Source organism: Lissotriton vulgaris, chromosome 3_2 (genome assembly GCF_964263255.1).
Source record: "Lissotriton vulgaris chromosome 3_2, aLisVul1.2, whole genome shotgun sequence".
NCBI classification, from domain to species: Eukaryota; Metazoa; Chordata; class Amphibia; order Caudata; family Salamandridae; genus Lissotriton; species Lissotriton vulgaris.
In genome coordinates this window covers 61,647,937-62,224,652 of record NC_141690.1, presented here as the reverse complement: position 1 = coordinate 62,224,652, position 576,716 = coordinate 61,647,937, and the positions used below count along the sequence as shown (strand labels likewise).

At 44.4% G+C, this 576,716-nt stretch overlaps 1 protein-coding gene across 1 annotated transcript; it reads right to left on the bottom strand.

Annotated features, from left to right (window-relative positions):
* Positions 1–170,600: 170,600 nt before the first annotated feature.
* CCKAR (cholecystokinin A receptor) lies at positions 170,601–507,076 on the bottom strand. Its single transcript, XM_086964507.1, has 5 exons — positions 506,718–507,076; positions 505,516–505,767; positions 432,651–432,912; positions 171,944–172,071; positions 170,601–171,817 (listed from the first exon to the last, which is right to left on the bottom strand). Exons 1-5 carry the CDS (start codon positions 506,857–506,859, stop codon positions 171,270–171,272), a joined length of 1,332 nt encoding a protein of 443 aa, XP_086820633.1. The 5' UTR covers positions 506,860–507,076; the 3' UTR covers positions 170,601–171,269.
* Positions 507,077–576,716: the final 69,640 nt, after the last annotated feature.

Below are 576,716 nucleotides of genomic sequence, written 5' to 3'. Positions count from 1 at the left end.
AAAATTAGTTTCTAAATGGTTTTCCGGAACCATTCTAGGTCTGTGCCAGACATATAAAGCGGAAATACAAGATTCTGCTCCATAGCAACATATGCAACAAAGCCTGTTTTCACCCATTATCTAAATTTTAATAACGAAAGAGATAGTCGCGGAGCTTTATAAATGTACGCTTGTGATCAAAATCTAACAGTAAGCTTAAATATGTTTGTGGCTGATTAAAAGTGTAAGAGTGAATTAGTAAGCATTGTTTCTTTTCCTAGAATGAGCTGCTGGGCTAAGTATTCTGAGAGCCATGAGATGGAGAATAGCAAAATACTAATCGATGAAGACAATTGCCTTTTCTGATGGATGTCAGTTTTATTTATTTGCTGTCAAATCAGGATTTTCAAAATGCACTCAGAGACTATTCACAGTTTATGGCCGAAAATTTACGAAGAAATGTGATGGATTCTAAGCTATTTATATTTATGCAAGTTAAATTCTAATCTGATTTACACCTGCACACTCCTGTCTGAGAAAGAAAAGTGTTCACTATCCAAGGCACTAAGGAACATCAAGAAGAAAACTATTACTTGCCTGAAAAAACAAAGACGGTGTACCAAAATGAAGTGTGGGCATTCATTTTACTGACATAACTTTTAGCATTGGACCCGATGATGGACGAGATAACTTTTATCCAGACGGAAAACAGGAAGAGGAAAGGCTAACACTGTTGCTCTCCCGGTCGCCCTTTGGCGAAATTTAGGGCTTTCTTGGGGTCCCTCTTTTGGAAGAGCTTTGGGGAGAGGTGGCTCTTCTTGATGGGACTTCCGTTTTGGCATGAAGGGGAGGCACATTGCTGGCATCGCTGGGGGGCATGTTATACTGCTGCTGCTCAGCCTCAGTGTCTGTGTGAGAGAATGTTGGTGAATGGAATGCTCGTGTGTGTGAGTATGAGTTGGAGATAGGCTGAGCAGCATTAAGGCTGCTCCTGGTGGGGTTCTCTCATTCTTGTAACATCTAACTTATAATAAATCTACTTGGAAACTTACCTGGACTACTCACTACCTTTATTACAACATATTTTGGCGACGATGATGGGATAAGGAGGAAATCTCAAAAGACATTAGAAACATTTTTTGGTTGGTTGGTTTTCTTTCACCCTTTTGTTGTTGGCTCTCTTGTGCTCCTCGTGTTTGCCTGGCCAGCTTTCATGATCCAAGTACTTGGGTTGGTCCGTAGTTTGTGGTGTGGGAGTGTTTGGGCTGTGTTTTGCGATAGAAAGGAGGATGGTGGGCATGAGTCATTGTACTTGTGTTATGTTTCTCCCTCCTTACATCATTTTCTCTGCATGAATGTTCCATCTTTCATTTTTCATGCTATTCTTCAGAAAGTGGTCATCTTATTTATTTCTTGCAATGTTTCTATTGCCTTTCGAGAATTCCATATTTTCCATTACAAAGAAAGGGATGTGATATACTGCTGCTGCTCAGCCTGAGTGTCTGCGTGAGAGAATGTTGGTGAATGGAATGTTCATGTGTGTGAGTGTCAGTTGGAGATGGTTTAAGCAGCAGTGAGGCTGCTCCTGGTGGGGTTCTCCCATTCTTGTAACATCTAACTTATAAGAGATCTACTTGGAAGCTTATATGGACCACTTACTATCTTTATTACAACAGGGCACCACTCCAGGCATGGTGTTTTAAAGGAACACAAGCAGAGCTGACAAGGCAGATATGAACGATCGCTCGACGGAGCACAGGCGGGCAGCTCCAGCCACCATTTCACGAGCTCGCTCAGACAACTGCCTCTTTTCTTCAGAGAAATGTTTAAGAAACACACGGATTATGACTCCAGAGAGGCTTAACAGAGGGGCACATTACCAAGCCCGCGAGAAATGCGATAGCGACTTTTTTTATCGCACTATTACCAATACGTCTCTAACCTGAGTTAGAAACGTATTCTTGACGTCATCTATTGCCCCGCGCTGGGGGCGATAGATAACGCTAATGGGATGCAGGGTGGGTGTTCCCACGTCCAACCACATGTAAAATGTGGTTGGAGGTGGTAACACCCTATTATCAAGGCAGGCGTTGGGAGAAGGAGACCTGCGATATACTCGTTTATCGCAGGTCTCCCAATGCCGGCTCTGATCAGGTGTTAGGCATTGATAACATGGGGGTGTGGATCATAAAGCTGAATCCACCGTCCCATATTTTCAAGGCACACATTAGCGCGTGAAAACAACGCTTGTTTTCATGCGCTAATGTTCCCTATTTCCGACTATCGCCGGATTTCATTTCGCCTACGTGTTGCGCATTGATAATTACGCGCTATCACAGCGATTAAATCCGGCGATAGCCGGCGATATGGAAATGTGCGATGTGCGTTTATTAACGCACATCTTGTTAATATGCCCCAGAGTTCCTCAAACAACTAGTTTCTCGAAAGTGATGTGTAGACATAAAAGAAGGACAGACAGTAACGTCCCAGTCAGTTTCAGTATACTTCCGAATGCACACAAAAACAGTGGAAAAAGAACAGCGTCGTCTTTTTGAACACTTTTCGTTCTCAATGTGGAACTCACATAAGATTAGTTTAAATCTTCAGTGAACAGGACTGAAGCTAATTAAACGGTCGCCTGTGTGAATAACTAGCAGGATATAAAATCAGTAGTCCTGAAAGAAACACTTAATCACCTATCGCGCAAGTAATCTGTACTTTGCCGGTGCTCCATACTGTAAGACGGAAAATTATGTTTTGGAGCACTTGCCAATACGGAGCCATACAAAAGAGCAACAGAGGTGTGAGCCAATAGGAAGCGGACTGCAAAATTACACTCTAAAGTGTGATTACCACAGGTCTTCCAGACAGCACATGCGCTGACTAGGCTCGACCTGAAATATGGAAGTGATGGCATAAGTGCATAAGCAGGTGGTAGCTTTCATCCTTACAGTTTCCACAATAAATACCTCGCATACCAACATTGTATTTTCCCTGACAGAAGAGATAGTTTGCTTAACATATGGCAGTCACAGATTTTCCACATTGGATTCACATATTCTGACCATAGTAGGCCACAGCCAATGCGTCATATTTAAAGTACCAGCTGGAGCACTACATTGTGAATAGTAGCGTCTTCGTAAATTTGAAATATATATTGCCGGGTCCACCTTTTGCGATGCGAATGAAATCATGTAAGCTACGTGTCTCCCATCTTTGTTCCCTTGGCGTGATCCCTGTCAGGTAGGTGGCATGAACCGTGACCCACTGAAATAGCTATTCTGTAAGAGCTGTTGTGTCTTTGAGTGTTTCAAATATGCATGCCTTTATTGTTTTCTTGAATGTGAAAATAAATCAGATCGGAAGATGAAACATCTGGCCTTCATAAAAACACTTGTAAACTTCATTCTTCGTGCATAAGTCCCACGCAGATGAACCTCTAGCAACAGCCCTTATGAGCAATCATTGTGTATCAGGCACTGTACAGATGTCCTTGAAGACTGTGCTTGACATACTTAATTGCAGCAGGATGTTATGAGTGCTTCTATTCGCTTTTTTCAATATCTGCTTTCTCGAGTGGGACTGAGATACCGTTAACATGATGGAGAAGACAATTCTCAGAAGGGATCTTAAAACAGGCAAAACAGGGAGTAACTGGACTCTTCCCATTTTACTATTTGAATTACCACTCACTTCATGCATATTAAAAATATCCCGTTTTCTGTAAAGAGTTTTATATTTCCACACATGAGCACGTCCTATAAGAAGTGTGCAGGCGCATATTAACCTCTCTTTGCAAGGCTGTGAAAATGCTGCTTAGAAAGAGAGATTTACCGGCATAAGAGGCTGTCAAGCAATCGCCAAAGCAGCGCGTACACATCCTCTCACAACAAACGCCATTGCTCACAATTGAGCTTTCATTGACTAGAAACTGTTTTGTGTTAGTGCGGCTTTTTTTTTTAATGCTTGCTTTCTGTTTTTTTGTGCTTATTTTTGCTGTAAGACCCTCAGCGTGCGTGCTGCTCTCCATCCCCACCATTGTATCCCTTATGTTAGAGGTTCCGATATATTTTTTCCATTTTGGTACAGCTTGGGGGTCCTCTAATCCTAAGGGACCCCCAAACTGCAGATGTGGGGCTCGTTAGGGGCATATCTGATTGGGGAGACCCCAAATGAATTTCCCCTACCTACAGTCTCAGGGAGGTAGCACCTTTTAATTCATTTCCACAGGTCCTTGCTGGTGGCAACAGCTCAAACCAGGCATGACACCCATACAATTTAAATCCAGTGATCTGGGGCAAACAGGGTCGCATTGGGGTTATTTTGTCAAAGGAGCGTACAAGTTAGAAAACATTAAGAACATACACATAGATTCATCATTGGCATGTTTTGCGAGTCTGTAATAGCGATTATTAAGGAATCGCTATTACAGACTCACAAAACGGGATTCATGTAGAAATCGCAATATTTATTGCGATTTTTACAGCTTCCTTATTTGCGATTAGCTAATTGCTAATCGCAAATAAGGAATAACTCCCCTTTCATTCCCATATCAATGTGCGAAACGCTATTAGCGATTTGCATGTTGAGTTTGCGATTTCAAGGGTGCAGGGGTGTCCAAAGGACACCCTGTTGCACCCCTAAAATGATATTGGATGCTGGTGTTACGCACACACATGTCCCAAGGACATGTGTGTGTGTAACATACAACTTAGAAAAATGCACTTAAGTGCATTTTTCTATGTTTCTGCTATTTACCACGAGGTTTGACTTCCCGGTGAATAGCGTCCCAAAATAGCGAATTCGCAATTTTTAAATGTTTCATGAATTGCATTTAAGGAATCTCAAATAGAGATTCCTTAAATTCAATTCTTCGCAAGTTTGCGAATTCTATAATAGTGATTTTTGCATTTGGGATGATGAATCCCAAATGGAAAAATTGCGCTCGCAAAGGGCCAGATTCTCAGAATCTGGCCCTTTGAGAGCCGAATTTCCATTGATGAATCTAGCTGATAGTTTTTGCAATAACGACAATCAACATCTGAATGAGTGCAGGCTAAAGACTAATTGTAATCCCCTTTGATGCACCTGTCATGAAAGTTACCCTTAGCTCAACACAAACACCTTTATAGTTAAAAATGGTTAGTGTGAGTTGGAGGATGGATGTAGCTATCCTAAAAATCTGTCACGGATGTGGCCCATGTCAATCGGTGTTTGACACTGTGTTGTAATATAAAGGAGTCTTGAAGCATGATGATGTAGATGAAGATATGATGGTTTATTAAGTAGCTTCAATGACGAGCCCCACCAGGAGCAGCCTCCCTGCTGCTCAGCCCATACTCCAACTGACGCTCTCAGGCTCCCTACATTCCACTACATCAACATTCCACACTGTCCACTAATGCTAGCTGAGCAACAGGTATAACACATCTCCCTTTCTTACTGAACAAAATAACACATTGCGACAACCCAAAGAACATTTTCTAGTTGCATCAAAAGCGACCAGAAACATGCATGAAAACAAATTAGATGTAAGGATGAAAATAAACCGCATATATATATAAGGAAGCATGCATGTATACATAATAAATACAAAAGCGGCAATAATGTGAATGACATGGAAATAACGTAATCTGATGAAGAACAAAAAGACATGCATGGAAACATTAGAGTAAAGAACCCATGCATATAAAGGCAACAAAAAAAAGATCTACAATATTGTAAATACCAGATGACTACATCGCAAACTCATAAAGGCAGAAAAGAGACATGCAAGAAAACATTTTACATTTCATTACTACCCTTTTCAAAGCAAAAGTAGAAAATCACACACTCTCCCATGCCCACATCTCATACCGAACCCCAGATGCCACAAAATACACAGTTGGCCAGACTAGCATAAATGGCAGCCCACTTAGAAAATCCAACACATAAGCGAGCGGCAGACATCAACAAAGAGCACAAACAGTATTACACTAAATGACTGACCAAAAGAAAAACTCTCACACTCATGCATAAAACCATGGGTGACTAGCACCCTGATGGAGAACTCAACATAAAACATAACAAGAACCGAAAGCAGCGGGTTGCTTATACATGCACAGTCATCACAAGTATGACAACTGAAAGGTATCTCACCAAACTACATCTACACTAACATATGAAGCAGGAACAGGGTGACTTGTCCACCACATTCATTTCAACAACAACAGCACCTCTTGACAGGATGCTTATCCAAGCACAGTCATCCCAAAAACAACACCTGGATGACTGTTGGAAAAGGCCCTTTTTGCAGGGTTATCGCCAAACCTTTTACTTCTTCCTCCTATTTTTTTCCTGACCTGTGTTTGTTGGCTATAGGACTCTGGGCACTTTACCACTGCTGATCAGTGTGCTCAGAGCCCTGTGCACAAAGAGAACAAAGACATTTTGGGGTATAAGTATCACACCCAATACCCCATACTTTTAGATCATTCCTGGAATTCAAGGGGAACCTTTGCCAAGGAGAGGAGCTGGAGAGACTGAGGAGAAGTACTGTCCATGCTGTGTGTCTGGCGGTAGCCTGCAGTTTCTGTTTCTGCCAAGGAAAGGAGAAGGACTTTGCTGTGTGCTGTGTCCCCTGCTTGAAGGAGAGCTCCAAGGGCCTGAAGTGTGCTGGCCTCCTGTTCTGAAGTCTCAGGGTCACACAAGACTTCCTGCAAATCTGCTGGTGCTGCTGGACTTTGCAATCTGTGAGTCCTACCCTTGCCTGAGGTGCCTTCTTCCAGTTACCGGACACCAGACGTGGGTTTTGCAGCTAATCTCTGCAAGAACTGACGCAAAGCATTGCGAAGCATTGCAAAGCCATGCAAAGTCTCTCGGAACTGGCACCAGATGACGCGAAGCCTCGCCGCCCCTAGCACCTACCCTGGATGGCGTGAAGCTTCACAAAGCGACCCATCACCTCCGGTGTGCCACCCATCGTAACTGTGCACCAAGTTTTTCCACGCATCACCCGAAGACCAGAATCGTCTTGGATTTTGTTGCCTCACTTCCCCCTACAGTCTGGATTCAACGAATCACTGCTCCTGTGTGCAGCAGAACTGTTGCCTCGCCTCCTCTAGGACTTAGGAACTGACGCATCGCTGTTTTCCAATGCTTGCTTTCTCTGCGGATATGGGGCCTTGTGAATTTTGATGCATCTTCAGGTACTTTGTGTAACAGTCAGGCATCCATAGTTTTCTATGGTAGAAGTTCCTGAAACCTTTTGAAAGTCATATTTGTAACTGTGTATATTGGATTTTTGTCATTTTGGTCTTGTTTAGTTTAGATAAAGATATTTTATGTTTCTAAACTGGTGTGGTGTCCATTTGTGGTATTTTCACTGTGTTACTGTGAGTGTTGGTACAAATACGTTATACATTGCCTTTTGGATAAGCCTGTCTGCTCGTGCCAAACTACCAAGGGGGGGGGGGCAGGGGTTATCTAAAGTGTGTATCCCCCTTACCCTGACTAGAAGCAAGGGTCCCTATTTGGACAAAGGTACCTACCTCTGCCAACTAAAGACCCCCATTTCTAATAGTGATTTATCCATGCACAGTCATCCCACAACAAACATCTGAATCACAAATGGGTGACTTAAACCATAACAGTAATCCCAATCACTAAAACCACAGTAAACAATACTGTGGACGTCCTGTCCTATAATAGTCCTCCCGATTATGGAGGCCATGGCATAAACATAGACAGCACAACTTTATGTATTAAATACCTCATACATAACTGGTAATATGGTAAGTATGGCCCCATAAATGCACATTGTAATACCATGAACAACATGGCATACACAAGCATACTATAAGTCAACAATAAGACCTAAGGTTCCTGTCAGAGGCTGGCTCAGTAGATTATGTAGCCTTATGTAAGTGGACACCTTGCACTGACCTAGGCAACTCTTATGGTGATTTTAGTGGTCTTAGACAACCTTAGAAAGCTTACTTTCAAATTGGTAGCTGTGGAAAGCAGTCTTAAGGCGTAGTCCAGAAAGAGTGTAAAGCAGCTTGTTTTATCAGAACACAATCTTATAGGTATAGATTAAGTGAAAAAGAGCCACACAGTGTATTTATAAAAATATATATGTATTTAGTATAAGGCACTCACTAACACATACAGATATCTCCTAGCCGGAGATGTACACAATGCACACAATACTTTGCAATAGAAACAGGTAAGATACACAGTGGTCACCGGGGGGGACCAAACCATATACTTAAATAGTGGTATGCGAAACACGACCCGAGTCAAGACAATAGTCAGAGGACGTAGAAGTGCCAAGGACCCAAGGAACCACCGAAGGGGAGTATATCTAGGAGCCCCGCGGGGACTGTGTGCAGTGTGGGAACATGACTGCTTTCTCAGTGCAAATCAATGTGTAAGTCGCAGTTGCAATTTTAAAGAAGAAGGTCCCTTCCGAGTGGACCCTGAAGAAACCCAGTGGCAGACAGAAGGTTGTAGAGCCACCTTACCTGTGGATACCTTAGGAACCTGGATACCTGCCCCAGGGAAGCCACATGCCTAGGTGTGAAGTGGGATCAGAAACCGCCATCGAACCCAATGGAGGACTTCAGGAAGATGCCGCTGCTGGAGAAGGTGAAAGTGTACAGTGGAACCAAAGGATGGACTCAAGAAGTACCTGAAAGCAGAGAGGACAGAGCATATGCCACTTGGAAGTGACCAGGAGGCACGGAAGACGAATGCCCGCCAATGTCAGGTGTTGTGAGAGAGTTGACATGCCCTTTACACTGCAGCTGTGAGGACCAGGAGGTTCTGTGTAAGAGCAGGAGCCATTCGCGAGCTGTTCCACATTGGATTTTGAGAGTTGAGGGGTCGGTATCCGGCAGGAGCACCAACAAGCCTTGGCAACTACAAACAATGTGGAAGTAGAAGAAGGTGCAATGTCGAGACCAGCAAGGTCCAAGAGACTCACCACAAGCAGAGGAGTCAGGGCAGGCCCGAGCAAACAGGGCAGCCCAAAAGAATTCAAAAGTGAACTTCAAGACGTCTCGCAGGCCAAAGGCACTGGAGCCACAGAGGATCATAAGCAGCTCACCAATGATGTAGGACAACGGTGCAGGTGATGTTATGAGGATGAAGATCTTGGTTGCTGGAGACACTTGAGGTTGGGGATACTAGGAGCCCAAAGATCTTGGTGGAAGGAAGCCAGAAAGCCTTTGCAACTGCATGTGAACTTGGTGCACAGGGGTTTGGTTCCTGTTGCTCCAACGAGGGATACAGGCCTCAAACTTGGTGAGAAGACAGGGCAGGTCTTGAGGTATTGTGTAGAATCACCACCTGTGTTGCTGAGCCTTTTGGAGTTCATAGGCGCTCTGGATCAGCAGACCAGTCAGCTTGGTTAGGGTGCCTGCAAATGCAGTTTAATGAGTCCTTCACTTCAAGGGAGAGTCCTTCAGGTGCTTGGATGTCTACAGGCTCTGGATGGGTTCCTGTATGGAGCACTGGCACGGACATTGCAGGAGATGAGCAGGGCAAAGAGATCAGGAGCAGCAGGAGTCTTCCCGGTTGCAGCCTTGATGCCCAGAGTGAAGTCCAGAATGCCCAGAGGTTTGAAGTTGCAGTGGTGTCTGAATTGTTTCATGTCCGATGACGAATCTAGGGATTCACCCACAGATAAGCCCTTAAATACCCTAAGGAAAGAGTTGGGATGATACAGGGGTCCCTCTCTAAGGAGGGTCTGGACAAGGGGGAGGATACTCCCCTGTCATTTGTCCAGTGTTGTGCCAGAACAGGAGCCAACGGCTCCCTGAACTGGTTTTAGCTGGACTATGCATGGAGGGCACCAAATATGCCCTGCATGCGGACTATGTGGCACTGGCAAGAACTCCCACCCGCCCCAATACACTAAACCCTGTCTGGGAGGTGGTCACACCTCCCTGTGCTACACAAACAAATGATGGGCGGAATGAATCATACATTCACCCCAGTCAAAAGATCTGGGTTAAATCCATTGTTCTTTTGCTCACCATGCCACCCCAGTTTAGACCCAGCCATATGCAAATCAGTCATGACCCTGTGCCTTATGGGAACAGTACAGACCGAACTGCCAAGCCAGGTCCTCCCTGAACCGGAAACAAGCATCCTGGGACAGGTTTCAGGGTATGTCACCATTCTTCAGCCAGGCTAGCTTGAATCTAGTGACACAGTGAGCAAGGGACCCACGTCTGGGCATACCCATCCCGCATAGGGCAAAAAAGTTGTACGCAAACAAATGATGGACGGAATGCTGAATGAATCATACATTCACCCCCAGTCAAGAGATGTTGGTTAAATCCATTCTTCTTTTGCTCACGATGCCACCCCAGTTTACTGGAATGGCATGGTGAGCAAAAAAACGATGGATTTAGGCCCATATCTCTGTACTGGGGTGAATGCATTGTTCTGCATTCTAGCCATCGACTGTTGTTTTTGCATGTGTCACCCTGAGTGGGGTGGGAATGCTCAGACGTGGGCCCCGGGCTCTCCATGCCACTGGAATCAAGCTATCCTGGCTGAAGAGGGGTGAACCGTGAAACCCCGAAACTGCTCCTATGATGCTTGTTCCAGTCCAGAGAGAAGCTGGCTTGGCAGTTCGGGATGGACTGTTCCCATGAGGCACAGGGTCAAGACTAATTTGCATATGGCTGGGTTCAAACTGGAATGGCATGGTGAGGAAAAAAATGATCGATTTAGGCCCAGATCTCTGTACTGGGGTAAATGTATGACATTGTTCTGCACAATGTCCATCAACTGTTGTTTTTGCATTTGTCACCCTGAGTGGGAAGGGTTTGCTCAGACATGGGTCCGGTGCTCTCCATGGCACTGGAATCAAGCTATCCTGGCTAAAGAGGGGTAAAACCCAAAACCGGTCCTAGGATGCTTGTTTCCAATCCAGGAAGGACCTGGCTTGGTAGTTCGCGTTGGACTGTTCCTATGAGGCACAGGGTCAAGATTGATTTGCATATGGCTGGGTTCAAACTGGAATGGCATGGTGAGCAAAAAACGATGGATTTAGGCCCTAGATCTCTGTACTGGGGTGAATGTATAACATTGTTCTGCATTCTGTCCATCAACTGTTGTTTTTGCACACCTCCCTGTGACATGATGCCTATTGTTCTGCCTTACCTTGCTCAAGCTTGGCTCCGCAGCAGGAGGGTAGAATCATGTCTCTGGTCGGCAGCAGCCAAGTTGTGCTGTTCGGGTCTAGAAGACTGGCACCTGGAGCACTGAGGGCCTAATGGTGGGTCTTTACAGTGCTTAGAATCATACTTCCCATACCGTTTATGGTGTGGGGGTATGGTTCCAACATGTTTGATGCCAAACATGACAGGGTTAGTTACAGTCAGTAACGAGATGGTCATCACCTAATGTTAATGTTAATATTAATGTTAATATAATTTGTACAGCGCACGAATACCCTCAGGCGTCTTGGCGCTAATGGACCAAATAGTGCTGAACTCAACTATACTACTACTGAAATAAAAAGGTTTTAAGCTGTTTCCTGAAGTCCAAATGATGGGTGATTTTTCTCAGATATAGCGGGAGGGAGTTCCATTCTTTGATGGTATTAAATGCTAAACTCCTTTCACCCCAGTTCATCTTATGGATCCTGGCCGGCTGCATAAGAGAGGCATTTGCTGACCTCAGCGCTCTGTTTGGAGATTACCATTTAAACAAATTCTCTAAGAACCTAGGTCCTTCTCTATGTAGTGCCTTATGTGCAATGCAGAGAGTTTTGAATTTTATCCGCTGGCGGACTGGCAGCCAGTGGAGTTTCCTTATTTCTGCTCTTACCGATTGAAATTTTGGAATATCCAAGATCAGTCTTGCCACCGCTTGCAACTTCCTGAGAAGGGCAGCCTGGACCTTGATGTACAAACTATTACAATAATCAAGTTTTGACAAAACTAAGCCAGTCACTACTGATTTTGTACAGGATTTAGGAATAAATGGCAAAACTTTCCTAATCGTCTTAATCATATAAAATGAAGACGACACTACTTTAGAGACTTGGGTCTTAAAATTCAACTTTCCATCTAGAATGACCTCAAGATTTTTTGCTTTGTCCCCAGGTGTAGGGGGAGGTCCAAGACTATCCAGGCACCAGACGGGAGATCTGGGGGGAGAAAGATTTCCAAACATTATCACCTCCGTCTTACTCGAATTCAAGTTCAAGCAATGGGTGCTCATCAAGTGGCTAAGATACGACATACAATTATAGAGGTTAAGTGAGTGATTATTGTCCTTATCTACTGTAGAAATCACCTGCTGAGTATCATCAGCATATGACATAGGGATCAAATTGAAGCTTCTAATCAGAGGTGCTAACTCTGCTACGTAAATATTAAAAAGCATAGGGCTTAATGAAGAGCCCTGTGGGACACCACAGGGAAGAGAAAATGGTGCCGACCTAAAATTCCCCAAGTGCACTGATTGAGTTCTCTCAGATAGGAAAGATGTCAGCACGGCCAGGGCTTTGCCTCCAATTCCAATCTCCTTTAGACGGGGAACTAGAAGAGAATGATTTACTGTGTCAAATGCTGCGGATAGGTCCAGCAGCACCAAGGCTGCTGAACCTCCGCTATCCAATGACATACGTATTTCCTCTTTGGTCTTAATCAGAGCAGACTCAGTGCTATGGTTCAGTCTAAAACCAAACTGGCTATGATCTAAAACTTGATTATCCGCAATAAAGAATGCCAGTTCGGCATTCATGATCTTCTCCATTATCTTAGCTGGCAGGGGGATTCTTGAAATCGGTCGGTAATTGGCAGTATCCATTGCATCTAAGTTGTTCTTTTTTTAATGACGTGGTGCCCCTCTATATGTAATATGGCTGTCTTACTTACAACCTGGGAGATTGGACTCAGAAGACTGTAGGGGTGTCCTGCTCATGCAGGGCCACCCTCACACTTAGAACCAAACACCCTGCCTTCAGTATTGAAAAGGCCTGGTATAGGGTGACTTATAGGTAGTGACCTTAGATATAGGGAAACCTATATCTTTGATGGGTGGTGCCAGCACCAAGTTACACCGGCTGCAATGACAGGCATGTAGAGATAGTTTGAATGGTCTCCCATGGGTAGCATAATCCATGCTTCAACTTATGGGGGACCTCTTGGGTACCTATGCTCTGGGTACCTTAGTACCACATACTAGGGACTTACAGGGTACACCAGTATCCACCCTGGCCTGTTCCTGATTACTTACCATAACAATTTAGGGGAGAAAGCAGAGAGACTGGAGTCCTAATTAGCAGGATCCCAGTCAGGCAGTCAGAAACAGCATAGTGGGGGTGACCATGCAGAAGGGTCCTACCTTCCTACAGTTCCCATCCCACACACATAGTTTCGTAACATGCAGCACTACATCTGTCTGTTGCTGGATTTGACCCATTAAACTTTAAATACTAAAGTCTGTCCTATTCACTGTGGCAGCTCACTCTACTTCCAGGAGAGCATTTGTTCTACCAGGACCGGTCGACAGGCATCTGGAATTATCTGAGGCAGCTTCCAGCTGGACAGAAAACTACTGTGAGAGTTTCTCAGGTTGTGCAAAAATCAAAGTTATGTTGCAACCAACAGGTGACTGAATGCTGAGCAACAAATGGACCAGACAACAAGGCTGCGGTGTGCGGCCTCGATGAACCACATTAATAGTATATTACCTCACGCTGCTGCACGCAGATCAGAAATCAATAGCAGTAATTATCAGCTCCTAATTTCAACAATCTCATTACCAAAATGTGCATTTGTGTAGGCGTAGCTGTACTTAATCCACATTCAATGTTTTTACCCATCCTCAAATTGTCAAATGGACGTCACACGACAATGGGTAAAAACAAAAATCAACGACTCAGCATTAAAGTGCACACCATAGTAGTGCACACACCCACTTCCTTGCCACAGACAGTGATGCACAGGGCCGGACTTGCTACCGGGTGTTTTGGAATGCTGCTGAGCTGGGTGCTGATTTTGTTGATGGGGACCTGCTTGTGCTGAATGAAATACGTTTTGCTTTGTTTATTTCAAGAGTTAACAAATGAATGCCAATACTGTGTACTTTTTTTAGAAAAACTTTTATTTTGTGCGAGACATAAGAGTTAAACAATATGCATCGTTGAATTTTTTATTTCTGAATAAATCTCCTTTATTTATAGTTGATTTTACTTCATTATTTTGGTTGTAATTTGACCAATATTTTGTTTTTTTGGACACCATCTGTACAAAACATATACAATAATCCACAAAAAATTCATAAAACATTATCTGCAAAACATTCGTATTCATTTAACCAAACTTTCACTCACATGCATACACCAAAAAAGTACACAGTATTGGCATTCTTTTGTTAACTCTTGGTCAGTGGCTTGGCCGTGCTGTTGGGAGCCCAGACCCAGTGGTGGTTTGTTGTTTATTGCAAAGCACACGCCGGTCTCCATCAACGAAATCAGCCCCCAGCTCGGTAGCATTCCAAAGTGCCCGGTAGTCAGTCCGGCCCTGGTGATGCACCTGACTTTCCACTGTAAGCTGTAGCAGCACGCTTCCCCGTCAGCTTCCATCGATCAAGCTGCGCCTAACACGCGCCTTGGAAACTATGCTGCAACAGCCCTCACAGGATCTCAATGGCTACGTGCTGGAATCAAAACCCGCAGCCACTCGCGATGCACCTACCACTCACAGCTGCATGCAGGTCTTTGAAATAGCACACCAACGGTAACAAGAAACAGGTTGCCAATACAATGTTACATCAGACCGACAAATGATCCCTTAAAGTAAAAGATGTGAAACAAACAGTGCCGTCCGTTTGAACATGGACAAACAATTGACAACAAATGCCAGTAGCAGCAAATCCAAAGCTGGTGTTTTATAACACGTAAGTGATGACTGCTCAGCCACTTAATCCATCTTCTTTGTACGGTTGTCCAGCTCATAAAATACTGCAGCTTGCAATCAGCTGGACATAACAACAAATTTTCCTTCCAACTCTTTGAGATTAAAATTGAGGCAAACCGAGATACGCCCCGCCCATAGGCTGTCTGGGGTGGCAAGACACTGGTGGGGCTGCAGGGCGTCTGTAACCTCATGTTCTGCTGTCAGTTCTTCAGGCTTTATTTTCTTCACTTTAGTTGCCATTAGTCACATTTATTTATTTATTTATTAATTGAATTTATTGAGCGCGACAGCTACCCATAAGGGATAGTCTTATTGAACTTTCTCCTGAAGCTTCTCATCCATTTGGTTTCTCTGCCTCTCTATGTAAAATATCTTCTCTTATTCAGCTTACACATGTAGGTTTTTGTTGCCAAATCAGCGCCAAAATGTTGTGATATAAAGCAGTCTTGAAGCATGATGATGTAGATTAAGATAAGATGGTTTATTGAGTAGCTTCAATGAAGAGCCCCACCAGGAGCAGCCTCCCTGCTGCTCAGCCTTACTCGAACTGAGACTCTCAGGCACCCAAAGTTCCACTGCATCACCATACACCAGCATTCCACACAGCCCACTCATGCTGGCTGAGCAGCAGGTATAACACACTGCTGGTCTACTAACTGCATAAATAACACATTAGGATTTGCCCTTCACCCCAAAAGATGCCCCAGAAACTTATAGTTTTCAAAGAAATTGAGTACTCTTTGTTAACTATTAGCAAAATAATACCAAGGCCAATCATTCCTTTAGGATAAACACCCGGCCCAATGGAGGCTTTCGTATGGTTGCCATGATTAGTCTTTAGCAAGATCACATTGAGCCCATAAGCTCTGTCTGGTTATCACTGCAAGGCTTTTTCTGACTAAGGCTACTGGGCATTGTAACATTAATAAAATCAGTCTTGTAGCCATTGTCATGTTGGCTTTCACACCAGTAACTTGTTGATCCCTGTTTTGGCACTCCAGCAGACGAAGGAGTTGAGGACCAGGTATCTAGTCTCGCCTCGTCGCTTGTCTGCAGCCCATGCAAATCACACTCCTTTTGACGAATTCTATAACCTGGCTTTCAATGAAGTAAAAACAGACTAGACTGGGCGTGCACTAGCTTTAATTCTGTCAAGAATAGTAATGGGAACTGGAGCCTACAGAATATATCTACTGCAAGTTAGATTCTTGGAGATCAAAACATAAGATGCATTTTCATATACTAGCTTCCTTGGTTTGGATATACAGGTTCAGTGAATGATTCCAAATCTATGACAAAATGTGAAAAGGCTCATGCGATCTCTGCTTGGCATTCAAGAAGAATGTGAGCTCATTATTCTCGATGCTTAGCATGGATATAGCTCCTCAACTCCACATGGCAGCAGACAGAGCATCCTACTTTGGTAGCTAGAGGGATTAATTAGAGGTGTTTCATTTTGCAAGGTAAACATTATCGACAGTAGGAAATGTATTTGTTTTAACTGTACTTTTCAGTGTGAACCGTGCTACACTGCATCCGAAGGCATTGCAAACAACATAGAAGCGAGACAGTTAAAGAAGGACCGGAGAATTCACTCAGCCTTCTAAAGAGGCAATTAAGGGCCTCTTTTATGGGTAGAAAGCACGTTAGCCAAAGAAAGGTGAATATACTGAAAGACCTCCTCTTTGTTCCCTTTGCCTCATATACTGAAGAGTTCCCAACTAGTCAAATATGGGCTGCCTACTTTTGGTGAACGTGCTGTTAGTGAAATAGATATGTAGGGCTGCTTAGTGAAGGGTAGCTCTTGCAACTCTATTTCCACTGGCACCCTTTCTATCCAGGACAGCCCAAATATAAAAACTATTGAATGCTCCCCACCCACATTGGGAGACAACTCCCATCATGTTGGCGACATCCCTGAAGATGGACCCTCAATCTGTCTTTCTGAATCACAGATGTGCAAACTGGTCCCCCATGCTCACCAGTCTAGGAGCCAATCGAAATGCAACATTTTTGGAAGTGTGCAGCCTCTCAGGCTATCATCCCTTCCTGGATCGCAATAATCAACGCCTCCCTCCTACAGGGCTCAATCCCTGATTCGCTCAAGACTGGACAAGTTGTCCCCATCCTAAAAAAAAAACACGCTGGACCTTGCCGCCGCTGAGAACTTCCCACTCCTTGCCAAAGTTCTGAAAAAATGTGTGCAACAGCAACTAGGTCTACACATCAACAACTTTCACCTGCTAGATGACTTCCAATCAGGTTTCAGACCTGGGCACAGCACGGAAACCACCCTCCTCCACATTGTGTATGTGGAGAAGTGTGGCTCACTGGTTAGAGGAGGCAGACCTGGAAGCAGAGGTCAGCCCGGGACCAGGGTTCAATTCCCGGCTCGGCGGGGTCTTGAGTCCTAAAAAAAAAAAATGTCCACAGACTCGACAATTCTCGCTCCGGTACCTACTCGATTCATGGGTTCACACTCTGCGACTCTGGGCAATAGCTTGCTTAATCTCCACAACGGCCCCTCGCAGCGGGATGCCTGACTTTCACCTTGTGGATACCCTGCCGGGGTTATCTCACAGGGGAATACCAGGACGGGTTCCCTAAGCAAACGCTTAGATACCGGGTCGGTGATTTGCCCTATATAAATACATGTACATGTACATGCCCTCCAAGCCCTAGACCTATGCAAAACCTGTCTCCTAATCCTTCTAGAGCTTTCCTCTGCCATTGATACGGTGAACCACTAAATTCTCCTAGAACGCCTCAAACTCAGGATTGGATTGGATGGCACCGTTCTTGAATGGTTTAGATCCTTCCTCCAAAACCGCTCGCAAAGAGTCCTCATCAACAGTGATCTATCTGCCCCCTCGCTGGTTTCTGTTGGAGTCCCCCAAGGATCAACCCTCTCCCCCACCCTCTTCAACATTTACCTTGAAACTCTCACGGAGGGGCTTTGTGCCGCCAACATCTCCCAATATGATCCCTCCCATCCTTATGCTTTGTATTCCTCCCCCTAATCCTGTAAAGCGCTCTGATACCCTCATGGGTCTGGTTGGCGCTCTATAAAACTATAAATAAATATAACGTGTTTACATTTGATCTACAGAAATTAACATAGGAATGTAAAATGATATTGAGTAAAAGAGCTGTTTGGCAATTATTAGATGAAAAGGCATACATTCAACTTTGATGCTAATAGACCTAATGCAATGGTATCTGCCTCCACGATTCTGTCCCATTCGGCGACCCTCGCCCATTGTTTGTTTTATTGGCTTATCATTAATGTGGGCAAATGAAATATACAATCAAATTGGAGGTACCTTTCCAGTACTAACATAAAATATATTTGTGATATATGGGCAGCTCTTTCTCGGCATAAGAGAGAAATGTTTATGCTGCTGTCCAGTTCTAGGCTAGGTAGGACCGATAAAAATGGTACCCTACAGTGGCAAACCACCACCATCTTGGGCAGTCCATGTCCTGGACACGTGATTTTCCTAATGACAGAGTTGGAGATGGCTCTATGTTTAGGAAAGCATCCTATCTGGGAGCCATAGGTAGTGTCAGACAATGAAGAGTGTTCATAATAACTTTGATCTTTGTTCAATGGTAGCTCAGCAGTTTCTGATTTCTCTTTCAAAGCTAACCTTTGGGGATACCATTAGCCTCAGCTATATTGCTTCAGGTGCAAGTAATACATTTTGCAAAAACGTTTATAAAACACACAACACACAAACACAAGTTATCAGCACTTTGTGCAGGGGTGTAAAAACAGAAACTGATGTGGGTTAATATGTTAGCATGTTTATTGTAGATCTAATCACGCACAACTGATGAGAGCTAATGGTGCATGGCAGTGAAGTGTGTGAAAAATGCTTCCTTAAGCATGAACTCTGATAAATCTACACTGGGGGCTTTGTTGATAACAGCTTAAAGACTGCAGCAGGCTGCTAGCGGAGGCACTGCTGCTTTTGTGTCTGAGCAGGAAGACCCGCACTGCTTGCTGCTGCACGTCCGGATTGGGAACAGAAACCATCCCTGGCAATTCTGCTTGACTGGCCCCCGGGTATGGGGTGTAACTGAGAAGTTCCAGCCCAGGGGTGTGGTGCTAGTGTCAAGCACCGCTGCTGCTTTTGTTGCAGGAAGCTGAAATTCCGATTCAGAAAAGGGGGTGGTGATGAACAGAGTGTCTGAATTAAGCAGACCACTCTTACCCAGTCCAAAGATCAGGGCTTGATCCATCACCATTATTTATCTCACTGCACCATCCCAGCTCAGAACCTGGCTATATGCAAATCAGTCTGTCCCTGGCCCAGTGCATCATGGGAACAGGGCAGACTAAACTACCAAGCCAATTCTTCACCAGAAAGGAGACAAGCTACCGGGGACCGGTTTCTGGCATTTCAGCCGTCTTCGGCCCGGCTTGCTTGAATCCTGATGGTGCAGTGAGAAAGGGACTCATGTCTGAGTATACCCTGCCACACCTTGAGTGGCCAAAAACGATTCAGAAAAGGGGGTGGTGATGAACAGAGTGTCTGAAGTATTCTCAGATGTGAGACCCTTGCTCATTCCAGAAACCGGTCCCCGGGAGCTTGTTTCCTTCCCAGTGTAAGAATTGGCTTTTGTAGTTTGGTTTGCCCTGTTCCCATCATGCACTGGGACAGGAACAGACTAATTTGCATACAGCCAGGTTCTGAAACTGGGATGGTGCAGTGAGCTAAAAAACGGTGTTGGATCTAGCCCTGATCTCTTGACTGGGTGAGAGCTTTCTGCTTAATTCAGAGACTCTGTCCCTCACCACCCCTTGTTGTAAATATTTTTGTCCACCCTAAGCGTGGAAGGGTATTCTCAGATGTGAGACCCTTGCTCATTGCACCATCAGGATTCAAGCAAACCGGGCCGAAGACGGCTGTAATGCCAGAAACCGGTCCCCGGGAGCTTGTTTCCTTCCCAGTGTAAGAATTGGCTTTTGTAGTTTGGTTTGCCCTGTTCCCATCATGCACTGGGACAGGAACAGACTAATTTGCATACAGCCAGGTTCTGAAACTGGAATGGTGCAGTGAGCTAAAAAACGGTGTTGGATCTAGCCCGGATCTCTTGACTGGGTGAGAGCTTTCTGCTTAATTCAGAGACTCTGTCCCTCACCACCCCTTGTTGTAAATTTTTTTGTCCACCCTAAGCGTGGAAGCTGAAATTCCAGCACTGCTGCAAAACCAGCCCCCAGTTAAAAAAACACCCCCCACTCATCCGGCCCACTACGGCCAGTCCAACTCTGCCTGCTGTTCATGCTAAACACGCGCTTTCACACACGGGCACTGTCGGGATGCCCTGCTACTGGTGGTAATACTAAGGTAGGCTGCAGGCCGCAGCTCAGAAGGTAATGAGACAGCCAGTGAGTACGTTTTCAAAGCAAAGTGGCAAGTGTTCGATACCAGGACAACAGATGGTAAAATCTGTAGAGTGGTGCAGCTGCAGGGCATACCTTTAAAATAACAATCCGGGGTTTGGAACAAGGTGAATGCTGAATCTACCAATGGGGAAACAACAAATGATTCCCTTCTCTTTATCTAAGAAACTCATAACCAATTAATGAGATTTAGTTGCGGGGATATCAGAGGTACCAAATCGCAGATTCTGGTAAGTATCGCTGCACCTAAATCCATAGATTACAAATTAAGCATATCAAAATGCGGATTAGCCTGTGGGGCCAGGAATACCGGATGCAGTTACACATGCTTTCCTTTCCGGGCGAAATAATAGGCCAAAATTCTCTTAGATTTACCACCTGCCTAGACCAGGTAGTGAATGTGTGTGAGGGCTGTTTTCAGGTGCGCCATGTGGGTGGCAAGGGCACTGAGAGGGCAGTGCTGGTGAAGGCATGCACCCCTTGTTCTTCTTTTAGAGCTTGGACAGAGGCCAGGCACAGAAGATGCCCGGAGTCCTGGCAGCTTCATGAAAATGTTTGGATCCAGTGGGCCTCATTTATGAGGCCGTGCGTCACTTTTACGCCGCCGGTGCGTCACTTTTTGTGATACACCAGTGGCATAAAAAAATGCGCCTTGTTGCACCATATTTACAAAGTGACGCATCTAGGTAGATGCGTCACTTTGTAAACCCCTGCGCCACATTATACCTGCGCCTGGTATAATGTATGCAAGGGGGGCGTATTGACGCAAGGAAGGGTCGTAGAAGTGACGCAGTGAAATCTATGAGATTTCACTACGTCACTTTTAGGACGCCGTTGCGTCAAAATCTTGGGCCTGCCTCACAGCAGGCGTAAGACTGACGCAGGCCCTTTCACATGGGGCTTGCCCCATGTGAAAGGACACAGTGCTGGAGTTACGTCACTTTTAAGACACACTCCAGCGATGCTTATTTTTTGCGCTTACAGATACGTCAGAAATACTGACGTATCTGTAACTCCTTGCGACATGAAGCGTCATACATTAAATATGACGCACCAGGAATGTCGCAAGGAGTGCGCACTGAGAAGTGACGCATCGCTGCTTTCACGCAGCGATGCGTCATTTCTCATAAATGAGGCCCAGCGTCTCTTGGCATGTAATTAAAGCCTCTCTACTTTGCTGCGCAAAACCCTGGATTCCCTGTCGGGTGATTAGCCACACTATATCAATCCTGATTGACTGATTGAGCAAGTAAGGCAGGACCAGAGACACCCGGAAACATTGAGCGGCCCAAAGCGGGTTCCCCCTTGGGTCTCTCGTCATCAGTAGTGTTATTCCTCAGCCCTCCTCCCACGCAGGCGTCCCCTCCCTTCTGCACACATATTTCTCTACTCAACTAGAGGCTGCAATACCCCTCCTCCATACAGGGCCAAACATCATTTCTCTACCTTCTGGCTATCACCCCGCTCTGCTTACGCCCCACAACTTCCTAAAATCTCCATCTGCACAAATAGTTCTCTGTGTTGGTTCAAGAACAAAAAAAGTTTGCCACTACACGAAATCCAAGGCTACTGTCTGTGCCAATGCTTGATCCACAACTACGCCGTGCCTTTATCAAGAAAAGCCCATTTCCAGCCGCACGGGTGAGCTGAGTATAAACAACTTCTGCTGCTGGGGCCGGGGCTGGTGTTTGCTCACTTTCTAGGACACCTATTAACTAATGGGGCCCAGAGCGCGAGGCAGAGTAGAGTGCTGACCCGCATTAGAGAAAGATCAATGTTTGAAGGTCACACAGGTGGACGGAATCACACAGATGCTGGAAGGACTTGAAAAGGTGCACACATAAATATATTCCTCAACACTGAGCAAGGACACACATAGGCAAATAAATGTAATCTTAGCCGCCGAGTTGGCATAGAAATAAAGCCGGAGGCTTGTGGCCAAAAAACAGGCGATTGTAACTCACCGTGCAAAGGAACACTGTGTGCGCGCGAGGACGACGCTGCTTATTGTCAGTTTAATCGCGTGTTTCTATAATAGCGAGAGAAGAGTATATATTGTAAATGCTGGTGGACATGTGGATGATAAACATACAATCCTTGATGTGCACATTATTGTCTGCTAAAAGTATTCATATGTTAATAACAACTTAAAATAACATTGCATAACTTATGTTCAACCCAAATCGCAACACGACGTTATTATATGTTCAATACTATATGAGCCTGCACAGAGCATGCTTTCCAATTTACACCCCAGTCTAAGGCAATATATGTGGGTAACGTTGCTGTGGGGGTTTTCAGCGCACTATTCCCTGTTTTCATGATTGATGTAAGATGTTTGAAAGCCTTTTTGACATTCAGCCTCAATCTGAGCTTGTTTGCCTCTCCTCAGTTCATTTGTCGTTTGTATTCATTCCCCTGCCTGCTTCTGGTTGAGGCATGTATAGACGCAGGCGAAATGCAGCTCTTTTACTCCCTGTCATTTTCCCTGCATACTCGAAACTGTTATAATGTGCACTTTTAATTTAAATCAGTCTTCCAATTGGAAAGCAAGGCTTCGTTTGAAAAGCATTGGTGCCTGGGACACTAGTGTTTTGTGAGAGTCGGCCAGGAGGGTTTCTGAATACTAGAGTTGTCTGGCCGTGACTCTACCTCGTGCCTCTTTCTTCGACCTCTTCTGTCTCCACCTCTTGCTGGTGTTCACCATCCTCGCCCTCCCCCTGTCTTCCTGTTTTCCTGTCTTCCCCTTCCTCCTTCGTTCTCCCTTCTCTGCCTTTCTCACTCTTGCCCTGGGTCAGGGTCAAAACCTGGTGATGGGAAATACGCCCCTGGTACTTATGCTTCCACCCATGACATCACTAGTGACAGGCCGATCAGATTATCTTTGGTACCCAGACAGGGACCCTCCCCCTCTTCCCAGCCAGCATCAAAATCCAACCTGCGATGCTTTCTTTACAAGAGCGATCACAAGACGAAGCCAGACTCATTCGCACCGGCCTCACAAGGAGCAAAAGGCCAAGCTGCAGTTTAGAAAACAAAAACAACTTGTTGTCAGTCTTTTCTGAAAGTACATCACTAAATGCAAGTGTAATTGAAGTAAATATATTACCTTGTAGTAGTTTCCATGCAGTAGAAATGTAACGCAGAGGTATTCGAGAAATTAACATTCAACCATATAGCAATAATGGGAACCAAATTCAGAGACACTAAGAATGTTTAAGGGACTTGCCTGGTCGAGACACTGCGCATCTGCTGAGATTCAAATCCAAGGCTCCAGAAGGAACAAGCATTTACAATGCAATGGTTTCGCCTTTGGAAAAGTTTGAGCTATTGGCATTGTAAATGGCAACATTTTTATTTATGTGTTGGTTTTGAAAACAGATAAATAAATGGCATTGTCATTTACATTGCCATTAGCTTAATCTCACCTTACAAAATGTATGTGCACTGTGGGGTTTCCAGGGCTGAGGCCCGCGAGCCCAGACACTCATTAAAACCCACAAGGCGTTTTCATGCAAATCAGGAGGCCTCGACCACAGAACAGAGCTATCATTTCAGGGCCCGTTTTTAGGAGGCCGGCGTCACCCCACCCCGCTGACTATCTTAAGCTTGCAAAAAATAAAAGCGAAATCATAGATTTGAGACCCCCCTTCTGCTTCAGGAACAAAACCTTAGTCTTTTCCACTGAAAGGGGGAGGTTTTGTGTGTTGCAACCGTCAGAGCCGTTTGTCAAGTAGGGCCCTTCAAGGAGGCACAGGCCCGTGTGGCAGTGACAGAAGTTGTCTGCTTGCACTGAAAAATACTGTTTGTATTGCAATTTTTTCCTTGCGAAATATTATGCTCAATGTAGCAGAATGAGTTGGTTATGGGGGATAGAAAAGTAAACCAATAATCAATACTATTGAAATAATCTGTTTATTATGAAAAGCTATGACCAAGACAATAGACAAGATGTTTATTGTGAGAAGCATTTGTTAAAGCCAAAAGGCATTTAGAGGTGGATTGTTATCTTACTGTAGTAGAGCCTGTAGACATGTTTGGTGTACATGGGATTTGGCAGATTACTGTAGTAGGCAAGGAGTTTTGGCCTCCACCTATCACGTGCTGCGGGTATAAGTATGCACTTTCATAGTCCTTATTGAACCCTCTTGGAAGGAGTTGTGTATTCTTTTGTCGACTCTATTTGTGTACACACTTGTAATTTCCTAATGGTATCCTTGATGGTTGCCTTGTGGGGAATTTTGAAAGCAATACATTAGGCTAGACTTAGTCGCAGTGACCAGCAGTCGGGGCCCGTCCATATGGGCTTAAGGGCTGCATCCCCTCACCTTTTTTTGGAGATGAAGAGTGTCTGTCAGGCTGAGCAAAGGTCAGCCTAAAACTCTTCTTGTTCAGGTCAGGCAGCCAGGAGCTAGACATGCACTAAATGTGCAGGCCCCCTGCCTGTCTGAGCTGAACTGTGCCAAGCTGAGGATTACACAGCCCTGTGGGCGTGACCTCCACAGCCTGAGAAAAGTGCCTCAAAGCCCTCTCCCTTGTCACGAGGTTGGGGGGTTACTGATAGCCGCGGACCTGGTAATTTAGTTTTAAAACGTGAAGGGCCCAGGGCCAAATGTAGATCAGGGATACCTTGTGACAGAGTGGGGTGGGGTCAGCAGTCTCACTAAACCCATCCCACTCTGTGACTTGTGAGGGAGTGCAGCCTAAAGTCATTGGCTGACCTAGACATTAGTCTCAACCCTATTGGAACCTCCAAAGTTTTCCTCTCCGAAGCTGCAAAATGAGTAAGTTTTATGTTTTTGAATGTTAGGTGCATGTGTGTGTATGTATAAATGTATGGATTTGTTGTGAGTGTTGTGAATGCGCGTATTTCAGAATGCATGGTGTGTGTGAATTAGTGTATATATATATATATATATATATATATATGTGTATATATATATATATATGTATATAAATATATATATATATGCGTGTATATGTGTGGCCCGTCCACCGTCCCCCTCCCTGTCAAAATTACCGGCCGCCACTGGTGACGTCAGCGATAAAAGCTACAGGTTTGATTTATTCATAGAGAAAAGGTATGTCAGATGCATAGGTTTGACCACTTTATTCTAAAAAGTATCCACAAATGCGGAAGTCACTTTCTTGCCCACTCTCAATTTATCCCATCACCGGCATGCCTGCCAACTCGGTCGTCTAATCATATATTTATTTATTTATTTATTTTGAAAGTTTTATATAGCGCGGACAAGATCTTTGCAGATATCGGAGCGCTTTACAAAGAAGGGGTACATGAGGGAGCATAGTCAAACAGGTAAGCCAATGAAGCTAACAGTACAATAAGTGGGGGCAAAGCCAATCATGTAAATCAATAATACAAGTAATACAAATAAGCAATGGGGTCAAACAAGTAGTACAGATCGGTGCAGAGTCTTTAAAGAGTCCGAAATAATAGTTCAGGTGTATTTAGCCATGAGGCATTGTCTTTCAACTTTCAATGTATAGCTGCCACAAAGTAAAACCCTTCGGCTTCACTGGAAATTGGCTGCACATTTGCAGTATAGACAATGAATTGGACCAGCTCCAGGAGCCTGTACTATTGTAACCCCTCCAGGGCAGATCTGGAAAAATGAGGTGGAGTCGACTGAGGAAAAATGCTTTCCGCAGATGACTCAATCTGTAACGAACCAGAGCAGTTGAATGGCCCTGTTAAGAGAGGACCAATCCATACCTTAATGAAGCCGAATGGGGGCCCAGAAGCAAAAGATGTGCTTGGAAAGAATTAACCCCAAAACAAAACAACTGTCTGACCAATGTGACAATAGACAAAGAATAAGGACATCAAGGTGAAAGGTCTGTACAAGTCCAAGATGAAGATGGCCGTTTGATGAGCTTGCTCCAATAGTCTTATCCTACTTAGTTAGCTTGCAGTCTGGCATTTGCCAGGCTTCACCTGTGAGTCTAATGCAGGAAACACGTGAACAAGAGTCTGTAAGGTCCCTTTGGGAGAATCCATCCATCTTGCCTGCTGCTGGAGAATAACTTAATCTGCTCTATCCAAAGACCATCTGCTCAAGAGTGCTAGTGTAGTCAATGAGCTTCTTGGGTACTGTCCACTGTGTTAGCCCAAATGTGGCACCCAATAGTTCACGACTTACTGCACTAACATACCGCTAAATTCCAGTCATCCTAAAAAATTGAGTAGCCAGATATATTCAGTGGCTGCAGTTCCTGGGTCTCAATAGGACCAACAGTTCTATATTGATCGGCTGCAAAAGGAACATTGCGTAGATCCTGGTTCCTAAAACCTAATCAGGACCATCTCATTTGTATTGCAGGTCCCTAAATTGTATGAATAATATTATATCCCACAAGCATTTTGGACCTAAATTCTAGTGCTTCTTAACGATAAACTGGTCCAATTTGATAATGGGAAATGTGGATTCACAAATACAAGACGTCAGAGAAAAGGATTTAAGCATTTCCATTGTAAACAAAGTATGCTAAATAATCAATTTGTGTAGTAGCCCTGTATTGTTAGAGATTCATCCAACAATAGTCAGACCCTGCGATACAGAATTTGTAGCAAATGGTCAACTGGAGCCAAATAACACTAAGGGAAAGATTCAGAACAAGAATACAGACATATGTCCCCGAGCCACTGCAGAAAGAATACGGACTGGGATCAGTTCCACCCTAAAGTTAATATTGGCCACAGTACTAAATGGTGCCACAACACTTAGACACTCAAGTGCTGGAATAATGGCTCAGGTCTGATGTAGGCCTCTGAAGGTGCTACAGTCTTGTTTTTTAGGGAGAGGGATTCTTAAGTTATTGTTTTATTCAGTAGTAATGTAAATAAAAACCTATACTTATTCTAAAGAATGGATTTGGTCAGCACAGACCTTAATTGCGTGTTATTTGATCACAAAATAGTGTATACGTGTTCCTTATTGATAACCGCCACCTTGACTGGTAAGTCATGCTATCCCAAAATACCTTAAGACAAAAAAGAAGCCTGTGTTTGTTTATCAATCCAATAGTGGGCAATCCTCTGGATCACCGGAAGTAATGAATAGTTGTTCATCTGAAAACTGCAAAACAACATGTGACTGGACCGAAACAGGAGAAAAACACTGAAAGGGGTGTGGTGGCATGGAAATTAATACGATATGAGATGGAGCCTTATGAACAGGATTGTAGTAGGTTATGTTGCAGCGCTATATCAGTGGTAGATAAGAACTGTGTTCATCTTAAGTAGGTCGTGGCTTGCCTAGAAAAAATCTGAAACAGGAGTCCACAAATAAAGACCATGAAGAATATGCCCATTTTATGATCACTGCGACTTCCAATCCTTTGCATCCACTCCTTATCTGCATGCACCATCTTTGCTTAGCCTATGATGACTCTGTGACTGCCTACCTTATCAAATCCAACGAATAATTATTTTATTAAAAGTGAAAATTCATAAAATATGTGGCTTTTGGTTTATGTAATCAAGGTATTGGGAGTGGGGGTCAAAAATCTGTCACGTTAATTTTTAGAAAATTCAAACATCGCATAAAAGCACCACAAAAATGATCCAAAGTAGTTTTTACAATTTCTGATTCAAAAGGTCGGAGGGGCATATTATCAAGCCTGTGCGCTAAAATTATCGCCGCTTTATCGGCCGAAAACGGCCGATAAAGCGGCGATAATGGGCTTGATAATATGCTCTATGGAATTCCAATCGAAGCCCATGTTAGATGTGAAGACATCTAACATGGGCTTCGATTGGAATTCCACAGAGCAGGGAGTTAAACAGGTCACTGTGCAGGTATCTGGTTTCCACACTAGCACAATCAAGCAAGAAGATATCTACCCACAAAATGCTAGCAGTAAGTCTCATACAAAAGTAGTGTTGTAAGCGACCAGCACATTGCACAGGTTAAATTAAAAAAGAAAAGAAAAACCAGTCCAAAAAAAATTCCAGCCGTAATTCTACTTTAATTCCAACAAAACATCGAGATAAAAAACAAACAGGAAGTCAACAAGTTGTGGCAAGTGCGGCAGGGGATGGCGTATCTGGGTGGGGAATTGTATTAGGGGTTACACTAGAAGAGAGTGGGTCCAGAATAAAGGCAGCTCTCAGTGCAGGCTTTGTGCCCCTTGGGGTAGAACAGAGTCAGAGTTGGTGCTAATGGGTTTATCATCAAAAACAAAAGCAGACTTTAGAACTTTTGTGAAATTGAATTAAAGCTGCCTTAGGGTATGGGAAGAACTCTAGAGCCCAGAGACACTTTTTGCTGAGACGTGGATACCGGTGAAAGCCCCACGGAATATAGCGTGCTTTCTTTCCTCAAGAATACACCAGGGCTATGTCCAGGCACAGAGGGGGCCAATCGCAACCAGTTTATGCATGTCAGAGCCCAAAAGACGGCAGGCCACCCCTCCGGGTCTTGTAGACCACCACTTGGTAGTGATCAGTGTTAACTTATTGCATCTTGGTTGAGAGGAAATACACGATGCTCACCCGTAAGGAGTGTCCTTTATCTTGCACTATTGCCGCGCCCTGGTGAGCCGTGTAATCTCAGCATTCCTTCTGGAGTCTTGCTTGCTCTTCAGCAGGGGGATCCGTTCCGAGGGTAACGAGGAATGCGCATTAACGGAGGTGTTTGCCGGGCACGCGCAGCGCCAGCAACGCACTGTGCATGCAGGGCAGAACACGACTGGAAAGGGGAAATCTGCAGAACGGGGAGGTGGAAGCGGCAACACGAATCCAGGGCATTCTTGGAAAGCAGGCCACATGACATGGTTATCACTAAAACGAAGCATAAATGCAGATAAAGAACGCCAAAAAGGCTTCCCCGAAAAGCGCAAGCAAGGTGGGCGGGGCCTAATGAACAGGGCGGACACCAACAAACGCCGGGAATGCTTAATGAAAAGCCCGAGCAAGGCTCGCAAAATATGCAGTCTGGGTGGGTGGGGCCTAATGCCGACAGGGCGGACACCAACCCCGCTTCCAGAGAAGCCGGACACAAAAAAGCAACGACAATAGTTCTCGCCAAGGCGAAGCAGAGCATATAATCTTAGTAGTTCCTCTCTCTTTCATCACTCCCCTGCCTGCACTCTTTCCCCGTGGCTTCCATCCCATCCCTGGCGTGACAATCTCCACACCAATTCACTGACCTGTATGTCCCCTATTGCATCACTACCACGCCTGCCCTTTCACACCATCTTGCCAGCCGGCTCCTTCCTATCATTACGTTGTCAGTTTAGCCTACCATCATCAGTCGGTAACCGCAGCCCTCATGCACAACACTATTCGGCCAATTCGCCCTTCATCACTGGCTTCCCATAATTTTCTCGCCTCATTACCCGACCATCACTGCCCTGTCATCCTGTCTCCCCATTGGCTAATCTATCTACACCGCCACCCATCACTACGCTCAAAGCCCTCCCAACACCAAAGCGTCTGTCACTCCCTGCCCACAACATATATCTGTGAGTGTGAACCATCTCTTCTGCCCTGCCCTTTCACTGCTGTCCATTCAGCCTTTCCTCCAAATACTGTCCCCTTTGTTCAGTTACAGGGAACGCCCCCGAATCTGGTCCGGCCATGACGGACGCCTCTCTGTTCCAATGGCTAGCCTCCATTTATGGAGCTAGCCAATGAAACAGAGGGGCGTATTCAAGGCACCCATACTGGAAACTACAGATTTCTCTGGGGGCGGAGCTAAAAGCTCTGTTCCCCAGTCGAAACCTAAAAAGTACAAGGTAACCACCAAGGGTTGCATTTGAGATGCTGTGTTGTATCGATGTTGGAGAGTTGCCCTACCTACCTTCCATTGCCATTTCACAAGATGTTGAATAGCACAAGTGCTGGATTTCATATAGAATTTCATGGCATGAGACTCATAGTTCTGAGGTTTGATGCAAGGATGTGGTGCTGGCGGCATCATTCATCTCTGCCAAGACAAATGCCATCACTGGCATAGGAAGGACCACCTCCCCTCTTACATTTCAGATACAGTAAACAGCAAGAGCTCAAGCAGCAGCACAGGATTCAACTGATATTTGTCTTTTGACTCTGCACAGTCCCTCTTAAATCTACAGCTTCATCCTGGCCAAGATCTTCACATTTTTACATGTCCCAGCCTTATAGCAAACTGGGTCAATACCATCAGTGTCAATAAGGTTAACAGAGTATATCATACCATAGTACTTGGTTAGAAATGTACCGCTAGATCAAGACTTGAGGGCTGATTTAGAGTTTTGTGAGCAGAGGTAAGTCAGTCGGTACAGCAGAGTACTTTCCTCCTGCCATACTGAGGGTCCTCACTCATCAAATTTAGAGCTGTCCACCAGCCCTGTGACAACTCTAAACATTGGCAGAAACCACCATCATAACGTTTCCTGTCAATGTATTAAAAGCTTGATTTGATGGATCATACCATCAAATGATGGTACCATCCATCAAACTTTTAATATGTTTTTTTCCAAAAATAACTCAACACCATGTGAATTTTCTCCCATTGTGTGGGAGTAATTTAAACATTTTTACTGTCCCTTACCACTGCGTGTTCTTATCAGTAAAGGAGGGTAAAAATTGGCTACTTGACTGCCCACTCTAAATCGGGTGGGCAGGTGAATGGCCAAAACATCCGAAGGCCCATACTCCAGACTTAAGTTTCACCTGTCTGTAATGGGCATTACAATAGAGTACCCTCTCTGCCAAACCCTAAATCAGCCCCCAAGAACCATTGTTCTAGTGCTATGGAAAACAGGAGCAGTAGAGAGCTCTAAACAGAGGAGCTACCAATATCCTAGTATTGGTATGTCCTTGAAAGAGTCATCACTTAAGTGGTAGCTAATATTAGCAACTGAAGGACCAGTATGTGCATTGAAATTGTTAACTATGTTGTTGGAGAACAGGCATTTGTTATCTTTAGGGGCCGATTCCGATCTGGTAAAATTACCGTCCGTACGAATCGCATCCGGAGCAGTCTCCGTACGACTCGTACACACACCGTACGACCGGACGAGTATGATCCGGACCGGGGTATCAGGACGCGAGTCGTACGGTCCACGTCAGGTAAGGGCGATTCGTACGGAAAAGCGCACAATCACATACACACCGTACGGTGCGTACCCATGTACGCTGGGTTATGGTGCTTACCCCCCATGATCGCAGGGGTATGCGCCGTACCCCTCCGATCATGGGGGGTACGCCCCGTACCCGGGGGGGCCGTTCCGTACCTGTTTTGTCACAAACTCTGCTTTTACGGCTGTTTTCAGCTCCCGTAGAAAAGGGGTCGTACGGTGCGTACTCGACACGTATTGTACTTGCTGAGTCGTATAAACCAGCCGCGAACCGTACAGATGTCACGTACAGCGGGTTCCGAGTGAGACTCGTACGGAGATTAGAGTCGTATGGCCTCTGTATGATTTGTACGGAGTCCAGCTCCTGGTACGAATTGTACTTCGACGTACGTACGGGGCACATTGCAGGGTATGATTCGTACGGGAAAAACACCCTGAACGGCTATTCGGAGCGCTTTTTACCAGATCGGAATCGGCCCCCAGGTGTACAGCGGTTGACAAATATATATGGAGCTCATTTTTTCTGATGAAAAAGCAGAAGAGGACATTGTCCACTAAACTTACAACAAAAGAAGATGAAATAGATGAAAATGGTGTTAGTGATAAATGCAAGGCTATATAGGATACACAGAAGATGACTTACAGCAAACAATAGAAAAAAGTTAAAATGTTTTATCAAGACAAAAGCTTTAAATGAGGCACAAAGAACAATAAACAGAATGATCTTGTTTCAAAGTTCTCTACAATGAGTCAAGGTATATGGTAATAGGTGTAATTATAATTAGCCAAGACAGCTTACCTGTAAGTCCTAGGTATATGGTAGGGTGCACAGTCTAAATATCAAGTTTTTGATTTCGACCTACAATAATATCGACTTGGAAATATCGTAGGGACAGCATATCGAAATCAAGAATATCGATGACCAGAATATCATCCTGAAGGTAAGAAATATTGTTTTTGTTAATATCAAAGTTAGTAATATCGATAGCAAAAATATAGATGTTACTGATATCGATATTTATATTAGTGTTATGTATTTTATTATGTATTTTATATATTTTTTTTGTTTATCTTGTTTGTTAATTATTGTACTAGTTTTAGAAAATATGTAAAACATTTTTAGGAGTCTTTTTTTTTTAGAAGTTAGAACAAAATGCAAACCAGGAAACATGGCGCCCGCGAGCTGAGCGTTAGCGCACGTCTCTCCTAGGCTGCTCTCCTCTCTCCCTCACCTGAATCCGGCATGTCGGCATGAATAGGTGCTGAGAGAAGGCTGTTGTGGTTTTTCTTTTTCCTCCTCCGCATTAAGGCGAGGGGGCTGTGCTTCGCTGAATGTGCGCCAGAGACGCCAAGGATCCCGAACGGCTCCCACGCCCTTCACTCCTGCTGCGCTGGGATGGAGCCGCCCTGGAGCTAAGACGCGGTCGTAGTGCGGCAGCCCGCGGTCTTCTCCGCGGTCTCTCCCGGGGCAGTACAAGCAGCACTAGAACCAGCAGCAGCCCCGGAATCGGCGCCTTCTTTTTGCCTGCAGTAGCAGCAGCATCAGAGCTGCCTGCCGGTCCTGGTGGACGGGAGTCCATTGAAGCGGGAAGTTTCTCTGTGAGGGCGGTAAGAGGGTGCTTGCCTCTGCACAGGGGGGTCGTCATTCTGTGGTGCCTAGAATACCTGCCGGGATTCGTACCCCGACCTCAATTACTCCCCCGAGTAAGAAAGGGGGTAGGAAGAGAGGGAAATGGGTTAAGGGTATATCGGCACCCCACAGAATCACCCGTGCACAGGACTTGGGGGATCCAATCAGTACACTAGAGGGTTTCAGTTGCAACGTTCCACAGCAGGAAGATTCTGACTCGGGACAGGGCACGGTCTCACAGAGATACCAAAGGAAGGTGAGGTCTGTGAGGGAGACCAGGAATAAAGTTGTGCTGAGAAATAGTTCTGTTCGTATCAGCCCCTCCCTGCGATATTTTTTCAGGGTCCAGCCCCAGGTTTTGAATATTAATAACCAAGAGGCTCCTACTGATTCACATAGCTCCCCCCCTGTCGCTAATAATATCACTTCTAAAACATCTGAGGTTCCCTTTGAGATCCTGTGCAACATGTCTAAATCCATATCCGCAGAGTCCAGTATTAGCCCTTCTACCTTGTCCGAGCAGTTGGATAAAGCTGTCCCACCCTTAGGCTCAGATACTAATATGCCTAGCCTTGATGAGTCTAATCTAGCTAAGGAGCCACCTTTAGTTCCACCAGGGCCTTTTCGGTCTGTTGCTTCTATTGATAGTGGGGCAGAAATGCCAGTCGGGTCCTCGATCAAGGCTCTCCTTGCCTCTTTGAAACCGGACATAAAACAAGGCTTTATGATCTCAGCAGACAACCAGTCTGAGATTAGGGCAGCTTGTGAGGTGTTAGAGAAAAAAGTAGATTTACTTAATAAAAGAACTGAATCTCCGGAGGGCTCAGTAGAGGAGCTTAAGGCTAATTTGGGGTCTGCTGAAGTGAAAATCCAAGCTCTTCGAAAGGATGGAGACGCCATGCAAGAGAGAATGGAGACATTTGAGAACTATTCACGGAGGAATAACCTTCGTTTATTGAAGGTTCCGGATGGCAAAGAAGCGAGCGATATTAAAACCTTTGTTGCAGCACTATTAAAGGAGTCGCTGAATCTGGAAAACCCGGTGGATTTTCTTGTGCAGGACATTCAAAGGGCTCATAGAGATCCTTTTCGATTGAATATTGCTAGGACCAAACCAAGAAATATTCTAATAAGCTTTCTTACTTATACATTAAAGGAGAAGATCTTAAACTTAGCCCTGAAAGTAAAATCATTAAAGGGTTCAGACTTTCCATTCGAGGTATGCTCTGATTTATTCAATGTTACTCTGGATCGTCAGTGGGAACTGGGCCAAAGAATGGAAAATTCAGGTCTTTTGGTGCTACTGTTCAAATGAGATTTCCCGCCTTCCTGAAAATGATGTACAATAACAAAATGTACAATATTAGATCTCCATATGAGGCTGATGATTTGTTGACATCTTTAAGGGACGCCTCTCAGGAGAAGGAATTAATTTATTTTGAATTGAGTTAATAGTTCTTTCCACTAAGTAATTTCAGGGGGAAAAAAACAAGAGAATAAAGGGAGTGAAGGGAAAGAGAAAAGCATAAAAAAAGGAAGAAGAAAGTAAAGTAGGATTTATATATTGCATAGTATAATATAATGGTTAAAAGTTAGGGGAATTGCTATGAAGTGCTATAGGTTTTTGGGATCAACCCAATGACCCTATGTCTTGTTAACCTTACTGATAATAACATTTATGGGTCGAGACATATACTCTCATATTGATTAAGGCCAGAGGTAATTTGTGCCTAATTCTTATTTGCTCTTTTCTATTATTTTTCTTCTTTTAGCACTAGTGATATAGTTTAGGGTAGAGGGGTAGAGGGAGGTAGCTGGAGGATGTAAATTCAGGCCAGAGTAATTAGGGATGGGTTTCCCAAGGGTGGGGGGGATCACGGGGGCGAAAGGGTAAAAATTCCTCATACGCCGGTGCTCTTTGTGTACCAATTACTTTTTAGCCTTATGCAGGATGTGTACCAGAGCGTCCAGCAGTCTTTGCGGTCGAGACAGGACCGGGTTCAGGGTATGGTAGGGAGCTGCCACAGGCGGGATGGTAGTGAAAGATTTGGTTCCATGACATCGCTTCACTATTTGTCCTGGAATGTCAATGGCCTGCGCATCAAGGGTAGAAGGGAGAGAATACTCCAATATGTGAGAGATTACCTGACACAGGTCATTGCCATCCAGGAAACGCATCTCCTTAAATCTGAGACTACAGACATATTAAAAAATCAGAGATGGGTAGACACTTTTATTTGTACGGATCAAACAGCAAATATCAGAGGACAAGGCACAAATATTGGAATGTAAGGAAGACCGTAGCGGTAGATGGCTTATACTAAGATTTTCCCTAGGGGGCACGTTTATCTCCCTTGTTGGGTACTTTGGCCCAAATCAGGATGACCGTCATACTTAGCCATTATCTGCTCCCATCTTTTAGACTTTCCGGACCCCGTAATCTGGGTCGGAGACTTTAATATTGTGTTAAACCCTTAGTTAGATAAATCACCAAACTCATTAGCTACTGTTCCCTCCAAGTCACGACAATTACTTTCAATAACGATGACGCAGCTAGGGTTATCTAATATATGGAGGGAAAGGGCAGGAGATCAATTGGGGGTTTCGTTTAAAAACTTATAGTATAAACACAAATCTAGAATAGACTATGCTTTGTTCAGTTACAGCCTCAAAGACTCAGTTCAAGATATTGTCTATCTGCCATCTCACCTCTCCGATCATTCCACAATCTTTTTTAATTTGATATTTACACAGTAACACTTCCATAGATCTTGGTCTTTCGATCGTACTACCTTGTTAGAGGATGATGAAATCAACTTCCTCCGTATCGAGACTAAGGGCTCCATTAGGATGACGGGCGGACTTTGCCCGCCCGTCATCCCATCGTAAATCGGGACCGCCCACCTAAAGGGCGGGGGTCCCGACATTGGCATTGGGATGCGCCCGCCACAGTGGCGGGCGCATTCCTCAAATTAACATTGTGGCGAGCGGTGCACACTGCACCGCCCGCCACAATGTTAATAACAAATGTACGCATTTGCATAATCGAAGCGGCATCATTCTGGGGGCCCTCAGGGGCCCCCCAGAGTGAACACTGCATGCCTTCCGTGGCGGCATTGCCGCCACGGACAGGCATTGAAAAATGCCTATTCTAATATGGCTGGCGGTGTCTGATAGACACAGCCACCATGTTATCCCTTTTCCGCTCCGGCCGCAAGGCGACCGGGGCGGAAAACAGGCGGGTGGTGTTTCCCACCACTGCGGTCCCCTCCGCCATCGTAATATGGCGGGGGGAATGCAGGGAAGGATGTCGGGCGGATTGCCTCCGCCAGGGTGGCGGTGGCCACCGCTACCCTGGCGGAGGAAATCCGCCCGACATCCTAATGGAGCCCTAAGAATTTCCTTGAGATAAACTTACATTCAACTAAGGCTTCTATCGTCTGGGATGCTCTGAAAGCCTTCTGGCGAGGCTGTATTACTAATAGAGCCTCCTATACAAGGAAGAAATTTAGGGATGCCATCAAGGGCTTAGAAGTAGAGATGAGTATTATTGAGCATAAAGTAGGTGCTCACATGGACTCTAGTGAGGACCGTAAAAAATTAGACTCTCTCAAAAAACAACTCGAATCTACTCTGCAAGAGAGAATTGCCCGTAGATGGGAAGTGAGTAAAATCTCTTATTTCGAATTTGGAGAGGCAGCTGGCAAGTTACTTGCCTGGAAAACAAAATCTGACCAGATGTGAAATTACATAAATAAGATCATGGTAGAAGGTGAGACCTCTTCCCGCCTATCCGATGTGAACATCGGTAATGCATTTCGGGATTTCTTCCAAATGATATATAAGGAATATATCATTGTGGATACTGTAAAGAGGAAAACTTGGCTAGATAGGGTCTCCTTACCTAAAATTTCAAATGAGCAATAGTTAGGATTGGAGCTTGACATCACTGATGAGGAAGTTAGTAAGGCTATCTCTCAGTCTAAAGGAGGGAAGGCCGCTGGCCCAGGCGGTCTACCAGGGGAGTTGTATCACTCACTTAAGGAGGATATTATTCCTACTTTGGTGAAAATCTTCAATAATATACTCATTAAGGGTGAAGACCCTCCCAGTTCATGGAGTGAGGCTACAGTAGTGTTGATTCTTAAACAGGGTAAAGATCCGACTGATTGTGGGTCGTACCGCCCCATTTTACTCCTCAACAGTGATTATAAAATCTTTGCTACCATCTTGTCAAATAGGTTGGGGGGTGTTGCCGGCACTATTATTTACCCACATCAAAAGGGTTTCATCAAGGGGCGTCAATTAGCGGATCTTACGTACGATCTGGTCGCCGCTATTGATATGGCATCCATCTTTTCACTCCAGTTGGCCGTCTTAACCCTCAATGCAACCAAAGCCTTTGACAGGGTTAATTGAACGTATCTGTCAGAGGTTATGATGAAATTCAAACTGGGAGATAGATTCTGCCTAGCTATAGAACTCTTGTACAAGGCCCGACTGCCAGACTGTTAGTAAATAGCTCTCTGACAGAGATATTTAAGATCACAAGGGGTATATGGCAGGGCTGCCTGCTCTCCCCTCTCCTGTTTAACCTTTACATCGAACCATTTGCACAGGTTCTTAGGGAAGACCTTAACATCGCTTCCTTTAAATTTGGAGGGTGGAAAAAGCGGGTGGCCCTATATGCAGATGATATCCTCATTATTACAGCTGATCCCGATTTAGCTTTTCCAACAGTTATCAATCGGGTGGAGGAGTTTGGCAAGATCTCAGGTTATGAAATAAACGCCAATAAAACCGAAATCATGTCCTGGAACATTCCCAATTCACAACTTACCATAGGTTCCTCTTTGCTTTATTTGGGGATAAGAATTACGCAAGAGGTTGGGAAGATTCCTGATCTTCCAATCAGATCGGGTGTTTAGGGAGTGTCAAAAGCAGTTGAAATCTTGGGCTCTCCTCCCCTTATCCATTCTGGGGACGATTAATATAGTAAAGATGTCTATCTTGCCTAAACTTACATTTCTTTTTAATTCTATCCCTTTGGCGTTTGATACCAAGCAAATAGAGAAATGCCAACGGGAATTAAACTCCTTCATCTGGAAATATAAAGCAACCAGACTGGTGTAGAAAAAGCTCAGGAGGAGGAGGGAAAAAGGAGGCTTGGCGTTGCCGGACCTACAATATTATGCATGGACTTTTCAGCTCTCGCACTCGAGAATGCTCTTAAAGGTACCCACTGATACATCAGGTGAAGAAATGTTTCGGGCCATGTTAAAGGGAGAAGGCCTGCTGGAGGAAGGTTTTAAGTTTAAATTTGGGGAGCAAACATTTTTCAAAAAAATTTATTTAGAAGTCCTCTATTCGTTAGCCAGAAGTTGGGCAATTATAAGAAGGAAAGTTGGGCTTAGTTATTTCTCAAATTTTGCACCAATATGGGACTCCCCTGGTATACCATCATGCTTTCAGGACAATTTGATCATTCCTGTGAGGGACTCGGGCATTTTAAAGTGGGGATACCTGCTGGTAGGGCGTTCTATCTTATCCTGGGAAGGTCTGAGGGGGATAGTGGGCCCAGGTCTATCCAGGTTCAAATATATGCAGATGAAGAGCTGGGCTCAGGCAGAGTCTAGGAAGGTTACTCTTCTGGGGAAGGACAGTAATCTTGTGGAACTCCTAGTGGCGAGGCCCGGGGGTAGGAAGAGGTTGAATTGTGGTACTGGGCAATTGAGGAAGAGGCAGATGGTGACTTCACAATTGCCGATGAGTTATGGGGAGATCAGCTAAATTTTCTGTGTATGCAGGTCTGGATAGATTCATTTATTTTGCTGCATAAAATAGTAAAACCAGCCTGGCTGAAGCGAAACCATCTCTTCACAGCCCATAGGGCGTATTTTTCTCCTCTAAAACGATCGAAATTTCAGCCTAGGAAAGTATGCAACAAATGTGGCCTTCCAGAAGCATCGAACGTTCATATGTTCAAAGACTGCCCTGTAATCCGTCCCTTCTGGGACGAGGTGAAGAAGACTTTGGATTCCATTTTGAAGGTCTCAGTCACTATCACACTCCCTTTAATCATTTTTGGCCTTGATGATAACATCATGGGCAAAGCCAGATCTTTCCTTTTCTATGCAATCCTCATGGCCAGAAGAGAAATCTGTAGATTCTAGGTAAACCTTGTTGCTCCATCCCACTCAGGTTGGCTGACCTCACTTTATGATGCATCTAGGGTGGACTTGGCTAGATCCTGTAGTAAGAAAAAGCTTGTATTTTGGGTTAATTTGGTACGTTGGAAATAGGATGTCCGGGGTTTTTTTTTTCCCCCGGTCCTATGATTATTCCTTTTCAAGCTCCATGGACCAGTGCTACAGGTCTCTTCGGCAAACAGTATGGTCCGACAGGTTGAAAAATATATTGGTGGAGTAAATTCTTCTACCCTCTAATTCTGGATGTTCCTTCCGCCAGTCATTCAATCGTGTCTTGGTCCGGGTTGACACTTATACAAAGACCCCTGAACTTGTTCAGAAAGGACACGCAAGGGGGTCAGCGCTTTTCCTTAGAGGGCTAAGGTAAATGAGGACATAAAAAAAACATTTTTAGAACTTAGTAGTTTATTTTTAAGTAAATTATGTATTTTAGTACCATAGCGGGTTGTGGGTTTATAGGGGAATAGGGTGGCTAGTAATTTAAATATAGTAAATTAATTAAAAAAAAATATGAATTAGTAATTTTTTTTAAGTAATTTTCGCATTTTGGTTCTGTAGCGGGTTTTGGGTTTATAGGCGAATAGGGTGGGAAGTAATTTAATTGTAATTTGGTAATTTTTATTTGTATTTATTGGAATTGATATTTAATTTTATGTTAAATAATTATTAATTGGTAATTCATTTTTATCAATTGGTAATACATTTTTATTAATTGATTAATTGGTAATTATATTAAGTATATTAATTTATCATTGAAATATGTATTGAGTTAATAGGGGAAGAGGGTGGGAAGTAATTTAATTTTAAATAAGTAAATATTAATGTTATTGTTGAGTATTGATAATGAATTTATTGTTAATTATTTATTAATTGGTAATACATTTTTAATAATAAATGTTTTTTGATTTGAAATTCATTTATTGTTCATTAATTAATAATTGGTAATTACTTTGTATTAATTATTATTTATGGGTATTTATCAATAATGTATTGTTACTTCAGTATTAACTGGTAAACAAATTATAATTATTGTTTTTTAGTTTCGAAAATTAATTATTTTTATTTAATTATTATTTGGTAATTGATTTTTAATAATTATTTTTTATTTGTATTTATCATTAAGTTAATTGTTAATTAATTATTAATTGGTAATTATGTTTTATTGATTATTTATTGGAATTGGTAATTAATTTGTTATTTAATAATTAAATCATTATTTATTTTAAAAACCTATTTTAATTATTTGTAAGTTATTTTTACTCCTGCGATAACCAACACTTTCCCTACTGTTGCACTCTCTGGAGTGGAAATAGTAAATTTTACCCCTACGCTATCCAACACTTTCCCTACTGTTGCACTCTCTGGAGTGGTAATAGTAATTTTTACCCCTACGCTATCCAACACTTTCCCTACTGTTGCACTCTCTGGAGTTGGAATAGTAATTTTTGTCCCTACGGTATCCAACACTTTCCCTACTGTTGCACTCTCTAGAGTGGGAATATTAAGTTTTACCCCTGCACTAGCCAACACTTTCCCTACTGGTGCACTCTCTGGAGTGGGAATAGTAATTTTTATCCCTACGCCATCCAACTCTTTCTCTACTGTTGCACTCTCTGCAGTTGGAATAGTGTTTTTTACCTCTACGCTATCCAACACTTTCCCTGCTGTTGCACTCTCTTTAGTTGGAATAGTAATTTTTACCCCTAAGCTATCCAACACTTTCCCTACTGTTGCACTCTCTGGAGTTGGAATAGTATTTTTTACCCCTATGCTATCCAACACTTTCCCTACTTTTGCACTCTCTGGAGTGGGAATCGTAATTTGTACCCCCTACGCTATCCAATATTTACTGTTTTAGTTGATGTAGTGTATAATTTACTTAAAATTTTTTTTTAATTTGTTATATATATTTTTTCTTTTTTTATTTATATTATTGTTGTATGTGTATGTATGGATTTATAATTTATACAATGTTTTAACAATTTATAAGCACATACAATAAATATTTGTAAATATTATTAAATATATATATTATATTTTATATGTATGTGTTTAATTTTGTGTATATTATATTTATTACTTGTAATTTTAAACCTATTATTTACTTTATTTTACATTATTTTTAAACATTTTAAAAAAATATATTTTTAACAGCGCTATTTTTGACAATAATATTTTTTTTCAAATATTTTTGAACTTACCATAATGTAGATAGGACATCAATATTTGGGCTCCGATATTTTTGACGTCGATATTTTTGACATCGATATTCTGTCAGTGATTCATATGGTAGGGCATGGAGGTTTAGAAACCCCAGTGCACTTTATTCACTTAAGTGTGCACTGCTGTGGTGCCTGCACTCTCAAGGATCCACAGAAGAAGAACTGTGCCTGTCTTAAAGGATAAGAAGTGAACTCCCTGAACAACAACTGTTAGAAAAGTGCTGGAAGAAGTCACCTGCAACATCAATTGAAAGGACCACTCCAGCTGACCAGCTTCACCTGGATTTACCTGGACTAACCAGTCGCATTTTGGGAGATTGATACCCAGACACCAAGAGCCAAACCAGAGCTTCTGAGCCCTTGGCTGGTGCTGCTGGATACTTTCGGACTCTCAGGAGACCTTCCAGGAGAATATCTGAAAGTCTGGGAACTTTTTGCCAAAGTTTGGTGAACAGCTCCAGACGAAGACCGGCTCTACTTCAAGAGTAAAGCCGTCATTGTCAACTTGAGAAGCAGCCTGACCATGCTAGTTTGTCCCGCAAAAACCTCCAGAGCACCCTGTCGTCAACGGCAAAGACTTTCAGGGAACGACTGAGGCATCACGTAGGATGAACTAAACATCCGAATGAGCACGTCGAGAAGAGAAAAGCTAAAAAAAAGTGGCTACATGTGAAGGTAAAATCTTTACCGGGACCTAGCACTCATCATATCTGACCTGTGCTCCATCGCAGTGGGCCTGAAACTTTGATTTTGTGCAGTGCAACCAGATAGCAGCAAGTTGTGGTTTACGCTTTTTGGTGCTAGAAAGCACATTTTTGTATTTAATCTTTAAAAATTCATATCTCTTGTTCCCTACATTGGAAGCATGTTGTTTTGGTGTCGTTTGAAAGATACAGATATGTTCTATTGTTATAAATTGGAGTTGTATTTTTATTGTGTTGTGTCCTTTACTAATTTACTGTTTTGGCGATATTAAATGATTTATGCACCTGTCCCCTAAATTAAGCCTGAGTGCTTGTCTGCTAAGCTACCAAGGGTAGTCCAAGGATTCATTTATTGAGACTTGACTGGACCTTGTTAGTGATTGTGGTATTATTAGGAGCTGAACTTACCCACCTTCACCTACTAACAACCGACCTTCCCACACCACCCTAGTTACCGTTGACTTGGATAAAATAGGCCCTCAACAATATTGTTAGTAGGTGGATCAGATTTGTTGGGACGAAAAATATGTTATTCATTTTTTTGCTGTTTATATAGCTTGATTTTCACTCAAGTTCTTTGGAGTGCTTAACATTTTACAAGAGAACTATATTATATTACACACTTTTAGGCACAAGGGGCCTCATTTATGAGGCCCCTTGCGCCATCGGAACTTCACTGTTCATGAAGTTCCGTGGCGCAGAAGCCTGCGTGGTATTTATCAGGCAGCAGTACGCCAGTTTGTGTGGCGTACTGCTGCCTGATAAATATCAGTCCCTTTAACGCAGTGTTCTGCGTTAAAGGGGCGTGCAATGGGTGTTGCTGGGGGCGTTCCTAGCAACACCCATGGCCTTTTGACACTGCCCCAGATTTACGAGAAATCGTAACTCTGAAGCAGTGCCAAAAGCTTACGCCTCCCCAGGGGAGGCGTAAGGGAGGCGCAACAGGGAGAAATGTCTTTATTTCTCCTCGTATTTCCTTTTTCTATGTGTGCTGCATTCTACAGCACACATAGAAAGAGGAAAAGCCTCTTGTGATTATTTTTGTACAGAAAGGTTTCCCTTCCTGTACAAAAATAATCTTCCCCGCAACGCAGGCACCCTTGCACCATTGTGCAAGGGTGCCTGCGCTGGCGCAGGCAGCCCATTGTGCGCCGGCGCAGGGGAAAAGGACAGGAATGCGCCGTATCTTATAGATACGGCGCATTTCTGCCCTTTTCTTTTGCCGTAGGGAAGCGCAGCAGGAAGGCCTGCTGCGCTTCCCTACGGCAAAAAGTCATAAATGAGGCCCAAGGAATTTAGCTAATTAGCCCAGAATCGCGGGACAGAAGGACGAGTCTCGATCAGTGCCGTGTTCCTCCATTCAAAAGTTGGTACCTCCTAGTCATCAGACCACGTCTCCTGTCAAGGCAACAGAGATCTTATCACCCACACAGGAATCCCTGGTGAGATCATGCTTGACTACTTGCCCCACACACCGTCCCTCAATAACCTCCCATTTGCAGCTTGTGGGACTATCTTGATTGTTGTTGAGTCAGGTGGTACCAAATGGATACCGCTAATTGGCTTGTTTTCTTGCCAAATTTCTAATGTAAGCACTGCTATCTTCATGTTTTCCATAGCAGTAGTTTATCAAACAGGACATGATTATGCTGGCAAAGTTCAAACATTGAATGTCTAATGCATAGGGGAAGGGAGATCATATAAAAAACAACGCTGTAAGATGATGAAAGGACACTTTTGTCTGCAAATCCTAAGAATAGCTAGTTTGCATTCTGCCGAATAGCACATGTTTTGATGTTCTGATGAGACAGTAGACACCAAGGGGGTCATTAGTATGGCAGGCGGACTTTGTCCGCCCGCCATACCCCTGGGAAACTGGACCTCCCAAAATGCTACCGGCGGTCCCGCACCTACAATTAGGATGGCCCCCCACACTGGCTGGCGCATCACGCAATTGTAACAGTGCGGCGGGCTGTGCTGAAAGCACCACCCGCCGTAATGCCACAAAAGCAAGTTGTGCCTTTCAATGCACAACGTGACATGCACCGTGCAGTGTCTGCCATGTTGTACATCGAAATGCAGGGGGGTAAAATAGGTACCCCTCATGTGCACCCCCCCCCCCCCACCTCCTAGAATCCCTGGGGGCCTGCTAAGGGCCCCCTATGACGAAAACTGCATGCCTTTCCGTGGCGGCGTTGCCGTCACGGAAAGGCATGACCCTGCCTGCATACTAATATGGATGGCGGTGTGTACCAGACACTGCCACCATATTGCCAGCTTTTCCACCCGGTAGGCAATCGGGCAGATTGCCTACCGGCGGAAAACCGGCGGACGGACTTACCATCCCCTGGGGTCCCCCCGCCATAGTAATATGGCGGGGGGAATTAGCATGCATGTGGGTGGTGGCGATCCACCTGACATGCTAATGGACTCTCTAGTTTTGTCTCCAAGAATGACAATACCTTTCAATGAGCCTCGATGAGTCACAAACAGGAATTTCAATCGCAGCCAGAGAGAGAGAGAGGCAAACATTGGAATGCATCAAGCAACTGTGAAGCATTATTAGGGCATATAAAAAAGGCTGTTGATGGGGATCCCCTATAAAAAGGTAGTTTCAGTATTCTATATGGGTTCCAACTGCAGCTGTTCCTACAGACGTGACATTCAGGGGTGATACAAGGGCAAGTCCTTGTAATGATTTAAAGGTGGTAGAACTGCGTGGACGTAAGCGCTGTAATCCAAGAAGCCAGAGTTAAGGTTGCAGTATAACTTCTTTTTACTGCTAAGTTCTGCACTGATTTGACAGGCCCATTTTAGGAAGCTATCATAGGGCTGCACCCACTTAGAACTTCTCCGGCTTCAGTGTGAGCCAGTCGCTAGCACGAGCCAGTCGCTAGCACGAGCCAGTCGCTAGCACGAGCCAGTCGCTAGCATGAGCCAGTCACAATCTATCTAGCTTCATAGCTTCACCGTACATGGTTTGGAAGTCTCTGTCTTGAAGGTCGAACCTCCATGAAGTTACCAGGTCAATTGATTGTTACCCACGCCCATGACATTGTGGGACTGACAGAGGCGCGCCATTGGTAAACATGATTATTCAGCAGACTAGGCCCAAGGAAGGACTATTCAAATTGTGCCCTTATTGCCTTTTGCTTCATGCTCCGTTTCTGGAGCAGCAAAGTATCTGTATTTGTGAGCAATAAACAGCTTCAGCTGTATGGGCAGGACTTTTCTACACTTAGTAGTACTCATTTTGGCTTGTCAGACACTCATTAGCCTCCAGCTCATGTGAGAAAATGTTGAAAGTGCTATCCTATGCTGATTCCGAGCCCCTGTTTCCCTCTCTGCATCTTGCACTCCCAACAAATGAACATATGATTCTCCATAGCCCTAGTGTAACTCTTTTCCCCTACTGCAAGAAATCAAAATGACAGCATGGGCATCATTTACAAGGAATTAATGCAGCGCAGTGCCGCAAGCCATTTGGCTACGCCACGCTGCGTTTATTCCAAAGGATAGGGCTGCGTCTTATCTACAACGATATGACGAATCCCTTTGCTCTCCCATGCACTGGCGCACACTTTTCTACCATGTGCAGACGCAAGCACCCTTGCACCATAGTGCAAGATGGCCTGCGCTGAGGGGAATGATTGTTTATGTGCAGGAAGGTTTTTTCTTTTTGCACATAAATAATCTGAAATGGCGTTTTGAAACTTCTGTGTGCTGCTTAGTGCAGCACGCATAGAAGTTGAAAAACGTCATTTTTTTTTAATGATTGTTTATATGCAGGAAGGGACACCTTCCTCCACATAAACAATCACAAGACATGATTTCCTCGTTCTATGTGGGCTGCAGAATGCAGCATACATGGAAAGTGAATAAAAATGAGGAGAAATGAAAACATTTCTCCTCATTGTGCCTCCCTACTGCTCCGTGGGGAGACGTAGCATTCTGACGCATTTCCAGGTTTACGGTTTTTCGTAATTCTGGAAATGTGGCAGAAGCCCTGGGTGTTGCGTGGGAACACCCACAGCAACACCGATGGCACGCCCCTTTCATACAAAGTGTTGCATGTAAAGGGGCCATAATTACAAGGACATGAAAAGCCACGCAGGGTGTCTGTGTAAATATGGGGGAGCAGGTTGCGCCGCTGGTGCATTACAAACAGTGACGCACCGGCAGCGCAAGGGGCTAGTAAATAAACCCCTATCTGAAGTATCCATAACCTGGAGGCTTTCACATTGTTTGTCTCCTCTTGTTTCTCTGTTATACACCTGCATGCTGGTACTGTTACACTTCCACTACCTTGATGTAGCACCTCTCCTCTGTGCTTCCTCAATCTGCCTTCATTTCTCTGTAGAGTTAGACATAGTAAGGTATGCAAGTTCAAATCTAAGATCTAAATAGTGTTAACATTTGACTTCTTATGGTGTTTAAGTGTCTCCCTGTTCATCCCCACAATTCTATTAATTTTGAACAGTCTCATAATGTTCCACCAACAATCCAGACACCTCCACTCCTTAGGACTCCTACTCTCCCACATCCCTGCATACCCAAAACCAGATCAGGAGAACGAGCATTCTCTTACGTGGCACCTAAAGTGTGGAATGACCTCCCACTCCACATCAGAGCTGCCTCCTCTCTTCTTGAATTCTGCAAGAATCCGAAGACTTGGCTTTTTAACTAATCAACCTACACTGGGCAGGGCTCAGCACACACACACCTGCTCAGCACCAAGATACCCTTGTCAGTGATAGTGCGCTTTTCCAATCCACATAACATAACAACTTTAACACAGTGGTTTTCAACACATATACAAGAGAGTCTAAAGTATACTAGAAGATCCAGGTAAGAACCCGTTTTGTACATTACAGCTAATTTACAAAGTCAGCCATTGACTGTGGCATGGCTAGATCTCTTTTGGACCTGTTTTTGTACACTCTAGGTTAAAAAAAAAGAGATGCACAAAAATTCAAGGAGACCCTGTTCCCTTTTTTAAATAGATTTGAAGACTTAAACTGTATAGTCCTCATTTTATTCTCTAAAGTCAGATTAGTGCTCCAAAACTACTTAATGAGGCGTTAGGAGTGTACCCTTGTGTTTACCTGCACAGCTCCATGTCTATTTAACATCGGTGCCTGCATCAGCTCCAGCTAAAAACAAAGCCTTCGCCTTTTGCTTGTCATTTGCAGATAAAGTAGTTTAAACTATCGCTTGTATAAAAAATATAGGGGCATATTATCAAGGGGGTTTATCTCCGTTTTTTTGGCTTTAAAAGCCAAGAAAGCGGAGATAAAATTATCTCCCTATTACCTAGCTGTCGCTAACACCAGTTAGCGACAGCTAGTAGGAGATAGCGACCATCTTGGGCCCCACTTTGCATGTCAGTGATATTTATCACTAATGACATGCAAAGTGGGCGTGCCAAGATGTTAGTGACTGAAAACAGTCGCTAACATCGCTATCTCCTATTACCAACTTTTGGAGATATTCGTGCTAAGCGCGAATATCTCCAAAAGCTAACACCTGCCCTGAGCAGTTCTTGGCTATGTTATCCAATGGGAGGTGGATAACATGGCTAAGAGCATTAGCTCGGTAATGCATGAATATCGCTGACTTTTCAGCGATATTCATGCATTGCGGCGATTTTTATCGCATTTGCGATAAACCTTGGTAATACCAAGGTTTATTTGCGGTAAAAATCGCCGTAGCTCAGCGGTAAATTTTTGTCTCTAACCAAGCAATAGCGATAATTATCGCTATTGCTTGGTAATATGCCCCATAATGTTGTAAAATTAAAAATGTTTTTACCCGCATCGTTCAGGGTAAGGTCATTAAATAGTGTCAACTGAAAGGCCTTTCTGGACCACTATTTTTAAGGAGTAGGCCTGTCTAGAGGCTGACTTGGATGTCTCGCCAGCCTCATAGGGGCATATTACCAACAACTAGCGATAATTTTTGTCTCTAACTTGTTTAGAGACAAAAATTATCGCCGCACATCGGCGATTTTTATCGCAGATAAACCTTGGCATTACCAAGGTTTAACGCAAATGCGGTAAAAATCGCCGCAAATCATGAATATCGCTGAAAAGTCAGCGATATTCATGCATTAGCGAGCTAATGCTCTTAGCCATGTTATCCACCTCCCATTGGATAACATGGCTAAGAACTGCTCAGGGCAGGTGTTAGCTTTTGGAGATATTCGCGCTCAGCGCGAATATCTCCAAACGTTGGTAATAGGAGATAGCGATGTTAGCGACTGTTTTCAGTCTCTAACATCTTGGCACGCCCACTTTGCATGTCATTAGTGATAAATATCACTGACATGCAAAGTGGGGCCCAAGATGGTCGCTATCTCCTACTAGCTGTCGCTAACTGGTGTTAGCGACAGCTAGGTAATAGGGAGATAATTTTATCTCCGCTTTCTTGGCTTTTAAAGCCAAAAAAGCGTAGATAAACCCCCTTGATAATATGCCCCTCAGTTCCCAAAACAGTCACGACACACTCTTACTCTCTCCCTCCACACACAGGCGATTTTGGTCAGCACTCTTCACCCAATCTTCTGTTCAAGAGTCATTCGCATTTCATTTTCTTCCATCTAAGTATATAATGTGCAATGTTAGTAATGTGTTCGTCCTCTCATCCATTGGCTGTTTTGCACCGAGTGATGTCATTTTGCCTAAACACATGTGTTCACCAACCTAAAAAGCAGTGCACTTTAGGGCTAGGCTGGTGGAGGGCACTCACATTTCCCAAATTACTTGTTCATGCTACGTGTTTCCAAAATACATAAACAGCAAAAATATAGCTCACGCTTGAAAAGGTCAGACCTATTGACCTCAAGCTCGACATCGCTGTCCTCAGTGGTGCAGGTAGGGCATGATTTGTGGCCAGTGTGACGGGATGAGTGAGTAAAGGGGGTAAATATCAAGTTTTCTCGAGTATTTTCTATTTTGTTTAGGTGGGACTCGGCTGTTATTCAGGGCGTCAGGACTATGGTCTCATCAGTTACACCCATGTTCATCCCTCTCTCAGAGTGCAGGTTGTTCTCCATTCTAAGCGCATTTTTCCTAGTGTATTATTGATGCTGTCTTTGAATTAGGTTTTCTGGCAGCAGAGGAATCATTCTCTCAATACTGAGGAACTGATAATTGACAGATCAGGTGCATTTTTTCCTGCTTTCTAGGAGCATATGTTTATAAAACACTCACATTAGTTAGTAAATTCGGGGTGCGCCAGGGTCGAGGATCGCTTAGCCGCATTGTGCCACATTTTATGATGCTTTGGTCATAATGTACATCCTTTTTTGCTTCACTTAATATTTCCGATAGTGTTTAATTTATTGAGTTGACAATTTTCTCCTTTCATCTTCCATCCTCTTTTTTGATGATGACAATTGTCCCCAGAAAGCTATGGTAATGAATTAATGTGGAGATATTAAAACATGGAATACATTTGTTTGTTGTTAATTCTGTTTCACCGGTCTCTAAAGACGCCACCCCTAGTAAACTGCATTTTACACTTCGAACTAGTGTCATTTTATATGTCGTTCATGTACCATTTCGAATGGTAATAATGTTTTATATGGATGTCGAAATCGCACGTTCATGCTACAGGTAGGATCATCTGATTTAATGACGCCCGTTATCAACCTCAGAAGAGTGAAAGGCTGAGGTGACTGTTGGTTTCAGACTAAGGATATCCACAATTTAGGGGCCGATTCCGATGCCGGAGACCGTCCGACATCGGTTGGGAACTGGAACCAAACGGCCTCCTGTCATGGGTTCCAGCCCAGCAAGTAGGATGCGACCCATCCTATACTTTACAATGGAGCATGCATTCTGAACAGAATGCATGCTCTCATTGCAAAGAGCAAAGGTGCAATTCATCCCTGCACCTGGTGGCAGGCACCTCAAGGTGCCTGCCAACAGGTGCAGAGATCAACAGGGAGCCACCATAGTTTCCCCCTAAGGGGCCTTACACCCATGGCGGCCCTGCTGGGGGCCCTCAAAGACTGATATCCAAAGCCTTTCTGTGTCGAAAATGCCGGCAAAGAAAGGCTGTGGGAATCAGCCATCGTAATCCCTCGGCCGGAAATAGCCAGCCGAGGGATTATTAAAGGGTTTCTGAATGGCGGATGGGCTCTCTGGGCCCGTCGGAGGCCATTCCAAAATCCGGTTTGGATACCCTTCTCATAGTCAGTCAGAAAAGAATCCGACCAGCCAATTATGATGCAGGATGAAGGGCTCCGACCGACAGTCAGAGACGTTTCAGCCCGCATTATAACCAGACCTCTAAACTCCCCCGGTCGGAAGCCACAGTGCTGAAGTGATGTTTAGATACTTTGTTGTAGTGAAATGTTGTATGAAATATTTGGCATTATAGATGTAGGGATTAGTGTTCCTATTATACAAGACACAGGCGTGAAACTTAAGTACAGTTGACTTAACTAAGGTCGTTGAAAGGAGCATGGTTGAGGGATAAATGCCATGAAGCTCTTCAGTTTGTGATGTGCGCTATATAAATCGTCAGTTTATGTTAACGGTCTTCGAGGGTGCTGGTGAGAGAGCGCAATTTGAGAAAAATGTATAAGTGCACCATATTTACGATTTAGATGCATGAATTTAGTTAAAGTGTCGAAAATATATAGAAATACATATACTTATGAGTGTTTAATCAATGTAGAATGCATATCTTAGAGTGTGCAGCTAATGTAGAAATGTTTAGAAATACTAGAGTGCTGTTAAGACTCCATGTTGAGTGGCTGTTGCAGAAGAGGATATAATGCTATTAAACGTAGAAATGTGCAGGCCTCATGGCAATGTATGAAGAACGAAAACGTGCCTTTGCAGTTCACATAAGATGGATTATAATTATTACTATTATTTAGAATATTATTGATCATGCGTTAGAAATCATGTTTTTGTGGAAGTGTCTCATATAATCAGAGTGTATTAAGTAGAATTTGTTTTAACTTAAGAAATAAAGGTTCACAGAGTGCAAGCTTCTTGCAAAGTAATTTAGTAGGCCTGGAAAGATAAAGTTGCTTCTTTGATCTGCATGTGCTACTTAAATTCAGGTCTCGTTAAGCATAAATTGACGACCTTGTTCGAAGTTTTACGACTTGAAAGATAAACTGGAGGTCGGAATTTGGGGCCCAATTCATGGGTGTCTGTTTGCAGGTGTGAGGGGGTTCCAATCAAGAGAGTGATGAATAGAGCTCTGTCCGGGGAGACAGGCACAGGCCTGGAGGAGGCTCCAGGAATTTACTGGGGGGTACAGGCGAGCCGAGAAGAAGCCTGGGAAGCAAGGTCAACGCTAACAAGTGGCCCAGAGGAGTATCAGTATGGAAAAAGCCAGAACCGAAACCACGTGAGAGGTGTACGTGAGGGGCGTCTCTGAGGGGCGTTTCAACTGTACTTGTGGTTTTGTATTAGGGACAGCACCCTGGGGTGGAGTTAGAGCAGATGGCCTGAGGACCCTTAGAGAGCGGATGGGTAGGCAGAGAGGGCATGACTGCAATGCACAGAATTACATCAGAGACTAAGGGAAAGTGAGTGAACTTCTTTGGAAGTCACCACGGCTGACACCTTTTTAGGTTAAGATTCTGTTAAGTAGGGATGTCACTTAGTCTAGTGTAGGGACAGTCTAACCTGAATTTTCTCTTTTGTAAATGACGCTTAAATTACAACTTGTGTCTATTCTTGTAAACCTGTTGATATTCGAGCTGGTTTTGGTGATATTCTTCTGTCGCCTAAGATCATTCAGAGAATTCATGTTTGTTTTGGTGCCAGTATACCTGATGAACCTTTTATTGAGATGTTTGTATCTCCAGTTATCTTTGGCTTTATAATATAACTTTAAAACTGATTCGTGGTAAGTGGTTCTTCAGAGTCGTGCCAATTTTTGGTTTGCTTAACCTAGTAGTGGATTGCTTTTTACTCTATGACAGGCAACAAAGATTCAGTCGACCTAAGTGGGGATTTAGATCTAGAGTAATCAAATGCGAGATCGAAAATCCCGCCTTCTCAGTTGGTAGCAGAATTAGGATGGTTGCCTTCTAGAGGAAGGCGACCTAGACTAGGTTAAGATTACCCCGAGGCCCCTAGAGATCGAGAGATGACCAGCAGAAGAATCACCTGCTGAAGAAGGTGCTGACGGCACGAGAAAAGCAGCAGAGTCGGTCGAGAGTGAGTATAATAAAGGTCATGCGTTGTCAGATTGCGGTGTTTTGTGTTGTATTTGGGTTGTAATGTCATGCGGAGTTGAATGCCTGTAGTGTGATTGAGGCAGGGTTGTGTGTGGTGAAAATCTTAAGTTCAGAGAAGAGCTTAAGTGGTTCGGGTGTATCGGACACCCAGAGTATTTGTCAACCGTTGTGAAGGGGGTCATGAGGTACCATTGATCGCCCGCAGGACTGTGATAGGGGGAATGCAAGAGTAAGTGTATGAGTAACGGACGCTGGTCGGAAGTTACTGTGTGTAAGTAACCTATCAGTTAAGGCGATTGTCTGGACGTTTACGGAAAGACATTTCGTCAGTTGAGGTGACAATTACAGTTAGACTGTGGGCGTACAGTCAAGAAAAGTGATCGCTTGGTCGGAAGTAATCATTTTTCAGAGTATGAATGGGACGCATGCATGACCGGGATACGAGCTGAGAAAGGAGGGGAACTGCTGCGAAGGGGAGACGAGTGACGTCAGAGAGAGCCACGCTGTAATAGGCCGGTTGGTGTAAGACCGCGCTGGGATTGGCCGGTTGTCAAAAGCCGCGCTGTGATAGGCCAGTTAGCAAGAACCCCGCTGGGATTGGTGGATTGTCATCAGGAAGTAAACAAACGCAGGGAATTAGGGAAAATTGCAGATTTGATCATGAAGTGTTTTAAATGCTTGAGAGCGATCTTTAAGAGAGAAAAGAGAGAATCGTTTGACGGGGAAGAGGCCCCGCCAGAGGGTACACCAGCTCATTATATGGCCACGAATGTTAGGTTGCATACTATACTGTGGATTTCTGAGTGGAGTAAGATTACAGAGGGGAACGAGGAACCGACGTTTCCAAAATATGGAACGTTTAGATTAGAAGTATTGCACCAGTTAAAAGCAGTTATGACCTCAACGAGACCTCTGCCCAGACCAACACAGTTTGAAGCCCTTAATGCGTGGATTAGGGCGGCGCACGACAGGAACCAGAATAGGCGTCAAGAAAGAGTGAGACGATCGGTAAGAGCAGTTCAGGATGCCAAATGGGAGGAGGAAGCTAAAAAGTGGAGAGTGCAGACTATTGAAGTAGATAAACTGTATCCAGTGATAAAAGTGGCAGGAGACAAGAGACCACCAGAGGAGGATGATGAGAGCGAGACGGAGGACAGTCTGATAAATAGGTTGTTGATAGACAGACCGCCTCCGTACAATAGAGGGATGGAAGGTGCCGAGCTCCAAAGGGGAGATGGGGCTGGTACAGGAGAGTATAGACCACCTCCTATAGCAGATAGAGAATACGCCAAAGGTGAGGAAACACCTCAGCCTAGTCCAGTACAGAGAGTAGTCGAAAGGTTTGTGGTACAAAAGGTGCCAGAAATGGAGCGTGCTAAGTCCTATCAATTGCCAGACGCTCTCCAAGTACCTGTTACTATAGGACCTATAGTATCAATTTACGACCCAGAGAAAGCACGAGAGGAGGAAGAGGTACGGCTAGATAGAGAGAGAGCAGAAATGGAAAACAGGAACAATATGATTAATTCTCGAAGGCAGTTGCCAGGACCAAGAGATTGGAGCACCCCATTAAATCAAGCAGGGGATCCCATAATAGATCAGGGGGGTCTGAGAGGACCGATGGATCTGAGGGGACCACGGCTGAAGTCCTTTAAGGAATTGAGGGCTGACTTGAGAGAGTGGGATGCTAAAACGGGAACCCAGAGTAATAGGTCAGGAACGGAAGCCGAATGGGGAAGTCGAGGTGATGGAACATTGTCTCACTGCGGGGCTAGTGAAAGCGGTCAGGAGTGTGATGGCAAAAGTCAGGAGAATAGAGGGGCTACACGTCATTTCCTTAATGGAAATGGACAGGAGCAAGAGGATAGAAGTGCAGAGTGTGGAAGGGTGTCTTGTCTCATTCACAGCGAGGGAGACCGAAGGACACAAGAGTACAGAGACAGTTTTAAGTGCACTCACCATGCACCTGGCGATAATAGACAACACTGGGATCGCGGGAACACAGGGAGTTGCGAAGGGTCTTACCATGTATTGAGTGATACTAGACAACAAGGGAACTGCGAAAGCAGGGGAAACAATGGAGGGCCTTATCATGCATTTAGGGAGACCTAGCAGAAAAGACAGAGTGAAGCTGTGGGAAATAGAATCTCATTTCATCACATGCCAAGAGGGGACGGAACTGCATGGGACCTCGAAAGATGGGAACATGGGAGGACTCCCCACAACTCGCCTGAGCCCAGGCGTAGGGCTCGGAGCTGGGATGGGAGAGATGTCAACGGACCCTCTAAAAATCACTAATTGACAGCCGAGATAAAAGCCAGAAGGCTAGATGTGACCAGTTTAAAATCTGACTTGGATGAGATAATAGATGGCACGCTGCCCTTAGAGAGGATTGACATGTACGAGCAAGATGAGGTACAGTTCATAGCAAAGGATATCACTCGGAAAGCGAGAGCAGTACATGAGAAATTATCTGAATTAGCAGACAAGTACATGGTAGACTTGTCGAGAACAAAGGCATTACAGGGTAACCATAGGTTGCATTATTCAGATCAGGATCTCGAAGAGAGGAGAACAATTGGATTGAAAACACACATTAGAGAACTGATTACAGGAATAAGGACATGGAGAGATCTGGATAAGTGGGAAGAAAGGTGGTCCAAGAAAGGGACTGTCAGGCGGAGCACAATTGTGATGTCCCCGGATGGAGGGCTACAGAGAATGGAAGCTTACCCTTTGCGAGAAGTAGCGAATGGGAGCTATGTGCATGTGCCATGGAGTAGGGGATATTTAGCCCCTTTTACCAATTCCTTTCCTAAACTGAGGGAGAACCCCGTGGAGTGGTACAAGCAGGTAGAGAGGTTTGTAAAAATCTCTAAAGTACTGTGGATTGATTTGAACACCCTATTTGATATCGTAGTTCCAGGAGACTTATGGACTGCATGCAAGGTTAGTGTAGAATGGCCCACATCTGAACCAGAGAGGGATGCTCAGACCAATGGACCGTCTGAAAGAGTCATGGAGAAATATGAAAGGGTAATGACATGGCTGAAAGATAAGGTGCCACCACAGGACATAGATTGGGTGAAAATAGACCGAACTAGGCAGGAACCCAAAGAGACAGTCCATGAATAATATGAGAGACTACTGAAAACATTCAAACAATACAGTGGACTGGATGTAATGGATCCCAAAGACATAGGACAGTTTGTGTCAAAATTCGTTTTGGGATTGAGACCTGATATTTGCTTGATGATTCAGCAACATTTAATTTGCTGGCAAAACAAACCGTTAGATGAAATTTTGAGATATGCAAGGTATTGTAGTGATGAAATTGATTCTCAAGCAAAAAAACTTAAGGAAAAGCTGATGTTGGTTCAGATGCAGTCAGCTGGAAAGGGTGGACAGCAGCAACAGGGAACAGGGACCATGGGAAGGAGATCGAATAATCAGAATAGGGACAATGAGGAAAGTCCTAGACCTAGAGTAGACCTGGCTACCTTGAAAAAAACGACAAAGTGTCACCAGTGTCACCAGGTGGGACATTGGAAACGCGAGTGTCCCTATAACCCTGAAAATGGAGAACTAGAAATAGAGGAAGAGGAAGCTCAGAGCAGCCCAGTAAAGGGGACGACAATACCCAAGGGAAAGGTGATCAAAGGGGGGACTTCAGCTCCTCGAGCCCAGTTCCCTCAACCACCCAGAATAGCGACAGGGGGAAAGACCTATAGACAGATGCCACTTTTTGTAGGAGGAGAAGAGGGTTACTATGTTGATCCATTAACTGGACAGCGTGTGAGCAGAACGGAGGACTGTACCCTCGGGGCAGTTCTAGAGGTGGACCAAAGGGGACCGTATGTAGAGGCAGAAGTAGCAGGGTGTCCTACGACCTTCTCGGTGAACACGGGGGCCACTCGATCCACTCTGAGATCAGCAGTGGTTCCGGACCTGCCAATGTCAAGGGAAACCATACAAGTGGTAGGAGTCGCAAATCGAAGAATGACTAGTCCTTTGACGGAGCCAGTACTAGTGCGAATAGGAAAATACAGTGATGAGCATCAGTTCGTAGTATGCGATTCTAGCCCTGTGTGTTTGTTAGGAAGAGACTTGCTGTGTAAATTAAATTGCAGAATATACTGCACGCCTCAGGGAGTGGAAGTACAGACTAACGACGATGATGCCACCTTTAAGGTTGCAAATTCGAAGGTATGCATAGAGCTGTATCCTACCTTGACGGTGGAAGAGCTCCCTTGGGACTTAAGAGATACGGTGTCATCTGAAGTGTGGGATTTCACTGGGGAAGAGATAGGACTGATCAAAGGAGTGGAGCCAGTGAAAATCATGGTAAAACCAAATGTTGAATATCCAAAAACGCCTTAATACAAATTGATTCCGGAGACGATTGCAGGAATAAAGCCTGTGATTGACTCCATGATTAGACAGGGAATATTGAAAGAAATCGTGGGTAGTCCATGTAACTCCCCGATTATGGGTTTGCAGAAACCTAGTGGGAAATTCAGAATAGTGCAGGACCTCCGAAAGATTAATAACATAGTTGTTTCATGTTGTCCAGTGGTACCGAATCCATCAGTGATATTGTTTCAGATACCATTCCAGGCTGAGTGGTTCACAGTGATAGACCTTTGCCAGGCCTTCTTTTCTATCCCATTAGATGAAGAGAGCCAATTTCTTTTCGCATTTAAGCTGGAAAATCGCGTATTAACATGGTGTCGTATCCCACAGGGGTATACAGAAAGCCCATCGATTTTTAACCAGCTGCTGAAGAAAAATCTTGAAAGTCTAGTACTGCCAAAGAACTCGGTTCTAGTCCAGTACATAGACGACCTACTTGTTACATCAGAAACCGAGGAAGCTTGTAAAATAGACACCATCACCTTGCTGAATCATTTAGCTGAGAACGGACACAAGGTGTCACCGAGCAAGTTACAGTACTGTCTGACGGAAGTACAGTACTTGGGTCACAGAATTGAAAAAGGGAAACGGAAGGTGTCACCAGACAGGATAGAGGCGATCATGAAAATGAATTCGCCAACGACACAAAGAGAGGTCAGGATGTTTCTAGGAATGGTTGGGTATTGCCGACAGTGGATAGCTAACTTTTCCCTGAAAGCAAAACCCTTACAAAAACTGACGCACAAGGAGGTGAGTGATCCGGTACCATGGGACAAGGACTGTTTGATGGCATTCTTGCAGCTGAGAGAGGACTTGTGTCGTGCTCCTGCTCTGGGAATGCCGGATTACGAAAAACCATTCTTACTTTATTGCTGTGAAAGAGAAGGTTGTGCTTTGTCGGTTCTAGCCCAAATTCATGGAAATGCCCGTAGACCAGTTGCATACTTCTCGGCTACTTTAGATCCAGTAGCCGCAGCGTTGCCCGGATGTCTCAAATCCGTTGCTGCAACGGGTGTCAGCATTGAGAGGTGCGAAAGTATTGTAATGGGACACCAGTTAGTGGTGTATGTACCTCATTCTGTGGAACTGTTAATGACCAGAACCAAGACACAGCATTTGACAAATAACAGGCTCACGCGCTATGAGCAAGTTATTCTTGCTGCAGAGAACGTGACCCTTAAGAGATGCTCTGTCTTGAATCCTGCTACTTTTATGCCACTTCCAAATGATATAGAAGATGAAGAATGTGAAGATCATGATTGCCTTGATGTGACTGAACTATGCACCAAACCGAGACCAGATATTGTAGATGAGCCGTTGACTGACCCTGATGAAATTTTCTTTGTCGATGGCTCATGTGTAAGAGACAATATTGGTCAGTTGAGAGCAGCTTATGCTGTTTGCACTATTACTGGAGTTGTGGAAGCCGCTTGCCTGGAAGGAGTACACTCCGCTCAGGTAGCTGAAATCATTGCATTGACCCGCGCCTGTATAGCAGGCAGCAAAATTCGAGTCACCATTTACACCGACAGCCAATATGATTTCGGGGTAGTTCATGACTATGGGCAATTGTGGTCTCAAAGAGGTTACATGACTTCTTCAGGATCGCCTATTCGAAATGGGGAATTTGTACGACTGTTGTTAGAAGCATTGCAAGGTCCGGCAGCTATTGCCGTTGTTAAATGTGCAGCCCATACCAAAGGTACTGATTTTGTATCCCAGGGAAACAGATACGCTGATGAGGTAGCACGTTACTGTGCAGAGCAGGGATACTCTTTTACAGAGGTAGAAGTAGGAGGGACACAGGAAAAGACAGAGGTAACTATGATGTTGGAAACTGTAAACACCTGGGACGATTTAAAGGGCATACAAGAGAATGCAACAGATTTTGAGAAAAAGACATGGGAAACCGCAGGTTGTGTTAAAAGCGAAATGGACTTTTGGGTTTCAGCAGATGGAAGGGCAGTGTTGCCAAATGAGTTAGTGAGTCCAATGGCGAGACAGATTCATGGCCCGGTACATCTAGGCAGAGATGCGATGCTTCGGGTATTTAGACAAACATGGTATAATCCCAAGTTTAGAGTAGCCGCAGAAGCAGTGTGCCAGCGATGTGTAACCTGCCAACAGCTGAATGTAGGAAAGAGAACACCAGTTACGTTGAGTCACATAGGGAGGTCTGGTGGTCCTTTCAACCGGATGCAACTAGACTTTATTGAGATGCCAAAATGTAACCGCCTCAGATATGTTCTGGTGGTTGTCTGCATATTTTCCAGATGGGTCGAAGCTTACCCTACAAGCAGGTGTGACAAACTCACAGTAGCAAAGTTATTGCTTAGGGAGTTAATACCGCGGTTCGGGGTGCCGGCCTCTTTGGAATCAGATAGGGGAACACATTTTAACAGCGAAATTGTGAAGATGCTCTGATCAGCATTGAATATTGATCAGAAGCTGCACTGTAGCTATCGACCAGAAGCTTCAGGAATTGTGGAACAGATCAATGGGACGATAAAGTCCCGAATTGCCAAAGTGTGTTCATCGACATCTTTGAGCTGGCCTGATGCACTGCCATTAGTACTTATGAGCATACGTAGCACACCAGACAGGAGAACAGGCCTCTCTCCACATGAAGTTTTAATGGGGAGGGCAATGAGACTGCCATCAGTTCCTACTGCAGCTTTGTTGAATATCACAGCTGATCTGATCCTGGATTATTGCAAGGGACTTTCTGATGCCATTCATTCTGTGTCTCTTCAGGTGCAGGCTGCTGAAATCCCATCGTCCCAAGACCTGTGCCACGATCTGTGCCCTGGTGATTGGGTCGTGGTGAAGAAGCACGTCAGAAAGAATTGCTTAGATGTGCGTTGGCGAGGACCCTAGCAGATCATTTTAACATCGAATACTGCTGTTAAGGTTGGAGGGCTGCCCAACTGGATACATGCCTCCCATACGCGGAGAGTTTCAGCACCCCTGGAAGAAACAGCTCCTCTCTCGGATGAAAATCCAGCTGTGGATGAAGAATCGATAGAGGGGACCAGCCAAGCTGTGGGGGTGTCGGAAGAAGCTGGGAGCGTGTCAGATCCAGTGGAAGAAGGACAGGACAACAGTGAAACTGACGTTTCCACAGAAGGAGAAAGTAGCTGTGAGTACAAAACAGACACTGATCAGGCTGCAAGTGATCAAGAGTCGGGTGTGAGGACAAGAAGCAGGAGAACAAGGCGTGGAGAGACCAGTTGGCCTGAAAGAAGAAAAAGCCCGAGCTTGAAGTCAACTCCAGAGAGAACCCTTGCTCCTATATCCGAAGACTCAGACCTGGACGAAGGTGCCCAGAATCCAGAAGCGGAGGGTCCAAGGAGATCAAGGAGGGTGCGCGTGCCCTGCAGAAGATACGCCACTCCTGAGTGGACCTACCTGGCAGCAGATGTCTTGTGCACAGAGATCCGGGAGGGTGAGGGAAGTGACAGTGACCAGCAGTGATCCCATCATAAAGCTGGAAGTGGCGTTGTTAGTGCCTGGAGTTGAAGCTGAAGGGTTGCTGACACTCACTATTCCCAATCCTCCTTACCTGAGCAGAATAAGAGAACTGGTTTTAAACAGAGTAGAATTTCCGACTTTTGGCACAACAGTATCAGTACTCGAGGAGACCATTCTTTGCCTAGAACTGTTAGAATACGTGATTAGAGCTGCTGGAACGCGGGTGATCGTAGACACCTAAAGACTTTTGTAAATAAGCAAGATTGAGAAGATAACCTAGCGCCAAGTGGAAGAAGAAAAAATTTAGGGACCTTTCCATTTAGTTGACGGAGAAGGGCTAGGGTTGTCTGTTGTTGCGGTTCAAAGGATTGATTTCAAAAGAGATTGCCAGCTTCCTGAGGTGTAGTTCAAGAAAGACTGAATGAACAAAAAGAGACTGTTGAAGAGATAAAAAGAAAGGACGTTGCATTGGAAAGAGGAATAAAAACTACACTGTCTGAAGAACATGGAGACCGGCAACTCGAACCGCAAAGCGAAATGCATAATAGGTACACTTTTAGCGGGAGTTATTTTTCTTATAGTTTTAGTAGTTACTGTATCATATATAGTGGGACATGAAAATGAAACGAAAGCAACAGAAGCAAAGGTTGTGGTAACATCAAAACCTACTACTGCTAGTAAAAAGGAGGACAATGCCATACAGGAGAAGGCTTTACTAGCAGCAGAAGCTCGTAGGTTACACGTAGATGAGTCATAGGGAAACTTTAAATCAAACGCCTATGCCAAACTGCTGTATGAATACATTGACGCCATGGAGGCGAAGGACTGCTACGTCTGTATGCAGTTGCCAGCTTCTGTAGACAAAGGTATTAGGTATCATCATCTCCCATTGACTTATGGGATTACATGTAGTTTGTTGCTTAGTATATTCTATGGACGAGATAGCTTTGAAAATTATTTTTCAAATTTTGATGCTGTGTTACCAGAAGTCCCAGCTTACAAGCGTATGAATAAATGGGACTATTATAAGAGTGAGGACCGATTAGGGAAATTTTTCATTCCTTGGAAAACTTTAGATACTTCACATGCCCGAAGAAATAATCTGACTTGCAAGGTATCAGAAATTGAGAAAAAGTTTATAGGGCAAGTGGATGATCGGTACAGAAGGCAGAAGATTCTAAAGGCTTCTGGCCAATGGAAAACAGATTGGACCGAGGAGGAGAAGTCACACAAAAGAAAGGGTAGTAACGGTCCAATAGCTTTAGATCGAACACAAAAAGGGAAGCTATGTATTCATAGGGGTAAGACCTACTATGAAAATGTATTCGTGGGAGAAGTAAGCTGTGAACATGCCTTCCAATTAGAATACTACACAAAAGATTTCTTAAAGGGAATGCAGGTGATCCCAAATGTGTATTTTGTTTGTGGAAGAAATGCTTACGTGAAACTACCAGACAATTGGTACAGTTCATGTTATTTGGCAATTGTCTTCCCCAAAATTTACCATGCTAAAGATTTAGAGATCATAGAGGGAAAGGCTCAAGCCAGAGGGAGAAGGGATGTAGGCGATGCTGAGGTAGTTGGAGATGTATTCGGCGCTATGTTCCCTCTTCTGGGGTTAATACTGAATGATGTCAAGATCCGGAGATTGGCAACAGTTGTAGATAGATTATCTGCCAGTACTGCTAGATCTTTAATGCTGGTGGAGGGAGAAATGCAATCGATAAGGGCAATGGTTCTTCAAAACCGACTTGCTCTAGACGTTCTGTTAGCAAAAGAGGGCGGAGTCTGTAAGGCTTTGAAGGTCCAGGAATGTTGCACTTACATTCCAGACAATTCAAAACCTCTTGAGAAGTACATACGAAATATCACTGAGATACACCAAGAAATAGAAGATTTGTCAAGAGTAAACGTGTGGGAAAAAGTGGGTCATGGAATGGGTAAAGTTGGAGGTTGGTTCGCCAACCTAGGGAAAAGCTTTATATGGTACATTTTGAAGCCTATCATCATAATAGTGATCTGTGTAATCATATTGTGGGGATTAGTGAGGCTGTACCAATGGTAGAGGGAAAATAGGTTGCAAAGATCCATGAGAGAACAGGAGCAGAGACTAGCTGCAATGCAGGACAACCAGTACAGGAGTCTGAGGGCTCTAGAAATTATAAAACGAGGGAGCATTGCAACGAGTTCTGTCTGATCCAATTCAAAAATGGTGTTGTGATGGTGATGACCCCTAAAGGTCATCAAAGGGGGGAACTGAGAGAGCGCAATTTGAGAAAAATGTATAAGTGCACCATATTTACGATTTAGATGCATGAATTTAGTTAAAGCATTTAGAAGTGTCGAAAATATATAGAAATACATATACTTATGAGTGTTTAATCAATGTAGAATGCATATCTTAGAGTGTGAAGCTAATGTAGAAATGTTTAGAAATACTAGAGTGCTGTTAAGACTCCATGTTAAGTGGCTGTTGCAGAAGAGGATCTAATGCTGTTAAACGTAGAAATGTGCAGGCCTCATGGCAATGTATGAAGAACGAAAACGTGCCTTTGCAGTTCACATAAGATGGATTATTATTATTACTATTATTTAGAATATTATTGATCATGCGTTAGAAATCATGTTTTTGTAGAAGTGTCTCATATAATCAGAGTGTATTAAGTAGAATTTGTTTTAACTTAGGAAATAAAGGTTCACAGAGTGCAAGCTTCTTGCAAAGTAATTTAGTAGGCCTGGAAAGATAAAGTTGCTTCTTTGATATGCATGTGCTAGTTAAATTCAGGTCTCGTTAAGCATAAATTGCCGACCATGTTCGAAGTTTTACGACTTGAAAGATAAACTGGAGGTCGGAATTTGGGGCCCAATTCATGGGTGTCTGTTTGCAGGTGTGAGGGGGTTCCAATCAAGAGAGTGATGAATAGAGCTCTGTCCGGGGAGACAGGCACAGGCCTGGAGGAGGCTCCAGGAATTTACTGGGGGGTACCGGCGAGCCGAGAAGAAGCCTGGGAAGGTCAATGCTAACAAGAGGCCCAGAGGAGTAATAGTATGGAAAAAGCCAGAACCGAAACCACGTGAGAGGTGTACGTGAGGGGCGTCTCTGAGGGGCTTTTCAACTGTACTTGTGGTTTTGTATTAGGGACAGCACCCTGGGGTGGAGTTAGAGCAGATGGCCTGAGGACCCTTAGAGAGCGGATGGGTAGGCAGAGAGGGCATGACTGCAATGCACAGAATTACATCAGAGACTAAGGGAAAGTAAATGAACTTCTTTGGAAGTCACCACGGCTGACACCTTTTTAGGTTAAGAATCTGTTAAGTAGGGATGTCACTTAGTCTAGTGTAGGGACAGTCTAACCTGAATTTTCTCTTTTGTAAATGACGCTTAAATTACAACTTGTGTCTATTATTGTAAACCTGTTGATATTCGAGCTGGTTTTGGTGATATTCTTCTTTCGCCTAAGATCATTCAGAGAATTCATGTTTGTTTTGGTGCCAGTATACCTGATGAACCTTTTATTGAGATGTTTGTATCTCCAGTTATCTTTGGCTTTATAATAAAACTTTAAAACTGATTCATGGTAAGTGGTTCTTCAGAGTCGTGCCAATTTTTGGTTTGCTTAACCTAGTAGTGGATTGCTTTTTACTCTATGACAGGCAACAAAGATTCAGTCGACCTAAGTGGGGATTTAGATCTAGAGTAATCAAATGCGAGATCGAAAATCCCGCCTTCTCACTGGTCATTTGGTCTCCAGAACCCTTGCTTGAATGGACAACTGTTACCAATAGGTCTACAGCGGATTTGTCTCGACCCAAGAGTGAAACTGCCACCTCATGGTATTGCTGTTTGGATGTAACCTTCTGCTTTACATTATAATTAATGAGGGACAGGTTTCTTTTTCAAAGTAGAGTTAGTCATCCCATATTGCATTCCTTCTCATGCATGTCTGCTGTACACAAACATACATATTCTATTTTTACACCAACTTGAATTTTACTCTGGTTATTTTATCACTATTCAAGTGGAAGTCTGACCCTTTAATGGATTCCTAATTGTTTCTTTATGTTTATCAAATTAGCTCGACCATCATGAGGTCAGGCCGCCCAAACGAGAAAAACAACAAAGCAACTATTCGGAGGTTTATGACTTGAAGGCTTGTTGATCTGTGGGTAGCCTCGCTTGTGGTTCGGCAGGCTGCTTGGCCTGGATGGGTGTCCCACGTTGGACTAGTTGCAGTGATGTGCCCTGCTACCAGTGGGCAGTTCCAGCTTTAATGTTTTCTTTGTTCTTGTAAGCTCGGTCCTGTTTGGCGCTAGGTTATTATGGGTAGCGAGGACGCAGGTGCCAGTGTGTATGCAATTATGCAGCCTGCTTACTCATTGGCTTTATTCAAATAACTGATTGGGTCCTACGCATACGTGAGTGATGGTGTGTGATATCCCCATGTACACTCCATTCTTCCCTGCTAGGAAGCAGTATCAATTGCTTCAAATCTGTGATGTGTTAGGCTGTGATGCTCAGATACTGTTCGGGTGCGCCCAGCAACTCTCAGAAGGATGTGATTAAGCGCGTGGTGTCATAATGCCTTTCAATCTAGTGTTGATCACAACTGCGATAACAGCGAAATATGCATTTTATGTCAGATCAGTATTGTGAGCCTTCCCTTACATTTAGAATTGTGTTGTGGGTTTTGGGTTCAAGGGATTTTTTTGTATTTTCTTCTGCAGATCAGCTCAGCAGTGGTGTACATCTTTTCAATGCAGTGATTAATGTTACTGAATTCAATTTGTAGTTGGGTCTCTTGGTAATTTGATGGGCCCAACGCGAGCAGGGCACTGCGATGGGAAAGCTACAAGTCGTTGTGAATGAAAGTCACGAATTGCATGCCCGCTTCAACAGCTGCACTTTTAATCAATTACAGGCTTGTATATCGAGGTGTCTGTTTCAATTGGTGACTTCCTCCCTGTACACTCGGATAAGTACTTGCAATAACAGGCTGTTACCGGGAAACAGTAATGATGTCTACTCTCGCTCAGTAATGGCCTCGTCTAATCAACCATTTCAGTGGTAGGACGGATGAAAAACCAGTCTCCACAGCGTGCAGCCTGAATCAGCCTGTGCCATTTTGACACTGTGCAAAAGTCTTACTGCATATTACATGCAAACGTTTTTGGCTGCACCAGTTTTGCAAGTTGCAAATCGTAAGCATATTGCTATTGCAGAAAGTTATGGTAGACCAATAGTTTGGTCAGAAGAATTAGAAATGTTAATGTTGTATTGCTGTGTCCACTACCATGACCCAGAGGCACTCCCCTTACTAGTGTAGTTCTAGGTAATATTTTGCAATGGTTGTTACTGGATGTTTGCATCCTCTCAGACCGCCCCATCCTCCACCCCCGTGGAACTGATTACATTATACAAATGGATTTCTACATCCGTCATATGCTCTAACCTCCCATTTCTTAACATCTCATTGTGTACATGAGGTAGCAGGACGTGGGCGTGACGCACTGCTGAACCCCACTTTAGGAAGTGATGAACTTGGAAAAACACAGGGGCATATTACCAAGGGAGGCGATAGGCAATTATCGCCGCTAAGTGGTGATAATTCTATCGCCCTATTAGCAAGCTGTCGCTAACTGATGTTAGCGACAGTTTTTAAGCAATAGCGAGCAGTTTGGGGCCCGCTTTGCATGTCAGCGATGTTTATCGCTAATGACATGCAAAGTGGGCATACCCCACCACTTAGCGACTGAAAGAAGTCGCTAACGTTGCTATCGACTATAGCAAGGCAGGCGTAGCATTGGAAATATTCGCGCTAAGCGTGAATATCTCCAAATACTAACACCTGCCCAGACCAGTTCTTAGCCATGTTATCAAATGGGAGGTGGATAACATGGCTAAGAGCATTTAGTCTCTAATGCGTGAATATCGCTGTATTCTCAGCCATATTCACTCATTTCGCCGTTATCGCTGGATATTTTAGCACAATGAAGAAAAACGTTGCTAATAGCATGTTTTCTCCGCTAACATATCCAGCGATAGGCAGCGATAATAAAATCGTCGCTAAGCCTATTTAGCGATAAATATCGCTACTTGTTGGTAATTTGCCCCTCAGTCCCTTATCTCCTATGCCCCTGGTCCACTGTCCAATCAATTATAGTACATTCCAGTATTTAATTGCATTACTTTTTGGAGGCAAGCCACCTTTTCACTGATGTTTGACTTAATTTAACTTTCTTCTATAAAACATTTGCTTGTTACAGTTTTTTGTTTTCTAATTAAGTCTGTAGGAAACTTTGTATCCAGTAAGTGCCTCCCTTTAACAACGTCTGTGCTGTTTCTTTTAAATCATGATTCCCTCATGGACTTATTGCTGAAGTCTGGACTTGGTTCTGTGTGAGACTAAGACCGTTAAGCAGAAACATGGGAGGATCTCTTTCTCCTGTTCAATGCTTTTAGATTACTTGACTACCTGCTACTTTTGGAGACTGTGCAGTTTTACAGCCATCAGACTTTCTACTCCGATGTTGAGATAAATGAATGTGAACAGTATTTCACTTGCATCCAAGGGGCACTAAGTGTGTCTTATGTAATCTCTAAACTATTACACTCTAAATGTCTGAATTTAGTGAACGTCAAGTGGTAATGCCACATGGGATCATCTAGTATGCCCTTGAGCTGGTGCCTTAAAAGTGTAGTTCCAAATCTAATAGATTTTCTTTTGTTATCATAAGCTAGTTTATGAGGAGCTCGCTTATTTGTATTTTATGGTAAGAGTGAAGATTGTGGTACATACAGTAGAGATATGGGAGAGTGCTAAGTCAAAACTGTGGAATGGTCTACTAAGTGCTTCATTTGTGATCATCCTTTAGAAAGGGTTTAAATTGTGAAACCAAAGCAAAAGGCTGGTAACCAATGTTGCTTTTATGGATAGGACTTTATGTAATTGGTAGTACGATTTGTTGCCAGACCAGGATGCCTTCTTTCATAAGCGATTTACAAAAGGGGGTGGTGATGAACAGAGTGTCTGAATTGAGCAGACCACTCTTACCCAGTCCAAAGATCAGGGCTTGATCCATCACCGTTATTTATCTCACTGCCCCATCCCAGCTCAGAACCTGGCTATATGCAAATCAGTCTGTCCCTGGCCCAGTGCATCATGGGAACAGGGCAGACTAAACTACCAAGCCATAGCGTGGAAGGGTATGCTCAGATGTGAGTCCCTTGCTCATTGCACCATCAGGATTCAAGCAAGCCGGGCCGAAGAGGCTGAAATGCCAGAAACCGGTCCCCGGTAGCTTGTTTCCTTCCCAGTGTAAGAATTGGCTTTTGTAGTTTGGTTTGCCCTGTTCCCATCATGCACTGGGACAGGAACAGACTAATTTGCATACAGCCAGGTTCTGAAACTGGGATGGTGCAGTGAGCTAAAAAACGGTGTTGGATCTAGCCCTGATCTCTTGACTGGGTGAGAGTATTCTGTTTAATTCAGAGACTCTGTCCCTCACCACCCCTTGTTGTAAATATTTTTGTCCACCCTAAGCGTGGAAGGGTATGCTCAGATGTGAGTCCCTTGCTCATTGCACCATCAGGATTCAAGCAAGCCGGGCCGAAGAGGCTGAAATGCCAGAAACCGGTCCCCGGTAGCTTGTTTCCTTCCCAGTGTAAGAATTGGCTTTTGTAGTTTGGTTTGCCCTGTTCCCATCATGCACTGGGACAGGAACAGACTAATTTGCATACAGCCAGGTTCTGAAACTGGGATGGTGCAGTGAGCTAAAAAACGGTGTTGGATCTAGCCCTGATCTCTTGACTGGGTGAGAGTATTCTGTTTAATTCAGAGACTCTGTCCCTCACCACCCCTTGTTGTAAATATTTTTGTCCACCCTAAGCGTGGAAGGGTATGCTCAGATGTGAGTCCCTTGCTCATTGCACCATCAGGATTCAAGCAAGCCGGGCCGAAGAGGCTGAAATGCCAGAAACCGGTCCCCGGTAGCTTGTTTCCTTCCCAGTGTAAGAATTGGCTTTTGTAGTTTGGTTTGCCCTGTTCCCATCATGCACTGGGACAGGAACAGACTAATTTGCATACAGCCAGGTTCTGAAACTGGGATGGTGCAGTGAGCTAAAAAACGGTGTTGGATCTAGCCCTGATCTCTTGACTGGGTGAGAGTATTCTGTTTAATTCAGAGACTCTGTCCCTCACCACCCCTTGTTGTAAATATTTTTGTCCACCCTAAGCGTGGAAGGGTATGCTCAGATGTGAGTCCCTTGCTCATTGCACCATCAGGATTCAAGCAAGCCGGGCCGAAGAGGCTGAAATGCCAGAAACCGGTCCCCGGTAGCTTGTTTCCTTCCCAGTGTAAGAATTGGCTTTTGTAGTTTGGTTTGCCCTGTTCCCATCATGCACTGGGACAGGAACAGACTAATTTGCATACAGCCAGGTTCTGAAACTGGGATGGTGCAGTGAGCTAAAAAACGGTGTTGGATCTAGCCCTGATCTCTTGACTGGGTGAGAGTATTCTGTTTAATTCAGAGACTCTGTCCCTCACCACCCCTTGTTGTAAATATTCTTTCATAAGCTGCATTTTACTGAATGTTCTTTGACCACTATTTCTATTTTTTGAACATGCAGAATTTATTTAGCCATAAAACATTTTGCTGCAGCTAATATTGATAAAAAACAAATTATGTGCAGAACATTTCCAATCCAATCCAATCCAAAATGTCTTTATTTCGGCCATTTAAGACCATTAAAGATACAGTAAAAACATTTAAAACACATGAAAGCGTACAATATAAAAAAAGTGCATGAAAGCAAGGGACTAATTGTATCAGATCATTAGAGACTCTGGAATTAAAAACCCAACTAGCTACAGTTCATTGCAGTTCATTACACATTTGGGAGTTGGAAGTTACTCTTTCAATATTTTTCCCCTTATCTGCCACATGGCCATTAGATACTTGGCTACGGCAAAGACGATAAAGTGCAAGGTGCTTGTCTTCAGAATTCTGTACGATTGTAAATAGTTTCTGAAGCCAAGATTCCTACATAATGGCACTAGCCAGTACTTTCTCGGTCTGCTGGTAGGCAGGCCAGAAAAACAGCACGTGTAGATCATCCTCCACGTTCATGCTGCACCCAGGGCAAGTTTTGTCGTCTAGCGTTGTCCATTTGCTTGGGAAAGATTGGAGGGGCAATGTTCCAAACCTCCACTGGATAAAAAGTTTCCTTGTGGTAACTGAGAATGAACTTTTAGTGTCCAGGAATTGTTCGGTAAGGGAGCCAATTTTCGGGGCACACACAAGCGTAATTAGGCTCTTGTCTTTAAAAGTCTTGGAGAGCCTTTTGCGGGACACCCCTAAACAACCTCTTTCAGGGTTATCCCACAGATCAGCCAGTCCCAGTCGATAGAATTCCCGTTTCACGTTTGCCACCCATGGAATTCTGTCACAGGTGTTAAGACTCAGGACGTGCTTCAGATCTTGCCTGTAGTGGGAAAGTTCGCTAGTGGACCACAGCCTGTGCCAAAACCTCAGCGGCTTTAGAGCCAGTTCATCTCCTATCGAAGAGAGACCCAAATCTAGTCTCAGTGGTAGCAGGGGTGTGCCTTGTGGTAGAGCCAGCAAACGTCTAAGGAAGTTGTTTTCCACCTTGATAAGTTCTGTCCCAGCATGGTGACCCCACATAGGTTGAAGCTGCTCTGGCTTGGGTTTTATACATCTCCAGGGTTGGACTAACTGGTTTGAAGGTTGATGAGTTCGAAACCTTCAGAATTGCCCCCACCATTTGGGATAACTTAAGACGGGATTGTGCTATCTGTGGACCCCAAGATAGATTTTCGTGTAAAGTTACCCCCAAATACTGAAATGTTCTAACCCTTTCCAGCCTATTGGATCCCAAGGTTGGATTGGGCCTGGTGGTTGTCGAGGGATTGAATACCATAAATTTGTTTTTTTCTGCATTGATTTCAAGGCCATGCGCCCTGCAGAAATCCCCAAACCCATCTAGTATCCGTTGAATTCCCATCGGGATTTTGGAAAGGAGGAGCGTATCATCGGCAAACATGATTGCCGGAACCCTCCTGCCTGCCAACCTGGGGGCATCGTTATTCCTGACGTTATCAAGGTAGGATATTACCCCATTTACAAAGAGGCAAAACAGGGTTGGTGCGAGGACACAGCCCTGTCTTACCCTCCTGTGGACAGGAAACCTAGATGATAACTCCCCCTCCCTCCCACACCTGACCTGGGCAAAATTTCCATCATTGAGCCTAATTATTGCCTGTAGAAGCTGTGGGGGAACACACAACTCCCTGAGCACCGCCCATAGTTTAGTGCGTGGTACCAGGTCGAATATGGACCTCAGATCCACGAACACCATGTACAGACTTCCCCCTCGATCCCCACCATTTTCCAGTAGAGGAGAACGAGGCGAAAAATCTGGTGGACGTGTTTTCAGATCCACGAACACCATGTACAGACTTCCCCCTCGATCCCCACCATTTTCCAGTAGAGGAGAACGAGGCGAAAAATCTGGTGGACGTGTTTTTCCTGAAGTCCACCTGGAGCGGACTAAGGATCGTATTGTCCTCCATCCAGTCCAGGAGTTGGTCTAACAGGAGACGGGCAAAGAGTTTCTGAGGTACGTCTATAAGGCTAATCGGCCTGTAGTTGGCTGGGAGCAGAGGAGAGCCCTTTTTAAAAATTGGTACTATCTCTGCCCCCAGCCAAGTACAGGGGATTTCCATCCCGCCTAGAATGGAGTTAAAAATAATGTGAAGGTAAGGACCCCAGATCTCTGGTTGATGTTTAAACAAATCTCCAGGAAGTTTATCAAGGCCTGGAGCCTTACCCGACGCTAGTCTCCCTATTGCATTTAATACCTCACCCAATGTCAGCTCTAATTTGTCATTGGGCTCAGAAGGGAAGTCAGGAACTGGCTCTGTGGGAATTACAGAGGTATCTTCAGACAATTTGCTGAAATGGGAGAAGCGGCAATGTTTGGCTCCACAGCCGATTTAGTTTCCCCTGCACCTGTGTGGACTATTGACCAGAATTTTCTTGAATCCTTGGTTTCTAGTGCCAGTGATAGGTCATGCCGCCTATCCCAATCCCATTCAAACTTCGCTTGGGCGATGGCTTCCCTGTATTTCCGTCTCATCTCTGTTACTTTCTTTTTATTGGTACCGGACTTAACCATAAGGATCAACTCTGTTTTTATCTTTTTGCACGTGGAATTTTACCAGGCAGAGGTAGGTGTCCTCTTCTTCCTGCTCGCGGTCTGGGGATAGAAAACCTCTCCTAGACTTCCCACTAGGTCTGCATGGATTTGACCCAGTTTGTCGTTAAAATCAGTAGCTTTGGGTTTAATAATCAGTTCTTCCATTTCAACTAATTTAGGGAGCGCCAAATCATAGATTTTTGTAATGCACTCTGTCGAACTGACTATTTTTCCCCATCTCACCCTTCGTCTGTTATTTGATAGAGTTAGGGACCCTGTGTACTTACTTAGTTCATTAAGTGGCATGCCTTCTTGTGGCCCTGGGTGTACCATGTCCAAGCAGAGAGCATTGTGATTGGTATCTGCTCTTTCAATCACCCTGAAATCCAAGACCTTGGGCCACATGCTTGTGACAACAAAAATGTAATCCAAACGAGATACCTGATCCTTCCTATTGAATGTGCACACTGAAGGGGCATCAGATGGTGTGCGCTCATTGCAAGCCCTCATGGAGTGTTTCAGGGTAAGGGACATGATCTGCAGCGCTAGGGGGGACCATGATTTCGGGTTAGGAGATTGACAGGGGGAATCCCCCAGTACTCATCCTCAGCTGTTAGAGCACCCTCCTTTAAACCTTTTAGTGGTTCAAAGTGGCAATTGAAATCCCCGCCCATCAATATCTTACAGTCAGCGGGTAGTTTTCCCAGGAATGAAGATAGATCATCAAGGGTGGGTGATTCCATAGACACACTTACTGGGCGCGAGTACACATTCACAACCGCCAGGTTGTAGGCGTCAGGCCATTTAAGAAGAACACATTGTATGTCCTCCGAGCAGATTGATATTTCCTCTGCTATGCAACCAATGTGACTGGCCACCCAAATAGCGAGACCACCAGAAGGCCTCCCTTTGCCACCCCACCTTGTATGGACATAGAAAGTTGCATAACCCACCCTGGGGTAAACTTCCCTAGCCCATGTCTCCTGAAAGAGACAGATATCATTACTATCTACTAGGGACCCCCAGTCGCTAGAGTCTACTTTATGGGCGATGCCTGCAAAGTTCCATGAAAGGACCTTCATCTTTTTCGAGAACATTTCCATAGTGTACTATTAACATTTAGCTGTCCAAAACTTTAGTAAAGTGTGAGCATTGGGAATGCTGCACTATCAAAGGATGGCATGCTATTTTTGCCACCTCATTCACTTGCAGCATGGTTTGATTTAGCTTCCTGGCACCATCCACAGCTTAGTTATAGCTTGATATATCAATATATTTATGTTTTACACCATCAACTATACATTCTCTCCGAAACCCCCACCCGGGCCCCCCAGCTAGATACACATTCTATCTATATCAATATATCTCAGTGGCAGTTGCCAATGGGTAGTTATAGTTAGGACCACACTCCTGTAGGAAATTGATTTATTAGTTTGCTAGTAAATTTGTTACAATTTGAAAAACCAACCTTGACCAAACAATTCTCATATACTTCAGCTCTTTCCCGGAAATGTTCGGTATGATTAGTCAAAGAGGGGCAGAGAAAAAAAAGGGAGGACCCAAAAGGTGTTTTCCCCATGAAATTTTAAATTGGAATATAAGGCACAGCTACAACAAAATTGGCTGAACGAAATTACACCAGATTTGGCAGAAAGCTAGATGTTTGTCTTCTGGTGTAAATCTGTTCAGTAGTTGGGGAGAAATTAAGGTTCAACACATGTTGATAGATTAAGTATCACTATTACATTATCACTCTTTAGTGATTGTCCAGCTCCAGTAGTTTTTTTTTGTGTTCAAAATATTTTATTTTATTTTTCTTTATGAAAGCGGATACAATACAAAAAACAGCACTAGACATGGTACTTACATAATTCTCTTGAGCATGGGCATTACTATAATTAATGTACCTATGCAGGTATGATGTGCACAAGAACATTAAATGATAAGGGAGGGGAAAAAATACATATATAGCTTCATTACGAATATTATTTGCCAGAACTACTTATTTACAATAACTTCTGTATATATTAAACAATGAATAACATTTTAGAAATACTTATGTATACATATAATAATACATAGTTACCAATCAGTTTCCCAAGTAAGTGATAAGTAGAGTTGTTATGTACAACACCGAAGAAAGACAAATTAGCACCTTTCCTAGTAAAAATTAGCCACGTCTACCATGTATGGAGTGAAATTAATGAAGCATCTTTCCAATTTGTAGAAATAGATTTTAAAGGAGCCAAAATGAAAAAAATCTAGAAGTTTATAGGTCAAATCAGACATGTTTTTGATAAGAGCTGCAGATTTACAAATTAGCATATTGTATGAAAGAGTATGTAATTTTTTTAATGACATCCCATAAATCACTTCAAAACTAGGGCTGGGCGTAGTTTGCGATGTAGCGATACGCGTAGCTACGCGAAGTGTACTTCGCACTACGTGAGCTATGCGTAGCACTACATGAACTGCATAGTAGCCTGCTCGCACTGTGCAAGATGCCGTTTTCAATGATTGCACAGTGTGGACAAGCATCTGGCACTGTGCAATCATTGAAAACGGCATCTTGCGCAGTGCGAGCTGTAGTTTTCTGCTGCTTGTGTAGATTTTTACTCGAGCTGCAGCTTTATCAAGGCGGACTGGTACTTTATCATCGCGAGCGGTCGCGAGCATACACGACCACTTGCAATGAGAAACCTGACCTCCCTGCGTTGAGAATCTCGCCGGAAGGTTTATTTTCCATGCTCGCTATTGGCAACTTGATGTTGCTGATCGCGAACGAGGAAAAAGTCTCACCGGTATGTCATTTTGCTTACTCGCGGTCGCCAACTTGACGTTGAGGACTGCGAGCAAGCAATAAATGACCGCTGCACTGTGCTACGCGTGTTTGCACTGTGCTAGGTGCAGTTTGCATAGTGTGTAGAAGCACAAACTACGCGAGCCTTGCGAAATGCTTTGCCCAGGGTTATTCAAAACTGAGAGACTAACAGCCTGATTCATGAAAAACGGGATTTGCGATTCTCAAATAGCGAAAAATTGCGATTCGCTATTGAGAAATCGCAAATCGGAATTCATGATGTTTAGCGATAATAAAATGCGATTCGCAAGCGGGCGCAAATTCCGTTTGCGATTAACGATAATCGCAGAAAAATCGCTAATTCCGGCTACATCCGTGTCGGGATTGCGATATCGCAAATAGCGATATCACTAATTGCGAGATCGCAAAATCGCGAGATCGGAAAAACGGGAAGTCGCATTTCGAGCACAGTGATGACATCACAACCAGGAAGCAGCCAGTTCCCACCCCCATTCACCACAGTGAGGCAGACCTCGAGTCAGCAACTGTGAAAGCTCCTGCCATTCTATTTTTGAATCCTACTCTGCAACAACAGTGCTGCCATGTCTGAGGAAGCTGTTCCTGGCCCCAGCAACACCACAGGGCGGAAGAGGAAGCTAAAATTTTCAGAACAGGAGCTGGAGCATTTGATAGAAGGGGTGGTGGCCAACCACTCCAAACTGTTTGGCAAGGACTCCAGGAGGGTGCCGGAGCAGGAAAAAAGGAGGATCTGGCAGGGAATAGCGTCCACCGTGAACTCCGTGGGTGTGGCCGATAGGTCACTGGACGAACTTAAAAAAAGATGGTACGACCTCCGAGGTCGTGCCAAAGAGAAGGTGGCGGAGCGCCTTGGAGAGGCATCGGGCACTGGAGGGGGAGGACCTACAGTCCCCCCAAACACAGCCTTGGAGGACCAAGTGGAAGACACGCTTGAGAGGGAGGCGTGCATTGGATTCACGCGTCTGGACTCATCCAGCCCCACCCAAGACACCCAAGGTAAGTGGCATGCGACTGCGACCCTGTCCCCTATGAATGTCCATGACCATATAGGCTCCCATAATGTTCCATAGTCATGCCATTGTTGCACATCAGGTAATGCCCTGAAGCATTGTGGGACATGTAGTGTGGCCACAATGTAGTAGTACCACAATGCAGCCAGACAGGTTCCAAAGTACGCAAAGCCATAGCCAGTCAGGGAATGTCACCCAGCATGCATGTAGCAACTGCACGTCTGACAGATACATGCAACTAATGATCGTCCACTTACCCTCACAGGTGGCGCTGAAAGCAGCGACAGCGAAAGGCTGCTAATTGATGAGGAGGCCCATGATGAGGAGGAGGTGCCGCCACAAACACAGGCACCAGCCCCTGCCGCAGCAACAACACCAGCAGCCAGGTCCACCAGCAGTTTGCCCCCTGCGTCTGGCGCACCAACTCCAGCCGCAGCGAGGCCCACAACTAGTGTGCCCCCCGCCTCAGCAGCACCAACTCCAGCCACAGCCAGGCCCACAACTAGTGGGCCCCCGCCGCAGCCGCATCAACTCCAGCCGCAGCCAGGCCCACGACTAGTGTGCCCCCCGCCGCAGCCGCACCAACTCCAGCCGCAGCCAGGCCCACGACTAGTGTGCCTCCAGTCCCTGCCGCACCAGCAACGCCTGCTGTGACACCACCAGCAGCTGCTGCTACTACATCAGGGCCAGCGACAGCGGCAACACAGCGGCCAGCCACTGTGTCAGGGCAGCAGAGCAGGCGTGGCAGGTCTCACCAGAACACCAATGCAGCAATCAGCAGGAGGGGCAATGGACAGCGGCTGGCGCAAATGAGCATCGAAAGACGCATGCTGCAGGCGCGGCAGCAAGGCGCCATACAGCTACAGCTGTACAATATTGGGCGCAATGTGGCCGGAGTGGGGGACCGCATGGACCGCATGACGGCGGCCATGGCAGGTGTGGGGGAGGGAATGGCCCGCATGACTGCAGCCATGGAGGCCAACACTGCAGCGATAACAACTCAGCACAACGCAACACGCCGGCGCCACCATCAGCTATTGACCCGGCTGGCGGCCTACACCAGGTCCAACTATGTTGTAGGCAATGCAACAGCACAGTTGTCGCGGCGGTCCCTTGCACAGCAGCACCAACTCATCCAGTGCTGTGAGGATGTGAACAGGGTCCTGGAGCACCTGACCACGGCGGTGACAGCACTACACCCTCCTGCTCTACCTGCCACTGTCGGGGGTGATGATGTCAGTGAGGGGACATTGAGCATGAGCAGCCACTCTGCCTCACAAGTCGGGCCACTCAGGCGCAGCACCAGGCCCACGGCAGGTACACGTGCCCCGGAAGAGGATGAGCCTCAGAGGCGCTTGGGTGGTACGCGCAGGAGGCGCAATTGACTACATATGACTATTACAGGCACAGGCTGAGTATAAGCCTGCCCTGTCCTTTCACACAGCAGTATGCAGTAATACTGTTAGCAATGAAGAAAGTTAAAGTTGTACCATTATTGTGAAAGAAACAATTATATTTATTTTTGCAGCACACATTAGCGTTGTGTCATTATTACATTTTGCATGCATTTGTGATTTGTGGGGTGAGGGACGAGGGTGCACTAGAAACTGTTCACTGTGATGTGGTTGCGACGTCTGTGTCCTTCAGCTGGGTTCTCCCCGCGTGCATGGCGCGCATGTGCAGGTGGCCGGTTGTCCCCTTCAGATTCACTGCCAGAGATGTCGACAGGTATCCGGCGCTTGGTTGCAATGTTATGTAGTATTGCGCAGACAGCCACAATGCGGCAGCACACTGCAGGACTGTAATACATGGCCCCACCTGTCTTGTGCAGTATGCGGAACCTGCTCTTGAGCAGCCCAAATGTCCTTTCTATGCAATTCCTTGTCCGTATGTGTGCAAGATTGTAGCGCCGTTGCTGGGGTGTAGCAGGGTTGAGGTATGGGGTGAGGAGGTATTCACGGAGGGTGTAGCCACTGTCACCTGAATGAGAGGAGCAGAGGGTGATTGCCTGTGCTGCACTGCTACCTAATAGCAATGTGACATTGTCGACAAAGTGTACTTACCAAGTAGGTATCCTTCCCCAAAGTCTCCCCTGGCCAGTCGTGTGTGGAGGCCGCTGTGCCGGAATATGAAGGAGTCAAGGCTACTACCCAGGGTACTGGGCCACAATGTCAGTGATGTATGTCTTAGCATTGTAGACCATCTGTATGTTGAGGGAGTGGTAGGACTTGTGATTGCGGAACATATACTCCGTGGCAGCTGGTGGGCAGATGGCGATGTGGGTACAGTCTGTGCATCCGAGTACATGTGGAAAATGGGCTACATTGTAGAATTGTAGCTTGGTCAAGTCCAAATCCTGTTGGCTGGTGGGAAATTTGATGTGACGGTGTAGCTGGGTGAGCATAGCGTCAACAAAAGTCTGGAGGCAGCGTGACATGGTGGGCTGGGATATCCCCCCAGCAGCGGCTACTATCCCCTGGAAGCTCCCGGAGGCCAGGAGGTGCAGGCTACACAATACCTGCACATGTGTAGGCACCGCATTGGTACGCCTTGTTGGGTGCTGCATCAGGGGGTCAAGGTCCTGTATTAGCTGCATTATCATTTCCCCATTCAGCCTGTATTTTGCATATATCTGCTCTCTAGTTTGGCCCAGCAAGGTGACCTGCTGGCGGAAAATCCTGTCCTGGATCCTGCGTCTCCTCAGTGCTGCTCGCTGTAGCCTTCGACGCCTGACCACCATGTACATTCCTGGCATTGTGGAACTCCTATGCTGCTGCTGATTGTCCTTATGTGTGATTGGTCAAGCCTGAACCTGTTACTGATTGGCCAACGGTTTTTTAAAAGAAATTTTTTAATGGCTTTTATGGTTACCACCTGCTTTGAGTTGTCCTTAATTTGCACTGCGCAAACTGCGATTTTTGGGTTTCTCGCTATTTGCGATTTTTCATGAATGCCGATTGCGATAGTATAGCGAATTCCCCAAATATTTCACAGAATCCGTGGATTGTCGCATTTTCCGATACGCAAATGCTCTCCTACAGGGATTCTGCGAATATAATTGCGAATTCGCTATTATGTGTTTGCGATTTCGCTATTTTCATGTTGAATGCCGATTACGGATATTGCGCCCGCAATTGCATTTTTCGCAGCGATTGCGGGCGCAATTTTGCTTCATGAATCAGGCGGTAAATTACATTCATAAAGCATATGCTTTAACATACCTGGGACCAATTTGCAATGCCAACAATTAGAAGAGAAATGTTTTACATTAAATAATACAAGGGGGTCCATAAACAATTAAATAATAAGAAGAAATTTGTTTGATGCAAAGACACAGGTAACCATCCTGATATACTATTTAACCACATTTTCTTCAAAGGATCCTGGGATAATGCTAAAGAGAATTCATTATTCCAAAACATGGATAGAAAATTAATATTATCAACTTGAAGGGTATTCAATTTTTTAAAATAAATTAATGATACAGCATGAGATGAAGTAGTTACCATTTGAATATAGGTTTTTAAATCCAAGGTGACAATTGAAGGAAAATTATTCGGAAAGCAATCTAGCATAGAGTTACATAGAATTTCATATTTCATATTTGGTAAAATCAGAAGGAGGATAAATAATTTTTTGATGTAATTCATTAATCATTAAACATGTGTTATTATGATATACATCTTTAAATTAAAAAATACCAGCTTTAATCAAGGACTGCAATTTTTTTAATTTTGGGTACATTTTAGCAGCGATTATGCTATAAAGACATATTTAAGGTCTGTGAAATGGTTGACTTAAAAATTCATCTAAATCATGTAGCTATTAATCTACGTAAAAGAAATGGTGATATCAACTTTTTTACTAAGAGAAGTAATACAGGAATCTTATTAAGAGAGTAATGATGAAACCAAAGGGAACTTTCCTTTAATATAAAAGCTTTATGATAATTACAAAAATCTTGTAAACCAAATCCCCCATTAGATTTATCAATTTAAAATTTTTCATAAAATATACAAGGAGTTTTATTATTCCAGATAAACTTAGATAAGAGTTTATCAACATTTCTATAAAACTGAAAAGGCAATTCAATAGGAATCATAGCAAGGAGGCAAAATATTTTTGGAGCAATAACCATTCTAATTAAATCAATTTCCCCCACCAAGATAGATGCAAGGTGGACCAGTTGCAAATGTTTTCTTTTATCTAATTTATAATACTTTCACAATTTAAAGTGATTTATTTTTTTATGGTGTGGGAAAATGAAATACAAAGATATTTAGGATAATCCTTTTGAAATATTATTTCCTTTATAGGTAATATATCAGAGTATTAGGGGTGCAATGAAAATTTAAGGGAAAAAATCCGTTTTAGTGGTATTCAACATATAACCTGAAATCTGTGAGTAGGAGGAAAGTTCCTCAAATAAAGGAGGAAGGGAAGATTAAGGGTCACTAATAAAAAAAAAAGCACATCATCAGCATAGGCTAAAGTTTTTATCATGAGAAACACAGAGGGAGCCAGGCCCTTAAGGACAGGTGGGGAGGCTGGACCTGATCTTAAACAAGCATATCAAAAAATTGCCTCGCCACCTACATTTACATCCGCACCTAAGGAATGTCGAAAACGCTAGCTGTCGTATTCAACAAGGTACTTTTATTTATACCAATAATTTCTTAATTAATCAAAATTTGTCAAAAACAGTGAATAAAGGACACACAAAAACACTTCTCTACATTACATATTTACACCATGATTATCATAATTTTCTCTATACAAATGTATTCCGGACTAAGCACAAAAACAATTAAAAACAAATAGAGGGGTAAGTCTACAACAAACAGAACAATTTATACATGTGCAACAAAGGACAATACATTTTCTACAAATGTGATAAATGAATAAAGCACAAACAAGATTGAAAAAAGGAAGGAAAAGGTAAGAAAGGAACAAAGTCAATTTGTAAGACTTTTTGCCACCAGCAATTGCTGGTATAAAGGAATGGATCGCAGTTAATCCTTTCTAACTAGCCGACGCGTTTCGAATCCAGGTAGTGGTTTCCTGGAGTCTCATCAGGGCGCAATGAATCTGTCTGTTGGGAGAAGGAAAGCGTAGGGAATTTTTGTCTTTACAACTATGGACTCGCCTCCCTATTATGTGGCACTCAGAAAAAGGAATGAACCTACCAGTTTAAGGAAGAAACAAATTCATGGGAAAGAGCACGCAGAGTCTAGCTGTGCAGAGTTGAGCATCTCGTTGTGCGATCAAGGAGAGGGCGGGGCCACCTAAAAATAAATTGAGCGTTGAAAAGCTGCCTTCATTTACCCATACATACGGAGTTAAATTGAATAGAGAACGACATACCATCAGCTGGTGCATTGAAGGAAGCTGACGGCTGCCGCCGTCTTGGCGTTGTGTGCCCGACGGGTGTCAATTGAGCAAGGGGGCGTACGCGCTGAGGAGACAAGGGGGACAAATGAGTATGATTTCTTGGATGAAACCAGCTTAGTATCGGCAGATTTGGCATGAAAACATACCTTTAAATGGTGACTGCGGTAATTTGTAACTTCGTGTTTTCTTTTTTATTCTTTTATCCGCATTGCGATTCCAAGTGTAGTCAGGGTTGTGGAGGCATCCGCTATTGGAATAGCGGAACAAATTAGTCAAAGTATTCTGGATGCCGAGAATGTATTTTAACAAAGTGAAGAGAGCACGAGTGTGGCGTACCTGTGTCCACCCTTGTCCTTTCTTCGGCGTTCTGCAATAAATCCAAGATGGAAGCTAGGTGTGTTTCCCTGGTCATAGCCCTCAACTAGGGAGTTATGCTTTGTGGGAAACGTATTTCTCTCTGTGCCCAAATCGGAAATTGGGGTACAATGAATGCGAAATGAATCGCAACAATTGTAAACACAATTTGCGTGAAGGTTATGTTAGTGGCACCCCGTGAATTGGGGTTGGAGGAATAAATTAATGAAGAATCAAAAGGAGAATGAGACAGGCAGAGCAGCCAAGGCCATTACATGGCGCCAAAGCAATATAGTATTATAATCTTGCAATCCCAGATAAGCTATTGAGACCTTTCTGCGCACTATTGAACTTAAGAATAAGGTATGCCTCCTTTTTAAGAAGCATTCTGTCCATGTCTGTATTGCGATGTAAAGATCGAAGGGTATGTAACACCGTCCACTTCAGATCATTTTCATCATGTTTGGCCGTCAAGAAATGTTCAACCATTGGGGCATTCAAGATTTTATTTTTTATCCGTGACCTATGTTGGCAAATGCGGGTATTGACTTGTTGTCTTGTTTTACCAATATAGATTTTATCGCAGGGGCATTGGACCAGAAAGACCACATTCTTGGTCTTACAGTTAGAAAATTCGGTGTGTTTCCATCTGGTCTCTCCATGTTGGAACTCGTCTCCTTCGATAGTATTTGGACACACCACGCAGATACCACATTTATGGTGCCCTGTGATTGGTTAAGGATTCCATTGGGTCAATAAATCGTTTTTCTTTTTAAGTAAGGATACATCTGCCCTCATGATTTGTTGTCCTAAATTTGGATTTTTCTTGTATGCGAACAACGGACGTGGAAATGAGCATTCGAGGTTGTCTAACAAATGCCAATTATTTAACACAGCTTTTCTCAGTTTATGAGTGTCCGGTCCAAAAGTGGTGACGCAGACTAATCTTTCAAGTGTAGGTTTAGATCGTACTTGTAAGAGAGTTTCTCGGGGAGTGAAACACGCTCTTTTAAGAGAGTGCTTCAGTAGTTTCTTCAGGTACCCTCTTTCTTTCATTTCCTGGCAAAATTTCTGTGCATGGGACGAAAAATCTTCAAAGTCAGAGCAGTTTCTCCTAATGCGCAGTAACTGCCCATAAGGGAGATTAGATTTCAAATTCCGAGGATGTGCGCTCTTGTGGTGCAGGATGGTGTTTCTATCCGTGTCCTTTTTGTAAAGGGATGATTTAAGTTCCCCTTCGATGCATGTTATTTCGACATCGAGGAAAGTCATCTTTGTATTGCTGTGCGCAATAGAAAATGTAATATCTCCATGCCTATTGTTGAGCCATTCGTGGAACGCCACCAGATGGGTCTGGCTCCCCTGCCACAGGAGCCAGACGTCATCTATGTATCGATACCACTGCATGACATGCTGTTTGAAAGGGTTGTAATTGTCGACAAATCTTTCCTTATATTGTGCCATATACAATACGGCCATTTCTGGGTCATAAGGGCACCCCATCGCGGTGCCCTTGACCTGCATGTATTCCCCATTGAATGAGAAATAATTCTTCTTTAGAGCAATTTCAGCCAACTTGAGAATGAAGGCGGTAGGCACTCGGTGTGGTCTTTCTCTCATGTCTAGATATATCTCCATCACCTCTAACGCTTCTTCCTGTGGGATCTGCGTGTAGAGGGATGTAACATCCATTGTCACCATTAGTTGGGTGTCTGGATCAAATTGGGTCCCCTCTACCTTAAGTAGAAAGTCCGTGGTGTCTCTCAAGTAGGATTTAACTTGGGTCAAGAATGGTTTTAAAAAGAAATCTAAATATTGGAAAAGTGGTTCAAGACAAGAATCACATCCTGAAACGATTGGACGTCCTGGGGGGTCTTGAAGGCTCTTGTGAATTTTAGGCAAGAGATAGAGTACTGGGGTTCTGGGGCATTTTTTAGACAGATATTCATGTTCTTTTTTGCCCAGAAAGCCTTCCTCGAACCCTTTTTCTAATGTCTCAGAGATAAGTCGTAGGATGTCATGGACAGGGTCATCAGATAGGCGTCTGTACCAGATTTGATTGTTGACTTGTTTGCTGCCTTTAGCTAGATATTTGTCACGAGCCCAAACTGCTACTGCCCCGCCCTTATCAGCCTGCTTAATGACTATAGAGGTGTCTTCCTTCAATGTTTTTATGGCTGCGCATTGTCTTTGGCCCTTGTTTTGTTGCACAAAATGCCTGCCCTTTTCAAGTTTGTCAATAGATGACAACAAGACTTGCTCAAACGCAAGAACTTTTTTGGGAATATTTTGGTTAGGAACAAAGTTGGACTTGTTTCTTTGACCTGTCACTTCTGTGTTGGGTAATGGTGGATGGTTCCAAAAAAAGGTTTTTAAACAAATTTTACGACAAAACTCAATGGCTTCTAACTTGAGTCTTGTGTAGTCAGTCTTTTTGCATGGCACAAATTTAAGTCCTAAATTTAATACAGGATGCTCATCTGGTGTTAAATGTCTAGCAGACAGATTAACCACGGAACTTCCGCCACCTACGATTTGTAGGAGCGGTTCCTGGTTCGCATCTCCCATGGTGGTTTGTACCAGGATTTTGGCTGTTGGCCCTGTTCTAAAAAAGACACTTGTTTCTTTGGGGGATTGCGATTGTCTGATCCCGACGAATCAGATGACGAAGTCTCCGAGAAAGTTGTAAAACGGTTTCTCGACCGGCCTTGGTATGTAGAAAATGCTCTACGAGAATCTTGTTGGGTGTAGTAGTCCTCTTTCAAGAAGGGATACACCTGCTCAATTTTGAATGACTTAACGTCCCTATCATATTTAGAGGTTTTATCATTAATGGTGTTATCTTTGAAAATCCTGATTTCTTTGTCTATTTTTTCCAATAGTGCTTTGGCGTCCGCCACAACCGGACTGCTCTTGATTGTCTCAATCAATTCCTCAATTTCTTTTTCTTCTTGTGCACACAATCTCTGGGCGGTTTCTATGGTATGGACCATGAGGTCCCGACTGCACTTTGTATTTATGAAGCTGAAACCTTTTTTGTATTCTGTATCTTCAATAAATATTACAGGGACATTTTTGACCTGTAGGCCCCAAGGGATCGTACCACCCTTGAGGTGCCTAAGGAGGAAATGCCCATGTAACTCTGTTCGTACATGCTTTTTCTGTAATCTTATTAGTCTGTCTGATTCATTCTGCTGTTTGGCGGTAGTGCCGAGTGTCACATTGGCGAAAGGAGAGGAGTCTATTAGATTCTGAATGTGGTTTTCGCTAAAAGATAGCGTTTCTTTGTCTGCCAAAGTTTTTATCATTAATACTGATACCTTTAATAGCTGTACAATTTCACATCATTGGCTAAGAACCTGATGGGACTGCCGTAACAAGAGGTACCATGCTACTACGTAACCTAAAGCTATACATCATACAGATTGATTAAGCTAATAGTGAGAGCCAATTACAAGATAACGCTGCCAACAGAAGTGCTGCAAGACAAAGATGAACCAGGTGTCAGGCAGTATGAAGAGACGGTGACAACCAAAACAGTTTAAATTCAAGAAACGGTCACCGTACCACAGAGCTGGATGGAGTAGCCACATAAGAAGTGCACAGTATTGTGTTTAATGAGCTGTCCATACCCGAAGCGGCATGCCATCAAAGCTGCTGGGTGGCGGCTTAGAACATCTCCAGAGGTCTCCAGGAAAGTAAAGGGGCTACCAGGAGGGAGGTAATAGTTTCATCGACTGGCCAAGATGACACAGAGGCCAGAACAGAACAGGGGCTTAGAGAAGGTATGAATGAAGCAGGTCCTAGTGGACAGCAAACAGGGTCAGAGATACCTCCGCTCTGTGTCAACTAGTCACCCAAATGGTTATAATCCTGCTGCCTTCCTGAAACCACCACAACCTTTCGATACCTCCAAAAAGCTAAATATTGGTGACCATTGGACTGCTTGGATAGAGACATTTGATGATTTCATTGATGAGCCAGAAGACACAGATAAGAAGAAGATTATCAGATACCTTAAGAATCTAGCTGGTGAAGGGGTAAAAGAAGTCTTAAAGAAAAAGCTGCAAGTTGACAAAATTGCATACTGTCAAATCAAAGAAGGCTTGAAGTTGAAGTTCAATCCAATGTAGAATACAAAAGGTACATTTTCAGTGAAGAATAACAGAAAGATGGTGAAACCATTGAATACATTGTTGAAAGACTGTATACACTTGTCAAACACTGTAAGTTCAATGAATTTAATTATGAGGAAGATATACACCTCAGAGTTATTGATGGATACCTGTCAGATCCATCAACATCACAAATGTTGAGAGAAACTCTTACTCTGGAGCGAGTTCTCATGGCTGCCAAAGCTGAAGAGCGTGCAGATTGACAAGCTGCTTAAATGGAGGATGGTGGTGCCTGTGGAGAGTCAGTCATGAATATAAAAAGACAGCCAAAGCATAAGGCAGAGGGACATAGAGTGATGTCTCTATGGAAGAAGAAATTGTGCTTCAAGTGGGGATTTGTATTTCCACATGAAGGTAAACGTCCCGCCATTAGAGAGGTGTGCAAAGACTCTGAGAAGGAGAACCATTTTGTAACAGCTTGCAAGGCAAAGGAAAAAAGAAGTGCATCATAGCAAGAAGACAAAATGGCTGCCTGAACGCTTCAGAATGGATGTTTGACGCAGGCCCACAAGGCCAAGCCATCACACCAATTAAAACAAATCGACACAAAACGAAGTTGATCATCATCTACATAATCATCAAAAAGTTCTTCAGTATCTGCATTGAGTGAGAGTGAAGACTCTGGTTGTGCAATGTTGATGTTTACCTCAGAAGAATGTGTGCATGGTGGATTGGCTGCTTGTGAAGAAAAATACTGGTCAAAGAAAAGTTAAAAAGCACCAAAGTCATTCGAACATTGTCCAAAGATTACACTGATGGTAAATGGTTGCTCAATACCTTTTATCATCAACAGTAGTGAATCAATAAACATAATGCCTCAGGAGAAATACAATGAACTATCTCCAATGCCAATACTTAAGCCATTTAAAACTAAAGTGAATGCATGGGCTGCATCAACACCCTTAAAAAGTCAGGGTTCATTTGAAGCAACGATGAAACACAAGAAAATGAAAGTACAAGCACCCATTCATATACTTCAAGATACAGCGTCAAGTGCCTGTTTGCTCAGTTTCAGCACAGCTGCTGATATGGAACTGATATTAGTGAACTATAACATGCATGCTCATCAGGAAATAGTAAGTTAGTTCCCTTCATTGCTTCATGGGTTAGGAAAACACATCGTATTGCTCAAAAACGCAGATAAACTGCATTTCATTTTCAGGAACCTGTTGAAAAGGAACTTGAATAATTGATCAAACATGATATCATTGAACTTGCCACTGGTTCAACGCCCTGGGTTTCTCCCATAGTGGTAGGGCCCAAAAAGGACAGTGAAGGAGCTGTACGCATCTGCGTTGACATGTGTCAAGCGAACAAGGCAATTGAACGAGAACAACATTCAGGTCCGTACATCGCTGACAATAGTGCGAAGCCCGCAACAAACCCAGCGCTGGTGGCTGGTACCTGTGAGCCACCCGGCCACCGATCCATCCTGAAGGTTTCATGGGGTTGAGACGTTGCCCGGGTGCAGCTGCGACGGAATTCAGTTTGCTGCGCCCGGAATCGAAGGTGAGGCCTGTGAAGTTCCCGGCCGGCCGGAGCTGAGTCTCACCACCAAGGAGGAGTCAGGGGGCAGCCTGGCTAAGGTGGTGGGAGCGTGAGCCGGGCCCTTGGCTGATGGGCGCCGCTCGTATACTGAGCCCCCGGGGGCGGCTGCCGCATCTAAGCCACTGAGGACAGACGGACCCTATTGGGGGGGCAACAATCACAGAAGGCACAGACTGTCTGGCAGCCATTTTCTTTCCCGATTCCCCATCAGCGGCTTGAGAGGAGAAGGTGGAGGAACTGCAACGGACATAACACAGGTAGGGGTAACATGCAGTTATCAGTATGGGCCATCCGGGGCTGTTTCAGAGTCTGGTACACAATCGGGAGATGGCGTTTTGTCTCGAGCGGAGGAAACCCCTGTTGCGCCGCAGTACAGTGGAACCAGGTGCTTTCCTTGGTAGCGGTCACCGCTGACCACCCTGCGAGCTCCTGAGACCTGGTGGCATCTGCACGGACCCTGGAGAAACAGCGCGACCATCAGTGTGCACCCATTGCTCTCTTATGAGGAACATACCCGACTGTGCTAAAACATGGGCCGACTGCTTGGTCCTAAGATGGCGGCGCCCTAAAGACATCGGTAACACTGACTCTGCCTTTGTGTGCCATCAATTGCAGCAGTCCTGGAGAAATGTGTCATGGGAGTGGTTTTGTGTGCGTCTGTGCGTGTATAAGGGGGTGTGTGCGGATGCACGTATGTGTGTGTGCGCCTGTGCATGTATGAAAGATTATGTTCATATTTGTGTGTGCTTGTGCATGTCTGTGTGTGTGATGGTGTGGACATGTATTTGGGTGTTTTTGTATTAGAGCATATGGTTCTATGTGTGCTTGTGTTTGTGCGCGCAGATGTTTCTGCACGTGTGCTTATGTCTGTTCATCTGATGGTGTGTGCATGTATTTGAGTGTTTTTGTATTAGACCATGGGATTGTATGTGTGCGTGTGGATGTTTCTGTATGTGCGCCATCTATTCGCGTATGAGAGTGTGTGATCACATTTGTTGTGTGCTTGAGCATATCTGTGCATGTGATGGTGTGTGTGTGTATGTATTTGTGTGGATGTCCTCGAGTATTTTGTACTGGAGCATGTGATTGTATGTGTGCTTGTGTTTTTGATAGTTTTTTGTATTGTGTGCTTGTGTGTTTGTGCGTGTCTGCGTGTATGAGAGTGAGCGCATTTGTGTGTGCTTGTGCATGTCTGTGCATGTGATGGTGCTTGCGTGTGCATGTATTTGGGTGTTTTTGTATTAGTGCTTGGGATTTTATGTGTGCTTGTGGTCTTGGATGTTTCTGGCTATGTGCGTGTCCATCAGTGTGCATTTGAGAGTGTGTACTCACAATGGTGTGTGTGCTTGTGCATGTCTGTGCGTGTGATGGTGGGTGCACGCTGGATTTGTTATTTTCTGGGGGCCTCTGTCCTGGATATTGACTTTATCTGCCTGATGCCTGACCTTATGATGGCCACCAGAATACCAGTGTACCGTACAGCCCCCTGCCTGGCCCCAAGATGGCTTTCCATAGTGGACCCGTACACGTTGTTTTACTTCCCTGGGACAACAATTGGACATTGACCAGACCTTGAATCTATCCTCTAACCTACCTACACATCAGGACTTGTAACCTGCGGAACTTACCCCAGACTGTGGAGACCTAGTGATTTGGCTGAGGCCCGGTGGAGCTACCATATAGCTAAAGAGGATATGGGTTGTGGACTCTCCCTCCCTGCCGTCACCTACCCAGCCGGACCTTGGGCAAATTTTCCCCTTGTCTCTACGTCCTATCTTCCTCCTGCCCCTTTCCCCTATCTCCTTACCCTTCCTTGCTCCACTCACCTTGTGCACTATGTTCTTTATATGCTTTTCTTAATACTTATATAACTTTTAACTGATGTAAATTGCAAAACTATTGTCCCTCATGCAAAGCACTCTGATTCCATCGGGTCTAGCCAGGGCTATATAATAACTCATTAATTAATTTTGTTCCCATGTAGTACTCTTTCTCTCTTTGTCTTCCTCCCTAGCTCCTATCCACCCTCCCCTGAATCTCTCACCTTGCCTGCTAGTCTGCCTATCCCCCTCTCCTTTGTGCACTTTGACTATGTACTCCTTCTCCCCTTGTTGGGGAAAGATCCAATATTTATACTCTGGAGTCTCAGCGTACCGCTGACAGAGTCCACTGCACCAAGAGAGTCGTTCACAGCTGAGGTTTGGTAAGGCACCCCTTGCCAAAGCACTCCCTCTCCCCTTTCTGGGGAAGGATCCAGTACGTAGACCTTGGAGCCTCAGAGTCCCCTCTGAGAGAGTCCACTGTGTAAAGGGAGCCTCCCACAACAGAGATAGGGAAGTGATACCACCTCCCCTGGGATCACAGCTTACTGGACTTTGAACATTTCTATGACTCGTCTACTGTTTTGAGTCCCAGCCACCCTTCCCCTCCTCTTTCCTTGCGGTGCCCTTCACCCTCCCCTCCTCTTTCCTGCCTTTATTACCTGTCTACTTCCCCAGCTCCTTCCCGTCCCCTGACTCTTTCCCCTTGCTTGCTTTTCCCCTTACATATTTGTGCTTATTGTTTATCCTGACCTTACAAGCAAATATGTTGCCATGCTCTAATAACTGTGAAAACTTTGTAACAATGTAACCTGTAACTATGATCGGATGCTCATGTAAAGCACTCTGATACCTCCGGGACTAGCCAGCGCTATATAAAACCAAACAAATCATAACATGTTGGTTTTCAAAGCTACACAGGAGTAAGATAAAGCTGTCATTTGCTTGTGGATGCAGCGTTGACTTTGAATGCCGACAAATTTGAATTCCATAAGACAAAGCAAACATTATTTGGCCATATCTTTTCTGATGGGTGCATGGCACCCTAACCTTCTAAAGTACAAGAGATGTCAATTGCCAGTCCCCCACAAGATGTTTCGTTCATTCTTTGGCATGGCCAGCTACTGTTCTAGATATATACAAGACTTTGCCGCAGGAAGTAGTCAGTTGAGAAGCTTGACGAAAAATATTTAATTTCATTCATCACATGAATGCGAGCAAAGTTTCAAGAAGATCAAACAAGCTATTGAAAATGCTACTGAAATGGCATGCTATTATCCAAAGCTTTCTGCCGAGGTTGTTGTTGACGCTATCCCGGTCCGGTTAGGCGCAATCCATACAGAGCAAATCAAACATGCAAATGCTTGACGGCATATTGTGGCAAATGCAAGAGAAGTTTGTTCCAAACTGAACATGCTTCTTCACTACCTGAGAAAGAAAGTTTAGCGGTGGTATGGGTTTGTGAACATTTCAAGTATTCTTATTTGGAAAGTCTTTCATGCTTGTGATGGATCATCAAGCGTCGCTGACCATCTTTTGGCAATGCAAAGGCTAAGATGGCTCTATGCATTGAACGTTGGGGTCTACGTTCCAAGAATACAACTACACAATTGTGCACAGTCCAGGGAAAGAACCAAAGCCTGCTGACTACTTCTCTCAAGTGCCATGGTATTCCTTCTAAGACAGCATCCCTTTAATTGTGAAATTCAGCACACCAGATGCCATTTCGTTGGCACAAATTGTCACTGCCACGAGTCAAGATAGTGACGTGTTAAAATTGAAAAACATTATTGTACATCAGTCTAGGAACCAGCACACTCAATTTCCTACCAATGACAATGTATACCAGCAGTTTTAAAATGTCAAAGATGAACTGTCTGCTACTCAAGAAGGTTTTGTTCTGAGAGGTTCGAGAATTGTTATTTCGGAGAGTCTGGAACAACAAAAGTGGCCCATGTAGGACATGGTGGAATCATTGCCACAAAACGAGCTCTCAAAGACCAAGTTTGGTTTCCCTATCACAATCAGAGAGTTGAAAGAGAATTGATGGCCTGTCATCCATGCAACTGCCTTTCATTGAAAACCACTCAACACACCTTAAACATGTCAGAGCTACCAAAACATGCATTGGACAGAATTGCCATTGCCTTCTTCGATCCTCTTGACAATGGACATCACCTCATGGTGATGATTGATGAATTCTCCTGTTTTCCATTGATGGAGTATCTCTTATCCACCACTCAAGAAATAGTCATTGAGAGATTAGACAGCATCTTCGCGACATGGGATGTTCCTGCGATCCTAAAATCTGACACGACCCACCTATCATCAGTTGAGAATTCAGAGACTTTCTCAGTCATCTCAATGTGAAGCAACAGAAGATCACCCCTGTTTGGCCCCCTAGGCCAATGTCTTTGTCAAACATTTCATGAATACTCTCAAGAAAACTGTTCAGCATGCTGAATTGGAAAATCCAGACTTTAATACTGCCTTGAATACTATTATTTGAGTTTACCATTCAACCCCTTACTCGACCACATGTGAAAGCCCTGTAACCCTGATGCTCAGTTGAACTATGACGACCTAGTTACCTCAATGGACTAACAAAAGATCAAGTACTGAGGAAGAAACCCGTAAAAGAGACTTGGGTGGCAAAAGAAAAATGATGGCCTTAGGCAGATAATCGCTTGTTCATCAGCCTAGAAAATAGAAATCTGATCCTCCCTTCGATTCTGAGTGATTTCATGTTGTGGTCACACACATTGACTGCCCAATGTCTTGGAAAGTCTATTACAAGAGATACCTCGTATTTCTGACATGTGTCTCATTGTAGAGACTGGGTCTAAAGTTGGAGCCCCCCTGACTGCCATTTGTACTCCATTGACAACGCAGATCATGGACACTTTGACTGGCTGTCAATCAGTTTCCAAAGATACAGTCAGGACATATGTTCAGAGCATCAGGAAGACTCATTGAGGAGTTATGATTGTATATATTTGTTAAAAAATTTAAATGTTTTATTTAATGGAGGGGGAGATGTAGTGTCATGTGAATAGCAATGAAGGAACGCTTTTGGCTCCTGATGGACTCCATAGAAATGTGATGTAAGCTTTAGGGCGTAGTGAAGTAAATGCAAGTTTAGAATGTTGAGTTTGCGGTTACACGCAGAAGAATAAAGATGTGTTATACTAAGCTCCGTGTGTGCCATAGTCATTAGCGGGTACCCAGGCTGGGGAGGACACTACACCCTGGTCTCTGTGGCACCTGTGCTGGGATATTTTCTCTGTGAGGTGGTGGCTGAGGTTGCATTCACTGCCGATTGCCGGGGAACGGTCGCAACCAAGTGGGGGCATTTTATGCCTCATCTGTACACCGTCAGCTTGGCTCGTTCTGGGCACCGTCATTAGGCTCTGCTATGCAACTGGCCACCCTCTGTGGCTGTTGAACTAGGAGCGGGTTGTTCCAAGCCCTGATGGCAGCCACTGTGACTCTAGCTCCGCCACTGTGCTCCTACCACTGTGAGCAGGCTTCTGTGCAGTGCACCCTGGAGGCTCAGGGATGAGCCAACTTCAGCCGCTCCATCCTTCTCTGCTCTGCCCGGCCAGTCACTTCAATGCTGAATGGAACTTGGGAATTTCACCACAACCTAAGCATGGGCGAAATGTGCGAATTTGCATTCCGAGAATTTGCGGATTTCCCCGCGAAATTGCAAAAATATCTGCGAATTCGCGAATTTTCCTGCAAAATCGCATATTTTTTTGCGATTTGCCCTGGAGTACTTTCTACTGGCTAATCCAGTAAGTGTTCCCTCATTGGGTAAATGTATAGTGCTTTTACTACACTGCAGCTGCGTAAAGGGCCAGAAGATGTGTTTCCAGTGACCATGTGTGCCTGTAACACAGGCACAGGCACACATGGTCACTGGAGACACATCTTCTGGACCTTTACGCAGCTACAGTGTAGTAAAAGCACTATGGGGCAGATTTACAAGCCAAGTTGCGTCACTTTTGTGACGCAGCGGCAGCACAAAAGATGCGCCATGGTGCTGGGTATTAACAACGTGACGCATCTGAGAGATGCTTCACGTTGTAAAGCCCTGCGGTCCGGCGCAGGGGAGGGCGTTCCTGCACAGGAACGCCTTCTAAAAGAAAGTGGCTGAGTGAAATCTACAAGATTTCACTCAGTCACTTTTAGGCCAATGCTGCGTCAAAACACTGCGCCTGCTTGAAGCAGGCGCAAGGCTTGACGCAGCATTGGGGAGATAGGGCCCCCCAGAGCATTGCTGGAGCTGCATCGCGCTTGCGACGCAGCTCCAGCAATGCGCTGCTTTTACAGCACAGATGCGTGACGCATCTGTGCCATTTTTGCCACATGGTGCCCCCCATTTTAAATGCGGCGGACCACGGGTGGCGGAGCTGCGGCGCACAATAACTGGCGCATCCCTGGGGATGCGCCAGTTATTGTAAATCTGCACCTATACATTTAGCCAACGAGGGAGCACTTACTGATTAGCCAGTAGAAAGTACTCCAGTTGAGTAGAGGTATTGCTCAAAACCGTGGCATCTTCGTGGACAAACACGCAGGGCGGGATTCATTCTGCCCCCTGTTAGACTCGTTTTTTGTGCCCTTCTGCCCTCTGTTAGACTCGTTTTTCCCTTGTTTTTCTGCCCTTCTGCCCTCTGTTAGACTCGTTTTTCCCTTGTTTTTGTGCCCTTCTGCCCTCTGTTAGACTCGTTTTTCCCTTGTTTTTCTGCCCTTCTGCCCTCTGTTAGACCCGTTTTTGCCTTGTTTTTCTGCCCTTCTAGCCAAGTTCTGAGCTGGGATGGTGCAGTGAGCTAAAAAACAGTGATGGATCAAGCCCTGATCTTTGGACTGGGTAAGAGTGGTCTGCTTAATTCAGACACTCTGTTCATCACCACCCCCTTTTCTGAATCATTTTTGTCCACCATAAGCGTGGAAGGGTATACTCAGATGTGAGTCCCTTGCTCATTGCACCATCGGGATTCAAGCAAGCCGGGCCGAAGACGGCTGAAATGCCAGAAACCAGTCCCCGGAAGCTTGTTTCCTTCCCAGTATAAGAATTGGCTTGGTAGTTTGGTCTGCCCTGTTCCCATGATGCACTGGGCCAGGGTCAGACTAATTTGCATATAGCCAAGTTCTGAGCTGGGATGGTGCAGTGAGCTAAAAAACGGTGATGGATCAAGCCCTGATCTTTGGACTGGGTAAGAGTGGTCTGCTTAATTCAGACACTCTGTTCATCACCACCCCCTTTTCTGAATCATTTTTGTCCACCATAAGCGTGGAAGGGTATACTCAGATGTGAGTCCCTTGCTCATTGCACCATCGGGATTCAAGCAAGCCGGGCCGAAGACGACTGAAATGCCAGAAACCGGTCCCCGGAAGCTTGTTTCCTTCCCAGTATAAGAATTGGCTTGGTAGTTTGGTCTGCCCTGTTCCCATGATGCACTGGGCCAGGGTCAGACTAATTTGCATATAGCCAAGTTCTGAGCTGGGATGGTGCAGTGAGCTAAAAAACGGTGATGGATCAAGGCCTGATCTTTGGACTGGGTAAGAGTGGTCTGCCTAATTCAGACACTCTGTTCATCACCACCCCCTTTTCTGAATCATTTTTGTCCACCATAAGCGTGGAAGGGTATACTCAGATGTGAGTCCCTTGCTCATTGCACCATCGGGATTCAAGCAAGCCGGGCCGAAGACAGCTGAAATGCCAGAAACCGGTCCCCGGAAGCTTGTTTCCTTCCCAGTATAAGAATTGGCTTGGTAGTTTGGTCTGCCCTGTTCCCATGATGCACTGGGCCAGGGTCAGACTAATTTGCATATAGCCAAGTTCTGAGCTGGGATGGTGCAGTGAGCTAAAAAACGGTGATGGATCAAGCCCTGATCTTTGGACTGGGTATGAGTGGTCTGCTTAATTCAGACACTCTGTTCATCACCACCCCCTTTTCTGAAGCATTTTAAATGCGGCGGACCACGGGTGGCGGAGCTGCGGCGCACAATAACTGGCGCATCCCTGGGGATGCGCCAGTTATTGTAAATCTGCACCTATACATTTAGCCAACGAGGGAGCACTTACTGATTAGCCAGTAGAAAGTACTCCAGTTGAGTAGAGGTATTGCTCAAAACGGTGGCATCTTCGTGGACAAACACGCAGGGCGGGATTCATTCTGCCCCCTGTTAGACTCGTTTTTTGTGCCCTTCTGCCCTCTGTTAGACTCGTTTTTCCCTTGTTTTTCTGCCCTTCTGCCCTCTGTTAGACTCGTTTTTCCCTTGTTTTTGTGCCCTTCTGCCCTCTGTTAGACTCGTTTTTCCCTTGTTTTTCTGCCCTTCTGCCCTCTGTTAGACTCGTTTTTGCCTTGTTTTTCTGCCCTTCTGCCCCCTGTTAGATTGTTTTTTGTGCCCTTCTGCCCTCTGTTAGACTCATTTTTCCCTTGTTTTTCTGCCCTTCTGCCCTCTGTTAGACTCGGTTTTTGTGCCCTTCTGCCCTCTGTTATTCCCTTGTTTTTCTGCCCTTCTGCCCTCTGTTAGACTCGTGTTTTCTGCCCTTCTGCCCTCTGTTAGACTCGTTTTTGTGCCTTCTGCCCCCTGTTAGACTCGTTTTTGTGCCCTTCTGCCCTCTTTTAGACTCGTTTTTCCCTTGTTTTTCTGCCCTCTGCCCTTTGTTAGACTGCTTTTTGTGCCTTTCTGCCCTCTGCATCACCACATCATCACTCAGCGCTACCCCAGCATCACTCAGCACCACCACATTATCACTCAGCACCACCACATTATCACTCAGCACCACCACAGCACCACTCAGCACCACAACAGCATCACTCAGCAACACCACATTATCACTCAGCACCACCACAGCACCACTCAGCACCACCACAGCATCACTCAGCACCACCACAGCATCACTCAGCACCACCACAGCACCACTCAGCACCACCACAGCATCACTCAGCACCACCACAGCACCACTCAGCGCCACTACAGCATCACTCAGCACCACCACAGAATCACTCAGCACCACCACAGCACCACTCAGCGCCACCACATAATCACTCAGCACCACCACAGCACCACTCAGCACCCTGTTAGACTCGCTTTTGTGCCCTCTGTTAGACTCGTTTTTCCCTTGTTTTTCTGCCTTTGCCCTTTGTTAAACTGCTTTTTGTGCCTTTCTGCCCTCTTCATCACCACATCATCACTCAGCGCTACCCCAGCATCACTCAGCACCACCACATTATCACTCAGCACCACCACATTATCACTAAGCACCACCACAGCACCACTCAGCACCACAACAGCATCACTCAGCAACACCACATTATCACTCAGCACCACCGCAGCATCACTCAGCACCACCACAGCATCACTCAGCACCACCACAGCACCACTCAGCGCCACCACAGCATCACTCAGCACCACCACAGCATCACTCAGCACCACCACAGCACCACTCAGCGCCACCCCAGCAGCAATCTGCGCAATCATTCAACAACAACTGGTTCAAATATGTTCTCTCAATGTTTCAAGCTTTATTACAAATGTCACAAAAAGATGTTAATATTTCACTTCTGTTCTTTTATTTTCATCACAATAAAATACACTGAACATAATCTTTACAAAAGTTATTTACAAAATTAAAAGCCATTGTAATTTGCAATATCAAGACATCTAAGTCACGTAAATACAAAACATGTTGCATTACAAATGCTATAGGTGTCACATTTGCGAAAGTTATAACTATTGGCATTGTAAATGACAAAGCTAATAATTTATCTATTTTCAAAAACAACACATAAATAAACAAAATTGTCATTTACAAGACCAATAGCACAAACTTTCCTAATGCAAGACCTATTGCATTGCAAATGCTTGTTTTTATATCTGTCAGTGCTTCCTGTTGAGGTTTAATTTTCGTGACAGGCGCCTCATTGCCTACTTGTAACTATTCTCTGACCCTGATTCAAGGGTCAGAGCAGGGTCAGAGAATAGTTGCAAGTAGGCAACGAGGCGCCAGGAAGCACTTACAGGCTTACAGCAGCAGGTGTCCAAGTTGAAGTTAATTTCTTTGTAACCCTTTTGTAAAAGGTTACAAAAAATTTGCTTCAACTTTTGCAGTTGCTGCTGTAACCCTGTAAGTGCTTGGCTAAAAATTCGTCCAGCTGATTCGCGGTTTTTACCGCAATTTTGCGAGATTCGCGGATCGCGAAATCGCAGAAAATCTGCAAATTCCGTGAGCAGAACAAATTTTCAGCCCATGCTTACCACAACCAGGATGCAGCTCGAGATCTATGCCAGGGTATGGAGGCCTGTTAAAGTTAGTTTGCCATATTGGCCTTCCTGGCCACACCCCCAAATGCGGTCATTGTTTTTTGCAATTAGCATTTCCCATGGACTAACTTTTGACACCTTCTTCCAATACTTTCATGTGGAACTGCTTTTATCTGCTTTATACATTTTGATACTTACATAGGAATTTCCTCATTTTGTACCATGTATTATTATAAAATGTTTGTGATTTTAACAAACTTTTCAATTCTTTATGTTGTAATTGTGTTGCTGTTTGGTTAGTTATTGCACATACATCAAAAGCTTGTGGAATCCTTGCTAGTTAAGTTGCCAAAGGTGAGCCAGAGAGAAATTTAGAGACAGACGTTTACTCGTGTGCCTCAGGTTTTTTGGGTGCTGCAGGAGCCCTATTACATATCACATACAGACAATGATCTCTTGCTTCCACAGCCTACCACTTCTGTGGACTACAATGATTTGGAGAAAATATATTCAGGCCAATGAAAATCATTTCAGGGAAAATTTTACTGCCCCTTAGAGTGGGTAATAAGGACGGCCTAATGGTGGTACATTGCAAGAATATCATGATGTTCCTTACAGTTATTCGGTTCAGCCATCTTGCGCCCTGGTATGGCACTCCCAGTCAATCCCTTAGAGGCCTCAAAGAGAGTATTGGTTACGGGGGGTGGGAATCCCCTCTTGCAGTAACGATAGAGTTTGCACCGACTGTGGCTCGGATTGTGACTCCGAGTGATCTTCTGTAAAGTTCTCAGAATTAGAGCTTAATTCAGACTGATTCGTACTGGTTTTGATCCCGGTCGCCACCTCTACCCTGGCTACCGCATTGGATTGCTTTTGGTGTCTTCCCATTTTTTTGCTGTGTGGTTGTAAATTTTCTTCTCCTTTAAAAAATGTTCACAACTTGCAGGCAACCTGGAGAATCACCTCTCTCCACCTCCACCTCTAGGGAATTACTACGGGGAACACCAAGTAACTAGGTCCTGTTCGCCTCCCTTCTGTTTCCACTCACCTGTCACGGCTAATTCCTTCAAAATCTCTTTTTTCATAGGTAAACAGTTTTTCATTTTTAATGTTTCCAGCTGTTACTGTGCGAATGCAGTCTCTGCTTAGCTGTTTAGCTACTCAAGTTTGAATAAACTAGCTAACAGACTTTGACTAGAAACAGAGATATGGGGCCGTGCACTTCACCCGTTGAAGCCTCTTACCAGTCGAGGTTGGTCACTGCTGGTCTGCTCTCCATCCGCTTTCAGCCTTCTGCTTTTAATTACTTACCCCACAGCATCTCACAGCCTTTCGCCCCCATTAAAGCACTGTACTCGTCTGCCAATTTAAGGCTTTTCCACTGTTCATTAAAAAGAGTATGCAGCCTCTTGTGACTCAGATACCATCTCTAATAAGTACAGTCTCTCTAATAACCCCTGAGGACGAGACAACATCTAATCTCTTTGAAGGGCTACATATCTCTCCACCCCGAGGTCATGTTTATGGCAGCGACAACTTCCCCGATATCCTCTGCGATATCCTCTGCTTTAATTGACTCAGTGGAAGATAATTCTTTGCTCTCCCCCTCAAGCCCAAGCGCCACTGCCATGCAGCATCCCTTCCTTCTATTAGCCTCAATTACTGAAAACATTTTAAAACAGCAGCAGCTAGAGGATGGGCAGACGCCTCAAATAGTTCCTGGTGCCATAGTGGAGCAGGGCGGAGAACCATCAAGCCAGAGGACGGAGAATCCACTTAAGGAGTCAGAGATCCCTTCCTCCGGGGCCAGCTCTCAGTAGATGGAGGTGAAAGTACTGCTGAACCTAATATTGGAGGAAATCAGGGAGATGAAAAAGTCCCAGGCACAGGAGACTGCCACTCTCCGTATAAGACTCAAAAAAATTGAGACAGTTATTGCGGGTTTTCCATCAAGGCTCGAAGAGGCAGAATCGAGGTTTGCTTACTTAGATGACCAGAAGGGTTCAACGATCTGGAAAATCAATGAGGTGTAGGCAGGTAAGATTACACTTGAGTCTAAACTGGAAGATCTGGAGAATCATAAACGCCATTCAAATCTTCGAATAGTAGTAGTGCCGGAGGGGAAGGAGGGTTCCAATACTCTCCGCTGGGTGGAAGAATTTATCGAGCAAAAAGTGCTCCTGGATACCACAGGAAATTTAACGCTAACTGGGCCCTTCAGGTTCCTGCCCACCAATTTACTAATCCAAAGTACCCTCGAACAATCTTAGTCAACTTCTCGGATTATAGAATTAAAGAGAATGTTTTGACGAAAGCGATCCAGCAGAGACAATTTGATATCGATGAGGGCACAAAATGTCGGATCTTTTCAGACATGTCAGCAGGGGCGGCAAAAAGACATAAAGAATTTGTGAAGTTACTCTTTTTATTTAAAGCACAGGGGGCACAGGCATCCATTGCAGAGCGGTCAAAGTTAAGGGTGCTTGTCAAAGGGAAGTTACATTTATTTAAGTGGGTAGAGGAAGCCCAGGAGCTTCTGATAGAAATCACTGCTTTAAGGTGAAGTTGCTTTAAATTTGTATCCACTGTGGAATTTTTCCTATCTTGGGCGAGGGGGGCTGGTCACTGAGGGTGCAGGGTCAAGGCACCCTATGAGTAGAATGGGTAAAATGTGGGTCGCAGGGCTAGACAGGACCCCATTGTTGGGGAGGGTGGGTAAAAGCAGTAGTAAAATGAGCAGCAGCAGGGACATTACTGGAAAGATTGTCAGGATTGTGAGAGTTGATGAGGTATCTGGTGTATTTTATAGATTCATTGGCAAAAAATGATAAATAAGTGCTGTGTCTTTTCCGTTAATGTTAATGGGATACTAAATAAACAGAAATATGGAGCATTAATTAGCTGACTAGCTTCCTCTTCATCCCAGGTCTTATTCTTGCAGGAAACACATTTAAAAACTAATTTCCCAAATCTATTCCTTCCTAGATGGTATTCACATGCCTTTTTTGCTTCAGCAGGGCTGGCCAAAAGAGGGGTAGCTATATATTTCTGCAGGGGCCTTCCCTGCGAATTTGGCCAAATTCGGACAGATCCCCACGGAAGATGGATCTGGGTTGAGGACAAATTAAATGGTACGATATAACATTTTATAAATTACTATGGTCCAATCCCAGATGATACCACAGCCCTACTGAAAATCAGTGAGATACTTAAGGGGATACCGGGGAAGACAATTTTGGGTGGCGATTTTAATTTCATCCAAAATTTAAAGAAAGACACTTTGAATAAAAATAAAAAAGAGCTAAAACCCAAAACCAAGAAATTGATAGATGTATTAACACAGGAACATGTTTTGATAGACCCTTGGCACGACGCTAACCCAACAAAGCTGGAATTTTCCTGCTATTCTAATCAATTTCATAAAGCATCCAGAATTGATTTCTTTAAATATCTCAATCTTTGGGCTATATAAGCACGGAAATAGAGATAAACCCATTTTCTGACCTCTCCCTTATTACACTTTAAGTTGGAATTGAGGAATGCAGCAGGCCAAGACTAAGGTGGCAGATGAGATCTCCTGCAGGATCCTCATAAAGGAGTGGCTTGCTGAATTTTTTAAGATAAATGAGAATACAGCAGGAATCTTTTCAGTTTGGAGTGGGTTTGAGGCTGCCCTTCATGGGCAAATGATTGCACATTCGGCCGCTCAAGCTAAACAGAGGAGAGAGAAAATCCTTAAACTTCGGCAGGCCATAGAGAAGCAAAGAAAGTAAAAAATACACAGCCTGCTGCAACGGGGGATGCCAGGGTTCAGTTAGATAGGGCAAAATATGAATTAAAGGAGTTTTTTATAATAGAGGAGATTGCCAGCTCCAGAACAGCGAGTATATGAGGAGAGTCAATTGGTCGGCAAAATGCTTGTCGGAACTACTAAAACTAAGCAGGAAACAGCCATGATTACCGAAATCATTGACCCCAAGACAAGAATCTCTTTTTTTTTTTTTTGTAAATCTTTTTATTAGCATAGTATGTAGAGCAGTAACATGCATACATAATCATATACGAGCTCAGTAATAATCCTGGTGGTACATGCATGAGTTTGCCCAGAGCACATATAGACATAGTTAAAACGATTTTCCATTTTGTCGTTGAACCAAAACAAACAAACGAATCCCGTTTGTACCCGGTCCCACCCTCCACCCCTGAGAAATCCCACCCGACACTCTCTCAACAGGCATATAACTGAATTATCGACAATTGGGTCACCCCTGATGCAGTAAAACATAGTTTAGATTGAACACACAGGTAGGATGGGGTAGTGTGTTCGATGGATCGGGGCTGCCCGTACCCCACGCAGTGCATCGTGGGTAGTGTCCGTGTATGTGAGAGTGAATCAGGGCACAAATGTATCACAGGTGGCTAGTCCTGTGTATCCTCTCCATCCTCGTCATCTCCAATTTCAAATGCCCCCAATGTGTCAAACCATTCCAGCGAGACCGGCATTTTTCGGAGGCCCCTTCTTTCCTCCCGCTGTAGTGCTTCACCTTCTGCCTTACCCCAACGCACTACCTCCGCTTTCCATAGGTCAGGGCTGGGCGGTTTGGATGATTTCCATCTCATCATGATGGCACACATTGCCAGCAACAGAGCTAGATCTGAAAAGCGCGTCGCCACGGTTCTGGTGCGTGTTGATGGCCCCAGCCCTAGGAGTGTATGTTCTAGTGTAGGTGATCGGGATAGAGTACCAGCCTTCTCGAGCGAGTCATGGACAGTGGTCCAGAAATACCCCAGTTTAGGGCATTGCCACAGCATATGTACCAGCGCTGCGTCGTCAGCATCGCATCGGGGGCAGTTGCTTTTCGATTCAGGGAACATCACATGGAGGCAGTGCGGGGTCAGGTAGGCTCTATGTAGCAACATCAGTTGAATGAACTTGTATTTGGGGTTCCTAGCTACTTTTTTGGGGAACTGAAGTATGCGCTCCTACTCTTTGTCTCTCAGTGGCTTTCCAATATCTGCTTCCCAAGCCGCCCGAAGTGGCGACAGTGTAAGTGCCCTCCCCGTTTTGATGCTCGCAGTGAGCCACCTGGTCAGATGGCCGCCTGTGCCCATTAGGTAGTGCATTGTGACGAGAGGGTTCGTAGCAGGCTCCCGCCCCTCTGGTGACCATTTGCGTGTGACATAATGGCGGAGTCCGGCGTGCATAAGGAATGAGCCGCTAGGAACGCCCTGTGCGGTTCTGAAGTCTTCGAAAGACAATAGGTGCCCCTCCGCAAACAGGTCACCCACATGTGTCACACCTGCGTCATGCCAGGGCTCCAGCAAGGTCGTCGTGAGTGTTCCCGAGCCCAGTGGTATACCCAAGAGTGGTACTGTGGGGGCATAGGTTGTCTCGGGGGACGTGTACTTTAATGCCTTCCGCCAGTACGTTATCGCCAGCCTGAGAAGCGGCGGGGCGTTTCTTGGTAGATCCGAGCCAGGCAGGAGCAAGCTGTGCACTCTCCCCTTAGCATGGTCGTCCTTTGAGACATTAATCTCGTGAAGGTTGCGGCCCGCCACCCAGTAAGCCAGCCACTGTAGCTGGCACGCACAATTGTAAGCTCTGAAGTCCGGTAAGCCCATGCCACCGGAATCGGAGGGGAGCTGCAATTTGGCCAGTCCTATGCGCCTGCAGCTATTTCCCCACACAAGTTCGGTGAGTAGGGAGTCGAGGGTCTTAAATGTTGCTGCTGGGATCTGGAATGGCAAATTGGTGAAGTAGTAGATGAGACGAGGGAGCATCACCATCTTGGATATTGCCACTCTGCCGGGTATTGAGAGCGGCAATGTTAGCCAAAACTGAATTTGCGACTTCAGCATTCTGATGGCCCTCCCCAGGTTGCCGTCTATCATCATGTCCGCTTCTCTATATATCTGTATCCCAAGATATCGGAAAGTGGTTTCTGCCATTTGGAATTCATGAGGGGCGAATGGCAGGGGGGCAGACCCGCATGTGGCTGCAAAAGTGAACCCATAGGACTTAGACTCGCTGATGGTGAGGCCGGAGATCACTCTAAAGTCCTCAAAAACCTGGGAAACAGGGCTCAGGCCGCCCGGTAGGTCACAAAGATATAATATAATGTCATCCGCATACGCGGATACAATGTGCGTCGTACCATGCTGTTGTATGCCATAGCGGGGGGCCATCGACCTGAGCCTACAGAGCAGTGGTTCGAGGGCAAGGACAAAGAGGAGAGGGGAGAGCGGGCAGCCCTGCCTGGTGCCTCTTGCTATAGCTATGGGACCTGAGATTTGATTGGAGGTACGCACCCTAGCCGTGGGGATGGTGTATAGCAATCTGACCCAGGCGAGAAATTCGGGTGGAATCCCGAAGTTTAACAGGGTGGCGAACATATAGTCCCATCTCAAGGAGACGAACGCTTGTTTCAAATCCAGAGATATGCAGCCTTCGGAGTCCGTGTCCACATGGCCTCCGAGCATGAGCTGGGCTAGGCGCCTAAGGTTCATGGCCGTATTATGGCCCGTTACAAAACCACATTGATCCGGCTGGACCAGCTGTGGCACGTATTGCACGAGCCTCGTCGCCAGCACCTTGCACAATATTTTGGAGTCAGTATTGAGAAGGGACAGGGGTCTGTAATCGGCCATCTGCAGACCATCTTTGGCCGGTTTCAAGAGGGACGTGATCAGTGCTTGCATGGATGATTGTGGTAGAGAGGTTGTACGTAGGGCTTCCAGATAAACAGTGTGTAACCGTGGGGCCAGGAGGTCTATGAATGTTGCGTAGAATTCAGCTGGTAGGCCATCTGTTCCGGGGGTCTTACCCTTCGGGAGAGCCCGTATTGCCTGCCTAATTTCTGCTACTGAAATAGAACGCTTCAGGTCTTTGTTCTGTGTGTCAGTGAGTTGTGGGAGGTCTAGACCCCTCATGTAGGCTACGAATGCGGTCTCTGACAGGGGCTGTGGGGGGCCGTACAGCGTGGTATAATAGTCCGTAAACGCCGCATTAATCCCTATTTGGGTGGTAACGGGGCGGCCTGTCTGGTCTAAGACCCTCAGAATGGGGTGGCTGATCGGGGAGTCCCGAAGGAGGCGGGCTAGTAGGGGACCGGCTCGGTCTGCCTGTGTATGCTGCCTATTCGTGTATTCTCTATAGTCCAGAAGTCGCAGGTCTTCCAGTAGTTCTCCGTGCCTAATGTGGGCCTCCTGCAGCGGTGTAAAGGGTGCATTGGTGCCCGCTGCTTCATTCTCTAGGGATGCCAGTGAGTCCTCCACCTCTTTCAGTTGGCTGACCACCTCCCGTTTCCTGCCCACCCTAGTGGTCATAGCAGTCCCCCTAAGACAGACTTTGAAAGTGTCCCATTCTTTTTGCCGGGAGCTGGCTGTGTTCGTGTTCGTGGAGAAGTAGGTGTCTATAGTGTCGGACAGGGAGGACCGGAAGACCGAATCCTCAAGGAGATCAGGAGATAGTCTCCAAGTCGGGATGGGAGCCAGCCTCCTACCCCACTGCCACATAATCTCCACGGGGTTGTGGTCTGATAGGGTTTTTCCCATATGTTGGGCCTGGACAATCAATGCAGTAAGGGAGCAGGAGCAAAAAACGTGGTCAATTCTGGTGTGAAGCTGGTGGGGTGGGGAGAAAAAAGTGTATTCCCTTTCCTGTGGGTGTGTGCTGCGCCATGCATCCGCCAAATCCCAGCCCTCAGCCCATCTCGTAAGCGCGTCTGCCTGTTTCCTACTCTCGGCAGCCTGTAAGGGGGGGTGTGACCTATCCAGTACAACATCAAGCACAGCATTGAAATCACCCCCAATGAGCCAGCGGTGATCAGCCCAATCAGCAAGTACCCTGTTGACAGTTAACAAAAATTCTGACTGGTTTGCGTTTGGCGAGTACACACATCCAATGACAACCGCCTCCCCATCCAACAGTCCCCGCACAAATACATAACGACCCTCCTGATCAACCCTTTGCTCTAGCATCTGGAAGGGAAGAGAGACACGGAGCCAAATCGCCGCCCCCCTTGAGAATGCAGAATAGGAGGTAGCAAAGAGCTGTCCTCTCCATTTCTTGCGCAATTTCACGTTTTCAGCAGCGTTCAAATGTGTCTCTTGCAAGCAAGCTATCTGTGTCCCTCTGCGGTTAAGTTGTGCAAGGATTCTATGACGTTTGTGCACTGATCCCATGCCACGCACGTTCCAGGTGCACAAGTGGTAATTGTTAAGAGGCCCCATTAACATCTGTGTGGTGCGGCAATGTGAAACAACCGGGTGACCACATATGTCCTGCTGTGCTAGAAAGTGAGAGTGTCCCGCAAACATGTAACCCCTGAACAAAAAGGTCCCCGAACCAACGTGCCCAGGAGCCAAACCATGGTGCCCAACGTGGACACAAGTCAGTTAAGTTCGTGTGCATACCGGGGGTGGTAGGCTTCCGTCAACTGTCACTGAACGGCCCGCGTGGGTATGATAGCCCACGATATAATGGGCCCTATGCAACCCACCATACGTGAACGAGGGGATCAGTTGTACGTTACCACCCGGAGGGGATCAATCGTGTCGTGGTTCAGAACTCCGCCGCCATCTGGGCTGTGATCTTCGGGAATAGCTGCAGGCTGTCCACTGAACCAGATACCTCAGTGTGGGTGTCAGTGGTAACGGTGAGTCTGTCTCCGGTTGCTCCCGTGTCGTGAGCTGCCAGTGCCTCCTCTGTTAGTCGTTGCTGCGGAGATGATGACGATTGGCCCGCCGTCTGTCGTCCAGGGGGATGTGTCATCGCCGGTGCTCCGTGGGACGAATGTTGGTCCGGGCTGCGAGTGTTGGTCCGTCGGCCTGGTGAGCCCCTGTGGGTTTCGCTGCGGTGATCTGCGAATGGGTCCTGTGAGGCCGGTGGGGTCAGAGTGACCTCCATCCATTCCTCTGCCTCCTCAGGCGTGTCGAAAAAGTGGGACCTGTTGTTATGCAGTATTTTGAGCCGAGCAGGGAACAGTAGTGCATATTTCATGTTCCTGTCCCTCAATTTGCGTTTCACACCCATGAAGGTGGACCTGGCCCGTTGCACAGTGGGTGTGAAATCAGGGTAGACCGATATATTCTTATCCTCGAAGCGTAGTGGCGCTTTCTCCCTGGCCGCTCGCTGGACGGTGTCTCGGTCTCTGAAGTGGAGGAGACGAGCGATCAGGGGGCGAGAAGGTGCCCCTGGTTGTGGGGGTCGCGACGGCATCCTGTGGGCCCGTTCCACACTGTAGAGGGCGGTGAGGTCTTCCTGGCCCACCAGCTTCCGCTGCCAATCCTCCACAAACTGGGTGGGGTCCCTCCCCTCGCTCCTCTCCGGAATGCCCAGGATGCGGACGTTGTTGCGGCGGGCACGTCCTTCAGCATCGTCCACCCTATCCCATAGTTGCTTGAGCTGCTTCTCTACGCTTTCCAATTTCGTGGAGTGTTCCGTCTGCTGTGGGATGAGGTCACCCAACGCTATTTTCTGCTCCGCCACCCGTTCCGCCAACTTGTTATGGTCAGCCTTTAGTAGGGACAGGCCAGTCGCCATACTGTCTATGCGCGATTCTAGCGCGTCGCGCGTATTTCATTCAGGATAAGATCTAGCTTGGCGTCCTGCGATCCCTTACCGGTCGGTGGGATGATGTCCATGTTGGAGGAGGCCAGCGGGTCGTCAGAGTCCGTGGACTGTATGTCCGTCGGAGCGCCTTGGTCCTGAGGTTTGCCCCTGTGTCTGCCCATGGATCTCGTTAGCAGGGTGGCGCTGTAGTGGATGCAGCAGACCGCCGCCGTCCCTCTGAGTGTCCGGTCAAAGTGTCGGGTAGTGGCTATGGAAAGTCCTCTACGTGCTGGGGAGAGGCAGATGTTGCGAATACCCCGGGGCTGGCAGGGGCAGTGTAGGCTTTCCAGGCGAGGCGCCAACGTAGGGTGGGCCAATTCTCCACTGATGTCTCTATGGGCAGGTGTGATCCCGGTACTGTAGAGGCGGAAAGGGGGGAGAGATGGTGGGGTCCAGGTCACTGTAGAGTGAGTTTGTTGCACCAGCCGGGAGCGCGGCAGAGGTCGGTACTGTAGCACCTCGAAAGGGCGCCAAGGTGCGTGGCGCACCTCCTCGCCTCGGGCCCGTGTACCTGGGGTCCGCCTCTCGCCTCCAGGTGCGCGTGTCCTCTATGCGCGACACCCCGCGCTGGGCCTCCGCTCTATGTCCTTCGGCTGGCGGATCAGGAGCAGGCGATGTGAGACTGCCAGGGCCCGAGGGTCTCGTCCTGGCCCTGGTGTGGAAACAAGATGGCGCCAAGAGACTGGTGAGGTCGGGCCGATCCACAATGCGCTATGTCCAGCGTGTGCAGGGTGAAACCGGGCTCACTGTGGCAGCAGTGGGTTGCGTATACCGCCCGCTCCACAGTCCTCGCCTTTGCGGTAGAATGCGGGGTCCCGCTAGCTACGAGGGCGGGCGGCGGGCCGGCCCGGACGTGCTCCCGTGTCCCAACGGGCCTCGCAGCAGGGCGGTCGGCCAGGGGCGAAGCGACCAAGAGGGGGGTAACGGAGCCTCAGTCAGGGCGGGGCACCTCACCGCAATCTGGAGTCCCGGCTGGTGGTGCAGGATAAGCTTATTCCGGGGTCCCGGCTGGACCGCGAAGGCGGCAGTGGGTAGGCCGGGCAGGCCAATCACTTTAGGCTGAGGCTTCAATCTGACCCACAGGCCGCAACAGGCTCCGCCGCTGGAACTCGCCGATGGTGCGGGCCGCGAGGGGTTACACCGCACCGCCCCACGCCGCTCGCTCTCGGAGACAACCTGTGCAGGAATCAGGTGGGTTGCAGGCAGGGGAGTGCAGGATATTCCGCTAGTATTCAGGGCTTAGGACGGAGCTGGAAGACTACACGTCCACCATTGACGGCTCCAGGCCACGCCCCCCAAGACAAGAATCTCTTTAACGGATAAACAAGACATAGCTCAATTTTTTAGAGCATTACTTGCAGTTATATACTACTAGATATGAAGCAGGAGCGGACCAGATTAACAATTACTTCAAGGAGGTTGATTTCCCCATTCTTGCAGGGCCAATGGCGCAACAGCTCCAGTTGGATATTTCTGAAGGAGAAATTATGTGTGTGGTAAAGTCTATTGCTGGGGCTAGAGCCTGTAGAGCTGACGGGCTTCCAATTGAATTTTATAAAACCTTTTTGAAGGAACTAACCCCCTTTTTGGTGAAACTGTTTAATAATATCAAATAGGGAGGGGGTGTTCCTACAACTTTTACAGAGTCCATTCTGGTTAGTTTGGTTAAAAAGGGGAAAAGCGGAAAGGATGTCTATTCATATAGGCCAATTAGTATTCTTAACCCTTTCGATGCTGATGACGAGCTCAGCTCGTCATCACCCACGGGTGTCGTGTGCTGATGACGAGCTGAGCTCGTCATGAATATATGACATCCTGAATTTTTCAGCACAGGACGGGAAAACTGCCAGCAGCCATGTGGTTAATGCCTATTTTAAAATATTAATGAAAGCCAGGGCACAATGTTTTACTCACATCGCTCAGGCATTATTCCACTGTGATCAGACCGGGTTCATTGCAGGAAGATCGATGTCCACCAATACCAGGTTTCTCATTCAGGCCCTTAATTACGTGACTAATAATAAAACACCTACTTTGATTACTATGGTCGACGCTGAAAAAGCGTTTGACTTGGTCAACTGGGACACACTTTTTTAGGGCTAGGAAAATTTGGCATCCCGGTCCAAATTTCAAGTATGTTGAGAAACATATATCATGGTGCCCAAGCCCCGGTTATAGTTAACTGTGATTCAATAGGGGTAGTGGAAATAAACTGTGGGACCAGACAAAGTTGCCCGATGTCATCTATACTCTTTACTTTTTTTATTGAACCCTTGCAATTAGAATCCATGGAAATCCGCTGATTAGAGTCCCATTTGAAGGGATGGCTAAGCTGAAACTTGTCGCTGACGATATAATTATGTATTTATGTCTGGATAAACAGAACTTGGAAAAAGTTCTCCTGGAATTTTGTAAATTTGGACAAATAGGAGGCTACAAAATAAATCAAAACAAAATGGAGATTTTAATACTTAATGAGGATTGTAACTTTTTACCCCCGAATTTAAAACTCCAGGTATTGAAAGAAGAACGGAATAGATATCTCGGTATTTTAGTCTCCAACCAAGTAGAACAACTATTTAGTTTGAATTATCTAGCCATGAAAAATAAAATAAAATCACTTTTGGACAAGTGGACCCTTTTACCTCTGACATTGATTGGCTATGTAGCTCTTTTAAAAATGTCCATTCTTCCCATATTAATATTTCTTTTTATCAATGAACCCTTAAAAATCAAGTCTAAGTATTTTAAAGAAATTGATTCAATGTTTAGGGAATTTGTGTGGAATAAAAAGACCTCTAGGGTTAAATTGCCCATAGTACAACTGGAAATAAACCAAGGTGGTTTAGCCTTCCCAAATATTCAAACCTACTACGAGGCAGCAATTTTAGATCTTACAGCATGTTTAATGGAACCTAATGAACGGATAGACATATACTTTTTTGGAAGAATGATTCGTGAGTCCGGCACACAAATTTCAATCTTCTTAAAAATATCCAAACTACCTAAAAAGTCCAGTTTTAAGACAACTTGTGACTATTCTGATCGACTCAGTCCTTTTTCAAACAAGCAGACTCTTCAGGGTTTATTTTTCTGAAGTTAGAGGAATGCAGGGTTTACGAGCGGTAAATTCACTCCAGTCGCTTTAAGAGATGGAAGGATAGTGGCTTTGAGGTTCTGGACCATCAATTTAATTACTAAGACACTGATTTCTTGGGATGAGGTTCTAAGCAGATGTGGTAATCGAATTAAGCCTGAGTTCTTGGAATACTTGCAGATCGTAAACTTTATCAAGAAATACAATCTCCTCTCAAGCGGTGTGCCTATCGACCAGGTCAATGCCCTATATAAAGCTAAATGAAAGGGTGTTGGAAACTGGTATTCTTTGTTGAAAAAATGTAAGGCACTTCCCCTGGTTGAGGAATTCTTGGGAAAAATAACTCGGGAGACAAATTGTTCTTTCTCTCATCAGTGAATGACAGTCTATAGCCCAAGTAGGAAGTAAGGCCCTGAGAGCAGCCAATTTTAAAAGAATGGCTTTTATGTCACGGTGGCTGGCTTACTACACCCTGACAATGTTAAATAAGCACTATGCAGACGTGGAAAATAAATGCTTTCGATGTCAGTCCCATGGTGAGAGAGACTGGTTTCATATATTTTTATATGCCCAAAGCTTGAAGTTTTTTGGAGCAATATTTTCTCAGCAATAAGCCTGCCCATCAAAAAGAAGATCGACCCCGAGACAGAAGGGGTCCTTTTTGGGTTTTCTAAAGTGAGGTCAGATTTGACCAAAGCTGAAGAGATGTGTATTACAATTTGCTCCACAGTAGTACGCTCTTTAATTCTCCAGCATTGTAGATCAGAAGAGGTTCCATCTTATCCTAAATGGATAAATAAAATGCAAAGGATCGGGAGATTTGAAGAAGTATATGCTAAACAGGTTGGGGCAACAAAGAAGTTTACAGAGCTTTCGAAGTTTTTTGATAATTGGGATATATTGACTGAAGTCTAGCACTTTAGCACATTGCACTTTAGTCCTTTACAGTTGAAAGGTTTGCTTGTTTTTGTCATTGGGATATATCGACGAAAATCTAGCACTTTAGCACATTGCACTGTAAGCCCTTACATTCTAGGGGAAGTATGGTTGCACTGTAATAATGTCCATTTTTGCCAGTCGGAAGGTTTTTAAACAGCTATCAATGGATTTCTGTTTTTATTGTTCATTTAAAAGCACGTAATGATCATGCGAAGAAGTGATTTTTTGCTGTAAATGTGAAGATGCAGTACGATTATAGCTGATGGTAACTAAGCACTTTAGGGTCTTATAGAAATGGGAAGGTGCAAGCGTTTCCTGATGTTTCTCAAATACGAGTTATTATTTGTTGGAGGATCCTATTGTGTTTGGAAAAACAACAATAGAAGGTTGACTTTAATGTAAATATTGTTCGTAACTACGTGTTTTAAAAAGGCGGTCTGCACTTAGAGCACTTTAATAATGTGGGGGAAATTCTTTGTAGTGTTTAAAGGCCAGACTATTAAGTAGTTTTAAGCGAATATATGGCTTTGCTTGACTTAGGTGTTAAAATTTTTGAGGTATTTACATTTTTATTTTTTATTTTATTGATTAGGGTATGTTCATCCATGTTTTATCGGTTTCAAGTTGACAAATGTACAGAATGTATATCTGTGTAAAGTGTGGATTTGTTCCTGACGACCAATCTTTTTATAATGTTGTTTTGTCCTCTGCTCTGCTCTACAAAAAAAAAAAGAATATCATGTTTATCCAGCGAATATTAGATTTTTGGTTTATAAACCAATGACAACAACTTCTAGACTAATAACTTCGAGAAGCTAATAAGCCCAAAAATTAAATGGAATTTTAGTACTGAGATTAGTGGAGTTTGGATCGAATCAAAGTGAGTGCAAATTCCGATTTGTTGAGTGTTGTTTTAAAAAAGAATAATATTCCACAGTCTGGAATTATCGACTTGGATTCAATGGAAACGAAGTAAACTTGATTAAATGACAAAACACCCCTCATGATTAAATGCTTACATATTCTGCTCTACCATAGGGAAATATGTAATGAATAAGGAAATGGTGCCGCTGGAAAATATAAAGGATCAAAGGAAAAGGATATGTAAAAACACAGTCCTAAGCAAAGTTGTAATTATTGCAGAGTTTTAAAACACTCTGATACCAATCCTATGATACACAAACTTTGTTTGATAGGATGTTCTACTTGCGTGAGAAATGATAGTCAAATCCAGAATATGTGACCTCTACCAAAGTGACTGGTGGTTTACGAGATATCTGCATACTGCAATATTTTAATAAACAGACTAATACATTCATTTGTTCATCATTAAAAGTAAATGCATATACAACATGTGACTGCCTGAAAAAGAGTCACTTTTGGTGAAGGCACAACCTGATGAATCTTTCAATACAGATGCCCTTACTTACACAGCTTTTTAAAAATATGTTTTTTTTAGAAAAAAATGTGTACATATATTTATTGTAAAAAATGCTTCCTCTGGTAGTGTTGTTCATGGTGTCCGGCATTGCAGAAGTGAGGAGAAAATTAAAGAAGTTTCGAAAAAAAGAACAGAATTGCTGGTACAGTAAAATTATTTTGTGCGTTGAGCATGACTGTGTTATTATGTCGTTTTGTAAGACTTTGAGGTTTATATATTTAGGGGCAGATTTATTAAGAATTCACACAATACAGTCCAGCAAGGCAAGTTGCTGTGCTTCATGAAAGGAAGAGAGCTGAAAGGCACCATGTCTACTAAGATATTGTACTCTTCAGCTCTCTCCCTGCGTTGGGCACTTGGCGCTGTTTAGCATCAATGCAGGCACCCTTGCAGCATGGTGTAATAGTGCCTGCATTATAGGCAGGATTGCTTTTGTGCAGGAACTAATATCCTCCTGCACACAAACAACCCAGAGGCATTTTCTTCTTTCGATGTGTGGTGCAGAAAGCATAAAGAGGAAAATAACATAGAGAAAAAACGAATTTTCTCCTTGTTATGCCTCTCTGTGGTAGATGTAGCAATTTCACGCAATTCCAGCTTAGCTAACCTTAGTAAATCTAGAATTGCGTGAAATTCATTGGTAAATGCATGGGAACCTCAATGCTCCTCTTTTGAATTTCTGAACACTAAGAAATGTCAAGGTAAAACTCTTTTCAGCCAGAACTAAAAATACTAGACCGGTGCAGAAATTCATGAAGTGCCGACTCAAATGTTGTTTCGTGAAATAAGAAATAGTCTGTACAGCTGTTTCAACGCGCCCAAGTATTTTTTATTTATTTTTTTACAGAGTTTAATATATTGTGACCTTGACCCGAATCGGGTATCAGAGCGCTTTACATAGCACCAGTTGCGTTACATGAGGACACCTTCATTTTTTGTTAGAAATGGGGAGATTAAGTGATTTGCCCCGAATCACAGGATGTTCAGCGGGATGTATGTCGTTCCAACGCATACTTTTACAATGCATACCTTTACAACGCATTTTTTACACCGCAACATCCATTACAACGCATTCCACTACAACGCATACTACATTTACAATGCATACCATTACAACGCATACCATTACATTGCATGTATGGTAAGTATTGGATAGTGTAGGGGTAAAAATTACTATTCTAACTCAAGTTCAAGTTCAGAAATTTATATAGCGCACTACTCACCCAGAGGGTCTCAAGGCGCTTGAGGAGGCGGGAGTAATTACTTATCGAATATCCAAGTTTTTAATTGCTTTCTGAAGGAGAGGTGGTTCTGAGTTAGGCGGAGGTGGGTGGGGAGAGAATTCCAGATCTTGGCTGCTAGGTAGGAGAAGGATCATCCCCCCATGGTGGATCTGTGGATGCGAGGAACGACGGCGGGGGCTTGGTTGGCTGAACGAAGTTGGCGGTGGGGGGCGTAGAAGGACAGTCTTGTGTTGAGGCATTCAGGTCCTAGATTATAGAGGGCTTTGTGTGCGTGGGTTAGGAGACAGAACGTTATTCTCTTGTCGACGGGGAGCCAGTGGAGATCTTTCAAGTGGCCGGAAATGTGAGCTTGCCGAGGGATGTCCAATACGAGTCTTGCTGATGCGTTTTGGATGCGTTGGAGTTTTTTCTGTAGTTTGGCTGTGGTTCCGGCGTAAAGGGTGTTTCCGTAATCCAGTCGGCTGGTGACCAGTGCGTGGGTAACTGTCTTTCTTGTTTCAGTGGGGATCCAGCGGAGAACTTTTTTGAGCATGTGTTGGATGTTGAAGCAGGATGATGTGACGGCATTGGCTTGTCTGGTCATTGAGAGGAAGGAGTCCAGGATGAAGCCCAGATTACGTGCGTGATCCGTTGGAATGGGGGCGGTTCCCAGGGCCGGTGGCCACCAGGAATCATCCCAGGCCGAGGGGGATGACCCTAAGATGAGGACTTCCGTTTTGTCCGAGTTCAGTTTTAAGTGGCTGTTCTTCATCCACTCGGCTACATCTTTCATTCCATCGTGAAGGTTGGTTTTGGCTGTGTTTGGGTCTTTGGTGAGGGAGAGGATTAGTTGGGTGTCGTCTGCGTAGGAGATGATGTTGAGGTTGTGTTGGCGCGCGATGGTTGTGAAGGGACTCATGTAGACGTTGAAGAGGGTTGGACTGAGTGATGATCCTTGTGGAACGCCACAGATGACTTCTTTGGCTTCTGATTTGAAGGGAGGAAGGCGAACTCTCTGGGTTCTTCCGGCGAGGAATGAGATGATCCAGTCCAAAGCAATTCCTTGTATTCCGATGTTGCTGAGGCGTTGTATTAGGGTGTTATGACAGACTGTGTCGAAGGCTGCGGAGAGGTCAAGTAAGATGAGGGCAACTGTTTCTCCGTTGTCCAGTAGTGTTTGGATGTCGTCTGTTGCTGCGATGAGGGCGGTTTCGGTGCTGTGTTTGGCTCGAAAGCCGGATTGTGAAGGGTCGGGGGATTTGTTGGATTCGATGATGGCGGCGAGCTGATTATTGACGGCTTTCTCAATGACTTTGGCAGGGAATGGGAGGAGCGAGATGGGGCGGTAGTTCTTAAGTTCAGTGGGGTCTGCTGTGGGTTTCTTCAAGAGGGCGATCAGTTCCGCATGTTTCCAGCTATCCGGGAAGGTAGCGGAGTTGAAAGAACTGTTGATGATGTCGCGGAGATGGGGGGCGATGATGGAGTCTGCTTTGTTGAAAATGTGGTGGGGGCATGGGTCGGTAGGCGATCCTGAGTGGATGGAGTTCATGAGGCGGATGGTATCTTCGGTGGTGATTGTGTTCCAGGCGTAAAGGATGTTAGAGGGCGGTGTTGGTTCGGAAATGGGATGGGTGGGCATGTCGTCGGACTGGTTGTCGAAGCTGTTATGTATTTCGGCGATTTTATTGTGGAAGAATGAGGATAGAGAGTCGCAGAGGTCTTGGGAGGGAGAAATGTCGGTTGTGCCGGCGGTGGGGTTGGTGAATTCTTTGACGATGTTGAATAGTTCCTTGCTGTTTTGGGCATTGTTGTCAAGTTGATCCTTGAAAGCAGATTTCTTGGTGGATCGGATCAGTTGGTGGTGATTGCGGGTGGCGTTCTTGAAGGTGGCTAGGTTGTCATTGGTTGGATTTTTTCTCCAGGTTTTCTCGAGAGAACGACAGAACATTTTGGATTTTTTAAGGTCATCGTTGAACCAGGGGGCTTTTTTGCTGCCTTGCTTGATAAGATGGTTTTTCAGGGGTGCTAGTTCGTTAGCATTGTGGGTGATCCACTGTGTGAAGTTGGTGGCTGCTTGGTTAGGGTCCGACGATTTGGCAGGGGGGTTTTGGTGAAGCGATGTGAAGAGCTGATCGGTGGTAATTTTGTTCCAGTTTTTTCGGGGAATGGGTTGGGGGTGGTTGTGTGTCGTGGGCTTTTTGTAATTGAAGTGAACACAGCTGTGGTCCATCCAGTGGAGAGCTGTGGTGTGGTCGAAGAAGATGTGCTTGCTGGAGGTGAAGATATGGTCAAGCGTGTGTCCGGCAGAGTGTGTGGGGGTGTCTACCAATTGTGTGAGTCCTAGATTGCCCATGTTATCCAGAAGGGTGGTGGTGTTGTTGTCGTTTTTCTTTTACAGGTGGAAGTTGAGGTCTCCCAGAAGAATGTAGTTTTCGGAGGAGAGGGCATGTGGGCTGATGAAGTCAGCGATGTCTTCGCTGAATTGCGTGCGGGGGCTAGGGGGTCTGTAGATGAGGGTACCTCTGAGTGTGGTTTTGGGGTCGGTGTGAATCTGGAAGTGGAGGTGTTTGGCGGAAGCGAGGTTGTCGTCGGAACTAGTCGTGATGCGGATGGTGTTCTTATGAACGATGGCGATGCCTCCTCCTGTTTGGTTGGTGCGGTCCTTTCGGATGATCTTGTAGGCTTCTGGGATGGCTATGGCGATGTCGGGCGCTGATGAGGCGTTCATCCATGTTTCTGTGAGGAAGGCGATGTCCGGTGATGTAGTGTCGAGTAGGTTCCAGAGTTCGATGGAGTGTCTGTGGACTGAGCGGGTGTTGATCAGGATGCATTTGAGGTGGTTAGCATTGGATTTCTGTTTAGAATTAGATGATTTGGAGTGGGTCCTGATGCAGTCGAACTTGCAGGAGAGGCAGGAGAAGTGACCATGGGTGTGTCCAGGGGCGGCTTGATAGCAGTTTGGTGGGCGGCCGGGGTTAAGGGCGGAGAGAGTTGTGGCGTCGTAAGTAATGCGGGCGGATTGTGAAATGCGGGGACCAGGGGGTCTGGCGCTGGGCGCGGTCCAGGCGCGGACGGGTGTAGACGGGCTTACCTTTGGCGCACCTTCGGCGCGCATGGGGCGCATCCGCTGCGCGGGAACGCTGGGCACAAAGGCATCTGTCATATGTGGATAGTGGAAGGGGAGGGGCGAGGGAGGGTCAGCTGGGAGGCGGGGCGGGCTGTAGAGGACGGGCTCTGGGGCACAACAACAACTAAAATGGCAGCGAAAACGAAACTAGAGATAGGCTGGGGCACAGAGATTAATAATGACTCAGACAATGTGTCTTGAAAGCGCAAAAATGATCGAGTGAAAAAACAGGCAATGCAAATTCCAATAAAGCAACACAAATAGCGCTACGGCTGGGAAAGCACGAATCAAAGAACAGTGATAAACTCTCCTTAAAGCGCTACAAATATTTCTATTATTCCTCAATGCTAATCGCGTTACAGCGCTATGCTATATAGGAGCATGCAGATTTGAGAGCAGCAGATAAGTAAAGAGCGTAGCCAACGGTACCAGGTGAGAGCTGGGAGCGTGGAGGAGCGACCGCTTCTGAGAGCGTCAGGACGGTCACAGCGCTTACGGGTGTGGGAGCAGGCTATGCAGTCCGTGAGAGGGAGGGTCAGCTGGGAGGTGGGGCCGGCTGTAGAGGACGGGCTCGGGGGCACAACAACAACTAAAATGGCAGCGAAAACGAAACTAGAGATAGGCTGGGGCACAGAGATTAATTAATGACTCAGAGAATGTGTCTTGAAAGCGCGACAATGATCGAGTGAAAAAACAGGCAATGCACATTCCAATAAAGCAACACAAATAGCGCTACGGCTGGGAAAGCGCGAATCAAAGTACAGTGATAAACTCTCCTTAAAGCGCTACAAATATTTCTATTATTCCCCAATGCTAATCGCGTTACAGCGCTATGCTATATAGGAGCCTGCAGATTTGAGAGCAGCAGATAAGTAAAGAGCGTAGCCAACGATACCAGGTGAGAGCTGGGAGTGTGGGGGAGCGACCGCTTCTGAGAGCGTCAGGACAGTCACAGCGCTTACGGGTGTGGGAGCAGGCTATGCAGTCCGTGGGAGGGAGGGTCAGCTGGGAGGCGGGGCGGGCTGTAGAGGACAGGCTCCGGGGCACAACAACAACTAAAATGGCAGCGAAAACGAAACTAGAGATAGGCTGGGGCACAGAGATTAATTAATGACTCAGACAATGTGTCTTGAAAGCGCGACAATGATCGAGTGAAGAAACAGGCAATGCAAATTCCAATAAAGCAACACAAATAGCGCTACGGCTGGGAAAGCGCGAACCAAAGTACAGTGATAAACTCTCCTTAAAGCTCTACAAAAATTTCTATTATTCCCCAATGCTAATCGCGTTACAGTGCTATGCTATATAGGAACCTGCAGATTTGAGAACAGCAACAGTAGGGTGCAACAGTAGGGTAAGTGTTGGATAGTGTAGGGCTAAAAATTACTATTCTAACTCCAGGGGGTGCAACAGTAGGGTAAGTATTGGATAGTGTAGGGGTAAAAATTACTATTGTAACTCCAGGGGGTGCAACATTAGGGTAAGTGTTGGATAGTGTAGGTATGCGGTGTAATGGTATGCGTTGTAATGACTGCGTTGTAATGACATGCTTTGTAGTGGTGTGCGTTGTAGTGACATGCGTTGCTATGGTTGCATTGTAATGGCATGCATTGTAATGGATGTTGCATTGTAAAAAGTTGCGTTGTAAAGGTAGTGCGTTGTAAAAGTTGTGTTGTAAGTGTTGTTTCCCCGTTCAGCGTCATTGCCGAGACTCGAACCCAGGTTCCCAGATTCAAGGTTGACCGCCCTAGCCGTTAGGCCAACTCTCTCCCCTAGTATAATTATGCAGTTTGAAGTAAATATACTTCATCAAGTTGAAATGACTCATGCTCAATATCAAGACATTTACAGAATCATTAAGGTGCCAGTCTCAGATATGCCCATGGTGCCCTATAACAATGTTTAATTTTCTGACATCAGCAAGTTATGGCAGGCAGAGTTGAGTCTAGAGACACTGTAGCAATGTGACCACTAAATACAGATCCCGAGAAGCTACGTTCTGATGCATGATGTCAAAGTAGTAAGAGCCTCATTTATGAGAAAGTAAGACAGTGCAGCGATGCAAGTCACCTTGCTGCGCTGCACTGTGTGATAAGGAAAGGGCAGACCCCAAGCATCATAATTCATGCGAGTTGCGTGGGAACACCCATACAATGCCCATGGCACACCTACCCAGGGCAGAGTAATGTAATGCAGCGATTTGTGCTGCGTTGTGTTACTGCATATTTTTGTAGGCGCTTGGAGACACGCAAAGTGGATATGCGTGGCTTAAAAGACCTGTCTTAAGGTTTGCATTGTAATGCAAACAGCCTCATAAATGCGCTCCTAAGCGTCTTAAGTAGTGGCTGAGCATGATGCACTTTGTGTGCTGGTCAAAAATCCACCTTTCTGAGACTGGCCATGCACCACAGCATAGTGGAAACAGCAATTTAACTGACTACATGACATCTCATCTCTCATATGTGCTTCCAATTGTCTCTGATGGTGTCACAGAGACATGTTTGTACCAATACTACCACCATGTCAGACTGTCGTACTTTAAGCTCGAGACTAATAATCTGGGAAGCCTTCGTCATTTTTACCACCTCTTTTCCCAAAAGCACCTGTCATATGCACACATGAACTCTCACTCACACTCATGCATTCTCACATGCACGTGCACACACACATCCATTCACAACACTCACTCCCGTAAATTCACGCATGCATGCACCAAACATTAAAATTGAAATCATACTTACCTGATTAACTCTGCCTCGGAGATCTCACGAAGTCCCAAATCTCAGAGGTCCCAGTAGGGTTGGGACTTCTGCCTTCCCTCATTGGCTGACCTTAGATTAGCCTTAGATCATTCGAGGGAAGGCAGCAGCCCCTCACTCATAGAGCAGGATGGGGTCAGTGAGACTTCTGATCCAACCTCACTCTGTGACGAGGTGTCTGTGCTTGAGACTCAGCCCTGATTACTTCAGGGCTTAGAACGGAAGCGCCCACGTCCGAGACAATCAGTGATGCTCCCCATCATCATGAGGAGTAGGGCCTTGAGGCGCTTTGCCAGGCTGAAGTCGTCGCATCCACTGGAGCTGTGACTTCTTCAGCCAGGCAAAGTTTTCCTCAGGCAGCCAGGAGTCTGCGCATTTAGCGCATGTATAGCTCCTGACTGCCTGACCGGAAAATAAAGTGTCTGTCAAACTGACCGTTGCTCAGCCTGACATTCTTTATAGTGGCCAAAAGGTGAGGGGCATTAGGATGGGCGGACTCTGCCTGTATCATGATCCTCAATCTAGCAGTCTGAGACTGTTTTGTTGAATTGCATCAACTCGAATATGGTTCTTTCTTACTTCATCACATTTAATAATGATGGAGAAGAATGTCCGAGTTAGCATTTTGTCTACAAATATTTCTGGAACATAACTGCATTTGCCTACTGAGATGTACAACACTACACATGACAAGGAGACCCGGGCACAGGATACATACACCTAGAGCATTGCAGACAGGCCTGTTCCCTGCGTCCAGTTAGGTCCTCATTTAGGTACTAAGGATGCCCATGCTGGGAGGAGGCTCTCATCAAGTGAGGCGCGTGGTGCTGGTCTTTACGGTCCACTTTAACAATCCAGTGAAAGGACATATCAAAACTCTGTAATGCAGGATACAGCAGGGAATCTCAAAGAGCTTCAGAGTAGCGACCCACTGCCTCCTCATACTACAGTCGCCCCTGTGTTTAATTCATAAAAGAATGAGGGACAGAAGCCCACAGTCGATGCTATTAAATGTCAGAGGACCAAATACCAAGGCTGTGTAGCTTTCAATCCACCTTCGTCTCTTCATCCCACTACTGTGGCAAGTTCTTGCTTTCTCCCTCAGTGACAGTTTACCCATCTTTATCTTCCTCCATAATCACTGAAAGTAGGGGTTTGGAGGGTGCTGCAGCGCTCCTAAAATAACAATGCTGGTGTTCAGAAGGCGAATTAGGCAGGCCTTGACTTTTTTTCTTTATCTTGCTACTTTGGCTGTGCAAGGCAGAGGTCAAATATCAGGCTATGGCTTCCGATAAATTGCTACTGCTTCTTTTAATGAGAACAAGGGTGTTTATTTTTTTTTCTCTGACAGCAACATGAGAGGATTTTGTAAAGTGAACTATGTGATTTGGTTGATTTGATTTTCTGTTTTCTATAGCGCTCAAATGGCCTGAGGCGTCTTTGCGCTGCTTCTCGGGGAAAAAATGATACTATGTATAAGGCACACTGCTGCTAGTTGTCAAAAACACAGGTTTTTGTTTGTTAAGTTATGTTAATTAATTTTATAAGGTGCAACAGCAACCCCCAATGGTTTCCCGGGAGCCAGCCTTTCAGGCGCTGCGCGTCCTTTAAATAGGGTTCAATCAATCAATCAATCAATCAATCAAAACATTTATATAGCGCACTACTCACCAGGAGGGTCTCAAGGCGCTTGGGGGCGGGGGGGGGGGGGTCCGCTACTGCTCGAACAGCCAGGTCTTGAGCTGCTTCCTGAAGGCGAGGTGGACTTGGGTCAGGCGGAGGTGGGTCGGGAGGGAGTTCCAGGTCTTGGCGGCCAGGTAGGAGAAGGACCTTCCTCCTGTTGTGGCTCTGCGGATGCGGGGGACGGTGGCGAGGGCGTGGCTGGTTGATCGGAGCTGGCGTGTGGGAGTGTAGAAGTTGATGCAGCTGTTGAGGTATCTCGGGCCTTGGCTGTGTAGGGCTTTGTGTGCGTGGGTGAGGAGACGGAAGGGGATTCTCTTGTTGACCGGGAGCCAGTGCAGGTCTCTCAGATGTCCGGAGATGTGGCTGTGTCGGGGGATGTCGAGGATGAGTCTGGCTGAGGCGTTCTGGATTCGCTGGAGTCTCTTCTGGAGCTTGGTGGTGGTTCCGGCGTAGAGGGTGTTGCGGTAGTCCAGTCGGCTGGTGACGAGGGCCTGGGTCTTCCTGGTCTCGGTGGGGATCCACCGGAAGATCTTACGTAGCATGCGCAGGATATTGAAGCAGGACGAGGAGACGGCGTTGACTTGTCTGGTCATGGAGAGGGAGGAGTCCAGGATGAAGCCCAGGTTGCTTGCGTGGTCTGTTGGTTTGGGTGCGGAGCCCAGGGCGGGTGGCCACCAGGAGTCGTCCCAGGCGGAGGGCGACGAGCCCAGGATGAGAACTTCCGTCTTGTCTGAGTTCAGTTTCAGGCGGCTGGTCGTCATCCATTCGGCCACGTCTTTCATCCCTTCGTGAAGGTTGGTTCTGGCGGTGGAGGGGTCGTTGGTGAGGGAGAGGATCAGCTGTGTGTCATCGGCGTAGGAGATGATGTTGAGGTTGTGTTGGCGTGCGATGGCCGCAAGGGGGCTCATGTAGACGTTGAAGAGGGTGGGGCTGAGCGATGATCCTTGTGGTACGCCGCAGATGACTTCGGTGGCTTCTGATCTGAACGGGGGTAGGCGGACTCTCTGTGTCCTTCCAGCGAGGAAGGAGATGATCCACTCCAGAGCCTTCTCTTGGATTCCCACGATGCTGAGGCGCTGCACTAGGGTGCGGTGGCAGACAGTGTTGAATGCTGCGGAGAGGTCTAGGAGGATGAGGGCCGCTGATTCTCCGTTGTCGAGCAGGGTACGGATGTCATCGGTGGCAGCAATGAGGGCGGTCTCGGTGCTGTGGTTGGCCCTGAAGCCCGACTGAGATGGGTGGAGGGATCCATTTGTCTCGAGGAAGGCGGCCAGTTGCTTGTTGATGGTCTTCTTGATGACTTTGGCTGGAAATGGGAGGAGCGAGATGGGGCGGTAGTTTTTGAGTTTGGTTGGGTCCGCTGTTGGTTTCTTCAATAGAGCGCTGAGTTCGGCGTGCTTCCAGCTCTCAGGGAAGGTGGCGGTGTCGAAGGAGGTATTGATGATGTCTCGCAGGTGGGGTGCGATGACAGCGTCGGCCTTGTTGTAGACATGGTGAGGGCAGGGGTCGGTGGGCGGTCCGGAGTGGATGAAATTCATCGTGCGGATGGTGTCTTCGGTGCCGATCGGGGTCCAGGCGCTGAGGGTGGTGGTGGGAGGCGTTGGTGCGGTCGTGGGGAGCGTTGGTTGTGTGCTGAAGCTGTTGTGTATGTCAGCGATCTTGTTGTGGAAGTAGGAGGCGAGGGAGTTGCAGAGGTCTTGCGATGGTGTGATGTCGTTGTTTCCGGCTGTCATATGGATACTTCGTTACATATATTGCGTTAAGTTAGCATGAGTGTATTACATGTTTAAACAGCCGTTTTTCCTTCGGCTTCAGTTTTGCACACGACACCTACTTATTGTTGTCGCTTTCACCCTAGAAGCGGTGAGGTGATTTATTTGAGAATAATATGTTATTTCTATGCTATCAGCTTTGCCTGGTACACTTGGTACAACTGTCTGCACACTGAGAGCTGCACACTCTAAGAATAACCCAACACAAGGTTGCTGGGAGGCCTGATCCTCGCACCACATTAGACATAACACAAATAATGTTGATGCCAACATTTTGGGCTCTACGCGGGTTTAAGATAGAGTTACACCGAATGAACGCAGACACTTGGTGCTGCGCATGAAGAGAGCTGGTAGCTGTTGATGTGATCTACTCCTACTGACATTTAGAGGTATGGGTTCGCCCTGCTAAAGCCCGAATGAGACCTTCTTAGATATAAAATAATATGCTAAATAGGGTGCGCGAAATATAGGTGATATAGATTTCGATAGATTTTGCATTATAACATGCTATCACCTTTTGCTTACTATGGATTAGTGACTATGCTGCTGACTCTGATTTTTATAATCTGCATTTTGGTATTATACAAGATACTGCGTTTGAGAACTTTGCATTGAATAATAAATATTTCAAACTTGCACTTGTGTTCTTTGACTCTCAGTTTTGGTTTGAAATGATTATATAACGAAAGAGTGTTCATGTGTTCCACGATTCCTGAGGTATTCTAAAGTTCATGTTCTGGTTTGTCTAAGACATGGATCATTCCATAATGAGCCATGAGACACTGTAGCTAGCTAGGTAAGGGGATTTCTGACACTGAGGTGAGTTTTGGATCATCCTAACTCACTGAGGTTCTAGATCTCTATGCACAGTTCTGTGGGAGAACGGAAACCCTGCTACATGGCGCCCGTACGTTGTTGGCCTTATATCATGACACTCGAGTAGTATATCCTTCAAACCTTGACACCTTCATTCCCGTTTCCGGTAAACGGTGGTGTCGGAAAAACCTACCTATTTTTTAAATAGGTCTTTTCAAGCTTGAATTCTTTAAAAAACGGTTTCTTTGAATTACTACCCAGTTGTGCTACAAAGTGTTCTTTGTCTTTTTTCTCTTCCTGTGCTACCATGGCCGTGGACATACCGCAGCATAGCCGTGTCGCGGTTCGCGACCACTTGCGGGCATATAATGTCCCTGTGGAGGGCTTGGCTGTGGTTCTAGTGGTGAGTGCGGAACATGCGTACCCGTACGAATTGTTTTATTCCTGGGTGACATTTCCGGAAGTGGACGCTAATTCGGGTGTCTTCCATTCATGCACTGCCTCGGCTGTACCGGCGGCTTATGCTCCGTACAGGGCACTGGAAGTACCTATCGATGCTTGGCAGCACGGAGTTTGGTTTGGTGGCGCCCTACCCCATTCTTTAACGGCTCCGAGGTTAGGTCCTTTGTCCATTCCGGGCACAAATTGGCCCGCTTTGGGTGGATTTACTCCTCACCCTAATCGCTCTACTTGTAGTGTAGCTGACCTGCGGCGTCTTCATGATGTCGCGGTTGGAGTGATTAGGGCGCTTGTTCATTACATTGGTCGTAATGTACATGGCGCAGTATCCGCAGGTGCGCAGCTTCGAGCAGAACAGGCTGGTTTGAAAATCAGTCCTGTCTTGGTGAATTCCGTTATGGGCAAGAAGCCCCAGGATAAGGATGATTTTCCTTACTGGCTTGCCGAGAAATTCGACCAGCTGGAGGCTGTGTTTCCTAATACGACTCCGGGTGAAAAACACCGGATTCTTACGCTTAGTTTACCGAAAGATTTAGCCCCTGAACTTGCGGACTGTGAAACATGGGGTAAGACTTTTGCAGCGGTTTACTCGAGGTGCTATGGCACCCCGTCTGTGTCAAACCTTTCTGCGGTCCTTAAACGTGTTCAGGATGACCACAGACCGGAGTCGGCGGTTAAATTGGGTATGCGCCTGAGCGGCTCGTTTGAGACAGTTTGCGGTCTTATCCTTGCAAATGTCAAGGGGGATGCAGTGAACTTTCAGGTGGCCAATGCTCTGGCGTTAATTCCCGATGCCGAGAAACCCCGTCAGCTAGCAAGAATTATTGTGGCGGCTTATAATATGGTTGGCCGCACTTCTAAGGGTGTAAAGGCTTTTTCTGAAAAAGAGAAGAAGCAGCCCCAGGGACAGTCTTCGGAAACGGGTGGACAACCCAAGTCCAAAAAACAAAATTGGCCTAAAAAGCAGAATCAGGGTAAGCAACAACAACAGCAGACACAGGTTTCTAGTCCGGCGCCTTCACAACCTGCGCAGTCAGATCGAGTTTATGATTTGCGCGATCGCGCGACGATTAAATCTCCTGAAAGATTTCAGGCTTCTGACCAACGCTCTCCTCGTTCCTTTCAGGACTCATCGGCTCCGTCAACCGGTGGTGGAGGGGGCGGCAGGGGCAGGGGTGGCCAGCAAGGACGTGGCCAGCCCCGCACGCGAAGTGAAGGGGATCAGCGGGACGACTCTACGCCAAAGAGACCGCAGTTTGCCAAGAAGAAGGTCGCAGCCTTAACGGCACATCGATATGCCCCAGATAGTGAGAACGCGGCTTCGGAATCTGACGTGGGCTCTGACCTTGCTGGACAGCGCGGCGGAGATTACCATAGTGAGAGAGGCCCTCCGTCCACTGTTGAAGGTGACAGCGACTGACACTTATGTTGTGATTGAAACGGCTGATACACATGTTGCTCCCCCTGAACGACTTTTTGAAATTGTCCTGTTAATTGAAGGTGACATGCAGCGAACTGTAAAAGGGGTATTTTGGGAAAATCTTTCGTCTACGTATGACATTTTGCTTTCGGAGGCTGACTGGCCCCCACCTTTTGTTCTCGCAGCTCCGCGAGGGGAGGAGGTGATCCTCCCCAGTTTCGCGCACACTGTATCGAGAGTGGAAGCGCTGCATTTTGCAGAAGAGTGGGCTCTGGCGCTTGCGCCGGCTGTGTACCGAAATCAGTGTGGCTGGGATAAATTGTCCCCTAGCCATGAGATTCCTTTACGGTCACAGCCGCAGCCACAACCTCAGTATCCCATACGGCGTGAAGCTAAAGCTTCAGTCGCGGCTATCCTTGAACAATTGGAATATCAAGGTGTAATTGAAACGTGTGTGTCACCTATGAATAATCCCCTTTTTACTGTTAACAAGCCGGACGGCTCATATCGTCTGGTTTTGGATTACCGGCATTTGAACTTGCATTGCCGTAACTGTGCAGTACAGAATACTCACGGCTCTGCCCTAGTGAATAGTCTTGAGCGTAAACGGTTCAAAACCACGCTTGACATTTCCAATGGTTTTTATGCACACAGATTAGATGTCTTAGTTCCCAATGGACCAGTTTTACGTGCGGCGGCGTACAAAAAATGTTTAAACGACTCCCAATGGGATATAAGAATAGTCCTGGAGTGTTTTCCGCCCGCATAGTCTCTCTTTTGGAGAGTTTCGATCCAGTTGCTTGTTCGTATGTGGATGACATATATCTCACAGATGACGAACTTTGGGAGCATCTGTGTCGAGTAAACAGCATAATTTGTAACTTTGCAGACATGGGTTACAAGTTTAACTTTGCAAAATCGCACATTGCGGAGTACACAGTGTTGTTTCTGGGTTATGAACTTAACCACGAAGGAAAGGGGTTGGCTCCTCACTTCCTGGAGAAGTGCGCACAATTGCGCTCTCCGACAACGCTGAAAAAATTACAGTCTTTACTGGGTTTTTTGAATTTCGGTAGAACATACATTCCGGAATATGCCCAGCGTATCAAGCCTTTGTATGCGCTGATACAACCATCTTTTTCCAAATCATGCTGGCTGCCTGAGCATTCAGCCATCCTGCAGTCTTTGCAGGCTGATTTGCTCGCTTCTGACTACTTACAGACTCGTGATAACCAAACCAACCTGGTGATAAGAATTATCCCTGGGACGGTGGGTTTCACGTACCTGACTTTTAATGAAGGGGATACTGTACCTATTGCTTACAAGTCACACTTGTACACTTCGGCTGAACTGCGTTTTTCCACTGTGGAGAAAGTTTTAACGGCTGTGCAAATGGCAATTCTTAAGGAACGTGCCCTGTCGCAGGGAAAGCGCATGTTGGTTGTTACCCCGTGTCCTGCCTTGGAGGCGGTCACGAAAGCCAGTGTACCGAATTCTAAAGCTTTGCATCCTCGGTGGATTCAGTGGGCTACATCCTTGACATCCCAGGATGTCACGTTTATTTTTGACGCCGCTTTACGGTCGCAGGAGTACTTACAGTATGAATTTGTTCATCCTGCTCCTTTAGCGATGCGGCCGTTGGAGGATTTCCATTGTATCATTTACACTGATGGTTCGGCGCAGGTTGCGCAGGGCTCTAAACATGCCTACGTTTCCGCTTGCGCCATTGTAGTCGGTGCCATGGTGAACGATGAGTTCAAGTCCAGTGTTGTGCACACGCAAACACTAGGGGACTGCACCGCACAATTAGCAGAGCTTCGTGCTCTTATGCTCGCATTGGAGTACGCTGATCCTTGTGTGACGACTTTAATCGTAAGTGATTCTTACTACTGTGTCCAGTCTTACAATGAGAACTTGTTCTTTTGGATTCAGAATGATTTTCGTGATTCCAAAGGTAGCACAATAAAACATAAAATGATCTGGGTCCGAGTGGCGGAACTTAAGGAGAAGCTGCCGCTCGTGTTTGTGATTCATACTCTCGGCCACCAGCGCGTGGGGGTCCACGCTGTTGGTAACTCGCTTGCTGATGAGGCAGCGAAGTCTGCGGTATCGAAATACTTAGTTGCAGCAGTCACGAGGTCCAAAAGCAAAATAGATGATGACATCTTGGCGGCTGTTGCTGCCACGGAGAAGGGAGGTAAATATCCTGCGGGGTTCCCTTCGAAGTACACATACCACTTAAGTCCCGATAAGGTTCCTTATGTGAAAATTCCTGAAGTTGGCGAACGTCTAGTTCCCAACTCGGATCGCAGAGCTTCTCTGATTACAGCGGCTCATGAAGGTGTGGCGTCTGCGCATGCGGGCGTCTCAGCCACTGTAACTCAGCTACAACAAAGGTTCTGGTGGCGGGGACTGTACAAACAGACGCGCGATTATGTCCTTATGTGTGACATTTGTCAGCAGATTAAGCCTTCTACTGCTGCGCGTCCGCCTCAGACACAGTTGTACATCTCTAATAAACCGCTTGGTTGCGTTTATTTGGATCACTGCGGTCCTTTTTCCTCTGATACTGCGTATAAATACATCTTAGTAGCAGTTGACTCATGCACACGCTTTGTGTGGGTATGGCCGCATCGAAGCGCTGATTCGCGGACGGTCATTAAGGATTTGCGTGTCTTTGTGGGAATCTTTGCCTGTGGTACTTTCCATTCGGACCAGGGTCCGGCTTTCGCCTCTAAGGCGTATAAGGATGCTATGGTTTCGTTGGGAGTCCAAGTCAAGTTTTTAAGTCCCTACAGGCCTGAGGGCAATAGTGTAGTAGAACGAATGAACCGCGACTTAAAGCAATCTTTGACAGCCCGAGTTATAGGCACTGGTAGAAACTGGCTGACCCACCTCTATGGCGTGCAGCGTGCGCTTAATAATCTCCCTAGAAGGTCTCTGGGTGGGCGGACCCCATACGAAATGCTCTTTGGTATCAAGATGTACGTCCCTGACCTCGATGGTGCAGACTGCCAGGCCCAGGCCGCGGCCTTTGACGTAGATGAACATTGCAATGTTTTACAGAATCTACAAAAGACCAGAGACAGTCTTGCTAAGGAACACTTGCCCTCCACGTCGGATGATGCGTTGCAGATCCCGGTAGTTGGCTGGCTACCCCAAGTTGGAGAACTGGTTCGAGAGAAGATCGATAACAAGAAAGAGTTTGGTCCCTCATATCGAGCACCGGTTCGAGTTCTTGGAGTGAAGGGCACAAGAACAGTCATTTTACCACCACTTCCAGGTCGTAAAGAAAACAGATTTATTTCTATTGACAATGTCAAGACACACAGGGTGGCCGATTCTTCATAGCATGACACCGGCTGTATCCTGTCCTTCCATGGTGAGGCACTCTGTGCTGGCTATTACATCTGGTGCAGAACAGGAGGTATCCCTCGAGATGCCTGCTATATCGAGTCCTTTATTAAATACTATTCCTGTTACTAACTTTGATGAATTGACCTATGCAGATCCTGCTGATTTATCTATGTCCGATTTACAAGCCCGTTTAGCTAACCAGTCCAGATTCTCTTTTGACTCTGATTCGGAACTTTCAAAGAAACCATCGACTATTGCAAAATATGCCACGTTGTTTAAAAAACATTTTCTAATTCCACCTTGGACATACATTTGGCTGATACTATTTTCATTTTATCTTTTTATGTCAATTGGTTTTGTGTTTTATTTTTTCCGCCTGATCGATGGCCATTATGTGAAAGAAAGAACAGGAATTCAGTACCTTAATGGAACATTGGCCCCTCTTTCCTCCTCACATTCAGCACAAAGACTAAAGAGAGACTTAAATACAGTAGAGATTACTGCTTGGCCTGTCCTTGATGGGATTGTGTGGGATGCGGTTAGGTTTCAGATACATGGCCCCACAGAAGTTATTAATGTTCCTAATGTGCTTAGAGTAAACATGGGAGATGTGATTAAGCAAGATATTCGTTCTGATGATTGGGATCTTCAGGCCGTAGAAGAATTGTTCTCTGATTTGAAATATTATGCGGCCTTTGATGCTGAGGAGTTGTACTTAGATTCTGTCAATTATGGTGATTTGTTTTGTTATCAACATTATGGGAATCACTTCTTACACAAAACAAGTTCCAGGAGGGTTCCTGTGAACTACACACAGTGGGAACATTGTCCTGCTCCTTTACAGGGGAGCTCAAGTACATTTCTGAGGAAATTCTCTTATTTTACAGATTTTAATCAATCAAATCCTGAGTCGTTTTATTTTAAAGTGAAACAGAAATTCATGTCCAAAGTTAGACTTACCGATACAAAATTGCTGTATTCGAAGGCCTTTCTAGACAAGTTAGCTATAGATGGCTATGAGTTATGGAAGGAGGCTATTGACCTTAAATCGGTTTGGGGTACCAAAGATTGGCAGGTACAAGGCACTGAGGCTTTGCATCGTGCATGTCTCATCCCGAATCACATGTTGTTTTTAAATTCTACTATTTCCCAAACAACATGCTTTGGATTGGCTACATCTAAAAAATTAAATACACCTACTATCCCTGATTTGGAAGAATATTCAGGTTGGAGTAATTTCACTACATTGTCCATCAGTGGGATACGAGCACTTTTGCACAATTCCTCCTTTAATATTTCCAGTTTTGATCCAGAGGGGTGGCTTTTGTGGCAAAGAAGCTCTGATTCTTGCCAACGTCGTTTTTTGGGTTTGTCTGAAGGTTTTACACACGTCAGGCCAGATCCCAGGTTTGAAACAGATCACACTGTTACTACTTATTCAGTAGGCAAATTGTGTCAGAACTGGTTACAACATTCCACTTTGGCTGCAGTTAAACTGCACCTGTCTCAGTTGAATGAAAGCATAGAGCTAAATGATTTTATAAAAGGCCCAGCTAGGGGTAGATCTAAACGCTGGCTTTATGCTATGTACAATGAAATTTGGAAATTTTCACAGATTGAGGCTGCTAAACGCCTGAGAGCTATTGATCAAGCAAATTTGGAAAAAGTGCTTGCAGTGGTCGATAACAGTATTAACATGCTTTCTTCCAGGATTTACACGTTGGATAATATTGTTTCTTCTGTTGTTGATATTGTACATGATGAAGTGTCCACGTTATACCATGGTCAAAATCAGTTACGTTCTGTAATGCAGTTTGCATGGACCCTACAGACACTTAAGGCTGGTCGAGTTCCCTGGAACTCGTTGAACGTTTCGTCCCTTTTCGCCCCTTTTAATCTGACTGAAAAGCAACGCATGCTTTCTATGCGTGATGCGTCATTTTCTATGTTACATATTGAAAAGCTAGAATCCTTACCTTTCTCTGTTGCTGAAACCACTACTGCCACATGGCTTATTCATGGATTAATTACGTTACCATTTCCCTTATACAAATTTACTAATTGTATGCGGTATATTGCTATAGGACGATATGAACCACTAGGCAATGCATTCCTACATGAGGCATGGTCATTACCATACACATACAGATGTCTGAAGGATTGAAAAGAAGTGAATCTTAATGGTGAGGAATGCACACAGTCACCTGACCATTCATTAATATGCAGACACATTCAGTTACACGGTTCTTGTAATCAGGACCGCCCAAATTTAGCATGTGTTTTAAAAGGCACGCCAGTTCCAGCAGTAGTTCCCACGTTTACATTATTGACTAATGGAAGTTATTTGCTTTTAAACAACGAGTTATGTTGTGGGTTATTAATTGGTGTGGCTTATGTGGTAACTGTATCAGAGCGTGTGGTGTGTTGCAAGAATGTTCTATACCCACCCACGCATGGGTCTTCAGATGTCTCCATCTGGCCACGGATTCCAACCTTGGAAGCGAAGTTCAATGGTTTAAGCAGAATAAGGGCCCTTTTGTCTCAAAAACAAGTGACCCTGAGTTCGGCCCGGGAAAATTATGTCCTTCACATAGCTAACACACGCACAGAGGTGCAGGCGCTTTTAAATACTGATTTGCCGTTTCATTTCTGTGAGCTGGTGCATCAGATCTTTAATGCATCTTCCACGTCTGGGCTTGCACATTTTTTTAAATTGGTTAGCAGTGGCCTCGTGACTACGTTTGAAAAAGTTTTTGGTATCATTCCCACGTTTTTCCACTCTATTTTTTCGAGTTTGTTTGGTGGACTACCTGTGTTACTGGCTGTAGCCGCTGGCATTTTGTTGGTGTTTTTCTTCATAAAACATGGATGCCCATCCTGCGCAAGAAGCCATTCAACGCCTCCTGACACTGTGCCGTAATCGGATGCTCAATTACTATGGAACATTGCCGCTTGCAGCATTAAGCACGGCTTATAGATTGTCATTTCGGTTCACCGACTTCACGTGTGTCCAACTTGTGTTTCACTGCCTGAGCTGCGAGTTCGATTGGGCCATTGATTTGTGCCTATGCTTGAGGACTGCTCCTGACATCGATTTTGATCAGCTAATGCGTCCCGTGGTGGCTCACGAGCTGATCTGTTCTGGCGAAAGAGTTATGGCCTTGGCAGCGATAAATGGAGTACTGGGCCAATGGGAGATCTCTGCAGCGGCGCATGCCTTTCTGACACACAGCGATCTGGTAAACCCACCGAGTTGTTCTCTGACGTTACAGGAGGATCCGATGCTGGAGGAGCACGTATGTTCTTTCCCATTGCTGAATTGGATTGCTGAACTATTTTCGGATGATGGCAGTGATTTCATACTGGAGGCTGTTGCAACTTTCTTTGCATATACTGTCCAATCGTGAGATGCCTGGGAGGATTGCTATGAAATATGACTTTCCCCTTGCTGGATTGGAGGGATGGACTGTGTTCAGATGATGGAGAGTTCAATCATGTGATGTCGCTGAGAATAACGTCAATGTGGCACATGACTTTGGATATCGGATAAGTGCCTTGTTTTTTCTCTTACAGACATTAGAATTAATGCGACCTGGTCCTACATTGCATATTTTTGAGACCTGGCGGATAACTTTTGGTTCGAAAGTTTTGTTTTTATTTTTAGATTTGAGGCCACTGTAGGCATTCATACATGTTCATTCATACATATTTTTTTAGCTTATTTTAGCTCAAGATTATTGAACTTTGCTTTCATTTTATGTATCTGATTTAGTATTGCCTTTTCCCTTATGATTGACGGTGCTCGGATCAATGGGGGGGTGTCATATGGATACTTCGTTACATATATTGCGTTAAGTTAGCATGAGTGTATTACATGTTTAAACAGCCGTTTTTCCTTCGGCTTCAGTTTTGCACACGACACCTACTTGTTGTTGTCGCTTTCACCCTAGAAGCGGTGAGGTGATTTATTTGAGAATAATATGTTATTTCTATGCTATCAGCTTTGCCTGGTACACTTGGTACAACTGTCTGCACACTGAGAGCTGCACACTCTAAGAATAACCTAACACAAGGTTGCTGGGAGGCCTGATCCTCGCACCACATTAGACATAACACAAATAATGTTGATGCCAACATTTTGGGCTCTACGCGGGTTTAAGATAGAGTTACACGGAATGAACGCAGACACTTGGTGCTGCGCATGAAGAGAGCTGGTAGCTGTTGATGTGATCTACTCCTACTGACATTTAGAGGTATGGGTTCGCCCTGCTAAAGCCCGAATGAGACCTTCCTAGATATAAAATAATATGCTAAATAGGGTGCGCGAAATATAGGTGATATAGATTTCGATAGATTTTGCATTGTAACATGCTATCACCTTTTGCTTACTATGGATTAGTGACTATGCTGCTGACTCTGATTTTTATATTCTGCATTTTGGTATTATACAAGATACTGCGTTTGAGAACTTTGCATTGAATAATAAATATTTCAAACTTGCACTTGTGTTCTTTGACTCTCAGTTTTGGTTTGAAATGATTATATAACGAAAGAGTGTTCATGTGTTCCACGATTCCTGAGGTATTCTAAAGTTCATGTTCTGGTTTGTCTAAGACATGGATCATTCCATAATGAGCCATGAGACACTGTAGCTAGCTAGGTAAGGGGATTTCTGACACTGAGGTGAGTTTTGGATCATCCTAACTCACTGAGGTTCTAGATCTCTATGCACAGTTCTGTGGGAGAACGGAAACCCTGCTACACGGCGTTGGGGTTGGAGAGCTCTTTCACGATGTTGAAAAGTTCCTTGCTGTTGTGTGCGTTGTTGTCCAGCCGCTCCTTGAATGCTGTTTTCTTGGTGGCGCGGATCAGTTGGTGGTGCTTCCGGGTGGCGAGCTTGAGGGTGGTCATGTTGTCTGGTGTTGGGTCTCTTCTCCAGGCTCTCTCGAGGGCTGGGCAGTTCATCTTGGACCTCTTGAGTTCGTCGGAGAACCATGGGGCCTTCTTGCTGCCGGGTCTGCTGGGCGGGGTCCTCAGCGGGGCGAGGTCGTCTGCGCAGATGCTGATCCACTTCGTGAGGTTGTCGGCGGCCTGGCTGGGGTTCGCTGAGCTGGCGGGAGGGTGCTGGCTTAGGGATGCGGCGAGTTGGTCGGCCGTGATCTTGCTCCAGCTTCTTCGTGCAACCTGTTGCTGGTGGTGGTGGATCGTGGTCCTTCTGAAGCTGAAGTGGACGCAGCTGTGGTCCGTTCAATGGAGTCCGGTGGCATGGCTGAAGGCGATGTCCTTGCAGGGTGAGAAGACGGAGTTGAGTGTGTGTGCGGCGTAGTGGGTGGGCGTGGTCACCAGCTGCTTGAGACCGAGGTTGGCGAGGTTGTCCAGCAGGGTGGTGGTGTTGCGGTCGTTGTTGTTCTCCAGGTGGAAGTTGAGGTCCCCGAGGAGGATGTAGTCAGCGGAGGGGAGGGCGTGCAGACTGATGAAGTCGGCGATGTCTTCGCTGAAATGCATGCGTGGTCCCGGGGGTCTGTAGATGAGGGTGCCTCTGAGGGTGGTCTTGGGGTCGGTGTGGATCTGGAAGTGCAGGTGTTCGGAGGTTGTGAGGGTGTCGTCAGAGTTGCTCATGATGCGGATGGTGTTCCTGTGGATGATGGCGATGCCTCCTCCGGTCTGGTTGCTGCGGTCCCTCTGGATGATCTTGTAACCGTCTGGGATGGCGATGGCGATGTCTGGCGCTGAATAGGCATTCATCCAGGTTTCCCTGAGGAAGGCGACGTCTGGTGATGTTGTGTCGAGGAGGTTCCAGAGCTCCACGGCATGTCTGTGGACCGAGCGGATGTTGAGCGGGATGCACTTCAGGTGGTTGCTGCTGGTTCTCGGCTTGGTGGGTGCGGGTGTGGTGCAGGTCTGGATGCAGGAGAACTTGCAGGAGTGGCAGCTGAAGGGTCCGTGGGTGCTCCTCAGGGTGGCTCAGTAGCATCCAGGGATCCGGCCGGTGTTGAGTGCGATGAGTTCGGTGGCGTCGTAGGTCCGGCGGGTGGGCTGGTGTCTGCGGGGGCCAGGGGTTCGGGCGCTGGGCGCGGTCCAGGTGCAGACGGGCGCAGACGGGCTTACCTTTGGCGCGCCTTCGGCGCACAATCAGCGCGCCCGCTGCGCGTCAACGCTGGGCGTTCGCACGGTCGCCATATATGGCGAAGTGGGAGGGAGGAAGGAGCTGGGAGGCGGGAGGGTACACAAAGAAAAGGGGGCGTGGCCACTGGCACGGCGGCGGGAAGCGGGGAGCGGGGCGGGGGGCACAGGGGAAACACGAGGAAAGAAAAATAAGTCACAGGCTCAGGGGGAACAAAAAAGAACAACAGTGGACAAATGCAGCAACAGTAATAGTGCAGAAACAGTGGCGAAATTAGCGCACAGCACACAGGCAGGGAGAGCGATCCCGCTAGGGCAGCGGGGGCGGGGTAGAAGTGGCAGGCTCAGCGAGGCTGAGAGAGGCAGCGGGCAGGGGGGCACACGCAGCAGCTGGTGGCCGTGAGGTGCGGGGGTGTCCTGGGAGCAGGTCACACTCACCTGCACTGCACGGTCACCATATATGGCCAAGTGGGAGGGAGGGAGGAGCTGGGAGGCGGGAGCGGGGAGGGTACACAAAGGAAAGGGGGCGTGGCCGCTTGCACGGCGGCGGGAAGCGGGGAGCGGGGCGGGGGGCACAGGGGAAACACGAGGAAAGAAAAATAAGTCACAGGCTCAGGGGGAACAAAAAAGAACAACAGTGGACAAATGCAGCAACAGTAATAGTGCAGAAACAGTGGCAAAATTAGCGCGGCAGCACACAGGCAGGGAGAGCGATCCCGCTAGGGCAGCGGGGGCGGGGTAGAGGCGGCAGGCTCAGTGAGGCTGAGAGAGGCAGCGGGCAGGGGGGCACATGCAGCAGCTGGTGGCCGTGCGGTGCGGGGGTGTCCTGGGAGCAGGTCTCCAGGGTTGGAGGCAGGACGGCGATTAATGGTTTTTTAATGATTTTCTAAAAAGAACTTAAGTTGGAACAGTTTTTAGATTTAAGGGGGAGCATGTTCCAGAGTTTTGCTGTTCCTGCAATAAAGATCCCCCCCACCCCTTCCCAAGTGTACCCTCTGGGTTCTTGGGACCACAGAAGCTTGGCAGAAGAAGAACGTACATTTTGTGCTGGAGAATACCAGACAAATTGATTTTTGAAACAGTCTGGGCCAACCTTGTGCAATACATTGCAAGCTAGGCATAATGATTTAAATGTCATCTTTTTGGGGACTGGGAGCCAATGCTGTTTGGTCAGGCCCTGGGACACAGATTGATACCTGGGAATTCCCAGAAGCAGTCGTGCAGCTGCAATTTGTAGCACCTGGAGTGTCTGCAGGAATCATTTTGTATGTTAAGAAGTTGTGCATTTCCATAGTCCAGTTTAGACGAGGCCAATGCAGTAATGACTGTCTTTTGGAGGTCTATTCGAATGAAGGGGCACATCTTCCGAATCATCTTTAGGATAAAGAAGACTGCTGAAGTCAGGTCATTACCCTTATCTTTAAAGGTTAGTCTGTCATCAAAGACAATCAATAAATTCCTCTCCTTTCTCACAGGTGATGGAAGGGATCCTAGCTTGATCGACCACCAGCTAGATGACCAAAAGGAGGCATCATTGCCATAAGAAGCACCTCTGTTTAACCGGAGGTAAACTTTAGGCAATTAATCTTCATCCATTCATTAATCTGGGCCTTACAAGAATGAAAGCGTTCTGCTGTTACTTTCACATTGCTGGATACCAAGACAATTAGCTGGGTGTTGTCAGCATACGAGACGACTGAAAAGCCAAAGGACCTGATAAGCTTGCCCAGCGGCACAACATACAAATTAAAAAGAGTAGGGCTCAGCGATGAGTCCTGTGGCACACCGCAAGCACAAGTGAATTGTTCTGAGGAGAATGCTTCCATCTGAATGTATTGTACACTATCTGTTAGGAATGATTCAGGACGTTTGAGAGCTAGTCATTTTATTCCTGACTCCGGGAGTGGGTTGATAAGGATATTATTGTTGACCGTATTGAAGGCCGCCGAAAGATCCAGTAGGATCAGGGCGGATTTCCCTCCTGAGTCTAAAATAGATCTTAATTCTTTGGAGGTCATAATCTACGCAGTATCCGTTCTCTGTACTTCTTTAAATCCAAATTGAATTCAATCCAAGACTTCATTGGCTTTTATAAAGGTTGCTAATTCTGCATTTTGTGCTTTTTTAGTACCATTGTGGGAAATCGCAGTCTAGAAATAGATCTGTACCTACTAGGCTCCTGTGGATCCAGATTGGGTTTTATTAGTAGAGGAACAATAGAGGCCATCTTCCAATTGCCTGGAAAATAACTTATTTTGATGATTTCATTGAGTATATCAATCAAATGATCACTTAGTATTCCAGGTGCAAGATGTACTATTCTTGGAGGACAGGGGTCTAAATGAGAGTTAGTTATGGTTACCAGTTTAAGGATCTGCTCTATATTCAGGGGAGAGAAGGACTCCAAACCTTTGTCATAGGGAAGCAATTCAAGAGTTATTTGTTCTGCCATGTTTTTAATATTATTATTCGTAAATGTATTGAACACATCTTCCAATTTGCCCTGGAAGGATGTTGACTAAAACATGACACAGTGAATCATGAAGCACTATTGAACAGGCTGCAGGAAAGGATGGGACTGTCTGGAACTGTACTTAAATGGTTCAAATCATTTCTGTGGAACAGAACACAAAGATTCCTGGTCAACCAATCACTATCTCCATCCTGTCCTAACTCAATTGGAGTACCTCAAGGTTCGACACTATCCCCAGCACTATTCAACTTATATGTCGAACCGCTCACAGAAATTCTACGAAACGCACAGATACAATATCACATGTATGCGGACGACACGCAAATATACATGAAGATCGGGTCCCTGGAAGACATTGAGCTGATGAATGAGGCTTTAAAAATGACATTGAAATGGTTAACAACAAATCACCTGAAGCTAAACGCCCACAAAACAGAGTTTCTACTAATCGCACCAGCAAGGGGCCAGTCGGAAATGAAGGAATGGACCAAGCTGCTGACAGCGCTAAACTGCACCCCAACACTAGTCAACTCAGCGAAATCGCTAGGAATCACATTAGATGAGAAGCTCGACATGCAAGTCCACATTAAATCAATGGCATAAAGTGCACGGTTCCACCTGAACTACATAAGAAAATTGAAACCTTTCATCTCAGAGGCAGATCTTAAGCTAGCAGTCCAGTCCTTAGTAATTTCAAGGATTGAATATGGGTGCACCACCTTAGCCGGTCTTCCGAAAACGACCACAGCACCGCTAAAAGCATGCCTCAACGCAGCGGCAAGACTGATCACTGGATCTAGGAAATTCGACCATATCTCTACGCACCTGAAAGCATTAAACTGGCTCCCTTTTGAAGCCAGAATCCAATTAAAAATAGCATGTATCACTCATAAAGCGATCCATCACAACACACCAAGATACCTGGCCGGAAAAATTGAACTGTCAGGAGGAAACAGACGAGCCAGGAGTGCCAAGGAACTGGTGTTGCGGCCAGCCTTCTTCCGAAAGAAAAAAACCTATGACCGAGCGTTCTCAGGAACAGCCCCCAGAATATGGAACTCACTCCCTCCAAACATCAGAAAGATTAAAAATTCAGTAACATTTAAGAGAGAAGTGAAGAGCCTCATGATGAGTAAATACTTTGCATAGTGCAGTTGCCTGAGCACAGATCTGACCTATGTGCTGCCCGGATGTAGAGCAACAAGATCATTATATGGAAAAACAGCCAACATGAACAAAGACATAGGATGAACAATGATATGGGACAAACGTGACTACCGAGTCCAAACTGTATCCTTACTGCTACCTCTTAGTAACGGGAATTTTTATATATATTTACGCAATTATGTAATGCCATAGAATTATCTACCTCACGTGTGTTACCTCTTAATAAGGAGAATTTTTATATATATTTACGCAACTTTGCAATGCCATAGAATGTATCTACTTCATGTGTGTTACCTTTAAATTATATAATATATACATTAATCCTTGACCTACCTCATATAGCGCCATGTTAAGATATATAGATATAGTGATGTCACCTCCTTATAGCCGTTTAGAACCTACCTCATATCTCCTCATTTTCAAACTGCGTACTAGTGGTGTCAATTGTTTACCTCGTTATCTATGTTAATTGTTTACCTACCTCGGAATGTAAAGCGCTCTGATACCTACGGGTCATGTTTGCGCTATACAAAACATTAACTAAATAAATAAATAAATAAATTACAGAAGTCCCGACCACAGCTGTTGTTCATAGGTTCTGGTACTTTTGTTAAGCTTTTTACCGTACGGAATAACTCTTTATTGGAAGTTTTGGACTGTAGAATTATTTCGGTAAAGTGTTTGCTTTTCTCTTCCATGATTAACTTTTTATAATCAGTGATTGTGAGTAAATCTTACTATCTTGTGGGTCACACTTGGATCTCCACTGTCGTTCTTTCCTTATACAAAGCTGTTTTTGCAGTCTGAGCTTGTCTGTGAACCAAGGTTCAGAGGATTTCTTTGCCTGTTAGAAATCGATTTTAGAGGAGCTAAAGAGTTAACTGCTGCCTTGATCCATGAAGATTATGTAAGAGCTTCTACATCTACATCCAAATTAGACCTTGGTTTAGATTGTGATAGACGCGATTAGAATATGACTGGGTCAATGTTCTTCCAGGCACGACCTTTGGTGACAGAGGAGAGGCTGGTTTGTGTCCCTTGAGATTGCGGAGTACTAATTCTAAAAGTTGGTTTGACGGACCACAATATAGGCATCACGTCTCTTACCTTTACGGTGAGATTATTTGTAAAAATACCATCTAGTTTGTGGCCTACTATATTTGTAGGGCGCTCCACCAATTGTTCTAGCTCAAAGTTGGCCATAATATCGACCAAGGACGCTGTTTCAAAGTCATCCAGTTTTTCTAAATGAAAGTTAAAGTCACCTAGAACTGAAAAATCAGAAGCGTCAATACTGGATTGGATGAAAGGACTTAAAGTATTTATAAATGAAGTTCTTGAGCCAATAGGTCAATATAGCAAGGAACCTCCAAAGGTATAGGTTCTGTTAAGTTCAATTCAGAAGCACCTCACAGTCAATGCTGCTGTAGTCTGATGACGCAGATACCACCAGGTTTTGTTTATACACAATGGCAAGTTCCCTCCGCCCCCCGTTTACCTATTCTATCTGCCCTGTGAATTAAATATCAAGCAGGAATAGCTTTGACCAGGTCTTGCTATGATGACTGGTCCGCCCAAGTATCAGTGATAAATATAATATTAAACTTGTGTGTACTAACCATCTCTGTGAAGTGAGATTTATGTTTCACTAGGGAGCGTGAGTTGACAAGTACACAGCTGAAACAATTAGTTAACACTGTACCTCAGGGTACAGGGATTTTCCCATTTGTCTAGCTTGACTGCCTTCATTAGTAAGAGAGGAGTTCTTCCCTTGAATATTTCCCAAAGTGTGATTGCTCAGATGGACATCGGGGAGGGGTTGTGGCACTGGCAGTGGTCCAGGCGCGGATGGGCACAGACGGGCCAGCCAGAGGCACGCCTGCTTAGCGGACACACTGACATATTGTTTAAATAGCCCAATGAGCCAAAAGGGGGGTGTTATAGGGGGCATGGCTGAACACTGAGGAGTCTCGGCAACAAGAAACCAGGAGGGCAAAAGAATGTGCAAATCAGGGTCCAGTCACCTCTTAATCCTTCAACAGGCTTCCATGCTGAAGGACCACATTGGTAAAATAAAACAAAGTTAAATGAACAATGAGAAAAGAAAGCATAAAATCATTAAAACTCGGGTACCAATCCCCAACAAGATGGTGCCCAAATCTAAACAAGGAGCCAGGTAACTCTTAAAACAGCAGTGCTATGTGACTATCTTGTTGGCATTCATTGAGTTGAAAGGAAAGGATGTAGGAGCTCTAATTTTTTTCTACTATATAACAAAATCAAAATACCTGTATATTAACTGTACACATATTTAAAAATGTATCACCCATTAGGAAAGCACAAATGAAGCACATTTTTTGTAGTTGTGAAGTGTGGTGGAAATAAAGGTTGCAATTGGATGAACCCAAATCAAAATACTTACTCACTAATGATAAATATTTGTTAAAACCTCTCAATTACTTTGTGCCATCTTTAGTTTTTTTAGTAAAACTGCATGTCTTGGACATTAGTGGCCATTTCAATGGAAAATGTGCTGCCTGTAAATGACAGTGCACTACCACGCCATGCTCTAATAATATATTTGTAACATTGTGATCCAAAATGCACCACTGGCTTTCATATATCACTGTTGTCCACTCTCCTGTTGAATGGGCTTGATTTAATTGCACACTTGTTCTTTGTGTGACAGCTGGATTTTTCACAATCCCTAAGACTTTAGCGAAGTAACATTGATGACAGCACCCCCACGCTGAAAATTGTTCCAGCACCACAGTCTGCCTCCTTTTTTCCCCTTTTAGTCTTTGATTTTTTTACTCCTTTTTCTCTTGATCATTGCCTGATGAGAAAAAATAAGCGCCGATCCCCATACTTGAGTGCTGGTAGTTCCTATCACTTAGACTCCTGGCAGCATTAAGGGCCAGCTGTAGAAACGAAATATCCTGAGGTGAGATTGAATCAGCCTGGAATCCTGATATGTCACAGGATATGAACATGCATTTTGTTGCTGTATTGAGAACCATGTAGATCCATAATGCTCACCAGAACATGCTAACCATAAAAACCCCAGAGAATGAGGTCACTTATCCTAAAATACAATACATTCTAATTCTGCAACGGTTCTCAGGCCTTACGGTCTACTTCAAGAAAACTGTCAAAGACAAAGTTGCAAAACATACTTCATGAAATATCCTACAGCATCCATTGCACTCCCCACTCCCCCAGCTACTGCACGGAAGCCCCAGAATAACATTGCCTCAGATACTCAGCCCTGGTCTCCCAGCACTCACCCTTTCTGTTTGCATGGGGCCCTTACACCTGCTCTCTAGGCTCCAAACATTTTGCCCTGTATTTCTTCCGATACTTCTCAACATCATCACATGCAACTAGCCCTACTGCGTGACCTCCATGGCAGTGACACTCAACTCTTGTCCAGGCGCAAAGATACAGGAAGGTTGTTTGGGGTTTGAACCCCTGCCCAAATAAATGCAGTTTGTAGTTTCCTCTGGAGGGCCAATGTTGTGTCGGGTTTTCTGCTAGGAATAAAAGACAAAACAGTGACCTTTGATGTAAAAGAGAGAGAGAGATGGAGAGAGAGAGAGAGATACATCTGGTGGCTGAATTTCAAAATATGGAAACAGATAAATTGAAATCAATACAGGCTTCCTTGCGTGTTCAAATTGTGTGATGCTAGACAAACATTTTATTTCACACAGCCTCCTTTAGCTTCATTTTCACATATGAGAGCACTTTTAAATACTTGAGTTCAGGTTGTGCACTGTACAAGCACCTCTAATGTTTCCTTTAATAGACTACAATGTTGATCCACCCATAATAAGAACCTAGGCCACATTTTGGGTTTACATGACTAGTGACTTGCTTCTTGGTTCACTAATAGGATTGTTGGTGGAGGTGAGCTGCAAATATTCTGAAGTTCATGTTTACAAACTATCACTTTTAATAAATGTCTGTCTGTGCAGTGATATAGTCTGCTGTACTAAGGTGAAATGCTTTTGCATGTTAAAGAAATACACGTTTTTTAATTTTGAATAAACTGTATCACATTTTTACATTATGTTTGTTACACAGTATACATCACAAACGTTCTCATGGCTTGGCTCATGCATGAACTTTAGAGCCAAGCCAGACTCACTGCTCATATCGCCCTATTAATTAGCTTGTACACCCTCCCACTGTGCCCTTCTAGACAGAGGCCTACCTAATGCAAATCAGTATTTGCCCTATTCGTCATGGGAACAGTCCATCCTGATACTTGGTCCACTTGCCCCTCCATCCTGCGTCCTCCACTCTCTGAATCTCACCAACCAAGTTACGCCACTGCCTATGTCTAATATGTATGCCCATTACTTACTTTCAGTGACACACACCCTCCTGATGAAGGGCTTCCTCTCCGAAGTCCATTAAACATAAGGACTGAGGCCCCATTCTGCTGACATTATCAACATCCCCATAGCATTTAAACTATTGTCCTAGCCTTCTGTCCTCAACACTTGCCACTGCACCTGACTCCTGCTTCATGCCTCACATGCTTATCCGGTGCATCTGTCAATCAATCAATCAATCAATCAATCAGGGGTTTATAAAGCGTGCTACTCACACATGAGGGACTCAAGGCGCAGGGGGGGCAGCTCAGGATCATGCGAAAAGCCAGGTCTTGAGGTCCTTGCTGAATGTGTGCAGGGTCGGGGAGCATCTGATGTTCACAGGGAGAAGGGTCTCCCGCCTGCTCTGTTTCTGCAGATGCGGGGGACCACTGCCAGGGCGAGGTCGGCGGAGCAGAGGTTCCTCTAGGGTACGTGGAAAGAGAGTCTCTTGTTGAGGTATTTGGATCCAATGTTGTTGAGGGACTTGTAGGCGTGGGTGAGGAGTTTGAAGTTGACCCTCTTCCCGACGCGGTCCAGTGGAGTTCTCGTAGGTGTTGGGTCATGTGTTCGTGACACGGTGTCCCGAGGACGTGTCTGGCTGCAGCGTTCTGGATGGCTTGGAGTTTGTGTAGAAGAGTTCTGTTGATTCCGGCGTATAGGGCATTTCCGTAGTCCAGTCTGCTGGTTATGAGCGCGTGGGTGACGGTCCTTCTGCAATCGGGGAGATCCATTTGAAGGTCTTGTGGAGGATGCGTAGGCAGTTGAAACTGGTGGAAGCAACGGCGTTGATCTGGTGGTTCATGGAGAGGGAGGAGTCGAGGATGATACAGAGGTTTTGTGCGTAGTCTGTTGGGGTGGGTGGATTCCCGAGAGCGGAGGGCGACCAGGCGTTGTCCCAGGCAGAGGTGCAGGGCCCAACGACGAGGACCTCGGTTTTCTCTGAGTTGAGCTTCAAGCAGCTGTCTTTTATCCAGGCTGCGACGTCCTTCATTCCTTCATGAAAGCAGAGCCTGGTGTCTTCAGGATTCTTTGTCATGAGAGGGTGAGCTGGGTGTCGTCAGCGTATGAGACTATGCTGATTCCATGATGGCTGACGATAGTGGCGAGGGGGGCCATGTAGATGTTGAAGAGAGTGGGCTGATCGATGATCCTTGGGGTACTCCACAGTTGATATCGGTGGGTTTGGAGAGGAAAGGAGGGAGTCTGATCCTCTGGGTTCTGCGGGAGAGAAAGGACTGAATCCAGTCGAGGGCGGCTCCTTGTATCCCTGTGCCGTCAAGTCTAGCTGTGAGCATGCGATGTGAAATTCTGTCAAAGGCTGTGGAGAGGTCTAGAAGGATAAGGGCCACAGTATGTCCCTGGTCGGGAAGCATGCGGATGTCTTTGGTGGGGCGAGAAGTACGGTCTCGGTGCTTTGGTTGCTGCGGAATTGAGACTGAGAGGCGTCTAGGATAGAGTTCTCCTTGATGAAGGCTGTCAGCTGGGCGGTTACGAGTCTCTCAGTGACTTTGGACGCAAAAGGGAGGAGAGAGATGGGCCGGTAGTTTTTCAGGTCGGTAGGGTCGGCTGTTGGTTTCTTGAAGAGGGGTTTAACCTCCGCCCACTTCCAATCATCTGGGAGGGTGCTGGATTTGTAAGAGGCATTGATGATCCGTCCTAGTTCGTGTACGATGGCGTCGGCCGCCCTGTGGAATATGTGCAGTGGGCAGGGGTCTGTTGGGGCTCCGAGTGGGTTCTCTTCATGGTCCCGGTGATGTGTTCGACGGTGGCAGGATTCCAGGTCATGCCGGTTGGCTTGCCATCGGCGGTAGGGAGGGGGGTGGTGTCCGTCGTCTGTTTGCTGAAGTTATCGTAGAGGACCTTGATCTTCAGATGGAAGTAGGAGCTGAGCTTGTTGCAGAGTTCCTGGGAGGGTGTGACGTCAGTGGCTTCGCTGGGGGGTTTGGCAAACTGCTGTATGACGTTGAACAGTTCCTTGGCGTTGGTCGTGTTAGTATGGACCTTGTCTCCTATGTGCTGGTGGTATTCCTTCAGGGCGCTTCTGTGGTTATTTCGTGCTTCCGTGGTTTACTCCTTTTGCCAGGCTTTTTCAAATGCAAAAACCACAGTTGATGGATAGAATGCAGAACAATGTCATACATTCACCCCAGTACAGAGATCTGGGCCCAAATCCATCGTTTTTGTGCACTCCACACCACCCTAGTTCAGACATGGCCATATGCAAATCAGTCTGACCCTGTGCCTCATGGGAACAGTCCAGCCCGAACTGCCAAGCCATGCCTTTCCTGGACCGGAAACAAGCTTCCGAGGACCCGTTTCTGGCATTCCAGCCGTCTTCAGCCCGGCTTGCTTAAATCCAGTGGTGTGGAGAGCATGGGACTCACGTCTGAGCATACCCATCCCACTCGGGGTGTGTAACGGCCGGATTCTCGGACCAGATAGGATCAGCTCCTCAGAGCACCACCAACCCAGCCGAAACGCAACCACCTCCCTCCTCAGGACCCATCTGTCCAGGCACCTGGGTACCTACCTGAGAATGGGGAACTCGCAATATACAAGCTCATATCATCAGAAACACCACTAAATCTATAGGGATTACTAGGAATACTTACTGATTACTAAGGACGTCCATGCCCTACACCACACTCATACCTCATAGTCTCGCGACCACATGGGTCCAGACTAATCTACCCTGGGGCAGTTCTGATTATTTACCATTACACACTGGTTACACCCAGTGCTCGCTCTAGATAGGCACTGTATCCCCCCAGTGCTCTCACTATTTCATCTAGGGCCCAAGCCACAATCCTGTGGGTATACACACTGACCACAATCAGTGCTCTCACTAATGCCACTCTCTCTCTAGCAGCAATCTCACTACAGAGAGAAGTGTGGCTCAGGGGTTAGAGGCGGCAGACCCGGAATCTGAGATCGGTCCTGGACCAGGGTTCAATTCCCCGCCCCGGCGGGTCTTGGGCTAAAATTCCACGGACTCGATAATTCTCGTCCCGGTGCCTCCTCAACTCTCGGGTTCACACTCTGCGACTCTGGGCAATAGCTTGCTTAATCTCCACAACGGCCCCTTGCGGCGGGATGCCTGACTTTCACCCTGTGGACACCCTGTCGGGGCTTCTCACAGGGGAATATCAGGACGGGTTCCCTAGGCAAGCGCCAGGATACCCTTGTGGTGACAGGTTGCGCTATATAAGTATACCTACATTTACATTTACATTTACATTACACCGTGTCCCTCCGGTGCTCTCATTAACAAGCCACAATCTGGTGGGTATAACGCCGCATCCCAACGACGATCACTTTCCTATGAATACCTCCAGCTCTCTCTCTCTCTATGGTGGGAAGTTTCTCTCACTATTCACTAGAGGTTCACTACTACAATAATATTATGGAATGGCCGAATTACTTAGTGTATAACGTATTCTCCTAGCTCAAGGGCTCCTCTCTCTCCCTAATTATTCAGTGGCTACTTACCTGATCAGGGGCAGCATCTGTTTTGGCTGTAACACCTGACTTAGAAGGAAAGGTTACCTGCGCTTTAAGAACAAGAGACACACACTGTATGCAAAAGTTATTCCCTGATTTAAGCGCTCCTACTCCCTTTTGATCCATCAGTTGCTATACAGCATCTGGTTAGAAGAAAGGTTAGCTCTATCATAAGAACAACACATGCACACTGGTTCACTAAGAACTGGGGTATCTTTATTACAATAACAATAACATGGGAATTGACACATACACAGATCTGCGGGGTCTCTGTAACTAACAGGAACGGTAAATAGACTGCACACCGCTGAAAGAAAAAGGTTTAGACATATAGTAGGGACAAGGTTAATATTTAAAGATAAGGAAAGGTATCACCTGAGGAGTGTGGGGTCTTGCTCTAGCTGTCATCTGGGCTCCTCTCTCGTCTGTGCCTTAGCTCGTCTTAGATCCTCTCCTGCACTCTTGGACACACATCTGCGCTGGTCACTCTGCACTGGATTCCTCTCCCCCACAAACTCTCTCCACCTTCCAACATCAGTCTAATTGTTTCTGCCGCTCTGATAACCGTTCGCTCCACTAGCTTCTTCACTCTGTCTGATTGTCTCCGTGCCAATGTCCAATTCACTCCAGCTGCTCCCACTAATTAATCCACGATATAACTTCAGTCTCTTCCAAAAGGCATCACTTCAGACTCCAGCTGTTCACAACTCCTCTTGATAAGTAACTGCTTCTGACTTCTTCCTTCAATTCCAGCTCACTGACTGTCTGTCTGTCTTCTCTCTGTTCCAAGCATCTTCTGTCTCTTCTCCTCTGCTCCAACTCCTCTCCTTCTGCACTTAACTCTTTCTGCTCCAATCATCCACTGAACTCCTTCCAACTCAAACTCTTTCTGATTCTCCACTCCTTCTGCAACTCCACTCCTCTCCTCTGCTCCAATCCAACTCAACTGCTTCCAGCTCAAACTCTTTCTAACTGACTCCGCCTCTGCACTTCACTAATATAGAATGCTCTTCCCTCATGGAAATTTCCAACAAAGGGCTGCCTCCCACCGAATTCCTGTGCCAGCTCCAGGGCCCCTCGCGCAACTGCAGTGCGCATCCGCATGTTACGTCTGGGCCCAGGAGACAAACACATTCTTTCGATAAGAACCAGTCTCTGCTGGTTTTCCCCTAGCGAACAACAGGCTTAACTATAAACATTACCTTTACCCTGCAAGCATCTCAGTTCTGCAGGGACAGAAAGCAAAATGGAGTCTCTCTAGTTCTGGGCCTTGTAGGCCTGAGAAGGATGTTATAACACTTAACTCAATCAGAGTACCTACACAAACCATACCAATATGTAATATAAAGTCAGGACTACAGGATCCACCCTCTACTATAGGCAGGATAATGAAAGGACACATAATTATGTCAAAGCCAATAGGCAATAGATGGATTAGAGTCAAGAGTAAGGGATCTATCATCATATTAAGCAGCTATCCTCTAGTTTATGCTTCTAGGTCTGGGAAAAGGCTTTAAAAGGACCAACACAAGGTAAGAATACAGATTTGAGATGCTAGCAAGCTTAAAGTCATCATCACTCAGAAATAGAGCCAAAAGCCATGTCAGAACAGGGTGACAAATGCAAAAATCACAGTTGATGGATAGAATGCAGAACAATGTCATACATTCACCCCAGTACAGAGATCTGGGCCCAAATCCATCGTTTTTTTGCACTCCACACAACCCCAGTTCAGACATGGCCATATGCAAACCAGTCAGACCCTGTGCCTCATGGGAACAGTCCAGCCCGAACTGCCAAGCCATGCCATACCTGGACCGGAAACAAGGTTCCGAGGACCGGTTTCTGGCATTCCAGCCGTCTTCAGCCTTGCCTACTTGAATCCAGTGGTGTGGAGAGCATGGGACTCACGTCTGAGCATACCCATCCCATCGGGGTGACAAATGCAAAAACCACAGTTGATGGATAGAATGCAGAACAATGTCATACATTCACCCTCTGTACTGGTGACATTGTTCTGCATTCTGTCCATCAATTGTGGTTTTTAGGTTGTTTCAAGGCATCTGCAGGAGAGCCTGGCTTCTTGTAGTTCCATGGTGAACCTGGCGACCTTCAGAGGTCGTTGTTTGGCGGGCTGGCAGAGTGGTGCGAGCTTGTTGGCACAGCAGGAGATCCAGCGGTGAAATTCTTTGGCTACGGAGTTTGTGTTGGTCGTGTGAAGCAGGGGGGTCTTGGAGGAGGGTGGTGTTGAGGTGTTCCTCTGTGACCTTGCTACAGTTCCTTTGTGGCAGGTGGGGGCGGGCTTGAGTGCGGTGGTAGTGTTTAAGGGGAAATGGACGCAGTGGTGGTCCGTCCACAGAGGCTGGGTGGTGTGGCTGAAGCAGATGTTAGTCCCTACTGCGGAGATGGGGTCGAGGGTTTGTCCAGCTCTGTGAGTGGGTGTGTTGACCAGCTGCTTCAGTCTGAGGTTGGCGAGGAGAGTCTGTGGAGATGATGGCATGGGGTGCGGCGAGCTCGTCGATGCTAGATGCGGACTGGGTGCGAGGTACAAGAGGTCTGTAGATGAGGGTGGCACGTAGAGTGGTTTTGGGGCTGGTCTGGATCTGGAAGTGAAGGTGTTCTGTGTTAGAGTGGGGGTCACTCGTGCTGGAGGTGGAGATCCGTAGGGGAGTCTTGTGTGCGATGGCGAGTCCTCCTCCTGGGCGGTGGGCACGGTCCTTTCTCTGGGTCTTGTAGCCATTGGGGATGACAGTGGCTATGTCGGACCGGAGGTGGTGTTGGTCCAGGTTTCTGCTAAGAAGGCGAAGTCGGGCGAGAGGGTGTCGATCAGGTCCCAGATCTCTATGGCGTGTCGGTGCAGGGAGCGCACGTTGAGGAGGATGCTTGTCAGGCTTTAAGCGGTGCGTGCCTCAGGTGGGCCTTCGGCGGTTGTGGGGGCTTTGTCGACGGTGAAGGATCTACGACAGGGTCTGCACGACAATTGTCTGTGGGTGGTGTTCGGCGGGGATCTTATGCAGTCGGTGTGTCTTCCTGGATTGAGTGCGTGGAGGGTGGAGGAATAATAGTGGTGGGGCCTGGGAGAACCAGGGTGCTTGGCGCTGGCCATGGTCGGGATGCGGACGGGCGCTAACGGGCTTACCTTAGGCGGGACTTCGGTGCGCCCGCTGCACGCGTTCGCCATTAGGAAAAGAAGAGGGAGGGACGATCAGCTGGCAGGCGGGGAGACAGCTCAACCAGGGAGGCTAATGCCGAATAAACACAGTGACAAATGACAAACAGTACCCAAATGACCACAATGAGAGAAACAATTATACCAAGCAGACAACAAGATTAGCCCAAAATGCGAAGATAAATACACTTAGGCAGAGGTGACGGCACGCTGGGGACTAGAACCCCTCTCAGGAGGAGGTGAGGAGGCTTGGCGGCAAAGAACTGTGTGCAGAGCTGCTGGGGAGAGAGTGTGTACTCGACCAGAGTCAGGGGACTTACTCACGCCCCCCGCAGTGGCCGCCATTAATTAGGAAGGTGAGTGGGGAGGGACGATCAGCTGGGAGGTGAGATCGGCGGTGGAGGGGGGGCGGGCCGCAGGTGCAGTAGCGGCGGGAAGGTATGCGGAGAGACAGCTCAACCAGGGAAGCTGAGTCCAAACAAACACAGGTATAAACGACAAACAATACTCAAATGCCCACAAACGACAAACAGTACCCACATGCCCACAATGGGAGAAACAATTATACCAAGCAGACAACGAGATTAGCCCAAAATGCGAAGATAAATACACTTAGGCAGTGGTGACGGGCCGCTGGGGACTCAAACCCCTCTCAGGAGGAGGTGAAGAGGCTCGGCAGCAAAGAACTGTGCGCGGAGCTGCTGGGGAGAGAGTGTGTCCTCGACCAGGGCCAGGGGACTTACTCTTTGTTCATACTTTGTGTGTTACACATACCCCATTCCACATCTACATGTTGCTTGAAACAATGACCTCATGTTATTCTTTGAAGTTAAAATTTCAAAAACCTAAAGGCACATTATGGTCAATATACTTACCCGTTCAGCATCAACGTTTACACCACTCAGTCCATGAATAGGAAGCCATCAAGAATAAGGCATTTGACAAACACTCCACTTCTGAGGAATTCATATATCTAGTATATTTGTCAGGCCACAGCGAAATTTCTTTGACACCGGTGTAGTGTTGTGTAATTTCTAGCATTTTGCATAACAAGCAATTATATCATAACAAACAAGATTTCACGATCACGCCACGTCATGTAATTGAGATGTTGTTTGGGTAAAAATCCAATAATGGGAGCTTAGAAAAAAGCAGGTGACCAAAGCTGGCTTTTGTTCGCATCATGCACAATGTTGCAGAGCTGTCTTTCAGGGCAAAATGCTTCCTCACGTCTGAGTTGGACACTGACTCATTTCACGCTAAAATAATGGTGGAAGAGACCAGACCATCATTGTACTTAATTATGTATAATATTTTGGGAAATCTTTTGCAGAAATGATGTAACTTTCGGCGTGGTTTAGTATTTGAGTTGCACAAATATTGACTCAAAGTCAAAGTCAAAGTCACAAATTGCATTATTATTAAGTGAACCCTCGCCAAGGATCGCAATAGAAAATGTAATATGGTGGTTACTGATATCATCAATCATACTACACACTCAGTACCACTTGAGCTCAGGGGACGTTTCAGTTAAACCAACTATGAAAAATACAGCTGCCTATAAATGACCTACCGTTTTCTGTGCATTTTATGATTTTTTAGGGTGCCTTTCCACAATGGTTTACAAACTTACAGGTTAACTAATATCTTACAATATTAGTTAATAATACAATTTCTGTTAGAGGACCCATCTATACTGATCAAACACAGCCCAGCTTTCTCTGATTTGGTTCTCTTCCTACAATTCTGATCTCAGGTTAGGGTAGGGTTGGCAAATCTCAGAGCAGTGGACACCTAAGCAGACAGCTAGTGTCAGTCCTTGCATCTAGGCTGTTTAAAAGCACACTGTCTTGTACTCGTCTTGCACACAATGCAGACGTCTTCAAGAGTATGGTCCTTTGAAGCCATTCAATGGGCGGAAGCTGCAACAGAAGGATCTTTTTTAAATCCTTTTTTTCTGTTGAAGCGAATACCTATTAGTGTGTTGCTGCAGAATAAACATAGAGGATTTCATGTAGAAGTAGGTTTTCCCCTAGGAGCAGCTATCTGTGTTCTGATTTGCAGACAAATATCAGTTTTCCAATAACAATAGTTGTCCTTATCTTTAGTGTTCTGCAGTTTATCTTCCATATAAGATCAGTTCTACTGTAATTCACAGTCAGAGTTTGTATAACTGTCCTTCTTCACTGAGTAATAGATCTGTTTCTGTTGGCAGGTGTTCACTATTCCTACTTCCTCTACCATTTACCTGGTGATAATTTAGCTTGAGGCGTAAACATGAGTCCCTTTGTGGAGGCCAGGTTGCTATGTGTCTTGCACATCTCCCACATACATTTGCATTTCTTTCTGGAGGGCTTGCAGATTAAGTTCTGGTGAAAATCCTTCTCTGAGGCAATGTGGTTAACCTTAGTGTAGGGAATCAGATTGTTCAACAATGGGAAAGAGAGGCAACAGTTATGATCTAAGCTGAGATTGAGGCCCTGCAAAGACTGAACAATCTGAACCATTAAGAGACCCTGGTTTCTTCCAAAGACCTGCTGGCCCATGCTTGATATATTGGTAAAACCATCAAGGGCTTCCCCTCCAGAAAATGCAATAGGGATTTGTGTCACAAATAGCAAAAGCAACAAGAAGTTAGGAACAAAAAAACCCTTAAAAGCCCCAAACCAAGTTAATTTATGGTTTAAATCTGTTTTATTATAATTTCACAGAATAAAGTTCAAGACAAACAAAACAGATACCATTCAAGGCCATATCCCAATGGGGACCAGATGTGTGTATCTCCCACAAAAGAACACCATGTTATCAGCATAAGTCAATTCCAAACCACTGCCTCCCCTGCACTCACTCATCGTTAGTGTACTAATTCCAACCTCCCCAGATACTCTAGCATCAGCCTAAGGGATTTGTTTGCCTTTCCATGAGATTGTCCTCCACCAGGGCTGTGTGGTGCAGCATGTAGGGCTTATCAATTTGTTAAACTTCGATGAAAGTAAAACAATGTATGGAGCCCATATGTTTTGGTAGGCCCCTAGGTTCGCTCGGGTCAATTTCTCCATGCACCTTTAGTCTATGTAACCATTTAGGGCGGGTGGGCTCCTTATCTGTGCCCTAGTGAGTAAGTATCACCTTCAGTGCTGCTCAGAATGCTAAACCAATGTGACGACCCTGCCTGTACCTCAAGGGAAAAGTTAGGGGGTTGGGGGAGACCCAAGATAACATAGGAAAGGAATCATGTTAGCTGCATGTCAAAGTGGATATCAATGTCCATCAAGACTGCGTCCCGATATCAAGTCCACCTGTCTTGCTGCAACCTCCTCAGCATTGTTCACTACCAGCAGAGTTCCCTTTGTGTAACCTAGCTGGGGTCAGGGACCAGTACGTTGCTATCTTAGTGGCTGTTTCCTTACAGTGTTGCATGTTGCGTGTTGTGCCATATAGAATAAGTCTTCTCATTCTTAATGCATGAATGTATGCTTCATCTCAATTCCCCATCGTCTCAATCTTGCTGTTTTCTCCTCAGTGGGGGAATATGTCAAGAGGCTGTATAAATCAGAGACAATGAGCCCGATTAACAAAAGTAATCTGACACAAAATCCTAACTTTACAACTTTCGGTATTCACAAAAGGCATTTAGTAGTAGTAAAGTTAGGATTCTTAACTTTACTACAACTAAACTGAGACACAATCCTAACTGTATGACTTTTGGTATTCAAAAAAGGCATTTAGTAGTAGTAAAGTTAATATTCCTAATTTTACTACTACTAAACTGAGACAAAATCCTAACTTTACGACTTTCGGTATTCACAAATGGCATTTAGAAGTAGTAAAGGTAGGATTCCTAACATTCCTACTACTAAATTGAGAAAAATCCTAACTTTGCGACTTTCGGGATTCACAAAAGACATTTAGGGGCAGATGTATAAAAAATACTCATTTGCGATTCTCAAATAGCGATTTTTTGAGAATCGCTATTTGAGGATTACAAAGTGGTATGTATATAAAAAATCGCTATTTTTTAGCGATTTCTTAAAATTCCTTAATTGCGCTTAGCAAATTGCTAATCGCAATTAAGGAATAATTTCCCATTCATTTCTATGGGCCAGGAGGCCCATAGGGATGAATGTGAAGTTATTCTCAATTTGCGATTCGCAATTTGAGAATTGCAAATTGAGAATAATTTCAAGGGTGCAAGGATGACATAAGGGCAACCTGATGCACCACTTAAATTTACATGTGTGCGCATATGGCGCACATACATGCCCTAAGGGCGTGTATGTGCACCATATGGCACCTTCACAAATGCCAGAAAGTGCATTTGTGAAAGAAATCGCAAATTACCACCAACTTGAAGTTGGTGGTAATTTGTGATTTCTTAAGGGGAAATCGTAATAATTTAATGCTTGATGCATAGCATTTAAGGAATCGCAATTGCAATTCGCAGATGCAGCCCTAGGCCTCATTTGTCTGGGGGTAGGGTGCCAGGTATAATTGACTGTTTGTCTTCTCGTTCGTAGGGCCTCTCTCACTCTGTGATCCTAGGGACGTGGGGTTGTCAAAGGCCTTCCATAGCTGCAGTCTGGAAAGCAGTCAGCACTCTCCTCCAGTAAACCACAGCATTGTAGGGCCCTGGTCTCGGCTGGACCGCTTAGCTGTGCCTGATTCAAGGTCTCCTCTGGCCGATGTCAGCTGCATCGCTTCAGTCTCAGCACTTTGGTGTTGATAAATTTGAGCAGCACTCCAGACAGGAGAACTGTATTATACCCTCATGAGATTCTCATGGGGAGAGCGATGCACTTGCCAGCAGTGCCGTCCACAACATTAATAAACATCACCGATGATTTGGTTCTTGACTATTGCAAAGGACTGGCTGATGGGGTTCGTTCTGTGTCTCACCAGGTTGGAGCTGCGACTTCAAATACCTCGAAAGACCTCTGCCATGATTTGGACCCAGGGGACTGGGTCCCAGTCCAGAAACATGTGAGGAAGAATAGTCTTGATGCACGTTGGCGAGGTCCTTACCAGGTGATTTTGGTGATGAACACTGATGTGTACTGTGAAGGTTTGCCAAACTGGATTCATGCCTCCCACATCCGTAAAGTTTCAGAACCCTCAGCAGAAACAGTTCCTCTCCCTGAAGAGTCTCCAGCCGTGGTTGCAAAACCACCAGAGAGAACAAGCCAAACTGTGGGGGTTCCTGACGAGGCGGGATACCAAACAGGTCAAACTGAGGGAGTCATGCTACACAAGGCCCAGGTACAGAGTCTAAGGGAGATGGTAACGTTGCGAGCGGTATAAAGTCTGGCTCAGTTGCAGAGACTAGTGTGGAAAGTGGTAGGGTGCTCCAGAAGAAAAATGAGGTCGCAAGAGAATCATGGCCTTTGAGACTGAAAAGGCGAAACCTGAGACTTGCACCGGAAAGAGACCTTGCTCCCATGTCTGAATCATCTGAGTCAGATCAAAGTGACACAGAACAAGCACAGGGGAGTATAATGAGATCGAGGGGAGTGATAGTACCGTGCCAGAGATACTCTTCTCCGGAATGGATCTATCTTGTTACAAATGTCGGGGACAGTGAGGTTTGAGAAAGTGAGGGGTGGAACATAAGTACTGATAATTGAAATTGAGCTGTTTGTCCCTGGAGTAGAAGCTAATGGAGTTCTGAAAATGACTGTAAAACATCCACCGAGACTGAGTGGCTTACGGAACTTGATTTTGGTAGATCTCATCAGCCCACACGCCCTCCCCTCCGCCGACTACATCCTCCTAGGGACCTCAACTTCCACCTGGAGAACAGCAAGGACCGCAACACCGTCACCCTGCTGAACAACCTCGCCAATCTCGGACTCAAGCAACTGGAAAACACATCCACCCACTACGCCGGCCACACACTTGATCCCGTCTTCTCATGCAGCAAGCACATCGCCTTCAGCCACTCCACCAGACTCCACTGGACCGACCACAGCTGCGTCCACTTCAGCTTCAGAAGAACCACAACCCACCACCACCCACAACAGGCTCCTCACAGAGCTGGAGCAAGATCACCGCCGACCAGCTCACCACCTCCCTCAGCCAAAACCCACCGGCCAGCACACCGGACCCCAACGAAGCGGCCCGCAACTTCACGCAGTGGCTGACCGCCTGCGCCGACAACCTCGCACCACTGAAGAACCCTCCCAGCAGACCCAGAAGCAAGAAGGCCCCCTGGTTCACAGACGAACTCAAGGACTCCAAGAAGACCTGCCGCACCCTCGAGAAAGCCTGGCTCCTCGGCCGGACCACTGACAACATGACCGCCCTCAAACTCGCGACCCGCAAGCACCACCAGCTCATCCGCACCACCAAGAAGAAATCACTTAAGGACCGACTGGACAACAACGCCCACGACAGCAAGGAACTCTTCAGCATCGTCAAGGAGTTCTCCAACCCCAGCACCGGCAACACCGACTTCATCCCTTCAAAAGATCTCTGCGACTCCCTCGCTTCATTCTTCCACCGCAAGATTGCCGACATCCACAACAGCTTCGGCGCACCATCCACGCTCCCAACCATCGAACCAACGCACCCCACCGCCACCCTCCGCACTTGGACCACGGTGACCACCGAAGACACAGCCCGCGCGATGAACACCATCCACTCCGGATCCCCGACTGACCCCTGCCCCCACCACGTCTTCAACAAAGCCGACTCCACCATCGCACCCCAACTCCGAGACGTCATCAACACCTCAGCGCCCTACTAAAGAAACCAACAGCGGACCCCACCGACCTCAAAAACTTCCACCCCATCTCGCTCCTCCCTTTTCCTGCCAAAGTCATAGAGAAGATCGTCAACAGACAACTTGCCGCCTTTCTCGAGACAAATGGATCCCTCGACCCCTCGCAGTCCGGTTTCAGAGCCAACCACAGCACCGAGACTGCCCTCATCGCAGCCACCGACGACATCCAAGCCCTGCTCGACAACAGGGAAACAGCAGCACTCATCCTCCTGGATCTCTCCGCAGCGTTCGACACGGTCTGCCACCGCACCCTAGTACAACGCCTCAGCAACACCGGCATCCAAGGGAAGGCACTGAAGTGGATCATCTCGTTCCTCGCCGGAAGAACACAGAGAGTCCGCCTCCCCCCGTTTCAATCCGAGGCTACTGAAGTCATATGCGGCGTCCCGCAAGGATCGTCACTCAGCCCCACCCTCTTCAACGTCTACATTAGACCTCTCGCCACCCTCGCACGCCAACACAACCTCAATATCATCTCATACGCCGACGACACCCAGCTGATCCTCTCCCTCACCGGAGACCCCGACACCGCCAGAACCAGCCTCCACGAAGGGATGAAAGACGTCACCGATTGGATGAAGAACAGCCGCCTGAAACTGAACTCAGACAAGACGGAAGTCCTCATCCTGGGACCATCACCCTCTGCCTGGGACGACTCCTGGTGGCCCCCAGCCCTGGGCACCGCCCCCAAGCCTACAGACCATGCACACAACCTGGGCTTCATCCTGGACTCCTCCCTCTCGATGACCAGACATGTCAACGCCGTCTCCTCTTCATGCTTTCACACCCTCCGCATGCTCCGCAAGATCTTCCGATGGATCCCGACCGAAACCAGGAAGACAGTCACCCAGGCCCTCGTCACCAGCCGACTGGACTACGGAAACACCCTCTATGCCGGAACCACAGCCAAGCTACAGAAAAGACTCCAACGCATCCAGAACGCCTCCGCCCGACTCATCCTGGACATCCCCCGACGCAACCACATCTCCAGCCACCTGAGGGACCTGCACTGGCTCCCCGTCAGCAAGAGGATCACGTTCAGGCTCCTCACCCACGCACACAAGTCTCTCCACGACCTGGGCCCCAAATACCTCAACGACCGCCTGACCTTCCACACACCCACCCACCAGCTATAGTCTGCCAGCCTCGCCACCGTACCAGGCATCCGAAGAGCCACCGCCGGAGGCAGATCCTTCTCCTACCTGGCGGCCAAGACATGGAACTCCCTCCCCATCCACCTTCGGCTGACCCAGGACCACCTCTCCTTCAGGAATCAACTGAAGACCTGGCTGTTCGAGCAGTAGCGGACCCCTTCCCCAAGCGCCTTGAGACCCTTCCGGGTGAGGAGCGCGCTATACAAATGTCATGATTGATTTATTGATGTTTCCAACTTTTGAGTATCAGCCACCTCAGGAGATTGCAGCTTTTTGTATTGACCTTTTGTAGCGTGTCATTAAAGAGCTTGGCTCTGATCTCATAAGGGATGTAATTTGAACTGTGAACTGTATATAATAGCATATATTTTGCTCAAAATAAGATAACCTGAGTCTGATCTGAAGAAGAATAAAATTAGGGACTTGACGGTAGAAGAAGAAAGACTGCTAGGGAAGTCTTTCTGCCATGTAAATAATTATGTCAGAAGCTGAGTGAGAACTATTTCCAAGACTTCAAGAAACAGCATGTGAACTTTGTTGTGCAACAGGGAGCGGCAGAGAAAGAGTCTTTGCATTGATCCTCATACAGTCACAATCCGTACTCAATTGAAAATGGAGTCTGGTAATTTGAATCGTAGGTCCAAATGTATAATAGGTACACTTATTGTAGGAGTGATCATAGTCCTTAGCTGTAGTCGACAGACCCCCTCCTTGATGGAATGGAACCTGCAACCCCCCCCGCCCCCCACCCCTAGCGCCTTGAGACCCTTACGGGTGAGTAGTTGCGCTTGAAAAAACTCCTGATTGATTGATTGATTAGTCATTACTATGTCCGTTATAGGTTCACATGAAACTAAAGTTAATCGAGTGGCAGTACATGAGATGGACACAGCTACTACTTCTAGAACAAAAGAGGGTATATTAGAAGCTGGCAGAGCTTTGATAGAACAGACCAGCCACTTATTCCATGTAGATTTATCCAAGGGTGACTATACGTTGAATGCTTATGCAAAGCTGCTGTGTGTATATGTGAATACCGTGAATTTGAGAGATTGTTATTGCTGTATGCAATTGCCTGCTTTAGTTGTGGAGGGTATCAGGTACAATCACCTGCCCTTGACATAAGGTATCACTTGTAGCTTACAGCTTAGCATGTTCTATGGTAAGGGTCATTATGAGTATTTTTTCTTGAATTATGAAGTAGTGCTTTCAGAGGTTCCGGCTTACAAGCATCTGAACAAATATGATTATCATAAGCAAGAAGAATGAATTGAAAAGTAGTTCATACCTACTGTTATGTAGATACAGCCTATGCACATAGACATAATTTGATCTACCTGCTAACTGACATAGAAAAGGTTTTTGTAGATCAAGTAGAAGATAGGCATAGGTCATTATTATTCAGACCTAATAATAAAAAAGGAAATGGACCAAGGAAGAGTTAGCTCACAACTCTAGGGGAAGTTATGGTCTAATAGCTTTAGATTGGGAACAGCGAGGAAAGCTTTGCATCAGACGAGTACAGACATATTATGATAAAATATTTGTGGAAAAGAGTGTGTGTGGCCACATCTTCACAATTGAGGCTTCTGCAAAGAAATTCTTACAGGATATAGTGCAAGTGGTGCCGAATGTGTATTTTGTGTGAGGGAAAAATGCATATGTCCGCTTGCTGAAAATTTGGTATGGCACATGTCATGTGGCTGTTGTGTTTCCCAAGATATACCACAGGTAGGATATGATGAGTTTGGAAGGTAAATCACCACATAGAGAGCGATGTGGTACCAGTGCAGGAGAGATTGTAGGAGATGTGTTCAGAGCGATGATATCCAGTTTGGGAGTGGTATTAAAAGATGTTAAGATTAGAAGGTTGTCAACTATAGTGGAAAGGTTGTCAGTCATTACAGCTCAGTCATTACTACTCGTAGATGGAGAGATGGTTTTGATAAGATCCATGGTGATGCGAAACCGTCTTGCTTTAGATGTGTTATTCGCAAAAGAGGGCAGAATCTGAAATGTTCAGAATTTAGCATTGCAATTACATGTGGTTAGACGAAAACATTAACAGACTTCCTAAACATCAGTGACAAGAAGTTCTGTATTCGATGTGCTTATGTAACGTATTCATTTAGATGTGCTCAGGAATAATGTTCCTTTTATATGTGTACTTCATGAGGCTATGTGTCATTTCTTATGTTGACCGAATTCTTTATGCCTGAATTGTATTTTTCCCCTGGAGGCTCTTGCATTAGACTTGCTAGTAAATTTCAAGTACATGTTGGACTTGTTCTTTCTCACGTTTCTGTTGCGGGTGAAGACATTCATCTTTATTAGATAGAATAAAGTCTTTGTTTTAGGAGGTTGGCTTAAGGAGGAGAGGATACATTGAACAGTGATACTGATAATAAAGAACTGTTGTTCTTTCTCATTGGAGGGAGCCTTTGAATCAAGGTAATCTAGCCAAGGCCTGGGAGCAACGTTGCCGCGTTTAAAGTTACCTACAAGAAGGTGGCTTGCTTGGATGGTGTGATATCGCAATGCATTTTGGGATGCTACCTACAAGTTCATGTATTGAAGTAAGGACAGTGCCCTGGGGACTTCTGCCTTACCTTGAGAGAGAGAGAGCATCTTAGAACGAGCTCTGGAGCTTTATCCTACTTAACCCATTCAACGAGAGTGGACTTCTTTCGAAGCCTTCACATGATGACACCTTTACAGAACTTGCCTTTGGGGAAATGATAAAGAAGGGATGTCACATTACTGGTAGTGTAGGGACAGACTAATGCTTTTCACTTACAAACCTCCAATGAAGGGGAATCTAAAAGTTGGAGCCATCATTTACTGTATTCTGATTCTTGACCTGGTTATTCTGTGTATGTTGCACCACCTTAATTTCACTCATAGGTTTGATTTTGTATTAGTTCCAATGTATGTTTACACCCTCATTTTGAGGGGAATGTGCGTCCAACTGTTCTTGGCTTTGTAATAAATTAACAAAATCTATTCGGGAGTCATTGATTCTTTGGAGTCATAGCTCATTGAAATTTTAATGATTGCTTGGCTAACGATTTCCCTCCCTTCCAAACTTTCATGCAAAAAAAAGTAATCTGCCTGGGGTTCCAGAGTAGATCTAGAATGTGGAACCAGATTCCTTCACCTTCCTGCATACTGACTTCGACCAGGGCTTGCAGGTGGGCCAGTCGTCCCGCTGACCTCACACCTTTTAGGTCATGCAGATCGAGTGCCGCAATTGCTAGAGATCTCATTCAAGAACCAGAAGATCCACGCTCAGTTTCCTGACCGCCGCTTGTCACGCAGGGGTTACTTGTCTCAAGTGGCAGCTTTTGCCGGCCCCAGTGCTGGATCTGTAAACATATTAGTTCAGCGAGTGGCCAGAGCAGCAAAGCTGAGCCGAGCTTCTCACTCGGTCACCATCTTGGCAACGCCATTGTATAAACCATGTTGGTTTAAAAGAAAAACACTAAATAACAAGAATGTCACAAAAAACTAAGAAAATCAGATAAAGTTATGAGAACGTATAAAGTAATCAATGAGGATTTGGAAAAATTGTTAAAAAGGTCAAAGTGTCTTCCATACAGCTGAATGGAACAGGTGCTTTAACATGTTAGAGTAAAAAATGTTGGTGCAGCTAACACGTTTAACTTAATACATTTCTCGGGGTCAACAAGCTTCAGCTGGACAGACCTAAAAGTTGGGTCTGAAAGGGTCAATGAGGTTAGATAGGTTGTTGAAGTAGTAGTAATGTAGCTGCTAGCAATCTGAACATGGGAAAACAGATTTAATTGGCAGGACCAGAGCTTCATAGCCCCGTAGGGCAGTAGGAGTACTTTCCTAGAAAGGGCTTGTTAGACCTGACATTATTGCTGTGCTTTCCCCTGACTTTTTTTTGCTTTCTGATCTCCTGTTTTGCTGACTAATTTTAGCTGGCTTTAGGATTCTGGGCACTTTACCACTGCTGATCAGTGCTAAAGTGAAGGTGCTCTGTTCCTAAAACATGGTAACATTGGCTTATCAACAATTGACATATTTAATGTACTTATAAGTTCCTACTAAAGTGCACTACATGTGCCCAGGTCGTATAAATTAAATGCTACTAGTAGGCCTGCAGCACTGATTATACCGCCCACTTCAATAGTTCTTTAAACCTGACTCAGGCTTGATTTTGCAGAGCATGTGTCTACAGTTAAATGTCGACCTGGCAAGGTAACCCACTTGCCAGGCCACACCTTCCTTTTTAATACATATGCCACCCCTAAGGTAGGCCCTAGACAGTCCCAATAGTAGGGTGCAGTATTTTTTTTAAAATTGGACCTGTACTGTTAAGTTTGACATGTCCTGGTAGTGAAAAACCCTGAAATTAGTTTTTTACTACTGCAAGGCCTATTTTGGCCAAAGGCTAATATTGGGATTACCTTGTGCCATCTAATAAGTGTAATTTCCAATTGGGACACACAATTTCGAGTTTGGAGTCTCTGGTCTAACAATTTAAAATTACAATTTATGGTGAAGTTGGATTTTAGAATGACAGTCTGAAAATATAACTTGTAGAAAGTTGGCATTTTCTTCCTTTAACCATTCTGTGGCTCTGCCTGTCTCTGAACGCACGTCTGGGATGGGTGACTGCTAGGCTTTCTGCATTACCTCTATACAGTCATGCACAAAGGAAGCTGAAGTGTGACCTTCACATCCAGATGGACCATCACCAGGCTGATGGGTCTTACTAGGCTATGTGAGTGGGAGGAGCTGACACTTGCACCAGAATAAGCCTATGTCTGTCCCCACAAAAAGAGCTCCAGTTTTGAAGTCTCACGGACATCAAAGACTTCATTCAACTCTGCTTCAGCTGCTGGACTCTGCCATCTGTGAGTCCGGCCCTGCCAAGAGGTGTTAATCCAGCCCTGGGCTTTCCAAAGTGATTCAGCAGCTGTTTTCTACAGAAACCCACACTACACCTGCTTTGCAACGGTTGGGGCCAATGCATTCTCCTCTGAAGCCGATGCAAAGCCACTTCAGAGACTGCACAGCGTCAACTGCACAGCTCAATGATGATGCAGAACCTTTACCATAGGGGGTTTGTCAACAATACAGGACCCGACTGCGGGGTTCAAGGGCGATGCGATGTTTTCATCGTAAGGGGTTTACCGACTATGCATGATCCAACTGCGAGACTTGTGTAGTGCCGTTAATATAAATAAGTTTGACAATGAAGCAGGACCCGGTAGGACCCTTTAGGGTGACTTGAAACAGATGCGGGTGACTCAGCCATTACCAACAGTAAATTTCTTTTAGAAAAAGTGCAACAGACCATCAGAGAGTTTGAAGAGTTTAACTCACACAAGAAAACTGAGAAACTACAGAACGATATTAGATGATACAATAAAGAAAAAACTTACCCTTATTTGAATAAAGATTTCCATACCCCACAAGGCCCTAATGTACCACAACGGAAAAGGACCACATTCTCGGACACAAATTCAGAAACAGGAAGTGATCAATCACTAGACACTCACTACCGTCAATACGATCAACAGCCTTCTACTTCACGTCAGGCTTTTTTAGGCCAGGAGCGCAGGGGCACGGGCCCCCGCGGAGACAGCTGTCGTCCAAAAGAGGATGGTACTGCAACCAATACACGCCAGGCTTCTGCCAGACCCGCAATCAGTTTATGAGTGATAACATCTGATAAATCTATCCCTACTTTCAATTTGTCCTCGCACATTCTATCAGAGCAGGAAACTGCAGTTTTTTCAGCAGACCTCAGCTTTGTACCTACTTACAAAAATGACTTGTTTCAAACTAGGTTAGAAATGTACACATTTTTTCGCACAGTAAGGCTAAAAAGTTTTTTTTGTGAATAACCCTGCTAAAACCAACAATGGAATCACTGGTTTAAGAAATCCATCTACCTTCTATCCAACCAACTCCAAGGTTCGAAAGGAGGCTATCACATTTGAAAATGCAACTCTTATAGAGATTGAAAATCTCTTTAATGTACATGTGTCATTCAAATCCAACTTCTCTAAAGAACAGCAACAAGCGTTACGAAATCTACAATTTCTTCCACAAGCTTTGATTAAACCTGCCGGCAAGGGGAGTGGCATAGTCATCTGGGAAAGAGACAAATACAATCAGGAAGTGCTTAAGCAACTGTTGATAACTGGTCATTATAAACAACTAGCAGCAAATCCAACAAAAAGGCTTGCAAAAGAGATCAGTATCAGTATACTTAGCAAACGTGGCTTTGATGGCGGCTGGCTTAATGAGAAAGAGACAGCTTTCCTGATCAACAAAGCACCGACGGTTCCATAAGGATCCGCTGAATCCGCCAGGACGGCCCATAGTATCACGGTGTAATTCCATTCTCAAAGCCATAGCACAATACTCTGACTACTTCATCAGACCTTTTGCAATTAATCAACCGACCTATATTAGAGATACTATCACAGTGATTAACGAAGTAGAACACTATGACTTTGACCCTCTAAATGAACTTCTTGTGTCTATGGACATAGAAAGTATATATATGAACATCTCACAACAAGAGGTGCTTGTTATTTTGGCTGATCTCCTAGAACCCAGACCCAGACCACACAAGGTACCTTCTGATGTCATCATAGAATGTGTAAGAATTTCTTAATCTGAAAACATTTTCTTATTTCAAAATACCTTTTATCCCTTTTATCAACAACTAAAGGGAGTAGAAATAGGGGTAATATATGCCCCAGATATTGCTAATATCTATTTTGCCACCTTCGAAAATCAACATGTTCTACATATATCTAACCCATTTTCAAGTAACATCAGAAAATGGCTTAGATATATAGATGATGTGTTCCTGGTGTGGCGGGGAACTACTGACCAACTACAGGCTTTCCATGTATGGTTGAATTCTAGAAGTCCACATCTGCAATTCACCATGGAACACGATACTCAGGGAATGAACTTCCTAGACATCACTATTAAAAATGACAATAACACCAATCTCTATACAACAATCTATACCAAACCCACAGCGAGGAACACTCTTCTAAACTATGGTAGCCATCACTGACAAGTGCTAAAAGATGGGTTACCCTTTGATCAATTCCTGCGCTTGCGCAGGAATTGTACCTTCAAAGAGGATTATTTTACATATGCGAGGAAATTGAAGGACAAATGGAAATTACGTGGTTATCCGTCTAAGTTATTAAGAAGATCAATGAAACGTGCCTGGTATAACGATTGCGATGTTTTATTGACAATAAGGGATCGCCCAAGAAAATCCAACCTGGTATGTGTTTCCACATTTGGAACACACACTAATGTCATCAAAAGATCATGTCTAAACAGTGGAACCTCTTAAAAGGTTTTCCTGAATTTGTTCCAAAAACAATGTTTTCCTTCAAAAGAGGCACTAGCATACAAGACCGACTAGTACATGCCTATGAGAAAAATACAACAGGAGATACTGTTGACAATATGAAACAGTTGCTGCCTTTGATTGGCCATCACAATCGTAACATGTGTTTGGCTTGTAATACAACTCAAACTATGAAGTCCTACAAAATCAATGACGTAACTTTCATAATGAAATCCTTTTCCAACTGCAACACTGCGAATGTAGTATACTGCATACAATGTCCTTGTGGCTTACATTACTTAGGCAAAACTATCCAGCTTATTAAAAAACTCATCCTTTAACATCAGTCTCGCATCAGATGCAAGAAGGAAAATGCTCCTTTGGTCGAACACTATCAACAATGCGGCCATACGGAACATGAAATGCGTTGGTGGGTGATTGATGTCATCAAGTCCACGAAAAGACAGAACAATATTGATAAAGTCCTCATGATTAAAGAAGGTAGAATGATCTGCCAGGCTGTTACCATAAGGCCAGGGCTTAATTCTGCAACAAAGTGGCATGCCCTTGCGTGTCTGTACTGAACTCTTGTACAATTAAGTGTAGTCTTTTGCTGAAAGTTTGACTCATTACAACTATGTCTTTTGTGACACACTACTACATATGGTTCACATTATAGGATGCAAAATAGGAACACCTTAGTTATATATATTTGAATATATATATGTCAAGTAATTGTATTTGTTTTGATAATATAATTATTTTGTCCATGTCAAGGATTATGTGTTGTTTCTGGATAAACTAGAATTATAATTCTATACTAAAGTAATGCCAGACACTGTTTTAAACTTTGAACTCTAAGAGTACCATCTACGATATTGATCGGTTAAATTGGTGAATTTGTAATCTATCAAAGCCATATAGGCTTACGTTTATAACACATATAAATGAAATACTAGAATTTTTGCAAAAATGTGCTCTTAACCGATTTTGACAATGTGGTTTAAGTCCTGAAATACAACAACTATCTTGTTGCGACATGTTTGAACTGTTTTAAAAAAAATATACTTTCCAGATGGTCATAGTTACGATGTATATCTCCTCTTCTTGTAAGATTACTGTATTCAGAAGAGACTGTGATGACAATTCACAAGATCAGTGTCATGTATTTAGATGTCATATATACACTTATTGGACAGCAACTGTGTGTAATGTATTTACCTCCCTCTTTGTGGTTGGTATCGAGATTACTGTATTTATAGAAGACTGTGATGACAACTTTATAATATAAGTGTTATGTATTTAGATGTCATATATACACATATGTAATAGTAACTGTGTGTAATGTATTCATGTCCTTTGATGGATGGTAACAACCAGCAAACACTTATAGCAGAATAAAATAGCATTCATATCAGGCATGAAGGACATATTCTACTGAACATCCAATTAGCGCAAGAATACTTTCGAATATATTTATGCTTTCCTCATTCCAGCCACGATTGCCCCAACAACAATATGCAAAGATGGCCGCCATCTTCCAACCCGATAGAGGAATGTTGACACCATTAATACTCTGTATATGGTAATATTTGTACAATTCAATCATTGCCATAAATTAAATAAATAAATCATTTTTTGAGGCTAAACATATACCGTTAAACACCATCAGTGCATAGGGGGTTAGTTAGAATAACCACATTTAAAGATGGCCAACACACAAGTTTGCAGTCCAAAATGACCACTGTGGTTCTAGCAATTTCTCCAGCAGTCCTCTTTCCATCTCCAAACATTTAAAACCCAAGTTGACTGACATGCCCAACTTGATGCGGTTTTCTTTCTGCCCTGCTATGCTGTCGGTCGCCATTGATTTGACTGGAGGTATGTACACTCATTCACCAGTGGAGATCCTTCTTAAAGTTAGAGTCATGCTTCCAATTTAATCTAACTTAAACCTTATTCAAATCTTTTTTTACTTTACAGAATCACAGAATTGATTTGATCTATCTGTCAAGCACTCAATTTTAATAATAATATTTTGGAGAGCAGTCTTGAATTCCTTATCTGATGTCCCCCATATAGTGCTGGTCGCTCTAAATAAAGTGAGACACAATGTGTAATTTCTCTCCCTTACACCTTGAGCAACACTATGTAAATATGAATCCTTGAACTTAAATCGGACTAAATAAAATCTAATTCTCTTTAGACTGTTAAAATAACTGGGGCATCCACGATTTCAATACGTGATACCTTGTGCTGGCTCAAAGTTGCAACTAGCACACTATAAAGTTCAAATACGCATGCTCTGGCGTAATTAAGGTAACACAAAATGCGCTATAAGTTTATACTACATTGACTCTTATTGAAGATAAAATGAATTACAAATCCTCCCTCTTTCACTTCACAATAGATTGATAAGTCAATCTCTAGTTCTACACTTGCATGAATCCCGAGATTTCCCTCCAGTCTGAGGAAGTTTTCATCGACACGCAATAAAATCTGAACACACTGCCGCAGGGCCACTAAGGTAACAATGCGCGCTTCAGGCGCTTACGTTTTCATTTGATTCCTGGGAATATAAAAAAGTTGAAACATATTCCTTTTCCTTTGCTTTTTATGAGATAGAGTTGCACATCCCCAGCACCAGGAATTTGAAGAAATTGGTCTGATTGTCTCTAAGTAAGTTTGAAGTTTTAGTATCAAGTTCTTGAATAACATGCAAGTACAGATATAGTGACCCAATGGGATAGGCTAATGTATGACATGTGCGATAAACTCTGAATAAATACCATCAATGTTTAGATTCAAAAGCCATTATGGCATCACCTTATGGAGGTTATCTAGTTAGAAATTCTCTCAAAGAAATCTCTCATTTCTTATAATAATAACAAACGATGAACTATGATGCTAGGACAGGTGTTCAGCTGGTATGATACACATCCACCAGGACATGAATGGACACCGCAATCTTGTATGATTATTTGTATCTGCCTAAGATATGTGCATTTACATTGCGAATTAAGGGACATGAAGATATCCCATGAATTGCAAATGCTTTCTAATGCACATTGTATATTCAAGAATGTTTTGTTTTTTCCAATGGAATAATTGTATAATGGTGTTACACTTACACGGGTGTTATGATAATATTGTCTTTTATATGTATATATTAGAACAAACAGTAATTTTCTTTTGTTCTACATTATAGCAGGGGTCTACAACCTCAATACTATACAGTCCTGAAGATGGTCTCACTAATGCAAAACTAGAGACCGAAACGTCGACTGATACACTTTTTTCTTTGATATTGATTTATGGTTTATTTTAAGAAAAAATGTTGCAATTGTTACAGTGAAGGTTTTCAAGTGCATAATAATTACCTTCTTGTTTCATTGTATGTATTGTATACAAGTACCCTGAAAAATGTTAATATAAAATGTAATACTATCATATATACACCGGTTTTCGTCTGTTCTATACACCTCTTTGAGATTTACTCCATATGATTGTTCACTCTTGGACGGAGTTGTACCCATTTACAAGAAATTGCCTAAAAGAATTGACGAGTTGAAAGAAATCAATTAGCAAGCATATCTTCCATCTTGCTCCCAAATGTTAGCTTAAAATAAACTAATCATTCAATTGAATAAATCCCTTGAAGGCACATTTACCCATCCCCCTTGAAACAGATGCAGCTGCTCCTCGACATCCACACATCCCCTGTAAAGGTACTGTTTTCAGCAGGGCCTGTGTGGATTCTGTATATGACCTATTCTCCATCATGGTCAGCTTGACTTTTCAGATTTCACCCGGTCCAGCGCGACCTCAAGTAACCCGTAAGTGCTATTGACTTTTAAGCCCTAGATTTCAAGGTAATCATTAAAAATGTATAACTCCGGTTCTACTCATTATTTGTCTTTTTGGTCTTGTTTTGTTCATTGAATGAAGCTCTATTTGTCTAACTTGGTGTGGAGTATTTTTGAGAGGTGTTTTTCACTGTTTTACTGTAACAAGTATTGCACAAATACTGTAGACATTGCCTCTTAAGTTACGCCTGACTGTTCTGTGCCAAGCTATCAGAGAGTGAGCACAGGTTAATTTAGGATGTGTATCTGACTTACCCTTACTAGAGTGGCGGGCCCTACTTGCCCAGGGTGCATACCTCTGCCAACTAGAGACCACATTTCTAACAGAGCTAGAGGTAGGAAAACATCAAGTCTTCTGTTAGCTCCAATTCCAAATAGACTCTGTCCTAGGAGGGTGGCAATCGGGGTATTTTAAAAGGTAAAACAGTTAGCTGTTGGTTGTAGTTCATATCCCATCCACATAATCTTTCCAGACTTCTCTCTCCTTCTTTGTCTGTAGTGTGATGCACTTGCTTTACTGGGAACAAGTCTATGAGAAAACCATGCTTCTAATACTATGATTGTGAACCTCTGACCTACAGCCTAACCACACTAGACTATCCTGTTTGGTCCACTGAACCTCAGAGAGAATTTACTCTCTGAGCTATGACTTGGCCCATGTCTCTGGTAATGTCTTCCTCCAGTGAGAGTTGGAGGCCCCTCTTCTGTAACCTTTGCCAGCCATCTTGAAGTTTGCTTTATCTTCCTGGCTGTTGTGTAACCAGTCCTCTGGAGAAACAGCCTGCAGCTCCAGCTTTTCAGAAGGTGTGAACAATCTGTCTTCACAGAAACATGTTATCATTTGGAATGCATTCAGCTGAGGAAAAGAACTAGAAGGGTTGCTATTGTTATCATCTCATATTTCAGCTCTTCTGTAAATCTGGGTTTGGTATTTCTTTTCTAGCAAACATTAAAGATTTAAGGTTTTTATCGTGGGACTAAGTCTTACCACCCTGGCTGCAGCAAAACATAAATTTTAAAAACACAAGTTAAGGTGTAGGTTTATGTATTGACATCCCACATCTGCAGTACACACACCTGTGCAGAGGAGAGGTGTGCATACACACCTGATCTACAAAAGTGACATCAATGGCATTTGACAGAGGACATGTGGTTTGGGCCTCAACAAAGTTCAACAAAACCATATGTCCTGTGCCTTAGCAGGCATACATGTCACTTACCAATTATGATTCTATTTAATATTATTTCAAAATTACTGTAAAATGAGAACTGTCTTGGACAATATGATCTTTGATTCACTACACGAAATAGTAATGCATTTTAACACCAACAAGGTCTCCTTCATAGGCTACCATAAATTAGCAGTCTAACTTATTTCCTGCTGTGACACAGGCAATTATAGTACTCAATGATCTGCAGTATTGATCTCCACACAGGTATTTGTGGACAGATGTAGTGGTACATGGGACAAAAGATCCAGTACAGACTATCTAATTTAGCAACATGGGAGAGAAGACGACATTAATTTGAAAACAATGCTGACAATTATCTACTTATTTCTTACTGTTACCTATTTTCTGTGTTTTAAGGATAACCATTGACTTTGCCTAAACCTGTACCTGCCATACTTCTATTTCAAAATTCTAAGGTTTCAATAAGGGGTCTGCATTTAATATGCACTGAGGGGGCTAAACGCTGAAGTAATAGCACTAACCGTTCTACAGCGTGCCAGAGGTTATTGGTCCAGGTGGGAAATCAATCATGGAAATTACACCTATGAAAGAAATAATGCTACCAATAATACTGCTCTTTTCTAACTTGGGTAGCCTTTATTTGAAAAAAAAAGATTTTTGCAAAAATTTTAAAAGATGGTTTTATGGTGTCTGTATAGAGTTTGTGAGATAATATTTATATTCCTGATCCAGTGACATGGAATTCAACAACCACAATTTCAACACAGTATATTTGAAAATTTAAACGATCCTCATAATACAACCTTAGAATGAATTGTATTTCAGATCCTTTGGCTGGTGCTGGGAATTTTATTTTTAATAAACTGAAAAAAAAGGAAGCAGATGGAGAAGACGCAGTCCAAATATCATATCAGTTTTTTGGGGATGTCTCCACATTACGCAACTGGACAGCAAGCACAATACGTAGTTCATGCAAGAACATTAAGACTTTGTGTTAACACTTCCACCTGTGTAGAACAATTTGAAAAAATGTCATTTTGTTTTCCACACATCCAGCCATCTCCTTCAATGGTTGACAATATTGTACCATTTTTATAGTTTGATGAGCGTTGGTCCTGTAGGTGCAGAGCACAGGATGAATAACTCACGTAAAGCATACCTTCTCATGATTGTCCTTTCAAAATAACCTTCTTGCCACACAATTCTTTCTCAAGATTTCACACCTCCTCCTTAGTTTTCTGAGCTCCAGCAAAATTAAGCTGTCATTTATTTTGTGAGGAAATAGCTTCTTTTCACAACCACTTACAGACTGGAAACAAATACTCTCCTGAAACAGGACACAATAGTATCATGGTTCTTGGGAGGGAGCAAGGATATGAATGACCAATGACAACCTTAGATGAATCTCCACCAATCAAACAAGTACAGGGCTCCCGTTCCCAATGTCAAAATCCATGCGGAACCACTGACCATCAGTTTCTTACATTCAGCCTTATCCTGCTCCTCATGTAGGACCCGACAGAGCAGCAGACAAGCTGACGTTGCTGTAAGTATATCTGGAAATTGAGGCCCTTGTAGTCCTGCTCTCCTCCTCAGGGATGCCAGCCCCCCTCTCCAAGGCCCTTGCACTCCACCTGGGGCAGCAGGTGAACGTAGCCAGGAAGCCCAGGCGGAAACGCTTGTTCATGAAGCAGTAAATAATGGGATTTACACAGGCAGAGGTGTAGGACAGCAAATGGATGAAGGAAATTGGCGCCCCAGAGAGGTGCACATCGGCTGACATCGTGTTGAATGCTCTCCAGGCATTGACACTGAATATGGGGGTCCAGCAGAGGAAGAACAGGATGACAATCACGATCAGCATGCGGATGACTCTCTTTTTTGCCATCAATATGGCTGCCGAGGTACTGCTTCTGACCCGGTCAATTTTTACATTGCAGTTGGTGGATATCTGCTGCATTTCCATCCTCTTCCTCCTCTTAGATTTCTGGAGGTAACAACCATCGCCTTCCTCGTATTTGCTCCCACTGAAGCTGTTTTTCCTGTCTGTACCTAGGATCAAGAGAAGTGCTTTAATGAAGGACAGATATTTATATAGACTTGGTTTCAAAGTGCTATAATATCATGACGAAATAAAGTCGTTGTCACTGATCAAGGCCAAATGCATAAGAATTTTACCTTGGGAGGGTTGCTGCTGTCTGACTTCAAACTGTATCCCTCTGTACAGCTCCAAGGAAATTAAGCCATAGGCCACCATCATTACAATTCCAGGCACTAGGAAGAGGATCAGCAACAGGAAGATGTACCTGAGGAAACAGAGAACAGAAAAGTCTAAGGCATGGGAGCTATTAGCCTTCAATTTGATCTTCCTGAATTGTTTCGTGAAGGAATACATTGAAAGAGAAGGGAGGAAGGCAGACATTGTCTGTGGATGCACACAGCTAGAAGGAAGCATATACAACTGTTAACTGCATTTCCGAGGTACATTATCTACATTGAAATATAAAAACATGCACTGGCCAATAGGTCTGGCTTTGAAATGAAAGTGCATTGTCAGTAATTTGTAGAGTTAAGCATTAAAAAGGTCATAATTCTAGCACTATGTTAGCCATCTGTGTTCTCATGCATTTTTTCATCTATCCACTGACTCATAATTCACCTACTGCCCACACTGCCACCATAAAAAAGACACCAACTCCACAATTTATGCAAGATAAATAAAAAATAGAAAAAGAAAAACATGCTGCCACCTAAACATGGAGGGCATAAGCTTGTAATAAAATATCACTTATGATCAGCCACGGTCGGTAGTGGGCGTACCTGCCGGGCGGTGATGTGGGGAGGGGGAGGGGCAGAGGCAGGGTGGGGGTTTGTAATCTATGGATTACGGAGCTTTACAGGTAAGTAAACATATATATAAAAATAAAACGAATTTCGTTGCATGCACTGCAACGCATTTGGGGATGCAGTGCACACAACGAAACTCGTTTTTATTTATTTATATGCTTACTTACCTGTAAACTCCGTAATCCATAGATTACAACACCCCACCCTGCCCCTCCCCCTCCCCACGTCACCGCCCTGCAGGAAAACCTACTACCGACCGCGGCTGCTTATGATGTCATCAATGATGTCAAGTGTGATGATATATGCAGTGGAAGTGGATGGTGGCAGTTATGTGGGCCAATCAGTGATGTCAATGGTGAAGTAATAAGTAACGTAATCAATTTGATCACTTATGAAGTCATTAATTATGCCATGTGTGACGTCATTCGCAACATATGGTGTAGGTGCTAATTATGCTTTTCTCTGCAAACAATAACTGGTGATTTTGAATGGTTTTATGTGATTAAGCCAGAACTATGACTCAGTTTATGGGATTCCAGTACATTTCGGTGAACTGCAACACCAAAACGCTTGACAACTGTGATCGTTCTTGTAACTAAATATATGTTTACAGACTTTAACATATTGCAATAACAATACACCATTACATGCCCATGGGCTTTAGCAAGTGCTCTCCTCAATAAAAAGAACAGGCCTACTGCATTTGGCATAACATTGCATATTAAACAGATCAGACCCAATGAACCAATCATGCCTGTAACCTTTATCATTGGCATGCCTTCATTACACAGTGATACTATTAAAAATATTTTGAGAATTTCAGTTGGCAAAACAAAAGTACCTTCTCTCCAATTTAATGACTAGTATTCCCCTTAACCTGATTTGCTTCATTAGCGCTGGGACTCTCACTCATTCATTCAATCAATAGGCTTAACAAGAATAATCATTGTGAAAATCGTCCATCATCATGTATTGTCGCGTCAAAACCCTTGTATACTAAGGTAATAGGTGAGATTCCACGTACTCTCTTCAGGCTTTAATTCGAAGTGATAGCAATTCAACCTTAAATGCATATTGACTTTAACATATACTTTGCAAAATGAATGTCAGCCCTACTCATTCCATTGTGACTGTTCATTATAAACAGATTAGTCTTACAGCCTTGAACATTGTTGTATCACATAACCAGTACAGTTGTGCTGTACTGAACATAACCCTTTTCAGAAGGCAAAGAATACAATACAAGCACTCTTTTTCAGTGGATTCACACAACTTCAACCCAATCAAAGATATCAGCAAGTGAGAGGAGCAAATGTCCTTCTCTTAGGTAGTACTTCTAAAAGCAATTTTTCTGTTGATTATATTAGAATAAGCGACAGCTGCATAGGCAAGCAAGACCTAATAAATTGTTTCACTAAAAGAATGGTCTGAATAGGATATTGTCAGTACATTCGGCGGGCTAAGGATTATTATGCCTTTTGATAAGATGTGAGTTTTATCTAGTCTAGGTTAATTTTTTACTGATTGGAGCTAGAGTTTGCGCAGTGCCGTTCATGGTGTAAAAAGTAGAACTGACACTTTCGAACTGTAAGTTTATTAATTGCAGCATGTGCATATTTAATAGAGTATTGTATTGACTGTGAGAAGGATTTATGAGTTATGTATGCTTTGCCTTAACCATTTTTGTATTGTTAAAATAATTAATGTGTATATGGTTGTTTTCAGTGAATAATAAACAGTAAGTAAAAATATATAATATTGCCGCAAAAGACCTCTACAAATAGGATCGTGCAAGCACATACAGGACACTTACACAGCAATACACATGCATTTTCCACCTGCACAACTTTTTTTAATGTTAGACCAAGGATATTGTAGACCCAAACATGTGTGCATCCATCACACAGATTGGCAACAGACAAATATCTATCTCCTCCATGTGAGTTCTGGCCTGGAAAGGTGCAGTGCTTTTTAAATATTTTAGAACCATGAACCAATTTTTAGAACAATAAACCTTTGTGGCTCACCTAACCATTAATGGACATGAAGAAGGGCAATTTTTTAATGTAATTAAAACCTTGTGTGGCGGCCTATTGTCTTCTACAGACAGAACCTTTCCCATCGAAATGGACCTTAAATTTGCACATACATAGTTTTATTGATAAAACTATAGAGCACACAAATGATAATGTGTGGAAATTGGGTTTCTGTTATTATTTGTGCACCACCAAGTAAAGTGTCTTGTTTTGTTTTCATCCTATTAAAATGTGTAATATCTTAATAAGTATCTCTTCCTTGACTCCACCAGTGGAATTCTGTAAATGTGATGTCGTTTAGAATGTTATGATTGGATTTATCACAGCTGGTCTCGGGCTGAGCACCTAGCCAGGCGCTCCTGGTGGGGCTTTCATCTTCTTTGTAACTCCTTGTAACTTGTTCTAATAAATCTACCTAAAAGCTACCTTCAGTCTGGACCCAAGTTACTACATTTATTTTGGGGACGAGTTGGACCTAAGAACCTGCATCTGCCTACTTCAATTGGATACATCTGGAATCTACCTATCTGCACTGCTGTGAACCAACTGTCAAGAACTGTCAAGAAATCAGCCCCACCAGTGACCTCTGCATCAGTCGCCCTCATCGTACTTCAAGTTGGTTCCTGTGCTGTGCCCTCAGTGTTTCTCAACAAGAAACTGCACAACCACAGCCTGTCTACAGCAGTAAATTTTATTAAGGTTAAAAAAAAAGTCTCTCCTCTTTAACATTCTGAATTTACGAAACAGGAGAGCCTGTCATCATCATTTTACTGTACCTTCAAGTATCAGCGCTTTTTGTGTTTAAATATATTCAGACTGCCTGAATTTTCATTTCAACGCTTTATTGTGACTTTAACGTCAATCTAATTTATTGCTGTGCCTCGCCTTGTTCTTTAACTCATCCACAGCGTCAACAACGTACCAAAAATCTTTTGAGCCCAGCTTTTATGTGATCACAAGGTTTCATTTGACAGTTTCTGTACAATCGCATCGTTTTGCTGCTTTGTGGCACTGAATGAAAGATCGTTACTGTCATCTACTGGTCTCAAATATAATAATTTATTTTACGTGCGATGTGTGTTCAATCCATCGAGTTTTCAGCAATTTTAAAGCAAATGAAGCGCTGTAGTCTTTGGAAAATAATTACCCCAGAGGAAAAGTGTAGGATGCTGAGGAGATTACTATGTGGACTCTCATTTACCTTGTGTTCGTCTGCTGAGTGACGGTTGGATTTTCCGTGTGGAGCCATCCTTCTCCTGCTGTCTCTCTTTGTGACTGATTACGTCACTGAGCCCTCCGGGAGTGTTGGTGATCAAGACCTCTCTCTTCACGTCATCACGCCTGACGCAGCGGCCATCTTAGGTTTGTTGCTGGTTGCCATAACAGTGCCTGCCTCTCATTACGTGCAGTCTAATGAACTTTTTGGTCAAACTACGGAGCAACAGTATACTTTCCTCAAAAACGTATTGTCATTGTAATGTTCAAGCAAAAGTCGATAACTATTACGAGAAACTCGGCGGCCTCTGCAGGAAGCTGTTTACAGTGACCCCGGGTGAGAGGTCGCTCACCGGCGACCTGAGTTGTTAATTTATTATTTACAGTAGTTATTTACTTTTCACAGTATTATTTATTTCGTATACATGATGTCTACTGCAAGTTATATTAATTTTTAAAGACATTCGTTCTTAATTTGTGTTTCACCAGTGTACCAATTTGAATTCACATGTTGATCTAGTGTCAAGCTATTTTAATGTTATCTAGGTTATTTCACGCTTCGCCTGTCAAACATCGCGGTGATAGGCACACCAATTACCTTTGTTTGAACAATACCATGTATTTTGTTTTGATAATTTGCGAATTAGTTATACTTTCCGACATGATGCAACTGTTATGTAAAAATTTTCCGCAGTCTTTAGGGATATCTTTTCGCAGTCTTTAGACATTCTACAGTTATTTGTGCACAATTAAGTTTAGTCTCATACAGTGTGTATTACTTTTCGTTCACAGTGCACAATATTTAGGCTTCAGTTGTTTCAACGAGCATGTTCACAATGTGGTCATTCTTGTAAGTTTACTCTTTTTAGGGTTTGTCTCTTTTGTTCTATAACCACAGTGCACAACATTACATATACCATGACTTTAGGTTTGTGGCAGTGTATTTGTTTCTCTTTCATAAGAGAAGTCATGAGTTTTTTGGGGGTATTGGCCCATAAGGTGCATTCTCATTTTAATTTAGTACATGGAAGTTTACAAGAAATTTGGTCCTGTTTTTTTGTGTAGTGCACATTACTCAGTTATTCTTTTTCATAGTACACTATCTTAATCTCTCCAGAGAGATAGATTTGTTTTCAGGTACTAATTTTTTTTTCTTATTCTCATGTTTCTGGGGAGTGTTTATTGGGTGTCGTCCCATTAGTTCAGTGCACTAAATTTATCCATGTTGTATAGTTAAGTTACTCTCACCACCGTCTTTGTATTTTTCTCCTCATGGTATTTGGTGTGAGTTTGTGTTGTTACTAACTTTGCGCATGTCAGTATCTCTCCGGAGGTTGCCCATGTTAGTTGTTTTACCCTCTGTGGGTGCATTGTTTCTTTTACCTTGATCCATGGGTCAGTTTACTCTGGGCGTTTTATTCTTAATACTTGTTTGGTGTTTTCCACTTTAGCCCAGTTTGGATTCTTCTTGTGTTTATTTTTCTTCTTATATGTGATAGTGAGGGTTGAGTGAGTTTACTCTTTTCCTTCACTGTTTATTCGTTTTCTCCTGATTTGTGCTGTCCTTTTCTAGCTTACCTGGCCAGTAGGTGTGATTTGAACTGCCATTAATGGTTTTCCTGCATTTTCTTTAACTTTCCTTTCTTTTCGTGTTTAGAGAGGAGGATGAGTAATATGTCTATTATGGGATTTAATATGGAATCTCTTTTTGTATTTAGTATGCTTCCTCATCTCTCTTCTATTGTCTTTACTTTTACTGCTGGCTCTTCAGCTCTCTTTTATTCTATTTTACTGCTGGTTCTTCAGCTCTCTTTTATTCTCTTTTGTACGTTTTTACTTCTGGCTCTGCACACTCTTATGCTTTTCTGTGGTGTGTTATTTTCTTACCTACGTTTCTTTCTTTGTGTTCTTTTGAGAAAGGAGGATATGTAATATCTTAATAAGTATGTTCACATCTCTTCCTTGACTCCACCAGTGGAATTCTGTAAATGTGATGTAGTTTAGAATGTTATGATTGGATTTATCACAGTTGGTCTAGGGCTGAGCACCTAGCCAGGCGCTCCTGGTGGGGCTTTTATCTTCTTTGTAACTCCTTGTAACTTGTTCTAATAAATCTACCTAAAAGCTACCTTCAGTCTGGACCCAAGTTACTACAAAATGTTTGTTTCCAGCACACTTAAAAAAAAATCAGTTCATTTTCGTTGTCCTAACTTATGAATGCAGACACTTAATTTAAAAGTATTTACATTTTGTTGTGTGTTTCAAAATAATGATTCCCTACAACCTTTCCTTTTACACTATATTTAAACCAGCAAGATTATCACATAATTTACTTTTAAAACTCCAGTCAGAATGTTGTTTTTAAACAACACCTCTGTCTTTAAAGCACCAGCAGGTGTGACAAGTTAAACACAGAATTTAAAGGCATTTTTATTTTTTGCTCGAACTTTCCTGGCCCACCAAAAATTGGCTCATGACCCATAGTTTGGAAAATGTGGAAATAATCAATCAATCAAGCATTTGTTAAGCACGACTACTCACCTGTGAGGGTCTCAAGGTGCTGTGGGTGGAGGGGTGCAGGTTCCAGTCCATCAAGGAGGGGGTCCGTAAAAGAGCTAGGACTTGAGGTCTGTTACGAAGATGGGGAGCGATGTTGTCTGTCTGAAGTGGAGCAGAAGGGTGTTCAAGGCCTTGGCCGCGAGGAAGCAGAAGGAGCGGCCTCCCTATCTGGTTTTACTGGTGCGTGGGACCACAGCGTAGGAGAGCTGGGCTGATCGTAGGGCCCTTTGGGGTGTGTGGAATTTGAGTAGGCTGTTCAGGTATGCTAGTCCGGTGTCGTGGAGGACTTGTGTGCGTGGGTGAGCATCTTGAAGGTGACTCTTGCCTCGATGGGGAGCCAGTGGAGTGTGCGTAGGTGCTGGGAGATGTGGCAGTGTTTTGGCAGGTTAAGGACCAGTCTTGTGGCGGCATTATGGATGTTCTGTAGCTTGCAGGTGAGGGTTTTCTTTATTCCGGAGTAGAGTGGGTTACCGTAGTCGAGTCTGCTGGTGACCAGGACGTGAGTGATTGTCTTTCTGTGTTTGAGGGGGATCCATTTGAAGGTCTTACGTAGGAGGCGGAGGGTGTTGAAGCAGGAGGACGCGACTGAGTTGATATGGCGGTCCATTTTGAGCTCGAAGTCCAGGATGATTCCCAGATTGCGTTTGTGGTCCTTGGGGGTGGGTGGGTTTCCGAGGGCGAGGGGCCACCAGGTGTCATTCCAGGCATCGGGGTTTTGGCCCATGATGAGTATTTCTGTCTTGTTGGTGTTTAGTTGTAGGCAGCTGTTTTTCATCCATTTGGCGATGGCTTCCATGCCTTCTCAAAAGTTGTGTCTGGCGGTGTTGGGTTTGCTGGATAGGGAGAGGATGACACAATGTGGAGTCCGTAGGTTTTGATGATGGGGCGAGTGGAGCCATGTAGACCTTGAAGAGCATCGGGCTGAGGGAGGACACCTGAGGGACTCCGCAGGTGGTTGGTGTAGGGTCCGAGAGGAAAGGGGGGAGTCTGACCTGCTGCATTCTGCCAGAGAGGAAGAAGCTGATCCAGTCAAGGACCTTGTACTGGATCCCTAGGTCATGAAGTCTGCATATTACGGTGCAGTGGGAGACTGTGTCGAATGCCGCTGAGAGGTCAAGGAGAATGAGGGTTACCTTTTCTCATTTGCCCAGTAGGGTGTGGATGTTGTCTGTTTCAGCGAGGAGGGCTGTTTCCTTTCTGTGGTTTTGTTGTGCTCTTTGTTTAATGTGGCGAGTTGGCTGTTGATGACTTTCTTGATAACTTTCAGAGGGAACGGGAGCAGGGAGATGGGTCTGTAGTTTTCTAAGTCGGTGGGGTCAGCCGAGGGTTGCTTCAGGAGGGAGTTTACCTTGGTATGTTTCCAGTTGTCTGGGAATAAGGCCATCGCCAGGGAGCGGTTGTGGTGTGGCAGAGCATGAGTGCGATGGTGTCGGCGGCTCTGTTGAAGATGTGGTGGGGTCAGGGGTCTGTGGGGGCCCCGGAGTGGATTGACTTCATTGTCTTCAGTGTGTCTTTGGTGGTGAGGGCTGTCCAGCTGTCAATCGTTGGCTTCAGGGTGTCGGGGTTGGTGGAGGTTCCGTGTGTTGGTTGTCTTTGTCGAAGTTGTCGTAGATGCCTTGATTTTGTGGTGAAAGAAAGTGCTGAGTTTGTCGCAGAGGTCTTGTGAGGGAGGGATGTCAGTAGACTCACTGTTGGGTTGGGCAAATTCCTTGATGATGTTGAAGAGTTCTTTGCTGTTGTGCGTGTGTGTGGAGATTCTGTCTTCTCGCTTTTCTCCTCGCTTTTCTGATGAGTTGGTTGTGGGCCTTGGTAGCGGCTCTGAAGTTGTTGTGAGTTTCTGTGGATTTGGTGTTCCTCCACGCCTTTTCGAGGCGGCGGCAGGTGCGTCAGGACTCTCGAAGTTTACCGGTAAACCATCTGGCTTTCTTGGCATGGCGTGGTGTTGTTGTTTTTCTTGAGGGGGGCTATGGTGTTGGCGCTGTCAGAGATCCATCTGTGCAGGGTTCGGGCTGCTGTGTTTGGGTCGTTGTTTTCCGTGATGGTAGGGGTGGAGTTGCTAAGTGGGGAGGTAAGCTTGGTCGTCGGTGATTCTGGTCCAGTTTCTTTGTGGGAGCAGGTGCTAGTGTCTGTGGATGATGTGTGTTCTGAAGATGAAGTGGACTCATCGGTGGTCAGTCCATGGGAGTTCGGTGGTGTGGCTGAAGGTGATGGAGTTTCCTGTTGTGAAGAGGGGGTCATGGGTGTGTCCTGCTGAGTGCATGGGTTTGATCATGATTTGGCAGAGTCCAATGTTGAGGAGGTTTTCTAGGAGGGATGCGGTGTTGGGGTCCAGTTGGTCGTCGATGTGCAAGTTGAGGTCTCCCAGCATGGTGTAGTTGGTGGATGTGTTGGCATGCGGGGAGATGATGCCCATGACTGAGTTGGTGAACTGTCCGCGGGGTCCAGGGGGTGGTGGTGGGGTTGGTCTGTATCTTGAAGTGTAGATGTTCCATCATGTCTGTGGGCTCGTCGTAATGTGTGCTCAGGCGGAGGGTGAATTTGTGGACGATTGCCATTCCTCATCCCGGGCGGGTAGGGTGGTCCTTTCTGGAGATTTTTTAGCCTTGGGGAACGGCAATGGCGATATCCAGTCCTGATGTGGTGGTGGTCCAGGTTTCATTGACGAAGGCTACGTCCGGGGTAGCGCTGTTGAAGAGGTCCCAGAATTCAGTGGCATGTTTGTGGCGGGATCGGACATTGAGGAGGATGCATTGCAGGGTCTTCGATTTGGTTGTGTTCTTGCGGTAAGTTTGTGCTGGGTCCGTGTTCCAGGCAGTGCTGGAGGTTTGACGGCAGCGGTGGCAGCTAAAGGGTCCGTGCGTGTCGGCCTGCGAAGCTAGCTTGAAGTTGTTGTTGTGGTCTGGGTTGAGTTTGTGGAGTGCTGCAGGACTGTAGCGTTGGTGGTGCAGAGGTCCAGGTTTCCTGGCACTGGTCGTGGACGGGTCGCAGACAGGCACATACGGGCTTGCCCTTGGCACGCCAGTGACACGGCCACCATTAAGTAGGGGTTGGGGAGGGCTGGACAGATGGCGGGCGCGATGAAGGAATACGGATTGGTCTCGATGGTCGTGCTGGGGGGGTGGGGCCGTGGGGGAAGCAGCCACGGGCCGAGTAAATGTCAGGAAAATAAAGGAACAAAGAGGGGGCTAAGGAAAGAGGAGGAATAACGCAAGAAGGTAGAAAAAGTGCAAAAGGTGGCGCACAGACAAAGACAGAGGGAGGAAGAAAAAAACGAGTGAAAAACGGAGAGGAGAGTGGAGTGAGACAAAGGAGAGCAGATGTCCACTGGACCACCAGGGAGGCTGGAGAAATAAGTGGAATAAGGAGAGCAGGTAGAAAAGGTGCAGAAGTACAGAGCAGAGAAAAACAGAGAGAAAGAAAAGGAGTGAAAAGCGGAGAGGAGAGCGGTGCGAGTCAAAGCAGAGCAGTGATCCACTGGACCACCAGGGAGGCTAAGGAAATAAGTGGAAGAAGGAGAAAAGGTAGAAAAAGTGCAGAGCAGAGAAAAACAGAGGGAGAAAGAAAAACGAGTGAAAACGCAGAGCAGAGAGCTGAGCGAGACAAGAAGACAGAGGTCCACTGGACCACCAGGGATGAGGTGCAGGTGATTCGGCAGGTGGAGGAGGGCCTCGAACACCAGCCACACTCAGGTGTGCAGGGGCTGGGGGAGGGCCTCACTTAATGGTGGAGCTGCAAGGGTGGGAGAGTAATTTCACTGACAATTAGGCAGTCAAAAATGTCCCCTAGCATCTTTACAATGCATGGCACACCAAAGCTCATAGGAATTATAGGATATTGGAAGGATGTGTTTTGTCCTCAATTGAGGAAAATGAGTACTTACTTCAAGTAATAACCACAACCCTTGCCAGGGTGAACCACGAAAGTGACCCCCTGGCAGCTATGGCACGAAGCAAACAGTCTCTGCTTAGAGTCGTTTTGCAGTAACAAAACAGTAATAAAGTCAAAACACAACACAATAAAAAGAACAAAACAACCACAAAATAAAAATAGCAAACCAAAGTGTAAATATAAAAATAGTGCTTAAAAGCATTATGTGCCAACTGTGGGCATCTCGCTGGGCTTGACCGATAGCTAGGCGCAAGTTAAGGTCGATGGGGAAGCAGTGAGTGTATGATACAGAAACCAGGTTCGATCCAGTCAGAGGTTTCACATTCGAACTTAGTCTGTGACATGGAAGTCAGGTAGGCAAGGCACCAGACTGTCAAGTTGTGTCTGAAGAGAGCTTCATGATGTTGGATAGCCAATTGCAGTGGCGGTTAGTGACATTTGAAAAAGGTGGGTGAGTGAAGTGAATGTTTTGACAGGCACCATGAGAAATCAGTAAGGTCTTTAGGCCTAACCTGAAAGCGTTCAATCGTTGATTGTTAAGTGTTGTTTTGTTTATAACCAACCATGACTCAGAGCTCTGGAGTCGAGGCAAAAATGTGAAAACTGTGGGCCGAATTACAATGTCGGTCGGAAAGCCTCCAACCGCTGGTCGAAGGCTTCCTGAACGACATTGTAGGTTAAAAGTCTGACCGCCGTATTATGATGGTGACGGTCAGAGTTTAAACTCAAGGAGCCCATCGGCCAGTCGCACAGGCCTCATAATCTCATAACAGCCAATCCATGTCGGCCTTTCTGACATGGATTGCCTGTCAGAAACTGACTTTGGGAGCCCCTAGCAGGGCCACCTTCCCTATGGCCCTCTGCATTTGGCCCTGGGGGGCACCTATGGTGCCCCCATAAACATCCCTGCACCATGTGGCAGTCACCAAGCTCCCATAGAAAAATGAATGTTTCTGACAGCACTGTGAGCGGCCACACCCAAATGATGTGGTCGGTACTGCTGACCTGAGATCAGTCGTTCCCATTATGTATCGATGTCCTGCCTGACATCGTAATCAGGGTCTGTGTGTTCAAAGTATGCACTATACAAGCAGATTATTTTTAATATAGCCCGCTTCGTGAACTCAACCCAAAGGTTTTTAGAGCATTTAAATAGAGCGCCAGTTATATTATACAGGTTTACCTTCAATTTTTATAGGCACAAGGAAATTAAGTGATTTGCCAAAGATCACAGGTTGTTGAGCTGGAACTGGTGCTGAGACTCTAACCTGCTTCCCCAGCTCCAAAGCCAACATCTGTGGCCATTATGCCACACCCTGTTCCCTAAAAGGGAAATAATACCCTACACAGAAGAACATGCTGTAAACACCTAACAGCCAAGATGAAGTAAAAGGCGTGAAATATAGCAACTAAATTGCTGACTTGACATTTATTACATTAACATTGTATTATAGTAAAAAAAGGAAATTAGCTCCTGGCTCCTCCGTAACCAATAGGGAGAAAGTTTCCAGGGATAATTCTACCCACTTTTGTAGAACGTCCTGTGTGTGTCTGAAAACTACAGTGACCACCTCTACCTAGAATATCCCTTCTTACACTGAGCAGAGTTTGTGTGCTCACCCCAGTGGTGTGGTCAGGGAAATGAGCAACCCCTCCTCAGAGGTCACTCTAAACCAGTTCTGGGGGCAGCTCATCTCTCACTTGGTTTGCTGCTGGAGAACAAATGAGGGTTCTGCCCAGGTGTTAGCTAACATTTGCCTGTGGCAGAGTAAGTGGCTTTAAAGTTAATCAAGTCTCAATCAAATATTAATAATATAATAATCCACATTTGTAAAGTGCACAATCACCTGTAAGGGTCTCTAGGCGCTGGGGGCCGTCTGGAAGATTAAGCAACCTATTGCCCAGAGTCACATGGTGCTGGGCTAATCTGCCACCAGTGCCGAGGATCAAACCGTGATCCCCAGATTCCGGAGTCACTCGCCCTAGCTGCGGCGCCACACCTCTTCCCTCAAAGCGTAGATGGACATCCTACCAGATGAACAAACGCAGTTTTCACATCCCAAGGGCTATCAACTGCCAGGTTACAGTTGGAGATCCATGCAAATGGATCTCCAGAGGCTTTAGGTAGGGAAAGGTTAGCTTTTTTAATGTTTCTTTTAAAAGAATATTTCTTAAAAATTCGACTTCACCAGAGGTTTGGGGTTTTAATAAATATTTCAAAAAGTCCAAGAATTAAATTTAATAGTGCATCCAAATGCTTTCCTTTTCTATCAACCAGTCATGCCACAGTGAGAATAGCTTTTGGAGCTTTTTTACTATAAGGACATGTGTAACATTAAACTTTCACAAATCTTATTTTTAATCACCATGCATTAAGGGTCCGATGTAGGTAAAAGGGATTTTCCGAATTCAAAATACCGAGGCGGGCCGAATCGGTATTCTGAAATCGGAAAACGAGATGTAGCAAACAAACAGCGAAATAATACCGAATCGGTCGGCATCGGTAATGTGAATCGCTACGTACCGATTCGGCACGGACCGAATCGGAAAGTACCGAATCGGCTACCACCGAATCGGAAATTGCCGAATCGGCTACCACCGATTTGGAAATAGCCGAGTCGGTAAAATCCGATTCGGCAATTACCGAATCGGAGGTATGAAAACACACCCATGGGCAAAAAGCCCATAGGAATGCATTGAAGAAACCGAATCGGTAAACCTCGAATCGGATTTTACCGATTCGTTAAAATCCGATTCTGTAAAAGCCGATTCGGTAAAAGCCGATTCAGCCAATGAGGTGGATCCCCCCTCCCCCACCCAAACAGGGAGTGGCAACCCTGGCAGGTGCAGCTAATTAAGAACTTTCTGGAGAGCCAGCCTGAGCTGAACACTCACAGTTAGCAGCAGTGGAAGTAGGAGGTAGAGAACTGTTCAGAGCAAGATGGCAAACCCTAGTGAGAGCCAGAAGTCCAGCCAGAAGAGGAAGCCAAAGTTCAGCAGCATCGAGCTTCAGGTGTTGGTTGAGGAGGTGGTGAGGGTGCACAGGCAGCTATTCGGGAAGCTGTCCCTCAATGTGCCGGACAGCACCAAGAGGAGGCTCTGGAGTGAAATCGCCCAAAAGGTCAATGCTGTAGGTGTCACCCCCAGGTCCCTTGATGAGCTGAAGAAGCGCTTCTATGATATCCGCAGCCTGACCAAACGTAAGATGGCTGAGATCCAGAGGCAAGCTGGAGTGACAGATGGAGGCAGGAACCCGGCGCCACCCCTCACAGAGCTGGAGGAACTGGTGTCCAGCACCATTGAGAGGGAGAGCGTGACCGGAATTGGGACCCTGGACAGCTCAGCCAGAGCTACAGCTACAGGTAAGAAGCATGCTCATCATGACACACCCTACCAGACACCTCCCCATTAGACACAATGCACAGCCAAACCCCAGCACAGTACTGTAACCAACATACAAGAGACAAGCATCATGGTATATGTAGTCAGCAGAAGTTAGCAAAATATGGCAGTGCAGAATCACAAGATAGGAAACAGTGGAACACATTGTAAGGAAATGCAAGGACATGTGGAATGCTTTAATTGTACTGACTGTATTATATCGGCACTCAATTTACAAATGCTTCTTTGTACCTAGGGGCACCATCAGGCGGAGAACCACAGACAACAGAGGCAGCAGCACCAACTACCAGTGCAGTCGCAGGGCCGAGCACGAGTCAGGCTGCCGAGGAGGAGGAGGACAACACCATAGGGCTGGGTATTGAGGGAGACCTGGCAATTGACTATGATTTACTTCACTCCCCACAAATGCCGAGCACACCCCCCTTGCTGTTCTCCCCAGAGAACTCCCCGACAAGGGACCTCCATCCACCTACACCAGCTCCTGCCACGATTATGGCTGTGGCTCCAGTAAACCCTGTCCTGGGAGCAGGGGCTCAGGCCCCGGCCAGCACCACACCCCCACCAGTGGCACCCCAGCCCACTCAGCAGGCCGGCAGCAGCAGTACCCGGCGCCGTGCCATTCCCAGCACTGCAGCGCCAGCACCGGAGGGCAGTGTCTTCCTGGGCCTTGAAGGGAATATGGTGAAAATCCAAAGGCAGCAGGCGAAGTCCATCATGGCCTGCCAACGCCAGCTCCTGCAGCACAACCTGCAGATGGGGGAAATGGTGAAAGGTTTTAAGGCCTTTGTATATACCAACAAGGAGGTAGCAGCAGGTCTAGGCAGGCTAACCACTGCCATTACCCAGTTATGCGGCAGACTAGAGGAGCATGAGCTCTCGCGCAGGCGGGATGCCCGGGTGCAAAACCGCTCCATAAGCCGCCTTGCTGCTGCAACGGCGCAACTCTGTCAGCGCGGTGCCAACATGGAGTCAAGTCTCACCCAAAATACCGCCGAGATAACAAGGGGAATGGCCCGCATCACTACAGCAATGGAGGCCATGATTATCTCAAACACTGCCTCTAATCCTGCCCTGGACCTGGGGGATGCTGGGGACCGCAGCAGCCCGGCCAGCGCTGCGTCAGAGCCACGCAGGAGCACCAGGCGCTCCGCAGAAGCCGCAGGACATTCTGAAGGGGGTGAGGGACACCCCAGTGGGGCTGCCAAGCGCTCAAAGAAGTAGGCTTGCAAGGGCGGGTGAGGCAACCTGGACCTTAGACTTTTGTTTTCTTAGCTATTACACTTTTTTTTGTTGCACATCAGTGCAGTAACTGTGTTGCAACAGTATTAAAATTTGCTTTTCACCACAACCATTTACCTGTCTGTGCATCTGTACTCACTCGGAAATAGTTTTCTGTAATCTCCTCACGTCTGTATCTGCCATCACTTGGCGTAGACACCCCAGCTGGCTGTGTTAGTGGCACAGCTTCGTCGTCGTCATGGTCCTCGTAGTCAGACAACTCCACCTCAGTGCCCTTCTTCACCGCAAGGTTGTGTAACATTGCACATACAGCTATGATCTTGCAGCAGGTGATGGGGGATACTGCCTTGCACCTCCACTCTTGTGCAGGCATCTGAATCTACTTTTCCAGATGCCAAAGGTCCGTTCGACGACATTCCTTGTGCTTTTGTGGGCCCGGTTATACCTCCGTTGGCTGGGTGTGGAGGGGTTGAGGTAGGGGGTGAGTATGAATGAGCGGAGGGCATATGCACTGTCGCCTGGAAGGGAAAGGGGTAACATTACACACATGCATACATGTATTACACCTAGCTACTTTGTGTTATGGGGGTCTGATGATGTGTCTCACCTAGGAGGCATCCTTCACCAAATTCGCCAGCCATCAGCCGTGCATAGATGCCGCTCTGTTGGAAAATATAGGAGTCGTGGGTACTCCCTGGGAATTTTGCTACCAGGTCTGTGATGGTGCACTTCGCATTGCAGATCACCTGCACGTTGATGGTGTGCGTAGACTTCCGATTGCGGTATATGTATTCTGTGTCCGCTGGTGGGCAAATCGGAATGTGCGTGCCATCTATGCAGCCAATGATTTGGGGAAATTGTGCCATCTGGTAGAAGTCAGCTTTAGTTTGTAGCAGTTCTGCGTGGGTTGCAGGGAAAGAGATGTATTGGTCCATCCTGTGTATCATGGCGTCAAGGAATGTGTGGAAGAACCTTGACAGGCTGCTCTGGGTCACCCCTCCTGCCGCTGCTACTCCACTTTGATAGCTGCCAGACGCAAGCAGGTGTAGGCTGCATAGCACCTGGACGTGTGCTGGGATGGCGTGTGCCCTTGGGGTGTGGTGGTCCAACAATGGTTTGAGGTCCCTGATGAGCTCAAGAATGGTGTCAGAGTCCAGCCTGTATCTCTGTAGGATCTCTGCCTCTGTGAGCATGAACAGGGTTATCCTCTGTCTGTAGACCTGTTCATTTCTTTGCCATTCCCTCTGTCCTTCCTGCTGTAGCCGTAGCCGCCTCGCAATGACATAAAAAGCTGCCATCCTGCAAGTTGCAATGCATTTTGGGGCTGTTTTTATGGGTTGGAGTTGGTTACCACCTGATTGTAATCCATGGTAAATACCGAGTGAATTCTACCGATTTTGAGCCGAAATCGGTGTTTCTGTGCCTCCCTACATCTCCCCATCTGTCCGATTCGGGGAATTTCCCGATCGGTGATTCAAACGAATCGGTAGGTTCTCCGATTCGGCTCATGTCCGAATCGGTGTATCTACCGATTCGGTACATGGACCGAATTGGCTTTATTCCGATTCGGTGTATCTACCGATTCGGTACATGGACCGATTCGGATAATTTCCGATTCGGTGTCACTACCGATTCGGTACATGGACCGAATCGGTTATTTTCCGAATCGGTGTCCCTACCGATTCGGTACATGGACCGATTCGGTGTTTGCATCCGATTCGGTGTGTTACCGATTCGTTACATATCCGATTTTTGGTATGTACGTATCGGATTCTTTTTCATTCGGTGCTCATTCCGATTCGGTTTTCGCTCCGATTTTGACTTTTTTCTTTGCCCTACATCTCGATGGCTGTATACCGATCGGTAAGGGCCCAAAATCGGTATTTTCGGCCGTTACCGATCGGTAACGGCCTAACTACATCTGGCCCAAAATGCCTTATGGGCAAGAAGGCCTACGTGGCGGTGACATACTATTTAAAAGAAAGGTTTTAACCTGTCAAATGGGTTATTTTGGCAGGTCATATTTGAAGTTTAGAAGTGGACAGTCAGGAGACAATTGGTAGACCTGCAGTCATGTTTGAACTGACACGTCAGTGAGTGGCACAAAGGATGCTGCAGTGCTCTAGTGGCATGTAACCTACAGGCCCTGGGTACACTTTGTAACACATAGTAGATACTTATAGGTAAGTTAAATATACTAATTAGGGGTGCGTTAATTTTGCCACGTTAAAAGCAAGAGCACAGGCCCTTTACCACTTGGAACTAGGGGTATAATGCACAGATTTCTACAGCCAGTAAAACCAATCAGGGCAAAATGTGGTAATTTCTAACAAATATCAGTGCTGTTCCTAAATTAGAGAACATATGCAATTGTTTACTTTTAAAGTAATTCCCATCAGTTGCCATGCAGAGAAAAGTGTTTCCAACCCCAGATGGGTAAAGAGTTGAGATAACTGCAGATGGGAACTGACTTCTCTCACACCACTCGTGCACAATGATGCCAATGAATGCCATAGTAGGAGGGAATGCGCTTCCTTCTTTAGTTTTAATCGACTAAAGATCCAGGAAGTGCAGCACTGCAATTAAGTCGTAGGTCTGGCCACCCCCACTGCTCTCAGGGCGCTTTGCATACCATGTCCTTTGTGCTGAGTAAAATGCACCGAGACCTTTGTTAGACCAGAAAATCCATCTGAAATGTGCTTTTATATTTCTTTTATCAGATCTTTTGTTTTGAAATACAAATGTCTATTGAGGTCGAGAAAGGTGGTCGCGTACAGCAGCCGGGATTACAATTCAGCTTTTGTCTCTAATGCTATATTGTACAATATAATATAATAGTATGCCTACATTTTGCAGATCTCAATACCTAGTTATTTTTGGCTCCTAAATGCAAGTCAATTAACTCAGATATGTGTAGGCCATTCAGCATATATAACAGTTAACCAATGAAATAGCAACAATGATGCTAGTTTGTAAAATCTGATAGGAAACAGAACAATATGACAATGATTTTTCAAATATTGATACAATTTCTCATTGGAATGCACAAAACTCAAAAATTGATTTCAAATGTAGGCGTAAGTCTTTAGAAGCAAATATATGCCTTTTGTTAAAAAAATCGAGCACTTAAGGGAAGAAGAATATCGCCAAAGCAGAAATTACTATAATGCAAATGTTAATTGACAAAAATTGCGATAATTAGCACCATTTCATAGCTATATTCAAGTGAGTTTGGATAGATTGAGGGTGCTGCACAGCCTTGGGATTTCTTCTGACATTATTTCAAGCAATTGAGCCTATTCAGGCCTTTTGGATTGGGGGATTTTTATGCGATTAACCGTAATGTTGCTTCCAAACCTACCTTAAAACCCACCTACTTAGGTGTTAACTAAGTATTAACTTATGTATAATTCATATTTAACAGACTTTCCTGAATAACAGTTTTTGTTACTCACTTGGCAAACTTTTTTGTGATAGGTGCCACATGCATGCAAAGATTTGAATGCCTGCATGCCAAACTGACAGGTGATTCACGTTGACCACTTTGCATGCGAAGGTGTCGGAAATACAACAATTCGGTATCATTAGTGGCACCCAGAAGACTAGTTGAGGACGCGTGGAGTGTTGAGGGTGTCAAGTCAATGCAATGCGAATGAGCTGCACATCCACACGTTTGAGGGGTTTCTGTATGTTTATTGCATTTATCAAAAGTATACACGACTGATGTAGCTCTGCTCTTGCATATTTACATCTGCATGGTTAAAAAGGATGTTGTCCTGTGTTTAAAATTTCACAAATATTTTGTTTTAGGGGCGGGTGAAGAGGGTAAGTGGCGCAAGCCAAGGAAAAACATTTCTAAGGAAATTATTTTCATAAAAAGATGAAAGAAAATACAACACATTGTTCAAGTTTCTTGACTTTAAGAACCCATGTTATGCAGATTCTACTTAACGAGGAAATTGTGCACAAAGTGAGGAAACAGAGATGAATAGCATTTCTAATTAGCCCACACATGCCTGTGTGATTTGAAAAATATGTAGCAATACTTTGAATGAACATAGAATGTCTGTAAATCAGATATATAATTATACCTTTCTTAAATTAATGGGTATAAGCCAATGCCTCCAGAGAATTATGACTTCTTTATGAATCAGCCTCTTTGCCTTAAGGGCATTCTTTATGCTGCATGATGTTTCCATATACAGATGTAAATGTGTCACCCTTTCTGTAATTCCCATATACAGCCGGACCCCACAATTGCAATTCTCTAACTTCTCAACCATGAGCCAGATTCACAAAGGTAAACTTAGACGTATGGTCTAAACTTAGCCCAAAAGTCTAAGCTTATGACTTTGGGAATTCACAAAGGCCATTTCCGGATACTATCCTTATGTACACACTTTGGCAGATCTACGCCCGAGTACAGACATATAGATAATACTTGTAAATGCCCTTTGTGAATTCCCAAAGTCGTAAACTTAGACGTTTGGTCTAAGTTTAGACCAAACATTTAAGTTTACCGTTGTGAATAAGACCCATGAGTTTCAATCAAGTTCTCAAAACAGCAATCAAATAAAAAGCTTCAAGCATCCTAGCAGAATGATGTTGAGGAGCACCTAACATCTCACCACACTTGACCTCCACATTATATAAATCATAATTGCCTACAATCAGCATAGAAGTGTACTCATCAACTACAGCAAGCCGGAAAAAAACCAATCCTTAACAACAAAAAATTGCACACCTACCTCCAACGGTATGCAGCGTTTAGAACGCAAGCCACCTCCAACCTCCTCTTTATTAGCAAGGTCTTAGAAAAGGATATTATACAGCAGCCACAAGATTCCATTAAATCCAACAACTTGTTCTGTGATAGACAAAGAGGCTTCATCCCAAGAAGAGGCGTGGAACCTACAAGCCTGGACATCTGAGAAGATCTTTTGTCCTCCTTTCATGTGGGATACTCTGAAATTCTTTCTCTATTAGGAAATAAGTGGTTTACCAAACAGTAGACCACAAGATGCTGCTTAATCAATTAGAACACTTAGCTAAAAAACACGAAATGCACTTCAGTGGTGTATCTTGTTCCTCTTAGATCAAAGCAACTATTCAAAATGCGTTAATTTTCCTTGCAGGCATCCCCCCCTTTCCATGAATGTTTAACATTTGCCTGAGAGCCTTGCACAGATCATTTCCCTCTTCTAATTCTAATTCAAAAGATACTCAGACGACATTCAGATCAAACTCCAGCTAGGTGATCTCTCAAACCAAAATATGTACATTGCAAATGTGTGAACCATATCTACCACTGGAAGAAGGACGCATACCTCCACCTGAACAACCCAATAAACAAAATTTTGATCCATGAAATATCACAAACAGCCTCCCTTTTAAATGGACATGGAAAATAGAAGAAAACCTAAACTCCAAATAAATCAATGAGAAACTTTAGGATCTGGTTTGGCAAAGACTTTTTCTTTAAACACCAGATCACAACAGTTGTCAAAAGCATCAACCCCCACCTTATGATTATCGGATGGATCTCCTCTCAACTCTGACGTAGATACCAGATTGAACTTCCCAAGGCACTGATCCTTTAATGACTCGACTACTACATCAAATTCAAACTCCTAAGCACAGTCTTCAAATCACAAGCGGAGGCAGGCAAGAAATACCTAAACCGCCTAATTTCAATTTACACATGTAAATCGGGACCTCAGATCAAGCACACCAAATATAATCATTCATCCAGATTCACCTGCAAATCCCATGAAGGATGCACAATCAGAACTCTAAGCATGCACCTGTGAAACGTACTTAGTCTAGACCCGACACACCAACCTAACCTGATGTCCTATAGGGCAAACCAGAAAACCAGCCTCCTCAAAGGTCATCCCCACCTGTTTAATGGCCTAAGGCCCACCACTTCCTCATAATGGTCCTTATGCTGGTCAGCAGATATTGGAAATATTCTAGGACTACTGAAACATACAGTCTCACTGCCCTAGCTGACATCACATGAGAAGATCACTTGACTATAAAAGCTCTAGTGCAATGAAGTTGCAACATCTCATAAGTCAGCACTGCACAAATATAAATAACTAAATAAATAAAGAAACAAACAAATAAATAAATGCAGCTCCATTGAGATGTAAAAAGGCACTAACTCAGTTTTCTCCTTCTAGCCACAGGACGTCCCCTCACTAATCCAGTGGACTCGCATGTGGAAATGTCTCTACTCAACAGAGATAAACTGCCTGGTGTCCTGCATGGGACATGGTCTTAGTGGCCTGCAAATCCACAGACATTTCTCAGCTTCTATCAAAATGATGGTCAGATTGTGAAAGATAAATGTCTGTTACGGCTAGTCATTTAGTACTATTTTGCATTAGTAGCTGGCAGTGTAAGATGGTTGAACTTGTTTGCATGAGAAACCTCTCTCAAGAGCACAATGCCATGCCCCCTTGCATTATCACAACAGAGACACCCATCTAAACAAATCCTGCCACCAGATGTGTTGGCCTGATGCTATGAATCTTCATGTACATTAAAATAAAATTGGGGGGAAACATTGTATAACATGTTTTCCATTGTCAGATTCACATGAATATGTTAGTCTCAGATTCAATAATCTAGCATACAGGACCAGTACATTATCAGTACATCTCCCCTCCCTCCTCCCCTATTCCCCCTCCCCTCCATGGCTCTTCAGCCCACCCCTAAACCTGGGTAAGATACATCTGGATTTCTTCCTCCACAAACCCCGGTCGGATTCTGTTGGGTTCATATAGGATTCCTTTGTACTGGGCCCACTCTCCCCAGATCCTGAAGTTCTTATATAGGCAACCTCTGGTTGTGTAGTTTGGTATCTCCAAAGTGATAAAGAAATCCAGCTCCTTTTTCCAGTCTTCCTGGATCGGGGTGCAACATTTTTCCAATGTTGTGTGATATCCCTTTTAGCAAACATTAAGGCGATCCAAAGCAGTGAAATGTTATATCTGGTATTGTTGAAATCAGCCTGTATATGTTGCAGCACTAGCTTTGGGTATCTAGGGATAGTCCGGCCTACCACCTCCCCCACTGTAGTGAGCACTCCAACCCAAAAAGGGGTCACCGTCCTACAGGACCAAATTGTATGTAGCGGGTCTCCTACATACCATCGGCATTGCAAGCATTTCGGGTTGGGCACCAGATGTATTAAGTATCAAAGTATCAAAGTACAATATATTTGTGAATGCTTATGGGGGCCCAGGTTCCCACCAATAATAGATGTAAGTTAGCATTGTCCAAGTGCATGACCCTGTGAGAACCACTGCCTCAAAAATTACAAGGGTGAGGGTCATTTCTAGCCCTATAAGTGTCAGGTCTCTGGCAGCAAGCACAAGTCTTTGATTATGTTTGTATTACTTCTGGGAAAGTTCTAAATATTAAGAGGGAGGAGAGTATGTTTAGCTCGAAACAAATACAAAATAAAAGGTTAAAAATAAGTTGAATAGATCCGCCTGGTTATATTTGTGAATTCTGTATTCCCGATCTGAATCTTCAATGCAGATTGAAAATACAGGATTCAACCGAGGACCTGTCATAAAACGTTGCTTCACTGAAAAAATATTGTTCTTTCGATCTTCTTGTGGAAACCAATTGCTGAATGATATTATATGCATCACACAACAAAAATGATGTTTTAAAGATTACTTAAACCTTGAGAAAGCCCCAAGCCAATGTGCCACAAGGGGGCAAAACACGTGCCCACTGCCGAAAGTCACTAACCAATAATGTAAAACTGGAAGCATGATGAAAATGTTGATTTGAGTATAAAATCACTGCAAATAATAGAAAACCTAAAGTGTCTCTCTGTATATGACAGCAATAAGTTTGAATCACAAATATAAACAGGAGGACGTACTCAACTTATCTTTAACTATTTATAATAGAGGCAAGGAAGATCCAAAATTCAAGCAAGCGTCCTACCGCTAAAGAAAAGGGCATTATCTCCAGGGAGAGAACGCTTGGCCCTTTTTATTCAGAATATCTTTACAAAATAAAAAGTGGACATGTATAAAATGGGCCAATTACTAACCAATAATTGTCATTACTCCTGTTGCCATCATCCTTGTTCCATTCCGTACATGGGTAGGTAATGTACCTACAGGCCTCATGGTAGGCCTCTATAAAGCATTGTTCTCAAATTACACCCCATTGGTGGTACTGCCTCCCTTTAATGAGGCAGCTTCATAAAAGGGGTGAATACTCAAAACACCTCGTAAAGGAATTACGCCAACCACTCTGGTCAGAATGCAAGACCAACCTGGTGGGAGAGAAGGAAATTTAAGGAATTGGATGAGAAAGCTGGCCCCAGGAGTAATGATGATAACTGGTAAATAATTGGGCCATTATTTCCTGGGCTACATCCTCAATCCTTCCTTACATCATGAGATTGTACCACATCAGTACTGCTGAAAAGTCACAGAAACTCCATGTGAGACCGAAATGCAGCAAACACATGAAAATTTAATACAACAATAGAAATGTCAGCATAAGGACACAGAAGATAACACCTTGGAGCAAAATTCAAAAGTCATACCGCCCCCCTCTGCGAGACGAAAATGAAGAATGAACATATAAGGAACTGTGCAGGAGGCAGCCCTGTAAATATTATAAACAGACATCTTCTGAGTATCTGCCCAAGAAGCAGACACCCTCCCCCTCAAGGAACCCCTTTGCAAGCATGAAGGAAAATAATCAGCCTGAAAGGCATAGGCTGAAGAAATGACAGACCTCACCTGTCTTTTGAGAGACAGCACAGACGGCTATAGACTTTCCTTGCAGTCACAAAGTTGTCAAACAGGGAATCACAAGAGTTATACTGTGCTGTACTAGACAGTTAGATGCAGACTGTTCTTTGTAGATTCAGAGCATGAATGTCTGTCTCTTACTCTGAAACAGGATCAGGAAAGAAAGACAAAACAATCTCCTGCGCCAGATTTAGCCTCAGATGGATTTGAGGAATGAAATCAGGGCACAGTCTGAGAACCTTTCTGTCAGGAAACACTATGCAATAGGGAGAAAACAAACTCCCACCAAACATTTAGTAGATATACCAACTGTGAGAATTCGAGCATTTAAAAAAATATCAATGAAAAACCTTCCTTGTGTGTTCAAAAGGAGGAGGCTGCAGAGTCCTTAGCACCAGAGGGAGGCCCTAGGAAGGAAGAAAGAAAATAGACACAGATATCACCACCAGCGAACCTTCGAGCATAATTAAGGCATAAAGCTTTAACTCCTTCAAACAGCCGAATGGTTTCCTGAAGGCACTGTTGACATCCCACTAAACCTTGAGGGTTGAAACTTCCAAATCATTGTCAAACCCATCCAAAAGAAATTGCAGAACAATGGCCAATTTTCAGTCTAAGGAATAAACTACCTGAGACATACATCATGACTCAATGTGGTCTAATAGTGGTCAAATGACTTCAAGGTGGAAACCCTGAGATTTCTATACCTCTGAGGCTAGTGTACTAGAAAAACCAAAAGCATTGGAGCCCTAGACTTTTAAGAGAAGACATCAACATGAAGTTCTAGAAAATCAGAAGTGAGAGAGAAGAAGTCAACAAAAAAGACAGAACCGCAGCAGTAACCCACCTATATCTGTCACGGGAGAAAGACAAAGGCAGCCAGGAGCCAAAACAGAGTAAGTACTACCACACACGCTTTCACCTGAGCAACCCTCAACCAATGCTTCTGGAATAGAGGGATTGTGGAACCATATACAAGAGAGCCTCTAGCCAAGAACAAGATAGAACATCCACTGCACAAACACGTTGATTTAAAAATCTGGAGCAGAAGACAGAAAGCAAGGAATCATTCTAGGAGGCAAACAAATCTCAGCCAGGACAGCTGAACCTCCTGCATAACCTAGGGATGATCTTGGGAGAAAAACAGGAGCCTAGAGATCAGGGAAATGTCTGCTGATGGCTTCTGCTTGACAGAAGCCCAGACCTCTTCCAGAAGCTGCCAAGACAGATACAATGACATCACTGCCCAGTGGTCAATCTTGATGATAGGACTGGTAAGAGACTGGGAACTTGTACAGCTCAGATGTTAGAGGTGTGCTTTGGTGATCATGTTCCCTGTTTGAATTAGAATAGCGGAATTGAAGAGATTGGACTGAAACATCAGCAGTGCCAGAAAAAACTCCGCTACGAGTTCTCTCCAATTGGCAAAAGTATAAGCATTCCAATGAGACCTCAGACCCTGGGCACATAGACTAACATGTTGCTCCCTAGCCACAGCTACTTGGATCCACTGTGACCATCATCTGATAACAAGGAGGGAGGAGGACACCATCCACCAAATACATAGGACTCATCCAAACTTTCAGTTCTTTACGAATAACAGGAAGGACCAGTATGAGGTCTCTCACACAGCTATGCACTGGATATGAAAACCTATGGATGTGACAAACCAGAATTTTCAGATGCAGGCACTCCCGTAAGCCGAGCATATGAACAGCAATTCACACTGAAGCCATAGCCACTACAAAACAGATGCCTCTAACTGGTTTGCGATCTGCCTTAGATAAACTCTAATTTTCTAAACTCAACGCAGAGGAAGAAAGACCTGAGTCAGTCCATTCTGAACCAATCTCCCATCAAGAAGACTACAGATACAAGGCATTTTTTTCCATCAATTCCACTATAGGCACATTTGCCTGTCAGTTGTCTTGTTATGAATGGACCATCCACCACTCATTGTGTAAGATCGCCATCGTAGGAGCCACAACTTTGAGACACATCTTTCAGGATGACACGAGGTCAAATGGAAGTACCTGAAACTAATTCTCGACTGATTGGATCACAAACTGAAGGAATTTCTGGTTGACTGGGTGCACCAGGATGTAAAGATACACATCTCTAAGATTCAGAAAGCACATGAAATCCAAGGGAGAAACCTCCAGAAGGGCCTTTTGCAAACTGTCCCTCATGAAATGAAGTTTGCCAATTAAGTTACAAGAGCCTTCATGTCAATAGTGAGACAAAATTATCCCTTTTTTTAACCAAGAACACAAACAGAAAACACCTTGAAACCATTGCTCATCCCAACAGGAACAATAAGCTTCTGGGATAGAAGATCCTGAACCTGCAACCAACTTGCAGAAGAGGGTTTCAAGAATATTTTGTCACCAGAAAAGCCACGTTTGAAAGAGGTGGTAAAAATTCAATCTTGTAAGCGTTACTAACAGTATCCAGTACTCAACGAGATAGAATGTAGCCAAGTCTTGTTGAAGTGAGAGTCTCTCTCCCATTAGAAGAGAGGCGTCTATCGAATTCCTAGCATAGTCAAGACCTGGGAGCTTTGGGCGGTAAGAATCCCTTGTAGTAATGATGTTTGACTGCATAATAATCTTTGTTTTGAGGAGAGAGGGAAGGCCTTTTGGAATGAAGAAATGAGCATAGTATCCAGCAGTAGTCTTAGTTTGATCAAGAGCACAAAGGTGCTTGAGATTCTTTGGAAACCAATTAAATTCAACTGAGGACAATACAGGTGTTGACTAGAGAAGAGTATTTTGCCTTCAAGCTCAACGCTTAGGATGAAGACTTCAGATGACAAAAGAACAAATCTAAAAGGAAATGATCTTGCAACTAGACCGTTGCCAAAGGTTATTCATAGTCCTTACCATTCTGGACGAGAAAAGACAATTACTGGGTTTCGTTAACTAGCAACTGTGAGGCATGAGTAAGTTCTGGGTCCTTGGGCTAGCATCAATCCTGCATCTGCTTCCTTCAGTAAGCCAATCACTTTCTGATCCACCCGATCCAAAGGAGTAGCATCCTCACCCAAGTTGAAATTTGCCACCCTGATTATCCTTCAATAAATTCAATTTAACAAACTGTGGCATCTCCATATTAGATCCATTCAAATCAAAAAGATGAAGACGGAATCTCAGGATGGCCATCTTACCCATGTAAATCCATTCAGCAAGAGGACAGAATGATGAGGAACTGGATCCTTTACAAATTGTTGGAAAAGAAGGCAAACAGTGCTAGATTCAGATTATAACTCAGGGGACGCCAAATTATCCACAGTATAGGCATGAGCATCACCCAAATTCTTTCAGAGTGGGTATTTGCTATTGGAATCATCCCACTCAGTGTCATCTTTATCCGAAGTGGATGAGGCATATGAGGAAGAGGAAAAATCGTTTCTGTGAAACTTGTGGTGCTTGTTGCTGGAACTGGAAGCAATGAGAAACTCCTTCATGGTCGTCTTCAGAAGAGCCATGAGGGCAGTCTCACACCAATCTTTAGCCAAAGCAGCAGAGTGGCATTTTCACCACTAGCACTCTTAGGAAAATGAAGGAGAGTAGGGTCAGGGTCAAAGACAGACAATTCCCTTGACAGGGAAGAATGATGTTTCCTCTTTTGTGAATACTTGCCCATAATGAATTAATGACACGCTTACTTACTACTGCCATGCCTTGACAACTACGATGCTCCTAATTAAAAAGAGAGAAAGGGGGAGTTGTGGGAGCCTGAACCTCAATATTTTAATTGCCTCTAAATGTATCTCTGCCAGTTCAGCTCCAGCACCCTTGATCTTGCGATAAGATATCTCCACAATATCTGGCCCAACAATTTAGCAGAGTGAAAGCAAATAGTGACTGGAACAACTCACTAGAGTTTTAGAGAAATAAAATGGTAAACGCTTTATTCGCATAAATCTTAAAATAGGCTATACAGAGAAATGCAGTAAATGCCACAAAGGCTCAGTTATAGAGTAGAAAATCAGAAATCCTAATAAGCAATAAAGTCTCTCAAAAATCTAAATTCTAAACTTTTAAGGAGTACTGACAACATCTTAAGGGAGAAAAAAATCTCAAATAAAATGGACAGAGTTTCGGTAGAAAAATGAGAAGTCTCTCCAAACTCCCCCAGACCAGGGGAATTTATGCAGATTTTGCACCTAAACAATTTGCAAAAATGGTAGCTTGAGCATGACGTGTCTATCCTTAGCTCTTATAGCACAAATTAGAAACAAGATCGTAATTTAAGGTTTCATAACACTAATACATTTCTAAGGTAGAAGACTCCTTCCATTAGCTTCCAAAGCAACAGTAATCCAGAGGTGTAAAATACAATATGAAACATTCTCAAACAAATACTTATACATTAGTGTGCCAGCAAGCCTACTTTGGAACTTCAAGAGGAACTGTCCTTTAGAGAGATACATAAGGAATGCAGTGGAAAGTTTCATTCACAATACAAGCTCTTAAAGGAAATTAACCAATTGCGTCACAGTATGCTCTGCTGTGCTCTGTGGAAACTGTGGGGAGAGAATATTCACAGGGGGATATTGATTTGGAGGGGGAGTCACACTTCTAAGCATTATAATATTTAAATCCGTTCAGGTCCAACATTATTGATTCCTCTCTTGCAACTATTTTCATCAGGAATATTACCAGTACACACAGATAATTTGCTACCCAAAATTGCACATTTGAGAACACTTTGATAACGTCTCCCTCTGATTATTTTTAAATAATCACATAAACCCCTTTAATAAACTTTACCAATCAACCATCAATTAATAGTTGCCTTTATCTTCTTCAGTTGTTGAGCATTTTGTTCCTTCATCTGTAACTAGTTGTAAAGATCTTTAACATTCTTCATTTCCATCTGTCTTTTCCTCAGAATATTTTCACTATTATCTTTATTTTAATATTTACTAATCATACACTCTAGCAATTTTAGTACAAGGAACAGAACAACTGCACAAATCATTATGAGTATTAAAGCAGTAAGAATTGACTGAAGAACACCACCACTTATACTACTAACTACCCACCAACCTTACCAAAACTCTTCTTTAACTCAATAAACCATGAGTTTATAGTTTCCCATAAGCCAGGTTCTAATCTCAGGAGTTAAATTATTCATGTTAGTAATAAATGAATTAATAACGAAACTATTATCTGATATCTATGTACAACACCGTTTATCCTTGATCACCTTACAGACTCTGCTTTCTTTTGCCAAAAGAATATCTAAAGCAAGATGATTTTGCATTACCATCACCCTAATTGCTATCATTTCTACATGCACTAGCCTAAAGGACCCCACTGTATCTGCTAAAAGCCTATCTACAACTGTAAACAAACCCCTAATTATCACATCATTCATCACCACTCCCATAGAAAGAATAATAGAACCTAATATATTCAAAACTATTAGCCGAAAACGTTGTCTCATTCTCCTCAAACTGTGCTCATCATTCTATTCATCCATATTATGAAATCTAGAAAACACTAAAGCTTCATAACATGAGCCAACCCAATTTCTCGGCAAATTGAAATAAGCAATCTTCCGACACAGATAATAAATTCTCCTCATAATAGGTTCTTCACCAAGCACATAATTTCCACTAACTACATAGGTTCTATCAGACACACTCTCACTTACAAAATCTACTGTATTTACCTTTGTGGCGCTATACCTTACCATACACAACTCTCCTCACCTCTCTTTTCCATTTTTTTTTAAGTTTGAAAAGCTTTATTGAGTTGAAGAAAACAATGTAAAACATCAGTACAATAGCACAAATAAAGAGCAATAGGAATTAAAATAATTGTGGAGAATAATATGACAATAAACAAGAAAGGCCCCAAAAGGGGAAAACGCTATACAAAGAAAAAATGCTTTTATAACTTTTCATTTTGTGGGGAAGGAAGAGAGAAAGAAAGAGGGAAGAAAGGGGAAAATGGGGGAATGGAAGGGGTCTCTTTCCCATTTTTAATCTAAGATATAAACCTGACAATCTACATTCCTCTTCCTCTCACATTTCCTCCAATGCAATTTTCTGTTCTTCCCAGTTTCTCACCACCTTACCTCCTCTCTGCATTATATTCTGTAATGAATTTATGTTCCTCTCTACACCAAAGAAACACATATTGTTTAGCCTGGTTAGTATCATACCTGTTTTGTGCAATCACTCTCAGATACTCACCATATTTAATTTTACTGTTATCTTCCATAATAGGCAACTTCTCTAAAGACATATTAAATCAGTCTGATGAGGAGAAGTAAATGGATCCTGATTAAAGATTGTGACAAAAACACAACAAGACAGGGAATGTAAAATACGCAACTGAAAGTAAGTAGATTCTTCTCCAGTAGACGAAGGAAGATAGGCTCATACAGAGTACCCACTAACCTTCGTTAAGTCTACATATTCTCTAATGACTCCAGCATACACATTATCTTTAAACCACTAAATAAAAGTTCTTTATGTACTGTATTTTATGTTTCAATTGATTTTATTTAAGTGCAATTTCAACATTAGTATTAACACCATCTAAAGTATATCCCACAGGAATTAGTAGGCACAACAACAGACCCACTAAAACTATTGTTTGAAGGAATAATAATTTTTTTCTAATTTCATTAAAACAATAAATAAAACAAATATCAAAAACAAGTTTCCCAGTTATTTTCTTTTTCTCAAGGTTCATTAGGTTTAGTCTCTACGTTAATGATGATTTTCAAATTGCTTAAAAATAGGGTGACTCTAAACATTCATAAGTCTCCATTCATCAAAATTCCTCAAGTTTGTCTAGGCCTTAAGTCTTTATTCGCAGTCTTCATGGGCCACATGTATCAAACCCCCTTTTGCGATTCCCAATTAGCGGTTTTTCGCAAATCGCAAATTGAGAAACGCAAAACGGTATGTAAATAAAAAATCGCAAAAAAAATAGCGATTCTGTAAAAATTGCTATTTTCTTTGCGACATTTCAAATAGCGTTTCCTTATTCCAAAAAATTGCAAATTTGCAAAATTCGCAAATTGAGAATTGGAAACTCAGGTGCAGCTTGATGACATCACAACCAGGAAGTGTGACTACCATGCTGCACCTGAGTTTCTGAAGAACAGTGAGAGAGTAGGAGTGGAGGGGAGGGAACTCTGCAGTGCAACAAACAATGGCAGACACTGGAGACATGGCCAGCCAGGACAAACAGCAGCATGGGGAAACACAGAGAAAAAGAAAACAAACGTTTTCTGAAACTGAGCTGGAGGTCCTGATCCAGGAAATGGTTGTAAGCCGCGAGCACCTCTTCGGAAAGAAGTCCCTGCGGGTGCCGGAGACACGCTAGACGAGGATTTGGGCTGATATCCAGCGCAAAGTAAACACGATATGCGCCAACACTCCAAGGAGAAGGTCTCTGCCAGGTTGGAGCAGGCCAGGAAGACTGGTGGTGGGACTCTACTGCTACTGACTCCACATCACTTGAGGAAATGGTTGAGGGGACCCTGCTTCCAGAGAGTGTAATGGGCGTGGCAGACCTGGACAGCTACGACCCCCCGGTACCAAGACAAGGTAAGAAGCATGCCATCACACCTCTGATACCCCCCTACTAACCCCACACGCCCAGGAGAGACCCAGGGGCAGAACAAAACTAAAAGTCCAGTATAGGTACACAAGCACACACAGCAATGCATTATGGGAGATGTAGTCACATGCACATTGCAGTGGTGCATTTACACCCAGCCAGTCCCTAACTGTATGTGCTCATCAGGAAAGGCAGAATACAGACAGACAGGACCCATGTAACTCCAAACAGTGAAATTTAATGCATGGCAAGTGCAAGTCAGGACAGAAAATTAATATGTGCATTTACGTCCACAGCACCATCAGAGACACAGGGAACAGTCAGTGGGGGAGAGGATGAATCCCCCAACCCAGAGGCAACAGTGCAAGAGGAGGAAACAGAGGAGGAGGGCAGCCCAGTAATCCCTCTAAAACGCAGCAGGCGGAATGTAGTTCCACCACTGCCCCCACTGGAGGATGAAAGTCATGACACAGATGGCGATGTCCAACCAGTCCCGGGACAGCCAAAGCCACAACACCGTGCTCGAGCACGTGCTGATCCAATCCCGCCAATTCCATCCAGGAGCAGGGCACATGCATCCACCAGTGCAGCAGTCACAGGAGAGGACACAGTCTTCGGCGGGCTGGAGGGGCACATGTTAGAAGTACAGCGCCTGCAGGTGAAAAACATCAAATCATTACAGAGGAAAATCAGGGTTGGCTTCATGGGCATGACGGGTGCCCTGGAGGTACTCTCTGTGCAACTAAAGGCGGATCGTGCTGCTAGGCGCATGGAAATGCAGCCCCTAGACCTCTACACCGGGCGGTCAACCGCCTTTCCTCAGCAACCAATGTGCTGTCAAGGTGCAGCATCTGTATGCAGCGTGAGGGGGCACACAACAGCAAGGACGTGGCAAGGGCCCTGTACAGGTGATATCTGCTGTAGATGAGCTGTGGGCAGCTTGCACTACTGGCCCAGGAATCCTCCCTCCAACAGACGAGGACACCCAATCTGGCAGGAACAGCATCACACCCGCCCCCCTGGATAGGCGCCGTAGTGGGCGTCACAGTAGGGCTTCTGGGACAGGTGAGGAGGGCACTGTGCACCCCGAGCCAGGGGCTACAAGCCGACCAGGGGCTACAGGCCGACAGCGCCGCATTTGAGGTGCACAAACTTGGACAAGGAGATGGGTGCATTAACCCAGTGTACATGGACACTTGCTCCTGATTGTTTAATCACACTGTGATCCTAACATGTGCTGGGAATTGGACGATACATTATGTGCTACACAGGCTGTGTGCCATCATTAATCCTGAAGTAAAGGAAATAACAAACAGTCGCATAACTGATATTTAGCATTGTGTCATATTTTCCTACCTAGAAATAGTTCTGTGTAATCTCATCTCGCCTCTGGCGCCCAGCAGCTGCACCAATTACACTGACTGGCATGCGTCCTGGCGCTGGCCTCACCGCATCTGATGAATCTGATTCACTGAGCTCCACTAGTGTGCCTTTCCTGGTGGCAATGTTGTGCAGCATGGCACATGCTACCACTATCTTGCAACAGGTCTGGGGGCTGTATTGTAGTGACCCGCCACTCTTATGTAGGCATCTAAATCTGCTCTTAAGTATCCTGAAGGTCCGCTCAATGGTACATCTGGTTGCTATGTGGGCACTGTTATGTAGTCAGCAGTCTAGTAGTTGGGTGGGTGGAGCTAGCTGGGGTGGAAGGGAAGAGGAGGAGTGTAGACAGGATGGGGTTAGTTAGAGTAGGGACAGGGACCGACTAGGAGGCAGACAATAAAGCTCTGTGTAACAAGTACATATCGTGTCTGTCGTCATTGGGTTGAAGACACGACAACTGGCGACGAAGATGGGATGGTGCAGTCAGCCACCCACAGGACCCCAAGAAGAAGCGTCCCTGTCCCAAGCAGCGTGAAGAGAGAAAACGCTGTCGAGCCACGTGTGGCTGAAGTAAGCCCGCCGCCCAGAACGAGGCCAGCGGCTATTGCCCCGCTCCGCGATCTGTCAGTCGCGTCGAGCCCCGAGAGAGAACACGCCATTGAGCGCTGGGGATTTCAAAGCGGTGCGCTGGTTCGCGCCAAAACCGCGACTCACCCCCAAGGCGTGCAAATCGGCACGCGGTTCAAGAACAGAAGTTGGGTGCCCAACCCGACTCCGTCGACTGCTCCGGTGACCAGGGAGCATCTGAGGTGCTGCCCGGGACTCGAGGAATCGTCCCGGAGAAAGAGCGCAGCTACGCGCCAAGAAAGAAACCAGAAAGCGGAAAAGATCACCCCCGATGCGTGAGGGATGGCACGCGGGTGAAGGCGCGTACTCAAGAGCCCGCCTCGATCCTGCCTGATCGTTCCTATGCAGCAGAACGCAGGAGGAAGCGAAGAAACATTGCTGCCTGCAAGCAACTGACTGCTGGTGAGTGTCAGCTGAAGCCCTGTGAGCCTGCTGAGAGAGCATAGTCAAACCTTGTGGGAGATGATAGTTGCAAGTGGGCGGCCATCTTTGAGTCAGGCAGCCTAGAGAGACACCCCTGTGAAACCAATGTGCGGCCATGTTGAAGTCAGGCATCAGCAGGCATCAAGCACTGGCCAAAGTATAAGCATAAAAGAATAAACAAGCACAAGTCAAGACAAATAGGAGCGAGCAAACAAGCACGAGCAAAGGCAAATAACTTTGACTACAAGTTGACCGTAATTAACCAGACAAAGCACCTGCGAGCGAGAAGCTAAAGGCCAAGCAAAAGGGGTGAGAGGCACGGGACACCACAATGGTGACCCCAAATGTATCCCCACAGAGAAACGAAGTCAAGCCCATCATTGCAGGAGCGTCGCATCTGCGGGCTCCGGAACCTCTAACACTGACCGCAGGAGGGAGCATGGGCCCCAAGTGGCAAGAGTGGCTTGAAGATTTCGAAGACTACATTGAGGGATCCAAAGTAACCATTGACAAAGAAAAATTGATTGCCCTCCGCAACCTAGCAGGTCGAGAAATAAGTAAGATAATCAAAGACCTTCCCCCTGCAGATGCTGGAACCTATGACAAGGTGCGTGAAGCATTGAACAAAAAATTCCTTCATAAAAGAAATGTGGACTATGAACGTAATGCGTTTCACCAAGCACGCCAAGGAAAGGATGAGGCGATGAGTGCGTTTATCACTCGACTGCGGCGACTATCAAGACACTGTGAATTCGATACGTTCTCAACCGATGCCGCCATAAAGTCACAAATCATAGACGGATGCCACTCGGAAACCCTCAGGAGGCGGCTGCTGAGGAAACCCCATGAATTAGACGACATTGAAGAAATGACTCGCGTCTATGATCAGGCTGAGGAACATGCCACCAACATTGAAACGGGGCGCAATGTGAGCCATGAACAAGTGCGTCGCGTTCAAGCCCAGGGCAGCAGCCGAAGGAACTCGAAAGAAAGGCAATGGAGACCCAGACCGTCCTCTCGTCAAAGACATCCAGAGCCCAGGAGGCGAGAACATGGGCGGAGAGAACGGAGATCAGAAAGGACGAAAAGATGCTACAGGTGTGGATATGACTATCCTCATGTGGACACCTGTCCTGCCATGGGTCAGCGATGTAGGAAATGTGGGTGAACGAACCACTTCGAAGCAATGTGTGGGGACTATCACAAGGAGAGGCGAAGCGAACCGATGAGGTCATCTCGCTCCGACACCAAAAAACATCACATAAGGGCTGTCCAAGGAAAGTCCACATTGTCCTCAGGCTCGTCACACTCCAGTCGAGAGTCACGCAGATCTCGATGGGAGTGCAGATCACCGTCCCGAGACTCCATATCATTGTCCAGAGACTCTGAATATACTGTAGAATATGTAAACATGATCGCAGATCCCGACCAACTCAAGAAATATCCACGCTTGGATAAAAAAGTAGGGAACCATGACACTAAATTTGTACTGGACAGCGGAGCTTCGTTGAATTATATCCCAGTCACAGAGTACGAGAGAATGAATCCTAAGCCTGCATTGACTTATGCACTGGTCAGAGTTTTCACTTGGATGTCCAAGAGGCCACTCCTTTGCTTGGGAAAATTCCCAACAACACTCAAGCACGACACCATCTCCATACCAGCGGTCATACATGTCATCAAAGGCCCGGAGGCCGACTGCTTACTCAGTCTACCAACTGCAGAGCGTCTTCGCCTTGTCGAAATCCTATTCAAAGTCAGTGATGACCAAGACATCGTCAACAAGTTTCCCAAGCTTTTTCAAGGACTAGGGAAAATGAAGGGATGTCAAATACATCTGCACATCAATGAACAAATCAGGCTTGTGGCACAACACCCTCGACGTGTACCATTTCATCTCCAGAAAGCTGTTGAAGATGAACTTCAAGACCTTCTGTCTGCGGGCATCATTGAACGGACGGATGGTCCAACCCCGTGGGTATCGCCAGTGGTCATCGTACCAAAAAAGGGCACCACCCGCAAGGTGAGACTGTGCGTTGACATGCGCCTACCTAACACGGCTATAGAAAGGGAGCGTCACCCTGGGCCACATCTAAGTGACATGATTTCTGCATTGAATGGGGCAAGAGTGTTCTCAATGCTGGATTTAAACAAAGGCTATCACCAGCTGGAGTTGGACGTCAAGTCCCGTTACATTACGACGTTTGCAACTCACTTAGGACTCTTCAGATACAAGAGACTGAGTTTTGGAGTCTCATCAGCCGCAGAAATTTTTCAAGAGGCAATCAGGCAAATCATTCAGCACATCCCCAACACTCTAAACTACAGTGACGATATCCTTGTATATGGCTCCGATGTCCGTGAGCATGATATAGCACTTGATCGCGTCTGTCACGCCCTATTAGATGCAAACTTGACATTAAACAAAGATAAGTGCGAGTTCCACCAGTCCACTTTAAAATTCTTTGGCCACATTTTTTCGGGGGCAGGAATGAAACCTGATCCGGACAAGATTGTGACTCTGAACAACACCAAGAGCCCACAGGATGTCAGTGACCTAAGATCGTTCCTAGGGATGGCCAGCTACTGAGCCCGTTACATCAGGGACTATGCGACCATCAGCCATCCTCTTCGCATCCTCACCAAGCAAGGCCAACCGTTTGACTGGACACCCCAGTGTGAACAACCATTCAGAGAGATCAAGCGTGCGGTGGAGTCAGCTGACAATCTCTCATACTTCAATCCTCGACAGAAGACCGAAATCACTGTGGATGCCAGCCCTGTGGGGTTGGGGGCCATTCTGGCACAATATGACAATGACTCTGATCAGAGACGTATCATTGCCTATGCCAGTTGCAGTTTGTCTGATCCTGAAAAGGCATACTCACAACCTGAAAAGGAGAGTCTTGCAGTGGTTTGGGCATGTGAACATTTTCATGTCTTTATCTACGGCAAGCACTTTACTCTGATCACCGATCAGCAGGCGCTGGTCACCATCTACGGCAACCCCCGATCCAAAATGCCTCAGAGAATTGAGAGATGGGGCTTGAGACTGCAAGAGTACACTTTCACCATTGTCCACAAACCCGGGAAGGCGGAGAACCCGGCTGATTACATGTCACGACACCGGCATGCATCGTCGGACTCCAACCCATCCATTGCCGAGGAGTACATCCATTTCGTGGCTGACCAAGCATTGCCACCTGCCATTCCCATGGAAGTCATTCGAGAGGCCACCACGCAAGATGTTGTCTTGCAGAAAGTACTTCGTCGGGTTTAGACCAACCGGTGGAGACATGCTCCTCAAGAAGAAGACGGTGATCCGGCTGTCAAGCAGGAGATGCAAGCATTCCGACACGTCTGCAACGAACTGTCTGTTGCCACAGATGGAGTAATACTGCGGGGTCAACGGATCGTGGTCCCTAGCCAACTACGGCAAGGCGTCATCAACCTTGCACATGAAGGCCACAGAGGAGTAGTATCAACAAAGCGAGCTCTCCGAGAACGCATGTGGATTCCCCTCCTCGACCAGATGGTAGAGTCTACTCTGAAAGATTGTCATCTTTGCCAGCTAACCAACAAAGGTGATCCACCGGCTCCGTTACAAATGACCACCCTGCCCAGTGGAGTATGGCAGGAACTTGCCATGGACTTCTATGGGCCACTACAATCCGGGAAATATGTGGTAGCCATAATTGATGAATACTCGCGATTTCCCATCGCACAACTTGTGTCTTCCACAAGTGCTTCTAGCAACATGGGGTGTCCCCAGGGAGGTGAAAACGGACAATGGACCCCCATTCAATGGACACGAGTTCAGTGCCTTTGCAAAGCACCTGGATTTCACTCACAGGAAGATTACGCCTCTCTGGCCACAAGCGATGGCACCATTGAAAGATTCATGGCTACGCTCAAAAAGACATTCCAGCAAGCCACTGCTGAAAAGAAAGACCTGCAAGTGGCCCTCAATGAGGTCCTCAGAGCCTATAGGACAACCCCTCATTCAACCACCGGAAAGTGCCCTGCAACACTGATGCTGGGGCGCCTCATGAGAAATCGCATCCCGACCTGGGAAGGAGCCCTGCGCGCAGTGTCGCCACTTCGCAGTCATCAAGAGATAATGGCGACTGATAAATGCAACAAAGACAAAATGAAATCATATGCCGATACCAAAAGAAGAGCGAGATCACCATCCTTGCATGAACAAGATTACGTTATTGTCAAACAAGACCAGCAAAGAAAAACTGACTGTTGGTTCCAAGATGAACCTCTGCTGGTTACCCAACAGAAAGGCACTATGTTAACTGCAGAATCTGATCAGAGACGAGTTACCAGGAATGTATCACATTTCAAGAAATGTCCTCGAGACATGAAAGGACCTCTGTTGAATGTGACTGAACTGCTTACTCCTGAAGAGCCTGACCAGGTTACCCAAGAGAGTAGGGGTCAGCTAAGTGAACTCCTGAGCGATGATAATACTGGAGCCACGTCTATGCGACCCCGCCGAGATATCTAGCAACCAAAGAGACTCATTGAAGAAATATGAGTAACATGCTGTTCTGCTTTTTGTTAAGAAAGGGGGAGATGTTATGTAGTCAGCAGTCTAATAGTTGGGTGGGGGAGCTAGCTGGGCCCATTATGAGCCTGCACGCAGTCTTCGGTCTTCGCAGACCGGGCTGTTAAAAGTCCCAAGAATATTCAAAACTCGTATGGGAGGCAGATCCTTCAGATACCTTGCTCCCAAGCGCTGGAATAATCTTCCGCTGGATCTTCGGCTTGAACCCTCCGAAGTCCAGTTTAGAAAAAAACTAAAAACGCACCTTTTCAGTAGATAGCTTGGTTGGGAGGAGGGGGGACAGTCACTCCACTTGTCATAGCGCGGGGACACGCCAGTGGCGTAACCAGGCGCTTAATAAATGTTCATTAATAATAATAATAATAATAATAATAATAATAATAATAATAATAATAATAATTAATAAGGGAAGAGGAGGAGTGTAGACAGGATGGGGTTAGTTAGAGTAGGGACAGGGACCGACTAGGAGGCAGACAATAAAGCTCTGTGTAACAAGTACATATTGTGTCTGTTGTCATTGGCTCCGCTCACCAGCGTTGGCAGGAATCAGGTAAGGAGTCAGTATGAAATCACGGACCGCATACGCACTGTTACCTCTGGGGTGAGAGGAATATGGTTAAACACTGTCCCGCCAATGCTGTCCTTTAATAGTGTGTCCTTTGTACAAATGCAAATACCGAGTAGGTATTCCTCATCAAAACTCCCCACTTGTGAGTCAACAGTGTATCCCACTGTGGCGGAAGATGAAAGCGTTGTGTGTGCTGCCTGGGTATTTTGCAACAATGTCGGTGATGATGTTCTTGGCATTACATACCACCTGTATGTTCAGGGAATGGTAGGATTTGTGATTCCTGAACACATACTTGTTCTGGGAGGAGGGTGATATGGCGACATGTCCCATCTATGCATCCAATGACATGGGGAAATTGAGCAATTTGATAGAACTCTTGCTTGGTCTGGTCTAGTGCCTGTGGTGTGCTGGGGAAGTGGATGTGGAAAAACTGTGACAATGCACTCTGGGAGACCCCTCCTGCTGAGGCTTTCAGTCCCTGGAAGCGACCTGATGCTAAGAGGTGCAGTGAGCACAGGAACTGGATGTGGGTGGTGATGGTGTGTGTCCTGCATGTGGGGTGTTTAAGTATTGGGTTGAGCTCCTCAATTAATTCAAAGATGCTCTCTTCATCCAGCTTGTAATTTGTATGGATCTCCTACTCAGTCCGCTGGAACAGGGTTATGTGTGCACATAAGATCCTTTACTGGCGTCTCCTTCTCTATGCAGCAGCTCTGAGTCGCAGCCTCCTGGCTATCACATACAGCCCAGCCATTATGGAAAAGATATGTTGCATTGTGGGCCTCAAATAGTTTGCACCTGGTTACCACCTGCTCAGACTTGGTGGTAATTGCGATTCTCAAAATTGCAAATTTCATGAAATCGCAAATTGTAATATTTTCATGCATTCCATTTTGCGAATTCACAAATTGCGTGCTCAGGAATTGTGATACTCGCTATTGTTGAGACACCTTTTGCGAAGTCGCAGAAAAATCGCTAAGTAGTATGAATCGCAAATTTGCTAATCGCTGATTTTGCGAATGTGTCTCTTACATAGCAAAGCTGGGCTTTGCGATTGCAAACACACTTTTTTTGCAATTTGCAGTGTTTGGGATCGCAAAACAGCTTCGTACATATGGCCCAGGTTAGTCCTACTGGAAAGTTACCTTCTAAAGTCCATCACAAAGAGTTCTAATTCTGGTGGAGGAGGCCGCGAGAAACTGGAAGACCGCCGCAAATGGTTGCCAATGTAGTGCAAAGAGGAGGCCAGGAGCTGCGGATGACTGTTAATGTAGCATGAAGATCCTGTTGGCGTTGCAGATAGTCGTTGCTGGAGGTTTGCATTGGTGTTCACAGTATAGCGCAAAATGCAGATTTTGCGTTACCCCCACCCATTAAGTCAGAGATGTCCTATCCTGCCAACACTCACACCCTCTATTATGATGCTGTCTGGGAGGAATACACAAAGGCCAACGATCAATCACACCCAGTCGTGTGACCCAGGAGCAGGCTGCAGGCACCAAATGGTTAGGACAACAAATTGCCAACTTTCTAAAAGTGGCATTCTTCGAATTTTGACTTAAAATATGATTTTACATTTTAAGAGGGTTTTACATTACAATTCCTCAGACACCAACCAAAACATTCCTAAATGTTCCCACACAAAAGATATCACTTATTAAATATAATAAGGTAAGCCAATGTTATCCTATGAGAGAGGGAGGCCTTGCAGTAGCGAAATAAAAAAACTTAGACGTTTTTCACTACCAGGACATGTAAAACTTAAATGTGCAGTAGTGGAACATGGAGTAGGATGCGCTCTAGCACTGCTCTGGACCCCGCAAGCTTTCTATCCCCATCAGAGGCACCAGGACCATGTTGAGTCGCACCAACTCAGTGAGGGCATCAGTAAGCCCCAGCCTGTCCGTGGAGGGCTGGCCTTGTGCCCAGAAAACATGGCCCCAGCTGCAGAGCCCCGGGCTCTAATCTGCAGCCTCTTCTGAATGACCCAATCCACCATCTAACTCCAAACTGCCTGTGACTTTCTGAGCTGCTACCACCTGAACACAAGGGCTGACCGGGCCTCTGCATGCCTGTGAACAAGGGATGATTGGCGGTGGCATCCCTACTTATAGGCAGTGATGGGGGCAATATTGGCAAGCTACTTCCCCAACAGCACAGCTGAGAGCTGCAGAGTCGCCATCTTGTGGTGCTCAAGGCAATCACCATTGCACAAGGTTGGATCTCTTGAGGCCTCTGGGCTAGTGGCCGTACAAGCAGTGCTGAAGGTGCGTGGGCATGACTCTCGTAATGAGGCCCTCCCGCCGGCTCTGAGCTATGACTGGCTGCTGGTGAGCCCCTGCAGGGGAGAACTCTTGTCCACTGAGCGGCTACTGTGGCAGGAGAGGCCTTGTACCTCTTGGAACCTGGTTCGGCACTGCCACGACTCACCTCCTGCAGCAGACTCACCTCCTGCAGCAACCTAGTGAGTCAGCTTAACTTAGCACTTTATTGCAGCTTCTTCTAGGTTGGTCGATTTATTGTATTGTGGTGCGTATATAATATGTGATCGTCAGTTGATTATTTTGTGTTTAACATTTCTGTATATACTACAAATATGCGGAAATGACTTGTCTTTATTCCATTCAAAGATGGCGTGGTTTTGGATCTAGACCAACGCCATTTCTATAATGTGACACATGTGAAGTGGGTGGCACGAAGTTGTTTACCATGTTGGTCTCGTAGTGTGCTTTCAAACTTAACATTTCTTTTGCTGGTCGATTCGTTGTATTAAGGTGCGCATATAATATGCGACCAATAGTAGATTATTTAGTGTTTAACATCTCAGTATGCATTTTAATTATGAGGAAACGGTCTGTCATCACTTCATTCAAAGATGGTGCGGTTTTGGATTTAGATCTATGCCATTCATAATGTGACGTATGAGGCGGGATGTGGTCTACCATAGTCCTTGCTTTGACTTAGGTTTATCAGCATCTTTTTATACTGGTCGATTTATGTTTATATTCCTGCACTTTGGCGCACATGAGCATGTGCACAATGTTTTCATTGTTTGGGTGATGACTATCTCTATATACGGGTTAAAATATGAAGATATTGGACGGTTTAACCCTATTCTAAGATGGCGCTGGGTTTGTTTTAGACTAGTGTCATCTATAATGTGACGAAGGAACACTCAATTAATGAATTGGAGGCTAATTAGCAAATGAACCAATTACTTTTTGTGTATAAAATGGGGCGATTTGCGAGGCTATTTGAAACCCCCAAGCCAGATGACCACATGAACGACGCTACGCACACAATTGCAGTAAGACTGATTACGGTGAGGGGCAGAGTGTAACTTTCGTATGGAAATGGAACCTGGTAGAATATTCCTTTTTTCTGTTTGTTAGCACCTGTGGGGTATTTACTCTATCCATAAACATATGTAATTTTTGGTCATTATCGTCAGGCTCTGATGTATATATGATCTTTGCCATGATGTTCTGAGATGGCCTCCTCTCTAACAGTACCTTTTCTGTATAATAGTGTGTGGCCTGTGCGCCCAAAATACTTTGAGAGTAGACATCCATCATTATCACTCTTTTTATGCCTGCAACGGCTTTATAGATTTTTTATCTTTTTGTCATATGTTTAAAAACGACGACTTCTACCGGTCTGTACTGATTTGAGAAACAGTTTACTTACCGCCTTATGTTTAAAAATAATGTACGACACATGTACAGAAATATTCATATACTCGTGTTTTTATTGATATCATATAGTTGCTTTTGAGGGTAATTTACGTCTGTTTATTTTTCGGTTTATATTTACTGTTTGTGACTCTGGCCCCGCAGGGGGAGCGGCACGAGACGTCTCCCCGTGCGGATTTCGCGCACGATGGTAGGGTCCAGGCGCGAGCTAAGGAGGGAGCGTCAGGGCAGGCTTTTAGTGCGTAGGCTCTGAGGAGATTAGACGCAGGCAGGTTAGAGAGGGGTATTTTGCTCTTTTAGCGAAATCCCACGCACCCACCCCAAAAAAAAAAAAAAATTTGAATGATAATATAATTGTGCGTATCTATATGTGTGTGTATAGTTGTAGGCTTCTACGTTTGTACGTGTTTATTTTATATATATATATATATATATATATATATATATATATATATATATATATATATTCACTGAAAAAACCATAGGTTATAGACCATATATAGTTAGGAATTAGCATTTACAAAACCTTGAAAATTCACTGAAAAAACCATAGGTTATAGACCATATATAGTTAGGAATTAGCATTTACAAAACCTTGAAAATTCACTGAAAAAACCATAGGTTATAGACCATATATAGTTAAGAATTCGCATTTACAAAACCTTATTTTACTCACACAAAACCATTGAAATTCCATATATAGTTAGTTGCACTAACTATATATCGCGCACCCGCAATCCACTGCTGATGATGTCACATATTACATCATTCATGACATGGTCAGTGACATCACTGATGACATCACTGATGACATCTCAAATGACATCACTGATGACATCACTGATGACAACATCCAGTGACTGTATGTTTCTGTAAAGTTAAAATATGTCTTACATATTGAAGAATGAGTGGATGTATAAGTGTCTGGATGAAGGATTTAGTAGGTGCATGACTGACTGTATGAGTGAGTGATTACATGTGTCTCACTGAGTGCATGGGTTAGTGACTAAACTGTTTTAATTTGTGCATCATTATGTCTGTTGTTCTGTAAACTGTTGCATGTGTTGATAAGTAGCTATATGAGTAACTATATGGGTTATTGATTGTATTGTATTGTATTGTATATCTATATAAATACAAACATAAATGCATGCATACATATACTTATATGCATACAGATGCATGTTATTTACATGAAAGTTGAAAAAACACTAATAAAAGCAAAGCTAAAAAGCCACCTCATTACAAACAGAATGGCTTTAACTTAAACGAGGGCGAGATCTATTGCATTTTCAATGCTTGTTTACTTTGGTTCCATCAAGAAGGCATTCAGATGTGTCACACATTTGCCATAAATTCTGAATGTTAGCACTCTAGTTGCACATTAGATCACTGTAGTAAAGCTACTGCTCACCAGGGACCTCTGCTGCTGGTATTCAAAGTGCATGTTTCAGTCTGCATGTCAGAATTTTTTTAATGAAATAGAAGAGGATTTGAGAAGTCACTCAAAATGATCCCTAATTTTTCTTTCTGAAGCACTAATCATACTTTCTATGGCAAAATTAACCCCCTCATGTTGTTCCTTTTTAAATTGAGTGTTTTCAGTCTTACCACTTCATTCCAATCAAGATGGCTTCTGGTGTGCCATATTTTTGTCATAAGTAAGACTGTTAGCGCTCCAGTTGTTCTTTAGAACACTCTGGGACATTCTGTCATTGGGCTATACTTGGGGTACATCTGGGTGATATTTGGGCTACATTTAGGCTCTTTTGTCTCTGGTGGCCATCTTGGGAGACTGTATGTCAGAATTTTTTAATGAAATTGAAGAGGGTTTGAGAAGTCACTCAAAATGTGCCCTAATTTTTCTTTCTGCAGCACTAATCATAATTCATATGGCAAAATATACCCCCTCATTTTGTTCCTTTTTAAATTAAATGTTTTAAGAGTTACCACTTTATTCCAATCAAGATGGCTTCAGGTGTGCCATACCTTTGTAATAAGTAGGACTGTTAGCGCTCTAGTTGTTCTTTAGAACACTCTGGGACATTCTGTCATTGGGCTATACTTGGGCTACATATGGGTGATATTTGGGCTACATTTGGGCTCTTTTGTCTCTGGTGGCCATTTTGGGAGACTGCATGTCAGAATTTTTTAATGAAATAGAAGAGGATTTGAAAAGTCACTCAAAATGTGCCCTAATTTTTCTTTCTGCAGCACTAATAATACCTTCTATTGCATAATATACCCCCTCATTTTGTTCCTTTTTAAATTAAATGTTTTAAGAGTTACCACTTTATTCCCATCACGATGGCTCCAGGTGTGCTATACCTTTGTAATAAGTAGGACTGTTAGCGCTCTAGTTGTTCTTTAGAACACTCTGGGACATTCTGTCATTGGGCTATACTTGGGCTACATCTGGGTGATATTAGGGCTACATTTGGGCTCTTTTGTCTCTGGTGGCCATTTTGGGAGACTGCATGTCAGAATGTTTTAATGAAATATAAAAGGATTTGAAAAGTCACTCAAAATGTGCCCTAATTTTTCATTCTGCAGCACTAATCATACTTTCTATGGCAAAATATACCCCCTCATGTTGTTTCTTTTTAAATTAATGTTTTAAGAGTTACCACTTTATTCCAATCAAGATGGCTTCAGGTGTGCCATACCTTTGTAATAAGTAGGACTGTTAGCGCTCTAGTTGTTCTTTAGAACACTCTGGGACATTCTGTCATTGGGCTATACTTGGGCTACATCTGGGTGATATTTGGGCTACATTTGGGCTCTTTTGTCTCTGGTGGCCATTTTGGGAGACTGCATGTCAGAATGTTTTAATGAAATAGAAAAGGATTTGAGAAGTCACTCAAAATGTGCCCTAATTTTTAATTCTGCAGCACTAATCATACTTTCTATGGCAAAATATACCCCCTCATGTTGTTTCTTTTTTAAATTAAATGTTTTAAGAGTTACCACTTTATTCCAATCAAGATGGCTTCAGGTGTGCCATACCTTTGTAATAAGTAGGACTGTTAGCGCTCTAGTTGTTCTTTAGAACACTCTAGGAGGCTGCAGTAGAACACAAAGGAATCAACTGACAGTCTCTGTCCTTGTTGGATGTACATGTTTTACTGAGAATGTCAGACTTCATTTTCACATGACTGAGAAAGATAATGTGAATTTACAGAAAATATGCTTTCAGTTTAGCTTATAGATCCCCTTCCAAACCACTGTGGGAAAATCATGAGATATTAGTTTTCTTTCAAACAATATTCATGATATCACAGCAGAAGGTTTTTTCACATGGTAAAATCACCTTAGAACCCACCACAATTCCTAAAACGAGTATGGTACCATCAACAAATGATTTATAATGTAACTAAAGTCCTAAAACCCTCTATTAACTACAATGCTTTTTAATGAGGTGCTATCATGTATATTGGTCCCAAGATGGCTGCCAACACTTCTTGGATGAAGTGCTGACAGCCAATCAGATCAGATGTGTGGTTAGGCTCCGCCCAGATATATATCTCTTTTTGAACCTAAATTACTCAAAATCCACTGGAGCACATATATTGAGACCTAGCAAAGGCACATCGGGCTAACAGTCTCTACAATTTTGCCAAGTTTCGTGCAAATCCATTCAGCCGTTCGAGCTAAAAGTGAGGCCAACCGCCCTATGGAAATTAACATGGGAAAAACGTGTTTTGGGACCCCCCTTTTTTTTCGGCCCCCCCTTGATGAAACCCCCTCAAATTGTCAGGGGCTGCTCAGAAACAAAATGTTCCATTTTCCTGAAAATTTCAGCCAATTCCGTCCACAAACGCCAAAGTTATTAGACATAGAATTTTCAAAAATCCCATAGAGAAAAAATCCTAACTATATATACCTACTGGCGACCGCCAGTAGGTAATATTTGCCACTTCAGGATGTGATTCCCATAACAGATTTCTTGAGGCATAAAATCCTCGGGGAGGAAAAGTCTAGAGCGGGCTTCTCCAGTTATTAGTTACCTAGGGGGACTTCTACAGAACAACTGAGGGGAAAGATGGAAAGAAAATGTTGGGGAAGTTATGTTAAGTTTGAATACAAGGAAATATATTTATTTGATGGTTTCGGTATAAATTCAGATTTATAATAAAATAAAATGGTTTTGTGTTCAATTGCCAAATTACATGTTATAATATCCATGAATGATTATCTGTTGGGAAATTCATATATCCTGAATAAAGTGGCCTTTTATGCTATAAGAAAGCGAGTGATCTTGAATTTGTGGGCGATGTCTCCACCTCTTAAAATGACGGTATGAATTGTATTTTGGGCCAAATGAGATGGAGTACGCCTTGTAAACCTGACACCATTTGGGGAACGTTTGTTGGGTGTTAGGTTTGGATACTGTTTAACTCTCTTGAAGGCCATTATAGTGGTTTAGGAAACATTAACAAAATAAGTTGCAAATAGTATATTTTTTATTTAATATGATGAGTTTTAATTGAACATCTTTGAGACAAATATATTAGGGGCTACATTGCGAAATACTATGAAAAATGGTTTTCTTAGTATTCAAACAAGAAACCTGTTGACAAACTTATATTAGGTACTGTTTAAACGTGTGAGGCTAATATAGGTTTCATTTATTTTTAGGATACACCCGTCCGGTATCTTTTGAAATTTAAACGCCTTCCCAATATATTGCCAAGGGGATTCAATAGGCAATTCTTTAAATAAAAGTAAGTGCTAGGTTTCAATAATGATTTGATATAAGACAGATAATTAATGTATATGGCGGCACTTGATACAAACCTTGTTTTTTGTTGTTTTTTGAGTTACAATATAAACTTACAAAATTGATGGGTTTATAATAAGTTGAGGCAGAAAACTACAAAATCAAGTGCTATTATCTTATTGTATAAATGCCATATTTCTAATATCTATTAAATTAAACGGAATGGAGTGACATCATTTTCTTTTGTAAATGTTATAGTATGATGACATTTGACTGTGAACCGTATATAATATTCAATGTGTTTTGATAATGATTATGATTATCTGAAGAGCATAAAAGTATACATTCCATTCTGTTTGCAGACTAACTTGGCTAAATTGATGAACAACAGGTCCATATACTTTGGACTAACATAAACTGATTATGATACGTCTGTATATACAAACTATGTGTGCTTACACTTGTCCTCTGCATTTTAAAATGTATACCTGGTTAAAGATTTTAGACATGATTACATGAAATTGATATGAGGTTGTGCTACATTAAGGTCTAGAGCTCTCCGGAATCATTTATATCTTAACATAGACATCAATTTGTTGTCAATAAATCTTTTATGTCATGACATAAAGAGAAAGGAGAACAAAATGACTTACCGAAGTGAATATATGTGTGCCAGAAGTTTAAACAAATGGATATTTCTTTGGCATTATCTGTTTTTTTAAAGTATGTTTTTAAATGTCTGTCGGAATATTTGTAAAAATATTTCCTTTTTGTGTGGTTTTATAGCCCTGAGGAAGTCCGGTAATGGACGAAACGCGTTGGCTATTTCATTGATGAGAAAATTGAATAAAGAATACATTTTAAACTTCAAGAGAGGGAAAATGGACATGGATCTTCAAATTTGTACATAATAATACACAATGTTTGATATTTAATAACACACTTAAAATTGGACTTATCCGAAGGGTGCAGAGCTATCTTTTGTATAAAAACTGTGCTAGCTTAATATACACTATCAATGGGGCCATCCATTTGCTGTAATGTTCACATGGGAGGGCAAGCACAGAGCTCTTCACTCCTTGACGGAGTGAAGAGCTCTGGGCTGACTGAGGCAGGGTAGAGAGGGGCAAGTTACCTGCTCCAGACTGGGTCCCACCTTGGAAGGGTCCACTGACATCAGGGGCTCTGCCAGGCTAGGCCTGACTACCTCTGGGGCAGTTCCTTCACAAGGGGTTGGGTCAGTTCCCTGAGGAGGCTGACTCTCACCTAATGTCTGGTGGGATGGAGACTTTTCTTCCTCCCCAATGCTCTCTGTTTGAGTGGAGTGATCCATAGTTACAGGCTTCACAACACTAAAATGTGTTTGAGTTTGGGCTGTGACCATCATAGCCCTATCAACCTTTTCAGGAAGGAACTCTGTTTGGGTGTGGGTTGTGACCATCAGAGCCCTGCCAACTCTTTCAGGGAAGTCTGTCTGAGCTTGGGCTGTGACCATCACAGCCCTTCCAACCTCTTTAGGGAGGAATTCTGCTTGGGCTGGGGCTGTGGCCATCACAGCCCCACTAACCTTTTTGGGAAGGCCTACCATTTTGGAATGGGTTTCTTGTTCTACCTCAGCCCCGGCTGAGATCTCTAGATCATTCCGCAGTAGACAATCTACAGGCAAGTTTGAAGACACTGCCACTCTCTCGGGGCCAGTGACACCTCCCCAGCAGTAATTTACTACAGCCATGGGATGATCTTTCTGCACTCCATCAATTTTGATCACCTGATAGGTGAACCCAGGTAAAAGTTGTCCTGAGGGAACTAGACTGCCAGTCAACAAAGTGATGCTAGCCCCTGTATCTCTGTAGGCTTCAACTTTCTGGCCATTGATGTGGGGCTCCTGCCTGTACTTGCCCAAAGTGTTGGGACAAGCAGTGAAGTTGGCAAACCCCATGCCATTTTCACAGACAGGAGTAGCTACGTTAGGGGACCTGGTTAGGCCAGAGTCCACCTGAGCTCCCAAAGTAAACCCAGCCAAATTCTTGGGGGCACTCCCACCACCTGGGGGATTACTACTAATAGTAACAGGAGGTCTGGGAGTATTACTTGGGGGTATGTTCTCCTTATTGTTGGCATTTGGGCAACTGCTGTCAGTCTTCCAGTGGCCAGGCTTTTTACAGTCATGGCAATAATGTTTCCTCTGGTTAGAGGAAGTGTTTGGGACCCACCCCCATCATCAGAGTTTTGGGGCCCTGGGGAAGTCTTGTCTTTAGATCTATCCCCACCTTTCGCTTGAGGCTTGGTAGAATCTTTCTTCTGGTCATTACCCTGATTTCTAGGCCTAATCCTGGTTCTGACCCATTTATCTTACCCAATTCTTGGAGAGAGGTCAGATCTGAGTCCACCAGGTGCTGGTGTAGAAGCTGGTTTTGACAATTACTAAGGATCTGCTCCCTCATAATCAAATTATACAATCCTTTATAGTCATGTACTTTGCTGCCCAATACCCAGCCCTCCAGAGCCTTAGTAGCACAATCTACAAAATCAGTCCAGTCCTGAGTCTGTGTCTTCTGGGTATCCCTGAACATCAACCTGTACTGCTCATTGTTTATCCAAACCCATCAATCAGAGCACTCTTCAGGACAGAGTAACTGTTAGCATCATCATCACTAACTGTGAGGAGCTTATCTCTACCTTTTTCTGAAAAGGAGAGCCACAAGATTGCTGCCCATTGACTTTGGGGTACCTGCTGTACTTTGCAGGCCCTCTCCAAAGCAGTTATGCACTTGTGGATGTCATCCCCATCTTTGTAGGGGGGCACAATATTACTCAGGTGTCTATTGTCATAGGACCTGCCTTTATCCTTAGGGATACTGCTGCCACCAGTGGGTTATACCCTACCTAACTTCCTTTCTCTCTCAAAAGCAAGTTTCTCCTTGGCTAGGGCAAGTTGCTCTCTCTCAATTCTGAGATTGACTTCCCTCATCCTAGCCTGGTGTTCTCTCCTCTGAGGAGATGTCATTCCCCTCTGAGAACCCCTAGAGGCATTGGAGTGATGAGAATCTCCTGAGCGAGATCTCCCTCTCCTGTACCTCTGGTTAAGCCCACTCGGAGGCCTGAATGGGGCTGTCCCATTCTCAGCCCCAAATTGGCTTACGTTAGCCTGGCTAAGTCTCCTTACTTGGACCTGGCTACCATCCTCTTCCCCAGATTCTTCGCTCAACCTCATCCTCATTATCTTAAAAGACAGGGGGTCAGTGGCATCCTCTGTAGAGGGCAGGACCTCTTCTGCACTCCCTGTAGGAACTGCACCTGAGGCTTTCTGATCCTCATGCTCATCTAAGAGGTCTAGGCCCCAACTTCTCCCTGCGTTAAGTGTTTGCTGTTGTTGCAGCCATTTGCTTCCCTGTGACGTCCTAGCCCGTCCCTCCAATCACGCTCCCGCCTCCCAGCTGAGCCTGCCTCCCACAGATAGATTACACCGACCCCTCCCCCCCGAGAGCTGTGACCGTCCTGACTCGTGCAGATCCGGTTGCTCCCCTCTGTTCTCCTGCTGGGTATCCTAGCGCCTCTCCCACGCTGCTTGTAATATCAGCATTCTTCAGCTGAATCTACCATAGCGCCGCATTGTGCATCTGACTCGCTCTGTCCTCAGCGCTGCTTTGCTGCTTTGGGATTGCTGCTCTGTGTTTGCTCTGTGCCTAATTTTCATAGCTGCTCTGTGTTTGCTCTGTGCCAGATTTTCATAGCGCCGCCTGTCATTCTCATTGTGCTGTGATCATAGCGCTACTCTATGTTAGCCATTTCCCTTCTAAAATAGATATTTTGATCATTGCACCCCACTGCTCGCCCCAACTTCTCCCTGCGTTAAGTGTTTGCTGTTGTTGCAGCCATTTGCTTCCCTGTGACGTCCTAGCCCGTCCCTCCAATCACGCTCCCGCCTCCCAGCTGAGCCTGCCTCGCCCCTCCCCTTCGACTATCCACTTATGACAGTGGCTTTTGCGCGCAGCGTCCACGCGCAGCGTTCGCGCCGAAGGTGCGCCAAAGGTAAGCCCGTCTACGCCCGTCCGCGCCTGGACCGCGCCCAGCGCCAGACCCCCTGCCCCTCGCGTTTCCCAGCCCTCCCGCATTGCCTACGATGCCGCCGCCCTCCTAGCCCTTAACCCCGGTCGCGCCCCCAACTGCGTCCAAGCCGCTCCTGGTCACACCCATGGCCCTTTCTCTTGCTACTCCTGCAAATTCAGCAGCACCGACAACATCTCCGCTACGACCACACCACAAACTCTCGACCCCAACCACCTACAATGCATCCTTCTCAACACCCGATCGGTCCACAGACACGCCATCGACCTATGGAATCTACTAGACACCATCTCTCCAGACGTCGCCTTCCTAACAGAAACATGGATGAACGCTTCCTCCGCCCCAGACATCACCATTGCCATCCCTGAAGATTATAAGATCACACGCAAGGACCGTACCAGCCACACAGGAGGAGGAATCGCTATCGTCCATAAGAAATCCATCCGCATCTCAACCAGCTCTGACGCCAACCTCGCCAACTCTGAACACCTTCACTTCCAGATCCACATCGACCCCAAGACCACACTCAGAGGCACCCTCCTCTACAGGCCACCAGGACCCCGCGCACAATTCAGTGAAGACATCACGGACTTCATCACTCCACACGCGCTCCCCTCCAAAGATTACATCCTTCTGGGAGACCTCAACTTTCACCTTGAAAAGAACAACGACCGCAACACCACCACCCTCTTGGACAATCTCGCCAACCTCGGACTTAAACAACTGGTCACCTCCCCCACCCACATCGCAGGTCACACACTCGACCCCATCTTCACCTCCAGCAACCATGTCTCATTCAGCCACACTACGGATCTCCTCTGGACTGACCACAGCTGCGTTCACTTCACCTACAACAAGCCGAAACCCAACAACCACCCCCAACCAACTCTGCAAAGAAACTGTAACAAAATCACCATCGACCAGATCTCCTCATCGCTCCTTCTAAACCCCCCAGCCCACTCTTCTAACCCAGACCAAGCCGCCGCCAACCTCACCCTATGGCTATCCAACACCACCGACATCCTAGCACCACTGAAAAAACGTCAAAGCAAACCTGGCAGCAAGAAGGCCTCATGGTTCAACGATGATCTTAAGAAGTCCAAGAAACTCTGCCGCTCTCTTGAGAAGGCCTGGAAAAAAGACCCAACCACTAGCACCAAGGACGCCTTCAAAAACGCCACCCGCAAACACCACCAACTAATCCGAAAAGCCAAGAAAACAGTATTCAAGGATCGACTAGATAACAACGCCCACAACAGCAAGGAACTTTTCAACATCGTCAAGGAATTCACCAACCCCTCGACCAACTCCAACGACATCACCCCCTCTCAAGCCCTCTGCGACTCCCTTGCTTTATTCTTCCACAACAAAATCGCAGACATCCACAACAGCTTCGACAACCAACTCGGAGACCAACCCACCCAACCATATGCTGGACATTCTCCCCCCTTGAACACCCTCAACGAATGGAACCCTATCTCCACTGAGGACACCATCCGCCTGATGAACTCCATCCACTCAGGATCCCCCACAGACCCATGTCCTCACCACATCTTCAACAAAGCTGACTCCGTCATAGCACCGCACCTCCGAGATGTCATCAACTGCTCCTTCAACTCCGCCACCTTCCCGGAGAGCTGGAAACACGCTGAACTCACCGCCCTTCTGAAAAAACCCACAGCGGACCCCAACGAACTCAAAAATTACCGCCCCATATCGCTCCTTCCTTTCCCGGCCAAAGTCATCGAGAAAGCTGTCAACAACCAACTCGCCACTTTCCTCGAAGCCAACAAATCCCTCGACTCCTCACAATCTGGCTTCCGAGCAAAACACAGCACGGAGACCGCCCTCATCGCAGCAACCGACGACATTCGAACTCTACTAGACAATGGAGACACAGTCGCCCTCATCCTCCTCGATCTCTCTGCAGCCTTCGACACAGTCTGCCACAGCACCCTTTTACAACGCCTCAAAAACATCGGAATACAAGGAAAAGCACTTGAATGGATCACCTCGTTCCTCACCGGAAGAACGCAGAGAGTCCGCCTTCCACCATTCAAGTCCGAGGCCACTGAAGTCATCTGTGGTGTACCACAAGGATCTTCACTCAGTCCCACCCTCTTCAACGTATACATGAGCCCCCTTGCGGCCATCGCTCGCCAACACAATCTCAACATCATCTCTTACGCGGACGACACTCAACTGATCCTTTCTCTCACCAATGACCCCAGCACCGCCAAAACTAACCTACATGAAGGAATGAAAGAAGTTGCCGAATGGATGAAACACAGCCGTCTGAAACTAAACTCAGATAAAACAGAAGTCCTTATCTTAGGTACCTCCCCCTCCGCCTGGGATGACTCTTGGTGGCCGGAAGCCCTTGGAAAAGCACCCATCCCGACAGACCACGCTCGGAACCTAGGCGTCATCCTGGATTCTTCACTCTCAATGAACAGACAAGTCAGCGCCGTATCCTCATCCTGCTTCAACATTCTTCGCATGCTCAAAAAAACATTTCGCTGGATCCCCACCGAAACCAGAAAAACAGTCACCCATGCTCTGGTCACGAGCCGACTGGATTACGGAAACACCCTCTACGCAGGTACTACCGCTAAAATCCAGAAGAAACTCCAACGAATCCAAAACGCCTCAGCCAGGATCATACTAGACATCCCGCGAAACGAACACATCTCTGGCCAGCTGAAAGACCTCCACTGGCTGCCCGTCGATAAGAGGATCACTTTCCGACTGCTGACCCACGCACACAAATCACTCTACGACATCGGACCAGAATGCCTCAACTCTCGACTATCCTTCTACACCCCCTCCCGCAAACTTCGCTCTTCCAGCCAAGCCCTCGCCACTGTACCCCGCATCAACAAGACCACTATGGGAGGAAGATCCTTCTCTTACCTTGCAGCTAAAACATGGAACTCACTCCCCACTTACCTCCGCCTTACCCAGAACCACCTAGCATTCAGAAAGCAACTTAAAACGTGGATATTTGACAAGTAATCCTCCTCCCTTCCCTTAGCGCCTTGAAACCCTCTGGGTATGTAGTGCGCTGTATAAATTCTTTGACTTGACTTGACTTGAAGTGTAGGGTTAGACCCTTGCTTCAACCTTCTTGTGGTACACAAGTGTCACAGTTCCTTGAAACTGAAGATAGCAAACTAGAGGGTGCCTTGTGAGGGTCACTCTCCACAGGTTGGAGTCCACTGGGCTCTCCGGTGCCAGACATTGCTCTAGTGAGGTGGATGTGATGCAACTACCTACACTAAGGGGCACATGCATCAAGCATTCTTGGAGTCGCAAACGGTGCGATTCCTTAAAATCGGCTGTTTGCGATTCCAAAAATGCTTTTTGGAATGCATCAAGCATTTTTAGAAATCGCACATTTTTGCGATTTCTAAAAATGCGATTGCTTTTAAGAAATCGCAAATCTGCGATTTCTTAAAAGCAATGCATGATTACTTTTATAATTGCGAATTCGCAATTAGGGTGTCAAATTTACCGAGTGGTTGAACCACTCGGTAAATTTGCAAAAAGTGTTAAAAACGCTGCAAAAGCATTTTTTACACATTCATGTTACGGACACACATGTCCTTAGGACATGTGTGTGTGCAACATGATGCGAAAACAACATTTCATGGGTGCAGGGGGGGTCATTTGAACCCCTCTCCACCCTTGAAATGCAATCAGGATTTGCGATTAGCAAAGTGCGAATTCGCAATTCCCATTCATTCCTATGGGCATTTTAGCCCATAGGAATGAATGGGAATTGCGAATTCGCACTTTGCTAATCGCATAATATTTGAGAATCGGTAAAAATTGCGATTTTTACCGATTCTCAAGTATTTTGAGAAAATGTACATGCATACCATTTTGCATTTCCTAATTTGCGATTCCCTAAAAATCGCAAATTAGGAAGTGCAAAATGAAACAATGATGCATGTGGGCCCAAGTGTTTACCTACTAAACCTCTCTAGGAGTTGTAGTCAGTGTGTGCTAGGCCCTTTGCTCTACAACAACTAAGTTCAGTAGAACTTAAGTATTCTAAGTCTTGTTATATGTACCTATAGGTACCCATGTGATCTTTTAAATGATATTGCAAAGATTACAATTGGTAAAACAACAGCAAGCTCAAATCCCAACCGCTGCACACCAATGAGAGAATTTGGCCTGGTATATGATGTTCACTATTCTAGTGAGCACCTTGCACCAGTCCAAACAACCCTCATGGTGATGGTTGTAAATTCAACCTTATAGACCAGCTATCCTAGGGGTAGCATGGACAAAGCAGTCTTAGGCTAAACTCAGGAGGGCATGTGAAGCCAGCTGTTTTACCATATGCAATCCCTTTAATACCAAATGAAAGGACACCACCCAGGATATATATTCAAAATATATATGTATTTATTTCTAAATCAATCCCCTGAACTCTTTATGAGCACAGAAGCACAAGTGCATAACAAGTAACTTAATATAACATACAAAAGTTGCACAAATATGGATAGGCCCGGGTGGCCGGCTAAACCATATACTAAAATAGTGGTGTAAGAACCATGTCACGAACAATGGTAAGGCCTAGGGCCTTGGGAATCGCTGGGGCTACACTGGGCTAACAATAGTTAGGGACCAGGAGGCCCACGGGATGCGGGTGCAGTGTCTAAAGGCACACGCGTGCACACATAGAAGTCAATGGGTGCGTAAAGTTAGAAAGTTAAAGGTTTGGGAGTCTTCCGACTGGACTAGAAGCTAACCACTTGAAACTAGGACACTAGGAGGGTTACTCTTCACAGGAGCACCGCAGTACTCGTGTTATCTCACCCACAGGAAGCGGGTGCATAGGTCCCAAAGTGTGTCGGGTTTCGTCGTGGAGTTCTATGGAGCCTTGGAGAAAAGATGCTGCAGGCGGCCAGGAGAGAATAGTCCGGGTGGATCCAAGGGTGGATCGAAGATGTAGAAGACCTGAAAGCAGAGGGGACAGAGTCTGGGTCACTAGCCAGTGGCCAGGATGGAACCAGGAAGAAACCAGGCGATGTCGTGAAGCAATCAGGTGCTGATGGGAAGCTTGTCTCTGCAGCCACGTGGACCAGGAGGCGTCGATGACGAACAGGAGGCAAGCACGGACTGTCCCACGAAGGCTCTCGCTGTCGGCGGTGTCGGCTTCAGAATTGGAGTCAACAAACCTTTACAAAGGCACCCCGCAGGATACAATGTAGGCTTCTTACTCAGACCAGCAAGGTCTGAGGGGCTGCTTCTTTTGAGGGAAGCAAGGGCCAGTCTGGAGCAACCAGACCAGCGGTCTAGTTTCAAAAGATCGTCACCAAGATGGCCACTAGCCAACGGCCAAGTGAACGGGCAGACGCGTCGAGCAGGAAAATGCAAAAGGGCCCCACGCAGAACTTGTGGAGGATGCAGGGCTAATCTTTGGTGCAGATGCTGCTCGGGGCTGGGGCTTCTCAATTCCCAATGCACAGCTTCGAGGAGGCCTCGGGCTGCACAGTTAGCCTGTCCCATGTCTCTCGTCGCCTCCACGGGTCTCAGCTTTGCAGGGACTGTAGATAGGGCTGTTGGATGTGCGGGAATCCGGTTCTTGTCAGGCTCTGGGCTCGGGCTCTGGCGGGAAGTGGCGGCAAAGGAAGTCGTCGATCGCTGGATGATGCCTGCTTGTGCAGGGTGGTCACTCCTTGACCACAAGGGAGATTCTTCAGTCGTCTTCTTCCAAAGTAGAGTGATGAAGGTCCAGAGTTTCGTTTCAAAGTTTCAGTCAGGATAATCTAAAGTCCTGTGACTCAGCTCCTACCTATATACCAATCTTAGGGGCTGGATTACCTGCTAGGTCCCTCCTATTGGTGGGACCAGGGAAGGGGGTGGTTACACCCCTTTACCTTTGTCGAGTTTCGCGCCAGAGCTGGGACTGGAGTGCCCCAGCACCGGTTTGAACCGGCCCATGCATGGGACACCTTGTGTGCCCCCGGCAGTGTCTCAATCCTTTCAGCCCTCCCTGTCCCAATACACAAAGTCTTGTCTGGGGTGGTGCTAGCACCTCCCAAGGCAGGAAACCTATTGTCCAAGCCTCCCTCGCTGGAAGGGCTCCCAGCAGCAGGAGGTCAGACTCGTGTCTGTGGCAGCAGCATCCATTTTGTGATGCTGAGGCTCTGGTTAACTTTAACCGGGAATAGTAGGAACAACATGTCTTCTCCCTCTAGAAGGGTGGAATGCTACCCCCGTCGCCAGGACTGGTGAGGGGGTAGTATTCCAAATCGCATGACACCTTACTCGACATGTTTTGATAAAGCCAAACCATAGTTAGCATTTAACCGGGAGGTTCATAATGCACTTAAGAGTATATGGTATGGCAATATCCTAGAACAGCTATAAGGACATGGTTCCAAAAGCTGCAGACAGGCTCAGCTCATGCTAGAGCACTATCTCACATAAAACCAAGCACTCTGCCTTCAGGATTGTTAAGGCCTGCCATAGGAGTGCCTTATAGGTGTATATGTGTCCAGGCATAAGGTTAGATATAGGGATACTATATCTAAGCAAGGGGTGATTACACGACCTTGCCCCAGCTGAGATCAGCCAGTTGTGTCAATGTGAATGCCAGCCAGGGGTGGCATAATACATGCTGCAGCCCCTGGTAGGCCTTGGATGCACCTATGCCCTGGGTACCTATAGTACACTATACAGGGGCTCATAAGGTGACCCAGTATCCAATTGGAGATGTACCTAGGGTACATGGAGTCCATTTTAAAGAGAGAGCAGATAGCCTGGGGCCCTGATTAGCAGGATCCCAGGCCAACTAAGTTGAAAACCAGCTAAACACTAGGCACAAAAATCTGGAGTAACCATAGTCAGGTATCCACCTTGCTACACCAGCATGCTGTGAGAACCAGCAATGCTCCCACCAGCTGGAAGCAGCTACTAATGCTGCTCCCTCCAGGCGGGAACAATATTTTGATTTGTTTCCCTGCCCACATCAGTGCGGGCAGAAGAGCAGACTAATGATCTGTTTTCTGTACGGGCAAATGTCTGTTCCCAGCCGGAAGGGGCCTTTAAAGCTCCCAATGGTTGGGAGCAGAGTGAGGGTTTGCTGACGCATGGCAGGATATTGAGAAATGCTCCTGCCAAGCACAAGCAAACACAGGGAAACCTCTATGTTTTGGGCTGGGCTTTTCCGGATGTGGCTAGGGAGCCAGTCCGAGGAGTGGGCTCCCCCGGGCGTTTAATGGAAAACAGTAAAAGTTAAAGTGATGTTATAGTAATGGCATCATTGATGAACATGTCATGAGATATGTAATATGTGAGATAATAAGCAGTGCATGGTGGCGGCTCTGCTAACTATAACTTGTAAAAGTTTGTGTTTTTTTTCCTTCAAAAGATTAGTGTGTTACTGACATACTAAAAAAGAAGGACCCCTGCCACTGATTAAAGGGTCCTATACTAGGATCCCAGATAACTATACACCTATATAGACCAAAAAGCAGTGCCCAGTTAAACAATCACAACACAAGTATAGAATCTAGTTTCTTTTATTTAATCATTTTATAATTTTTGTCTTTTCTCTTGTTATTAGACAAATACTTAGTCTTTTATAAACAGATAGAACAATGTTGTCATACAAAATTACAGTCCATAAATAGATTCATAATTCACAGTACGGTCCCACATTTCTCCATGTATTCCTTATCAACTCTCAATCACTTTCATTCATACATCATCACTCATACTTCATAGCACTTATTAAAAACAAAACCAGGGAGCATAAAAGCCTAGGTTGAAGTTAAGATGGAAATACTCTTCAACAGCAAGAGGGGGACTGATCAGATGAAAAAAAGACGATCCCGATGGATAAAATGGGTCACTGTCTTCAACACAACACCCGTGTTCATTCGTCCATCCGGCTGCAAAGATGATGTGACATTTAGCGTGATACACAGGACGCTCTTACGGAGTGAGCAATATTGGTTCTGCCCACAGGACTGTGGGTAGTGAAATAGAACAGAAGTCTGCACCCAGCCAATGGAAGCATGTTTAAATCTCCCACTGACTAAGAGCGGACTTGTATGTTGAATCCTATTTTGCAGGAGATTTAAAAATCCTCCTGCCACGCAGGAGCGGGCACATGTTTCCCTGCCCGCTATAGTGCAGGCAGGGAAACTACTGAGTCCCGTGGGTGAAATCCCAGGAAAACAGTCACTGAGTTGGCAACTGGGGATGGGGTCCCCAAGGACAATAATGGCTCACTGCGGAGGGCAGCGAACCCTTTTCTCCTTAATTAAAGCATGTGTCCTCAGGGAATGGACTCCCCCGGGCCTATATTGTCTCAGAGAGGGAGGCCACAGGCCCCCACCCCTTGATTAAAGAATTAGCTTGGGGAGGAGAGCCCTACTCATGCCCCCTTCCCAAATATATGATAAAGAAAATGGTGGCAGCTATTTTCTTTCTTTTTTTTCCACAACCCTACAGGAGATCTGTGAAGCAATAGGAAAAAAAAAAGATTTTGTTTATTTTGGCCCATGAAGTGTGCCTTTGGGTCTGGGGAGCATGGTATCCCGACCCCACCCTTTTATAATATATATATATATTTGTTTACAAAATTAAGTCCCTAAGTCTTGTAATGGCTGCCAGCAGAATTTTTGTCATGATGGTGTCAGCCAATCACAGTGCTCGCTCTCGAAGAAGTCTGACTCCTTGGTAGCTAATTGGCCCAAGGGAAATAAAGCACCCTGGGCAAATTAGAATGCTCAATTTTTAAAATTTTGGTTTGAGGGACTCTCATGAGAGTCCCTTGAACCCAACCATCCAATATACAAATATTTTAACACCTAAATATCTCAAAAACTACTGAACGGATTTACATCAAATCACAAATAGCACGCTTACCGGACCAAGAACTAGCTTCTTCCCAAATTTGGTAAAATTCTGTTTTATAGTTTTTGTGGTAGCGCTGTCGAATAAAGTTTATGGAAAATGCATGGGGATTTGATGTTTTAGTACCCCCCCTTGTTCTCGACCCCTGCTTGACAGATCACCCCAACCTTTCTATGAACAAACTAGGCAAAAACAGTATATGCCCCGTTAGACTATTTAATATTATGATTAGTATGTGTAACTGTATTTAAACATTTATAATACGTTATCCTATTCCCAGCAACTTTTTTTCAGGAAACGCTCAAATTAGTCTTCTAATTTATTTTATATTTATTTCTTGAAGATTTACCAAACTGCATTAAAGTTATTAGAAAATCAAAAAAGGCATCTCCTATGGAAGCGCTGACCTAACTAGAACTGACTGCCACTAGGCAATATACATTTATACAAAGCTTTAAGTCAATGCTTGTTTTTTACTGTAACTTAAATTCTGTTCACACAATGTGGACTTTAGAACTACTATCAATAGTACTTCCCTTTGCCAAGTATGGAATCCATCTTTTTAAAGGAAATTTGGGGCATATTATCAAGGGGGTTTATCTCCGCTTTTTCGGCTTTAAAAGCCAAGAAAGCTGAGATAAAATTATCTCCCTATTACCAAGCTGTCGCTAACACCAGTTAGTGACAGCTAATAGGAGATAGCGACCATCTTGGGCCTTGCTTTGCATGTCAGTGATATTTATCACTAATGACATGCAAAGTGGGCGTGCCAAGATGTTAGCGACTGGAAACAGTCCCTAACATCGCTATCTCCTATTACCAACTTTTGGAGATATTTGCGCTAAGCGCGAATATCTCCAAAAGCTAACACCTGCCCTGAGCAGTTCTTAGCCATGTTATCCAATGGCAGGTGGATAACATGGCTAAGAGCATTTGCTCGATAATGCATGAATATCGCTGACTTTTCAGCGATATTCATGCATTTCGGCCGTTTTTTATCGCATTTGCGATAAACCTTGTTAATAGCAAGGTTTATCTGCGATAAAAATCGCCGATGTGCCGCGATATTTTTTGTCTCTAAACAAGTTAGAGACAAAAATTATCGCTAGTTGTTGGTAATATGCCCCCCTGTTTATTTTTAGATAATTTCATTTGAAAGCATTTCTTTTTTAAGTCTCGCCTAGGCAGCACATGCGCTGTCTCTTCGAGCCATGCTGTATCTACAATGTTGGCTCCGGGCACCTTGCATCTTTTTGATTGGTTCCTGTTAGTGCCCTTCCAAAATGCCTGCTTTTTTTAGTAAATTGCTTAATTATTCCATCCTTTTGGTGTTTTGGAATGTCCCATGGAGACTGCCATTGTTACATGTGGTCTTACTCTTTCTGTTATTTATGTTACGTTGTGAACACTATTTTTTAGGTTTGCCTTTGCTCATGTTTTTGGATTTTGACTACAATGTGCTTATGTGGTGGCATTTGTACCTGACACATACTATCGTTTTTGTAGTGGCCACATGCGAGTCTGCCTGTGTTTTCTCCCTCTGGCTCTGTGGGCTGCTCACTGGAGGAAGGGGTGGGACAGAGCTGTGGTTGCTCTGCGTGCTTGTTCAGATTGGTGCTTGTCTCCTTTTCTCTCTGGGATCCCTTCCGCTTACCTTCTACGGCTCAGAGCTCTAACTGCTCTGTTATATTTTGGGGGTTTAAAAAACATAGGCACCAGCCTCACTGAGGCCTTTACCAATGGAATCAGGGAAATGCAGGCCCAAGGTAGCCTACAGTTCTCAGAGACCACTCTGCACCTCCTGCTCCATTGTTGCCTCTCAGGTTCTGCGGTGTGCCCATTGGAGGAGGGGATGAGGTTGAGTTGGGGGCTGCTCTGCAGGCTTGTTACCCCTGGCATACCTCTACCGTCGACAGAGTCCCCATCAACAGGCGGCTTGTTCTCCACCTCCCTGGTGCCTTAACAGATGTGGTGGCCCCTGCTGCTGCAGTGTGGATGTTACTGACGCAAGCTATTGCATCTGGAAAAAATGTGGAAACAATCATGTTTTCCATTGCTATGGGGAGGCGGGGGCTTCAGCACTAGGACCGCTTCCTGTGCCAATAGCGTCGTCTAATCCTGCTTCCATTCTTTCCTTTGCATGGGATTTTTCACCTAACACTGCTCGGCTGTTACAAAACAGCAAAACCTAAAGAAATGGGCATTTTTATTTCTAGTTTACAGCTGCATGCCCCTCCCCGGTGCCCCAGTGTAATGTGATGCAACTTGCTTTTATTTACATCCAGCACTTCTTAGAAGTGCCTGCACCTTTAAATCATGTTTATTTTAATTAAACACAAGACGCCTGCAGCCCCTCTCCTCCCCTGCCCTTTGGAATCTCTTCCTATGTCTTCTTTTCTCCTGTGCTGTCTGTTCCATCGCAGCTCCGTCAGGCCTCAATAGGCCAAGGGTCCTTGTGGCTGCAGGGTCGTTGCTGGGGGTGTCTGGGCTGGCAATGGGGTCTGGGGCCCCCTCTCCCTCTCGCTGGTTCAGAGCTCTGCGAACATGACTTATGTAGTATCCTTCTATAAGGCATAGTTGTGTAGGTGTGGCATTTAAACTCTTCTTTTAGAGTTACTGGATCATTTTTAGTTGCACTTTTGATAAAACTATGTGTAAATAAAGGACTCCGTGGGTGATAGGGACCACTGCAAATTTGTTCATTTAAAAAATAAAAAATAAAACATTGTCATATGACTTTTACCTCATATTTCTCATCAACATGGAATGACTTATTTGGTTGGGCATTTTACAGCGTTCTTTTTGTATTTTATATGGTTACTTTAGAGCTCAAGGTGAGGACTACAACAATGTATACTCATGAAAAAAAAAGGCGGGGGAAAACATAGTTGGTGTTCTGTGGCATTTCTTAATTAGGAAAAGTCTGTTTGAAAGCAAGCCTAAATTTTAAGTTTGCAGGAATGCTTGGTCACCTGTTTGTGTCAGACACATATTTAAAGATGTTTCATCAGCGTGTTCACAGGACAGGTATAACATGAGAAACAGGAGCGCAATTGTCCCTCAGATACACCGAACGATAATGCCATTTGGACTAACAGTGAAAGTTTCTATCAGGTACAATGAACGATAATGCCACAGGGACAAGCAATGCAATCTTCCCTCAGATACACAGAACGATAACGCCACCAGGACTAGTATTTTCACATACAGGTTTTGTAGTAACACCGAGGGTAAATCACAGCATACACAATTGAGAAAAGGTGTTCTCTGCTGCATCTTCCAACAGACTATATACCATTCTAGGGGCGGGAGATTGCAGGATGCTGATTGGGGGGAAGCTCTTTGTGCAGCAGTGAGTGTCAGCATCAGCAGCATCAAATGAGACACTAACACAGAGGCAGACCGGATGCGTCTGAAACATCACTGTCCCATATCAGAAGATAAAGTGTACCCTCATATCTCCACATGGAACTTCAACAGCGACCCAGCTGGGAAGAATTGAACAAATCGGAGTCGAGAACTGCACTTTCTGTGGCATTTTTGTTTATACCCAAGTGCACATTAGCAAATGGACAACACTCTTTGCAATTTGAGATCTTGTATATATAAATTTTGTTGCTATTCCTTATATACATATATATATATATATATACTCCTTACATACCCGTCAGTCTAACTGACAATTTTCTGCTGCAAAGCTTTGCTTTACATGTTTATCAAATGCCCTTACTCTCATTAATTTGTTTTTAAAATGTTTCCATTATATATTTTTCTTCCCAGAGTCATGCTGCTATAGACTCTTTCTGGCTCTGTGTGCCCGGACTCATTACTTAGCCTTCCATTTCCTGTAATATGCTATAAAATGTCAGAAACACCTTTACATGCCCAAATGAGGCTACATATGTGTAGCCTCATTTGCCCTTGTATTTTCTTTAATACTTGGCTTGTTTGTATGACAGAGGAGCGCATGGTTAAACCACGCATGCCTCTACCACAAAACCCGAACCACAAATGTGTCTCAACAATGCATTCCTTTACCACGTATACCTTTACCATGCATGCCTTTACCACGCAATTTAGTGGTATAGGCATGTTTGGTAGAGAAATGTGTGGTAAAGTTCATGCCCCTCTCCTTCCACTCTTAGTCCTAAAATCCTGGCCACTGCCTTATAACCCTGCCCCCAAAGCCCTAAAAACCTACCCCACCCCTTAAACCTTGAACTATCCTTACTCCCCGTCCTAAAAAAGTGCCCCCTTGCCCTAGAAACTGCCCCTTCCCCCCCTGCCCTGAGCCCTAAAACTGTGCCCCCTAGCTTAAAACCTACCCCAGCCCCAACCCTCCGCCCAGAGCCCTGAAACCGACGCCCTCTCATAAAACCTATCCCCTCCCATCCCCAGCCCAACTTACCTCGTCACGTCCCCGTCCTTCGCGCAGGTCCTCCTTTCTGGTTCCTCTCCCCGCCAGCCAGCAGCTAGAATGCCGAATGACTTAACCATGTGTTATGACGTCATTCACACGTGACTTCGCTCCATGCGCCACGATGGAATATTGGAATGCGGAACGTTCTATGTTGAGCGCTGCACACTGACCTGTCAGTTTTGATCTGCTGGCTGAAGGCGGCGGGCGCGCTGGTGTCTTGTTGTTGTTATCAATAAAGCCTGAACTTGAACTGTGTCTCCGCCTAATGTTGTGGTTACAACACCATGCATATGCATGGTTCAGCAAAATGCGTGATTAAGGCAAGCAGTGTTCAGCTTACGGTGAAACGGGACATGTGCTTGAAGCCAAGTTGTAAAGTCTGTTTCCCATTTGGCTAGCCATATGACAAATGAAGCACATATTGCCAGTTGGTTTCCACATTACATGCTCGTTTCGTATTGTCTCATGAATCTTCGTGAATCTATGTAGGCTATTTCTCTTTAGAGATGTACAATTTTCAGCTATTCAGTAGGATGATGAACTAGGCATAGGATTTTAAACAGCAATGCTCAAATATGATATTTGATCCTGAGATGGTGTGCGTGAATAGGTCATGCGAGTAAACCTCTCCGGTGCGAAAGAGAGCGACAGCGTGAACATTGAGATTGAGCCGTCATGAGAGACAGATATTCCAGCGCAGAAGGAGTCGAGAAGTAAGATATTGTGTCTGTGCTATTGGAGTTGTGGTTGTGATGTGAGTATTCCTGAGCATGCTTCCAGGAGAGTACACGACAAGGAAAAGAACTTGTCCAATATAATTGTTGGTGACTGGGTCAAAGTCCGTTCTAGACGATGGGTCAGAGGTCTATGTAAATTTCGAGGACCCTTCAAGGTGAAGGAAGTATACCCTTTCTATGTTGTGTTAGAAAATGGAGAAAAATGGAACCTACGTAGGGTAGCAAAGTATTGCTCACGAGATAATTTTCCTAAAACCTTTGTTAGTAATGCTGTCACCAAAAATTCATGTTCTGGTTACATGTTGGCCCATGATCGTCAATTGCTCAACAGTGCTCGTACAGGCGCAGAAGTGGGGGCACCAGGCCCCGGTGGGGATAACTTGAGCACTGGTCAAAGAGCAATTAACACAAATGATGAGTCCAACGATCTCCATAGAGCTCAACCCTATCAGAGACCCTTACGAGCCAGGAGACCTCCTCAACATTTGCATGATTTCATTGTGGGATGATTTACTGTTTATGTTCCGTGTTCCTGCCTCCAATTTACCCTACCTTCCTATTGTCCTTTCTTCTATTTAATTCCCTACCTGCGCGTAGAGGAAAGGGAGGTATGTTATGACGTCATTCACACCGTGACTTCGCTCCATGCGCCACGGTGGAATGTTGGAATGTGGAACGTTCTATGTTGAGCGCCGCACGCTGACCTGTCAGTTTTGATCTGCTGGCTGAAGGCGGCGGGCGCGCTGGTGTCTTGTTGCTGTTATCAATAAAGCCTGAACTTGAACTGTGTCTCCGCCTCATGTTGTGGTTACAACACCATGCATATGCATGGTTCAGCAAAATGCGTGATTAAGGCAAGCAGTGTTCAGCTTACGGTGAAACGGGACATGTGCTTGAAGCCAAGTTGTAAAGTCTGTTTCCCTTTTGGTAGCTATATGACAAATGAAGCACATATTGCCAGTTGGTTTCCACATTACATGCTCGTTTCGTATTGTCTCATGAATCTTCGTGAATCTATGTAGGCTATTTCTCTTTAGAGATGTACAATTTTCAGCTATTCAGTAGGATGATGAACTAGGCATAGGAATTTAAACAGCAATGCTCAAATATGATATTTGATCCTGAGATGGTGTGTACAACATTGGCAGCTTTTTGCATTTAGCAAATTTGCCCAAGGGCCCTTTGTGATAGTAGTTGTATATGCATGTAATAAAATTACCTTTTCTTTTGGGAACATCTATGTGATGCGAATCTAGACTTTTACAGCGTTCATATGTGTTACAATAGAACTCATAACAAACACTGCAATAACTGGGCAGATTATTATTATTTTTTTGCTTAATGCAGTGTGTGTGTCTGCATCTGCGCCAGTGCTTCCGTGCCCTCGTTGCCTTCCGGAGTCTTGACTTTATCTCTGTATAGTCCATGCCACCATTGATCGCTTGGGCTGGGCACTCGATTGCGGGATGGGGGGGGAGGGGGCTAGAAGTCTTCTTGAAACTGAAGCCATGTGATAAGAATGCTGTTTTTGTGTGACCGAGAGACGTGAGAAAAGGGTTGAATTCAGTTATAGCTACTAAATCGCTGATGTTGGGCCATCTATCAGTCATACTCTGCAAGTGCAAGAGCCCCAGAGTAAAGCTTGGTTTATGGGCTTCAAAAGGCACTGCTTAATTGTGTTTCCTTCTTCGCTATACATTCTTCAGTAAAGCTGTTTGTCATCTTATTGTGTTAAGCACAGCCTGTTTACTTCTGGGTGCCGTGTTGATAAGAGAACGATGTGTTGCTGCTTCATTCGTTGCTTTTCGTCTTCCTTCACGGCTGTCGTGCTCTCTTGCTTTCTTTACTTCTCCTGTCATCAATGCTCCCCCTGCTACTTTATTTCTGAATTGTTGTTGCAAATACAGTGACAGGAACGTTTCAAGCATATCCATCCTACCTCATGGAAGTTCACTGAAGCCAGATCTTTTGTCGGAAATGAGTACGCCCTCTCAATTCATAAATTCAGCTCCCGGGCTTAGCTGCTGGAAACAAGAGCTGGATGCAGCATGATTTGCATGTGTGCATCCTGTGCAGTCTCCTCCCCCACTCCATTGATGTTTTATGAATGGCAAGGATATGCCACAGGCTCAGGTGTCAGCGCTTCTTGGTCAGAGCGAGGAGTAAAGGGTTGTATAAGGCTGCCTGTCATTTCAAGAGCACACCGGCCATAACCCCACCTCCATATTAACAATATGCAGTAACCATAGACTGCTTTTTTTCTGAGACTTATTGTGTTTCTGTATTTACCTAGGAAAAGATTTCCCCATTTGATGATACTGTAAGCACTACACGTTTAGGAGTTTCGCATAGTGTGACTGCAAAACAGACTCTTCAGTTTTGCCATTTACATGTTATGGTCTATGTGACTTGCTTGTGTTTCTAGTAGCCGTGTCGGTGTCTTAGATAATACGTCAAAATGCTGCTACCTTCAGATTTAGCAGACTGTAAGCCTGTGGACAGTGTGTTGGCCTAATCCTGCACAATTGGTATCATGCATACTGCATACACAAAAACACACTCTGTAAATAGTTTATCAGTGCAGCCAGACACAGACTGTAAACAATACTGCAAAACAGTCTCAAAGAGAAGATAACTGTATCATGTTGCTTCATCTTCACAATAAGGATTTTTTTGATCTTTCTCCAAAAAGTGCTTGTGTCTATGTTTAATTTAGGTGGTGTAATGTCTCTGGTTAGTTCTGCTCATCTCCCCCTCACACTCACACTCACACCAACACTGTCATCTTTCCCTCACACTTCCACTGCCCCCTCTCATCTCTACTACGCAAGTCCTCCAGCCCAGTCATCTCTCCTCCACACCACCACTGCCCCTCATCTCTTTCTCACAATCCAACTGCCCCTCTCCTCTCACACTCCCACTGCCCCTCTCATCCCTCTCTCACACTCTGTCTCTTCTCTGTACTACCTCTTACACATGCTGTCTTCCTGTACATTCTTGCGCTGTGCACCTGTCCACCTCTAGAATCCCCCACCTTCTGGGTGCCTCTCCCACTTGTCTCGGTGCTGCTCCCACTTATAGTCAGAAACTGAAAGATGTGAACAGTCTGACTCATTCCTTGCTCTCTCTGTCAGCTCACACGTCTCTCTCGGGCTGGTGTCAATCCTCGGTGCTCCGCTATCAGCTGGTGGGTGGTCATTGCTTCTCCGAACACCTGCTTTACTTTGAGGTTAATAAGTTTTCTTTGGGAAGACCAACCAGTTCCTCTCTCTCTCTCTCTCTCCTCTCTCTCGCTCTCTCATGCACTCTTCCTGCCTCTTTCATGTGGCAGATTTCAGGGGGAAACATCATTTACTACGAAGGAAATAGCACGCATAACGTTTACCACGCGTCACTCACCACGCAAAGGTCTTTCCCACGCGTATGCCTTCAACAACCGTCTTTACCACGCGAGTGGTATTCCTTCCTGTCGTTCTGCCAGTACGATCTGCGTGGGCTTGGGGGGGCTGGGTGGGGGGGGGAATTTAGGGGCTGGGGGGGCTAGGGGGGTTGTGGGGGTCTCCCCCCCAAAAAAAAACAAGCCGAAATTAATAAATAAATAAGAAGAAAACTTAAAAAAAACGCTCTACAATGCCTCAAAACGAACAAGGAAAGAACACGTCATAATAGAAGTCCTTTATCAGTTTTGATAGACGTGTTTTGATGCTTGTTTCCGTGGTCGGTGGAAGAAAGGGCAGATGGTGAAAGACGTACAGGGGTCAGATAAGAATCAAAACTTTGTAAATTAAGGTATTATTTAAGCGCATTATGAAAAAAAGAAAAATAAAATGTAAGGGAATCTGTTGTTTTTAATTGTTTAAAACATCGATCTTTTCCTTCGTACTGCATGTAGCCTATCAGTATCATTATGTAAATTTAACCTCTTAAGTGCTGCTGACGGCCAACGGTCGTCACGAGCGCTACCTCCCCAGTGCTGCGCACGACCATTGGACGTCCATTCAGCACTAGTTCCAATGGACAGCGCAGCACTGGGGAGGGATATTTGCGAAGCAGCTAAGGTGTTAAAGGGGACGTGAGATGTTTCATAACGTTATTATTGCGGAGTAAAAACATGCGTTGTCAATTGCTGCGTGGTAAAGACAAATGCGAACTAAAATTCGCGTGGTAATGCCATGCGTGGAACGTGTAATCGTGGAAAAAACATATATTCGATTTCAGGTCTTCCAACACAGTTTCTTTCATGTGCCTTTTCAAGGTTTCCGTCCCTCAATCCCACGCTCTCCTCCTCTTCCTGTGTTTTTTTCTGCGTTAATAGGCATCTGTAGCCTGCTATCCCCTTCTTTCTCTCTTTCTCACACACTTTTTCTGCTACTCTGTCTGGAGTTCATACAGCACTTCATGCACAAACTACCTATCCTTCTCTGTCTTCCTATCTATCTATTCCGTGCAGCTCTCATCTCTATCTATCCCCATTCCACATAATTCCACTCGACAAATTCACCCCACACCACACAATTCCACAACTAACAATTCCAATCCAATGCACATAATTCCACACCACATACATCCTCTCTAATCCAAGATAAAAGACATTGTCATTTACAAAGCCAATTTCTCTAACTCTTGCACATGCAGGACCTATTGGCATTGCCAATACTTGTTTAGACACATGCTTCATTTTACAACTACGGGAGGAGTTGTTGACATCTCTTGATGAAAGTGACAACATATCTGTAACACAGGACCGAGAACACACACACTACAAGATGGCTGGACAATATCCTATTCATCTTCGTCACAAAGTTTCAGGAGAAATTAATGGAAAGGCAGTGTAAATAGTTGCCAAATAGTTATTTTTTGACTCGCAACTCAGTGTGCTCCACGAGTGAAGAACATTCTGTTGCCCTTCTGTGGGCTGTAATGAATACGCGCCTAAGACAGCCTAGCCTCCCAGTGACGTCATGCTCCCTTCAGTAGCCTGCTGTGCTCGACCAGGTTCAGGATGCCAACTACTTCTAACGCTCCGAACTTCTGTTTCGGCTCTGCTGACATCACAATAAGTCCTCTAGATATCCAGGAACAAAACAAAAAAGAAACAACAGGCAGTATGGATAAGCGCACACTGAGCAACGTACCCATCAGTTAATTCTTTGTCCTGTTGGTGCCAGAAAGCAGATAGACTGATGGTGGTAGGGGTGGGAGATGAGGGGAGCACAAACCCATACCTGGTGTCTAGGGGCAGCGCCAGGCAGTCGCATCCTACTGTGATCACCTGCCCATCTGAAGTGAAAGGGAGGTGTTGTTAGAAATTAGAGTTTCCCAACTTTCAAACAACACCTTCCTTCAAGCACAGATCCCTGGGAGCACAGAGAACATGGTTAATTTCAGACCCTTCACGCTTCAAGAGACTCCCGGAAGGAAGGTCAGCTTCATAATGTTCAAGGCGTTAACATCCATAGGGGACAGTAGCGGCCAGCAACATAAAAATATGGTGAAGCATGATGCCCAAAAGCTCAGCATATGTATGTTGCTGGCTACAAGCTCCTGTCGCATTCCGGCACTCTCAGAAAAGGAGGGACTTCCACCCTTGTGCAATGCGAATCCGACCAATCTTGGAGCTGCAGTGCAGCTCCAGGATTGGTTGGAGCCGGGTAACCCAGCGCCAGGGTTGGATTGGTAATGAAAATCGGCCCGGGCACGCAAAAAAAAAAATCGACCCACATTTGCATTAACACTCCTCGTATCACTGCGTTGGTGTAATCTTATAAAAAAACTTTAGGAGGGGGGTAAAAAATTGCACGCGTTAGTTTACACTGGTGAAACAAGTGAGGCCACTTCTACTCAGGCCCCCTGCCCCCGCTCAGTATGTGCACACATTAATGGGCCTGCCCGCGACACAAACGGAGGTAATGAGCGTCCATCTGCATCTAGAGAGGCCACTCAGACTCCCACTGGGCCGCTGGCTGTATTCGAACAATATAGAAAGCCCCCAAATAGCCCCCCAGACTGCTCAAAAAAGCAGCCACAGCAGAACTCGGACACCGGCCCCTCTGGCATTGCTCGAATGCCCGCGTTACCAATCCGACGCTGCCCAGCGCTCATTATGAGACTGGGGGCTTGCAGCTGCAATCCTAATCAGCCCTGCACTCGCGCTGAAGCAATGCAAGCCTGCCACACATAATAAAATTATATTTATTACCATTTTATAAATGTGTGTGCCTGCTGCGATGGCAGCAGGAGGGTCAACGCTACTCCGCCATAACGGAGGAGCCGCCGCTGATAGGGGATGCTAATGTACATTTGGATAATTCCTACAGAATATGATTTTATGAGATGTTCTAGACCTGCCAAAGGCCCACATTTTGTTATTGCTTTGTCAGAGGAAAAAAGGTCACTTGGTCAACTATTTTATTTGGAAGTAACTCTCAAAAGCATGGAGGTGTGTTTGCTATGTGTATACGACCAAGGAATGTCCAAGAAAAGCATGCCGCATCGTTTCACGCACCAGGTATTCTATGGCAGGGTTCTCCAATGTCAGTCCTGGTCGGCCAGATCCATGCCAGATTTTTTTAAGATAATTACATTTATTTAAATGTGGATATGCGGAAAATCTGCCATTGGAAAACCCTGTTCTATGGTTACACCTCCTGCTTTGGCCTGCTTAAAGAATATTATTATTATTTATTATAATTTTTCCATGATTGTCGTTGCTACTAACCTGTGCGGCAAGTGTGAAATCCCCAGAATTGGAATTTGTGCTACCCTTTAAATGGATTGCGTATCTACATGGACCTTAGCTGTGCAAACGTCTTTTCAAACAAGCACAGAATAAAAAAAGTCTTTTTGCAAAAATTGTCAAGCTTATCACCTTCAAGAAAGCATTTAGAGCATCAAAGGAATATGTTTTGAAAATCATTCCAGGTTAGGATATTCCGTTCAGATGACAAGTTAACACCGAGGAGCCTTTCACATATGGAAAGCACGCGGCCCTTATGTGTTTGTGTCAAGGACCAGCTGGTCAAGCATCCTGCATGTCACTAGTAAACACATGTACTCCCACTATTAATTAGTTCTACCAAATAAAAACACCCAACCTCGATTAGTGGCTTGATGTAGCCCATTCATGTGATTATATTTGGACTGAAACGGTGCTGATTATTCTTTGCATCTTTTCATACCTCACAGCGAGATAACACGTAGGATGTGATTTGCTTTACATACATTCACCCCAGTCGTTTGTGGATATACAATGTGGACAGGTAACCATGACTCATTCTGTCCTACTCGTGCCATTATAAAGCCTTTCAATCCGGATTATGTTATTGCATTGAAAAGGGCTGTGCATCATTAATGTTAAACAATATTTTTAACGTGGTTCATTCATGTTAACCCCAGCTGGTAGTGAGTGACGCTTTTGTACGTATTTAGGTATCGTGCAAATAGATTTGAACTGCCTTGATGCACACTGAACGCCGACGCTTCTATTTTAATTATTCCTAAGGCATTATGAATGAATTGGAGGCAATTTTAGAATTCCGTTTATTATAGTTAAGAGGCTGGTGTTTAATTGACTGCTTTATATTAATGTAAAATAATCGTTCCATTGGAGGTCCAGTCTATTTTCTGTCTGAAGAGATTCTAACGTGTACAGGTGAGAGTATATTTTTATTGTTTCTCATGCATCACTACTTTTGTAACAGATAGTTGTAATTGTATTCACCTGGGGTTCTTATATGGAGGTACTTCCACTCCGTCATACTTTCAGTCAAAAGGATATGCATTTGCAAATGGATGCTGTTAGAAATGAGTCTCTAGTTGGGAGTGGTTTGCACCCCGTCCAAGTAGGGATCCTTCCTTCTAGTCAGGATAAGGGGATTACACAGCAAAATAACCCCTGATTACTCCTCTAGTAGCTTGGAACGAGCAGTCAGATTTATCCCAGAGGCAATGTATAGCATATTTATACAAAACAAATGCAGTAACACAGTGAAAACACTACAAAATGGAAACCACAGCAGTTTAGAAAAAATCGCTAATATTTATATAATCAAAACTAAGACCAAAATGACAAAAATCCAACATACACAATCAAAGGTATGAATTTTGCAAGAAGAAGCTGAAAATGCAGTTCCTTGAAGTTGATAGTACCAACCAGAGTTATTGCGACGTAGTGCTCAACAAATCCAACAGTTCAGCACACCCTCGATGGAGTCGAGGATCGGCTATGGCATCAGGGAAGACCCACAAACGGTACCTTGGAGTTGAAGAGGCCATGAGGACCTTGTGGTGAGGTACAGCGGTGAGGCGTCGCGGTGTTGGTGCTGCAAGTCAGTGCAGAAGTCAGGGAGTCCTTGAAGTCACACGCTTTCTAGATAAAAACTTAGTGGGATCAAAGCCAGGAGTGATGGTGTCGCCATGGGCAGTGCATCATGCACTTCACAATGCAGTATCCGTGGCTTTGATGCAGGCAGTAGCGTGTTGTCGGTGCAGAGAGATGGCATCGGAGTCGATGGGGCAGTCATCGGTAGATCTAGGACTGCGGTGTCGTCGAGGGCAGTGACCACTTCTACAGTGCAGGCAGTTGAATAGGTAGTGGGGCAAGAATATAATATCCCAACTGGTATTATTTGAAGGCAGTTAGCAAGGAAATGTTTACAGCATTACCCGAAAGGAGGCAGGGAGACTCTGTATGATTATACCATGTGCTTGAAGCATCATTTTATACAAATATTTAAGCAAAGGTAAAATAAAAAGGAATCATTTGCAGTTATTGCAGCACTGCAGTACACAATTCACAGAAATGGAGAACAACCCAAATTGTACGTGGTGCTCTAGGTGTAACAGTGAAAACCAAGGTAGCGACGCATGTGACAATGTGAAACAGCGTAGGCGGCGCAAGATGACTGGTGCATAAATATACAGTGAAACATTTGGTACACGCGGTTCCAAGTGGATTTAAAGGATCATATTTTATATGTTCAATGTAGTGAGCCGCTTCGTGTGTTGCACCTGTATTCGCGCTGGATGGTCGACGGCGTTTCGATCCAGTTAAATCAGGATCTTCATCAGGACTAGGTCGAGGGCAGTGCTGAGGAAACGGGCGGTAGGGACGATTCAAGAGTCAATTCGGACTATTCAAAAGTCTCTGGGCATCAACCATAAATCATGAATTGGGCGTGGCTCTCGATCCATGAATGTGCTTCAGGACCCGCTGCTGAGGCGAGGGGCGGGATCCGGAGTGGCTTCCTTGTCGGGATTGGCAGTGATCGGTACTGTTGTGGGGGGTTCGGGAGAGAAATGATGTCCTTCTGACCAATCCTGTAAGTGATCGGTTTGTAGAGAGTAAATCTCGGCGAGAGACAGCCTCGTTGTATGTCCGTTGGGTTCCAAGTAACCACGGAGACGCGACTCCCGATAAGGAAGCAACTCCGGATCCCGCCCCTCCCCTCAGCAGCGGGTCCTGAAGCACATTCACGGATCGAGAGCCACGCCCAATTCATGATTTATGGTTGATGCCCAGAGACTTTTGAATCATCCGAATTGACTCTTGAATCGTCCCTACTGCCCGTCTCCTCAGCACTGCCCTCGACCCTGTCCTGATGAAGATCCTGATTTAACTGGATCAAAACGCCGTCGACCATCCAGCGCGAATACAGGCACAACACACGAAGCGGCTCACTACATTGAACATATAAAATATGATCCTTTAAATCCACTTTGAACCGCCGTGTACCAAATGTTTCACTGTATATTTATGCCCAGTTTTATTAAAGCTATAAAAGCAATATACAAGGACCCAAAGACCAAACTACAAATTATGGGACACGAATCAGGTACTAATAATATATCTAGGAGTACCAGACAAGGCTGTCCCTGTTCCCCAATTCTGTTTGCTCTTTACATCAACCCCTTGCTAATCAAGTTTTTAGAAAGTGCAAGAATAAAACCAGTGGTGGTGGGAGTACATGAAACTAAGGTACTAGCATATGCTGACGATGTCGCAATTCTCATCCCTGAACCCATAGAAGCCATTATAGAGATTGAGACAATCACGTAGCTATTCGGATCGCACTCTGGATACTCCCTCAACAAAGGGAAAACTATGATACTATGCAGAGATAACACGGCTTTTGCATATTCCAGGAGAGTGGGAAGAGCCACATATTTGGGGGTCTGTATAAGTTCGGATGTTCAAAATATCACAACTATGAACCACTCATCAACACAATTAAGAAGTATTTAGCCAGAGTTAACAGCCTGCACCTATCAATAGTAGGGAGAGGCAACTATGTGAAAATTAATGTGCTACCTAAAATACTTTATTTATTCTATGCCATTCCGTTACTAATAGAAGATAATTTTATAAAAACCCTTGAATCCCAGATTTCCAAATTTATTTGGCAGTATGGTAAAGTGAGGAGATCACTGAAATATTTATCCCTGCCGCTTAACAGAGGTGACCTAGCTATCCCTAACATGCTGCTTTACTTTTGGGCGGCTTTTCTTCAGCAACTGACACCTTTGATCAAAGCTGATTCATTCACCCAGAACGCAACAGAACCAGAGATACCATCTATTTTTGAGTTAGCTGTGGGAAATAGGTCCAAAGGTCTTCTCCTGAGACAGCTGGAACCCAATTATTTTAAGAAAGTTAAATTTAAAACTGTACTTAGTGCCTGGAAGGTTTGGTCAAAAGTTACACAATTCATGCAAATCCCCAAACTTAACCGTTACACTCCCCTATGGCGGTCATCATGGCTCCCTCAGCACACTAATGATGCGATTTCACCTAAATGGGAAAGACTGGGGATCACTACACTGTGGGACTTTCTGGGTGATGATATGCAAACTAACTTCCAAAATCTTCAAAATAAGTTTAATATTTCCAATCTTGATTACTTTAAATATTTTCAAATAAACAATCTTGTTAACTCTAAATTATATATGATCAAATGGGATAAGGTACCACTTATTGAAGACATTAAAAAAACCCCCATAAGAATTGGTACAATCTATAGAACCCTTCTTGAAAAAGCTCAAGATGACACGGATCGTACCGAAAGACAATGTGCAGGTATATTAAATAACCCAGTTGTTGACCTGCATATGACTTTGGCTCTGTCTTCATCCCTGCTCCTTTCATCCAACTTAAAAGCACAGTTATATAAAATGGTTTACAACCTCTATTATACACCCGCAAAACTGTATGCATGGGGGAAAAGATTAAATGATAAATGCCCAAGATGTAACATTGGACCAGCTACGCTCTTGCAAATGTTTTATGAGTATGAGAAGCTTCTGACTTTTAAGAAAATGATCTGGTAATTTTGGGAGGAGGTTTTGGGGAGGAAACTGCTGGACTCATCTACAATCTTTATGTTGGGGTACGATAGCACGCTAGAATTAAGTCCGGAGGAGGAAGCCATTCTTTTTATTGGAACTGCAGTTTATAGAATCATACTTGCGGCATGTTGGAATGATGTCGATCCACCCAATTTCCAACTGTGGCTTACTCGCTTCTTGGGTGTATATAACCACGAGAGAGCTATCTATGCAACTAGGGGCAGGAAAACTAGACGACGGGGTGATAAAATGTGGTCCCCCATCACGGTATGGAATACGGCTTTAATTTAAATTTGAGAATGTTGATCCTCTAGTAATTTTATGTTTCTATAGCATTAGTAGCGTTTTGATGTTTGTCTTATATTTCCTTTTCTTATCTATGTAATGTATGTATTTTCTGGAGTTGTTTAATAAAAAAAAAAAAAAAAAAAGGATATGTTATTTCATTGCGCAGAGCCTATTGGGAATACAGGAACTACACTACAACACTACGGCAGCAGAAGATAGATCACCATTGTGAGATGTCCAGTACACTATGGCAGCAGAAGATAGATCACCATTCTGAGATGTACAGTACACTATGGCGGCAGAAAATAGATCACCCTTCTGAGATGTCCAGTACACTACGGCAGCAGAAGATAGATCACACGTCATAGATGCCCAGTACACTATGGCAGCAGAATATAGATCAACCTTCTGAGATGTTCGGTACACTACAGCAGCAGAAGATAGATCACCATTCTGAGATGTCCAGTACACTACTGCAGCAGAAGATAGATCACCATTCTGAGATGTCCAGTACACTACAGCAGCAGAAGATAGATCACCCTTCTGTGATGTCCAGTACACTACAACAGCAGATAGGCACATTCACTGAAATAGCACTTCTATGTTCTGAGACTGTAACCTGCAAAACTTTACTGCTCCCTAGTTTCCAATAATATGATTAGGGAGCAGAAAAGATTCTGATAGTGTTTTCAAGCAGGAAGTGGGATGTTATGAGATATTCAAGAGAAAGATGGAAGGACTTCATTTCCTTAATTACTGTGTGGTGGTATAAGAAGCACCAGGTGCCTTTTTTATCAATGACGAAAACACAATTAGTGACATTAGACAATTGGTGATCCTACGACATTACAAGAAGCAATATCTTATGATTCATACCTGAACTGCATTCCAAATGAACTGTCCTCATACAGTTTTCACCGGTGTTGCGATTATAGTAAATGAAACAATGGAGCTTAAAAATATATATGTTGAGTAAAATAAAATGAATAAAATGACATCAAACTTTAAATAAATTTACCAATACAACAAAAAGGAATTGCATTAAACTCAACCTATTAATATTGCTCCCTCATCTAATCCCCGAACAAGTGAATTCCCCAAAGTCCAATTTCCTGATAAACATTCATCCCAAAAATAATGTAGTAAGAACAATTTGGAGAAGTCCTCTGTTTTCGTAAACATACTATTCCAGTTCACAATACCGGATAAAGACAAATTCATTGTGACAAATAATGCCAAGTTCTAATAGGCATTGATGTGTATGCTGATTATGAGGTTGAAGTTTGCAATGCCACATTAGGCAAATTCATTCTGTGAAAGACTCTAGATCTTAGGTCTGTGTACCCCATTCCTATCTATTGATCCTTTATGAACCTATAAGTTTCCTATTTAAGCCCCCTGCTTATCTGTCTCGGGTTCACTCATGCTTCACAAATATTTGTATTTATCTCCAATAGTATCAATGTTTGCCCGTTAGTCATGTCTCACTCTACGCCTTCCAGCTTCTTACCACTGTCCCTACATTTCCAACTCCACACACAGGTACTTGCACAGATGTGGCTGGTAGTTCAGCGTGGGTTCATACCAGCATTGGTGCTTCCATGTATCTGCATGGGTGTTACAGGTGGGTTGCTCTGTGTGCACGTATCTCTGTGCATGTGTACAGAAATATCAGCTATGTAAGCGTCACTAATGATTTTGTAAATATCCTCTCAGTACCTCTGAGTTCTTTGAATCCATTCTAATTTGAAGGCATGGCGGTTCTAAGAGACTGCTCCATTTCTCTATAGGTCTATTTTGCATAAATGTAGCCTTTCATTTTTTAAAAAAACAATTTTTATTGCTTTTTCAAACAATCAAAGAAGGGTTTTCGGTTACATACCCCAGATAGGTAGCAAAATCACAGTGCAAATCAGGGTATTTATATCATAATTGAATACCGTATGATATCCAAATCCACTATTAAGGCCCTGCATACTGTCATCACGTGAGGCATTTGCAACCAAACAATTCCCAACTCCAACTGGCCCTCCACCCTTCCCTCCCTCCCCACCCCAGGCGTGTCATTTAAGTGCAGGCTGTATTAAGCCATTGGAACTGTAATCTCCGTGGGGCGATTAATTTGCGTGAGAGACTGCTGCCCCTGGGTGTCCCCTAGCATGTGTGTAGCCCTTCATGACCAAAGTATAAATGAATAACAAAATATGACAGCAGGTTGATGTGTCATATTGAGTGGTCACCTGAAGACACAAGATAAATCTGTGCAGTGGCCCTGGACTCTCAAAATCTTAACCCTCTCATTGAGCTGCCATTCTTTCTCCTTCCTTCCTGCTGGCTTGCCTCTTCCTTCTTTAGCTCTTGTTGGGGCAACACCTGTTGTTTTCTTTATTTTTCAGTTCCTTTCTCCGTGTCTCTTACACTCACTATTGTCGATGTCATTATCACAGAAAACATTCATATTTGCCACTATTTCATTCTGCTCCCTTTTTGAGTCCTTCTCTTCAACTTCATTATCTCTATGCCTTCCCCGCTCATCATCTAACGCATGCCAATTTACAGCCCAAAAGGATGTCTAAATTGTACGCTTTCAGTGCCACATTTCCCACTCCATAACATTGACACAACCCCTTCAATAGACGAAGGCTATCATTAATGTTTCCTAATGGCTCTATTGGCAGATTGGATAATTTAGAAAAATCTTTTTCTTGCCAATTAAGGCACAAAAGTGACCACAGCTGATAATAATCAACCATGTTGTTTACTGCAGGACTCACAGCAGAAATATGGAATCACTGTACAGTATCTTCTGTCCAACACATTATCTGCAGCTCTTCCCAACAAGAAAAGTAGCACACATGTGGCTTTTTATTGAAGATTATCTTTTCTTGTCACTTATCTTGCTGAAATGTTTTTCTTTCATGATAATCCTCTGTTCAATTAGCGCTGGAGGGGAAAGAAAATATAACAAAATAAACCGCACTGTCTAACATATGCTAGAGTAAGGGACACACAGTCCTATCTGGTTGGTTTCTACACAGACCCCATCACAATTGTACAGTCTATCTTTTAGTGATAAAACAGTTGGCAAATGTGTTTAAAAATAATATTTCACCTATGAGAGAGCGCAATTTGAATAAAAAGTATGTACGTACCATATTCACAAGCACATAACGAAAAACGTAGAAACTATAACATGAAGTTAACACTTATAGTGTAAAGTTAGCCGATGTAACCAATGTAATAGGAAATGTATCTGTATCTATTCTATAAAGTGTATTAGAATTAGAAAGGCCCGTATACATAGTGGGCTAATATAGAAATGTATAGAAATGCTTAAGAACAGTAGAACGTGCAAAACTGAATATACGTGTGTAATTATTAAACGGAGAAAACGGCGAAAATGTAAAGCGAAGAAATGTGCAGAGTATGTATAACACGGTGTAGGCACGAGAATATAAATGTTGTATTCTATGTAGAATGCATTCGCGTATAATCATTGCTTTGCTAATTCAATTATATATAAATGTGTGTTAAAGGTTATACTGTGTAGAAGGGTTTGTAGGAATGTTAGAAAGGTTTGGTCATGTGTGATTTTAACCTAACTGACCAAGAGTTCGCAGGAGTGTAGTCTGCTGTATGTAATTTAGTGGGCTCACAGGAACAGGGGATAGCCTTGATCTGAATGTGCGAGACAAGAGTCAAAGGTCTTGCTAGATTTAAGGTGACAATGTTGGACGAAGTTTATGGCCTAAGTGAGATAAGAGACGCTTGGAATGTGGGTCTTGTTTAGAAATGACCGTTCACAGGACCAAAAGAGGTTAAGAATATAGTCGTAAAGAATAAAGGTCTGTTGAGGTGATAGACTTTGCTCTGAAAGTGTCAATTGGAATGTCAATGAAGTCACCAGCAAGAAGACGAAGATGGTGCCTACGAAGCAAGGTCAACTTAACGGACGACACGAAGAGATGAAACTATGGAAAGAGCTAGAAATGACCTCATGTGTAAATGTATACGTGGTGGGCGTCAAGTGGCGTTCCACCCATACTGTGATTGTGTATTTAGGGACAGCACCCTGGGGAGAAGTTAGCGCAGAACAGAAGATCAAGCGAAGAGCTCGGAGCGCAGAACAGAAGATCAGAGCGCAGAGCGAGAGAGCAGTAGGCCGAGGACCCTTAGAGAGCGGATGGGTAGGCAGAAAGGGTACTGCTTCTCGATATAAGTTACCATTAGAGGCTAAGAGAGTTTGAACTTCTTTGGAAGTCAAACTGCTGACACCTTTTTTAGGTAAGGAACTTGCGAAGTAGGGATGTTACCTAGTACAGAGTAGGGACAGAATTAACCTGTTTATTCTTTTCGTAGATGACGCAACGGAACCACTTTGTGTCTATGCTTTTTAATCTGCTGATATTGGAATTGACTTTAATTGTATTCTTTTGTAGATTGAGGTTCTTTAGGGAATTTATGTTCCTTTTAGTTCCTGTATACTTGGTGAATCTTATCCTGAGAGGATTGTATATGCAACTTATTCTGATTTTATATTAAAATTTTAAAACTTTATCAGTCGTGAGTGGTTCTTCAGAGTTGCGTCAGTTTATGGGGTTTATTTAACCTATGCGGGGTTTGTCTTTTACTCAATGACAGAAAATAATCGATCCAAATAGATGAATGAGATACGTATCTAAGTGATCAGAAAAGGTATCAAAATCTCATTCCCCGCACCTACAATACATAAACCATGAAATAGCGCTCCAAGCTACATACTATGCTGTACTCTGCATGATTTCATAGTAAATCCATTTTTCATAAGACTATAGTTTGCCAAGTGCATTAACAATACTGAGCGTACAAGTGACTGACAGTAACAGTGCTAACTAAGGTTTTTACCATGGGCTGCTCCTCCGTAAGAGCGGAGGAGCATTGTCCTACTAACCACAATGCCCCGAGCCCCAGAGATGAAAAATGAAATGGTAATAAAGTTAGGAGGCTTTCCTTTGCTTGGAGTGCTCACATGTCAGTCACCTCAGCTAGGATTGTGGACTTTGGTCTGGCGCTATGAATCCCCATCCCCCACTTTCGCAGCTCAAGTGAGACTACAGCACATTGCATTGCTCAAGGTACCACAACCATCCTATGGCCCTCCCATCAATCGAATGTTCCCTGGCACCTCACACCTCAAACCTCTGCCAGAATTATTTCCAGCTTGATATAACACCTCACCCTTTCCACCCCAATCGGCTGACACCCATTTCTTCTCTTGTCAACTGCCCTCCAACTGCCACAATGGCGCCTCCCCAATATCTACCCTATTTACCCAGATGTCGTTCATTGCCCCCTGCTTATCCCTACCTCCTGCCCCACTCGCGCTGCAGAGGCTAGCCTTTCCCATTTAAACTTGTGTGCTTGCACCGACAATCGCCAGGTCAGGCGCGGCAACACCAACCATAGATGCGGATGCTTTACAAATGCGAGGCAGCCGACCTCTGCTTCCAGGCCCTGTCACTGCACTCCTATGCCCCTGACTTGCAACTCGGCCCACGCATGTGCTAGCTGCTATGACATCGAACGCCTTCATCATCCCGATGGATATACTGACATCCTACATGCAACTTTACTATGTTTTATTAAAAGATACCAGGAATAATCACAAATTTTACAGTTCAAATAAAAGTCACATGAATGGACCTACTTCAAAACACTGCTCAAGACTTCACTACTCACGCACTGCTTTACAGCTGTCACCACATGCCCATAGCCTTCTCAAATCCACTGGAACACAAACATTGTACAACCAGAAGAAAAATCATTTTGTAATGGTTGCAACATCTATCCTTCTTGGTGTGAAGGATCCCAAATGATGACAAGGGCGGTTCCGGTCGACAACTGATGGGTATTTTTCCACAAACAGAAAATATCTCTTCACATTGTAGTCATATTTTGCTTCACATATATCCTCTAAATATGTATATTTGATTTAGCACTCTCTTCTTGTCAGGTACTTAGTTAGTCGACATTACTAATCTCTTGTGACCCACCGCTACTTTGTGTTTTGGTAAACTTTCTTGTTTGGGGGTTGTAGCTGTGTAAGGTCGGTAAGCATCCCCTTGGACCCTCCCATCACCGGTTTGTTCACAGGCAAAGAGTCGCCAAGACACATAGTGGCATACGCAAGCAAAAGCCTGTCCGACGTCAAGAGGGCGTACTCACAGCTGGAGAAGGAAAGCCTTGCAGTAGTATGGGCATGGGAGCACCATCACATGTTCATATATGGGAAACCATTCACCATCATAACGGATCATCAGGCCCTAGTAATGATCTATGGAAATCCCAAAGCGAAAATACTGCCTAGAATAGAGAGATGGGGTATACGGCTGATGGACTACAACTTCAAGATCGTGCACAAACCAGGGAAAGAGCACAACCCGAAAGACTACATGTTGCCGCACCCTTTGCCACAACACCTGAGGGTACATCAATAGCGGAGGAGTACCTGAACTTTGTACTAAGACAAAACAATCCGGCATCAATAACGATGGCGTATTTGGAGCTAGAAACAGAGAGGGACGCCACAATGCAGGCGGTCAAAATAGTAACAAGACAACAGAGATGGAGGCATGTCAACAACAACAGCATCGTGGAGAATGGAGTGATCAAGGAGGAAATGCTGGCATTCAAAAAGATTCATGAAGAGCTATCAGACACCAACAATGGAATAATAATGAGAGGAACAAGAATAATGATGCCAAGAGCTCTGCGGAGACAGACTGTGAACTTGGCGCATGAATCACATAGAGGAATGGTAGCGACAAAGAAACTGCTATGGGAGAAAGTGTGGTTCCCGTGTTTGGACAACATGGTGGAGGCCACAGTCACAAACTGCCACATCTGCCAAGTGATGGGCAAGTCAACAAAACCGGAACCACTACAAATGACAGAGCTCCCGCAGGCAGTGTGGAGTGGACCGAATTGGCAGCAGACTTCTATTGGCCCCTGGAAAGGGTAAACTACCTGCTTGTGATAATTGATGAATGCTCCAGATTTCCCATTGTGCAACAAGTATCGTCAACATCAGCAAGCGCAACGCTGCCAACTATGGACGACATCTTAGCGGCATGGGGCTCCCCACAAACACAAAAGACAGACAATGGTCCAACATTCTCTGGAGAAGAATTCAGGAAGCTTATGGACTATCTAGGGATCCATCACAGGAAATAACGCCCCTGTGGCTACAAGCAAATGGCAGGGTGGAAAGATTTATGGGGAACATTAAAAAGGCTGCCCAAAGAGCAAAACTGGTGCAGCTCTCAATAGGAGAGGCCCTGTGCCAAGTACTAAGGGACTATCGAAACACCCCTCACAGCTCCACAGGATGGTGTCCCGCCGAGCTAGTGCTGGGCAGATCAAGCAGGACCAGGCTGCCACAGCTGGTAGCAGCAGCCAAGCCAGAGCAAAGCAACATTGCCACCAAAGACCTAGCGGCAAAAGAGAAAATAAAAACACATGCAAATGCAAGGAGACACGCCACTCCAACTCAACTAAAGCAAGGAGATATAGTGGTGGTGAGGCAGCAGCAGCTGAGGAAGTCGAACAGCCCGTTCTCAAAGGAGCCTTTGACGTTGACCGAGGTGAAAGGGCCCATGACAACAGCATCAGCAGGACGTTACCACATCACGTGAAACAGCTCACATTTCAAGGAACTCAAGATCGTGGATGAAGACAGAGGAGCGATCGCAACTGGAGACACAGGCACGAGACAGGATGAGGACGCACAGATGGACAACTGAGACACACGACAGAGAAGAGAGTGCAAAAGACCAAAGAGACTGATTGAAGAGATGTGATGAGGACGAAGACTCTCTCTCTCTCTCTCTCTCTCTCTCTCTCTCCAACATTTGGGCATCGACAATGTCTCTGTCTTTTTGGCAACAAAGGAGGAGATGTCATGACCTGGGCACAGGGCACTAGGAACCTGGGCCCTGACTAGAGGGAGGGGGGCAATGAACTTAGGCACCACTTCCGGTTATGGAGTGGGGGGAAGGGCAGTCAGCCAGGAACTGGGTAGGAGGCAGGACGCAAGATCGAGAGCTGTAACATAGAATCAATAAAGGTACCTGAAAGAAACTAATGACTCCTGTCGTGCTTCAATAATAAAGGTACGCCACTCCCCAGATGGACCCAGATAACACATCACTTCTAAAAGCTACATTGGCTCCCTATCCAGAAGAGATACCAGTTCAAGATGTTGAACGTTCCACTAACTGACCAGACACCTACGATCCACCACCCTCTCTCCTTGCAGACACCCCCCGGAACCACTGAAGCAACAGCGGAAGCTGCTCCTGCTCACACCTATCGGAAAACACTTGGACCAAACTGTCCCTGCACCTCAGGACCACATCATCGCACCAGAAATTTTGAAAATCACACAAGACTTGGCTGTTCGAGTGAGCAGATTACCACTCATCAGTTAGCTACTCCAGTGCAATGAGACCCTCATGGGTGACTTGCTGCACTTAATAAATCCTTAATTGATTGTTAACTTGTCATCTGAATACAATTTCCTAACCTGGAATGCTTTCTTTGAGTTGATAAGCTTGAAACATTTTGGAAAAATACTTTTGCACACCTAAGTTCAATCAATATGTGCCTTAAAGGCCTTCATTTTGAGGGTTCTACAAATTCCCTTTCAGGATTACAAGTGTTGCACACTGGCCTCACAGCACGTTTGTTAGTCACAAAAATTATAGCAAGTACAACGTGGCAAAACTGTTGATGGTAAGCAACATACATTCTGAGCTACGAACCTCAGAATCTAAGACAAGCATGGTAGGTCCAATGCCTTGGGAATCACTGAGGGAGATGTCTGAGTTGCCAAAGCAGAAGCCTAGTACTGGATTACTTACAAAGTTGTAATATAATGTATAACATACCCCCTAGAGTGCATTAAAAAAATATTGCAAGTCATCCAGGAGTTCCAAAACCATATAGCGGAACAGGGCAGAAGGTATGGAACTCTGAGGTGACTTGCAATATCCTTATCATGTACTCCAGGTGGTACTTTATTCCATATAACACATGATCACACCATCCCCTTCCCCACAAACCACTTAAAATCTTGGTGTGTAGCTCTTACACTTGAAAGAGCGAGCATGTTTGTTAACATGAAGAATAACAATTAATTCTCCAGTGAAAACTTAAACACATCAAAAACCTGTTAGATATTTGCAGCAAACAGACATTCTAAACAGTTCAATACAAGTCACTTAAAAAAAAGAAATTGAAGCTGCAGTAGCTTGTAACATGTAGAAACATGCAGAAAGAGTTTCGATTTTCTAAGGAGTGCAAAAAAACCTATTCTCTCATCGTGACATTGTAAGTTAATAAAATAGAGCGGAAGTAAGGAAAGCAATGCTCCATTTGTTGATTTAAACAGCTACCGCAATTATAATCCGAATCCATGACCTTATCTGCCTTTCACCTGGGCTGCTGGCCTGACACCAGAACCTGACTGTAATAACCTTATAATACTTGAGTTTTTACATCTTTTTCTAATTGGCGACTTGGCGCATCACACGTTACTGATTATACAGAAAGAAGGGGCTGCAGTTTATACCCAAATTACAGAATCCTATGTATTACAGAAGGATTCCAGCAGGGACAGGAGGAGGGTGTTTTAATAACGTGGCCTCGTAGCTACACCACAGTGTTTTAGTTCTGTGTTTTAGTTATGGATTTCTACACTGGTAATATATTTATGCTGGTAGCAACACAAATCTGCCAAGTTATCACTACGACCTTTGTGCTGCTCTGACCTATGTACAGAAGGTAGGCATATTGATCCGCTTCTACAGCTGCCTTCTCAAGAAGTTCTCCCCTTCTTTCATCTCTGTAAACTGTGTGTAGAATTAAGTCCAGTGTTTGTGTCTTACTGTACATGCTTGGGTCCCAGAGTAATGTGCTACTCACTGAAAAGTATTTCAATGCCTCGACAGGGTTAGTAAGGTGCTACTTGCCGAAAAGCGCTTCAGTGCATTGTCTGGGGTGGTAAGCGCTACATAAATGCAATTACTTACCCTGTAATGGTTTGAATGCTACTCACGTACAAGATTGGAATAGTTATGTTATGTTATGTTATGTTAAAAGGGACTTTTATAGCGCAACGGCTACTCCAAAGGAGTGTCCCGGCGCTTTGTGCTCCAGACCTTGAGAAGAACTGGAAAACATAACAGTAAATAAAAACAGAGACCTAGAAAAGAAGAAGCACACTAACCAGAAAACAACCAAGTTTTTAACCCTTTCCTAAAGGCAAGCAGATTCAATGTAGTCCGCAAGGACAGCGGTAGGGAGTTCCATAGCTGGGGGGCAAGGAGTCTAAAGGACCGGCCGCCCGTCGTGCCCTTTTTATCCGTGGCACCACTGCCAGAGCCAATGATTCCGATCTTAGGGATCGTGTAGGCCGTTTCCGTCAGCAGTTAAGGTCAGTTGCTGCTAGGTTCCAAGAACTGCCGGCTGCTTCCTGTCGTGGGCTACTATTATATGGAATAACCCCATTTCTTACTCCATCACCCACCTGCATCTACTTACCACACTATAACGCGTCTTATCTGATTTAAAAAAAATTATGGGCCTCATTTATGAGAAATGACGCATCTCTGCGTGAAAGCAGCAATCCGTCATTTCTCAGTGTGCACTCCTTGCGTCATGATTGATGCGTCATATTTATAATATGACGCATCATGTCGCAAGGAGTTACAGATACGTCAGTATTTCTGACGTATCTGTAGGCGTAAAAGTGACTCATTGCTGGAGTGTGTCACAAAAGTGACCCAACTCCAGCAATGTGTACTTGCACATGGGCAAGTCCCGTGTTGTTAGTGCCTGCGTCAGTCTTACGCCTGCCATGAAGCAGGTGTAAGATTTTGACGCAATAGTGGCCAAGAAATGGCGCAGTGAAATCTTATAGATTTCACTGCATCACTTCCATGACCCTTTCTTGCATCAAGACGCCCCCCTTGCATACATTATAGCTGGTGCAGGTATAATGTGGCGCAGGGGTTTACAAAGTGACGCATCTACCTAGATGCGTCACTTTGTAAATATGGCGCAACAAGGCGCATTTTAGTGACGCACAGCCTCATAAATGAGGCCCCTAATCTTTACTTGTTTCTCAGACTGTTTTCATGGTCAGTGGTGAAGTTTAACGCATTAACTTACTGCTCTCCAATGTCATCCTTGCCATCATTGTGAGACCATCGCATCTTATCAGATAGAATTATTCACCTACTTGCCTTGACACACTGCGCCTCATTAACATGCAGCAACATTTCACCACTAGAACGAAAGCATCATGGAGTAACACATTCATTAGGAGGCTGCTTCTTCTTCATTAACTGGAGCACCATGGAAAAATCAAGCGCTGTGTGTTTCATTAAAGAAACTGAAGTAATGTGGAACAAAATATTCCCTCAGGCACCGCCCCTAACCGGTTCCTATTGGTGCGCTTGGGCTTCATGCATTCATACATTGCTATTCGTGCACTCAGGCTTATCAATTTTTGGCATCGTACCTTCACTGGAACTCACACCAAGTGGAGCGTTACAATGGGGAGAGCCTGTCAAGAAGCCCTTTTGACATTGGCTTTTGTATAATTCTGCAGGACACATAGAAAGAGGAAACTGACTCAAGGGATTGTTTTTGTGCAGGAAGGCACCTCCATTTCCTGCAAAATGAATGAAGACTTAAATAACAATTGTAGCAAAAGGAACGTCATCTTAAAAGTACTTCTGTTGTAGAAAAAAATTACTGCAAAATATAACTCATTAGGTCACAGAAAAATTGAGATTCATAGATCTAGAACAAACGTATTCTTTCAAATCTGCAAATTTTAATTTTTCATCTGATTCACAATTTGCTATTCCTTGAAAAGCAATTGAATAATTACTGTCCTACTCTCAATCCTAAATGCCTTCCATGAAAGTGACAATTTCACACCACTTAGCCGAGTAACCTTTGACACATTGCTTTGCCTAATATAGGCAATAACAATACCAATTTCACACAGACACAATAAGAATGATATGCTCCACTGAAATTCAATCTCAGTTTGGTACTCACTGCTTTCAACTTTTCAAAGCACAAGCCTAAATCGTTAAATATTAGACTGAAAATTGCAGCATCAGATCACTCTAATGCATTTGGAAGTATGAAATCCAAAGTTCTCAGAGTCTTCTTGTTTAACCATGATTGGATTTGTTCGAAACACAAATAAGAAAACAAAATATCCATACAGCCAACAAGTTTAATGTAGAGGGTTTTGAAGATAAAAGTGTAATGCAAAAACAACAGCTGATGGACAGAATGCAGAACAATGTCATACATTCACCCCAGTACAGAGATCTGGGCCTAAATCCATCGTTTTTTTGCACTCCACACCACCCCAGTTCAGACATGGCCATATGCAAATCAGCCTTGACCCTGTGCCTCATGGGAAAAGTCCAGCCCGAACTGCCAAGCCATGTCTTTCCTGGACTGGAATCAAGCATCCCTAGGACCGGTTTCTGTCTATCAGCCGTCTTCAGCCAGGATAGCTTGACTTCAGTGGTGTGGAGAGCATGGGACTCACGTCTGAGCATACCCATCCCACTCGGGGTGACAAATGCAAAAACAACAGTTGATGGACAGAATGCAGAACAATGTCATACATTCACCCCAGTACAGAGATCTGGGCCTAAATCCATCGTTTCTTTGCACTCCACACCACCCCAGTTCAGACATGGCCATATGCAAATCAGCCTTGACCTTTTGCCTCATGGGAACAGTCCAGCCCGAACTGCCAAGCCATGTCTTTCCTGGACTGGAATCAAGCATCCTAGGACCAGTTTCTGGCTATCAGCCGTCTTCAGCCAGGATAGCTTGACTCCAGTGGTGTGGAGAGCATGGGACTCACGTCTGAGCATACCCATCCCACTCGGGGTGACAAATGCAAAAACAACAGTTGATGGACAGAATGCAGAACAATGTCATACATTCACCCCAGTACAGAGATCTGGGCCTAAATCCATTGTTTCTTTGCACTCCACACCACCCCAGTTCAGACATGGCCATATGCAAATCAGCCTTGACCTTTTGCCTCATGGGAACAGTCCAGCCCGAACTGCCAAGCCATGTCTTTCCTGGACTGGAATCAAGCATCCTAGGACCAGTTTCTGGCTATCAGCCGTCTTCTGCCAGGATAGCTTGACTCCAGTGGTGTGGAGAGCATGGGACTCACGTCTGAGCATACCCATCCCTCTCGGGGTGACAAAAGCAAAAACAACAGTTGATGGACAGAATGCAGAACAATGTCATACATTCACCCCCGTACAGAGATCTGGGCCTAAATCCATCGTTTTTTTGCACTCCACACCATCCCAGTTCAGACATGGCCAAATGCAAATCAGCCTTGACCTTGTGCCTCATGGGAACAGTCCAGCCCGAACTGCCAAGCCATGTTTTTTCTGGACTGGAATCAAGCATCCTAGGACCGGTTTCTGGCTATCAGCCGACTTCAGCCAGGATAGCTTGACTCCAGTGGTGTGGAGAGCATGGGACTCACATCTCAGCATACCCATCCCACTCGGCGTGACAAATGCAAAAACAACAGTTGATGGACAGAATGCAGAACAATGTCATACATTCACCCCAGTACAGAGATCTGGGCCTAAATCCATCGTTTTTTTGCACTCCACACCACCCCAGTTCAGACATGGCCATATGCAAATCAACCTTGACCCTGTGCCTCATGGGAACAGTTCAGCCCGAACTGCCAAGCCATGTCTTTCCTGGACCGGAATCAAGCATCCTAGGACCGGTTTCTGGCTATCAGCCGTCTTCAGCCAGGATAGATTGACTCCAGTGGTGTGGAGAGCACGGGACTCACGTCTGAGCATACCCATCCTACTCAGGGTGATAAATGCAAAAACCACAGTTGATGGACAGAATGCAGAACAATGTCATACATTCACCCCAGTACAGAGATCTGGGACTAAATCCATCGTTTTTTTGCACTCCACACCACCCCAGTTCAGACATGGCCATATGCAAATCAGCCTTGACCCTGTGCCTCATGGGAAAAGTCCAGCCCGAACTGCCAAGCCATGTCTTTCCTGGACCGGAATCAAGCATCCCTAGGACCGGTTTCTGTCTATCAGCCGTCTTCAGCCAGGATAGCTTGACTTCAGTGGTGTGGAGAGCATGGGACTCACGTCTGAGCATACCCATCCCACTCGGGGTGACAAATGCAAAAACAACAGTTGATGGACAGAATGTAGAACAATGTCATACATTCACCCCAGTACAGAGATCTGGGCCTAAATCCATCGTTTCTTTGCACTCCACACCACCCCAGTTCAGACATGGCCATATGCAAATCAGCCTTGACCTTTTGCCTCATGGGAACAGTCCAGCCCGAACTGCCAAGCCATGTCTTTCCTGGACTGGAATCAAGCATCCTAGGACCAGTTTCTGGCTATCAGCCGTCTTCAGCCAGGATAGCTTGACTCCAGTGGTGTGGAGAGCATGGGACTCACGTCTGAGCATACCCATCCCTCTCGGGGTGACAAAAGCAAAAACAACAGTTGATGGACAGAATGCAGAACAATGTCATACATTCACCCCAGTACAGAGATCTGGGCCTAAATCCATCGTTTTTTTGCACTCCACACCATCCCAGTTCAGACATGGCCAAATGCAAATCAGCCTTGACCTTGTGCCTCATGGGAACAGTCCAGCCCGAACTGCCAAGCCATGTTTTTTCTGGACTGGAATCAAGCATCCTAGGACCGGTTTCTGGCTATCAGCCGACTTCAGCCAGGATAGCTTGACTCCAGTGGTGTGGAGAGCATGGGACTCACATCTCAGCATACCCATCCCACTCGGCGTGACAAATGCAAAAACAACAGTTGATGGACAGAATGCAGAACAATGTCATACATTCACCCCAGTACAGAGATCTGGGCCTAAATCCATCGTTTTTTTGCACTCCACACCACCCCAGTTCAGACATGGCCATATGCAAATCAACCTTGACCCTGTGCCTCATGGGAACAGTTCAGCCCGAACTGCCAAGCCATGTCTTTCCTGGACCGGAATCACGCATCCTAGGACCGGTTTCTGGCTATCAGCCGTCTTCTGCCAGGATAGCTTGACTCCAGTGGTGTGGAGAGCACGGGACTCACATCTGAGCATACCCATCCTACTCAGGGTGATAAATGCAAAAACAACAGTTGATGGACAGAATGCAGAACAATGTCATACATTCACCCCAGTACTGAGATCTGGGCCTAAATCCATCTTTTTTTTGCACTCCACACCACCCCAGTTCAGACATGGCCATATGCAAATCAGCCTTGACCCTGTGCCTCATGGGAACAGTCCAGCCCGAACTGCCAAGCCATGTCTTTCCTGGACCGGAATCAAGCATCCTAGGACCGGTTTCTGGGAACTTGTGCCTAGATGACATTCCCCTAGAGAGAGTGGCCTCCTTTGATTACCTGGGATTCAGAATTGTCGGAGGGTATGGCCTGGAAACAACATCTCAACAAGGCCTACCTCATATTCTCGCAGGTAACTGGGGCCCTTAGGAAGGATCAGTGTCTCTCTCACACAACACCAATCACACTAGCCTTGAAACTATACAATTGTAAGGCCCTTTATGGGGCTGAGCTTTGGGGCATGAAAAAAGCAAGCGATCTCACAGCATCTGAGAACAGGTTCCTTAGGAACTTGGGGCCCGATGTAGGTCGGTCGGTAACGGCCGAAAATCGGTATTTTCGGCCGTTACCGACCGGTATTCAAGAATTGGCATGTAGGGGCACAATTTTACAGAATCTGTAAATTTATCGAATCGGTAAATTTACCGATTCTGTAAAATACAGAATCGGTATTTTTACAGATTCGGTAAATCTCAGATGTAGGTGGGACTCTTCTGAGTCCCAAAGGCCCTACAAAATCGGTATTTTACCACACAATCCTATTGTGTGGTAAAATACCGAATTCAGGTGTGCATGCACATGTGTGCATGCACACCTAGCCATGTGACAGACAGACATGCCCTTAGGGCATGTCTGTGTGCCACATGGCGCACATGCCTATTTGTGGGGTGCCAGAGGGTGTCAAAGTGACACCCCCTGCACCCTTGCAAAATTCGGTATTTACCGATTCTGTAAATACAGAATCGGTATTTCCCGTTGATTCCTAATGGCTTCAAAGCCCATAGGAATCAATGGGAAATACCAATTCTGTATTTACAGAATCGGTAAATACCGATTGTTACAGATTCGGTATTTCCACATCTGGAAATACCTACATATCCAACCATTAGATTTACAGATTTTTAATTACCGAATCGGTAACATTCGGTAATTAAAAATCGGTAAATCGAATTTACCTACATCTGGCCCTAGGTGTCCCTCCCGCAAAGCATTCCACTTTGCCCACCAAAGCTCGATATGGGATCAAACCAATCAATGATCTAGCAAAGCTCTGCCCACTGCCATTTTGGCAGAGGCTTGTTACCACTCCTGACTTGACATCTTATGCAGCCACTTTTAATGAGGTCTGCGCTCTAGGCACCATTAATAAAAAAGGCTGGATCAAGCACATTAGAAACCTCATGTCTAGCATTGGGCTATAAAGCACAGCACCAACTGCCCACCAACTCACACAAAAAAACAAATACAAATATTATACTGAGAGTGGATCGAGAAGAACGCATGTAGTAATAGCAAACAAGGCAAATTAACCGAAGAAGTTAGAGACTTTAAGGCCAGTTGCTCCTTAGAAATCTATGTCAATCTTATCAAGGTGCCAGCTGATAGGAAGCTCTACATATAATTTAGGCAGGGCAGACTGCAGGTTAAGGCATTCACACACTCTTGGCTGCGTAATGACACCCAGCCTAAAGGTTGCCCTTGCTGCCCTGCTTCGCTAGAATCAATAGGCCATCTTATTTGCTTGCACAGCATAACTTAAACCGAGGGGAAAATGGCTTATCCCTGTTTGTAGACAACTTGGAACTCGCGATTTCAGAGTGGCCCTGCGCATACTGAAATCTGACACAAGACTTTTATTCGTGTACGCAATAGCGAAGGTCCTTTGCCACTCCTGGTGGATTAGAAGGAAAGCATTGGCACCAGCCCTGACCCATCCTTGAGATCCCTGGGCCAAGTTGGTAAAGGAACAATGTGCTGGGATGATTGTCTTTTTATAAGAACGTTTATCTTTAAGGCCCCTTGATTACATCCTATTTTAAATGTAAATAGCCTCCCCTTGCAACCCTTCACTATTCACTCTGAATTGAACTGTAGGCAATAATATGCTATTTTTTCAAATCGCGATATAGGATGATTAAGCTTGTACTGATGAATTGTTATGTTTTAAATGCGCGAAGATTCACACTTTTATGTATGTATTTTAGACCCTGCTGTGTAATGTTTACGTATGTACTTTTATGGTCTTATGACTGAATAAAGTTTTGATAACTTAGCGGACTCCTCCACTGCAAACGCACGCTTCTCGAATAAACAATTCACTTTACACTTTTCAGAATAGTAGATAGTCACCTAGTGAGTCTAGAGCCTTCTTAACAGCCAATAAGGCTTCCTGCCGGGTCTGGGGAAACATCAAAATATAGGCAGCCTGCAGCGTATTTCCTTCTTCAGCACTATTGTTCTGACAATTTGATTCCTGTAGTCTGCACAGGACAAAACCAACATTTATTCTTCCTTCTGCAGCATCTTCTGACATGTAGCAGTGGGATATCAGAGCACTGGCAGATTCTTCACCATTGTTGATCAGCTTGCATATCAGCCCATCCAACCCTCGTTGCAGGAAAGATGCTGGCGTCTCTGTAGGGATCCCAAAAACTCTCAGCTGGGCACCTCTTCTTAGGTTATTAAGAACCTCTGTCCCATCATCCAACTATAAAACAGTCTCCACCACAAGGTTTTTGAATACCAGCACTTGCAGGGAGTTCATCTAAATCACATCACATTCAACGGCCCTAGATTTATTTCTACCAAACAAGTACTTGCTGAAAATTTGCCACAATGTTTATATACCCTTGTGTGAGGGGGGGTCTCATTGGTTTAAATAAGTCCTCCTCCGGATCTCTTTTGATTTTCTAATGCATAGTTTCATCACTGAAATCCATAGCAAGATAGTGCCCCCCCTCAATTCACTGACTATGGGTTGCTACTGTCAAGTCTCAGCATATATTAGTAGTCCGACTTGTACAAAATCTATGTACAGGCTCAAGCAGAGTAGATCACTCACATTCAGTCATCTGGCCCCTGCTGGATCATTAGCAGGAAACATGACCTTGAGCGGACTGAAAATACCTACCTCTCCCAGCCCTCTCCCTCTGAATCTAGGCCTGCCCCACAGGTTCAATATGGACATCAGGATTCATCTCTTCCAACCTCTTGCGGTCAACTCCAGTCTTGATCCCGCACAGAAGAGTTCATGCACGAGACTCACCACCATCTCTGTCGACATATTTGAGGCAGGTTTGCTGGGATTAGAAGCATAGTAATCCACAGTAACTGTCCTAAAGGTCTGAATGACCCAAGGGCCAGATGTACAACAGTTTTTTTGCGGTTGCAAACAGGAAATCGGCCAGTTTGCGACTGCAAAATAGGTCTGCCCCAAGTATAAACCCTATTTTGCAGGTCGGTGACCTATTACTGACTTGCAAAATAGGGTATGTGACTCGCTATTAGGAAGGGGCATGCCAAGGGCGTCCCTTCCAGATATCGAGTACCACTGCAATGTAAGATTGTTTTGCGGTCGCAATTGCAGCCGCAAAACATTTGCAGTTTACCACCTATTTCCAATGGGTGGTAAGCTACTCGCAAACGTGAATGGGTCCCCAGGGGACCCCTTCCCCTTTGTGACTAGCACTGAAAATATTTTTTATGAGCAGGCAGTGGTCCAAATGGGGTCTCAAATTGCACCTGCCTCCTGAATATTAATGAGGAATGCAATTTGCAACCCCATTAGGAAGCGCAAACAGTCTCTGAGACACTGTTGTACATTATATTTCGCGAGTCCCAAATTGTGAGTCTAAAAACGACGAAATTTGCAACTCGCAAATTGTAAGGGTCGCACATCTGGCCCCATATGCTTATCCAAGGGACTGGCACCCCTCTTCTTAGCTTGCATTCATCACAAGACCTCGACCCTCCTCCCTAAACCCAATAATTGAATATCAAAAACCTTTCCCATATCATTCTTGATACATTTCTTTTTTTTATTCTCCTGGCAGTAAAACGATGCAGAAAGATTAGTAATAAACAGAAGGCACTTCCACTGCTGAAAGAGCACACAGTGGGGAACCTGATTACATTACTGTAGTATCCAATGTTAGTAGTGTAAGTACCTTGTTGAAACTTTGAACACCATTAAGCACCACAACCTGCACATTCTCAACCAGTGACCTTACCTGTAGTACACTTTATACGATATAAGATTACTGTACAAAACATTCCAATATCAAACAATGACAAAGCGAAAGCAAAACACACACAAACACATTCTTTCATAAATCTAGAGTGATGTTGATATAATAAAAAAGCCATTTTGAAGGAAATTTAGACTCAGGCTGGGTCAGGGGTAAGTAGTTCAAGGATGGGATGCAGAGACCCCTTAGAGAGAAAGTTATTTTTCTAAATAAGAGAAATAGGGCAGGCTTCTGGATACCTGACTGACTTGTGTAGCGGATTGCTTGCAGGATCACTGTGGAGGCTTGCAGGATCATTGTGGAGAATGATGACTTATCAGCCTTAAAATGTGTGAAAATATTTATTTTTGTTTGTGGTAGATTAGTGGTGTAGGTTGTTTATTTTAGGTACTTGAATGGTTACGAGCTCGGGTGTTTGTTTAGTAAGCTGCTTCTGCAGTATTGACTTTACAATGGGAGTGTTGAGTGTTGGATTCTCAAGATGATGAACTCGTCATCATATGTGGATTTTTGCCTTTGTCTTTTAGTTCTTCCTTGTTGCGAGAGGTATTGTTTTCTATTTGCTGTTGAAGCTCACCCATTGTTTGCCATTTGTTGGATTCACTCTCATGCCTACTAATTGGCTAGCGCTTGCCCATTTCACATCCTGTTCTTTTGTTTCGGAGAATGAACCAAGTACCGATAGATTTGCCTTGATCAGTGTCCTTCCGCTATCCGCTGCAGTGATTCAGGTAGTATTTTATTTATTCTTCCTGCCTGTAAGCTTCTCCCTCTGTTTTCTCCTCCTGCATTACATTTTGCTTCCCCTCCACACACAGACTCTTTCTCTCTCTGTGTTGTTGCTTTCCCCTTCGCACTTAGAGATGGCTAGAGGGAGGAGCTGCATTGTTCTGTAGGCAGAATGTGAACTATAGGAAAATAGACAGAGCCACATATAAAGCGGTCATCTGAAAAGATCTCAAAGTGAGAGGGATTTTAAGAAATGGGGCCCACTGCCCATTCACTCTGAGCTGTCTACTCACAATGTTCAAACACACCAGTGATGTGGCTAAAAGACAATTAAAAAGAAAGAAGCAGCCTAAACTAGCAATTAGAACCCAATCGCATTACGGGTGCTGGACATTGCCCTTCTTAGGGCACTTTTCTGGTCCTGGTTTTTGCTGATTCTCTTTCAGGGGCCTTAGGTCTCTGGGCGCTTTTCCAATGTAATGCAATGTGAAATCGCGCACACCCTTACTAAACATGCTAGGAAGCGATGCTCACTTGATTGGTTTAGGCATTGTACCAGTGAGTGCCCTGTAAAAAGGTACTCCAAATACCAAGGGGCAAGTACTGCACTGGCTGATGATGGCACACAGCACTGATTGTTCAACCCACCCGAATAGCCTTTCAAACATGTATCAAGCCTGCCATTGCAGGCCTGTAGGTGCACAGTTGCGCCCATGCTCAGGAATGTAGTTTTCAGCCAACTCTGAGTGGGCCTTCCACTACCACTAGAGCACCCTAGGGTAAGCCCTGGAGGGTGGGGCAAGTGGTAGGCAAAAAGAACCGTGCCCAGGTAGCGAAGTACTCACATGTGCGTTTTCCCTACCTAGGAGGTCGGCTCTTCCCATGTGACAATTCATGGATTTTGCTTATTCTTTTTGTGGCCTTAGAGCCCTGGGTACTTTCCCACTGTAAATCCAGAACTCCTTGATGTTCATGTTGTGGTAACTTATGTGTGTTGAATACAAACTTTATTTACATTTACCACTAGTGAAGTCTCCTTTGTGAAGCTCAGTGTATTTTTTGTGTGACAGTGCTGTGCCAATGCTTTACACATTGCCACTGTGATAAGCCTGACTGCTCAGTGCCAAGCTACCCAAGGGTGAGTGCAGGTTATACAGTGAGTATAATCACCCACCCCTGATGGGAGTCATAGGTCATGGATAGGGACTTGCCTCAGCTAACCAGACCGTGCTAGTTCCAACATCGGGCATGTAAATGTACCATCAAGAGATGGTTTTCTCTACATTGCTGTAACAGACTCGTCAGATATGAAGCCAATATTAAGAGTGTAGTGAAACAGAGAATTCATCAATATTGCAGTTGTTCTTGCTTGGGAGCAACACAAATGTTTTGTAAAGGTGAAACATTACACACAAAAAAATGTTTTAGAAACAAAGAGCTATATGGACATAATTTTAAATTTGCATTCAGGACATTGCAATTCCCGATGTACAAAAACGTACAATTGTTACATAGCGATTTCTAATGGGTCATGAATTGATCTACCTCATGAATAATAATGAGGTAGGCTGCAATTTGCAACTCATTAGGAACTTCAGCCATCAGAGGAATGGTGGCCTACTGGTGTCAACAGACCACAATGTTTGTGATTGCTTTTTAATAATGCATTTTTTTTAATCCAGCCAGTGTTCCTTAAAGGAAAATGGAATGCATTTAAAAACATATAATGAAATGTTTAAGTCCAAGGGACTGCTCTTAAAAATATTTTTTTCGGGGGCACCAGAGAGACCAGCTGTAAGATGGCTGCCACATAGTGCAGCTTTGTCAGCCAAAGATTTTTTCATCTGAAACCAGCTTGCGCCTGCAGCAGGAGGTAACATGGGGTGGCTGAGCTCCTGCTTTCCTTAATCAGAGGCCCTAAAGGGGGTGCTCCGCAGCTGTACCTCGTCAGCTGCCTTAGATCAGATCCCCATGTTGGGTTTGGAGTCACCATCTGGCGCCGTGCGCTGGACCTTGGAGGCAAATTAAGGCCAAGCTCCGCAGGGAGGCTTCGGCCATGGTCTACATAATGGGCTCCCCAGGAGATCTGCTTAGGGGTGCACTGTGGTTGGTCTGGCCCTAAGGCAGAGCCTTGCAGGGGCAAACTGGCGTGACGCAGGTAAGGAGGTGACTGGGCCCAGGTGGGTTCTCTACAGCTGCTGCAGCTTTGTGCCTCTGAGTATCCCAGGAGTCCTGCTGGCACCGCTGAAGTAACGGCCCTGGTCGGGCCAATTATATACAGCTCTCAGGATGGGTGCCTTCTCTCCTCCCTAGCTGCCTATAGGACTGAGTGAAACGCTGGACTTGTGGCCCATTTTGCTTCACCTGGGGCCTTCCTACTGCAGCGAGCTTCAGCATGATTTATGCCCTTGGTCTGCCCCCCCCCCCGGCTCCCCTCCTTTGGGTGCGGGGGAGACTGCTGTAAGGACTGCGACAAATCGTAGCTCTGACCATTTTCTTCCTACCTTGCCTACCATGTATCTACGAGAATCTGCTTGAGCTTCCCCAGCCGTGAGGCTCCCTGCCCATAGGTGAGGTAGGTCTCATTAAGCAGCAATGGGCAGAGATCGCTCATTATAGGTAAACAGAATCCTAAGCAATCTAAGGTGCCTTTCGTGGGCAAATGACAAAACACATGCGACGGATCCATACCAGAGCTCCTACACCACCAATGAGCCCCCTCGGGTACGAGCATGCTGGACGAAGACATCAGGGAGATGTTGGTTGATGTCTCCACACCATTGTCTCAAAAATAGATTTATTGACTAGCAGAATGGACCGCATAAAACAAAGAGTGAATAAGAATGATGAAGGCATTGATCATCTGGAAACTCCCACCTCGGATACCAAAGACTCGCATGCTACTGCAGGTGAACATCTTCTACGTATGGAGAAAGTGCTGGAGCTCATTAAGTTAAGGAATGAAGAACAGAGGTCAATTACAGATGGAACAATCTCTGCATCCTGGGGATTCCTGACTCTACGGCCAAGGACAAGATGGAAACATACATTGAAAACATATTTCACTCCCTGTTTGAGGATGCTCTCTCACCAGCATTCATTGTTGAGTAATTGCACACTGCGCTGGGCTTGCGCTCTCCTCCTGGCACACCAGTGCGACCCATTGTGGCCAGACTCCTTAATTATAGGGATAGTGACACCATCCTACAGCTAGCCAGTGAGCGTCGGTCAGTCCAGAATCAAGGAAATACTATTGCCATTTAGCCTAACTTCGGTTGAGGCTACATGTCGAAAGTTCCTCCTGGAGAAACTTTTACTCCAGAAGTCCAAGACTGCTTACTCTCTGTTCTACCCAGCCAAATTGCGAATTCAACTAGACAGAAAACAGAACTTATTCCCAGATCCCAAGACTGCCATAAAGTGTTCTCAATGCCTGGCCATCACCAAGACAGCTCCTTTAGTAGATCCTGCAAATGATGGGGATGGACGCCTAAGCGATAATGACTAGAGATCTTAAATCTGGTCTTTCTGCACCACAGTGTTCCTCTGCTGCAGATGAGATTGTATCTTACCTGCTTTGTACTTACCATTCATTCTTTCACAGCTGGTAGTGATGGTCCAATTATTGGGACATGGCCTCTGATCATTCTTCCTGTTGGACTTCGAGCACCGATCCCTAACAGGGGTCCTTTTCTACTCCCTTCGGCAACCCAGACTACCAATGCCTGGGGGTGTCCACCTGGTCCTCTGCTGCCCTGAGGAATGACTCCCAAGTGTTGCATTGCTTTTTGGTAATAGGTGTGGGTGGAGGGTGAGATGGATAATTTCAACCAGTTGGTGGGTTAAAGTGAGTGGTAGATGGGTCTTTGGTTGTTCTTGTGTTTCTCCTGTGTTCTTCTGCATACCTTACATGACATGTTGGAGGTGCCCCTTTCCTGACAGCCCTGCGTTAGAGATAGACATCTCTGGCACTGCAGCTGTGCCTTTCATACGCACCCCATGATCACCATGATTCAGAAAAAGGGGTGGTGATGAACAAAGTGTCTGAATTAAGCAGACCACTCTTACCCAGTCCAAAGATCAGGGCTTGATCCATCACCGTTATTTATCTCACTGCACCATCTCAGCTCAGAACCTGGCTATATGCAAATCAGTCTGTCCCTGGCCCAGTGCATCATGGGAACAGGGCAGACTAAACTACTAAGCCAATTCTTCACCAGAAAGGAGACAAGCTACCGGGGACCGGTTTCTGGCATTTCAGCCGTCTTCGGCCCGGCTTGCTTGAATCCTGATGGTGCAGTGAGAAAGGGACTCATGTCTGAGTATACCCTGCCACACCTATAGTGGCCAAAAACGATTCAGAAAAAGGGGTGGTGATGAACAAAGTGTCTGAATTAAGCAGACCACTCTTACCCAGTCCAAAGATCAGGGCTTGATCCATCACCGTTATTTATCTCACTGCACCATCCCAGCTCAGAACCTGGCTATATGCAAATCAGTCTGTCCCTGGCCCAGTGCATCATGGGAACAGGGCAGACTAAACTACTAAGCCAATTCTTCACCAGAAAGGAGACAAGCTACCGGGGACCGGTTTCTGGCATTTCAGCCGTCTTCGGCCCGGCTTGCTTGAATCCTGATGGTGCAGTGAGAAAGGGACTCATGTCTGAGTATACCCTGCCACACCTATAGTGGCCAAAAACGATTCAGAAAAAGGGGTGGTGATGAACAAAGTGTCTGAATTAAGCAGACCACTCTTACCCAGTCCAAAGATCAGGGCTTGATCAATCACCGTTATTTATCTCACTGCACCATCCCAGCTCAGAACCTGGCTATATGCAAATCAGTCTGTCCCTGGCCCAGTGCATCATGGGAACAGGGCAGACTAAACTACTAAGCCAATTCTTCACCAGAAAGGAGACAAGCTACCGGGGACCGGTTTCTGGCATTTCAGCCGTCTTCGGCCCGGCTTGCTTGAATCCTGATGGTGCAGTGATCACCATGACATCCATTAACTACTTGACCTGGAATATTATGGGACTCAATGACCAGAGCAAGGTGTGACTAGTACATGTGTATCTCAACAGACACCACCTAGACATATGTTTCCTCCAGGTACTCTATCTGACCTTGGCAACAACCTCTTGTCTCCGGGCTTGTTGGGTCTCTGAGGCACCAGCCTCTCTGTATTCTAATTACACCCATGGCACAGCCATTCTCCTCCGAAAGGGACTACATTGGCACATGCCCGGCATACTGTGCAACCTTGAAGGCAGATTTGTCTTTAACCAGAGCAGCCTACATAACTTTCCAATAATTCAGGCTTCCATATCTGGCCCCATCATCAACAGCCTGGAATTCTTTGCAGAGATCTGGTAAATAATATCCATGCTAGAACCTGCCACGATTATTTGGCAAGGTGATATTAATGTCATCTTAGGCCTCACTGTCGCTCGCTCCAGCAACACTCAGAGACCCCATCTGGGTGCTGCGGCTTAACTGCACACCATTATTAGAGACAACAGTTTTCATGATGTTTGGCACCTGTTGCATATCCATAGCACTGCATCACTTGCACGCATAATACATGGGCTCGCACAGACTTTTGGCTCCTCATGCGTGATGCCGTTGCCTGCACTACTAAGATGACCCGTCTCCCTCAAACCTTCTCCGACAATGCTTCGGTCCTGCCAGAACTCACGATACCCAAGGCACCCTCCCAGTCCTTCACCTGGAAGCTAGCCCTGAATGAACTCTGTGATGCAGTGTTTCAAGATAAACTTCACATGGCTATCCTAGATATCCTAGGTCATTATCCGGGGCACCAGCATGACAAACCAATCTGGCATCCTCGGGGCAATCTATACACAACCCTTCAAATTAGAAGCAGAAATTTGCACTTCACAATTAAAATTCTACATCGCAAATAATCTGTCAATCCTCGCCGCACTTGGGGTAAAGCTGTCTAAATATGTGGAAGTGGCAGCTTGGGAGAACCACTTTCTAAATAGGGAGGCAGTGACACGTCACTATGGTGAAGGAGATTGATCCGTCAAGATACTGGTAGGCCTTCTTCGTAAGCCCCGGGCCAGTTCATATCCTAGAACTCATGCATGACCAGCATGTATTACATACCAGGTCAGATGAGATAATGTGGGTCATGACAACCTAGTACCCCAACTTGTACACCACCACTATTGCCACAGACACGTACCGGGACACGCTTCAACTTTTGTGGCTCAACAATGCACACTGCCTGTATTTGGATGTCCCCTTTAAGACAGAGGAGCGCCAGGTCTTGATGGGCTCACCATGTCCTTCTACTAGGCATATGCTTCTCGCCTTACTCCTCATTGGGTACCAATGTATGGAGACTCTCTGACCTCAGGCCAGCTCCAGTCTCACTGTGTGAAGTGGTTATCGTAACTATCCTGAAACCTGGCAGGTTCACAGATAGGTGTGACTTTTATCTGCCACTGTTGATGATAAACGTCAACAAAAAGATATTGGCCAAAGTAATAGCCAATAACCTTCTCCCACTCTTGCCTACTATTGTCTGGCCGGACCAATCTGGATTCATGCCAGGACAATCAACTGTGCACAACCTCCGCCTACTTCCCGCACTCATGCATACAATGGACCCTTAGCTTGAAGCACTTGCAGTGCTTTTAGACTCCACACAGGTGTTTGACTCGCTTGAATGGCTGTACTATTTTCATCTTCTTCCTCACCTCGATTTCAGTGCGCACTACCTGTGCTTGATTCAATTATTATATTACATACCTATGGCACAGCTGAGCATCAATAGGAGTGTCTCCGTCTCATTTCCTGTCACTAGAGGCAAGCGCAAGGGAGTCCCCTAACTCCTATTATATTTGCAGGAGCTATAGAGCCCTGCCGGGGGATTCTGGTATCTATGTATGTGGTTGCTATCACCTTGCATCTTCAGGACCTCCAGTTCAATCTCTCTCCTATAACCCTAGAGGTGATTCATTTTAGCTACTTTTCCAGAATCTTCATCAAATGGTCGAAGTCCACCTTCTTCCCTCTCTTTGCTGCCACATGTCCATTTGAACCTGAACACCCACTCCAATGGGCGATAGAGCCAATTCGATATCTGTCTGCCTTTTGCAACTTTTCATTAAAATTTAATGATGTAATATGTGACATCATCAGCAGTGCATTGCGGGTGCGCTAGTTATAGTTAGCAGAACTATTTATTACGGAGGAATTTCTATGGTTTTGTACGAGTGAAATGTCCAGCTAACTATAACACCCCTGAAACCTATGTTTTTTTCTGTGAATTTCTAAGGTTTTTTAAATGCTAATTTCTAACTTTAACTTCTCTGAAACCAATGGTTTTTTCAGTGAATTTCAAAGCTTTTTTAAATGCCAATTTCTAACTATGACGTCTCTGAAACCTATGTTTATTTCAGTAAATTTCAAAGGTTTTTTAAATGCTAACTTTCAAGTGTAATTTTAGTTATACCTATTTTTTGTACTGATTTTCTACAGTTTTTTAACTGTTTATTTATAATTATTTTATTCAATAAATAACATAATATATTTTTCTAAGGATTTTTGTTTTATTTTTTAATTTTAATATATTTATATTATTTTCTTTTTTCCCCAATATTTATCGGAATCGCCCACCCATAGCATTAACATCATGGTGGGTGCGCGGATTCTAGCCACCATTTTAGAAAAGTGGCGAAGGATCCGCATACGGTGTGCGTCGGCGGCGTGTTTTTGAGTTACATCAAATACATTTAATATTACATGATGGGCGCGATTGGTATGCGACCAGTCTGCGACTCCTGCTCCCGCTCATTCGCAACACATTACAGTACGCGACACTTGCACAGTGGCGGGTCTCGCGTGACGTCATATACGTGCTGGGGCACGCTGGGTTTGCGACTCCCGCCAAACTTTTAATGTTCTAAAATGATATGTATGTGTCTTTAATATACATATTAGGGCAAGAGATTATCTAAGATATTCATAAAAATTATATATTTGTACTCATAATAAACTTATATTATTTTTAAATATATTTTCGCGAAGTCGCGTCGGGTGCATGCTTCGTGAGCGCAGAGTGCGAGGATCCCAAGTGATCTAAAAAAAAAATGTCATTGATGTAACTATTGAAGGACCCCACCCATTTTAATCATTCTTGTTGGAACAGCTTTAGAGAGACACCTCTTTTCCTACAAGAATCCTTTTTGCTTGTTTTTTTTGGTGTTTTTCAAAAAATATCAAGCAAAATGGCATCTGGACAGCATCAGCCGCAGGAGGAAGTATCTTCTGAAGAAGAATTCTTGCAGGAGGCACCACGTCCACAGAGGCCGGAATCTGTTGTGTGGAAATTCTTCACTTTTCCACCTGGAGAGAAGAAAGTAAATGCGAGAATTGCATCCTGCCTGTGAGCCAGCGCTACCCTGTAGCTACAACGCCACCATTGAGGACCATGAAGTGTCCACTCTGGGTCTATTGCATAAACTACAACTCTGGCGTAGTTCTACAAGATGTGCTTTCCCACCCACTGGTGACACTGGTAAACCTGGCTCAATGCACACACGATGAATGTGAAAGACAGCTTATTGAAGCCCTGCAGCACAGTACTCAATGTGTTATTGATATAGAGTTATTTCTTTTGGGTTACTAGCAAAACACTATGAAGGAATCAAGAACACTGTGGTAACAGTAGCAGTTACAGACCTATTTCGTTATTTACAAGATCACACACCCACTGCACTAACAACTACAAAGTTTCACCACATCTCAGTCAGCTTCTAAATTCCTTATTATGTTTGTGTATTTGAAGGGCGCCTTGTACCCCACACTCCCAAAAATATAATCTTGCCCTCAGGGGGAACCAACACTTTTGTGACTCTCTCTCCCTACCAGTCTCAAGAGCCTCTCTCCTATGACAATATATTATGGTTGCAGACCATTAGACTCATATCTATATCTGTCCTAGTGACCTTGAAAACGTGTGTTTGTGTGGAATAAACCCTAAACCGGAATTTATACCGCACCAGTCGGATATCAATCATCATTCAGGTAGGAGATTTGACTACTGAGAGAAGAACATAAAACACCAAGAATAAGAACAAGCATTGGCATAGCCAATAGGTCTCACATTTGGGACCTTATAAGAGTTTGGCCACGCAACGGTTGATGTTGTTGCACCAAGGATATTGTGCTGCATAACTAAATACTTATAAGGTCCCAAAAGCGAGACCTATTGGCTATGCCAATGCTTGTTTGCTTTTGAGATGGTTCAATCAACTGTTTATAGATAAATCTTGTTTCATATTGGTTACTATAAATAAATCGTTTATGCCCCAAGGGTGCCCCCTTTCAAAAGTTTGTATGAATACCAATGCCATTTGGGAAGGTTCTGAAGAAGGTTGTTCACATCGTGTTTCGATCCGCTGAAATGAGCGTCGACCTCATCTGTCCATGACTTGATGTATATGGTCTTCTAAGTTTTTGTGGAAACTTGTGACATCTGTGTATATAAGTGTTTTTTACTGACTCTGAACATGTGTTGAATAAATGAGTGTGTTTGCATATGGTATAGTGCTGCTCATCTCGTTGGGGGTCAGTATCTTTGTTAAGTATTGTTGTATTTTATTTTAAAGAAATATAATGAAATGATTAGTATAAAAAAGAAAAAATGTGTATTCAAAAAAACATTGTTGTATGATGATTCAAATGATATATTGAACAAGGAAAACAACCATAAAAAAGTTACTATAAATAACAAGTTGCAGATAAATAGAAAAATAAACAATGAATTGTGTATCTTATCATTGAGTAATTGTGTTCTGTTCATGTCACTTTGCATATGCCCATACTAGATACAATCTGTTATGCAACGTAATATAGGTCAAAGGGGAGTTTTTTCCTGGTTTTTTGGTATGAGAAATGTTGGATGTTTTTACGATGATGTTCTGGTAGTCAGGGAAAGCTAGGAACAACACAAAGTCATTTTGAAAATGGTGTTAAAGAAGTTGGGGGGAAGCTAGTTTTTTTTTAATGGAACAAGTTGAATACTTTGGGCACACCATATCAAATGGAGGAATCAAACCAAGGCATTGTGTGGTGGAAGCAATTAAATTGGCTTCCTTTCTAAAGACAAAGATCAATTGAGATTATTGTTAGGTCTCATAGATTATTAAACTACATTTGTGGAGAGATTTGATGACAAAACTGAGATCTTAAGGACATTGTTACTAAGGGGAAACAGATTTGTGTGGGGGGGAGTAAAAACAAAAATGTTTTGAGAGCATTAAAGACGAAATTTGTGATGCAGGTATTTTGACAGCTTTCAATATTAAATTGTAGTCAGTACTTACTATAGATGCTAGCGCAATTGGGTTAGGAGCTGTTTTGTCTCAAGTTCTTGGGAAAAAGAGACAACTGTTGCGTTTCCATTGCGCACCATGACACACTCAAAAAAATTTTTGTTGTAGAGCTTGAGGATTTAGCTGCTGAGTGGGGTGGCAAGTTTTTTTGAGTGTAGTTGTGGGGCTCGCAATCCATTTTGTGAACTGATCACAAATGAAATGAGGACAATTTGCAGAAATATGATAAAAAAGATTATGGCGAAAACGCATATAACAAAGTCTGCAGTACACCGAAAATATGCATAACGTGGGTGGCGAGACTAAGGGGTCATTCGAAAGAAATGACTGCTCATACTGATATAATGATTGCTGGTACTGGTAATCCCCAGCAGAGGTCAGTGTTGTGCCATGATTTGCACATACAGAGCTTGGTAAACATTTACCCGGTGTGGTTACCACACTGAATAAATTGAACTAATCCCAAGAGCATTCAATCCTAATCTTTCATTTAATTCACATTTTAATAGTTTGGACAGTCAAGTACTTGCCAAACCAGCGCAGGAAATCTCCTAGACTGTTTTTCGTGATTCTTGCCCGTCATCGGTGAAGTGTGTTGCTTTAATTTACGGGTGCTTCCGTGCTGAATTAATGAATTAATATACTATGGACAAATACCAAACAAACACAACATAAATGCGTCCATCCCAGTGACTCCCGACCTGCTCAGAATTTCACAGGTGTGATTCACATACTGAACATGTAGAAAGAACTCAACCAAATGCATTATGGTCAATGTAGTTCAATCCGGTCCTTTTATTCACATTTAGATAGGTTTAGTAGTAGTTTTAGATGTTAGTATTCAAGTACTTGCCCCACCAGTGCTAGAAATCTCCTTTCAAATTGTTAGTGTCTCGTACCACTTATCAAAGAAAACTATTCCTTCCATTTGAGTGTGCTTGCAAGCTGCTTGCAGAAGCTCTGAGGTGTGATGCGAGCCAAACCCAGGGCTCTCTGTATGTTGAGAAAAGACACAAACCGAATTTGGCAGGAGGAACGTGGACGGACCATTCGGGGATTTTATGCAAAAGTGAGATATACAGACTTATGGGGTAAAAGAAAGCTCTGTCAGTTTTGACGTCAAATGAAACACTCAGAACTGTTTGAGAGGAACGCATTAAGAGTCAGATGTAACCAAAAACAAGAGCGGCCGGGAAACTGAAAGTACGGCCCGCCAGCCATGAATAATTAGGGGAGGAGAAGCCGCAGAGCACACGCTGGGAGAAGCCCTTTGATGTGGTGGCGGCCGTGAAAAAAATGCAATTAGGAGGGAGGGAGGCTGATGCGCGTGCTTGTTTGGTCACGTGATTCACAGGAACTCGAAGAAAACCACACAGAAAAAAGCCTTATTTTGAGCACTTGAATTCTCTCCATTTTCCATTCCTTCGGAATGGAAAAGGCGAGACCTAAAAATAACTACATGTGCTCACACAGAAACTATAAAAATAATCAATTAAAATAATAGGATTATGGGGCCTGACATCCCAACTGTAAAATAACATTGGTGTGGATAATAAAGTAAAAAAGTGAAAAGCTTGTGGAAGCTGGAGATATCAATGCAGCAGGGACAGGTATTCTAACCCACTGTCATGGATTTAAAAGCATACACGAGGAGGTAGTTTGAAATGAAAAGGGAATGTGTAACAGGTTCCTGGAGGACTAATTGGCGTTCTGTCCAGAAGCAATGTCCCACACATATGTGCAATTAGGCATTGACCTGCAGCATAAGAAAGGGGTCTGCGACGCTTAGTTCAACATTTTACAAGTTGAAAGAGACCCCGGCAGATCACCTAAAGCACTAGGAAATAGGCCTTGACTCCAATATAAGAGCTAGCTGTCATTCTAGTCATTTGTAGTTTGCTGTCCTCCAAGACTTGGGAAGTAGTTTTGCCCAAACTCCTCACACCTTCTGCCCAAAAGCTCTATTGCATGGGATGAATTGACAGCCCTGGCCTCTATAGTTTACTGTGCAGCTATACTATTTACTTAAGCTTCAGGGATAAAGTCCATAGCTGCCTGCAGGAATTTAGGAAGAGGTCCACAGGGTCATCTTGTGGCTGGAGGATAGTGTCACTAAAATGGGAAAGGGGCAGCTTTCCATTTATCCTGCGACATGCAGGCTAACAGAGGATCTTACAAGACAGGGAAATGTGTATTTAGCTGTACTCCGACAAAAACAGATGAACTCCCCACCTCACACGAGCTACAAAATGTGGTTTAATATAAAAGCAGCATAACCGCAGGGACCAACCCTATGTGAAGCCAAAGCAATTTACTACAAGCAGAGAACAGCAACCTTATTACTTGCTACATCACACTTTCTCTTTGAACTGGTGAATTTCTTCCTGTTGACAGACCCAAAATTCGGCCTGTTTCTCGACATATTGACTGCCTTGCATTTAGAAACAATTGCTATTTTCTTGCATATAGAGCTGTAAAATGTGGTACACTAGAAAAGGATAAACCAAGATCTACATGGGACCACGGTTTTCAGTCTTTCAGTCCTCCATTTAAGTAGGTTTTTCATGGAATAAGGGCGATCAACCAAAACAATGTTAGATTTTGAAGGGTCACAAACGATATTTTTTGTTTTGTTTAGGAAAATGACCACATTAATTGCAAACAGTCCTTGTAACCTCAACTGCTACCTCTTTTAATTAATTTACCACCCAATTATTACACAAACTAAACCAAAAAGGTGACAGGAGAGAGCTTAGAACACAACACCCCTCATGTTACATCAAGTGATTACTAGAGGATTTTCTGATGGTTGTCTCTGATTTGCTTAAATTGTTAATAATATAGAAAGTGTAGTGTGTGAGGATATCGGTCATGGTTTCTCACAGCACCGAATGAACGTCAACTTCAACTCAAATGTTCAAGCTGTTAACGAACGGTAGCATGAGTCATTTTTCAAAACTCAAAATCCACCCAAAACATCCTCAAATTAGTCTCTTTTAATATATGAAACATCATTCTCAATTCTATAAAGGACATGAAGAAACACTTGTCCCTATTCACAAAGGTAAATTTACATGTGTAGGTTTACTGTTGCTCTTAGATGTATGTTGCAAAGTCATCCTGTGTGCCCTGTGCTCCACCATTTTCTACTGACTGGTACTGGTGGTACCTGACTCTGACTGTCTCTGAGCTCTGTCTAACCAGGCCCAGGTCCAGTACTATGTAGAAAACACAGTGAAAACACACACATACATGAGGGTACACTATATATATCAAGGCACACTTATAATTACAGGACCTACCCTATAAGTCCCTAGTACATAATAGGGCGGCAGGATTAAAACTACCTTTAAGTCCAGGAGTATATATTAGGGCATGGCAGTTTAGAGGCCAGCAGCCCTTCCGCACTTGTAAGGGTTTTGTCAAGGTGCATTGTGGTCCCAATCTTTCAAGGACCATATTGGAGATTCCAGACCATTGGAGTGTGTTTTGGACACTTTGGACCCCCAAGAAGAACTTCAGGAAGAAATTCCAGAAGTTTGGAGAAGTTTGGAGCAACTTTGGAAAAAAGCTTCATAAGGGGACCATTTCAACCGGGAGAGCCAAGCCAGCTATCTTCAATCGCGAGCCGGCCTGACGTGCTGGTTCATCCTGCACAAAATGTCCGGAGGTCTGACTTCAAGAGTTTGACTTGGAGCTTCCTGAAAAGCAACCCAGCAAACAATCAGCTAATCTGGACTCGTTAGGAGCTGTGAGGGACCCCGGCAGACTGTACTCCGGAAAAGTTTCTAAGTCTGAAGGTAAACTCTTGACCGAGGCGTACCGTGAGAGGTATCCAGGCAGGGCTCCAGTGCAGTCAGCCTGAAACTTTTACTTTGTCCCGGTCAAGTGCGACCAGATGTCCCATGGTGGTGCTATCGGTTTGTAAGAGCTATATAGTGTTAAATCTTTAAACATTCATATCTCCAGTTCCCTACATTGGTTTTTGTCATTTTGGTGTCATATAAAAGATAGAAAAATGTGCCCTATGTTTATAAATTGCAATTGGATTTTTATTGTGGGTTGTGTCTCAATTATTAACTGAATTGTTGTTTTAAATGATTTACATACCTGTCTCCTACGTTAAGCCTACCACAATATGACCTGGTCCTGTGCTGAATAGTCTGCTTTGGATTTCTGCGTGTCCTACACCTGCACACCTGTGTGCTACGCTGACAGTTTATCTATATTCTTAACTGTGACCACGAATCCCTGTTCTGTTATTATAAATGTATGTTTCCCTAGTGTACCACCAAGAAAATAGATATAACCCAGTGTTTCTAGCAACTAAGGTGAAAAGGAAATATTAAAAACAATCTAGAAAAATGTGGTGTGGGGTATGGGATGCCTCACGGAAGTAACACCATGGGATATCACAGTGGAGAAGTGTGGCTCACTGGTTAGAGCAGGCAGACCCTGAAGCAGAGGTCAGACCCGGGACCAGGGTTCAATTCCCGACGCAGCAGGGTCTTGAGCTCAAATTTCCACGGACTCGATAATTCTCGCTTCGGTGCCTGACCTAATCATGGGTTCACACTCTGCAACTCTGGGCATTAAGCTTGCTTAATCTTCACAACGGCCCCCCGCGGCGGGATGCCTGGCTTTCACCTTGGGGATGCCCTGTAGGGGCTATCTCACAGGGAAAAAGCCAGGACGGGTTCCCAAGGCAAGCGCTTAGAGACCCCTGGGTGATAAGGCGCTATATAAATCCAATATACAATACAATACAATACAATATATATATATATATATATATATATAATATCAGCTATTGGGAGTATGACGGAAAATATTTCCAAATACGTTGATTTCTTTCTCCAGCCCCATGTGGCGAGTCTTCCTTCTTTTCTAAAAGATACCACTGACTTTTTGACCAAGATTGGTAATATTGTTTGGTGCAGTGACTATTTGTTTTTGATCCTTGATATCGAATCCCTCTACACCTCTATCAACCATCAGCATGGTGTAAATGCATGTCAATATTTTCTCAATTCACGTGCCATTTGTTTCAGAGAACACAATTCTATGTTGATTGCTATGATTAAACTGTGCCTGACCTCCAACTATTTTCGCTTCAAGAACAACATCTACCAACAATTACGCGGTGTGGCTATGGGCTCGTGTTTTTCCCCCAGCTATTCATGTCTTCATGTTGGTTGGTGGGAGGAGCATGAGCTCAGAGCCACACATGCGCACTGGTCGCCTTGTATCGCGCATTACTGGCGTTACATAGACGACATTTGCATCATCTGGAAGGGCACCCAAGACCAAGCCCTCTCATTTGTATCAGACTGCAACAATAACACCCTGAACCTGAAATTCACTGCTAACCTTAGCAGCACTGAAGCTGAATTTTTGGATGTACAACTGTTCATCAGGGACAACACCCTGATGTCTAAATTACATCGAAAAAGTACGGCGGGAAATTCTATCCTGCACGCACATAGCTCCCATCCTGCTCATACCATCCGCAGTATCCCATTTGGCGAATTTATTCGCATTCGCAGAATTTGCAGTGACCCTGATTCTTCTGCTACATGCCTCGAGGAATCTAAACAACGTTTTCTGCAAAGGGGTTACTCAAGAGCCATACTTGATCAAGCTTTGGCCAAAGCTTCATCACTAGATAGGGCCACACTACTTAAGCCCAGAGAGCACCGCACTACTAGCACCAATGATAACCAGGATGATTCCCAACACACTGTCAGGCTCATAACTACTTTCAGCTCACAAGAGCGCAAAATCAGACGCATCATAGGCACTGAATGGCCTATTATTCTGACTGACCCAGTCTTAGGCCCATTACTGAGTGAAACTCCTACCATTACTTTCCGACGTGCACCATCCATGCGTGATGCGCTCGATAGAATTGCACCTGAAAATCCTCCAAAACCTAACAAAACCACCAAAATGGGCTTCTTTAAATGCACCTCCTGCCGTGCTTGCAATTTTGCCACCAATGCCACTCACTACGTTACTGCTTTCAGTAACACTCCTATTCCCATCAAGGAACACCTCACCTGCAGATCAGAGTTCGTGGTCTATAAACTGAAGTGCACATGCGACTTGGAATACATTGGCAGTACCAAACTGCCAGTCCATCAAAGAATACTGCAGCACATAAGGGCCATTGTCAACAGTGACAGCAGCTATCCGGTTGCCCGACACTTTGGGGTGGTCCATAACAAGAAACTTAAGGACCTCCAATACACGGTTCTCTGTTCAGTGCCCCCACCTAGCCGTGGAGGTGACCGCGAAAAAATGCTCAGGCAGCGTGAAACCCAACTCATTTTGTCCCTCGACACCAAAGCCCCTAACGGTCTCAACTTGACTGAAGATTTGAAAAGCTTCCTGTAATGCTTCCTCTTCTCTACAGTTTGGTGGTCTGGTCTCTGCAGATCTATTCACGTTCTAGCTTTCCTCTCTCTCGCTCAGTTTAGGCGTCACTGTTTGTCTGTTGGCCCATTTGCCAAATGTCTAGCATGGCGTAACCTTAGAATCAAGATTCTTGTTACATTTAAAGTTAACTAGGATTTATTGCCATGTTTTCCACTTTCATATGACGCCGCCATTTTTTGGTTTATCTGTCCTGTTGTCTTCCCTCTTCTCTCTCTTGTTATTTTTCACATCTGTGGTTGGGCTCCTATATCTATCTTTCTTTACTTTTTTCACTTATTTTTTAGCATATTGTATTCTCCTCATTTGCCCTTATCTTGGCCCACATGTCTCATGCAGTATGTTATTTTATGCCACATTTTTCCTTATTCGTATGATCACTCATTGCTTTGTGATGGTTTTCCTCTATGTTCTAATGACTAATATGTGCAGATAACTTTTTCGGGCACTATGCCGTAATTGCCTTCAGCGCGTTTTTGATCCTGTGGTTTACTATTGTTGTTCCCATGTAACTTTATTTATGGCACTATGTTGTGACTTCTATGATACTTTACATGTTACTCAACCGCATCTAGCTTTCATTCAGTAGCGCTCTTTCTGTCTTGTTTGACATTTACTTCTTAGATTCCATTTTTTATCACATTGCACTGATCTGTTTTCAACATGCAAACTTCATGTGGTACATCCTGCTTCTCATGTGAACTTAACATGTAGGATAATGTAGACACTGTTGCTTTATTTATTTTTCTGTTTTTTTATTTTTTGGGCGTTTCCTTTCCCCAATCAAGCCCCTCCCACACGTTGTATATATATCCTCACTTTTATGAGTGCATTTGTGTGATCAAGCTCCCCAGTGGAGTGAAACGCGTTACCTCATAATAAATGTTTTGAACCTGCTACTCACTCGAGTTTGGATTATTGGAGAGCTTTACCTTTGACTGTCTGCTGTGGCGCTGCGAGGTCTGCACCCTGCTGCTGCCTGTCATTCATTGACAGGCTGGGACTCCTTTATATATATATATATATATATATATATATATATATATATATATATATATATATATATATATATATATATATATATATATATATATATATGCTGAAATGTCCTTGTGCATTAGTCTACGTCGGAAAAACTTCAAGAAAAATAAAGACACGAATTGTTGAGCACAAAAGCAACATTAGACTCAAAATCATCAAATCCACTGTAGCAGTACATTTCAACCAATTCAACCACAGTCCAAGTCAGTTATGCTTTTGCATTTTGGAAATGGTACCTTCATTACCTGGTCGAGACAATTCTGAACATCTTTTAAGAAGAGAAACATATTGGATTCATTATTATTATCTCTGCAGCCGAAAGGACTGAATGAACGTTTAGAATTTAGCTGTTTCCTATAGACAGTCGGAGTACACCCATTTGTTCAATGGCACTCTATGCACCTAGTCATGTACACATTGTGGTTGCCATTGTTTTTAAAATTTAGTGACATTGTACTTCATCTAGCTGATGTACCTCTACACCGAATGTTTGTACGTCTGAAACCACCAATTTTTTTCATTTTTGTATTTTTTGCACCCCATAATTTGCACATACGTGCACCCGATTTCACTTTTTCATAACAATACAATTTTTTTCACCTTTTCAATTTTGCATTTCTAACTCCTTAATTTGCACATACGTGCACCCGATTACACTTTCTTATTACGAAACTTTTTTATAACAAAACGACCAATCAGAGTATTTTCTTCATTTTTGTCACGCACGTGACTCTCTCCCACTGTGTGGTGTCAGCATTCTGGGGATCATCCTTTACCACAAATCTTTTACAACGCGGTACCATTACCACGCAGGTTTTACAACGAAAGTCGTTACAACGACTTTTGCTGGAGGGAGCTCTAGGATAGGGAATAGTTTAATTTACTATCCAACACCTTCTCTACTATCCACGGGGACTTGAGTTGGAATAGTAAATTAAACTATTCACTATCCAGCACCCCCAACGCAGGTCGTTGTAACGACTTGCGTTGTAAAACCTGCGCCGTAACGGTTCGCGTTGTAAAAGCACGCGTTGTACCGTCATACATCCCAGCATTCTACACTCCATTAGAACTTCTCCCGGAGTATTTTTTCCGTTTCCATTACGGCATGTGACCGTATTCTGATTTATGGCGTCACTTCCTTGTCCTTTTAAATAACATCGTATCCATATGCACTTTACCGCGTCAGGGGATCGGACTCTGACACAGCACGTCATATTCAAAACACCGACGTTCCCGTATGCACCTTTACCGCGTTCTCGATTCTTTGGAATTTCACCGCCGCAGCATTTGGGTAAGAAGGACCTACTGTAACCCCCGATTATTTTAACCGTACTAGTCATACTGCAGATTGTATCTGCAGATTACACTTAATATTCTTTCTTTACTCACAGGCACCCGCCGATTACGAGTACAGGATAGTCACTGAACCTGACACATAAAGCAACGGGTTAGAACATGGTTTACGTGGCACCGTGTATACATTTCTAATATCCGTCTTTGGAAATCACTGCACCTTTTTTATGTGTTTGTGTGGCACCGTGTATACATTTCTAATGTCTGTCTTCGGAAGTCACTGCACTTTCTTCCACTCGTTGAGCATGTTTTCACACAAGTTATCCGTTTTATTATTTCCAGAGGCACTAAAATCTTCTCATGCACCCAATTAAAGATCCTGTACACCACACAGTCAGATGACTGTTTTTTTTAAGAACGCACCGTCACACACAAGCTTTTTTAGGACTTCACGTTAGAGGTACCCGACTATATTTTCGACCACATTAGACTGCTGTTTCGGACACCTTTGTGTTAGTACACCTTTATACGCTTGTTATCAGTTCATGTATAAACATGTATATTTATGTTAAGCGAGTTCATCGCTTGGTCATTACATATGTGCTTTACTTGTATGCTTTCAGAATTAAGGTCCCTGAAGAAGGGCATCCGCCCGAAATTCATTGGGCTGAACATGTAAATACGTTCACCATACTATGAACATAATAGTATGAAAGTACATATATGAAGAATAAAGAAACCTACTTGTTGAAGACACAAATGAAGAGTCAATCAAATTTATTTTTAAAATGTATTTGAATTTCTTTCTCGAGTGCCTATTGGAGATGTTATTCCTGCGGGAAACAACGCATTTTGTGTTATTACGCCCTCAGCCCAGGAGGGTTCACCATTACGGCACCAACCACTTCACAGAATATTTTACACGTATAAATATATCAGAGTGCGTCTTCCACCTTCCATTTATAGTCATCATCCTCTCATGCAACCTTGCACAATAGACTGATTCAGGAAGTCGGCAGGTTGACCTCCTGCTACAGTTAGGCTAAAAGGGTGGCAGGGTTCAACACCACCAATGAGACTGTCAATAGACCAGCCATCTGTGCACCAGGAGCCTTGCCACGTACTGTGGAGATAATGAAGCTGTGGAGCCAGACAGTAGAGAAGGTGAGTTAGGGTAAGGGAGAAAATAAACAATAGAGCTGCAGAGTACAGTGTATATATCTGTATGTGAGGCATGTTATCCTGCTTTTAATTCTTCCTACACTGCATTTTTTCCATCGATTTCTGTAAAGTGTGATGTATGTGAGGTAGTGAAGAACTTGGTGTCTCCAACATGCAGGGCTGCCAAAGCTAAAAGAGGGTCTGTAATTCCAGAAAAAAACAACTTGTTATGACTGCTGGCTGACTAACATTTGTTTAGACTGTTGACATGAAATGGTGTTTAACTAAGGCTAACTTACTAGGATTCATGCTGCAATGGCCAGAAGTTATTCATATTTTTATTTCCCCCAGAAAAGATGACTGCAACTAACCTTCGCTCTTCACTATACTATTTTGGTTACTACAACAAATAGTATAGAAAACTCTTTGGTTGACAAGAAAAGGAAATGATAAGACTAAGAACAAGAATGGTTATAATACGTGTGAGGCATGCAAGCAGGAAGCAGAATATCAAAGTACTAGGACTGAAGCAGTTTGTTTTGCAAATATCCGCATAAAGGAATACAAATCAAGAAGTGAACATGCATGCATTGATGGAGGTTTTAAAGGGAGGTGTGGCAAAGGGTGTGATTATGAATGATCACATGATCCTGGTATTCATATAAAGTGCAACGTCCTGCCACTGGTGTGGTTTAGTAGTGATAGCACGCTAAGCTCTGCATGTGCAGTTAGAAACATGTGGGGAATGTGATAAAATAGCACAGTCACAGAATGGTGAAGACCCGTTTCATGCATTTCATAACATCCTGTGATTACTTTTGAGAATTAAGAGCTCCTTGTGTGATGGATTTAGCTTTAGTCGAGTGAGTGGCAGAGGTGTCAGAAGTCACAAACAATTTTTGCATTGGAGAATGTAATCTCCATATAAAAACCCTGGCAACTATTTTTTTATTACAAGCACACTCTGATGTCAGAACACACTTATAATATACTCCTTGCAATGTATCACTACAGTGAATAGTGATGTCACTGTCCTTGATAGTATGGAAGTTTGAGCAAGGATGTCCTTTCCAAGTTTTTTCTTTGCATTGTGTAACTGTTTATCCAATCATGATACAGGCCTGCAACTGCCAGAAAGTAAAGAAAGATCCTGGACTGTATTTACTTCTCGTCATTAGAATTGTACAGCTCTGTACTGGCAATCTTTATATTGTAGTATAACACCTTACCTGTAGCTGGTTTTAATGCTCTCTTCTGCCAACAATCAATATTATGTGCACTCAGGAATACTTTATCCCAAAAACACCATCAACATATACTGATAACTTTCACATTCATCAATTTTAAAGCCTTTGATATTCTAGGTATGACGCGGTTATTAAACTAATACAGGAATGGTGACAATGGGCATTCTTGTCTAGTGCCTTGTGTACGGAGTAAATATGAGGAGTCAAAATAATTTATTGCAACTGGGCCGAAGCTGCATTTTAGAAGGTCAGTAACAAATGCATGAACTTTTCCCCCAATTCAAATTATTTTAAGGTCTCACAAAGAATAGCTAAAGATACACTACCTTATGCTTTCTTGGCACTCAGAAATGTTGTAGTAGTTGCCCCTGACATGCATTTAACTACATTAAGGGGCTAATTAGGATGTCTGTTATAAAGCCTCCGACCGTATGTCGAAGGCATTACGAATGACATCCCTGGTTTGACTTCCGACTGTCGTATTACAATTACGGCGCTCGGAATTCAAACTCGCAGGTCAATCTGGCTGACTTCCGACGAGCTCGAGGAGTCTGTCGGTCAGTCGGAAGGGCCGAATAATCCTGTGACGAAGGCGTTTCCGCCTTTGGGATTATGATGGCACTTTCCGAGAGAAAATCCATGTCAGCCTTTCCAACATGGATTTGCATCTCGGAAAGTGCCTTTGGATGCCCCCTTTCCCCTGGCTGTCTGGGCCCCCTGTAAATCCCTGTACTATGTGGCAGTCACTATGAGGCACCGTGAGGTGCCTGACACATGGTGCAGGGATTGACACAGGCTACAATTTCTCGATGAGAACTTGTGCTACGGCCGGAGAAATGGGAGTATGCGACCACACCATATGCGGTTGCGTTGTAATTGTGGTGTAGGGACCGCCAACCAGAGTTCGGTCGGTCCTGCAACAGTTTTGGCATCATAATCAAGTACTAGTATGTAGATGAAAAAGTCTGATCTTTGTTTGTCCAGCAATTTCGTATTGATATTTCACTCTTAGACAAATAACATAACTTTATATAGGAAAAGCCATGGCAGTAAAGCATCAACAGGTATTTTGGCATTTTCATTTACAGTTCCATGATGGCCGACTACAATATTTGGGTGGTAAATTAAATAGCCAAAAGTATGCATGTGCGTTCTAAGTAAGAATTAAACCAGTGTCCCAGTACCAATATGCAACTGCTAGGTCACCTCCGAACTAATATAAAGAAACATGAAAAAGTAAATAGAGTCAGAAATAGAGGGACAGGAAGCAGCATGTGGCAAAGTGAGAGGGAAAGTGAGTGGCTCCACAGGAGTGCACAGCTAATGGGCCCTTGCATCAGCTATTGAAAGGAATATAGAAATATTTTTTTAAATAATGAAGTGGAGGTGGGAAGAGCTGAGAAGCATTGACAAGGGTCCGGAATATATGGAGGAACATAGGAGGCAGGCTAGAGTGATAAAGACAGTATATTCCCATGGTGTTCTGAAATGCAATTTAAAAAGTAGTCCCCCTCTATCAGCAGTGGAAGAATACAAGTCCTTCAATCAAAAATGATGTGAGGAAGAAAGGCAGCAGGGGCGGGGCAAATTCATATGGAGGAATGTCTTTGAATAAGGAGGAGGGAACTGAAATGGAGAAGAAGGTCCATCCAATCATCAGCAAAGACATGATCCAAATCCCTCTGTCTGTATATTCAATTGTAGGTCACGGCTGTCTGTAGGCAAGACCTAAAAAATTAAACATTTTCAAGCTATGATTAGATTCAATGCAGGCATGTATGCATGTAGGTAAAGTTGTCTAAAAGAGTTTGGAAGGAATGAGATTACCAAGTGAATGTATATTACTGGGCACAGAATTTCCTAATTCCTAACATAATTGTGAGTCCAGGAAAACCACAGGAGGTCAAGCCCCAAGCAGGGATCTACCCACTAGACACACATGATGAGGGTTGTGGGTGAGGGTGGCCCCCCTGGGCATGGGCCTGTACTCTTCTCTGCCCTGGGTCCCATTAGTCTTTCTACCCCCCAGAAGGTGGATAGGGGTGTTCACTCCAATCTGCCCCCTGGGTGGCAGAAAACCCACTAGACAGCAGGGATTTGTTGACTGCAATATTTTTTAGGTGGAGTCAAAGGAATGACCCTATGCTCCCCAGGGGATGGATGCGGGTGTCAACCCCAAATCTGCCTCTTTTGGGGGTTGGGAAGATACTAGACTGCAGGGATTTGTTGACAGCAGATCTTTTTATTTGGGGTGAAAAACTCGCCCCTGCTACTGGCCTAGTCTTTCAGCCCCATTGGCGGATGTTCACCATAATATGCGCACCCAGGGGGAGCAGAAAGCCCACCTGACCATAAAGGAAAATAAAGTTTAAAAAAAGAAGGAGTGTAGGGGTGGCCCACCTAGGCACCTGTGCCCCACCCCAAATTATGCGCTCAACAGTCTTTTCCCCCCAGAGGTAGATTCAGGGACATTACCTCCAAATCTGCCCATCAGGGGCATAAATCGTACTAGATACAAGTCATATGTATTTTTTTTGTAGAAAAAAATATGGTATGTGGGTAAAACACAATGATGTAGGGCCAATCCGATAGCCCTAAAACCCCAACAGTCTTTCTGTCCACCTGGGGCATAGAGCCCCATTCCCTATAGCAAGCAAGAGGAAATTTTGATTCTGAGTTGTGAAATATGGACCACCAGAGGAGGAGGAAACCCAAATTTCCTCCTACTTGCCATGATAAATGGTTGCACTATTCAGACCTGTGCTCTGCCACCCAAGGAATCCAACTAACCACAGCCATTTTGAAAACTAGGCATCGAGGGAACTCCAAGGTGGTGTGCTTTGCATGGATCCCACAGTGTCATCTTACCTCGCACCCTTCTACTGAAATGAGTTGTCTCAGCACATTTGAATGTGCACAGATCATCTTAAGTTTAGGAAACTGCTTAAAACATTGTTATTCTACCTCAGTAGTTTCCCTTGTGTCTGCGAACTGCCATAGCGTTGAGATACCCCTCCCAGGGAGATTTGTGTGTGATCTAAAATAAATTTAACATAACATAATATAAACCAAAATGCACTGAAAACCTCAAACTTTTTCTAAAATAAGCATTTTCCTTTTCTGTGAAGGAAGCCTCCATAATCTGTGGGGAATTACACATTTCCTACACCCAGCATTCCCCCACTTGTCTTGATAAAAACAGTACCCTACATCCGTGACTGACCCTAACATCCCTCAACATGAAAGGCCCCAAATCATAAAATGCAGAAATTAATAATATGGGTAGTGGTAGAATTTGGGCCCTGGCTAGACAGCCACGGAGGGAAACCAACCAAACTAGGACATTTCTGAAAACTAGACACCAGGGAGTCCAGGGTGGTGCTCATCATGTGGATCCCGCTATGGTTTCTTACCCACAATTCCTTGCAAAACTCAAACTTGCCTACAATTGCACATTTTCCTTGAAATTGCACATTGTCCAGTCCTGTGCATACCTTTTGAATTAAAAGCAAGTACTTTAATTACGCAGCATAATATATTATTACACAATGCAATTAGAAGAATCAGACCCAGGACTCAGCACTGGTGGTGCTGCTCCCTTCTGCACCTTCCCCATGGTAATGGAGCTACCCAGTGTCAAATATCCATAGCATATTGTTATATTCCATATAGGTACCCTGATATAGGCCCAGGTAACATTGTAACCCTTTACCTATATTCTTCCCTACATTACACTTATAACGGTTTACAGGGACTGACCTTTTACCTAGATACGACAATGCATTCAGAATGCAGGTTTTCCCTGCTCTGAAATCTCATACATTATGCATGAGGTTTCTTGGAAGTGCAACAGGACTACCATCTCCTGTATAATATCTTTGTATAAAGTTCATGCCCGACGTCATCCTAAGTCCGACACAGTAATACAGTGAGGTAGGACCTCTGGGGAGACCTATGGGTATATATACAACACATCTTGCTAAGATAGGCAGAGGAGACCAGGACTTCCCGGCCGAAACACTGACCAGAGACGCTGAGGTTCCTGCATGCAGACGCTCCTGCTCGCAGTAGTATAAACACATTCCTCGCGGGGTGTCGAACACGAGACCAGGACGGAGTCCCACAGTCTCTCACTTGAGGTAATGGGGTTGACTTCATCCTAGAGGGATTCTTGGCTTAACACTTACAGACATGCTAGGTATACTTAGGTACATCTAGTTAGGGAGACATCGTAGGATCTTTTTATTATCATGTATTTCATATACTTGTATGTATTCATGATTACTGCAAGATGGTAGAGCTTTACTATCCATTTTCTTTCATAGTAATACTAATAATGTATCTCTTTTACTGTCTAACGGTTGTTGCAGCTCATCTATTTCATACCAGAATAACAAATGTTCATTAAATACTTTTTGAAAACACCCAGCCTGTGTATTCTGTGTATCTCTCTAAGACAGGCTAAGTAAGCACGAGTGAATGAGTAAAAAGTAGTACATTGTTTCCATGATCCCGAGGGATCAGGGTTGTCATGTTCGATGGTTGCCAAGAACTATTCTCTCCTTGGTAAGAGGAGATTCTAGTGGCACTGTGAGCTAGCTGATACAAGAGGCCAAAATACATGGTGGGGGTGTTCAGAATCAATCTGACTCCAATCCTACAGTATATGCTGTCCGAACGCGCAGATCCTGTATAGTTTTATAGGAACTACACGACATAATCCTTAAGGGCAAAGCACTAATTAGGTACAGGTATATTATTTTCTTTCACCCCCCAAGGCATGGATGTGGCCAATGGTTCAGCTCACTTTCACTGACACAACAAGGGTTGTGGTTACCCTGTTTAAGTTTCATGTTCATTCCACAGACTTAGATCTACTACTAAGCCTCTTATTGCGCTCACAGCTTTTCAGCACCAAAGCTACCTGCATTCAATTGTTGCAGTCTTAGGCTGTGAGGAATGAACATGTGCCAGGTTCCTGCTCCTTCAGTATTCCACTTTTAGGTGCTGCAGCATCACTCAGAACTCAACTAGAAGATTTCAGCACGGTGGCGCACATGGCAGCTCTTGTCTCAATCAATCAATCAATCATTACATTTATAGAGCGCGCTACATACCCGTGAGGGTCTCAAGGCGCTAGGGGAGGGGAGGGGGGGGGGGCGCTACTGGTCGAAGAGCCAGGTCTTGAGGAGTCTTCTGAAGGCAAGTAGGTCCTGAGTCTGTCGTAGATTGGTTGGGAGAGTGTTCCAGGTCTTGGAGGCGAGGTAGGAGAAGGATCATCCTCCGGCTGCGGTTTTCCGGATCCGAGGGACTGTGGCAAGGGCGAGGTTGGCTGAGCGGAGGCTTCGGATGGGGGTGTGGAAGCTGAGTCGGTTGTTGAGGTGGGTGGGTCTGGTGTTGTGTAGTGCTTTGTGTGCGTGTATGAGGAGCTTGAAGGTGATTCTCTTGTTGACGGGGAGCCAGTACAGGCCTCTCATGTGGGGTGTGATGTGGCTGCGGCGGGGGACGTCGAAGATCATTCGAGCCGAGGCGTTCAGGATTCATGGTAGTCGTCTCAGGAGCGTGTTTGTAGTTCCTGAGTAGAGAGCGTTCCCATAGTCTAGTCTGCTGGTGATGAGAGCCTAAGTGACGGTCTTTCTAGTGTCAGTGGGGATCCATTTGAAGATTCTGCGGAGCATTCGGAGGGTGTTGAAGCAGGACGTGGAGACGGCGTTGACTTGCCTGGTCATGGAGAGGGTGGAGTTGAGGATGACCCCCAGGTTGCGTGCGTGGTCTGTGGGTTCCGGGGCTGTGCCTAGCGATGTGGGCCACCAGGAGTCGTCCCAGGCTGAGGGGGTGGGTCCGAGGATGAGGACCTCCGTTTTGTCTGACTTCAGCTTCAGTCTGCTGCCCTTCATCCAGTCGGCTACGGCCTTCATTCCTCTGTGGAGGTTGGCTTTGGAGGTGTGGGGGTCTTCGGTGAGGGATATGATCAGCTGGGTGTCGTCGGCATAGGAGATGATGTTGAGGTTATGTTGTCGTGCGACGTGGGCGAGTGGTGCCATGTAGATATTGAACAGCGTCGGGCTGAGGGAGGATCCCTGTGGGACGCCGCAGATGATCTCGGTGGATTCCGAGCAGAAGGGTGGGAGGCGGACGCTCTGGGTTCTGCCGGAGAGAGGAAGGATGTGGTCCAGGCCAGGGCCTTCTCTTGAATTCCAGCGTCATGGAGGCGTGCTGATAGGGTGCGGTGGCAGACTGTGTCAAAGGCTGCTGATAGGTCCAGGAGTAACGGTTTCGCTAGGCCATGTGCACATGGGTCACTGGGGTGACAGATATAGCCTCCGAGCCAATCTTGACTTTGTGGATATTTTGTGCAGTTGCAGGCTCTGGGTTGATCAGGGCTACCACTTCGGTGGTGACGCAGCAGCAGCACCAGTCTCTTTGAAATGAAAGACTGATCCAGTCTTTTAGAGCGTTATTAATACCAGAATTTAATGGAGCTGGAATATTTGAAAAGATATAGGGGCATATTATTAAGAACAGCGTTAAAATTATCGCTGCTTTAGCAGCAGAAATCTGCCGCTAAAGCTGCAATAATAGGCTTGATAATATGCCCTTGTGAATTCCCATAGAAGCCCAGGTTCTGGTGTGAACCTAGGCTTCTATTGGAATTCACAGGGACATATTATCAAGCGCATTAACGCAGCTTTAGCTGCAGTTTCCTGCCGCTAATGCAGCGATAATTTTAACGCCGTTCTTGATAATATAGAAGTTATCAGTGTAGACAATTGATATGAATACAGGAAGAGAATAATATCAACTTCCAGCTGATATTTGAAAATGGGAAGTGTATGCTCTACTGTATCATTAAACACAACAGGAAAAAGAAGAAAGAAACGTATTTGTTAGGATTTATTGTATAAAAGATGTATTACAATTAGAAAAGCATGTGGCAGTGGCATCTCAGGAAGAGCTGGGAAATTTAGTTAACCAATACAATTAAAATTAAAATGTAGTTAATCAGTTAACTTCTTATGCACAGAGAAAAGAACTTGTTAACACTGAATAAGTAAAATGATCAGAATGATTCCTGATTGCAATTATGATTTGTTTAGAAGGACTACGAGAGAGTAACACGAATAGAAAATATTTTCTATGACATAAAAGAGATATGTAAATGCTCTAATATAAAGGCTAGCGAGAAATTATTGCTGATTTTAGCAAGCATACAATTGGGTTGCACCCAGAAGAAAAAGCATTATTGTTTCGAAATGTATTGACATGAATTGTTGTCTCTTTGGTAAAAATTATGAAGGAGTTGTAAAGAAAATAATTACTTTTGAAAGACATGCCATGATTAATTTATGAGTGATTATTTACAGTTACAAAAGCCAGAAGATTATAGAATGTTTTTTCATTAATTTGATAAAAAACCAGTAGCGAGTGACGGGGCTGTAATAAATATCTACTACAATACAAACTAGAGATAATAACCAAGATATTTAGGAGAGCTGCCACTACACCCTCAGTTCTGTAAACAATTGTCAGTTAAACTTCACTCATTCATTATATGAATATTAATCACAGATCCAAAAATGCAGGCCCTTACAGACAAACACCAACTGAATGACTCACTGCCCGAGAGGAGCGAACACACAAGTAATGAGTGGAACAGCCTCCTCTGATAGCTACAGAGAGAATACTGGGTGACTACATATATTGAATCATCACTGAGGAAGCCACACTGACTCTAGGGAGCCAAGTGTGTGAGGATACACTTTGAAGAGCAGCGCCTCTCTACTCATCCTGCAGGCACTTTCTTATGGAACAGCCAGTCCTGGGTCTCCTACAGGAGCAGTGACACCAGAAACGGATTGAGGCCTCAGGCAAGTGCTGGCGGGATGAATGGGATTGGTTGCAGCCTTATATCTAAAAATAAACAAGCCATCTATGTATATGTTTTTGCTGGACAGACTCCTGGCTGTATTCAGAGAGACTGATTGAAAGGGTATCCAAGACTAACATTCCATAGTCTAGTCCCTTCTTCAGCATCACAGGTCAGACCCTTGCTGGCCAGATTACAGCAGGGCATCATTGCCCACGTACTGAGTTGTGTGACTTGTGAGAAAGATGTAAGGAGTCATGACTGTGTAGTTGTGTGTGTAGGACTTTGTTCCTGTAACTTTTTCATTACCTCTGACAAGTAAAACTATTGCTGTCCATGATGTTGCCTAGCAATGCAGCTTCTTCCTTTTGCTCAGTGAAGTGTTTGGTGCAGTAGGCTGACACCAGATACGAATTGGACATTCAGGCTGATGCATACGTAACATCAGGATATACCGACGGGCATGTTTAACACTAATGTAAATGAGGTGTCTGCATTCAGTTGAGCCAACGACAAACCACTGATTTTGAGGAAATCTCTCTGACCGTGTCTGATCTTCTCTGATGTGAACTGAAAGAAGACATTGCGTACCACAAAGGGTTTCAACGCATTTGAGACTTGCGATGCCGACTCACAGAGAAATGTTGTGAAACAGCTAGTGTGTCTCTATTGCCCCTCTCGAGAAATCCTGCAGGTCAGCATCGAAGAATGCTCAGGTTTAAGCACTCTCTGCAGACATCCTAGTCTTGGAAACCAAAGACCAGATGGCTGATTCACAAAGCATTCATGAGCACAGAAAGTAGAAGTACAGGCGTTTTTTTGGACGAACTTTTGCATGCTTTTGTGAATCGCTCCATAAGCATTCCTATTAGCAAGTCCTTTCTATCTGTAATAGTTGTATATGAATATTCACATTTTATTCCCATTTTAGATGTTTTTTGACCAATTCACATATATATAAAAGAGTACCACAGTAGTACTATTTGATGAAATCGAAAATACCATTGTGAATCAGGGCCTGCCTGCCTACAGAGGTGGGCTTGTCATTGTAATTGGGCATTTTGCAAACGGGTCAGTACATTTTCTCCCCTCACCTGCAGAGATGGGCTTGTTATTGTAAGTAAGAATTTTGCAAAAGGGGCAGTAAATGTCCGCCACTTTTTAAGCTACAGGATAACACAAGGTGTTTTGTTGATTCTTGTTAGACAGGAATAGAAAATTACACCTAGCCCTAATACAGGGATGGCCACTTGACCTCACATTGTACAGCTGTTCCCTCAGAACATTTTTCCTGAGTGTAGATAGCTGGAGATGTAAAGGAAATCTTTCCCAACACACCAGTGCTTGCTACTCTCCATTGATCTAGACTCTTGCAAATGCAATTGCAACTTTCTTATCTGTAGCTTCCACTCAATCTTTTTCATGATTATATTATCTTTTTTAATTAGACGCAATTTATTCTGTGCGCCTTTTGATCCATAAATATTTCAAACGACTTTGTTAGTTTTGCAAATTAAAAACACGTGTGTACTGTTGCCCATCTGCTCGCTGTAATGTAAACTGTTATCAGCAGTCACAGGAGAGGGTTCATGCACGTATCGCTTCTCTTCTGTAATTTTCTTGTGATTAATGAGTAGATGCAATTCCCTGATTACACTACTTTGGTTTGCAGCCTCATTACAGCTGCAGAAGTCACCAACCCACCCCCACCCTACTCTCTGCTCTTCCTACTGGTAGTCATGTAGCACCTAAAAAAAATCAAGATCAAAATACGCTTTATTGAAACGTTTAAAAAAAAAATTATAACAATAGAACAAAACACTAAAATACATATTGAAACTGTAGGTCTACCCTGCGCTACAATTAAATGATTCGGAAGCAGGTAATTAAACATATATAACAGTAGTTTCAGATTGGAAATTTGCAGAACCCAAGCTCACCACAGAGTTTCCAGGAAATATTAAAATAATAACATTCATTCACTCAACGTTCCTCAGTTTCCTTCTATTTTTACCATCTGTATTTTTAATTATTCCGTCCAACATGACAGCCACACAATCCATCCACAAATTTACTAGATCACGACACGCACAGAGATAAGGCATAATTTCCTAATAGAAGTGCATAGCAATATACACCGTTCAAGCACGAGTCCGGACAAACTTCCCCCCACTCCCTGATCACACGTCTAGACGTCCCCAATCCAGTCACATGTTTATATACCTATATTTGAAGCGAACATTGTAGTTTCCTTACTTAGTTATGGTATCGAATCGGTGAAATTAGCTAGCCAATGTATAAATAGGGACTCTTGGCCTCCCGCAGTCGTTTGTTCTCTCTGTCTTGACAAGGACAGCCAGTTTGGGCTGTTACCCTGTAATGATAAAGCGATGATAACTGTATGTATAAGAATGTAATAAAATACTTTGAAAAAAAAAAATATATATATATATATAGTTATTTATATTTATATATATAAACGTATATATATATATATATTCAATGAAAAAAACATAGGTTTCAGGTCTTATATAGTTAGGAATTAGCATTTAAAAAACCTTTGAAATTCACTCAATAAACTATAAGTTTTAGGGGTGTTATAGTTAGCTGGAAATTTCACTCATACAAACAAATTGAAATTGCTCCTATATAGTTAGTTGGACTAACTATATTTCGCGCACCGTCAATCCACTGCTGATGATGTCACATATTACATCATTCATGACAATAGCTTTTGTATGGTTACTGTCAAAAGCTCTGCAATGTCCGGCCTCATCATAAGCATAAAAGAAATTGTTACTTGGAGAACTTTATAAAATCCCTCATTAATTGGGGATGGAGGGTTGGGTCCATACGTTGAAACAAGTTATTACTCACAGTTGTATGTCCAATCTGATGAAGAACGATTATTTCAATACCTTCTTCATTCTAATTGAAACTTAGCACATCAATAGTTACCTGCATAAGAGAGTCTTTGGTGTAGATGCAGTATCTCCAATTATTCACAGGGTTTAGATTTACCCAAATTTGTTATTATTCCTTTTGCGGCCGGTGCAGGTAAGTGCAGTGGGGCGGGGCGGTGCGAGAGTCGACAGAAGACAGTTTTATTTATTTATTTTATTTTCCCTATTCCGTCATCTGTCGACTTACTCTCCCTCACCTTCCCCACTCCTGCCCCGTGCCATTGCGCTTACCTGCACCAGCTGCAACTTATTACTCCCAGATATAAAAGGACAAAACGTAGCCTTAGGAATATGAGTTTACAGGAAATTAGGTGCTAGACTAGCTAATACTTCTGCTGCTTAATATTAACATGGCTAGTGATTACTGAAATTTGGGTTGTCAACTGCAATATCAAGAAGGGAATAACAAGACACCAAAATATTGTGAACAAGATATTGAGAACAAAAAATCTATTTAAATCAGTTTATTTATTTACATATGTGAAATGGTGATGGTGCTTGTAGCATCTTACCACATCCCGGGTACTTCTAAATGATTATGCCACACGCTGAACTCGGTATTGCATGTCTATATTCATCAGCATGTAACCGAGAACTTAACATTTTACATCATGAATTATATGGCCCACTCTCACGAACTTACGCCACTGTTCTACAGAGTCTGTCAGGAACCAAAAGGATCTCTAACTCACAAGACTCTACATCGCCCCCTTTTCTAAATAAAACGTGCCAATGATACATTACAACTCTTCAATAAGTTGTTTTAGTGCTCAGATCAATCACTCAGATCAGGTCATGTGAGGCTGAGGAGATACCGGTGAAGGGTCCATGGCTGGCATTAGTGACAGAGACATTGGTACAGTCTTTGGGCTCTTTGGACTCTCAAGTAGATAAGTCTCACTCCTGACTCTGGAATTGCAGAAGTTTGGGCAGGTGCTTAAAATACAAGAAATCTTGTGTAATGGTCTTTCCAGGTAGGTGAGCGGTCATCATATGTCCTTTACTGGTCACACCCTCAATTGCTCAGCATCAAAAGGAGCATCAGACTTGCATGTCCTTTTCTACCTGACGATCATTTGTTCTCCTTGGTAAAAAGAGTGTTCCGAGCAGAGAGGGGTCGTTCAGCATAGGTCTTCATTTTGCATTTGTGAAACAAAACAATGGTTTGAAGTCAATGTCAATAAATTTTTCATTGGTCCATTCTCCTCTTTTAAACACCAAGGGTTACCCAATTAAAGTCAGCTAGGGACCTTGGGAATTGATTATTTTTACACAACAGTGGTCCCTATGAGAGAATTAATGGAAAACAATGAATAAAGACCCAATCAGTGCTGTATTTGTTGAACTTGTCCTGCCGGACAGTGGTTCAATGTTTAATTAGTCAACAATTACTTACCTGAGGCTTGTGCTGCTCTGGGCTTCCATGTCCCCCAAGGTGACGGACGAGTCCGGGGCCCCTGTGGCCGGAGAGCGGGTGAGTGCAGCATGGTAATGCAGCCAAGGGGGCTCTGAGAAACCGGATCTTGGACCCCCGGAGAGCGTGTGAGTGCAGAATGGCGACGCAGCGAAGGGGGCTCTGAGAAACCGGATCTTGGACCGCCGGAGAGCATGTGAGTGCAGCATGGCGTCGCAGCGAAGGGTGCTCTGGGAAACCGGATGTTGGACCGCCGGGCGCGCTGATGCCGGGCCCCCAGCGTTTGCACACAATATGATGGCATGAAGGGCGGAACGTACCACACGCCCCGAGAGTTTGTCATGCCCCCAGCACACATGCCCACAGCACAGAGCATACACGCCCACATGGGACTACTTTGCTGGCACGGGTCTTTTAGCTTTTGAATGTATATGGTGGCCGTCTGCATAGCCTATGTCCTTCTGCTGCAACTTCCCTTTCCAATGCTGTATTGGGTGTTGTGATTGGTGCTGTGGTTACTGAGATTACCCGCCTGAAAGGTTTGGGCTCTCTCTCTTTATAATAGTAGTATAGATTCAAACTAATGACAACACAATTTCAGAAGTAAGGATACCAGAGGTTCCAGAATTAGCTGAAGTTTCCTTCCTTCCTCACACAGTCATACATGAGGCATAGATCCTGAAAATCACATCTGGAATATTGTCTGGCCATAATATCTGACAGTAATGTCAAGATCAAAATATTGTTAGCACACAAATATCAAGAAAGGGAGCATCAGGGGAATTATATAGTTCATAACATTGAATTTAAAAGTATAGAGAAGCTTAACCTCAAGGCATTTAATATAGTTTTGTATATGTTTATAATGTTTGTTAAAATTATGTTGATATTAATAATTTTGTTTTTGAGTAAAAATTGTTTTATTACTACTTTTATATCATTTAATTAATTGTTTGTATTAAATTAATCATAAAAGATATTGTGAATTTAATTGACTTAAATTTAAGTTTTCTTTATAGAATTGTGAGTTTTATTGGTGGAATAGGGTGGGTAGTACTTTTAAAAAATATGTCTAATTTTTAAGAGTATTTTATTTACATATTTTTAAGCGTGAGTTGTGATTTAAAAATTACTTGAACCAATATTTTGTAGAGTTAATAATAGTACAAATATTTCAAATTAAATATTTAAATTGATGTCAGTTCTTTAATAAATTATTGAACATGTATTTAAAAATGTGTAATACAATATATTTGTGTTATAAGGATTTACAACATTTTGGTAAGCATTAAATAACATACATAATTTAATTTTGAAAGGGATTTATAGTAATCGTAAGGATAATGGAGCGGTGCACTCCCAAGTTAGTATTGCGCCAATAAAACACATCAGCCAACTGTCCAGTTAGCTGATACGACGTGACTGACATTACAGGTTCAGTTTCCCAGCCCTTATCAAGGAGACTCCTACACCAATGTGAAGCTACTTGACTGAGTGCCTCTGACTCCATTTTCAGAACAGGGTGCGACCAGGTTGGGCCCGCTGAACCCACGTTCTCTATGCACTAGTCGCTCACCCATCCTTCCACTATTTTGCCCTGACGAAGTTCAATCCTTGAATGAAACGTGTTGGCTGATGTGTTTTATTAACCACATGGATTGTTATAAATAAAGATTGATGCAACGAAGATACTGATGAAGCTTCCTTATTGACGCAATACTGACTTGGGAGTGCACTGCTCCATTATCCTTACAGTTTTGTCTTCCTGCTTGGCAGGTGGCATCCCACAACGGCGGATGCAGGAGCTGATTGTGCACACCGATGACCAACCGATACATAAAGTACTACCTGGGGATCACACAGAGGAAAGTGCGGCAATTGGAGTCCGCCGTTGGTTCTTTGTTCACATGGATTTATAGTAATCATTTAAAAAAGATTTTCCTTTTCTAATAAGTTGTTTTAAAAACAAATATTATATTTCAAATATAATATTCACTACAAAGAATTTACTTAAATAATTAATTTACATATAAAATTTAAATATGTACTTTAAAAAATACATACACATAATTGGGGGTGTGCCAACCAAATAGGCCGAGCAGACCTAATCCGCCAAGGCTCAGCGGCGAAATCCCAGAAACAGTCACATAATCGAGCATACGAAGGGGAAAATATGCACCCCAATTATTGATGAGAGGCCAGAGACATCAGGGAAATAACAAATCTGCCTGAGAGCAACAGACGAGATGCCCATGGTGTCGGAATCACAGTGCACTCCCAAGGCCCAAGAATAATGAGACAGCCAAGGCGTGAAAAAAAGAGAGTACAGAGGCGAGAAAGGCGCTGTGACAGAACATGAGCACCTTCCAACTGCAGTAGGTGAAGTAAAGAAAGAAGAGCCGATTGCGGGTGGGATTCCCTCCCCCTTTAGGGACACAGGGATTCCCTCCCCCTTTAGGGACACAGGCCATGCGGGGATAAAAGTGAAGCAGTAGTGATGCTTGGGAGTCGCTCGGTCCCTGGCCCCACCATGCACCAACAGTGTAGCTCGAGGAAGCGATCGACTTACCGGCAGGTAGGAGCACCTGTGCCATAGCAGGGAGAGCTCCCCGGTCACCAGTGGGTCCCAGAGACGATGCATGGAGACTGGTGCCTGACTTAAGATGGCGACAGTGTGAGACATGGACGGTTCGGAAGACTACAGAGCCGGTGAGTTTATTGAGGAAGAGAGAGCCGCACTACCAGTGCAAAGGCATATGGGAGGAACCCCTCGTCAAGCACCACACATATCTACCGGCTTTAATTCGTGAACCCCTTCTTTTTGGGTGCTTGAACATAAGATGGCGGCTGTCTAGGCGAACTGGAGACAGTGTGAGAAATAAACTAACAGTCGACTGCAGCAGATCGGAACCCGCAAGGGGTTTCTCACCAGTGGCTGACAGGTTGAGGCAGAAAACACAGAGAACAACTAGGCTCAAGAGCTCTGGAGGGTAGCAGCCCCCTCTCAGAGTCATATGCAATGGGGGAGAATGGGCCCAGTTAGGAGAGACCAGGCTCCCGAGACCAGTTCGGATTATCAGCCTGTGCGCGTGGCCTAGCACAGGTTTTACCATGGCCCAAGAGCAGAGTGATCTTGGTAGATTGGGGGCACAGCAACCTGTATAACTCAAGGAGAACACTGACAGTGACATGCAGAGACACCAAAAACATCATCAATTACACAAATCCAAGACAGGATGGAGGCCCCCTAAATAGCAGAGGACATAAAGCCCGAGTGACCGGCTCACACGAGTGGAGTCCAGCATACAACGCAGCCACACCTTGCCCCAGAAGGGACACCTATAAGGTACCACAGACTCTATGCTACCCAAAAAGACAGACAAATAGAATCTCCAGCTACTTCTCACCCACGGCGACGAGAGGGACTACTGTAGAAAGAGGGGAGGAGGGAGGAATGGCACTCACTAAAAAAGACCTGCTGGCCTCCTTGAGAGACTTTAAGAAAGAGTTCAGAGAGGAAATCAAGGCAGACTTGGAGGGTTCACTAGAGGCCCATGCTACGACATTCAGGGCAAACTCACGTCCTTGCAACAGGATATTGACTCAGTTGGCATTCACACATTAGACATAGAATCTAAAGTACAAGAGCTGGAACGCAAAGCGACGGAGATGGAAAATATGACAAAAATGCTTCACAAGCAATTATATGCCAATATCCTAAAATGCGGAGGCCTCGAGAATTGGTCCAGGAGGGACAATGTACACCTGCAAAATCTGGAGGAAGTAGCAGAAGGATCGGACTTAGAGGCAACTATCCTAGGCCTGTTTGGACAGGTACTCCGCCCAGGAGGCATGACAAGAAAATTAGATAGTGTTCACAGGGTGGGTCCACCATTACCTGGAGGAAATGGAAGACCGAGAGACATTCTGGCCAAGTTACACTCCTTCAAGAAGATGGAGGAAATTAACCAGGCTGAAAGATCGAAGGAGGAGATATTCTTCCAAAGCTTCACGTGTTTTCTATTCCAAGGTGTGGCCCTGGTGACACTGGCACACAGGCAACAACTTCATCCAGTCACGGACACACTGCAAAGGCATCACATAAAATACAGGTGGACAAACCCATTTGGAGTTGCTTTCTCCCTACAAAAAAACACTATCACTTTACCTCCTATGCAGAAGCAGCTGAGCTTCTAAGTCTGGCACCCCCGCGTGGGAACGGGCAATGACAGTGCCTTGCGCGAAAAAGGAGAAAAGTCCTGGGAGGAGGGCAGCAGAAAACAATGGCAAACACAGAAACGTTCAAAGCCACAAAAGAAGAAATTACTTGGCATAGCAGAAGGAAGAAACATGGAGTGAGCAAAATGGGTGACCGTTGGACATTTATCTAAGTAATGCTCGTATTGATATAGACCAGCTTCACAGGAATGGTCAAGAGGCATGGACACAATTAGGTGCCACAAGAGATCCGAAGTCCAGCTTGTGTAATAATAGTCATTTGCAGGGGAGTTAATGGAGTCCAGGAGATAAGGTGGGGTTAACTATTCAAAGTCTCCCCTAAAGCAATTCATTAGTAAGTGACGTTAATATAACATTTCAAAGCTCGCCATACTTGGTTATGGACCAATACATCCACGCCAAGGGTACTACAATGTACATTACTGAAATTTGTTGGGGGATGTTGGGTCAGGTTGAACCTTAATGTTTTGTTTTTTCCATAATTATTTGCTTTTTTAATTGCAGGTGCACGGGGACTATCCTTTATCCGAGAGGCACACATGGAGGGGAGATAAAGACTGGCAAGGTAACCAAGGGGGATGGAGAAGGGAAGGGGGGATGTCCACCTAAGAGCTAAACATGTAGCAGTACTACTGATGCTAAATGCTAACAGTTGAGGAAAAATGGTGCTTACCATATTTACGTGGAACGTGAAGGGGCTTAACTCCCCTTCCAAATGTCAAATACTATGGAAATATCTACTAGATCAAAGGCAAAATGTCATAGCCTTACAGGAAACACACATAAAAAGAGGAGGAACACTGGCTGCGACACAAGGCCTATCCCATTGAGTATCGCTCATCAGCATCAACCAAACACAACAGGGTGGCTATGCTCTTCCACAGCTCCCTGAAGTTTCAACCAGAGGGAAGTAAATCAGACAAAGAGGGTAGGATATTCATGGTCAAGGGGTGGCTACATGGGTGCATATGTGCCTTTGCCTCCATCTACGCATCCAACACTAACCAAGCCACATTTATATCTACAGTCCTATTGCTGCTAGGGGGGTTTGCGGAGGGAGAATTTTTTTTACTGAGGGACTTTAACCTGACATGGGAAGCCCGCCTCGTCAGCATGCAGTCTCAAAGTGCAATCTCAAGCATGTTTACCAAATCTTTGGAAGGGGAGTTTTCATCATTGGGCATAATAGATTCATGGCGCATTATGCACCTAACAAACCAGGACTACACCTTCTTTTCCCATACATATAGGTCTTATTCTAGAATTGACTATATTTTTGTGAACAATAACCTGGCTCCAACACTCCAGGCTGCCTACATATACCCAATTTCTATGTCTGATCACACCCCAGGAACACTAACACTGGCCTGGCATGCTGCCCCTCCAAAATACAAACGTCGGTTTTTCCCAGTAGCTCTCACAAGGAACCGCCTAATGCGTGACATACCACGCAAGTCTATTAAGCACTATTTCCTTATAAATGACACCAAGGATACCTCCCAGGCTACCAACTGGGATGCCTTTAAGGCCAGTGTATAGCAATTAAAGTGGACTTGACTAAACGACAGGGCCAAGCGAGACTAGCGTTAGAGGCAGAATTGAAAGAGGCAGAACAGGAACATACAACACAACCTATTTTGAGCCTACAACAAAAGGTAAAATCCCCTAGGGGAAAACTGAACACGTTAGACAATAATAGGGCAGAGCTACCCCCCCTACAATTAAAATTATTGAAAAAGGAAATAAGGTAGGCATGCATTTGGCAATACTGTTAAGGCTCAAAAGTGAAAGAGGTTATATAGGGAACATACCGATATCAGGGGGTGCCATAGTGACTACAGAACCAGAAAAAGGATGAGCCTTCTTCTAGTTCCACAAAAACCTCTACAAGGCAGAGAGCTATGGATAAACGGAGCAAACACACTACTTGGGGGAGGTAGAGCTGCCAAAGGTGTCAGCACTGCAGAAGGAATCACTGGGGGAACCGATAAATGCAGAAGAAGTAAGCAAAGCTATAGCCAATCTCAAATTGCATAAATCACCAGGCCCGGATGGACTGACTTATCAGTTTTATAAAACATTCGGGTCTGAAATAATCCCACAATTAGTGAATGGCTACTACTCGTTTGCGGAGTCAGGGACAGTAACTGTTTTTATGGGGGAAGCCCTCTTTCAGTATTGCCTACGTCCAACAAGGACCTTCACAGATGAAACTCCTACCGCCCAATCGCGCTCCTCAACCTGGTTGCCAAGATTTATACAAAACTACTAGCCAGCAGACTAGAATATTTAATGCCAGGACTAATTCACACTGACCAACCAGGGTTCATTCAAGGCAGGCAAACCCACGACAACCTGCGGATGGTCTTCCATCTGATAGAAAAGGCAAACAAAAAATCAATTGCAGCTGTCCTTCTAGCGCTTGACGCCGAGAAGGCCTTTGATCTTGTGGACTAGCTCTTCTTATTTCAGACCATGAGGAAATATGGTTTCTATGACAGATTTATAGCCATGATACAAGCCAACTACACATGTCCTGGTGCTAGAGTCTTAGTTAACTCAATCTCAGCAGCATTTCACTTGGAAAGAGGGACAACCAGGGATGCCCTCTATCGCCACTGCTATTTGCCCTAAGCATCGAACACTTGGCTGTGAAAATACGCTTGGAATCTGAGATACAGAGTATCTCATTTGGAGGGGACGAACACAACATTTCTCTCTTTGCAGACAATATGTTATTATGTAATGGCCCTTGAATACTCATTGGCAGCAGTTATGGAGGAGCTGAAGTGTTTTAAATAAGTGGCCGGCCTTCGGGTTAATCTAACAAAATCATACCTGCAGAATCTCACACTGGCGACGAGAGAAATGGAAGAATTAGTCTCCTTCACTCCTTCTAGTGTGGCAAAAAAGAAATCACGTATTTAGGAATACAGATCACTCTTAGACTTCAAGATCTATTTAAAGTGAACGACCCTCTGTTTCTTCGCCGTTTGAAGGCGGATCTTCAAAGATGGGCTCCCATGTACCTCTCATGGATAGACCATATTCAGGCAACCAAGTTCATGGTGTTGCCCAGAGTCTAGTACCTCTTCCAGCCCTCCTGATTGAGATTGATCAGGGGTTCACATTGAAATCCAAGATCACCTGCTTTTTATGGCAGGGACGAAGGGCAAGGCTATCATATAGCAAACTCAGGTTACTCAAAAAAGAGGTGGTCTGGCATTCCAGGACATGAATCTTTACTACCAAGCAGCCCAGTTACGAGTGATTTCAAAATGGCTGTCACAGGAATCGGACAAACATTTGCTGTACATGGATAGAGCAGTGGCGGGGAGATGCATCTAGGACTTACTGTGGAAACCCAAGGTAGACTGTCCTCCTTATGTATATCTAAGCATGCCTACTAAAACTACTTTGAAGTATAGGATGACATTCATAGGTCTTCCGTTCTGACCACTTTTCCTCCCTCCTCACACCCATGCACTACAACCCAGCGTTCCCTTCTGCACAGGCACCGGGCCCATTTGACGCCTGGAGGGAAGGGGGCTGTTGTATAATCTTTGATCTATTCCATAACTGGGAGATTCTCACCTTTGAACACTGTCAGAAGGAGTTCAATTAATTTGCCAGCCACTGAACACCACCATTATACTCAACTCACTGGGTCCTCGACCAGGGAGTAAGAGAAGCAGCAAACAGGGAGCTTGCACTAATAGAGAGGCTGACAAAGCTAGAAAATGGCCCAAAAGGTACGATCTCACATGTCTATAAGATACTCTAAACTACATCATACCCTACATGACTGAGACACAAATCTCTCTTGGGGGTGAACATCACAGACAAGCAATGGAACAAACTATGTACGGATATACATAAATTCAATCACTCATTTGGAATTCGAGAGGCCCATTATAAAGTACTATATGATTGTTCCTATAACCAACAAAGCTTTAAATTGAACTTCCCCTAGACCTCTGACCTATGTTGGAGAGACTGTGGGCTCCAGGGGGATTTTAGACATATATGGTGGGATTGCCCAACGAATAGGCCCTTCTGAACAAAAATACTAGGGCAGGTACCTGTTATATCCTGCTCTTCCTCTATCTTTGTCCCTCCTTAGTGTTAGTGTCTGCTTGTCTATGTCATGTCTCTGTGATGTCATCCATGATTCTACCTGTTGCTATTCAAGGGATTTATCAGTTACCTGGAGGCTGAGCAGGAAGTTATCTGCTCCTGGTGGGGTTTCTTACCATATTACATTCCTACTTGAATGCTGTACCTGACTATCTAATTACAAGAATAAATATACTACATGAACATTACAACAAGGACTCTTCATCTTATTTTACTGAATTCAACACTGGCGACGAGGTAAAAAAGGACCCATTTAAAAGAAAAAGGACTTCATTGAATTTAAAAAGGACATCATTGCAACCAAAGACAAGAAGAGAAACATTTAAAGTTACTTTCCTGCTTCTGGGTACCCCACCGGTGTCTGGTTCCAACGGACAGTCTCAACCCAGAGCATTGGAATAACCTTTGCTGAAGTAATACTACTACTAAATCATCTGGCACTAGAGCAAACGTAAAGGACTCCCTGTTTTCATCTAGTGAATCAGTGTTTTACGTGAGTACCGTTGCTGCTGCTGTCTGTCCTAGGTGTGCCTGTGCTACTTCTGCAACCTCCTGTTTAAATGAAAGTGTGCTTGTGCTATTTCTGGAATCTGCTGTTTAAAAGATTGTCAGCTCACTTTGTGACTTCAGTTTATTGCCTGCGCAACTTGTGCCAACCTGCTGTTTAAAGGTCTCCTGTTTATAAAAGCGCTACTAACTGGGACCGTTACAACCTGCACTTAAAATTAAAGTCTGCCTGCATCAATCTGTGTGAACTCCATGTTTCGGTACCTTGGAGGTTGTGCACTAGCAGTTTGAGTGAAGAGACGGCTATTCTACTTTGTTATTTGGCTTGCCGTGTGGCCTACGCTGAGACCTGATGCTTATTTCTGCCAACCACGTCCTAAGCATACTCTGCAAACTGTGCTGGAATTCACATGCCAGCGTTTGTCTCTACACCATTTGGGAGTCTATCTACATTCCTGACTTCGAGAATTGGAACTTGATCTGCACACCATTAACTTCTGACATTACACTACGTTTGGATCTGTAACCCGGGTGAGAGATCGCTCACCGGTGTTTGCTGTTTCATGATTTAATTATTTATTTATTTATTTCCCTTGAAAAAAATTGTGTTCTCCAACAAGGTACTGTTTGATTTTCTTTACATTTTCCCATGGAGATTTCTACAGAGCTGTTTGTGTCTCCCTTCATTCAAATGACAACGGTGACTACTTTTATTATTTTGATTTGTTATGTTTAAGATGTTGTGTACAATTTTGCATTTTTCCTAATTTATGCAATGTGTAGTTTGCGCTGTACTTTACCCTTGGGTGCATTTCTTCTAAGTACTGTGGTGTGCTAAATATCGATTTATATGCTCAATGCTTAGAATTCTGTTTCTAGGTTATGTATGTATGCTGTTACATGTTCTCTTCTGTGTGGATTTGCAAGTGATGCATTTTGAAATAATTTATTCTATTATTGCCTACTTTACTGGAGCCACGTTTGTGCTCAACCTTTGTTGAGGTGCTCATTTGCTTTCAATTTGGTGATGATTTGTAGGTGTTATGCTTATTGGGGTCATTTATGTGCTCAACTATGTTGAGGTACTCCAGTTTGTTTTCATTCTTAGTGATGATGAGCTAGAGTGATGCTCAATTTTGATGTTTATTTCTGTTATGAACCACTTTATATTGCTCTATTGTTAGAGGTGTTCATGTGCTTGCTATTAGAAGCCATAGGGGTTCAATTTTATTGTCATTTCAGATGAACCACTTATAGTGCTCTATGGTTAGAGAAGTTCATCTATTTACTGTCAGGAGCCGCAGGGCTCAGTTTTATTGCTGATTTTCTGTTACTTACTGTGAGGAGCTGCATGGGCTCAGTTTTATTCTATTGATAGAGAAGTTGTGCATTTTCTGTGAAGAGCCGTTTTGTCATGAACCACTTTTACTGTGCTCTATGTTTAGAGGAGTTCATGTATTTACTTTGAGAAGTTGGGCTCATTTTTATTGTGCTTTATTTTAGAAAATATTCGAATTTGAGGAGTTGATATTTCATTTTCTATCTACGGTACTGAGCCATACTGTACCTTTGCTCATTTGTATTGAGATGTTCAGTTTTCATTTCATTTAAGCTTACATTGTTTTGTTAGCTTACGGTGCTTGTACAACCTTTGTACTTTTGCCCCTTTGATATTACCTCTTCTTTCCATCATGTTGAAGAGGGTGTTTATTTCTGGTGCATTTATGTTCTTTCTTTCTTCTGCCTTTCTGCTTCTGCCATCTTCTGTTTCATCTTATTCATTTTTTCAATTAAAGGAGGGAGGTGTGTTATATCCTGCTCTTCCTCTATCTTTGTCCCTCCTTAGTGTTAGTGTCTGCTTGTCTATGTCATGTCTCTGTGATGTCATCCATGATTCTACCTGTTGCTATTCAAGGGATTTATCAGTTACCTGGAGGCTGAGCAGGAAGTTATCTGCTCCTGGTGGGGTTTCTTACCATATTACATTCCTACTTGAATGCTGTACCTGACTATCTAATTACAAGAATAAATATACTACATGAACATTACAACAAGGACTCTTCATCTTATTTTACTGAATTCAACAGTACCCCATACCTTCGACCTAGGATCGACATTATAAGGTCTCAGGTCGGATATCCTCAAGCACCAAAAAGTCAGCAATAGATCTATTCTATGGCTCCGCTTAGGGGCAGCAAAAATGGCAGTGGTATCAGTGTGGAAACAGAAAGACGCACACTCTATGACCCAATGGCACTCACACGTGTGGCAAGCCCTCACCATGGAAAGGATGGCGAATGTACTAGCAGATTAGTTTAAAATGTTTGAATATACCTGGGGACCATTGGTGGAATATTTATCACAAAGGCTCCCGCTTTTCGTGTGCCCCACACGCATTCGGGCACTCCCCCTCTTCCAATTCTAGAAAATATTTGGGGGTTGTGGGGATCCAGGACGGAGACATTGAGGAGACATCTTCTGTGGCATATATAGCAACTCAGACATCCCATATTTGCAGAGCACCTCAGTGGTAGTCCTGTGCACCTGTAGAGTTTAGGGGGGGGGTAATTTTGAAATTAGTTGAAAGTATTTCAAGAACCGTAGTGCTACTCCACTGTCAATTTTGAATATGAATGAGATCACCTTCCCCAAAGTAGGCAACTGTATTACTTTATAGATTCACAATATATGTAACAATATGCTTTTGAAAACCCTTAACAAAAACACTGTTGATAAAAAAGAATACACATAATTTTAGAATCATTATTTTTGTTCAGTAGAAATGATGGATAATGAGATAAAACAAAATTAATAACACTTTCCCTAGAGTTGGAGTTTCATTAACAGATAGATCACACTCCCCACATACATGACTTTTCAACAATGTTTTCAGAATGGATTTAGAATAGTAAATAAGTCCTCCCCAAAACATGAACTTTCTTTGATGTTAGCAGGGTTGAGACTAGAACTGTCACTATGCCCTCCTCAATTTTATACACTTTTCACAGTATTTGTGGGACTGGCATTGAAATAGTAGCTAGGCTATTCCCGTTTTCATGCAGATTTCCAAATGTTTGTGAAACTGAAGTTAGAATAGTAATCTGACCACCCCTAAATGTAGGCATTTTTTCCAATCTTAGTGGAACTGGAGTTAGAAAATCAAATAGGCACTCCCTATTTGTATGAACTTACCCAATGATATTGGAACTGAAATTAGAATAGTAAATATACCCTTTCAGATTATATGCACTTTTCCCAATGTTAGCAGGACTGGAGTTAGAAGATTGAAGCCAATATATACAATTTTTTTATGCAAGGTAGCACTATGCTGAATTATGCAAGATTAAGCTGCTGCTTTTATCATTCTCTGTGCTGGCGCTCAAACAAGGCTGCCTTGCTCTAAGCACAGACAGAGGTGAATTTGCACTGGCTATCAAATGCTTTATACTGAAGGTGTACCCTTCCAGTACAAATGTCCATGCACAGATAAACTCAAAATGGTCCCAGGTACAAGATGTTGGTTCTGAACTGCAGCACATATGCAATGATTCATTTTTTGGGAGAATTTCTAAGTTTGCTCCTGTTTCAAGAAGGTGTTCATGTTTGGTGCAATGCCTGATCTGGCCCATTTAGTAAATCAGGCTGTGAGTCAAGGTCAATGGGTGTTTGAAATAATCCACCACAGTCACAAATTGGCATAAACCAGAGCAAAACAGTTTGTACCACTTATTGTCATGCTATCACTGGTTTCTTTGAACATCTATGACTAAGTGGACTATGCCTATTTTTATGGACTTTCCCCGATGTTAGTGGGATTTGATTTAGAACAATAAATCTGACCTCTCTCAGTCCTTTAAATATGTACACTTTCCCCAATATTAGTGAGACAGGCCTTAGAGAAGTAGACAGGCTCTTACCAAGTGTATGCTGTTGGGATGGACCAGAATGCCCTCGGTCTAGTGTTAAATTAAGTCCCCCTTCCTTGTCTCGTATCGTTGATTTTAATTTTAACCCCAGCCTAATTATAACCTAGTTTGTGCTCGAAGGGGGTGTGCCTCGACATGAGTGAGCTCCTGGACCTTCTCAGTGAACTTCAGGGGTGCATCAAGCATTCCTTCCTTTTCTCTGACAGTGGAGTGAGCACTGTCCCTGTACAGGTTTTGGCATGTAAAGCAATGGTGATAGCATACTATGCTTTGTGACTGAATAGTTGTGACCAGACCTTTTAATATTTGTCACTAAAGGGTACACCTGGTGGCCCATTCATGAAAGTTCCCCTTATATGTACTAAGCTATATCTTAGCACTAACATCTAAAGTGTATGTAATGCATATGTGCATATGTAGCCTGAGTGGTACATGCCTTGTGTGAATGATTTAACCACAGTAATGGAGAACTGCAGGTTCCATTTTGGAAGCCCCTGGCCTGTTCCTTTGAACAAGTTGGAGGTGAAGTTGTTTTCCCAGAAAGTGGAAGTTTATTGCAGATATTCCAACAGCGATATGGAGGAGAACTAGACACTGAAGTAAGAAATATTGATTAGGTTATTTTTCTGAAAGGAGCTGCTGATTACTTTCCCTGTTCCTGAGCATACCCACTTGGAACATTGAGGTAGTTATGGGTGGGACTGCAGTCTCTGTTGAGTGAGAAAGATAAGTTAGAGAGGCCAGATTGTTGTTGACTTCCTAATCACAGTTCAGTGTGGCTGTTGATAGCCAGGTCCAGAAAGTTTAAACCTGTTCAGGGGGCCGAGGACTACCCTGCTGTGAGGAGTATTATTCTATACAAAGGATGTTTCTGGAGAACAGTCGGAAGAGGACACCTGAAAGAAGAATCACACCAAACTGGTTCTGAAAATACAGAAAGAGAATGCACATCCCTTGTCTGATTTGACAGTGTAAAAGTGAGAGCCACTGACCCACTTGTTGTTGCAGTTCTAAGGTATATATCACCAAGGAAGTGAGTATTCCATAGGGTAATAAGAAAAAGTAGGGCTTGGACAGCTCACCTATAGTCACTGTTTAGTCATACAAATATAAATCACATCAATGGGTATAGGTTAACCCATTCAACTCCAATTTAGAAATATTAACAACAACAGTTAAAATATAAGGATCCGAGGCATATAGCAGTCTTTTTTATTTTTTTATTTTTATTGTCAGCACAAAGTGAAAACCAAACAAAAACAATGCATATATACCATCGATGTCTATACATAAATATATACAGAATGGAAAAAATACATAATAAAAGAATAAGAGAAATACACAATGCTTAGCAAAAAATTCATACCATTTTAAGAAAAATCTACTTCGTAAAAGATTTTAAATAAAATTGCCCCATATTTTCTCAAATTTAAGCAAGGACCTAGTACCCCTAATTCGGGCTATTCCTGCTTCCATGTTATGAATTTCATTGACCAAAGACCACCACTGCATGATATTTGGCAGCTGTGGCGATATCCATGCCCGAGCTATAGTAAGTTTAGCACAGGATAACAGAATAGTAATTAAGGCCTGTTGAGGTAAGGTAGTACTATGTATATCTAAAAGTACAGTAGAAGCTGAAAGTGATGGTGGCCTTACCAATTTAAATTTCAGAACTTTATCCAAATTAAGCCAAAAGTCGTTCAATAGCGGGCAGGAAAATAACATGTGTTCTATATTAGCACCCACAATATCACACTTAGGGCATTTGGTACAATCAGTATATAATGTATTTGAATACCATTTAAGAATCACTTCCGGGGTATAATATAACAAACAACAAGTTTTAAATTGTTGCAATCGTAGGCTAGCTGATTGAACCAAATTATTAATTTTTGAGAGAGAATGAGAAATCTGATCTGAATAGATCGTCATTCCTAATTTAAAGCTCCATTTCTCAGCTAATTTAGAACAGTCCAGTTTTACATAAGAAATTAAGCATCTATAGCCGGTGCTTATTACTGATTTAGTTTTAGATGAATAGAGGCACTCCCAGATACAGATTCTGAAAACGTTCGAATTTTCATCCGACATATCAGAAAGTCGTGAACCTGGATGTATTTAAACCTCATAGATTCCGTAAGATGGTACAAGAGTTTTAGTGTCGCAAAGTCTAAAAGACCATTAGTACCCTACAAGTCCCCCAAGGTCACAATACCATGGGTTGCCCAAACACCAGCCCAGCTATCATTAAATATCCCCGGAAGTCCTGGGTTGTCCCAAAGCCGTAATTTTGAAGGGTAGAAAGAGGTCTTACAAAAAAGCAAAATACTGAACCAAATCTTGGCAATATCTCGCGCTGTCTTAAATTTACTCATTTGTAAAAATTTGGGTCATTCAATCTGAGCAAAAACATTCTTGCATCTCAATTCAACATAATGGTATGAAAAAACTAATATTTAAAATTAGGGATAAGCAAGGAGCGAAGACGTCCAATAAAAGTGGCCCAAAAGTAGAGTTTAAAGTCTGGAAAGTTAAGACCTTCCATATCAATAGATCCTTTTTATGAAGATAAGCTTTTTCGTGCTTTCCTATAGACCCAAATGAAACTGCTAAAAATTCCATCAAGCTTTTTTTTTTAAAAAAAGTTATTAAGTGCCAAAGGAATAGAACGAAAAAGATAAAGAAATGTATTCTACTTATAATATTTAATGGTAGTTTATGCCATTTTTTGAAAAGCAGTTTGGTTGATTTGTCAAGCACGTCATAATTAACGGGAATTATATCAGTAATCTTAGATGATATTTTCACCCCTAAATAGTTAGCTGCCCTACAGATCCCAATAATTCCCCCCGGAGATTTATAGTTGACCACTATCTGGGTTTTATTCGCGTTTAACTTGTAGCCAGAGACATTGCCAAATTTTTCCGCTCCAACCATAATGCTCTCAAGTGCTCTGTGACATTTGAAGAGTATATTGCAATGTCATCCGCATATGCAGTAACTTTAAAACAGTGAGATCCAGAGCAAAATGAGATTATCCTAGGCTGGGCCAGGAGAGAAGAAAGAAATGGCTCCATAGATATGGAGAAGAGCAGGGGTGACAGCGGGCACCCTTGTCGAGTTCCCTGTGCAATGGGAAAAGCAGAGGATAACAGACCTGAATAACTAATTTTAGCCATGGGTTTATCATATAGGGCCCGAATCCAGCTGACCATTTTGCCCCTGAAACCAATGAAAGACAACACAGACCAAAGATAGTCCCACCCCACTCGGTCAAAAGCCTTTTCAGCATCTAATAAAATCATGCCGAGTGGGGAGGCTTCAGTCTCTGCAATATCGAAGGCTGTGATAGCTGTGTTAATGTGAGTTGTTGTGTCCCTGCCCAAGACGAAACTGTGCTGTTGTTCACTAACAATCTCAGGAATAATCAGGGCCAGCCTATTTGCCAAAACCTTGGCAAAAACCTTTGCGTCTGAGTTAATCAGAGAAATTGCCTGTACGACCCACATTCCTCAGCTGGTTTGTCCTTTTTTAGGAAGAAAATTATTTTTGTTGTATTCCAAGAATCCGGGGCCTTCCCCTTTACCCCAATATATTGTGTTACAAGAAGAAAAAGAGAAATTATTTCCTCAATGCAAATTTTATATAGTTCCACCGGTATTGAATCCCCCCCTGAGGCCTTTCCCATAGGCAAAGATAAAATAGCCTGCCTTAATTCTAGCTCAGTAATATCATCCGACAGAAGTTCTAAACCAGGTAAATTAAATTTCCCCTTGATATTGCTTTCTAGGTATTCTAAGATGTCAGATGTAGGGGGTTGGTACTGCTGGGTATAAAGGGTGCTATAATACTCCCTGAATTGTGTCAGGGTCTGCCCAGGTTTATTATAAATAATTTGGTTCGCATCTTTTATACATTTGATACGAGTCTGAGCTCTATCATCCGCCACTTTGTAAGCAAGTAACTTACCGATTTTGTCCCCTCCTTCATAGTACTGAATTTTAGTCTTGTGCATTTTGGCGCAGCTTTTTTCAATAAAAGTTGTTTTAAGATTAGATTTTAATGATCCAAGTTTTAGCTCTATTTCTACAATGTTGGTGGAGCACAAACAGAGCGCCTCAACCAATAAAGTTTCATATTCAATAATATCTGCTATTAATTTGATTTGTTATTAACCTTCTGGTGTTCAGAGTTCTGTTTATAAATATATTGCTGCGCATGACCTCTGATGCTGGCCTTGCTAGTGTCCCAAACACAAATATGGGAGGCCATGTGAAGATTTATTTTAATAAATTCACACAAAAGCAGCTTGAGCTGAGAAATATAAGCTATGTCAGTCAATAGGTAACGAGGGAAGGAAAACAATCTTGTGTTATTTTGACCCTCATCATAGCTATATGTTAATAGAATGGGGTTATGATCTGAAGACACCCGTGGGCATATTTCCATAGAGCTATTCTCAATTATTTGATCCGTTGCCCATGCCATTTTCAGTCCGCGTACAGAGTTTATGAGGGGCTGAGTAGAACGTATAGCCAGGTACCTCGGGGTAGAGAGAACGCCATACATCCTTAACATTGTGTACTCTGCTTATATCTAAAATAGAGGCCCTGACTTTGTGCATACGCTGGCAAAGTACCCAGTCTTGTTGTGTCCTGCTGATAATCCATAATGCAATTAAAATCCCACATCACAATAAGTTCCCCCTCCCAACCCAATAATTCCAAATTCAGTTCATCAAAAACAAAAGCCTCATCCGTATTGGAACCATAAACTCCACAGAGTACATATTTATGATTACCAATACTAACTTGCGCAATCACCCACCCCAATTTATCAGTGCCAGATTTAATCATTTCAATTCTAGATCTTTTATCCTTTAATATGGCAACATCCCTAAGAGAAATTTGTTGAGAGGAGCGAACTATAACCTCATAACCCTGCTGGTTAAGTAACTTTCTATCCTTATACGAAATATGTATCTCAGATAAAAAGATTAGCTGAGGGTTATAAAGGCTTAAATCTTCAAAAATAAGTCTTCTTTTGCTCTTGCTATTTAGGCCGTTCCATGCTAAGCATTTTAATATATGCATTTTAATCGATGATTTAAGCCAATTTCACCACTCTGTATATTATCAAGCAGAGAAGATAATGACAAAAAGCAACAGTATCTTCCTTTCAAATTACAGCCTTTATCACAAAGTGCTGACTTTTTAAATTTTTTAGCCACTCCCCAAATGACCACCCCTCGGAGAACCTGGGCCCACCCCCCACATCCCCTCTCCCTCAACCCAGAACAAGAGGGAGCCCCCTCCATATCTGCTGCCGTTGAATGGGCAGCTCAGAGCAAAGCAGCACCGGGGCTACCTGACCACCCAGTCTTTTTTTTTTTTTTTTTTTTAGTACCGACATACAAACAAAAAAAAAAAGGGAAGGGAAGGGGAAAAAAAGCGCCTCAGTTACGGTCCAACAGTATGTGAGAGAGCTAAAGAAAACTAAAGAGAGATAAGAAATACATAATAATCACTCGGTTTAAGCCCAGAATCTAACTCATATTAGATAGCATGCTCTGTGCCTCTTTCTCATCCGAGAAGTAATAGGTGAGAGCTCCTTTAATGACTTTGAGGCAGGCAGGCTCGTGCAAAAACGCTTGTCCCCCAGTAGCTTTGAAAGGGTCTATCAATTTTTTTAATCTCCACCTCCTATCCATAGTAGGTTTACTCAAATCTGAGCGAACAAATAAAGACATATTCTCAAACTTGATCGGAGAGTTGGGACGTGCTTTAAAAGCTACTGCCTCTCTCAACAGAAAATTCCCAAAATAAATAATAAAGGGCCTAGGGTATTTGCTATCCCTTTTCTTCTGAAATGGGGGGAGACAATGGGCTCTCTGAACCTGAGAGTCCCATTCCAAGTCACCTAAATCAGGTAGAGCTTTATTTAACAGTTTCACCACGTAAGCCCTTGCATCTGGCCCCTCAGCACCCTCCGGAACACCAAAGAGTCTCAGATTAGATCGACGTTGGGGGTTCTCCAGGTCCTCAACCTTCAGCTGTAGAGCAAGAATCTGGTTCTCGTGATCCTTCAGAGAAGACTCAGTGAGAGCTGAGCTCTCTTCAATACCAACAACTCTCTGCTGAAGGTCTTCAATTTCCTGCGACATCCCACTTAATTTGGAATTCATTTCTGTCAATGAGTTCTGGAGATTGGTGTTGTCCCCTCGTAATTGTAGAAAATGCTCTTGCGCCTCAGCACGATGGCTAGTTAGAGTATGTAACAATGTTAGTGTTCGCCTGGCTAAGAAAAAATGGGATGAAGAGTACTGGGATGAATTGCTGGAGGCCTCGGGAGCCAAGGATTCCAGGCTTTTCTGGAAAATTGTGAAGTGGGGTAGAGGTGGCACCCCAAATAAACCAGACAACAATGTTGATGACGCAGCCTGGGTGGAGTATTTTAAACCCCAGTACGCAGAGACTAAGGAATTTGTGGCTGCGGAAGTAATTCCAGCTGTATTTTGTATTGAAAGTTTGTTTTCCCTTAAAGAAGCAGAATTCGTAATTTCTTCCTTACAAGGGGGTAGGGCACCGGGTTTAGATGGGATACCCTCCGATGTATTTTAAAATGATAAGGTACGGTGGGCCAGGTATGTGACCCTACTGGGAAATGCTATTGCAAAGGGGGCTGCAATCCCAGAAACATGGAAGGGAGCAATAATCATACCCATCTATAAGAAAGGTGATCGGTCACTCCCGGCCAATTAAATGCCAATAGTTTGATTGCCACTGTCCAAAAAGTGGTAGGGAAGATGGGGGTAAACAAACTGATGGACTGGGTGGAGGAGAACAATGCTCTGTCCCCCTACCAGGCAGGTTTCCGGCGGGCGACCAGCACGGTAGACCAAGTATTCCGTTTCACCATGTTGCGGTGGGGGGCGGTGTTGCTTGGCGAGGGCAGCCTATATGTCGCCTTTGTCGACTTGCGGGCTGCCTTCGACCTGGTCCCAAGGAGCAAACTCTGGACAGTTTTGAGCAGAATGGGGGTCCCACCCGAGTTGCTCACCTTGATCATGAAGTTGCACGAGTGTAACTTTGCCAAAGTCCAGTGGGGGCTGAATGGGGAATCTTCTGTCGACTTCCCGGTCGAACGGGGGGTATGACAGGGATGTGCAATGGCACCCTTGCTCTTTTCCCTATTCATTAATGGAATCGTGGGTAGGATGCTGGACGCAAGTGTAGATGCACCTTCGTTAGCGGGTCTCAGGGTCCCGATCCTGATGTTCGCTGACGATACTTTAATTTTGTCCAAAATTCCGTCTGGATTGCAGCGTGCTCTAAATATATTTGATGTCTTCTGTGGGGAGCATGGCCTTGAAGTTAATGTTGGCAAGACCAAGCTGATGGCTTTTTCCCAAAGGCGTAGACCTCGCCCAAGGATATTTCTGAACAACAGTGAGCTCGAGGTAGTTAGTGTTTTTACCTATCTTGGGGTTGATATATCAAGAAAGCCAGGTTGGTCTCACCATATAGGAAAGGCGGTCCTAAGGCATCAGCAGATCTCAGGGGTACTTCGGGTGGAGCAAACAAAATCAAAAACCAAGCCTATAAAGCCGGTTCTTGTCGTATACGTAGCCAAAGCTATAGGGCCAGCCCTATATGGGGCAGAAGTGTGGGGTTTTGAGAGACTTCTTCCCTTGCAAACATCAGAGAATAGGTTTCTAAGGGGAATTACGGGGCTTCCCCAGAGTGCGCCATTAATCCCGCTCGGTCTCGATCTAGGGAGGAGATCTGTTAGCGACCGAGCTCGACTACGGCCTATTCTCTATTGGAGACGCCTCTGGACCACCCCAAAGATTCGGCATTATGCCGACGGGTTTCTAGCCCTAACTAAAGCTGACACCTTCCACAAAATACCATGGTTGAAGAAACTCAGGGTTGTTTTGGGTGAGCTTGGCCTCCCTAATCTCTGGGATAACCCATCTGGGGAAGTATTTCCAAGTAAAAACACCATTAAGACCCTGTATTGGGACTACATAGATGGTAGACTCTGGAGAAGTACAAAAATTGATACAATGGGGGGGGAGATTTCTGGAAATTAAAATGAGTCCTGTATTAGAACAGTATTGGGACCGTATTACTGTCCCAATGGACAGGAAGTTATTTTTCCAGTTAAGGTCTTGTTCCCTTCCCCTGAGATCCCTGACGGGTAGATGGCAGAGCTCGAATACCTCATGCTGCCCGGTGTGTGGTGCAACTAATGAAAGCATAGGCCACTTTTTATTTTTGTGTGAGGCCTATGCTATCCCGAGGAGAGTATGGCTGACCCCAGTTTGTCGAAAACCTGGGGTATCTAGTGGTGTTGAGGGGCTAAGAATCATCTGTACATCCACTGATATGCCTATTGTTCTGGGAACAGCAAAGTATTTGGGGTGGGCATGGTCCATTAGGCGGAGGGCTATATCTGTTAATGCAATCTGATATTTGTTTTAAGTTTAAACAACCTTTTTATTGTTAAAGCTTGCACAACTGTTTTAAAAGTATTTACATGTATGAAATACTGATTTTAACTAATATGTATTTTTAAATGTATGTTTGTGCTTTTATGAGTATATACCTCGAATAAAGCTTTATAACACGTATGTAGGATAACCTCGAAAGGAGACAATTCAGGGCCCCGTTTCTCAAAACCATCTGGCAAGGTGTTGTTAGGGGAGTCCGGACTATCAGAAGGCGTACATGTTAATATGCCGGGATCATGGCTTGAGGTTTCAAGACTTACATGGGAAGTTTCCAGTACAGAGCTAGGTGCCAGGCATGTAGGACTGGGAAGCGGGACCAATTCTATATCCAAAGCTGATGCTGGTGCGGGTGCAGGGGGAGCTTGAGGCGACGGGTGGGGGCCCGCAATTTTTTCCTGAAATTCATCAGCAGATAGGGCCGAGCCTGACAATCTAAGGTTCATGTTATTCACTAGTCCCTTAGCCTGGATCCTCTTCCAAAGAAGGCTCTTGTCCAAATTAAGGTTTTTCTTCATAGGTGGAGCAGTATTGATTGAAATAAACCTTCTACTGGTATTTTTTTCCCTTTCTTATTCCTGTTCTTGGACTTTTTATTTTGTTTAGCCTTTCCCCTTCGATCCGCCATATATTTGGCAGTTTCCATAGCGGCTCTCGCCCCGGTTTCATATACTTCTCCCTCCTCATATTCAGAGCCCTCAGAAGAACAGTCTCCATGTTATTGTTGTTCTGCCTTAGGCACGAATACCCTGTTCTTTACATTAGAATTTTCGACCAAAATTAATCTTTGAATGGTATTTTGTTGCCGATGTTAATAATCTTCTTCTTCTCCTAATATGCTTACTTGTTAGTTGCTGTTGTATGTAATACATTTGTGTTTATAGATTAGTGTATGTGTAAATAGCAAATTTATGTACTAAATTGTAATTATCTATTTTGTCTTGTGCTAACTTATTTGTCTGTGCATAACACTGATTGGTGTATATCCTAACATTTCCAGCCTTGAAAAAGTCTTCTTGAAAAGACGAAACACGTGTTGGCAAGTCGTGTGCTGGGAAATTTTATTGAAGTGATTTTGGAATAAAAATTATCAAGACTGCTATATGCCTCAGATCCTTATATTTTGACTATTGTTATTGTTAATATTTCTAAATTGGAGTTGAATGGGTTAACTTATACCCATTGATGTGATTTACATTTGTATGACTAAACAGTGACTATAGGTGTGGTGTCCGAGCCCTTCTTTTTCTTATGTCTTATGCACACTTTGTGTGCAATTAACACCGTTGGGTAGTAGGTGTTGCTAGGGCTTACTGAGCACCCACTTTCAAATTCCTGTTGCATAATATTTAAACTCCACTTTTACATCCTATTATTATTACATTGGGGCTAACGAATGTGCAGACGTTTCTCTATCAGAGAACACTACTACCCACGCTTTGTGATGTTATTCAATATAGTAATCGTAGGACTGTTGTGCCACTAGAACTGGTGTCTGCCCGACATCCAGCTTCCCAGAAGTGAGGGGGTATCTTCTGAAGTCTTGATTGGAAGGAAGAAGCGGTTCTCTTGACCTAAAGCATCTGGAAGTCAGCCCACCTACTGAGATAAGAAAGGAGCCTGCCAATCATGCAGGAGGTGTGACTGTTCAAGGAGATCTGTGCGCAGCTTGACACTATTGGTGTGAGTTGGTGTGAGTAGCCGACTAATCAAAAAGCGATCTGTGTACTCAAGTGAATGTCAGTACAGTCTCTTTGGATGAGCATTTCTATTTTTGAGCTGCTGTACAAACAGCCTCTGTTGCTGAATCAGCGTTGTATGCCTGAGCGCACTGCAACCCTACATCAATGAATTGTTCTAGAGCTGACTGTGTCCCTGAGTTAATGAAGTGTGCCTGAACAAACTGTGCCGCTATTGCAACAAAGTGGGGCCAAGCAGACTGTGGTTGCAACAATGAACTGTGCCAAGTAGATAGTGACACTGCAACAAGAATTGTGCCTGAGTGGACCGTGCTGCTGCATCACTGAACTCTACCGTTGGTGGGTGCTATATTTATATGTGTATTACACCTTTTAATATGCAGCTTGTTATATTTTATGTTGACGTTGTAGTATCCTATGTTCTTGCCTTGGTCATCTCGATGTTCTGGATTGTAGAACATAGGGCAGAGCAAGGCAGTTGAGGCAGCAGCTAAAAGGATGACTGCATGTCTCGGGGATTGCATGGCCAATAAACTCATTTCTTCAAGGATATCGTTGGATGTGTCTACATTGTAAAAGTGGCAACGAGGGAAGGGTGAACCCACATACGGCCCCTGGGACAAAGAAGACACTTGTGTCGAAAAGAAACAAAAATTACGAGACGGATCACCAATCAAGATTATTTCTTTCTGCTAATCTCAGGATAAACCCTTGATGAGGTACTTTTGTTTGTATGTAGGTGGTCAAGCGCAGCGTGTCGTGTTAAATTAACATGGAACCGACTCGCTAAGCGGTGCTTTAAAAAAAAAAAAGAAAAGTAAAGTGGAATAGCGAGGACTTTGTGCTCGGTGAGTGCTACCATTTCAAGTGACGAAGTTACAGTGAATTGGATTGAAGTGACGATTGTGTCAACTGCCCACTGTGCCGATATTGCAAGGTACTTCGCTGCAGCCTACATAACGTCGCAAATTGTTTACCTTCAGATTTGGCATTTTACAACTGAAGAACCTTCCACTGTGACGCATTCCGTTGCCCATCCTGAGAATCTTCCTGCATTGTCTTTGGGCATTGTATTGTGGGCGACTCCTCGTCATCGAGCAATGCATTGTGGGTGTGCATTGCATTGTGGGTGCGCATTGCATTGTGGGGCACGTTTTTCTGTAGCCTAGCAACGTGTTTGCTCTGCAATCTCCTGCATTTCTCCAAGGGTGATCCTTGCATTTTGGCGTTCGGTGACTGGACTAGACTGGACTTTCAACTAAAGAATTTTTATACATAAACCTTGGATTTGGATTTCAACTGGGTATTCAACATTTTAATTTTTTTTCCGATTTTATTTTCCTGGCATAAGTATCTTCAATGTGAACAATAAGACGACGGTGACTACTTTATTTATATTTATGAGGTTTCAAGTCAAGGGTGCTTTACCTGCTCCTTTAGTGGTAAAAATATCTACAAGGGGTTTATGGTCGGTCCTGAGTTCAAAATTTGTGCCCCAAACATAAGTTTTGAAATAATTGATCCCCCAATAACAAGCTAACGCTTCCTTTTCAATGACAGAGTAAGTGGCTTCCGCACCTCTCAGGGTACGGGAAGCGAAAGCTACTACCCATTCAGACTTGTCCTTTTTTTGCATTAACACAGCGCCTAATCCGTAAGCACTAGCATCCACATCAATAATGGATTTGCTATTGGGATCAAAAGGTTTGAGGGCTACGGATTTGATGATATTGTTCTTTATGCTATCAAAAGCTGATTGGCACTCAGAATTCCAGGCAAAATTAAGACCTTTTTTCATAAGTCTTAAACAATGTACTTTTGACGCAAAATGTAAAACAAATTTCGAATAGTACTCCGCCAACCCCAGAAAAGAGTGCAATTGCTCCTTGTCTGAAGGTGATGGAGCATTCTTGATGGCATCCATCAGATTTGTTTTGGTTTAACACCGTCTGCAGTCAAAGTGTGTCTACTAGATTCAAGCAAGCCGGGCTGAAGATGGCTGGAATGCCAGAAACCGGTCCTCGGGAGCTTGTTTCCGGTCAAGGGAAGACATGGCTTGGCAGTTCGGGCTGGACTGTTCCCATGAGGCACAGGGTCAGACTGATTTGCATATAGCCATGTCTGAACTGGGGTGGCAGAGTGGGCTAAAGAACGGTGATGGATTAAACCCAGATCTTTTGACTGGGTGTGAGTGTTTGATTGATTCAGATGCTCTGTCCATCACCACCCCCTTTTGTATCACTTGGAAACTGCATCATCTTGAGTTAAAAGAACTTGATTTGGATGGTTGGGATCAAGAATTATACCTAAGCTCTTTTGTTCTTTCCATCCTAAAAAGGCCTTACCCTTTTCAACAACATACATCTTAGCTTGTGTGGATCTGTCTTTATAAATATTGTTGCCTACAAAATATCACAAAACTGGAAGTTTGTTACCACAATAACCAACCAGTACAACATCAGGTCGTAATAAATTACATTTTCCGGTGTATTCTCACATATTTTTGTCAATTATAGTAAATGGAGAACAAGAATCTGCCCATAAAGCAACACTGCATTCATTAATAGTAAGATCACATTTGGGTGGTTGGTTGCTACCAGATACTTCACCTACTTCATTGGTCCAAATAGCCATGTCTTCAATTTCACTATCACAGCTGTTGTCAACCGTATCACTAACTAAATTCACAAAACGTTTCCAAGATTCTGGATTACCAGTTCAACACATTTTGGAAAAATGGCCATTTTTGTTGCATTTAAAACATGTAATATTGATAGCGGGACACCATGGAGTGTCAGCAGAATGTCTATTGGTACCACATCTGAAACAAAAACGTTTGTTGTAAGTTGATTGTGTTCTACCATTGGTTAATTTCGTGCGTGAGTTGATAGTTCTATAATTGCGAGCATTAAACTTTGGTTTAGGTTTGATTTTATCGTGATGCATGCTAAGTTTATCACTTGGGGCCTCATTTATGAGGCCCCTTGCGCTATCGGAACTTCATTTGTCATGAAGTTCCGTGGCGCATAACCCTGCGTGGTATTTATCAGGCAGCAGTACGCCAGTTTTGTAGCGTACTGCTGCCTGATAAATATCAGTCCCTTTAACGCAGTGTACTGCGTTAAAGGGGCGTGCAATGGGTGTTGCTGGGGGCGTTCCCAGCAACATCCATGGCCTTTTGACACTGCCCCAGATTTACGAGAAATCGTAACTCAGAAGCAGTGCCAAAAGCTTACGCCTCCCCAGGGGAGGCGTAAGGGAGGCGCAACAGGGAGAAATGTCTTTATTTCTCCTCGTATTTCCTTTTTCTATGTGTGCTGCATTCTACAGCACACATAGAAAGAGGAAAAGCCTCTTGTGATTATTTTTGTACAGAAAGGTTTCCCTTCCTGTACAAAAATAATCTTCCCCGTAACGCAGGCACCCTTGCACCATTGTGCAAGGGTGCCTGCGCTGGCGCAGGCAGCCCATTGTGCGCCGGCGGAGGGGAAAAGGACAGGAATGCGCCGTATCTTATAGATAGGGTGCATTTCTGCCATTTTCTTTTGCCGTAGGGAAGCGCAGCAGGAAGGCCTGCTGCGCTTCCCTACGGCAAAAAGTCATAAATGAGGCCCCTGGTATTTTAGGTTTGCGACTACTAATGGCACAAACATCACTCCAGTCTTTGGTGTGTTCATTGCTCAATTCTTTTACATAGCGTGAATTATTTTAAACTCTCCTAGCAACACTAATGGTCTTCTGTAACAATGGATCTTTTAAATCCAATTTCTTTTGAATTTTGGAATTATTAGTTCTATTAATAAATTGATCTCTAATAATCTCCTCATGCAAATCTTTAAATTTACATGTTGCAGCTAAAGTTCTTAACACAGCAATGTATTGCTCAACAGCTTCTCCTGCTAATTGAGCCCTGGAAAAAAATGTGTGTCTTTCAACAACTATGCTTGTCTCTTCTTAAGCTTTTAGAGCATCTAAATATTTGTCAGAAATTATTTGTTCAGTTTTAGAACTATCAAAAACAAAAATTTATCATCGCTGGAGTTACCTTTCTCGCCATTCGCAACATTCAAGGTATTGGAGTTTACTATTACAGGTTTAGTTAAAGTCTTTAAAACTTTTCTTCCTTCAACTCCCAAATTATGTTTCAAAAGAGCTAATTTACGTGAAGCTAGGAAGGTTTCCCCACCAATGCATTCAAGGTAAGTTTCAAATGATTCTTGCCAATCCTCCCACATAGGGCAGAGCAAGGCAGTTGAGGTAGCAGCTAAAAGGATGACTGCATGTCTCGGGGGTTGTATTGCCAATAAACTAATTTCTTTGAGGATATCGTTGGACGTCTCTTCATTGTAAAAGTGGGGTTTCACCATAGCAGAAACTGGACAGAGGCAGACCATGACTTCTGACCCTGGGGACCAAATCACTATCTCTGCTGAAGCCCAGAAGCAAGCTTGTTGTCATATAGAGGCCTGCAATTACACTGGATCCCTGCATGTCTGCCAAGGCACCTAGGAAGTCACTGCAGCCTGCTGTGGTTGCAGCCTGAGTGCAAGAGAACCTTCAGCAACAGTATCTCTTCCCAGAAAAGAGAGTGAGTCAGATGTGCACCACGGGTCCTCGTCGGCCACCCAATAGCGACTGTTTTATTTAAAATGCATAACAATGTATTTATAAAAAGGGCTTTGGGGTGAGAAATAGCAGTTGGGAACTGCAGAACAAACTGAGCTCACAAGATAGTGTGAAAGGGTTATCGGTGTCTGTATCTTGATACCTGTCCAGAACAACCACAAACCCAAACAGGTGAATCCTACCTAACACATGCAGGAGGGACAATCAGGAGAAGAGATGAGAAAGGAGACACATGACCCCAGGTGCAGTTGCCCCAGTGCCCGAGAAGTATCTGTAATGTACCCATTTTTTTAAGTATTGAAGTTTCTGTCGAGTAAATTACTTTTCTTCATCAATGTAAAGGATTGATTTGGAAAATATGTTATTGCACTACTAGGTGATTGTTAAGTTCTGAGATTGAGCACCCTGCACTACCTACCAGGGTAACCTGTGCCTGATTGCCACCACTACAACAGAGAGTACAATAATGAAGAGATTGTGCTAGGTTGAGTTCTACATCATCATGATAAGAAAAACCTGAGGACATCAGAGGAAACTACCATAACTACCATGGCTGAGGCCCAATAGACCTTGCATGCCCAGTAGCGCTCTCTAAATGGGATCTGACAACTGTTTTCCTCAATGTTAGTGGGACTTGTTTTACAATAGTAAATCTGCCCCCACAGATAGGCACTTTTCCAAATTGTTGTTGCATTGAAGCTAAAAAAGAAAATTGGCTCTTGTTATTTTTTTGCACTTTCTCCCAGTGTTATTGGGTTGAAATTAGAATAGTTAATTTTATCCCAAGACCACATATATATGAAATATTCCCATTGTTAGTGGGATTGAAGTTAGAATAGTAAATATACTCTCCCCTAGTTCATCAATTTTCTTTAATATTAGTGCTCCCCGAAGTAGAGTTGTGACTATGCCCCCCTAATTATATTCAATTTCCCCAAAGTTAGTGGGACTGAAGTTTTAATAGTAAATACGCTCTCCACAGTTGTATGCACTTTGCAGAAGATAGTGGGACTAGAGATACAGTACTAAATCTTCACCCCTCAAACACATGTACTTCCGCCATGTTGTTGGCACTGGAGTTAAAACAGGATTCCAGTTTGCCGCAATACATAAGTCTGTTTTATACCTACAGGTTTACATAATGCAAAGGGTTTGGGGAAATTATTATTCCAACTATAGCTGCTTAGGTATGTGGTAGGTAATTGTACTGTTTTAGTGAAATGCATGGTTAAATTGTATTGGAAGTTGTAAAGTCTCTATTATTATTTACTTCACACGTTACCCAGGTTTTTCAGTATGTGAAATTAAAGGTAACTTTAGAAATATTTGTATTTGGGGAGGGGGGAATTGTTTTACTGTATACCATTTTATTGAAGATGAATTAAAATCTCAAAAATACAAAAAGATAAACACATATGTTTAAAACTTTAAGACGATTCGAGCTTTACATTCCTCAAAAACCCTTGGTTAAAACTGTGTTTAGAATCAGTTAATTTTCTTGAGCAGTTGTTACAGTTCTTATGTTTGCATCTTGTCTTTACCAATAGTACAGATAGGCCCATTTTCTACCTTAAATAGGTGACTCTTCGGTTCGGCCATGATGGTTTTCAGTTAAGAGCAAGCAGTCTTCATGTGTTGATAGTAGTTTATGATCTCAATAATGCTATGCAAGGTGACAAATGTGTGTCAACTATGGCAATCGCAAGAGGTGTAGTGCTCTCCCGATAGGTTTACTTTGTAGGCATATTAGTGACCACCCACAAACTCTAACCATAGCTTCATAGCTTGTTTTATGGTCTGAACCTCATGACAATGAAAAATTTACCTTATCAGACTTTTTTATTCATTAAATAGCAAAAGGCAGATGGGAATTATGTGTGAAATAAATGTTGTTTTGCTCCTGACTAGAGTCAACATCTGCATACCTCATTAGATTACTGTTTTTAAACTTGCCTTTGGGTACTTTGGGGAAAATGGAGTAGTATAGGAGTCCTGGAGTCCTGAGCCAGTAGGGTCCTTTTACACTATGAGAATCTTTCCATGTTAACCCCAAAGGAGAGGAGAGGAGCTTGATTTTTAATTTAGCCCTGTTTAAAATCAGAGTATTGTGGTTCACTCTTCCAGGCGTTGGCCATCTCTAACTCTAATATGACATTTGCTAGACTGTTTGACCACTTGGATAAGTGCCTACAGTTGCTGCAGGCAATCTGAGCCAATGGCAGTACTTGGTAAATTGTAGGTCAGTTCGGAAGGACTTAGTCATCAAACCAAGTTATAAACTCAGTTGTGCTGGGGGGCAAAGGTTTAGTATGAAGAATGCATGACTAAGGGTGTAAAATGGTACCTTTTGTTCCCAAAAATGATGGTGCCATATGTAATCAAGGCGGATAAATTGCGCAGTAGGCACTGTCATGTTTGAAGATGCTTTGGGGCTTAGCAGATTTACATGTGGCTTCCTCATCGTGTGCTATTGGAATTTTAGTCTCTGTGCATGTAAGTGGATTTTAGGGCCTGTTTATGTAAATGTAAATGTAAATTTACAGGAATTTATATAGCGCAAATCTTTATCTAACTTGCACCCTCTTTCCGCCCCCCCAGATACTGGTTGGAGTCCACCTAGTCTTTTGTACTGTCCCCCATCTTCCAGGCACATTTGCATTTTTCTGTGCCATATATTATGATTTTTCTTTTCCTTGTTATAAGACCTGGCATTCTTGGTGTGGTATTCCTCCAGACGTTTTGTCTCCACCTTTCTAGTTTCCTGGATCAGTTGTGTTGGCTTTAGGACTCTGTGGGACATATTTACGAGCGAAGTGGTGGAGCGTGGTGTTAGCCTCCTTGGCTTAATGCCATGCTCCGCCACTTCTGAAAAGCAGGGCTGCACCATATTCATAAGAATACGGTGCAGTCCTGCGTTTCCCCCTGTCCTGGTGCTAATTTAGCTGCCTGCGCCTAGCGCCAACCCAGGCACCCTTGCACCATAGTGGAATGATTGTTTATGTGCAGGAAGTTGTCCCTTCCTGCACATAAACAATCAGTAATGATACTTTGTAACTTCTGTGTGTGCTGCTTCATGCAGCACAGATAGAAGCTGAAAAACGTAATTTTTTTAATCAATTATTTATGTGGAGGAAAGGACACATTCAAGGCCCTAGTGCTGTTCTTCAAGGCACTACAAGGCATAGGTGCAGGCTATCTCAGGGAAAGGGTGTCCTTCCACACGCCATCTAGAATGCTGAGGTCCTCCTCAAAAGGCCTGGCCTTGGTCCCTCGAATCTACCGAGCCGGTCTGGGGGCAAATCTTTTAAGTTTATGGGAGCCCAGGCTTTGAACTGGCTCCCTGTGACTCTCGGATCTATAAAAGGACTGGCAGTTTTTTAAAAAACTATTGAAAACTTGGCTCTTCTGCATCTAAAGGGTAGCTAGTTGATAGGTGGGAGATGTTTTTTTCAGTGCCAGGACACTCATTCGAGTAACCCTGCGCTCTATAAGGAAAATGCTACTTACCAGTATGCATCTCTTCTTGGCATGTAGAGCTGCAGAGTTACACACTATGCATAGATTGCCACCTAGTGTTGGGCCCGGATGTTTGCAGTTTGTTTTGTTGTAGAAAAGTCTTTGGAAGTCAAGGGATAGGTGACTCCTCCTTTGGATGATACTGAGCATGGGCATCGGCTCCATCCCCAGATTGTTTTTCGCCATTAGGGAAGTGATGGAGCTGTACAAGAGGTAGTGATGTCCATGTGATTTGTATCTAATTAAGATAATACTGGAACAAATAAAGGTAGCCGGGGAGGCAGGTGGGCGTGTGTAACTCTGCAGCTCTACATGCCAAGAACAGATGCATACGGGTAAGTATCATTTTCCGTTCGAGTCATATGAGCTGCAGATTGCACACTATGCATAGATTGTATAGCAGTACCCACACCTAGCGGCGACCACCAGTATCTGTTGCAGTTGTTTGAAACAGTGTTTTAAGTACAGCCTGGCCCACAGTGGCATGTTGTTTAGTTTGCACATCTACACAGTAATGCTTTGTGAATGTGTGTGGTGTAAGCCATGTAGCTGCTCTGCATATATCATCTAGGGCAGTGTTTCCCAAACTGGGGTCCCCGGACCCCCAGGGGTCCGTGACACATTCCCAGGGGGTCCGTGGGCAGCAGTTTTAAAAGCACAGCAACATTTCTTGTAAAATTAGCAGTTTTCAAAGAACAATAAAAGTGTCAAGATAACGTCTGTGAATAATGTACCTGCAGAGAGAGGAGAGTTTTGTTCAGTGGCAGCTTTGAATTAACTAATGTAGCACAGAGGGTTAATGTGCCTACTGCAAAGAAGGTGTAACAAGCAGATTTGATGTGCATAGGTCCGTGGTTACTGCTTTTGAGAGATTCTTTTGTTACGGTGCACTTCATAAGTGACAATCGTAATCTAGCAGAGAGACCTATAAAAATATTTATTTGGGAAGAAATACATTTTGAATGTAAAAGTCAGTGCTAGCCACTGTGTTATGTTTTGAATCCTGAGTTTGTGCTTTTCCAGACCAAGCACTCTTTAAAAATGCCTATCAGTATGAATGACATGTTAATACTACACCATTTAGTCCCCTTACCTTATGTACCATTTTCTATACAATGATGTTTTGCAACTTGCTATTTTGAAGGGGCATTCCCTTCCAAATAGCGAGCCTCAAACCCATGTACAAATGTTTTGCGACTGCAATTGCGGTCGCAAAATACTCGCAATTATCACTTACTTCAAGTAGATAGTAATGCATTCGCAAATGGGAAGGGGTCCCCGGGGACCCCTTCCCCTTTGCAAATGCATGCAAAATTATTTTTTAACGGCAGGCTGAGGTCCCAGGGACCACTGCCTGCCCTTAAAAAATTAAACAAAAACATTTCATTTTCTTTTTTTTAATGCATGGAAAATAGGCTGCATTTTATTTTTTTTAAACTGCTTTATTTAAAAGCAGTCCCAGACATGGTGGTCTGCTGAGCCCAGCAGGCCACCATCCCTGGGAGGGCTGGCATTCCCAATGGGCTCGCAAATTGCGAGAGGCTCCTTAATATTAATAAGCCTCGCAATTTGCAACCCCATTTGGAATCCCAAACAGTGTTAAACACACTGTTGTACATTTCATTTAGCGACTCGCAATTTGCCATTTGCAATGGGTCGCCAATTGCGAGTCGCTAAATAAAATGGTCGTACATCTGGCCCTAAAATCCTTAGTACTTTGAGTATTTGTATTGTGTGCACATGTGTGTTTTTTTTAATTACTGTTTTAATATTTGAAATCTAACTCATAAAGATTGCTTGGGGGTCCCCGCCTTCCAGTGGTGACTCAATGGGGGTCCTCAGGGGTCAAAAGTTTGGGAACCACTGATCTAGGGGAATGTTCCCCAAGAATGCCATTGAAGCTCCTATCTTCCTTGTTGAATGGGCTTTTGGAGGAATTGTTAACGTACATTTGGCTTTCTGGTAACATATTTGAATGCATTTAACAATCCACCTAGCGATCCCGGATTTTGATATGGGGTTGCCTTTATGTGGCGGTGATAAAGACACAAAAAGTTGTTTTGTTTTACGAAAAGTTTGTGTCCTTTCGATGTAGTACAGTAATGCTCTTTTCAAATATAAGGTGTGTAGAGCTCTTTCTGCGACTGTTTGAGGCTGCGAGAAAAATACGGGCAGCTCAACTGATTGATTTAGATGGAATGGTGAAATGACTTTAGGAAGGAATTTAGGATTAGTACGAAGAACCACTTTGTTATGATGCATTTGCAGAAAAGGTTCTTGAATGGTAAATGCTTGTAGTTCACTAACCCTTCTGAGAGAAGAAATTGCTACTAGGAAAGCTACTTTCCAGGTTAGGAATTGCAATTCACATTTATGTAATGGTTCCAAGGGAGGACCCATTAATCTTGTAAGAACAATGTTTAAGTTCCACACTGGTGCAGGTGGCGTTCTGCTATTTGGAAAACAGGGGACCCCTACAAATACTCTGTTTGCTATACGTAGGGAAATAATATCATTGAAAAAGTTAAGAACTGTAGCAAACACTCAATTAATAACTGCCAACTCTCTCCTCTGGAGGTAAAACAAAACAAAATTACGACTATAAATTACATATATGGAATCAAAGTTTTTTGTATATAGAAAACATTTTTTATTTCATACTGATATTTTGTTTTAAGTTTCTTTCATAAACATTTTTCTTTTTTGTTTTTAGCTCATCATCCAAGTTATTTTAGTTCAAAATCATGCATAGAAAAACACATATATATATACAACATATAGACATGAACAAATCACACTAAACTGGTCAATTTTCTTTTAAGGTAGGCAAAGCGGTGGTTTTGACTACGCGCGTTTCGGCAATATGCCTTCATCAGGTGACCGTCATTCGCACATACAAGTAACAAAATATACACTAAAGAAAAAATACAAAAATATATATAAATATATTTATTACATATTATATACATTAGTCGCATATTGTTGGAATACAGGATATATTTACAAATATCACTAAGAGAGACTAGGTCAATATTTACATAAAAGTACATAGCACATAATGTTATTTACATACGCAGCTCATGTATCATATTCAATTTGACTACATAGTTCATAGAATGTACTTGCATTGTTTTTTGACAAATGTTTTTCATGTGACACATACTCTAATTTCATTATACATTGATCAACCTATATTCGACAAGCGTCTATTTCATTTACATTGAGATCAGTTAGTGTGGTCGGTAGACCTATCCCACTGCTATTTTCACAGTGTCTCGTATATGGATTCGCATTTTGTTCCTAAAAGTGTCCATAACTATTTAAAAAGGTGACCTTATGCTGACCGAAGTAGTAGAGATAGCAAGCAGAATAGATAAAGAGAAGTGGAAGAAGACATACTTTAAGGAAAGCCCATCATTCTAAAAATATCTATGGGCACACAGGCTACCAACAGATGGTATAGCTGTAACTGGCTATTGGGTCTAATTCCCCAATTATGCTAGCCGATGTTCGTTATCATATATAGAGAATTGTGAGATTGTTATACTTACAAAAAATATAGTAGGCAATCAGTTGGGGATATGAACAGCAGGGCTTTATGTATTCTAAAAATCTCAGCAACATTTCTATTTTTTCAGTTCTGTATGAGTGAAGAACCTTAAATAAAAGAGAATAGACAGAGAAAACTGCTAATATGGCGTGAATTCCTATTTATTAAGCCCTTCCCCAAACCTTAGTAGTAATCTGTCTTTTTTTACGTCTATAGCACATAGTTTTGTCTATTCCCTCTTCCTTACTAACACGCTTCCTGAAAGTAGATAAGGTCTGGTCGCATTCTGGATAGTTTGTAGGTTTTTATAACAATTAACTATAGGATTTGACTATGTTAGTTCATTAATACATAGCGCTCTATTTTGCATATATGAATAGATTGTGTGTATTTACCAGATTGTCTCATACAGCGTTCAAAATCAAGAGTCTAAATAGGATGTCACAATTCACTGGCTTCAAAAGCGTGTGGTTGCATACTAGCGTATTTGTTCTCAACAACCGACCTAAGTTGAAAATAAAGGTCAGGAGAAACACAGTTCAGAAAGTTAATTTAACTTGGAGTTAGAAATTCTTATTTAATATCGTGTTTCTTATTACCTTAATGCGGTCCGCACAAATCTTATGTAATTATGCATCGTGACATTCACGTGAAATATCAGGGTTTTCAGTTCGGAGGCGGCGGCTACCTATTAGCGTATGGAGTTAATGGATAAATAGCCTATTAGGTAACAGGAATGTACACTCACTCTGCTGTTCCCATATTATTGCAAATAATATATAATATACCTTTAATTGGTGTATTCTTCCTGATATGCGCAGTTCTATGGAGTCACGTTTAGCGGTTGCGTTGGACAGTATCTTTTTATTCTAAAATATGTAAACAGCAACATTTATTGTTCAAGTTTGTGAAAACCGGAAAAAATAATTTTTCCTAGATGTGTAATTCCTATCGGTGAAGACAGCTTACCTTCGTGTTTGTATAAGGGGTCCTCTAAGGGGGTTCTGTCTCTCCAACCGCACTAGGTACTCCGACCGATAGGGAAAGAGGAATAGTGATGCACCTCACGTTTATATATACCTGGTATTCCCGCGTTTTCGTTCCTAGTTGTTTTCACATGTGTGAGGATGTGGCGCACATATTATGATGTCATTCACGGCGCGTTCATTCTCAAGGGCATAGAACTAAATGACGGACTCGCAAAGAGTGTCAGGCGCCGGAATGCAATTTTGCCAATAGCTTATTGTATTGGTTTATAAATACAACACTGAGCCATAAAGGTCGACAATAGCATACCTTATATGTTTCAGGATAGTAATGTACCATCAATTTGTACATAATGTTTAGTTGAAAGACAAATATTTTAGATGCGCCAATTTCATTTAACTTTATTTTCTGAAAAAAAGTACGATCAATATTACAGCCATTCTTAGATACAGAGGTATGAAATGTATTACTAAATTAGATGTAAAGTAAGCTTAGATAAATTCTCATTATACTCTATATAGATCTATAAGGTGTTTGCTTATCTGGGGCGTTCAGTGCCATCACAGCTAGAAGCCTATATGATTGCCTGCTCCCATGGGGTTTCTGAATTCAATCCTCTATTCATAGCAGGTGGCGGTCTGGCAGGAATTATTCTTTTGAGTCCTTCCACGAAAGCTTTTATAGCTGGTACTCTAAAAAGAGATAGATGTTGTCTATTTTGTAAGTATGCTGCAATGGCAGTAAGGTTTAGTCTGATAGACGTATAGGCTAAATTACACTTTTGAAGGTGTAATAGATGTGATGTGTTGAATAGACACGTCTAAGGGATTTATTTGGTTGTTTTGGCAGTATATTACAAAGCGTTTCCACTTAGCAGCATAACATGCTCTAGTAGTGGGACATCTAGCTTCTTTGATAATGTTCATACATTCTGGAGGAAGGTTGAGGTAACCAAACTCTATGACCTCAGGAGCCAGATCGCTAGGTTGAGCTGAGCTGGGTCCGGGTGTCTGATCTCTCCATGGTTCTGTGTTAATAGGCGTGGAGATAGGTTTAGTTTTTGGTGTGGTACTACAGACATCTGCAACAGCGTGGTGTACCACGGTTGTCTGGCCCAAATTGGAGCGATTAGAATGAGCGTTAGGGAATGTTGTTGTAGTTTGCGTACCACTAACGGAAGTAGTGGGAGAGGAGGAAAAGCGTACGCAAATAGTTTTGACCAGTTCATCCCTATCGCATTGCCTTTGGACAATGGGTGTGGGTATCGGGCAGCAAAACTTGGGCATTTTGTGTTTTCGTCGGTGGCAAAGAGGTCTATCTGAGGTTGTCCCCACATTTGAAAGAATGGATTAAGAACTTGCGGATGAAGTTCCCACTCGTGGATCTGCTGTGTTTGTCGACTTAGCAGATCTGCCATAGTGTTTTGTACTCCTGGGACGTGTTGGGCTAAAAGGAAGATCTTTAGTGGTATAGCCCATCTCCATATCTGCTGTGCTAACTGAGAGAGCTGCAGAGAGTGTGTTCCCCCTTGTTTGTTTATGCAGTACATAGCTGTCATATTGTCTGTGCGGACTAAGACAGCTTTGCATTTGAAATGCTTTTAGAGCTAGAAACACAGCTAGCAACTCCAAATGATTGATGTGGAGTAACTTCTGTTGCGGTGTCCACCTGCCTTGCATGGTGTGATGCAGTAGGTGAGCTCCCCTGCCGGAGAGCGATGCATCCGCTGTCATGAATATTTGAGGAACTGGCTCTAGAAACGGTCTCCCTTTGGAAAGGTTTTTGGTATTCCACCATTCCAGAGAACGATGAGTCCGACCATCTACCAACACTAGGTCTGTTAGTTGACCTTGAGCCTGGTTCCATTGGCGTGCTAAGCACTCTTGAAGTGGACGCATTTGCAGTCCTGCATGAGGTACTACAAATATGCAAGATGCCATCATTCCTATGAGATCTATGAACACTCGAGCTGGTAGCGAGTGTTGCAGTTTGAATTTTGTTAGGAGAGTTTGTAACTTGTTATCCTGGCTGGAGAGGGATAAGCTAGTGTAAGTTGGGTATTTATTGTAGCGCCGAGATACTGTTGTATGTGCGAGGGTTGCAGATGCGATTTGGTGTGATTTACAGTGAATCCCAAGCCGTGAAGCAGTTGAATAGTAGCGTGAGTGTGTTGTACGCACTGGCTGTATGAGCTGGTTTTTATGAGCCAGTCGTCTAGATATTGGAAGACATGAATATGTTGTCTTCTTAAGTGTGCTGCTACTGCTGCTAGACATTTGGTAAACACCCTTGGCGCTGTTGTGACTCCGAATGGGAGCACTTTGAACTGGCAGTGCTGCCCGTCTAGCACAAATCTGAGATATTTTCTGTGTGCTGTGTGGATGGGAATATGGAAGTAGGCGTCCTTGAGATCTAGGGTGACAAGGAAGTCGTTTAGTACCAGAAGTGGAAGGACTTGTTGGAGTGTGACCACGTGAAAAAGTGTCCGACTGTATGTAAATGTTTAGAGGTCTGAGGTCAAGGATGGGTCTTAAAGAGCCGTCCTTCTTTGGTATTAGGAAATATAGTGAGTATACTCCTTTGTTTTTCTGATGCTCTGGAACTATTTATATTGCATTATTCTGCAGCAGGGATATTGTCTGAGTAGTGTTAAATGTTCTTGTGACATTGGACATTGCTTGGGCGGTATGTTTAGGGGGTGGATGTTAGTTCTAGACAGTAACCTGACTGAATTATTTGGAGCACCCACCTGTCTGATGTGATGTTTTCCCAAGCTGGCAGGTATTGTTGAAGTCTTCCCCCGACAGGAGTGGAATGGGACGGGGGAAGGGGAAGGGAGTCATTGGGCAGGGGTAGAGGCAGAGCGGGAGTTGTTATTTTTACCTCTGACTTTGTTATTGTTACCCCTGTAACCACCCCTTTGGTAGCCCTTGTTGTAAGTGGACTGTGTAGGGACTTTGTACGAGGTAGAAACTGTGTCCGAAGAGTATCCCGTGTTGACACCTCGATAGTATGAGCGACGAAATGAACGACTGGGAGCCTGCAAATGCAGGTCTCCCATAGATTTGGCGGTATCTGTATCCTTTTTCATTTTTTCAAGTGATACATCTACATTAGGACCGAATAGGTGTTGCTCATCAAAGGGTTGATTAAGAATGGCACTTTGTACTTCAGGTTTGAACCCTGATATACGTAGCCAGGCATGTCTACGTAATAGGGCGCTGGTGTTAACTGCCCTAGAGACAGTATCTGCTGCATCCAGTGCACACCGAATAGAGGTGTTTGTAATGTTTGTCCCCTCTTGGATAAGTTCATTTGCTCTATCCTTATACTTGTCAGGGAGGTGCCTCGTTAATGATTCTAATTCGTCATAATGTGCCCTGTCATATCTGGCTAATAATGCCTGTGTATTAGCGATACGCCACATGTTTGCTGCTTGAGACGCCGTTCTTTTCCCTGATGCGTCAAGTAGCTTAGACTCTTTATCTGGTGGTGGAGCTTCCCCTGATGTTTGTGAGTTTGCTCTCTTGCGTGCATTAGAAACTACAAGTGAGTCTAGTGGTACAGGACCTTTAATATATGCAGGGTCTGATGGACCAGCTTTATATTTTTTCTCTATGCGAGGGTTAATGACCAGAGTTCTGACTGTGTCTTTGAAGACTTCAGGAGCGTGCTTAATCACTCCTTTAAGCATTGGTAGAATGGATGAGGACCTTTGTGTACTATCAAAGGTATCCATTAAGAAGTCTTCATCTGCAGGGTTTGTGTGCATGTCTACCCCATGATATTGCGCAGCCCTGTGAATTAATTGATTGAAACCCATAGTGTCTTGATGGGTATATGTCATCCTGAGGGACATTTGGAACCTCTGGGGTGTTATAGTCACCCCACAGGTCAGGCGATCCTGTAGGAGTAGCTGGATCAGGCATGTTACCCCCCATTTCATCAGAGCTATCATCCCTGTTGTCATTGTCTGATATGATAGAGGATGCTGGGGAATGTTGTGGTATGGGAGGATGTGGTGATGGTACAGGTGAAAGAAAAGGGGAAGGCAGTCTTAAGGGGGAGGTAGCCATGGTCCTTCTTCTTTGAATGTGGAGCTGGAGCTGGAGTGTCCAGTGGTCACTTTTTTGAAGCAAAAATCAGCTGTCCAGTGATTGGATCTTTAGCTAGAGTCTTTTGAGCAGGATCTGGATAAAGTAAGTCCTCTGCAGGAGGCCAATCTTTTGGTGCGGAGGGAGGTATTAGCACCGAAGCGGTTTGTTTTGTTTTTTTGGCAATGTCTATAACCGGAGAAGCAGGAGTTTTTTCGGCTCCGAAGCTTTTTTAGTTTCCGAGGGTTTTTTTAGGCTCCGGTATGTTTTTTTGATCCGATGGTTTTTTCGGTTCCGGTGGTTTTTCCGAATCCGAAGCAGGTTTGCTGGGTTCCGACCTGGGTTTCGATGCCGAAGGAGTAGTGGTATGTTTTGGCGCCGATGGTTTGGATTCCGGCGTGGCTGGTGAAGTTGTCTTTTTCGGTGTCAGTAAGTGTGCGCCGGCATCGTGCAAAGGCCGACTTGAGCCCGAGTCGCCTGAAGGCTTCATTAGCTTCTTAGCCGGGCCCGAAGGTGGGGCAGTAAAAGCAGTGTGTTGGTGTGCACATGAGCCTGAGGGCGAGGGTGTGACCGGGGCCTTCTTTGGTGTATCGAGGAAGGGTCGGGGTCGACGGTCTTACTTACAAGCGGCTGTGCTAGAGTGATGTCCTCGACTTCGGAGTCTTCTGCCTCGGAATTGCTGTTGACGTCGTGTTGTTCCGGAACGTTGACGCCTTCCTCGAAGATGTCGTCCGGAACAGAAGCAGAAGATCGAGCCATTGTTCGCCTCGCTCTTCGGTCCCGGATAGTCTTCTTGGAGCGGAAAGAGGCACAAGCAGAACAGTCTTTGGCCTTGTGCTCCGGGGAGATGCAAAGGTTACACACTTCATGAAGGTCGGTGTGGGGAAACTTCGACCCACATTGAGGACACTTTTTAAATGGCGTCCTTTCCATGAGCTGGAGTCGAGGCCCAGTGTGGCCCGAAGGCCGTCGACGACTGAAATCGAAGTTTTCGGTGTTGAAGGGTAGCGTCGACTGGAAAAGTGTTCGAAACCTAAGTTCTGTAAGTTGGTGAGGATTGCGCACCGAAGGAATTCGATTCCAACACGGAGCGCTGAAAACACATCTGAGCCCGGTGGCGGAAAAAAACAATCTGGGGATGGAGCCGATGCCCATGCGCAGTATCATCTAAAGGAGGAGTCACCTATCCCGTGACTTCCAAAGACTTTTCTACAACAAAACAAACTGCAAACATCCAGGCCCAACACTAGGTGGCCATCTATGCATAGTGTGTAATCTGCAGCTCATATGCCTCGAACATTTTATCATTCAGTCATTCACGTGTAGAGTGAAAAGGTGCCTTTTTTTTACAATGCAGCGTTAAGCCACATTAGTTTGCCTAATCCTGCCTTGTAAATAAGGCAAATCCCCTATCACCACCAAAACATCTGAAAAAGGGACGTGTGGTGGCGATAGAGGTTTGTAAATATGCCCCTGTGCACTTTCCCACTTCTAACCAGTGCTAAAGGGCTTGGTGCTCTCTCCTTAAAACATAGTATAATTGGAGTTCACCAAATTGACACATTTAAATTACTTGTGAGTCCTTAGTAACTGGTACTACATGTGTCCAGGGCCTTCAGCATTCAGTGTGCCACCGACTGAAGTAGAACTTAAAACATGTATCAGGTTTGGTAGTGCAGCCTGTGGAGCCATTTCGGTGTGGCAAAATAACCCATTCCCAGTTCTAAACCTTCCCTTTTAATACTTATCAGTCCCCTCTACCGTAGGTCCTAAAGGGTTATATGGCAGGATGCATTGTATTTAAAAAGGAGTACATGTGTACTTATGTTTGGCAGGGTATGTCCAGACGTGGGTCCCTTACTCACTTTGACACTGGATTCAAGCTAGCCTGGCTGGTGATTAGCCAGACACTGGTCCCAGGATGCTTGTTTCCGGTCCATTGTAGACATGGCTTGGCAATTCGGGCTGGACTGTTCCCATGAGGCACAGGGTCAGACTGATTTGCATATGGCCATGTCTGAACTGGGGTGGAGGAGTGAGCAAAATAATGATGATGGATTAAACCCAGATCAGTTGACTGGGAGTGAGTGTTTGCAACGTTCAACACTCTGTCCATCATCCCCTTTGGTTTTGCTTTGTTCTCCCTAAGTAGACAGGGTATGCCCAGATGTGCATCCCTCGCTCACTTTGCCACTGGATTCAAGCTAGCCTGGCTGATGGCGGCTGATTACCCAAAAAACGGTCCCAGGATGCTTGTTTCCGGTCCAGGGAAACATGCTTGGCAGTTCCGGCTGGACTGTTCTCATGAGGCACCGGGTCAGACTGATTTGCATAGGGCCATGTCTGAACTGGGGTGGCGGAGTGAGCTAAAGAATGATGATGGATTAAACCCATATCAGTTGACTGGGGGTGAGTGCTTGCAATGTTCAACACACCCTCCATCATTCCCTTTGGTTTTGCTTATGTTGTACATGTCCTTGCAGTACAAGAACTCCTAAAGAAGTGTTTTCACTATTGTAAGGCCTATCTCTTGCATTGATTAATACTGGGTAACCCTATTACATGTAATAAGCGCTAATTTCCGATTGGGAGCAGATACAGATATGCTGTTGACACTCAAATGAATTGTCACATTTTAAGTTAGAATTATTCTGAAAATACCACTTTTAGAAGGTTGACATTTTCTTGTCCCAACCATTTGTGTCTTCTACCCGTGTCTTAGATCACATGACTGTCTATCGCTCTGCTAGTGGGCTTAGGGTATTGCTTCTGGGCAGTAACACAAAGGGGGTTTGGGTGTGGTTTTATAGGCCATTGTGGCAGGATGACTAGGGAGGAGCTGTACCCAGCCCCACTTACAGTACAATGGGCTTTTTCTGCATACAAAGAGACCTGACACTAGGCCGCCCCGTCTTTTGTCATCCCCCAGACAGCTCAGACCCTTGACAGGGAAAGAACTTTCCATAACCGGATGTGTGGGCAGGAGAGGGAATACCCCCACATAAAATATGGCCTAGAGAGCCACTTATCAGAACACTCCAAGACCTGTGGAAGTTACAGAAGTAAGACTGCTTGCTGCAAGAGGACTACCTTACTGCTTACATGGCTGTCTTGCTGTCGGAGAAGGAAGATTGAACCTGTTTGTCTTCATTCCAACTAGCCAAAGTGGTTCCTAGAGCGAGGTGGCTGACCTCTGGTGTGAGCTGCAGGGACACACAACAAGCTGCAGATTCCTCCCTGCAACTGCCCAGCTGACTTGCTGCAACTGGACCTCCCGGGCCCTGAAACTGGACCTGCTTAAGCCCTGCTGCTGGCGTGAGTCCTGATCCACACGAGGTATCCAAGGGTAGTGGACCCATGACTTGCATGCGAGAATACTCCTCCTGGCCTAAGTAAAGTTTCCATCAAATCCAGTGCAGAGTGGCGTGAAGCCTCATATAGTCTTGCTGTTTAGCTTAGAGGTTCATTGGAATGAACAGACTGTCGCAAAGCTGTGCAAAAACCTGCTGGACAGCTGAAACTTTATTAGATCGAACGCAGAGCAAAGCAAAGCACCACCAGATAAACCTCATACCAATTACAGGAGGTACAACTCCAAGTGGGCTTAACTCGGTCCTGTGCCAGGCCTGTGCTCCATTGCGTTAAGCCTGAACTTGTGACTTTTTCCTGGCCCAGCACAACCGGATACATTTTGATCTTTTGGAGGTATGTATACCTAACACTATCAAATTCAAAATCTCTAGTTATACTGATTGGATTGTGTTGTTGTTCTTGTATCATTTTATTGATTAAAAGCTACTCTGTTTTTCTAAATTGGTTTGGGATTTTTCTTGAGTTGTGTTTTCATTTTATTACTGTTTTTGTGCTGCATAATTACTTTACACATCACCTCTAGGTTAGACCTGACTGCTTTTGTGCCAAGCTATTGAATGGTTAAACACAGGGTCATTTAGTGGCTTTTGTGGTTCTCTTCATAAGAATTGAAATTGTTGCCTGATTAGGGTTTCCATTCCCCCAACCAATAGCCCCAATTATTTTTACACTTACGTTCAACAATAGGTCATTCATTATGTTGTACATATTGAATAAGTTCAGTATGTCATATATGTGTTAAATCCAGGATAACTGTGTCATATGCATATTTAAACCTGAGTATGTGCTGGGCACCCATTTTGACAGGAAGATTCTAGTGCTATGGAGAGATGCCCCTATGCGAGCTGTACACAGATTGAACAGCAGAGGAGTCCTCACACATCCCTGCTTCAGGTTGTGAATGGGCTAGATTTATTCAGTCACTCTGGTGCCGTCACATATTTTTATCTGTACCAAGGTATTTCAATTCTAGGAATGCCCCGAATAGTACGCTTTTTCGACTGCAGTGCGGAATGTATCATATCAAATGCTGCACTGAAGTGGAGTAAGCATGCAAGTATTCTTGAGGATTCACTTCCACTTTTGAGCTCGCATATTTAGCACTATTACATTGGCAACTGTTTTACGCACCTTTCTAACGCCTGTGTGGTACTCTAGGAAGAGACTGGCCTCTTCCACTCCGTTATTCAGTTCCTTGAGCAAAACCTTTGCAAATTGTTTTGCATCTGTATCAAGTAAGGCGATTGTTCTTTGGGTTGGTCTTCTCTTGTTTTTTGAATAAGCAATAGATGAATGAGACTTTCGTTGAACCGGGGATCACTTGTCAATCTAGACAAGTTGTGAAAAGGATTATAAGAGGAGAAGACCAGAAGGCGGGTCTGCTTTATAAATGTTTATTGGGATTGCATTTAGGCCTGGTGCTCATGAATGGTGGGTGACTTTCAAGTCCGGAGAGACTGTTTTCTTTTATACTTGCATTTATTGTTTATTGGTTTCAGTAATCGTCCTTGGAGTTTTCCAGGGACTAAAATATAAGGTACTTCCAAAGGAACTCTAATCTTCAGTTTGGATTACAGTGATAGCGTGTTTGTCCTGTGGGTCATTTATTTGTGTAATTAAGGCTCCCAAATTGTTTTAAATCAGGCCTCCTTGATGACTGATGTTGTACTGTAACAAAATTGTAAGTACAAATTTTATTTTATAATGTTTGTGGATCATGGTTTGGGATTGTTTAAATATTTTCAATTGATTTGAATATTGTGTAAAAATTTTACATACTGTACAGTATTTAGGATGCTGTTAGAAATGTGTTTTAATCAATCAATCAATCAGTATTTGTAAAGCGGAGCTTATCTCCCCTAAGGGAATCCAGGCACTGGGGACTCAAGGGCTATTAGTTGAAGAGCTGGGTCTTGAGCCCTTGCCTGAATAAAGGCCTCTAAACCAGTTCAGTAAAATACAGAATATTTATCTGAGTAAAACAAAAACAAAATGACAAAAATCCAATACGTAGAACTCGAGAGATATTTTTTTTAATGAACTGCAATACAGTGCTATAAAGTCAATAGTTATTCTGGGTACTTGAGGTCACACTAGACTAGGATAAATCCAACTTCATGCCGACCTCAATTGAGAGCAGGCCAGCTACAGGACCCCGTAGGGCCCGCTGAAAAAGTGCCTTGGATGGTGCAAGCGTTGGCTTCGATGACTCGATGCGTGGGTTCCAATTCACGCAGTTGGGTCGACATGCCGAAGTCAAGCCTTACTGGGATGTCTTCAGATCAGAGCGGCGGTGGTGGTGTTTAACCTTGCCATGATGTCTTTGGGTAGGCGCTGTGTTGGCATTGAACCTCACAGTTGGGACCCATGTCAACTTCGATCCGCCCAGGGAAGTCTACGGTTCAGCACTGCGTTGGCAGCGGAAGGCACTGAGTCAGTTCAGATCGGTGCAAACTTGTCACAGTTTCACTTTTTGCAGGAAAACAGCTTCAGAACCCACTTTCAAAGCCCAGGACTGGATTGGCACCTCTTGGCAGGGCAGGACTCACAGTTGGCAAAGCAGCAGAAGTGAAGTTGAAGGAAGTCTATGATGGCCCTGAGACTTCAAGAACATGGGGCAAGCCAGCTAGCCCTTGAAAAAAACCTGGTTTCAAGGATCTACAGAGCAGATCCAGTCCTAGGCAAGTGGCAGCAGGCCAGCTCAGCAAAGAAGGGAGAAAAGTGCCAGTCCCTCCCACAGCACAGCAATAAGTAGGCAGCAGGCGAACACAGCAAAGCAGTTAGCAGAGTGGCAGTCCCACCTACAGAACAGCTGCTTTTCCTCCTGGCAGAATGTCCATGGTTCCAGCAGAGTTCTAATTTGGTGATGTCATGACTCCTGTACTTATACCCAGTTGTGCCTTGAAGTGGGGGAGTCTTCAAAGAGGCCTTTGGAGACCACAAGGTGCCTGCCTTTCCTGCCCTGGTACCAGACTCATTATATGCAGCTCTTTGTGTGTGAAAAGGCACAGCCCTCTTTTGGTTGCAAGTGCCAGCTCCTCCCTCCCAATCTACCTCATCAGCCTACTGATGGACCATCAGGATGAAAATGTCAGACCCAGCTTCCTTTGTGTGTGACTGTCTAGAGGGAATGCACAAAGCCCAGCTGTCGCCCAACACAGACATGTATTCAGAGACAGACAAAGGCACAGAATGGTTACTTTCTAAAGGTGCCACTTTCAGACGTGCAATTTAAAATCTGACTTCACCATAAGCTGAGATTTTAAACTGTGAGTCTAGAGACACTAACTCTCTATGTTTTTCCCCATTGCAAATTACACTTGAAAGATGTTTTAAGCCAATCCCAATGTTATCCTATAGGAGAGATAGGCATTGTAGTAAAGAGCAAAGAATGTAATAGTTTTTCATCATCAGGACATGTAATACTCAAATATACATGTCCTACCCTCTAAATACACTGCACCCCACACATAGGGCTGCCTAGGGCCTACATTATGGGTGACTTATCCATACTAATATAATAAAGAGAGAGCCCAAACCTTTGAGGCAGGTAATCTCAGGAACCACATCACCAATCACAACACCCAATACAGCGTTGAAAAGGGCAGTTGCAGCAGAAGGACATAGGCTATGCAGATGCCCACCATATACATTTAAAAGGTAAAAGAACTGTGCTAGCAAAGTAGTCCCTTGTGGTCGTTTCTGTGTTGTGCTGTGGGCGTGTGCTGGGGGTGTGACAAATGCTGGGGACGTGTGGTATGTTCCGCCCTTCATGCCATGTCTCATATCATGTGCTAATCCCACCCTGCTCCCTTTAAATACCCCGGCATCCCATAATCATAACCCACCCTTACTCCTTAAAATACCCCAACACCCTCAAACACTCACCATCTTAACCCTATAAATATACCCTGTACCCCAAAACCCAAACCTATCCCTAATCCCTAAATATACCCCTGTACCCCAAAACCCAAACCTAGCCCTGGACCCTATAAATACCCCTGTACCTCAAACCCCAAACCTATCCCTGAACCCTAAAAATACCCCTGTACCCCAAAGCCCAAACCTAGCCCTGAACCCTAAAAATACCACTGTACTGGGGTTGGGGTGTGGCTGGATCCATCTCTTTCCTTTGTGTGTCACACTAAGCGTTTGGCAGCTAGCTGCTTTGGTATCTTGCGTGAACTGCGTCCCGTATTAAAATTCTTTGATGCCACTACCAGGCAACTTGTGATCCAGGCGACTGTGATTTCTCGGCTCGATTATGCCAGCTCCCTTTTAGTGGGGCTAAATCAGGCCGAGATCACTCGCCTACAGTGCGTACAGAATGCAGCGGCTCGAGCGGTTGTGGGCCTACCCAGATTCTGCCCCACAACCAATACTCTGCGCGCCCTGCATTGGCTCCCAATCGCGCGAAGGATCCAGTTCAAGGTCCTCTGTGTAGCTTATAAAATACTTAAGGGATCTTCTGCTCTGATTCTCTCTAACCTCCTATCCCGCTATGTCCCGGTCCGGGCCTTGCGCTCCTCTGATCTTGAGCTTGCGGTGGTTCCCCGCTTTAAACGCTCTTGAGCTGGCGGTCGATCCTTCCAAGTACGTGCTGCGGTTCTGTGGAACTCCCTTCCCCCTGAAATTCGTGCCCATAGGGACCTGCTCTCCTTTCGCCGAGCTGTAAAAACTTTTTTGTTCCCTTAGCTCTTTCTTTTACTCTGTCCAGTTGTGTTGTGTCGCCACCTTGTCGGGCGCCAGGACGCTCCTTCGCTGGAGCATCTGTGCGCACAATGAATGAGCATAACATAACTCCAAAACCCAAACCTACCCCTGAAACCTAAAATACCCCTGTACCCCAAAACCCAAACCTAGCCCTGAACCCTTAAAATACCCCTGTACCCCAAACCCTAAACCTACCCCTGAACCCTAAAATACCCCTGTACCCCAAAACCCAAACCTAGCCCTGAACCCTAAAAATAACCCTGTACCCCAAAACCCAAACCTACCCCTGAACCCTAAAAATACCCCTATACCCCAAAACCAAAACCTAGCCCTGAACCCTTAAAATACCCCTGTACCCCAAAACCCAAACCTACCCCAGAACCCTAGAAATACCCCTATACCCCAAAACCCAAACCTAGCCCTGAACCATAAATATACCCCTTTACCCCAAAACCCATACCTATCCCTAAACCCTAAAACTACCCCTGTACCCCATAACCCAAAACTATATCTGAACCCTTAAAATACCCAAACACCCCAAAACATATACCTCAGTACCCCAAAACATATACCCCTATACCCATACTTAACATATCCAAACATTAAAAAAAAACATGCTTTTATCATTCATGCATTTACAACGAATTTATAAAATGTAATGCCCTGCGTTATAATGGCATTGCGGAGTCATGGTACTTTCGTAATGAAAGTATGCGGAGTGATAGTATGCGGAAAAAAAGTTGCGGAATAATGGATGTTTACCCTCCCCCGGTAAGTACATTGGTGGCACGGCGGCCCACATCTCCAGCAACATACACATATTTTCACCACCCATTTGAAAAATGCACAGGTCTCTCTCATTGATGGCCAGCACCGACATACACTTTTAGACACACCTCCTGCCACAAGTTCTAGAATTGCGAACTTTAGAGCTGGGGAGCTACGTTCGAATCTCGGCATCAGCTCAACATCCTGTGATTTCAGGCAAAACGCTTTGTCTCCCCGTGCCTACCACAAATGAATGTGTTCTTCTGTAATGTAAATTGTGCTCATGCCATGTTGTCGAGTTCGCGCTCTATAATATTGCAAGGTAAAATAAAGTAGGGAAACTCGAGTTCACACACTACTGAACACGCACTCTTAAGTGCATCAGCAGTGCACTGTGAATCGGAGCGTTTCACAGGCCTGTCACAGATAAGAAATGCTATCAAAACGAAATCCTACAAAACAATATACTACTGGCCGGCAGCAATTCATACCCGGACAACGTCGGGACGGTCTGCTAGTATGTAATAAAAGGAAAGACTTGGGACTGGCAAGTAGGTTAACTTGCCAGGTTGAAATGGCAGTTTAACCCCTTCCCTGCTGATGACGAGCTCAGCTCGTCATCAGCCACGGGTGGCGTGTGCTGATGACGAGCTGAGCTCGTCATGTAAAACGGAAAACGGAAAAAAGCAGCGCAGCGCAAAAATCGCCGCAGCATCGATGCGGTTTGAGGAAATATAATTTTTGATCGAGTAGTGTTCCCCAGCGAGTACCCCACCGTCTCCATGTACTAGCTTGCAGTGCATGTTATTTCCCTCCTGTGCCAGCTACGAAGACGCAAATACGTTTGCGTCCATCTTTAACTTGTCCTCTTTCAGATCCGCCATGAACGGATTGAATATTCAGTTCCTATATATGTCGTGCCACCGTCTTTTTGTGGTACACTTTACACGTTTTTCAGCTCTGGCGAAGTAGGCCCAGATTATGCCATTGAGCCTTTTTCGAGTTCTCTCCTGCTTTCTGACTCCGAGGGCCTCAGCCCAGGCTACCTCTGTACCAGTGGCCCCCACCTTACTCCTTGCGCGGCTCCGGCGCATAGCCTAACCTCTGCCTGCCAAGACTGTATTCAACCTTCGAATTATCTGCTCCACTCCTCGAAAACACATTCCTGTCTCGTAGCTCAAGTAAACATCCTCCCAGCTGCAGGAGCAGAGGGCCCGGTTCTTCTGTCTCCGTGCAAGTAATTCATAGACTCCGTTGCCATGGTAGGCCCATGCCCCCTCACCCCGCATGCCAACACGTAGACGCATACATGCAGACAGTATAGAGTAGTCTCCGCCCGAGAGACCTTTTCCCTTCCAGATACTACTGTTCCTTAAACATACGATACCAGATACAATTTGGGATTAGGTTGATCTGACATCCCAGACTTACGTCTACACTTATGTCTACACTTGTAGTGCTAAATGTCAAGTCCTTTCACCCTCTGGTTATACGTCAGACCCACGTCAAGCTGCTGCGCGCGCATCTCTGCCATATATTTCTGCTGACATTGCAGGATTCTCCTATGGATCCACCTACTTGTGACCTCATGACAAGTGACGTTTCTAGTGTACGCCTTCATGCACGCCCATTGTACCGCCTTTTTGATGACGTTTCCATGTTTTATCTCTTCTTTTCCAGCTGTTACGCCTACTATATGCTCATACATTGTAATGCATTGACTATATATATGTACTTCTGTAAACAATATGTTGTCTGTCTGCCCCTTCCTGAACCTGTGTGGTGATGGAATGGTTATGCCACCTTGGCTCGAGCCAATAACCCAATTCCTTTTACAGGAATAAAACCCTTTTGAGTTAACCTCAATATCCCGGATTTTGCCTCTTATTTTTCTGAGTTATTCTTATTGATTATTGATAGCAAATTAAGTATAGGTAATCGATATTACCACAGTTCTGGCGCCCGAATAGGGACCCCTCCCCCACCCCACGCGCCGGTGGTGCGTTGCAGGCCTAGCCCCCTGCCACAGCCGGACGGACAATCACGCGTACCCGCAGGATTTCCTGTATCTCCCTCAGGCCAACGGAGGTGACTGAGGCTGCGATCGACACCCAGACGAGGCGGTGAGGAGTGCGGAGGATCCCGACCTGAGCCTAGCTGAGAGAGCAAGATCCGTGGTATACCGAGGCCCGCCAGGTTCCGAAGTTCCGAAGTATCTGCGTCGAGTCCGAATCCAGTCCGCGTCGAGTCCAGTCCAGAGTTTCCGAGGCCTTCTGTTTCCGTGCTTCCTGGTGAGTACCGTTGCTAGGGACGCATCCTGACGTGCGCATTAGTTTGTGCCGGTCAAGTCGGGTTCGGGTACACGAGCCTGTTCTGCACTGTTCAGCAGTGTATCTGTACTGTATAGCAGTATATCTAGTCTGCACCTGTATAAGGTATATCCGTGCCGTTTAGCGGTACATCCTGTTGCACTTGTCACTGTTCTTGAAATGTTTTAATGTGTTATTCAAATGTCGTGGTATGAGTGAATGTTCGATTTTCATTGTTGTGTTTAGACGTGTCTTATGTATAGTGTGTTCATATCTGAGTAAGAATCAAGTAGCCAGATTTCAGGATGCCGTTGTTCTCCAAACTAAGACAAATAAAAACCCGTAAAGGGGTTCTAGAAGAAGCTGTTCCCATTCCACCTAGGGACACTCCAGGGTACTTTATGTACCATAAACACGGCCTAGACGCTGTTTGATTTCTCGACTTATGGGTAGACTACACTAAAGAACTGTCAGAGAATCAGAGATGGCCCGCTGCAGGGACATGGGATGCAGATTGCATCATGAGAGTAGAAGAAGCATTATGGAAAAAGAAAGCCAGACAGTCACAGAAAGATGCCATCGAGTTATGGCGTAAAGAGTCGCATAGGCGCACAGAAAAAGCTCACAGACTAGAAGAAAAGAGTAAGGAGGAGCCTGACAAGGCCCGAGAAAACGCATTAGTTGAGGAAGGTATCAGAGTAAAATTAGAACAAGTAGACAGACAGCGTAATACGCTTATGAATGGCATGTTCCCCATCTTATCAAAAGGCCTGCCTAAGGCCTCTCCAGAAGTACCGAAGGACCTACCACCCCCATTGCTCCCGACTAAAACACACCAGAGGACAGCAAAGGACGTTTTCCTTTCTTCCTACTTAGATGACGTCGCTCCCACCTATGTTAATACCCCATTGCCTGCGCCATTGCCTGCGCCAGGGCCTGCGCCTAACGGTCAGAACCCTTATGCTCTTCCTCCCCGACAAACTACTCCTCCCCGGAATCCTCCTCCTGATCTACATCCTCCTACTTCCCTTGATACAGATCTGACTAACCCTTTCGGAGCCGGTGCCTCAGGAGGCGCGTCCGGAGGGGCAGGTTACCAGACTCCGCCACCAAACCATCGCCTGAGTCTTAGAGAAATAGCGCAACAGCGTACACCTAGAACAGATATTACAGTTTATGGAGATCGCCTTGCAGATTGTAGATATGATCCTGTACCTGGTAAAAAGAGTGACGTGGACATGTTACTTGCATCGGTACGTTTACGACGAGTCACGAACTTCCTGATGACACTACCTGAAATGACAGATCACTTAGATCGAATATATAAGTTCGTGCAGACAGGAGTAGGGCCTGAAAGCATTAAGGAGGCCATGGCCCATCAGAAAGTGGATACTAAAGCCAAGTTATTACGGTTTCTCATAAACTGTTTTATTCGAGAAGCAGATAGGCCGGGTACGAACCCGGAAGATTTGAAAGCACTCCACAAATGGGGCCGACATATAGCCGATGGGCAACATGACAAAGAAGCCTGTATAGATAACATGTACCGAAGAATCAGAACTTCAATAACTAAGATGCACGAGAAAAGACAGGCCGTACCAGAAATAGATTCAGATAAACAAGAATCCACGTCCACAGGGGATGAGACAGAGGAAGAACCAGAGACACCAGTACAAGCACAGTTGCCAGTTAGAGAAATGGTAGCGTATGTAGGTAAAGGAAGGCCATTCAATAATTCGATGCGCCCAGTGCGCCCAGAATGTAAAAGAATATATCAGGAAGCCATGTGTAATCCTAAAACACCCGAGCACTTATTCCAAGCCACCGACCGAGTACTTCAAGAGCGCATGGGGTATCATGCACTCGATTCTATGGATGAACAAGAATTAGCCAGGTCAGCCGTGCAATGGGCTGACAACTCTGAGAAATATGGTGATGATGTATTAGCGCATACGTTCCTGAACTTGACACCGAGTGAGCAGCGTTTAGCTGGTATGTACATGATACAGCATCTGCTTTTATTATATAAAAGCCAACATTCTGATCCAGGTCCCCTGCGCGATATACTAATAGAACTGGTCACGAACAGATGGAAGGGTCTAAGTACTGACCTGATTAAAGTTATTCTAGAACACCGCCACAAGTATAGTACATTCTTATGTCCACAGATTAACGCAGCACCCGTTATGGAACGAAAGACCATGTATTACATGGATAGACAGAATCCGTTGCGAGAAGTGCACCCCGTACAGAACGCAGACCACACGCTTAGACGCGTGTTCGTGTATACTCCTGTAACTAAAATGGAATTATTGGAAATGAAGAAATTAGTACCCAGTCACGATAAAGACCCTGCAGGTTTTCACCGCGAAATAAAGGATATGTTATTAATGGGCGATTACACTTATCCCGACCTCATGAAAATACTGAAAGTATTACTACCTCCAGGCATATATGAGAAACTCAAAGAAAAAGAGTGGGAGGTGGGAGATGCAAAGATTGATTGGGCTGCATTACAAGATGAAGAGAATTCCCGAGTGCCAGGCCTAGGGCTTGGAGATAAAGTTAAAGCGTTACCAGGTTTATTAGTACAAGTGTTGCCACGTTTATTGAGTACGAAAAAGGAAGATTGGGGTGCAATTTCAGCATGCAAACAGAAACCTGATGAAGACACTAGTGATTTTTATACACGATTTGAGAAATGTTTTGGTATTAACAGCGGTCTGAAAGCAAGTAGCGAGTCATATCCACATCTTTTTGTAACGAAATTAGTCGAGAATTCCCTACCCCAGGTCAAGAATAGAGTACTGAAAGTAGAAAGCACTTGGCAAGCTAACACCCCTTCGCAAATGTTACAAATGTTACAGTATCACCAGAATAGACTTAGAGAAGAACAAGAACATGAACAGAGACGTATGAAAGATACGAAAATGAAAATGTTAGTTGCTCAGTCGGTTCCTGCTGATGGTCAGAAGAAGGGTGCGAACCAATCTAGTAATTCGTCAGCTCCCGTAAAGGGTGTATGTAATTATTGCAAGCAGCCAGGTCATTATATAAATGAATGTCCCGTTTTGAAACATAATATTGCCACGGGCAAGACTAAAGAGAGACCACGTCCTCCTAGACAAGATCAGACTTCACAACAAGTACCCCAGAATATACAGCAGATCGCACCCATGCCAGCTCCTTCACAGACAGTAGCGATACCTCAGCAACAGCCCATTACTGCAACACAAACCACGACACAGCAAATGTATCAGTATGCACAGAACGATTACCCTGATTACCAACGATACACATGAAACAGCCTAGAGAGTGAATTCCGCTTGCCCCTTATTGAAGTTCCTGTAGATCAGAATGGTCCTTATGTACATAGTCAAGTTTTAGGGAAAGACAGAAAGTTTCTCATTGACACAGGGGCAAGCAGAACCACGATAAGTCACAATGAAGTACCAGGGGCACCCCTCTCAGGCTCACAGAACGTGTCCCTCGGATTTTCAGGAAAACCCATTATCAACGAAGTATCACAACCCCTCCCTCTTGCAGTAGGTCCTCTGACACGGACTACAGATTTATTGCTCACGAAATCATGTCCAGAAAATCTATTAGGCATAAAAACACTGAAAGCTCTAGGAGCCATTATTTGCTGTTCTCCCGAGGGAGTACGATTATTTTTGCGAGATTTCAAAGGCCATTATGTATTGAGAGATATGGATCCCCGACTACAGAACGTCCCTGCCCACCTGTGGGCGCAGGGCCCCACTGATGTAGGTTGCATGCACATTACCCCGTATCGAGTCACACTTAAAGCAGGAGTGGTATTACCACGAATTCGACAATACAAGTTACCCCCAGATGCTGTAGTGGCTTTACTGAAAATCATTGACGAGCTAATCGCACAAGGAGTGGTTGTGGAAACCGACTCTAATGTGTGTAATTCTCCTATCATTCCTGTTCTCAAACGTACTGACCCAAATTCCCCACCTGTTTATCGATTGGTTATTGATCTGCGCGAATTGAACAAATGCATTGTACCACAGTACCCTGTGGTCCCAGATATCTCTTCGTTACTAACAGCCATTGATTCCAAAGCAGCATTCTTTACTGTAATCGATCTCAAGAATGCTTTCTTCAGTGTCCCCATTGATCCGGAAAGCCAATATCTGTTCGGATTCAGTTTAAATGGACGATCTTTTAAATTTGCCCGTGCACCTCAAGGATTCACAGAAAGCCCCAGCATCTATAGTCAAGCATTGAAAAAACAACTAGACAGTATCCACATGCCAGTTCACACTGCTCTGCTTCAGTATGTCGATGATCTGCTGATCACCGCTCGAAGCGAACCCGAATGTGAAAATGCATCTCTGATTGTTTTGAACTTCCTGGCTGACAAGGGACACAAAGTGTCTCCTTCGAAGCTACAATTCTGTGTTCAGCAAGTTGTGTACCTGGGTCACTTGCTGTCCAAAGTGGGGAGACAGCTCACACCTGATCGCATTCAGTTAATTGTTAACATGACGCCACCCAGAACACAAAAGGAGGTACGGGCCTTTATAGGCCTCACCTCATACTGTAGACAATGGATTCCCCAATATGCATTTCTAGCAAAGCCACTCATTCAGTTAACAACACAGGAGGCAGCGACTTCGTCTGTCCTCCCTTGGACTCAGGAACATACACAAGCTTTTGAGGACTTAAAGAAAGCCTTATGTCAAGCACCTGTTTTAGCAACACCATGTTACAGTAAGCCTTTTACACTTTTTGTCACAGAACGTGAAGGTACTGCATTGTCAGTCCTCACCCAGGAACAAGCAGGTTCACACAAGCCTTGTGCTTATTTTTCCAGTACATTAGACCCAGTCGCACAAGCCCTTCCAGCATGTTTGAAATCAGTTGCAGCGACAGCTTTAGCAATTAGACAGAGTGATTCTATTGTGTTAGGACATCCATTGACAGTACAGGTTCCACATTCTGTAGAAGTCCTTCTGAATCGGACTCAAACCCAACACCTAACTATCGCGAGATTGACAGGTTATGAATTGACATTGTTTCAGCCACACATCGAAATCAGACGCTGCAGCACATTGAATCCTGCCACGTTACTGCCAATAAATGGAGTAGATCCATTGGCACATGATTGCATCGAAGTTATCACTATCACAACAAAGCCCAGACAAGACTTAACAGATGTTCCGTTACCAGACCCAGACCTGACACTTTATGTGGATGGTTCATGTATGAGAACAAAGACAGGTGAATTAGTGGCAGCCTACGCCGTCACGACAGACACGGAAGTCATTGAAACAAATTGTATTGGCACTTTGTCAGCCCAAGCAGCAGAGCTTATTGCTCTGACACAAGCATGTATACAAGCTAGGAATAAGAGAGTCAACATATACACTGATTCACGTTATGCATTCGGAGTCGTTCACGACTTTGGAGTCCTCTGGCGAGAAAGAGGTTATTTAACTTCTCACGGTGCCAATATCCAACATGGTCCCCTCATTCAAGCTCTGTTAGATGCAATACATCTACCTACAGCAATCTCTATCATGAAATGCAAGGCACATACTAAGGTTACTGATGTCATTTCCCAGGGTAACGACCTGGCAGACCGAACAGCAAAGCAAACTGCTCAAAACCGAACTCATGTAACTGATCAGACACAAATAATGGTACCATCACACTGCATGACAGTTAGGGATCCCGCACATGATGTGATCGACATACAGTCACATGCAACACCAGATGAAATTAAGGAATGGACTAGACTAGGAGGGGTCCAAACAGACCAGGGATGGATGACGAAGGGAAAATCTACATGGTTTCTCCCCGATTCTATGGTACAAGTCATCATTAATACAATACATAGTCCCGCACACCTTGGAGAGAAAGCAATGCTAGACAGTATTCAACACATATGGTCCAATAAAAACTTACGGGCAGCAGCCAAACAGAAAGTGCGTACTTGCATGATTTGTGGTCAGTTCAATCCAGGTAAAAGCATCCCCGTAGAGCAAGGTGGATTTCAGCCTCCCGACCACCCTTTTGAAGTCCTCCAGATGGATTATATCCAGATGGAACGGTGTCGAGGATACAAGTATGTTCTCGTAGTCGTGTGTGCTCTTTCCCGATGGATAGAGGCATACCCAGTTCCCGATTACACTGCTCCGACCACTGCCAAGCAGTTGGTTCGTGAATACTTCCCGCGGTATGGTTTGCCCCGTATCGTGTACTCAGATAATGGTCAGCCATTCTCATCCGAACTTGTGAAACATATTACACTTCTGTTAGGTTACCAGTGGAAGTTCCATTGTGTCCGGCATCCCGAGGCAGCAGGTCTCGTGGAGCGTCATAATCAAACACTGAAAATCCGACTTTCCAAGATCTGTAGAGATAAAGGTATAGACTGGATAGTTGCCTTGCCGGTTGCCCTCTTCTATATGAGGATGGTGGCCCATTCCCGTTCTGGGCTATCCCCGTATGAAGTGGTCTTTGGTAGGCCACTGAATATGTGGGGGACGCCCATTCCGCGTAAAATAACTGATGTTGATTGTCTTATGCTGACAGATTACCTTGCCTCCTTGATGTCTGCACTACAATCTTGTCGTTCACAGGTAGCTGCAGCCTTTCCCGACAACACCGAGACGAAGCCCCATGAGGTGGTTCCTGGCGATTACGTCTACATTAGGAATTTTGATCGGAAGAGCCCACTGGAGCCTCGCTGGCAATCGCCGAAGTTGGTTCTGCTTACGACGAGGACAGCTGTTAAGATAGAGGGCAGGAAGGGATGGCTGCATTCCAGCCATATTAAAAAATACTTTGGACTTCCTTCGGACTTGGACACTAAGCCCTGCCCTCCTCCACAAACTGACACGAAACTCCCTTTTGGTTGAGAAAACTGCTTCAGAAATTTACAGACAAAAGTTACGATCTAGCAAGTCAGACAGTTTAATTGTTTAAGTCCTCCCCTAGGTGAATCGGTTAAATTAGTTTCTGACATGTATCCCCTAGATCGAGATAGAGAGACAGATAGACAAAGACAACATAAGAAAAAGGCGTATTGCAAATCACTTCGTAGTCGCTGTATAGTGACATTACTTGTTATGTTTTTTCTATGTTTGCTGGTTATCATTGCTGGTATTCTTCTACATATCTATTATCCTATATTCAAGCGTGCACAATCTACTTATAATGCTTCTACTGAACATTCTTTTAGTGAATTACCGCCTCATGAATTATCATATAGACTTGCGCTGCGCAACAACACTTTCATTAGTATATTACATCACTCCCATCAGACTACCAATGCTACTAATTGTTGGATATGTGGTCGACTCCCTCCTTACCAAGAAAACAAGGGTGTTTTGCCCCTTTTCCCGTACCCGTTCACTCATAATGGCACATGTGGTGCATGGTTTAAAATGCTCAATTCCTTGGTCTCTACTGCTGCTATTTATGAAGGTAACTGGGTTTGGGGAAACCTGAACTTAGTCCTGCTTAAGGTATGCTACCCTGACAAGGAGGGACTCCCCGTTGATACTGGAACTGATCTAGAAAATGAAGTATATGGGTTAGGAAATTACACAGTCACTTTCATGATTTTATCTGTCGAATCCGAAGCTGCTCCTGTTCTACCTGCTATGGCAGTATTGCCTGTTACTGGTGAACTATGTGTTCGCAAGAATGGTTCTGTACACGTAGGTCATAGTAAATGTACCACTGTAGTCGAATTTACTGATCATGGTAGATCCACGTTTAGGGCTTTACGTCATTCCTATTTTGTTTGTGGTCATACCGCATATGTCCGTTTGCCTTTAGACTGGGATGGCACCTGTTATATTGCATTCCTTCTGCCACCTGTTTTCCTGGCCCCTCCCGACTATCATAGAAATACCAATTTGGTAAAGCATAGATACAAGAGAGATCTCCCGCTTGTCGATTATAAAGAAACTACATGGGAACAATATACAGATTTCAATAAAGGTTTCTTCCCCTACCTAGGTACTGTTTCAAATAGTAAACTAATCCGTAGATTAACCAGAACCCTCGAAGCAGTGGTACTTGAGACCACTTCAGCTCTAGGTAACTTAACGGAGGAGCAGTCCGCCATGCGGGTTGTTGTTCTTCAAAATCGCCTTGTTATTGACGTCATCTTGGCAGATAGGGGTGGAGCTTGTAAGGTCATCGGGTCAAGCTGCTGTATTTTCATCCCTAATAACGCGCCAACCGTGTACAAAGCTATTACACGTCTCCATAAAATTGCGAGTTTAATTCATCAGACTCCAGGCACCTGGACTTGGTCCGGTTGGTTCTGGACAACGTTGTCAGCCTGGGGGTGGAAGATCCTATCCCTCCTAGGTATTGGTTTTCTTGTAGTATTCAGTTGTTGCCTGTGTATCCAATGCGGACCGGCAATTTGCGGCCTGTGTGCCACTTCATGTGTTCCACGTTCAAGTTCCCATTCAAAGCGTGTAAAGAAAGAAGAGCAAATGATGTTAAGTGAACAAGTCGATCAATTAATGAGAATCGATGTATCATGAAGGGTCCGTGGGGAACAAGGAGGGAATGAGGAAATATAATTTTTGATCGAGTAGTGTTCCCCAGCGAGTACCCCACCGTCTCCATGTACTAGCTTGCAGTGCATGTTATTTCCCTCCTGTGCCAGCTACGAAGACGCAAATACGTTTGCGTCCATCTTTAACTTGTCCTCTTTCAGATCCGCCATGAACGGATTGAATATTCAGTTCCTATATATGTCGTGCCACCGTCTTTTTGTGGTACACTTTACACGTTTTTCAGCTCTGGCGAAGTAGGCCCAGATTATGCCATTGAGCCTTTTTCGAGTTCTCTCCTGCTTTCTGACTCCGAGGGCCTCAGCCCAGGCTACCTCTGTACCAGTGGCCCCCACCTTACTCCTTGCGCGGCTCCGGCGCATAGCCTAACCTCTGCCTGCCAAGACTGTATTCAACCTTCGAATTATCTGCTCCACTCCTCGAAAACACATTCCTGTCTCGTAGCTCAAGTAAACATCCTCCCAGCTGCAGGAGCAGAGGGCCCGGTTCTTCTGTCTCCGTGCAAGTAATTCATAGACTCCGTTGCCATGGTAGGCCCATGCCCCCTCACCCCGCATGCCAACACGTAGACGCATACATGCAGACAGTATAGAGTAGTCTCCGCCCGAGAGACCTTTTCCCTTCCAGATACTACTGTTCCTTAAACATACGATACCAGATACAATTTGGGATTAGGTTGATCTGACATCCCAGACTTACGTCTACACTTATGTCTACACTTGTAGTGCTAAATGTCAAGTCCTTTCACCCTCTGGTTATACGTCAGACCCACGTCAAGCTGCTGCGCGCGCATCTCTGCCATATATTTCTGCTGACATTGCAGGATTCTCCTATGGATCCACCTACTTGTGACCTCATGACAAGTGACGTTTCTAGTGTACGCCTTCATGCACGCCCATTGTACCGCCTTTTTGATGACGTTTCCATGTTTTATCTCTTCTTTTCCAGCTGTTACGCCTACTATATGCTCATACATTGTAATGCATTGACTATATATATGTACTTCTGTAAACAATATGTTGTCTGTCTGCCCCTTCCTGAACCTGTGTGGTGATGGAATGGTTATGCCACCTTGGCTCGAGCCAATAACCCAATTCCTTTTACAGGAATAAAACCCTTTTGAGTTAACCTCAATATCCCGGATTTTGCCTCTTATTTTTCTGAGTTATTCTTATTGATTATTGATAGCAAATTAAGTATAGGTAATCGATATTACCACAGGTTAAAACAGCGTACACAGGCTCTGCAGTGACCAGCCTGAAACATGTGCAGGGCCGGACTGGCTGTAGCAGGCACCGGGCAATCCCCCGGTGCACCGCACGAGTGGGGGCTGGTTTTGGGCCCCTGGGGCCGATTTTGTTGCAGGCTGCAAAATCGGCCCTATAACAAAATCGTCCGAAAAACTGCCCTGGCAAAGAGCTCGGTGGCACCCCCAACCCCGGTGGGTGGGGTGGATGGGTGCGGCTGATTACTTTGGCAGGGCCGGTTTTGGTTCCCAGTCCGGCCCTGGACATGTGTAGGGGCTGGCACTATTAGTGCTGCAGGCCCACTAATAGCAATGAATTTGGAAGGCCCTGGGTACATACATTGCACTTTACTAGGGACTTACAAGAAGATTAAATAAGCCAATTGTGGTTAAGCCAATGTTACCATGTTTAGAGTATAGAGTGTATGCATTGGGGCACTGGTTAACAGTAGGAAAGTCATTAAGTCAACAAAAACTAAGAAAGCAAAAAGGGGAGGAGGAAGTCACAATGTCTGTGGGTGACCCTGCAGAAAGGGCCAGGTCCAATAATATCCACATGGGCATATGTTGGTAAGTGGATTATTTGTAGTGGCAGATATGCATTTACCCCTGGCAATAATACCACTGACACGATAAAGGGCTCAGAATAGGTATTAGAAAATTATTTCCATTTTCAACCCTTGGTTGCTTGGCTGTGAGCAGGCAGGCTTAATTTCAAAGGCAGGTATGTAAAGCATTTAAAAACACCAATTCAGTAAATAATTAGGACACAACAGACAATAAATATCCAACACAGCTTTATAAAAATAGGAAATTGACACCAAAATAAAAATAAGCCACTGTAGGGAACCAGATATATGAACTTTTAAATATTAGTCATTTTGTAGTGCTTAGAAACCAACAGTGCCCCTTTTGGTCATTGTGCGGCCTCTGACAGTGAGAAAGTCACATTTAGCAATTGTTCTGGAATTTCTCTCACCAGTCTTGTACAGCCCCGTCCAGCAGGCTGGGTCCTGCTAGAACTCCTTCCTGAAGTTCTTCTTGTCGGTCCCAAAGTGTCCAACACACAATCCAAGGTTCTGGAATCTCCAAGAGGTTCCTTGAAAGTGTGAGACTTCAATTCCCACAATCCACTTGCACAAACCCTTACAGGTGAGCTCTGTTAACCTGTAGCTTGCAGGGAGTACACTCTTTAGTCCTTTTGAAGCAGGTTTGATCCACAGGGCTGTAGTCTCAAATGGTGCAAAAGGCGCAATCTTCAGAGTGCAGGCCTGGTGAATGCATATCAAACTCTTCAGCATAGACCCTTCTGATTTTCTTAAATTTCAAGCAGCAGATCTGAGAGGCTCTGACCCTCTCAGATACTTATTCCAAGTTCTCTGGGTTAAGCAAGAGGTCACTCCTGTCCAATGGGGTATAGAGTACTGCCCCATGGTATGACCACTTCCTGCAGAGTGTGGCACTATTTTGTCCCAGGTGCACCAATTCTTCCAAATTCATAATGGCAGAATTTTCAGAAGGGAGATCAGGCTAAACACGCCCCTGGGATGGCTAATCTCCACAGTCTTTCCCCCTTGCATCTGCTCATTCCTTTCTTAAGCCTAGCATCTGGCAGGGTTCAAAGAGGAGAGTTGTAAATGAAACTGATGTCTTTAGCTTTCCTCCCCTTCCGTTGAAGAGCATTATTCACTAACCCTCCCCCTGGCTCTAGCATTCCTATGCCCAGCAACCCCTTCTCCCCGAGAGGCTTCCTAACCCCAGAGGTCATTTATCACCTCTTCAAAGCAGCCAGGCTCACCCACTTATCTCTGACCAATCAAGGCAGAGCAATAGAGGGCTGATTTTTGTCCTACAGACAAGAAAGTCTTATAACTTCTTACCTGTACATTTTTTGAATAATTTCAACAATACCATAGTGTTGGATTTATTATTACCATTCCACTGAGTCCTTTAATCCTAGTGTTATGGCTTTTCTTTCACCAGTTATAACACTGCTCCGAGCACAAAAGTCGACTTTGGGAAGCACTTTACTACAATGTGGGGAGTGAAATGTGCAATTTCACTAACCCCAGCACAAAAAAAACTTTTTATAAGGATTCTCCTTATAAGTACCTGACTCCCCACCCCTCGGACACCTACGGGAGACACTATACACAAGAAAAAGGGGAGAAGGACAAAACCTTACCTCTTCCTCCTCCACGACGATATATACACACAAAAGGAAGTAAGGTGAGTACAAAATACAAATTTTAAGTATATATGAAGTTATGTCTGGAGCACAATCACTTTGTAAAAACTGCACTCACCCACAGCAAGTTGTGGCATGCTTCATCATAGGGCTGCTACTAAACCCCTCAGCGCAGACCAACGCTAAAGGCGGAGCAATAGGGAGAGGTAGACAATACTAAACAGGTGCAGACGATTAGTGTTAAACTGACTAATAGATATCGTCATAACAATTGTATTCCTTGATTCCCTTGTCAGGAGTAAAAAAGGGTGTAAAGATACCCTTGGATGGTGGTGGCGTGAGTAAGTTATGCACTCTCCATCCCTCCGTTCTGCATAGAGGCCAACATGTTTCTGCCGGATTCCGTCTCTTTACCTGCATTCATCAGGACAAACGGGATCCCTATGCTACTTTTCGAGTTGTTATAAATCCCCCTGGTATTTCCACTGTACTAAGTGTTACTCCGCCTGTAAGTCTGGTGTAGTCCAGTACACTTACTCATCAAATGACATATGTAAGTGGAGAAAATAAAAACAGTGATAGCAATCTGTCCAGTGGTACACCCACAAACACATAAATGAATAATACAAGTGAAAGAACGTGCTCACAGTGATAACTTCATATAAAACAACAACCCATTAGGTGCAACTATGATGTTTTATAAATCATAAATAACACACCCTTTAAATGGGCAAATAATGGCCCTCTCTCTTCAATCAAGAACACTCAATGTGAGTGACTAATAGCCAAACGTCTGTGCTTTTGAATTGTTGCTATAGTGAACACATCTGTCAAGACGTGGTGTGGTGGCACAATGTGCCACACACTGTACTCATAGTTTTAGGCGTATCCTTAAATGCGTTCTCAGGGACATAAATAAATCTCCACTCGGCACACCTTACTGAGTTTATTGTGATGAGCGTTCGAATAGGCACAGGAGTTGAGGGCAACCTCCTGTAGTCACACTCTGTGAGGAGAAATGGTATTCACTATAACTCAGTGTATACACGCTTTAGGACAACCACGTTCACTACAAAATTCCAGTGTTTAATCATACTGATGCAGAATGGCATAGGAGTCGAGCCATTCGCATCTGCTGATCACATGGCCAGCACCGAGGTAGACTGCTCGTATCCCTCGAAGTGGTGCATGTGCACATAACACTCTGCATTAAGAAAAACAAGCCCCCCATTCCTCCTTACTTCATCAAGGGTGGTCAGCCACTACCTAATCGGGCTCTCCAGGTGCCGCGTAGATACACGGGCAAGTGGAGGACCCGTATCCATAATTAAAGAATCCTTTCCCGTCACGTGGGGAACATGTGGCGTAAGAACAACGTCTTACGTCATAGCAAGGGTGCCGCAACTAGAACGGTAACTTGAGCTCTGCCCCTTCAATATGCTGCTTCAATATGCATACGGAAGCGAGAAGTGGTGGCTTGTGATAATAATTCACTAATCAAAAAGTGGAAGGATCACTTGTCCTGCATTGGAGGATCACTTGTCCTGCATAACATTGGGTATGCGGTCTCGGTACTAGTCCCAATAAAAAAACCCTCATTAACGTGTTATTTTTGTGGTTGTCTCTGAGCGGTATATTTTCGTTCTCCGCTTCTTACACACGTTTTTGCAAAATCATGGGGTTTAGTGGTTTTGCAACCTCCACCAGGAGGTAATACCCTTTGCTATAACAGTAGTGACCAGAAATGGTGCTCGTGAAATGGTGAAGTGAATTTAAAAGTCTCTCGGTTCCGGATATGACTTTTTATTCGTTCCGGGGTCTTTTGAGACAGTAAAACTATTGGAGGTGATTGAGGAGCTTGTTATGGCTCTATCACGCAATGATTGTGAAAAAGGTCGACATGTTTCAGCCCTCGTTCGCCAGCAGGTCGGGTGGGCTTTCTTCAGGACCAGGGTGAGGTGAAAAGGTGAAGGATACTCCTAAGAATTACTCGGTGTATCTCATTTCAGAACGTCATTCATTAATGTTCTGACAAGGTCCTTTATTGGTACCTATAAGAAAAGGATGTATAGAATGTGATAGCTAACATAAAACAAAGGGAAGGGATATGGGAAAACTGTAACATTATTTACAATGACATACACTATCCTGTGTGGTAGGGTATGATCGATTTAGTACTTGCTCTCCAACCCCTGCACAATGGGTCAGGTCAACTCTCTCAGTGACTTAGGCAAACTGAATATTTTGGCAGTCGGGTATTGTATGGATACTGACTGTATCGATATTGGGTGAAAAACGAACATCATTTCTCTTCTATGGACACAATCATTGGTTCTCATCAGTCATTCACTCATTCATTTTCAGGCTCGAAGGCGTATTTCATGTACCTTCTTTTTATTTCATTTCATACATCCACCATATATTCTGGGAAGTGGTTCATATATCAACAACACCCTTTCCAGTGAGTGTCATTCCAGCATGCTATTAGCTTCGTCGTGCTCTTTTCGTGCTTTCTTTTATTTTCGAGGGCGTGCGTATTGTAAGGACATTCAAGTGCGTGATTCTGCGTGCTAGTATAACGCGTGCTCTCAATATGCACATACCTTTATTTTGGTCTACTTTGACCTCATCGGAATCTGTGTGGGTCAGCGGGGGCCTTGGCCACCTCGTCACTCGTCTTTTGCTGACTCTGCCACTGCAGTCCCGGAAACTCGTTCTACTTCCGGGTTCAGTGCATTATGGTCTTTTTGGGACAGGGTTTCCAAGACAACCCAGATAAGGTCATTTACTGTGTGTTTTGCCTCCAGAAAATGTGTTGACATTTTCGTTGTTGCTTTTTTACACTTAATGTTGCTTTTGTGTTCACATAGGCGAAGCTTCACTTTCCTGCAAGTCATGCCTATGTAACGTTTGTCGCAGGGGCATGTGATCATATAGATCACATGGCTCGTGTTACAATTTGTATGATTCCGTAGTTGCCATTTCAGATTTGGTAATAGTTGAATCTCCTTTGTTACCTTCGTTAGGTGGCAGACTGAACAGGAACCACAGGGATAATGGCCAGTAACTGGGTTTGTATTCCAAGGTGTCATCATTATTGCTGTTGGTTTTTTCGGTTGGGGCCTGGTATGTACTAGTATGTCTTTTAAGTTTTTGGTCTTCTTATTTGCGAACCTGGGTTTGGGCCATTTAATGTTTGCAGATGTCAGAATTCTCCAGTTTTTGTTCACACTTTTTTTAAGGTTGTTGCTTCCAGGACCATACGTAGTTACACATGTCAAAGTTTCTGTGTCTGGCTCGTGTATGGCAGGTTCTAGGAGTCCGTCTCTGTTTTGATTACGTGCTCTCTTCTTACATTTTTCGATGATTCTTGATGGATAATTCCTGTCTCTAAGTTTTTCACTGAGTTCATTCGCTTGTTTTTTGTATTCTGCGTAACCTCAGGAATTGGCTATAGGGGAGATTTTCCCTAAGTGGTCTAGGGTGATAGCTTGAGAAGGAAAGTAGACTATTTTTTGATGTTGGTTTATGGTAAGTTTTTGTTTGGAGAGTGGACCCTTCTGCGTAGATGGTAATATCCAGAAAATCTAGATGTTTTTTATTGGCTGTGTATGTAAACTTCAGCCACTCATCACATGCGTTTATCCAATTGTGAAAGTTTTTCAAGCTCTCCATATCTCCCTCCCAAATCAGTATGACGTCATCAATATAACGACGCCAAAACAGAATTTGTTTTTGGAAGGGGTTAGCCGGGTTGTTGATGTACTGTGCCTCAAAGCTGCTCACATACAACCCGGCTACGCTAGGCGCAAAAGAGCTGCCCATAGACGTGCCATGGCATTGCAAATACATGGTGTCATTATACAGGAAGTAGTTTTCTGTAAGAGCCATCTTGCAACATTCTAACACAAAGTGTCTTGGAGTTTTGTGATCCCAGTCCAGCTCAAAGAGAGTGGTTTCTAACATCTCTAGAGTCTGTTGTTGAGGTAAGCTCGTATAGAGGCTCTCGACGTCTAACCCAACTAGCAGCATGGTTTCTTCTGAATACTTGAGAGTTTTTAAGAGATTGAGTAGATCCCGGGTGTCTTGTAGGTAGGTTGGTGTTTTTTGGATGATTGGTTTTAGGTATTGATCCGCAAATTGAGACAGTGGTTCTAATGCTGAACCAATTCCAGACACTATGGGTCTTCCTGGTGGTGGAGTACGTTCCTTATGCGTCTTTGGTAAGGAATAAAAATACGGAATTCGAGGGTTAGTTGTTTCCAAGAATTCCGCTTCTTTTTTTGAAATCCAGTTGTTTAATTCAGCTTCCTCAGTCATCAATTTTATCGTCATTTGTAGTCTTGGTGTGGGATCAGTGTCTATCTTGCGGTAGAATTTTTGATCAGATAGTAAGTCCAGGCATTGTCGGTTATATCCTTCTTTTGTGAGGAGTACAATCCCTCCCCCTTTATCCGCTTGTTTTATGATTATGTCTTTATCCTCTTTTAGTTCTTTTAGGGCCTGTTGTTCTACCCTTGATAGGTTTTGAAAGGGTTTTTTGATGGTATCATGCAAATTGTCTATATCCTTCATCAATGCTTGTTCGAAAGTTATTATTTCGATGGGTACTTGTGAGTTCAGAGGGCAGAAGGTAGACTTTTTTCGAAGAGTAGTATCTCCATCTGATGTATAGGGAGGTTGATTTTCAAAAAAGGATTTGAGTTTTAGTTTTCGACAGAATTCAGCTGCTTCACACTTCATTTTGAAAACGTCTAGGTTTGGTGTTGGCACATAACCAAGTCCTTTATTCAGTACATTTTCTTGATCTTTTGTCAGGACTTTATCTGATAGATTTACTATGAGGTTGTTGTGCTTGTTCCCGCTCTTCCTTTGGTTACACTCCTGGTTTGTACTTGTCGTGGTTGCACCTGCCAGGTTATAATAATTGCCACAACCATGGGAAGGAGAGAAAGTAATGATAATGCGAAGAGCACCACCCGAACACCATTAGTATAGGTAGGGTGTGTAGCCTCTTATGTTGGGTATGCATGCTTGTCGTCATTAAGCCCTGTCACAGCTAGGACCACAGCACGCCTCACATTACAGTATGCTGAGAAGAGAAAGGACACACTGTTGAAGATATGTATTGAACCTTACATCTCATCCAACCCCAGGGACCCCTCTCGGACTTTGTTCATACGTGAACAAAAGTGGGTCTCAAGGATTCGTAGTCATGAGACAGGGCTTAATGACGACATCCCATGGACTACCCTGGGTAGGTCATAGGGTACCAGAGCCAATCTGTAACTTATCCATGTCGCTAGGCTTCTATCAATTGTGCCATCTGGGTGTAGCTGTTTCCTACTGCTGAGTAGACCCCCTTTAAGCTCTTTTCGTTGATCAACATTACTCTGTAGGCACCAGATGACTCAAAGCAGGTGCTCTACTATGCTTATACTCCCAATTGTCATTTAGTCCTCCTATCACCACTATGCCGTTTTGGATACATTAAGTCTGGGGATAGTCCCTACTGTCTCTTAAGCACTACTCCAGTTGGGATTGAGTGACTTTAACTGTCAGATTCTCGTCTATAAATTTCACAAGAAGGAAAACTCTTATTGCCGGTGTGTGTCCCAATCCGCTTTCTGAGAACCACTGGCTGTGCCCAGTTTGGAACAATAATGTTTTTTCTGACAGTTCCATCATTGAACTCATAAATGTATGCAAATTAGGCACCACAGTGCATTTTGGGGTGCTCCCCCGCTGGCTCCCTATCTGGCCAGTTACTCTGACTCCCGGCAACTGGGTTCTCTGACTGCCAGCAACTGGGTTCTCCTCTGCCTTCTACATGCAGGAAGAGCTTTTCTCGTGGTGGCTGCCCTGCTGTTAAGATGAATATGAGGAGCCGGGACAAGCCCGCCGCCATTGGGGAGTATGCGATGTCGCACAACATAACTGCTCCTTAGTCAAGGGCTCTGCCATGTATGAGACTTGCACTGGCCTCCGGTTACTGGCCCACCCCTGAGGCAGAATTCAGGCTGTGGACGAGACCTAAGTGTGCCCTCCACAGAACCAGTGGCCTCTTGGCTGTCCTACAGGACATTTAGAGAGGAGTGTAGTCCATGTCTTCCTCAAACTGGTCCTCAGAGGGTGTAAAGGAACCAGCCTCACTGGTCCTGGAGAGACCAACCAGTCCTGTAGTCAGCTGTGGGCAGTGTCATTAGTACATCAGAGGGACTATCCATCCAGTTTACCCTGTTACTGCTGTCCAATTTGAGTGTCTCTTTATCTCCCTTGTGCAAGAGTTTTTAAAAAGGGCTGGAAAGTTCTAGAAGCTAGGCACCCCTGGACCATCCTAGGGTGCCACTTCACCCCTCCACCACTTTCCCAACCCCCAGCACAGCATGCTGGGACAATTCACGATGGCACCATCAAGTGTTCCCTGTTCACGTCTCCCCTGGGAGCCTTAGCTCCACCTCAAGCTGAATGCCAGGGATTTTCCCAACAAAACCTCAAAAGGGAGCCTCCTCTTGTGTAGGCTCCAGAGGTCTGGGCTTCCTCATTTTTTCAGTAGGCTTGGGCTGTCCCAATCCTGGCACAATGTGACAGCTAATTACCAGATGCAGGTTTTCTTCCCCACCTTCTCAGGATCTAAGTGAAGCACTGTTAATTACTCCTTTTCTGTGGGAAAGCCTTTGTTCTCTCTGCCAGGGAGCAATGTATTTAATCTGGCCCAGCATGGTGGCAAAAGATTAGGACTGTGATTCTGAGTCAAGCCCGAGAAATATGAACATTCTGGATGTCCCAAAAGGCGTGCTTGTGGACTCTAGGGATTTGCATATTAAACCTTGGTGCACGTTTCACCCCAGTTTGATATTTTGGTGGATTTTGTAGACCTGAGGGAAGCAAAATTGCAATCTAAAGATGATTTCCCCCAGATGTATGATATAGTGATACTGCAGACAAAACGGTAAACCATACTCACTTTACCTGCGTGACCAATCATATTATAAGGCCTATCCCAGGTCAACATCTGAACTTGCAGAGTCCCCTCTGCGCCAGGCTACCTGTCCGTAGTTACCGGGCCACGTACGATGGTAGTCTGACACATGCATCCTGTACACTTGTGCTTGCGAGTGCAAAAGTCTTCATGTATAGCCAGCCAAGTGCCCCTTACCCTACATCTGTCACAGTGGTCCTATCATATAAGGTGGACAATGGAGGTAAACAATTACCTTGTGATTACCATGGGAGAGTCACAAGTAGTGAGACTCAATCATGGTAAAAAGTCCAAAATCAGGTGATCAAAAAGCAAAACAATCTGGGTGTATTAAATGGGTGGAACCCATTTGTAGCACCAGCTATTCATGCATTGTATTGGACTGTTTAAAACAAGGTCAAGTAACCTCTCTGCTAAAAACTTTGAGGTCAGATATTGAAGATATGAATAAGTTCAATCCGATGACTAACTTTTCTTTCCTATTAAAAGTACTGTAAGCTATGCTGTACACAGCTTAAACAGGTTATTAGAAGTGTGTTATGCAATGACAGATCAATTGAGATATAAACTTAGTTGTAGCAATAATGCTTTCATATAGCAGATAGTAGAGAATGTACTGTGAATTCTTGAGACTCTTGCTTGCTCTTATCACTTGACCTTTCTGCGGTGTTTAATACGGTAAATCATTCAACTCTGCTGCTAGACCTGGCATCTTTTGGTGTGGTTTTCCCTGTCTTTTTGTTTCTGAACTCCTGACTCTGGGCACTTTATCACTGCTGACCAATGCTAAAGTGCATGTCCTCTGTGTCTGAAAAGTAATGCTCTTTGGTTTCTCCATACTTGGCATATTTGATGTACTAGTAAGTCCCTAGTTTAGTGCACTACATGTGCCCAGGGCCTATAAATCAAATGTTACTAGTAGGCCTGCAGCACTGATTGTGCCATCTATAAGAGTAGCCCGTCAAACCTGTCTCAGGCCTGCCACTGCTGAGCCTGTGTGTGCAGTTTTAAACTGCCATGTGAACCTGGCAAGTTCACCTACTTGCCAGGTTCAAACCTTCCCTTTTATTACATGTAAGGCATCCCTAAGGTAGTGTAATAAATAAGTAGGAAAATCCAAATAATTCCAGGTAAAATTCCATTGCTTAACTTTCATCCTAGTATCATAATCACATTTGTATTTTCCCTGTTTGAGTTCCACTTTCTCAGCCACATCCTTGACATTCACATCAATCATTTGATGGCCAAAACTCTTTTTAAACCACCAAGGACATAAACAAGATACAGGATCTCTACCCTTTAATAGGCGAAAAGGAGAAACCTCTGTTGTGGCATGAGGTGTTATACGGTACAACCATAATTTCTCTCACAATTTTTCTTTCCACATGCCCCCAGACTTTCGAGTCCAAACTATATCTTGTTTGAGAACCCTGTTATATCTCTCGACTAGTCCATTTCCTTGTGGTTCATACAGAGCAGTGGTACAATGTTTTATACCATAAGTACTCAAAAACTCTGACATCTCTGAGGATTTGAACTGTACACCATCTTTGTTAAAATACCCCTCACACACCAAAAGGGCCCTTGGTGTCATGCTTCATCATCAGGGTCTTCCCGTCCCGCTGCGGGGCGGGGCAGTGCTGCGACAAGTGGATACGCTGGAGCACCTTTAGATGGAGGTGCTTATGTGTTGGGAGTGAGTGTCAGTGGGGTCAGGGGTGATATAAGGTGTGAGTTTAAAGCCGCGGACGAAGGAGGAAGCACAAGCGTGCTAGGGGCACACTGATACCCCACCATACCCTTCAGTCTTATGCTGGCTCATGAGGCATTGACCCCCCCATTGATAAGCATACTACATTATTAGTGTGGTAGCATATATGTGTTGTAATTATTAATTATTAATTTGTAGTTACTCACATAGTCCTTTTTGTTCACTATTTGTACATACACTTTTTTCTACTTTTGTGGAGAAAACATTAGTGAGTGACAGGGGGATCTCCCCTAGGTCCCGACGAAGAGGCCCCGTGCCTCGAAACATGTTGACCCACTTAGGAGAGAGAGCCCATTAACCTGCTCTATCTCTCCGTTTCACTTTTTTTTAATAATACCAGCCAGTGTTTAATAAAAGAAATTTTTCCACTAGGCCAGGTATCTTTTAAACTCACACCTTATATCACCCCTGACCCCACTGACACTCACTCCCAACACATAAGCACCTCCATCTAAAGGTGCTCCAGCGTATCCGCTTGTCGCAGCACTGCCCCGCCCCGCAGCGGGACGGGAAGACCCCGATGATGAAGCATGACACCAAGGGCCCTTTTGGTGTGTGAGGGGTATTTTAACAAAGATGGTGTATTCCAATGACATCTGGATACACATCCACCCAATGTGAGGTGGCCCTTTCTGATTAACCTATATCCCTGATAAGAGGAGGACGTGCCCACCTCGGTGCCCACAGGCATCACCTCTTCACTCCCCCTTTTGATTTCCTTAAGATTTGAACTGTACCCCATTATCAGATACAATACATTCTGGAAATCCTTCTCTTGAAAAAATCTCTCTCAAAAATAAAATAACACTTTCGGTGTTAGGATGAGGTACCAGTTTGACCTCAGGCCACTTGGAGTGATAATCCACTGCGACTATAGCAAACCTACATTCCTGTGGTAAAAAATTAAACGGACCAGCAATATCAATCCCTAACTTTTGCCACGGATGATCTGGCCACTTCACTGGAACCAAAGGTGCTGGATCACACCTGCACGTTTTATCACTTTCAATGCACTCAGGACACTCTCTGACAAATTTATCTACCAACCTATCAACTCCTGGCCACCAGAAATTAGATCTAATCAGTCTTTTCATGGAAGACATGCCCATGTGACATTCATGACTCATTTGCAAAATAACATTTCTTACAGCCAAAGGTGGAATACATTTCCCAGCTCTGAATAAAAGATTTCCCTCAATGGCCAATTCATCAACAATATTGTAGAAAGGTATAATTTCCGCAGGAATGCGCTCCTTAGAAGGCCACCCAAAATTCACATAATCTCTCACCTTACACAATATATCATCCTCATTCATGCTTCTCATCCACAAATCCTCTGATATAACATTGTATTTTTCTGATAACAGTTCAGAAATACTAGTTACCACCTCCGTATCTTCATCATCCCCGGTACTTGGATATGGCAATATTGACAAGCAATCTGCAGTCTTATTTAGTTTCCCAGGTACATATTCAATGTCGAAACTATATTCTTGCAAACGTGACATCAATCTAGCTATGCGAGCTGTTGCATTTAAACCTCCACCAGGTGAAAGGATACCCACCAAAGGCTTATGATCAGTACGTACCAAAAACCTTGCACCCCAAATATAATTCCGGAAATGCTCAACAGCCCAGACGCATCCCAACAATTCCTTTTCGATGACAGCATACCGTCTTTCAGTGTGATTCAAAGATCTGGACGCAAAAGCAACATTCCAATCCTCCTTACCTGATCGTTGCGAAAGCACGCAACCCAAACCATAAAGGCTTGCATCTACAGTCAAAATACAAAGTTTATTCAAACAAAAAGGTTTCAGAGTAGGAGCTGACACCATGTCAAGTTTAACACTCTCGAAAGCATTTTGTTGTTTAGTTCCCCACAAAAATTCCGCATCTTTCCTTGTTACCTCTCTTAACGGCTCCATCTTAGTTGCAAAACCTACAATAAACTTACTGTAATATTCACAGAGTCCTAGAAACGATAACAATTTATCTTTGCAATCAGGTGCAGGAGCTTTTAGAATCGCATCAACCAAAGAGCTTTTCGGAGCAACTCCATCCCCAGAAATAGTGTGTCCTAAGTACTCTATTGTTTTTTGGAATAACTTGCACTTTTTACTCTTAATGGTAAGGCCAAACTTATTTAACATCTTACACACATTCCTCAAATGTTCCATATGTGCCTCATCACACTTAGAAAATACCAAGATATCATCTTGAAAACACTTCACGTAGTCACTCATGTCCTTAAAAATATGATACATAGATCTCTGAAAAAGAGAGGCTGCCGATGCCAAACCGAACGGCATCCGTTTGAACTGATACAACCCCTGAGGAGTAATAAATGCTGTGAGATGACGTGATTCCTCTGCTAACACCACCTGATGATACGCGGATCTCAAGTCCAAAGTGGAAAAAATAACACCACCACCTAGCATGCTCACCACTTCGTTGATATTGGGCAGGGGATGACAATCTACCACTATGTTTGCATTAAGTGCTCTCAAATCTATACAAAGTCTCAAAGATTTGTCTGGTTTGCGTGCCAAAACTACTGGCGAAACCCACTCTCACGATTCTATCTCCTCTATGACACCATTTTTTAACATGTCATTGAGTGTATCACTTAACTCCTCCCTAACATTTAGTGGTACAGGTCTAAGTTTTTGTACAACTGGTTCAGCTCGTTGGTTAAGCTTGATGACATGAGTGAAACCACTTAGTCTACCTAACTTATCTGAAAAAACTCCAGGAAACTCATTCGAAAGTGTCTTCCAAACACTACTCTCTTCCACAGACCTGACTCTTTTCTCTAAAACATCACAATCATGCGACACCATGACAGGATCTTTGTTGCGTGGATTCAATGTAATGTGAAGTTTGAATTGATCGCGCCACCCCAGAACATTCACTCCCTTTACCACAACATACAGTTTGATATACGCAGACTGGTCCTTAAAATAAATTGTGGAAGCAATATACCCAATGAAGTCAATGTTAGAACTATTAAAACCTTTTGCCATTACATCAGGAGGGCACAAATCACTCTTAGCAATTTTAGACTTATACATTTCATCAAAATACTCCTCAGTTATGATGGTCCAAGGAGACCCAGAATCAGCCATCAACTCTAATTCAACGTACTTAAATCTAACAACACATTTAGGAGATTCTAAGACATCCTCCTCAAGCAAACTTAAACTTATTAAAGACACAATCATTCCTCTTTCTTTACTAGATTCATCAGACACAACATGTTCACATCTAACTGAACTTGAACCAAAGTCTGTCTCATCTCTCACACAGGAAATCTCTTTTTTCTTAAAATAATTACTTTTGTCCCCACCCTTCTTTTTGTCTTCTCTACAAGAGTTTGAAAAATGACCAACTCTACCACATTTGTTGCACTCTTTGCCCAACGCAGGACAAAACTTGAAAGAAGCCACATGATTGTAACTTCCACATCTAAAACACACAATGCGGTTACGTGATGTGTTCTTATAATTTTGAAAACCTTTTGTAACATTGTTCATCGCACATACTTCCTCAGTTAATTTATCATTCTTACCACTTTTAGTACTCGTTTCTTCAATGGTTTTCATCCATTTGTTAGACTGCTCAAAAGCTTTTGCAGTGGAAATACATTCTAACAAAGTAGGATTACCTACAATCCACAACTGTTCTTGTGTTTTCTTGCACTTGACATTTACAATTATCTGATCCCTAATCATTTCGTCTGTCATTGCACCAAAATTACATGACACAACTAAAGCTCTCAAACCAGTTAAAAAATCATCAAAAGATTCATTTTCTTTTTGTGCTCTCGTATAAAACTTGTAACGATTTAAAGCAATGCTAGTTGTAGGCTTAAAACGCGTTTCTACACGAAGCATAGCTTCATCAAACACACCAGCGTCACCAGGAACAGGTGGTAAATTTCTAAAAATAGCTTGCCCTTCGGATCCCAAACAATGAAGAAAAATATTTTTTTTCATTTCATTTCCCATTCTTTCCCCATCAATAGCCTTTAAATAAGTTAAAAACTCCTCTTTCCATCTGTTCCATGGAATGGGAGGATCACCTTTACATTGTAAGAATTTTGAGGGAGGATCAAACTGCATTGTGCCAAAATGTACCACCAATCACAAAAAAAAATGAAACGAAAATGAAACAACACACAAATTAGTGAATATGAATCAAAGCACCAAATCAATAAATGTAAATCCGAATTAGTCAATGAGTACACAAGCTGGGCACATCAGCGATGGTATATTACACATGAGTCTGAAGACTTCGGCATGGATTTGAAGTGTTTGAAATGTTGCAACGATAACCAACCAAAGCATTGTTATAATAATAATGATTGTTGCGTAGAAATCCTTATTTCTTAGAAAGCGCAACACAAGTACCTCCAATAAAACATCCGTTCCGTAGAAATCCTTTTCCTTTGGAAAACGCAACTCTAGTGCTCTCAATTACGCATCCGATGCTCGGCAGATATTGTGGATGTCAACAAATATGGCAGCCGTTACGTTACGTTGCGTGTTACGTCAAGTGACCTCGCGTTCAATAAGTGTGACTTCGATACTGACGGCACGCATCACAACAACGCATCAGCATTGTTGATGTCTGTATCCATGGTAGCAGCACGCTTCAACGCGGCGCATGGAGACTCCGCTGCACAGCTTCGCTCGCGCGTCACCAGTTGAAACGCGTTCAAAGGTAAACACTTGGCTATTTAATCCAAAATTCATAAAACTTGCAAGCAAAGGCACAGAAGTTTCGTGGTTTTTTAAAAAAAACAGCGTCCTTCACCATGCAGTCTCCTTTTTTAAACAAATCCAAAATTCTTTCGAAATGGTGTAAAATTCTAAAATTCCTTCAAAATCAGATGTACCACACCTGTGCTGCTGTAGTAGTAGTAGGTACTGGTCACCCTCGTCGCCAATTTTGTAATAAATAAGTAGGAAAATCCAAATAATTCCAGGTAAAATTCCAGGTTTATTGAAGTGCAGCACAGTACTTCCAGTCTTCAAGTTGTCAGTCTCAGTTAATGCATTTCAGATCATAACAATTCTAAATGGAATCTATCAGACACTGTGCATGAGCAGCTAAGTATAAACATTCTATTTAAAAGGGAAATATGTACAAGAATGGAATTGTAAGTTAAAAGGGAAATACTTATAAACCAGAATACAACAGGTAGGCACTAAGAAGCCACATGGGCAGGGTGCATTGTATTTAAAAGGTAGGACGTGTGTTTTTTAGTTTTACATGTCCTGGTAGTGAAAAACTGCTACATTTGTTTTTCACAACACCAAGGCCTATCTCTCCTATAGTTTAGCATTGGAGCTGCATTGTAACACTTTACAAGTGTAACTTCTAATTGGGAGTAGATACAAAATTGGAGTTTGGTGCCTCTGGACTCACAATTTAATAACACATCTTTTAGTGAAGTTGTTTTTTTTAATTGCAGTTCTAAAAATGCTTCTTTTAGAAAGCTGGCATTTTCTTACTTTAACTGTTCTGTGCCTCTGCATGTCCCTAGAATACATGTCTGGGTTCGAGGACAACTGGGCTTTGTGAATTCACCAGGCTGATGGGTCTTCCTGAGCTAGAGTGGTGGGAGGAGTCCACACTTGCCCTTGAATAGGGATGTGCCTCTCCCCTCACAAAGCGTTGCATACTCCCCTGCAGTGTGTCTTGAGCCAGGGTCAGGAAGAGTAGGGTCTTGTGCACTACAAAGACCTTTCTTTGAAGTCTCCCTACTTCAAAAGCTAAAATGGGTATAAGCACTGGACCTCTGACACCATATACTAAGTTCACTTCTGGACTGAGGTCATTCTGCCAGGAAGAAGAGCTGCTGCACTGCCAGGAGGGTTTGCCACTTTGCTGCTTGCTTTGTTGTGTTGGCCTGCTGTCTTCTGCTTATTGCCTGGGAGTGAGAGGACTGTACTTTGCTCTCTGCATCCTACTTTCTAAAGTATCTCCAACAGCTTGAGTTGACCTTGCCTCCTGTTGGAAGTCTCAGGGCCACCAAAGACATTCACCTGCATCTTCCTACCTGCACCTGGGCTTCTCTGCTGTGAGTCACGATTTACCAAGTGATGCCAAGCCCAGTTCTGTGCCCGTGGAGGTGATTCAAGTGCTGCAACCAAGAAATCGACACATTGATTCCAAGCATCATTGCAAAATCGATGCATCGCTGCTACCTGCACTGAAGTCTTGGTCCCCGCTCGCTGAGTGCACGACGAAGCAACTGCAACTTACATCACAATCCCTGACTTTGGTGCAGCACCTCTGAAGTGCTGGCGCTGTGTGAGTCTCGAGCACCACTTCACCAAAGTCTGTGAGGCTACGACTCTGACGCAGCACCTGCAGCCTGGTAGTTTGACACTGATGTCATGGATTCAACGCACCAAGCTGTAACTTCAATGCATCATCGACACCGTTTTGCTCTGAGGACAAGAAGTCTTGCACCAGCAACAGACGCATCACCTTCCCGGAGCCACACATCATCCCTGGGTGTTTGCAGCTCAATGACCCTGCACCTCCTCCAGGAACCAACGCACCACTTTGCTACAGTGCTGCCTCACCTACTTTGTGCAATGCATCATCCCCGAGCACCAACATGCCAACAACCTGCATAGCAGTAAGGAACGGACGTATCACTTCCCTTCGCGATGCATCCCCTCCTCTGCCCATCACACCGTCTTTGACGTTTTTACGCATCGAAGGTACTGTATCGGGGTCCGTGCGACTCCTGTAGCTGGCCTGCACTTCATGGCGGTCTGACTGAACTTTTGTATTTGTCTCAGTCAAGCACAACCAGATAGTACTAGTTGGAGCTATTGCTTTCTAAGCTCTATAAATGCATTTAAGAATAAAAAATGTATATCTTAACTTGAGTATGTTGGATTTTTGTTGGTTTGGTCTTGTTTTACTCAGATAAATATTTGCTATGTTTCTAAACTGGTGTGGATTGCTTTTGTTGTTTTTTCACTGTGTTACTGTGTGTGTGTGGGTGTGTGTGTGTTCAAATACTTAACACATTGCCTCTTTAGTTTAACCTGACTGCACTAAAACAAGCTACCCGAGGGTGAGCTCAGGTAAAGTTAGTGTGTAATACACTTACCCTGACTAGAGTGTGGGTCCCTCCTTGGACAGGGTACAAGCCACTGCCAAAGAGAGACCCTATTTCTAACATCAAATTTAAATCCTTACACCATGTATCGATTTGAATGGGATTGCTCAGTAACTGGTTCTCTGACTTAGAGTTTTTTATGTACATAATGCACAGTCATGTATTTGTGAATCTCGATCACTAATGCAAACTGAACCCCACAAAACTAGAGCCTCAGTAGATACACTCCAGTTCAAACTGGGTTACAGTCAATCAACAAGACTGCAATCCTTCCATTGTTGAATGCAGGAAGGGAGTAATATAAGGTTTGGCAGATGCAGAGGAAGACCCGTCAGCCAAAATTGTGATTCTCTTACCTAATATATATATTTAGGTGGCAGAACTGGTGGGTTTCCAAGGGCAGAGCTAATATGATCACCTTTCCGGTACTGGGCCAGCATTGGGTTTCCTGCATTTTAATGACATACGAGGCATGGCATTCCTGGGTAGGGAAATCAATGGATAGCCCCAACACGCTAGGGAAATCACCCTTTATGTCAGAGTCAAGAGTTTTTTTTTTTTAAACCTCCTGATTTGGAAACTGCTGCACTGATAACAGATCCCCACAAGCTGGATTATGATCTCTAAGTTAGGTGGATGCTCCTCTGCCAGAGAAGTGTCATACAGCTTCTACCTCCCAGTAGGTACTGCGGGTATGTTGGACAACATAAGCATTGAGATGGTGCCAGACTGATTCTATGCCACCCTGAGGATATGTTGGCCTACAGTCCTGCTAGCACACCGCGCCACCATAAGTACACCTAAACCTAGGCAGGTAACACATGGATTGGGCAACCACAGAACATGACAACTCTGACTCTCCAAGGAATTGTGGTAACAGATCTAGAACCTTTTGCCTCAGTCACTCATGTATGCACAGAGAGATACAGAAGAAGTACACCAAGAGGCGTTTCAATATTTATTGAAACATTGTGATTTATTGAAACATTGTGATCCTAGTGTAGAATGTATGGGGTGCAATTATTACTAGGCAGAAGCAGATGAAAGTGATTAGCAATCTGAGAAATGTGAAAAGTATAAAAATTCCACCATGATGCTAAAGCAGTGTGAATATATGCTGCCATATGAGTATTGTGCATAGTGTACTCCAACTATGCGCTCCCTAATTGAGATGCCAAGAGTTGGTGATCTGTCTAAATCCCCTACTGGATGATCTAACTCACAATTACCTGAAGGCAGATGTATGCAGGTCCCAATCCTGGTCACAAGTTGTACATCCATCCTCGCAGAATGAAAACAGGCATCCGCTGGGCTGAGACTGTTGCAGGGTTTCTGCTGAGTCACATAACTATGCTTGGGATCGTGGAACCTTAGTGGGCAGGGACTGAGCCATCCTACCACCAGAATACTCATGAACCCGGGACTGACTAGCTATAGCATCTCACTTGCACTCCTACACACTCACAGAGGAACAAGTGATTAGAACCCCAGAACACAGCACTCCCGACCCTCTCAGGAGTTACAGGACACACCCTTTCACTCTCACACTTGTACTAGTCCACAATAAGTTGTAACAGAGATACAAGGAGAGTTTAAAATGTTTATTATATCTATTGTGCTCTAGTATGCAGTATACGGGCCACAACAAGTAGGAAAATGCCGAATTAAAATACGGTCAGCATAGCAAGTAGTCGTAAATCATAAACAGAGCTGTCATTATGTACGCAAGTGTAGCCTCCCCTCCCCCCCTTCTACAGAACCAAAATGACTATAAATCAGAAGATCTCTGGATGTTAGCAGCAGACTCCATACTTCAGCATTCACAAATGAAAGTTCTTCATCTCAGGTGCTGTCATGATCTTTTCCCTAGAAAAGTCCCTCTCCAAGTGTATGTTTCCTGTCTGTGCAAACCTATATGACAAAAGTACAAGTTCCCAGACAACACCTGCATTTGCGTGTTTTGTCTTGGTGCTAGAGCCTGACCCGAGTAGAATAACAATGGGCATTGTTCTTCGACCTTGTCTACATGTTCAAATTGAATCCCAGGAAAGAACAGAATGCACAAACAACAACCTGTTCTGTGTGTGTGAAAATACAGTGTTGCACAAAGCAAAAAACATGTGTTTGTGTAGTAACGTGCGCAAAACCGAGGGAAGTCTGCAAAGTGCTCATGCTAATATAGGGAAAACGACAATGGCCTGCACAGGACATATGACAAGACCCCGACAACAGCGACCTTACAGTGACAGCAAAGTGCTCCTCTGATTTGGACACAGAAATGCATGTGTATTAATAATAACAATATCCATGTTTCCGTTCCAAGGCATCAGCCAGGCTGTCATTGTTTATCCTCTTGTGATAGCTATGTCTCTTTAAGGATGAATAACAAATAACAATATTTGCACAATTAATGTATGTTGCATCTGGTCTGGGTATTTATGGGCTATGATGTAATAAGGGGGAGTTGGAATGTGGGGAACTGTCAGTTAGACACTGCTTGTTCACAGGCTGGTTGCTATCATTCAACTTTATAAAGAGTACCTGTTTGTTAATCCAGTTCTTAGACCTTCATTCTTGAATGAGGATTTTTCTGTATGCTTAGGTCTTGTACTAAATGTTCAAGGTGTCATGATAGTGTACTTAAGAAGTGGAAATGTAAGCATTATGATTTCAGAGAAACTAATTCTGCACTGTCACACAGGAAAATGTGTGTCACAAATCTTTGTGTAGAAAAGGCAACTCAAGAAATGTGTGCTTGTAAAATGGTAGTACTTCTTCCTGGGCCTAATAGAACCATGTGAAAGAAGCAGAATCTCTAGCCTTAATTGAACTGCTTGCCCAGAGGTTCATCTTCCCAAACTGAATTGAACCTTAACGTCTTTAGGTTTTACTCTGGACTGGACTGAAGACATATATGAAGTAAAAATCTAAGTGTGCCCCACAATTGACTCAAATACCTTAGTGGGAGAAAAGCTTTCATTCCTGTAGCAGAATTTAAAACCATAACCTAGTCCCTAGTAGAGGCTTGATTATGGAAACTCTTTTCTTTGTGACATTTCAACAATACAACTTATCCCTCTGAATCCAGCTATGCGTGCTGTAGGAAGCCTTCTTTCATGTAAATGAAGAAGCAAGGAGGTGAAAGAAAATTTAAATGTTCGCATCAGGTATAGGTCATTTTAATTGGCCCCCAGTTTATGTTGTTTGGTGACTTTATTTTTGGGTATATTTAATAATGTTTTTTTTTTAGAGAGGCCATAAACTATCCACAGTATCACTTCCTCTTGTGTTTAACGAAGTGGAGGACAACTTTAGGGCATAAGCTAGAGAAATGTTATAGATATTGATTCACCTATCAGCAGTAGCACAATAGATCATATAACACTTGATAACATCATAAGACGGCACCTTACACAGGAGGCAAGATGGCGCCCGCACGGCCAGACGTGTCGGACGTGTGAGCTGATCTCTCTCCCTGACCCACAGGTCTATGGCTTGGAGTAAATATCGGCGATACGAGATAGACCTTGAAAACACTGGTGCAACAATATAAACTTTGAAATGGAAAGAAACGGAAAAGAAGCGCGAGCAGCCCTTCTTACCTTTTCAGCAGGTTGTGGAGAATATTGCAAGCGCGACGAGGAAGAGAACGCTGATGCTGAAAGTGGTTACAGCGCTGAAGAGACTTCCCGGAGCCTGGTGGGCGGTAACTCACACAGGTGCTGCAGCTTGGCTTCGCGGTGAATGCTGTGAACGCTGTGAACGCCGTCTTACTGGAATTTGTGAGGAGAGAGGAGCTGCAAGAGTTTCTGACGTTATGGCCCCGAAAGGTACACGCAAGAAACGAGATCAGGAGGTAAATACTACCGTCACTGCATGTGGAAGTGAGAAAGACTTGAGTGGGGCTGCTGCAAAAAAAACTGGGGCAGGGGTAGTTTCTGAAACTCCTGGTGCAGTTAAACAAACGATCTCCACCCTGTTTTTGGCGGCAGGGGAAAAAAAACAAAAGGTAGCGGCGCGTAGTCCACAGTCAGCATCACAATCAAAAAACTGTACGGGAGAATCCACTACGTCGGTACTAAAAGAGGTGATGCTGAATGATAAATCGCTAGAGCAAGTATCAATCGCTGTGCCACAAAATGTTATTACACCACTTGGTATTTCATCTGTAAATGAAAGCATCAGTGTCACTATGATAGATGGTGAGCCTAGCTCCGGATTATTGGAGAGAAATGCTATGGATCCTCTTGATGGCTCAATTACGGTAGAGAAAGGCTCGGCTGCAAAGGTGGATACAATTGCAACTAATGAGGCAGAATCAGTGGATTTTTATTCAGTCTCAGAAAACTCAGCCTCTTCATGTGAAGATTTGGCCACACAGTACTCTAAGCAAATGCGTATGGAGGAAGTTGAGAGTGAGGTTGATGATGACGAAGCCGATGAATACACAGAAGAAAGCCCTATCACTGTGAGGGGTGAAGGGGATGCGTCTATGACAGAGGGGGCTGTCGGAGGATATCAAGAAGGTCTGACGGATAATATTACTTTAGCCACGATATATCAGACAATTTTGAGCCATATGGACAAAACTGAGCAAGAAAGCCATAAAATTCAAAACTCTTGTCGGAAGCTTCAAAGTTCTATCCGGAGACTAGCAAAGTCACAGTCTGATTTCGGGGAAAGGTTTACTGAGGTTGAAACCAGAGTATCTAATATTGAGGATGAATTGGTAAAACAGAAAGCGGCCACTGAAACCTTAAGTGCTAATAAAGAGGACTTACTATGGAAAATGGCCGATTTTGAAAACCGCGCTCGGCGCAATAATTTAAGACTTATGCAAATTCCTGAAGGTAAAGAAGGGCAGGATCCACGCAAGTTTATAGTGGAATTGTTCCAGAAGGCATTTCCGGATCTGAAAAAATGGGACTGGGAGCGAGAGATCGAGCGCGCCCATAGATATCCCTTCAATATCCAACTTCGATCTGGGCAAAATGCCATTAAACCTAGACCTTTTCTTGTGGCCTTCAACAGCTTCCGTGCCAGAGAAGATATATATATGCACACTCGACCAAATAGTAAAAGCATGGGTGACGGGTTTACTTTTTTTGCAACACCAGACTATAGTAAATATACAATGGATACTCGCTGGCAGCTACGACAGTTGATGAATCAATTTCAAACAAAGGGTGCACAAGCCTATATTATGAACCCGGCTAAACTTAAAGTGATTTATAAGGAGAATGCCCGGTTCTTCACTAATGTTGCAGCTGCAAAGGAATATTTGCATGTTATAAAGGACTCTTAGACTCTCAGACTTATTAAATTGGATTAATCGGATCATCTATTTATACGAACATTTCCTAAATGAATGATATCCATGAATGACTTTTAGGTACCAGTTATTGACTTAGCTAATGGGCATGCATTTCGTCCCCTAAGCGCCTATACAAGTGTTATGATTGATGGATTGAATATCTAATGGTTGCTGCAATTTTTTCTCCGTTTTTTAAAGGAATGGTCATGTATTTAGGAGATGTATTGTTTATCTTTTGGTCTTTGATAGTAAGAATTGGAAGGTATGGATATGACGATGTAAAATCAGCAGTTTATATATAAGTTAAAAGATGAACGGAAAGAAGCCTGTGTGGTGACGACAGGGGGGTTGCGACGCTCATTACCATCACCAGGACCAGGAGTCCGAAAGCCTCGGTAATGGAGGGGGGAGGAGGGGGGCGGGTGACTGGGTGGCTAGGGGGTTGTTGGTGGAGGGGGGCACTGGGGTTAAAGGGGGAAAAATTCACGTTGGGGTCAAATGACTGTATAGAATTGACAAAAAGTCACAGATCTATTATTAGAGTACTAGCCGGGGGTAGGATGGGATTTACCAAAGTAACAATAAATCATCTAAGTGGAGAAGGCAAAGATGGTGGGAAACTACGGTGATGGCTAGGAATATCAAAATTTGCTCGCTTAATGTTTCGGGTCTCAACAATATAAATAAAAGGAAGAGGATTGCATCTGAAATTCGTTTTTTGAAACCAAATATTTTGTGTTTGCAGGAGACCCATCTCCCCTGGGAGAAAAGGGGCTTAGCTGCTGATTTAGGGTACATAGTGTAGGCAGCATCTCAGCAAACAAGCTCCATTAGAGGGGTAATGATTTTGATTAGACCGCGTTCAGGTACGCTTGTACGTAGTCTAACGGATAAGTGGGGTAGATGGGTGATAGTGACATTAAATATAGGAGGTACACACATAACGATATGCTCAATTTATGGATCTAATTTGGATGAGGGGGAAAGTATTTGAGCATTTAAACTCTGAGTTGGCTAATTGGAGCTCTCCCTTGGTTGTGTGTGGTGACCTAAACATTAATTTGGCGGCTGGGGAGTTAGATGCTGGTGCAGAGAATTATAAGGGGCGAAAGCCTCGTGTTTTTAAAGCATTATACAACCTAGTTAAGGATTATGCGCTGGTTGACATCTGGAGTAAAAATTATCCAACATCACCAGGGTATACTTATTATTCCTCACCACATAGGAAATTTGTCCGCCTGGATTATTTTTTTACTTCAACTAGCATTCAATCCAATATAAAGATTCAGCTATACCCCAGGGTAACATCGGACCACTCCCCATTGATAATTGAGATTGCCCATGCTGGAGAAATGAAACAAAGTAGGAGCTTTTCGTTCAACAGGAAACGCTGCCTGGATGAACAATACAGAGAATATATGGGTAAATGGATAGCAGAATTTATACAGAACAACATGAGCTCCACTAATATTGAGATAATATGGGATACTTGGAAAGCCTGTTTTAGAGGGGAAGCGGTGAGTTATGGACTCTATCATCAAAATCAGCAAGGGGGAAAAATGCGGGACTTGTATGATCAGCTGTGTAAGGCAGAAGAATATCTGATTAAAGAAATAGAGAAGGGGGATAACATGACTAAAATCCGGGAGTATGAGGGGTTAATTGCTAAATGTTGTGCTAATATCACAGGAGTTTGGTGTGAGGAGATAGCTCGGAAATATCTAACATATAGAAGGTATATCCATGAGTATGGAGAGGCTATAGGAAGGGCTTTGGCCCTAAAATTAAAAATGAAGGAATCTGCTCGCCAAATTGCGAAAATGCAAGATAAAAATGGGGTCATGTTTGAAGATCCAGAGAAAATATTGGAAATATTATATCAGTTTTACACTGAGTTATATAACCATCAATCCAACCTATCTCCCGACGTTTTTTTGCATGAGGTCATTTTTAGCAAATTAACAGATCTTGAGAAAGAGGCATTAGATCAGCCTTTTTCAATGGAAGAACTGGAAAGAGCAGTCAAAAATATTCCGAATGGGAAGGCAGCTGGCCCTGATTTTATTCCAGGTGAGGTGTACAATTGCTTTTTTGAACCTTTAAAAACTTTTATGTTGGAGACTTTTAGAATGGCACAATTGGGGAGAGCTTCACAGTCATGGGATGATGCTTCAATTGTTGTTTTCTCTAAAAAAGGGAAACCCACAGAGCAGCCCGCCTCATATCGGCCCATATCTTTACTAAATTGCGATAGCAAGATTTATTCGAAGATGCTTGCAAATCGCATGTCTAAGGTTATAACACCTTTAGTATCACTGATTCAACATGGGTTTATCCCAAATAGAGGAACTGTGGCACATGTTAATAAGGTGATCACCTTGATAGACATAGCAGAAACTGAGAGAAGAGACTTGGCGCCGATATTATTCGACGCTGAGAAAGCGTTCGATCGCGTAGAGTGGGCATATCTGTGGGCAGTAATGAACAGAATGGGATTTGGTAAAAATTTCCTGAGAGCTATTAAGGTATTGTATCACTCACCTAACGCGAGAGTTGTAGTTATGGGCCGAAAGTCGGAAAGGATAGTTATCACAAGAGGTACACGCCAGGGGTGTCCCTGCTCTCCACTTCTCTTCGCGTTATTTATTAATCCATTCTTAACTAAATTGCTAGAGTCACCACATATTAAACCATTTATTGTTTCAAGCATACCTCACTCAGTATTTGCGTATGCGGATGATATAGCCATCATTACCACTGATCCTGGGCAGGCAAGGACAGAGATTGAACGCTTGGCCACTGATTTTGGAAATAGCTCCGGCTATAAGTTAAATGCCGCAAAAACGCAGGTGCTTTGTACAGATAGCGTTCAATTTAACGATTATAGGGTTACCTCCGAAGTGACATATTTAGGAATCACAATCAAATCTCACACACAAGAGATAGTGGACGTTAATTGGGGTAAGATAATGCAACAACTCAAGCAATCCTTAGATAGATGGGGGAGACTCCAATTGTCTATAATTGGGAGAGGTAACATCATCAAGATGAATGTATTAGCCGAGATATTATACTTATATTGCAGTATTCCCTTAGAGATACCCTTAAATCATATTTATAAGTTGCAGACTTTATGTATAAAAAATTTTGGGGCACCCGGAAAAACTAGGCGAGCAATGAAATGGTTGACTTTGCCAATAGAGAGAGGTGGGCGTGGGATTCCGGATTTTGTGTTTTATTATTATGTTTGTTTTTTACAAAGAATGAGAATCTTGCTGACTGGAGAACAAATTGAGGACCCGGCAGAGTCCCCGTCGATATTCTATCTATTATTGGGGGAGCATGCAAAGGGATGTTTGTTAAAAGAGTTGGAGGGGAATTACTACAAGCACACCCGTTTTAAGGTGGTTGAGTGTGCATATAAAGTTTGGAGAATGGTCGCGAGGATCATGAAGCTAGAGAGAATTTCGTATCACACTCCTCTTTCAGCGGAGAAAATACTTCCATCGATATTCTGGGACAATGTAGCGAAGGAATGGAGCAAGAAAGGGGTGGTTAGTATTGGAGATCTATATGAGGCGGACGGAATATTCAGATCTTTTTCAAATATGGGTAGTAAATATCAGTTACCTCATTCTTCTTTTTTTAAATATCTTCAAGTCAGACATTTTTGTTTAAAGAAACTAACCAGACCCACTCCTAATAAATTAATAGAGGCAATTCAATCAAAAAAAAGGATTGGTATGATATATCGGTCACTGATGGAATATAAACCTGACGACTTGAACAAATATAATGCATACTGGCAGAATCAGTTGGAGGAAACCGACCTAAATATTGTAGATACTTATTTGATGGCTAAGGATATTTGTTTGTCAGCCAATTCGAAAGCTCAGGTATATAAGACTATATTTAGATTATATTATACTCCCAAACGAATGGCAACATGGGGGCCTATGTATGATTGAAAGTGTTTTCGGTGTGGAGGGGAAGATGCAGATATTGTTCATATTTTTTATAACTGTCCTAAACTATCGTCTTTCATCTCCAGTATAGAAAGGTTTATATCTTTAGTCATACACTATTCGATTAAAATATCCCCCGTACCTACGTTAATAGGGGGGGGCAATGTGTCAATGAAAATGTGAATTTGTGTAAATTCAAGAACTTTTTATTTGTGGCAATGACCATAGCCCGGTTATGTATAGCCACGGAATGGCTACAACCTGAAGCACCGATGTTTGAATTTTGGAGAAGGAAATTGTTTTATGTATATGAATTAGAATGGAATCTGTATGCTTTAAAGGGTGTTAGGAAAAGACGATTAGGTATATTGATTTGGGGGGTACTTAAAGAGTACTTAGAGGAATAGTTTATGAATCTATGTATTCTGTATCTGAATTTGGTAATCTTGTCCTCCCCGTCCATTTCAAACAATTTTGTAAAAGAAGATTGTGGATGTGTATATTTTGATGCTGTGAATGTATTATTTTTCAAATGACCCAACGGTGGCAATAAAATAAATTAAAAAAATAAATAAATAAGACGGCACCTCACATGACCTTTGACGTCAATAACGTCACAAGAAGTAACATCATCTAGCTGTCAATCTTGATGATATTACAGAAAATGACACCACGTGAACAGTACAGTGGCACAATTCATGAGCAATAATTAGCACACAGACCCTCACAATAAAACGGAATATAATTGAGCTCTTCATACCATGAAGAATATGGCAGATACCAGTCATTAAGCATACAAAAATGTACAGAACATAAATCATTTTAAAACATTAAACACCTGTTATTCCTACTGAAATAGAGATGTGATATACGAGATATAGAGAAGATAAAACAAAGCACAATTAATTACAGCACTGTCTCCGCAAGACCTGGCTCACTTTTTATTCATATGCTCCTACTACACGATACCAAGAAAACTGTTCTTAAAACCCCTTTTTAAACAATTGAACTTTGTACAAATAAGGCCTGCATTACTTTATCTTCAAATGCTACACTGTGAAAGTACCATGTTTTTATGTAATTTTCTAAAAACAGCCTTGAAATTCAGAAAAAGCATGGAAGGTTAATTGTTTAATGAATTATGCCTCCCCCAGAAATATGTTTTTTAGATAAACAGCATATTTACATTTTTTAGAATCTGTATCTTTTCTTGTGACTTCTCGCTCTTGATAAACTGTCTTTTTAACACTGTTTTGAATGTATATGTTTTTTATTGTATTTTTATGACTGTACTTTATACAGCCGAATAAAGGAATTTTGATTTGATTTTGAATTACAGCACTGGGATGAACACACAAGCATTGTTCTTAAGAGAAACTAATTTACACCACCCAGAGATAGGCAGCGCAAAGGATATACCTCATCGTAGATTTGTAAGTATTACTGAAGTAGTGAAACAGTCATAAACATGTATACATGCATTTGAGGTTAAGGGCCTGATCGACATCTCTGCGGTAATGGAACTGACCGACCTTGGGTCAGTGGTCCGAAACCGCAATTACGATGTGACCGCACAGGGTGCGGTCGCAAACTCCCATTTCCTTATAGGAGCTTGTGCTGAGGTCGGAATCCCGTCGCAGCACAAGGTCCCATAGAGAAATGGGAGTTACTTTATATCCCTGCATCTCTGACAGGCTCCCGTGGCCCACAACCAGAGGCCACGGAAGGAGGAGAGCCCTGATAGGGGCCCCCAAAGTCACTTTCCAACATGCCTTCCCATGTCGGAAAGCCCTACATGGAAAGCCTGTTTTACCAGCTCCAAAGCCGTGAGGGGAACGACCATCCACAAGTGCTCCTCTGTTTTCCAGCCCCAGTATCCTGCAGCTTTTCGCCGCCGTGAGGGAAACGGCCAGCACTTAATTGAGCCGCAAGCCCCCATGCCTACAATTCCCAGGGGACTGCGCGAGGCGCTTGCGGATCACGCCACTTGAGGGCACCGGTGGCACTCAAAGCTGGGCCAGCCCTCACGCAGGGTGGGATGCACTGTTTTACCAGCTCCAAAGCCGTGAGGGGAACGGCCAACCACAAGTACTCCTCTGCTTTCCAGTCCCAGTATCCTGCAGCTTTTCGCCACCGTGAGGGAAACAGCCAGCCCTTAATTGCGCCCGCAGCCCCCGTGCCTACAATTCCCAGGGGGCTGCACGAGGCGCTTGCGGATCACGTCACTTGAGGGTGCCAGTGGCACTCAAAGCTGGCCTGGTCCTCACACAGCGCGGGACGCACGCCGGCGTGCCCGGGTGCTGCCAAGGGCGGGCCCGTCCCGTGCATGTCAGCGACAAGAAGAGGCAGGGCAGGGCCACATCCCTTGTCTCTCCTGCAGGACACAACCCACAGAAAAGCTCGCTATTAGACGATTTCATGGATCTCCATTAAACAGCAAGTAACTATCCCCCTTGTTGGAACGTGGAACTTATCTATGGTGTTTTGTTTACTGTAAATCGCCTTGTAGCTATTGCCATAGGAGTAGAGAGCTGATAAATTTGGGAACTTTAGTTGGGATTATCAAACATAAGACAACACTAATTGTGCTCCTTGGTTTATTGTGGAAATCGGGGTGCTGCACACTATAGAACTACACTATATAGCACTCAAGTCCAAGGTGTGTCTCCCTCCAAAGTCTCTCTGTTAGATAATAACTATGGGGAAAACTTCTTGCAACCCAAAGAAAAATGCAGTGAGGGGTTTGCTACCGGCAGCAACACCACCGCCAGTGACTTCAATCAATAAAATGTTACAAAGAGCCCTGGGTGTCGTTACCTTGGAAATACAACGGACTGAAAGGTGGCTCTCCATTACTCCGGAGCTCTGTTGTTCACTACCAGACCCCCCTACCGAAATTGATTTATCTGTCACTCCGACATCGTCTGTAGAGGATTTAATGCCGCCTCCATTACTTGTGGATTCTGTTCTAAATGTAACATCATCACTCAATAAGGGTATGGTCACACGTAAAAAGTGGAAGGATAAGTCAACAGTAGGGAGGGTGATCACGAATAAGAAACCAAGGGCGAGATCTGACCAGGGAGAGGAAGCCCCTACTATTCGGGACGCTGGAGCAGAACAAATCATCCCTGGGGACACCACATCTAAATACCCAGTCTGGGCCCAGTCTTTGATTGCTGACCTTTTGTCCCAACTTGGGGATTTGATCAAGCAAGAAGTTGCCCCGCTAATCAACCAAATGAGATTGCTGATAGATATGGTAATAGCGAGGCAGTCACAACCTTCTACCCCGGGTAAAAAAAACAATGGCTCAAGCGGGGAGGGCCCTTCCAATAGACCTAACAGCTCAAGCACATGTCAGGGGAAGGCTACGAATAAACAAACAAGAACTAGTAGGCTAGGTTCCACTACCAGGCAGCCAGCTACTCGGGGCCCCAAAACTAATTTACAGCCCCTACCCATGCAATCCAAAAATTCACTCTGCTCAGAAAGCCCATGTACTTTAGTTCCAGCCTTAACAGGTATCACTGATCCATCTGTCTCTTCTTCCCCTAAACCTGCAATGCTAGGGGAGAAACGGGATGAAAGGGACCTAGAGCCAAGGGGTGAGGGCGTTGATGTGCTACCAACAATTCATCTTCCCCCCAATCGCTGCCCTATGTAGTGGTTCTAACAGGGGTTCCACCCTTAAAGGCCTCTCAGAGAGAGTCACAGCTGGATCTTCGGAATAAGAGCCTATTCTGGCTGGCAACCCACAGGCACTTTCCCTATGAGATGGCAGGGGACATTTTGATGGTAAGGAGGGTGGACTGGGTGGGACCCAATAAGATAAATTCTAGGGGTGACTGTGTGATCATTTATTTCAAAACACCCCAGATAGTAAACTCCCTACTAAACCAAAAAAGTTCCCCTAACGAACGTCACAAAGGAATAAGCATGTGTTCCTTAGACTATTTTTATCCCAAACATGCTGGCCATGAGCGACTGATGCCGCTCTTAGGCTATACTTTCCAGAGGATGGAGGGACAACAGCTGATTCGAAACCATTCTTTTATTAGGCCGCTGCATTTTAACTTGCCTGTTAGCAACCGCTATGCCCCCCTAGAAGAAGTGGATTGACTAACAACTTTAGCCGACAGGAGATCCCGGGAGAATGGTATGGACAGACAGGATGGGATTGTGACGGACGAACCCCAGGGGCCATCTACGCTTGTGGCGAATCAGGAAACGGATCCACTTGATGGGACTACTCTTGGGGTGGAATCAGGGGCATCTTTACCACCTATGCCGCTGTTTGCTACCCCAACAACTACTCCCATTAACGCACCCACGGATGCCATAGATTCCTCTAATATCCAACTGTCATCAGCACTTGATAGTAGTTACCCCGATGTACCATCAAGGCACTGTGGAGAACTCAAGATTCTATCGTAGAACTTGGCAGGCATTAAGGCTAAACTATCTTCCCCCGAATGGGGTGTGTTTGTCGACCAGTTTGATGTCTGCCTGTTCCAGGAGACTTGGGCGAGAAGACTTTGCAAGGGTGGGCTTTGCTACATATAATATACCTGCTACTATTGGAGGGACAGGAAGGCCGTCAGGTGGATTGTCTGTTTGGGTGGCTTCCCATGTGGGTTGCTACCCTACTTCCCTGAATACCTACTCGCCAGACATACAAACAGTACTCCTCACCTTTCCATCCAAACTGAAATTAGCCATTATTAACATCTACTCCCGCCCTGTAACACTGGCGCAGGAATCTAAAACCTTAGAGGAACTAAACCTCTTTATGCCGAGGGTGCCAACTAGCTCCATTCTTATAGTTGGTGGAGACTTAAACTGCCACTTCGAACCCCTTACAGGTGCAGCTGAGCCTATCACTAATGAGGAGGACTTGCAGTGGGCTATACCTGATCCCCAAAAGTATCCAGCAAAAGCTTGGTCACCTTTGGTTCTCCAAATCAACGCCATAGTATTAATCCATTCCCTGAGGGCCTGCAATGGCCGTACTCCTTCAGATAGACCGAGTAGGCCGACATTTAATAGAATTGGCCATGCCTCCCAAATAGACTACATTCTGGTTGAATGTAGCTCCTGGCACCGGGTGAAGAATTTTGAGGTCATCACACGGATGGATAGTGATCACAACGCCCTGTCCCTATCCTTCGGGGTTCCAGATTCTGGTATAGTCCCCCCCATTGGGACACCAATTGATGATAGATTAACCCTGACCAATGATAGGAGAAGGATAAAATGGGGGGCAATAAAACAGTCCCCGGAGAAACAGTTAGAGATCTACCAAACAGTTATCCCAATACTGCAGAAACTAACTACGCTTGGAACTGATGGAATAAACCTACCCCATCTACACTCGGTTGTACCACTCCACAATCAGCTTATTGATAATGTAGCTGATATTTTAAATCCAATCAGCCGACCAAGGAGAACTAATGATCGAACGAACTCTTGGTACAATAATAAATGTCGTAAAGCGAATACAGCCCTGCTGGAGGCTATCAAAGGGGAAAATAGGTCACTGGTAAAAAGTAGACGGGCTGAATATAAAGATGCTGTTTTAAGTGCAAAATTAGCCTGGGAAGAAAACAAATGGCTAAACATTAAATCAGCCCTATTAACTCGGGATATGAAAACTTTCTGGTCAATAATTAGGACGGGCTGTAAGGAGGGTACCCCTGTTTGTGAACCTAATCTTCCTGCTGAAGTATGGACCGAGTACTTTTCAGCACTGTACACAAATTACCCTGAAAATGATCTCCAAATAGACCCTATGGGTACGTTTCCCTTGGGCAATGTATGTGCAGAAGCACACTTGGTACCACTGAGCAGACAGACAAATGTTAGCTACGAGGGAATTACGCTCCGAGAGGTCACTTCAGCAATAGAAAGACTTCCAGCCGGAAAGGCCCCGGGGTTGGATAAACTCCCTGGAGATATGTTCCGGGATGAACCCCTAATTTGGGACCCCTACATTTTGGTTCTGTTCAATGCCATCATGAACGGTATGCCCATCCCTAATAACTGGGCCGCGGCCGAAATTGTCCCAATCTTCAAAAAGGGTTCTCCATTGTACCCAGCAAACTATAGACCGATCAGTTTGATCGATGTCACACAAAAACTGTTTGCTTGGGTGTTATTGGATCGAATCCAGGGTTGGTTGGAGGAAAATTACATCATCAGCCCCTATCAAGCAGGGTTCAGGAAAAATACCTCCACACTCGACCAAGTGTTTAGATTTCAACTAATCACATGGAAGACAGTATCAATGGAGGGTGGCAGCCTCTACTTGATATTCGTGGACCTGAAAACTGCTTTTGATCTTGTTCCTAGACCCAAACTGTGGGGGGTTCTAAGAGACATGGGGATCCCTCCCTATCTACTCGACATCCTCATCAAGTTGCACGAAAACAACTATGCCAAAGTCAGATGTGGAAGGGGAGGAGGTTTAATCAGCAGGTTCCAAGTTGGCAGAGGCGTAAGACAGGGCTGTGTGCTCGCACCGACCCTGTTTTGCCTCTTTGTCAACGCACTAATTCCATTCCTGGCTGAGTTACCAAATAATGATCACCCTAAGTTAGCAAACACCAAGGTGGCAGCATTGATGTTTGCTGACGATACCCTCCTTTTGTCGAAAACACCAATGCGCATCCAGAGGCTATTGCACAGTTTTGCCTCATTTTGTAGCACTAGGGGCTTGACGATTAAAACTACAAAAACCAAATTCATGATTGTCAATCCTCCTAAGACAACACACCCTAACCCACAACTGAATGGTTCATGTCTGGAAAGGGTGTCTGTTTTTGAATATCTTGGAGTAACCCTTTCAGAAGATATGCAGTGGGTGCCGCAAATAGCCAAAGCCAAGCTAAAGCTATCACAGATTGCTGGGAGTATAGCCAAACTAGCCAGGGAATCACCCTTTAAACCCATTGGTCCCGCGCTAGAAATGTATAGGGCCCAAGCGTGTGGAGCTACCCTTTATAGGGCAGAATTATGGGGGCACTGTACGTCTTCTACCCTAGCTGTAGTTGAGAACAGTTTTTTAAGACAAATAACGGGCCTACCAATGGTTACCCCGTTAATCCCCCGACTAGATTTGGGTATTTCGCCAATTGTAGATGAGATTGCCCTAAAACCCTTAACATTCTGGCGTAGACTCTGGGCCACTCCCGAATTAGCAGCATATCAGGATGAGACCAAAGAGCTTTTATCTTACCCGGGCCTGTTAAAAAGGGTCCCCTGGTTTGCTCACGTGAAACATGAGTGCGAAAAGCTTGGCCAACCTTCCCTGTGGAGTACTCCAGCCACTACTAGCACTTTAGTCTCCCGAGCATCCTTAACGAAGACCTATCGTATCCTAAAGCTCGAAGCCATGCAGACAAATCCTAAACAGGGTTCCCTCACAACACAGTTTCTTACAGTAAAGGACAACTATGAGTTAGAAACTTTTCTGGGCGATATCCTGACTCTGGTTGCAAAAAAATTGTATCTACAGTTTAGATATAGCACCTTGCCAGTACGTGTGGTTACCAACAAATGGGCTGGGCAGAAAGAGGAGGGTTGTCCTGTATGCATCACACAAGAGGAAACAGAAATGCATATTTTATTCTTTTGCCCCGGTTATTGGCTTGTACAGCTTTGCTGAAATCTGGGCTTTTGGTACAAAAGGGAGGCTTTTCGAGTTTTAAAATATGATACATCTAAACCAACTGTGTTTGCTGTTTCACGATATCTAAACACAATTTGGCGAAGGAGACGGGCTTTTATTCAAAAGGGAAAAAAACTATAAAATGTGTATCGGTAAAACATCTTTATATTTGATTGCTAGAGTAACGTTCAAGATATTGCTTTGTAGCCCTATATTTGATTGTATATAGACCTACTCTTGATGAATTTATTTTATTGTAAATAGTGTATTTTTTTCTTTTAAATTATTTATATAAACATAGTTGCTATCTTTCTCCAGCTACTTGCCGATTGTATCACATTAATTGATATATTCTAGCATTGCTGCTCAATTCCTTGCCCCCCTCCCTTCGCCCCAAACCATCAGGCAAATTCTCTGAATCTGACTTAAAATTGGTATCTGGTTCATCTGTGGAGTGTTTTCTAATGACTCACAATGCATGTTGTTTTTTATTATGTCTACTTTTTAAGGTCCTAGCGACCGAAATAAAAGTTTTTGAAACAAAACGGAAAGCCTGTCGGAAACCAACATCATAATCCCAACTGCAAAAACGCTGTCCATAAGGGATTATGTGGTGGTTCCGGCTGGCGGATGGGCTCCTTGAGCCCATCAGAAGCTAGTCAGATTGACCGGCTGGTTTGGACTCTGACCGCCGTCATTGTGATACATTAGTCAGACTTCAATCCAAGGATGTCGGTCGGTAAGCCTCCGACGAGCAGTTGGAGGCTTACAGACCGACATCCTAATCAGGCCCTCGGTTTCAAGATGCTGAAGGAATTGAACTATACATGGCTATCCACAGACAAGCGTAAACAAACACTGTAAAGGACTTGAATTGATCAATGGTTCTATATGCTATCGGGGAGCCCATATAAAAAAATCCACACCTCAGTCTGAAAACACCAAAAGGAGAATTCAAATAAGCGATCCTGAATTGAAGGCATGCATGCAGTTATGCAAATATTGTTTCCTTGAGATAATAACTCCAAAATTGAAGCACATATTACACAGCTTCCACAGCACATGTAGAAGAGTGGTTTTACATCCCCATGATCAGTGACTACCAAGAAACTCAGGTCCACCCAGTTGTAAAAAATGCATATATTAAAGCCTTCACTTTTAACTATTGTGGTGTCAAGTGTAGTACATAATGAATGCTGGGAAAGGCTATCCAGCTATTCAGAAAATTGTCATACATTATATAATGTGCCTGAGGCACTGCATTGTGAAATTTCTTTCTGCTTGCTGGTTTATAACATGTCACATTAGGCACAATAAAATGCTTCACACATAAGAGTGCACCTTGATTTATTTCTACAAAGAGCATTGTTTTGATACATGACTTCATGCTGCACTCTCACCTCTCATCTCTAGTAGGCAGTGTAGTCTGAGTGTTGGTAGTTCAGTGTCAGAGTTGGAGACAAAAAGGCTGTCACAAATTGGGTTTCTGGTTGGCTAGGGTATGCACCGAAGCCAGCCAGAACACACCACTCTAGTCAGGGCAAGGGAGTTACACATCCAAGATAACCTCTGCTCACCTCCTTGGTAGCTTGGCAGAGCCGTCAGACTTATCCCAGAGGCAATGTGTAAAGCGTTTGCACAACCCACATACACACACACACCAGTGACACAATAAATAAACCACAAAAGAGACTCCAAATATCTAATATATTGTAGGTAAACAAGTAGACCAAGATCAGATATACCATAAATCAGGCAGACGCTGAATGTAGGCCACAGGTACATCTGCACACCTATTGCAAAAATTGTGGCAATTTGCAGCAGATCCCTGAAATGCAGCAACCTGCCTACCAGGATGGGCCTCCATCAAGGACTCGACCCGGGATCATCACCAATGACAACTAGTGTCCCCAAGGTATGTGTTAAGGCAGCTGCCTGCGATTGTGCGGCGCAACTGCAAGTAATTCCAGGGGCTCAAACCCTTCAAAGGTAACATCAATGTGGAGACCTTGCTGGGTCCCCATGTGTATTGTGCAGTGGCCCGCGATCGCACTGTGCTACTGCTTCACCCATAATGCCCCCCAGGTATGTGCGCCCAATAGAGGGGAGAGGGCACACACCCTTCCCCCATTGGTGGGGAGACTTCATGCAGACCCCCCCCCCCTGTCTGGAAAATTGGGTACTGCCTCCCTAACATGGTAAGCGTTCCTGCCTGCCCCCACACCTTAATCTTCACTTGGAAGTGCTTGGCCGCTGGTTCTCGCACTGGGCAGGGACACTGCCAACATCTTTTTCCAGGCACGGCCACTGCCAACATTGTTTCCCCTTTCCTGGGTGCTTGCTGGATCGTTGCTGGGCAACGCGAGAACTCCAGACCAGGGTTTCCTTCGCCATCGAAAGTGTGAAGCGCGGGTACACACAGCTTTTGCCAGGCAGAGGGAGAGCACTACCTCCAAAACAAGCTCTCCCCTCCCGCTGTTAAAAACACAAGGGACATTGCAGCGCTGCACGTGCTGAGTGTAATCAAACACAGCGCTCGCCTGCACTAGTTTGGAGTGCTCCTTTCTTTGGAATGGGAATCAATCTCTACACATTCGTGCCACAATTGAAGCGCTCACCACGTGTGTACTGGGTCAAAGGGGTAGAACAGTCCAGTCCTTCTCCAGGCAGGAGCAGCAACTGCCGGACAACCCACCCCTCACACCAAATAAAGGTTAGGGCTCCTCATAAAGCTCTTCTTCCAAGCAGGTCACTTTGGGAACCTTGCACACTGACCGGGCTCTGCTCCGTCAGGGGGTGCGTTTGGGCTGGGCTTCACTCGCCGTTTCTGCTGCTGTGCTGGGCCCCGCTCCACCACCGCTGCTGCCTGCTGGACTACAACTCCCAAGTCTCCAGGGAGCGCAGACGTCAAGCCCCAGCGCCAGGAGGCGCATAAAGCTCTTGTGGGTGCCGAGCTTCTTGGGAACCTTGCACACTGACCGGGCTCTGCTCCGTCAGGGGGTGCGTTTGGGCTGGGCTTCACTCCGCCGTTTCTGCTGCTGTGCTGGGCCCCGCTCCACCACCGCTGCTGCCTGCTGGACTACAACTCCCAAGTCTCCAGGGAGCGCACACGTCAAGCCCCAGCGCCAGGAGGCGCATAAAGCTCTTGTGGGACCCTCGCACCGCGAGACGCCGCGCGGGCGTCAGCCGGGCTAAGACCGGGCAAAGGGCGGGCCCTCTGTGGCCCTCAGAGGACCGAGAAGGACGGGACGGGCCACCCCCCTTGGCTCCTACTGAACAAGGTATAGTGAGACTTCGACCTACATTTCTGCACATACTGTCGCCTCAAGACACTGGGACTTTCATTGACTTTTTGCGGGACTCTGTTTGATGCACCTTCGCCATGCCTCTTATGGGGGCTCCCAAACCCAGTATTCCCCCAAGTGACTCTAGTAGGGGGAGGTTAGACTGCTATGTAGACAGGGTATTATTACCCGTTATTCATGATTTGGAAGATCTAGAAACTCGTTTGCCCTCACATAGCGTAGCCTGCAAACATCCCGAGGCGCAGCTAGCCGACACAGCATCAAGTTTGTCCTGGTTGGAGGAATTGAACGCCCTATGTCACATTCGATATGCACCAGTCGAAATCATAGCAGACCCACCCCAAGCCCTTTCCAGCCCAATACTTCCCGTACATTTGGAGTCTAGCTTATTATTGAACGCTAACGATAACATTCTGGCTGCCCCTCCCTTATCCCCGTCAGTAAAAGCAAACACTAAACAACTTGGGAACCCTAAAACTACTACGGTCAAAAGAAAGTGTTCCGGGGAAAACTGCATGGGAAGGGAAGCAAAACTGCTAAAGCCTTGCACAAGTTCCTCACCGTCTGTCAGCACCCTACCTACAGCTTCCAAGGCCCGCGATAACATTGAATCCTTTGCACCCCCCTATCAGGCAGCTCTTCTGGACCTGATCGAACGCCTGGTCACCTCTCTAATATCCCCTTTGACTGCAAGAATCAACTCCCTAGGGGATAGGTTAAGGGATATAGAGACCTCAATTAGGGCACCGACTCAACCTAATAAGAACCTGGCAGGACTTAGCCAACCACAGCCCTTACCCGCTACCGTGGTTTCTAAGTTAGCTCCTCAAAGAAGTAGCATCCCTCTCAACAGTCTTACGGTCCCACAGAACCGCCCATGTATCTCCCCGTCATCCGACATCGAGCCCACTACCACCAAGAGTATCATCGCTGATGTAGGGGTGCCAAACATTCCCACACCTCATGAGTAGAAATCTACTAACCTCGATTATACTAAACATATACATTTGCCTCCAATGGCCGCCCCCTTTGTCTGTGTTCTCACTGGTGTTTTACCAATTACAAAGGGAAAAACCGAGAGATCAGAGGATCTAAAACACAAGGTCATCTATTGGCTGTCTAGGAACCGACCCTTGCCAGTGAACATTGATGGTGCTATTCGAAGTGTTAGAAGGGTGGGTTGGCTCGGCCCCCTTCCAAAAGATCTCCCAGGCGACCTGGTGTTAGTTAGATTCTGGAGTGATCAGGTTGTGCCTTATTTACAAACTTGGTTTCCACAATTAGGGGATGGCCCGATCTCTGTCTGGGGACTCCATGATTTCTACCCTAGGTCCCGCTACCCTCGGCCCTTAAATACAAGACTAGAGAGAAAACACCATTTTCCAGAAAGAACAAGTTTAGAGATTAATTACCGGCCGGATCGGAGTGTGTATGTACAGAATGGCTTTAACAACCCCATCCCAAATTATTTTCCATAAAGTGTTTCTAGCAGTGGTATCCAGTGATTAGCAATTCGCTTGAATTGATTTAATAATGTCTTAACTTATTATTAATTATTGTAATGAAATGGTTCTTAATGATGTGTATATAATGAATGTTGCTGTTATGATTTTATGTATCAAAATCGAATAAAGCTAATCTGAACTGAACTTTGGGGCCCAGCAAGAATCGTTTGAAGTCTTTGGTTTCCCTGATTCTTCCACCAGGAGACAAGCACACACAAATCCTTGGAGATCTTCTCAAGCAGGATACCAGAGCAGGGCAAAAAGAGTCAGTCCCTTCCCTCTGCCCACAGATAGAAGCGGCACCTGCAGGGCAATAAACCCAGCTTCGGGTTCCATGGCTCTTGGGGATATGAGGGGGAGAAAAAGGAAGCAAGGTTGACTGGGATTAGTGGGGCAGCAGGGTAGAAATGAGGAGTGTTCATATGGAGGCCCGGGAGAGATGTGATAACAAATGCACTGTAACAAATTAACTCCTTAATGTCCGAGCACCAAAATCAAATAGAAACAATAATGGCACAATGTATCAATGAAAACTACGCGAGGGCCAGTGGCTGATGGGGATTTGCGCAAAGTATTAGTATCAGAAGAGCCCTTAGGTAGCTAAAGCTATTTGAGGGAAGACCTAAAAAGCAGGAAAGGAATTGGAAACCAAACTGGGAGTCTATGTCTAAAGTGTGCAACATAAAACTCCATCACCAGGGACTTCGGGAGGGCGCTATGGTGCATTTTGATCACCGAGGATTTTGTTTTAGAATGTCTCTTCCTGTCGATTGCAAGAAGAGTGCATCGGTAGCCGTTTAAGTGTCTGTGAATTGCCCCCACTTAGGTACACGAAGACCAGCCATCATATTCTTCATGTCCTGGACTTGACACAAGAAGAGATCCCACCCCTTCGCGCGCGGCCGCCTCCGCAACCTCAAAAATGTTTTTACCTGCAGCCTGTTCGCTACTTCAGCTGTACAGGATGTTTTACAGGCAGCGCTCACCTGTCCAGGCTGAGGAAGGAGCGAACATTCCACAGCGTGGGCGAGCGCGTGCAGTTAAGAGTTTCACTGCACGCCTGTGGTGACTGAGCACGTACCTTCCCATCAGCACGCTGATTGTGCGCCATGAGTCATGACTGCACTGAACGCACCACCACATTATACACTGTAAATAAATCCTGAAACCCGGACGCCATCTGAACTTCATAGGGCTTCGGTGCTATCAGGGAACGACTTAGCAAACCAATTCTCACCTGAAGATGTAATGCTGGGCAAGAAGATTAGACTTCACTAACACGCCTGAATTACGGGAACGGATGCCAACTAGGTTTGTAAATGGTTTTTCATCCCCTATGGAACTCTCTCATTCTCACCTAAAGACACTGCAGACTGCACCGTCAGTTTGGGAACATAAGAAACATGCGTGAAACGGCCTCAGTGCAGGGTTAACCAGGGTGGAAGGGCTCGATGCTGCCCTCACACGGGGACATTGTCCTAAAGCCATCTGCCTAACTACATTTGGCAAAAATGCGGGGGGCGGTCAGCTATTGCTGACACGACAACAAGCCTGTGCGCTGAGAGTCCCGCAGCGCCGCCCCTTAGCAGCAGATGCGCACTGCACATTTACTATTGTGACATGATAGGTAGTACATTTTATTTGATATTTTTGTTTGGCATTTTATGCACCTCAGACTCGGGGCGGAGAAGGTAGGAAGACGGACTGGAAGGAGGGGCCACTTTTTTTCCTTCCTCAACTGGACAGACATAGGGCTTCACCAATCAATTCTAGGATATATTACGGCATGTTCTGCGAAAGTGTAGTGACCTATTTATGAAGGCCTTGCGCCGCCGGTGCGTCACATTTAACATGGGAAAAAGTGACGCACCAGCGGCGCAAGGCCTTCATAAATAAGGCCCCTGGCTCTTTGCTGCTACGTCATCACTGGCGGTTTACTTAGGAAAGATGGGAGCTTTGTTTTTTTTTTTGTTGCGGAACAGATAGTGATCTTAGACGGAAGGCAGTTGCACAATCATAGGGTCGGCTAAGACAAACGCCTGCGCTCTCTCATAGGAGTAAACTAAAAACAAATAAGTGATGGGTGGAATGCTTCAGTCGGTGCGGTTTAGTTCCAGTGACACAGTGAAAAAGAGACCCAGGTCCATCGCACTTGGGGTAAGGGGGGTTGAGGGGGGGGGGGGTGGGGGGGGGGGGGGTTGTGTCGTTGGGGCATTGGATGGAATGATTGAATTCATCTCAGCCAGTGGGATTTCCTCACATGCCCTTTCATGGTTTTTTTGCCCACCGTGCTATCAGATTAGATTGCATTTTTACTAATATGGAATTGGACATTTCGGGCCAATAGTCAAAGGCATCATGGGTATGGAAAGTAGTACTCCAATAGGACTTGTCTGTCTCTGTCCCTTCCTTCCTAAATCTGAAGGAAATATTAGCTGCCCAAGGATACGGAGCGATTACTATAAAGTGACGATTAATTTATGCCAAGGAAGAAAAAAAAAGACTGCAGGAACAGATGCGCGGTCCCTTTGCATTTGTCACAATTCTGAACTGCCTCGGGGTGCACAACGGACACTTTAATCATATGTTGACACCCGCCATAAATCTGTACAAGGACTGTGCACGTGCTGAAATGAATAAGTAACCAATTCCCTTTTTTTTGCATGTTATTTGTAAAATAAATTGTATGGAGATGATTAATAACACCTGCGATATTGTCCTTTTGGGTATATTACAGAGAAGGCGGGTGTTGCTAGGGACAGTCTTTTGTACACATTTATGTTACGTATTTTCTGCAAACTTGTTTAGTTGCGATTTCCAAAAATGACGTACCCATTACTGATACTGTGCAGTACCTTTGGGTCTATTGTTTCTCTCAGAGAACCCCGTTTTTGATGGTGCACAGTTATTCGTGCTTCCCTGATAACACGAAGTTGCATTTTGGCGATTAAGCAGGGCAGCTTTGGGAAGTGATTTTTGCTCTACAGACTCAATTTGGCATATCCATAAAAGATAAATTCAGCCACAATAATTTTATTTGACGTATGCAGTTGTATACAAAATATTATTTAGATAATGAGTAGTTATGTAGAAGTGTATGGACATAGTTCATTGTTACTAATCATTTCTGTGGTGGAATCCCGCAGCCAGCGTGCAGTCGAATTGGTCTTTTCCTCGGCCATGTGTAAACATTTGAGAATGGCAAAGATTATCTTGTTTCCAGCCAGGGCCGGACTGGTGGTATGTGGCACCGGGAGTTTTCCCGGTAGGCCGCTCGGCTCGACCATGGGTTGGGAACAATCTTTTCAGGGCTAATCGGCAATGATTCCTCCGGTGGATCCTACGTTCAGGGAGGGATGGTTTCATATGTAACACATATCACTCTCAGAAGAGCAAATATCTTTCTGGCAATGTGCAACGAATAAAGGAATAGTTGTGCAGGTGCACGGTTAACAAAAGGCAAGAGTGGTGTGTCCAAACGAGTATCTACCGAGGAGAATTCTTGTTTCTGAAAACATTAAGGTGAAAGATACAATTCCAAACGAAAAGTGCAACAGTATAGTAGCTTAGATGCTACTTTCCCAAGGACAACATCATAGCAAAATGCTGTTATTAACAGTTGCTGTTTTGTTGTTATTAACACTTTTTAAGTTAATAACAGTTACTGAAAAACAACATGCATAAACAGTGCGTTAGCCTTCACAATATGCAAATGCCTGTAAAGGTGGCAATATTCTAAAGTCGGCACTGCATCTTTTACAAACGTGGTAACGAATGTTCCATTTTTCTTGAGGGTGCCTCCCTTGTTTTATCTTTAGTGGTTCCAATAGACTGATTGAAGACCTGATGGCTCATGCAATTTTTAGTGCCCTGCATGATATTCGACATTAATTACAAACTTCAAAGAACTTGCGACCTATTTCCTTTTGATGAATTCTTAAAAGCACATGTCGAATCTAGCAGAGCGGTGAGGTCCGTGGTTCTGGGAAATGTGCCTATAACAGCAGAGCAGGTTCAGAATTTTGATGCTTTAGTAAGAGAATTACTCACGCACAACCCCTGTGTAGTCAATAGCACTCCCTGTGGACAACCAATTACTCATTTTGTTACGCATGGCTTGGTTTATAAGTAAGAGGACCATGATGCTGAAATGAAGGAAGAGCCTGCAAGCAGAAAAGAGGGGGGAGGAGAGGTAGGAGAAACAGGAAGGTATTCATCTGCAAAGTTACCACAGACAGATTCACAAGGTACGTAAACTTCGCAGGGATTAACAATATACATTTAAGAGTAATAACACACGTTTGCTGATGCAAATCATGATATTACACTCTAATATGGATTTGCTCGCAGGTGGTATAGCACAAGTATAGTTTGTTTTTATGTGTGAGTCAATCCGCTCCCAAGATTGGGATGTGAACTTTCTTATATGGGTGAACTGCTTTTTCGGAGGTATTCACATACATTTAATTTTTTAAGAGTCTCATATAGCGCGAACTAGACCCGAAGATATCGGGAATCAGAGCGCTTTACATAGCACCAGTTTCGTTAGACGTGGACACATTCATTTTATTTAGGCACAGGGAGATTACGTGAGTTGCCCAGAATCACAGGATGTTGAGTGTCGTTGCCGAGACTCGAACCCGGTTCACCAGCTTCGACGTAGACCGCTCTCGCCGATATGGTTGGAGATTTACTCCTGCAAAAAGAACAATTGATGGACAGAATGCAGAACAATGTCATACATTCACCCCGGTACAGAGATCTGGGCCTAAATCCATTTTTTTTTTACTCACCATGCCATTCCAGTTTGGACCCAGCCATATGCAAATCAGTCTTGACCCTGCATCCAATGGGTACAGTCCAGCCCGATCTGCCAGGCCAGGTCCTCACTTGACTGGAAAGAAGCATCCTAGGACCAGTTTTGGGCGTTCAGCCCTCATCGGCCAGCATAGCTTGACTCCAGTGGCATGGAGAGCAGGGGACCCACGTCTTGGCATACCCGTCCCACTCGGGCTGACAAATGCAAAAAGAACAATTGATGGACAGAATACAGAACAATGTAATGCATTCATCCCAGTACAGAGATCTGGGCCTAAATCCGTAGTTTTTTTGCTCACCATGCCATTCCAGTTTGGACCCAGCCATATGCAATCAGTCTTGATCCTGTGCCCAATGGGAAGAGTCCAGCCCAACTGCCAGGCCAGGTCCTCCCTGGACTGGAAACAAGCATCCTAGGACCAGTTACGGGCGTTCAGCCCTCATCAGCTAGGATAGCTTGACTCCAATGGCCAGTGGCAGTACTCCTGTCAAAGTAGAAGTCCTTATCAAGTTTGGAAAATGGTGAAGGAATTCCAAAAATTGTAGGAAACAGAAAGGGGATTTCTCAACAGGTGAAACAAATCCCTGATATATCACTTCCTAAATGCATGAGAATCAGAAATACTTTTTGGTATTAACCCCTCGGGCGTGGCCGCGATTCTGCGCCTGTGCGGCACATTCCGATTGCGGGTGCGGTCATGACGGCCGGGAGCCGTCAGCAGCACACGAGCACTGTGTGCCATGACGGCTCCCGGCCGTCATCAGCATGGAAGGGGTTAAATTCTTCTTTTTGCATATTTTGTGACATTGTTCCAGTCAGGCATACTCCTTCTTCTGCACTTGCCCATGCCTACCACACATGCAGACACGTCATGCAGACACATTTGTAATGTGCTAAATTCAATGTACAGATTAGTGCTCAATTCGTCTTGTGAAATCTGACTCTTGAGTGTGTTGTGAACGCTGGGGACAAATCCTTTCACTGTATAAAGGACAGTGCTACAGTGTAGTCCATATACATTTTGTGATCACTTTGTAGCATCCTTCAAAATCCACTTTCCAGTAATCCTAAATGCATTAAAGGTTGCCGACAACTGATGTCTCGTGCTCTAGAGGTTGTTGCCAATCGATGCCCTGTGCAGAATCAATTCTGGAAAGTGGATTGAAGGGTTTTATGAAGTGGCCATGATACCTTAATTAAAGCGCACAGAGTCTAATGCAACACATAATATGATACAAGTGTTGCTGGGACCACATACATAAGGGGCATTGAGAATGTGACACAGTGCCGTACACACTTCTTTACAAGCATACTTAAGAATGATTATGGTGCGTCTGTGGAGTAGACTGGACGTTGAACAAGTTCTCACAATTAGTTCAGAGCTATATGTTGGGTTCTAATTTCCTGATATGTAGGGTAGATTCTGGGTATAAAATTCAGAATGTGAGTATGTTCCAGGTCGGCAGTTGCTGCCAGGTCTTGATGTCACTGTAAATGAAGAGGAGTTGTTCTCTAACTTGTGTCTGTACTCCTTTTCATGTGGCGACGAGTGGCAGCACCAGCTTCAGCAGCACCAAGTTCGAGTTTTGTGGGAGAGACGCGCTCCGAGGACACACAACAACGCTGAGTGACGCGCTTTGAGTCTGTCAGTGATATCACGGCCTTAGTTGAAGGGCTGGTGATTGACAGTGTGTGCCTGGCCTGTGCCGAGGATTTGTCGTAGGACCTTTTCTCAGTGCTGATTTTCACTGGAGGATCTTCGTTGGTTCACCATTCTGATGAGCAAATGGACGCGTGCGGCAGTGCAGCCGTAATTAGTGTGTACTGGGCCTTACGGCAGCTCACTCGGCAGCCATCTTAGGTGTGTAATGGCAGTTAAACCAAATGTACTGCATTTGACTGCATAATTGCAACATTGACAGCATAATACAAAAGCTTATAGACTAATACAAGCTCTATTTATTCAAGGATAACACAAGCTCTATTTATTTGAAGAGGAACGACAGAAACTGCCAGCCATCTTGAGTATGATGACTGCGCTGGCTGGCTTGGTTGGCAAACAGTACAAGTTTGCATACATCTAAACATCAATATTGGTGCCAATTCTGATCTTGTGCTTGTATTGACAGTGACTGACGCACCTAATTTCCTCACCATGTTTTGAGTGCAGCAACTCACCCACGTTATTTATTATTATTTAGATGAACCATGGATTGGAGCACCTCCACCCTTCTTAGCTGCTCCAGGCACCCCTTCTATGTCGCTCTTGTCACTCTGGGCATTCCCGCGCAGCAGATTACTTAGCTGCAGCGGGCTACAACTTCCTCGCCACCATTCTCCAGAGGCCACTGGCCACGCCCACCACCAATAGGCCACGCCCCCCCGCCGAGGGCTTTTAAACGCGCTGAATGCGAGCGCCATTTAGAAGCTAATCTCACTCCTGAGGCGGAAGCCGGGAGACGCTAGGACTGTAATTTTTTTTTAACAATTGTGTATTGACTGTGTTTTTACTTACCTACTTCCCTCTCCTGGGGACTTGTACTTTCGCTCTTGTCACTCTGGGCATTCCCGCGCAGCAGATTACTAAGCTGCAGCGGGCTACAACTTCCTCGCCGCCATTCTCCAGAGGCCACTGGCCACGCCCACCATCAATAGGCCACGCCCCCACTGCCTTTTTCTCCCTATAAATATTGTGCTTTTCCCGTACGCGCAGCGGACGGGCGCAGCGGGCGCGCCAAAGGCAAGCCCGTCTGCGCCCGTCCGTGACGGCGCGCCCGCTGCGCCCGTCCGCGACCGACAGGGACCAGGGGCCTCGTACTCTGCCCCAGCCCTCACCTATACCCCAGCTCAACTTCTTCCCTTAAATACAGCACAGTCCATCACCCCTTCCCTGTCTATGCACGTTGCGGCACTGGGCATCTCTGTCCCTTCTACCCCCTCACCTGAACCCACGCCGCTCTCTCCCCGGTTACAGACTCCCCCTTCCCCCGTTCCCCTCTCTCTCCCCGCACCCACTATGGCCACTGCCTGCCTGTTAAACACTAGATCAAGCAGGCAAGCACCAGTATGAGCTTTTTAACTTACTGGACACTGACGCTCCGGACCTTTTGTTTCTTACTGAGACTTGGTTCTCTGCTGATTCCCTTCCTGATCTGTTGTCCCCCCTCCCCGACTCGTACTACGCTCTTAGGGCGGATCGTCCAGCTGGTAAGGCCGGCGGAGGTGTGGCGATGATCATTCGTTCCCATCTTCAGTTTCAGCTTCTTCCCCATCTCTCTATACCTGAAATAGATTTTTTGGTTGCTCGCTCAGTTAACCTTTTAGCTCCCATCACTATAATTCTAATGTATCGACCCCCTCAGAATATGCCTACTTTTGTGCCTGTCTTACAAGAATTATTGGCCACTCTTGTGGTCAACAATTCTTCAGTGCTCCTCCTTGGAGATTTTAATTACTGGCCAGGTGATCCTAGGGAGGACCTGCCCTCCAAAGATTTTTCAGCTACTCTTCAGTGTCTTAATTTTCTTTCTCACCTTCACTCGCCTACCCATATTCACGGCCACACCTTAGATCAGACATGGTCAGCCAGCTGTACTATTCTTTTCCCCACAATCGTCCCCTGCACCTGGTCCGACTATTTTATGATCTCATTTCTTATTGAGCTTGGAGCCCAAAACAAACCCCCTTTGTCTAAGAATGTCACAGCTCGCAATTGAAATCGGGTTGATCTCAACCTCCTCTGTTCCTCTCTCACTGCTTCTCCTCCTGACCTAGGTGCTCTCTCTATTGATCTTCAAGCAGACGCTGTGAATCAGTGGCTGTCCTCCGCTTGTGATCGCGTTGCCCCCCCTTAGAAAAGTCAAGACCTGCCGCCCCCATGACGCCCAAAAATGGTTCTCAGACGAATTGAAAATTCTCAAATTGGACCTTAGGCGCTCTGAACGCCATTGGGGACGCAATTACTGTCCCCTTCTGCGATCCAAATATAAGCTTCTTCTGATTAATTACAAGAAGGCTATTCTTTCAGCCAAAACTTTGTATCTTTAGGAAAGAATATCTCTATCAGCCAACAAACCGAAGGAAATTTTTTCCATAGTTCGCAACTTAGTCGCTTCGGACAGAGCCAACTCCAACCCCGTCCCCTCCCAAGCTCTTTGTCTGTCTCCTAACGACTTCTTTCTAGAGAAGATCGCGAAGATCAAATCCAATATTCCTCCAACCAATCCACCCCTTCTCTCCTCTCCCTCCCTTTCACTTCCCCCGCCCTCTTTGTCCCTTGATCAGTTTCCACCCATTTCTCTAAACTCCTTTCTGGCACTACTTCAGAAAGTGAAGTCAGGTTCCCTGGCTGATTGTGCTCCAGCTCACATTCTGAGAGAGCTCTTCACTCACTGTCCTGATCCCCTTCTTTCGCTTCTTAACTTTTCTATTTCCTCAGGTCTAGTTCCGCAATCTTTCAAATCCGCAATAGTTCGCCCCATCTTAAAAAAGCCTGGGGCAGACTCCTCCATTCCTTCCAATTTCAGACCTATTTCTCTTCTTCCCTACCTTGGTAAGATATTGGAGAGCCACATTACTTATTGTCTCTCCTCCTTCGTTGAGGATAACCATCTCTTGGCCTCCCACCAAGCGGGTTTTCGCCCAGTTCACTCTACCGAGTCAGTGGTCCTGACCGTCCTAGACGAGCTCAAGAGCAAGGCGGATTCCAACCTGCCTCAAGCTTTGGTGCTACTTGATCTGTCCACTGCGTTTGACACGGTCGACCATTCCATCCTTCTCGACCGGGTCAGCGCAGCGGGTGTTCAGGGTACCGCCTTCTCTTGGCTCGCCTCCTTTCTTAATGGACGGACCCAGGCTGTCCATCTGTCTGGCCGCATTGCCCCAACCCGCTTGGTCCCCTGTGGGGTCCCCCAAGGTTCCTCCCTCTCCCCTCTTCTTTTTAATCTTTACATTTGTCCCCTTATTCTTTCTCTCCTTAACATGGGGGTCTCCGTATATAACTACGCGGATGACCTCCAGCTTGTTTTTGACCTTTCCTCTCCCTTGCACTCCCTACCTAAATTTCATTCCACTCTTGTTTTCATCTCGGAGTGGATGAATCGTAACCAACTTAAGCTCAATCTGGACAAGAGGGAGTTGGTCCTGACCGGCCATTCCATCTCCCCCTGGTCGCCTGCTTTTTGGCCCTCCATCTTTGGCCCTTCGCCCATACCAGCGGCCTCTGCAAAGACCCTGGGCATTAAAGTCAGTGGGGACCTCTCCATGCATGCCCAGATTAGCTCCGTTGTTTCTTCTTGTTTTCTTTCCCTCCGTATTATTCGGAAAGTGTCCCGCTTCTTCTCCACCAATGCCCTCAAACTTATTATGCTAGCAATGATTCTCTCCCGTCTTGACTACGGGAATAGTATCTACGTGGGCATCCCGGCTTACGAACTGCGCCGATTGCAGGCCATCCAGAACCAGGCTGCTCGAATTATTCATCACCTGCCCAAATCTTCTCACATCACGCCTGTCTTGAAATCCCTTCACTGGCTTCCCATCTGCCAAAGATCTCTCTTTAAGATGGGATGCCTGGCTTTCATGGCCCGTACTCGTAATGCCCCAGCCTTCATCAACTCACTCATCATCCCTTACACTCCGTTCTTCCAACCAATTCCTCCTTAATGTTCCGCGGTTTCGTAGATCTAAAACGGGAGGCACCAGATTCTCGGTATTGGCTCCCCGCTTCTGGAATAGCCTCTCTCTGTCAATTAGGTCTATCCCAACCTACCCCCAATTCCGTAAAGCCCTCAAGACACATCTGTTCTCCATAGCGTACTCCGGCTGAATCACTTCCCCTCTCCCTAATATTAATGAAATGTGGACCCTCTTGATGGAGCTGACGTTTTTACTTCTTTGGACATGTCAGGGTTCTATCACCAAATAGAATTGAGTGAGGAATCTAGACATTTAAAAATTTTTATGATACTGGAGGGGGCTTACGGGTACGTGTTCATGCCATTCGGGTTAGTTCTCCCTCAGCTGTTTTTCGGAGGTTAATAGTTAACCTATTCGGGGATGGTTTGGGAGTAGTATACTTTCAGAATGACATATTGATATATGGGAAAAATCAGAATGAACATTATTTAAGGTTAAGTGAGGTTTTGCAAATATTCAGGAAAAGTGATCTGGCATTAACACTATGAGTGCTGCAGCATTTCCCGCTGTGCGCTGAAAATTTTAAAACCCCACTTTACATGACAAAGCCAGCTCGTCATAAGCACAGCGCAGGTAATGCCCATGACGAGCTGACTTTGTCATGAGCACTAAAGGGGTTAAGGAGGTAAAAGTGCAGGTTTAGTCAGCATGGTAGAGATTATTTGGGACACCATATATTTGGTAGTGGATTTAAAGCCTAGAATGAATATCTTGAGGGCTATTGAGGATGAGCCTGCACCAATGGATGAGGATCAGCTTAAATCATTCTGAGGCTTCATTGAGTATTATTCAAAATTTGTTAGGAATATTCCTGTAAAAACAGCGTATTTATGTGTGATTTAAAAAAATGCTAAGTTCTTGTGTGATGATGAATATAACAGGACCTTACTTCATTAAAAAACAAAATTGTAGCGGGGCCTTTGATGTCATTTAACACTAATGATGTTTCCATTATCACTACAGATTCTAGTCATTGTGCTTGTGCAAAAAAGAGTAATGGTGCAGAGGAGATTATTGCTTTTGCTTTGAGGGCATTATAGGTCGCTGAACATACTTATTATACCATAGAAAGAGATGCTTTGGCAATGTCGTGGTGTGTTCAGTACTTCAAGAATTTCATTTGGGAAATGAGTTTCTCTTAAGAACTGACCACAAACCATAGGTGGAATTGTTCAAAACCAAATGAGGTGGGAGAGCAGCTCTGCGTTTTGCCAAATGGCAATATCAGTTGCAGTAGTTTCAAAACAGGTTACCGTATGTTCCTGGCGTGATGAATTTTGCAGCCGATTATTTGTCCAGGTTACCCCTTAAATGACTGCATTGATGAATGTGATCGGGATTCTGAGGATATTAAATTTGTATGTGCAGTTGAAGTAGCAGTGAAGAGTGCACTTTTGGAGAAGAGGTGGAAGTGGGCATTCTCAAAAGATGAAGTGACGCAAGAGGTAGGAAAATATTTGTCAAGTTCATGGCCCCAAGAGAGAGGAATGCGTGAAGCCTTGGTCCCATATTGGAGAGTGGCAGAAGAATTGTCTATTGTAAATGGTGTAATGCATAGTTGCGAGCTATTGGTTGTGCCATGGGGTATTCGTGGTAAAATATTGGTTCTTGCTCATGAGGGTCATTTAGGCATACGTGTCATGAAACAAAGGGTAAGAGAATACTTTTGGAAGCCAGGTGTAGACAGGGATGTTGAACATAATGAACATCATGTGAGAGAATGTTATGCATGTGTCTTGAGTGACAAATACAAGTGACTGTACCTTCTCCTGTAACACCTGTGCAGAGTGACAATGTATCTTGTAGCAAGTTGGCGTAGGACATTGATGGACCTTTGGCTATTTGGAATGCTACTCCTAAGTATGTTTTGATCCTCATAGATTACATATCTAAGTGGCCCGAATGGCAGTTTGTGGAAACTGAGTACACCAAAATGGTAATTGAAATCTTACATGAAGTATTTGTCAGAGAAGGTTATCCTGAACAGTTGTAACTGGCAATGGAACTCAACTTGTATCGAGGAAAATGCAGGAATTCTTGGAGTCGATGGGGATTAAGCACATTAAATATTCCTTATACCATCCCAGCTGCAATAGGTTGGTAGAATGATTTAAAGATCACTTACAGTTCCATTGATTAATGGGATGGACTGGAAGGAATGTATTCGAGATATGCTTTGGGCAGTTCGAACTACGCCTCCCAAAAATACAGCAGTTTCTCCTTTTTCATTGTTGAGGGGGAGGATTTTTGTTTCCAGATTGAGCAAGGAGTGGATGGGTAGGAAGCTCATGGACTCAGGCAAGCTGGAGACGGTACTAGATGTTAGAAGTATGATTCAGAAAAAATATAGTACTTTGGACAAAGTGGAGTGAGTACTATCAGTGAGGGTGGGAGATTGGGTAAGAATTAAGAAGCCTTTTTTGTGACCAAGGGGCAGCCTATATTGTTGGTACCCATTAAAGTAAAGGAGGTCAGGGATCATGTTGTGGTGTTGGAGAATGGTAAGATATGGACCAAGAGTATGATAGTGATCGTTTCTGATGCTGTGGTTGATTATGTGCGGAGCAAGTTAAGCAGTGGTTCGGGACATAAGGGAGTTAGGGTGTTGGACTCAGTGGGTTGTTCTAAGGCAGTACTATGTTCTTACCTTCCAAATTAAAAGAATATTCTATGTAAGGGTGTTGAATTCATTTTCGGCTGTAAACGTCATGATTAATATGAAAGTAGATTATTCTCTTTTATTGTCAATTTCTGGTTCGATGTATGTTGTATATATTTACTGTGTGCTGTCGTTTCATGGCGCCTAGTTGTTATTAATTTCTCTTTAGTTGCATGTTATTTTTAGCATTGTTCGCTGTTATTTATTGTTATATAGGAAGGGAGATGTGTTGGGTTTCTGATTTCCTGATTTGGCTGGGGGGGGTGGAATCAAGGAATGAAATTCAGAATTTGAGGGGCATCCAGGTTGGCAGTTGCTGCCGGGTCTCGGTGTTGCTGGAAATAAATAGAAGTTGTTTCCTACCTTGTGCCTGTACTCCTTTTCACTATATTAGCTAGTCCTGAGGAACCCCTTCATTCATTTAGGGTTGAAAAGTAGACATATTTCCCAATCGGTTCACAGATTCAGTGTGATTAATAGGAATTGTGGATTGATCTACAGCATCCTGACATGTATATTTAAAATCACATATGGAACTCGGGGCTTTGTACAGTGTCTTATGTATATGCTAAATGTATTTATTCACCTACCTGAGCTCTGCGTATTCTGCACTACTGCATATAATCTGTGTAATACATACCAGTAACAGCAACACTCTCTGGGGCACATTCTCAAGGATCTATTGCCAAGTTATTGGCACTTTATTGCAGCCTAAGTTATAATAAATTCATCGCCCCATTCACAAGCTGGTGCTAACAGTCCATAGCACCAGTTTTCCTGCAATAGCAGCCACAGAAAACATAGCCACAGATGACCCCGGCAACTACAGCTAATGAGATGCAAAGTAGGTTTTCCTGTGCAAAAAGCTGCGACAACACCACTCCGCAACTTTCACAACGTCCAGCCAAATCAGCAAAAAGAACCCAAAACCGGCAATAAGGCGCGTTAGCAGCAAGAAATTAACACCTGCTCTGACCTGGTGTCAAGTTGAACAACAGCCTGCACCAGAAAAGGGAGCCAGGCCTAGAGCCACACCTGAAGAACAACAGATGCCATGGATCTACTGATCATGCAGCTCAGAGCCCCAAGAGAGCCACTACACCCACCGCCACCACCCCCAGCCTCTCCCCCTGACCAACCCCGCCCTCCCCCCAGACCACCACATAGGCAGCGCAGACAAAGACAGTGGACCTTCAGGAAATGCACCAGCCTCACAGACTTAACACCAGAGAATGTCATTGCCCACTACAGGCTCAAAAGGACAACCATCCCCCGCATCATGAACATCATTGCCCACATGCTGACGGTACCAACACAGCGGACAACCAACATCTCACCTCAGACAAAGCTGCTGGATGTGCTGCACCTGTTGGCCTCTGGTACCTTCCAACCAACAATCGCCAGAGTCAGAGGAGTCTCACAGCCAGCCTTATCCAAGTTCCTCACACCTGTCCTGGATGCCATCATCAGCTTGGTACCCCAGTACCTACTCTTCCCCCACACTGCGCAGGAACAGCTGTAGACCAAGCAAGGCTTCTATGCCATAGCTGGCTTCCCGCACGTGTTGGGGCAATTGACTGCACACATGTCCTACTTGTGCCCCCTGCTGACACTGCACACAATTACCGCAACAGAAAGCACACACATTCCATCAATGTGCAGGCAATAGTGGACCATCGGGGACTCTTCACCAATGTTGTCGCCAACTACCCAGGCAATGTGCTTGATTCATACATCATCCGACTGCCCATCATCAACCAGCGCTTCCAGAATGGCACCTACGGAAATGCACTGCTGGTTGGTAAGTGCCAAATGAACACACCACACACTTCAAATCCACATTCATGCAACTCACAACTCTGGGAATGCACATGTTACAAACTCACATACAACATGTCAAACAACATGCCCACCCACCAGACACAACAGCACAACTTACTGTGGGAACCTGGGCCAGCCCTGCACATAAGCCATCAACGGCATGGCACCTCAGCCACAAAATAGCAGATTGTGGAGAGAGGTGGGGCCCAGGCATGTGCGAAGGGGGCAAGTGTCCCATGAATGAGAATGTACACAATGCCAAGTGTGGCATGGATGTGATGGCCAGACTGCAGCATGCAGACCACACACATATCCATGTCGACATACACCACTGGTGTATGGAGTGTAGTGGACAGTGGGCGCAACCATGGCAGCCCAGCTAGTAGGGAAGATCGTGGAAATGTAGCTTGTTACGTCCCCCTGTAAGCATGAGTGTAGTGGGCTGGCCCTGCGTACGCCAGGTCAGCGTAGGGGTTTGAATAAAAAGCACGTAACTCTGGGGGTGGTTCTCTTCTGAAATGCCCAACGTCACTGCCAGGGCGGCGCATCTCACCCCGCCACAAGGCCGTCACTGTGAGCAGTGTTGCCTGTGATCCTGTGCACCTGCTGCGCCCCGGGCCGCTGGTCCTCCAACCCGTCTTGCCCGCTCCTGCGCACCCAGGCCTCACTGCTCACCTCCCAACACGGCGTGTGTCAAGGAGGGCCCACAACGTTCCGGTGCAAGCTCCAAGCCCGAGGCCCGCGACCTTGGCAGCCTCCTCAGTAAGCATGGGCGGAAAATCCGTTACGCTCGCGGATTTTGCGGATTTTCGGTAAATTCGCAATCCGCGAGATTCACGAATTTCCCGCAAAATCCGCAAATCCGCGAGCAGCGGAATTTATGGCTTGCTCGCACTGTTCGCGTGAGTTCGCGGCTTCCCAGTTCAACTTCGCGCCCCGCGAATAAGCGCTAAATTGCAGAAATACGATCTTAGCAAAACTGAAACTACTTACCAGGTTCAAAAGTTCAAGCTCATCATTAGTAGCCATTTCCTGTAGAGCTTCCTGAGGGGCCCCTCCAGAGTTCAGTTGCCTACTTGCAACTATTATGTGACCCTGCTCTGACCCTCAGAATAGTTACACAAAGGTCCTGAATTACAGCTAAGGCAGACAAGCAGGAGCCAGGCTGGAAGTTCAAATCCAGTGACACATTAATCAGCCCCTAATTCATTATTGTCAGTTGGGGCAGGGCAGGTGTTGTAACTAATTTTGCAACAATGAAAGCACTTAGCAAGTGCAAAAGATCACTAATCAGGAAGCACTAAGGAAGCAGGTGCCAGCTAAAAAAATTTCTGTGACACATTAATCAGCCCCAAATTAATTCAGGTCACTTGAGGCAGGGAAGGTGTGCTTTGCTTTGCCACAATAATGTACACTGGACAACCAGAGGGTGCTGTGATGAAACAGAGGGTGGCATGGGTGGGCCAGAGGGTGGTATGAGTAGTCAGAGAGTGGCAGTGGTGATAGAGAGTGGCAGTGATGAAGAAGAGTGTCCCAAACAGGCTGGACACGTAGAAACAACAAGTTCGCAAAACTTGCGACCCGACAGGTAAGTTCGCGTTTGCGAAATTGTACAAAACCCTCGCGAACTGGCAGAAACCCGCGCGAACACAAAAAAAAAATCCGCAAATTCGCGAGAATTCGCGGATTTTGCGGATTGCGAGTTCGCAAATCCGCAAAATTCGCGAACGCGAGATTCGCAAAATTCGCCCATGCTTACTCCTCAGACCATCACGGCCTCCGCGACACAGATCCGCAGTACTCCTTTCTCGTTGACGTTCTCCACCGGCATACTCAGCGGACTAGTAGGTCACACATTTGGAACTGAGTCTTGATTACACTATGGCAGATTATATTTATCATGGCTGAGTTTATATCACTGTACTCCCTTCGATGTGGTGCCACCAATGCTGTGCATAGCATTCCAACCACATGTGTCTGTGGGCCCTTGCTGAGTTCTGCCTTCAGCCTAAGCTGCGGTCCAGCAGGCCCCACACCAATCCAATTTGTACCAGGCAGGACACAGCATCATTGCAGACTGCACATCCGCTCAGCTCTGGTGCCTCTACCTCCGTCAAACATACATCATCTCCACATGCCATTTCAACGTCGTATGTTAGAGATCCAGGAGGAGCTGGCTGAACAGCAGTTGACCCGCGCTGACCGCTGGCTCCGGCCAACACTGCAGTCAAGTAGGACACACATTTGGAACTGAGTCTTGATTTCATCATAGCAGATTTCCTATCACAGTATGCAAGGAGAGAAGTAAGAGGAAGAGACGTTCAGTCCGGAGGAGAAAAGGATCTCCGTTAAGCAGGTGAACGAACACTACCTATACCTGCACCGGTGCCAATTACTCTGTTCCTCGCAAGCCAACAACACTTGGCTGTGGGCCAACATTGACCGCTGCCTCCAGCTCACACTGCTGTCGAGTAGATCACACAATTGGGATTGAGTCTTGATCTCCTCATGGCAGAGTTCATATCATTGTACAGGCCTCATCGCAGTCTGCATCCCTTCCAGCTCTGGTGCCCCTGACTCTGTGCTACAGAAGTCATGGACATTCTCTGGAAGAGCTCAGGTTGCGTCTGAGTCTATGGTCTGGGCGTTGTCTACACCATCATGTAGCTGATATTGATATGGTGGTAAAAAGATGTCTGTAGCATTCAACTCCTCCATATGCCTGTTTGTGTTTGCTACCACCCTCTGCATCATGCCCTGGAAGAACACCTTCCACTGTCCCCCGGAACACTCCGCGAGAATCACCTTGGACATTGACGAGTATCAGCTCAGCTCCGTGGCCCTACCTCAGTGCATCACAAGTCACCGTCCTGTGGTGGTGTGCCTGTGCTGGCTGCAGTGCAACCAGGACCACTAATTCTGTGCTGCTCATGTCATGAACATTTGCTGTCTGTACTTTGAACTTCTGATTGTTTGATCACCGTTGTAGTTGTTGCCAGCACCAACTGACCCCTGAGGGGTTGCTTACACCCACCCTACAACCATCCGGCACAGGTGTCACTGGACATGTAACCCTGGCAGTAAAAGGTACCGGGCGCACCTGGGTGCCCCCAGCCAGTTCCACATACTATCTAAGTGTGTCCGTGTGGCCAATATGTATGCATGAGGGCCCCGGGCCCAACCACATGACTTTGTGCTGTGTGCAGAGACGCAAACATGTCACCGCAGGCTGTTGGATGGACCTGGGACATGTAGCTGTGTCGTACCCCACTGTGAGCGTAAGCGGAGTGGACCAGCGTATGGCAATACAGAGCCAGGGTGTCGTTATGTGACACGTGGCTCTGTGCGAGGTTCAGTTTAGGCCTTGCCAAAGGAGTAAGTGATGCGTGTTTCTCTGTTGTAGTGTCTGCGCCACCCCTCACGCAAATGTACAATGTTGCTAAGTAGTATGCCCCCTGAGTGCGGCCTCGGCCGAAGGGGTAAATGAGGGAGTGCAAGCCTGCTCTGGGCCAGGGGTCATACATGCCAACTGTTGTGTCACTATTGCCGCAGCATAAGACAATGGTCTACCCTAAACCCCATGGCTTGTCCAGCCAGCCATGAACTCTACATCTGTGTCCGCCCTGTCGTAACCATAGGCCCACACACACGTGGCTGCCCACCTTCAGCGCACAACGTCACTGTGTCATTGTCAGGCTTGTGGACATGCGCAGACAGGCATGACAATGGTGTTCCGTAGGGGAGCAAGTGATGCAACCGCGCTGTGCACACTAGTAAATAGGCTCGGGGGGAGGGAGGAGCAGCAGTGAGGCTACATGATACACAGTGATGCTGCACATTTGCAACAAGCAGTACATGTCAAACAGTAATCACTAAGTCACACATACCACATACCAATGAACCAGTGACCCTGCCAACACATCATGCAGAACCAACTATTGACTCATGTCTCTCTGCACTGTCACAGGTGATCAAGGATATGCACTCTGCGCTTGGATGATGACACCCCTTCGAGCCCCGAACACACAGGCCCAGAGGCAGTACAATTTGTCCGACAAAGCACCAGGAGCATCGTGGAACGCACATTTGCCGTGTTGAAGTCCCGTTTCAGGTGCCTGGAAGTCACAGGTGGAAGGCTCCTGTGAAGGCCAGACATCATGTAGAAGATGATCGTTGCAAGTTGTGTGTTACACAACATATATGTACTCAGCATTGCCCCATGGATACCAGTGCCAGATGCACCGGACAATGATGATGAAGATGAGGCAGGTGGACCACACTCCACTGCAGCAGCAGCAGGAATAGCCCATAGGAACACCATCATTGACTATTTCTTCTCATGAGCACATCACATTGTGACAATCTTTATCAATCTTGGGACAGTTCACAATAACCACAGGCACAGCTTGTGAAAATAAATGCATTCCTAGCCTCTTCTCTGAGTGCATGTCACTCATCTGTTCGTGCACATCACTCGGACAAGTGTTAGTGTGACATGTAGTGCTAACAATTTTATGAGTTTGTTAATGGATGGTGGGTGTGTCACCTCTGGGCAGTGCAGCTGTTTAGGGTGTCCGGTATTCAACCTGCCAGTTATGTGTGTCACAGTTAGTGCTGAATCCCATTTTTCGGCGTTTCACATGTGCCCGAAATCATTCCATTTTGGCTGTCATTTGTGACCTACAAGTGACAACGGTGTTCCTTTTGGGGTCAGATTTGTTTAAGCATAATGCAGGGATGCACCCTGTGACTCAAGTCCCACAACATGGGCTACATGTAGGTAAGTGGGAGTCACTGCCACTATTTTCGTCCATGCTTACATGATTGATTGATCATAGACATGACACGTCTGTGTGCAGGAGGTTTTGATTGTCCCTCTGCAATGTGCAGGGGTATGCGGTTTCATAGTGTGTTCCATGTATGTTTCCGCATTGGCGCAATTCACATGCAGACTGCATGTCAATGTCTATTGTGACTGTTTGTGAGGGGATGCCTATTTGATGCAGGACAATGGTAATTAGTTCTACGTCACAGATGTGGAGTTGTGCTCGTACATTGTCATCTCACCGTTTTTTTTACTCTTCTTTTATGGTGCCTTTTCCCGCTTGATATGTGTGAATTGCAGGTCTGCCGCTGGTTTTCACTGCTTTTTGTATCACGATTGGCCTCATCGCCACTTTTCTTGCGTTCGAATTTCGAATTTTTGCGCCGTCACGTTGATTTTATTGAGGTCATTTGACACGTTATCATGGGCCTATCGCATGGTACCACCGTGTTGTGAATACTGAGTTAACACAGCGTTATTTTCCAGCAATAGACTGCGATATGAAGAGTTGCATTAAGCTAATTTTACGGTAATGATCACACTTTCTTGAGATTATCCCCCTCTGTCTCATGTTTTCTTTGTGTATAATTCAAATAATAAGTTGTTACTGGGTTAATATAATAATACATTGATTTGTGGACTCCCCTAAAAGGTTGTAGGGTGTTCCCCATGTTGAATGAGCCCCACAGCACACTGTATACATATAAAAAATTGACCCTAGTCCCGTCAGCATGTAGGGTTGTCCTTGTAGTATATTACATTGAAATATATTGGGGGGGAAATTTCAAGTGTAAATATACTATGTTTTAATTTTACAATAATTTCATAGTTTAAAATATCTTTATCCACATCATTTTTTTGTTGTTTTATTTATTGTATTTTCTTTTATTTATTATTTATATTACTATGAAATATATTTATAATTTTTTTCAATATTACAGTAATTTACACTTTTGTGGTGTGTTTGTTTTATGGGGAATGGTGTAGGCAGTGTTTTTCCTAATTATGTATTAATTAATGGTAATTGATTGTTATGGCAATAACTTAATTCTTTTAATTCCTATTTACTTGTTTAATAAATGATTTAATTGTGTAATGAAATTAAATTATGCATTGCGTAGTTTATTGGAGGAATAGATTGTTAGTGTTTTAAGTATAATATATATTAACTGATATTAAATAAATATGTAATATTTTAAGTTGAAAATGTGTAGGTTTTGGTGTCACAGATGGACCGGATGTGTTGGGATAACTTTCGCTAGTAGACTAACGGCCTGATTAAAAGCTTGGTGGTCGGATGGACTGCCAAATCCACATTGGCAGTGCAGCTGTATTTTGAGTTGGGTGGCTGGACCATCACGGGACCGCTGCTACCGCCAGGGATCCACGAGCCCGGGCAGTGTTACAGTGGTCTGAGGCCCGCAATACGCTGTCAGTGCCACTGCAGCATTGCCAAGTATATTACAAATTTCGTCACCGCAACAATTTTCATGGCAGTGAGCCCACCATGAAAACTGTGGTGATGAGGAAACTAAGGGGGTCCCAGGAAGACCCCCTGTTGCCTCAGGGTCATATGGTGCATGCAGGGGGCCACATGGTGTGCCCCCCTGTGTGCATGATCCCCAGTTCCTTCACGGCATGGACTGCACCAGTCCATGCTGTGCAGGAACAGGCTTTCGCATCTCCAATGTGGTGCATTTCTAAGGCTCACCGCCTGGGACCGCCAAAGCACCACCTACTAGACCAGGAGAAAACTCATAATCTGGTGGGCGGCTGGCAGTTGAGTTTGGCGGTGTGGGAGCGGGGCGCGAGAGTGGTGGCAAGTTCCTACATAGACAAAATCATAATCAGGCCCTAAGAGCTTTCCTGAAGGGATGCAGAACTAATCTCTATATTCAAATGTGAATGAGGGCAGCCATGGTCCTTGAATAGCCTCTTGAAGTTCATGGAGAGTTACTTGGTGGTTAGTAGCTGTATGCTTGAAGAGAATGATAACTGAGAGGATGAGGCAGAATGCAGCAAAAGTCGTATTACATGGAGCAAGGCAACAGTCAGGCTGGACTTCTTTATAAAGAGAGAGAGTCAAAATATGCAGATAGAATGACAGTCACAATGGCAGGAAAAACAAATACTTAACTGGACTTTGGTAGGCACAAAGAAGGAAGGGAACAAGTAGCAGGTGATGGCCCAATTCCAACACAAACTGGAGCCAACGCAGAGGACAACACGAACAGGGAGGAAGAGAAGGCAAAGAGATAACAAATTACTTGGAGCTTCGATACTGAGTGTCAGGAACACAGATGGGGAGGCTTTTGCTTCATTCTTCATAGCAAAAGACACACAATTGATGGACGGAATGCAGAACAAATCAAAACATTCACCCCAGTCAAGAGATCTGGGTTAAATCCATCATTATTTTGCTCACCATGCCACCCCAGTTTAAACCTGGCCATGTGCAAATCAGTCTTGACCCTGTGACTCATGGGAACAGTCCAGCCCGAACTGCCAAGCCAGGTCCTCACTGGACTGGAAACAACCATCCTAGGACGGGTTTTGGGGTTTCACCTCTCTTCAGACAGGATAGCTTGATTCCAGTGGCACAGTGAGAACCGGGACCCACGTCTGGGCATACCCGGCACAAGTAGCTACCTCATAACGCTGAAACCCTTGGTGTATGTCAACCCCCTCCTTTAAGTCATGTGCCACATCTCTGGGTGTGCGCACTACTCTCTCAGCACTAGACACTACAATCCTGCTACCACCATCTGAGCTAGACTCCATCTCCAACCCGGCTAAGCTCACTTCAGCAGCTAAACACTTTTCCTTTTTCTTGGCTAAGACACTCATGGCCTCATGCCTCTCAAGCTCTATATCTCTCATTCTTAATTCATGTGCCAAAAGTAACTTCCTTTCTTCCAAGGCACAAGTGTTCTTGCTCTCCTCTGCCTTTAGTCTCATGACCTCCATTCCATGATCCCTGGCCCTTTGATTTTCTTCCAAATCCTCTGAAGAAACATTCCTGGACGAATGATTGCTGCCAGCTCTAGAGGCCGCTCTCCCATCCACATCTGCATCATCTGTCTCCCCAGCTTCTCTGGTCTTCCACCAGGCCCCTAAGACCTTCTGTAGCTCCTCTTTCCTACAGTTGCTCCTCATGGGGCATCCAAAGCTCCTGCAGAACTGCTTGAGTAGCTCTACTATGTAACTAAGAAACATTTCAATGTCAAACTCCAATTCTGCAGCCTCACTTGCTAGTTTACTACTCAGAGACATGGTGTGTGGATACTCATGGGTCAGATCAAAAATAGAACAACAGTGAGATTCTTCTCGCACCATGGTGTTGCGTTGGAAAAACCTTTGCAAGAAGAGTGATGCGTCGATTTTCATTGTTGTTGCGTTGCTTTCCAGCTTCCAGTAGCAGAAACAACCTCCAAAGGCCACACACAGTCACAGGCACTCCTGGCAGGTCAGAACTCCCAGCAAGGAAGTTCATGGAAGCCGGGAGTGAAGCCTTTGTGTTCCTGAGACTTCAAAACAGGAGGCAAGCTCTAATAACTTGTACCTCAAAATGTCTTTGTTCTCTTTGTGCAAGGGTCTCTGAGCCCAGACCAAACCTGGTCTGTCCTCTTTGGTGCAGCTGCCCGCAGGAGGTGGAGACAGCATTGTGTAAGGCAGACAGGCCCTATTCAGGTGCAAGGGAAATCTACTCCCACCACTCTAAATGCAGACCGGGCCTAATCAGCTTCCAGTGAGAACTCCCCTCCCCCCACTCTGAATGCAGTCCAGGTCTATTCAACTCAGCCCTGACTCAATCAGGAAAGGCAGTACACACATCAACCCCCCCCCCCCCCCACCCTGATGGCTGTATGAGAGAATGCACCTTCCCAGCCCCTGTCACTTCAAAACCATACAGTCAATACACAAACAGGCAGAGCCACAGAGAATGGTTAAACAAGAAAATGCCTTCTTTCTAAAAGGTATGTTTTTTTCTGGCACTCGAGTCGGCCTAAGAGTAGTGGCTAGAGGACCCCCCTTCCTTAATAAATATCTTTTTGCTTTGTCCTTCCTTTAAACAGTTCCCATGGACTAGATTGACACTGCCCTGAAGAGAATCCTGTAAACCCTCAATCAGGATTCGAAACGCGTCGGCACCCCTCTTCTCCTGGCCAGTCGGCCATTGCTAGTGACGCAGAAATAGGCTATATTCCTGATATTCTTTTGAGTATATCTTGTTCAGGCTGTGGGAGTTGAACCAAGTTTTGAAAACAATTTGTTCTTCTGTGATCTCCCCGTGTTTGATTAACTGTTTGAATAATCGGTTGCTAAAAGTATTCCTTCACTCATAAATGTATAAGGTTATTTATGTCCATCTGTTGAATTCGTTGTGTTGATTAAGAAGTTAATTTCTGTCAAATGTTAAATATATGTTTGGTTTATTGTCTGATTTCCCTAAATGTGTGTGAAACAGCATATGGCTAAGACGTAAAGTTGATAGCGATCTTAGTTCTGCATGTTTTGAATTTCTCCTTTGTGTTCCTAAAGTTAATGCAAATCAAAAACATCAATTGTTTTGAGTAAACTAATAAATTTTGGTTTACTTGTACCTAAACCTGTGTGTACTTTAACTAAGCTGTGAGGCATAGGCAATTCTTTCTAATTCATTCTTTCTAAAAGTGGCATTTTCAAACACACAATTTAGAAACAATCTTTAGTAAAAGATGTGTATTTAATTTTGAGTTCAGAGAACCTAAACTTTATTTTTCTATCATATTCGTATGGGAAGATATGCTTGTAAAATGTGACATAGCATTCCTCATTATGTCCTATGGGGCATGAGAGCCTTTTCAATAGTGGGTGCACTTGCCAAGTCAACATGGCAGTTAGCAAACCGCGCACAGGCACTGCAGTGGCAGGCCTGAGGCATCTTTTCAGGGCTACTCATGTGGGTGGCACAATAAGTGCTGCAGGCCCACTAGTAGTATACCAGTGCACTCACCCAGTGCACTCTACTAGGGACTGACCAGTAAAACAAAATATGTCAATTAGGGAGAACCAATCATAATAACAATTTACACAGGGAGCATATGCACTTCAGCACTGATTAGCAGTGGTATAGTGCCCAGAGTCCTGAAACCAACAACAACAGGTCACGAAAAAATAGGAGGAAGAAGCAAAAAATATGGGGATAACCTTGCAATAAGGGCCAAGTCCAACACTAATACTGGTGAATGTTTGTGTTATTTTAGTTTAAAATTATGTGGTATTTATATTTGACATTTCGACTTTCTGAATATCTGTTCTGTGCTTATTTTTTACTCTTGCTGGTCAGGTCTCACACTGATAGTGAAGCTGCTGGGTTCGGACACTTGAGATGTAGCTGACAATGGGGTGCAATGTGTTAGGCCTCACAGGCACAGGATCTTCGTAGAGACTATCCTTGAACTTCTTTGAGAAAGGCATAGCTAGCTGTCTAAGAAAGATTTTGAGGAACTGCATATTTTTTTTTACAAAAAAGCAAGGTAGTACTATGGGTTGGTGAAATATCTTCCAATAAAAATTATAATTTTTGTTTGAATTTGCTAATATCTAGTACCACATAAACTAAAACCAATAAACTAATTAAAACAATCAGGGTGGTTTATTCTTGTACATTAAGATAGAGCAAAATATGAAACACGTTTATGATTCCAGGGGACCCTGTTTCATGTTTTAACAGGCCCAAACCTCAGTGCAAATGGCGTTTATGATTATCCTTCAAATACAAAACAAACTTGGCGTTCCAGAAGAGTGCTCTGCAACATCTCCAATACTGAATCCACCAACACATTCAGGACCAGCTAATACAATGTCCCAAGCACAGTTTCTTTGCATTGGGCACAACCTTGTGTAAATGACTTCACCCTCACAATCGTGCAAGACACAATAAGAAAAATTATGCAGTAGTCCAGTACTGCAGCAACCCGGATAGCAACGTTAGACCATCTCAAAAGTGTTTTCAAGCTGATGCTCCATCACTGGGATACTGAGGTGGGGATGTATGCAACAGGGTCAGAAGGTTCCTAGCGGCTCTTCATAGAGAAACTAGGAAAGAAAGAGAGAGAGAGAAACTTCCAGAGACACTGGACGAAGCAGAGATGTTTTAAGGCATAGGCAAAGTGGGTTCTGGCCCGGGCCCCAGCCTTTCAAGGGGCCCCCTGAGAGTTCCAGATCTGTTCTCTGCACAACCCTGCCCTACTGACCTTGAATGAATTTTAAACAAAGATTGTTTTAAATACCATTTTCCTATAAAAAAAAATTAATATGGGAACTGTAAGGGAGTCCACTACAGACATTTTGCAGAGAAATGCTGTGTTTATGTATTTACCCAGCATGTAAGATCCATAAAAACTGTTTCTTTTAGATCAAAACAGGACCTCATATATGAGAAATGGCAGTGGGTCACATAAATTTAGCTATTTCTCCTTGTTACCCCTCACATGGGGAGGCGTAGCATTCTGACGCATTCCCAGTTTTACCACGAATGGTAAATCTGGAAATGCACAATAATCCATGGGTGGATGCGTGGGAACACCTATGATCCACTCATGGGGAGAGTTCCTGCCACAGAGTAACGCAAGGCAGTGATTTCCGCTGCCTAGCATTACTCTAGATCTATCAAGCCATGGAGGGTCACACAAGTTGGCCTTGCGTGGCTTGGTATATCTCATTTAGGCTTTGTGCCTCCTTTGCACTCCCTTGCATGGTGCAAGGATGACTCAAAACCTCAATACATATAGGCCCCAGTATTTTTTCCTTATCATTTCAACCAAAAATGGAAAAGGGAAACCTGCATGAACAAAGAGACATTTTCAACATTGGATGAGCAGGCCTGCGATGGGGGAGGGGGTCATTCACTCAGGGTTGTCAGGGTGCTTGCACATCACTTCATAATTATGGGCCTCATTACGATGTCGGTCGGAAAGCATTCCAACCGACTCCTTGTCGGAATCGTTTCCGACTGACTCGGGTTTGGGGAGTCTGACGGACCGATTCCGATTTTTCCGAACACTGCTTGGTTGGACTCCCTTTGACTTCAATGGGAGCCTATGTTCGGACCAACAACACAGGCTCCCATTGAAAAATGGGGTGGTTGCGGAAAACCTTGCACCATGTGGTGGGCACCCCATGGTGCCTGCCACACTTTGCATGGTTGGAAAGAGGCCTACGGGTGAAGGGGGCCTGCTAAGTGCCCCCAAAGTCTGTTTCCGACAGCTGTTTCATGTCAGACAGACCGATTTGGAAAGGCTGTCCTAATCCCATATGTTAGTTGGAAACGTGGTCCCTAGACCAATTCGATTCGTTCCAACTGACTCAGGGTCTCTGAATGCCGGTCGGAACCAAGTCGGAAACACCGAACGGTTACCTTACCATTGTAGTCGGTTGGTCAGAAATGTTTCCGAGTTGGTCGGAAACATAGATTCTGACAAGGTTAGGAAAATCCAAAGCCCGTTCGGAGCCTTTCCGACTGACATTGTAATCGGCCCCAATGTGTTTAACCACCATTCTTGGGGGAAATAAGCAAATGATAAATACCACACCCTGCAATTTGAGTACTTATCACACAAGAATCCAGGACACCCAAACATTTGAAGTATCCTGTGTGTTCCCATTCCCAGTATGCCTTAGTTGGTGGCTGTGTGGGTATTGGAGAGTTTAACAGGTTATTGTTGGATGAATATGTAAGCTAGACCTGTTGGAGATTTAACGATTGTAAATGATTGTCCATGTTAAAGCCCTGATAGGACCTACCTTCTGTTGATGTAACCTTATGACTTAACCTAAAATAAAGAACTTACACCCTACCTACATGGCTCAAGACTCTTGCATACAGACCCTGCTCTTCAACTACAATGCATTTGTAGTTCACAGACTGAAAGAACAGTTTGTTTAAGCAGAGTGGGCCTGATTTATAGAACTAACTTAAGACAAAATCCTAAACCTACTACCATTTTGGTATTCACAGAAGGCACTTACTCATTTTGGTATTCACAGAAGCCTTCTGTGAATATCCAAAGTCTGAAATTTAGGATTTTTCTCAGTTTAGGAGTCGTAAAGTAAGGACTCCTAACTTTAGGACTCCTAAATGCCTTCTGTGAATACCGAAAGTCTTAAAGTTAGGATTTTCCTCAGTTTAGGAGTAGTAAAGTTAGGACTCCTAACTTTAGGACTCCTAAATGCCTTCTTTGAATACCAAAAGTCTTAAAGTTAGAATTTGTCTCAGTTTAGGAGTCGTATATTAGGACTTCTAACTTTAGGACTCCAAACTGAGAAAAATCCTAACTTTAAGACTTTCAGTATTCACAGAAGGCATTTAGGAGTCCTAAAGTTAGGAGTCCTAACTTTACTACTCCTAAACTGAGAAAAATCCTAACTTTAAGACTGTCAGTATTCACAGAAGGCATTTATGAGTCCTAAAGTTAGGACTCCTAACTTCTGTGAATACCGAAATGAGTAAGTGCCTTCTGTGAACACCAAAATGCATAAGTGCCTTCTGTGAATACCAAAATGGCAGTAAGTTTAGGATTTTGTCTTAAGTTAGTTCTGTGAATCGGGCCCAGTGACTTTAGGCGTGTCGTTATTGTCGGAAAGTGAAAACAAATGATAATAATTTAGCGATGGAGGTTGTCTTTTTTCTCTATCTTTACCCACCCTCCTGGGCCTCGCACATGCACAATGCTTGCATTCACTTCAGTTCCCGCCTACTGTTGTACCTTCTCCTCCCTGATCTCATCGCCCTGGATCCCTTTCCCTCTCCACGCTGTACCTTCTCTGTGTACGGCCCTGCAATCATCAGTGTACACACTTGTGATTGTCAATTGGTCACACCAGCGCTCCGATTGGTGGATTTCACATGATGGGTCAATGACAGCCAAGACCACTGCGTCAAAATGGTAGGAAGAGAAAAACGTTTTAAGAACAAATTGCATTTTCCCAAATTCATATCTCAGGCAATGACAATTTTCAATGCAGGTGTGAAAAGTAGAACGTTTGTGATGCCATTAAGCATTGCTAATCATGACACAGAGGGGAGCTTTAAAACGACCACAATGTGTGCAAAGGGCGCACAAGAGTCTCTTACCATGACTTATGAACTAGGTCACTTGGCCACAGGAGACGACACATGTTGCCGGTGCTGTTAGCAGAATTGGTGAAAGGAACCAGAGTGCTGTAGATGGGGTATGGTGACATGATGGTGAATGACAGGCACCATGTTGCAGCAATCACCTTCAACGCATGAGACTTTGTCTGCCACACTCTGGACTGTAAAGGTTTACAAATTGCACCATATCTCTCCAGAGATATGGCCACCAGGTTAAACGTGGAAACGCTGACTGAGATACCTGTGTGTTCAGATACAGAAAAAACATTAGGTCACATTTTCCCTTCTTTGACAGATGTGCGTTTGATTATTGTTCATATTTATATTCTTAATCTAACTCAACTGAACAGAGAATTAAAATCAACAGAAAATTAGCAGATTAGATGTTCTTTGAAACGTTGCCCTTAAGAGAAAAAAAACCCATAAATGAACCATTCATGTTTGCTTTGTTTTTTTAGATGGAAGGAGGAGGGAGCCTTTTTTTTTACTCATACGTTAGAAGATCTATATTGTAATTATTAAATGGAGTGGAACGTAGTTTTTTAAAAGCAAAGGTGAGGTTTCATGAAACAGAAAATACGTGAGGATTTCGAGCGCGCCCAAATAATCAGATGAAGAGACTGCTTACTTGCAGTCTTTTCATTATAAGCAATGACCATGTTTATTGAGAATGTGACGTCAACATTGGAGAAACGGACTATCAGGCATACCTGTGGAAAATATACTTACAACAAAATTAAAAATAGAGTTACGTGTATTTGTACACGAACTGCAAACATGATTACCCTGGTAGCACTTTATACAGCACATACCCAGCTGAAAGACAGCAGAGCGCTGTATGGGTCAGAGACAAAGACGCAGTCAACGAGTCACCACTGGCTGGTTCCTAAGACCAAAACTGCACTATTACAGCACATGATGTAAATTCATTTAATGAGGTGTGTCTTTTCTAAATTGGTGCAAGTTTGGGGCAGTCCTGGTGGATATGTCTTGGCATTCCAGATCCTGGGGGCATAGACGAAGACGGTCTGTTGCCTTGTTTTTCTGCTTTGCACTTTACGTCTCCAGGCTGTAAGTGTCCTGTCTGCAAGTGTGCTAAACCTTGGCGTGGCTGCAGTTTGAATGTACCACAGTAACACATGGCTAGGAAAAGAGCCTTTGCCGTGTAGGAAAATCCTTTTTATTTGTAGATTCCTCAATAGCATGCCTTTTGAACCCACAAGGTAGGGTGCTAATATATAAAAATAGAGCACTCTACGTATGGGGTTTAGTGCACTGTCATAGTGAAATAAAACCCATACACAGTTGTTGCAAAGTCGTCCTGCGCCTATTTTCTTCTGACTGGTAATGGTGGTAACTGACTGTGACTGTCCCATGGCTACCTAACCAGGCCCACAGCCAGTGCTATGGTAAAACACACACATACATAAGGGTACAATATATGTTAGGGTACACTTATAATTGGCATAACCTACCCTATGAGTCCCTAGCACATAATATAGCAGTGGGGGTAAAACTAGTTTTGAGTCCCTAGTATTTAAAAGGGCATGGAAGTTTAGATGCCAGCAGCACTTTCTGCCCCAGCATGTATGCACTGCTGAGAGTCTGAGGTCATTTTAAAAGCAGCCCTGTGTTGCAGCACTACTTTTAAATATAAATTGTGCCCAAACTTGACTTTGGTGGTAACAGCACTTAGAAAAGTGATAACCTGTAATATATTGGCATATTAGGTGCCCCAGGGTCTCCCCAGGTGTCCCTGGGGTGGATGGTGAGGAACTTATAAGGAAGGCACTTATAAAAGAGGATTTATATGCAAAAGGGATAGAGGAATTGCACATTTCACTTCCCTCATTGTAGTAAAGTGGTTTGCACTGTGGTGTGAGGATCTTCATTATTTTTGCATATTCCGGACCCTAAAGTCTCCCCTAAATGTCCCAGGAGTGGGGGTTCATGTAGTTATAAGAAGGTGTTAGAAATGGGGGTCTCTAGTTGGCAAAGGTTGGCACCTTTGTCCATGTAGGAACCCTTTTTTCTAGTCAGGGTAAGGTGGATACACTTCTAAAGTAACCCCTGCTAAGGCCCTTGGTAGGTTGGCACAGGCAGACACAGGTCTCAAAAAATCCACTCTGGTCATTTTTAGGACTTACTCAACTCTGCTGGGAGTAAACTTAAGCTAGATGAAACAGGTGTTCTGTTTGTTCAGAAAGTGAATGAGCAATTAAGACACCTTTAAATCTTGTTTTATCTTGACACATTTGCCAACTGCTCAAAGACAGAGGTCAAACGTCAGTTTGTCTTTTTACTAATAGTTGCTCATATGTTCCTGGAAAATGGTGTTTACTTTTCTTTCTCTTATTACAGTTAATGCTTTCTGTCAAGTGAGCTATCTGACAATAATTGTGAAACAAAATGCAGTAAAATATCAGTTTTTTTTCTATAAAACAACATTTGAATAGCTTGTAAATGAATAGCACAAGTAGATCAGAAATTATGAAAGACCTTTTTTTGTAATTCAGAAGTGTGATGCAAACAAAGATTTAAATTGGAGAAAAACGAATCAGAACACTTTACTTGGTGATGTGCAAATGACAAATATTTGCAGAAACTTTATTTTCAAACATTGTACACTATATAGTTTGCAAACCACATGTCAGTGACAATTCTGTGACCATTTCAATGTAAAATATGCTGATTGAAAATAACAGTGGGCTGCTACTTCATTCTTTAGTTATGTATTTTTTTTTAAAAGATAGTTTTTAAACATGATGTGAGAGACATTCCTCGCCAAGCCCTGATGACAATGCATTTAATGAACTAAGAGGCAAGTCTGCAGTCAAGTGTATCTTATATGTGGCTATATTTGCATTCTATATGGAGCTAATGTTTAGACTATTAAATCCAACAAAAGCCTTTTCTGTACAGCAGTTGTGCTGAACTTGCGTATTTGAAGGTGCTCTCATATGTGATAAAGAAGAAAATTGTGTCTCAGTGAATTAAAATACTTGCCCAGGATCACATAATTTGAAACCAGTGTATGGGTCAAGAGCATTATAATTAGGTTGAGTAGATTATTTAAGTCACTAGACCTGCAGGTCTAGTAATATTTTTGTGATTTTTCAAGGACTGAGACAGGCTTTTCTCAGAGGAAGTGTGTACAGCATTTGTGAACACATACAGTAAAAACACTACAAATGAACACCACACCAGTTTAGAAAAATAATGTATCTTTATCTAAATCAAACAAGACCAAAACAACAAAAATCCACAATGCAGTAATCAAAATATGATGTTTAAAAGGTAAAAATAGTTATGTTCAAAGCAAATTGCAGATGCAACACTTCTCACACAATCTACCTTGGATGAGTCGCACACACAAACAAAAACTGTTGCATGGATGATGATGCATTGGTTCCTTAACACCAGGGAAGGTTATGCGTTGGTTCCTTCCTTCAGGTGAGGTGATGCGTCGGTGCCTTGCTGCCATGCAGGGGCGGTGTGTGTCAGTTCCTTACTGAAAGAGAGGTGATGCGTCGGTTTCTTACTGTGTGGGAGAGGTGATGCCTCGGTTTATTACTGCAACCCTGGTGTTCTTGCTGGCACAGCACACAGATGCGATACGTGAGGATCGGGGATGTGTTGGTTCTCGATGTTGCGCCGATGACATTACATTTATTTCTAGTGATGCAGTCCCACGATGCATTTGTTCTTGCCGCCGCACATCAGAGCCTGCATGGGAATTGGTGCGATGATCATGGACTTCGGAGATTGTACATGGGATTCGGCGTGCAGTGATTTCTCGAGCCGCAACGGGCGCTGCGATGATTTCTTCACGATGCATCGGAAACAGGTGCGGATGAGTCAAGCTTCTCAATGTTGCCTTACTTTTCCAACTCCCAGCAACAAACAGCCCCCAGAGATCCAAAACAGCAGCATGCACCACTTAGCAGGTCAGAAATCCCAGCAAGGAAGTTCAGGGGAGCTGGTGGTGAATTCTTTGTGTCCCTGAGACTTCGGAACCGGAGGAAAGCTCAATGTCAAGCCCTTGGAGATCTTCTTCAAGCAGGGTACACAACAAACAGCAAACAGCAAAGTCCTTGTCCTTTCCTTGACAGAAACAGCCACTGTAGGCCAACCCCAGACAGCAAAGACCAAAGGGACAGTACTCATCCTCAGTTTCTCCAGCTCTTCTCTTTTACAAAGGTTCCTCTTGATTCCCAGAAGTGATCTTTGAAGTCTTTTCTATCCCTGAGACTTCCAACAGGAGGCAAGCTCTACTTAAGGCCCTTGAATAACACACTAACAGCAGGATGATGAAAGCACAGTCCAGTCCTTTCACAGGCCAAGACAGAAGCAACCACTGCAGGCCAACCCCAACAGCACAAAGCACAGGGGCAGTACTCCTCCGCCAGCTTTCCCGGTTCTTCTTCCTGACAGGTTCCTTAGTTCAGCAGTAATCTAAAGTTCAGGGGTCTGGGCCCCACTCTTTATAGCACAACATTCTTTGTTCTCAAGTGGCAGAGAAGCTCTTTGCCCAGGCAAAACCAGTTCTGTCTTCTCTGGTGCAGCTTCCTGCCAGGAGGTGGAGACAGCATTGTATAAGGCAGACAGGGCCTATTCAGATGCAAGAGAAATCTCCTCCCACCACTCAAAATGCAGACCGGGCCTATTAAGGTGCTGGTGCTGGTGAGGACTCTTCCCCCCAATTTTTCATAAATGTCACAACTGTGACATTTATGAAAAATTGTTTTTAATAAATTGTGATTTTTACTGTTTTTAACAAGCCATTGTGTCTTTGGGCACATTTATTGTGTAAATTGTTTGATTTTATCTTTATATTGTAATACATTGTATACTTTTATAACACACACATTTTCCATGGTTCGTGATTTGCTTAATATTTGTCTATGGTAATATGGTAAAAGTTTCAATGTAAACCTGGTTTTTTGAGAGATATGTGATCTACACTTGGGTTCTTACAAGTCGATTGGCTTTGGGACCTTTTTGTTCCTCCTACTTAGACTCCTTGTCCCCTATTTTATAATAGAGGAGGCCTCCCTTCTTCTTTTTACTTAGGCAAGAAAATACCAACTTTCTAAAAGTGGTATTTTCAAACACAGAAAGGTAAAATCCTCCTTACTAAAGATGCATCTTTATATTCTGAGTTCAGGCATAGTAAACTTTGCCTGGATTTCTGTTGAATTTGGTCTCAAATACTTTATTACATTTATCTTTATTTTTCTAAATTGGTATGGGATTTTTATTGTGTTACATTTTTACTTCATTACTGTTTGAAGTGCTGCACAAATAATTTACACATTGCATCTATGTTAAGCCTTGTAACGTGATCCATGTGGCCATTGTCATTTTCCCTATGTTAGCTTGCGCCCATGGCAGACTGTCTTCTGCTGTGCACACCTTACTACAAGAACGTATTTTGCTTTGGGCCACACTGCAACATTCACACAGAACATGCTGTTGTTTTTGCAATCTGTTCTTTTTTGGGATTTAGTTTGAACACTGCAGACAAGGTCGAACAACATTGCCCCTTGTTATTCTGTTCTGATCCGGCCCTAGCACCTAGACGAAACATGTGGATGCAGCTGTTGTTTGGGAACCTTTCCTTTGGTCATATAGGTATACACGGGTGTGTAACACACACTTGGATAGGGATCTTTCCAGAGAAGGGAGCGTGACAGCACCTGTGATGTAGATCTTCGATCTATAGACTGAGGTATTGGGTCTGCTTCAAACACTCAGAGATATTATAATATATAATCATTTTGCTTAAGTAGAAGGGAAGGGACATTAGGCCACACTGTTGTTTACAATGACAGCACCTTTTTATATTACTTGCTGTGGCAAATATTCTGCATACCAGAGAACGCTAGTTCAAATAAACCTTTTAAACTTTTCTCGTGCTCTGTCAAAAGTTATTGTGGACTGGTACAAGAGTAAGAGCAAAAAGGTGTGTCCTGCAACCACGATTACTGAGAGGGTTGGGAATGTTGTGTTCTGGGGTGTCTATTCACATGTTTCTCTACGAGTGAGTAGTATGGCAAGTGAGACACTATAGCTAGTCGGTCCCCGGGCTCTTGGGCCCTCAGGTGGTAGAATGACTCAGTCCCTGACGGGGAACATCCTTTACAATGCAGATGTTACCCCGCAGTGCAGTTACGACGCGTCTTTTACAACGCAAGTCGTAACCACGACTTGCGCTGGAGGGTGCTCTAGGCTAAGGAATAGTAGATTTACTATTCCAACACCTTCCCTACTATACGTAGGCTGGTGTTGAAATAGTAAATTTAACTATTCCTAAGTCCAGCACCCCTACAGCGCAAGTCGTGAGCACGACTTGCATTGTAAAAGACGTGTTGTAAAGTACCGCGATGTAATACTTCGCGTGGTAACAACGTACATCCGTCCCTACCTACTAAGGTTCCATGATCCCAAGCATAGTTCTTTGACTCCACAGAATCCCAGCATCAGCCAGACAGCTTTTGTGCCAAGCTACCAGAAGGTTATGCACAGGTTAATTGGGGGTTTGCTTGTGACTTCACCCTGACAGGAATTGTGGTTGACAGGAATTGTGGTTGCTGCTTGAGTAGAGTTTCAGCCCCTCAACCAGTAATCCATTTTCCTACAAGCAGGACATTAAATTCTTACATACTTGAATGCAATTTAAATAGCATGGAAAGACTGACTCCTTCTTCTTTGTGAAAATTAGTTACTTTCTCCTGCTATGGAATTTGGCTTTATAGGAGTGTTTATAATATACATTTGTAATGCTATTGCGGTAAGGAAAAAGTAAACAAACCACTGCAGATAGGACCAGCAACACTAGATCAAAAAAGAGGTATACAGATACATTCCAAGCTTTTTCCTAAAGATGAGCAAATCAAGGGTAGACCTCAAATGTTCTAAAGGAGTGGAGGCCAATAGAGAGTAACTCATATTGCTGATTTTACGCCACTGAAAGTGATAGACAGACAGAGGATGTTAGCTAGCGGATTGTAAAGTCTTATAGGAGAATAATGCTTTAGTCTCACAATAAAAATTGTGGTGCATCTCCAATTCCAAATAAGGATTTCTGAACTGTCTAGAGTAAATTTAAAGATGGGGCTGACTTTCATCACATGTTTTGGGCAGCACCGGAAAAAGGGTATTATTGGGAGTAAAGTACTAGAATTTTGACGACAGCGACCAAGACATAAGTCCCATGCATATCTGGCCACTGCCTTTTGCATTAGTATCCACACACAGCTAAAAATAAAGCGACCAGAGGGTTGCAGGACCTGGTCTTCATTTTAGCAAAAAAGATATTATGCGCAACTGGAAAGCTCCAAGGGGCCCTCGAGTGGAGGTTTGGAACAGAGAACTAGAACTTTGGGCGAGTTATGGGTGTACAATGTTGCTGCGGGAGGCTCAGCGGGGCAGAGGATCCCTGGATATGGCCCAAGATTGGGAGTCACTGGTGGGTGTCCTGCATGATCCTGATCCCCCTTCACCTGGGAGATTGTTGTAACCCCTTAATTGTCATTGAGGAGCTTGCATTCTACTTAGTGGTGGCTTCTGTTGTATTACAGAGACTGTGACCCTACATGGAGTCACTGGATATACCTGGCTTAGTATAAAATACTACCGAGATAGAACTGGAAATTGACTCCCCTCATTGGGAGCATAGTATGGCAGGGCAAGCCTAATTTCAGAGTTAAGAATGAGGGAGGGAGCTACCTGTTGTGGGTGTTGAGCAGCAGTTGAAAACACATTTGGTCCGTAGGCTCAGCAAGTAACTGTACTTCACATTGATAATATGAGAGATGTTACTTCTCATTATTGTATTTCACTAACTAGCAGATTACTGTAATCCGTATGACTATTGCTAGATATTACCAAGCCTACAGTGGAATGTTTATGCTTTCACACAATGATAATAAAATCTGTTTACATAAAAATAAAGTTAATTTAAAGATATTCTTGACATAATAAATTGCAAATGAAGTTGACTGTAACAAACTGGAGGGAGGCCACTCACAACTGTGTTAGTAGCGTTTTGGAGCACTTGTAAGTGGGACACCAAGTCTTTGTTATTACAAGGTAGAGTGCATTGCTTTAAGCAAGACGAGATCTGAATTTGGCTAAGACTGCAAGATGTGTCCACCTGAGTAAGGAATACCCAGTTTATCATAATTGTTTAAAATGGAACAAATAAGATAATGCAATGGCAAACGCCTAGGCCATCAGTTAACTCTCTGTGTGAACTGAATCTACATGTCTTTGTCCATCTTCACCAGCTTGTATAATTTAGTGATTCCAGGAAATGTAGGTCTATATGTTGGTTCACCTGCTCAACTTTCAAACCCTCAGTTTTAAGCCAACAACTGCCATCCTCTCTTTGATCACACCTGTATCGCTTATTCATGAAAATTCATATTTACATTGCATTCATCTATTTGAACCACTTTACCGCCTTGGGTAATACATAGTGGATCAAATTGAATTACAGGAAGATATTCAGCAAGATCAGAAAATAAAAACTGATTGTGATATCATATTCAACACATACACTGCCATAAATTAGTATCAGTGATAACAATTTTATAAAAAAACATTCTAATCCATGAATTTCACCCATTTGAGAAACCTACCCATCTATGGTACCTCCGTTATGTCCCTAAAACAGGTATTTTCAAGGAAGGCTTCTATTTTCCACATTGCCAGGGCTGTCCCTGTCTCACTTCCTCCGAAGAATCAGGCCCATCCCATGCATGGGACAACACACTCTACAAGGATTCACCACCAAGTTACCATTCAGTTCGGAACCGGCTCCCACTGCACCATCCTCAGAGAAGCTGACTTCTCATATCTTGGTTGAAGACTGTGGTAGCAAAGCATTGCTGTGCGCAGGATAATGGAATAAATTCAACAGGCCTGTAAAGTGTGTTAAAAAAATGCTTCTGTCACAATGGGTGCTGTGAGCTACAGCAGCCTCCAAGCTTTTGGTGGCCAGGTGGGGCCCGTTTTTACTAGTTGCTGGTATTGGGACACACACCAAAAATTATCTAAGGCTCCATAATTGTTAGTATTGGGACACACACAAAATGAGGAATATCACTCTTGCGCTGATCTCTTGGGTTTGAGCCATTAGGTTAAGAAGTCGAGTGCAAGTCCCGTCATGAGGTCCTGCTACCTTGCAATTTAGGAGGAGGGCATGTACGTAATGGGAATGGGGACCAACTTACTGTTGCAGCACCTCCTCTCAAGCACTATCTGTCCTTTTATTGGAACACAGCTGCTGAGGTAAGATACCTCTACACAGCAGCTCCATCAGTCCCGGACCTCTCACTGGAGCTATGCTACAGAAACAGGTTGTGCAGATTGACTTATTTGGCTGAGCCTCCAGGACACTGCTATAATCTTGGTAACAGACATGGTTCACTGACCCGACTACAGATGACCAGCTTTAGATAATGAAGCATGTGGAATTCCAATACCCTTATAGCTGGCAAGAAGCAGGGCACACACTAATTGCTTTTAAAGGTTCAGTAGTTTGATGTCAATGTTCATGATCTGTGTCTCTGGACTGGTTACCACGCAATGCAAGAAGGCAATGGACCTGTGAAACTCCGACGCAACGCGGAGCTTATAACGTGTTAAAAGACACTTTCAGTATGTTTCTTCCTGTTTGGAACATGCTGTTGGACTTCTCCTGACTTTCGCAGTAAGGCTGTGTTGCAGTTGTACTTCCTGGAGCTTCCCCTACATCTTCGTGCAGTGGTGGTGAGTTCTGCTGATTTGCGGGTTACCTCCATTTTGTTTGCATGCCGCTTGCATCCCCAATCGCACTGACAGAAATGTCACTCATTTAAACTGCAACTACATTCATGCTCATGCCCTTGTGCCTCACTGGATGTTTTTGTTTTCCTTTTTTATGATGCAAACTAACTCAGGTACAACCTTCTTCATGCTTTAGCACTTCAATGATGTTTACTGGTAAAATGCAAGATGCAGCCATTCCACGCAGTTTGAATTCAGCACTTTTCTTTTTTCATGAATTGAACAACATGAAAACACAAAATCTTTGAGGACTGCAATTTTTAAAGCACACTTCTGTCTTCAAGCTATTCTCTACTCCTAAACTAAAACACAGTGAGCTTCTTCTGCTTATACTTTCCTATTTACCTCAAAACGTGCTTTGTCTTTATTGTAAAGAATTCTGGGAAAAAGGGTCTCAATTTTGTTCTGGAGCATGCCCAGAGTTTGAAACTGACAATATATTTTCCACCTATTTATCACACTCAGAAAAATAATTTCCCACTGCCTTCCACTTTTAAAGGTTGCTACCCTACATTCTCTGGTCTTCGCACTCTGCTCGCATCATTACTTCCCTTTATGGGAAGGATACAAATGCTTCCAGAATGCTCTTCATCATTCTATACATTACATCAAATGGTCATTGATCTCTTTGTTCATGCTAAAAGCACCTCTTCTCTCACAAAAACTAAAAGGTTGAAAAATGACCCTCCATCACCTATTATTTCTTCTCATAATCCAGTTTTAAATACCATCCTGGATGAGATGGGGTGCTTAAAACCTTTTTTGTGTGCTACTAATGAAAATCTCAAACAAATTGAGGACTGCTGGATTACTGTGGAGGGCAAAAGGGCTGAACTTCAGGATATGACCACTAAGATTCCTTCTCTTGATCAGGAAATCTTAAAACTCAAACTAGATATGTAGGACCTTGAAAACTAGAATAGACAGAATAATCTTTGCCTCTATGGTCTTCAGGAAGCCCATGAAGGTCCTGATATACTTGAATTCCTGAATAAATTCCTCCCGGATCATCTTGGATTTTCTACTGCTTCTCCTCTAAAAATTCAGCTAGCACATTGTCTGGGTAATCCTTGTCCTAACTCTCCTAAACCTAGAGATATCATTAGGCTCTTTCTTAAATTCACGGACCTTCTGCATACCTTGAACGCTGCTGAGGAAAAACATTGTCTTGTCTGGTTTGACGACGATATATTCATCTCTCAAGATATCTCCAATGCTACTAATGCCAGATGAAAAGAGTTCCTTTCCCCTCTGACCTCAAGTGAGACAGCTGAATATTCACTATGGCAACCTTCATCATTGCTTATATAAAATCACTCATGAAGGCACCTCAATATCTTTTGATGATCCTGTCAAGTTAAAAATGTTTCTTCAGACATCATGCTATGGACACATGCTCAGAAATCCTAAAACATTTGAGTTACACCTGTTTATTTTTTTTGCATTTCCAAATTTATTGTATATATGGTTTCACTTTTTAATTTTGCCCTCTCTAATTTTGTTCTTGTTGTGGTGTTGTTGCATCCCATGCTCATATTCAATGTTCTTCTTCTCAGATAAGGATACAAATCCTTATCTGTCTCTTCTTCTACTTTACTAATTCCCTTTCTCCTGTTTCTTACTTCTATCCTCTTCTTTTTTTTACTCCTCTTATATGAGTGTTTTATATCATATAATATTGTTCTGTTGTCTCAGTCATGCTTCTTGTTATTTTTAAAATATGGTCTCATTTTGTCTACCTTTCCATTTTTGCAGCTAGTCATCCACATACCAGTTCCCCTTTCTCTGTGTTCCCAAAATGTTTAACATAGTCTTGTGGAACATCCATGGACTTGGAGATCTGGTTAAAACACAAAAGGTTCTTTCTCATTTGTCTAAGCTTAACTCCCAAATTGTTTTTTTACAGGAGATTCACAGTAATGATGTTGAACTGCTTAAACTAAAATGACAATGCCAGGTTTATTTTTCTCTGGCTATTGATCGCAGGGGTGGTGTTGCTATTCTGTCATAAAACATTGAATTTACTGATATTATCAACTGAATGTGATACTATTGGATGTTGGGTTTTACTTAATTACATTATTCATAGTAAACTTATCTCCTTGTTTGATATGCATAGTTTAGTGAAACCTGATCCTGACTTCAACATTATTATAGCAGGAGACTTCAATCAATGGTTAGATCCCTGTACGGATAGGAAATATAAGTGCAGATTTTATCCCGATAATTTCCATAAGGCATTCCAATCACCTATCACCTCTTGACCGTTATTCAATTTTTGGAAGACATTTAACACTGATAAATGTGATTTTACTGTTTTCCCAATGTACATCATATAATGTCTAGAATTGTTTTATTTTGGTTACAAAATCCTTACCCCCTTTTCTTCAATCATTAGAAGTAGGCTTCATTTTTATCTCTAACTACGCACCAGTACTGTCCTCTTTAGATGTATCCTTCACTGACTCCAAAATTGGTCAATGGAGATTTTTAAATGTCCTCCTCTCTGATATGATTTTGTAACTGAAGCTATTGCTTTTATTCTGGTGTTTGTTTCAAATTAATCACCTTATTGTTACATCAATTTCCAACAATTGAGATGCTTTTAAAGCCTCTTTTTGTGCTTTCATTATAACTTATTCTACCAAAAGGAAGAAGAGATTAAATTCCCAATATCTCAATTTACTACAACAAATTAAAACACTTGAACATACTTACTTCTCATTAGATATCAAAAGGGAGGGAAGAGGATACGGAGTCCATTCGGTTCCCCTATGTAAGTAACTGATAATCAAAAAGAGAATGGACACTAGTTTCTGCAAAAAAACAAATAGTTTTTTATCGAGAACCCTCATAGACTTCCTGGAATTTTATCGTAGCGGTATATCTTTTTTCCGCCCCCTCAGGAGTCATGGCATAGTCATTGGGTCAACGATTAATGTGCAGGATGCCTGCCTCACCAGAGGCTACTTCTGGTATTTACAGAAGTGTCCAGAAATAAAAAGTGGGTTTGAAAAAATTAAAAAATAATGACTAGGTCAAAACTATACACTTTAATATCAAACAAGAAACTAGTCACTATAGTTAAGAACCATTATGATATGTAGGTAGTAGAGTTATTGAACTACCATATCGTTTTCAAAAAGGTGTCGACATGTTTCAGCTCTCGGGGCCCTACAGGGTCAGGGGAGCTTTCGTCAGGACAAGGACAAGAACAAACATACAAAAAGAGAGCACACACAATTGCTGTGTGGTTCGAACAAATGATGAATTGGAATTTCCAAGCTGTATTCAAGAGAAAGAAACCAACAAAAAAATGTATAAGATGGTTTGAATGTGAGGTATGGCATACTAGTGCACACATTTTTTACAAAGCATAATTAACGCTAAACATGACTACCCTTATTGTAGAGGTAATCTAGAAAAAGGAGAAAAATGGAGAAACGAAAGGTCTGAAGGGAGTGGGATACAGCCAAATGACCGTTAAATGATCAATGTCTTATAGACGGTTGTCATGCAGGAGTCTTTATATGATGACAGAGTTGGGAACAGAGCAATGGGTCGTGATCACGATAACGTTTTTTACACATAGTCGTTGTTCTGTAACCACATCACACATCAAGCACTCAGTGACTGTTTTTAACCTGCCAAGAAAAACGTATCCAGTGGATACCCATGCATTCATTAATGTTTTACCTTGTTAGTTGAGTTTTGTGGCATCAACAGGGACCGGGAGTCGCTTCTGGATTATTACTGAGTGGGAGACAAAGGAGCGTCTATGGTTATTAGCATAGGCGTTCTTACCTGATCACTGGAGAAAACATCAGGAAACGCCATTCTTACCCATGCGGCGCGGATTTCGTGCCTAGTGCTGACTCTGCCCCTGGTTATGGGTGGGTCTTAGCTCTCAGTGCTTTTATACTGGTCACGGACACTAAAAAAGGACTAATGAATGGGCAATCACCAGGCACCGTAAGATGGTGGATTGTCTGATGAAGTATTACGGTATCCTATGGGTTTACTGTTTGAGTCCGTATGATGCTTTTTCATACGGCAGGCAGGATTAATAAAACTGATGCCATGGAATGTGGTCGTTCATACCTACTATGTCAGTTTTCAAGCGATCGACCCATCTCTGTTCTTTGTTAAACAGGATTTGCTCAGCATTCTGGTCTTTTAAGTCTAGCATTTCCAGAACTGTCCATTTCAGTTCATCGCATGTGTGGCCAGCCTCTACAAAGTGGGCGCACAGTTTGGTTGTGTTCTTTTTTAACCTAACGTTGCTCCGGTGCTCTCCTATGCGGAGTTTGACTTTGCGGCAGGTCATGCCGATGTATTGTTTCTGACAAGGGCATGTGATTAAGTAAATCACATGTGTGGAATTACAATTAGTGTGACTCCTTTGGGTCCAGAGTAAACTGTCATTCAATTGTAGGGTTTTAGTGCTGGAGGTAAATTTGCAAACCCCGCATGTACCGCAAGGATAATGTCCAGTAACTGGCATCATATTTATATCTCTAATGTTCGACCTGGGTAGCGGTTTTTTCGGTCTGGTATGGACAAGAACGTCTTTTATGTTTTTTGTTCTTCTGTTTGCAAACCTTGGCTTTGGCCAATTTAAGGTTCCAGAGGTGAGTATTTGCCATTTCTTTTTTATAAGTTTTTGGACTTCATAGGTGGCTGGGCAGAAAGTTGTCACACAGGTCACGAGGTCTTTCACTGGTTCTTTATTAGTGCTTTGTAGGAGGCATTCTCTCGGCTGGTGTTTTGCTCGTTTCTCGCACTTCCTTATTATTGCCGGTGTGTAGTTTCTTTTCTTCAATTTTTGACTGAGTTCTTCAGCTTGTTTTTTGTAATCCGCTGTTTTGCTGCAGTTACGTTTGTGTCTAAGAAATTGGCTGTACGGCAGGTTGTCTCGTAACGGCCGGGGGTGGTAACTGTAGTATGACAGTAAGCAGTTCTTGGCCATGGGCTTCGTATAGGTCTTAGTTTCCAGTCTTCCATTCTCAGAGGAAATGGTAAGGTCCAAGAAATCGATTGTTGTTCTGTCAGATGTAAAGGTGAATTTCAGCCAAGGGTCTCTGCCATTAAGCCAGTCTATGAAGATGGTGAGATCAGATTGTATGTCCCATATGAGTATGACATCGTCAATATAACGTTTCCAATATTTGATGCTTGAAACGTAGGGGTTAGTGTTATTCAGGATGCATTCCTCTTCTAAACGGCTCACATAGAGTCCCGCTACTGAGGGCGCAAACGCACTCCCCATGGAGGTCCCATGGCATTGGAGAAATAGTTGGCCGTTGTACTCAAAGTAATTCTCTTGCAACGCCAATCTGCAACATTCCAGAATGTCAAGTCAAGTCATAAAATTTGTATAGCGCACTACATACCCAGAGGGTTTCAAGGCGCTTAGGAAGGGGAGGAGGATTATTTGTCAAATATCCACGTTTTAAGCTGCTTTCTGAACGCTAGGTGATTCTGGGTGAGGCGAAGGTAAGCGGGGAGTGAGTTCCATGTTTTGGCAGCCAGGTATGAAAAGGATCTGCCTCCCATGGTGGTCTTGTTGATGCGAGGTACAGTGGCGAAGGCTTGGTTGGAAGAGCGAAGTTGGCGGGAGGGGGTGTAGAAGGACAGTCGAGAGTTGAGGCAATCTGGTCCGATGTCGTAGAGTGATTTGTGTGCGTGGGTAAGCAGTCGGAAAGTGATCCTCTTATTGACGGGTAGCCAGTGGAGGTCTTTAAGGTGACCAGAGATGTGTTCATTGCGTGGGATGTCTAGTATGAGCCTGGCTGAGGCGTTTTGGATTTGTTGTAGTTTCTTCTGGAGTTTAGCGGTGGTGCCTGCGTAGAGGGTGTTTCCGTAGTCCAGTCGGCTCGTGACTAGAGCGTGGGTGACTGTTTTCCTTGTTTCGGAGGGGATCCAGCGAAATGTTTTTCTGAGCATGCGAAGAATGTTAAAGCAGGAAGAGGATACGGCGTTGACTTGTCTGTTCATGGAGAGTGAAGAATCCAGGATGACGCCAAGGTTCCGTGCGTGGTCTGTCGGGATGGGTGCTTTTCCGAGGGCTTCCGGCCACCAGGAGTCGTCCCATGCAGAGGGGGATGTACCTAAGATGAGGACTTCTGTTTTGTCTGAATTCAGTTTCAGACGGCTTTGTTTCATCCATTCGGCGACTTCTTTCATTCCTTCGTGTAGGTTAGTTTTGGCGGTGTTGGGGTCCTTGGTGAGAGAAAGGATCAGTTGAGTGTCGTCCGCGTAAGAGATGATGTTGAGGTTGTGTTGGCGTGCGATGGCCGCGAGGGGGCTCATGTATACGTTGAAGAGGGTGGGACTGAGTGAGGATCCTTGAGGTACGCCGCAGATGATTTCAGAGGCCTCGGACTTGAATGGTGGGAGGCGGACTCTCTGGGTTCTTCCGGTGAGGAACGAGGTGATCCATTCCAGTGCTTTTCCTTGGATTCCGATGTTTCTGAGGCGTTGTAAAAGGGTGCTGTGGCAGACTGTGTCGAAGGCTGCAGAGAGGTCGAGGAGGATGAGGGCGACTGTGTCTCCATTGTCCAGTAGAGTTCGAATGTCGTCTGTTGCTGCGATGAGGGCGGTCTCAGTGCTGTGTTTGGCTCGGAAGCCAGATTGTGAGGGGTCGAGTGATTTGTTGGCTTCAAGGAAGGCGGCGAGCTGGTTGTTGACGGCTTTCTCGATGACTTTGGCCGGGAATGGAAGAAGCGAGATGGGGCGGTAGTTTTTGAGATCGGTGGGGTCCGCTGTTGGTTTTTTCAGAAGGGCGGTGAGTTCAGCGTGTTTCCAGATTTCTGGGAAGGTCGCGGAGTTGAAGGAGCAGTTGATGACGTCTCGGAGGTGCGGAGCTATGACGGAGTCTGCTTTGTTGAAGATGTGGTGAGGGCATGGGTCTGTGGGGGATCCAGAGTGGATGGAATTCATCAGGCGGATGGTGTCCTCAGTGGAGATTGGGTTCCAGGCGTTAAGGGTGTTTACGGGGGGAAGATGGTCAGCAGATGGTAGGGTGGGTTGGCTTCCGGGTTGGTTGTCAAAGCTGTTGTGGATGTCAGCAATCTTGTTGTGGAAAAAAGAGGCTAGGGAGTCGCAGAGGGTTTGAGAGGGGGTGATGTCGTTGGAGTTGGCCTCCAACATCTTAAGGGTGTCTTCTTGTGGTAGACTGGTGTAAAGGGATTCCACATCCAGTCCCACCAGTAGCATGCTATCTTGATTGTATTCCACATTCGCTATCTGGCTCAGGAGGTCTCTCGTGTCCTTGAGATATGTGGGCGTTTTTTGGACCAGAGGTTTCAGATATTCGTCTGCAAATTTCGACAAGGGCTCCAATAGAGAACCAATTCCCGAAACTATCGGGCGTCCTGGAGGGGGGAGTCTATTTTTATGAGTTTTTGGCAGCGAATAAAAAAATGGTATTTTGGGATTCCTGGGTGTTAGGAATTCTGCCTCTTTTTTCTATATCCAACTATTCGCTTCTGCCTCATGCACCATTATTGCGATCGTGTTGGTTAATCTCTCGGTGGGGTCAGAGTTAAGTTGTTTATAGAAAGTTTCATTGGTCAGGAGAGCTAGACACTGTTCGTTATATCCTTCTTTTGTGAGGATTACTACCCCGCCCCCCTTGTCTGCGGGTTTGATTATAATATCCTCATTGTCTCTGAGTTCGGATAGTGCTTGTTTCTCTTTTTTCGTCATGTTATGATAGATATTTTTCTTGTCATCTATTTCGTCGATCCCTTTCATTATTGCTTGTTCGAATACCTGGATTTCGATAGGCACAGATGTGGATGGTGGGCAGAACTTAGATTTTCTTCTGAGATTTGTATCTCCCTCTGTCCCTTGGTTGGGTGAGTTGCTAAAGAATGCTTTTAGTTTCAGAGTCCTGCAAAATTCAGAGACTTCACATTTAAGCTTAAACCGGTCAGTTGTGGGTGTGGGCACAAAACCAAGTCCCTTATTGAGGACGTTTTTCTGGTCCTCCGTCAGAGTTATAGTAGTCAGGTTCACTATCAGTGTGTCTTCTTGCTCGGGCCTGGTTGAGCTGATGCCATGCTCCTTGTTTGTACACTGGGCTGTTGGTCTTGCCACCTGAGATTTTTCTTTTTGCCTCTCGGAAACGATATGGTAGTTCAATAACTCTACTACCTACATATCATAATGGTTCTTAACTATAGTGACTAGTTTCTTGTTTGATATTAAAGTGTATAGTTTTGACCTAGTCATTATTTTTTAATTTTTTCAAACCCACTTTTTATTTCTGGACACTTCTGTAAATACCAGAAGTAGCCTCTGGTGAGGCAGGCATCCTGCACGTTAATCGTTGACCCAATGACTATGCCATGACTCCTGAGGGGGCGGAAAAAAGATATACCGCTACGATAAAATTCCAGGAAGTCTATGAGGGTTCTCGATAAAAAACTATTTGGTTTTTTGCAGAAACTAGTGTCCATTCTCTTTTTGATTATCACATACTTACTTCTCTTCTAAATCTTCCTCTATCTTACATGGATTAATCACAGCTTAATCCAATCTCAACAAACTTGCTACTGTTGATGCATGTACCAGCTTACTTAAAGTCAAACCTAAATTCCATGGCGGCCAGAATAAGGCCGGCAAAATGCTAGCTAACTATTTAAAAATGAAAACAGAACATAAAAATATAGGCCCCATTCATAATGTCATAATGAATCTAATAATACCACCATGATTTCTGACTATGATATCTCCAACACCTCCCAATCCTATTACAAATCCTTATATATAGAAGATACCACCCCATCAGAAACTAATATATATAAAAAAAAATAGTCTCCAGAAACATCCTTCCTTATCCAACACTTTCAAAGAATTAGAAGCTAGTATTACCCTCCAAGACATTTTACACAGCATCAACTCCCTAAAGAAGCTAAGGCACTAGGCTCAGATGGATTTTCTATAGAATTAATTTCCTAATTTTCAACATTTTTTGCCCCTAAATTATGCAAGCTCTTAAACTCCTTTCTTTTGAATTCAAAGGCTAGTGGCTCTTTTTTAGAAGCCTAGATTGTTATTATCCCTAAGTATCTCTAAAAACTATCACCCTATTTTATTAATCAATTTTGATTGCAAAGTCTTTGAAAAAAAATCTAATATCCCAATTAGAAACTGTTGTTCCCCTTCTTGTTAAACCCAATCAATCTGGTTTTATTAAAGGTGGACGTGCCACAGATATTGCCAGGATGTTTTTTAATATTCTTAGATTGGCTAAAAAGACTAATACCCCTCTTGAGGGCCTATTTCTAGATGCTGAAAAAGCATTTGACCTTAATAACTGGCAATTTATGATCACCACTCTTCAATGGTTTGGCTTTGGTCCAATATGTATTTAATTGTTTGGGACATTATAACTAAACCACTCGATCGAAAATTGTAACACCAGCTGCGAGTGGGCTCACTCCCCCTACGTGGATTAACACACTCTTGGAATCCAGAAAGTAGCGATAAATGTCCCTTTTGTATTAAGGAAGTAGAAACTATTGATCATTTCTTATTTTGTATTACAATGTACTCATTACCCAGACGAGTCTGATTAAGACCTGTATGTTGTTCATTGGGCACTAGATCTGCAAGTACTGCATGTAGGATTCTGAAATCGGACACCTCCGCCTATATTGTCATTGGTGTGTCAAAGTTTGCTAGCTGGGCCTGGTCAATACGATCACGGAATCTGAGTCCCTGAGCCATACTTCAAGTAATGTTTGTGGGTTAGATGATGGTTTCAACACTTTCTTTTAAAGAGATTTTCTTTCTCCTATGGAACCAGTCATTTGTCTTTCGGTGTGATATTTAATTCTGTTTTATTCCAGGTTTTAGTGTGCACAGTATTTATGTTTTTTTAATAATTATGAAATGTATTTTATGCTTGATGTATATTTGTCTTTTATGATACAAATCGAAATAAAGACCTCTTGACTGGTATTTAATTCATAAAATGATTATACTCTGACCCTCATGTTAGTGTTTTTATCAATGGTCGTTTCTCCCCTTATTTTATTTTGCATGAAGGGACCAGACAAGGTTGCTCCCTTTCCCCTTAGAGTTTTGCTCTTTGTCTAGACCACTCGTTGAATGTATTTGTCGTAATACATTTATATCTAGGCTGCCTAGGAATTAAGCTATCTGCCTATGCAGAAGATGTTCTTACAACTATACGTCCAATCCCTTGACCTCCATGGATCCTTTTATACTGGAGTTCTATTTATATTCCAGTGTATCGGGATATAAACTTAGGGCCCGAGTCACATAATTAACTTAAGACAAAATCCTAAACTTACTACTTTTGGTATTCGCAGAATGCACTTACTACTTTTTGGTATTCATAGAATGGATTTACGACTACTAACTATAAATCCGCACTCGGGCCAGAGATTCCGGTCTGGAGGCGGAGATTCCGGCCCGTTGGTGGGATTTCCGGCCCGTAGGTGGGACTTCCGGCCCGGAGGTGGGGATTCCGGTCCGGAGGTGTGGATTTCCGGCCAGCGGCAGAGATTTAGCCATGGCCGAAATCTCCACCTCTGGGCAGGAAGTCCCACCGCCGGGCCGGAAGTCCCAACTCCGGGCCGGAAGTCCCACCTACGGGCCGGAATCTCCAGCCCGAGTGTGGACGTAAACTTAGTAGTCGTAAATCCATTCTGTGGATACCAAAAGTAGTAAGTGCATTCTGTGAATACCAAAAGTTGCAAGTTTAGGATTTTGTCTTACATTAGTTCTGTGAATCGGGCCCGTTATTTTCCCCAAAATTAAATCTTACCATTAAACTCCTTTTGCTAGCAATATATGTTTGCCAACACTAGTTTTACATGGTGTCTCTCCAAAATTAAAAGCCTTGGTATTTGATTATCTCCTACTATCTCCAACAAACTTAGTCATAATTATACAACTTTAAAATCAAAATTAAAAATATTACTCTCATCTTGGTCTCCCCTACATTTATCATGCAGGGCTAGAATGGACACTATTAAAATGATGATTGTGCCACTTGTTCTTTATTCAATTTCAATGATACCCTTCAAGATTCCTTATTTTGTTTCACACAAAATAATTCAATTTCTACAAAATTCTTATGGAACGTCAAACACCCTTGTATTGCCCTATCTAAACTTAAATTCCCTGATTTTAAGCTTTATCACTCTGCCTTTTTGATTCAATAATTTTACGCCCTGTTTAATGATTTTCAAGAGTCACCCATGCCAGTATGGATTATATTTGTGAGGTTCTTCCTGAATGATTTCTCTATCAAAGCAGTTGTATATATGTCAAATTGTACTTTTGTATCCAAATGTCCTTTTTTAAAATACTTGCAACATATGTTATTTACATTTTTCTCAGCTGGTTGATTTTCAACAATGTTTTCAATTCTCCATACTTTGGTGGAATTAATTTCTCACATGTCATCAAAAATATTTGTATTTTAAACATTGGAAGGAGAAGGGAATTATGTTTGTTCGCCAATAGGTGAATGATAACTCTGTCATATCTTTTCCCCAGTTACAAACGAAAAATCAACTACCTATTTCTGTTTTACAGAAATATGATCTAATATCTTCAGCTCCACATTCCTTTTTACTCACTCATAATGTTCTTCATCCCCTAATCCCACTCCTGCCTTTGACACCTTTGAGTGCCATTGACCATGACTCTATTCCCAAAGTTGCTTGTATATCTAAAAATGTAATGTTACCTACTTCTATGCGGCCTAAAAAATCAATTGCAATACTATGGGAAGCTGATCTTTTCTTATCATTTTCTGTAGAATTCTGGGGGAAAAATTGCCAAAGGGAAAAATTGGCATTAAATATCCAGTTACTCCAAAGCTGCGGGTATTACACATCTCTGATTTTTTGTTTACAATAGAGCTGTTATTACCCAAGAATGTGTCTCTAAATTTGACTCATCCACTTCACCACTATGTTGGTCATACTACACCTGTAATGGTACTCTGACTCATTTATTATGTTATTGCTCTCGTGTTCTCAGCTTTTGGAAATCTATTTGGTCTAAATGGTAAACATTTTTAAATGCAATGTATTGTTGACATTCCAGAATGTTGTCTTAGGATCTCTGTCGCCTGACTTTGAACATGTATGCCCCAAGTCTTTGTGGTTTAAACTTTTTATTGCACTTGCTTCCAAAGTTATAGTTTCATGTTGGAAAGATGCAACCTAAATTATCTGATACATGATGAACAGAGAATAAATAATATCTCCTCATTATTATTATGTCAGAAGATCAAATTGGATTCACATTGGTTACCTTTTACTACCTATCTTTCCTCACACTCATCACTTTCTTAATTAAATATATATTTTTTTCCTGTTCCATGCTTCACCTCTAATTTTTCCTCTCTTCCTTTCTCTCTCTTTTTTAAGTATATTGTTTTTTTGTGAACATTTGAATATTATTGATATTTAGGTTCCAATGCAAATATTGCTTTTCTTGTTATTGCTTGATGATCTTCAATAAAGTATATTTAACAAAAAAAATTATCTGTGTCTCCATATAAAATAACACCCAAATGATGGATAGGATGCAGAGCAAATCAAACATTCACCGCCAGTCACAGATTTGGGTAATCCATAATTTTTTTGCCCACCACGCCACTCCAGTTTGGACCCAGTCATATGAAAATCATCCTCGACCCTCCTCCCCATGGAAACAGTCCAGCTCGAACTGGAAGGCCAGGTCCTCCCATCGGTAAATGTTTGATTTGTTCAGCATTCCGTCCATCATCTGTTCTTTTTGCCTGTGTTTCCATATAAGCATACCATTATTAGAAGGTTAATTTTAGTTTTCCTTAGAATTTAAAAGAATATACATATAAAGAAGAGTACCAATGTAAAAAGACTGGTTTCAGATGTACACTGTTTTTTACCATATGCTTGATCTCTGTGGACAGAAGATCGGAATATTCACAAATCTATCTGCCTAGTCCTATTTTAAAAATGCAAACAAGTGTGTACATGCTTACTGTGATATATAAAGGGAAACTGAAATCAGCACAAAAACAAGTTTTTTTTAATTATAGATCTTTGCTCGATTGCAGTTAATGCTATTCAGTGTTATGTTGAAATTCTTTAGAGAGCACAGCAGTAATCATTGCGAAATGGGCATAACTGAATAATGAATGTGTCTGGGCCAAAATCAAGCCTTGGGGTACCCAAACGAGGGGCTGGATCTGGCCTCTGCCTCAGTACAGTGTGTCTGGCCTCTCTCTAGTGCCAAGTGGATCATATGCCGTCCAGAGTAGGAACAGTCTGAGCACTAACCAGAACTGAGTTCGCACAAGTGCTGTCCAGAGCAGAGAGGGCTTGGATACCAGCGTCAGCAGAGGAGGCCCGGGTGATGTCCAGTGCAAAATACAGGTTGGCACCTTTTAGAGCAGAATAAATCCAGGAACTACTTAGAACAGTGTGAGCCTGGGGAAATGATCAGAATGAGTCTGGCCAATAACTGGAGCAGAGTGGGTTTAGTGTTGTACAATGTAGAGTGGTTCTGTGTACCTTCAAGAAAAGAGTGCTTTCAGAATGGGGGTACTATTAACTGTATTCAGAGCAGATTGTGATTGGGTGGAATCAAACACCAAGCAAGTCTGTGCAAGTCAATTTCTCATAGTGAAGTTATTAGAGAGGTAGAAAAGAGCCCTGGCAGTATCTAGCCTTTGGTCTGCTTGCTATTGAGGTCTGAGGGTGGGTTTTATCAAGAGCTGACTGGTACTGGGTATTACCAATACCTGGATGAGTCTGGCACTAATCAACACCTGTGTCCCTGAGCAACATCTGGGAAAACACAAGGAGATTACACATTTCAGACACTCACCCCCAGTCACAGATCTGGGTTGACTCCATCATCCTACTTTAGCTCATTTCGCCACCCCATTTCAGACACAGCTATATGCAAATCAGTCTTGACCCTGTGCCTCATGGGAAAAGTCCAGCCCAAACTGCCAAGCTATGTCTTCCCTGGACCGGAAACAAGTGTCCTGGCACTGGTTTCAAGCTAGTAGCCCTCATCAGCCAAGCTAGCTTGAATCCAGTGGCAAAGTGAGCCAGGGACCCTCGTCTGGGCATACCCTGCCAACTTAGTGCGAACAAGGCAAACACAAGGAGATGATGGACGGAGACCTGAAACCTTTCAGACACTCACCCCCCAGTCACAGATCTGAGTTAAATCCATCATAGTTTTTCAGGTCACTTCGCCCTCCCAATTTAGACACACCTATATGCAAATCAGTCTTGACCCTGTGCCTCATGGGAACATTCCAGCCCAAACTGCCAAGCCACGTCTTCCCTGGACTGGAAAAAAGCATCCTGGGACCGGTGTCGGGCTAACAGACCTCGCCAGCCAGGCTAGCTTAAATCCAGCGGCAAACTGAGCAAGGGACCCACATCTGGGCATACCCTGCCAACTTAGGCCAAACAAAACAAACACAAGGAGATGATGGACTGAGCGCTGAAACTTTTCAGATGCTCATCCCCAGTCACAGATCTGGGTTAAATCCATCATCGTTCTTTAGCTGACTTCGCCACCCCAGTTCAGACACAGCTATATGCAAATCAGTCTTGACCCTGTGCCTCATGGGAAAAGTCCAGCCTGAACTTCCAAGCCATGTCTTTCCTGGACCGGAAACAAGCATCCTGGGACCACTTTTGGGCTAACAGCCCCCATCAGCCAGGCTAGCTTGAATCCAGTGGCAAAGTGAGCAAGGGACATTCGTCAGGACATTACCTGCCAACTAGGGCGAAAAAAGCAAACATAAGGGGATGATGGACGTAGTACTGAAGCTTTTCAGACACCCATCCCCAGTCACAGATCTGGGTTGAATCCATCATCGTTCTTTAGCTCACTTCGCCACCCATGTTCAGACACAGCTATATGCAAATCAGTCTTGACCTAGTGCCTCATGGGAACAATCCAGCTCGAACTGCCAAGCCATGTCTTCCCTGGACCGGAAACAAGCATCCTGGGACTGATTTTGGGCTAACAGCCCTCATCAGCCAGGCTAGCTTGAATCGGGTGGCAAAGAGAGCAAGGGACCCACGTCTGGGCATACCCTGCCAACTTAGGGCGAACCAAGCAAACACAAGAAGATGATGGACGGAGCACTGAAACTTTTCAGACACACCCCCAATCACAGATCGGGGTTGACTCCATCATTGTTCTTTAGCTCACTTCGCCACCCCAGTTCAGACACAGCTATATGCAAATCCGTCTTGACCCTGTTCCTCATGGGAACAGTCCAGCCCAAATTGTCAAGCCATGTCTTCCCTGGACTGGAAACAAGCATTCTGGGACCGATTATGGGCTAACAGCTCTCATCAGCCAGGCTAGCTTGTATCCAGTGGCAAAGTGAGCAAGGGACATTTGTCTGGGCATTACCTGCCAACTAGGGCGAAAAAAGCAAACACAAGGAGATGATGGACGGAGCGCTGACACTTTTCAGACACTCATCCCCAGTCACAGATCTGGGTTGAATCCATCATAGTTCTTTAGCTCACTTCGCCACCCCAGTTCAGACACAGCTATATGCAGATCAGTCTTGACCCAGTGCCTCATGGGAACAATCCAGCCCGAACTGCCAAGCCATGTCCTCCCATGACTGGAAACAAGCATCCTGGGACAGGTTTCGGGCTAACAGCCCTCATCAGCCAGGCTAGCTTGAATCGGGTGGCAAAGAGAGCAAGGGACCCACGTCTGGGCATACCCTGCCAACTTAGGGCGAACAAAGCAAACACAAGAAGATGATGGACGGAGCACTGAAACTTTTCAGACACACCCCCAATCACAGATCGGGGTTGACTCCATCATTGTTCTTTAGCTCACTTCGCCACCCCAGTTCAGACACAGCTATATACAAATCAGTCTTGACCCTGTGCCTCATGTGAACAGTCCAGCTGAAATGCCAAGCCATATCTTCCCTGCACCGGAAATGAACATCTTGGGACAGGTTTCGGGCTAACAGTCCTCATCAGCCAGGCTAGATTGGATCCAGTGGCAAAGAGATCAAGGGACCCACGTCTGGGCATACCCTGCCAACTTAGGGTGAACAAAAAAAACACTAGGCCATGATGGATGGAGCGCTGAAACTTTTCAGAGACTCACCCCCAGTCACAGATCTGGGTTGAATCCATCATTGTTCTTTAGCTCACTTCGCCACTCCAGTTCAGACACAGCCATATGCAAATCAGTCTTGACCCTGTGCCTCATGTGAACAGTCTAGCCCGAACTGACAAGCCATGTCTTCCCTGGACCAGAAACAAGCATCCTGGGTCCGGTTTCGAGCTAACAGCACGAATCAGCAGGCTAGCTTGAATCCAGAGGCAAACTGGGCATACCCTGCCATCAGGCACAGGACAAGTGAGGCTGAACATTGCTGCTGAAGAGCGAGTCAGACTGGACTTTACCAAGAGATGAGGTGGAGTTGAGCTGAGCGACCCTGAGGTATCCAAAGTGCTGAGCCACTGTACAAGACTAATAAAAAGTTTTCAAATCACAGACTACAATATGAAATGTGCTGTTATTCTTTATATGGCAGGCTCATATAACGCTCTTATATAACTAACTGTGGGGCAAGGAGCTATAACAAGTAGGAAAAGACCAATGGAAAACCTCCATTCAAATTAAGGAGCCTATTAGGATGGCGGACGGACCAGCGTCCGTCCGCCACCCCCGAGGTGGAGGGACCGTCCGCAGGGGCAGTGGCGGTCCCTCCGTGCGAATTAGGTTGTGACAGCCACACTGGCGGTCACATCCTGTATATGTAACTGTCAGGACGCGCTCCGCAGAACTTGGTTGATGCTAGTAAGGTTCCACCTCCAGACATTACCAACACCCTGACTATAATATCTACAGGGTGTTCGAACCATCAGGTGAGGGAAAAATGTAAGGGGAAAAGACCCTCTGGGAACAGGAGACCTGAAACAACAAAAAGGGCACGTTTAAGGATCATGAATAAATTTCAGGCTACTCTCATAAATTCTCGCTAATAACGGAGTAGTACCTGTTGCACAAATGGGTACTCTAGAAATAAACGAATACACCCAAGACCATCTTCCATCACTCTATAATAGCAATCTAGAATTTACATAAAGAGATTTAGCCTTCATTCTCCTTGTCTTCATTCACTCCCCTATTCCCTCTTTCAAAACGAAACTTGGAACATACCACAAGATACACTATGGAGCAATAACAATGGTCTTAGGTATTCCCCATTCCTTAAGGTGTATATAAAGCAAGAAAACAGGAACGACTTCTTCCTCCAAAGAATATGGCATTCAAGATTATAAGTTTCTTTGTGTTCTCTTAAATGATAAAACAAAACAAGTTCCTCGGCCAACTGGTTACCATCACCTGAGTAAGCACCCTTGTAAAGAGCAATCTTTGTTGTTGCAAAGACTGTAGCGCTTGGTTGCGACCACCACCGCGCTCAGTCAGAAAAGGAACAGTGATATCCTTTGAAAATAAACATATGCTCTACTTGAGCTTTAGTCTTAAATTAATGCACCCTTGAATAATACAGTTCACTGGTCACCCGTAGTTGCGACCACCACAACGTTCCAGTACTATGACTGAACTTGTAAGGTTTCTTAAACCCAGTGACGCGTGGCTGCGACCACCACTACCCCCTGGAAGGAAATCATAAATAACAAATAAGCAGGCCGATAACACGTGGTTGCGACCACAACAGCGCTCCAGCCCTGCCTACCTTAGCAAGATAAAGAGATAAGAAACGAAGAACAGCAACGCGTAGTTGAATCACTACCGCGCTCTGCTCAGCAATATATGCGGGTTCACGGACCCGCTCCAACGGGAAATCCAAACAATACATACGGTAACGCGTAGCCTCACTAGCGTGTTCCGCTCCTCAGAGAACGATGGTACTCACTGCGGAAAGCAGGCAAAAACAGGATGACGGATTGCTGCGATCCCGCAGGTCAGAAGACACAGCAGTACCGGTCGACAGTGAACTCCTCTGTCCGACCGGCAACCAGGAAGTATCCAGAATTACGCACAACGTCTCATGCGCAGACTCGCCTAAGTACTTCCTTGTCGAGTGCATCATGGGAAACGTAGTTTTGACTTGTATTATGCAGGCGCGGCTAGGTCGACCCTTACAGTAATATTGCGGCGGGTGCTGCTTTAAGCAGCACCCGTCGCAAGGTTAAATATGCACGCTTTCCATTTGCATGCACAAAACGTCGAGCACCACGCGGTGCCTGCTGCTTTGCACATGCAAATGCTGGGGGGTACCATAGGTACCCCCCATGTGCACCCTCCACCCCCAACACCCTGGGGGCCAGCAAAGGCCCCCCAGAAGCTATTATCCACATGCTTTTCCACGGCCGTAAATCCGCCGCGGAAAAGCATGTTTTAAATCCCGTTGTAATTTGGCTGGCGGTGTCATGCAGACACCGCCACCAAATTGCGGCCAACACCCCACGGATCAGTGGCGGACGGACCTGCCGTACTCCGCTGATCCCACCGCCATCATAATCTGGCGGTAGGTGTTTTGAAGGTCGCAGCGGTGATTCCGCATCCTCCGGGCCGGCGGTGGCTTCCACCGGCCCGGAGGATGCGGAATCATCGCAATCATAATCGACCCCTAAGTACGGAACTTGGAATTCCCATGGTTGTGGCCCCTAGCAGAGGGCCAGTGGCCTCTTATGAGACCGAAATTGTGTGTTTATGCTGTATGCCAACTTTAGTCCAATGATACAAGTCTTTCTGTGGCATTCCAATGCACAGCGTTCGTAATTTACACCTACTGCCCTTGTCAAGACACATTAAGTTGTATCTACTGCCTCTCTTGTGTGACATCTCTTGCATCTATTGCACAACAAGTGCACCCATAACTTGGACTGCATTGTCACTTTCACTTTCTTCCACACTCTCCTTGCCCAGTTTAAAGTAATACTTTATGGGGAAATATATTACATTCTCATGTGAAATGAAAGGGAGAGTCGAATCCCTCGCAGACAAATGTTACCACTTTGGCAACAGCTCTCTGTAACCCCATCTGTCAGTGTTGTGCCATTATTCATAAGAAGTCTGATCCACCATTTCATTTGTACCCGTGAAAATCAATAATTGCCCTCCTTACATATGAACGTGTTATTACTATGTAGGCCTTAGATCAAAGGATGCCCAAATCAAAAACATTCAAACAGATTGGTTACTCACAGCCACTGTGATTTCAGTGAGTGGACGCTATCACATAGGCACTGTTGTATGATACTATAGCGAGGTCAGTAATAACTCACAAAAAGATCACAACCACTACATCAACTGTCGCCATATCATCAAGGTAAGTATGTATGGGTATGTATAGATGTACTATGAACTTCACATGTATGTACCTTAACGAAATAGTTGTAGTCAATATTGTTGTGGGTGTTACATTTTATCAGGCAACAAATAGCGAACCCCTAGCAATTTGTTACAGCACAACTGCGAATCCCCCAAGTATAGAGACGTGAACAATAAACTGAAGGATTCGAGACAATGGTTCAGTGGAGCGACGACATGCTGGCACATTGAAAACAAACATGTAAAAAGATTTAACTATAAACAGTATCGGATAACAGGTGCTGGGGGGACCATGGGAAAACCTCGAAAATATCAGCTACAGGCACAAAGAAACCTTTATCTCGCATCATGAGGGTACATTTGTTGGTACTTTGAGCTGAAACCCCAAAAAACACAAGTACAGTAACTCTAGACAGGGTCTTGCTGGGGCTTCTGAAAAGGACCTCATGACTCTAGAAAGACTGCTGGAGCAGAGCCACGAGCAATACGTAGTTGACACCCCTCTACCGGTGAGATGGAGAAGTTCTAATATATACATTGTACCAATAAAATGCATTTATTGACATGAATTAGAACAAACTGTGGCTAAGTAACTTGGAGGGGATTTCTGGAAGCATCTGCAAATTATTGTAGGTCAAAAATTTGGCAAATAAATGTCTAACTTTTTAACGCGACTAGAAAATGGCATACTGCGCCAGTATGGAAGTAAATTAGAAATGAGAGAAATGTTTTTCTCCAGTAAAAAACACAAGAGTCAGTCTGCAAAGTCTCTTTTAGGAGAAAAGGCCTTCATCAAAAAGATCCTTTTACCTTTTTTTTTACCGAGACAAAAGGTCAAAAGTAATATCATCTATTGTGAAACTGACTCAAAATGCCGAAAAAATAACCGAAACGCTTTATTTTAGGCAGGATTTGTTATCCAAGTTAAGGCTAATGCTTTTTTGTGCATTAGGTACATTTTCTTTCGCCTTTTTGTACCATAACCTTTGCAGTAAATGCTGCATCGTGCTGAGCTGAATTTTGTGATTGATTTTAAAAGATGCAGTGTTCATGTCTGAACTGTAAAACATGCACTTCGCAGGGGCGCCCAGGTATCCGTACATCATAAATACCTTCACCACAACATATACAACACCATGTGCTCTTACCGAGGCGGAACGGGCCCGGCACTGTCTTTGACAGCCAACACTTGCCCTTGGAGTGAAACACAGGACAAACAGACTGCTCACAGTCATCAGAGCACCTGAATAAACACTCTGCAGGCGCTGGCGCACTCATGAGTGCACAAAGAAAGAGTTAATCTTTCGTCTGTACCTCGAATCTGCATCAACCTTTCAAGAGCTAATGCCTGTCTCAAGGCCACAGATGAACGAACGAGGGAGATTTCATTCACAAATGATTAACTTTGATGAAAACACTTGACAAATTGTCTTTGTTTTTGCCTTTTCATAACGTGCACCAAGGAAGACATGCCCCCGCCTTCTCTCTCTGAAGAAAAATAATCGTCATCACCATCGTGTGCTTGTTATTATCTAATACAGAATAGGATAATTTTTTCTTTTCATAGTGTCAGTCAAGCAACCACATTCTATGCACAGCCGAGCCAACCACATATTACGCACAGCCGAGCCAACCACATTCTATGCACAGCCGAGCCAACCACATACTGCGCACAGCCGAGCCAGACACATACTGTGCACAGTCGAGCCAACCACATACTGCGCACAGTCGAGCCAACCACATAATACGCACAGCCAAGCCAGTCACATACTGAGTACACCTGAGCCAACCATATACTGCGCACAGCCAAACCAACCACATAATGCGCACAGCCAAGCCAGCCACATACTGAGTACACCTGAGCCAACCATATACTGCGCACAGCCAAACCAACCACATAATGCGCACAGCCAAGCCAGCCACATACTGAGTACACCTGAGCCAACCATATACTGCGCACAGCCAAACCAACCACATAATGCGCACAGCCGAGCCAGCCACATATTACACATAGCTGAGACAGCCACATATTATGCACAGCAGAGCCAGCCACATATTACGCACAGCCGAGCCAACCACATACTGCCCACAGCCGAGCCAGCCAAATACTGCGCACAGCCAAGCCAACCACATAGTGCACACAGCCGAGCCAACCACATCCTGCGCACAGCCAAGCCGACCAAATACTACGCACAGCCAAGCCAACCACATGCTGCGCACAGCTGAGCCAGCCATACACTGCGCACAGCCAAGCCAACCACATGCTGCGCACAGCCGAGCCAGCCACATGCTGCGTACACCCGAGCCGTGCACATACTACATATAGCCAAGTCTTCATACATTATACACTGTCTAGAGGTCAAGAATTGGAAAGAGGCACACCCCAGAAAGTGCAAACAGACTGTCCATTACAAAGCACACACATCCAGACCACCAAGTAGTTGACATAGCCAAAGCCATCATAAAGCATACATAGCCAAGCCATCAGAAAGTGCACGTAGCCAAACAATCACAAAGTATTGTAAATGCATTTATATAGTGCTTCATCCACCACTGCCAAAGCGTATTAGTAGATGAGTAGCTCGCTATACCGTGGAGGAGTAATTGGCTGGAAGGGTATTGTAATTTATGTGAGCACTCATTGTGCTATAGGGAGGGACGTCATGTTATCTTTGATCCTGATGGCATCATAGGAAGTGACATAATCAAAGTATATAAAGAAATTTTAAAAAGTGTAAAATTAAACAATAAACGACCTGCAGCTGTCTGTCTATTTTCAAGATAATAGTAATAACGTTTTGCAAATGTAGGAGACTAGAATAAATTACCAGATAACCAACCACTAAAATTGCTGGCAGCACCAATGTGACACAAATATTTTTACACTTTATAATAGTGCCCTTAAAAAGTAGACAGAAAATAAATCACCATCTAAATGGGCACAGTAAGCGCAGGCTAAACAATTGGCAGAATGTAAAGTTAATATAAAAAAAACACACTTTAAGTCAAGTGTGTCACTGAAGTGAAAAAAACGAATTGCATGGATGTGAAAAAGATGCACAGGCCTCTAGCAGTCACACAAAGTGAAGGGGGCCTTAACCACTGTGCCATGCTTTATGGTGTGGTAGGTGGAAGCAACATGTGAATTTCAAAGACAAATGGATGAAGCCTGCTGACCAAAAACTCAATATGTATGTATATTATCTATGACGTTTTCGAAACAACAATAGTTTGGCAGACAGCTAAAGGTGTCTGAAAGGGCTGACCTAAAATGTTAGTCTGGGTCACTCCACTCTTTGGAGAGTCTGCTGATTTTTAACAATTTTGTAACAAACTGGGTAGTTGGCCCACCCTCTGCCATTACCTAATGTCCAGATGACGTGCACACACAGTGATATTTCGTGAGCCGTTACGGGCTTCTCTCCTACATACCGGGCTGATCATAGCTGTGTCTTTCTGCCGTCGCCATTCAAAGATATGATGTACACAGACTTTTTCGAACAATTGTTGTGAATCAGAGATCTGTTAAACTGACAACTTTTCCTGGAATACACTAGTCCTTGGGGCGGTGAACAGCCTTTACGACGCGGCTGTTACACCGCTGTGCCGTTACAACACGGTCTTTTCAATGCAAGTCATTACCAAGACTTGCGCTGGAGGGCGCTGCAGGACAAGGAATGTTTTCATTTACTATCCAACACCTTCCCTACTGAACGTAGGCTGGTGTTGGAATAGTAAATTAAAAAATTCCTAAGTCCGCACCCCCTCCAACGCAAGTCGTGGTACCGACTTGCGTTAAAAAAACTGCGTTGTAACGGCACGCGGTGTAAAAGTACGCATCGTAAAGCCGTACATCCCCTTGGGGCTCCAAGGACCTTTCCCCAATCTCTGACAACCTACACATGTGGCAGAGATGTTCTTACTTCTTCCTCGCCTCTAAGACTTATGAGCCTTGAAAAAGTCATCATTACGACAAAGCACATGTCTGTTGTATTATTCATCTACTATCTGTTTTATTAATCTACTGACCTGCGTGTCAACAGATTTTGGATTGGATTATCTGGAAATTAAAATGTTATCTGCGAGATTGGCAGATCGAAATTACTATATTTGTTTAGTGCTCTGGTTGTTCATACATTTAAAACAGTGCACCCTGCCCTAGGGGCTTCCTGGGGCCTACCTTAGGGTTGACATATATGTAGTAAAAGGGAAGGTTTGGGCCTGGCAAGTGGGTGCACTTGCCATGTCGACACCGCAGTTTACAACTGCACTTGCAGACACTGCAGTGGAAAGTCTGACAGGGTTTCAGAGATACTCATGTGTATGGCACAATCAGTGCTGCAGGCCCACTAGTAGCATTTGATTTACAGATCCTGAGCTCACTTGGTGCTCTTTATTAGTGTCTTTCTAGTAAATCAAATATGCCAATCATTGAGAAAACAATCACCAATACAATTTACACAGAGAACATATGCACTTTAGTACTGGTTAGCAGTGGTAAAGTGCTCAGAGTCCAAAAACTAACAAAAGCAGGTCAGAACAAATGGGAGGAAGAAAACAAAAAAAATGGGATTAACCAAACTAAAAGGGCCAGGTCCAACAGAATCAATGAATGGTGTTCTTTTGTTGAAACTATTTAAATTAATGGCATCCTATTACTCTGTATATTCCCTATCAGCATTTCCTGCATTTCTTCCATTCCGTGATTTTGATTAAAATAATTAATTGTGTAATACCTCTTTATTAGTCATTTGCTTAGACTAAGGGAATAACTGTGTATTATTTTGCCGATTTTTGTTTTGTATCACAGATGAATGTTGTTTTGGGTTATCTGTGTGTTAACTTACTTATCTTCTTAGATATGTTTTCATTCATGTGCATAGCACCAGTCCCCTTATTGCAAGTGAGCCACAGTATTTGTTGATATATAATTATCCTGGTTCTTAGAGTTACAGGTTTGACTCCATAATTTGATACTATTATTTGTTTCTTTTTATCTTTCTAAAAGTGGCATTGTTAGAAATGTAATATTAAATTCAATGTCACCATTAAAGATGATTTATCATTGCAATTCCATAGGTACTAAACAAAATAGCTCAAACTCCTTCCAATTGGGAATTACACTTATTAGATCCAACAAGGAATCCCCGCTGTTAACCTATGTGGTAGACCTCACAGTAGTGAAAAACTCATTCAGGATTTTTTCATTACCAGGACATGTAAAACTGAAAAGTATATGCCCTGCCTTTTTCTAACACAGCACACTACCCTATGGGCTGCCAAGGGTCTACATTAGGGGTGACTTATATGTAGAAAAGGGGGAGTTCAAGGCTTGGCAGGGGGTTTTAAATACCAAGTCAGCATGGCAGTATAAAATGCACACCCAGGCCCTGCAGTAGTAGGCCTGAGTTTTAAACTGCTACTTAAGTGGGTGGCTCAATCAGTGCAGCAGCCCACTAGTAGCATTTAATTTACAGGTCCTGGGCATTGGTAGTGCACTTTACTAGGAATATATAAGTAAATTAAATATGCCAATTGTGGATGAGTCAATGAAACCATGTTTAAGGGGAGAGAACATGCACTTTAACACTGGTTAGCAATTGTAAAGTACCCAGAGTCCTAAAAACCAACAAAACAAAATCAGCAAAATTGGAGACAAGGCTGGCATGTGTTTCATACATTAACATAGGATTGATAATGAAAGGGCGCTTGTGAGCATGCACTAAATATGGCAAAAAGAGCAAAATGTTTGTAGCATGGCATTACCCCTTTCTGAAAGCCAGAGAAAAAAAACATTAATTCCAAGTAAATAACCTCAAGATTGCATCATAGAAAATGCTGAAAACAAAGCTCTTTATGTTTTTGACTAGGGATTGGTGTAGTTTTTAACATTTTGTGGCAAAGATAACAAGTATATGCAGTAGTTAGTAAAATATAGTACTGATAAGTGCAATAGCTGGCAACAGAACAAGAGAAAAGCGGGATTCTTCATGTCCATGTACAAAACTACAATACAAGTCACATTATCACAGGAAGCTCTGCCACTGTTGCTCCAAACAGATGCTCATAAACAGGAATTAGTGCTAAATACAGGAAGAGGAGTCATCTGCAGACACTCTTAGCCTGCTGGGTCACTCTTCTGTTTTTAATCGACTGCTCCCAAGAGATCAGAGGGGGCAAGAATGTGCCGTGAACACCTAGATGTGAATGCACAGAGGGATTTGCCCTGCCACTCGACCTAGAGTAATCTATGTTATGTTATGTTATGTTATGTAATGTTATGTTATGTTAATAACTATTTCTAGAGTGCACGTACACCCGTAGGTTTCATGGCGCTATTTGTAAGGAAAACGAAGCACAAACTCTAAGCGTAGGCCTGCTTGAATAGCCACGTTTTCAAGGACTTCCTAAACGGCAGAAGATCATTGCAGTGCCTAATGGGTGGCGGAAGGGAGTTCCAGAAGGTGGCCGCCAGATAGTAAAAGCAACTACCTCCTTGACGTTTCTTTCTAAATGGGGGAACGGTTGCTAGGCCAAGGTGAGCAGAGCGTAGGTTGCGCGGTGGTTTATAGTTGGTGATCAGGTTTCTGATGAATTTGGGACCATTGCTATGCAATGCGTTAAAAGTGGTACATCCCGCTTTAAGGGCGATCCTTTGGGCCACTTGCAACCAGTGGAGTTTTTCCAACCCAGCTCTAACTGATTGCCACTTGGGTTGTTTCCAGATAAGTCTGGCCGCCTGGTTCTGGACCATCTGGAGACGTTTTAGCAGACCTGCTGGGAGGCCCAGATATAGGCTGTTCGAGAAGTCCAGACGGGAACGTATAAGGGCTATAACTGCATGGATGAGTGCTGAGTGTGTTAATAGGTGAGCTATTTTTCAGATTTTTCTGATTTGGAAGAAGCTGGAAGATACGACAGCTCCTACCTGTCCTTTAAGTGATAGGTCTGCGCTGATAGTGACCCCTAGGCTTTTGACCGAGTGGGTCTTAGTGGGAGGAGATCCCATGTCGAGTGGCCAGAAGTGTCGACCCCAGCTCAGTTCACTTTCCCCGGGCAAGACAAGTTCTGTCTTGCCCGGGTTGAGTTTGAGATGGTTAAAGTTCATCCATCTCTGCATATGTGACATGGTTGCCTGAAATTCGGCAACCGAGTCCGTAGAGCTTTGGGGAATGATTAGCTGGAGGTTGTCAACATAGTTAAAAATGGTGATTTTATAATTTTTTAAGGAGTGTAACTGGCTGTTGATTAAACTAGATAAAAGGCTAAGGGCTGGAGGTCCAAAGCCTTGCCTCATTGTCAGAACTTTAGCAGCCTTCTATTTTGAATATTATATTACGTTGACTGAGCTTATAAAACACCATTGTTACCCAAAAATGGGGTGCCCTGGCACTATAGGAATCCTGAAAGACAGGAGGGAAATGACAGAGCTGGTGAAGACTACATAGTAGTATTAAACAGGTAGGCTTTGAGATTCTTCCTGAATGTCATGAAGTTTGTTTCCAGTCTCATTTGAGAGGGAAGTGCATCTATCGTTTGGGGGCATGAAAGTAACATGTGCAACCTCCTCAATGTGCATGTTGAATACAGGGGTCTACCAAGGGAAAGCGGAAGCTAAAAGCAGACATTGAGATGGCACATGTCTGTGGATGTATTTAGAGAAATATTTTGGGCCTACATGCTGTACTAACTTATAATTTAGGCGCAGAGTTTTAACGGGGGCTCTCTTCTCAATGGGAATCCATTGCAATGCTTCAAGAAAAGGAGAAATATGAAAATAGGTAGGCAAATTGAGGACGGCTCTGGCAGCAGCATTTTTAACCCTCTGCAACTGGGAGGTGAACCAGGACAAAATATTCAGATATAGTGCGTTTCCACTATCCAATTTACATTAAATCATGGATTCACATGATAACTTGGGAGGAATCTGAAGATTTTCTTTATTTTAAGTGTAGTTGCAAGATGTGGTAGCCAGATTCACTTGGTTGGCCATTGAAAGGTCACAATCAAAAATAATTTCTTGGTTTCTGACTGAACTAACTGGGGAGCGTGCAGGACCAGCCCCGGAGGCCATCAGTTGCAGGACCAAGTATCAACTTGTCAATGTTGAGCTTCAAAAAGCTTGAATGTATCAAGTCAGGTACTTCTTGCAAACATAATTAAAATTTTGCTTTAAGAATGGTTTGGTCATTGGGACTAGGTACCACAATTGTCTGCATATTCGAGGATGTCAAAGCGGAAAGATCTGAAGAGCAACGAGGGGGAGTTTACACGCATTAAGAGAGTTTGGCTTAAGAGGGAGTTCTAAGGCACACTGTATTTGATGGTGGTCACGTTGGCTTCAGAAGAAGTAGAGCAGATTGGGTGCAGTCCTTCAAAAATGATTTAATCCAGTCTGAGTCTGAGCCATTTACTCCAACATTCCCAAGTCTTTTCAGTAGAGTGCTATGTTCTACCATATCGAAAGCAGGTGATAGGTCACAAAGGTCTAGTGCAGCAGCATTTCCCAGTTCCATTAGTAATTTTAAGTCATCAAAAGCGGATACTAGGGCCGTCTACGTGATGTGGTTCGAACAAAAACTGAATTGGGCTGGGTGCAGAAGAAAATCTGAATCTTGTAAGTTAAACAATTGCTTGTTGATAAGCATCTCAATAGTTTTGACCTTTGATGTACAGAACGGAAATGGGTCTATAATTGACCAGACTCAAACGGTCAGTTGATTGCTTTTTTAGCACCAGTATCACCTCTGCATTGTTCCAGTAAGGCGGAACCACTGCTTGAAAGAAGTAGATGTTACAAATAGAGGTATGGTAAGGGCCACTATATTGGTGATCTGGCTTAACCATTTAGGGAGGCATGGATCGAAAGTTGAGCCACACTTGATGGAAAGCAAAATGAGGGACGGATGGTGGGAACTATAGAATGTAAAAAAGGCCCTCATAAAGTTACTTTTGCTTTCTGTTTTTGCACTGCCCGGTGTCCTCTAAGCCAAGGGTGAAAAAAGCAGTATCAGGAGTAGCAGAGGACATGCAAGGGTTGCAGTGGGAATGTCTGCTGACCCCCAAGTGACATCCATGCTCAGCCTGCTCTAATTAAGTCCAGCAGCCATAGTAGAGTCCCAATTGGGGAGGCCTGTCCAGCTTATGGGAACCATCAATATTCAGCCTTCTCTGGCAGTAGTCAATACGGTTAGAGTACAGTTGTGTTGAATTCAGTGGTACTTGGCCACCTCTCTCATCCAGACTGCAGTACTTAATGCACGCCATGGTTTAATGCACTGTGGTATTCCTGTGTCTATTGAGCAGTCTGGGCACCACTGTCATCCAGGCTGTGCTGATTGCAGCCGGCCATGGTGGTGTCCAGTTGTGATGGTTTCAGTTGCATTTTGACTCTCCTTTTATGCTGCCTGCATTGATTATAGCAAGACAATTTTTGTCTACTTGTTTTGTTTCTGTGACTGTTGGACAGAGTGTTGTATTCTGGTCTTAAATGCTGTTCAATTCTGATTTGAGAGGTCCAGAATTTTCTGTATCTTTATCTCTGTGTATTTACTTCTATTCTGAACTTGAGAGGATTTTGTATATTTCTTATCTTGACAGGCAAAAAGTTCCAAGGGTTGCCTTGTGTACGCAGAGTGCTGTTCTACCAACAGTCTTTTTGATGACTCAAGATGTTAACCTAAGGCATAGTGTCCTGTACTGAGAGTACCACTGGAATTTTACTTGTAGGTTTCGTGAGCCTTTTCCCTTGGATGGCTCTGTGGATTATGTGAAGTATTCTAAAGGAACTATGTCTGGTTATTGGCAGCCAGTGTACGGCTTAAAGCACCAGTGTTGTGTGGTACTTTGTGTGAAGGTGTAATAGCAGTCTTGCTTCAGGGCTTTGGATATTTTATAGTTTCCATGGTTAGAAGCCAGAAGCTCCCAGGTACAAGAACCATTTGTATAATCTACTAATGATATAATGAGGGTGAGAATGGCTTGATGTTTCTGATGGCATCCCAGTTGAGGGAAGATGTGTCTTAGTCCCTGCGAAGTGAATCTCCAAGCAACAGATTGTGCTGAGAATCTTGACCTGGTGCAGAAGTTGGACAGGGGAAGTCATCCATACAGAAGGCACTGTTAGACCTGGCATTTCTTGGCGTGATTACCCCTGACGTTTTGCCTCTACCTCCTCTATTTTTGATGCTGTGATGGATTTCGTTTTACTTGCTTAGATGCTTTGGGCATTTTGCCACTGCTGATCAGTGTCAAAGTGTAAGTGCTCCATGTGTAAAGTGTAATGGTAAATTGGTTGTCCATGGTTGGTATGTTTGCCTTACTAGGAAAGTACCTAGTTAAGTGCACTATGTGTGCCAGGGCTGGTAATGCAAATGCTACTAGTGGGCCTGCAGCAGTAATTGTGCCACCCACACAAGTAGCCTTAAAAGAGAGAACTCAGGCCTGCCGTTGCAGTGCCTGCGCGCAGTTTGTTAAACTGCCATGTTGTCCTGACAAGTGCACCCACTTGCCAGGCCTTACCCTTCCCTTTCTATGCACATCAGACACCTCGATGGTAGGTCCAAGGTACCCCCCTGGACAGGGTGCAGTGCATGTGAAAGGTAGGGCATGTACCGAGGTGTGTACCATATCTTGACAGTGAAATAATCTCCATTTCGTTTTCACTGTTTAATGGCCATCGTGCCCATAGGACAGAATGGAGGAGGCTGTGTAATATGTTTCCAGCCTATCTTCTCACAGGTGTCACTGGCAGGGAGACACTGAGAACTGGTTTGAACAGGGGTCACTGCCCCCCTGAACACAAAGACTTCAAAGACTTTAAAGGGTATAACTATGAAAGATGAAACCCCTGAACGTTGGATTGCTAAAGACTAAAAAGGATTGAAACTACTTTGTGGTCAAGAGGAACCTCTGCCAATTAAGAACCAGCTGAAGAGACTGAAGGAAAGGACTGACTCATGCTGTGTGTTCTGGGGCTGGCCTGCAGTTTGCTGATTTAACCAAGGAGAGGATAAAGGGACTTTGCTGTGTGCTGTGTCCCCCTGCTTCAAAGGACTTTGTTGTGCTTTGTGTCCTGAAGTAACTGAACCCCAAGGGCCCAAGGAGAGCTGACTCCCTGTTGTGGAAACTCATGAACACAAAAGTTCTTCAGGAGAGTCTCAGGGACTGTGTGTGCTTTTTGCAGCCTGAGACCCTCGTAAGAAGTGCCCTGTGATCGTGGGCACCTGGAGTCCAAGCGAGTCTCAGCAACGCTACGTGCGGGTGGTTTTTGCAGCTTGAGACCTTCGTGAAGATTGCCCTGTGATTGTGTGCACCCGGAATTCAAGTGAGTCTCAGTGACGCTGTGTGTGTGTGCTTCTTGCAGCCTGAGACCTTCATGAGAATTGCCCTGTGATTGTGTGCACCCGGAACTCAAATGAGTCTCAGTGACGCTGTGTGTGTGTGCTTCTTGCAGCCTTAGACCTTCGTGAGGATTGCCCTGTGATTGTGCACACCCAAAGCTCAAGTGAGTCTCAGAGATGCTGTGTGCGTGTGCCCTGTTGCAGCCCGAGATCTACGTTTTTGCCAACAGCCTGGAATCCCCCTAGTCGCATCGGAGGCCCAAGTCGCGAGAGGAGGAGAGGCGTTCGAGGTCGCACTCCCCAGTTAATGTATGTCACCGCCTGGGGCAGGGTGGGGGCTCAGAGAGAGGCGCTCTCAGCCTCTCCTATTCTTGCAGCGTGAGTCTCTGCTTCAGCTCGTATCCCGGCCCGTACTTGCCGAGTGTCGGAAGTGGAGGTCCCTGTCGCTTACCGCTGCCACCAAATGCTGGAGGCGTGCGTCCCGATCCCCTCACTTCAATGTTAGGCTAAATAAGGACACAATCTGAGATAGCCCTGCTCACCCCCTTAGTAGCTTGGCACGAGCAGCCAGGCTTATCTCCAAGGCGCAAGAGATCAGTATGTGCAACGACGCTCACAGTAAACCCATGATATCATCACAAATAGACTCCACAAGAGTATTGATAAAATAAGTATAATCTTTATATAAGCAAGTATACGACAAGACCACACAATACAAAATCAACATATAAGAATGGTTAGTATTCTTTCTGGTGGGTTGGTAGATTCTAATCCCAACCACTACTTCTAACCAACAGTTAAGCTCACTTCTAACCGTTTCCCAGAAGGTTAGGCAAGTCGTATTGCTAGAATCACACACGTTGCAAAAGGAAACAATACTGCAATGCATAACGATATTCTCTTATACTGTGCAACAGAGAAATATTGCCGTGCATAGTGCCACTGTCATGTACTTTGCAATTGAAGGAATAATGCAATGCGTATCACCAATAGCATGCCCTGTAACAGGAAGAAACAAAGCAATGTGTCATGCTACAATCCTATACGTTGCAATGAAGAAATAATGCACTGTGCCACGTTTTACTCAGATACTGTGCACTGAAGAAATAATGCAATGTGCCGCGTTACAATCAGGTAATATGCAAGGGAGAAATAACGCAGTGCGTAACGCATCAAGTATAAAGTTTGTCAAGCACAAATGAGGTCAGGTGTCATACGACAGTTCGATAGTTCGTTAGCAGCAATAATGCAAAGTATAATACAACAGTTTTACGTGCTCTGCTAACAGTGCCCCCGTTATGGGTCAAATGATGACACAAAAAGTACTGCTTCCCACTCCGGCCCCAGTACTGCCCCGTCTTGGGTCCGCGCGGGCCGGTATCCGAGCCATTCGCAATGGCTCACGCAGCTGACTGAACCGGGAGGCCGAGAGCGTGTCCCTCCGGGCCCGCACCCCACCCCAGGTGTTAATCCAAGTTACCTGGCGGAGCGTGATCCCACTCTCCTCCCCAATGTCAGCGACTTGGGCCTTGATCCAGAACTCCGTCACAAGCTGCGGCAGACTCCGGCCGGCAGCTCAGTTCTTGCATGGCTGCCAGTCCGGGGCCACTGCTGATTGACTCTGAGGGCCCCAATGACTTGGCCCTCAGTCCGGCGGTTTCATTCCACACCAAGACCCGCCCTCAGCACTGAGGAGACTTTACTTCACTTCAGTGCACACCCTAAATAGGCACTCCTCACCAGCACCTCAGGTTGCTCTTCGACACGCACACTGTGTGTCCGAGATGCACCTCTTCTCTGGTGCTCACGACGATCCAGCACTCTTCACCAACGTTCCACTTGCACCTCAACACACACCCTGCACGTTTGAGCCTCTCCTCTTCTCCCGGTGCACACGATGTCCAGGCGCTCCTTGGCTGCACCACGAAACCACACTGCGCGTCCGTGTCTTGCTTCTTCCTCTGGTGCACACGAGGACCAGGCGCTCTTCACCAACACCTGTGCCGCACCGCAACACGCACCCTTGCGTGTCCGAGCCTCGCCTCGTATCGCCATGCACACCACGACCAGAGACGTTCCTCACCAACGCCTTGGCCTGCACCACCCCCATACAGAACTCCTTGTCACTCTTGACATAGAGTGCCTGTACAACAACATCCCGCAAAATAAAGGTATAAAGGTCATTAGGAAACATCTAAACAACCGCCCAGCACCTCACCAAGTACTAACAGCATTCATTATTGCATTGATAGAAATTGCACTTACCAAGAACTATTTCTTATTTCAAGATGCATACTATAGACAGTGCAAAGGCACCTCTATGGGAGCCATTTTTGCTTCAAACTTTACCATCCTTTTTGTCGATGACATGGAGACTAACACCATATTTAGTGCCACTAACCTACACCTCAGCAAAATTCACCTTTGGCGGAGATACATCGATGATGTCCTTATGATCTGGGGTGGTGACCAAAGTGAACTAAACATCTTCTGCAATTGGCTCAATAATACCTAGCCAGACCTCAAATTTACAGAGAACTATGACAAAATCAAAATAGACTATCTAGATGTAACTATAAAGTGCCTGAATGGTGAACTATATACCACCCATTTTAGAAAACCCACCGAAAGGAACACCATACTACAGTATAACAGCGTGCATCCCAGGGCCCTCAGGGACGGCTTACCATATGGCCAATTTCTCCGCATCCGACGGAACTGTACATTTAAGGAAAATTTCTTCCAGGAAGCTGAACTACTTTGTAAAAAGCCCACAGCTAGAGGATACCCCAGACGCCTAGTTAAACGAGCCATGAAAGGGCCTGGTACTCTCATCAGGAATATCTCCTCCAGACCAGAGAAAAATCACCTTGATCCAGAATCACATGTGTCACCACATTCAGTTCAGTGAGTAACGGACTAATCATACTGGTAAAAAAGCACTGGCCTGTACTTGATCCCCCAGACTTCACAGTAGGGACACCTCTTTTCTCATTAAAACGTGGCCGCAACATTAAGAACCACCTAGTTAGGGCACACAAACCCACTAGAAAGGACAATTCTATCCATTCGTATCTCAATTTGCCACCTATTCTGGGTCTCTACAAATGTAACCATTGCATGGCAGCAATTCTACAGTAAACACCAACGTTTTTGAATATGGAGATTCCAAGCATGTATTAAAATTGTTCAGTAACTGTAATTCCCAAAATGTCATTTACTGCATTGAATATCCATGCAAATTGCCATGCCATGCAAGAAGGTGCTTCATTCCTTACCGGGACCCTGAATTAGTAAGTTGTAATGCCCTTTTCCCTCCTCTCCCTCACCCGTTATGAGACGCACAGGTCCGGTAAGTTATTGCACTGTTCTGGTCCCTTTCAGAATTCAGACACGACGGACTACGTCTCCACAACGTGACTATTCCGTCTACTGCGGTGTCTAGGTTCTCTGCCTGTAGCACCCCTCAACTGTTATAATTTTCTTCCCCGTAGGCTGCACATGATTAATCTAATTCTGGCTTAATACTTCCCAGCTTACTGAAGTAAATGTAAGTACCACAGCGCCTCCTAGTAACCTTCCCTTTTTCCTATAACTACATTGCTCGCTGACTGTCATCTGTCCTCTGACAGAAATATTTGTTCAACAGACACGGTCAGAAGGGGACCGCCAAGCCCTTCCCACCGGCACTGTGCTCCTACAGTTCGCCTTCCACGCTTTAATTAAGGCACCATCAAGTAAGCGGCCACTCCCCCTACTCTTAACAGCTTCCTTACGCGCAGGCCTCCACTGACCTCATTGGCTATCTCTCTATCAATTTTCACAGCCTCGGTTGGAAGTAGACCTGTATCTGCGCCTTGACTGAGGGTTCATCAGTGAGTAGTCGCTCGCCTTAGCTCTCATTGTTCCACCCCTTTGGCCCTTTTGTTTTCTTGCGCTCACCTCCACTGACCCTCTGCTTCCTTCAGATTGATATGGCCTACGCACCCAAGCGGCATCCCCTGAATCCCTGAGGAGACCACAATTACAACCCCTCCTGGGCCGGTGCCGTCCTCCTAACACCCTGAGAGTAATTCGCCAGTACAAATCCTTGTGCAAGACTCCTGTTTTGCTCATTAACGTGACCTCCCTTATAAAAACTTGGCGCCACGCGCTCACCACCCTTCAATGGTCTTTTAAATTGTTTACATTGATTGTCTTCTCCGTACCTAACGCAGCCTAGGAGGTTTTCGCTCTAATTGAATAAACTGCTACAAACACTAGGAGCACCTGTTCACCGTTACTAGTCCAACTGCAGGGTCCATATTTTAACAATGCATTGTTCCCCTTTAGTTTCAGACTGCTCACTATATGTCCTGAAGATAATCTTAAGTCTCTAAGATTGAAATGACGTCGACCCCTGCAACAGGAACTCCCTCCTTTTCTATACTCACGTGGAGTTCTAATGTTTGTTGCCAATGCGATGTTATGTTTTTAATCCACTATCACCTTGTCACATCACGCCCACTTTCACTTTGTGTGAGCATATGAATATTACTTAGAGTACTAAGTTAAACCTGTGTAAAATAAACTGTCTATTTTACTCAAGATATGTTCCCCTATGCTTAATCGCCAATTTTACACTTGAATCCCAGTGTCCCCTTGGGGATCACACTTTTTGCTCTGGGCCCATTGTGGCCAACGTTGAACCATTGTTTTTCCTAAACATTGGCATGCACCACGACATGCACTCTGCGCGTCTGAGACTTAGCTTGCTCCTGCGTGCCTATGATCACAAGGCACAACTTCTGAGGGTCTCTAGAGGAGAAAAGCATGCACACCCCGTGTTGCTTGGGACTTCTCTGAAAACTTTTATGAACCTGTAGTTCCAAACAGGGAGCCAGCTCACCTCAGGCCCTTGGGGTTACCGGACACAGCACAAGCACAGTCTACTTCAAGCAGGGGGACCCAGCGCCTCCAAGCGCTGGCCCAACAGCCTCTTCCTTAGTTAGAACAGCAAACCGCAGACCAGCCCCAGATCACGAATCAAGGATTGGTCTATCCACAGCAGTTTCTTCAGTTGTTCCTTCTTTAGCAGTGGTTCCTCCTGACCACAGAATGGGTCCAGGAGGAATCCATATCTGTTTCATTCCGACGTTCAGGGGTTTCAGCTCTCATAGTTATTCCTCTTAATGTCTTTGAAGTTTGTATGTGCTCAGGGGTCCCTGACCCCTCCCTAAATCAGTTCTGGATGTCTCCCTCCCAGTGTCACCTCTCTCCCTTTGATACTGGGTGTCTGAATCCTTAATCACCCAGCAGGAGATGGGTCAATTGGTTTATAGCACCAGCCCAGGCCTTTTCACCTCACGGGCTTCTCCTCCCCTTACTCTCCAGATGGAGGGCAGCTTGGTACCATCTCAACCCCTCCCTGGGTCAAGACCTCTTCTAGCTCCTCTCACCTTTTAGTTCCAGACAGACAATCCACATTTAAGAGACACACAGAAATGCTCAGAGCACATAACTCAGCCACTTTCTAAAAGAGTGGTTTATAAACACACACTGACAAAACCACCTTCACAGAAATCAATCAATCAATCAGAGCATTTATATAGCGCACTACTCACCCAGAGGGTCTCAAGGTGCTGGGGGGGGGGGGGGGGGGGGGTCTGCTACTGCTCGAACAGCCAGGTCTTGAGTTGCTTCCTGAAGGCGAGGTGGTCCTGGGTCAGGCGGAGGTGGGTCGGGAGGGAGTTCCATGTCTTGGCGGCGAGGTAGGAGAAGGACCGTCCCCCTGTGGTGGCTCTTCGGATGCGTGGGACGGCGGCGAGGGCATGGCCGGTCGATCGAAGCTGGCGTTTGGGAGCGTAGAAGTCGAGGCGGCTGTTGAGGTATCCTGGGACTTGGTTGTGTAGTTTTTTTGTGTGCGTGGGTGAGGAGTCGGAAGGTGATTCTCTTGTTGACCGGGAGCCAGTGCAGGTCTCTTAGGTGTCCGGAGATGTGGCTGTGTCGGGGGATGTCCAGGATGAGTCGTGCTGAGGCGTTCTGGATCCGCTGGAGTCTCTTCTGGAGTTTGGCGGTGGTTCCGGCATAGAGGGGGTTGCCATAGTCCAGGCGGCTGGTGACGAGGGCCTGGGTGACCGTCTTCCTGGTCTCGGTGGGGATCCACCGGAAGATCTTTCGTAGCATGCGCAGGATGTTGAAGCACGACGAGGAGACGGCGTTGACTTGTCTGGTCATGGAGAGGGAGGAGTCCAGGATGAAGCCTAGGTTGCGTGCGTGGTCTGTTGGTTTGGGTGCGCTGCCTAGGGCGGGGGGCCACCAGGAGTCGTTCCAGGCAGAGGGTGAGGATCCCAGAATGAGGACTTCCGTCTTGTCCGAGTTCAGTTTCAGGCGGCTGATCTTCATCCATTCGGCTACCTCTTTCATCCCTTCGTGAAGGTTGGCTTTGGCGGTGGCAGGGTCGTTTGTGAGGGAGAGAATCAGCTGGGTGTCGTCGGCATAGGAGATGATGTTGCGGTTGTGCTGGCGTGCGATGTCTGCGAGGGGGCTCATGTAGGCGTTGAAGAGGGTTGGACTGAGCGAGGAGCCCTGAGGAACGCCGCAGATGACTTAGGTGGCTTCAGATCTGAACGGGGGAGGCGGACTCTCTGTGTCCTTCCGGCGAGGAAGGAGATGATCCACTCCAGTGCCTTCTCCTGGATTCCGACGTTGCTGAGTCGCTGCACTCGGCGCGCCCGCTGCGCGTCAACGCTGCGCGTACGCACGGTCGCCATTTAAGGCGAAGTGGGAGGGAGGGAGAAGCAGCTGGGAGGCGGGAGCGGGGAGGGTACAGAAAGGAAAAGTGGGCGTGGCCGCGTGCAGGCGGCGGGAATTGGGGAGCGGGGCACAGGGACACAGAGGCAACGGTGAGGCAAACAAGGGGAAAACAGCCAACAATGTGGGGAACAGTCACAGAACAGTGGGGAAATAAAAACGAAACGAAACGAAAATTATAATCACAGTATGCTACACAGGCTGCTACGAGCGCGAAGCAGCGGCAGGGGGCGGGGTCGTCGGGGCGGGCTCAGCGAGGCTGAGACAGCAGCGGGGGAGGACCGCACATGCAGCAGCTGGTGGCCGTGCGGCGCGGGGGTGTCCTAAGGATAGGTCATTATGACACTGTGAGTTCATACATACTAAACTTCAGCTCTCCATTATAAACTGACAGGAAACTAGGCTAACAAACACAACACCCAGCCTCCCCAATTCTGTCCTATGGGCAGAATGGCCTTTCAGCAGTGAAAAATGAAATGGAGAATTTTTCTCTGTTAGAACATAACACACACCTCAGTTCATGTTCTGCCTTTTACCTACACTGCACCCTGCCCAGGGGTTATCTGGTACCTACCACAGGGGTGCCCCATGTGTATGTAAAAGGGAAAGTCAGACCTGACAAGTGGTTGCACTTATCAGGACTACATGTTAATTTAGCATTCGGCGCACAGGCCCTACACTGAAGGCCTGAGTTCCCTTCTCTGCCGGTAGCTTGTTTCCTTCCCAGTGAAAGAATTGGCTTGGTAGTTTGGTTTGCCCTGTTTCCATGATACACTGGGCCAGGGACAGACTAATTTGCATATAGCTAGGTTCTGAGCTGGGATGGTGCAGTGAGCTAAAAAACGGTGTTGGATTAAGCCCTGATCTCTTGACTGGGTGAGAGTATTCTGCTTAATTCAGAAACTCTGTCCATCACCACCCCCTGTTGTTTAATTAATGAGTTCCCTTCTCTGCGCACCCTTGCATTACTAGACCTTGCGCACCCAGTGCACATCGCTAGGGACTTTTACCAGTAAGGCAAACATACCAATCATGGCCAACCAATCACCATTACATTTTACATATGGAACTCCTGTACTTTGACACTGATCAGCAGTGGCAAAGAACCAAAACATCTAAATTAGCATCTCTAGGTCAGGAAATTGGTCTAGGGGGGGAAGTAAAAAGTTTAGGAAACTTTAACCAAAAAGGCCAAGTCCTACACCAAGGAGCAGCAGTACCGGGGCCAGAGTACGGAGCTGCACTTTGTTTACACCATACCTGTGTTGGGGGCATCTGTTGACAGAAGCTGACCGCGAGTCTGTACGAGTGGTGGAGAGACCGCCTAAGGCAGTGTGATCGGTGCTGGAGTGTATTACGCATTGCATTCGTTTTGCATTACAAACTACCCGATTAGTGTATTACACGTTGCATTATTTCTGCATTATGAACTACCTGATTGTTGCATTACGAATTGCATTATTTCTGCATTACGAACTACCTGATTGTTGCATTACGCATTGCACTATTTCTGCATTACGAACTGCCTGATTGTTGCATTACGCACTGCACTATTTTTGCATAATGAACGACCCGATTGTTGCTTTAAAAAATTGCATTAGTTTGTATAACGAACTGCCTGATTGTTGCGTTATGTATTGCAGTATTTTGGCATTACGAACTGCTTGATTGTTGCATAACAAACTGCACTATTTTTACATTGCAAAGAGCCTGATTCTTCCATTCCGAACTGCATAGCATTGCATTAGGACTGCAATGTATCATCTAGAATTGCTCATTAATACCGCCAGAACCTACAAGGGCTGGCTGGCCTAATAACCAGCCTGGAGGAATATTACAAATAAGCTTATGTTCAATTTATATTGTGTGGTCTCATCGTATATCTTTTTATATAAATATATACTTGTTTTTATGTAATTGTGTGAAGTCCATTTGTGGTGTCATCTTTGGGTTACTGAGAGCGTGTTTGCAAATACTTTACACACTTGCCTTGAAGATAAGCCTGGCTGCACGTGCCAAGCTACTGAGGGGGTGAGCAGGGGCTTTATAAAAAGGTGTCCTTTATTTCCCTGAGGTGGAAGCAAGGGTCCCTATTTGGCCTACGGTACCTACCTCAGCCAACTAGGACCCTCATGTCTAACAGGCACATTTTTCCCCTGCACATTGTGTCCTGTATATACCAGAACTGGAATTATTGTTGCAAAGAATGTCATTACTAACTCTGAATCAATAAGGCCTGGCAATAAAGTTTATCAGGCTTGAACAAAATGCACAGCACTTATGACGCCAGCCCAGCTCTCCTCGTGCATGCAGGTCCCATAAGTGAATCTTCCCTTAAACATCTGTGAGAATAAACATTTTCATTACACTAGTGGAGCTTCAGAATTTTGTTCTGGCTTAACAGTTCAAAATATTTACAAAATAAACCTTGACTTACTACAGTAACTGGTCCCTCACTCAGACAGTTATTTGGTCATCAGACAGCCTGTGAGAGACCATTACCCTTCAAAAAAACTGTAACCCCCACAACCCCCCTACCCCCCAATGTATACAGGTGGATCGGGTTACACATGGCATATAGCTGCACCTCCCATTCCGTTCTGATGAGCTTCCATCATGCACTTAGTCCACAGACTCTCAATAGCAGGCAACATCTGTACTAAAATTCACAGTATACCTGCAATCTGTCAGGAGATGACCACCCTACACCCCCGCATACTTTCTATAAGAATGAGGTAATTTCTGAAAAAGACGTCAGTCTAGTATTAGACTGTGTCTCAAGCGGTAGAGCCCCAGGTATGGATGGCATTCCTGCAGACGTTTTCTTAAGTGACAGACCGACTTGGTGCCAGTATTTTGCACTTTTGGCCAATGCAGTGGCTAAGGGCGCTCCCATCCCATTTTCTTGGAAGGGAGCAGAAATAATTCCCGTATTTAAAAAGGGTGACAAATCACTTCCCAGCAACTATAGGCCTATTAGCCTAATAGATTGTGCACAAAAGCTAGTAGGTCGACTGGTCCAAAATAAAGTACAGCTCTGGTTAGAGGAATTTAACATACTATCCCCATTTCAAGCGGGGTTCCGTCCCTGTACCAGCTCTGTAGACCAGGTCTTCCACTTCATCACAATCTACTGGAGAAATGTGGTCTTGACAAGAGGCACTCTCTCCGCAGTGTTTGTCGACCTAAGGTCTGCTTTCGACTTGGTTCCCCGCAGCAAACTCTGGAGAGTCTTGGTGAACTGGGGATGGCACCTGAGTTACTAACATTCCTCGTCCGCTTGCATGAGAACAACTTTGCGAGGATCAGATGGGGGGCACAGGGTGAGGTTACCTATTCATTTCCTGTCGAACGTGGTGTTCGGCAGGGATGTGTCCTGGCTCCCACCCTGTTTTCCTTATACATGAATGGAATTGTCAACCATCTCTCCAGTTCCCCCACTGATGCCCCAGTCCTTGCTGGGGCCCGCATACCTGATCTCATGTTTGCGGACAATACCCTGATCATCTCCCGGACCCCGAGTGGCCTCCAGAAGGCTGTTAATGCATTTGGGGAATTCTGCTCCATTTGTGGGCTTGAAGTAAACACTACAAAAACAATGTTTATGTCCTTTAACCATAATAAACCATTTAAAGGTAAAATCCCCCTGAATAATATTCCGTTAGAACAGGTGGATGCCTTTACCTACCTAGGTATTTTGCTACAGAACAACATGGGGTGGAAAAGCCACAAGGATTCGACTATTCTAAAATATCATCAGTTAGTAGGTGTACTAAACTCTAAATATAAATCCTCCTTCACTAAACCAATAACACCAGCATTGGAAATATACAACATGAAAGTGATTAGCTCTGCCCTTTATGGGGCGGAGCGCTGGGGATTTAGCAATTTAAGTCACCTCCAAAAAGCCGAAAACAAATTCCTACGTGGCTTAGTTGGGGTTCCTCAAAGTACCCCGATGGTCCCCCTCCGCCTAGACCTAGGCAGGAAAAATGTGATGTATATGGCAAGATTACGCCCACTGTTGTATTGGAGGCGAATCTGGACCACCCCAGAACTTGTACACTATGCCCTGGGTTTGAAGGACGTGATTTTTGTAGATCGTTTCCATAAAATCCAGTGGCTAAAAGAGTTAAGGTCTCTCTTGGCTAAGTTGGATTTAAGTCTTTTATGGGAGGACCCAGAAACTGCAACTTTCCCCTCAAAGCGCCAGTTGAAAGATAGATATTGGGAAATGGTACTATCTTCCTCCCAGCTCAGAGGTATGAATACCAACCTGACAGGCCGCTTTTTGGTCCATAAGTCATGGCCGTCTTATGAAGCATATTGGGACGTAATAGAGAGGCCTATGGATCGAAAACTGTACTTTCAATTTAGAACAGGAACCTTGCCTATAAAAACTTTTACCCATAAATGGGCTCCTGTATCAGAAGACAAATGTCATATTTGTATGGACATGGTGGAAAGTACTGCCCATCTTTTATTTGTATGCCCCCTTTATTCAGCCCCACGTTCCAAATGGTTGAGACCTGTTTGTTCTTCTCTGGGTACTCAGTGGAGCGCAGAAGCTTTGAGGATACTTGAATCAGATTGCTCTCCCCACTTGGCCATTGGTCTAGCTACATTTTTAAGGTGGGCCTGGATTATTCGATCACGCACTTTATTGCCAAGTACTGTTAATCTGTCATAAGGGTTTTTTGTACAGTTTCATGTTTTTAATAGGGAGTTTTAATACATCATGGATGAATCTTTTTATATTTTTTGTAAATCGGCAGTATAAATCAGAATTTAATACAATTTTAATTATATGTAGTTTATATGTTCTATTTATTGTGTATTGTCTAGTTTTGTGTACTGTATGTGCTTTTATGACTTACTGTCGAATAAAGCTTTTTGAAATGAAGAATTCACAAAGAAAGTGGCCATGGGGGTTTATGAAAATAATCGATACATGGAAAAGTTGGTTTCCCTCCACAAGCATCCAAACCATGACATCCCACACACATCAAGTCCAAGACAAATGGCAAGCTGCCAGTAATTTCATATAAACACCACAATTCATTTCAAATGGCAAAAGGTCCAATTCATCACTTCTTACTCACAGACATCCATCATCTACTAAACTCAAAGAACCCATTACATATCGTGCATGACCAAGCAATTGAACATCATACACATAAAGCATCAAAGTCCTATCAGGTTAGCAAATTTTTGTTTATGTTGCACATAGATATGACTTTAATTTTTACTCACAGCCATGATTTTGCATAAAATCTATAGCCAATCTTTCATCTACCCCACAACAAACCATAACGTAGTATAGTTGATTCATTACATATATTACACAAAGTATCCCATTTTTGCACACTGCAAAGTACACTGAACTTGACATAGAGTCACAGATTTGCATATGCTGAGCAGCCCAACCATTACATATTATAGTCAAATTAATACAGAGTATACAAAATCAGTCCAGAACATATTGCAGACAGCCAAAACAACACATGGACCACAAGTGAAGGCACTATTTATTATATACAGCTAATAATTAACATATTACACACAGCCAAGGCCCATCATAGCTCGACCATTTAATATTAAATATAGTTACACCCCCACATATTAAACAGAGAATATCCATTAAGGGATATACACAAAGATAACTTTACATGTGAGTACATTTAAACTTGCAAAGTTACTATATCATGTGAGAGTAAAATTACATGTGCAAGTTTACTCTTACACTTTTGATATACTTCACTACTTTGGGCAATTCACCATTTAATTAAGGTTACTCAAAACCGTACACTTACATTATTTCCACCTCCTGATATTAGGGATGGAGCCAGGAAAAAAAAATACGACTGTAAAGTTAGTACTAGTAGTGACTTTACAACCATATTTGACAGTCTGCGTATTTGGCAGAGACCTTCGCAATTGGGGCAGAGATTTCACTATGGTAATGTATAGGAAATGAATAGAAATGTATTAAAGTTTAAATAATTAACTAAATAAAAAATTAAATAAATAGTTTTCAAAATGTATGTTAAACGTTAATGATAAAATAATTTTATAAATGTAAAATAGTTTTTAAAATGCTACTGTACTATTAACTAAATGCAGAAAAATTAATACATTTAAGTATATTAAAACAAAATTATTTTGTATTGATTTTTTGAAAATTAAACCATCCTAAAGTAAAATGTTAAATTTATTTTTATGTATTAAATATTACTAAAAGTTGTGTAAAAAAAATCAATTTACTTTAATTTGATTCATTTTAAAAAAATGTACTTGCATTTATTTTTAAATTGAAAAAGACCTTTGCATAATTTTTAATTAAAATAATATTTACTTATACTTTCTTTTTAATTGTTTAAAATTATGTTTATATACTTTTTAATAATGCTAAATTAGTTGCTGGATTTTAACATTATTTCCTATAGGGTTTATTTTAAGTCCCTACCTCCATTATTTTCTAAGTGAGATAGTTACAGTATCTTTATAAATATAATGGTAGTAGTGTTTCCCTAAAAGGGAAAAGAACCGCACAATCAGTAACTCTAAAATGTCAGAATACACGATAATGAAGTGTGAATAAAAAATAATAATACACGCCGCAGCTAGGAAAACAGGAACGAGGGGAAGGACGCATCTCGACAGATTTGTGGGTTGGAACTTATCTTTTTTGACTACACTCATTGATAAGAGAAGTGCTTGTCTTTTCTCCTTTTGAGAACACTAACTCCAAGTATCATTTTATGTCGGGTGCGCCATCATTTACAGAAGTGGGTGGTGTTATCCCCTGAGGATTAACGAACACACGCCAAAGCTGTGGAGGTTTAATCAACCAGAAGTGATATGCAGTTCTGGTCCTTCGATGAACTTGTTGGACAACAAGCGTTTTGCCAATCGCCTTGATAAAGTCTAAGGGGAAGACGAAATACGTGTTGGCATAGTGGCACTCTTTTCCTGATGGATGTATCAACAACGAGAAATAAAATAACATCAAATTGAAGAAACTGAACAGTGTGGACTCTGTATATCTCGTGTGACTCGGAACATTGAATGAGTTAAACATCCGTTCCTGCAGACACGCCGTAACAAGTTGGTTGGGAGGCAGTTCCATAATTCTGGCATGCCGGGGAACCAAATTCCTGGCAGAGGTGAAAAAACGGCTAGGTTAAATCGAATAGGGGGAATGTCAAGGAGACGGGATATTATGGCCACCCTGACACCAGGCATTTTCAAGGAAATCATAAACTGTAAAAACAGACTGAGACCCCGAGACGGCTGGAGTTGCCCTGGACGAAAGTTTTAAATATTGTCTTACTATTTCTTAGTTGTGGAGCAGCAACAATTTTAGTGAAATGTATTAATTTTGTACTACTATTTTATTATGTGAAAATTGTAATAATTTTAATTAATTATGCAATAAATCTTTTGACTTGACTTGACATTGAATGATCTTCATTGAATAGTATCATTGTCTAAGGGACATATATTTCTTTGCGATTTGAAGCAAATTCATCAATCCAGTACTTGGGAATACTGTATTACCGGAGGGTGTGCTTAACGGTGCTCTTCGTTTAATTACAGTATCTGTAAGTGGCCATGGAAGGTGCTGGCCATACTCCAGCTTTGAGCTGTAGTACATTTACATCTGTTTTGGGTCCTTTGTGGCTGTAATAACTTTAGAAGTGCAGTTTGTGAATATGAAGGAGCTTACTCTTTTGTTGGTGGGTTCAAATCATGCCCCTCCCATAACCACTCTCCAACCCTCCCTTAACCCCACCTTACTCCTCCCAAAACTCCTTCCCTTAAGTTGTAAATGTTCCTCATTTTTCAGTCACTCTCCCAGTCCCTCCCACATTTACTACAAAAACATATACCTATGTGTGTGGAGAGCTCTGCAGTTGGTGAGGATTTCTCTGCACATAGGAGAGGTGGAGATGGAGAGCTCCACATGCAGGGTTGTAGTATGTTAGTAGTACTATTGTAGCACAACTAAACAGATAACAAAATGCAGTTTGTGAATAGGCTAGATTGTGGGATTTATTCTGGCAGAGATCCTGTTCAGGATCCCATTGCCATTGGCATAAGTGGAGTTGCACCATTTTTGTTTCAGGCTACAGACAGTAATTACTGTCTAAAGACTTCATTGCCTCAGTTCTTCAAACAAGCACTGACAAAATCAATAGTTGTAGCTTTTTGTAAAGAGAAGTGTTTGTAAATGGTTGAGTAATTTTTTATGTGTGGTCCATAGGTGTATTACAAAGAAAATTACACAATGAAGTAACATCTCAGGATACAACAATAAGAAAGATGGGAGGAGGTCCACTTTCCTGCACAGGCTTCAATAGCACAGTTGTCTCTCCAAAGAGGAATGTTAAGAAATGGAGTCAGAAACATGAAATGATGATTTTACGACCCTTACACAGCAAAATATTGCACAATTAATACTTTTGGCAAATGGACTGTATTATATTTGTTTCTTGAAGAACATTTTTGTGCATTTGCGTTTCTACTTTGTTGAAAAAACTGTAAATCCGAAATGCTATAATCACAGCAAAGTAAAATAAATGCACATGGAAGGGTCATACGTGGATAACACTGTGAATTTATAGCTAGTTTAGGCATCCAAACAGCAAGAATGTTTTAAACAAAAAGCCATAAACCATCAATTAAAATGTTGTTGTGTCATCAGCATTAATATATCAGTGAGCATTCCTTGGCTCTAGCCTAACAAAACAACTACTTAAGCTCAATCACCACAGCCTAGTGGGAACAAAAATGAAACAATGTAACCATCCACGGAATGTCATCACCACGGGGGACAGCTCATCCAAGCAATGGTGAATGATGAAAAGCTTATAAAACCAATGCCTGGGGGGTGCTATCCCAACGTGCACTCTCCCCCTGCTCTTATTTAACTTGTTTTGAACAAATCATGATATGAGTGCTTCCACACTGCTAATTCTATCTATAGCCGCTCTAAAATACACTGCAAGATGAAGCACATAGAGAGAATGCTGTTGCATGCTACACGGAGTTAAGGTTTTGCACAGTATGCCATTTACAAGGCCGGTATACTTTACAAGGCCAAACTATCCATCATCCTCAAACATCCCTTACCGCTCCCTGTCCCTAAATTTACAACCATTGACCGTCTGATGTAAGTGAAATGTAAATGATAAAATTTGACAAAACCTTATTCTGTGATTCGTACTTGTGTTTTATATTTATCTACGCTTTCCTTAGGTCCAGAAAAAATTGCGACAGTCGCACACTGAGGGCATTGGCTACCAATGGCCATAGACAGCAGTGACAAAAATATAGAGACAAAGTCAGTAGTTTGAGCTTTCATAGAAAATGCCTTTACCACTCCTCAATGACACTTGACACGGGTAAAGCAAGGATAGCAGCACTATTATCATCTCCAACACAAAATGTAGGTATAAAACAGCATGCAACAGCTTCAGTACAAGACTTCCTAACACAGAGAGAATACATACAGCACAGGTGGCAACAGTGCATGCTTCACCACATGTACAGAACAAGTACTGCATGTGCAATAAAAATGCAGGCTCCCTCATATAAAAAGCACTGTCAATAAATTGGAGTGGTGCAAGCTACACTCACTGTGTGAGTGTTGGAGTGTGCTTGTGTGTGTGCCCTTGATGCTCTGTATATGATAGTCAGCTAGTGTGTATGTATGAGGAGTGCACCTTTGATGGTGTTTGATGCTGTTGTGTGTTGGTGTAAAAGTCAATGACTGATGGTGTGACTGCTTGTGTTAGTGTCAGGGTTCTAGTGATTATGCATTGGAGTAATCTATGTGTGTATCAGGAAAATGTGTGATGTCATGGTTGTGTACTAGTGTGTGTGTGTGTGGCTGTGTCATGATGAATGTGTGTTTATGTTCCTGTGATGGTGTGAGTTTATGTAAGATAGCGAGTGCCATGCGATGTATGTGCTCTAACATCCACTCACAATCCCTTTCTAGGTTTTTCACCAGTTGGTAAAGTGTGTAATGGGTTTATGGCTCTTGCTGGCCAAATACGATTGCGTGGTATCTATAGGATTGATATCTATCACTATTACCTATGAAAATGGTACTCAAGTGAACATCCCCCAAAGGAATCCAGTCTGAATCGGCCTTGCCGGGATTTGATCCCCAAACCTATGTTTGTAACCAATGTCTGCAATTGTCGCGTAAACTCACTGAGTAGTTCTTGCCCTCCACCAGGGTAGATGTGTATTTATAGCAAACAAATCTATCAGTAGATCCCGCTGTGTGTGTGGTGTGTCTCGCATTGACTTCAAGTTCTGACACACAGGCCCGGCTGGTGACATTTGAAAATGGTGGGGCGTAAAAGTACAAAGTGTCCTGTGGAGGAGTGAGCGCAGCAAGCAAACTCTACAGTCATAAGGGAAGTTAGGAGGGAAATACATTTACTCACCCTGACCCCGAATGAATGTCAAGTCCTTAGTCAGAAACGTCCGTCCCCCACATTAAAAATGTGCGTGAGACTCCGTATCCTGACAGTAATGGCAGCACCTCGCCTAGAGGTTCGTGCCACAAAACACACGTGCGAATACATAATAACTAAGTCCTCAAACAAGTGCACCAACTGCTGTCTGTGTTTGTACCAATGACACTATATGGACGTCCGGTCTCAGTCAGGTCCAGCCTCTGCCATCTCCCTTCAGGCTTTTTTTAACGGTTCTGGAGGCCACCCCTTCATCAGAGTTTGGTTATATGCGGGCTGCAGAAAGCTGAGCTTGGCCCAGGCAGGAAGGCGCAAAGCTTGTCTGCCAGATGTTCTACAAAATATAATGTGCCAACATGGGCTTCCACAGCCTCCAAGCGCTTAGAGATTTTAATAAAAAATCAATGAGGCGGACAGATTGTGGGTCTGGTTCGCGGATTAGGGTGGAGGCACCAAACTCCCCAGGGTGCGACCAGACTCTTTTCGCCTCACCAAACCACCAGGCGCCCAAGTTCGGCCTCCCGAAACTACCTGCCCCTTTCCCAGGGGCGGTTGGTGACAACTGAAAGTGGTGGAGGGCAAAATGATCTGCAGACTGCACCATAGCGAGCGAGCGCAGCGTGCAAGCCCGAACCCCATATGGGGGGTTTGGGGGGTTACCCCCCTGAGAAAATTTTGAAAAAAGAGAAGAAAAATTATGCATTTTCAAGCAAATTTGAGAAAGCAGGAAGGTTAATAAAGCAATTGTGAAAGTGCAGTTATTACATTAATAGATGGCATAACATAGGTAGCTGCTTATTCAGTATAACCACAGAGCTTCATACATTCCGTCCTATTACGCTCAGGTGCTGAATTCAGACTATAAGACTTTCATGAAAATCTCAGCTCTAAGAGTAGAAGAAGTTGCACATCAGTTGGGAAACAGCCTTCACAAAGCATTGGGAACCACACCTTACCTTTACCACATTTACAGTAAATAATGGAAATAATAAAGTATTAACATATTTGTGTTTGTTAGTCACATGAAATGAGAAATGTTGCCCTGTCCAATGTATCAATACCGAAAACATGCACTTACCACTACCCTCATTTTCAGGCTACCAGACCTCTCTATGTGATTCTGATAGCATTGAGAAGCTTAGCCCGGGGTCTTAAATCTAGAAAAATATCCACTTCCTGCTAGTACTTTTTCCCAAGCCCAAGGTAGCCCTCTGTATATGTCTACACCTTCTAAAATCAAATGCAAGGAGAAAGTTCCTGTTTTTGTGCTCCTAAATGTTCTCAAAGTGGAACAGGTGATCTGAAATGCAAAATTTAGTGAGAACCCTAGTTGACAATTTACCAAAAGGTATGTAGTGCTTCTGTTACGGCATTGGAGACCTTGGACATCTATTTATAAACTGGGCCTAGGTGGGTGGCAGGGAAAAACACAGAAAATGCTAACAGGTAAAGAAAAATACTATCCAAAACTAAAACACACACAAACATCATTTAGAAACCATCTCACTTTACTGCAAAATCCACCCCAGACCTTATCCCTCACTTAGTCACATTGTGACTGTTAGGCAATCCTTGATACCCCCATGGTATCCCTGGGCCTTTTGAGGTGCATCCAGAATCCCAAGACATTTCTCTAGATATCCACCCAAGATTAATTACAACACCGACCATTGACAGTACATTTCAACACCACAGCATATTTACTGAACGGAAATATTTTGTTTTTTGTGCAAGAATCATGTATTTTTTCAAGTCAATTATCAGCCCTTTGCCCTGCCATGGTATTTAAGGTGGTACTTTTTCGGAGACAGGTGACTGTTAAGAGCTAGTCTCTGATAGCAGCCCTTTTTCTGAAAAGAGTCAAGGAACCCACAAGGTCACCTTCATCCACAAAATGTTCAGTGTTTAGACCTGAAGAGAAGACTGCCTGGTTCTTTTTCATTGATGACATTTCTCAGAGCTTCTCCTAGTAGACGTCAAACCACCCCCTAGGTTCTAGTCCCTTCTTCTGAAAGAATCAACCCTTATTGTCACCTTTATCAATGGTATTTCTTAGGACAAGTGTTTTAACAGATATACTGGCACACACAGGACTGGACAATGTATAGGTACGGCAATGCAGGCACAGTGGAATTATATGGCAGCGTTGTAAACCATATTAGCGAATTGAATATCTTGCATAATATTTCAAAAGCACATTATGATTTATTTTTTTTAAGTTAGGTACTCACTCCCGCCCCGAAACCCATAAAATAAAATTGTGCAACCTCGTTTTTCGTTGTTTTTTTAACCACGTTCACTTATTGTTAATCAGATTAAAAATTCTGTAAGAACCTGCGCACACGAGGCATCAGGCATGAACATTCCTACCCATATCATTCATTAGGTGCCTGAAAAAAATGCACAATTCTGCTCACATTTTACACACACAAAGGAGACATTAAGCTCCTTTGGCCTGCTGCTGCCACAGTGACATGAACAACTGTCCCTCACTAGTGTAAGTGCACATCTGCAATATTGTCATATAATGAGCAATACCAGTCATACATAGCCATCGGTGTTCCATAATAAAGTTTGGGGGACTAACATAAAGAGCAGGGATGGACTCAGTCTGACAAACGGCTCATTCACAGATGGAGCGGGGTCCAGGCAGCACAGAATTTCCCTTTAGCATCAAGATGGCAGAAGTTGCTGGTGAATGAATGGACTGGTGAGACATTGGAGGAAGAGAAATACAAGACTGGGGAGCAACAGCAAGACTGGGCCATGTCTTGGCGCAATGCCCGATGCATAAATGCAGGCTCCCCATTGGGAGCACCTGATCTGGGAGGCGCATGCCCCTGGCAGACGAGGGACCACGAACTGTCCATGTTTACGATGGATAATTTATGAGAATTTGGTGTTTGTGAGGGGGATTCATGGTGAACAAATATATTTGCTGAAAGTGAGCTGTCACTGTGATTGTGAAAATGAAGCACAAGGGTAGGGTAACAGGCTTGGAAAAGCAGGTCTGACAAGGTGGATGGGAACTGGTATAGAACCACCCTCTTGGACTGATGGGGCCTCCTCATGGGCTGTGAAATGGAGCTGGCACTCAGAGGGACAGTAGATTTTTGGAGTGCAGCCCACTAAACTGCCATTGGTTTTTTTGCTCACCATGCCATTCCAGTTTGGACCCAGCCATATGCTAATCAGTTTTGACCCAGCGCCCAATGAGAACAGTCATGAACTGCCAGGTCTGGATTCACTAAAAAAATATAGAAATAGCAGGCCCGCTGACCCAGGTACCAGCAGCTTCTGCTTATTTTCCAGGTGCACACTTGTAACAGTTAATTGGCCGAACAAGCAGCAGCTTTAAAAAAAAAGGTTTGAGCTGCCAGCGCCTGCTGAGACAAGGTGGCACTGTGGAGATGGTGACCATCCCGAGCATGCAGCAGAGGAGAGGACACAGTGTAGGATGTTTACATAGCCTGTGCCACCCAGAAGAACAATATGCCATGATGGAGGATCGGTACCGGGAATGTGCAGATCTCGCTGAAAGAACCGTATGATTAGTCAACTCTGACAGGCGAGCCTCTACCTGGCCTTTCTGCACAACAGATTATTTAGCAGTGTCAGGGCCCCGGCACAGACAGCCGTCCCGCTGCAACTGCGCTCGCCCCCGAGCCCGAGCACCATTAGAGGTCCTGAAGTGTCTTCGGCTTAGTCGCATTTGTTGTGAAGAGGGTTAAATGTTCGTCTAATATGATGCCCAGTCACGCGCTTAAAGGCAGTGTGCAGTACGAGTATTTCACGTTTGCAGCTTCATATAGAAGAAAGTACAAGCTTTTTATACACTTGATAACAATGTATAATTAATTGGATGATATAATGTTTACTAAACAGATGACTTTGATGACGTTTTTAAAGTTTCAGGCACTCCGGAGTACCCTTGTCAGGGTTAGTAACCGCTTTATAAATACCAGTACCATTCCATTCCATAGTTGTGCGAATGACCAAACTTATGACTTGATAGGAAAGGTCAGTTTTACTGTTTGATGGCTTAGAGTTAACATTTGCAACAGGCAGAGTCATACACAGTGAGACCAGAAAGGGCGCATATCCAAACGTTCAATTTTTAGATTTAATGAGGGCTGGAAATAAAATGAAGCAAACCTCAAACTGATGAGCAGCACGCACCCACCTATGTGATGATTGATTCTGAGGTCAGAGTCTGACGAGTCGACGGAGTGTGGACTGCAGGGCTCAGGCGGCTGCTGGCTCAGTGCAGTGGCTACTAAAACAGAAACACAACGTCACGACGGCGCGCGTGACTCCCGAATGAATGGCCAATCACTGCTGGCTTCATGCTGGGCCAGATCTATCCACAGTCATGAGCATCTGCCCCCCCCACCAACGCGCGGCATCCAATAATGGATTTTGAGCGGTGGACCAGCCAATCCTGGCGCTGCATGCAGCACCAGGATTGGCTAGGGGGGCACATTGTGTACTCGCCCTGCAGGCCCTTGTAAAACCCGGGGCCCGGCTGAAAGAGCACCCCGGCCCCTCTTGACCCTCTCTACTATTATGCCTCACTGTGTTTGACACATCTGCGCATGCTCGGGCAAGTCACAGCCCAATATTTCTCATGCGCAAAGTGTGCTGCTCCTGGCCTGCTGCAGTCAGAGACTGTCAATCACAGCAGCAGACCCACCCCCACCACCTGCGCACTCCGAGTCCGGACCCGACCGCACCATAATAAATTATCCCTCTCGTGGCGCTATGATTGTTTTTGAACTGAGTGATTGAAGACAACAGGCAATGTTTTTATCGCAACTTCTTGCCTCGGTGCGTCCAGGGCAGGCTTAGTGGGGCTACGCCCCTACGCCCCAATGGACGCACCGCGGCTGCGGGCCTTTCCCACAAGGAGCCAACACATTGGGGGCGATCTCTGACGCACCGGGTTCCAATCTTTAGATCTCCCGCCCCCTTCATCTCTTCGTGGAGCCAGAGGTGAGAAGTGCCTCTTGGCCAATGCTTGTTTAAGGGCTCTGTTCGCCTCGCGCGTGATCCACGGGACGTCTCTCATGGTCAGGAAGGAAGACCACCGTACAGACCAGAATGCAAAGCTGTCACCCTCTGTATCTTATCCCTCCGTCTTACATACTTGGTTTACTTTAAGCATGTTTCAAATTCGAACACATTTAGAAAACATCTCCGCCTAACGCTGGAGCCGAAAGCGCGCTGTCGTGAGGCTTTTCGAACAGGACACTTATGTTACACAACACAAAGATAACTGTCATTTACACACCACAAGTGCAGTGCACGTTTGTTCTGCACACACAGGGGCCCTGGTAAATGGTACTAAATAAACCCCTTTGTTTCCTGGAGATAGGGTGCCACACTTTCCCATGCACACAATGGGCGAAAATATGACACCAGTGTTTCTAAAATTAAAACGCCCCCTCCCTTTTCCGATGTTTTCCTCCCCTGCCTCCACACATATTTCGAATGGCTTATCAGGCCTTACAAATTTAGCGACGCTTTTGTTTTCCAGAAAATGCCTCTTACCCCAGGTGGTGACAGCGTAGACAAACGACTCGAGTGAAGTGCTGTGTCGGATGCCATTGCCAACGGACGTCTGCTGCTGCCTGCGCACACGTGACGACGACTAGAGCTTCTACACACTACAAAGTACAAGTACAGTAAAAAACTAAACTGCTGAAAAATGTCACAGCGTGCGTCCCAAATGGCCAATCACTGCGTGGCTTCACCTGCTGAAGTCACACAGTGATTAGCCATGATATGCAGTGCTGAGGCTGAGGCAGTGTGCTACCATCCACGCGCGGCATCCAATAATGGATTGCCTGCCCTTCTGCGCGGTGGCCCAGCCAATCCTGGCGTTGCATGCAGCGCCAGGATTGGCTAGGGGGGCACACTGACTGCTCGCCCTGGCGCCTTTGAAAACCCGGGGCCCGGCTAAAGCAGCACCCCCGGCCCCTTCGGTCCCTCTCTAATGTGAACTTCACACTGTAGCCACTAACGCGCATGCTCGGGCTAGATGCAGCCCAAAAATCCTCATACGCAGACAGTACTGTACTCTGCTGCTGGCCTGCTGCAGACAGCCAGCCCCACCCCCTGTGCACTCGGGTTTGTGCCGGAATTGAAGCGCTGCGCTGCAGCACTTTATTATTTGTGAACTATAATTGCAGGCAGCAATAATGCTCTTGTCACAGTGAGTCCAGGCTTAGTGGGGCTACGCCCCTACGTCCCAATGGACGCACCGCGGCTGCTGACACACACTCCACACCAGAGCTTGGCAGCATCTCAGTGTCTATCAGCACACCAATGCAAAGGCGGGGTGCAGAACTAGAAAAAAGGAGTACCGAATGTTACAGTCAATCAATCAATCAATCAACAGAATTTGTATAGCGCGATACTCACCCGTAGGGTCTCAAGGCGCTGAGGGGGAGGGGTCGCTACTGCTCGAACAGCCAGGTCTTGAGTTGTTTCCTGAAGGAGAGATGGTCCAGGGTCAGCCGTAGGTGAGTGGGGAGGGAGTTCCATGTCTTGGCTGCCAGGTAGGAGAAGGATCTTCCTCCGACGGTGGATTTGCGGATTCGTGGGACGGAGGCGAGGGCGAGGCTGGTGGATCCGAGCTGGCGGGTGGGTGTGTAGAATGTGAGGCGGCTGTTGAGGTACTTCGGGCCCGTGTCGTGGAGAGCCTTGTGTGTGTGGGTGAGGAGTTTGAACATGATCCTCTTGTTGACGGGGAGCCAGTGCAGGTCTTTCAGGTGGGCAGAGATGTGGCTGTAGCGAGGCATGTCCAAGATGAGTCATGATGTAGCGTTCTGAATGCGCTGGAGTCTTTTCTGGAGTTTGGCTGTGGATACAGCATAGAGGGTGTTCCCGTAGTCCAGACAGCTGGTGACGAGGGCCTGGGTGACCGTCTTCCTGGTTTCGGTGGGGATCCATCGGAAGATCTTTCGGAGCATGCGCAGGGTGTTGAAGCAGGATGACGAGACAGCGTTGACTTGCTTGGTCATTGTGAGGGAGGAGTCCAGGATGAAGCCTAGGTTGCGTGCGTGGTCCGTTGGCTTGGGTGCGGTGCCCAGGGCAGGGGGCCACCAGGAGTCGTCCCAGGCGGAGGGAGATGGTCCGAGGATGAGGACTTCCGTCTTGTCTGAGTTCAGTTTCAGACAGCTGATCTTCATCCATTCCGTGACGTCTTTCATTTCTTCCTGGAGGTTGGCTTTGGCGGTGGCGGGGTCGTTGGTGAGGGAGAAGATCAGCTGGGTGTCGTCGGCGTAGGAGATGATGTTGAGGTTGTGTTGGTGTGCGATGGCTGCGAGAGGGCTCATGTAGACGTTGAAGAGGGTGGGGCTGAGTGAGGATCCTTGCGGAACACTGCAGATGACTTCGGTGGCCGCGGATCGGAACGGGGGGAGGCGGCCTCTCTGGGTTCTCCCATCGAGGAACGAGATGATCCACTCCAGGGCCGCTCCTTGGATTCCACTGTTGCTGAGGCACTGTATCAGGGTGCGGTAGCATACGGTGTTGAACGCTGCTGAGAGGTCCAGGAGGATGAGGGCAGTAGTTTCCCCGTTGTCGAGCAGGGACCTGATGTCATCGGTGGCTGCGATGAGGGCGGTCTCGGTGCTGTGGTTTGCTCGGAAACCGGACTGTGAGGGGTCGAGGGATCCGTTGGTCTCGAGGAAGGCGGAGAGTTGTCTGTTGACGGTCTTCTCGATGACTTTGGCTGGAAAGGGGAGGAGCGAGATGGGGTGGAAGTTCTTCAGGTCCGTGGGGTCCGCGGTTCGTTTCTTCAGGAGGGCGCTCAGCTCGGCAGGTTTCCAACTCTCCGGGAAGGTGGTGGATGCGAAGGAGCTGTTGATGATGTTCCGGAGTTGGGGTGCGATGATGGAGTCGGCTTTGTTGAAGATGTGGTGTGGGCAGGGGTCGGTAGGGGAGCCAGAGTGGATGGTGTTCATCAGGCGGGTGGGGTCTTCGGTGCTGACAGGGGTCCAGGTGCAGAGGGTGGTAGTGGGGGGCGCTGGTTCGGTGGTTGTGTGTGTGGTCAGCGTGCCGAAGCTTAGTGTATGTCGGCGATCTTGCGGTGGAAGAACGAGGGGAGTGAGTCGCAGAGGTCTTGCGAGGGTGTGATGTCGTTGTCGCAGGCGCTGGGGTTGGAGAGCTCTTTAACGATGCTGAAGAGTTCCTTGCTGTTGTGGGTGTTGTTGTCCTGTCGTTCTTTGAATGTTGTCTTCTTGGTGGTGCGGATCAGCTGGTGGTGTTTGCGGGTGGCGTTATTGAGGGTGGTCATGTGTTCTGTGTCTGGTCGTGGCGCAAGGCTTTCTTGAGGGTGCGGCAGGTTTTCTTGGAGTTTTTGAGGTCGTTGGTAAACCACGAGGCTTTCCTGCTGCCGGGTCTGCTGGCAGGATTCTTCAGTGGTGCGAGTTCGTCGGCGCAGTTGGTGAGCCACTGAGTGAGGTTGCGGGCGGCTTCGTTGGGGTCCGTCGTGTTGGTGGGAGGGTTCTGGCTGAGGGCGGTGGTGAGCTGGTCGGTGGTGATCTTGCTCCAGCTTCTGCGGGGAACCTGTTGCGGGTGGAGGGGGGTCGTGGTTCTCCTGAAGTTTAAGTGGACGCAGCTGTGGTCTGTCCAGTGTAGTCCGGTTGAGTGGCTGAAGGAGATGTGCTTGCTGGAGGAGAAGATGGGGTTGAGCGTGTGGCTGGCGTAGTGGGTGGGGGTGTTCACCAGTTGCTTGAGTCCACAGTCAGTGGAAAGAGGGAAAGGCATTGACTTAGTTTAAAAGACAGGCGAGGAACGGGAAGAAAAGGAGAGGTGCAGAAGAGGAGGATGGGGGCCAATCACTAACAGGACAAAACAAGCAGATTCGACACCTCCAGGGACTCAACAGACGGACGATGGCAAGCAACACGGGGCAACAGAAACAAAGGAAGCAGATTGGGTGGAAGTACTAGACGATACTCAGGGAGATTGGGGATGTTGAAATGTAGACGGAGAGTTTGTACCACGAAAAGGCAATGGTGCAGAATGAGACACAGGAAATGGCATGGGGAGCAGGAGGCGGCCCCTCAGAGCACTGTTACCAGCTACAGCACTGAAAATTGCCTACATTGCGAGCACGCACTCACCTCATATTTTTGGCTAGTGAGTGGGTGCACTGCAGTTACAAGATGGTGAACCAAGCATGTGCTTAAATAGTATTAATAGGTTTCATTTACACAGGATAGAAGATTCACCAAGCGCGTAGGGCAATGCAAGCACTCCTTTGGCACAAATACAATGTGAAACCTCTTATCCGGCCTATCTTACTTTGCAAATGGTAATGACTCTACACAAAATATTTATCTTACAGCATAGGAACTATACACAAAAGTTAATCTTGTGATGAGTTTTGTTTATTTATCAATATATATATATATATATATATATATTTATACATTTGTATTTTTTCACACTTATTTTGTTATCTTTTACAAACATAGTGATACAAAAAGCAAAATCCAATTATTCTTTCAGACAGATTGGACAAGAACATGTTTAAACTTTTCTAAACAATAATTTGTGTATTCTGACAAACCCCACATTTATTTCCATCATTCTTCCATTCTTCCCTATCATTCTACTCTTTCATACCCACTAGCATACCACACAAGCTAAATCACAATTAAAAACACATCTGGAACGACAAAGCCTACTCCTTGTTCCCATTTGTTCTTTGTCATGAGATTTCACAATTCAAAAAATGCAGGCAAGTCCATTAATTTGATATTGGCTAATTCTTCTTTTTGGCTTAATCCTTGAGTAGGCCTTACAGATGCGTATCACTAGCACTCCTTTGGCAACCCTAGAATGTGTCATGCCTTCATCTACTTCCTGTCCTATATTTAGGGCCACTGGAATTGTGCGATTCTACAGCTGATGACTTTGCCATGTAATGATGTTGTTGCCGCATGTGTCACTTAATCCACCATCTACTACATAGCTTGTAGCTTTCAATTATAAAACATGAGGCTGACTGATCAAAAGTTACCAAATAAACAGTGCCACACAGGGCCAGGCCTCTTGCAGAGGTTAGCGGGTTACATTTCCAGCCGTGGATTGATCTATTCCGCAGTTACTAAAGAGATGACATGCTGCCCAGATATTATTAATGCTCCGTATTAATGATTGCAACATGAATAAAAAGCCCTTCATATTAAAAATTAGTTCAAACAGGGTGAAATGCTATGTTTCGTTTTTCAGGTAAATTCAAGATGTACCATCCAGACTGAATCAAAGCAACAATTATTACAACAAGGGATGCAAGGTGTAGGAAAAGGCCAAAACTTTTAAATGTCTTATTCTACGAACAATTTGAACCCTGAAACAGAAGATCAGTTTTCCAAGATATTTGGGCTGTTCAGAATAAAAGGGGTGCACATTTTTATAACACGAAGGGTTAACATGTAGGTTTGTTTACTGCATTATACAGTCTAGTATATTTCATAATGAATCTTTCACTCCAAGAGTTAAAGTAGATAGTGAAGTATTACAGTGTGACTATGCATAGCAAAAACTTCCTTTATTACTGAATACAATTTTGTGTGGCTTGTGATGAATATGTACAGTTTTCCTTCTTACGAAAGCTTTGTATTTCACGAGGTACCTTCAGTATTAATGGCATTTTCTGCATAAATATGCATCCTAATATAAATGACAAAATTACAAAACAATATTGCCACTGATTATTCTGTATAATGCTGCATATTTTCCATTCCCCAGCAGAATAATTTTATCAAACATGCCACATAATTTGTCCTCTGCTGCTGCATATTTCAAGCGGCTCTATATATAGCCCCTTTCTCACAATACCATTTTAGAATCTTCCACTAGTGGAGCTGAAGCGCCACTGCAGAAACACCTATCCCCTCCAGTTTGTTTAAAACAAACATTATTGATTCTTTTGACCTCTGTTCCTTAAATATGTCCCACATAATGCAAACACATGTAAATCCAATCTCTATTAAACTCTCTAGTAGGCAGTCCTTGAAATGGGGAGGTGCTGTCAGGCCTTGAGTACCTGCACTGCTTTATTTTGAAAGGGAGAGTACCTGCACTTCTTAGCACTAGGGCAATACTTTCAACGGGAGAGTACTGGCACTTCTCAACACTGGTGCAATACTCTCAATGGGAGAGTTCTGGCACTTCTCGGGACTTGTACTGTATTTCAAAACGGGAGGGTGCCTGCACTTGTCAGCACTGGTGCTATTCTTTCAGCGAGAGACTACTGGCATTTCTCAGCACTGGTGCAATACTTTCAATAGGACACTGCCAGCCCTTCTCAATACTGGTGCAACACTTTCAACGGAAGAGTACTGGCACTTCTCAGCACTGTTGATATACTTTCAACGGAAGACTACTGGCATTTCTCAGCACTGGTGCCATACTTTCAATAGGAGACTGACAGCACTTCTCAGCACTGGTGCAACACTTTCAACAGTAGACTGCAAGCACTTCTCAGCACTGGTGCAATGCTTTCAAAAGGAGACTGCCAGCACTTCCCAGCACTGGTGCAACACTTTCAAAGGGAGACTGCCAGCACTTCTCAGCACTGGTGCAATACTTTCAAAAGGAGACTGCCAGCACTTCTCAGCACTGGTGCAATAATTTCAAAAGGAGACTGCGAGCACTTCTCAGTGCTGGTGCAACACTTTCAACGGGAGACTGCCAGCACTTCTCAGCACTGGTACAATACTTTCAAAAGTAGACTGCCTGCCCTTCTCAGTACTGGTGTAATACTTTCAACAGGAGATTCCAGCACTTCTCAGCAGTGGTGCAATACTTTCAATGGGAGAGTTCAGTCACTACTCTGCAGTGGTGCAGCACTTTCAACAGGAGACTTCAGCACTTCTCAGCACTGGTGCAATACTTTCAACAGGAGACTCCGGCCCTTCTCAGCAGTGGTGCAATACTTTCAATGGATGAGTTCAGTCACTACTCTGCAGTGGTGCAGCACTTTCAACAGGAGACTTCAGCACTTCTCAGCACTGGTGCAATACTTTCAACAGGGGACTCCGGCCCTTCTCAGCACTGGTGCAATACTTTCAACCGGAGACTCCGACACTTCTCAGCACTGGTGCAATACTTTCAACAGTAGAGTTTAGTCACTACTCTGCAGTGGTGCAGTACTTTCAATAGGAGAATAGCAGAACTTATCAGTACTGGGAAATACTTTCAATGAGAGAATACCGCTACTTCTCAACACTGGTGCAATACTTTCAAAAGGATAATACTGCTACTTCTCAACACTGGTGCAATACTTTCAAAGGGGGAATACCGCTACTTCTCAACACTGGTGCAATACTTTCAAATAGACAATACCGCTACTTCTCAACACTGGTGCAATACTTTCAAAGAGAGAATACTGCTACTTCTCAACACTGGTGCAATACTTTCAAAAGGAGAATACTGCTACTTCTCAACACTGGTGCAATACTTTCAAAGGGAGAATATAGCTACTTCTCAACACTGGTGCAATACTTTCAAAGGGAGTATACCGCTACTTCTCAACACTGGTGCAATAATTTCAAAGGGAGAATACAGCTACTTCTCAACACTGGTGCAATACTTTCAAAGAGAGAATACCGCTACTTCTCAACACTGGTGCAATACTTTCAAAGAGAGAATACCTCTACTTCTCAACACTGGTGCAATACTTTCAAAGAGAGAATACCGCTACTTCTCAACACTGGTGCAATACTTTCAAAGAGAGAATACCGCTACTTCTGAACACTGGTGCAATACTTTCAAAGAGAGAATACCGCGATTTCTCAACACTGGTGCAATACTTTCAAAAGGAGAATACTGCTACTTCTCAACACTGGTGCAATACTTTCAAAAGAATCCCGCTATTTCTCAACACTGGTGCAATAATTTCAATGGGAGACTACCGCTACTTCTCAACAATGGAACAATACTTTCAACAGGAGACTACTGGTACTTCTCAACACTGGTGAAATACTTTCAAATGGAGAATACTGCTACTTCTCAACACTGGTCCAATACTTTCAACAGGAGACTACTGGTACTTCTCAACACTGGTGCAATCTTTCGAAGGGAGATTACGGCTACCTCTCAACACTGGTGCAAAACTTTCAAAGGAAGAATACTGCTACTTCTCAACACTGGTGAAATACTTTAAATGGGAGAACACCTGCACTTCTCAGCACTGGTGAAATACTTTAAACAGTACCAGCACTTCTCAACACTGGTGCAATACTTTCAAAGGGAGAATACAGCTACTTCTCAACACTGGTGCAATACTTTCAAAGAGAGTACCTCTACTTCTCAACCCTGGTGCAATACTTTCAAAAGGAGAATACAGCTACTTCTCAACACTGGTGCAATACTTTCAAAGAGAGAATTCCGCTACTTCTCAACACTGGTGCAATACTTTCAAAGAGAGAACACTGCTACTTCTCAACACTGGTGCAATACTTTCAAAAGAATACCGCTATTTCTCAACACTGGTGCTATACTTTCAAAGAGAGAATTCCGCTACTTCTCAACACTGGTGCAATACTTTCAAAGAGAGAATACCGCGATTTCTCAACACTGGTGCAATACTTTCAAAAGGAGAATACTGCTACTTCTCAACACTGGTGCAATACTTTCAAAAGAATCCCGCTATTTCTCAACACTGGTGCAATACTTTCAAAGAGAGAATACCGCTACTTCTCAACACTGGTGCAATACTTTTAAAAGGAGAATACTGCTACTTCTCAACACTGGTGTAATACTTTCAAAAGGAGAATACTGCTAGTTCTCAACACTGGTGCAATACTTTCAAAAGAATGCCGCTATTTCTCAACACTGGTGCAATACTTTCAAAGAGAGAATACTGCTACTTCTCAACACTGGTGCAATACTTTCAAAGAGAGAATACCGCTACTTCTCAACACTGGTGCAATACTTTTAAAAGGAGAATACTGCTACTTCTCAACACTGGTGTAATACTTTCAAAGGAAGAATACCGCTACTTCTCAACACTGGTGCAATAATTTCAAAGGGAGAATACCGCTACTACTCAACACTGGTGCAATACTTTCAAAGGGAGAATACAGCTACTTCTCAACACTGGTGCAATACTTTCAAAGAGAGAATACCGCTACTTCTCAACACTGGTGCAATACTTTCAAAGAGAGAATACCGCTACTTCTCAGCACTGGTGCAATAATTTCAATGGGAGAATACAGCTACTTCTCAACACTGGTGCCATACTTTCAAAGAGAGAATTCTGCTACTTCTCAACACTGGTGCAATACTTTCAAAGAGAGAATACCGCTACTTCTCAGCACTGGTGCAATAATTTCAATGGGAGAATACAGCTACTTCTCAACACTGGTGCCATACTTTCAAAGAGAGAATTCTGCTACTTCTCAACACTGGTGCAATACTTTCAAAGAGAGAACACCGCTACTTCTCAACACTGGTGCAATACTTTCAAAAGAATACCGCTATTTCTCAACACTGGTGCAATACTTTCAAAGAGAGAATACCGCTACTTCTCAACACTGGTGCAATACTTTCAAAGAGAGAATACCGGTACTTCTCAACACTGGTGAAATACTTTCAAATGGAGAATACTGCTACTTCTCAACAATGGAACAATACTTTCATTAGGAGACTACTGGTACTTCTCAACACTGGTGCAATACTTTCGAAGGGAGATTACCGCTACTTCTCAACACTGGTGAAATACTTTAAATGGGAGAACACCTGCACTTCTCAGCACTGGTGTTATGCTTTCAACTGGAGACTGCCAGCCCTTCTCAGTAGCAAACAGGTGCTCTGAGGCAGTGAGTACTTGCACTTTCTCTATTTAAGGCAGTTAGTAAGCAGGATTCACGAGGAAGGTCAAGTAGGGAAGGTGGTGTAATTTCACAACAGTACTATTTTCCATAAAAGTACAGTTCTGAAGTCCTATGAGTGGTAACATTGTAGATATGACGTGAATGCATAGTGATGTCATTCACCACTTACCCATGAAGTAGGCAGCGGTTTTGCACACCGTGCTGCCAAAGATGAAGTCTTTGAGCAGGTTGGGGATGAGGGTGAAGGGAATGCAGAACAAGCACAGCATGAGGTCGCTGACAGCCAGGGACAGCAGGAAGATGTTGGTGACAGTCCTCATCCTCCGGTTCCTTATCAGCACGGTTATCACCAGCGTGTTCCCCAGCACGCTGAGCAGGAAGATCAGCGAATACAGCAAGATGCGGACGGTTTGGTGTAGATCTGAATCGGACAGAAACAAAACAGCGCAAAACATAAATACTTCAAGGCGCTAACTCTTTCCTTACTGCTCAAGGTAAAGCATTAACAGTGAACGCCAATTAAAGGATATCAGTGCCACTGCCATTTACCGGTTTAGTGCATGTAGGTGATCTGTCAATGTATATCTTAGACAGTATAGAATACTTTGTACTGCTATAAGCACACCATCAAATAAACACGTTTACTTACACGCCAGCTGTTGTCCACTCTTAATTGAGGGAAAAAACATGTTTATATAAAAATACGGAAAATAAAGTTCAACCGTAGGTATATTTGGTAATTTTGCTAACTTTCGTTCATCCCTGTACAGTATGTTCTTCGTGCACGTGCTATGCTAAAATACATTTTGGTTGAAATGCAATTTGCGCAAACGTTTATTTAAATCTTTCATAACACTTAAAAGCCGTTTCCAGTCTTTCCTTCTTTTTCTGTTCTTACTCACTTTAATACCTTTTTACTGACATTCCCTTTTGCTTTCTTTTTTCCTTTCATTTTGCATGTATTCTTTATTTCTTGCTCCTTTTCTGTAACTCCCTCCATATTTGTGTTATTCTCACTTTCTTCTTTTTTGTTTTCTTTCCCTCTTTTATCCTCTAGATCATGCTTCTTCTGTCCTCTTATCCCTCTCCACTTTCTCTCTGTTGCAGTTTTTTTTCTCACCCGTCCGCCAGTGCATTAACAACAGTTGCATGCTAGTTTGAGGTATATAACTGTGCATGGGTGTCTTACTTTCTGCCCCTTTCCCCATCACGCTTCTGCCCACCCACTGGAGCATAAAATGCCACTTTATAAAATACTACACGACAGGTGTCTTGCTATTTTCAAACTGTCAGTTGGCAGAAACCACGCAATGCCAAAGCAGTTAGACAACACGTAAAGGTGATGATTGACATAAAACATCTGATCCGTACCTTTCGGCGGAAGACCTGTGTTGGGGTAATAGTTTCTACATTCCACTGTTCCATTTTCGCCGATTATAAATTCGCAAAGCGGATCCGGGTAATCCGTGTCGTTCCCCTGCTGGAAATCGTGGAAGTCGTAGATCGCCTCCATCCTCCGGATGTCACAGATGTTCCTGCTGGGGTGGAACAGGCACCTCGCGCGCCCTGTTCTTCAGCACGCGGCGAGGAGTACTCGAGCAGCCCGCTCTGGACGGCCCTGGCAGCGAGGGAGGGCTTGCTTCAGTGAAGGGTCGCGCGCAGCCGTCTGCGAGGAGCGGCGTTCGGCTCTCCCGAGACAGCGCACATATCCCAGGCTGGCACGCAAATGTACAGGCGAGGCAGCGGAGCAGCCGCACGCGGCACAGCTCCAGCACCGTACCTTCTAGCCCCTCCCACCCGTGCGACGTGAACACCGCAGGGGCACTGGGGTCACTAATTACAGCATTAGCCCGCCACTGTGCCCGAACCACAGCATTAGTCCGCCTCGGGTCCCAACCACAGCATTAGCCCGCCACTGTGTCCCAACCCAACGTGTACACAGCGCGGCCGTTTTCTCAAACAGAAAGGGGTCCCATCGAAGCAAAGTTTCTAACTAAGCAAATGAACACCAAATATAGTTTCCAATGCAAGTTAGCTCCGGCAGGGGTACTCTAAAGTCAGACGACCCCTCATGTTGATAGAATGAATGCTTCAACGCACTTTGCTGCTGAAAAAAAATGTCATGATTGTTACTGTTTGAATTTGTATAGATCGGGGACTTTCTGCCATGACAAGTAAGTGCCCTGGGATTCCAGCTGGACGTTAAATTACGAGGCCTGAGGAAACGTTATGGAACTGCCACGTAATCCTCCTAGATTTTGGATTCTTTTGAGAAAAGCGAGAGGCGAATGCGGAATTAGCTGGGAGAAAAATTAGGAATTTCGGGTTACTCTGATAAAACGGCATTACCAGGGCTTTAAGTGGGATAAAAAAACTGGGGGGGGTCTCGCAAAGGGGCGTGGCCAGAGTAATTAGGGGCGTGGATTTAAAACACGTACGCTAAAAATCTGTGCTCAGCATAGTATGCGGCCCGACTTGTATTTTGCTGTTTCTGTCTCTGCATCCAGATATGTGAGACAACAAGTAACATCATACCTACAACAAGTCAGGACTATTGGCTTTGTCAATGGTTGTTAGTTACATAAGATAAAAAAGTAGCAACTATAGCTTGTTACATAAAATATTGAAAACGCTTCCAATTAAAGCCCTGGTGACCATCCCACAATGTTGCTGCTCTTACGTTTTAGAAAGAGAAGGGAAATCAAGAAAGAAAATGACTCTTTAAAGGATTTCCCTTCCTCTACAACGCTCACCTGGCATGACGTCATGCCATAGCTTCTCCACTAGTCAGAAGTGAGCAGCGCACATCAATATGCTTGTTGTCTCGAAACTGGTCTCTATCAGGCTTTTTTGCGCTTTGGCAATTTTTTCTGGCCTGCAGTGACAGCAAACTGCTGTCACTGCAGTCCGGAAAAAAAACAGACCACCTGTGCCAGGGCTCAAAACAGAGCCCGATAGAGACCCGTTTCGAAGCCCCTTTAAAAAACTGCCGGTGCTCAGACCCCTTGAGACCCGGCCCACTTAAAGCCTGGGCATTACTCTGATGATTTGCCCCCGGAGTTCACGCGGGTACTCTCCGGAGTCGTTTATTCCAGGGAGCGCAGAGTTAAAATCCGCTGCACCAGGGTACTGGAAACAACGGCCTCGGTTGTGTTTTTTAAATTTTATTTATTTATTTAATGCGTTTTTATATAGCGTGGACTTTACCCGAAGGTGTCTGAGCGCCTCACAATAGGAACAATAGTGAAACATGAGGAAAAATTACAAGTCAGCATGTTACAAGAGCAAATGTTACGTTACATAAGGCAATAGTGACAATTGTGCATGCATCGAGAGTAAACAAAATACAAGAGGAAGCAAACAATATGTTACAAGAGGAAAAAAATTAACTCATGTGTATGTTACAAAAGTGTACAAAGTACAAATAGAGGTACAATACTGCACTAAATGGCAGATACTCAAAACACAAGAACAAAAGTTACGACAAATGAGGCATTGGTGGCAATTGTGCAGGTATCAAAAGCAAACAAAATACAAGAGGTAGCAAACGATACATTTCAAAAGGGAAAGTGCCGTGTGCATGTTACAAAAGGGTAAACAATACAAGTAGAAATATAGCAATAAATGGCAGACTCTCAAACCACAAGAACACAATAGGAAGGCACTTTTATAGTCATTTAGAACAGAATTTCCTATAAAGGAAGGACTTCCTTCAGATAATAGAGAGGGCATGAATTACATTTGGAAGTGTCTTTGAAGGAGGAGAGCTTTGAGGTCAGTTTTGAAGGTTTGGGAAGAGGTGGTGGTCCGGAGCTGAGGCAGGAGTGAGTTCCAGATTCTCACTGCGTTGCCTGAAAAGGATTGGGCCATTGACCTTTCCTTCTTGAAAGTAAGAGGTTCAAGCAATAGATTTTCCGCATTACGTGATGGTTTAGAGCCTCCAAAGAGTTTCAGTTTATTCGCCAGGTAGCGAGGAGAGGAGGAGTGCAAGACTTTGTGGGTGATACAGGCAGTCTTGTAGATAGATCTATCCTCGATGGGAAGCCAACGGAGGGTGGATAAAATAGGTGTGATGTGGTCGCTTCTTTTGGCCCCATATATGAAACAAGCTTCTGAATGGAGAACAGATTTAAGGGGGGACAGGTGGGATTTGGGGAGGCCAGTAGGAAGAGAGTTACAAGTGATTTAACTTTTTCGTCAAAGAATATAGCGAATTCCGCTGCTTTCGTTGTAGAATCCTCCAACTTGGAGGTTGGGGGAGAGCAGTTTGGATTCTTGATGAGATCGAATAGTTTTTTGGGTTTATGTTTGGCTGAGTCGAGGAGGGATCTGAAATGCGTCACTTTTTCAAGGAAGATGTTCTTGTGGTACTCGGATCTTGTTGAACGAAGCGTGGCCAAATTATCGGTTGAGGGCGCTTGTCTCCATTGTTTCTCCAGGCATCTTAGGTACTTCCTTTCTTCATAGATGGATTTGGTGAACCAGGGTGCTGAGGGAGTGGGCCTTTTCTTTTTGCTTTGGAGAGGAGAGACGTTATTGATTTCGACTGCAAGGACTGTGAGGCATTGGAGGGTCCTTGAAAGTTTGTGAAACTTCAATTCCGCAATCCACTTGAACAAAAACCTTACAAATCCACTGGTACTCCAGGCTTTGAATTCTTTGTGGGGCTGTCCAGGTGAGCTCTGTTAACCTGTAGCTTGCAGGGAGTTCCACTCTTGTCCGTTGGCAGCAAGGTAATCCACAGAATTGCAGTTTCACTTGGTGCAGTCTTCAGAGGTCAGGCCTTAGAGTTCCTTGTACAGAAAAATCTTGTCAACAGGGCACTTCTTGCTTCATTCAGTTTCAAGCAGCAGATCTGGAGGGCTCTGCCCCTCTCAGATACTTATTCAAAATTCTCTGGGTCAAGCACCAGGTCACTGCTGACCAATGAGAGACAGCAGGGCAACTCCTCATGGTTATGACCACATTCTGTAGAGTCTGCCATTAGTTTGTCCCAGAGTGCATCATTCTTCCAAATCCATAATGGCTGATTTTCCAGCAAGGAGGTAAGAGCTGGCTAAACACACCCCCTAACATCTGCACATACCTTTCTTAAGCCTAGGCCTAACTCTGGGTCACGACTGTCTTAGTGGACTGAAACCTACGCCTCCCTTCTGCCTTTGAAGAACGTAGTTTACGACGCCACCTCCTGGCCTGGCATTTCTATAGAACAGATCACTGCCCTCCCAGCAGCCTGGCTAATCCACTTAACTCTGACCAATCAGGGCAGACCACTGAAAGGCTGAATTTGGACTTACAAACAAGAAAGTCTCATAACTTCTTGTATGTACACTTTAGGAGAAATTCAACAATATAATATTGTTGGATTTACTACGACCATTCTGGGAAGTCTTTGAATGGTCCGGCTAGTCCTCTCCTATCAATATTTATTAATCAATCATTTCCTACCAAAGGAAGTAGTCATTGCATTGTACATGGGAAGGTGAGTGTTTTCCAAAGGAGTTGAGGTGTATGGAAAAGTGGAAATCTTGGAGCCTAGAAGTGAAATGGTAGCTTCAAGTTGGGAGATGGAGGAGATGAGAGAGCCTAGCTTATTTTCCAGAGAGAGTAGGACAGAGCACCGCATGGTGGGTGGCTCAATGGAAACAGGAGGGTGTGCAATTGGCGGTGGAAGGCAAGGGGAAGTCAGAGGACCGGAGGGGAGTTTAAAGGATTAACTATGTGCTTAACACGTACATCATTGTCAGAGTAGGTGGGAGACAAAACAAGCAGTTTTTTAATATGCACTTGAAACTTTTGCAAAGTAGGCCTGTGTTTTATGTTTTTCTGGAAGGAATATTTCGCTACTAATCTTCAAACTGCCCTATAACAGAGCTCTTTTAGGATTTATGAAAAAAGTGAGTACTGTGGGAGGCTTGAGGAGTCTGTTTGAGATTTTATTACAAGACTGGCGGCTATCATTATACAATAACCTTTTATTGCTGCCCCAACATGCAGCTTTTTAAAGAATATATATTGCATCATAAATAAAGCATTCCAATAGAGAATGCTCAAAACAGTATATAACTCCATGACAACTAGGTATCTTCCTCTTTTATTCACTGCTCCTCTACAGTTAAGTACACTTTGACTTCCTTTTGCAATAACTTGTATTCGCACTCATATGAACATATTTGTTTACTTTGACTTATTAAAGTAAATGATGTAGTTTTGTTTTACCCCCTTCCAATTTATAGTTGGGTTATCAATTCAATAAAAACTTTATTTCGGTTTTTGTTTAAAAACCACAAAGTACAATATACAGCATCCAAAAGACAATTAAACAAAATTAGCAGCAGTTTACATTGATACGTGTTATAGTAGGATAACTAAACACAGAATACATTTTGAAAAAGTTCATTAGCAGTCCAGGCATTTTCTATATTTTAAAATTGATTTCAAAAAATTCTAAAACAAAAAGAATACTGTCACTAATCAAAAGGTAAAGATACACCATGGCAGGAATAATCTGGTAAAAATTAAGTTTCTTTAAAAGAGGGACCAGATAGTGTTTGCGGGGAAATTCATAATATGTACATAAAAACATAAAATGCAGCATATCCTGCGGAGACTTCCAGTCGCAGCTGCAGGGTGCTGCTTCATTATTAAAACTAGTTCTTTGGGGTCTAACAACCATGTGATAAAATTGGTTCATTCGAAATCTGGTCAATAAAAATTTCTCATATGAGGTCAATGATCCCATTAAATAAGGTTCAATAAATGGGGTAGTTTTTAAATTGACATATGTTCTGACACTCGATTTCTGAACCTCTATGGCTTCCATTGATGTTCTCTTTTCCATGAGGAATGCCATTTTGACTGCCTCCAGGTCCTTATTGGAAATACAATCAGGGGTTTCAAATAACTCTACCCATCTTAGGCTAAAAAAACAGATTTTTAAATATTTCAGCCAGGGTATAGTCATAGCATTATCCATGGAGAGACAATCTTCTAAAATCAAATGCGTCAGGGGGATGTCTGGATTTAACCATAATTTCAGCCAGCAGGTCAGTGGACGTAATGAAAAAATATCACTAACATACTGAACCCCTAGTTCTTCCTGAGCAACTAAGTTGGATGTACCTTGCGGGAGGCATAATAAACGTTCTGGAGCTGCTCGCCCCGCACGCACCCCCAAATCTCGCTACCGAATGTAGCCGTAGCCACAGACTTAGCATTATATAATTGCAACATTGCACCAGTGGGCTTATTCCCCAATTTAGAAGCGAAGCTGAAGATCGAAGCATTCACTCTCGCAACTTCAGCCTTCTTTTTCAGAACATGCGGGCCCCAGTTTAATTTATTATCGAATAGGACTCCTAAATAGGAAAAAGTGCTAGATGTGGGGATTGTTGCACCGCCCACGTTAAATTGAAAATTCCGTCTTGGCGGCTTACCTTGGGTTATCCTTTGTTGCTTATTTTTCATATTTCTTAATGCTTAGAAGATCTGGAGCGATCATAGTGGTCCCTCAGTTGGCTTCTTAATAATATTTCACAGTCACTTCGGTGACCCAGGCACCTGGTTTTATTAAACCTAACCTGCCAGTAATCTGTTTAAATGGTGTTTGTCTTTCAATTGGTGCGTAGGGTGTGGCGGAACCTCCAGCTGTCTTTTAGAACAGCGGGGATGCAGAGGAGGTGCTCTCTCATCATGTAGGAAGATCACCGCCTCCTCTATTTGTGCAGGATGTCCTCCTGGTGTGAGAGCAGGATTAGGACGGGATCTACCGGAGCGTTTATGAACAGGAATGGAAACAGGACTAACATCTACAGCGGCCATGTTTTCTTGGGCATTGGCCTTTTCTGTTAGGCGCTTGATGCGTAATTCCTTGCTATGGCAATGCGTATAGCGCAAACTGAAAATGGTCACAATCAGCTAAGGAGTATGAAGGAAACATTACAGTCAGCCTACTTTCTTTGTGTATTAATACCCTTAAAAAAAGGGTTACAGGATTAATTAGAGAGGCAAGTTATTATCTTGCTGAAACCCCTTGATTGATTTTATTTACCTAGAAGGGCAGGTTAATATTAAATTGATACCCTCCTTGATTGAATTTGCTTAACTGGGTCAGAATGTCAGAAAATGCGATTCAGGGTATTTCTGACCCTTCCCTCTATGAGGATATGTTTAAGAGTTACTTTAACAGGGAATTTAAGTCTTCCCTGATAGAGGCGGTAGAAACCATTCTCAGTAAAATAAGTGATTCACCTTTTGAGGAGGAATTTGTGCTGTTGAAGGGATTCACCTTTAGAGGAAGAATTTTTGGCATTAACAAAGGAAGAAACCCTTTTAATTAAGAAGGGTGGTAAGTCTTCAAAAAAGACCAAATATATGACCAGTGAAGTGCATTCTGTGGCCACTCTGAACGCTCCAAATGAATGAGAACAGTCTTTGGGTATTCTGAGCACTACAGAAGTCTGTGGTGTCTGTAGCTGCACAATTAGTAAGAGAAGCCATGTTGGCGCAATTATCATGGGTGTCCCCCGTGGCGTGAAAAGAATGAGTGGCCTTCATGGCACAAGAGACCACAATTTTGAAATTGATGAAGAGTAATATCCATTAGGGATAGAGATTGAGGAAGAGGCAGATGAATATATGTTTGATCCTCTTGAGACATTGGACAATAATTTCCTCAATGAGGATCTGGACCAGCCTTCTAGTACAAGGTCTATAAAGGACCCCTTGGGTGCATAGATATTCAGTCCTACCTGAATTACACACCGTAGAGGGAAAAAATTGGTTGCCAATGGACTCTGTGACATCATTTATCAAACATTGGATTAGCAAAATCCCTTGATGAGGAGATGCAGAATCTAGTGAGAGAGCGGAGTGTCCCAAGCTTTTCCTGGACACCAAATCTGGAATGACACCAAACTTTGACCCAGAGTTGTTGGCCTTTTTGTTTAAGACCGGGAGAGATCCTAGGAATGCTCCTTATGCAGTGTCAAGACAGAGTATTAGACACTCTGGGCCCACAGGCCAAAGTATTGGATATGGCTGAGGAGGCTTTCTTAAAGGTCATGCTTGTGGACGTGGGGCTTCTCCGTGACTGGAGTAAACGGGCTTTATGCCTGCTCGGCAATGCTAATGCCGGATTAATTTACGAGCGAAGAAGGGCTCTTCTAACGATAATAAACCCAGAGTTGGGAGACCTTGTCAATAAGGAGACACAAGGGGTTCCGAATGGCCTGCTCTTCGGGGAGCCTTTTATTAAGACCTTAGGGAAATATGTTTTGACTTTCTCTGCCTTCAGCAAGGCACAAAATATTATAAGGCTTATGTTCAGCAATAGAACTTTTAGAAGGGCAGACAGGAGGGTACCGGCTGTCAGCTGTGGGCAACAAAGGTCCCAGTACTACTGTTAAGACCAGGGTTGTTAGGGAAGAAGTTTCCATGGAAACAACATCTTTTTCCCACAGAGAGGATCTGCCCCTTACTCTTGAGGCAACAGGAGCAGATTCCAGGGATCTGGAGCTCAAGGTAAGAGTCTACCCTCCAATTGGTTCTTCCCATTTAAAGGTAGGTGGAAGATTACATTATTTTGCAAAAAATTGGTTGACCATAACAAAGGATTATTGAGTGTTACAGACCGTGAGATATTTCAAAATAGAATTTTGTCAGATACCATACCAGAAGAGTCAACCAAGGGAGTTGTCCCTAGATCAAGAAAAGCCAGCACTGGTAGATTCAGAGGTGACGCAAATGTTTCTCAAAGGAGCATATTGCAGGGTGAAAAAGCTTTTCATGGTAAAGAAAAAGAACAAAGGCTGGTGCTCAGTGAAGAATTTAAAAGATTTTAACAGGTTCTGATTTACAGGCACTTCAAGATGTAAGGCATCTATCTTTTGAGAGACATTTTGCAAGAAAGAGACTGGCTTGTGAAGTTGGGGCCCGTAGACGCCTACTTCACCGTTCCTATGGATCCAGATTCTCAGAAGTATTTACGGTTCGGTTGGAGAGGTATTATGTACCAATTTTGTTGGTCTTCCCTTTGGTCTCTCATCAGCCCCTTGCTGTTTCACCAAAGTCCTACATCAAATAGTAGCCTTCTTGCTAAGGAGAGGAGTACATTAATTGATTTACCTACTTGAAATGTTACTGATGTCTCAAGATCAGGGAGAATTGCTGAAGCACATGAAGTGGTCAACGAATCTCTTATAGGAATTAGGATTCATTATCAATGTGGAGAAGTCAGTTATTATTCCTACAGAGAGTTTGGAGTTTCTGGGGTTTAAGATCAATTCAATCAAGACACAACTGTAGCTCCCTCAGAAAAATGTACAAAGATCAGGAAAGAGGTAGCTTATGTTCTATCACAGGATGTGTTGAGTTTGAGTTGAGTTCTTCTTGCTTGTTTGCTTTTAGGTGAACAAGAGACATCACCCAAAGTACTGCCAGACAGAAGGCCTGTGCACAACGTGACGGGTGCTCATACAACACAGACATCTAGAAGCTAAGTACCATTGCCAACTGGCATCTTCAAGATGGACCCAAATAAAGGTGCTGCCAAGAAAGAGGCCAGTCGATAGGAGAAAATGCCAATTTCCACCACTGGCATGCTGGCAGGACCTTTTTCAGCAATTGTGTGCCTGCGCATGGCCTCCGGGAGGAAGCTGGGAGCAGCATCCCCACATCAGCGGGACCACCCCAACCTAGCCTTCACCCATTTCTGGTACAGAGGCAGCCAGTCTAATCACAGCAATGCCGACCAGCAATGAGGTTGAAATGGACATATCTCTTTCGCAAAGTAGTACCCAATTGTTGCAGGAAACTCAGATAAATGGACAACAACAGCCGCAGTCAGCAAGAGTACTTCCTTGCAAAGTAGGAGCAGTTCAGGAGAATGAGCTTCATGATGAGGAAGTAGAAGGATCATTCTTTCAGAAGTTCCATTGTCTTTGAGATCTACAGCAAGAAAAGGGAGGATTTCCCGGCCATCTTATTCTGACAGATCCCCTTCTGATGATCAAGACTCCACTTGATCCCAACTCAGTATGAGAGTAAGACAAACCAGGAGAGGCTAAGGAAATGGAGGGTTCCTGAAAGACTTAGAGTAATGGATGTAGAAGAGGAGGATGACGGCGAGCCAGTCCTCATGGATGTTAGCCCAGCCCCATTAGGGAACAAAGTTTCCCCATCTCAACCTGCTCTGATTGATGTGGTACAGATACCTCCACCACCACAGACAGCTGCCATATTTGAAAGTCCCAACAGCAACGTACATCCACCACCACCTCAGTAGAAGTAGACACTGCAGAGAGGCAAACGTCAAAACTTTCACCTAACACCAGTTCATCCAACATTGGCAGTGGCACCAGCATCAGAAAGTAGATTTCCCCCGATTGGGACTTCTTTGCAGTTAGCAAAAAGGAGCCGAACATTGCCATACTCTCCATTTGCGCAGCAAGTGTTAGAGTAAGCTTGGTACAAACTATGGTCTCAGAGGCCAAACAACCCATTAGAGTAAACACCACAAAATGTAGTGGGAGGAGCACCGTAGAGGACAAAACATTTCTAGTGGTGTTGGTGAAGGGGGTGAAAGGATGAGCAGGGAATTCGATCTGGTTGGAAGGAGGCGAAGAGTAAAACTTTTTTTTGCACAAATCAGCCCTGTCCCAAGCAGTGCAGTAGTATTGCCCACATCAGCAACATCACAAGGCAAGATCATACAGTGACTGACTTGCTGTGCTGCACACTGAGCCTACCACCTTCGGATCTCAAGATGTCACCTGCATCAGTGGCACCAGAAAAGAAAAAAATCCAAGCTAGTGTTCCTGGCATGTTTAGGCAGGCGGGGCAGTACGAATGAAACCACCTAACGCACATTAGTAAAATGCGAAGCTGGCTGAAATGTTAGCGCTGGACCTCCTCTCCTTTTCTTTTGTGGAAGGGGTGGGTTTCTAGAATTTGTGGCAGCCATCTGCCTGAAATGGAAGTTTCCCAGCTGGTCCTAGTTAGCCAGAGTTGCCGTTCTAGCACTACATCATGGTGTGCTGGAATTGGTTGGACAGGCTTGCAGCAGATTGCTGTTCACACTATCCAACTGACAAGAGACATATGAACCAGTTACCAAGCCACTGATTACATGTGTATCACTACACACTGAATCTCTTTTGTGGGAATTAGAGAAATGATATCTGCATGTGCTGACATTGCTGAGATTTTTAATGGCACACAGAAGCGTGCAATTGTAGCTGTGTTCGCGATGGAGAAATTCCATACTGCTGCAAATATCTTGGAAGACATTAACAACAAGGTCTTTGACTGGCTGTGATGAAGAGGGCTGAAAAATGGATTTGTTACCACGGACAACGCCAGTAATATAGTTAAGGCCATGGCAGATGGTGGCTATTTCAGGGTCCTGTGTTTGGCACAGTTCATGAACATCATTGTACAGGACTGTCTCAAAAAAGAAGACTAAATCAGGAACTTAATTCAGGTACCTTAGCACACGAAAAAATTCAATATAATCTTATTCAGACAGAAGTAAAACACAAAACAATTGGTGGATCTTATTCTAGCATGGAAGAGAGACAACGCGAATTAGGCGTCTGTCAAAGAACTAAAAGATTTTGGACTCCTGGTATTTGGCCTTTGAGTTTTGTCGCCGCATCCTTCAGGGATTTACTTGAAACACGCCCCGGGACCATGTGGCTTGGAATTATCACCGCATGAAAGAAATATACCAATGACCATACGTACAGCAGTGAACAAGTCGCATGTTCTAATGTGTACAAGAAGCGACGAAACACGTGTTGGCTTGGCTTGGAAAACATGGACCCGGAACTTCGGGATGTCTGATTAAACAATAAGAAAAGAAAGAATAAGATCCATCAATTGTTTTGTGTTTTACTTCTGTCTGAATAAGATTGTATTGAATTTTTTCGTGTGCTAAGGCACCTGAATTGTGTTCTGTTCGGTTGGTTTTCCAATCAGAGGTTTAGGAAAGCAGGTGGTTCTCCTGTACCTTATAGCACCGTCAGAAATTAGTGCCAGTTACATTAATAACCATCAGTGGATTGCCCTTTAGCGCCTAGAACGCTATCAACTATACCACCTCTCTATTCCCAAAAAAACGAAATCAGTAACTTACTGTTCACCTGCAGAAGAATCTGCACTAATTTCAGCCATTCTTTTAAAGCCCAGAAGCAGCTGCTGATAGTAGAATGCCAGTTAAAGCACTCATAAAGGAGGTGCCAACACGTTGGAACTTGACTTATTACATGTTGCAATGTCTGTTTGAGCAGTACAGACTGATCAATGAGCATGTCATGCAAAGATGAGATGCAACTATAAAAGGCATGATCGTTGTGATGGACCACTGAGGCCTAGTTAAATGCCTGACAGAGATGCTGCTTCCTTTTGAGGTTTTCACACAGGAAGTCAGCAAGGAGGACAGTATCAGGGGCCAAGCTACCCCATTGTTGCGTATGCTACAGGAACAGCTAAAGGATGTGTCTGAATGTGCATGAGTTGGTGGAGAGCTTAATCCTTCACTTATCTGTGAATACAAGAGTGCAAAAAGACATTGTGTCATCCAAACATTACATGTTTGACACAATTCTTGATCCATGGTACAAACAATTACTGGCCACTTTCATTCCTTTTTTCAGATGGGGTCGTTTCAAACTACAAGACTTGGGCTGCTGAGCAAGCCAGTGACCTAGAAAATGAACAGCTTGGAATTAGAGGCCCACTCCTCCAGGATACAAGTTCTGTGGTGCAGCCTTCGACTTCAGAGCCCAAGGAGAGTGCTGCTGTTGGCTCACAGCAGCCAACACCAAGAACAAGAACACCAGCAACAACAGGAACATGAGCTTCAGCCCCAAAATCTGCATTTAATTGGTTTCTAAAAGCAGGGCTTAAGTCCAGTGCAGAGACGAGGGCAAAAGAGGTTGAGCAGGGTGGGGCACCAATGACTATTGAGAGGATGATCCAGGACTATCTGGATGACCCAACAGAGGTCTATCTTGGTCACAGCTCATTGGTATATTGGTATGGGAATAGGCGCCATAGGGAAGTTATAAGCAGACTGGCAATAAAATATCTGGCTTGCCCAGTAGGCAGTGTGTCCACTGAGCATGTGTTCAGTTCAGCTTGTGTAGATGTCATAGTGAGAATAACTATTCTCTCCACCAAAAACATAGAGAGATCAACCATGATCAAATGAATCAGCACTTTATACCACCAAATTACACTGTACCTGAAATACGCTGAGAGGAGGATTAGGGTGATAGGTCAGACTCAACTCATGGTTGTTGGGTGTTAGCTGACCAACTTCCAGGCGAATCGTCTGAGTTTTAGGATGAACTCTACTTCCCTGTCTACTAGGCCTGGGCCACCAACTATAGAACTTTCTATTTCATTTTTTGATTTAACATTTTTATTGAAAATACATGAGTAACAAACAAAATGTGAGGCATATATAATAATATGAAGTAGAATAAAGCAACACAGATTAGCAAAAAAAAGAATGGGATGAGCCAGTCAGGGTACAAATAAGAAGACAAGTACATTAATACAAAGGGAGTCAGAGGAATTTACACATCCATATCCAGATGAGACATAACTGAACCCTAAATTTGCTGCCCCAATTTCCTTTTCCGGCTACCTTTCAGAGCGTATAAACTATACTCGATATTAAACATAGCAAAAAACCTTGCCTGCCAGGCATCAAATGATGGAGCATCATTTTTTAGCCAGCAAGAGGCTATACAGAGCCTAACCACAGCTGTGGCTACAAAAATCAGATAGACAGCATTGCTGGGTATAAGATCCGCAAGTACACCCATCTCTACCCCCAACAAAATCTGCATAGATGACAACTGTATAGGTGCTCCCACAATCACAGTTAAAAACTTGCCCACCTGCTCAAATAAGCTCCTCAACTGCCCACATGAGTAGAAAATATGTACCACATCAGCAGCTGGAGCCCCACAGCGAAAGCATTTCGCCTCCTGATCCCCACCCCATTTTGCAAATTTATCAGGTGTCAAATACAAATAGAAAATGGTCTTAGGCAGCTAAATTCGCAGACATAAATAGTCGTCCGGCTAACTCAATAGTAGTCTCGAGCAGTATGCCTTGACATCCTAGTCTATTCTCCCATTTACAAGTATGAGCTTCCAAATCATTAGGCATTGTATCAAGCATGAGATTATAAAGCGTACCAATCCGTGCCGCGTTCTTATTTGCTTCAAAGAGGAGGTTAGGTTGTATATTCAAGCAAGCTTTCAACAGATAATACCTAATTTGCAAGTATTTAAAAAAAATCCAATCTAGAAAGCTGATATTGCTCCCTGAGCTGATCAAACAATTTTAGCCCACATTCCATATATAAGTTGCCAACCATAGTAATTCCTTTGGCCCGCCAGTTATATACAACCCGATCCCAGAATACACTGGGAAAAAAGATCGGAGCTGTTAATGGAGTATACCAAGAAACTTTTTCTACCACATATATCTTTTTAATGGCTTTCCAGACTTTATATGCAGCTATGAGAACCTTAAATCTTGTGCGCTTATAATAGCTCCAGTCCAAATTCAAAAACAAACGTTTTTTTACTTCAGTGCCTAAAAGCATATAGTATATAGAGGGCGATTCGGCCAAGTCTATCGGCCCTACCCCAGTGAGCAATAAATTCATGTGTTGGAGCATACACGCGTAGTAATACAGAGTAAAATCGAGGACAGCCCACCCACCTACAGCCCTAGGCAAGACCATATAGCGCTTTGCTCTGCAAGCTTTTCCGTGTGCCCATATGAATCTCATACACAAAAACTGTAGTTGTGCAAGATTAGCATGGGGTATCTCCAGGGGCACGCATTAAAAAAAATATAATATTTTTGGTAAGATCATAATTTTTAGAACATTACATCTACCTACCAATGATAGATGTAAACATTCACATTGATCTAATTGATTACGAATCCCAGTCATCAGCTTAGCCCAATTAGACTCCACCAGTGCGGACGTCGAAGCCCTTATCCGCACCCCCAGATAAGTCACCTCTTGTAGAACCCTTTGGTCTGTATAAGAACCAACATTGACACATAGAATTTGTGTTTTGGCTGTATTTAATTTATAACCTGATACTGCCCCGTATTCTGCTGCCAGATGTTCAATCTCCTGCATTGCTACTGCTGATTTATGGGAAACCACAGCCACATCATCAGCATATGCAAAGACGCGATACTCTTGTTGCTGTATTATTACTGATTGAATCCGAGGACTGTTTTCGACCATCTTTAACACCTTGGCTGCTAAGGGGTTCTCCCGCTGGGTGCTGCAGATCATTTTTTCCCATTGTTCATGACAAGGTCAACTCGTCATAAGCACAGGGCAGGTAAAACCCATGACGAGTTGAAGTGGTTAAAAATGGGTCAATGTATAGTGAGAATAGTAGTGGGAGCAGGGACACCCCTGTCTTGTTCCCCGCCAAATAGACTCTAATTCTGATTGGAACCCCATGATGCATATCCTGGCTGCTGGTTGATGATATAGCGTCTGCAAGGCTATAATGAACTGTGGCCCAAACCCACGATGTCTCATCACAGCCTATAAAAAGCCCATGGAAACTTGATCAAAAGTCTTCTCGGCATCTAATAATATAAGGCTGAGGGCTTCGCCAGTACCATTAGCATGATCAAGTAAAGTTATTACCTGATTAACGTGGTTTGTTGTTCCACGATTGGGAATAAATCTGTGCTGTCGTATTGACACCAACGGAGTAATCACTGCCGCCAACCTAGTCACCAGGATTTTTTAATAGAATTTACCGTCCGTATTCAACAGAGATATAGGGCGGTATTATTCCCCCCAATCTGCAGGTTTATCCCTTTTTTAAAACATCACAATGCTGGCCTCATCCCATGTCTTAGGATAAGCGCCAGTCTGAGCTCGCCTAAATACAACTAACATATCCTCCTCTAAAACATTGAAAAAACTTTTATAAATCTCCAGCGGAAGTTTATCAGGCCCTGGCGCCTTACCAGCTGCTAACCCATTTATAGCCTGCTCCAATTCAGAAATCGTGATAGGAGCCTCCAGCCTCGCTGCTTCCTCCTCCCCTAGATCCTGCTCACAATGCTGCTGTAACAGTATTGAAACTTGTTGACTGTCATAGTGTTCGCCAGCATATGATGTTTCATAAAACTGCTTGAATACATCCAGTATATCAGTCCCATTCTCTACCGAGCGCCCGCTGGAGTCGACAAGAGCTTCCTTAGATCTGAGTTTTTGGGCCAAGCACCTGCCACTTGCCTCCCCATACTCATAATTCATCTGCCGCTTGATAACATATTTTTTAGCCGCCTCTTGGCTCCATTGGAGATTTATTTTTGCCTTACAGCGGGCCACTTCTGTTGTTAGGTCTCCAATGTCAATGCCTGCCTGTATAGCCTTCACAAGCATCTCTCCAGCTAATATGAGGCCCTGATATAATTCCTGTAATTGTAGCCCCAGCTGTTTTTGAGTATACAACCCAAAACTAAAAACCTCTCCCCTGAAAGCTGCTTTGAAAGCATCCCATACATAACCCATCTCAGTACTCCCCCTATTATTCCCAAAAAAATCAGCAATCCAATCCTTCATGTAGGCATGACATTTTGGGTCAAGCAACAGTTTACGATCGAAATAAAAGCCCGTAGGCTTAGTAGCTACCGCAATGCCGGTTATGGTTAAAACAACCGGGCCATGGTCCGATGTGACCCTTTGGAAGACCTGAATACACGCATCATTCAGCAAATGTTGCGGAGCAAAAAAATAATCCAGCCTCACCAGCTTCTGGTGAGGAAAGGAAAAAAAAGTTTATCCAGGATCCCTATCCCTGAGTAAGGCCCTTGAATCTACCAACCCGTATGCAGAAATAACTGATTGAAGTGACTTAAATACTTTTGGTTTCCTGCTAATATACTTATAGCTTACATTGCCCAATGAATTTGGTTTTAAGTTTATATTTAGGTCGCCACATATAATTACAGGAGTTGGCCATGCCTCTAACTCAACATTAAGAAAGTCTAAAATTGCAGCCTCGTCTAAGTTAGAGCCATATATGGAGCATAAAATAAATGTTGACGACCCTACGCACTCAGCTATTGTCCATCTTCCAAGTCCGTCCGTCAATATCCGGCCGGTATTCCCAATATGTTTTTTTACCAGAATTGCAACACCACGAGATGTACAGGCTTGCTTTGTACATGCCACTACATTACAGCCCAACTCAGTTAAAAGTTTCCGTTTAGCCCATACTATATGCGTCTCCTGCAAACAAATGATGTCACAGCGAAGCATCTGAAGCTCCCTTGCAACCCGCTGCCTTTTATTAAGAAGATTAAATCCCCTGACATTCAATGTACCCAATCTGATACCCTTAACCGCCATCAGTCTCTACCATAGCAGCATAAAAAAAGGCCTGAGCCTGACATAGCAAGGTTTCAAACAATTAAGAAAAATGTACTCATGTATTAATTTTATTTTTATCCCCTGCCTCCTACCCTAATCCGTCACCCGCCCAACCATTCCCCCCCCCACCAGCCAATCCAGGGTGAAAGGACCATGTTCCCAGTGATGGAAGTGATTGTGCACTACCACCCGCCCCCGAGGCCCTCATCAAGACCGTCACCCATCATCCGTCACCACAGGTCTCTTCAATTACAACAAAATCCTCTTCCGGAAATAGATAAGAAAAGTAAGCATGAGCGAATTTTGCGAATCTGGTGTTCGCGAATTTTGCGAATTTGCAAACTCGCAATCCGCAAAATCCGCGAATTCTCGCCAATTTTTTATTTTTTTTGTGTTCGCAAGGATTTCTGCCAGTTCGCGAGGGTTTTGTACCAGTTCGCAATTGCGAACTTACATGTCGGCTCGCAACGGTCGCGATTATGTTGTTTCTACGTCTGGTTCATCATCACAGGTTCCCAGCACCCTCTGTTTCAACCCTGCCACCCTCTGTTTCACCCATGCCACCCTCTGGTACATCAATGCCACCCTCTGGTTCATCATCACTGTAGATTATGGGGGGGAAAAGCAAGCACACCAGCCCTGCTTCAACTGACATGAATTAATTTGGGATTGATTTATTAATGTATCACTGTTTTAAAATTCCAGTCTGGCACTTGCTTCCTTATCTGTAATTTGCTTTCTGTTGCAGTGCAATTTTTTTCCAGGACCTTTTATGGCCTACTTGTAGCTATTCTATGAGCCTGCTGTGAGGGTCAGAGCAGGGTCATACAATTGTTGCAACTAGCAACTGAACTCTGGAGGGGCCCCAGTCAGGAAGCATGACAGGGAATGGTTACTAATGATGAGTTTGAACTTTTGAACCTGCTGAATGCTTTCACTTTTGCAAAACTCGTTTTTCTGCAGAAGAGCATTACAGCAACTGTAATGCCCCAAACAAGTTTACTTGTGAAAGTTGATTTCTAATCCAAAAGTGATCCAAAGAAAGTCAAAAGGCCTCAAATCCCAAAAAGTGCAGGCAAATGTCAACCTGAGGAGTTATTCTGATAAAAATCATCATTTTCAGAAGGTCTATGCTGCTTGCTAGTGGATTTCTTGTGCAGAATTGCAATTTTTGTAATTTCGTGAGTGCGAGATTGTTGCTGCCTACATGTTCGCAATTGCGAACTTACACCGCACGCCGCAAAATTGTATCTCCAAGAAAAAAAAATCTGCTGCGTGCGAATTTGCGGATTTTTGGTAAATTCGCGAGCGTTCGCGGATTGCGAATTTACCGAAAATCCGCAAAATTCGCGAGCGGAACGGATTTTCCGCCCATGCTTAAAGAAAACATAGTGTAGGCAATCGCTTATACACTAAAAGCATTACACTTATAGTCAGATACCTTCGAGGCTAATTAAATCATTACCCTTTCGACCAAATATTATATGCATATTATGCTCGCAATCAAACTAGTAACAATCCAGAAGAGGAAGAAGAAAAGAAACAAATGAGACCAGAACGATAAAATAAAAAAACAGAAAGGCTGAAAATTAAATGTTATAGAGTGAGAAAGCAAATGCAATATATTATTGGCTGCCAAGTGACTTCAAAAAGTCTTGTGCCGATATTTCTGATGTGAAATACCCTGTTTGTTCTTTGTAGATCACTTTTAATTTGGCAGGATTTAGGAGAAATGCCTGTCCACCTTTAGCTTGAAAGGGTGAAATTAGCTGTCTCAATTGCCACCTTTGCTGCACAGTGGAGGGACAAAAATCAGGACGAACAAAAATTTCACACTCTTTGCCAGAGCGACGTCTGTCTGCGCACGCCAGATCGTAGATTGCTTCACGAAGTAGATAATTTTTATTATTATTTTTTTTAAACCGTTTTTACTTGCAGTTTTTCCAGAACTAAACATTACAGTCATCTCAATAGTAAAGTGCACATTTCCCCCCCACTCCTGCCGTTCCCCCTGTCATTACCCAATTTGATGCATACGGTCCACACATGAAAGACCACAAGGTTAACCCTCCATGATATCATCAACATTATAAGTATCATACGGTCCCTCAGTTGTCTACTATGCGCCTCTCGCAGTGTCCCATTATAGCCCAGCATCCAATCCGTGAAAGCTTCTCCATTTCCCCCATACTTTGCGAAACTTCCTAGGACATCCCCGTGCTTTATATGTGACTCTCTCAGCCTCCATATATAGGTCTAGGCCTCTCCTCCATTCTTCCAACAATGGTATCTCTGGTGCCCCCCAGTATTTCGCAATGTCCCTCTTGGCCACCACCAAGACCAGCACAAGGAAGGTAAGCAGGTGGCGTGGCAAGTCCACATCAATTGTCATGCCCAATAGGGCCAGCTTAGGGTCCGCTTGTATTTGGCTCTCCAGGACCGCAGATAGTTCCGTAAAAATGTCCGACCAGTATCCCTGAATTTTAGTGCATGACCACAGAACATGAAAGAAATCCCCCCTGGGGTCCTGGCATCGTAAGCACTTGGCATCATCTATCTTTCCCATTTTCTGGAGCCTCACTCTATCAAAGTAAGTTCTATGTAATACATTGACTTGGATGAGACGGAGTCAGGATTTAACTGCCACCTCTCTAGGATGTGTTAACACTAATTCCCAATCAATGTCTTCTATGCCACCCACGTCTGCCTCCCATTGCTGTCGAAGCTTGGCCAGGTCACCTAACATGTTATTCGTGAGTGTTTTATACGTTAGAGACACCGCCTTCTGTTGAATATGTTCCTGTAGGAGCCTGCCTTCGAGTGGGGCGAATTCTGCCAGCTCTGCAGTGTTGATATTTTGTGCCCCCCATGCATGTTTCAATCTGGTGTATTTGTATCTCTGTGTGGGGTGTAGGCCGAATTCCGCGGTCAGAGCCGCAAATGATTTCAGTTGCCCTTTGGCAATTATGTCTCCTAGGGTAGAGATACCTATGTCGTCCCACCTTCTATAGCCCGTTAATTTGTGGAGCTCCGTTAGGCACGTGCAGTGCCAGATTGGCGTCTGTCTCGATGGCTTCTTGTCCCACCCTGTGCGCTTCGTGGCTGTCTTCCAGGCAAGTAGGGTAATTTCGGTTGCCGGTAGAAGACGTCTCCGGCCAGTCTCCCCATATAAGTAGGAAAGAATGTGTCTGGGTGCTAGCTTGTGGCGCTCTAATGCATATGAGGGATGGTCGGCCTGTGCATGTAACCAGTTGTTGATCGGTTCCAAGTGTTCCGCCCAGTAATATGCCTCCAAGTTCGGGAGCGAGATCCCCCCGCTGTATTGGTGCCTTTGTAGGGTGGTCAATGCCAACCTAGGTTGCTTGCCCAGCCAGATGAAGGCCCGTAAGTCTGCATGTATCTTGGAGAGGACTTTTGGGGGGAGAGGATAATACTCGTTTTGTAGGGCGTACAAGTACTTGGGGAGAATAATCATCTTGTACATAGCCGCTCGGCCTAGGAGAGTGAGTGGGAGTAGTCTCCAACGGTCCATATCCTCAATGAAGTTCACCATGATGCTCTCAATGTTACGTGTATACGAAATGTGTCTGTCGAGGGTGAGATATACCCCTAGATATTGAAAGCCCTCTGATGTAGTCATCAGCCTACCTGGGAGGTTCGACCATGTTTCCCGCCCTGCAGGGTCATACAAAACTGACTTGTGCCAATTTATTCGGTATCCGGCATGGTCCCCATATAGCTCCAGTTCATGAAATAGCTGTGGGATTGACGTCTCCGGTGATGTAACATACAGAAGTACGTCATCCACATAGAGCGAAATTTTTTCCTCATTCACGTATCCTTCGCTCAGTCGAAATCCCCTAATGTCCAGGTGTTGGCGGATCCTAGCCGCCAGGATCTCTATAGTCAGGGCAAACAAAAGTGGGGAGAGAGGGCATCCTTGTCTGGTCCCCCTTCGCACCCGGAATTCACGTGACAGGACTCCGTTACTCTGGCACTCGGCTCGGTGTATAGCAGCTGCACCCACTTCTGGAACTTCGGTCCGAAACCGAATTTCTGAAGGACGCCTTCAAGGAACTTCCAATGAACTGCGTCGAAGGCTTTTTTCGCGTCGAGGGACAGGAACCAGTGTGGGTCCTCTCTGTCCCTGACCTCTTGCAGCCAGTTGTGAGCGCGTCAGAGGTTCATTCTGGTGGCCCTATCTGGTATGAATCCGGTCTGATCAAGGTGTATCAGCTGCGATATCACCAGGGCAAGCCGCATTGCCAGGATAGTGGCCAGTAGCTTCATTTCCGTATTTAATAACGAAATGGGACGATAGGACGCACAGTCCTCCTTTGGTTTGCCTTCCTTATGGATTGGAAAAATGGTTGCCAAGGTCAGGTCAGGGGGGAGTCTTCCTGCCTGCAGGGCACCCTCATATAGGCCCTTCAAGTGTTTCGTTAGGAGGTCAGCCGTACGTTTGAAAAATTCGGCTGGGAAGCCATTGGGGCCTGGTGTTTTACCCGGTCGCAGTTTGGCCAGTGACGCAGAGATGTCGTCAAGGGTAATTTCAGAGTCCATAGTTTTTGCCTCCTCAACAGACAGAGTCGGGAGTTCAGTTTGTTCCATATATTGTATGGCCTCTTCACGGGTCCCTAAATTTCTAGCCTCATAAAAGTTTTCATAATGGTCTGCAAACGCCTCTGCTATATGTGTGTCCGATTGGAGGATAGTTCCCTGAGGGTCTTTAATCTGCTCCACCCGTCTCTCCGCACGTTCTTTTTTGCTAAGCCATGCCAAGAGTTTACCAGACTTGTCCCCTACATCATAGAGGCGATGTAGGGTAGATAGGGCTTGAGTTTTTCGCCTCTCCTGTCACTAGTTCTCTATATTGTGATTGCCTATCCGTAAGTCTCCTGAGTGCCACTGAGTCCCTCGAAGTCTGGCATTCCCTTTCCAAGGTTAGTATGTCCTGTCTATGAGTTCAGCGTCGGAGTGGAGCTTCCTCCGTTCCTCCGCCAATCTACGTTTTGCCCTATCTCTCATGACTGTCTTTAGTGCCTCCCAGAAGATCACTTTCGAGGTCACCGAGCCCTCATTTTCGGCTATATACACTTTGATATCCGCTCTCAGACCCCGCAGGACAGTTGGGTTCTGTAGATCCCATGCCGGCAGTCGCAAATGTCGCATGTCACCCTGGCGTTTCGCTCCCTGTCTGATCAGCAGTGGTGAGTGATCTGATATGCCTCTGGCTTTATATTTTGCTACGTCCTGCATTGTCAGGTGCTGTTGAAACATAAAAACATAGTCCAGTCTCGAAAAGGCCTTATGGGCGCCCGAGAAGTACGAGTAAATCCTCGACTCCGGGTGTAGCCATCTCCAGACGTCTGTGAGACCTAAGTTGACCGACCATTGGGACAAGGGGGTCTGAGTCCCTACCCTCTGTGTCGTGCCTGTTCTATCCTGCGTGACATCCAATATGTCGTTAAAGTCTCCCCCTACAATCTGTATGGTATCGGCCGTTTCAAGCAGTATATCCGCTACCTTCTTCAATGTGGGCGCTTGGAGTTTTGGTGGAACATAGACCGAGACTATAGTATAGGCACGTCTGTTCCACTTCCCTTTGATAGCCACGTATGTTCCCTGGGGGTCCGTCCATGTCTGAGTTATAGTAAATGGAGTGGTCTTTTTTACAATAATGACAACCACTCTAGAGTCTGAAGTATACCCTGCGTGCGTCAGGAGCTTAAAGCGGCCTCAGGCTAAGAAGGCGCACTTAGTACCTTTAAGATGGGTTTCTTGTAGCAGCGTGATGTCTGGGCCAATTCGTTTCAGGTATGAATTGACCAGGCCCCTCTTAATCTTACTACCCAGGCCATTGACATTCCAGGACAGAATGCTAAACCCTCTCCCGCCCTCTCTATGCGTTTCAAGGTCACCTAGCATGATTTGGGTCTCGTGTAGTCAGGCAGGCAGCCTCCGGGTGTGGAGCGGCCCATGATTTCGTACATTGTGTAGTGCTATATTCTTGGGCAATTCTAGTGGCATGGGAATGACGTTCAGTGCGGAAGTGCGGCATAAGGTACCAAAATACATGACTGCATTCAACCAACTCTCCACCCCTCCCCCCCAACCAGGATCCCCCCAACAGGACTGTTGCAACATTCCCCTCCCTTCCTCCCCCCTCCCCACCTTTCCCCCCCTTCCAGCCCATCTGTGCAACCATTGACCAATAGGACTTTCAGGTGGTAAAGGTCTGTCACCCACCCACTGGATCCCAAATCAAACTATATCCAGGATTCAAACGTGAGTCCCAGTAGGGTTAATGTTTTGTGTGAGTGCCCTGTGCAGTGTGTCTCGTCTTGCCGGAGTCGAGCAAGACAACAGGACCATCATCAATACCCCGTTAACCGTGATCTGAGTCAATAGAAAGAGAAAAAGGAAAATGTTTATAACTTCCGCGGCACCAGCAGCGGCGTGCTGCTGCTACGGATGTAAGTTCCAAACTTCCTCATGATTGAGAGTCTTGTGTTTCAATGTCCTGTTCGTCTGTTCCGCCCGTAGCTCCCTGCTCCATCTCGCGGATTACCTCGAACAGGGGGTGTGTTGAGCAATCCGTGGAATCCTCCACATCCGACAAATGTTCGTTGTCCAGGCCTCCCGCCTCTGTATCATGTAGATGAGCTAGACAGCCGAATCTGGATCCCTGATCCGAAGGATCAGTCGTAGGCACGTCGCGGCCTCCTCTCTGTCGGCCCGCCGTATGAAGGTCCGGGTAGGGCGAAGGGTGTGAGCCCCGCCTCATTCTCGGGATTTGGGACCTTTGAGTCTTAGGCGAGTTCCTCCGAAAGTTTGCCACCGCCATTTAAGTTCGGATTCTGCTGCCTTCCTCCTCAGCCTCTCGAAGTAGGGGTCTCTCCTCCAGCCATTGCCAGGCCTCCTCCGGGCGGTTAAAGAATTGCCTTTGAATAGCACTTTCAGTTTCGCCGGGTATAGCAGCATGTACGAGATATGGAAATCTCGAAGTTTCGCTTTGACCGAGTCGTAGGATCGTCTCTGTTTTTGGACATCCTGGCTATAGTCAGTCATGATGATCGTGTTCTCCATTTTAAGTTCTCCTTTCCTTCTGGCTTCCCGGAGGATAAGGTCTCCGTCTGCATAGTTCAGAAAGTGTGCTATTATCGGCCTTGGTCGTGCTCCTTCCGGTGGTTTCGCCAGTAGCGCCCTATGCGCTCTTTCAATAATGAAGCAATTGGAAAACTGGGCCTGCGGGCATGTGGTTCGTAGCCTGTCCTGCAGGAAGGCCGCTACATCTGTTTTCTCAATGCCTTCCCTAAAGCCTACGAATCGGAGGTTGTTTCGCCTCGCCCTGTTTTCGCATCGTCCACCCTCTACAGCAATTCCCTGTGGGATGCCTGCAACTCCGCCATTTCCTTACGGAGGGTGGAGATAGAGTCTTCTGTCTCACCAATTCTGGACTCTGCCGTCGTCACCCTCTCAGTGAGGTTCCGGAAGTCTTGACGAAGTAGAAGGACCTCGGAGCCCGCCTTGCCTATTTTAGTCTCAAGTGCAGCTCTAGAGTCCTTGATATCCGTCCTGGAGGCCTGGATCGCCTCCAGAAGCATGGCCGTGTCCATATGTGTTTCCTGGAGACTCTGGGTCACGTCCTTTTGCACCCTCGTCATGGTGTAGCTCTCGATAGTTTCTTGCCTAGCTGGCCTTGCAGGCGGGTCTCTCTTCCCCATAATTCTCCCCGTGTATGGCCAGGGTCTCTTGGGGATATTCGGCACGCCGGTGTTCCACGAAGCCGTGGGTCCCTCGTGTGGTGTGTCGTCTCTTCACCAATGAATGGCGACGGGGTGCCCCAGGAGGTTTCAGCAGGGTGGGTTCAGGGATCACGATCTCGTACAGCCGAAGTGAGTCTCCTGCAGTCGATCCCACTCTCAGGCCGTATCGTATCGCGCTTTCCGGAGGCAGGGGGTAGCCACGCGGTCAGGCCATTTTCTCAGCTCCGTGAAGGATCTTCCTCTGCGTCTTCTCAGGCAGGTTCACTTTTGTTCTCCCTGGGGTCGGGGAGTGTCTCGCCCTTCGCCGCTGCGGCACGTCCCGCCACTTTCGCGCGTCCAGCTCAAGCTCCTCTCCCGGGGGAAGGGGGCTTCCGAGCGTCCCTTCCGACTGTCTCGGTCGCCAATCTCCGCGCGCTCCGGGCAGGTACTCCCCTGATACAATGGTGTGGTGCGGGCACCAAGTCCTCCTCGGTCAGCTTCGCCTTCCCTCCGGCCCCGATGTCTGGGGAGCCCCCCGTCAAGCGTCTCCGATGCCGGGGTGGAGTCAGAGCCGGGCCGTTGGATGTCGCCCGGCCGCCATCTTGTTGCAGCGACCCTGCTTCGGTGTTCTTCTCTTCTCAGCCAATTACCGGTCTCATTCTTGCAAAAATACTCGGATGAGCGGAAGCAGAGGTATCGGGACTAGTCCAGGCCACAGTTTTAGGCAGTTTTAGGAAGTTTTGGAAGGAAATGAACGTCGGATTAGTGCAGCATACCGGAAGCCGAGCCGAGGCACGTCTTACTCCTCCATGCTGCTGGCCACGCCCCCGAAGTAGATAATTATTGAGACAGATTCAAATTGCTCTAGGCTGTGCATTCGCCCCTCCTCTGGAAGCGCCACTTCTCCTACGTTGTACAAACGGAAATCTATGCACCCTAATAACCTCCGTTTCCCAGTGCCAGTCTTTTAAGTCAGGAAAGGCCTCCTTGAACACTTCAACAATAAACTTTCTCACATCCTGTCCTTCTTTAGACTCGGGTATATCCAAGACGCGTAAATTATTGCACCTCGCATGATTTTCCAAGTCCGTAAGCATCCACTCGACGTCCGCCTTGGTCTTTTGTAGAGTTTCAATGGCCGATTGTTGCTTAGTCAAGGAGTCCTCTGCACCAGAGATACACTTTTCTGCTTCCACTACCCTAGTGGTTATCTCTGCATAGGATTTTGCCATCCGGCGTACCAAATTCTGCAGTTTCCGTACAGCTCCTTGTGTGCGTATACTTTCTGCCTTTGTCTCTGCCCGATGAGCCATTATACTCTTGTAGATAATATTCAGGGTAACCGCATCATCATCATCGGGATTATTTAGGCAAAGTGCTGATTCCTGACCAAGCATCGCAGGTGATGTACCGTCCCATCTGGGCTGATCGAGAGGCGTCATTAGGGGGGAGGTTTCATCAAACTCTTGCACTTTTCTCACAGTATCTTAATTCAAGGATTGCACTGGCTCAGCATCATCCGGTATTTCACCTTCAACCCCCCAATCGCCAACAGTGCTAGCATTATCATTTTCAGGAACTATTGATAAGTCAGACATAGAATAAAATTTGCCCTCTGAGACGGCGGATTCAGCATCGTTTCCTCCATCATTTAGTTTATCCACAGCGGAGCCCATCCCATCTTTGTCTAAGCTAGCGGATATAACTACGTCCATGGTAGCTGGAGAACTGTTCGGTGCCGTCAAGCTATCACCAGCCACACCTGCACCTGGGTTTACCACATTGCCTTTATCTGTCAAAGCAGCTAATGTTAAATTGCCCACTGAGAGAACATTTAGAAGAGAGGGGTTTGAGTGGCCACTCCCACCTCTATAGCTGTTTTAACTTTAGGGCCGGATTTTTTATTAAAGATTGCAGGTACGGTACGGTTTTTAACAGACACGTCTGGCTGTGTATTTTGCTGCATGTGCCTGCTCTCAGACAATGTGGAGCTAGCCTTATTCCCATTTTTCGCTTGCTCACCTGGAGCCGGAGAATTGCAAATCTGCTCACTTTGCTGGCGTATAGCACCGCTGTTTACACTTCCTCTGCCTCTAGGTTCTGGTGGGGCATTATCCAAGTCCGTATTTACAGCACCAATTGCCGCAGCGGCACCGCCGACATCCATTGTAATTTCCCCGGTTGCTGCCCCAACTGAGCTTGTAGCAGTAGCAGCGCCGCGGAGCCATAGCTTATGCCGCTTTAGAGATCAACCTTAGCAGTTTAATCGCTGCAGCTACTGTGATCCACTCTAACCACGATTGAGATGTGCTCCGCTCCCGCCTCGCCGAAGCAACTTAACTGGAGCTGCCGAGGACGCCAACTCCACGCCGGACCTCGGCTCCACCCGAGCCTCAAGCGCGGGCAGCACGGATTCCACATAGAAAGGCACCGAAATAGTAGCCACCCAACCAGGAAGGAAACAGGAGTCAGGACCGCACGTTCTCAGGCCGTGTTATCGGGTGAGTTGGTGCCGGTGAGAAGCCGCGGGGAAGCAGTGCACTGGTCACTTACAGGCCACTGCTGCGGCCGCCATCTTGCCCCAGGAATATGTCGCTTTAAAGTTCTATTTCTATCGCCAAACTGCTGTGATGACAAAAAAAAATTTGCAAGGAAAACATTATATTATTTTGATTGTTTGTTTCTGACTGACTAATGCCACCATGCCGTTTTAGACACATTGCAGTCTATTACCAGATTGGAGTTGGAGTAGTGTGTACTGAAGAAGCCTAGCCTACCTCCCCATACCCCTCAAGAACATTGGAGAGACTGTGTGCCTGCCTACATCCCATGCCTATCTATCCTTTCTTTAATCCCCTAGCTGGGTGGCCCACATTATTTGATTTACAGGACTGGCCAATGTGTGTTTCATGAAATAAAGAGGATCGCCAATGTACCAACGGCACAGTGTTTGAATTAGAACAGGTAAATGGTGGCATGGATGCACCAAAGGTTGATATGAGTGATTGTTTGTGAGTGTGTTGAAATGATTCATGTGGTGTCAGGCAGTCAGACTGGGTGTTTAACTATAACTATTAAGCTGGATTGTGTTTGTTATGATTTGCAATGTTGGTGGCCAACAACAATGGGTGATCATTTTTTTCCTGAAGGTGATTTTTTCCCTTCCCCTTCCACTTTGCGAGATTTGTTTTTTGGGCCCACTACTTTGCTTTCTGCTTCACAGTTCCCATTCAAACACAAATGAATCCAGGCTACACTAAAAAGGACACAATGTTTCTCTTGTTCATCAACAGCTTTGCACTACAGGTCAGAAACCAATATGGTGATGACTCTAAGATGCCTGCTCAACTGTGTGGACTGATGCTGAGAAGTGCGTTGATTTTACTTTATCTGGGAAATGCAATGTTGATAAGTGTGAGCACCACTACTGGCTGGGTCAATTTGAAACTACGTGGTGGCTGGGTGGGGGTCCTGTTGTTGTAGGTAACTGGAGACAAATATGTAGTGGTCACTGCACTAGGCACGCGCTGAGCTACATATTTGTTATGATGACGATCATGACAGCTGTGAGTTTAATCAGCCCAATACATGGAGCCAATTGTCTGTGATTGCTGGTTGTTGTAATTCTTCTCACCTTATTGGTCACACATCAGTCAAAAATGAATGGTTGGAAAAGGCTATTCTTGTCTCTTGCACTGCCTCTGAGTCTTCTTGGTGCACTCCTTATGAAGTTGACCTCTGTCCTTCTCCTTGATTCTACAATATCATTTTCGTTTTACAATCTGTAGGCCTTTTCTTCTCCTGCACAAAAAGGCAAAAGCACCAGAACACTCACACTTACCTTACTGGAAAGCATATCCCAGGCACCCAAGATTTGACGGGCAATTCAAGAAGAATCGAGATGCACCTCTCAATTAGTTAATACAGTATCATTTTTCTTTTAGTAATCATTTTTAGAACTGTGTGTGTGCTGTTCGCTTCACTCCGAAATAATTTGTATTTCCTATTTTTCAAAACTAGGTGACGGACAGGACATTTAGATAGATAATAATATAATTTGTGTCTCTCTGGTGCTGATTGACTGTTTGGTTTGCAATGCATTGAACATAAATTAACTGTGCCATATTCATTCCTTCGTTTCCCTTTCCCCTCACAACAGATTGATGATGGTTGGCTGCTGAGTGCCCAGATGAATATTGTCTTGGTGTTGTGTTTGTCTTTGTCACACCTTTCCAAATCTCCGTTCTTATTTATCCATTAAAACCCTAACCCTCTTTCCCCGGGTTATGTGATTTAACGAGGTGTGACTTAATAATTTACACAATTGAATGATCACATACTTGGTGGTGCGGTTGTGGTGAAAGAAACACCATATCAGTGCAGGATCTTCAGTTCTACTTCTGTTACCGAACCAATACTCCACACTGGCCCCATTTACCCACCTACGCAAAAAAGTTATCAATATTTTAGATATAGAAGAACATCATTCATTAGCACATCATTCAGTCATTGTGTTTTGCATTAGGTAAACCTTTAACCAATAACCATATCCACCCCAGACTTTAAGTCCTCTTCACTAATTACGATTTGAGTGTCACTTTTGTTTTAATCGAAATACTAGCTCACCATTGCTCTGAATAATTTAGTATTGCTTGTTATATTTTCACTATCAGGCATTCTTTGTTGTGTAGAACTCTGGTCATAATTGTTTGTAATTTTGTAAAGCTATGACATAATAATCTATAATCCTCTAATTCAGTTTATATTTCAATTTAGTTGCCTGCAATAAATAATCCCTCTGACTTAAATCCTGGAGTTGGAGTTTACCTAGGTGGGAGTGGGACCTCACTACTGATTTCTTCACTTTTGTTGGTGCGCTATCCTGCTACTATGTTAAGAAGAAGCTGGAGGTGCTGTTGGTGGTGTGGCTTGGCTGGGGCCCTGGGAAGCTGCCTCCTCCTCCTCCAGGGCCACCAGCCACTGGTACTCGGCCCAATTTGCCTCAAGCTTTAGCCTCCGCAGCCGGGCTGCTACATCCTGGCGAGATGGACAATGTTGATGACCATGAGTAGCGTGAAAGAAAAAAGACCAATTGAAAACAAATCTCTGTGCACCTGTGCAAAAAAACTTGTTTAAAATATGTAGTGGGTGGCACAGTAGCAGTACATTGATCGTTCCCTAGGACTATTTGATTTGATGTGATTAGAGTCACAGCCATGACCAGCACATGACTCTCATAAAACTAAAGGCAATGGCAAATGCACTAACTGTCTGAAAGGAATTAAGGCAGAATAAACACAGCAGCACACCGGTTTAAAAGCTGTTGTTTTGTTTTTCTTTTGAAGGGTTTCCTAGTATCCTAGTAAAGTGCTTAGGTGGTTTGGAGCTTCACCAATTAGGTCCATTTACTGAGGCAAAGTCTAGTTTTAGCTACAATGATGGTTCAAGTGTGCTATTGATCAGACAACTTGAATTTTCTTCTAAAATCTCTAGAGTAGTCTCACCTGACATTTGTATTTTCATAGGCGATCAGTCAACTACAACTGTTTAAAGCGATCAGACCTTTGCCTCTGCGGGTTTTGGGAAAGTTGTTGGTCTTGGGTCAAGGTTTTTTCATTTTCTCTTAAATAGCAGGTCATACAAGCTGTCAAAAACAGGGATTGCTAAACATGAATTCTTGTGTTGTATGTGCATGTTACTTGTCTTATCACCTCAGGCCAATTTAACCTTTGACTCCCTCACCTACTATAAACTGCATCCATGTGATATAATGCCCTACGCAATGTTAAATTGCTAAGTCTAGGCATTATTTTCATATGTTGTCCATAACAGAGTGCCCCAATTCACATGTATTATGTACTTGTTTAGTAATTAAAAAGTAACTAAACAACAGACACTTTGTGAGAAAAAATAAAAATAAATGACCTTTCATTAATACGAAAGGCATTATGCACTATGGAGTATAACAATTCTCTCTCCTCTTGTGCTAAATTAATTAATGGAGTTATGCTTCAGCTGGCACCCTAGTTGTACTCGTAGTCTTTGCAGTCTGCAGCTAGGTCAGCTGTAATAGACAATTATCTTATAACAACGGCCTGGTCTTCTCCGAAAGCCTTTCAATTTTACCCTGACTACAAGGCAGATGAATAATATGAATGATACATGCCACATATAAAATCAATCAATCACGCAGACATGCTATCTGCCGCAAGTAGGCTTTGGGTAAAGCGACGTACTGCAGTACAGGAATAGGATTAAGAAATGGGATATAGCTTTGACACGAGCGTTCCAGACTATCCCATCCACAAAAGTGAAGCAATTAGCCATTCAACATGGCATTGTTCTTCTAGTTTTCTTAATCTTCACTCTTGGCTTTGATATGCATAATTAAGCTTTACATTTTCCCGTCCACTCTTTCACCATAGAAAGTCATTCATCCATCCATATATATATATATTTATATATCCAATCAATCCATCCATCCAAACATAGCTCCAAATGAACCTTTTCACCAACATCCATATATCCACCCATGCATTCTTTCACCCTGGCATTCACCCAACCTGCATTGCCTTTAACCCACCCAAGCATTTCTTTCACCCACCCAGGCTGGCATCCTTTTACCCATATACATATATACCCTTTCATCCATCCTTCACCAAACCATGTATATTCCTATCATCATCATCCACCTATATGGCTGCATCCTTTCACCCACGCATCCTTTCACTCGTGTATTACACGCATTTCACTCATCCTCTCTTCTTCCATCCTGTTTTTTCTTTCCCATCACTCCGTCATTGTTAAAGTTAATTTATAAACCTTTGTTTGCTGAGTTGCAGACAGAAAAGGACTTACAGCCCGATTCATCAAGCGAAATTGCGCTCGCAAAGGGCCAGATTTTGAGAATCTGGCCCTTTGCGAGTGCAATTTTTGCATTTGGGATTCATCATCCCTAATGCAAAAATCGCTATTAGCAAAATCGCATATTTGCGAGGAATCGGATTTAAGGAATCTCTAATAGAGATTCCTTAAATGCAATTCATCAACCAATTTGAAATTGCGAATTCGCAATATTTGGTCGCAATTTACCACGAAGTCTGACTTCGTGGTAAATTGCGAAAAAAGAGAGAAAAGCACTATTAATAACTTGCAACCAATGATCTTTGCTACTCATCTCATTCTCAATCTCTTAGACTCAACTCCCTTTGACGGGCCAACTGAAGTAAGTCTGCTTTTCTTTTCAATGCATAGATGCATGCATACCACACATCACTGGGAAATTGCTTGGTTTTGGGACTGTACGAGCTACAAAAAAATAAAGGCTCAGAGAAGTGAGAGAACATGCTAACTCACTAATACTAATAACTACCACTATCTTAGTGACAGTACACAGGAGCTTCTGCATGACTTCTTAAATAAACAACCCAAGTGAGTGCCAATGAGTAGATTTTGGTAGCGCCGTCAAGAACCTGTCTACATCTGATCACATAATATTTGTAACATAAATGTAACTTACCTGAGTGTGAGTAGCATGCTTGCTATTTGGGAAAAAAATATAAGGATAGATAGAACATGACAAATAAATAATTATTATTCCACATCCAGCAGGTGGAGCAGGTCCTGGTCCATATTCAGGATGTCAGCCCATCAGTGCATAAGCTGTTGTTGGGTGCTCTGAACCCCAGAGAAATGGTGCACAGCCTGGCGCACCCTCTCTCAGCCCTGCAAATTCTCTTGGAGGGCGTACCCACTGCCAGAGTGGAGGGGAGGTGGTGCTACACAAAAGAAATGAGCGCAGCCACCTCTACTTCTGAGAAAATGGTGCATGGCTGCACCCCTTTATGGCGCAGTCAACCGCAAGGCAGGTGGCTGGTGGTGCTGGTTCGGAGAGGACTGATGCTACCACTCACGGCTCTGCCTTGGCGCTGGGTGGGAGGAAGAGAAGAGTATAGAAAGAAAAGAAGGAAGAAAGAAAGAAAGAAAGGAAATGAAATAAGAAAGTAAAACAAAAAGTACAAAAGTCATGAAAAAACTATAAAAAAAGAAAAGTAAAATTCACAAAGACACACAGAAAGATAATATTAAAAATGAGGGGTAGATAAATTAGAAAGGGGTAGGATTACACAGATTAAGGGCAGATTCAAAAGTAGTCCCCAGCACCACATCAGAGCAAAAAACAAGATGGCCGCACCCATGCAAACCATGTGGTGCTGTTTGTGCGTGATTTCCGGCATGATAACGTACTTCACATTGCGTATATCATGTGAACTGGTGCGGCAAGCAACTCCGCTCGATCGTGACAATCCACTAATCGCTGTGGAGTTTTTTGCCATTCACAGTGTTCTGGGTAGCGCAACTACGCGAACTCTGCCAGGGCCTTTCGCAGAAATAGTTCCTCTGTCACACAAGGCTCGAGAGGACTTTCAATGGTGATTGAGCAACCTGGACAACTGGAACGGCAAAGCAATTTTTGGGAACGTCCCTGAGTTTATGATAGAGTCGGGTGCAAGCAGCCTTGGTTGGGGTGCAAAGCTAGGCTAGATAGAAACGGAGGAAAGCAGTCCCGGGAGGAATTCTCCTTACACGTAAATTGCCTGGAAATGTTGACAGGTCTGAACACATTGATGTGCTTCAGGGACACTCTAACGAACAGTGTTGTAGTGATCCGAAGAGGCAATTTCAAAGCAGTATCCTATAACAATCGTCTAAGAGGAGCAACATCAAAACAATTTGCAGATCTAGCCCAAACAAATTGGTATTTTTGTTGTGTATCAGAGAATTCTGCTGAAAGTTGAGTTTATTCCTGGTCATCAGAACAAGAGCAAAAAATCAGGGGGGGGGAAACAGATCACTTGTCCTGGGTCACCGGGGTTTTTGATTTGTCGTTCGGCGGTACCGATAAAAAACCCTCAATCACGTGCCAGGGCTAAGTGACGGTATATCTTGATTCTCCGTCTTAGTGGATACGTGGCAGCATCATCATTGGGTTAGTGGTTATGCTTCCTCCACCCGGAGGTTAACCACTGGTAGAACCAGTAGTAATCAGTGACCAAAAAAAGGGGAAAATTTCTTAAAAAGCTTGACTGGCCAAGAAAAGAAATGTATTGAATCTGGGTTCAGGCTGGTTACAATTTTCGGTGTGCAGTGAAAGAGAGGTTAGGGATCTTCTGCACTGTCCATTAAAAAGGTCGACATGTTTCTGACTGTGTTGGCCCAGGAGTGGTCAGTTAGGCTTTCATCGGGACCAGAAGGAAAAAAGAAAAAAGCGATAATGACCTATCTGTTAGGGTGTGTTAGTCTAGGAACATTGTCCTGACTGATTGAGGTCGGCAAGTACCTCGGGGTCAGTGATTCCTGAGCTCCTCGGGTGGTCCCAGAGACGATATGCCTGCTCGTGTGCAAGCTATGCACGACTTGTGCTGTCTCTGCCGTCGGATCCCCGGAGAACAGTTTAGATACGAGATAGTTAAGGGATTACAGCAACTGGAAGCTGAATCCATTATCTTTTGAGATTATTCAGAGCTTGTTGGGCCCATTTCATATAGATCTGTTTGTCAGCAGACTGACTTTTCAGGTAGATTATTATTACAGTTGAAGGCCTGATCCCAGGGATTTGGCAGTGAATGCTTTGCTTCGGATATGGAACAGAGAGAGTGCTATGCATTTTCTCCATTTGCACTAATTCAGAAGGTGTTGTTGAAGGTACGTAGGGAACGATCCATAATTGTCTTGGCAACTCCGTTTTGGAACACTCAGGTGTGGTTCACTAGAGTAATGGAGGTAGCAGTGGAAGTTCCATGCTTGACACCAGAGATTGCAGGACTTTTAGAAGGACAGGCAGGGGAAGAGCTATTTCTTGTGCTAGAAGGAAACATGATCCTTCTTGTCTGGAGGGATTCAGGAGATCCGCTAGATACTCAGGCCTTTCAGGAGAGTCTACAGACTTATTGGATGAGTCATGGGATCAGGTACCAGGAAAGTATACACAGAAGTGTGGAGCGCGCGGTGTAGTTGTGTAGTGGCAAGCCTCAGCCAGGCCTACCAGTCCAAGGGATTCGCCCTTCTCTGCTCAGAGTCCTTAGACCAATAAAAAGAAGTTGCCACAGAAACTGGAATAGAAAAGACAGAGTTTATTAAACCTCATGAGGTGGAACTACATTCACACAACACCCTTCCGTAGTGTATGAGGTAGCACACTGACTGGAAGGAGCTAAGTCCTTTTATACCCACACAGGGGCTCAAAAGAAGGCAGTACAAGGTACAGAATGCTGGTTTCAAATACATACAGCGGCGTCACTTGGGGGGTGCGGAGGTGCGGACCGTACCATCGTGGGGGTGACACCAATCTGATTATGAGTGTAACACACAGTTATTAATGCACTATGCAAGCGCACAGTCACACACCTTCCAGAAGTTCCAGGCCTGGTTTTAGTTTGAAGTCTAGCTGCCAGCCAGTGTTTCTGTTTACTGTTCTGCAGCTTGGGGGGCTGTCTCCCTCGACCATGCTTTAGAGCCGGTCATTAGCAATGGCTGCCCCGAGAGTTCTACCATTCCAAGCCCTCCACCCTGCCTATCTTTTGACTGATGCTGCTCTTGTCCCAGACAGGGTTCTCAGATTGCTCCAGGTCACTATGTTACCAGGCCTGCACTTTATTTAACAAACACTGCATTCTGGTATTTGAAGTATTTGATTGATTTACTAAAAGTAATTGCACGGACACATAATATATAGGGATTTATAAAGGGAATCTCAGGACTTGAACCATGGTGCTCTGTAGACACGAAGCTATCTGGCAGCCTTGGTCCCACATGCCACTCCCGATATGTAACAGGACCCCCATTTTTAAGGCTGGTGGAGCTGCCTGGGGTGAACATGCAGGGCCTTCCGTGACGAGTCTGCTGCTTTGATTCCCATACTGAGAGCGTAAAATGTGCGTGCAACTTATAAGGAACACGTGTGAGGTGCTCTGTCTGACGCCGTCTTGGACTGTGACATCCGCTCCACTGTATCATGAGCATCTAACACAGAAGTTAATGGCTAGCTGCGCCTTTCGATTTGTATAGCTGGCAAGATGATTCAGAGAGTTAACACACATTGCTGACATCAGATTACTGGTTCCAGTTGTCGGTCTCATCCCATGTTATTTAAAGTGCTTACAGACCACTGTATGATGCACTATACAAAATGTTATAATGAGGAGCCACACATTGGATGGGTGAGGAACTGGCCTGAAATGAAATACATGGTATTTGTAGGCAGGTCAAAGTGGGAAAAACAAAGGGTGGGAGCGACAGGAAGAGGAGACAAGCTCTGAAGAGATGCAGCACAACTTTACCACGGGTTAGGGAATGAGCCAGGAACAGCAGGGTATAGAGGGCAGGTAAAGGAAGCTTCTCTTTCTGCATCAAACACTGACAGGGGATATGCTTAATTTGTGCTGCTGGTGGGCACCAGCGCTAATTTTATGGCGACCGGAACTTATTTTTCAATATTAGACTTTAAGCAAGAGAGAGAAAGGTAGAAACAAGCGCAATAATGTGGAAGATAAAGATGGGATAAAGTAACAAAGGGAGAAAAGACGGATGAAAAGGAACCAGCGAGAGATAAGATAAAGAAAGGCAGGGTGGTGGGAAAAGGTATTTGAAAACACCAGCATTCGGTCACGCAAGCCTTCAGGGTTGCCAGCTGCAGGCTCCCAAAGGAAAACTTTAAACCCCTGCACTTTTTTTTTTATATAATGTAATCTGTAAACCGGACTTTAGCCACAAAACATTTGTGATCTTGGTGAGGAGGTTGTCTACCTTCAGCTCCAGGTTCCCTGACAATGACTGTTCATCACGAGCTTCTTCCTAGTGTTTATACCCACCAGTCCCACATCATGTTTGGTGCATCTGTGACCTCCCAAAACATGCAAAAAGTGTTTTGTTTTGTGTGCTGAACTATTTGGTTGGTTTTGTTTCTTAAAAATCAAGACTCGGATAATAAAAAATGTAGTATGTATGTGGATTCGCAATGCTAAAATAAGCATTGGTCTTGTACTCTGTCAATCTCGTTTTCTCTAAAGAAAACCTCTAGGTGAGTGTCTTCTAGCAATGCGAGACTTTCATTCCTTAAATAAGTTTCGTGGTAATCTTTGACATTATTCTTTTTCAATATAATTTGTGATGTAAGGTGTCTATTCCAATATTTTTAAATGAGGCCTGAATAAAGTTGTGCATTGTGGTAGCATGATTCCTCTTAACGTACATTGTATATAGCATTTAAAACCAGGGTTTAATTTGAGCTGGCGGTCCGGTGCTTGGCACTGGCACTTAATTGTCAGCACCAGCACTTGAAACTGTATTCCACAAGATAGCACTGTCTGGCTAATTTAGAGATGACAACAACAACAGTTAACTATTTATTCAATATACATTGAAATAACTGCAATACCCCCTTACCCTTCCACCAAGTCATTCTTATAACTTAGGGAGCCTGGAATATTCCAAATTGTCACACTTGTAAGGTTGTAGGGTGATGGTTAGTAAGTGTGTTGTCACTATCACTGGTAGCACTGGCATGGGCAATGTGTGGTGCAAGCTGAAGTGGACTCCTGATGAGAGACACCAGGCACGTAGCTAGGCACCCTGCTACCTGTGGCAGACCCTGCCTTTTGCCGCCGCACGCCGCGCCGAAAAGCTGAGAATATTTTTGCCGCTGCCCCCAAAACTCGCGCTGCCGGGTTACGCGTCTTTGCTCTTTCTCACCTCAAGGAACAGGAAGCCCAGCCAGGCCCCACTGACCAATGTTGTGATGGGTTGGCACACAGGCTCCCCAGACCAGGTTTTGAGCATTCTGGTTGGACGCTCAAACAGGGAATGGGGGCCTGGGCATGTTCTCCATGCAGGCTGTAATTCCGCCTGCATGGAGCACAGGGAAAGAGCGCATGACTTGTTCGGGCGGCCCGAGAGTCATGACCAAACAGTCATTGTGCATTTAGGAGTGGACAAACCACTCCTCCCTTGCTCCAAGAGCAGAGCAGCAACCTGCAAAGCAGCAGGAAACATAAAATGATAATAACTGAAAGTCTGTACTTCTCGCACTGCTTGAAAGCAATGGGGCGATGCTCTGGAGGAGCCGCCACTGCCATTATGTGCTCTAAGATGTCACTGTGACTTTGAGAAATATACACGTCACAGGGCTGTGTGCTGATCACATGTGAACCTTACCTAACGCTAATGATGGAATGCCATTTGCAGCATCATTTGAAAGTTATTTTTTTCGGTCTGTTAGATAGGGTGCCAGTGCATGCGTCTTTCTTTCTGTCTCCGTTCCACCATAGTGACAGTTTAAATGCATTGAGTTCAACTAGAGATGATTTTCTTTTTTGTTTGTCTTACTAAAACTCTGACTGAAAGTTACTTTTCTGGCCCCCATTCCAAATGCTGCGCTACTAAGATAGGGCAATAGCAGGAGTTACCAGCTCCAATGGAAATACCCGACCCGCTGTATCACTGTGGGCCCGGCGGGTCTCGTGCACATCCAGCAGCCGCTGTGTCCACTGGCGGACTCGGAGCGGAGGAGGTCCATGCGGTAAGTTGAGAGGGGGTGACACCATGAGTTACCCGCACCGGGTGACACTAACCCTAGTGACCCTAGTGACGCCACTGAATACATACAAGGTCATACAGAGAGTGTGCTAGCAACAAGTGGGAAGGGCTGACAGTAAGCTAACTCTGGTGGACACATCCTGACAGTTACAAGTTAGGGACAGCTGTAAGCTCTACTGGGCATGTGCAAAGCAGAAGAGGATAAATATATCTCGTCTCTAGGCAGATTTCAAGAGCAGTTAACAGGAAGGTAGGACAGAGCACATGTTGAGCACATGGCAAACAAAATGTCTGCCAGAAATACAAAATGGATTCCGCAAAATGGACAAGATAGTCTCTAAATACAAGATGTCTCTGCTAATGCTTAATCTAATCGCTGCTAAATTACAACAGTTGGTGCTTGGAACGGAATTTGGATCCTGAGGAGGCACCTTCAGTAGAAAGCACACATTTTCTTACATGACTGTTCAAGTCAGGCCTGTGCTATAGAACTGTTAGTTGTTAAAGATCTGGTATATCCACAGGAAATTTTCTGTTGAATGACTTTGCAATTGGTTGTGATCCTTTGATCCCCAGGATACCAAAGGGAATAAGACTTAAGCATCCACCAAGGGCTAGGCATAATTAATTATGGAACGTTAATCTTGTCTTTGACCTGTTTGTCTCTTAGCCTGATAACTCCTTTATTTCCTGGAGACAGATATTACTGAAGTTGGCAACTTTGCTCTGTTCATTTTCTTTTAGAAAAGTACAGATGTTAAGGTTTTATAAGTTTGTAATCAATCAATCAATCAATCAATAGAATTTGTATAGCGCGCTATTCACCCATTAGTGTCTCAAGGCGTTGAGGGGGGGTCGCTACTGCTCGAACAGCCAGGTCATGAGTTTTTTCCTGAAGGAGAGATGGTCCAGGGTCAGCCATAGGTGAGTGGGGAGGGAGTTTCATGTCTTGGCTGCCGGGTAGGAGAAGGATCTTCCTCCGACGGTGGATTTGCAGATTCGTGGGACGGAGGCGAGGGCGAGACTGGCGGAACGGAGCTGGCGGGTGGGCGTGTAGAATGTGAGTCGGCTGTTGAGGTACTTCGGGCCTGTGTTGTGGAGAGCCTTGTGTGCGTGGGTGAGGAGTCTGAACATGATCCTCTTGTTGATGGGGAGCCAGTGCAGGTCTTTCAGGTGGGCCGAGATATGGGGGATGTCCAGGATAAGTCGTGCTGAGGCGTTCTGAATGCGCTGGAGTCTTTTCTGGAGTTTGGCTGTGGTTCCAGCGTAGAGGGTGTTCCCGTAGTCCAGACGGCTGGTGACGAGGGCCTGGGTGACCGTCTTCCAGGTTTCGGTGGGGATCCACCGGAAGATCTTTCGGAGCATGCACAGGGTGTTGAAGCAGGATGATGAGACGGCGTTGACTTGCTTGGTCATCGTGAGGGATGAGTCCAGGATGAAGCCCAGGTTGCATGCGTGGTCCGTAGGCTTCGGTGCGGTGCCCAGGGCAGGGGGCCACTAGGAGTCGTCCCAGGCGGAGGGAGATATATATATATATATATATATATATATATGGTCCGAGGATGAGGACTTCCTTCTTGTCTGAGTTCAGTTTCAGACGGCTGAGCTTCATCCATTCCGCGACATCTTTCATTCCTTCCTGGAGGTTGGCTTTGGCGGTGGCGGGGTCGTTGGTGAGGGAGAGGATCAGCTGGGTGTCGTCGGCGTAGGAGATGATGTTAAGGTTGTGTTGGCGTGCGATGGCTGCGAGAGGGCTCATGTAGACGTTGAAGAAGATGGGGCTGAGTGAGGATCCTTGCGGAACGCCGCAGATGACTTCGGTGGCCACGGATCGGAAGGGGGGGAGGCGGACTCTCTGGGTTCTTCTATCGAGGAACGAGATGATCCACTCCAGGGCCGCTCCTTGGATTCCGGTGTTGCTAAGGCACTGTATCAGGGTGCGGTGGCATACAGTGTCGAAGGCTGCTGAGAGGTCCAGGAGTATGAGGGCAGCAGTTTCTCCGTTGTCAAGTAGGGACCTGATGTCATCGGTGACTGCGATGAGGGCGGTCTCGGTGCTGTGGTATACTCGGAACCCAGACTGTGAGGGGCCGAGGGATCCGTTGGTCTCGAGGAAGGTGGAGAGTTGTAATAGGTATTATTCTCTGGATGGGGGTCTTCTCAACCTCCCCTTTGGTGGTGAAAGAGATTCTCCCGGTCTTGTGGTCGGATCACTGGCTTGCCAAATTTTTAATCAGAGGCATCGTCAGGGCGTCTATCCCTGTCCCACAGCAACGGGGACGAGCCTTTAGAGCATTTAGCAGAGTGACCCCGGAGATGTTGGCTCAGGCCGCTTCGATTCACCCCTGTCCTCTGTCAGGTGAGCTGGAGAGAGACTTGGAGTCCCTGCAAGAATGGCTGACGGAGAGGCTTAATGACCTGGCCCCGATGTTGCCCCCCCGCCTGACATCTAAGCGGGTCTCGGCCCCTTGGTTTACTACTGCACTGTGGGCTACGCGGCAGCAGTGCAAGGTAGCCGAAAGGGCCTGACGGGCACACTATGACAGCATGGACAGGTCTGCCTATAAGGCTGTGGTTAAAGCTTACCACCGGGACATCCGCATCGAAAAGAAAGCCTATCTCGCAGGGAGAATCGAAGCAGCCTCGAACTCTAGTAAGGAGATTTTTACCATTGTACGAGAATTCATTTCCCCTCGGACTATTGCATCGGAAGAGGGGCCCTTAGAATCCTGGGCGGCGGATCTTGCTTGTTTTTTTACAAGCAAGATTAAACTCATCCAGGACTCTTTTCCATCTGGTGTACCTGTTAGACCGCCGATGTCCGAGGTTGGTACGTCTCCCCCAGTTGTGCAGGGCGCCATATTGGCCGAGTTTCCATCTTTGCCAGCCTCCGCCTCCTTAGCGCTTATGGGCAATTTAAAATCTGGGTCTCCGCTTGACCCCTGCCCTGCTAAGCTCTTGGGTAAATGGGCGGAGGTGGTTAATCCACTGGCGCACCCTCTTCTCAACCTTTCGTTGAGTCTGGGAGTGGTTCCGCCAGTGTGGAAGCAGGCAATGGTCATCCCGTTGCTGAAAAAGCCGGGACTTGACCCGAAAGCTCCAGCCAATTACAGGCCAATTTCGCTGCTGCCGGCCCTTTTAAAAATCTTGGAGAAGCACGTTCAGTCGGTGCTCTCCAATTTTCTGGAGTCCCATGAGATCTTACATGACTCCCAGTCGGGCTTCCGTTCAAATCGTAGCACCGAGACCGCGCTCCTTGAGGTTTCTGAAACCATCAAAGGGGTGTTGGATACCGGGGGCAAAGTCATGTTGGTGTTGTTGGATTTGTCGGCGGCTTTTGACACCGTCCCCCATGAGGGCCTGCTCGCAAGACTCTTTGAGATTGGTCTTCGGGGGACGGTGCTCAGATGGTTTTCGTCTTTTTTAGCCGGCCGCCGGCAAACGGTCTGGACATTATCTGACACCGCTGTGATGCCGCCTTTGGGAGTTGGGGTCCCTCAGGGCTCTATATTGAGCCCGACCCTTTTTAACATCTTTATGACCCCTTTGGCGGCGGTGGCGGAGTCATTTGGTGCCCGGATCGTGTCGTATGCCGACGACACCCAGCTCCTCTTCTCTTGAGAGAGAGAGGGGCTGACCTTGACGGGGAGAGTATCCGGAATTGCCTTGGGGCTGTGTTCACATGGTTCCAACTGAACAGCCTCAAGTGCAATTCCGACAAATCTGAGGTACTCTTCTTCGGGTGCGATACGGAGCCTAGCTGGCAGGCCTGGTGGCCCATCGACATGTTCCCTCCGTCCGGTTCTTCCCCATGGCTAAAAACCTGGGGGTCAAGATGAACAAGGGGCTGACGATGAAAGCCCAGATCCTGGGGGTGACCGGCACCTGCTTCGGCCTTTTAAAAATGTTGCGGAGGTTTCTGCCTCTCTTGTCTGAGGAGCACAGGAGGCTGACTGTGCAGGCTCTGATAGGCTCCAGGTTGGATTATGCCAACATTCTTTACCTGGGCCTGCCAGAGTACCTGTTGCAGCGGCTTCAAGTTGCGCAGAACGCGGCGGCCAGGGCCATCTTTGGCCTAAATAGACGCACCAGCGTCTCCGGGTTATTGGTGACGCTGCACTGGCTACCCATCCGCAAACGGATCGCCTTTAAGGCTATGACTTTGGCCTACAAGGCGCTCCATGCCGTGGGAGCAAAACATCTCCAAAAAAGACTGGCCTTTTATCACCCGGCCCGCTCGCTGAGGTCTGAATCTCTACTTTTGGCTGCTGTTCCGCGTGTTAAGAGGGCTCGCCTGGGCGGCCGCTCCTTCAGTTTGTTGGCTCTACAGATGTGGAATTCACTACCGCTCCCACTGCGGGGTGCGACTACTCTCCTTGATTTTAGAAGAGGTCTTAAAACTTGGCTGTTTACCCAATAGGTTTGCTAGCAGTTCCTCTCTTTTTGTCTGTTTGCTTTTCAACCTTTTTAACTGTGTTGTGTTATTCTGAAATCAGTTCTCCTTACCTAAAGCGCCGGGACACTCTTTTTGAGTAACCGTTGCGCTATACAAAAGAATAAATAACATAACATAACATAACATAACTTTGAGATATGGAAAAGAACCAAAACATTGTCTGAGTACATATTTTACCCCTCTTTACATGACGGTATGAAGTTATGTGTAGTGAGTTGCATGAAAGTTTATGAACAAGCTATGTTAGAATTTAGACGAGATAGTGAGGATCAATTGCTAATTTCATACATGAAACCTTTATGGCAGTATCTACAGCTACTATTTCAAGACCGGTGAAGGCAGTCATGGTTGAGGCAGAAATGGGTTTGTCCAAATTCGGAGGACATTCTGCTCAGGGGTCAATGGCCAGTAAGATGTTTTGGGCAGGAGGTACATTTGCCGATATACTGAAAGCAGAAGACTGGTCAAATGCTAATTTTTTTGCAAGCTTTTATTTTAAGCCCGTGGAGCTGTTTTTTCCCTGTAGACGTAATAAATATTATACTGTGGAATCTTTCCTGTCGGTATCCCTTGAGTTTCCTTTTTTTGCAGTACGTTTTTTTGCTGGATTGAACTGGTGTGAATCATTTGTTTTCCTCGCAGCTTCAAGAGGACGATACCTAGTTGTCATGGAGGTATATACTGTTTTGAACCTTCTTTGTTGGAATGTTTTATTTATGATGTAAAGTGTATTCTTTAAAGGGCTGCATGTTGGCACAGCAATAATGCATAATGTTAGCCTCTGTTGTCTTGAATGAAATCAAGATTCTCTCTGCATGATACTTGGATAAGTTTGATTTTGACAGGGTAATGCTACTGTGAGGAGATGCCTGCTTTATATTATATAGTGTGGAAAACATTTAAATGTGATTATTGGTTCCACTGGGAGAAGTGAGGGTTCTTCCTGGGCATATTTAATTTGTGGTGCTTGTTGAGGCTGGGTTTGCGATTTCTCTCATTAATGTTACTGTCTATGATGTGGATTCACCACTAGCTGAAAAGGCAGGGTGTAGGCACTCCCCTGTGTAATGAGATTACCTGCTCTGTGTGCAGCACTGGAGACCCTTTTGCTGAAGGACTGTGTAATGTTGATGTCCAGTGGCAGATATAGTTTCTGTTGATTGTTTAAGTCTTAGTTACAAGATGTTATATTCAAGTGAAGCAGCCTTACCAGGAGCAGCCTCCCTGCTGCTCAGCCCATATTCAACTGTCAACAGTCACACCAGGCACCCAAACATTACAAACATGTCCATCACACCAACATCCAAACAGAAAACACACACTCTGGGTGAGTAGCTAGGAACCAGGTACATGGGAACAGTATTGACACAACAGCAAGATACTACATATCTTCTCCCCTTAAAATTGAAAATTAAATAAACAAGACGAAAAGAAAACAACTATGCACAACAATGTACAAAAGAAGTAAATAGTCCAGAACCCAAGGATGCAGGGTTAGCACCACATCACAAGAGCAAATGAAAACTAAACAAAGGAGGAAAGCATGTTAAGATCACACAAACAAAGTGAGATAACACCACATGAAAAACATATGAAACATAAACTCATGAAAGATACAAAAGGAGCATTCAAACATGCACCGCAAATCAGGCCATAGTACTGTGAAGAGAAAACATGGGAGACACACACACACCCAGAACTCTATCACTATGGGTGAACTACACCTCATGTATACACTCCTTATGTAAGGAACAACAACGAAAACTGTGAATGAGGGACTGAAACCCAACTTGCCACTCCTTACGCGAGGGACAATATATGCAAAAGTGAAACTGTGACCCATAATGCAAACTGTGTAAATGGTACTCACACCGATTAAGTCGGCGAACAAGACGTGCAGCACAGGGTGACTTATACACAAAAAAACAACAAAGAGAACATGGGTAGCACAAGGTGACTTACACATTGTTTAACCAACATGCAGTACGGGGTGACTAACACACAATATAACAACTCAGAGAAAACGAGCAGCACAAGGTGACTTACACACAGTCTAACAAATAAATAAATACGTGCAGCACACACCGTATAACAAATAACAATAACAATGGAAAGAGGGGGGGATATTTCGCAGATCCTACAACGCAGAGAGTGTCACTGGAAAGATAGAATTGACTCTATCAACCATGGTTTGAACTCCGCTGATGAATGGAGAGGGTATGTGTCTAATATGAAGAGCTAGTGTATTTTACATATACGTGCAGCCTGTGAATAGTGATGGATTTCACATTGAATAATACATCATTTACTGTGTGTGTTGAGATGTACATGATCTGAATTTCCAACTAGGTCTCTATGTGAAGCCAAAGAAGTGACAAATACTAATGTACTAAATATGTGTAATATTGAAAGTATTTTCAGTCTTTCCATAATTATAATTCTGTTGAATTGTAAAGTGTTTGATCTACATGCCAAAACTACTAATGCACAGAAAAGTGCTTTTTCAATCAATCTGTACCCTCTGAAATTGCATAATACAAATACATAATTCCTACATTGCATCTATAAAGAACGATATATCCGACATGTTGGTTAAGATTCAAGCTGTTTACTACATTGATTGGATTACCCACTAATTTATAATTATGTGTTAAGGTCTGCTAAATGTAGAATAACATGAGAGATATGTCCAACATTGTGATTGGGGTCCTTTGATAATACGATCAAAGCACCGATGATTAATTTTTATAAATTGCTCCCAACTTAGCTGTACGTTTGAATGTGCGAATAATTTATAATCCCTTGGAGATAGTCTTACAACATTTCGTGAATCAGGGTCAATACATCAATATCCAATTTAGGCAATCGATTTAGTGACCTGACCGTGATCAAGTTCTCCTAACTCTCACGGTCAGGTCTTACACGATTCAATATCCCGGGCGTAGGAGTGGCAGCCGAACACGGAAGGAGAGAGCTGTGAGACGTGACCGGGCTCCACAGCAGCGAGGTACGTTTGACTGTATAACGATTGACTCCCTTAACGAAGCAGTGTGTGAGAAGTCTGCTTTTTGCATTATCCCTGACGCGTTCCTAATTTATGTTTAAACAGGCATTTTCCTCGTTTAAAATATACGGCAATTATTGGATTCCAGAACCGGATACTAATTGGGCTATCCGTGCTATTTTCAAATTGACCGCAGGTAATAACTGGCAAACATTCTCAATGTCTGTAAAAATGCTAATTAAAAATATATGTCAGTTTTTTTATATATATATTTTTTTATATATATTTTCTATATATAATGTAATTGGGCACCTTACTATTTCATTAGGTATAACAGCAATTACCTTGAGACAATATTATCAGTGCCCTCGGTTGCACATTGCTTATTGCAAGTCTTTGACTACTACATGTGGTAAGTACCTAATCTAAACATGGTGCTATTTCCCACCTATTGATTGGTTTGTACTCCTTACGGCCTGCCTTACTAATTGTTTTCTCGCCCTCTACCCCTTCCTTTCTCTACACCTACAACAGTACCCGGCTGGGTCACTTGTAAGTGAGTGAATCTTTTCCATTTTTTCACCATGCATGGGTGAATACATGATAATATTCAGGTATTTTGGTCCCCTTTTTCCCAAATATAAATTGGTACTCTATATAAATAGTCGTCATACAGTTTACTCACTGCCCCTTCGTACCTTTAAATTCTAGATGTCTTTCATTGTCCTGTCCTGATGAGACCCACACCTTAAAGGGTCGAAACGCCGTCGACGCAACAAAGAATTGAACCTTTCAATAAAGTGTCTACGATTGTGTAGAATCACTTTTAATAAACAAATGAATGAAATGTTCTGCTCTGTTTCCACGATCCATGAGGGGTAAGAGTTGTCATATTCAGTGGTTGCTAGAAACCATTCACTCCCTGGTAGGTTAGAGGGGCTTACAGTGACACTGTGAGCTAACTGGTCTATAGACCAACATATCCTACAGGCGTGTCCAGAATTAGTCTTGACACCAAACCACATGTTTATGTTGTACAAACAATGCGCTGATCCTATGGATTAGTAGGTACTACATGACATGGTGCCACCAACATTGGTAGGGTTCTTATTTTACGGTCAATCTGGGCAGTTCAGTCATAATTTCTATGAAAACCCCGACTCACATTTTAACCAGAGACATCCAAAGTGGGAAGGGGAACCAATCTACCTCAGCTGAGTAGGTATACCCTAAGTATTGGGTGAAGGTTATTAACCTTGGAGGATTAGAAGTTCTCGTATTGTGCATATGAAATTTCTATAACATTTTATTCATAAACTACCTTGTTTCTTGAATGAATGAATGAATATACAACTTTTAGAGAGCTAACTTAGCCCAAATGCATCAAGGCGCTAGATACAGAACAATATGCAGGTAGACGAGGAAAGACTCAAACCAGCCCCTCAGGAAACAACCAGGTCTTTAAAGACTTTCGGAAGCGAGTATGTGATCTTTGACGCAAGAGTTCCCCAGGGAGAGAGTTCCATAAGTTGTCCGCAGTGTAGAAAAAGCTCTCCCACCCCATCTCAACCTTTTAAACCTTGGGATAATGAGGAGATTCTTTCTTGCTGACCCGAGATTCCTCGTGGGGACATACTGCTGAAATAAGGCCCCAATGCCACCGGGCCAAGACCATAGTAGGCATTTTGAGTGAGGCAAAGAGCTTTAAACATGATTCTGCGCTCCATAGGGAGCCAATGTAGCAAAAGAAGGGAAGATGAGACAGTGTGGGGTTTAGGCAGGTCCATCACCAGCCTTGCAGCGGGGTTTTGCACCAGCTGCAGGCGCCACAACTGTCCTTTGTTAATACCGAAATACAAGGCATTGCAAAAATCCAATCTGGACAGTATTACTGCAACTACAACTTTTTTCCAAGCTGCAAAAGAGAGGAACAGTGAAATTTTCCTAATGAGCCTAATTAGCCCAAAGCAGGTAGCCGCTGTCTTGGAGACCTGCAGGTTCAAACAAAGGGAGTTGTCGACCACCACTTCCAGGTTTTTACCTTGAGAGACAGGAATAGGACACTTACCCAGGGAGTCGAGCCACCACTTCCATGACCAAGTGTCCATCTTATCACCAAAGATCAGAACCACTGTCTTCTCGCCATTCAATTTTAGATAGTTTTGCTCCATCCATGACAAGACTGCTTACACGCAGTTTTTAAAATTTCGTCACTGACATTGTGAGTGATTGACACCATTATTTGAGTGTCATCCGCATAAGACAAAACGTCCAACCCAAACGATTTCACCACCCTTGAAAGCGGGACCACATAGATGTTAAATAGCGTAGGGCTCAAGAAGAGCCCTGAGGCACTCTTCAAACAAAGGAGGCAGAATCCGAGCAGAAGCTTCCCAGTTTTACCGTTTGGGATCGGTCCCTAAGAAAGGAAGCAAGATGATCCAAGGCCGAGCCCCTAATACCTATCACCCTGAGACGTTCCGCAAGTCTCAAGGGGGACAGGGTATCAAACACTACCGTAAGATCAAGTAAAACTAGTAAGGTGGTGTGTCCTGCATCTACCTGTGACCTGATGTTATCAAATACCGCAGTGTGGGAAGTTTCCGTGCTGTGGCAGGTTCTAAACCCATGTTGAGAGTCATCCAATATTTGGTGGTCCCTCAAATAGGCTTTAGATGGACGTTCAGGTGGGATTCCAAAATCTTAGCTGGAACCGGCAGGAGAGAAATAGGATGAACATTTTTAAGTTCCGTCGGATCCAATGAGGGCTTTTTTAACAGTGGCCTAACCACTGCCGCCTTCCACGCCAGGGGATATTTTCCCACTGAAATTGCTGAATTAAGGACCGTGGTGAGGTGCGGAATAATCGTGAAACTAGCTGTTTCAAGAATCTTCAAGGGGCAAGGATCCATAGGTGATCCTGACTTAACTCCTTCTAAAAGGTGCTCTACAGTTTCGGGAGAAAGCTTAGGAAAAGCAAGTAAGCTGGGAGGCACCACCTTATTGAAGGTGGATTTCAGGTAGGGTGCCCAATGTCTTGTTCCGATTTAAAGTGTCTAACTGAACATAAATGTCGGATATCGTAGAGCAAAAGAAGGTAGAGAGTCTATCACAGAGCTCCTGTGACGGCACCACTGAGGCATTACCCATGGGCGAGACAAGCGAATTCACATTGTTAAAAAAAACCTCCTTAGATGATTTGAGCTACTCTATCCAAGAACCAAGGTGCGGAAGGCCTTTTTCTAGACGAATAGTGACATTTTTTAGGAGTAAGACTGTCCATGACTGCTAATAGCTATTGTGAAAGCTTGTTTGCAGCTAAATTAGCGTTTAGGTATTCCGAAACCTGGAAATCTATAGAAAGGTTAGCAACGTCCTCCTTGCTGATCCTGTTAAAATTTTGTTTATCAGCCACTTTAACATTTTCAGGATGGATGTTCTCAGCTGCTACTACCCTTAATTTAAACGGAATCGCAAAGTGGTCTGACCAAGCTAGCGGGAGGGGCTCTCCCACCCAAATCTGATGGTCATTGGAAAAGATCCCGTCTAGGGTGTGGCCCACTACGTGAGAGGAAGTGACGATAAGCCACAGCCGTTCATGTATTCCAAAAGGGTTTGTGTATCTTCACACAATGTCATAAAAGGAGAAGGAGGTGAAGACATTGAAAAACAGGTAGTGGCTCTAAATATTACAGAAAGTTGCAGACAAGCAGTTACTATGAAACTATTACAAAATGACCTCCCGGCAATGGGTGGAGATGTTACCTTTGTGGTTGAGGCACACGAAGCATTCAGAACAGAGGTATTCTACTCTTGGGTGAAAGTCCTGCCTGCAGATGCACACACACGTTGTTTCATGAATACATTGAAGTTGAACCACCTGATGAGTATTTCTCATGCATGAACTTAGAAGTTCTGTTGACAAGCCAAGAGCATATTAACTGGTTTAAAGGCATCCTACCCCATACCACAGAACAAATGAGACTTGTTCTGCTCAGTAGAGAAGGAGCAACCTGGCCGGTCTTAGCTTCTTATACACCGCATTCAGACATGACCATGACTGCTTTATCAGCATCAGGAATGAGTATTCTTTTTTTTTTTAATAATCAAATTTATTGATTTTATACAAAAACAAATTATAAACAGTACAGCAAGAATCTCAGATCCGTACATATGGCATTGTGTAAGCATGGACGCTTCTATGACAGTATATATTCAACATTGCACTTGTACAGCTTCAGGAATGATCTTAGGGAAGGGACATTAGCAATCACTCTAACATACCTAGCCATTTACCCCATACCCTTCGGTGCCTGGCTGGGCAGCTTCTAGCTTCGTATAGGGGAAGTTCTTAGGCAGCGCTCCAATCTAACCCTCTGTGCCATGTAGAAATTTTAGGTCAAACATGAGTTTTCCAAACCATCGCTATATCGCGTTTGGCCACTACTAGGGCAGTACCAAGAATCTCTTATCCGCTCTCGACCCATCCAACCCATATGTGATGCCCAATAGTATATGCAGTGGGTTGTGTGGGACCACCCATCCCAGCAACACCGTGAGCTCTGCCTCTAGGCCATTCCAGTAAGGAGTATTGTGTGGGCAGGACCAAACCATTTGAAAAAAATCTGCACGGCCGGTCTCGCAGCACGTACAGGAGGGGCTCGATGTAAGGCCTGCCCTGTATCAGTGGGTGGGAGTAAGATAGGAGGCGTGGAGATAGTATAGTTGAACAAAGCAAAGCCTAGCTGAGGTCGTAATACTTCTGGGAGCCATTAAGGAATCTCGCCAATCCTCATCCTCTAGAGGGCCCAGCCAAGCCTCCCATCTGGCTTTCAAGGAGTCGAGGGATATAGGACTGTTGTTCGTTAACGAGCGATATATCGGTGATAACCCCGTTTCCCTAGGTTCCCCATGGTGATTTAAGCTTAAAGGGGGCTGTGTTCTGGCAGGGACGTGCCCGGTAGCAGGTGGGAGTCTAGGGCATGAAGAAGTTGCAGGTATCTATAAAATTGGGATGGATGGAGTGAGTGTTGCGGTTGTAGATTTGCAAACGAGCGTATAGGATCACTGACCCACATGTCTCCCCGCAGGGTGATACCTGTGCGGTCCCAACTTTGGAAACCTTGTAAGCCACCCACGTCCGGCACCCATGTGCCGGGCCATAGAGGTGTTTGTTGCATCAGTTTGCCCCCCCATTGGGTGTGTTGTAGGGTGGCTTGCCATGCCAGGTGGACTGTGCAAGTTACTGCGGGGAGATCTTGGGGAATGGGCGATCGATACATCATGGCTTGACTTTGTGGGAAACCAAATTTGTGAAAATCGGTTCTATAGGCAGGGTCAGACCACCCCCGTTGAACCAATTATGCAAGACCAGAAGGCAGGTTGCAAGATAGTAGAGGTACAAGTTGGTGAGCCCCATTCTGCCGTCATAGGGCGGGATCTGGCAACATGAGAGCGCCATAAGCTGGCGACCATTCCAACGGAATCTTGTGATATGGCTGTCTATACCTCTAAACCAAGTTAGTGTGAACTGGAGCGGGGTGATCTGAATAATGTAGACGAACTAGGGAAGGATCATCATTTTAAAAAGTGCTATCCTCCCCAGTGGATTCAGTGGCAACTTTTGCCATTCCTGCAAGTATAGTTTGGTTTTGTAGGTTAGGGGAGTCACATTAAGTGCCCAAGCCAATTCAGGGAGGAGGGCTACCCAAATTCCTAAGTATTTTAATGGCTGCAGTCTAATGGGGATGGTGGACTGCCAGTCAAAGCACTCCTGTGAAAGATGCAGAGGGATTAAGGTTGATTTGGCCGGGTTAAGGTGCAGCCTGAAGCTTGTTCAAAGGATTGCAAGATTTGTAGGAATCTGGTGCCAGATCTTGCTGGGTTTGCAAGGTACAGCAGTACGTCATCTGCATAAAGGGCAATTTTGTTTTCATGCGATCCTGCCCAGTGATAGCCTTGGACTTTGGGATTCGTGCGGATGAAGTTTGTTAGGGGCTCCATCGCTAAGGTAAAACGGAGGGGGGAAAGTGGGCAGCCCTGTCGCATACCCCGTCCGATTGGAATGGTTTGTGAGAGGGTCTCATTGACCATCACTCACGCCGTTGGCATGGAGTAGAGAATGTGAATCATGTGACAGAATTTGGGGGCCCATGCCCATGGATAGCAAGACGTCCTCCAGGAAAACCCCAGTCAACTTAATCAAAGGCCTTTTCAAAATCTACCAGGAGAAGCACTAGGTATGGGGTGAGCTGTTGACGGTTGGCTAATGCCAAGTGCAGATGTCTCAAGCAGTGTCTGGTGCCACGCACAGGTATAAAGCCACATTGGTCGGGTTGGGCTAGCTTGTCGAGGTATGGTTTAAGACACTGCGCCAGGATTGTGGCATATATCTTGCCCTCTGTATTTATTAAGGATATGGATGATGAGGGTGGGTGCGTTTAGGGATTAGAACAATCGTGGCCATATCGGTCTCCGGAGGGAAGGATCCTGCCTCCAGAGGTTCGTCATACAGGGACGCGAGATGAAGGTCAAGTGTATCATGGTATGCTGAGTAATATTCTTGCAGGAAGCCATCTGAGCCAGGCGTTTTCCCATCCGCCACCAGTGACAGAGCGCTGTGCACCTCCTCGCGCATGATCAGGATTTCCAAAGCATCGGAGGCAGTTTCGGTGAGTCGCTGAAGTTGGAGGTTCCCCAGACTGACCAACTCCCACAGTCAGGTTTCAGGTTTCTGGTTTCTGGACGGCATATAGATTGAAATAGTATTTCTCAAAGGTTAGAGCCATCGCTTGAGGAGAGTGATGGATGGGGCCTACGGGGTCGTAGACCTCTGGGATGATTTGGTTTGCCAGCCGGTATGACACCAGTCGATGTAATATCTTCCCATTCTTGTCACTCCAGCCGTACACTCAGACAATGGAAGAGCACCACAGGAGTTTTGCTGAGTCAAGAGACATTTGTCTCAATTCGTCACGGATCAGGGACAATTGGCGCTTCTGAGAGTCGTCCGCTGATTCAGCTGTGTCTCTCTCAAGTTAGCAAGCATGAGCTTCAAGAAGAATGAGCTTTCCGTCCCTCGCCTCCCTTTGAGCTTTGAGGTGGCACTTAGCCAGACCACGAATCATGGCCCTACCAGCTTTCCATAGGATGCCCGGGGAGGAGACGGAGCCTTGGTTTGTGAGAAAGTATTGCTTGCCATTTTCATGAAGTGCTTCTCTGAAGTTCTTATCTTGGAGGAACCAGGCATTCATCCTCCACATCGGCGGCAAAGAGACGTGGCAGGGTCACCCAGGGTCAGGAAGACTAGTGAGTGGTCTGAGATACCTCGAGGGAGGATTTGTGTGTCTCTGACTCTGTGACAGTCCAGTGCTAGCATGAAAAGCAGGTCGATGCGAGAGTAACTACCATGTGCAGCTGAGGTATGCGTGTACTGGGATGCCCGTGGATTCTAAATGGACCATACGTCACAGATACTCATGGCTTCAGACCAAGTTGCCAGTTGTTTGGTGTGCGCGGTTCGCGGGGTGGACTGGACCCCTGTGGCTTCGTGTTCGGTGTGCATGACGGCATTGAAGTCGCTTCCCACCACAGTTGTACCATAGGGCAGAGAAGAGAGCGTCTTAGCTATCTGGTTGATGGTTTGTGTGTGGGTTGCTGCGGGGATGTAAACGGAGAGTACATTCAAGGTATCTTCACCTAGTGTGCCAGAAAGGTTACGAAGCGGCCATTGGGATCTTTGACGGCTTGAGCTGGCACAAAGGGTAAGGTGTGTTTCAGGAAAATGGCAATTCCAGACAAGCCCCTTGTGAAGCGGGGGTGCCAAACTCTATCAAAGCCATGCCTTGCAAGTAAGGGGCACATATTGCCCATCAGATGGGTCTCTTGGAGCATAAGAATGCCGGGCTTGTCTTTGTGCCTGTTTCAGGGCCACGGTTCGCTCAATCTTGTCTAACCGGCCAGTCGCATTCCACGACATAATGCTAAGTGAATTCCCCCTGGATATCATCATGTTGTGGGAGGTGGAGTGTAGTGGAACTCCCGGAGGCTGTGGTGCGTGAAGTGTGAAGCTTATCTGGTGAGGTGTGGTTACGGGCCATAGGACAGAATGCAGGAGCTGGGGTGCTGTGAACCTAAAAACCTGGAGCAACAGCCCAAACTCTACCCACCCCATCCTCCACCCTATACTTCAGGAACAGAAGCGTCTGTCGTCTCGAACTTATAAAGAAGAGTAAACTGGAAGGTGGTGGACCCCGCTGTTTGAAGGATCAAGGTGTACATCAGCAGAAGATTGGATTGGATTGAATTTCGCCTTTCTGCAAATGTCACCATATTAATGTTATGGGGTGAGGTCGCAGCGCCGCGTGAACTCTGAGGCGGGTATGTTCGGACTCCAGGAAAGATCAGATTCAGCAGAGTCTACAGTCAGGATCCTGGAGGAGGAGCACCCTGCAGGTGAATGATCTCGGGACTCGCCGCTCGTGGGGGGTGGGACTCCGGTGGTGGAGTCTGGTATTTGGATCTACGGGACCCAGTCCCCGGAGTACCCGATCTGGCCCTGTTTGTCTTCCAGCCTCCGCAGGACTGTGTGCATCCGTTCAATGGACCGAGTTGTGAAAGCCAGCAGCCTAAGACCCCAGGGTCATGGACTTAGTTTTGAGGATGAGGGGGCATTCCTCTGTAAGCCAGGTCCAGGCTGCCTCAGGGTTGTCAAAGAAGTATGTTTTGTCTTGAAAGACCACGCGTAATGTTGCAGGGAAGAGGAGCCGGTACTGCAGGTTGCTCCGTGCAGGAGCGCCTCTGGGATTGAACTTCCCTGGTGTAATCCGGAAAGATCATAATGGTATGATTTTGGTAGGTTACAGTTTTATGGATACAGGCTTGCTGCAGAATCCGTGCTATAATGGGTCTGTGTGGAGCATCCGGTGAAAGGCTTTGGAGCCAGGGAGCAGAGCGCTCGCTCAACGGCGAACCACGTTGAGAGTGTGCCAGCTGGTATCCAGGAGTAGACCCAATTTTCGATGAAGGACCCCATCGGGCCATGTTTAACTCCTTCCGGGAATCACACCAGACGTAGGTTATTGTGCCTGGATCAGCATCCTCCGCCCTCTTATGAAGTTCTTTAGCTTGGCCCTGTAGACGGACCATTTGTTGTTTTAGGGTAATCATGTCTTCATTGACTGAAGAAAGCAAAACCAAAGGAGATGATGGACAGAGTGCTGAACATTGCAAACACTCACCCCCAGTCAACTGATCTGGGTTTTATCCATCATCATTCTTTAGCTCACTCCACCACCCCTGTTCAGACATGGCCATATGCAAATCAGACACTGTGCCTAATGGGAACAGTCCAGCCCGAACAGCCAAGCCATGATTCCACTTCGGTGATCCTGGCTGGAGGTCTTGTCGGATCAAGGTCATGTCGACCCAGACCTCTCCGATCTTATTCTTGACGGAGGTTCGTGAGGTAGAGATTGCCTGTAAGGTCTTGCCGAAGTCCCCATTTGCCGGGGGTTGTTCTACTGCACCTTGAGATCGCGTCCCTTGATCAGTAACCATGTACTGATCCATGGTGTCTTTGGTCCTCGATCCCTCCCCATGTTGTGGTGGGCTGGGGCTGACTGGCAATTAGCACTAGTGTGAGCTGGAAACAGATGGTCCCCATGGGAAGAGGGCACTGGCTGATTCACCTTGGAGGTGTAGGAATCCGGTGGGTGTTCAACAGTCATTAAGTGTGGGGCAGATTCTAAGCGTTTCCCAGGTAGGGCTCTAGAGGGCATCAGGTGGAGTTGCAGTCCCACTGATGTAGAGTCACCGTGTTGCCCAGATCAGAGGAGGCTGGCCACGTCAAGGCGTCGGGGTCCGAGCACGTGCGTCCACAGGGGCGCGCAGCCTATAGAGATATTGACGGGTGACTTGCGGTTGCCCTGTCTCAGATTACAGCTCATGGTCATCAATTGTCCAGGTGTCAGGTCCAATGTGGTCGAGCAGCGGTCCGCCCAGGGCCAGCACCGGCTCCTCCCAAGGCAGAGAGCAAACCAATCTATCCGGCAGGGGTCCTCAACATCAAATAAAAATGCTTTTCAGCAATTTCCTGTGTTCAATAATGATGGATCAGGCTCTGACACTTCTGAATGACAGTGCCTGAGAGGGAAGGAAGATTGCATTCTTGGTTCAGTCATAGAGATAGACCAGAGTGGTCAATTCATGGAAGGGTAGGTGACTGGCCATCCAGTATAATTTCTTATTAATCCAGGTGCTACCAGATCCACTGCTAGAACTTTGGGAGTCCAAGACCTACCCCTCTTGGGAAAAAAGATACAAGTCACAGAAGTTTCAAATTACAAATCTAGTTTTGTCGCAGGGATTCCGTGCTCATACAGAACTGTGCATGGAGACTTGGAACCTCAGTGAAATAGGGTGGGCCAAAACTCACCTTAATACCCAAAATCCCCTACCAGACTAGCAACAGAGTCTCATTGGTTATCACAAACTCCCAATGCTTAGACAAACCAGAACATGGACTTAGTACACCTCAGGTAACGTGGAACACATGAACACTCTTTCGTTATACAATCACTTCAATCCAGAACAAGGAGTAAAAGAGGACGCGTGCATATTTGAAATATTTATTCACTAATGCAGTGTTCTCAAACGCAGTATCTTAGCTAGTACAAGCAAACATATTATAAGAAACAAAGTTATCAGCATAGTCACTAGTCCATAGAACACAAACGGTGAAAGCATGGTATTATGCTAAAACGAATAGTGTTTAATAACACCTAATTCTCACCCTCCCTAGCTAGTATATTATATTATATCTAAGAAGGTCTCTTTGGGTTTTAGCAGGGCGGCCCCATACCTCAAGATCCTAGTGGTAAGGGATCAAATCGTCTGCCACCAGCTCTCTGCATGCGAAGAACCATCAAGTGTGTTTGTATGCTTTTGTGCAAAGCAATATAAAAAGCGCCTAAAGCCAGAAATTGGCTGCAGCTGCATGTATGTTATGTCTAGGAACGTGCGAAGATAAGACCTCACAACAACCACTGTGAACCTTGAAGGTTTCTGCACTCACTGTACAGACACAGCTCGCCAAGCAAGGCTGATACCAGAGTAACAACATATTATTCTCGCATGAATCAAAACATTCTACTAGGCTCAAAGCTAAAACAACAGCTATGTGTCGTGTGCAGAAGCAGCAGAAAGGTAAAATGGCGTTTAAACTCTTAAAAACCTCATGCTAACTTAACACAGCATACAGGCAATATATATCTATATGACACCCTCCCTTGATCCGGGCACGGATAAGATAAGATAAGTTAAGATAAGGGACTCAATTTTGAAATGCAGAGTTCAATGAAGTATTCAGTTCAAATTCGACTAGGTGAGGAAACATAATTTAGTCCGCCCAAAAATCCCAAATCTCACCAGCATGACAATGTAATGACCACTGTTATAAAAAGCCAATAGGTCTGATATAAAAAATTGTCCATCATAATTTTGAAAACATTTTGAGAGAAGAAGACAAAAAATAAGCTTCATGATATCAAAGGTCTCAATAGGAGTCAGCCCAAAACTGAGTATGCAAAATAAGAAGCAACAGCTTCCAAAAGGAAGTCACTGTTATCATCCGAAAATAACTCAGCCATCCAATTCAATAGTGAGAAAGAACATACATGTTCTTCAATTACCGGAGCCTCTAGTACCATCAGAGGACAACTCAGTGGGTTTTCAATGAAGCTGCGAATATATTCCAACGACCCAAAACTCCATGCATCGCTGCAAAGGCCATAATCCCTCCGTCAGAACAAAGCAATTCATGAGTAACTAAGGGACTCATGCGATGATTAAAATCCACTTCAGGAGACACCAAATTGCAGAGACACAAATCCAGTGCCCAATCGAAATCGCAGCTTAGGCAATGAAAGACAGGCTGGACACAGGTGAAATAGGAAAATCGACACGATAATCCATATGCTGCACTTAAGGTGGCGAGTGGCAGCGCACCATAATATTCAAGCTTCCTGTTGCGAAACAGTGCGAACTGCGACAGCTCGTCTGCGAACACAGGACGGGCATCCATTTTGAATAAAACAAACGAGCAGCAAAAAGCCAGCGGCCAGCACCAGTAAAAAGGGAAATCCACCAAATAGGCTGGAAAAGATTGAATGGAAGAAAGCAGGAATGACTCCAAATATTTTTTGAAAAGAAGTCACAAGATCACTGCTCACAACTTTAAAAAAATGAGCCAGCCCCGAAGGGGAGGACGCGTTAAAGATTGTATGAATCAGCTCCCCGAAATATAAAGGCAGGTCAGTGTTTAATAAAGCATGCACTTCTGTGCGGGTGTTAGCTACGTGATGTACAAATGTTTCACAAGCAGATGTCAGGGCAACTTCTTTTTATGACAATAAGGCTCTTATTCTACTCATCTTATTGAACTCTGCCTTCAAGGTTGGAATCCTCGGCCAGATGGAAACATCCAAGTTCCCATGCGTGGGTGAATACAACACATTTTTACAGTAAACCACACGCTCACTGACTGTAACAACATAAGCTATGCCTTTTAATAACCCACAGCAATCCTCATTATTTAAAAGTAAATAACTACCGTTCGCTAATAAAGTGAACGTGGGGACAATCGGGGGCACGGGTGTACCTCTTAAAATACATGCTAAATTAAGCCGTTCCTGATTACAAGAGCCATGCAATTGTGTGTGTCTACACATTAATGAGTGATCTGGTGTTTCTGTGCACTCCTTCCCTTTCAGATACATTTCTTTTCCGTCCCTAAGGCATGTGAAAGGGAGTGACCAGGCATCATGTAAATAGGAGCTACCAAGAGGTTCATACCTACCAATAGCAAAATATTTCATGCAATTTGTAAACTGGAAAAGCGAAAAAGGTAAAGTTATTAACCTGTAGATAAGCCACGTACCAGTATTTGCCTCTGCCACTGAAAAGGGTAAAGACTCCAATCGTTCAATATGTAACATGGAAAAAGAAGCATCTCTCATTGAAAGCAAACATTGTTTTTCTTTCAAATTAAAAGGGGCAAATAGAGATGAGACATTGATGTAATTCCAAGGCACTTTTCCGTTTTTCAGTGTCTGCAGGGTCCATGCAAACTGCATAATAGAACACAATTGATTCTGACCAAGGTACAAAACAGACACTTCATCCTGTACAATTTCAACAACAGATGACACAATATTATCCAATGTGTAAATGCAGGAGGAAAGTGTGTTAATTCTGTTATCCACTACTGCAAGCACTTTCTCCAAATTAGCTTGATCAATAGCCCTAAGGCGGGTAACCGCTTTAATCTGTGATGTTTTCCAGAGTTCATTTTAAACGGCATAGATCCATCTTTTAGACCTACCTCCAGCCGGGCCTTTTATGAAGTCATTCAAATCAACCTCGTCAGTCAGTTTAGACAAATGCACTTTGACTGACTCCAATGTAGGGTGTTTGAGCCAATTCTGACACAATTTGCCTACAGAATAAGTGGTTACAGGATGGTCACTCTCGAAATGGGGATCCTCCCTGACCTGTGTAAAACCATCAGCTAGACCCAAAAAACAATGCTGGCACGAATCTGCACTTTTGTGCCACATCAACCTACAATTGGGTTCCAGACTGGATATGTTAAAGGATGAATTTAGCAATAGAGTTTGCAACTCTCTAATTGAGAATTTTGTTGAATTTTCCCAACCTGAATATTCTTCCAAATCAGGGAAGGAAGATGTATTTAATTTTTTCGAAGTAGCCAATCCAAAGCATGTTGTCTGTGAGATGGTAGAATTCAAAAACAACATATGATTTGGGATGAGACATGCACGGTGAAAAGCCTCAGTGCCTTGTACCTGCCAACTTTTAGAACCCCAAACTGATTTAAGGTCAATGGTTTCCTTCCAGAACTCGTAGCCACCAACAGCTAGCTGGTCTAGAAAGGACTTTGAGTACAATAACTTAGTATTGGTAAGTCTAACTTTGGACATGGTTTTTTCTGTCATTCTGAAATAAAATGAAGCGTGATTGGACTGATTAAAATCAGTAAAATAAGTGTACTTTTTCAAAAATGTACTACAGCTGCCTCTTAAAGGAGCTGGGCAATGCTCCCACTGCGTATAATTTACAGTACTCCTCCTGGAATTAGTTTTATGTAGGTAGTGATTGCCAAAATGTTGGAAGCAAAACAAATCACCATAATTAGCAGAATCTAAATATAAATCTTCAGCATCAAAGGCAGCATAATATTTCAAATCAGCAAACAAAGCCTCTACAGCCTGAACATCCTAATCATCAAAACGTATGTTTTGTTCAACCACATCCCCCATGTTAACTCTAAGCACATTAGGAACATTAATAAATTCAGTCGGGCCATGGATTTGAAATTTAACAGCATCCCAGACTATCCCATCCAGGACAGGTCATGCGGTGATGTTAACAAAAGCCAAGTCTCTCTTCAATCTGTGGGCAGAATGTGATCAGGAGTGGGGAGCCAAAGTTCCATTTAGATGTTGAATGCATGTTCGCTCCTCGACATAATGTCCATTGATGAATCGGAAAAATAAAACACAAAACCAATTGACATAAAAAGGTAGAGCGAAAAAAGCCCCAACCAAATATAAGTCCAAGGGGGAATCAAGAAATGTTTTTTAAACAAAGTCGCATAGGCCCTAAGCCTTGTGGGCTTCCCTGAAGTTTTCTGAAATAGTGTCAAAAGAAAATCTGGATTCTGTGGCTAAACGAGTTTGCAAATCAGGCATCGATAAGTCAGTTGGGTAGGTGTAGTCTGTTTTTTCAAGGTGAGTACCAGGTAAAGCACTCAATAAAGGACTTGAAACTGCAGGCATCTCAAGGGCCACCTCCGAAGCATGATCCGAAGCAGTGGTCATTACAGAATTTCTCACCATCGAAGGACATGAGACTGCCGGTGTCATGCTAAGAAGAATCGGCCACTGTGTGTATCTTGACATTGTCAATGGAGATATACCTGTTTTCTTTACGACCTGGAAGTGGTGGTAAAATGATTGTTCTTGTGCCCTTCACACCAAGCACGGGAACCGGAGCATGGTATGCGGGACCAAATTCCTTCTTGTTATCGATCTTCTCCCGAACCAGTTCTCCAACTTGGGGTAGCCAGCCAACTACCGGGATCGGCAACGCATCATCCGAAGTGGAGGGCAAATGTTCCTTTGCAAAACTGTCTCTTGTAGAGTCTCTAAAACATTGCAATGTTCATCTACGTCAAAGGAGGCAGCCGAACCAACCGAGTCTAGACGGTCATGGTCCGGGACATACATCTTGATACCAAAGAGCATTTCATATGGGGTCCGCCAACCCAGAGACCTTCTAGGGAGATTATTAAGAGCACGCTGCACACCATTCAGATGGGCCAGCCAGTTTCTGCCAGTGCCTATAACTTGAGCTGTCAGTGATTGCTTTAAATCACTGTTCATTCGTTCCACAACACTATTACCCTCAGGCTGTTATGGAGACGAAAACTTGACTTGGACCCCCATTGAAGCCATGGCATCCCTATATGCCTTAGAGGCGAAAGCAGGACCCTGATCGGAATGGAAGGTACCACAGGCAAAAATCCCTACGAAGACACGCAAATCTCTTATGACAGTTCGTGAATCAGTGCTGCGATGAGGCCACACCCATACACAGCGTGTGCATGAATCAACTGCTACTAAGATGTACTTATACGCAGTATCAGAAGAAAAAGGACCGCAGTGATCTAAATAAACACAACCTAATGGTTTATTGGAAATGAACAACTGTGTTTGGGGCGGACGCGTAGCAGTTGAAGGCCTAATCTGCTGGCAAATGTCACATTGAAGGACATAGTCCCGCGTCTGTTTGTACAGTCCCCGCCACCAAAAGCGTTCTTGTAATTGAGACACAGTGGCCTAAACAACCGCATGCGCAGACGCAACTCCTTCATGGGCCGCTGTGATCAGTGTATTTCTGCGATCCAAGTTGGGAATCAATCTCTCCCCAACATCAGGAATTTTCACGTAAGGAACCTTATCCGGACTTAAGTGGTATGTGTACTTCGAAGGGAAACCCGTAGGATATTTACCTCCCTTCTCAGTGGCAGCAACAGCTGCCAAGATATCATCATCAATCTTACATTTGGACAGTGTAACTGCTGCAACTAAATATGTCGATACTGCTGATTTTGCTGCTTCATCAGCAAGCAAGTTGCCAACAGCGTGAACTCCTACGCGCTGATGACCGAGAGTATGAATTACAAACACAAGTAGCAACTGCTCTTTAAGCTCAGCCACGCGGACCCAGATCATTTTATGTTTTATTGTGCTACCCTTGGAATCACGAAAATTATTCTGAATCCAAAAGAACAAGTTCTGATTGTAAGACTGGACACAGTAATAAGAATCACTTACGATTAATATCATCACACTAGGATCTGCGCACTCCAATGCAAGCATCAGAGCACGAAGCTCCGACAATTGTGCGGTGCAGTCCCCTAGGATCTGCGTGTGCACGACTCTCGACTTGAACCCAACGTTCACCATGGCACCTACCACAATGGCGCAGGCGGAAACGTAGGCGTGTTTAGAATCATGCGCAACCTGCGCCGAACCATCAGTGTATATGATGCAATGGAAATCCTCCAAAGGCCGCATAGCCAAAGGTGCAGGATGAACAAACTCATATTGCAAAAACTCCTGCGACCGTAAGGAGGCATCAAAAATGAATGTGACATCCGGAGACGTCAATGATGCTGCCCATTGTATCCACCGAGGGTGCAAAGCTTTATAACTAGGTACACTGGCTTTCGTAACTGCCTCCAAAGCAGGACACGGGGTATCCACCAACATGTATTTTCCCTGTGACAGAGCGCTTTCTTTCAGAATCGCCATCTGCACAGCCGTGAAAACTTTCTCCACAGTGGAAAATCGCATTTCAGCCGAAGTGTACAAGTGTGACTTGTAAGCAATAGGTACGGTGTCTCCTTCATTAAAAGTAAGGTATGTGAAACCCACCGTCCCAGGGATGATTCTTATCACCAGGTTGGTGTGATTATCACGAGTCAATAAGTATTTAGAAGCGAGCAGATCAGCCTGCAAAGATTGCAGTATAGCCAAGTGCTCAGGCAGCCAGTTCGATTTTGAAAATTCGGTTGTATCAAAGCATACAAGGGCTTGATACGCTGGGCATATTCAGGTATGTATGTCCTCCCGAAATTCAAAAAATCCCAGCAAAGACTATAACTTCTTCAGAGTTGTCGGAGCGCACAATTGTGCGCATTTCTCCAAGAAGTGAGGAGCTAATCCTCGACCTTCATTGTTGAACTCGTAGACCAGGAATAACACTGTGTACTATGCAATGTGCGATTTTGCAAAGTTGAATTTGTAGCCGAAGTCCGCAGAGCTACAAATTAAGATGTCAACTCGACACAGATGCTCCCACAGTTCATCGTCCGTGAGATAAATGTCATCCACATATGAACAAGCATCCGGGTCAACTCTCTCTAAGAGAGAGACTATGCGGGCAGCAAACACTCCAGGACTATTTTATAGCCCATCGGTAAACATTTGAAATGTTTTTGGACACCGCCGCAAGTGAAGGAGGTCCATTGGGAACTCAGACCATCCAAATGGTGGGCATAAAAACCATTGGAAATGTCAAGCGTGGTCTTAAACCGCTTACGTACAAGACTATCCACTAAAGCAGAGCTGTGAGTATTCTGTACTGCACAGGTATGGCAATGCGAGTATACATGCCGGTAATCCAATACCAAACGATGTGAACCGTCAGGCTTGGTCACAGTAAAGAGAGGGTTATTCATCGGTGACACACAAGTTTCAATCACACCTTGATATTCCAATTGTTCAAGGATTTCCGCAACGGAAGCCTTCGCTTCACGCTCAATGGGATATTGAGTTTGAGGCTGAGGCATAGACCGCAAAGGAATTTCGTGGTGTGGGGAAAATTTATCCCAACCACAGTGTGTACGGTACAGAGCCGGCGCAAGGGCTTTAGCCCACTCTTCTGCAAAATTCAGCGCATGCTCCTTCGAGACACTGTGCGCGAAACTAGGGAGGATTACCTCCTCCCCTCTTGGAGCCGCGAGCACAAAAGGTGGGGGCCAGTCAGCCTCCGCTAACAAAATGTCATAGGTAGTCGTAAGATTCTCCCAAAATATCCCCTCTATGGTACGTTGAATGTCACCTTCATTGAATAAGACTATTTCATAGAGTCTGTCAGGGGGAGCTACTCTAATGTCAGCTGTCTCCACAACAACATAACGGTCAGTCGCTGTCACCTTCAGTAGTGGACGCAGGGCCTCTCACACTATGGTAATCTCCGCCGCGCTGTCCAGCAAGATCAGAGCCCATGTTAGATTCCGAAGCTGGGTTCTCACTATCTGTGGCATATCTGTGTGCTGTTAAAGCAGCGACTTTCTTTTTCTGAAACTGGGGTCTCTTCGGTTTAGAATCGTCCTGCTTGCCTTTACCGTCTTTCGGGCGGGGCTGGTCAAGTCCTTGCTGACCACCCCGACCACTGCCGCCTCCTCCACCACCGGTTGGAAAGGCTGATGACTCCTGAAAAGAATGAGGAGAGCGTTGGTCAGAAACCTGAAAACAATCGGGTGATTTTATCATCGCGCGATCGCGCAAGTCATAAACACGTTCTGTGGGTGCAGACAATGGAGACGCAGGACGAGACTCCTGTTTCTGTTATTGTTGTTGCTTTCCCTGTTTTTGTTTTTTCGGCCAATTCTGTTTCTTGGTCTTGGGCTGGTCGTCATTTTCTGACTTCTGCCCTTGGGGTTGTTTGATCATTTTAGTGGAAAAAGACTTGAGACCCCTACTATTGGGGCCTACGGTTTTATAAGCCGCCACAATAATCCTCGCCAACTGCCGTGAATTTTTCGGCATCGGGAATCGCCTGCAAAGCATTGGCAACCTGAAAGTTCACCGCATCCCCCTTGATATTAGCAAGTATGAGATCGGAAACCACATCAAAGGTGCCACAGAGACGCATACCCAATTCAACTGCCGCCTCTGGTCCATGCTCATCCTGAACACGTTTAAGAACCGTCGGCAGGACAGTCATAGACGGAGTGCCGTAACACTTCGTGTAGACCGCCGCAAACGTCTTACCCCAGGTCTCACAGTCACCGATTTCAGGGGTCAAGTCTTTCGGTAAGCTAATTGTCAGAATCCTGTGTTTTTCACCAGGAGACGTGTTAGGAAATACTGCTTCCAGCTGGTCAAACTTCTCGGCAAGCCAGAAAGGAAAATCATCCTTTTCTTGGGGGCGCTTGCCCATCACAGGGTTGACCATAACGGGGCTGAGCTTCATACCGCCCTGCCCGGCAGGAAGCGCCGCACCACCCGGGGCCCCACCCGGGAGATTACGGGTAATGTATTGCACCAACGACCGAATAACGCTAATTGTGACTCAACCACTGTACATGCCCCGTGTTGAGGGTGAGGTGTTAATCCAGCCAGAACAGGCCAATTTGCGCCCGGAATGGACAAAGGACCTAACCTCGGAGCTGCTAAAGTATGGGGTAGGGCGCCAGCAAACCAAACACGATGCTGTCAAGTATCAATAGGTATCTCCTGTGCCCTATACAGGGTATATTCCAGTGGCTCAGCTGTGGGAGTGTACTTGTCGAACACACGAGTATCAGCGTTCACAGCCGGGAAGGTCACCCATGAGTAGAAAATCTCAAACGGGTAAGCCACCTCTGCACTCACCACCATAATCACTGCCATGCCATCCACGGGAACATTATAATTCTGCAAATGATTGTGCACCGGAATGCGGCTATGTTGCGCAATGTTCAACGCGGCCATAGTGACACAGAAAGAAAGAGGTACAAAGTAAACTTTGTAACACAACTGGGTAGTAATTCAAAGAACCCATTTTTGAAAGATTCAAGCTTGAAAGGCCCTCTGCAAACATAGGTAGGTTTGTCCGACACTACCGTTAACCAGAATCAATAGTGAAAGGGTTAAGGACCGAATGATGTACTACTCAAGTATTATGCAATAAGACCTCCAACGATTGGGCGCCATGTCGCAGGGATTCCGTGCTCATACAGAACTGTGCATAGAGACTTGGAACCTCAGTAAATTAGGGTGTGCCAAAACTCACCTTAGTACCCAAAATCCCCTACCAGACTAGCTACAGTGTCTCATTGGTTATCACAAACTCCCAATGCTTAGACAAACCAGAACATGGACTTAGTACACCTCAGGTAACGTGGAACACATGAACACTCTTTTGTTATACAATAATTTCAATCCAGAACAAGGAGTAAAAGAGGACGCGTGCATATTTGAAATATTTATTCACTAATGCAGTGTTCTCAAACACAGTATCTTAGCTAGTACAAGCAAACATAGTATAAGAAACAAAGTAATCAGCATAGTCACTAGTCCATAGAACACAAACGGTGAAAGCATGGTATTATGCTAAAACGAATAGTGTTTAATAACACCTAATTCTCACCCTCCCTAGCTAGTATATTATATTATATATAAGAAGGTCTCTTTGGGTTTTAGCAGGGCAGCCCCATACCTCAAGATTCTAGTGGTAAGGGATCACATCATCTGCCACCAGCTCTCTGCATGGGAAGCACAATCAAGTGTGTTTGTATGATCTTGTGCAAAGCAATATAAAACGCACCTAAAGCCAGAACTTGGCCGCAGCTGCATGTATGTTATGTCTAGGAACGTGCAAAGATCAGACCTCACAACAACCACTGTGTTGAGATAGCCTTGAAGGTTTCTGCACTCACTGTACAGACACAGCTCGCCAAGCAAGGCTGAAATCAGAGTAACAACATATTATTCTCGCATGAATCAAAACATTCTACTAGGCTCAAAGCTAAAGCAACAGCTATGTGTCGTGTGCAGAAGGAGCAGAAAGGTAAAATGGCGTTTAAACTCCTAAAAAGCTCATGCTAACTTAACACAGCATACAGGCAATATATATCTATATGACATTTTCATAGAAGGTTCCAGTAAAAATAGGTTCAATTGAGGAAAGTCCCCAATGTATTGTTATGAGACTCAAGACCTGCAAACTTGTTGGGGAGAGATTTATTGTGCAAGTTAAATTGCACAATTTATTTCACGTCGAATGGTGTGGAATTGCAGACCCATGATGAAGATGTGAAGTATAAAATGTCTCACAAAAAGACAGTTGTAGGACTGTTTACATGAATGACAATTGAATAATTAACCTCTGATTTGAGAGATACTGTGAATCCAGAAGTGTGGAATCTCACAGGAAAAGATATTGGACTGACTAAATGTGTAGAATCAATCAGTGTTGTATATACATAGGGGATCCCCTGCAGTAATGGAAAGTTCTTAAGGCAGGAAAAAGACAACTGTTACAATTCCTTTCAAACCATGTATATTACCTAATGCTGGTGTCAGGAGTGAATACCAGGGATTCGCCGTAAGAATATACTCTTCACTAACATCTCAGGAAAGATATCCTCTCGTATTTTATTTTGATGTATCCTTCATGCGATGTACAGAAGAATCTAAGAAATGTGGCTATCCTGATGAAGGCCTGTGAGCCAAACGCGCATAGAGATTTTCAGAGTATATCATTTACTCTAACTTTATCATATTCATCAATTGTCGATGACATTAAACCATTGGATTTTTCTGTCATATGTTGTATCTTGATTTATATAGGACAAGACAGGCTTGACTAGACACCTCCCAGATCAAGACCTGAACATTTTGGAATTGCAATATGTGTCTATCAGGTGTTATTTATGATTGTGGATTATTCTGTTGTTATATTTCAGAGCTGTATTTCTATAAATAATTATATATGTTATTTATGTGTGTAATATTTGAATAGTAAAAATAAAATAAGTTTATATTTTCTCTAATATTTATGTGCCCTTGAGCTCTGTTAACTATCAGACCAGTTATTGTACAGTACATAGACAATCTACTTGTGGCATCAGGGACACGCATATTGATCACCTTGCTGAGAACGGTCATAAAGTGTCTCCAGGTAAACTGCAGTACTGTCAGAAAGAAGTTCAATATCTGAGACACATAATAGAGAAAGGAGCTATAAAAGTGTTGACAGAGAGAATGGGAGCAATTCTTCAGATGAATCCACCTCAAACTCAGAAGGATGTCAGAATGTTTTGGGAAGATAATAGATACAAAATACTTCCTTAGTTGCAAAGCCTTTTTAGAGGCTGACAAACCAGGATGTGTCTGATCCCCTTGCATGGGACAACAACTGTTTCAAAGCCTTCCAAGAGCAGAAAGAAGAACGTTGTGCCCCAGCACTAGGAATGCCAGATTACAGTAAAGATATTACATTGTTTTTCAGTGAGGCGGAGGACTACGCTTTCTCACTGTTTACTCAGATGCATGATGATGCTCGAAAACATGTGGCCTACTTCTCGACTACCCTGGATCCTGTTGCGTAGGACTGCTCGGCCTTAAGATGAGATGGTTGCAGCGATGAGTACTAGTCTGGAAAAGAGCAAAGTGATGGGATATACTTTAACTGTAATGGTCCCTCACTCTGCACAACTTCTATTGACCTGAACAAAGACCCAATACATGACCCATGATAGTCTTACTAAATACGAGCAGAGACTTTTGTCATCAGAGAATATTGTGTTGAAGAGTTCAGTTCAGTTCAAAAATCAAGTTTATTTGGACCATTGTCCTTAAACAGATAAAACATTCTAAAAACAATTCATTGTCAGATAAGAACTTTAAAACCATATACACCTATAACTCATTAAAATTCATCGCACAGGGCTTTGATTAATCGCAGTTCATAGTTTGTTTAACTTTTTGCATAAAGCTCCCCAGAGCACAAGCTATATCCAAAGAAAACATTTCTGTTAGGAGCATACTTGCAGCAAGTCTATTATGGACACCATATTTTTTAAAATTGGACATAAAATCACCTTTCGAAGTTCTAAGAGCTTTGAACAGTCTAATAAAATATGCATCATATCACACGAGGTTCCCACTATAAACTTACAGTTTCCAGCGCTATCTATCATTTCTGATTTTGCTCTAATATTACCATAATAGGGGTTCAATCCAGATCTTAGTCTTAGAACTTCTCTCCTCAGCCATCTATTTGGTAATCTATCCATGTAAGGGAAGTGTATATCTTTTTGCCAGGCCTGGGCCATAAACTGAACAGACTTTTTTGTCGCCAGATAAGCTAGGTCCTCGGCTCGAGATCCCTCATATCCTACTTCCCTCAAGGCCTTTCCCGTGATCTCCATTTGCAGAGACACAGGATTTACATCAAGACTTAGCAGTTTGCCAACCATACTGAGGGAATTTCTAACCCCTTTAGCCCATATTCGTTCACTCACCAGCACTTCTCTTTTACACCATTGCGAGACCTATAGTTCGTCCTCAGTACCCAGGCATTGCCAAAATCTCACTAAGGCCATACAAACTGTTATCTTCCATGAGGTTACACATATTTCTAACCTTACAGCTTGCACCATGGAGCTTTTAGGGAGTGAGAATAAGTTTTTCAAAGCTTTTCTCTCCTCTACATCCCATCCATGTTTGCCACCCAAGAATAGTAACTCTGCCCCATACAGGAATTGCGGGGGGACCATAGCTAGATAAGCCTTTAAAACAGGCCTTTCCGATTTTTCTCCGTAAATTCCATTACATTTCTTAAGGCCATTTATAGATGCTGCTGTCCTTGTTCTACAAGCATCTAGGTGGGTTTTCCATTTTAGATTTTTCTGAAACCACATACCCAGATCCCTGTACTCTTCTACAGTTTCCAGCTTTTCAGGACCTAGGTAACAACTGAATCTTACTTCCTTTCACCCAAAACATAAAATCTTTGTTTTGTCCATATTAACCACTAATTTTTTCAACTTACAATACTCATGGAAGCTATTCAGCTTTCTTTGTAACCCAATCTCCGTTTGATCGAAGATTACCAGGTCGTCAGCGTATAAAAGGCATGCTATATGTTTCCCATGTTGTTGAAGAGATGTCAAATTTTGAATCTGTCTACATTACTGCCTATGAATGATACTGTTTGTGATGAAGTTAAACGTGATTGCCTGGATGTCACATATTTCTGCACA

Excerpts from the sequence above, each read along its gene's own strand:
- CCKAR (XM_086964507.1), bottom strand. The coding sequence starts at position 506,859 with ATGGAGGCGATCTACGACTTCCACGATTTCCAGCAGGGGAACGACACG. Across the intron at positions 505,768-506,717 it reads CACAGGTCTTCCGCCGAAAG|ATCTACACCAAACCGTCCGC; the intron begins GTACGGATCAGA and ends TGTCCGATTCAG. Across the intron at positions 432,913-505,515 it reads AACCGCTGCCTACTTCATGG|GTATCTCAGTCAGCGTTTCC; the intron begins GTAAGTGGTGAA and ends CTGAACACACAG.